A 576,716-nucleotide genomic window follows, 5' to 3' on the forward strand; every position below is an offset into this window, starting at 1 on the left:
AATATTTGATCTTAAATATATCTAATACTAAAATCTATTTCTTGAGATAATAAATCATTAAATACGAGGAAGTATTCTTTATTTGACCTAACCATTATTATTTCTAATAATTTTGGACACGAATCTATTGTGATTATACTGAGATTTGATTTTATCAAGATAAAAGTTAGTCAGATCAGTAAACGAAATTAATTAAAAGTTATAGTATATAGTACTAGTCTTATTGGCAAATGATATTTTAAGAGAATAACTCAAGATATAAAATAAAACAACTAACATTAAAAATTCTATATAAACGGGGTGAAACCAGATAGCAAGTAAAATCCGATAGCACTCTATTATTTACATTCTAACTATCGCTGACTCGCTCTGCCTCTGCCCAATTAGATAAGCGTGCAAAGGGCGGACCGATTTGTTCTACATTTACTTAACGGGTGCGTCACAGAAGTAAAAAAGGTGTTTTATCTAATTTTCTTACTAGGTACTTTCATCACGTTTCAAATTAGTACCAGTCGAAGATATGCCTGCTATAATAATAACTTACGTCAAAACAGTGCCTGTTTAAGTAATGATTTCCATTTTTGCTCCTCAACTTGATCGTTATGTTTTTACTTACGTAAAACTTATAATTTTTAAAACCTTGGCCTTGGGATAGAAACACACGGAGTGATATCTGATACACGTTGCAGTATATATATATTTTAAATTTTTGCAATGTAAATTCGTGAACGTTACATCAAGAAAACTCAGAACTTTGGTATCCGGTCCGGTTTCACCCGCATATAACGGATGGAATCGGATTTGTAAAATTATAGTAAGTGTTCATTTAGCTCTTAAGTAACTATTTGATCTCATGCCAAAATGATATTGGTAAATCAGCTTTAGGTAATTCGTGTATTAGGTGTATCAACTATACTATTTTCCTAAATTGACCATAGGTATTCTGAGCGTAAGTAAAACAGTTTTAGGCGAAACGTGCATTAGTAGTAATAATAATATAGGCGTAGGGATGTGACGACCCCATCGCCCGCTGGTTTTACCAGTGCAATCAGTCAACGCAGGGCAGCTTGTGGCGAGCTGTTGAGGAGTAACGACCTCACGTACCCGAGTGCTCCTGGGGAGTTCTGTTACCCGCAAGGAGGGTGGTTGGGACAGGATTCTCTGCCTCTGGCTTGCCTTAGCCGGCCGCCCAGAGTGGAGTCGTTAGAGCTATAAGCTCCAGGGGTGGAAGTGAAAAATTGCATAAGACGCGAGTTGGCACAGTGGCTGCTCGCAGCCACTGGGTAGAAAGCGGCGCACACCTCTCGACACCCCTGAGCCGCTCACACCGGTGTTGCCCTTGAGCCATCCTAGATGTCACTTTTTGTGGGGGCCCATCTTGTGGGGGCGAGTCACCGTCTGCCGGAAATAAAATTGAATACCGTTTTATTAGGCAGGCGTCCGGTTTTTTATCCCATAGCCCAGTATTTAGTCCATCGCTTTCACCCAATAGCCCAGTTCATTTTAGATTCCATCAACCCTCAAATAGTCCTTACACCCTGGCGGGTGCTGCCTCTGCGTGCGTCCCAGACACGGGCAAGGGCAACATCCGCTAGGTGTATCCCTTACATTTCATTAAAGTGTCAAAAGGGCCTCTACGTGTTGGCTTCGGCTCCGCGATGGGAAATACATGCAAATAATAATATTAATAAAGACGTTTATTCAAAAAGTTTAAACATAGGTAGGATAGTAGTAGGTGTTGTGTTCCTGCCAGTGAGTAAGGTTGCCAGAGCTCAACGAGGGGGGGGGGGGGGGGTTAGGGTCGGCAACGCGCATGTTATAAACTTGATTTATTACGTGTTATAAACTTAGGTTCATTAAATTACGTATTTTATAAATTAGGTGAATCGAGCATACGTGGGTGATTCAACATTAGGTAAATTGATTTTAGGTATTCTGATATTTCTGATATGTAACCCTAACGTTTACTGTCAGCGTCATTGTTGAATAATTATTAAAGATATGCTCTAAACCAAATTGATATTTCAATAACTATGGTCTTTGTCACGAAATATTTCTTTTACTAATTTCGTGGACCCATTATCTAAATCCAATAATCGAAAAGAGGACAAAAATGTTTCCTATAGGTAAAAAGAGTCATGTCGAAAAACAGAACTACTTTCTAGACTGCCTGAACGTAACGCGTACGTCCCGTCCCAGTCAAGCAATAAAAAAAGGTCCTGATTTCTAATAGCGGCGCAGATAACAAACAGCCGCTTAGAAACAGGTGGCAACAGCGACGATGCGAGTTCAATCCCCAGGCGTGTATGCAAATAATACTTTATTTTTTGCACTTAAATTTTATATTTTCATTTACTAAGCGACTGTAAAGCTCGAGCTAAGCGTATCAGTTTCAGGTTGTACAAAAATGTTTTCTTATGTTTGGTTTTTCTCCCTGCCTGTAAGTAGCATTTCTGAACTGATTTGTGGACTTTCGTAAGCAGATTCGATTTTTTTTTTGTATTTTTTAATCAATAATATAAAACGTTTATCAACAATAATATACTTCATTCCAACCGAGTGTACCACAACATTCACGCATTTTTATTTTATTAGAATAAGAATTAGGAGCGAAAAACTATTTCCATTTCCATACAAATTTTCAATGGTATTAATATCCGGAGAGAAAACTGACGAGTACGTTGATATAAAAAGGCGATTTCGCGCGGCCGTCCACTTTCGTCTTACTTAAGTAAAAAAAGTATAATGTACTAAATATCTCGTACCTGCGATAAGATTGGGGCGCAACGGGCCAGCTTCGCCGAGACCGCAGCACCAGCGCCACGCGCGGCGTCGAACCATGTGGATTACTCATTTGTGGAGCAGAAGTCCGCTTGCGACTCCAACCGCGGCGTCCACCGCCGCCCTGGCCCCACAGGTGCGCTGTGGCTGTACTGTGTTCTGCCAAACAAATAACAAACACAAATTGTAAGCTCGAAAACTCAAAATAAACAGAAGTAATCATATACTTTTATAATACTTGTGCTTTAAAAGCGCTTAATTAATAAGGATTCACATTTATATTCAGAAAGAACCACTTTTCAGCAAACGTGCGTGAAAGTACTCGTAATTGGGTCCCTCACCGCCAGGCATTCACAGTCACCGGGGGCGGAAGGCGAAAATAGAAATAGAAATAGAAATATATTTATTTGCGTGAAAAGTGGTACAACAAATTAGATGATAACATTTACTATAGCACCACGTGATTTTTTTTTAAATTCTCGCATAAGGAATGCAGGTCGTACTAATTTATAACCATACCCCGGGGTTATCGGTGCGGGAATGTTTTCTTGTATTTATAACTTTGTCTATTGTAAAATAATTACCAAACTATGAATAAAAAATATACTATTGGTTTTTATAGTTTTAACCTGTTTTTTGGCTAGTGTAAAACATTCCCGCACCGAAAACCCCGGGGTATGTTTATAACACACTGGGATTTTGGTACAAAATTCTCAACTAAAAATTATTGTTCATGGAAATCACTCGCATTCGTTGCCAATATCACCTTTGTATCACACAAACGCTCAATACTTCTATTGAGCGTTTGTGTGATACAAAGGAACATTATAATGTTATTCTTCACAGCAGTAACCGGTAGGCCACCAGTATGTTTTGGCCACGCAACGTCATGCGAACATTGCGAACCCGCGATGACAAGGATTGTTCCTTGGGTTTTAGGTACCAAGAGTTGTGTACGTCAACTCTGGCATGTCAGTCACCTGTGACTGGCGTTGTATAAATGCTATAAATCAACCTTCATCCACAATTTTTTTTAATTATTTTGCTATAATTTAACTTACCCTTATAATTTTACAATTAATTTTGCCAAACTTTAACGTTTGATGGCAAAATGCGAACATTTTTTAAACAAGAAAAAAAAATCTTAATCTATTTAACCTGGCATCACATGTCGCTTATGCTACCTGTATGCTAAGGTCCTTACTGCTCGAAAACAGCATATGTCTATGGTATTATCGGCTATTGAGCTTGCGTTTTAAGTTTCAACCTGTCGACAGCTTGTTCTTGAGGAGGGAGGACCTCAGCCTTGACTTCAACATTGGTTTAGAGAGGTTTTAATACACTAATTTTATTACAGGTTCTCGGCACTATATATCACACACGATCACACACACACGATCTAGCACACGATCTAGATTCTGTTATATCTCATTTATTAGATTATAAGTCGAGTAACTGTGTTTACTGCTACATTTATAGCACACGATGCGGCCATGTTAATGGATTTAGGGTTCCTTAAGTCGAAAAACCAAAATTATTGCTAAGTATATCATCTGATTCAATGTGTTCTACGAAAATTACCGCTTCTTTTAAGTCTCTTCCACTTAATTCTATCCATATTATTAGCAAACTTACCGCGTATAAATTGTAACTGAACAACAAAATAGCTGATGTGTTTTTAATGTAGTTCAAAACTCTTCAAAAGTACAATACGCTGAGTAAATTTTGTATAAAACCCATAAATACACTTCAGCTCCTATAAGAGCGGTTAGAACCCCATTATACGAATTACGATATAAGCATGCAGTAACAGCAGCATTGTTGCCAAATAGTTATTAGATTGCTTTTACTCGGCTTTTATAGCAACACAAGAGACAGTTGGGTAAAAGTTGTATTAAAGCGCCTTATTCAGTCAATTAGCTATTCTATCGCTGTTATATGATTTCTATACAAAAATAGTGCTGAATATAAGTGATTTAGTCGCGCTAACTCAGCATTTGTTAAAAGGTGGAATAAAAGTGAACTAGTAATGCTCACTTTAATAAATTAGTCTATCTATCTATACTATTATAGGCATATCCATGCCGACCTACAAAATAAACTAGCCAGTAAAAAAATCATACCACCCGCCTATTTTCATGCAAACAACCTTACCTTAACAAGGACATAAATAAATAATTGCGTGAAGGGCTTAGAGGGTTGTTTTTTTATTTGCTTCCTAAAACAAAACAATGAGTTCAAAAATTTATTTTTAAATCTAACTAGCGTTTATAATTTGTTATTTTTTGTTATTAATATTAATCACAATTATTTTCTGAGTCGAAGTCTGACGAACTTTTCCCAGAATATGACTTATCCCATTGTTTGTCATCGACTGGCAAAGGAGTTATGTGTCTTTCGAACCATTTGGTTTTGTACATTTCATCTGCCAATGTCCAAAAACAATGTGTTGCATCAAATTTAATGCTAACAGTGGATTCTGAGAGTGGGTATATTGTATTTTTTTTTCTAAAATTGTCCACGATGTGACGGGTCCATATTGGATTGCATACAAGTTTAAGGCATATCTTTTTTTATCTATCGATACTTATAAAGTTTTTACGTATAACGTTTTGTAGCATAATAATTTTTTCCCTAGTCTCCGTCAAAACACTTAATTCGACGGAGCCTATTTCTGCGTAGTTTGCCCTTCGGGCATCTAAATAAACCTAACGATCCTAACCTACGTACTATTTGAATAAATCTATATTTATGATTAGTTCCTTTTATAAAATCATTTCTCCTACTGGAGGGAGCTCCTCTCCTTCGGTCTCCTCTCCCCTTTTATACGATCTTTGTGTGGTTATGATTATGATTAAAGTATTAAGTATTACTTAAATTTTTATGCGAATTAAATTAATGAATATAAAAATTATGACAAAACTCGTTTATGACAAAAACCCAGTTATGCTCAGGAATAATTCTGACTAAAGATCTTTATGAATTAATTTTTTTTGCATATAGTGTTATGACAATTAAAAATATTACAAAATTTGTTATGAGACCAGAGGGGAGGGAGTCCCCGTTGTGACACTCTCGAATACTTTTTTGAACAATTCTACTCTCGCTTCGTTCACGAGGTTTCATCTATATGGTTTGAGTTGTTCAAATTGAAAACTGCTTGGATTTGACCGACCACTTTTTTTTACTGTCCTCAATGGCAGCTAGCCCACCCTACACCCTACCATACAAGTTTAATTCTATTTTATGATGAATTATTGTACCACTTTTTTGCCATTTGCACAAAATTTGCCAAGTTAATCCGCGGTGAACCAAGAGCAGTTGAAAAAAATCTACCTCCACAGAGTAGGTATTTTCTATTTTTTTATCAGGTGAGTTTCATGCAGCGGGCCACCGGCTGTATACAACGTATTATCAAATACTTGATACCTTTATGTAGAGAATCGATCAACTCTTTATTAAAAATAATGCGTTATTTTGATTTATTCAAAACCAGGAAAGCGTATTTGTAGTTGGCCCGCGCGCGCGGTACTGTTTTTATTATGACTCAAGGATTTTTTTTGCGAGTACGATTATATACGAGTAATAAAAGAATACTTATCTCGATCAAACGTTTCGTAATTTGTACTTGTAGCGAAAAAGCGAAAACAACGAATCACATTGTGATTTTCAGCCACAGAACGACGATAGTATCGCTTGTTTATAGCATATTGATCCTTCTGGCAACCTTATCATTGGCTTTTTACATGCAAATTAGCTAACGTTAAGAATAAATTGACTCGGCATGAACCTAAGGCCTGGTGCGGTTTTTGAAAACTCGTGACATTGCCCCCTTGTAACGTGGCTGTAAAATCACTTAATCGGTAATATGACTACTATGGTTTTCGGACGTTCGAAACGTTCGAAAACCAAGTCGTTATATTTCTAAAACAAAACTTAAAAATTCGGGTCTTTTTTCTCAAAAGTGGTCGTTATGTCACCGCTACTTTTATATAAGTCGAATACCACTCCTATGTTGTTAATTTTCCCTCTGTGGCGGCGGCGCACCGCAATGTCGTTTGTTGGTTTAATTTATGAAGAATAAAGTGGAGTCTGGGTCTCGTAAAGAAAATAATGTCCGAGTTTAAGATTTAATTGTTTCATATTGGATTCTTAGCTCGTTAAATATAAAATGGGGGATAGGTATAAGCTTTAAGCATTTTCCCTATGTAAATGAGAAATATTAAAACAATATATTTAAAGGAATTAGGTTACCCAATTCAGTACCACGTATAGTAGCGCTAATGGGCAGCCTATTCGGTGTTTAAAAACCTGAATAAGCGATACGAACTTGACACGACCTGTAGACGTGTGCCTATTGGTGCGAGCGAGCGAGTAAGCACTATGAATCCTAGCAAGTTAACAAAATTTATCTACGTAACGGAAAAATAATGCTACAGGTTATTACCATTTTCTGATTACCCGTTCGTTACTGTAAGCAGTAAATAAATCATTTGTATTTGTTTTTCAGTACAGGGTTATCAGATTAAGCGGGATTTATATATTTATTTATTTTTTCTCCAATATGCTCGGAAATGTTCACCTCACTGTAGCAAAAATTGTATGGGAAGTTCTTTGTTAATATAGTCAAACACCAATTAAAATAATCGGACAGACAGACGGACATGACGAATCTATAAGGGTTCCGTTTTTTGCCATTTGGCTACGGAACCCTAAAAACATCAAAACATTATTGTCGTGTTTTGGCGGATGGGAAGTTATTACTTTTTAAAAACATGAATCCACTAAGGAAAACGCAAACAGCCAATTAATATAGTCGCAGGCTGCGTCTACACGACCCGGTCAGTATCATTTCAAGCTATAGGATTGGGTCGTGTAAGACCGTTGTGTATGATCGTGCGAATACTGCTTAATAAAATCAAAGACTATATATATAACTTTGATATTTTTTTAATGATCTCATGTGTGCAACAGCTTATATTGCACTATTATATTGAATGAGCGAATATTGAATGGGTACTGAATGGCAAAATAGTTGTACTTTTAACTTTTAAAAAATAATTAAAGAGGGAAATTGATTTTGACGTTTTTCATGTGAAGGTTTGATTTGTGTGCTGGTTGATGCTTACATTATGATTATTTTACCTGATTTCCTGGCATGTTTGGAGAAAAGCACTATATATGCCTCGGCAGGAACAGCAATTCGTGGATTCGTCTCCTTTATCGGACTCAAATCGAAACTCATCCACGAATCGCTGTTTCCCGGCCTCTGCTATAATGTACTATTATTACAAGGAGATAAAAAAGAAGCATACAAGTGAAGAACAATAAAGGCAGAATATACGGAACTAGTACAATATGGATTATGATGAAAAAAATCTCACTGAGAACATAAGTGGTATTAGAATATAAACCAGATAAACGAAAATATATCAGGGTTCCTTTGGCATTTGTGTAAGTTCGTTCCAATTATTTCGATTTAATTTCACTTAACTGTGCCTTTCATAAAAAGTGCTCTGCTCTTTTCCATTGAAACTACTAGGTATCTAAAGGTTTCATTTCAATCTATCTGATCTGGGATCTGTTTATATGAACTGTCGCACGCTTTGTATAGGTACTAACGGATCTGCCATTTTGCAAATACATTGGGCCCGAGCTCGAGAATCAATCAATTAATTCGTCTTTCGAATTATATTTTATTAAATGATAGACATTAGACAATTTCCAATCATTCATAATAAATAAAATACATTACTTAGTCAGGTCATAAGTTCTGTCAAAAAAGTTTTGATTGATAAAAAAGCTATAGGTACAGATCTCTATTCATATATAGGTTGAAAGCTTCTGTAATGCTGAATTACTTACAATTTAACGTAATTGGCTGTCTCAGTTTTGCATAATTCTATAATATATTCGGAAAAATGTTATGACATGTTCAAGGTGATTTTGATGCCTATTTAATTATTTTTCTTTTTTACATAGTTGAATCTTACATAAAATAATTTTAAAGAAAAAACCGGCCAAAAGCATGTCGGGCCATGCTCAGAGTAGGGTTCCGTAGTTACTCTTTCGTCACAATAAGCTAAACTGGAGCTTAAAGTATAGTAGATTGTTAACCAAGGGATGAACTGTAGATGTACGTCTTTTTACTATGAAGGGGAAACTTTTTACGATAACTCAAAAACAGCTAAACTGATCATGTTCGCTAAAGTTTTCATTTAATGTCTTTCTTAAGCTCCACTTCCACGATTTTATTCATATTTTTTGGACCTATGGTTCAAAAGTTAGAGGGGGGGACACTTTTTTTTTCTTTCGGAGCGATTATCTCCGAATACATTCATATTATCAAAAAAATTTTGTTGAAGAATCCTATTAGTTTTGAAAGACCTTTCCAACGATATCCCACACTGTAGGGTTGAAGAAAAAAAACACTTTACGTGTAGGGGAACCCTAAAAAAATTAAATTTTTAGATTTTATTGTTAGACTTTGTCGGCTTTATTGATTTATATATTCATGCCAAATTTCAGCTTTCTAGCACTGGACATGGCGAAACTATAAGGGTTCCTAGATGACTACGGAACCCTAAAAAAACCGACTTCAATGAGGGAGACCAGTGAAAGAATTTTTTTGGTAGATTTTGGATATCATACAATGAAATTTAAAAGACAGCGTCCTACACCTAATTATGTAGAAACGGAAATAAAATGTTTTTTTTTGTCACTGCAACTGCACCCACCTTGACACATTTCAGATTTGCCCTGTGGTTGACTGGTAACTGGTACCCGCAATAGGGTATTCGACTGTATTTAAAATAAATGATTTCACACCATGCATGAAATAAAGCACCAGATAGTTATAAGAAAAACATAGATAGACGTTATTTTTAAACACAAGTTCTATTTAATAAATACGATAGAAATATAAAAATATAATAATAATAATAATGAAATTGAGTAGTACCCTCAATTCCTCATGGAATTCATCATCCGAATTCAAGTTTGACAAAAATGTGCCTTGAAAACCTAACTGCTTGACAAAGATGGGAAGAAAACAAATTGCCAAACGTGAACTATGCGTCATTGAAGAGTTTCATTCTGTTCATAATCAGCAGTTCCACTTCATCAAATGTCACTTCTACAAATGTAAATGCTTGATTTGTTGATGAAAATACTAAGATCACTATATATATGCTTTTAACATTTGAGGAGTTTCCCTTTGATTCTTCATGAACCCCATCGTCAAACTCGAAAGTAACAAAAAAAATTCTCGAAAATTTTATTGGCTTGACAAACACAGCGAAGAGGACAAATCGCCAAACGCGAACTACTCGTCGTTGAAGAGTTCCATTGTGATGAGCATCAACATTCAACAGTTCCACTTCATCAAATGTCACTTTTTTAAATGTAAATGCTTGAATTGTTGAAGGAAATACAAAAATCATTATATTTATGCCTTTAACATTTGAGGACTGCCTCGATTCCTCATAAATTCTACCATCAAAAAATTGTCTTGAAAACATAATTTGCCTAACAAACGCAACGAAGACGACAAATCGCCAAGCGGGAACTATGCGTCGTTGAAAAGTTCCATTCTGATCAGCATCAGCAGTTACACTTCATCCAATGTCACTTTTTAAATGTAAATGCTTGATTTGTTGATTAAAATACAAATTCACTATATGTGTGCCTTTGACATTTGAAGAGTTCCCTCGATCTCTCATGGATCCCATCTTCAGAACTTGGTTTTGACAAAAACGGGACCAATCTGTATAAATATAAATTCAATCAAAATAATAATTTTCAAAATCAATTCAGTAATGACGGAGTTATGAAATAACAAACATTAAAAAAACATACAACAGAATTGAGTAACTCCTCTCCTCCTTTTGAAATCTTGAAGTCGGTTAACAACAGCCGGATCTTTCTTAAAATATATAATTCATGTATGTTGGTGCCTATTGCTAAAATTGCAACTGTACGTCGTGGTTTACCAAACCTACTTGTTGGATGGCAATTTACTCCACCGACAAGAGCCTAGCCGAGCTTAAGAGAGAGGATGGCAGTCAAAAATTTGCTTGTCACTGAAAAGTAAGTACCTTAAGGTTGAAGGATATTAGCTGAAGTAAAGACTTGTCGAAAAACTAAATGCTAGTGATAAAATAACGTTCTAATAAAGTAGTTACAATTATACCTATTTTATTAATGTGACACTGATTTTACTCCCTTTTGTGAAGTATAATTTTTCACAATCCAACCGCGTATTCGCGTCTAACGAAAATCCCAAAGTAAATAAGTAGTAAATAAAGATGCAACCTAAATTGAAAACTAATTATATTGCGGTTTGATCAGTATTAAACAAGCTTTCAAATCATGGCAAGCTTTTTTTTATTAAATTCTTTATATTACATTTTATCAGTCAAAACCTTTGTGACAGAACTTATGACCTAACTAAGTACACCACACCAGACACTGCGTGCGTATGTCTGCAACTCTGCAAGTCTGCACGCACCCATACATAATAATGTATTTGTTGTCTATTCAGTAATTTGTTTTAGTTGCTACCTATATTTTTAGATCACTTGTAAGAACTCTTGAAAATTAAATTATTCAGTATACATTTATTAAATACATACATACTTCACTCGGCGTAACATCATATCAATAACGATAAATATATGAAGCATTTAAAGCTCAAAGAGCCCTCATTTAATTAAGCCTTTGACTCGTTAAGATTGGCAGACTAAGTAAGTCTTTTAACGTTCGTAATCAAACCATAGGCGGTGAAAATGAGTGGAATATTAATATTTCAATTAACTAACAACAACGGTATGGAACGTGTTTTCAGTCTGCTAATAGTAACCCCCAACCTCAGACCCCCGTCTACCTTCACCACCACCGTCTACCTCACATACCTCTCACAGCTAGCTTTCACCTCTTAATTCCAATACTACATACATCAAAAATCATAATACACCCAATTATAAGAGGTAAGTTCTACATATTGCCAGTGGTCTTCATAATCAGTAAGTAGCCTACCACGAGTTTGACACTGACATGACATATTCGCTAGCGTGACTTACTTCCTATTCATCTCGCTCGTACTGGCATCCTATTAGTGCGGGGGAGATGTATATAGAAAGTAAGTTACGAACCCGTCAGCTAATATGTAGAGTCAAACTCGTGGTAAGGCTACAGTTGTACTACATCAAATTGGTAGGTTTCGAGAGGAAATGCTTGAGTTGCTTTAGAATACGATCAAATCACCATACATGTGCCTTTAAAAATTGAGGAGTTCCCTCAATTCCTCATGGATTCCATCATCAGATCAGAACTAAAAATATTATGGGACCACCTTGGTGGTAACTCCTTTCAAACAAAAAAAGAATTAGTCAAATCGCATCACGGGTGTCGGAGTAATCGGTGAACATACTACATTAAAAAAATCATCATCATAAGATACACTTCATCAAATTGATGGTTTTTGAGAGAAAATGCTCGATTTGCTTAAGAAAACATCCAAATCACCATACACGTGCCTTTAAAAATTAGGAGTTCCCTCAATTCCTCATGATGGGATCCATTAAAATGGGATCAATTTGGAGATAACTCCTTTCAAACAGAATTCCTCAAATCGGACCACGGGTGTCGGAGTAATCGGTAAACGTACATAAAGAAAAAATAGCCACAACCGAATGCAGAACCTCCTCCTTCTATGAAATTGAAGTCGGTTAAAAACTGTATATATGAAAAAAATATTTATTGACTAATTTATGTAGATTGTGCTTTGAATAATCTATGCCCAAAAGAAAAAAAATTACATTATCTATTAAAAAATAAAAAGAGATAGCAAGAGAAATCTTTGCCAGCTTGTCCTAAGGCACGTTTTACTAGAGAAGCAAGCGTTATTACGCCTGGAAAAATTAAATAAATGCATAATTTTTTTTATTGTTTTTTCTCACTGCACCCACCTTGAAGCTTTTCTGTTTTGCTCTATGGTTGACTGGTAGAGAATGCCTAGTGGCATTAGGTCCGCCTGTTGTACTCTTTTTTTTATGTGCAGTAAATTTTATAATAAATAAATAAAATAATTTTACCCAGGTTCATATACCTAACATCTATTACTCCTTAAAATCTTTCGGATTCTTACCGGCAGTGGGTACAGAAAATATATAATGTAGGTACATATATGGGGTAAAAAAATCTTTACTACTAAACAGTACAGGCTCACAAAATACATCTACGTTCCAAATGCCGTTAAATATATCTAATAGTTTCACAGTAACATGGTTGTGAAACACGAACGGTCAGAGAGACACGACCAAACTATAAGGGTTCCGTTAATATAAGCAAACCCTAAAAAGGTGATCTGGCAAACGTTCGCTACGCACTATTCTAATCTCCTTGAGGCCAAATGAAACTCGTTTCTATTTATTTACATAAAAGTAAATCAATCAGGCGCGTAGAAATACGGAGAATATCGTTGTAGATTGATTCACGATTGGAAAAAATAGCGAAAGAGAACTAGCTGTTAATAATAGAGTTATAGCTTCCGCTCGCAACTGCGATGTGCAAACAAATCAAATGTTGAACAGGAAAACAGGTTTTATTGGATAAGAAATAGGAATTTAATTCTTAATTATGAGTAATAAGTACCTATAAATGTATGTTTAGATAAGAGATCAAGACAATAGGAATACATAAAACTATTCAGAAAACATTATATTATTTTAGTGGTGAGTAAAACCGTTGTGAAATAATAAGTTTATGGCAAAAATTTCATTTTTGGTGAAAGCTTTTATGTGACTGTTTTTCTTTCCACAGGCAAATAATACTCATTGAGATAATTCTAAAAACCCCAAACACAATTATTTTAGGTTGCGTTGTTTTATTACAGAGTTCCTATGGCCATTATCCATCATCATATCAGCTCGATGGTACCATAATATTGCATTGTCAGACTTGCATGCAAATTTTCAGCTTCATCAGAAACCGGGACTCATCATGTACGACATCTCATGTACGGCTGTGAGGCCTGGACACTAACTCAAAAAAACCGGCTAAGAGCATGTCGGGCCACGCTCAGTGTAGGGTTCCGTAGTTACTCTTCCGTCACAATAAGCTAAACTGGAGCTTAAAGTATAGTAAATTGTTAACCAAGGGATGAAACGGTACCTTTCACGCGAGTTAAACAAATAGGCAAATTTGCATAATCAGTACCTAATTAAAGTAAGTCTTTTTAATATGAAGGGAAAACTTTTTGCGATAACTCAAAAACAGCTAAACTGATCATGTCCGCTATAGTTTTCATTTAATGTCTTTCTTAAGCTCTACTTTCACGATTTTTTTCATATTTTTTGGACCTATAGTTCAAAAGTTAGGGGGGACACATTTTTTTTTTCGGAGCGATTATCTCCGAATATATTCACTTTATCTATTAGTTTTGAAAGACCTTTCCAACGATACCCCACACTCTAGGGTTGAAGCGAAAAAAAAATTTCACCCCCACTTTACGTCTAGGGGAGGTACCCTAAAAAAAATTAATTTTTTAGATTTTATTGTACGACTTTGTCGGCTTTATTTATTTATATATCCATGCCAAATTTCAGCTTTATAGCACTAACGACCGTGGAGCAAAGCCTCGGACAGACAGACAGACAGACAGACAGACCGACAGACAGACGGACGGACATGGCGAAACTATAAGGGTTCCTAGTTGACTACGGAACCCTAAAAAGGAAAGTCAGCTCCTGATAGCGCAAAGAAAAGTGCTTAGGAAGATCCTGGGACCTGTCCGAAGTGACGACGGATCCTGGAGGATCCGGAAAAATGCCGAGATCGAAGAGTTGGTGGCTGAGCCCAATATCATCGGCGTAACTAAATCCCACAGACTTCACTGGCTCGGTCACCTACTCAGAATGGGGGAGGATCGCGTAGTCAAGGAAGCGTACTTGGGGCGACCAACCGGCAGTCGACCGATCGGGCGCCCCAGGTACCGCTGGTGTGATGTCGTGGAGGTGGACCTGCGTCGGCTGAATGCCAATTCATGGCAGGAAACCGCGCTGGATCGGGACAGGTGGCGTTCTCTTGTTTCGGAGGCCAAGATTCTTTTTGGATCGCTGAGCCAAAGCAGTTAGTTAGTTAGTTAGTTTATCAGAAACCGGGAAGTGGCTCAAATTTAACTTGCAAGATTTGACCCGTACAAACATTCATAGTTAAATGAAAGATAGATAGATAGATAGATAAATAAAGCGTTTATTTGTTTGCTGCAAATACACACAATTTAAAAACACATAGACAAACAGAGAAATACACAATTAACAAATTACACAATTAATTAAAACAAAATACAGAATCTTATAAATATTGTAAACAAACAGGAATAGTGGAATAGTAGTCGTTACAATGTGTGCATGGCAGCAACAACAAAAGGGTGCCGACTCAGCTATACGCTTCACTCTTTCGAGCAATTCAAACGCTTGTAAAAACGATACGAATTACTAGTGTAATGTACGGATTTTGGGAAATATTGTAGATATTGTATGATTTTTTATTGCCCCATAAATTAAGAGGCTCATAGTTATAAAGAAGAAAAATATAACAGAAACATACTCTAGTATTATCTTCGTGTTTCAAGATCAAGTGCCAAAATGACACCACACACACATATCTACTAAAGTGTTATTTACTTTATTGTACAAAAGAAAAAATCTTACAGTTGGTACAAAAGGCGGACCTACTGCCGTAAGGCATTCTCTACCAGTCAACAGAGTCAAGGCTCAGCAGAGAGCTTGTGAACGGTGCTATAATTACAACAGGCAAAGAAAATCAAATAAGAAGTTTTTATGTAGTAATAAGTAGTATTTATGTAGTACAGTACCTGGGCCACCGAGCTTTGCTCGGTTATAACTATTTATAACATAAACTTAAAAAAATAAAATGTGAACTGACAATTATTTTGACGACCGGTTTGGCCTAGTGGGTAGTGACCCTGCCTACGAAGCTGATGGTCCCGGGTTCAAATCCTGGTAAGGGCATTTATTCGTGTGATGAGCATGGATATTTGTTCCTGAGTCATGGGTGTTTTCTATGTATTTAAGTATTTATAAATATTTATATATTATATATATCGTTGTCTAAGTACCCTCAATACAAGCCTTATTGAGCTTACTGTGGGACTTAGTCAATTTGTGTAATAATGTCCTATAATATTTATTTATTTATTTAATTATTATTATTTACAATCGGTTTCAGTGTAGATCAGGTGTTTGATTTCAGTGATACTAAAAACTGATATGATCACATGAAGGCTTTCCTTACTTTTTTATTTTTATTTATTCGAATATTAAAATATAATTAAAAAAATTGGGCCACCTAAGACTATCACAGCTAAACATACCATAGATATTTCTGATAGATTTTCAAGATGTCGCTTTTCTACATTGTCTCAGGTCTAGGTGTTTGTGGTACCGTCGTTGTTTCTGATTTCCATGACAAAAGTGCTTTAGCTACTTACTTGTGATGTTATCCACATTAATTTGTTTGTTTTTTCAATATTCGTAATCTCAACCTTACAGCACTTGTCACAGAGTAACGCCATCTATTGGCAATTTCTCTTATTATATAGCTCGTGAGCTATGGTTCAATTTAGTTCAATACGCATTGTGCGAGACATAGTAGTTAGTTTTTATGGCATTATCCGAGAGATTGCATCACAAAAACTACCCTAGAAACTGTATTTAAAATTTGTATCGGTAAATTTTTCTTTTTGCACAAAATAAGTCTCGATAAAATAAAAACTCGAAAGCATAAATCTTATTCACGTAATCAGTATAGGTAAACGTTAGACATATTTATGAGAAATATATACTACTCAAAAGAAAATAAGGGCCAACTGACGACTGCTACTTTATTTAAGTTTAATCAGCGTAACTTAAAAAGTAAGATTCAATTTAGGCATGTTACGAAATCTGGAATCTAAACTTTATTTTTTTGTTGAAATATACTGGCTGATTAAAAAAAATACAACGATTTAAATTTTTTTATCATCTTTTGTTATGTTTTACGGTGTTCAATAATTGCTCTTTTTCGTACGTTTTTGTCCAAAAAAATAAGGTTTTCTTAAGGAAATTCATTAAATATTCGTTTTAATGAATAATGGAGAGACATCGAAGACATATGGACATGAATACTGCAACCAGGGCTGCTACACTGGTTGCAGAAGGTAATTCACAGCGTTCGGTGGCTTTGGGGCTAGGATTTTCTCGTCAAGCAATCCAAAATGCTTGGAATCGCTTTCAGCGAACCGGTAGTGTTGCAAGGAGACCTGGGTCAGGTAGGATTCGTGCTACTACTGCTCAAGAGGACCGTTACATCCGATTAAGTGCCCGACGAGAACGCTCAGTTACGGCTCGTACACTACAAAATTGACTACGGTTGACGACAGGTACTCGTGTCAGTGACCAAACGATTCGTAACCGACTGCATGAAGATCACCAAACATCGTGAGAGTCAGAATGGCGGGTAGTACCTAAATAAAAATAAATGAAAAGCATACCATATTTTTGTACCTAATTTGTACTATTTAGTACCTCCGTTAAAAAAATGTACCTCACGGTACACAAAGTTATCATCAAAAAACAGTTTATTACGCTATGTTCCCGTGAGCCAAATTTTTGTACCTTTATTGTACCTTCATATTCAATTATAATATAAGCCATTTTATTTGCGGTTTCCAAGTTTTACTCATTTTATATTTTGCTTGCTATTACAATTTCGCAGGCGTAATCATTTTTCAAGTTATCGATCTCATTTTTAAGAAAAAACGCTAAGGTACAATTATTTTTTTTACGCCAGGAATTAGTACCTTTAATGTTTAATCTGTTAAGTTTAAATAACTGAGAAAATCATGTTTTAAAAATGATTTTTCTTAGGAAGATTTCTTTGAACTGGCGCCTAGCCTTTTTTAAGACATGATTTTCTGCCAAACATCCAGACGACGAGTGGTTCTAATTCCGCTGTCCAGGGTTCAACGTACAAATAGTAGAAATTTCTGTCGCTGATATTTGAACTGGAACCTTAACCAGTGGGGCATGGTTCTTTTTACAGACGAGTGCAAAGTGAAGTTTTTTAATGACGATGGGCGTGTTAGAGTTTGGAGACGACGTGGCGAACGCTTTTCTGAAGCTTGCATCCATGAAGTTGACCGTTTCGGAGGGCCCAATGTTATGGTTTGGGCCGGCATAAGCCTACACGGGAAAACGGAGCTGGTCATTTTAAATGAAGGTACCGTAACTGCACAGCGGTACATCGCAAGCGTTATTAGACCCCAAGTGATCCTATTTTCACAGCGAGTGGACCCTGGCTTCATCCAAATGTAGGACAATGGCCGTGCTCATACAGCTCGAGCGACTAAAGCTGTACTTGATGAAGCTCACATTGATGTCTTACCATGGCCTGCCAACAGCCCTGATTTAAATCCGATAGAACACTTGTGGGACCAGTTAAAACGACGTGTTAGGGAGAGTCAGCAAGAGGTTAACAACCAGCAGCAACTCATAAACGTTTTTAAAAGGGCTTGGGATGCTATTCCAGAGGAGAATGTGAATCAAGGGTGCAAGAATGTAATGTTAAAAGAGGACGACATACCCGTTACTAACAAAATGTTACTTAGTGATTTAAAGTCATTTTGTTTAATTTTCAATGATTTCTAAGTTTTTAGTTTTTTTTTATTAGAGAAGTAAATTTTCATTAAAACTTTAATTTCTTTTTTTTTATTCGTTAATGGTTACAGAAATACACTTAAATTGTAAAAAAAAGAATGCCATTTTTTATTGTAAAAAATGTATCACATAAAATAAGTATGTTTTAAGTTATAGCCAAAAAACTCAGTGGCCCTTATTTTCTTTTGAGGAGTATATATTTATATCTCAAACATAAACTCCTTTTTTTTAAACTTGTCTAAAACAATAAAAATTAAAAAATTATATATAAACTTGAACATATAAAAAAAACAAAAGTTAATAAAAAAAAAAACAAAAAAAATAGTTATTAATATAGGTTTAGTTTATTAGGTAATAAGTTACTAATATAATATAATATGGAAATAATTCTGAAATAAATGTTATTTAATTTAATTTTAATTTAGTCACCGGGCGAGATTCGAACCCGTAACACTCGTTTAGCAGTCCGCGTCTTAACCCGCTGGACCAGACGGACAGTGGCCGGCAACACGAAATTAGCGACCATATTCTGCGTCGTAAGAAAAACGCATGAAAACTCGAAAACACGCGTTTTCCCAAAGATAAGACTAATCTAGATAGATTGTATACCCCCAAAAACCCCCATATACCAAATTTCAGCGAAATCGTTAGAGCCGTTTCCGAGATCACAGAAATAAATATATATATACAAGAATTGCTCGTTTAAAGGTATAAGATAATTATATGTCGCTCATAATCTAGATACTTTATTAGGATTCCGATCCAAACAGGTACAAAAGGAATCCTTAGGTTGCGACTCTGTCCATCCGTCTGTCTGTCTGTCACATCGCTAAATATCTCGAAAATCAGTTAAGCTATCGATTTGAAATTTAGAATAGTTATGAAACTTATGAACAATGCTAACCGAGACACATTAAAAGTATTTTTTTTTTGTTTTTCATTAACTATGGAATATGTCTAATATGAAGAGGAGGCAAAATTTTAAAGTCTAGTGACTAGGTCAAGTGGGGTATCATTTGTAAGAGCTCAAGTTTTAAATACCAAAACATTTATATCTTTTTTGTTCCATAGTGAAAAAAAAATTGATGGATGAAGGAAAACGTGGAAAAAAATACCATTCCACTCCCGTTGTCTCCGAAGTTTACCGAAGAAAAATACGAAATTTTTACATAATATTAACATAACAATTTATAGTAGAAAAATAAAATCAGACCTCTATCTTGATATTTTTTTAATAATTAACAAAAAACCTTTCCGAATTTAGTTGTCAATTTAACCAACTTTACGTGTGTTTATTACACTTGAAATTTCTATGAGGTTACATTAAAGACACCTATTATTTTCAAATAACAGAAGAAAGAGAATTAAAATTAGAGAGAATTATATAATAGATGGCGCTGTACACTATGATACTTAGTGTAGGTACTTCTAATCAAAACTCTTTCGCCTTTATAGCTACACGAGACATATCAAAGTTTGTACGGAACCATCGGTGCGCGAGTAAAACGAACTCGCACTTGACCGATTATTTCTCACTGCACAAACCTTGAAACAAGCATGTCTGTGTCGCTCTACGGTTGATTGGTAGGAAACGCCTAGGAGCATTAAACCCGCCCTTATTTTTTTTATATGCGTTAGAGTTTAAAATAATAATAATACCGACATACATACTATATCTATACTGCAAAAATCATAACAGAGTCCTTTTAGATTTGTCTCCCTTGCTCACAATAACTACTGAAGAAAGTGATACCAAAGTGTGTCCATAAAACATGGGAAATTTCGGTATTTTCGACGACATGACGTACAGTTACACGACAACAGAAACTCCTCGAACAGACGCCGCGCAAGTTGTACACAGTTTTCCGATAATGCCAGATGAGACTTGAAGTTCAAGAGCCATTGAATACTGACGATCTTTGGCCTAGCCGATGTTATAAGAGAAAAGTACAGCTATTCGATCAAAACTTTTTACCCTTTTTCATGCCTTGCAAAATAGTAATAGTTCGGTACGACTCATGTGTAGTTACTTAGAGCCTCACTACCGAACTATATTATCAGATGAAATTACGAGTAACAGCTGGTTGAACGAACGATTATAAAAAGGCTTTCGATACCATAGACCATGAAGTGCTACTCCAGGCCATGAGTGAGAGTGGCATCGCTGGCCCCGTCAACAACTGGTTCCGCAGCTAATACTTAGCGGGCAGGACCATACGCACGAGCATCGCCGGCATCACGGGCGCGGAGTGTGACGTCACGCTCGGAGTGCCGACGCCAACCGGCTCGGTGTATGGCCCTGTCGGCTATTTAATAACAAACAAAACCACACGCACCCGTTTAGGGAGCAAGGAACGACTGCTACCAACCAACACCCCACAGACTAAGCAAGTCTTCAAAGACCATGCAGGTCTTAGGTCCTAAAATTTATAATGCGCTGCAAAATGACATCAAAATATTAGAAAGTACCAATATGTTTATTAGCTAACTTAAAAAATGGCTTATGGAAAATACTTTTTATACTGTAGTGCAGTTATTTGACATTGACAAATGCAATAATGTTAAATTTTAATAGCATACTATAACTATGTACAGACATCGTATTTTTAATAATCTTGACATAATATTTCAATTGTAATTTGACATTAATGAACATAATGATTATTGTATAATTTTAATTATAGACATACATTTTTTATTATTCTCAATGATGTGACGATAATAATTTATTTTCTGATGTATGAGTATGAGTAATGCTTGTTAACAGTGTTGTAAACGTCGTGAATAAATGTAAAGTAATTATGTACGCGGACGATATGTGCGTCCTTGCTTCAGGTACAGATATATCGGTAGCCCATAATAACATTCACAGTGACACACAACAGACACAGTAAAATGGGCCCATGATAATGGAATAATTATCAATTTATCAAAGACGAAGTGTATGCATATATATTCCTCATACAATCGAAAAGCAAAAATTGTTAACTACAATGAGTATGAGATTGTAGGTCACGGGTACGAATGTCTGCACAACCGATTAAATAATATCTATAGTTGTCACTGTGAACCTTTAGAATATGTTAGAACCTACAAATAGTTAGGTATCCATGTGGATAAAAAATTTCACTGGAAAACACATGTTACTGCAATTTGTTCAAAACTCCGCTCTGTCTTGAGTAAGTTGTACCACTTAAATAGCTTAGTTAATAAAAAGACAATGTTCGTTGTTTATTACGCGTTCGTGGACTCAATCATTAGCTATGGTCTTAGTGTTTATGGTAGAACTTTTCATACTTATTTAGACGAAATTTAAAAAATACTGTTAAGATCTATGAAATACCTAGTAATAAGAAAATTAAAAATAAGCTTAAAGGAAATTACGACAAATTGTACAAAATATGTACTTAAATTACTTCCTATAAATCAAAAGGTGCAATATATGGTAGCTGTAATCATTTTGATGATAAATTTAAGGTGCTGAAATAAAGTAAATATAAAACAAAGAGCATAAGACTTAAAAAATTTGTACAAAGCCTGCTAAAAACTATTACTTATGGCAAAAGAACTAATATCTCTTTGATACCAAAATTGTATAATGAAAAAAGCGTGTTAAGGGAAGAAACTAAATGTAGTATAAATGAATTTAAAAAAAGGTTAAAAAAAAGTTATTGGAAAATTTACCCTACTAATATTTCTTTCAAATTAACCTGAATTGTTAAATTATCAGTGACTATTGGGTTTTTGTTTGTTTTTATATTTATAAACTATCGCCAAGCATGTTCGCTTTACACATAGTACCTAAGCTTAGTATTAAGTACATAGCATAGATATTAAAATGTATGAATGAGCGCTATCTCGGCAACAAACTGCGATCGCAGTTTGGCGAGGAATAAAGTGGTGTCACAATGTTACGTACCTTTATGATAAACAAATAAATAAATAATAAAATAAACATGTTTGTACGCATTATATTTAATATTCACTTCTAATCAGACCAGACACTGTAAAGAATGACAAGATAGTGATTGAAAAGAAATGAAGTAAAATAAGACATTATCAAAGTTGAAATGGCATGAAGCATTCTTACTTAGAGTATCTAGCCCGCATAAGGCCACTAAGAGAACGAAAAGGCTCGTTAAGAAATTAAACTTTTCGATCAACAGATATCGGATGTTTAAGTTCTTTCTTATGAATTCACTTGTAAAACTTGTGTAGAAGTACGAGTACACTAAACTTAAAACATACGATGTTTCATGGTAATGGTGACCATTATTGGTGCCATCAGGATTTCGGCGCGATGCAAGGATATATTAAACAATGTTATTATCCTTTTTAATATAAGTTAACTTTATAAGCGCTGGTGGCCTAGCGGTAAGAGCGTGCGACTTGCAATCCGGAGGTCGCGGGTTCGAACCCCGGCTCGTACCAATGAGTTTTTCGGAACTTATGTACGAAATATCATTTGATATTTAGCAGTCGCTTTTCGGTGAAGGAAAACATCGTGAGGAAACCGGACTAATCCCAACAAGGCCTAGTTTACCCTCTGGGTTGGAAGGTCAGATGGCAGTCGCTTTCGTAAAAACTAGTGCCTACGCCAAATCTTGGGATTAGTTGTCAAGCGGACCCCAGGCTCCCATGAGCCGAGGCAAAATGCCGGGACAACGCGAGGAAGAAGAAGAATTATCCTTTTTAATAACTTTTAAGTCATATCGGTTTCACGTTAATATTAATCAACCATTTGTAAAAAAAAACGATCACTAATTCCGTTATATATTTTCCCTCATGAGATCGAGTATTAAATGTATATCTGGGCTTTAATGGAGCTCTAGTTAGCAAACACATATACAATATGTTTACTTAACGAACACGTTAATCTCTAAAATAAAATCTGAGCTTGTGTGATTTGTAAATACATACCCTCCTGTTCGCTCCTTATCATATTCCACTCAAGATATAAATAAACATAAACATAGTACAAGAAAAGGGCTTCTTAGCCTAGTCGACAGTGACCCTACTTTCAAAGCCGGAACTCATAGGCTCAAATCCGAAAGACAAGGGCATTAACTTGTGTATTTATCGCGAATATTTGTTCTTGAGTTATGGATGTTTTCAATTTAACTAAGTATTTAACCGAAACTGAAGGTTCGGTTCGGCTGAAACCAAAACCGATACTTTAATATTCGTAGACATGTTAAAATCATTGAATAAAATGTCAGTGAGCCTTCCTTTCTAAACATGATATGAACAATGAAACAGGCCTCCCAGGTGCTATAAAATGTCTTTTATCGCCGCCCCCATGGAAAACTCACGTATTTGCTATTTTTGCTCAATTTACTTTTTAATGTAAATCTGCACCAAATAGGAGAATATTTTTTATAGATCTATCGTTTATGGTTCCAGAGTTACATTTGTACAAATCTGAATGTTTATATGTTTGCACCCATGTGTATGGGGTGTAAATTTACAAAAGTGTAGTTAAGGTATTTTTCCGTGGACTATTATATGGATCATGAAAGATTTTGTCCCATAGTAAACTTACAAATCGGGCAAATTCGCATATTCACTGTGTCAAATATTATATAATATATAAAGAACGTCTATGCCAAATTAACGAATCTTTGCTATGGTGGTGATTATTACCCAGCAACATGACTAGCCCACAATATTGTAGCGAATGTGGCATATTCGTCAATGAGCTATGGTGGCGATTATTGCCCAGCAGCGTGTAAAGCCTATAGCAAATCTGCGAATTTGAAATATTTGCTAATTTGCTATGGCGGCGATTTTTACCTAGTAACATAAGTAGCCTACAGCAAATTTGCGAAACTGGTATATTAGTCAGTTGTTATGGTGTAGATTATTAGATTATTACCCTACAACGTGTGAACCCTATAGCAAAAATACGAATTTTAAATATTCGCTAATTTGCTATGGTGACGATTGTTACCTTGTAACAGAGTAGCCTACAGAAAATTTGCGATTCTGGCATATTCGTCACATTGTTATGGTGGAGATTATTACATTTATTACCCAAGAACGTGTATAACCAACAGCAATTTTGCGAGTCTGGCTAATTCGTGAATTTGTTATGGTGGCAAGTGTGCTTGTGTTCGTAATATATATGTGTAATACGCGAATCAGACATTTTCGCAAGTTTATGGTAGTAATTTATAGTACTTAAAATATTATTTAAAAAAAATTCAAAGCCTGATGCAGAATTTGTATGTTTGGGACCGGACATGTTGCATTTGTAGCCACCTGACGAACCATGCGTTGCGGATTTCTATTTACAGTTTAGTAATGAAATTACATTTCACATTTTTGGGAATTTACCTGAATCGCATTTTAGTTACGGTTAATAATTAAAAACAATCTTTTTTTTTCTTTTTGCACAAAACAATTTTTCTGCTATTAAAACACATGTTAAAGAAGATTAAAAATATTGAGTAACAGTTTTGCAAGGAATATAATTTGGCTGAAAGGTTAAAATAATAATAGTTTGGAAAAGTAATTCAGCATTTTTGCAGCAAGTTTGCAGGAAGTTTGGACGACCTCTCCTAGATTCGTGTTTCTTAAAAATAGGTATTCATTTAATATGAAGAGAAATAGGAAGGTGTTCGTTAAAGATTTTGGAGTACAAAAAGTAGTTAAATATGATATAAATAACCTTATAAAGTTTTAAATACTTACATACTAAAAATATGTACGTAAGTGGCTTACAAATAATTAATCAACTATGCATGTACATTATAGTAATTATTTCGTAGTATTCTAGTATGTGTAATTTAACAAACTTTCGATAAACTGATAATGAGATTCTAAATTTATGCAGATTTATTTTTATGTTTTTGAATTTTAATCATACTCATCATATAGTATCTATCGGAATATAACTAGATAATACTTTTAACTGTTCATTCTGTTATTGAAATCTATAAAAAAGGTACGATCGTGTGTAGACGCGTGGTCTGAAAGTCGTATGCCTACCTACTAAATATAAGCTGTGTATTTATGTATGTATATGTATATGTGTAATGTATGTATGTATATGTTAAATATATGTGTATATGTTGTGTATATGTTCTGTCATTCCAGATCTAGAGCAGAGCCCAACTGGGGAAGTACCTCCACCTTACAGAAAACAGCAGCCAAATAACACTAGACCCTACTCATAGTGTTGTGTTTCTGCCAGTAAGGTTGCCAGAGCTCAACGAGGGGGGCGGGTTTAGGGTCGGCAACGCGCATGTAACTCCTCTGGAGTTGCAGGCGTACATAGGCTACGGAAACTGCTTACCATCAGGCGGGCCGTATGCTTGTTTGCCACCGACATAGTATAAAAAAAAATGTTTACAAAACTTCTAATACATTTAACGACACTATACTTCATATTTTAGCATTAGAAAAATGGTTAGCAATCTTGACGTATCTTTTTATTGATAATTATTGAAACACTTTTTGAAAATTAGTTTATATTACTCATGAAAGCAAAATATGTAAATAATAGTATATGATTTACAATTGTTACATGTTTGCTATGATATATTTTTCAAAGGTCTTTTTAGGGTTCCGTAGCCAAATGGCAAAAAACGGAACCCTTATAGATTCGTCATGTCCGTCTGTCTGTCCGATTATGTCACCGCCACTTTTTTCCGAAACTATAAGGGCTATACTGTTCAAACTTGGTAAGTAGATGTATTCTATGAACCGCATTAGGATTTTTTACACAAAAATAGAAAAAAAGCAATAAATTTTGGGGGTTCCCCATACTTCGAACTGAAACTCAAAAAATCTTTTTTCATCAAACCCATACGTGTGGGGTATCTATGGATAGGTCTTCAAAAATGATATTTAGGTTTCTAATATCATTTTTTTGTAAACTGAATAGCTTGCGCGAGAGACACTTCCAAAGTGAAAAATTTGTGTCCCCCCCCCCCTGTAACTTCTAAAATAACAGAATGAAAAATCTAAAAAAATATATATGATATACATTAACATGCAAACTTCCACCGAAAATTGGTTTGAACGAGATCTAGTAAGTAGTTTTTTTAATAAGTCATAAAATATATTTTTTTTCATCAAACCCATACGTGTATGTAGATACCCCTACGGATAGGTCTTCAAAAATGATATTGAGGTTTCTAATATCATTTTTTTCTTAACTGAATAGTTTGCGCGAGAGACACTTCCAAAGTGGTAAAATGTGTGTCCAAAGTGGTAAAATGTTGAACGAGATCTAGTAAGTAGATTTTTTTTTAATACGTCTTAAATGGTACGGAACCCTTCATGCGCGAGTCCGACTCGCACTTGGCCGCTTTTTATTTAATAATAAGATACGTCAAGATCGCTCATTTCCTTTCTAAATGCTAAAAAACTAAATATACGTTTTAAACCAATACATAATACATATAAGTATAGACAAAAGAAACTGTGTCTGGTTTATCAATTATAAGAAGTAACACGTAATTGTAATTATATAGCTATTAATCCAAAATTTATTGAGTCAAATTTCATGCAAAATTTTTCAACCTCGATTTTTTCTTTTCTGCAACAATAAAGATAACTAATCAATCAAATAATCAGATTGCGACAATGAAATCTCTAAATAAATTTCAAGAAAAATATTTTAAATATTCAAGTTCAGATAAAAGACCACAGCAGAAATTAATTCACAAAACTGTTACTAAAACTTCAGCTATAGCTAATTATGCACAAAACAATACTCCAAAATGCTACCCATAATTAGAAAATATCTCAATTACAGAATACGATGTACCTCTCGCAACACCTGAGGCACCGATATACTTACTGATTACTCCATTAGACAGTTTTATGGCTGCATGTAATATAATGATTCCTATTAGCAGCGAAAATTTTTTACCTGTGCGTTCAATATCATTATCACATGAAACTCTCCTAAGAGTGTTGTTATATCAGTGTATCTCATGTAAGTGAATTTTGTAAATTCTTTATGAGATAATAAATGTCTTAAACCATAACTGTAAAAATGTATGAAAAACTGCCAAAATTTGACGCATTTCAGTACGGCGATTTAAGTGATGACAGTGTAAAAGATCCCGATTTTATTCCTGAGCCTTCTTCTTTTCCTAATACTGTTATGACAACAATTTTGATGTTCATACTGAAATTCGTTCAAAGTATAATTCATCAAGTAAAAATTGGCGGCTGCAACTTCGTGATAAAAATGTTTTATCCAGTGTACTAATCAACGATGATAATAGTGACAATTTTATTGTATCAGAAACTGAAATTCAGAAATTAATACATGATTCTCATCCGCAGTGGTAAGTGAATGATTTAAATCCATTTATACGACGAGCTTCCGAAAATGATTTATTACAGATCCATAAGCCTTTAAAAAGAATAAGGAGAAGTGCATCCTTAACAAACCTTATACTTCCACATGAATCAAATAATCCCATTTCACCAAAAAAAAGAAAAGTTTCAGATCCTTCAAATTGGAAACGAAATGCAGAAATGATATAACGTGTCAAGAGTGAGGCATACAATACTCTCGATGGTAAGGACGCAGCAGCAGGAGAACCTATGAAAGAGCCTAAGTGTGTGACAATCCCGAAACATAGAAAAAAAGAGCCAGAAACTGTTAGAATCTTTCATACATTTTAAATTCTAACGGAGCAACGGCAGTTTATAGTACAACTTGTAACAAAAGCTCAAAAAAACGATGAACAACGGATGGTCCCTCGCGTAAACAATCCAGAAACCATTATTCATTCACCATATACAAAAATATGAAGGTATTGTATGCAGAGATTTTTTTCTTGATCCTTTAAAAAATACAGAAGATATGGTTAGAGGATCCTTGAACAAGATTACATTTTCATTAGAAGGTTCTCAAAGTGAAAAAAAAGTCCACCTAACAAATTTTCCACTAACAGGTTAAATTATATAAAATCACATATATTTTCGTTCCCAACAATGGCACCACATTTGTGCAGAAGTAGTACAGTCTACAAATCATCTGAATGCTGCTCTGAATATACAAATAATACATACGCTTTATAAAATACAGTGTTCCGAAAAGGGCACTGTTTCAGCATAAATAGAGAGAGACATATCGGAAATTTTTCAGATTATATAAATTAAAATTTCACATGCCAAAATAAAGATCTTTCCATATTTTTTTTAACTTCAGCACTTAAAAAAAGAAAAACGACGCTTTTTACGCCGAGACGCTGACAAACAAGCAGCAATAAATGACGTGAAAACTTTGGCATTTAACTTTGTGCGTATCCAAATATATTTGAGACAAAAAAGGTATCACACATGTCAGAATGATGACAGACAATTGCGGCGGGCAGCAGAAAAAATACCACTCCTGTTGCATGCTTTTGCGTTTCGACACATGAAACGATTGCAGCAGTAGATCACGTTTTCTATGAATTCGGGCACAGGAGTGTGATTCAGTTCACTCTAAAATTGAACAAAAGGCTAATAACGTACCAGTCTGTACACCAGATAGATGGAATCAAACAACGAGATCAGGTAGATCAAATCCCCGTCCATTTAATGTAAACGTATTGGTCCATGATGAGACTTTAGACTTAAACCATAATGTGGCGAAATTTGCAAAGGATACGAATTCAAAACAACAGAGAAAGAAGAAGAGATCTAAAAATAGAGTTGAGAATAGATCACAGGACTGAACAGGACAAAAAGTTATGACTAATTTCCATGATGCAGTAAGTATAGATTAACAATTTTCATCAAAACTGATTATGATGACACAAACTTCATAGAGTTAAAATTCAAAGCTAAAAGGGGAAAGAGTGCCACATTATTACCTATTCCTGCTTATGATAAAGGAATGCTTATTTCAAAAGCAAACTATGCCGTGATAATCAAATACCTAAATACTATCACACATATTCATACAATATATACAAGCAATCCAGATTATAAGTAATAGATCGTTTGCCATATACATTTTATGTATATATTTTCGTCCAGTATATAAGTTTTTGGGTAATCTTGTTTATGTGCAATAAAGTATCATACATACAAACATAAGCTTTATTGAGCTTACTGTGGGTCTCTTAGAGGTGATTTTTGTTAGTGTGGCATAATATTTATTTATTTAAGAAAAAAGAATTATGCATGGATATTTTTTACCTTCACAAACTTATTAACATAGATACTGAAAACTAATATACGTATTTGTATATAGTTTTACCTGATAGAGGCGACGACAGGACAAAAGATAACCATGACGAGTCAGCATTACCCCTTTTACCCTTTAAAGAGAACGAAAACTGTTTTATCAATTTTGATTAAGAAAGATCAGCCGAATCGTTTTGCAGAAATGTTTATAGTGATAAAATCGAGATGCATTTGATCCCAATTTCAATGAATCGAAGACGGCGGAATTAAGTTGTACATGAAAGGTATTTTAAAATGTGAGCGTAATAAATATGATAAGCAAAAACAAATCATAAAGCCATCCCACTGCAACAAACTTATGTATACACCGCAAGTATTAGAATAATAAATACGCTTTCACGCAAACACACTGTCTCTCTCACTTACGTGGATGCAAGGAAGGATGCGGCCCCTGCTCGGAGCAAGCGCGTCGCCCCCGACCACTCAGGAGCACGTCGCGGCGCGTGCGCTCAGGCGGGCCGTCCTCGTCGGCGCGCGCACCGCCGCCGTCCTCCCGGCCCTCCTCCATCACGCACGCAGACATCACTATTTTTAATCCAACACTTTACGACTTGTATAACACGCGAACACAAACAAAGCGAGCGATGCAAGTAAACGCGATTTGCATTAACAGTTGTTATTAACTCACCTTTCGGTCTTTTGGAATACCTTTCTGAATCACTTGAGGTCAACCTGCAATAGAGGAGATTGTTTACGTTAGCCGAGGTAGGTATTTCTAAGGAACCTTGCTGCTCCCAAACCTATGATATACGTCTAATCAGACTTAATTATTTTGATTTAACGCATCCAGAGCATGACAGCGTCATTGTTTGTCGGTATTCTATAGTTTTAGATTAATCCTACGTTGACTAAATTAAGCTCCCATGGAGTAACCAGTTTAGGCGTGGGACAATTTAATTATAATTACAGCTGTTATCTCCTTTCGTAGCGGTTAGTCCCTAACTGTTCAACAAATTGATTATGGCATAACAATCTAAGCATAAATAGAGGATCTACCAATTTTTTACGTTCAATAAGGATCAAATGCGATTAATAACAAATAGTTTAAACCGTTAAAACTACTTGCTATTTATCGTAAGAGTATATGTCATTAAAGTTACTTGATATAATACAAAAAATAAACCCCTAACGCTATCTGCCAAAAAAATCTATTCCACGTCAGCAGCTCGAAAAAGGGTAATTTGCTGCTTAAAAACAGTGAGCAAAATCGCATGGTGAGACAAAATAACATTCAAGTGACCTTTATTCGAATGTCATTTCGACGTGCGGGGCCTAATACAAGTTCGAAGGGTGTGTAATGTTTTTAATAATAACAATTTGCGAAATTTCATTTTGCATAATTTGAATTGCATAATTTTGAAATGCAGAAATTATGATTTGGTATAAAAACAAATACAATAAAAACGAATTGCATAATTTCGAAAGTAATTATAGTTTAGTAGCATAGCAATGTATTTGCATAACAGGCAACCAGTATAATGTTCACTTTGTATACTATTTTATACTCAGAACGTTTTTTATTCATGAAAACCAACAGCATAATATTGAAGGTGTGGTTTCACAATCAAACCACGGGAAATCGTTCATAAACTTTATTTGATTGAGTTTGCAGAAAGTTTAACAACACTGAATTACTAATTAATAAAAAAACATAAAACATTATATTTGCATGGAACATAATCGATTTTTCTAAGCGTGAAACTTACCTACATCCGTACTTTACGTCTGTCGACATATATCATTTTACCGCAAAGCAGCGGCCAGTGTGAGTTGGAACCTTTGTGGTTCCTAAAGGATTCAGATAAACTTCATATAAACGCCTAGTGAAAATGAACAAGCAAAAATACAATTTCCAAGACATATATATGGTTCTCCCCATATGGTCGCAGTTCTACCTAACACTCCTCCTCGCTTCGCTCGTCGTCGTACCTAACGGCGACCAGCTTTAAAGTTGAATAGGTAGATTGTTGTATAATTTAATAGTTTGATTGACACCAAGTATATTTATCATAGAACACTATGTCACCATTCGTTAAAATTTAGTACTATATTTTAATTATTATACGAAATGTATGTTATAACAAGTAAAATTATTCCTAAGGATTGTTATGAAGAATGTTTTTATGATGATAGAGCATTCTGTCATTAAATTAGTATGACTAACAACTTTATATGTTTTGTTTTTATACATAATGTTTATTATGAGTTTCAATAGTAGTTAAATGAAATTATGCTAAAAGTTTGTATTAAAATTGAACGGCACCCAAGTTCGAAATACTTGGATTCTATTGTCTTTGTCCCTTTCACGTCATTAGCAAAAAGAAAGAGACCAAAAAAAGTGCATACGTAACTCATAACTCAACGGTATATTGACAGTTTATAATACACCCCCGAAATAAGTCAGACCGCATCGTTCCAAAACACCCTGCGAGTCTTCATTCGTAATAATTAATTAATTAAATAAGTTTAAAATTTAATAAAAACACCATATTTTACGTATTTTATTATACAATCCAAACAATGAATTTAAAAAAAAAATAGGCAATTGTTACGCAAAGTAAATAATTTTACTTTTGACGATCTCTACTATAGTTAATAAATAGTTGTATCCGCAATTCGGGCCGTATTTTACAAACTTTTTTTACAAAAAAAAAGTTGTCGGTTGAACTGTCAATTGATGTTCGTTATTAATTATTTCCGCATTATTTTATTGAAATTTGTTTCGTTTTGTTTTATTGCGTCGTTTTATATTAAAAGGAGAAGGAACTCTACTCGGGATCTCGATCAATGTCAAGAGAGTAGAGACACGTTGTATAACACACTCTTTTTGCGTCGGGGGTTCAAAATAGAAATTGAGGTTATTCATTTTGTCGCGTTACGTACTCTTCCAAAAGTCTTGGAAGAGTAGGTAACCGAGCAGAGGGTGAAGAGTAAATAGGATGTGCGGAGACTTAGTGAAAACAATTAAATCAATGGTAAGTTACTTTATTTTCCAGCAAGACACTGGTCAATATGGCACATCAGTTACAATAATTCTAAGTTAAATGAGGTTAATAACAAAGGTCAAGTCTGAACTTGATGAGAAAGGGAGGGCGCAGGGAGCTCCGTCATCCGGCAGATAGTCTTCAGCAGGGGCCCTTGAGAAACGAGCCTAGGCTCGCACACTTGGAAGTAGGACGCGATCAGAAGAAGGCGCACGTGTAGTAGAGGTGCGCCCGCTGTGTGCACGTGTAGTAGAAAGGCGCACCAGTTGCGCGCACGTGTAGAACAAGGCGCACCAGTTGAACGCACGAGAAATCGGTGCACCTGTTGCGCGCACGTGTAGAACAAGTCGTTTCAGCGTAACGCACAAGAAGGCGCACCAGCTGTGAGCACGTAAAGTAGCGCACCCAAGGCGCACCGGCGTTGTCAAGTAACTAACTTCCGGAAGAAGGGGGGCACGTGGATGGCGTGCAAGTAGGGTTACGAAGAGCAAGGCTTTCTTGATGGTACGGGGCTTGCCTTGGCCCCTCACGGACCCTTAATATAATAACGATAACAAATTTTTTAATTTAAATTATATATACAGACCAGTTATTCATATATCGCAAAATTTTAAGTATCCGGATAAGGTCCCGTATGATCACGCGCAATAACGTGAAATTTTCTTAGGAACTATTTTTTTCATACTAAAATGAACTGTCACCCTATACAGAAGAATAACAGCGCCTTCTTGACAATGATCAGGCTTTATACAGAGTAACCTCTTTGGTAGCAAATTTAGAAATCTGAACCGCCAACTGATTTCACACGTCTACATAGACTGAATATATCATGGGCCACAATACTTGTAATCTAAGATCATATGTTACCATATGTTCATTGGGAATAAACGATTTCATTCATTCATCTCTGTAACGTTATCCCGTGAATTTCAGATGCTGATCAAAGATAAAAGTAAACTAACTAGAGCCAGAAAACGCAATTTAGAAGGTTCGAACACTCGAAGTCATAACAGTAAATGTTCAATAAGGAGGAGTTTTATAAGTGTTCCAGAGGATCTATCCAAGGTAATACTACAATTTATTACGTAAGAATGTAAAGGAAAAAAAAAATTGTTTGTTTTCATTTTCATTTCTAAAGAAAACAATTTTAGGAACTTCTTTTTGTACCTGATAAAGTTTTCTTTATTTTTTGGTAATAATTAACTTTATGTTTTTAGATATTCTTTACCTCTTAGCACGCACCTTGGCACCCACGCTGATGCTCGCGTTTTTCATGGTATCAAAACAAAAAAAAAACTATCAATACTCCCTCTCCCACCCACTTGTAAGAAAAAATAAGACATGGTCGACACCCCCCTTACGTAATACATGAATGGCGCCTAACAGCGTCGGTACGCTACTGGATACCCAAGTGAGAAATTTAGATTAGTTTTAAAGATGATTAGTGCATGCAAAATCCATGCTTAACAAAACAAGTAAAATTAAAATCATGACCAAAAAATTTAAAAATACGCTAGACATAAATTCTGATTATTATAGCCTCTTTATTCCTTATTTACATATTTTTGTTACATGTATACATAATTTAACTTATGATTAAAAATAAAATTACAAATCAAGACTACTTATATTTATGTATATCATGCAGTTTTTTTTTTTGTTTTTGCTAGTTGAAATATTTTCTAAGGACCTCTTCGCGAGTAAAGGCCTCCTCGATACTCTTCCAGGTGTCTCTGTCTCTTGCTTTTTTTATCCAGTCTTTTCCCACTACTCTGATAATCTCATTCTATCTGTCTTTCGGTTTTCCTTGCATCCTTTTGACGACCGGTTTGGCCTAGTGGGTAGTGACCCTGCCTACGAAGCTGATGGTCCCGGGTTCAAATCCTGGTAAGGGCATTTATTCGTGTGATGAACATGGATATTTGTTCCTGAGTCATGGGTGTTTTCTATGTATTTAAGTATTTATAAATATTTATATATTATATATATCGTTGTCTAAGTACCCTCAACACAAGCCTTATTGAGCTTACTGTGGGACTTAGTCCAATTGTGTAATAATGTCCTATAATATTTATTATTATTTTATTAGGCGTGCCTGTCCATGTAGTGATTTTTCTTGTCCATTTGTCGGGGTTCATACGGGCAACATGGCCAGCCCACTTCCATTTTTGTTTCTTGCAGTATTCTAGGGCGTCTATAACATTAGTTGTTTCCCTGATATCGACTTTGCGTATTCTGTCTTTCCTTTTAATATTTAAAATACTTCTCTCTAAAGCTGCTTGACATGTTCGAATTTTGTGTTTGGTGTCGCTACCATATATCCATGTTTGGCTGCCGTAGGACAGACAGGGAACTATGCAGGAATCTAGAACTTTTTTCTTTAGTATTATAGGGATTTTTGATTTCAAAATTTCCTTATAGCTCCAGAATTTATTCCATGTTATGTTTATTCGTCTATTTATTTCGTCTTGATGTCTATTTTTGTCAAATGATATTTGTTTCCTAAATAAACGTATTCTGGTACATATTCTAGTGCAGTGTTGTTAACGTAGATGTGTATTTTTTTGTAGAATTTGTCATTACTTTTGTTTTTGTAGTGTTTAATTGTAGACCGATGTTGAGACTGACTGTGTTAAGTTCGCATATTATTTTCTGTAGTTGACTAGCTGATTCTGAGAAAATAATTATATCATTATCGAATCTAAGATTAGTCAAAAATCCCCCTTTTATGTATATGCCTTTTCCCTGCCAATTTAGCTTTTTCATTATATTTTCGAGCACAGTAATAAAAATTCTAGGTGAGAGGGGATCACCTTGTCTGACTCCTCGGCATATTTTTATTTCTGGGCCTTTTGTTTCCATTTTCACGTATGACATACTGTTTTTATAAATATCCTGTAAGAGTTCTATAGTCCCTGTTGGTACATTGCAGTCGTGTAATGCTCTCCACATACTATGGTGTGATATAGTATCAAACGCTTTGGCGTAATCAATGAAAGCTAGGTAGAGCGGTGTTCTATACTCTTGTTATTTCTCTATGATTAGATTTAATATGTGTATATGGTCTGTTGTAGAGAAGTGTTTTCTGAAACAAGCTTGTTCAGGAGGTTGGTAGTTTTCCGTATATTTTACAAGACGATTTTCAAGGCACGAGGCGAATAGCTTGTAGATGTTGGGTTGCAAGCTAATAGGCCTATAGTTGCTGATATTCGCTGGATCGCTCTTCTTGTATAATAAAGTGATGTCGGATTTTGCCCATTCTAAAATTCTGATTAAGCCAGCGATATACAAAGGGATGGACACCGACTGATATAAATAAGGGTTCAAGTTGACTACGAAATCCTAATAAAAGTTATGTTACCAAAAAATTGTGCGCCATATCCTTTTGTTTTTGTTGTTATTCTACGCATGGTACGAATACATTTTACTACCCATATAGGAGGAAATTGTTAAAGAAACTGAAATAGACGGTGAACGAGAAAATTGAAATTGTCTTTTAGGAAAATACAATATTTTACACAAACAAGTAAATCATGAAAGCAAATAGGTCACCTAAAAATACAGCGTGTATGTAAAGATGTGTAAATTGAAAGCCAGTAGTACGGAACGAATGATTAAAGAAACAAACTACACGAAGAAAAAAATGCCTATGACCGGTTACTAATGTATAGCTTATGTCTGCAACTTCATCCTTGTAGAATGACGACTTTCGTGATAAAAACTATCCTATGTCCTTCTTCAAACACAAACTATCTCCAGAATACCAAGTGTCATTCAATTCGGTTGAGAGTTAAAGCGTGAAGAGGTAACAGACACAAAGTGTTACTTTTGGTAGATTTTTTATTGTACTGTTAACAATGGCCATTTATTTTTTTTGAAGTTGTGTTTTGCATTAGGGCTTAATTTAATGAAGAATTTTTTAATCAAATCCTCATTCTGTTTTCAGTTATTTAGTGTATTCATTTAGCCATGTACTATTACAATTACAGTATATTACAAAAATATATATATATTTTGTGATAAAAAAACGTCGTTTTTTTCCGTTCAACTCGATTGTTGAACTTCTAAAGTATTTTTATCAAAAACTATTTGTATACAAACTTAACGACGGTAAAAAAAAAATTTATTATTATTTTATTTTATAAAAACGGTCACCCATCCAAGTACTGACCCCGCCCGATGTTGCTTAACTTCGGTGATTGGATGAGAACCTCGAGATTGAGAAGAAATATTTATTTTAATATGTTTTTAGTATTTGTTGCTATAGCGGCAACAGAAATACATAATCTGTAGAAATTTCAATCGGCTAACTATCACGGTTCATGAGATACAGCCTGGTGACAGACGGACGGATGGACGGACAGCGGAGTCTCAGTAATAGGGTGCCGTTTGACCCTTTGGGTACGGAACCCTAAAATATAACACACTATTTGAAAATAATTAAAATTGTTGAGACGGAATCTGAACATAGCGGAATTATCCATTCCGAAACCGTTATTTGACTTGGTGGTTGTTTGGTTTGGTATTTTACTCAACCTGGCGAAATTAATCTAAAACTTCATATATCCGCAATATTTCATTGAATAGTTGCCCGACAAACACTCATCGAAAGTGCATGGACGTGGCATGCACAGTGGTAACGTTTTTTGGTACATTATAAATAATATTAAACACATACAAATAAAAAAATTCAATCCATTTGCTTTTATTATAAATGTTCATATAAGTTGGTTTCGGAATGGAACGCTTGCTTCGCCACTACTCAAAAAAACTACTTTCTTTATTACTTAATAATCGAGTAAACCGGGTATAGGAACGCATAAATTTGTCTTGCCTATTTTCACTTCGCATAACAACTATTGGCATATCAATTGATCGAAATAAATTGATTACCCTAATTTTTATGCGCATAAACTATTCTTGCCTAAAAGATTTGCGCCCTACAGGTTAAATGTCATAAGATTCTTATGTTGAATTCTTCTATATGCATAACCCGTATAGCCTAAATTCGAATATCCTAAAACTTATACTACTTATGCGTAAGTTACCCAATTAACTTCTTGACAATAGTTTATTTAATGCATGATGTCGAGCCTAACCTAATCTAACCTGCGTTTCTAACAACAGTCCATCTTCGTGGGAGTCTCAGTTCTAACCTAACGTAACCTGTTTTATGACAACAATTCGTCTTTGTAAGGGTCACAGTTCTAATTATTGAACGCATTGCATCTGTTCGAAGTATTGAATATTCTGAAGTTTGAAGTTATAAAATTCCATAAAATAACAATTTTATGCATAAAGTGTGATAACAATTAAAAATATGACAAAAGTTGTTATGCAACGATATAGTACCATGCGCATAATATATTATGAAGTTTGAAGTTATAAAAATCCGACATTAGTCATTTTTATATACGGCCAAAGAATAATACGCGCATAATATATTAGGAACACAGCTCTTTAGGTGATTTGAAACATTATTATAGTGACATTTACGCAAAATAACGTTATTCCAATCGTGTTATGCCATGTGAAAGACTATCCATTTTATGAAGGGCACCCGAGTAAACCACTTACATTTTATACATATAAATTTACTCATAAAAATAACTTTCATTCAGGTGTACAACTTTGAATTAAATGGCCCATACAACTATTTGATTATTTTCGCAGACCCTATCGACATCACTATTTAATGGATCGGTTTATACGTAATAAATGAGTATTAATTAATAATTACGCATCACATTTAATTACTCTTGTAAGTGATGAGCCACCTACCACCAACCTCGACGAATACGAAACGATTTGTAAATTGAGTCTCCAAGTTCATAAGACTTTTTGGGCGGGCCTTTTCGGTCAACTTATCTTTGTTTCTCAGTCGTTTACCAATTTACTTCAATTGGACGGAGTGCTATTTTCGTAACCTCATTAAGATTCTGTTGCATGAAGGTTTCGTCGGACAATTCTCGGAAGCTAAACAAGCACAATTATTTATAAACAACACAATTATATACCTACTTAGGTACTTTTATTTGTAGGTATATATATGGTCGGGTGAAAATACGTCTGTGCCATACGCCACTTGCATTGGTTTGCAGGAGAGCGAAAAGAAGGAAGAAGTATTTATAATAAATATAGTTTTACGAGACTTACGAAAAAAAATGTTTTTTAGACGGAATTATGAAATTATAATAACGGCATAAAAATAAAAGGAAAAATTGTAGAACAGTTAAAAAAAAACATTTTCTTTTGCTGATCTGATGATGAAGACAGGAGGCGGTCATAGGAAGTTTGTGATAAAACACCGAAACGTAATTGTGTTTGGGTGTGTTAGAATTATGTCGACGAGTATTAGCTGCCTGTTGAAAAACTACCTACTCTACAGTCAGCGATAAAAGCTTGAAGCAAAAAAAAATTTTTACTAAAAACTTATTAGTAACTTAAATTGAACCACTTTCCGGTGTCTGATCACTTTAAATAGGATTACTTCCGTAAATCCGATGACAATGCAATAACATGCTTCAAAGGTACTCCTCGCTGGAAAAACACAAACACATCGAGTATAGACTTATTAGAAACGTCCACAGAAGTATTTTATAGACATGCAAATGTCAAGAGGTACAGTCAGCAATTAATCACAAAAATACAGTAATTAAAAAACAATTTTTATAAAGTAGAAAATTGAATAAATTAAACCATCTATCAAACATAGCTATGAACCACCGCGAGGAGACTCGCTTTGATTTTTTTTAAATGCATCGAAATCGGCCCATCCGATGGAGAGCCACGATTTCACAGACAGACAGACATTGACGTCAAACATACAAGTATAACACCCCTTTTTTGCATCGGGGGTTAAAAATATATGACAACATTGACAATCGACTTCTACCGATCGATCTGATCAAATGCTGGTTTACACATTACACATGTGTTAAGAGGGAAGTAACTAAATATACCACGTACTCCTCCATACAAAAAGAGAAAATGTTTTTTTCACTTTTAAATATTTTCCATTCTCCATGACTATTTAGTATTTTATTGACACAATGAAAAACTAGGTTTATAGGTTTTTAATTTTGCTATGTTTTATTTTAAGCGAAACCTATAAACCTAGAATATATTATGCTGAAGCGAAAGACATCAAAATCAAAGTGATTTGATAAGATTTAGTCGGTGGAAACCGTTTTCTCCCGAAACAAGAATTTCATAGAAAAAGTACCGTTATTTCGTTAGGATTTGCAAAGCTATTCTTTCCTCTTAAGATTGTATTGAATTAAATTATTTCAGACGCTAGAACTATCAAAATACGTAAACGTAATTTTTGGAGACTTATTTCAATTTCTAACAGTACCGCGATCCTCATTTTTGGTCGTTTTGGCCCTAACTTCTTGATGCCAAAACTGAGGATTTTGGTACTGTAGCAGGTAAAAACTAAGGGAAATACGCATTTAAGACCGGTTTAAAAATGACAAAGATTTCAGGTTCTAATTTCGACTTCTTTGCATATCGATGGAAAATAAGTACATAGACAAACCGCACATTCAGCGACAGAAAACCGCCACAACAAAATCGAATCCACTCCGTTATTTCTTTATTTCAGAAATAAAGTTCTTAATGGTCGGCGCATCCAAATATTGTCGCAGACCTAACAATCCCGTAACAGGCATAACAAACGATCGATCCTTTAACAACGCCAGGTCAAACTTCATTATCGTAATTGGACAATCCCGAGGGCAGAAGACCGGCACATCATATTTATACTAGAGACAAACAAATTACGAGTACATAGTATATATACAAACAATGATGTTGACTTATCACTCTTTTGAGCCTAAGCTGGCCCGCCCTTAGAATATTTCACAGGTTTTTACCTTTTACTGTTGCCTTCTAGTTATACTCAATGCCAGGCTCTACTCGGTAGTTTGATCTTAGTAAATGATTGGCAACGGAAGGACAGACTTGATCTGGTGGTTATTGACAGTCACAACATCTTCCTTAGCCCATTCTGCTATGGTGCGCTACATCCAATGTTATATTATACATACGAGTACAAAAAAAAATCACAACACCAACTGAACTGAAGGCCCTCTTGATTGTTCGAAAACGAATGAGAAAGTTGCATTTTATCCATATGTGGGGCAAAGTAATCAGATGCAAACTTTAAGTTATATTTTTTTAATATGTTCATTTGGTTTTGATTTGTTTTAATTTTTTTGGAAATTCATAGTTAGTATTTTCCTCGCGATGGTGTTGTGAAAAAAATTGTGTTTCACTCCGCGGCAAAGTTTGTTTAACCCTCATGCCTTCAAACCCTCGCAACGCTCAAAATTGTGTTGAAGTTAATATTAGCACGAGCAGTAAAACAGCAACTTTGCCCCTTTGTGAAACAAATAACAATTCAATGAATTAGTAAAGTGCACACACTTTGAATACACTAAAAACTTTTATTTAATATCCACATTTTGTTTGATCGCCAGTATTTTGTGGAGCCTTAAGGCCATTACAATTCACAACACTGAAATTCTGTACAAAAATAAAAACAAGCAAGTTCTGTATTAGGAAGTTGTTGCAATAAAGTTTGAATCTATTATTATTATCAACCCATCACGACGATAGTTTAAAACAGTGGATTGTTTCTCAGGTTGAACACGCCAAGTGTGTAGCACGATAGCCTATCAAAAATAGCCCCCAGCTCTGAGTTCGAAACTATTACCAGATGATACCCTGATGAGAAAATACTTCATAATTTTTTAAACCCTCCACTGCCCTTTGGGACCTGACGGCATCCATTTAACCCTTAAACGCCTTTAAGCCGGGATAACACAAGGTAAATTATGGACCCTTTCTCTTTTGCTTGCCGTCAAAGATTACAAACAAAATTAATATTATTTATACGCGATTAATTCGTGAATTAGTTAATAATGCGTGAAACTGCATTGCGAGCGGAACTCTTTCAGTTCCAACAACACGCCATTTAATCAGCACCTCATTAGTATGGTAAGCTATGCTAACTGTTGTTAATGTCGGAAGGATTTTTTACTTCAGGTCCACTTTGTGCATCACTTATCTAATGTTTAGTTCAACTGATGGAAAAAGTTGACTTTTTATATATATATATACTACGTCGCTGGCACTTATCAATAGAGTGTTAGAGTGATTCTTGAGAAGGTTTAGGTGTATAATTTGTTAAGGTTTTGTGTAACCCGTGCGAAGCCAGGGTGGGCCACTAGTAATATACATACTTGTGACACGATTACAGATGTTTTGTCAGTAATCGGGTCGGTTTTTAAGTAAACACTTTATTGTACGAGAAAAATAAATATTGGATACATCAGATCAAAGATAATTGGGTAGTACAAAGGTGAACATATCCTTAAGAGGGATCTCTTCCAGTTAACCTAAGTCATCTACAGTCGAGTTCATAAATATGTATACATTTTTTCACCTTATTGCAATGGATTAAGGTTAAGAAATGTATATATATTTATGAACTTGACTGTAGTAGATACCTATGAATTGACTAAAAAAAGAACGAACTTATTTATTTAATATATTTCTTGAGAAGTTTAACAGCGTTTACAATAGGTAAATAATATACAAAAAAAACCCGAGTAGGTACTTAAAAGTATAGCCAATAACAGAACTCCCTGGAATTTATACAAGAAAAAATATCATCTGGGGGGGTAGCCTTGTGACTTGTACTGTACAAGACAAGAATTGTAAATATAAATTAAATTGTAAGTCTTTAAGATACAAAGAAATAACTTAATTTTATGGCTTGTCTTTTGGCATGAATTGAAATTAATGAATAGGTTACCCTGGAAAACAAAACAATACTTTAGATAAACTGATATCTACTATCCACAAAATGTTTTTTTAAATAAATAATATTTAGGTATTTCAAACGTACCTTATAATAAATTAATAATCCATTTTTTGCTGGCTATGATAGGAATTGAAGAAATATCACCATTTTATTTATCACTAGGTTACCGTTTAGTAAATAACCAACCTTTTAGTTAGGTACGTTATACTGAAGTTGCGAGTCTGTCACAGGCAAAACTTGTGGCAACAGTTTCAAGCAATTCCAGTTCAATCTAACTTTATTGCTGGAGACCATGCCCTTTTTTGAATGCAGATTCTAACGTGCATGTGCAATTATTGCTACGTAGATATTACGAGTAAGTGCACCTACGGACTTACAAGAGATTACTTGTAAGAGACTCATGGCCCTATTCAAAACAATGCTTATAAGCTTATAACATGTCACAGCGATACGACACTGACAGATGTCAGTGTCAAAAGTGAAATTTTTGGTTGAAAAACAGATCTCTATCGTATCTCTGTGACAACTTATAAGCATTGTTCGAATCGTGCCGTCAGGATTCCGCCACGAAATCCACGCTCAAAACTTAGTCAGGTAATAAAGTCCTGTCACAAAGATTTTTACTGACAAAAAAGTTATAGGTACGGTACAGATCCCTTATTATTCATGTATATTGTTTAAAAGCTTTTTTAATGTTGAATTACTTACAATATAATTGAACGCAAGTTGATCTCTGCATAAATATGTAATACTTGAAAAAGTTATAAAAAAAAACTTGACAAAAAAAATACGCTCCCTGTTCAAGGTGCTATTGTTTTTTTTGTTGTTTTTTTTCCTTGTTAACATCCTTGAATGTTAACAAAGAAAAAAAATAAGAAAGAATAAACAACACATATTGTTAACATCCTTGAATGTAAACAAAGAAAAAAACACACATTGTTAACATCCTTGAATTGAAAGCGCTGGTGGCCTAGCGGTAAGAGCGTGCGACTTGCAATCCGGAGGTCGCGGGTTCTAACCCCCAGCTAGTACAGTCACGTCTGAAAACATCGATACGATCGAAGTGCCTAAAAATATGTATACACGACTTTATTTATGACCCATATATTAGGGTAGTGTATAGATATTTTTGGCACTTTGTCCGTATCGATATTTTCAGACGTGACCATACCAATAAGTTTTTCAGAACTTATGTACAAAATATCATTCGATATTTACAAGCTTCTCGGCGAAGAAACACATCGTGAGGAAACCGGACTAATCCCAATAAGGCCTAAATTACCCTCTGGGTTGGAAGGTCAGATGGCAAGCGACTGCGCTTTCATAAAAACTAGTACCTACGCCAAATCTTGGGATTAGTTGTGAAGCGGATTCCAGGCTCCCATGAGCCGTAGCAAAATGCTGGGACAACGGGAGGAAGAAGAAGAAGTAAACATCCTTGAATCTTGCATAACATAACGCAAAAGCTGAGTCTTTTTTATTATTTTAATATATAGTTTGTTATTGTGTTTGTTATAGTGTGTTATTTAATATATTGTTTGTTATTGGACTGACAAGATTAATTCTATACATGTTTTTCCAAATGTACGTGTTGTATGACAATTAAATATAAGCGGATTGCTGAAGTACCCTAAGTTTGAAGGGTATTCGCTGAAGTACAGACTTCTCAGAGAACTAAATGCAGGTGATTAAATTATGCTCTAAAAAAGTAGGTTCATACAAATAAACAATTGTAGATAGATAGATAGATAGATAGATAGAATACTCTTTATTGGCACACCTCAGTAAAAATATACAAGAAAAATAAACAATTGATTAAATTACAATTGATTATTTTTATTATTGATTGTACCTATTTTATTCATGTGACAATGATTTTTACTCCCCTTTGTGAAGTATAATTATTTATAATCCAGCCGCGAATTCGCGTCTAACGATAATCTCAAAGTAAACAAGTAGAAAATAAAGTCAGAATCTAAATTTTAAAATAATTATATTACGTTGTGATCAGAAAACAAGCTTTGAAATGATGGCTATTTTTATATAAAGATTTGCATTCCATCTTATCAGTCAAAATCTTTGTGACAGAACTTATGACCTGACTAAGTACATATAAAATGCCTAAAGAAAGGGCACTTAGCACGAGGAATTTCGTGCATTGATCCGCCTATTCCTATCTCTATCGACGCGCATAATTGTATTGCTTTCCCGCTCGCAAAGTGTCATTGGTTGCCGGCATTATGGGCAGGACAGCAATATACTCGTTATTACGCGCGTGCGATAGAGAGAGGAAAAGGCTGATCAATGTGCGAAATTCCTCATGCTAAGCGTCCCTTGTTTAGGTAATCTATTGAGTAACGGATTATAGGTACAGTCAGCCAAGAAAGTGGTTTACCACTTTTCTACTCTATTACTTGACAAATAGAGTCGAAAAGTGGTAAACCACTTTCTTAAGCATTATTTTAAGCAATTCTCTTTTGTAAGTAAGGCTCGGTCTAAATAAAACAGATGTAAAGTCAGCGTCAAATAGTTAGTAACGGCCAAAGTAGCCAAACATATCGTAACACATCTTTATTACCATAGAAGCGAAGATAATTTGAAATAGAGGTGAATTGTCAAAAAAAACTTTGTAGTCATAGTTTTACTGCCATCTTTCGACACATAATTAAAACTTTTAGAAGGCCATTTGACTTTGATCCTTATTCTTTCACTGATATGTGTTAAATTTGTTAAATATCAAAAAGTGGCGTTATCTAATAGAGCATAGGCCAAAGAGTATTGCATTTCTTGCTCAATCGCTCGAAACGATGCCGCCAAAAGAATAAAGATCAAAGTCAAATGGCGTTCTAAAATTTTTAATCATGTGTCTTAAGTTAAGATGGCAGTAAATTTACTGTAGGTACAAAGTTTTCTGTGACAATCCACCTCACAAGTAAGGATATATTATGTTCCGATATATTTGGCTACTTTAGCAGTCAGTCACTATTTTTTTTATCTGTAATACAAATAAAAAAACAGACTTGTTTGTTTATTTTTTTATCTGTAGCTATGGATTGAATATGAATAATGTGTAAGGCAATGTGAAAGTTTATTAAATTTCACGCGATAAATGTTTGTACCATTATGTCCCTAAAATGAAGCCATCTCATAGAAATATGGCTCAGAAGTCAAAAAGTTGTACTACTGATGTTTTATTCAAATAAAACTCGGTAAAATATATATTTGTACTTTTTATTAACTTATTATTATTACTAGGTACACATAAGGTAAGTGTATATGTGAAAGAACCGTTCAGGATTGAACTAAAAACAAAATATATGTACCCCAGCATTAATACGTCTAGTACCAAGTTAATAAAAAGTAGGACCCGGGTACGTCCTTAAACTACGTCCACAAGAGAGGTATGGGCATTGTGAATGTCATCTCGCTCTGTGTGGAAGGGCACAGCACAGCGAATGTCATTCGAGATCTAGAGTAGAGCCCAACTGGGAAAGTACCTCCACCTTACAGAAAATCGCAGCCAAATAACACTAAACCCTACTCATAGTGTTGTGTTCCTGCCGGTGAGTAAGGTTGTCAGAGCTCAACGAGGGGCGGGAGGGGGTTAGGGTCGGCAACGCGCATGTAACTCCTCTGGAGTTGCAGGCGTACATAGGCTACGGATACTGCTTACTATCAGGCGGGCCGTATGCTTGTTTGCCACCGACGTAGTATAAAAAAAAAATGTTTTTTTCCGAGTTTTATTTGAATAAAACGTCAGTAGTACAACTTTTTAACTTCTGAACCATATTTCTATGAGATGGCTTCGTTTTAGGGACATAGTGTTTTAAACATTTTATGTGTGGAATTTAATAAGATTTCACTTCGCCTTACACACTATTCATAATAAATCCATAGCTATAAAGATAAAAGAAAAAACAAAAAAGTCGCATTATTTTTCCTATGCCGACTGATCCTCGCGGTCCCCGAAGCTCAAATTTTAAGACACGCAAACAGGGATCCCAGAAATTGTAGGAGTCAAATGTGTTTAGTGTCACTATTATTTGAACCCCATTTAAGACCTAAAATCTGTTTTTGCTCCGTTAATGTTAGTAACTTTGTATTGCATAGCACTTCGTGCACTAATTATAGATGTATTGATGTCTATTTTAGTGAAATCGCTTAATAGTGTAGGCGCTAGAAGAAAAAATATGATTTAATATTTGGAGTTCTCTCAAGGCGGTTGGTTTCATTTTTCTATATAACACATAATAGAATAAGTGTAAACAGGTTGTGAAGGGTAAGAGAAATTTACCGATACATCATTAAAAAAAATCCGTCCAGTATCCTAAGCTACAGGGGGTACTGAATCATCAGTACTTAAACCCTACTTTCTGGTTAAAACGCAGTCGAGTAAAATGTTAATATTGGGGTAGATCACGTACAAATGTGTAGTTAAAAGGGGAATTTATATTCCCCCGAGTTTCCTATTAAGATAATGTCCCCTGGAAGTGTATAACCGTTAAACTTAGATACAGCAAGTAACCGCAGACGTCGCCGATACTGAAACCTGGGTGGCTCCACTTACATCTTAGGATCACAAAGATTAATTCTGCCAAAGGAAATTCAGAAACGCCGTATTTGGCTTCTGCAAATACGACTATAAACAAAACAACTTAACCTAATATAAGTTTCATAATAGTAGATTCTCTCTTGGAACTAACTAATTTATAAAAAGGTTAGTCGAAGCTCTTTGCTTGTCTATCAAAACCAAACTAATTTGAAACAATTTTTGATACGAAAAGAACTTGTTAACGAAAGCTTTAATTACTTTCCATAGCCTTTACTCTTCATCGTATACGTTTTTCTAAAGCAGTTGTTAAATGATGTCAAGCAATAACGTTGAATAACGTCGCCATGGGGTGTAAATTGGAATAGAAATCGATAAACTCCGGATATGAAGACCTACGTTATTAATGTAGGTATGAGAGTGTAATGATGAGAAACGTTTTTAGCCCATTACTTAGTCTCCACCACCCGTCCTTTCGTTCTACCTATAAAAAGATTTATCTGGTTAAACGTAGGTAGTAGATAGAAGATTAAAATACGTAAGCATGTTTGAGAAGAGAAAAAGCACAAATAATCCTGAGGGACAATGCCATGAAAAACAGTTTTCAGAGTAATTGAGATAAAAAGTAAAACCCCTAGGATTGCCAAGTGTGATATTTAAAACATTGTGTGTAACATGAAAGGTATGAAAACTGTAAACTAGTTACAATTCACTCTACAACAACAACACAATTCACTACTAACAGTTTTTTCCATACCACATGCATTTTGTTTCTCTAAGAAAAAAGAACAAACAAACCAACTTTGCATGGACAAAATACACCATAATGCACTAGCCCGACTTTCACTTAGCTCATTGTTAATAATCAAAATGTTTTTATTCCTGTAAACACAAAAATCATGTTTTATGTTCCTCAGAAAAGCAAGACAATAATTTGGATGTTAAACAAAAACCCATTTCATGTTAAAAAGCGTTTTCTCTAGTAAACATTTTTTTCTTAAAGGTCTTGCTTAAAACTTGTTATTTTTTAAATAACAAATTCACTGCCAAGAACACGTAATTATGTGTGTTCATTTTTAACCGGAAATGGGGCGCCCGGCACATATTATATTCTAGTTGTGATTAAGGTCCTTGTTAGAAACTAGTTAACTAAGAAACAGTAAAATGACATATGTTAGACTTATTTAACCGTTTTAGGCAAAGTAATTCGAAAACTAATTTTATCTAGGATATACTGGTTCTATAAAAGCTGAAAACAAGCTTTTAGATTATGTACCTTTGTAACTGTTTTCACCTAACATTCATTTTACTTTCTATCATTTCTCGTGTCATCAATTAATCATCTCAATGTTAGTGAGTTTTAATCGTCAATGTAATAATCCGAAATGTCATTACATCGTATCAAACACATATTTGACGTATTTATCGATATCATCATTAGAACGAATTTGTATCTGTTTGTTCGATAAATGTGTGCGATTGAGACGTGGTTATGATATAAATTTTTATTAATCTATTTAAATACAGTCAAGTACGTTAGCTTGCCACTTGGGCTTACATAATCGTTTTTTTAAGCGGTATTTCTAGGAAATTATTCCATTCCTTATCCGTCTCAGGTGTAAAATCGTAGCGCAGCGCCACGGCGAAATGTAAATAGCTAAACCAGCACTGCCCTGTGTATATCATAGAGTAAGCACATATGCGGTGAGGCACAAGAAGAATCAATAAAACGGAATTGGTTACCAAAGCACCTTATAAGCTTTCAGAATCAACCCAATTGCAATGTATATTCCTCGATGTTCAATCAGTTTTGGAAACATTTTCTATTATAGCCTAATTCAGGGCCTATATACCAAAAAATTTGTGAAACTAGGAAAGTGTTTAAGGCTAAACTAAAGTGGTGTCGAGACGATAGGGAACAGATAAAAATGGATATGATTGCTTCTCATCCCTCAAAAAATGACTTTTCTCGTTTTTGGAAGGAAACCAAAAGGTTGAATCCTAGGCCGAGCTTACCGCTTAGCGCTGCGGGCGTTAGCGAGCTGACTAAGATAGCGGAATTGTTTAACGATTATTTTAGAGTGAAATCCGTTCTAGAACCTGCTACGAGCAAACCATACTACTGCCAAAGTAATGTACACGAGTAGCACATTCTTTTCTCGGCAAAGGAAGTCGAAAAGGTCATAAGAAGTAGGAACCGAGGAAAGTCTCCAGGACATGACTCACTGAGCATTGAACACCTTCAGTACACTTGTCTAGGCTACTCGCCATGTTCTTTTCTCTATGTATAGGTCACTTATATTTACCTAGTAATTTAATGAAAAAAGTCGTAGTGCCGCTCATGAAGAATGAGGATCGCGTAGAGTCCCTTTTAACACTTTAATTAAATGTAAGGGGTACACCGAGTGGATGCTGCCCTTGCCCGTGTCATTTGGACGCAAGCAGAGGCAACACCCGCCAGGGTGCAAGGCATATGAAGAGTTGCTGGAATCTAAAATGAACTAGGATATTAAGTGAAAGCGATCGGCTAAATACTGGGCTATGGGATAAAAAATCGGACGTCTGATTAATAGAATTTTATTTCCGGGAGAAAATGACTCGCCCCCACAAAAAGCGACATCTAAGAGGGTACCACTGGTTTGTGGGCTGAGGGTAGAGAGATGTCACTGGACTTTATACATACAGGGTGATTTTGTTATATTTGGCCATATTTTCTTCAGGTACTATCACTTAAAGACTCCATTTCCGAAAAAAACCAGGCAGCAATTTTATATATTTTTTTTTAACTTTCATAAAAGTATTTTTCATGAAGCGTGGTTGTGTTTACCTAGTCTTAAACCTGTATTTCGTTTTCTGTGTATTTTTTAACTGAATGGTACACAATAAAGAATATTTACTTACTTAGAAGACAACAAGCGTGTACCTATATGCCTGTTGTCTACCATTGGTTAATCTATATAAACATATAGAAACCTAAGTGGCAAGTTAGCTTAACACCGTGAAATTTTTATTAAGTACTGATCAAATTAAATACAAGCAAATTGTTTAATTGGTATGTCATGTTTCATTTGTATTGTATTGTATTATTATTTTTCTCGAACTAGCTTATTTTTAATTTGGTCAGTAATAACAATTTTACGGTATTTAGCTAACTCGCCACTTATGCTTCTACATAAGTGTGGAAACACCTCGAGAACACAGTTTCCACGGCTGCACTCTGGAAAGTCATAAGGCAACGGCTTTATAATTATGATTTTCTTATTATAATCATCAAGTAAATAAAATGATTTGAATCATTTTGGGAAACATAGTATACATTTTATTTGAATAATTTAATTTCTGAGTCACTACTTTTTTGTATTATTTTCACTTTAAGCCATTGCTGAAAACATCACATATACACATATCTTCGTGTGCCGTCCGTTTCTCAAAGGTCGGAATATTTCACAACATTGCATTTAATTATTTAGCTTAAAACTTTAGCCAAGCGGCACATTACTAAGTTGACTGACAACAGACTTCTCTTAAGTGTCGGCGTTGTCGCCTCCAAGCGTTTTTTTACTCGAATCCATTCAACATTATTGTCATGAAGATTCTGTATACCTAGTATGCAGTATTGAATTTAGTCTTTCCTTCATCGGCCGAATAAAAATGTAGAGAGAGAACTTTACATACTGGTCGGCGATAATATCTATTAAATTAATCTTATAATTAATACCACTAAAGCCACCACCCACTACCGTCTTTTGAGTATCGGAGTCTAGTCAGTGCTATGGGAAGTGGCGTCGCTGTGCAGTTGCGCCAACGTTGAGTCAAGCAGCAGCCATAGAGATACCATAAAGCCATAATACCTAGTCGCAATGAACGGCATACACAATTACACATTGTTTATAAATTTCAGTCCACGCAGGATATAAATATCATTAAGTAAACCCTGCTGAACAATTCACGTTGGTCCAGTTTATGAGAAAAACATTAAGTATTCCAATTAAAGAGCCCAAAAAGCTTCAGTTAACGCTGTAATGAGAGTCCGAATACAAGGGCGCCCCTCGTCTTTCCATTCCAATTATGTACTAATTCTCTGTTTTCATACGCAGCTGGCACTTGACTTAATAGAATGACTTCTTGAGAATGCGATGATGCAATCATAGCTCAAATTGTCGGAGCTCAGAAGACGCCGTTTTTATTTCTTGTATAATATTATACATATTAATACAACCTTGATACCTACCAATTGTAAATATTTGATTGTCAAAGCGAAACCTACATACACGCAAGCTAAAGTATCAGACGAGGAAGGGAGCGTAGTTATTATGAATTCTCGCTAAAATAATTCATTATATATAATATAAAACGGTGGTAGCCGAGTGGATATGACGTCCGACTTTCAATCCGGACGTCGCGGGGTCAAATCCTGGCTCGTACCAATGAGTTTTTTGGGAACTTATGTACGAAATGTCATTTGATATTTACCACTAGCTTTTCGGTGAAGGAAAACATCGTGAGGAAACCTGCATACATCTGCGAAGAAATTCAAAGGTGTATGTGAAGTCCCCAATCCGCGTTGGGCTAGCGTGGGAACTATAGCCCGAGCCCTCTTGCATGAGAGGAGGCCTGTGCCCAGCAGTGGGACGTATATAGGCTGAATTATTATATAATATAAAGCCTGTTGTTACCTAATTGTAATTCGTGTTCTCTTTGTATTCTCATTTTCAATTTCATGTGGTGTACAATAAATAATATTTATTATTATTCTTTTTATTCATTTAATATCTTAGATTAGGATTTTTTATAATATGGATATAAAAGTAAAATATAAAAACACTTACAAAACAATACAAAAGATATAAACACATTATAAAAAAACCTAACCTAGGATGCCGCCAGCAGCGGGGCAGGGCCCAAGCTGCCGGTGGTCAGGACCGCAGAGAGAGGAACCGCCGGACTATCCGCGCCATGCTCAAGATCACCGCCTTCTGCATTTGACCCTTGATCCAACCCCCTAGCGAGAGTCTCTCAAGGTGTTGTTCGAGACTCTTCGTTATGAGACCGTTCGCTGAAACGACTATCGGGACAATGATCGTCGAATCAACATCCCACATGGCGGTTATCTCGTGAGCCAAGTCTAGGTACTTACTAAACTTGTCCTTCTCGGCTTTCACGATATTCTCGTGATGGGTGATGGTGATGTCGACGAGCACGGCCCGGCGTTGCGATCGATCTATTATCACGATGTCAGGCTTATTGGCTACAATAGTCCTGTCAGTGATAATAGATCGATCCCAATAGAGCGTGGCACGACCATTTTCGAGAACTGACGCAGGTGAGTACTTGTAGTACGGTACTTCGCGGTCCACAAGGCCGTATAGAGGAGCAAGTTGCTGGTGAATAATCCTGGCTACGAGATTATGTCTGTGCAAGTACTCGCCGTTAGCTAGATGAGAACAACCGGTAATGATATGCCTAAGTGACTCACCGGGACGGCGGCATGCCCGACAAATGTCGACCGTACCGTCCTTCAAGATATATTTCCGATAGTTGTTCGTCATCATAACTTCGTCCGCAATTGCACAGGCAAAACCCTCGGTTTCTCCGAAGAGGTCCCCGAATCGTAACCAGTTCACCGACGCGAAATTATTATTATTATGTCTGTCTCTTACAAATTCTCGGGACCATGGGGTCCTGGACATTTGGAAGGCATGCGTGGGGCCGAAGCCAACACGTAGAGTGGGGATTCTACGTGTTGGCTTTATTATTACAAGGGGTTGTAATAAGACAATTTACTCTAAATGTAATGTGACACCAACCGACGATTAACCCTGTTTACACTGTAGTAGTGCACCCAAGGACAAGCCCCGGTTAGTGTAGGACTATTGTAAAAAAAGGAGTACAAAAAGAAACCTGGCTATTGGGTTGAGTTGCTAGTGGCCTGAAAACCGGGACTAATAGAGGATACTATGGCACCCGCCCTAATAATATGTTTTTAAAAACACGACAAAATGGGCAGGTGGGCTGTATGCAGCCACTGTGCCAACTCGCGTCTTTTGCATATTTCACTTCCACCCTGCGAGCATATAGCTCTGACACCCCACTCTGGACGGCCGGTAAAGACAAGCCAGAGGTGAGAGTCCTGCGGCCTCTGCTCCGTGTTCACTCCAGCCGGCCAAACAAGGCAAGCCGGAGAGAGGGGCCTGACCGACCCTCGGGGGCATGGGACCCAAGGGACGTCACTTCCCATTCAGCTCGCCACAAGCTGCCCTGGGGGTTTATTAGTATTATGTCTGTCTCTTACAAATTCTCGGGACCATGGGGTCCCGGGCATTTGGAAGGCGTGCGTGGGGCCGAAGCCAACACGTAGAGGCCCCTTGTAATAAGACAATTTACTCTAGATGTAATGTGACACCAGCCGACGATTATCCCTGTTTACGCTATAGTAGTGCACCCAAGGACAACCCCCGGTTAGTGTAAAAAGGGTACAAAAGTAAACCGGGCTATTGGGTTGAGTTGCAAGTGGACTAGAAATCGGGACTATGGAGGATACTATGGCACCTGCCCTGATCATGTTTTAAGAACACGACAAAATGGGCAGGTGGTGCCATACTCGCCAACTCACAATGGGGGTCCCCGAAAACGGTCAGTGCTAACTCCTTATGCTTACTTGCGTATTTTTAGATGCAATTAATTTTCCCATCCTCCCACCACAAAAATAAATATAACAATCAACCACCAAAAGTACAAAACTCGACACGTGTTTCGCCTCTCTACGAGGCATCCTCAGGAGATGTTGACGGTCCGCAGTCCGACGAATGAAACACGAGTCGAGCAATGTTGGTAGAGATGGTAGAGTGACATGTAAGATCCACCAGTAAATAATCTTTAATAAGAACAAACCGATTTCACAAATGAAATGTTTGAAATGTAATTTAAATTATTTGCAACCATAGCAATATAGGATGGGAAATGACGGAGTTCTATGGTAACAAACATAAAAACAAAAATAGTACATTGTGCAACGAGGGGGGTAAGTGAAATTTTGGATACGAGGGTGGTAATTCCCGACAGCCACAGGCTGGAGAGAATTTTAAAGACCCGAGTTTGCAATATTCTTACCGCCGTTACACACAATGTTTTTCATCACACTTGCGAAGACAAAACTAAATTTTAAGCGAAATAATTCTTAAATACGGTGACATATTAACTGGAAGAGATCCCTCTTAGGGATAAGTTCGCCTTTGTACTACCCAATTATATTCCATCTGATGTAATATTTATTTTTCTCGTACAATAAAGTGTTTACTTACTTACATATCAAACATTCGTCCGCCATTTTGTAATTTCTTGGCAGGTGAGGAGGCATAGAAGGCACAGACCTATTCGGCATTCAGCCACGATTGAAAATTATGTAAAAATTAAAAACACTCATTTATGCTACTTGGTTTGTATGAATAAGTGACATAATTAAAAAAAATCTATAACAGCCTAGGGAGTCATAGCATTTTCACAATCAATAACTCCCACGGGAACAAAATAGGCCTTTGTCCTTCAGCACACCTGCATGAAATAAGATCTTTTTCGAGCTAGTGTGATGAAAAGAAACAAATCGAGAACTTCCTCCTTTTGACATCTTGAAGTCGGTTAAAAAGCCATCTTGCGTGTAAACGTGGAAGCTAAAATCTTGATATTTTTCTCTTGTAACACCCAAATTGAAATTGGATCGAAAGATTTTTAAAAGATTGAAAGTGGAGGGCGGGTCATTACTTCAAATCGCCATCCAAAGATAGGATAAGTAGAATTTTAATTGCATCAATTATAATACCACCATCGGGTTGATGATGAAAACGAATACTTCTACCAATATTTTAACTTTATTAATTTGTTACAAATATAATAACAACCAATTTACAATAAATATTCCAAGACGTCTTCACTATAGCTTGTCCGTACTCGAACTGGTCGCTTGTCACCACTTACCATCCTTTTTATAACATTTCAAAATGGCGGGAACCAGAGTCAACTGATACTCTTTTATAAGCTTGTTATAAATAGAAGTAAGAATAGTCAAAATATAAGCTATTATTTATGAATAATGATCCTTATACGTGGGGCCTGAAATATACTTGGTCAAACAAATCTTGTCAGTAGCAAAAGGCGGCAAATTTGAAAAATCACGGGTTAGCAACACTGTTTTCGAATAATGTGTTTTATCTGTGGAATGTGGATAGTGAATGACAGCCATCATTTTTGTTTACATTCTGAATCGTTGCTATTTTAAGATAATTTTTATACAGTTGATCAAAAAGTGCTACTTTACAAAGCTCTTTAGCGTGCGGAAAGTTGTTTTCGCGAACTAGTGCTTTTCACTATTCCAATTTAAAAAAAAATTATACTTGTTCCAATTCATGGCTACTTATTGATGAATGTTAATGTTAGTTTCCTTTAAAAGTCTCAATGAACATAAAAACCTGCTGCTAAATGTAAGAATAATAAAAATATACATATTTGATATTTTATTACACACCTAATTATCATTATACCTAACAAGTTTATTTTTTTATATTGAAAATCCGTTCTTAATAAGTTGTCTGAATGGAACGGAATAGCTGCCGAAACGCCTGTCAAAGAACAGGCGTTTTTTGTCACTCCAAGCATGTTTTAAGTTTCCAACGGCAACTATTATGTTTAATAACTATATTGTTTTTATACAATTTAAATATACGACAATGATACTTAGGTAATAATAGTACAATGTTTTATATTCACAATTGTTTCTATGTTATAGAATATGCATAAAAAATACTTGTTGTTTTTCTTATTCTTTCGTAACTGTATTAAAAAACACGTGCGGAAATGTCATTTTTCACTCGTCCCGATATTTTCCGCACTAGCATCGAAATGTACTAATTGTACTATTTCTGTCGTCACCATTAAAGCCAATATATTAAATAAGCTTGTGCATGAACTTAAGCAAAGTCAAGGTGCCTACAAAATACAATCACGCATGTTGTTCGTAAATATTTGTAAAATTTGAGGTTATGATTATTACATGTTTTGGTGTCGATGTACATTGCTGCTTAGCGCAATACCAACTCAATACTGCTTTTTGAGTGTTGCCCTACTGCACATTGCTACTGACATACTTTGCTGGACGAAATATGCAAGTGATAAAATAAAAAACCGGCTAAATGCGAGTCGGACTCGCACAGGAAGGGTTCCGTACCATTATCTATAAAAAAAACAGTCACCCATCCAAGTATTGACCCCGCCCGACGTTGCTTAACTTCGGTGATTGGATGAGAACCTCGAGATTGGGAAAAAATATTTATTTTATTCTATTTTTTGTATTTGTTGTTATAGCGGCAACAGAAATACATAATCTGTAGAAATTTCAACTGGCTAACTATCACGGTTCATGAGATACAGCCTGGTGACAGACGGACGGACAGCGGAGTCTCAATAATAGGGTCCTGTTTGACCCTTGTATACGGAACCCTAAAAAGATGAATCGAGCGCCACATTATTCCATTTAAATTAACATTCTACTGGAGTTTCAGATTAGAATAAGAATATAAACCATCACAGGTCGGTATTCTCGCGATAAACGCATATTAGCATGACAAGAAAGTCCATTATGTTGCCAATGTTAGACGTGATAAAAATTAAGTCATCTTATTTTCCTCTTGTACTTAAATGTCACGGATGAACTTGGCGCTCAACATAACTATTTCAAGGTAAGAGCTTTCTAGTTTTTACGTACGGAAGTAAAACGTGTAAGTCGTAAGTATCTTTATAGAAAGGAATATTCAATATTCTAGTAGGAACATACATTTTTTTCATTCAGCATAAATATTACTCGAATAAAAATATGTGAAATTCACATTAAAATGAGGTACGTAAACGTAGTTTTATGGCCTCTCTTTTCGCTACAGGTATACAACTTAACAGGCTGCTTGACCCAGGATCAAAGGAATAAAAGAAGAGAACAATATGAATATTATGAATGCTCGGAGTTGATACTGTTTTTTTTCTTTTGGACAAGAACGGAAAAGTTGACCTTTTCACAAGCATGTCAGGCTGTGTCCATATACAATCTCGAATCCCAAAATACACCCTTTAAGGTAGTCTCTGTTATCTGAAAAGGGGAACGCATTTATTTATTTTTGGTTTAACGGGATTTAATCATACATTTACGCCTAGTACTATCCTACCTTAGTTTTTAGTCAGGTTAGTCTTTTAAGTATTTTTGGTTCAAGGGAATAATAATGTCAAAAAACTTGTACCGTCAAACTAGCCAACTTTGCCCGCTATTTTCGAAAAAACATGATTTCCTGAAATAAATATATAAAAGGCTAAGGTTTTTTATTGCGTACCGTATCCATTGTGATCATATGCAGTTTTATTTGCACTAAATTTTTTTTAATCCAATAAAGTTTGACGACTGGTCTGGCCTAGTGGGTAGTGGCCCTGCCTATGAAGCGTATGGTCCTGGGTTCGAATCCCGGTAAGGGCATTTATTTGTGTGATGAGCACAGATATTTATTCCCGAGTCATGGATGTTTTCTAGGTATTTAAGTATTTGTTTAGTACATATATTACATTAAATAATTTTATTGACAACTCTGGATTATCAGTTTTTTCAACTGCCTGCCTGCTTTACAAGTAATAATAATAATAATATATCGTTGTCTGAGTACCCACAACACAAGCCTACTGTCTTTTTTTGTACGTCGGTGGCAAACAAGCTTGTCTTACTGTGGGACTTAGTCAATTTGTGTAAGAATGTCCCTATAATATGTATGTATGTATATGTATGTAAATCATCATTTAACGCACTTTCTTGGCAATTTTGAGCCTATGATGATGACAATTGATATTTTAGTCATTTGTTGAGATGATACAATTGTGACATTTCTTGTAAAAATGATAAAAGCTTACGCCTACAGAAATTAAAGCGACTACAAGTGGGGACGGGACAAAAAATGGGGACGAGAAGTGGAGAATACTATTCATCACAGCGATAGAATAACAGTCATCAAGCTAAAAGCACAACCGCAAAATATTGTAATTTTTCAAATATATATGCCCACTGGATCCCACCCAGAAAGTGAAATAGAAGATATGTATAACAATTTAGATTCATTATTAGATATGGTCAATGACAAGGATTATCTAATTATTATGGGGGATTTTAATGCAGTAGTTGGAGAAGGCAAAGATGGGAAAGAAGTAGGCAACTTTGGATTAGGGAAGAGAAATGCAAGGGGCAAAAGATTAGTACAATTCTGCAATGAAAACAAACTATCACTTGCTAATACGCTATTTCAGCAACCACAACGAAGACTCTATACTTGGAAGATGCCGGGAGATATCAATAGATACCAGTTAGACTACATAATTGTGAAACAAAAATATCGAAACAGCTTGGTGTATTGTAAGACCTTGCCAGGTGCTGATATAAACTCCGACCATAATCTACTTATAAGTAAACATTTTATAGAAAAGAAGAAGAATATACAAAAGAATAAGAGAAAAAATATTGATCTCACTAGACTTAAGGACCCGGATATAAGAGTGCAATATAGTAATGCATTGGGAGACAAATTAAAGTTAATTAAAGAAGAGGATATAGAATATAATAATAGTAATAATTTACCAAAGGACATAGAATATAAATGGAATAAGGTTACTAATATAATAAGGACAAGTGCGGAAGAATACTTAGGAAAGGAAAAAATAGTGCCAAGAAAGGATTGGTTAACGAAAGATATTATAGACATGATGATTGAAAGAAGACATTATAAGGGTAAAGCTGACAATGATAGTGTAATAAAGTACAAGCAACTAACAAATAAAATAACTACCAAATGCAGGGAGAGAAAAGAACAAGACGTAGAAAGAAAATGTGATCAAATAGAACACCACATGAATAGGGGACATATGGATAAAGCATATAAAAATATAAAAGAGATGAATAGGAACTACAAAACAAAGAGTACTGTGACATTAGATGAGGAAGGAAAAATGCTTCTAAACGATAACGATATTATACATAGATGGAAAAGATATATAGAAAACTTATATGAGGGCCAAGGCTTAGACATAGAAGATATAGAACCTGAAATAACAGTTGATAAAGATAGAATAGGCCCGGATATACTTAGGGAAGAATTTGACAAGGCGCTAATCGGAATACAAAATGGAAAAGCTGCAGGCGATGATGGCCTATACATCGAATTCATTAAGAACGCAGAATGTGATCCCATTCAAGAAGAAATTTTCTCGATAACGCAAGATATATACAAAACAGGAGCTGTACCAAAGGATTTCCAAGTCAGTAAAACTATCACGTTGCCAAAAAAACCGAATACATTAAAATGCGATAAACACCGGACGCTAAGCTTAATCTCACAGGCATCGAAGATATTACTTAAAATCATCCAAAATAGAATAAGACCAGTTATGGAAGAATACCTTGGACCAGACCAATATGGATTCCGACAGAAAAAAGGTACGAGAGAGGCCATACTGGCGCTGAGAAGTATTGTAGACAGGAGAATAGACCTGGGTCAAAACACACATATAGCCTTTATTGACTTGGAAAAAGCCTTTGATAGGGTCAATTGGAAGAGCATGATGACAATTTTAAGGGAGGCAGGCTTAGATTTCAGAGACCGAAGAATGATTTTTAATTTGTATAAAGAACAGGAAACAATTATCAGTGTGGGAGAGGAAAGTTGCAGAGCAAGGATAAAACAAGGAGTGCGGCAAGGTTGTCCATTCTCACCCCTTATCTTTAATATATTTATGGAGTGTGCCATTAGAAAAGTTTTAGAAAAAACTGAAGGAGGAGTCAAATTTAATGGGGAAAGAATATCATTTATTAGATTTGCGGACGACATAGCAGCACTGGCCCCAAGTTCAACAGAATTAAAAAGAGTAATGGAACAGATGGATCTAATTTTTACACAATTTGGACTCAAAATTAACATTAATAAAACTAAAACACTAATTGCTTCAAAATTTCGCCCGGTTAAGGAACAAATTGTCATCAGAGGGACACATATTGAACAAGTAAACAAATTTAGATATTTAGGCAGCTTAATTACACAAGACTCCAGATGTACAGATGAAATAATATCAAGGATAGCAATGGCGAAAACAGCGTTCAACGCCAAAAAACATTTGCTAAAGGCTAAGATATCTAAGAATATAAAAAAACGCCTAATTAAGATATACATCTGGAGCATCGCTTTGTATGGGTGTGAGACGTGGACAATAAGGCAGAAGGATAAGAAACGCTTGGAGGCTTTTGAGATGTGGTTGTGGAGAAGAATGGAGAGAATAAGTTGGACTGAGAAAAAAACGAACGAGGAAGTGCTGCGAATTGTTGGAGAGAGGAGAAACCTACTGAGGACCATAGAGAATAGACGAGGAAAAATTATAGGTCACTTGATAAGACACGACACTTTCTTTAAAACTATTTTGGAAGGCAAGATCGAAGGTAGAAGAGGAAGAGGAAAACCACGAGCAAGTTACACGCAGCAACTAAAAGGAAAAGTAAATGTCGTGTCTTACAGGGACCTAAAGAACTTGGCCGAGGACCGCGAAAACTGGCGTCTACTCCACCGACAAGAGCCATGCTCTTAAATGATGATGATGATTACGAAATCCGCACCACCTAGAACCAAGAAAGCGATATCCATGATTACTAACGAAGAAGTACATAACCGCCATCTTTGAATTCCAAAATGGTCATAATTTTCGCACCCTGAGAACCTAGAAAACGATATCCATGATGACTTTACGAAAAGCAGATGGTCTGGACATTAAAACAGGACATTTCACAACGCAATACTACATACGAAATTTCAGGACTGTTCTGGACATTTCAACCTTTATCCTATTTCCATTGTGCTATATATTACCTACGAAGATTTAGGATACCTTTGTTTACCGATCCGCTCTTAAATATGTTTAAGTAGGTACATACTTGTGAGACGTTTGCGAAATTGGAAGGAATTACGAGTACATTCTTAGTTAGATCTTAGAAAATGATTTTTCGTTTACTTCTGAGAGTATACGGGGTGAAGCGTCACGGGTATTAACTTTGAAATGGTTTCTTAAGCTCCATTTGTACATTTCATCTCCTTGTATTCATCCTGTTGTAATTATGAAATAAGAAAAGAGCTATTGTCTGTAGCGCCTTACTCACAAATTGACAACCACTTGAAAACCATCAACATCCAAGCACAAAAGTTTGTATTATTAGGTAATTAATAAGGGCTGCTCGTGTCGATTTAAAACACTCCCTTCGGTCGTGTTTTAATTTATCGCCACTCGTTTCGAATTTTCTATTTTTCGCACTTATATCGTAATGTACTATACGAGTATATTACCTACGCAATATGCTAGTAGCGTAACTGCGTATAAAATATACATCGAGGCGCAAAAGTCTATGGCCACTTTATGAATGAATTCCATGTATAATTTGTCTCTGCAATTTAGCAGCTCGATGTACGTCAAAGCATAACCTAACCTTAACGCAATTATAGGTAAAAAAAACTTAAGTAACTCTGAGATATATTTAAGTGAAACCACCGTCTAGTTCACAAGCTAGTTTATTACTGATTCCGCCATCGGCGCAAGCGCCCTACAACTACGTATAGGTATATACAAATACACATCATCCCTTCACCACTATTTAAAACTAAATAAATTAATAACTAAATATGTATAACTAAATTTATACATAATTATATATTTTAACAAACTAAAGCTTATAATCTACCTTTTTTCTGGGGCGCAAATTGTGACGCATTGGGCACTCGTCTAAAACAGACGTACCATGTTCGCGCGGAGCGGCTGCGCTCGGCAGCTGCACCGACGACGCCGGGGGCGCGGTCGCAGCTGGGTCGTGCGCAGACGGCCCGAGCTCACCTGTCTCTTCCTCGAACTCTGCCCACACTTCATTCCCAGCTTCTTCTGCACTCCTTTCCTCTACAACTATTCTAGCGGGAGGTGCATTATCCACCACAGAATCGGTAGGTAAAATTGGCATACTGCTTGAAATAGACGGGGAAGGAAATGAGGGCAATGGTATAGGGTCGTTTGAAACATCATTTTTCCCTTCAATGAAATTGTCAATATCTTGACCTTTATATTTTAAAAGTTGATCCACATGTCTTATACAGATTGTATCGTATTTGTTTACATATATTTTAAACATTTTATTCCCTATTTTTTCTTTAATTTTACCTAACTCCCAACTTTCCTTTCTTGCACTGTACCACCGAGCCCAAACTATTTCATCAACTTGAAATATTCGCCTATGCGTGCAAACAGCTGTTGTTGTGTTATCAATCGCGCTCGCGGTACTGTCTGAGGGTAATATTAAATCAAGGCGAGTTCTCAGCTCCCTTCCAAACATAAGTTTGGCAGGAGTTTCCCCGGTAGTACAGTGCACAGAGTTTCTGTAGTCAAACAAGTAATTTAACAATTTTTCATGTACTACATGTGAGATTACATTTTGTTTTAAAATATATTTTAACATTTTTTTACATGTGCGAACAGAATTTTCCGCTTGACCGTTACTGTTAGGATGATACACCGGCGAATTCATATATTTTATACCATTGTTAGAACAAAATGCCCTAAATTCAGCGCAATGAATTTTTACATCGTTATCCGATACTAAAACTTTAGGTATACCGAATACTGAGAAAATGTACTTTAATTTCGCTATTAATGATTGTGTGCTAGTACCATTTGGCATGTGTAGACATTCCACCCATTTACTATAAGAATCGACCACAATTAAGTACACCCTTTGCCCTATCGTCATATAGTCGATATGCACACGCTGCCAGGGACCGGGCGCGCGCGGCCACGGCGCGGGCGGCTCCCGCGGCGGGGCCGGCCGCAGCGCCACGCAAGCCTGGCACGCGCCGGCGCAGTGCTCGATATCCTGGTCGATACCCGGCCACCACATCCTACTGCGCGCTGCGCATTTCATTTTAACAATACCTAAGTGCGTGCTATGCAGTTCGCTTAACATGCGTCCCCTGAGTGATACTGGAATTACGACTTTATGCCCTCGCAATAAGGATCCATTTTCAATTTGTAAATCGGTTCTGCAATTATAATAAGGTTGGACCGATTTACAATTGATTTTACGCGGCCAACCCTTGTGCATATATTTAATTACCGATTGAAGAGTTGAATCGACCTCGGTAGCCCTTTTAATGTCATGCGCGGTTACCGCCGATGAAACCGAATCTAAAAAATTTAGTGCACATAACGTGTCGAATTCCTTATCACTATCGCTGCACGTATGTGCCACGGGCGCGCGGGAAAAATAGTCTGCTACTAAGTTATTGCTGCTAGAAACATATTGCACAGTATAGTTATATGCCGACAATATAATAGCGTACCTTTGAAGACGTAAGGCTGTCGTAGCTGATATTCCGGTTTGGGGATTGAAAATCGAAACTAACGGTCTGTGGTCGGTTTTTAGAATAAATGGTTCACTGCGTCCGTATAGGTATTGATGAAAACGCTTTACAGCGAAGATCAAAGCTGCCGCCTCTTTCTGGATCTGACTATAATTACGTTCGCTGGAGGTGAGGGAGCGGGATGCAAACGCCAGCGGTCTCTCCTGTCCGTCGGCGGCGCGTTGTGCCAAAAGTGCGCCCAGGCCCCCGGGTCCAGCGTCTGCGCTGAGAACCAGCTGCGCGCTGGGCTCGAAGTGTGCCAGCACGCGCTCCGAGGCCAGCTCGCGGCGCACCGCGCGCACGGCGTCCCGCTGCCGCTCTCCCCACTTCCATTCAGCTCCTGCACGTAACAGCTCGTGTAAGGGACTCATTAACGCCGAAGCATTCGGAATAAAGTTTCTATAATAATTAACTAAGCCTAGAAACGACTGCACCTCGGTCACATTTGTTGGCTCTGGTGCATTCAAAATGGCCTCAACCTTCGTGGGACATGTCTGTAGGCCGTCTTTATTAATAACATAACCTAAATAGGTGACACTAGTTTTGAAAAATTCGCATTTTTCTTTTTGTAAACGCAGCCCCGCATCATTTAATCTATTTAAAACCAAATTTAACCTTTCCAAATGCACCTTTTTATTGGGCCCTGTTACACAAATGTCATCAAGCCAGCAACTTACGCCCTCAATACCTATGAGAAGGGTTTCCATAGATTTTTGGAAAATCGCTGGCGCATTAGCCAAGCCGTACACTAATCGTGTATATTTAAATAATCCTCTCGAAGTATTTATGGTCGTGAGTTCCTGCGATGAGTCATCCAATATAAACTGATTATATGCATTTTTAAGGTCTATTTTGCTATAATGTTCGCCACCGCCTAACTTAGCGAAAACCTCCTCTATTCGTGGCAGCGGGTACTTGTCAATTACCAAATCCTTATTCAATGTCACGGAAAAGTCGCCAGCTATCCTAACTTTACCATTTTCTTTAAGTACAGGCACTATAGGGGTAGCGTAATTTGAGTAATTCACGGGAACTAAAATACCTAACTTTACTAACCTATCCAGTTCTTCCTCTACCTTGGCTTTTAAGGCAAAGGGAACCGACCGTGGTTTAAAAAAATTTGGATATGAATTTTCCTTGAGACGCAAAGTGACCTTGAACTTGTTGAACGAACCAAGCTCATCGCACCAAACATCAGGATATTGTTCTAACAATTGGTGTACATCATTGTCATTGCCAATACTATTAAGGTTCGTTTTTGTAGTTACAATCAAGTCAAAGGCGGCCATAAAATCTCGACCAAGCAAAGGTGGGCCACCGTTAGTGACAACAAATATAATAATTGTCTCGGTTCTACTGTTGTAAGTAGCTCCTATTTGGAAACAGCCTAGTGGCGAGATTTGATGGCCGGTATAAAAACACATTTTAAGGTCACATTTTTGTAATTGGTACTCAGAAAACATCTCATAATACAAACTGTCTGAAATGACGCAGACTCCTGAACCGCAATCTAGTTCCATGGATAAATTTTTACCATCTAAAATTACATCTAAGATAATTGGTTTAATATTAGACACGTACCTCAAATTAAAGTTTTGGCACTCCCTACAACACTGCTCACGGTGTCCTCCTTCGTTCACGTTTTCCTCCAGTTCAGTGGCGATACAGTTGACGCGCGAATTCTTGCTTTTACATACTTTTTTTAAATGTCCTATAACTCCACATTTCTGGCATCTATAACGCTTGTAACGGCAACTATCTTCATCGTGGTTTCTCATCCCACAAACGGCACATCGCAAATCATCTCGCTGCCGCTGGTCGCCTCCGGCCGGCCGGGTTCCGCCACCGCTGCTACCACCGCGATGCCCTTTGTTCCAGCCGCCTCGGCCGTGCCCGTTTCCACTAGCGCCATAAAATACGGGCTCTTCTTTGACGGTTGCCGCCATCTCTGTCTTCGCTTCCCTAGCGACTGCTGCTTTCTCTGCAATCTCCAGAGCCTCCGCCATCGAGAGGGTAGCCGTTTTTTCAAATAATTTATCACGCTCGGGCCCCGAGCCCAAGCCTAGGATGAAACGATCTGCTAAATTCGCTTCCAGGGCTGCGCCAAAATTGCAATAAGTTGCCAATCCTCTTAATCGCGCCGCCCAGTCCCCTAAACTCTCGCTTGGCACTCTCGTCGCAGCATAAAACTTGGCCTTATCAGCGTATGTACATTGTTTCTTCTTAAAGTGGCCGTCGAGTAATTTCACTAGCTCCTTGAACTCGAGCTCCTCCAATTCCTTTGGATGAGCCAAGTTACGTAACAAGCGGTAGGTTTCGTCCGTCATGTGCGTGAATAAAAGTGCTCGCTTGTCCTCTTCATCCACAATTTTATTCACCACAAAGAATTGCTTTAATTTGCTGTGAAATATCTGCCATTCGCCGGTTTTGTGATCGAAATTCGTTAAATTTCCAAAAAACGCCATTTTATATTTCACTTAGCGCGGGTACTTTAGAATCCTCGTTCGACACTGAGATATATTTAAGTGAAACCACCGTCTAGTTCACAAGCTAGTTTATTACTGATTCCGCCATCGGCGCAAGCGCCCTACAACTACGTATAGGTATATACAAATACACATCAAACTCACCTGTTGTATGTAGTTGTGACGTGTTCGAATAGACATTTGTTTTGTTTGTGTGTGTCTTTTAAACATGTATTGTCTATTCGAACACGCCACAACTACATACAACAGGTGACTTAATTAAGTTTTTTACCTATACGGGCAATTATTTTCCGAACTTCACAAAAACTAAGGCTACAATTTCTTGAAAAGTGTCGCAATGCGCAATATAACCCATTTAGTTTAGTCTAAACCTACATTTGAATTATTAATGTAGGGAACTCTGTAAGGTATGCGTTTATTATATTACTCTAATGAATAGCATACTCGTAACTAGGGCGTGCGGAATCCTGGTGAATAGGGCCCATTTAGACGGTGCGAGAACTCGCACGCGAGTTTAATTACATTGCGGTATTTGCTCGGTCGGCCGAATTGGTTGTAACCTCAATAGTCCGCAATGTAACTTAAATCGCATGCGAGTTCGCGTGCCGTCTCAATCAGCCCTTACTCCGTATGTATTTCTCTGTAATTACGGCTAAGTCGTAACTAGACTCTAATAGGCGTGATGACATGACATTAACTTACTCAGTGCCTCCGTAGTAATGACACGACCGCTATGTCTAAATCGTGTCTTGGTTACCATATTAATTAATTACACGTACCGTCAACTGGCAAAAACGCACTCAAAAATATAAATACAGACATTTACAGAACCTATAACTCTGATATTAGTTCTCTACGAATATTTGCCAATAATTGCCAAAGGTGTTATAATATTTACCATATTTTTATTTTAAAGGATGTCGGGCAATTTTCGACTTATAAAATGTGGGTACTGTTTTAATACGTATAAATTAAATATGTCTGAGTCTCACAGAAGTTGTTACTGTCGTAAAAAAATCGTCTTAAACATGTGTTATTAGTACGAACATTGCAGTTGATTTATGATTGGCCTGTCGTAGTATTTAATAGTTAGGACGATATCTAATTTATAGATCTAGCATAGGTATTTGTCTAATAATATGTTATTGTTCTTATTAACAATTTTGGGGGGGAAGGGGGGACTTTAGTTACCTTCCTGTATAATTTACCATCGATAAATTGTAATTGTAAGTACGAACATAATTACGAATGTGGCATAAGGGCATTTCTACACATTTTTTTCGCTGGGCAAACGTTGTTTTTTTATTGAAATATATTGTATTGGAACATCATTTTATTAAGTTTAATGCAGAATGAATAACTTTTTCTAACTTAATATCAAGTTTTTCGATATGGTAATATTAGTCTTACGGTTCCCTGCCCTCCAAAGGCTTCAATTTTTGATGGACTAGTTACCAGTATGCTATTCATTAGAGTCGTCTCCTCTTCTTCTACCGGCCTTATCCATCTTATTTGGGGTCGGCTCTCCTAATCGTCATTCTCCAAAGGTATCTTCTCTGGGTCGTCTTTGGGTCTATGTCATTATTCGTTAGGTCTTTTTTATGCTAGCTATCCATGTCAGTCGGGGTCTCCCGCTTTTTCTTGGATCCAGATTGGCATTAAGCACTTTTTAACCGCCTTCAAAAAAAGCGGACAAGTGCGACTCGGACTCGCCCATGAAGGGTTCCGTACCATTTATGACGTATTAAAAAAACTACTTACTAGATCTCGTTCAAACCAATTTTCGGTGGAAGTTTACATGTACATCATATATTTTTTTTAGATTTTTCATTCTGTTATTTTAGAAGTTACGAGGGGGGGGACACACTTTTTACCACTTTGGAAGTGTCTCTCGCGCAAACTATTCAGTTTAGAAAAAAATGATATTAGAAACCTCAATATCATTTTTAAAGACCTATCCATAGATACCCCACACGTATGGGTTTGATGAAAAAGATTTGTTGAGTTTCAGTTCTAAGTATGGGGAACCCCCAAAATTTATTGTTTTTTTTTCTATTTTTGTGTAAACATCATAATGCGGTTCATAGAATACATCTACTTACCAAGTTTGAACAGTATAGCTTTTATAGTTTCGGAAAAAAGTGTCTGTGACAGAATCGGACAGACAGACGGACATGACGAATCTATAAGGGTTCCGTTTTTTGCCATTTGGCTACGGAACCCTAAAAAGGAGGTTATCAGTTTGACCCGTATGTTTGTATGTATGTTTGTCTGCGATTATCTCGCGTTTGGCTGAACCAATTTTGATGAGGTTTTCAGAAAAGTGTTTGTTACATTCTGGAGAAGGTTTTAGTGTACATGGATGGTTTGAAAAAACAATTGGACCCGGTCGATTTTGATTTGCTCAAACAGATTTAGATGAAATTTTATGTGTATCAACGGGTTCCTGGATGGTTTGGAAACACTATTGGACCCGGTAGGTGGCTCTGCTGTCGGTGTATTTTTCATTCTGGAAACATCTTGAACGACCTAATAGGGACGACGTAATAGACTAGACATTGATTTAGGTATGTTTTTTTTCTTGGAAATTCGATTCTTTGTTAACCGCCTACAAAAAAGGAAGTTCTCAGTTTAACTAACTCAGTTTAAGAGTTTCTTGCAATCTGGCGAAGGTTAAGATGAATTTTCGTGTGTTATTTCAACGGGTTCCTGGATGGTTTGGAAACACCACTGGTGTTCGGTGCATTGCACCTTCAACACGTTTATAGCCTCGTGCGGCGCGTGCATGCGCGGTCAGAAAAACACGCGTAAAGCAACAATTTACTTTAGCCCATTTTTAGTGTACCTTTAGGTTCCATCGCGAACGGGGGCATTCATTTAATTATCATAACATTAACATTCATATAATAACATTTAATAATAACAATTAATAAACATTTTCGCTACTTTCTTTCTGACTTTTAACACTCAACGCGAACCCGAACCCGTACAACTGGACCCGGTAGGGGGCGCTGCTATCGGTATTTTTTTTCTGGAAACATCTTGAACAACTAGTGTAGGATTGGGATTGGGGGTGGGAGTGGAGTAAAGGTGCTAATTGATGTGATGATATGCACGAGCCGCTGCGCTCATGAGCTAGGAAGCTCATACAATAATTATTTTTGTCACCAATAACAGTAAGTAGACTAGAAATAGTGTCTTCAGGTTTGATTCTTTTGTGAATCCATCCATAACTTGACCATACGCTTTGTTTCTACATAGTTTGCTGGTGAAATAATGTGGTTGGTAAGGATTTTCACAGCTGTAAGATGAGTCCACTCTTTGGATTTCCATCTGGTAAGAATCTCAGAAACTAAAATGCCTGTTGAAGGTTAGTATGCCACATGCTTCTTGGTAGCTAATGAAATCATTTTTATTCTTTAAGCTGACTGGGAGTAAGTTGCTGCTAAGCTTGAACTCGCGGTAACACCTGTGTAGAGGGTGGTGAACGATTTCCTTCCATCCTAGAGGCAATAAATTTAAATCTTAAGTACATAACATTTGCTTCGTATGTCTTTTATTGCCTACATCAAAAACCATTTGAAACCAAATGGATCACAAAAAACCTCCCTCATTCTATTAAATATTCATTTTAGCTGGTTTATCCCAAAAATATGACGATTCTCTTTAGTGTTTGGCAAAGTATAATATATTTACGCATAGAATTACATCAAAAAGTACCAAATAATCCAAATTATATGTTCAACTCGTCAAGTGAGTCATGGTACAACTTTGAATAGAAATGCCCATAAAGTAGTTAAAAATACATTAACTTTCTAACTAAGTAGTCACCAGCCCGCGTAGCCAACATGCTAATCTGTAACGCTTCGTAGCGTAGCGTAGTCATCTCTCTCTATCACTCTTTCATATTAGTGCGTCAATACATTTCGTTCGCTACGGAGCGTTAACAATTGGCATGTATGCTACGCGGGCTGAACAGTTTATCTGGGTGTCAAAAATAGCCGTCGTGGGGTTTTTTACCTTTAAGTGTAGACTAACCTTCATTTCCAATCAATAGCTAGACATTGTAAGTATTTATCACAATGCCATTTGTAAAGGGCGTGCGGGCTTATTTTCATGAAACCGTCGATTATAAAATGCTGGAATCTTTATCTATATGTCTTCTAAATATATAAAAGAAGAAACTGACTGCTGGTTCTAGAGATTCCAAATATGGCACGTAGGTTCTTTAGAAGGCCTAAGGGTGCACTAAGAAAGGATTTTTCAAAATTCACCCCCTAAGTTTGTATGGGGAAACAAGCTTAGTTAGACTATTTTATTCGAAACTTTACAAAAGTATTCCTAACGATAAATGAGTGAACACGTGTTTCAAGTTTTTTGAGAATTCAACCCCTAAAAGGTAAATAAGTCTAAAAATCAACATGGGTATTATTTCTATGGTTTATCGGGTCGCTGATTACGAAAATAACGATTTTAAAATCTAACGAGGTGACTAAATATCAATATGGGTGTCGTTTTATGGTTATTTGGGACGTTATTTACGAAAATGGCATTGAATGATTTTAAAATTATATATTGTGGACATGAAAAATGTTGAAAGTATTTTTGCCAAATTACAATTCAATCGGTCCAGTAGTTTCGGAGTAAATCGGTTGTACATGTAACAGATGGATTGACAGACAGTCACACGTGATCCTATAAGGGTTCTTTTAAAAAGCTTTTGAGGTATGGAACGAGACCCGCGTTATCCTAATAGATATTACGATAAGACTATTTCTCCCACGGTCAGTTCTATGTGGCGTGCTCCCGTGTAAGTTCACCTCAAAGTTTGGTTCTATTGCTACCACTTCAAACTCTTCTTCTTCCTCCTGCCCTTAACCCACGTTATGTTGGGTCGGCACAACATGTTCTTCTCTTCCATTCTCCTCTACCTTTCGTCACCTCAGCACTCACTCCTTTCTTTCTCATATCCTCTTTCACACAATCCATCCATCGTTTTTTGGGTCTACCATCCGCTCTCCGTCCATCAACATTCATTCCTAACATTCTTTTTCCTATATGGTATTCATCCCTCCTCATTAAATGCCCATACCACGCTAACCTACCACTCCTTATCTTCTCCCCCACCGGTGCTACTTTCAAACTTCCCCTTATATACTCATTCTTAATTCGATCCTTTCTCGTCACTCCACACATCCATCTCAACATTCTCATTTCCGCTGCGTGCACTCTTCTTTCATCCGTCACTTTCGTCGCCCAGCATTCTGATCCATACATTACAACAGGTCTCACGATCGTCCTGTAGATTTTCCCCTTAAGTTTAAGGGGCATTCGTGGATCGCAAGTTGTTCCAGAGACCTGTCGCCATTTCATCCATCCCGCATTTATTCTATTTTTCACGTCACGGTCGATGTTGCCGTCACTTTGGATCAATGACCCAAGGTACCGGAAATCGGAGCAGACTGGTAGGGATACACCGTCTAAGGCAATATGGGAAAAACTGGATAGACCACCGAAATCGCAGAACATGTGCTCCGTTTTGGTTCTGCTTATTTTCAGTCCCACACTTTCCAGCTTTTCTTGCCATTTTCCCAGTCTGCTCTGGACCTCAAGTGCATTTTCTCCGAGAAGAACAATGTCGTCAGCAAACAGCATACACCAGGGTGCTTCCTCCTGTATGTTCGATGTCAGAGCATCCATAACCACTTCAAACATGGCTAAAAATGTTGTTCATAAGGAAGTACTTTAACAAGTATAAAGTTATGGAATACTTCATGCATTTTTCAGAACATGATTCTAAATCTAATAATCGCGGACAAACATACATACCTACATACGTTCATACAAACATACGGGTCAAACTGAGAACATTTTTTTTGTTTTACGCGGGCGAAGCCGTGAGCTAAAGCTAGTATATATTATATATAAACGTAAAAGTCCTGACTGACTCACTCACTTAAATCAACGCCCAGCCCAAACCGTTGGACCTAGAGAGCTGATTTTTTCACATATGTAGTTTTTATAACGTTAGTATCCACTAAGAAGGGATTTTTCAAAATTCATCCCCTAAAGGGGTTAAAAAGGGGATGAAAGTTTGTATGGGGATCAAGTTTTATTTTAAGCTACGAATTCGAAAGTTCTTAAAAAATTAATTACTAAAATACAAGAAAACTAATTACAGCGTTTTTACAAATTCATCCCCTAAGGTGGTGAAAAGGGGGTTGAAAGTTTGTATTGAGATCAAAAAAAAAAATTCCCATCCCATATAGTTTCAAGTAAAAAGGGGATGAATTTATGAAGATTTTGAAGTCCACTATTAACATTTACTTCGAGATAGAATAACACAATTACATCGAGAGCATTTTTTTTTAGTTAGGATATATCGTTGGTTGGGATGGGACAGACAAATCTCATGCGTTGTATTATCCTATCGTTGTATAGTCCTTACTGCAATCTTTTGCTGCATAATGTTCTACGCTCAAGAAGAATATACATTTAACCACCAACATACAAATTCACGTGCACGAAGTCGCGGGCAAAGCTAGTTTATCAAAGTATCATAACTACCTATACATATACCATATTTAATTATTAATTATTCATATTTCACCTACTAAATGAATCGGTAGTGATAAATATTCTTAGGGACATTTATAATTCACGGTGAGAAAAGCAAGCAGGCAAATTAAAATTTAATTGAGAAGGAATTTTTAAGGTTCCGTAATTGTTGGTTCAGCAGGGTGCTGTACTCAACTAGCGACCCTTATAGCCACACCAAACTCTACTCTACAGATGATCCACAAAGGCCCTTTTGGCATGGCCATAAAAATATATAATAAGATCCCAAATAAAATCAAAGAAATAATTATAGTAACTTTCAAAATTCATTAAAAACTTACCTAGTAAAGAAGCCTACTACACATTAAATGATTTTTTTAACGATAATATGGACGAATAACGTTACCGGCACAAATAAGACACAGGAAAAATAGAGACCAATACATATAAATCATACACCAGCCGTTTCTAATTGGCTTATGCCTATGACGCATGTTATCTCATAAGTTAGTTTTAAGAATATTGTTATACCCTTACAGGGTTCATGTGGAACTGTATTAAGTAGTTTTAAAGAACTGTACACTAACATGAGTGCAATAATAGTATTTTATGCAACAGTTGTATAAGAAGGGTCAAAACAGGCGAGTGGCGTGAGTTACAATGTGAGCCGGAGCCGAAGGCGTAGGCGAACATTGTAAAGGAATACGCCACGAGAATTTTTTGACCTACTTATACAACGTTGCATACAATATTTTTCCTACGAGTCAACAAAAATAAATCTTAATTTAGGTAAACAAATTACAGCAAAAGTATATAGCCAAGACGCGCGAGCATACCTTGTTCCGGGCCCGGCCCGCGCCGGGCCGCGGCCGGCCGGTCCGCGACACCTCCTCGTAACTCATGAGGCCCTGGTACTTGCTACTTGCTAAATTAATTTTTTGGACAGTTTTTTCTCAATTTTTGCCATCGTAGCCTACGAAGACTAATAAGCAACGCTAAGCGGTCTTCGTAGTCTATGGGTGTTGCTATATTACGGGTGTCACATGCGTGTTTCTGACTTATGAAATAATTATTTTTACTATGCAACCAAATGAATATTTTGTAAGTTGGCAGCAATGCACTTAGTTTAAAACTGTATTCGTTTTGGTTTTGTTAGGTTGGTAGCCATTAATCGCAGTAACATTATAGCGTATAAAAGCACAAGAGCTTTTATGAGGAATAGACAATATAGACTTTTCTTGAAACCTTTTATGTATGTTCTTATATTCGTGTTAATGAATGCATAAATGACAGATAACAGTAGAAGAGTAGGAAAACAATTCTAATTCTGATAGTTTCGACATGTTCGTCTCTCTGCCCGTCCGCGACTTTGCTCCGTGATCGTTCGTGCTTCGAAGCTGCAATGTGGCAAGGATTTATAAATTAATAATACCGACAGTGGTCAAATAAAATTTGGGAAAAAAACAGATTACCTCCTCTACACGGAAAGCGGGAATTTTTTTTTTTTTCGGTTAACCCCATGATGTGGGGCTGCGTGGTGACATTGGATAGGTCTTTTAAAATTACTAAGGGTTTTCTAATACATATTTTATGAAGCGAATTTATTCAACAATTTTAATTATGATTGACAGCTATTAATAATCCGAAAATAAAAATGTATAGGATAGTTTTTATGAAGTAAATATTTTCTGAAATAATCGCTCCGAAAAAAAAAGCGTCCCCCCACCCCCTCTAACTTTTGAACCATGGGTCAAGAAAGTTAAGCCGTTTTTGAGTTATGGCAAAAAGTCTCTTCTTCCTCGCGTTGTCCCGGCATTTTGCCACGGCTCATGGGAGCCTGGGGTCCGCTTGACATTATCTTGGGATTAGCCAAGATTTGGCGTAGGCACTAGTTTTTACGAAAGCGACTGCCATCTGACCTTCCAACCCAGAGGGGTAAACTAGGCCTTGTTGGGATTAGTCCGGTTTCCTCACGATGTTTTCCTTCACCGAAAAGCGACTGGTAAATATCAAATGATATTTCGTACGTAAGTTCCGAAAAACTCATTGGTACGAGCCAGGGTTCGAACCCGCGACCTCCGGATTGCAAGTCGCACGCTCTTACCGCTAGGCCACCAGCGCTTTTTTTATGGCAAAAAGTCTACCCTTCTTAAAAAAAACGTACAAAGCTCTGCGAAGGTACTCCCTTTATTACTTAGATAAAACTATTAACACTTAATTGGATACTGTTATACTGTAGCAAAATGACACTCGGTGTCAAATATGAAAGGTATGGTCATTAATCTATGGCCAAAATAAAATTCGTGAAACAAAACCTAAACTTGTCATGTTTGAGATCTGAGATGGGTCTGAAATATTTTAAAGTGAGAAACGTCAGTTGTTGTCAACAAAATAAAAAAACCATTGGCCAAATAACAATAAAAAGTTGAATATGTCGCGCATAAATCCGGTAAGTTTAATTGAATCGTTGTTTTCAAGGGATTTTGAGTTTCTTTACATACACAGGAAAATATTGTTGTTTGTGATTACTGCAGTATTTTATTTGTTTTTGAAAGTTGTGAGAACATTGTATTTTGAGAATAGTAATTTTCAACATGTGAGAAATATAATACTTTATAAATCACTTTTTCTCACATGTTGTATAATTGTAATATAATTTAATATTTTATTCCTGCAGTACAAAAAATCTCTCGATTTCTATAGGAGCGGTCATGTTAGGAGGTAGATACGACCTTAAAGTATGCTAATGAACTCGTCAGAGAGTGAGGAATCCGAGGATAGCTTTAATAACGACAATGACTGAACCGAAGATGATTGGATCAACAAAACTGGATCGGATGCAAAATGCAGCTCCATGCCACGTAATATAATATGTATTTGGCTAGCTTCGCTTCACTTTTAAGCCTCATTCAGACGGTTCAAAAACATGCATACGATTTTCGGTACATTGCGGTATTTGGTCGAACGACTAAATTCATTGTTACTCTGTAGTAGTATCGAATATTGCATGCAAGTTCTTGACGCGTCTAAATGGGGCTTTACATCTTCGTCAAATTATTTTGATATCTGAGCATTATGTAGGGTATAATAATGAGCGTTAGCTTATTTTATCCTTCAAAACAAATCTTAAAAACCAGCCAAGAGCATGTCGGGCCATGCTCAGAGTAGGGTTCCGTAGTTACTCCTCCGTCACATCTATCTGTCGTCGTCTATGAAGGGAAAATTTTTGGGTTAACTCAAAAACAGCTAAACTGATCATATCCGCTATAGTTTTCGTTTAATTTCTTATTTAAGCTCTACTTCCAAGATTTTTTTCATATTTTTTGGACCTATGGTTCAAAAGTTAGAGGGGGGGGACACATTTTTTTTCTTTCGGAGCGTTTATCTCCAAATATATTCACTTTATCAAAAAATGGTTGTTGAAGACCCTTTTTCGTTTTGAGAGACCTTTCCAACGATATCCCACACAGTAGGGTTGAAGCAAAAAAAAAAATTCCATCCCCACTTTACGTGTAGGGGAGGTACCCTAAAAAAATTAAATGTTTAGATTTTATTGCACAACTTTCTCGGATTTATTGATTTATATATCCATGCCAAATTTCAGCTTTCTAGCACTAACGATCACGGAGCAAAGCCTCGGACAGACAGACAGACGGACATGGCGAAACTATAAGGGTTCCTAGTTGACTACGGAACCCTAAAAAGGTGTTTGGCAGGCGTACAATGACGAATTATCGCTTGGCGTCAAAAATGTTCCAAGAAGATTAGGTTTAAAAGTTTTTTTTTTCATGATTCCCTTGGTAAAGACACATAAACCTTAACGAATTTGGTGAAATTTCGTTAAAACCTGTTAGGTACGAGTACCAACTAGAACGCAAGAAAGTCTATAACTAACATTTTCTTAAATGCTGCCTAAGCATAGCTCGATGGCGTCTAAAGCTTATCCCAACTACACATTAGTCCAATTCTGTGCTTGCTCTGTCACTTTGGTAAATTATAAAAAACAATAATCTGCCCGGTTGTGGGAAACAGGTTTGTTTCAAGTAAATTTAGTAAGTTATAGGTCAACGGCTTATCGATTGAGGGTTGCGTGGTCTACACAATAGGGTAATAATAGCCACGTACATCCAATGCAGCGGTTTATAGCTATTGAATGAAGCGATATTATCGGCAGTATAATATTAATAAAATACATACTTTGTAGTTTTGAGTTTTTGGTAGTAACCTGGGTTGATAGTGAGCGACGATTCTTCCCGTGATCATTAAAGGATCCAATAGTCTAAAATGTTTTAAGCATTTTGGCACGGGATAATACGAGTATATATACATATATATGTATTTAAATTGAAAGATACTCTTTAGTAATATCAAACATCGTACATTAAAAGGCTGAATAAGGTAAGCCTTTCCAAAAACAATTTTTGTTTTCAATTTGTTTCAAATTTCCTTGCAGGTAATCGCCCCGGTTGATTGTGAAGCGTTTGAGGTCATTAGCAAGGGATAAAACACGATCGACGATTAGGATATTCAACATTCCGTAATCCGTATCATTTTGTTCCTTTCAGTTCAGTCGCATCGTTAGCAATAAATGGGTGAAAGGGACGAGAGTCAATATGTAGCGATTTTAATTTTCGATTTATAAATAAACCTTAGCGCTCAGTTCATGCGTATTGTTTGCAATCTTTATAGTTTCGATGAATACAAGTTGCCTATTTAAAGAAAAGTACACAGACAGCGATAATGAAAATTTTGGCAAAATGAAATATTCGTATTGCTAATATCGGTTTCACTAACTATTTAGCTATTTATTTTTCAACACACTTGCTCAAAACGACGTTTTTATTCTACCGATTTTTGGCTCATAATCTACTGCAAGATAGTGCTTTTTTCAGTATATTATAACACTTGTGTTTTTTTATTATAATATCCGACTGAGTTAAGAAGGTAACTGATTGCTAATAATATGCATGGAAACGGAGCCTTCTTAATTTGGTCGAGTAATACATTTTTTCTTTAAACAACTATTAGGTTTCAAATGTTAGTTCAATGAAGTTTTATCACACCAAACATAATTTATAGATTAAATTATCTCGTAAATTACAATAATGAATAAACATAACATTTTATCGATTTGATCTCCATCCGTCGAATAGAAATACGAAAATATTAGTTTTTTAAATTTTTTCAATTGGCTGTTTGTCGATTTGGTTCGCGCCTTTGCCTTGCGCGCGCATTGGAATCGTGCTAAAAAAAATAACGCGCCAGCCATTTTCCGTATTTGTCATAAAATTGGAATAATTTTGCATGTTTTTAGTTTAAATATATTGACGAAAATGTCATTTTCAAGCATTGAAAATGAAGAAGACATAAAATTGACGCTGCCAGTAATACTAATAGAGGCAAGAGCCGAGAACGATAGCCTTTTACCATCAAAATCGGGTGAAAAATAATTGGTGGCATATGAAACTTTTATTCAATGGAAAATCAGCAAAAACGCTCAGTCTTTCTTGGAAAACGTGTTGGTGGCTTACTTCAATGAACTGGCGAATAAGTGCCTACAAGCCCAGCATTTGGAATCGTGCTAAAAAAAATAACGCGCCAGCCATTTTCCGTATTTGTCATAAAATTGGAATAGTTTTGCATGTTTTTAGTTTAAATATATTGACGAAAATGTCATTTTCAAGCATTGAAAATGAAGAAGACATAAAATTGACGCTGCCAGTAATACTAATAGAGGCAAGAGCCGAGAACGATAGCCTTTTACCATCAAAATCGGGTGAAAAATAATTAGCGGCATATGAAACTTTTATTCAATGGAAAATCAGCAAAAACGCTCAGTCTTTCTTGGAAAACGTGTTGATGGCTTACTTCAATGAACTGGCGAATAAGTGCCTACAAGCCCAGCACGCTTTGGTGCAATTATTCGATGTTAAAACGGTAAGTCATCATTTTGAAAATTGTACTTACTGTTTTGACAAAAAAAAATCTAATTTATAAGTTTTGTTTTTTCCTCGCAAATGTGTTGAAAAACGTCGTATGAAACGCGTGTGCTACGGTCATTACACACATCGGCTTTCTTATTCACAATATCGCCTCGTGTGTAATGGCCAACTTAGCACACTTACTAATGTACTATTTACATCATGTTTCTTAGACCGAATACAATGATGACTTTCACGAAAAAGTGCACGACCACGAATGGGAGTAGCAAATGTACAGCCACCTGCAAGAATATGTTACTCTTCGAAGGCCGCAAAAATATGTGACACGCTCTTATGGCTCTACAAATAAGATCGTTTTAGATATTTTTGCGGCCTTCGTTGTGTAACATATTATTGCAGATGTCTGTAACAACAAAAAGAAGACGAATTGCAAATGTGGGCAAAAAAACAGTGACGAAAAACGAATGGGAAAGGCCACCAACAAATGATACCAAGGAAGCTGTGAAGGAAAACGAATACGAGTATAAAGACAGAAGCAATTTACAGACTTTGACCAAAGTAGACAATGACAAAAAGCGAACAAGGCTAATAAATAACGAGTGACGAATGATACGGAATAAGAAATAAACCTAAAACGAATGAGACGGAATGACGATGATATCGTTCCGTCTCATTCGTGATGATTGGTAACTAATGATGACCTACAACTCAAATCTTGAAAATAGAGGTAAGCACATCTTATTCGAAAAGGTCAATTCGTGATATATTTATTAGTCCACTATATTGCTATTTAACACTATCTACACGAAAAGAGTAAATTTTACAATAAATCATGTCGTGACGAGGTCGAAAAAATAAATGTTTACCAATTCGATTAAGTTCACATTTTCATAATTAACCATAAATCATCATTACAACGAATATCCCTGGACAGTCTTTTTAGGGTTCCGTAGCCAAATGACATAAAACGGAACCCTTATAGTTTCGCCATGTCCGTCTGTCTGTCTGTCTGTCAGTCTGTCTGTGTGTCTGTCTGTCCGAGGCTTTGCTCCATGGTCGTTAGTGCTAGAAAGCTGAAATTTGGCATGAATATATAAATAAATAAAGCCGACAAAGTCGTACAATAAAATCTAAAAATTTCCATCCCTCTAACTTTTGAACCATAGGTCCAAAAAATAAGAAAAAAATCGTGGAAGTAGAGCTTAAGAAAGACATTAAATGAAAACTATAGCGGACATGATCAGTTTAGCTGTTTTTGAGTTATCGCAAAAAGTTTTCCCTTCATAGTAAAAAGACTTACTTTAATTAGCTACTGATTATGCAAATTTGCCTATTTGTTTAATTCGGGTGAAAGGTACCGTTTCATCCCTTGGTTAACAAGTTACTATACTTTAAGCTCCAGTTTAGCTTATTGTGACGGAAGAGTAACTACGGAACCCTACACTGAGCGTGGCCCGACATGCTCTTGGCCGGTTTTTATTTACTTTTTTGTATCCAATGGTTGAATATGCTTTCTTTGCCATACTTACAAATTATATCGATTGTTTAGAATACGATTTCAAGCGAACATGTTTATAATATGATAACTAGGATTAATAGCGAGGTGTCATATTTTTATATGATTTCCCAGTAATATTATGGAATTGTTGCAAATATTTGTTCATAGTTCAAAATATCGGGAAGTCATAGAAAAAAACTTATAGGTATAAAAATACCCCGACCGAAATAAAATAGTGGAACATTTCCACCGAGAAAGAGTTTCAGCATTTGCCTGCCACTGCCATCGGAGTTTGTGGAGCGAGCGAGGTGGGAAATCAGAGCGAAGTCCGTTTTAAGAGCGCTCTCACATGAAAAGTCGATATAATGTAAAATTCATAATATTCTTCGATGAAATTCAGGACTTTACGCTCATTATTAGAAACAAAGAGTATTTGCTCCAATAAGAGCGTCTTTTTAACTTTAGGAATACAGGTTAATTTTTAGAAAAAGGACTTATTTAATTAGTAATATTTCCTATGGTCGTTTCTCACACAACATTAATTCAACAATTGAAAAAGTTAATGGGCCCTTACGGGAAAGTACCTTAAAACCATAAAGGAAACATTCTTTTATTTTTATAAGAATCAAAACTGCATTCAAAGATTTTTTACACTTCACTTGTCTAAAACTATTCTTTTGTACCTACTAAATATTCGATTATTATGGATATTTTGTACAACAGACCTAATTTTTCTTGAATAAATTTTATTATTTACATTAACTGTATCAAATAATGAATAGAATCAGGCGTTACTTTGCGGAAACTCATACTAATTATAACAAAAATATTACTTGCAACTTGCTCACAGTGCCAACCTGTTATACTTACTTGCGTATTTTTACATGCAATCAATGATCCCACCCTCCCACCGCAAAAATAAATACGCAAATAAATATAAAAAGCCCCCATCAACAGTACAAAACTCGACACGTGTTTCGTCTCTCTACGTGGCATCATCAGGAGATGTTGACAGTCTGAAACAAAACTGACCAGTCAGTTCAGTTCAGGTCAGTGAGTTTAGTTGTTGGACGTCGGACCGTGGTGGTTTGTTATATTGTAACGTTTTCAGTTAACACAAAATAGTGATACATTGCTTGCTGTTGTATATTTTATATAGAAAAATAAAAGTCGTCGGTTTTTTATAAAAACCTATGAAGTATGTTCATTAATGCCTAAACGAAATAATACTCTTTGGTTATGCAGTCGTATCAAAAGTACACGCTGTATGTACAATGACAGTAAGTAGTTACAGCGATAATGAGTTGACTAGCCCCGAATATACTGGTAAATCTGTCCCTCGCAAAGATATTAGGAAGCCAATTCGAACGTACATTTTGACATCATATATCTAAATGTTGTCATTTAGCTATGATTCACGTGTCCATTTCCCTCGTACTTGTACTGTAAGTGTCACACTTATAAAAATACCATAGATGGAGCAAATATCACGATTTGTATTGAAACCAAGCGTGTAGACTTTTACCACTAACTGTGACGTCATAGCCGAAATTTAGTGACGGGAAATCCAAACCGATTCTAAGACACCGATGCCCCTATCTATACGCCGCTACGATTCAACTGTCTCGCTCTTACTCATACATTTTATATCTGCGATCTCGCTCGATCACTCCACGCTCCCTAAAATCACAAATCGATTAACATGAATGACATCGATTTTCTGACAGACAAATGATAAAGACAGATGAATGATATTAAACGGAATTAAATAAAAAAATATTTAAATTGAATTTTAATAATAAAACTTATTTTTATCGGCTTTTACAATTAGCATTTAGTCCAATAGCTAACATTACATGTGCTTCTTTTGGTTCTGGAACCTCATGTGTATCTAAACCGCCACCAAAATCTACATAGCCATAGAATCTTTTTCCGTCCCATTCGATTTTCGTGGTGGCAATCCATTTTTTAGGGTTCTGTAGTCAACTAGGAACCCTTACAGTTTCGCCATGTCCGTCTGTCTGTCTGTCTGCCTGTCTGTCTGTCTGTCCGAGGCTTTGCTCCGTGGTCGTTAGTGCTGGAAAGCTGAAATTTGGCATGGATATATAAATCAATAAAGCCGACAAAGTCGTACAATAAAATGTAATTTTTTTTTAGGGTACCTCCCCTACACGTAAAGTGGGGGTGAACATTTTTTTTTCCTTCAGCCCTACAGTGTGGGATATCGTTGGAAAGGTCTTTCAAAACTAATAGGGGTCTTAAACAAACATTTCTTGATAAATTGAATATATTCGGAGATAATTGCTACGAAAGAAAAAAACATGTGCTCCCCCCCCCCCTCTAACTTCTGAACCATAGGTCCAAAAAATATGAAAAAATCTTGGAAGTAGAGCTTAAAAAAGACATTAAATGAAAACTCAAGCGAATATGATCATTTTAGCTGTTTTTGAGTTATCGCAAAAAGTTTCCCCTTCATAGTAAAAAGACGTACACCCACAGTTCATCCCTTGGTTAACTCTACCATACTTTAAGCTCCAGTTTAGCTTATTGTGACGGTAGAGTAACTACGGAACCCTACTCTGAGCATGGCCCGACATGCTCTTGGCCGGTTTTTTATCTTTTTTAAAGACAATATAAATTTATGAACACTAAACGTATAAACATATAGCCGTATATGTTCAAATTACCCTCCTCTTTTAAAGCTGTTGTGTAAAATTAATACTTGTCTATTACAAAGTCTATTACTTTTGGGAGCTTGTCATTTTTGGACTGTTGCAGTTAATTATCACACAAGGCATTTTCTAAGTTTTCACGGACATCCGGCTACAACTGACGCGCGCGGACTGCCAATAGCGACACTTGGTCGGGTTTGGAACACGCGAAGTAGATGCATTTCCATCATCTATGATATATGTAAATCTGTGGTAAATGTGCGAGCGAGACGTACGGGCGAATGATAACAAAATTACATCATTTAGATATCAATTAGTATGTCAAAATGTAAGTTTAAACTTAAAATGCTTAGGTTATCTCGTTTTTCGGCTTGACAAAGACCTAGATTAATTGAATATATATTATCAGTTTTAGCTTAGTAGGAGTACTCATATCATGGTATACAGACACTTAAATAACAAAAGTCTCTCCACGATGACCCTGGAAAACTGTCAGTTTCAGAACTTGTAGGCGTGTTCTTCAAAATTTACTAAACAGAAGTGATGCCATCACGCTTTTAGAGTTGCGCAGTCATCAAGAAACCTTATGGCCTTTCCACACCCGTCTGACCTTCAGTCTGTCCCGAATTGAACAATTCAAAATTCGTTTGTTTTAGACAACATGATCACATAATCTTTTTTTACTTACTCTTTGTTTGTTGTTGTTTGTTTTGTTGCAGCGGTGATGGTCGAGTGGATATGACGTCTGATTTTCAATCTGGAGCTCGCGGACTCAAATCCTAGCTAGTACAGTCAGCATCAAAAGTAGCGGATCAAATAACGCTTCATAAGTATCTACCATTCTGTAACAGCTTGACAAAAAGTAATGTCTTTAATATAGAACAACTAAGACTGTAAAAGATATGCTTTTGAACGCGAATTTTAGAAATTAATCTATATTTGGAAAAGTTATACGGAATATCAGATACTTTTGGTGCGTTGTTTCATCCGCTACTTTTGATGCTGACTGTACCAATGAATTTTTCGGCTTATATGTACGAAATATCATTTGATATTTACCACTAGCTTTTCGGTGAAGGGAAACATCGTGAGAAGAGGAATTCAAAAATGTATGTGAAGTCCCTAATCCGCAGTGGGCTAGCGTGGGGACTATAGCCCAAGCCCTCTCGCGCATGAGAGGAAGCCTGTGCCCAACATTGAGACGTATATAGGCTGAATTATTATTATTATATTATTTATTCTTTGTTAGTTAAGTTATAGGTACTTAGAGTAAGACGGTTGTAATTAGTTTTTACTAGCATTGCTAACAATTTGAAAAGTTTGTGCTACCTACCACCCACTTACAAAAAGCTCGAAAGCTTGCGTTGTAGGTGATGATATACCTATATAATATAATACTCAGAAATATCCGTTCCTATAACCGGGATTCGAACTACACCGACTGGGCTAAATGACTGTGTATTTTATTTAACTTACATATTTATTGCCTAAGTATGTCTAACGCCAACCCAATTTACCTACATTTTCACAAACTTCGTATCTCAAAGCAATTAAAAATTAATTATCGTAAGATTACGCTGCTGGAAATCAGGCAACCCAGTTCTTCGTTATAATAACACTGGAATCGTTAACTTTATTAGATACTCTTGTAAAGTGAATAAGTAGTCTATACTAATACTAATATAAGTAGTATAAGTAGAAGTACAAAAACATCTCTGGAATTCTATACATTTGTGTTTAGCAAGGGAGCAAATTTGTTGTTTCCCTTCAAACTGAGGCACCATTAAGAGAGACTTCAAAATTAAACTACAAGCATAACGAGTGCTTCAAAAAGCGGAATCTTGAGTTACGAGTATTTTTAGGCAGGAGTGGTAAACAAATGATTTTACCACACCAAAGCAAGGAAATAACTAAAAAGAAAATAGTTATTTGTACAACAAGAGAGCAAAGTTTGATATTTCTTCAAGTGCTTGTTTTGAGTCCCGTGCAAATTTCACTCATGTTTTCTGAAGGTATTCTAACAATTAATTTTAATTACCGCAATAAAACAAAATGAATGATTTCAATAAAATGATACGAAAATAATGAATTAACGAACATCAATTGACAGTTCAATCGTCAACTTTTTTTTGTTAAAAAAAACTTTGTAAGATACGGTCCGAATTGCGGATACTACTATTTGTCAACTATAGTAGAGATCGTTAAAAGTCGTTAAGTAGAATTATTTACTGCGTAACAATTGCGTAAATTTGTATAAGTATATTGTTTTGATTGTATAATAAAATACGTAAAATATGGTATTTTTATTAAAGTTAAAACTTTTATTTCATTAATTAATTATTACGAATGAAGACTCGTAGGGTGTTTTAGAACGATGCGGTCTGACTTATTTCGGGGGTCTATTATAAACCGTCAATATATCGTGCAATTACGTATGCACTTTTTTGTCTCTTTCTTTTTGCTAATGATGTGAAGGGGACAAAGACAATAGAATCCAAATACTTCGAACTTGTATTAGGCCCCGCACGTTGAAATGACATTCGAATATGAAGGTCACTTGAATGTTATTTTGTCTCACTCAGTGAGTAAAATGCGATTTTGCTCACTGTTTTTAAGCATCAAATTACCCTTGTTCCAGCTGCTGACGTGAAAATAAAATTATATGGACCAGCTCCAAACATTTCCAGAGTTTGTACGAGTACACTAGTTTCCCGTGCTAGGTAATGAAACACACATTGAATAACATTAATATGTCGGATGGCGATAACAGCAACTTTCAGAGAAAAATGGGAGATATCAATGTCAATTTTCTTAACCTCGTAAGGCCCAGTGTACATCACAATGTACAAAGTAACACTTATAACTCAGACCCAGACAAATTGGGCTATATCCACATGTAGACGCCCAATGTACATTACGATGTACACTAACTTTCTCAATTTTTTCAATTTAAATTTTACCGCCATCGGCCATTTTGATTATGCGCTCTGAATGATTAGATAGATGCCAGGAGTGACGTTTGATACTTGATGATATTTGAAGTGTCAAAAGAATCCATAGACATCGGCCATTTTGTTTCAAACATCCACCAAAGCGGATGTGTCGTAAGTTAAATCTGGTTTTATTAGTTGAATCTTATGTTTTTTTGTTAAAAAGAACTCTTTGAACATTATGCTACAGACATATTTATCAGTAATTCGTTGTTATTTTAATGAAATATTATGGTTATCTATTTTTTATGTGTGGTTGAAAAAAAATGTGCATCGCAATGCACAGTGGGCGTTAGTAACATGTAATTCATTTATATTGGTTTTCATTTTAGGTAAAGATTTTAACTAAAGAGGAAACGTATTTTTTTTTTTTTATATTTTTGTTTCTTAGACTGAGAAAATGTAATTTTTGCTGTCTTTAAGAAAAATGAATTTATATTACTGCTTTTATTTCAAATTTAAAAAGGCATAAAGACCCAATGTTCATTAAAATGAACATCACCGATGGGCTTCAAATCGATTGCATTCTATCTGTCTGGACCATAGAACATCTAGAAAAAAATATAAAAAATCTTGGATAAGTTCTTCGCAAAAAAAAAAAAAATTGTTCTTGGGCCGCAGGTACATGTAGAGATATTGTACATTAGAATGAACATTGGGCGCTTAGACCTAATAGCATAATTTGAGCTTCGGCCTTACGAGGTTAATAAATTGACGGATAGAATGTTCCAATAGCGACTCCTTCAACGCAATTAACCTACGCTGCGGTCACCCGCCACACGAATCTCACGTTTAATAGATTCATTTAATAATAAATCCGAGTCTCACCTAACTTGTCCGCAAACAAACTACAAAAATGTACGAAACCTTTAACTTGGATTAACTATTATTAAACTGTTCCGCGCTGGGGCTTAATTAATTCTGTTCGTCGCCGGAACATTCACTTACATACGTATATATTTAGTCGCGAATACCTTATTTAACTGTACCACGCAAGTTAAATTTCGTGAAATCGGCTAGTTCTCACGCCAGATTTTTAACGCTACTTTGCACATTGTTAGTAAAATTGTATTAAAACTTACTACCACACATCGACCTACTTAGATTCTTTACGATCAGACAAAAAGGACACAATTGTCACAGTGAGAATCAATATGAAAGCCGCTAGGATCTTGTACAATAGTACAAGACCAGGTCCGATATGGCAAACGTATATCAAATTCCTTGACCGTAAGAATAACGACAGTATATTACTCATACTCATATCTTGATATTAAACGTTCAATTCCCTTATATTATAATATTTACAATAATATTGTTATTGGCTTCCAGGATACACTGTTTCAGTATCCCTTTTGAAAGTACATGTTAAGAATCACCGTCAAACAATGGGTTTCAGGCCTGAAAAGTAGAATATCCTTTTTTAAATAATGCTTTCATAGTCCAACATAAAAAAAGAAAGATTTAGCAAGAAGTAAAAGAAAACTCATTTAACATTTAATTTTATTGGAACGTCGACAAGAAAAATTAAATTATAATATGATTTACACAAACCTGGTTTCTTAAAGGGTTAATATAAATGCTAATGGCATCTCTCCCGCCCCTCACAGGATGAGTGACTGGTTATGTCTTGTAAAACCTCAGTGTTGAGATTATATAGGGGCTGAGTATGTTAGGGAACAGGGACATGTAGTTCAAAACAAATTAACTAAATACTCTTCCATATAATATTCCACTCAAGTTCACATACCTACATATTACATAATGTGTTAGTAAGTTATTTATAAGGGCCCTCACTTGATTTTTAAGCAGAAAGAAAATTGTAAGGTTACATACGGCCCGATTCGAACGATTCTTATAAGAAATCACAGCAGTGAGATACCGATCAGTCAGTATCAAAAGTGACAATTATTCAACCAAAAATAGTCACTTTTGACACTGACAGATCGGTATCGTACCGCTGTGACTTCTTATAAGCATTGTTCGTATCGGGCTGTTAGAGTCGCCAAAAAGTGTAATGAAATCTTGCAAGTCGATTCAATTACTTCTAATAGGTAGTCTTATCGATTTGAATGGTTGGAATGCGTGCGGCGGTAGCACGGTCGCATTTTTATTGCTTGTCACTATGCCTGTCACGTTCTAACAAGTATGTAAGAGCGAAAGTGACAGGCATAGAGACTATTGATAAAAATGCAACCATACTCCCACCGCTGCCCTTAGTACCCCATTTAAAAATCCATTCTGTATAGTGTAGAATCTAGATGACAATCCAATAATTATGTTCTGGAGCCACAAGGTGGATAACAAATCTTCGGTAGACCCCTTTGCGATTTGGGTCCATTGTATATGATCCACTTCGACGACTCAAATTGTCGCAATAAATGATTTTAAAAAAGAAATTTTTGACAACCTTATTTTACCTGGGTAAAACAAAAATGTCTACTACAACAAATTTCAATTCGCTAATGTATATTCATTCACAACTAAATGTGTGGTGCGATTCTTTTATGATTGGATTTACTCCAACACTAGTCATAAATATTTAACTTTGTACAAGCTTGTACTTGGATGTTCATTTTCATATTTTCTTTCGTATGAGACCACAAAACTTATTAGCAGGTTGACCTAGCCGAAAAGCGTATCTTACTTTAACTCTTGAGTTACAAGTAAATATAGGTTCTACGGCGTCGGAAAGATAACATTTATATTATTCATTTTTTAAAAGAGGGTTTATCTTTACCGGTATCGTTTTATATACAAGACGTCCTTAAATTCTTCTGAAAAAGTTTTTGTGTGCAGTACAAAATAACGGCTGTGTGATGTGTAGATTATGTGGAAGTAACACACACTAGTGTAGTGTAGTAGAAGTGACAATAGGCTAAGTGACAAATTTTAATCCATGATGTCAGTCAATCAGGTTTGTTTTAAGGATCAATTAAATGGCTATATGGGATCCATTGCCTTACAGCAATACAAGAGTCACAATTGATAGTCAAAGTCTGACAATCGCACTTTACTGACGAAACGCTCCTAAAAATTGGCAATACATCGTCATGTCACCATGCCTTAGAAGCCGTTCCAATGAATGGAAAAAAGGAAAATCGCGATTTTGTCTGAGAAATATTGCGTTTATGTTGCTGTACATAGTTGCTGGGCAATATTTTTTTAAATAAAATGTAAGGATTCTGCTGCTCTTTTAAAAGACGCCGCGTCCATTGACTGGTCATCTGTGCTCTCTGCCTCATCTACTGACGCTAAGGTTTCTCTGTTTAACGCTGCCATTCTGGGACTTTTTGATAAACATGCACCCGTCCACACCGTACGAGTCAAGCGTCCACCCCTTGGATCATCGAGAATGTTCGTCTGGCCATGAGGAAGAGGAACCGAGCTTTTAGTCTTTTTAAACGTTCTCGTACCGACGAGAACTGGAATCTTTTTAAGACTGCCCGTATATAATCGTTGCAACCAGGTCGTGCGTACAGCGAAGCGACGGTATATTCATGACAATGTATCCTCCTCGTCTATGGCCGATGTCTGGAGGTTTTTGTCAAATCACTCGGCCTGGGAAAACCCGCTAATGGTTTCAGTAATGATACTTTTTCTCTAAATGTTCTCAACAGACATTTCTCTTCCACTCTTTCCGTTGACAATCGGACTAAGGCCACTATTCTCTCTAATATTTCGTCCCTTCCCTCCCCTATCTCTGATATTTTCTCATTTTCTTCTGTTTCAATCTCGGATATAAAAGCCATTATTACAGCCATTAAGTCCAAAGCTGTGGGTTGTGATGATGTCAGCCGCTATATGATTGTATCAGTCCTCGACTGTGTGCTTCCTGTAATAGCTGACATCATCAACTGTTCACTGGCCAATAGCGAATTCCCTTTCCTTTGGCGTAAGGCTTTTGTTATACCACTGCTTAAATTAGCAATCCCACCACTCTTAGTAATTTTGCGACCAATCGCTATCCTACCTTTTCTTTCAAAAGATATCTGAAGCGGTGGCCCACAAGCAACTGTCCCGTTTCATTCACTCTCATTACTTGTTGAACCCCTTACAGTCAGGTTTCCGTCCTAGTCACAGCACCAGCACTGCGCTCCTTAAGGTGACGGAAGACATCAGACAGGGCATGGAGAATCAAATGGTCACGATACTCGTTTTAATAGACTTCTCCAATGCATTTAATACCGTTGACCATGATATCCTCCTTGCCCTGCTTAAGCATTTGAATGTGTCTCCTACAGCCCTTAGCTGGTCCTCTACTTATCTGGGTGGACGCCAAGAAGCAGTCAGGATAGACAGGCCTTTATCTGATTGGTGTGATCTTGTGACTGGCGTGCCACAAGGTGGAATTCTATCTCCGCTCCTTTTTTCCACTTCCATTAATTTCATCACACCTTGTCTTCGTTGTTATCACCACCTGTGTGCCGACGATCTGCAGCTTTACGACCAGTGTGAAGTGACTAATGTCTCGTGTTCTATTGACAAGCTCAACCTGGACCTGTTGCACATCCAACAGTGGTCCGAGAAGTATGGCCTTTTTGTCAACCCGTCGTTGTATTGTTATTGGTAGTTCTCGGCAGCTTGCCAGACTGGACCTTGACTCGATTGCAGCAGTAAGCTTCAACGGTACCCCAATATATTTCAGTCATAGTGTTAAAGACCTAGGCATTTTTATAGATAGTGTTATGAGCTGGAGAGCACAGGTCTCTGAGGTCAGCCGGAAAGTCATGAGCTCTATTCATTCTTTTAACAAGCTTAAGCACTTTATACCTATTAAGAGTATTAAGACTAAAGTCCTTTTAATAAATACTCTTATTTTACCCATTATTGATTACAGAAATGTGTGTTATCCGGACCTATCCGAAGAACTTCTCAACAAATTGGATCGTTTTCTCAATAACTGTATTCGATTCATTTTCTGCCTCCGAAAATATGATCATATCTATGCTTTCCGCTCCCAGCTTGGCTGGCTTCCCATCCGTCAACGACGTAGTGTTCGCATGCTTTGCTCTTTATATCTCAAGTCGCTCTTTCAGTTTTACGGCGTGTCTCTTCTGTCTTTATCCATACCCTCTCATCGAACCGGCTTCATATCAAACTCTTTCGGCGTGCAGGCGGCGCGCCTATGGAACGCACTTCTCCTTAATATAAAAAATGGCACAAATATATTTGCGTCTAAGAAATCGGTACGGTCTTTCTTTGCTAGTAGTATGAAGGATTCCTAGTTTCTATTATTTAGTTTACATAATTTATGTATTACTATTGCATATTTATGTATTAATTTATTTATGTATTATATTGTATGTATTATGCAAGTATATTGTATATATGTATTTTGTTGCTTATGTATATTGAATCTTAGGTAAGCTTTTGTGTTATATTGTTAATAGTACCTAATAATAGCTAATAGCACCGCCCACAATCTCTCTGCTTTACCTTAAGGGTGACTGGTAGAGAATTCCTTTTGGCATTAAGTCCGCCTTTTGTACGATAAATTTTCTTATGTGCAATAAAGTTTGAATAAATAAATAAGGAATAGAATGGTACCATTATTTTTTTCCTTTTTGGATGTTTAATAAAAACTTAAATGTTTTAACTGGTGGTAGTGTGGTATTCCAATGTATTTTCAAAGATTCCAATTTATTGTGATAAATTGATCATTTTCGATCTATATAACTAGACTTAGTTATAAAATTCAGCGCGTGTCGATAACAACCCTATACTCTGAATAAATATTAAATAATAATAAGTAATGAAAGACCACCACAAATTTTAATTTACTTAAATATAATACCTATATAAAGTTTCTTATATATAGTTGCATAACAAATATTCTAAGAAATAAATGACTACAGTTATGATTATTATAACAAAAAAATGCAGCCGCGTGTATTTTGTGTGTATATTATACCTAAAGAGTGTACTGTGCTAAAAATCCTCTATAATTATTATATATATTAAGAATGAGGGTTTCTTCGAGCTAATATTCACGTTTTCATCTATTATTTTTTTATCAAGTACCTAATTTGATCTAGTATAGTCTGATCTTTTTTTGATATTTTTTTATAAGTATACAACGCAAAAGAAGTGGCGATGTACGAACACGTGTATGAACTAGTTGGTATTTGCGCTTAAAAGCCTTATATAAGCTTGTAAAACCGATGGCGGCTTTAGCCTTTCAGCCGTCGATTGATGGTATGAAGGAAGGAATCATATTTGGAACTGAAATTAATTGAATGAACTTATAGGGGAAGGTGGGTAAGCTTCGTACGTTTTCTGCTCTGAGCCTTGTAAAATGAAATAAAAAAAACTAACAGCTATTTTAAAATGATGATAATGCTACTTCATCATCCACTTATTTATACATTGTATATACAGATGTCGATACATGCTAACGGGGGACTCGAAATTACATCGTTGGATTGCCGGTCCCACGACGCATTCCAAAGATTCAATTCAAGTCCCACGTTAACCAAAGTTGATCACCAGGGTCCGTAGATTTCATGCCGTTGTTGACGTAAAAATGACGTAATTTCACATATAGGCAGTTTTTTTGTAACACTTCAAATATTGACGTGTAAAAATTACATTGTTATAAATCGAAAATATGTATCATTTAATAAACTAACAATATATTATTTTTTTGCGTGACAGTAAGATGATAGTTAAACGTTTTTGTACTGATTGTCAAGTATCTATATCAGTTAACTAAAGAGGTTGAAAAATGATTTATTATTGCGAAAAGACTAATTGGAATCATACTCTATGTAGCGTGACGTCATTTTTCCGTCAACGTTGCAACGGCATGAACGTACGGGTCCTGTTGATCGCAGTAAATATTTCCATTGTAATAGTTTTTTTTTTAATTCTGAAGACAGACGCATTCAATGGAGAACCAACAATTACTTTTTATTATTATCAGCCAAAACACACATACAAATATGAACGCTTCAGCATGTTGGGCAGTCAAGATATGACCACTGTACGAAGCCTCCGGGTACGAGTCCTACCCATCTTCCCCTGCCGTAGGTTCTAGTTTATATAATGTGGCAAATAAGATGTTTGCGGTTGGAAAAGGTGGTTAGTAGTGTACTTGTTCACACTTGCTGTTACAAAATCGTTCAAGCTTTCGCAGTTATACATCCAGAAAATTGCCGCTTTAGCTATTGAAGTAAAATCGTACAATAGCACAGGGTCGCACAATCAACAGAACGAGCCTATTGTGACAATCTGGGATGAAGTTCTATTGAAAGCATTGATGACATGTAGTTAATGTACTGCTGTAAAAATATCCTTTTATTTGATTATTTCTTTTCTAAAGTCCACTCATTATTGATGAACTCCCGCTGAAAGGGACTTTTCTATAGCTTATAAATGAGGAATTGTGTAAACATGACGTAGATATTTTTATCTAAACAAATACATTCTTAGATTCCAGCTAAATATTTATATATTTAGTCAAACCTGCAGAATCTTTCCTCTCTATAGTCTTACTTCCGATATTGGATTAATATTTTTTTTACAGGAGACTAATATGCAGTTAAATTGTAAATGTGTAACTTTTCATAATCCCTTTTCAAAGTCGGTCTTTAAGTGATATGTTTTAAAAGTCTGATAACTTTTAATGACATAAAATTGGTTCTAGCAAAGTAATTGTTAAAAATACCTAACGAAATACCTAATATAAAAGAAAATACCTAACGAGGCGATTTTAACTCAAACACACGGCCCGAAGACAATTTAGGTGTATTTTTTCAGTGGAACGACCTAAGGCTTAGGTAGACTGATGAACAATTATAAATGGGCTAAAAGCCGTCCGTCCCCCGAGTCTGCAATCCCTGTCAATCAGCAGGTTGGTAGTTATTTTAAAATCCGGCCAAGTACGAGTTGGACTCATGCCCTAATGGGGGATTGAGGTTCATATCAAACACAAGAGAAGGAGGCTGTCAATTCGGTTATTATTATTTTTTCTCTCTGCTCCGTTCTTTCTAGACAGATTTGAATTTTGTTTTTTTTTAATAACAAAACTTCCGTGAGACACAGACATATTATATATGTTAAAACGGGTCACTCACGTATTTTAAGACGAAAACGCTCGACATGTTTGACTCCGTTCCGAGGAGTGAGTGGGAGGCTATCGAAATTAGTCATCTGAATATTTAACCGTGATTGTGTTGGTCAATGCCTCCGAGTTGGAAAACTGTGTGGCTACGTCGGTGGACAGTGTGGACGAACCATTAGCGAATGACGTAGTGAGTGTTGTGTGTAGGCCATTATTGACAATAATGCCGTAAACGAGGGTAGTTTCTCACCTCCCGTGCCGCCACCGGCGCCCGCGCTGAGTCATCGGGCGCGGAGGGCTGTCGCCCGCAGTCTGCGCTGGTCCGTCAACGCAAGCTCCTGACGACACTCCTCGGAACGGAATGAAACATGTCGAGCGTTTTCGACTTAATATACGTGAGTGACCCGTTTTAACATATATAATGTTTTTTTATTGTTTAAATTAAGTCCAGTCAGACTTCCAAATTGACTTTTCAAAATTCAGTTCTTTTGATGGTAGGAATCAAGGGAACTCCTCAAGTCTTATAAGCATAGGTAGGGGCATGTTGAGCAAGAGAGTAAGTTGAACTGTCAAAATAACTAAAAAAATAAACACGAGACGCGGGAACCCAATATGGCGGGGTCCGCGGGAGAGGCATGAAGGCCAGATCCAACACCTCATCGACAAGTATTTTACATTTTTGGACTAATTATAATTGTAGTAGGTATATATTTTTTTAGGATTTCCAAATTTTCTGTGAAGTCGAGTTTTTTAGTTAAAGATTATCTTAAATAAATAATAATAAATAAATAAATATTATAGGACATTATTACACAAATTGACTAAGTCCCACAGTAAGCTCAATAAGGCTTGTGTTGAGGGTACTTAGACAATGGTATATACTATAATATATAAATATTTATAAATACTTAAATACATAGAAAACACCCATGACTCAGGAACAAATATCCATGCTCATCACACGAATAAATGCCCTTACCAGGATTTGAACCCGGGACCATCAGCTACTAGGCATCAGCAGCAGGGTCACTACTCACTAGGCCAAACCGCTCGTCAAAATCTTATTATGTTTTTCTTTCCCTTGAGACCTACTCACGCATGGGCGGTTTGTTGTTACACAATATATTTTTCTGTTTATCTTTAAAAGAAAAAATAAGCAAGACATCCCCTTTTAATTTATGCTAAACCTGCAATAGAAATACTTATTAGGTGTAAACTTAATACAGTCACCTTGTCCTTAACACCAATAAAAATACAGTTTTCATATGAAGACCTTCCTTAATTTTAAGTTTCATTTTATTTTTATTGTAATAAATATGCAACTGTCAAAGAGTTCTTGAGTTAGAGCCCGCTGACAGGTGACGGCGTAGTAACAGGAATACGCAACCCTATAAAAGTTTCAAAACCGATCGTTTAGGCGTTCACGTTTACATATTCCGTGGCACGTTTCGTCAAAGCCCTAAAAGGATTTTGCTGAAACTGGTTATAAAATAAATGAAAAAATACATTCTGTGAGTGATCTGAGTAACGTCGGAGCTTAGCTATTTGCTATTTGCACATTTACTTTGATCTTAAAAACCAAGTGATTCAATTATTTTTGCTAATTTATAGCAAATTTACTAAACGAATTTACTTCAATCAAACCAATGAATGTCGGTTATAAATAACTGATACCGTTCTTAACAAGTTAGGTAACTTCATCTCAAAATTTGTAAATCGTTATAGGACCTGTTATTATGAGTCTACGGGATTCATAAACAATAAACAAGTAATACAATAAGGGTTGTCTTTAGAGCAAAGTTTTGCTATCAGGAGCGTAAATATTTTGGTTCGAACACAGGTAAGATGCAGGTCCTGGGCAATAACCGCCAAAATCGAAGTTCGTCAATTGCGGGCATTTTTCGCTGTAACGTCTTACTTACAGTAAAAGAGAAAGATTCCCGCAATCTGCGAATTACGATTTTTGCGGTAGGCCCGCTGTACCTACGTACTAGAGACAACGAGAAGGAAACATCTGCACTAGTTTAGACTTAGAGGTTGACAGTTGGAGAGAGTGGATTAGTCAAAGAATAGCATAGCTAACCAGAGGTTATACTGTTATGACACTGTTCATACACACAGTGTGGAAACGTAATTAACATTAAAACCTATTTATTTTATCACAAGTGTGATGAAAAACGTTGTATGTTATTGATATTAGGTAAACTGAGCCAGTATTACACAATTTTACTCATCAAATACTTTCAAGTGAAGTAGAACATCAAAAAAATAATGAGACAAAGATGTAATGTGATCATTGGTCTATATGTGTGTTAAGTTTGCGAAATCTAATCTAAGCGACGAGGAAAATTGCGTCCCGCCGCGAATATTTCAAGCGATATTACAGTTATATAAAATGATACACGTGTCTATAGAATAGATATAATGATGAATTCTCAGACCACTCACATCCTGAGTGGTCTCTAGGTACCTAAACAATAATGAACTTCTCAGTACTGAAACCAAAACTCATTATTGGTACCGGTATCTAAATATCTAACTTTGCCGTTTGGACGCTAACTCTATGATAAATCAATATTTATAAATAAGTATCTATCTTTAGATATAAGCCATAATCATAAGTATCTGTAATCATGGCTCTTGTAAATTCACACTTTACTACCTATATAACTTAATGTGTAGAGCACACAAGGTACAAACAATTCCCGGTTAGATGACGAATAAGCTCGTCAATGTGACAACTAAGCTTTAAGCTGTAATATGACATTAACCTTTAAGGGTCTTGTTTATTGAATTGAGGAAACCAAAGGAGGATGAGTGACTAATAAGTGATGAAAAAATATTACGTCTTGTTTGTCCACAAATCCGCATTTAAAATTAAGAAGTGTCTTCGTGATTACGTGAAGTTTGTCGGCTCTTAAGGCGCCGGAATTCAGGTCCTTTTCCGAATGCAGCTGCGTTCGAGCGACAAACTACCTCGACAAAAAAGGAGTGCCTTTCGCCCCTTCAACAATCTACTATTACGGTTGTTCGCCGACGGAGAACCCTTTGCATATCGCGATATTAACTCGAATCTGTTGGAGTCGTGGCATAAAACGTTAAATGTTTGTGAAAACTCTTACGCGACAAACTAGTTGCGGACGAAATAGTACATTTCGATGCTAGTGCGGAAAGTACGTCATTACTGCACGAGTACAGAGACTCGCCTTCAGCTCGTGGCTAGACTCGGGACGAGTGAAGAATGACATTTCCGCAAGTGTATCAAACGACGTTTTTTAATACAGTTGCGAAAAAATAAGAAAAACAAAAAGTACTTTTCTATGCAAGTTATATAAGACAGAAACAGTTGTATCGTTATTTACGATTATTTGTGTATCGTATATTTATATTGTTGATATTGTTTACATACAATTTAAATACACGATACACAAATCATCGTAAATAACGATACTTAGGTAATACAGTATAATATTTTATATTTACAATTGTTTCTGTCTTATATATAGAACATGCATAAAAAAGCACTCGTTGTTTCTTATTTTTTCGCAACTGTATTAAAAAACGTCGTTCGATACACTTGCGGAAATGTCATTCTTTTCCGCACTAGCATCGAAATGTACTATTACAGTACATATGGTGCTACTTTACCGCACTAGTGCGAAAATTAGCATATTACGTTACTATGTCGAACATTTAAAGGGCCACATGTACTGTAAAACGTTGTACGATACATGTGCAAATAGGTAATTCGCAGCTCGTGTCGATTTAAAACACTCCCTTCGGTCGTGTTTTAATTTACCGCCACTCGTTTCGAATTTCCTATTTTTCGCACTTGTATCGTAATGTACTATTACAATAATCACGTTTAGCAACACGAAATTAATCCATGAATATCAAATCGGCATTTTTGTAAAGATATTCGAATTTCAAAACGTACACGTACGTACGTTTTACACTAATTTATTTAATTGGCCTTATGAAAAACTTATTTTTCTCTATTCTTTTGCATACATTTTGGCGCATCGCAGCGTCTGCTGTGACGTCACAGGGCGGACGCTTTCTGCATGGCGCCATAATATTTACTCGTATTTTCAATTAAAAATTTCGGAATTAGGGTACAATAGATAGCAGGTTTATTACAAACATTTGAATCTCACGGGAAGTAGAACGGATTACCATCTTCCACAAAAAGTATGCATGTATGATAATTGTACGTTTTTAACAGTACATACAAAACGCAACTAAAAGATTAAACTTAAAGATTTCCCGAAAGAGTAATAAAGAAGCTTAAAGCTTAATATTATTTCTACTATCTGGCCGAGTTCAAATTATAGAGACTTAACGATAATCCTGGATAATTGCTTATTAATCTCATTATGAATGAAAACAGTCAAAATCCATTAAATTGTTTTAAAATTTTGATGGACCAAAAATAAATTTACGATAGACCCGGTGATGTTTTAATATATATATTTGTAATAGACCGCTTTAAAGGCAAGTAATACGCTCTTTCACTTTGACATATTGTTTTATATTTATTCGATAACGACATGACACGTATGATTCGTATGAATGAGAATCTGACGCGTATGAGGAATATTTAAATGGGCCAATGTTGATTAACATTTGATGATAAGGTATTTTACTAATAAGGGGTGGACCGAAATAAAACTGTAAACTTCAAATGAAAAAAACTGTTGCGATTGAGAACAAACTAGGGTTTTTAGAATAACTACAATAAAAAGCGACTTCCCTTCACAGCACATTCAGTGGCAGCAGTTTTACGGACCGGTTTTTCATATTTGCCTGCACTAGCCCATCACCTGCAGGAACTGTTCATATTTCTTGGCTCTTTAATTCTTCTCTTTTAATACATTTTTGATTTGAGCCCAATAATAGTTGAGGGAACGGCACTCCAGGACGTTTGATAATCTTGCTCTTCTCTTCGATAATTATCAAAAGCGATTTTTGAACGAAGGAAATTGTATGATTTTCGACTTGGCCTAGAATTAAATAACGCAAATTTTCGATTTCTTTAGCTTCTGTAGACCTTCTGTACGAAGAACTGAACTGACTTTCGTCGTAGTTCGTTCCACTTTAACCGCATATGTACCCCAGTTTTTACGATAAAAATGACAGGCATGCTTCGTTTTCGTAAAATCTATTAGTAATTTTTCTGACGGGCCTAGGTCACTTGTTCCTAGAGGTCTGCCGCTTCAAGGCCTCTGTTCAAAAGACAACATACTAAATTAGTTATTTATTATGAAATGCACGAAACTTTGAAGTAATTTTAAGTGTTTCGTTATCAAGCATATAGGATGTTACAATTTTTTTTTGCTATTTGGAAAAGACCAATTTTCAGTGATCTCTTCTATTTATCGATATAACGTTGCAGCAGTTTAAAATTTACAGTTTTTTATCGGTACAGCCTTAGAGTCCACCCAGCTACACTTTATGAAACATCGAAATGAAATGAAATGAAATGTATTTATTTGTCAGAATATGGTACATTGATTTGATCTTAAATTAGAATTAGTGTTTTCATATTCTACCGTGAAAGCGGTGTACAAATATTTTTACTTATATCTATATCTTTGGTTTCCACAAAATACCTACGAATTCAAAACTAGGAACAATCAAACAAATAAACTATATAACTAATCACTATGGTCCAGAAACTGGTTAACACTATAAAAACAATGCTTGTGTAGGTAATAATCTAAATACTTTTTGAATAATGTTGTTGGTTTGTTTTTTATATCATCAGGTAATTTATTGTAAACTTTTATTGCCATAAAGTAAGCATTTTTTTGGAACAATACTAAGTTGGATTTAGGCAAAGTCAACTTCTGTTTCCATCTAGAATTTGAACCATAGGCCTCCTCTCTAGTTTTAAAGAAATGAGGGTATTCTTTCACAAATAGACTACACTCCTTAATATATATACATTGCAATGGTAGTATTCTTAATTTGCTAAACAATGGCTTACATGACTCTTGGTATCCAACCTGACTCAATATACGGATACACTTTTTTTGTGCCTTAAATACTCTATCTACATCTACGGAGTTACCCCAAAGAATGATACCGTATCTCAATGTAGAAGAGACGTATGCGTGATATGCACTAAGGGCGGCAGCAAGTGAAGCTAATTTTCGAGTTCTATCTAAGGCAAAAAGAAACCTATTAATTTTTAGGCAAATGGAATCTATGTGACTTTTCCAATTACAGTGTTTGTCTAGATTGAATCCCAGAAACTTTGTAGTTTCAACCTCTGTAATTGTCTCGTCCCTATAAGAGATATTTAGTTTTGATGGATTTGCTTTATAGGTCTGAAATTGCACAACTGTCGTCTTATTTATATTTATTCTTAATTTATTCTGACTAAGATATGCAATGACAGTTTGCAGAGCGTTATTTATATCTGCTTCAAACGTATCTCTATTTCGACATTGTATTGCAATTGTCGTATCGTCGGCAAACAGTAAGCAAGGGTGGCTGATACATTGTGGCAGATCATTAATGTAAGCTAGAAATAAAATTGGCACTAATATACTCCCTTGAGGTACCCCACTGACGTTTGTACGGGAATGTGATCTGTAAACCTTTTTTTCGCCGTTATTTAGTGAAGTAATTTCTGTGCATTGCTCTCTATTTTTTAAATAACTTTCTAGCCAAGTATATACATTGCCTCTAATTCCATATTTTTCTAATTTAATCAGTAGTTTTTCATGACAAACAAGGTCGAAAGCCTTAGTCATATCTCAGAATAATACTGCTATGGGGATTTTATTATTGAGACTTTCGGTTATTAATTTAATAAGTGAGAACGCTGCTAACGAAGTAGAGCTGTTCTTTCTAAAACCATACTGAGCAGTGCTGAGAACATCAAATTTATTGAAGAATTCATTTATTTTTATCAGCATCACTTTTTCAAAAACTTTGGACAAAACTGGTATTAGCGTGATAGGCCTATAATTATCTAAACTAGTTTTGGGTCCCTTCTTTAGTAAAGGTTTGACTATAGAAAACTTTAATCGGTCTGGAAATTTGCCTTGTTGCATAGATAAATTTATAATGAAAGTAAGTGAGGGCGTTAGAGCATCAGCGTACATTTTAATTATTTGAGTATTAATTTCATCGAAACCAGCTGATTTTTTGTGTTTCTGAGATTTAGTATTATTTTCCTGGTGAATTCTTCGGAAATGGGTGTCAAGTACATACTATTTGTGACATGTTTTATTGAGCTTCGTAGATTCTTATCATTGTTACTACCGACTTGAGCAATTTTATTATTCCCTGCAACATCCACGAAGAAATCATTAAATATGTTGCAAATGTCACTCGGATTATCATAAATTATATCATCAAACCGATTGTGAAGTTATGGATTTAGTAAGACTGTTGTTATCATGTGACGCCACCATATAAAGACTTCCTTTTCAGAACACCATATAAACCATAATACAATGGCATTGTAAACTGTCTAAATTTTTTTGTATGAAGTAAGAGGCAAACGAGCAGACGAATCGACTGATGGTAAGCAAATACCACTGCCCATGGACACTAGGGTGGAGCAAAATCCAAATTTATTGAATATAGCAATGAAACATCAATAAAGGTATGTCTATTTTTTTAATTATTTAAAGAAGAGGAAAGGGCATCTGGAAGACATCGCTTTTTAGCGATAAGACCGCCTGTTGTTACCTGGTTTTATTTTCCTTTAAAATTTATTTGTAGTTTTACATGTATGTAAAACGTATAATTGTTGGTGCAATAAAGAATATTTACTTACTTACGTCTCGGTACATACTTTTAGGCCTCCTCTACTGCTTATATAAATCAGTATAGGTATATTTTTAATAAATATAATTTATTAAAATTTTTATAACAAGTTTTATTCATGAAATAACTTATTTTTAATTATAACTTGTTTTTTGATGACACAGTAAAACCACCTAAATGGGGTTTTTATGAAAAAGGCCCTTTAACCAGATTATTGTGCACAAATTGGTGTTTACAACTTATAACAGGATTGTTAGAATGATGAAATGACACAACTTTTTCTAAATACGGACTGATGAGATCACTAAGTAAATACCACTTATGTTAGCGCAAAATCAGCGCCATCTCTGTCAGCGGTAAATTCAATTCCAAGAAATGCCCCACATATGGGTCACCATAGGTTGTTGTGGAGATAGTTCGTCGTGACCCATGGGGCACTGGACTGTGAAAGTGTTAAAAATGAAGAAAGATCAGAAACTCAACAAAAAATTACGTACTACTACTACTTCATGGCGTAGCGACCTAAAATGAGTCTTGGCCTCCGACACGAGTACACGCCAGTTTGGCGTTTAGGCTTTGATTGCGACGCGACGTAAAAGCTCGTAGCAGAAAGGCAGCCGAAATAAAATAATTAGTTCATAATTATTAATGACACATGGGGCAATTACTATTAAATGACAAGGTATGTCCATATTATGCAAAAACTGAAAACAGCTCACCCCCGCCGATCTCTGGTAATAAAACACTACGCATTCCTATAACCTATAATAGGCCAAATGAAAGAAACCATTTATAGTGAGAATTCGGTAAATAGGTAGATATTAATAAAATGTTCAAATGGGTCAAGAAAAGTTTGAAGTACCCGTATCAAGGATGACAAGTTCCGAGTTCAAACATTGAAATGAAATACTTATAATTCCGCAGACACAAGATTACCTTTGATGTTACTTTCATATCAGGAGAAATAAAATAATATCAAAGCCTAGGTACTCGTATTGTGGCGGTTGCCAAGAAAGTTAGAGAACTAGCTTAGATTAACATTGAAGCAGTCGTAACAAAGCGCCGGGAAGCTACAGCAGCGGCGGGAAGCTTATTCGCACATGTATCTTACAACGTTTTACAGTACATATGACCCTTTACATTTTCGACATAGTTACATAATGTGGTAATTTACGCACTAATGCGGAAAAGTAGCACCATATGTACTGTAATAGTACATTTCGATGCTAGTGCGGAAAGTATGTCATTACTCCACGAGCCACGAGTACCGAAATATCGGTTTTTCAATATTCAATATTAATAAATAAACGTGTTATAAGAAGAGGTAAGTAATAAAATATGAAATATGTATATTTTTATTATTCTTACTTTAACAGTAGGTTTTTATGTTCATTACGACTTTTAAAGGAAACTAACATTAACACTCATCATTAAGTAGTCCTGAATTGGAACAAGTATAAATTTATAAAACTTGGAAAAGTGAAAAGCACCAGTTCGTGAAAACCAACTTTCCGCACGCTAAACAGCTACGTAAAGTAGCACTTTTTGAGCAACTGTATTTAAAAAATATTTACTAACACAAAGTATATACATTCTAATAATAATGACAGCGAACAAAGCCCCCTAGGGATTAACTGCCGCTGTAATCGCTCATGTTATCTTATAAGTAGGTTTATTATTTACATTTTAAAGCTATGGAGTATTTCATTTCATGAAGTCTGTAATCTTAATTCTTAAAATGAGATAAGTGTGACGTACATATAATTAACTCAACTTAAGCTATGTGGCTTTCAATATTTGTCTACAGTTATGTGGGTTGTTGTTGTTACTAGTGTTATTATAAGTTACTTCGGGTAATTCGTAGAGGATATGTGATAGCAAATATTCCCATCGTCGTTTCCCATATGTATTGACACACTTTGGTAGAACGAATCGGGGTAAGTAGGAAATGGTTTAATACCAATAACTTGTCCTGATAATTAGCTTAAGATAATATATATGTAATATAAATAACTATTCGAAAGAGCTTGTTGCTAGACCGACTTGAATAAAGCATATTTCTGATTCTGATTATGAAATGAAACGCAACCACATGGTTCGGTCTCATAGCAAACGACTCGAGGAGAAATCAATACACGGGCAAAAAATACAGTAACTTGTTTCCTTTTACGACCTAGAGGCGTATTTTGATTGTAATAACCCGTTATGAATTGGATCTAGATTTGTTATGGATATGATCTGCAACAGTCAAGTGACGTGTCTGGGTGAAAAATGGTGGATGAATTTATCTAGATGTCACTTTTGACACTGACAGATCATATCCATAACAAATCCAGATGAAATTCATAACGACTTCCGGTTTGAGCGCCATCTTGATAGTCACGCTTCGTGATTAATTACTTTGTTTTTTGCTCATGAATATAATTACAAATGTAATATTGATGGCTTATTATACAGTAAACTAAAGTGGTAGTGTGCATTGAATGAAGAATTAATCTTGAAACACGTTTAACCACCATTTTGGAGTCAACGGCCGGTAGTTCACGTGCTACTTGTAAAGTCCAGCTATCGCTTTACAAGCGCTGATGAAATCACCGTACACTGCCTTGTACTAACCGTACAATTTTAGTCGTATCTGAAGCTCATAATACCTTGATACTGGCGAATGATAATAGAAGAAGATAAAAAAATCCCATCAAAAACAATACTTGTCAAAAAAACCAAGTCTCGCAACTCAGTTGTTCTGCGGTAAAAAGTTGTGAGATCCATGTAATACCAAGTCGGTTATTAATTTATTCAGCCTCTACTTAAGCGACTTTCTGTCTTAATACGTCCAGTCTCTAAGACCACGATCGTGGTCCATAACAATTGAAAATCAATTGTGTCTGGAATCTCCGTACTCGAAGCATTAAGTTGTTACGTAATAATTAACAGCATCTTATAGTGACGCATATCAATATTAAAATTCTTTAATGTTTTATATAAATATATTGAGACTTGGCCATCGCACTAAATAATTGAATTTACATGTGTTTTCAGGCGATTGAATTTACACGTGTTTTCAGGCGATGGCCAAGTCTCAATATATTTATATAAAACATTAAAGAATTTTAATATTGATATGCGTCACTATAAGATGCTGTTAATTATTACGTAACAACTTAATGCTTCGAGTACGGAGATTCCAGACACAATTGATTTTCAATTGTTATGGACCACGATCGTGGTCTTAGAGACTGGACGTATTAAGACAGAAAGTCGCTTAAGTAGAGACTGAATAAATTAATAACCGACTTGGTATTACATGGATCTCACAACTTTTTACCGCAGAACAACTGAGTTGCGAGACTTGGTTTTTTTGACAAGTATTGTTTTTGATGGGATCTCATTTCTTTTTGTATTTTGTAGACAGTTCTACTTTTTTCCTTTTCGGTACCTTCTACTTATTGTATATATGTATATCTACCAGCAACGAATTTTCTTAAAGCCCTCTCTCTGACTTATGAACTATTTACAACCTTACGCACTCGTAATAAGTACGAATACGCACGTAGGTACGTTTTTCGCATTAAATAATTTAATTTACACGTGTTTTCATGACGGGAATACCCATTTTTTGCTCGATTTGGCAGGGGCACTACCATGCGCCTATATTTATATGGGACTAGCTTAAACCCGCGGCTTCGCACGCAATAATAATAACTGCCGTAAAACATAATAAAACTGAAGACTTGGCTGTATGGGCTTAATTTTCTTTGCGGTCTTTTCTAGATTTTTTAGTTTTTCCTTGATTCATACACCAAACACTACTTATATTCCAAATTTGAAGCTTCTAGGTCTGCTAGAAGTGCCTTAGAATTTTGATGATCGGTGAGTCAGTGAGTGACAAAATTAAGAAATTTGACCCGTTATAATTCTTAAAATACTGGTTCAAATTGAATGAAATTTGAAATATACCGTGTCTTTACAATGCCTGCATGGTTACTGAAAATTTCAGTCTTCTAGTTTTATCCACAACGAAGTTACAGGGGGTCGAAAATGGTCTGAATTGCTTCGAGAAAAGGATGGTACGGCCGTGACTTTTTTGCTCGACTTGGTGGGGGCACTGCCGTGCCCCCAGATCACCGTACAGTTGTGTTAATCGTACAAGGCTGGCGTACGTGGCGAAATAGTCCCACTGGACTGAAGCTTTTTTTTAAAGAAGTGAAGTGAAGTAAAATTCATAACCTTTTTTTACAAGTAGAATACGCGTCCTGTACTACGAGCGTACGAGCGTCCCTGCAAGCAGCAACGTCATCATTACCATTGTAGGTATATATGCAAAATTAAAGGATGAAGAATGAAAGATAACAATAACTATCTTATCAACAGTTAACTGTCGTGTTTACGCATGAGCTATTTTTAAAACGGCTGAAAGTGTTTACACAATAATGAAGTGTTCGAGGACACGTCTTTGATGTTCCAAATTATATCTGCGATATTTTATGGCGTTATCAAAAGGCTGTTTACACTTGCTCTCGAAGTTAAATTGGCGACTATAATTTTTCTTTAAATAAATTGAACCTAAAGTGTTTGCTGCGAAAAATGACTAAAATTATCTTGAGGTTCAAGAAAAGTTTTAATGATGCGCAGCTAAAATATTTTTTCTCAAAACTGGACGGCAGGGTTGACTTTACCCGTATAAAATTAGGTGGTGAAGCAAAGTAGACTGAGCATTAAACTACGCAGTTTATGGTCATTCAAATATTAAATTGTAAAAAAAATCTGTCTTGATTATCGCGACAGGAATATTTCATAAAAATTACATTATTTTGTAGTACGCAAAAGTTTAAATGACCTATAAAAAGTAGGTTCGGTCCTATTCAGCCAAAAATGTCAACCAACCGTGCTTTTTTAAAGAGTGTTTTTTAAATAGCTTGAGTATTTTAGGTAGAGAAAATACACTTGATTTGTTAAAAAAAAACTATTTTTTTATGAAACGAAATAAATAAAAACAAGTCTCACGATTATAAAAGAAATGCGTGAGTTGTATTTACGTTATAATTAAACGCTGACAGGACTTATATATCATAAAACTAACTATAGCACTGAATGATATTTTTTTTAGGAAATAAAAAGGTAATACCGATCATATTGAAATAGTTTTTGCGACCTATTTTATATTTTCAAAATACAAAATACTTTTCAATAGGTAATGCCTTTTCAAGGCGTTACAAACTCTTTTAGCATTACAATCCTCGCAACTCTCTCATACTTTTAACATTGAATCGGTTTAGTAACGCCGGACATGATATAAGCGTAGCAAGTGGTTAAAAATGTGGAATCTTGAGCATTGTGAGGGTTTCAAGGCACGGTAGGTGAACAAACTTTTCTGCCCTGGTGAAACACAAATAAGACGTTTTCACCAACCAACGATTCGGGTTCGTACAGTAGTCTCATACTTGGATGCGCCAACTTATAATCAAGCTAAGAGGTTGAATTGTATTATTAGAGAGAAGTCCCAGTTTCAGCCGAAATGTTGTTTGATGAATAGCTTGCAGTTAACAGAGGAAGTAAAAGATATTAGCATACCAGCAAATGCTATCCTTCTTCCATTGGATGGAGACAGTTTGTTTAGGAATGTGCCATATGTTAAAGCTTTGGAGTATTTTTGAGACGCAACGTTTGCATCCAGGGAAGGTAGACGAGTTGATAGATCTGACTGTGATTTGTATGAAACAAAATTATTTCATATTTAAAGTGAGACTGGGCTAGGCATGTCTGCCGCATGCCGAATGACTTGTGGGCCAAGATAACCACGGATTGGGTGCCCCACGAGTCAAACCGGGGATCTGGCAGACCTCGTCGGCGATGGCGGGTTAACTTAGACTCCTTTTTGAGAGACTGGCCGGTCGTAGCTCAAAACCGGGATGAGTGGAAGAAGAGGAGGGAGACCTTTGCTCAGCAGTGGGACACAATGGGCTCGTTATAATAATTTGAGGGCCAGTATTATTTGCAAAGTGATGGTTTGGCTATGGGTTCTCTGCGAAGGCTTTTAATGGCTTATATTTTCATGGACCACTTTGAGAACCAGCACATTGTAGGCAATAATAATATATTATGTTATTTTAGATAGTTAGATGTTTTGATTATTTGTTGAACGGTGAGCTTGGGCCAGTTGGATGTATTTATAGCACCCGAAGAACAAGTTTAAGCAGGAAATGGAGCAAGACTCACTGAATTTTCTGGATTTAACAATCTCTATAGTGAATAATAGGCATCGATTCCAAATTTACCGTAAGCCTACACATACTGATAAGGTTAGCCCGGCTTCTTTCACGCATCCGAGGCAGCATAAGTTAACTGCTTTTCGTTGTTATGTGCATAGAATGTTGACTATGCCTCTTTCTGATGAACACTGTCGAACTGAACTAAACAAAATTTATCATTTAGCAGTTTCAAATGGTTATGATAAGTCTGTTGTGGATGGAATCAGCAGAAAAAAGCGAAATAGGATAGTATGTTTTATGCTGCACAATCCTCTGAACCAATTGAGAAATACAAAACGAGCATAACTTATATTGGCAAATTGTCAGATAAAATTTACAAAATTTTAAAATCTAACGACATACCTGTGGCTTTTAGGGCTTTAGGTCGACAAAAATGACAACATTATTTACCCAATCGAAATTTTAATTTAATTTTAATAATCACTATTTCACTTCAATTCAAGTGGTATTACAGATTGTGGAAAATAAATACTTAAAGATAAAGTAATCGCGTTAAACTTACGGCGTATTCTATGGCTGTATCACGACAACGATGGAAGGGACATCATCTCTGCGTCTTCCGCCTCTGTTGTTACTCTTTGACGTGCTAATCGTGGACGGTCTTGTAGTGCTTCATCGCCGCCTGCCTCATATCTTTGCAACCATAAGTAAACTGTTTGCCTCTGAAAGTGAATTTAACAAAATCGTGATAGGAGTATGTAGTAATATAATATCATTAATTAAAAAATGAACGCCGAACCATCAACTTATCTTTTTCTATATAATGAATATAATGATGTTATTTATTGAAATCAACTTACTTGCACTCCTGTTTCTCGAGCTATCTCGGCCACACGCATCCCAATCTCTTTCAGGGCTACTATTCTTGCTCTTTCCAACAAAGTTAGACGGGGAGCCATTTTCAAACGTGAATTAATCGAACCGCAATATGGGAAACAAATTCAATATATGGCATTTAATGTCAATAATGACATTGTATCAAACACAAAAGAAAAAATACTTTTTCAAAACTCTTATGAATAATAGCCCGCATAACTTACCTATAACGTCTACGCTCTAACACACACATACATACGCTTTCAAGTGCGACTCTCTTTCATGCAATATTTCCCATTTCTGAAGTGTATAGCTAGCTGTGTTGTTGTTTGTACAGTAGGGTTCAAAAGTGCATGCGCAAGTTATGAATGAAATCATTCATAAATTGTCCATGCAAATTTGAACCTGACGGTACAACAATAGGGGGTCATCCCCCTTCTTAACGAAAAGTTGAATGTTGCATCATCGCCGTTATTACGATTTTTTCCAACTCACTTGCACAGTAGGGGGAGTGGTCAAAGTATAAATATTATTATATAATTATAGGCGAGCAGCTATTTAGCTGATGAGCCTATGTCACAAAGTGTCCTGTATTATACAGTCCAAAGTTTGTAAAGTCGTATCACATCACTAAGTAACATCAGTCTAACTTATTGTTTAAAAGCCACTTGTCCAATCTGTTTTTAATAACATTGACCGAGGGAGCAGTTACAACACTATCCGGTAAACGGTTCCAAGCCGCCACGACACGGTTGGACGAATAATGATATGCAGCTATAGTAGTAGTGGGAGTGCGAACAATTCTTAGGCTGTGACCTCGGGTCTCGCGGCTGATAGTTCTCTTGTTGATTATATCGTGAATGTCGGGGAGGTTGTAACAGTGAGTAACAATCTTAAAACACTCGATAAGGTCTCCTCTCGCACTCCTGGCTTTCAGTGTGGGCATCTTCAGTATCTTTAGCCTTTTTTTCATAAGTAAGGCGTTTCAGCTTAAATGGAATCTTGGTGGCTCTTCGCTGCACACTCTCTTAAATATCAATGTCTTTGACAAAATAGGGATTCCATAATTGGAAAGCATATTCAAGCAAAGGGCGGACATATTTTTAATAAATTTTGATAAAGACTTCAACATGTATGCATTGTAAAGAGCGTTTTATAACATAACAAGAACGAATTTGCCTTTTTGACTATATTATTTATGTGCTCAGCTCACCCCACTTCAGGTCAAATAATAATAATATATATTTTTTTTATGTTTTCGCTACATTGAGAAAAGTTAAAAAAGTTTTAAGTATATAATATTATGACTCGACCTGAATGGCATTTTCAGGCTTCGTGTTAAAACTTAACCCTCACGCCTGCAAATGCGAAGATTCCTGGTTAACAATAATGTACAGTCGCCATCAAATAATCAAACATATATAAACTTAGCCGCGTCGGAGCGGCCAAGGTGCTCATAACGAAGGAGAAATACATTCTTTTCATTGCTTAAAATTTTAAATAACGTGTATTTTGACCTCCTGATACCATGAACAAAAGTTATTGAAGATTTTTTCCTGAGTTTAGCTTTAATGCTTTAGTTTACTAGAAACGTGACTTGCTGTTATTATTGTTGGGTTCAATTCAGAGATTTAAAAAGTTAGCGCAATTTTTATGCTTTTATAGCCTAACTGTTTTTAATGCTTTTTCAAATTGATTTGAAATTCGACCAATGGGTTATTCTATAGCTAATGTGTTTTTAGTTTTTTTCGTGCCTTCGATATCTTATCATTTTGGGGTAGGGGTCAAAGTAGATTGCTTCCGGCAATATTCAGACATGTTCCTGGCTAAACTAAATATATTGAACTTATAAACATGTCATCTATGAAAACTTATTGGTTGATGAAGTAATCGCAATAAAAATAGATATAATAGATAAAATTATCGTTTGTTATAAATTAGAACTAATTCTCACATATCTGTCATTGCTTTGCTATTGTTTTCGTTCCGTCACATGTTTGTAAAACCACTCCCATGTATGTAGAAACTGATTCGAATCTATACGGGCCAGATGGAGGACCTACACCGCCAACATCGAAACATCGGAAAACGTTATCTGCCTTTCTATCGCTCTTGTATAAGGAATTCGAGTGATAGTGAGGCACATATCCATTCCAGAGGAATACCATTTTTCGCGATAGGGCCTCAGAAACAGGCAGATCCGGGCAAGACGGAACGGGAAGATTCAATTCTTACAGGACAGTTCCTATACGAAATTAATTACCTATACAACATTGACACAACAGTGTTTTCGGGTTGGTGAGAACCTGAGAGCAGCCCTAGTGCTGGGACTGTGAGCCGGCGAATTGGGAAGAAACTTAATTTGAAACCATTAAACTTACAAGCAAGTCAAATTTTATTTACGTGAACATTCATATTGAACGCCCTGAAGATTAGTCTAGTGTCGTGTTCTCAGAAAAAGCCATTTTTTTTAAGTATCAATACAACGGTAGGGTAAAATTGGGTACAGAATCATGATATCAAAACAGCAGAGATTATGAAATGAAATTGGAAGTAGACAAAATTATGTAACTAAAGCTAGGATTGCCTGAAACAACTTGAAATAAAGGTCTTAAATAAAAAAAAATTAAGCGCTACTATTTCACTGACTTATCCTAGATTAAAATCCATTTATTAATTGTCCAATAGAGATAATGGAAATTCGGAATCAGCTTATTCGTAAAACATAAAAACCAAGCTACTTGTCACGTGCCTGAAGGTGATGTATTATAAATTGAATACAAAAGAAACTGTGCGGTATGTATACACGGGAGAGAATAGAGTGTATTGAGGAATTAATAATGCAACGAGAATAATGGATAACAAATTTACCATAAGTAAGCGCGTATTACCATTATTTTCGCATTTATATGTAAACTTGCTATGGAAGTACTTTAAGCCTATATTAAAAGAAAGTTTCCATAATGAACAATTTGAAAGAACCAGCCGTGAAAGAAAACGTATATTGTTTGAAAATATAACTCATCTATTTTTTGGGGTACGAGTATTGTGGTGTATTTTGTACTTGGATTATTCATTGAGCCACCATCATAAACAAGTCTCCAAAAAATCAGAACTACCGGATTTCACGCAAACGAACCCCATTACAAAAGGCGACAAAGTTACTAGATTACTTATCAAAAGACCGGGATTTATAGGCCCGTGAAATCCAAAATGGAGATACATAATAATATTATAACAAAATCAATGTATAATAATAATTACATTATAACAAATAATAATACATGAGATGAAATTATAGCAAGGATATGATAGTTTTTTTTATTATTATTATAATTAATATTACACACCCCAGCCAAAATGTATGAAACAGATAATTTTATCGCGATTAAGAGGTTGGTCCCATAGTAGGTAAAAGTTTTTTAAATTATCTATTTCATACATTTTGTCTGTTGTTGATATTTCGTATGGGAGAGTCAATTTTTTTTTTCGCGGTTTCGGCTTTAGTCCCATCGTAAAAAGTTGCTCAGTATAACCTTTTCACCCCGTAAATTATTGCAGGGCATTAAAAAACAGCCTGTATACGACGTAGCACATAACTACGAGTTAACTAGTCTGTCTCTCTATGACAATAAGCTAGACTAAGAAGAACAGTAACTAAGCATACTTATTGCTCCATGGTTAAGTCTGACTTACGAGTATTATAACGTGAATAAAGAACAGGTACACGTTATTGATAATTATCTATACAATTTTAGTTTGCTCTTGTAAGAACAGTCGCTGTGGTCATGTTTACCAAAAGCAGTTAAATGAGTAATTTGCAAACACGAATAAGTCTTGGTATCCCGGAAGGGTATAAAGTTACTTGATATTTATTCACCAAATTCTGTAATAAACGCAGCAAGTTACGTAACTCGAGGAGCTATTTTCGAGCTATCTCCTCATGTTGAAGGAGAGAAAGAGTAATGTAAATCCATACTCTTTTACGAAAAAAATTATGCCTTTTTATCGTATGGTTGGTTTGTACAAAAACATATTTCCTTCCACATTCCATATTTGATTACAGAGTAGATATGTAAAGCGATTGATGCTATCTATAGCATAATATTATGATGGCACAATTTTAATCGGTCTTTCTAATTTGCATAGTACAGCAGGAGCATTCCATGGTTATGTAATCGACATTCGTACTATATTTTAAGACTTTACAGGTCTGTTACTCGATTCATTTGAGTTTTCGTCATTTGCTAATTATATAATAACAATACTATATGTGTACTTAAAAACATCCATTAACTACTTTTGTCATAATGTCCAAGTTCGTAAAGAAACTAGGTATCAGCCAAACGTTATGTAAGCGACAACAAATCAACCTAGTCTGAAACATAAGTGATATTTTCGAAAGTTTTAGCGAAATACGAGACAAAGAGGAATAAAGAAAAATTACACTCATAAATAATACAATAGTCGTTTATTTACAACAAATAAAAGTTTCGTTCTTCTAATAATTTTAAAGAAAATAAATAAAATGTGTAGCGTTATGTAAGCGACAGCAACGTTATGTAAGCGACACGTACGATTTTACACCAAGAATCTCGCATGCTTTGGTCTAAATATTTTTTCTTGCGTGTCCAATGCATGGACTTTACCTTTTAATATTTCACCATCACAGTACAAAATATGAAATTTTGATATTCCAGGAACTACATCCACCTTTTCCCATGGATTTTTTGCTGCCACTTTGGCGTCTATTTCTGTTTGAGATATATATATTACTTTCGTATTTGACACGAGACTTAACGCGAGGTATGCAAAATCTTCTGCTGATTGTACGGGTGTTACTTGGCCTTGCGACATCCTACACCATCTATTACTCCTTTACCATGCGATGTGGCCGAATACTTCCAAGAAAAGGTTTTCATATATTTTTTGGATAAATAAAATAACAAACGAACCATGAATTTGTTTTTGAACTCCGAGGATGGGCCATCACTCCAAATCACGTCGGTAAAGTTGTCTTCAGATATTATTAAGTCGTACAAATGATTTATAAAGACAAAAATGGTATCTTTGTTTTTGGGACAGTCAGAACAAATCACATAAGTCCGGCATACATTTTTGAAAAATTACATACATTTTTGTTTTTTTTTTTGTAGTCTGGATCTACTTTTTTTTCTCACGATACTTTTTCTGTCTCGCTTTGTTCGAGCTCTTCTTAGGCGGTGGATCCATTAAAATTTGTAGACGAATCAAGCTTAGAACACGCACTAAACGTTTGTTTAGTCTACGTATTCTAATAAACACGTTATGTAAGCGACCGTTATCTTTTAATAAAATCAGTACGAATAAACACGCAAATCACAACAAAATCCACTCGACAAATGCTATCCTGAACAAATTCTGTTTAGAAAATAAGTTTTGAGATACACTTCCCTCAAGTTTGGTTTATAATTTACAAATTATGTTTCTTTGTTAGGTAAACGACAGTTTTCGAGTGCGAGATCATTTTTTCAAATAGCAATTAGAAATCACGAAAATACTAATAAATTCATGTGCCAACGTCAAAAGTAGACATATAGATTTGATTTTATACCAGCCATGTTTAATTAAAATCCAAATAAAAGTTGTTATTAAACATAGAAATCGGGTTTGTTTCCTTACTTGACGCGATGTTTATTACAGTGTTCTCGAAATGTAGGTATTATTAAAAAAAATGTTAAATGAATTACAAGCTGTATATAAATTCTTAAAGATGATACTTTAAGCCGTAATTGAATAATGTGAAATTATATAAAATGTCAAGAAATTTTTGACGAGAAAGTTACCGATTTCCATGGAATGCTCCAGCAGAGACAGGTAAAAAACATAACTGATGCGAGATCATTGAACTCACGTGTTTGATTAGCGGAGTTGTTCTCAGAAGCTATTAATTAGAAGTTACAATTTAACAACACCGAACACGGGTTGGTTATGCTATTTTTATACTAACTACCCTAAGGGAACAAAGCGCACTCGCGCTTGACCGCTCGCCAGCCGTCGTCTATAGCTTAATTTCGATGTGATTAGCCAGGCCACTATCCACATAATACAAAACTAACGTCGGAGAAAAATAAATCAATTCATCTATTCAATTCACGATTACCTCTAATTCTAGTTTGCGTTGTCAGAATACGTTTGAAGTAAATGTCAAAAGTAGAGAATTCCTTAGAAAAAGATATCGATTTAAGACCATTTTAAAAAGGCATGTCGAGCCATGCTCAGTATAGGGTTCCGTTGCTGCCTTTCCGTTACAATAGGCTAAACGGGAGCTATAAGTATAGCAGATTGTTAACCAAGGGATGAAATGGCGCCTTTCATCCGAGTTAAACGCTACTTTTCATATCGAAAGGGAGGTAACCAAATAATGTCTTATTTGATTTCCTTGCAAAGGCAAATTTGCATAATCAGTAATTAAATTAATAAACGTATGGCGACGATTTTTTCTTTAGGGCTTACTTGCAATCGGAGACTGCATGTCTGCAGATAAATAACCCATAGCGATAAAATTTTAGATTGCAGTATTTATGAAAAACACTTTTTTTTTTCTTTTTTGTTTTTAAACTGACTATTGTCAACAGCATTACTAAAACAGCCAACAATATAATAAAACTGTTTTAGAGAATTTAAAGATTAAATAACAATTGAATGAGCATAATAAGCAATTTATAGGTAAGTATCTTATATTTTACTTTATTTACATGAATAACGTTTACTCGTAAGTGTGGCTGTATGTATTTTTCACCTCAGCTGCTCGAACAAGGGAAATTTGCTGCTGAAAAACAGTGAGCAAAATAGCATTTTGCTCACTGAGTGAGACAAAATCACATTTAAGTGACCTTTATATTCGAATGTCATTTCTACGTGCAAGGTCTAATACAAGTTCGAAATATTTAAATTCTATTCTCTCTGTCTCTTTCACGTCATTAGCAAAAAGAAAGAGACAAAAAAGGTTCAAATGTAATTCAACGGTATAATGACGGTTTATAATAGACCCCCGAAATAAGTCGGACCGCATTGATCTAACCCTACGAGTATCATTCGTAATAATTAATGAATGAAAAAAAGTTATAAATTTGATACCATATTTTAAGTGTTTTATTGTACAATCAAAACAATTAACTTCAAAAATACAAGGATTACTAAGCAAAATCAATAATTCTACTTTTAACGATCTCTGCTATAGTTGACAAATAGTAGTATCCGCAATTCGGACCATATATTACTCGTACAATGTATCTTAAAAAAAAATACAAAAAATAGTTGTCGATTGAACTGTCAATTGATGTTCGTTATTTCCGTATTATTTTATTGCAAATACTTTCGTTTTGTTTTGTTGCGGTAATTAAACTGAATTGTTGGAATTCCTTAAGAAATCATGTGAAATAATAATGAAGGACTTTTTTCCAGGTTGTATTTTTACCTTCCAAATATGTTCTCACTGCTTATGTGAAAAGTCTTGTGCACTACACGAGATCACAGTTATTTACATCTCGTGCGCTTTTGAGTCCTTTTCTACGCTCAAGTTTCTGAAGTTGTTTCTAAATAAGATTATAGAATCTTTCACTTGTACGGAGCTCAAAATAAGCACTCGAAGAAAACTTCGCTCACTTGTTGTACAAATAACTATTTACTATGAAGAGGAGACTGTTGCGATAACTCATAAACGGCTTAACTGATCAATTGATCAATTGATCATGTTGGCTATAGTTTTCATTGAATGGCTTCTTCTAGACTTATTTGAAAATGATTGTCGAAGACCCTTAATCGTTTTGAAACACCTAACTAAAGATAACCCACACTATAGAGTTGGAGCAAAAACAAATAGGAAATTTGCAACGAGTGACGATAAATTAATACACAACCGAAGGGAGTGTTTTCAATCGACACGAGTTGCGAATTACCTAGTCGCACATGTATCGTACAGTCAGCATCAAAAGTAGGATCAAACAAGGTTTCAAAAGTATCCACCATTCTGTAACAGCATAACAAAATGTGATGGTTTTATATGTAGAACAATTCAGAAGGTAAAAGATATACTTTTGAATGTAAATTTTAGAGATTTATTTATATTTGGAAAAGTTATCTGGAATATCAGATACTTTTGGCGCGTTGTTTCATCCGCTACTATTGATGCTGACTGTACAATGTTTATTAAAATTTTTGGCATACTCATACTCATTTATTTATAATATTCTTAAAATATTACATGTCATACATCAGAAAATAAATTATTATCGTCACAGCATTGAGAATAATAAAAAAAGTATGTCTATAATTAAAATTACAATAATCATTATGTTTTTAATGTCAAATTACAATTGAAATATTATGTCAAGATTATTAAAAATACCATGTCTGTACATAGTTATAGTATGGTATTAAAATTTAACATTATTGCATTTGTCAATGTCAAATAATTGCACTACAGTATAAAAACATAGTTACGTAATGTACTAATTATCGCACTAGTGCGGTAAAATAGCACTACATATACTGTAATATAGTGCATTTCGATGCTAGTGCGGAAAGTATGTAATTACTTCACGAGTACTGAGATACCACGAGCCCACGAGCCGTAGGCGAGTGGCAAGACTTGGGGCGAGTGAATAATGACATTTCCGCACGTGTATCGAACGACGATTTTTAATATAGTAGCGAAAAAATAAGAAAAACAACCAATATTTTTTTATGCCTGTTCTATAAGACAGAAACAATTTTAAATATAAAACATTGTACTATTATTACCTAAGTATCGTTATTTACGGTTATTTGTGTATCGTTTGTTTAAATTGTATAAAAACAATATCGAATGTTGCCTTTGGAAACTTAAAACATGCTTGCAGTAAGAAAAAACGCATCTTCTTTGACAGGCGTTTCTGCAGCTATTTTCAGCCGTTCCATTCAAACAACTTATTATGAACGGTTTTTTAATATACAATATTAAAAAATAATCAAGTTATAATGATGAAGAGGTTAGTAATAAAATATGAAATATGTATATTTTTATTATTCTTACATTAACAGTGGGTTTTTATGTTCATTACGACTTTTAAAGGAAAAAACAAACAAACAACACAAACAGATTTTTAAAGGGTCGGCAACGCGCATGTAACACCTCTGGAGTTGCAGGCATCCATAGGCTACGGTGACTGCTTACCATCAGGCGGGCCGTATGCTTGCTTGCCACCGTCGTGGTATAAAAAAAAACGAACATTGACACTCATCAATAAGTAGTAATGAATTGAAACAAGTATAAATTTAAAGAAAAATGAAAAGCACGTTCGCGAAAACCAACTTTCCGCACGCTAAACAGCTACGTAAAGTAGCACTTTTTGAGCAACTCTATAAAAAAATATGTTAAATTATTACGGTTTCTTTTTTGTAATTTTATACAAAAATTGCACATTTTTTGACGACCATCTGTCCTAGTGGCTAGCGTAGTGACCCTGCCTATGAAGCTGATGACCCTGGGTTCGAATCCCCGTAAGGGCGTTTATTGGTGTGATAAGCACAGATATTTGTTCCTGAGTCATGGATGTTTTCTATGTATTTAAGTATTTGTATATTATATACTCTATCGTTGTCTGAGTACCCACAACACAAGCCTTCTTGGCTTACCATGGGACTTAGTCAATTTGTGTAAGAATGTCCCTACAATATTTATTTATTTAAATTTACTTATTTACTTTCTGATGTTGAAAATGTGTACTGAACAAACCAAATATATTTAATACATGTAGCCCAATATACGATATTCATCTCCTATTGGGCCCTCCAAAATAACTCAAATGCCCGGTTGTACTATGGCAACTTGTAATAGTACATTACGATACAAGTGCGAAAAATAGGAAATTCGAAACGAGTGGCGATAAATTAAAACACCACCGACGGGAGTGTTTTAAATCGACACGAGTTGCGAATTACCTATTCGCACACGTATCGTACAACGTTTTACAGTACATATGGCCCTTTAAATGTTCGACACAATAACGTAATATGCTAATTTTCGCACTAGTGCTATAAAGTAGCACCATATGTACTGTAAATCATGTTATTGCACAAAATGTGTACCTACTATCTATTCTAAGGATAGACGTAGTTACTGTAAGTTGAAAGTTATGTAATGCGTAGATGGTCGTGCTTGCGATTAGCATACAAATTAGCGTTAATATTAGCACAGTTTAGAACTGAAACGCGATACGGGTTATTACGGACATGAGACGGATCATTATAAGAAACTACAATAACTTGTATTGTACAACATTTTTTACACTGTTATTTATTACATTTTGTAAAAATTGTAACTAGTAAGTGTATACCTATTAAATGAAAGGTTGGTATGAAGTATTTTTCAAGCTTCGGCAATTACAGTGATATTCCGTTGTGTCGTGAGTTTGCCTTACCCGGCTCTGGTCTTTCCCAGAGGAAAAATCACGGACAATAATGATACTAAATCAAATAAATCTAAAACCTTAAAAGGACTTCAAAACAGGTGCTAACTATCTATTTCCATCAGCTATTGAGGGCTTCTACAAAATATGAAATAAAATGTAGATAGGAACACTGGAAACACACTGCAGGTAAATTATTAGTCAAGCTTTTAGCACCTTATTCTAAGAGGGTCAGCCTTTAGAGCATGGGTCGTGCTAGTAATGGTTCTACAATGATTTACACGCAGCCCTGTCTAAGAGTATTAATCCCTAAATTGTCAATTTGCCATCACATAAGATTGGTACGGAATTTGCTAACTTAATTTGAATTTACGCTTCAAGGATAGAGTCTTTTGTTGGTTCGGTGATAACGACTTACCTACAACCTTTTTTTGAGATTAATAGTAGGTACGTACAAATACTAATTAAAGTTGATTATGGAGTAAAAACAAAGCTTGTTTCATTTATTTCCTACTTTACAAATCCATAATAATAACTTAGCAAATATTTTATAAAGGAAGGTAGTAACAGTAAACGAATTAACTACTTGAATATATACTAGAAGACAGCGAAAAACTTAGAGCAAGATTTCGGATGGGGCCATTTGATTTAAGACAAATAGCATTAAATTATAAATTGATATTGTCATATATTTAAGAAAAAATGACCTATCCCATCGGTGTCTAACCAACAAACCAAAAAAATAATTTAATAAAATTGGTTTGTTCCTATTCCTAGTTACAAATAACATTAAGTCATTTGACAATTCCCATACAATACAATAAAATAGTCAGATATTCTGTCTTTAATTTCGTGATAAAATCGTGTATATACTATACTAGCATTCGTTTTTACACGTGAAGCAATCTTTTCTTTATTCCATGGCGATGAATTTAAGAATTGTTGGTCCTAAAAACCGAAACCGGTTTTAACCGGTTTCGGTTTTTTTTTTGTAAAACCGAAGAAAAAACCGGTTTTGAAAAACCTCCGGTTTTTGCATTCCCTAGTAGCATATGACCGAACGCCACAAAACACCGCAGAAAGGCTAAAGCATCAGTTGAAAGGTGATATCTCCTCCAGCCAACAGAAAAACGAATCTCTCATTGAGAATTGATCACTAGACACATACATTGGTGTTTTATGTATAAAGGGTCTAGCCGCAATCCTATAGTGAAACTGCCCCTGGCTGAAATGTATACCTTTCTTAGAAGCGGTAATTGGTCTTATTATAAGATATCATTTTACAATATTTCAAGCCTGGAATCCCTTTGGTTTGGATTAAAAAAAAAATTAAAATCTTTTTTAATTTTTCTAAGCTAAACTAATGGTTAGATTTCTTTGAAATTCGGATTATACATGGCACTAATAGCAATACATTTTCAAAAAAAAACAAGGTTCTAACTTATTTACAAAGGCCTAAACAAATATTATTTTTTGTTTAATTTTTTTTTTATTATTTACAAGAGGGCGACAACATCAATTTTTAGGTATTTAATGCACAATACAATATTGTATGAAATATATTTTTTTCATAAACATCCATCTGTGGCAACAAGGTAAAAATGTCTTACTAATGCAGGCCATTCGACTTAAGGCGTCTGTAGGTTACACATTGGGCCAACGTACTTGGCTCATTGTGTACTTCCGCCTTTACAACCATTTAGTATGTATTAACGAGCAGCAGCTAGTCGAGCAGAAAAATTGTTTACACTAAGTATATATTTTTTAATGCAGTATTGCGTATTTCATAATAGGAATGTTTACGTAGTTGTTTACGTACAGCAATAGTAGATTACATACCGAGGCCAATAAAATAAGAAATGTCTCAGAACACATGTAATTATCGGCCGAAGCGAAGCTGAGGTCTATTATGACATACGCAATACTGCCTTAAAAAAATATTACGTATCAAAAGAAACTAAAAAAGTAAAGCACATTTTATTAAAATCCTACAATTTACACCTTAACATAACACATAATTACTCATCCTTGTCACTGTCTGTATTAATACTAACATTTATACCTTCGGTCTTGAACAGTGCACAGAGTTTATGGCTAGGCCGCGGAATTCTGGATAAAAATCTGCTATACGACAAGTAATATATAATTGCCGCTACATGTGAACAACAACCTACTGTTCTTAACCCATTCGCACATTCACAACAATATTGATCGATTGCTTCTACTCCCCTCTTTTCGCCATCATACTTTATGAAGCATCTACGAGTATATACCTTCTTAGACATATGCCGAGAATGTATTTTACGATTAATGGTCGTAAGACGAATGGCCTGCATTAGTAAGACATTTTTATCTTGTTGCCACAGATGGATTTTTATGAAAAAAATATATTTCATACAATATTGTATTGTGCATTAAATACCTAAAAATTGAGGTTGTCGCCCTCTTGTAAATAAAAAAAAAATTAAACAAAAAAAAATATTTTTTTAGGCCTTTGTAAATAAGTTAGAACCTTGATTTTTTATTAAAAAATGTATTGATATTAGTGCCATGTATAATCCGAATTTTAAAGAAATCTAACCATTAGTTTAGCTTATAAAAATTTAAAAATATTTTATATATTTTTTTTTTTATTCAAACCAAGGGGATTCCAGGCTTGAAATATTGTAAAATGATATCTTATAATAAGACCAATTAACGCTTCTAAGAAAGGTATACATTTCAGCCAGAGGCAGTTTCACTATAGGATTGCGGCTAGACCCTTTCCATAAGAAAAATAACACCCAGTCAGCTGAAAGAAACATTATTATTAGAATTTAGAAACATATGTGGCATCCTAACCTTTCAAGAGAGATTATGCATTCTGAGTTTCTTACTAGCTGGAAATTCCTAGAATGGACTCATTTCACAGCCCTGACAACCCCTCCCAACCACATTGTTCTACCAGCAGACTGGAAACAAAGCGAATGGTCAAATTATGCAAGAACAAGGATTCGACAAAAAAAGTTCAACCCTGAAGACATTAATATATTCTACTTACTGTTGGTGGCGAAATAACTACTGCATGAGTGTCTTAGCTCATGAGCGCAGCGGCTACAACATATTCTGGACTCAGATTTACGCTACCAGAGCACGATATATTTAACTTCACTTCTATATCCAAAAACTGACGATCCAGGGCAAAGACCGACCAGGAAAAGATCTCAAGTCTAACTGCCCCTGGGATGACACAACCGAAATATTATATTTAAGACATTTCTAAAAACGTTATACTGAAATTTCCATGCAAAACATGCAGTGTCACACCGTGCACATTGCTAACCCTTTATTTGAGTATGAGTTACGGGCACTCAAAGCAAGCGGTAGGACACTTAACATATAATTGCATAAATGACAAGCAGCGTGTGCACATTCACCTCTAAGTAAAGATCTGAAACTATGCTATAGGTATATAAATCTAGTGTGTATTGAACAGACGATTCATGAGACAGTACATCGGTGTGGTTCAAGGTTTGTGCGACTGATGTGTGTTACGGTCATTAAATTAAAATGAACTATTTCTTTTAAACTGAAATATATGTCATAAATACTAAAGAAAGTGACCAAGCCCTCCAGTCCACTGGCGGAGGCCGGATTTGAACCGGCGACAAATCAAATTATTTTATTTAACTATCGCAGAGGTAATGACGTTAACCGCGTAAGCAGAAGAAGTGGAGACGCCTGAAAAGCTAGAGGGCTTGGTAATTTTTTCCTTACTTTATGACATCTATTTCAGTCTATAATTTATATAAAGCAGTGTGATTAGGTACTTAAAACACAAATCAAAATGTGAAACCTGGGTAAGTAAGACAACAAGAGACGAGCAAATTTGTCTCACTTAAAGAGGAATTCCACTTACCCAAGGTTTCAGTTAGCCAGGTATAAATAAATTTCTGTCTCATTTACATCATTTACAAAGGGTTCCATTAACAGAAGTGAGAATAGAGGATATTTCAGTTATACAGGTGGTTAATGAGGTATTTTGTAAACATTATGTATGAGTTGTAAACTTCAAAAATGAATAAGGTAAAATAGTCCTTGAACTTAAATTTTTAAAAGTTTGTTTAAATTTTTACTTATTCGAATTTATATGGAATCATTATACAAAGGATAGATTTTGTTAAATTTGATACAGACTTCATGGCGTTTTAGAACTATAAAAAACAAAAATTATTTTTTCGTGTTACATAATACTTATCAATATTTTAGCTTTATTTTCGATACCTAAGGTCTGTTTTTTATTCCGTAGACTAAAATGACGTTTCATATGTAAGACATGACATTTGTTAGTACCACATGAAATGTCATTTTAGTCTACGGAATAAAAAAACAGAATATAGTTTTGATGACCGGTTTGGCCTAGTGGGTAATGACCACGCCTATGAAGCTGATGGTACTGGGTTCGAATCCGGGCAAGGGCATTTATTTGTGTGATGAACACAGATATTTGTTCCCGAGTCATGGATGTTTTCTACGTATTTAAGTATTTGTACATAATATATATAGTTGTCTAAGTACCCACAACACTAGCCTTTTTGCCTTACCGTGGGACTTAGTCAATTTGAGTAAGAATGTCCCTATAATATTTATTTAACTACTTAAACTAACTAAATAGAACTTGAAGTCGTTTAGACAATTAGACACTATTAATCAAATGCGGAATTTGTGGTGAGACTAAGGGTTAGTACAAATACGGAAATTGATCTTCAATAAAGACCAAGTTAGGATGTCATAGATGGACGTTATGTCAGACACAGAGGTAAAATTTCTATAAAATTCTAAAAAAACAGCTAAGCAAATGTAATCTTTCAAATATAGTCTCAGTAAAACCGATTCTCAATAATAAAGGTAAACAATAACTATAAAATCGAAAGAACGAATCCCAGTTAAAGGTTTGTTTTATCTCACTAACAGAGGTTTCAGAGCTAAAGTGTCGGGACCGCACCATGAGTCCCAGCTATAGAGGTTTTCCACTTATCCACATAACTTATTGTGTTTGATTTACATCCTTCCTATCGCCATCCCTACATTCCCCTTAACCAAGTTTCACTGATTTAATAAAATAATGTTTTGTTCATTAGTTGTAACTATTTTCTAGATAAAAACCCACCGAGCAAATACCTCAAAGACCGTCTCAGTTAAGCCGTAGTTTGAGTACTCATAGGTACTTACCTACCTATGAGTAGCACCTACCTTGGGGTAGTGATATTATTATGCTGTGACCTACTGTAAGGTGGAGATAGATGGTTTCCCAAGCAGGTTGCTCCAAATATTAGCGAGATAACATTCCAATGTGCCCTAAAGCTACACCTAACTTTATGATTATTAGCTTTACATATATAATTACAAACATAATGATATGATAAATCCAAGCGGAATTTCTAGCATTCGGCAACAGAATAGCGAAGTTACGCAGGTAGATCAATATTATCTCCTTAGATTTCACGGGCCTATAAATCCCGGTCTTTTGATAGGCTTGCGTGGGTATATAGATCCAACACGTAGAGGCCCCTTGGAGAGCTTTAATGTCATGTAGAACGCCTGCTGGAACCCGTTCACAGGCCCAACAATAAAACTGAACAGTATATATAACGGTCTATGGATTGAAGTTTGGGAGGACAATGAGACTGGGTTATTGCTAAGACGTCCGGACACCTGCCATAACAATGTTTTCACTAGTTATCGAGGCAGGCGGTGACTCGTCGCCCACTAGATGGGCCCCTGAAAATGCCGTCGTGATGACGACCAGGATCAACACCGGTGTGAGCGGCTCAGGGGTGTCGAGAGGTGTACGCCGCTTTCTACCCAGTGGCTGATAACAGCCACTGTGCCAACTCACGTCTTATGCAAATTTTCACTTCCACCCCTGGAGCATTTAGCTCTAACGACTCCTCTCTGGACGGCCAATGAAGGCAAGCCAGAGCTGAGAGTCCTGCGGGTCCCCTTGGGGTCCACTCCGACCGACGAAGACACGCCGGAGACGGAGACTCTGACCGACTCTCGGGAGTACTCGGGTCCGTGGGGTCGTTACTCCCCAACAGCTCGCCACAAGCTGCCCTGCGGGCATATTATCTCTATTATTATTATTATCGTATGGCTGTATTGGAAAAATAAAATACAAATCAAGTTTACAAAAGTAACATTATAGTCATAGTTTAAGGTCTAAGTTTGATAGCCATTCCCTGGCATTCGCAGTTATCGCGAGCAGTTCTTTCATGCCTTCAGAAAAACATCTCATGAGGCATTCCTCCACGATGTGCGTGGTTGTCTGGTCTGGCGCGCCTCAGTCGATCATTTATGGAGATTATGCTGCTGACAGCTGACATCTGTCCTTATTCCCATATTTTTCCAGTGTAACCCATATTTTTCGTGTCTCATCACTTGTCTTAGTTATTTACATTATCTCTATTGTGATATATTATAGTTCAATCCTTACGTAACCATTTCCTCAATAGCCTCAAATATAACATACATACATATTCGTAGCTACGACAGCTATTCCTAAATTTTCAATCATAAAGCCAATTCATTAGTAAATGGATAGACAATACTCGCAATTCCGAATATTTTATTGTATTTGCCGCATAGCTAGATGAAGATGTACATCTTGATTTAGAATAGCTACAAGAATTTCTTACGAATGGGATCGATTGGCATGAAAAAAGTTTGTCAAAAGTGACCTTTTTCACGCACCCTGCATATTTTTCCAAACCTATAAACGCCAATCTTCATCAATTTAAAATCGAGGGAAGGTCTTCTAAGACCGTTTTCGCACGGGATCTGATAGCTGCCCTCACTGGCCCAAAAAGAAAATCCATCCTGTATTGTAAATAGATTAATTATTAGCATCTATATGCATATACAATTCGCTAGGCTAAGCTATCTTTATCCCAATCGAGCCTTTTTTGTGAGCAAACCTCATTAAAGCAATAAAAAGTTCAGAAATAAAAGTTAAGTAATAAGTTTACAGTCAAGTCGGAGCTTCCCCGAAGGCGCTCAAAACGCTTTATGATAAAATATGGTGAAGCCACGTCGTGACGAGCCGTAGGTACTGAATATATATAAAATCCAGTAAATTACTATTTTAGTCGTGAAATATTGCGTTGAAGTATAGAATATATCGTTATTCTATAATTTAATATATATCTATGTTATGATAATTACGAGGAAATATGATTCCACCAACAACATTTTCATGTAAAATGTTGCCAAGATGAAACCATAAGCACAGAATAAGTAATAGTATCAGTTATCATACAGAATATCCACGCATCGCCCTCCCCGACTCGAATTACCTCGCTCCGTGACTGCAAGCTGGTGGACTTCTGGCGTCTTCTCAGTTCGGTTGGCAACGCGATGACGGATCGTTCAAAATGGCAGGGTATTTGGCTATGTACGGGTACTTATACATTTTTAGAAATTAATAATCAAGTTTTCCAATATCCAAAACACGAAATATACAAGTAAGTAAATAAGGCTAGTTTGCATATAAATAGTAATATCATAACAAGCAGAAAATTATAACTATTCCGTAATAAATATTATACATTATATTACATATACTAGATCATACGTCATATACTTACACGCCTACTGATTTTTCTGTTCCTGAATTAAAACGTGTTCGTTGAATTTGTGAATGTTAGCCAACATTTAATGTAAGGACACATTCTACACAGATATTCCTCTTATATGTTTTAACAAAAAAGGACTTGTTGTTCGGGACATTCGCGTTTTTTTTTTCTTCAATAATTAACTATGTATGTTATAAAATCCGGAGCTTATGGCGGGCACGTAGTCCGGATGGGTGAGGATCGTGCTGTCTGGAGGGCGTACTCTGGAGTTCCAAATGGCCGAAGACCGTCTGGATGCCCTAGGTACGGCTGAAGAGACGAAGTGCAAAAAGACCTTAGCGAAGTTGGCGCCGTCGACTGGACAGAAACGGTTTTGGACACAGAAGCATGGCGGTCCGAGGCCAAGATCCACTTCGGGTCGCTGCGCCACAGTAGTAAGTATGTTATAAAATAAATAACAACAAGAACGTAAATTTAATATTGGCGTTTGAAAATTCAAGTACGTGCGGGACTAAAAATTGACAAAGCCAATGAAAAACTTGGAGCGAAAGAATACATACATTTTGCGACCGGCGGTTCCCCGTGTCACTTCATCCGACCTCGGCAAGCTTCGGCTTCGCCTTCCCCGCGTGCCGCACGATACTCAGCCCTAAGCAACTTACCCACACAATGACGCGTGTACAAAAAACGTGCCGTACACACAAATGATTTTGATGTATGGCGTGTCCGCCGTGTGACATAAGTCTCCAACTGTCAAAAAGTTATCAGATCTCTTGTAGAGCCAAGCTTCTATCTCTACAAGCCCTAACTTCACAATCTCTACATATTACACCTTAGTCAAAATATGTATGTGACTTGGCCGTTTCGTTACTACAATAACTATTGTATCATAACATATTTTTGTACAAACTGCAACACGTCGCAAAGGCCCTTTTATACCGGTTCATTTCATAATATTGTGTAAGCGATACCAATAACGAGAGCGATACGAGAGAGACTGGTTGAGATAATAGATATTATTGCATCAGTTATCTAAATAGGAAAGTATTATGATGATAATTGTTATGTAAATACATTCAACGCGACTGGTTTTAACCAGACGAAGGAACTCTGTCAGCATTGTTATAATTACGCACAGGCACACTGTGGCTTTTAAGACGTAGATATATGTGATTCTGGATCAGATCACGTACAATACGACTTTGTTATTATTTATAAAAGAATATTTTAGTGTCCCACTCACTTCTGGACTACACCTAACGTGGTTCTGGGTTGGACATATCTGCCGCAGACTCCCTCAAAGGTGACCTAAGAAAACAGAGGTCAAACATAGGAACTTTGCTAACCAGATTCGGATCAATTAGGTGATAGCGAAAATTTTTGGACAAGAGCGGTCGGAGAATTTTACAGGGCCGTGTAAAGAAAAAGAGCGAGCCCTTTGACCATTAGAATAAATTAACAGTTAATCACTAAACTGAATACCAAAATAGAAAAAAAAATATTGGAATTAATACCTATATAAGGGAAATCTGAAACTAGAAAAGATACAGAGCAAACTGTCTAATCCTCTATCTCTTTTTTCCCCGTCTATTTATAACTGTGCACAATAAAGAATATTTACTTACTTACAATATTCTTTGCTCTTTATACTCAGTTCTCTACGATCCACATTCTCCAGTATATCTAGAGTCGCTCTTTCAGTTTTACGGCGTGTCTCGCGACCGTCAGCTCCGTTCTTCTGGCAATATGTCTTTATCCATACCCTCTCATCGAACTGGCTTCATGTCTAATTCGTTCTGCGTGCAGGTGGCGCGCTTTTGGAACGCACTTCCCCTTAAATAAATTTGCGTTTAAGAAATCTGTACGGTTTTTCTTTGCTAGTAGTATGAAGGATTCCTAGTTTCAATTATTTAGTTTTTATAATTTATATTATATATATATATATATATATATATATATATATATAATAGTTAGCGTATAATGGAGAGACAATCAGCAGTAGGTACTTACAAAAATCGTAAAGGGCAACCCAATATAAATCATGATCAGGCATAGAAGTTTTGCTGGCAAAAACGAGTGCTTGAGAAAATGAAACATCAACAAATAGTAACATCGATAAGTCAGTCATGATAAATGATTAAAAGATGTAAATTGTACTTGCTGTAATTTACCGGGAAATTTCAAGAAGGCAAATCAATTAAAATTCCGGCCATAATTTCTTTATTAAATATTTAAAGTATTTAAAAATAAAAACGTAAACTGTAGAATAGTGTCAAAAAATAAGAAAACTACCTATGGGTGTATCAAAGAAGATATTGAACGTGTTGTGTATTTAGCGGTAGCTACCTTTTTATACAATGTTGAAAATATCTATAACGCTAAGGTAACATGTCGATATACGATTTTGTCAATCACTTTATTTTGCCACAAAAACTTCTGTGTGATCATGATTTATATTATTCCTTATGTGCCCTTATTACTCCGGCTTTTTAGCTCCAAATGCAGACCTAACCGGAAGAAAGCGTGAAACTTGGCATGCGTGTAACTTATGTAGGTACGAATAATAATAGACTAGACTAGTTTCCAACAACATGTATAGTGGATACCATGCCATGGCTGCCATGGATGTATCAATAATCAATAGATACAAAGTACATACTTGAAAATAAAGATTAATTAAAATCCTGTGCAGAGAAATCTGGACAAACTGAGCATAATTTACGCAAATCTGTGCCGGTAATGTGTTTTTATAGGTATTTTGTGGCACCTAAGGTTCGGCCTCATGGCGCGTCGTAATTTAAACGATAATGTAGTTTGTTTTGTGTGGTTTGTCTATAATTTTTCATGCAGCGTTTTACAGTCCCCATGCTAAGCTTAAGTAGGGCAGTGCTAAACTGTTTCTAATAAATGTGATAAAATGTAGCAAGGTAAGTTTTTTTACAATGAGTACCTATTTATCAGCGTAATTACTCGTTTTTGTAGACGAACTTTTTACAAAAACAACACGTTACCTTATGCGGATTCTGCATTAAGTGTAATATTTTTGCATAAATATTGTTATGCAAATTTGCTTTTATCGATTGTAGCCCCGGTAATGTAGTCCTATGTTGGTTTTTTAAGGTTTTTGCCACCGAATAAAATATTTATCTGTGCTGTAAACCAATGCTCAATAATTTTAATATATATTTTCCAAGAAACTAATAGCTGTTTATTACCCTGTAGTTAAATATTAAAATAGACTCACCTAAGCTAACACAGAAAACAATCCCTTAGTTTTAATCCTGTTTAACTAAAACATTTTCATCGTCACACGTTTCACTTCGAAGTGCCTAATCTTGCCGTTTACTTAGGCTATTAACACAAACACCGCACCATAGTTAACTTGATAATTTGGTTAACACTATAACTTCACACTCACAAACTCAAAGTCACTGTTTAAAAGTTGTTTAAAATCACTAGTTTGAATTTAACTTAGAGTATGAAATATAGCATTGCTACGACGTCGTAGGCTTTCGTAGCACGCGCCGAACGGGCGCCCGAGCGTGTAGGCGGACGGGAAGGCAAATCGCGACTGGCGACCAGCGACTGGCAACGTCGCAGCGCTAACCCAGGCTGAAAACACCTATCGGAGGTATCACTGCTATACGTAAACCCCGACATAGCTATACCCTCTAGTAGGTTTGTAAACACAGTCGCAGCGTTTTTATCACGCGATCGTTGATTGCGCCTCAAACACTATATGACTTTGTCTAATGGCTTTAACAATTCCCAAACCTTTGGATAGACAATCTACAATTAAGACTATTTAGAGTTATTGTTCACGCTATTTTTGAGGTTTTATTTTATTTCTTGCAATTAATTTTACAATTTGAACATGACTTGTCGACTGACAGTACTGACATACTAACGATTATTTTTCAGCTAAAAAAAGAATGAGTAATTCAGACTTCCAGATTCAAAATAGTTTGAACTAAAGAGTCTATAAAGTCTGTTCGGAAAGAGAAGTCGTGGAATGTATGGGGAACAATACATTCCACGACTCTTCTCTTTCGGAACAGATTATCTTCTAAACTTCAAACCCTCCTAAGTTTTACATATATACGCCATGCAAATCAATATTTATGATCCATTTTAACCTTTAGCGTACTTAGTACCTAAACATGAATTTATCATAATTGCGATATAAATGGCAAATTTTTGACATAAATAGGGTTGTTTCCATCTACAAATCTTATGGCAGAATTGTATCCCAATAAATTCTTTTGGATTATAAGAACATGTTAAACTACTTTGAGGGGACCTGTAATAACCATATTTTTGTAAATATTGAATTTAAAATATCTTTTGGCACACGTCACGTGACCAATCTCGAAACGTCTTTGAAGATTCTGATGACGTCACAACTCTCGGATTGACACTCTTGACAGTTAGGCGATAAACAACAAATGATAAATGTCAGTTGACAGTTCGTATCTTCTACGTGCGTATGTACTTATGTGTCAAACCGTAAACTGTGACGTCACACAATTTTCAAAGAGCGTTTTGGGCGCGAAAGCATCAGTCAAAATATATTTTGTTAATTTAACATATTTAAAACCGTTTTTAGTATAAAAGTTGAATTTTAGGGCAACTTTTAGCTAATATAGAACGGAATACAAGCGTTTCAAAAAATTGGAAACAACCCTATTGCCCTCAGCATAGTACCGAAGATGTTGGCAGCATTGCCGCGCTGGATTGTTCTGACGTAGTGATTATATGCTCTTTGGTTCTGTTAGGATGATTGTTCATATCTCAAGATTGACAATGCGTTACCACCTCTCCTCGAATGAAATGCTTCTCTATCTAAATATTCTGAACAATCTTACAAAAAAGAACAGTAAAAACTGAAATAGAGGTAATTAATGAAAATGTGACAAAGCCCTCCAGCCTCCAGTACGCCAGGCCGGAAACGAACCGACGTCGCAGAATAAATTCCGTCGTCTTTAGCTTACGCGGTATAACGCCATCACCTCTACGCCACCCGACCACGGCGGGACCCGTCCTAAATTCAAATGCAATATTTTTTTGAAATGCTACGCGCCTTTGAACCTAGGTTGTTTTTTTATATATTTATTTATATATAATAGTGACAAACGCAGAATTGGTAAACCAGTATAACGCGACTCACAATTCCTAATAAGCACGTTTAATCGGAAGTCATACTTATACTTGATTCACATGCGCTTGGTAAGCGTTGGGAATGTAGTTACTTGCACGAGTTAAGGGAAAGGGGGCGGCCGCTTCTCCATATAAACGTAGTCCCCATTTTCCTTTCTGGATATTGACATTATGTTAAATATTTTTACATAATTTGATATATAGATATTTACCATAGCTATGCCCCTACGTTTGCCTTTTTTTCGATTTTTTGATTATTGTAAAAAATAGGATCATACATAGCGATTACGTACAAATTTTAAAATGCCCCTAACTTTTATAATAATCAAAAACTCGGAAATAATCAAACGTAGGGGCATAGCTGTGGTTGATATACAACTTATTGTGTCAAATTATTTTCAATAATGTTAATATCCTGGGACAAAAATGAGGACTGCGGTTGTATGAAGGTGATTTTTAAGTAAGTAAGTAATCATTACTGCATACCATGGTACAATACAAGTTGTTACAAGTGATAAAAGAGTTCACATGGTTTCCTTAAGGCTATTTATATCTAAAATATGATTTCTCTTAACTAATTTGTGTAACAATTGTGAAGCTACCACTATATAATATCTATATCGTTGTCCTGCATAAATTCGTCTATGGAATAGTATGATTTTTTTATAAGGATAGTCTTGAGTCGATTTGCAAATAAATGTACTTTTTGTATGTTTTTTATAACCTTTGGTAGCTTATTACATATTTTTATCGCACGGTAATATGGGCATTTCTTAAAGATATCTAAAACGGATTCTGGGAGGATTAAGATGGCCTTACGGCGCTCACTTTTATTATATTGGAAAGGATTTATATTGTTTTTTACGAAGGTTATTTCTAGAATGTATAGTGAGGGGAGGGGCAATATTCGAAGAATCTGGAAATGAGATTTACAATTTTCAGTCTAGTGGGGAGTGTTAATTAATATGCGAATGCATTTGTCTTGCACGATAAAGAGGTCAAGTGCGTCGCTGGTATGGCCCCAGAGCAATAGACCGTAGCTCAGCCAGGATTGCACATATGCGTAGTAAGCAGACAAGGCGCAATTGGTGTGTGTTAGACTTTAGTATGCTGAAGGCGAAAAGGAAAGAAGATAATTTTGATTTGATTTTTACTATATGTTTTTTCAGTTGAGATGGGTGTCTATAGTTAGTACTAAAAATGTTGCATTCAGCCTCATCTTGGATGTTCAGGTCCTTTAGAACTGGTGTTAGATCAAGAGGTCGTTTTGGATATGGTCTAAATTGTATTGTTTTTGTTTTGGATGTGTTTATTACCAAGTTGTGGTCTCGTAGCCACTCCGATATAATAGTGAATGCTTCTTTTATACTTGAATAAATCTGGACCAATACACAACGCGCGGACAGTGTCATGGTAGAAATACTCGAGGTGCACACCTGCTACTTGTCCCGCACCGCAGACTCGCTAAAGCTCGAAAGTCACTCGCTGTCCTAGGTGTCAAGATCTATAACACCCTACCTAGTGACATAATTACCTCTGCGAGTGATAAAATATTTAATAATAAACTTAAAAAAATGTTGATTGACCTGTGTTGCTACAGTGTGAATGAATTTATTTTGAGGAAGTGTGAATAACATATAAATTTGAGAATTTAAATAAATAAACATAATAATTGTAAATAAAAATTGCAATCAATATAAATTGACCATTGTAATGTACTCGTAATAATATGGTTGACATTGTACAGTATGGTAAAGCAACCTCATTGAATTGACGTGTAAAATCTGTATAATTTTATCAATAAATGTATCTTATCTTATCTTATCTTATTGTTAGAGTTGTTTTCGTGTTTAAAAAGGAGGGATATATCGTCCGCGAATAGGATACATTTATGGTTAGTAACTTTTGGGAGGTTTTCGGGATTTCGCGCGGGTCCTCCACTTTCTACCCACTAATGTTTTGTAATGATTATTTATTTTACATTGTCTGCATGTTAGTCCTAAGATATATTATATATAAATATTGTATTCTCAAGTAAGCGAATTTTGTTAATTCTTTTTGACAATAAAGTTCTTAAACCAAACCAAGTGTCTGGTTAAAAAACACGATTTTAATTCCCCAGTACATAGGCGAACTTATCCATTTAAGGGATCTCTTCCGGTTAACCTTTGACCAATTGAGGGAGATTTGGAGACTAGACATCCGTACTGCACAAACGGCGCAAAGAAAACGATAAAGTATTTAGTTTATTTATAACCTACATTATATGCACACACCCGTATATAACGTAAAACAAATATATACAACTAAATACATATACATATATTCTATAAAATATATAACATATATCTATACAAAAACTACAATACTGCACACATCTTTTAAATGGAGTATAGTCCGGAAGACCTAACTTTTTTAATTCGTCTTTAGCGATGCGACTGATTGACACTGTCGAAGAGAAAGAAGATGGTAAATAATTCCATAAATTGACCAAGTCAACCGTTCCAAGATTTAACAGGATTTTCTGTATTTGCATCAGATACCGTAATTACCTGTAGGCAATTTCTGAACATGATAGTTTGCGGAAAGTTTTCCGCAATAAATCTCTACTACAGGATGATTCAGGAGGCATGAGCAGGATCAACCCTGCGCAGTTAGTAAATTATACGCCATTGTTTCCCATCAGTATTAGTGAAATAAAGAAATAATACCAGCGAACCCCTTTTTAAATTTGTGAATTTTAGGTAAAATATCTCCGTCACGCTGACGGGGAAGGCTCCTAAAATTAGTGCGAAAAGGACAATTTTAGGCGAAAATCCTGCACAATAATATAATAATAATACCCGCAGGGCAGCTTGTGGCGAGCTGTTGGGGAGTAACGACCCCACGGACCCGAGTACTCCCGAGAGTCGGTCAGGGTCTCCGTCTCCGGCGCGACTTCGTCGGTCGGAGTGGACCCCAAGGGGACCCGCAGGACTCTCAGCTCTGGCTTGCTTTCATTGGCCGTCCAGAGAGGAGTCGTTAGAGCTATATGCTCCAGGGGTGGAAGTGAAAACTTGCATAAGACGCGAGTTGGCACAGTGGCTGTTATCAGCTTAACGTTTAAGATTCCATTATATAATTGAATTTTAGAATCTTTTGCTTGCTCGGGTACCAATATTAGCACGAGACAACAACAACAACTTTACCCCCTTCTAAAACAAATAACTATTTCATCACACCAACTGTTAAAGGCCCTCTTGATTTTGCAACGCTCCCCTCCCTAAAGGCCCCCTTGCAACGCTCAAGATTCCACTTCCCGAATCACTCGTTACAACTATGCCCCCTTGTAAAACAAATAACTGTTATCCTTACCAAAACAATTAAAAACAGCAAAAAGTTGTAATTGTTAAATACAATGCTGAACGATCCATTAACTTTTCCTGAATATGCAAAGTAAGTCCTTCTCACGCCTCACGAATTACCCTGTATAAGTAAATAAACATACATCTTAGAGAACATTAGGAGAGCTGAAATTAATATAAAAGTTTCTAAGCTAGGATTGCCTCCGTTTACTTTTAGCGGGGGAAACTTGTGAAACTTTATTATTAATAATTGAGACTAATTTATGTATATAATCATTGAAAACGTATTTCTATCCGTTTGGTACGGAACCCTTAAGGCACAGACCGTTTCACGCTTTGCTTTTATACTTTTTCATTTCTCATGCATGAAAGTGGGTCATTGTTGCAAGTTGAAGCGTGCAGAAAGTTATCCGTTTCTGCACTAGAGCATTTTACATTCCAAGTACGATTTTTGAATGATACGCAAATAAAATTTGGTTTTAGGTGGATTTGTTGGATAATTTCATAAAAAAATAACGATTATTTTACCTCAATTGTTAATTGAAAATACCCTTAAGAAGTAGGTAACTATAAAGTTTATACTTAGTCGTGTATTTTTAATACACATAATTATATTTTGCTTTACTCGTATTCGAAATGAAAAGGACTGTTTAACTCATGTGAAAGTCACCATTTCATCCCTTGGTTAACAATCTACTATTTATTACTAAACTTGTTGTTATGCAATGCAATATACAATAAAGTAATATAAGTAACATATTTTGTGAATTATATACCCTTGTGCCGTTCTCGAGAATGTTCTCCATTTACTAAGGGGAATGTTTTCGCGCGAGAACTTTCCCCATACAAATGGAGAACATTCTCGAGACCGGCACAACCATAACCCTTACCTTATTACCACCTATCGAGCAACGTTGGTACTACTTAGTTAGGTCACCTGTGTTAAAGTGACATCTTTGTTGGCTATGATTAAACTTAAACTCGCCATCTTGTTTTACATGGATACTGCAAAGATCACTCACATGAGTCACACAAGCAAACTTGAACCATTATCTTCTCAACTTTCAAATAGATTTTTCAATTATTATGAAGTAACTCGTCATTGTTTTTAATTTCGCGCAGACAAACGAATATGTTCTACTTAAATATCAAGGTTTAAAGTAAAGAAAATGAACTTATTAAGAGAATAACTCTGAATAAAAATGTATGAAATTCGCATAAGGAGAACCACCTTAAAACGTGAATATTTATTTATTATCAATTACTTTACATCGAGTTTCAGGTTGATATGTTTGGTAAAGAGTGTCCACAGTCGTCACGTCCCATCGAACCAATTTTTTCAATATGATTGACATTTGTGACATTTGTCATGAACAGTCCGTTGCTTGGACGGCTCGGTGAGCTCGGACAGCCCGGCCCGGCCTGTCTCGCGCTCGGAGACTCAACGATAGTGTCAACGCATATACTATAATATAGAGATGATGGCCCGGTCGCCCCGGCCCCGGAACGGTCCGGCGACGGTGGCGCTCCTGAAAGTCCGTGTGACGGCTCGCTCCGGTCCGCCCCGGCCCGGCCCTGGCACTGTGTAGCGTGAGTCATCCTTAAGGTAGAGCAATCAAACCAAATCATAGCTACAAAGAATGAGTAGGAGTATAACTCAGATTTTTTTTAAATATTTAATTCCCTGAAAAAATAATGATTAAAATGTCGGTGATTTTTTGACAGCTTTTTTCAACAAGTATTTGTAAAGGTACACCTATGGAAAAATCGGCCAAGTGCGAATCGGCCTCGCACACGAAGGGTTCCGTACCATTATCTATAAAAACGGTCACCCATCCAAGTACTGACCCCGCCCGACGTTGCTTAACTTCGGTGATTGGATGAGAACCTCGAGATTGCAAAGAAATATTTATTTTATTCTGTTTTCAGTATCTTTTGTTATAGCGGCAACAGAAATACATAATATAATCTGCAGAAATTTCAACTGGCTAACTATCACAGTTCATGAGATACAGCCTGGTGACAGACGGACGGACGGACGGAGAGCGCTTTTCTGTTCGATTTTTCATTTTAAACACCGAGTTAAATCACACACTCATTAATGAAACATTACTAAGAATTTTACGGTATCTTTTGAGATAGATATAATAGAAAGACCAACAATTTATTTCAGTTGCAAACAAATTTACTAAAACATGATGTAGAGTATTTTAAATGAGCCAAACGAAACTTGAACAACATTCTTAAGTAATAAAACATTATTTCGAACTAAGCTAATAGTAATATAGACAAAGAATTGAAAGATTTTTTTTTCTATACTCGAGAAAGGTTTCAAGATTGCTAATTAAATTTTTAGCAGCCGTATTGTGATCTTAAAAAGCGCTACAACTTTTCAGAAACTATTTCTGAACCTACTGCACCTTAAGAAAGTTAATATCGAGGGCTTCATGCTAAAGGGGCGTATAAGCAAGAACCCTACTTTTCAGGAGAGACAAAAAACTGAATAACTTTTGTTACAATGTACCGATTGTTCTACAATTTTGCATAGAGTATTTAAATTACTGTCTGTTTCATGTGTCATGCCTAGTTTCGTTCTACGTATTCTAAAAAGCAGTAATTATGTAGTTACGCCTCTTTACCACGACAGTAATTTCCGACATATAGGTTGAAATTTTTTGAAAAATACTTGAGATTTATGGTCGTATAATTCATTTTTTTTTCTTTTCGATAATTTAATCATGAAAGGTTGAAATACTGTTAATAATGCGAAATACTTTAATTTTACAGTAATTTAGTCATCATTGTGTAGTTTCTTCTATTTTTTCTGATTTTTATACGCCCCTCTGGGCTGACGAATCTATCGTGTAAGTATCCTTTATTTGTGGCCGTATAATAGGGCGCCAAATTATATTTTGACTAAATATTCATAAGTTCATCTAGATTTTACCATTAAAATGATTCCTGATGGTTTTGATAGTGTCACAACTGTCCACGAGATTAAGCAATGTCGATTGGAGCTGGTTACCGATTGGGTAAGTAACTATTTTGAATTGCCACTTTGAGCATTTCAGTGTTTCAATAGCCTCCGTGGTCTAATGGTTAGAGCGGTTGTCTCTCGGTTCGGAGGTTCCGGGTTCGAATCCCGGTGGGGACACTGTCAAGCAAAAATCGCTTTGTGACTTTGAGAGACTATTCCCGGTTTGGCTAGGACATTGCAGGCTGAATCACCTGATTGTCCGAAAAGTAAGATGATACTGTGCTTCGGAAGGCACGGCGTAAAGTCGTTGGTCCCGGCTGCTATCTATCCGGTGGTGCTCGTCATGAGAGCCATGTCAGAGGCCTTTGGCGACTCAATAACTCTAACACCAGGGTTTTTAAGGTACATCAATCTTACAACCCACACGATAAGAAGAAGTGTTTCAAAAGGCAATCACGCCGCTTATTCTGATTTTTGCCTATAATAGCAGTCGTTTAGCACTTCGCTGGGAGTTAGAGTTAAGACGTGTTGGCTTACTTAAGAAAACTGACTTAACTGAATTCCAATAAGATCATTTTTACTATTTGTGATAGTAGGTAAATGGTAGTCGCTCAAAAGTCGAGTAGTACAAAACGATTTTATAGAAAAGAATTGAAATTGGTAGTAAAGGATGCATGGAAATTGCTAAGACAACACAATGACAGCTTTACTAAAAAAGCAGTCAAGAAACAATCAAACGATTAAATTTAGAGTGCATTAACTAAAACAAAAGGTTAAAGTTAAAACGTATCAAAACTTGTATTCAGACAATAAACATTACTCCTTCTTTAATGGTACCACTGGTAACAAAATTATAACTATCTTAAACAATAAAATATTAATCAAAACTTCTAAACAAATAAATACGACATCATTTATCGTCATTTCATAAAAAGAAACAATATTAAATCTTCTGTACTAATAAACCTAAAAGTAGTTTAGCTAACAACTTAACTCATTTACGTCTCCATCAAATTATAACAGAGGAATGTTACATTTAAGAATTACTACCACCCCGACGGAGGACGAGTGGCTACAGACATATGAGGTAATCAGCCCGCAGCGCACGCAGTGGGCCTTAAACAGCTTTGACTCCTTCAAATCTCCAGGAATGGATGGGATCTTCCCTGCGCTTCTTAAATGGGGCGGGAAGCATCTCACTCTGAAGCTGACCATCGTTCTGCGCGCCTGTCTGGCTCACAGGTACGTGCCGAAGCAATGGAGGGAGGTCAAGGTTATCTTCATACCGAAACCAGGTAAAAACGACTACTCGGACCCCAAATCCTTCAGGCCCATCAGCCTGACCTCTTTCATGTTGAAAACATTAGAGAGGTTGTGTGACAGGTACCTTAGAGAGAGGGTGCATATTCATGTGCCCTTGCATCCAAACCAATATGCCTACAGCCCTGGCAAATCTACAGAATCGGTACTTCACGCAGTAGTAAGTAAAATTGAGGTGGCTTTCAAAAACAGATCCATGTGCTTAGGAACCTTCATAGATATAGAAAGGGCTTTCGACAGGACCAGGTTCAGTAGCATAACAGCAGCACTGGTAAGACATGGCGCGAATGCAGTTATGACAGAATAAATAAATAAATAATAAATATTATACGACATTATTACACAAATTGACTAAGTCCCACAGTAAGCTCAATAAGGATTGTGTTGTGTTGTGTTGTTTTGGATAAACAACATGTTGAGCCAACGAACCATCAAACTCGGGACGGGCGAAACACAGCAGGCATTAATGGTAAAAGGATGCCCCCAAGGAGGAGTCCTATCGCCACTACTATGGAACCTTGTGGTGAATGACCTGATCACCACACTAAACAATAATCACTATTACACAATCGGCTATGCTGACGACATAGTGATACTGACGAGCGGCAATCATGCAGGTACGGTATGCGATGTACCCGCTCTGCACTAGCCATCGTGGAACGCTGGTGTTTTAACAACGAACTCTCAGACAATCCCAACAAAACTGAGCTGGTTATGTTCACCAACAAACATTTCCGCCTGTTCGACACTGAACTCCAACTATCTGCGGAAGTAAAGTATTTAGGGGTAATAATTGACAGCAAATTGAATTAGAGCAATCACCTAAGGCAAAATTGACAAAGGCACAGTCGTAATCTGGCAATGTCGTAGGATAGTGGGTAGAACCTGGGGGCTAACCCCAAAGATAACTCTATGGCTTTACCAGGCTGCCATGCGACCAATAATAAGCTACAGTGCGATAGTTTGGTGGCCACGCACCAAACTATCCGTAGTTGAAGCTGAACTACAACAAATCCAGAGGTTGGCCTGGCGACCACGGGCTGCATGAGGACAATACCAACCGCGGCCCTGGAAGCCTTACTGAGCCTGCCGCCGCTGCACCTCTTTATACAACAGGAAGCGCTAGCTACGGCGGTACGTCTCAAAAAATCTAATCTCTGGAGACCACCTAGGGTACCACACACCGAGATCCTCTACGAGACGATAGGTAAGGAACCGCTAATAGAAGCGATGACTGACAGGATACCCAGACAATTCGTCTTCGACAAGAAATATAAGATACAGTTACACGAAGAACCTCGTGAAGGACTCAAACCATGAGAGCTGAGAAGCTTCACAGATGGATCAAAGACAAGGTCAGGCACTGGCGCTGGAGTATTCTCAGAGGACCTAAACATACATATCTCAACACCACTAGGACTTGACTAGGTGCCCACAATACAGTCTTCCAGGCAGAATTGGCATCATAATGGCAGCACACGCAATCGCCTCAAGGAAAGTATTGGACTACTCCATCCGCATACTCTCTGATAGTTGGCCAGTACTACAAGCTCTGCAAAGTTATACTTTGATCTCAGGGCTAATCTACAAATGCCACAAAGCTCTGTCAGAGGTAAGCACCACCACCAGCTTAACTCTGCAGTGGATCAAGGGACACAGCAACTCGCGAGGGAACAATGCGGCCGACATATTGGCGAGAGGATGTTCGGAACTGAGGGTGGCAGGATCGGAGCTAATTATACCTCTGCCTTATGCCTGGCTCCGGAACATGCTGCGACACAACACCAAGGTAAAACACCAACCGTACTGGTCTAACCTAGGCACGTGCAGGCAGGCGAAGGAAGCCCTCCCGACAATCGACCCCGGTTTGTCGAGGAGGCTGAGACAGCTGAAGAGGCCACAGGTCCGGCTTTTGACTGGGGCCATAACCGGCCACGCCCCACTAAACAAACTCCTACTAACCCTACGTGTTACAGATAGCGCCCTCTGCAGAGCGTACTTGGAGGCAGAGGAGACAGCCGCCCACGTCATTCTTGAATGCCCAGGGCAGAGCCATCAGCATCAGAGCGCTCCACTTCATTGTTATTATTCGCACGAGATGTACACCATACTGTAACGCACTAGACACTGACTGAGAGACAGGCGGCCCTAGTGCGCTTACCCGCTTGACAGAAAGGGATAGTAATATGCGGCAATCAAGGACGCTGTCTCCGCGCCCCTTTGGCCCGGCATTATTTGAAGGCCAACGTAATTTTTGTACGGTCGTATGTTCATACGCCTCTTTGCCGCGACGCACTTTGAGGATAGTTGGTAAAAGTTTATGGTCGTATGTATGTACGCCTATATAGCGTGACACTATTTGGTGATTCGCACTGTCACGTGAGAGAAGTATGTACGTACGCCTTTATACTCCGATGAATATCGGGGACTGAATGAAAATATCACTTATACGCCTTCAGTACGGCTTTTTGGAACGACATAAAATTATGACTGTCTGTTATACGCCAAATGATTTTTTAATTATTTAATTAACTAATTGTTATGATAAAATTATGAAAAAAATTGTGCTTACGTATTGTTACAAGACGAATACGATGCCGTTAAAAACGAAAAATGGCATTTTTGCGTATACGCCCCTTTGGCCTGAAGCCCTCGATATGCTTACTTTAGCAAAAGCTTTACGGCTTACGGCAGCTTTAATAACTAGGTGAAACAAATGGGTCGTTCTCGACGTTCTCAGACAATACACATACCTTTATGTTCCTACCATATATATGTATATAAATATACTAATATTCCCACGAGCCCAGCATTAAAATATTACAAAATAACCTGTCATGGCAGCGGTAGCCTCGAGTGTCTGGCAAAAACAAAAATATCTTCACCACTAACAAGATTTCGCCATTGACAATGGGCCGTACGACCATTTAAAGTAAAGCAGCTGAGATATGGCGCTACTAGTACCTAGGTAAATAATAATAACCTTAACTGTTAATTGTGCCTACCTAAATATCTAGTTGGCGATTCCATATGAATATAATATGATTTCAACAAATACATTCTAAAATATATCTAAATATAAAACTAACTAAAAACTAAACCGAAATATATAATATAAACTAAATATGTATAAAATAACTACCCCCGATGCAAAGGTGCTCATCATTTTGCATTAGAGTAGAATAGTCAAGGTATTAAATATAGACACGTATAAAGTGTCAAAAAAATGCACACGCTATCTTAATGTATGGGCAATAAGGTCGTGTATATATATTTTTAGCACTTTAAGCTCTGTCCGTGTCGATATTCAATACCTTGACTTGATTTTTTTAAATTAAAATCGATGTCATGCAACATACTTTTTAATTACGATTTGTTGCAATCATTATGGAATCGCTCTACTAAATTGTACCGAGATAGTGCGTCCATCAAAAACTGGATGTCGGCAGGTAAATCAATCGAATTAGGTATAATATACCAGGTAAAAAAAAATACTAAAAACTTATATATTATATGTGTTATTAGTATATTTTTTACCAGGAACATACACGTAGGTATTTGAATGCGTAATAAAAGCGTAAAGCGCTGATTAATTCGAATTTGAATTTGATTGGTTAGTCATACATATCTGAATTTAATTGTTTTTTTACACTTCCTACTCGTACAACGTTAAGGGAAATTATAAGTACCTATTCGATATAAAGGATATTATATACGCCATCAAATAACAGTGCAGCTTATCTCAGCAAGGGGGCAGTCTTACCTCTTGCCCCATATGAGAAAATAGACTAAGTGCGCGTCTGGCAGCTATAAATAACCACAGAGTCCGCCTATTCTGCGTTTGTTAAACCAAATAGTCGTATAACTTAAAGTGCTATTAGACACTTATGACGTTTTGGCATAACATAGCTGTATTTACTCGTATTCCGCGAGGCAATATTTTCGGTGGAAACAATAAAAACGGGGAAGACTTCGTTATTTCGTCCGGTAATTTTGTTTTAAAGACCTTCGACACAGCTTCACTTCGCGTTCGCGTGTTATTCGCCTAAGACACTGCGTAATAGCTACTTTTTGATCTTACCTATGTAATGTATTGCCTAGTTTTCTCTTAAGTTCATCAGATATAAGTAGGTAAGTGGAGATTGTAAAAACTAGGGCCTGTGCCAAGTTTAGCGATTAGAGCTTCCTAAATGCATTTTTTTTAGCGATAGGGTCGTACGTCGCACGTGACCGTCAGGCAAGTATAGGGGTGTATTTAAGCAAACGCGTACCTAAGGGCTCAATTATTAATAGATGTTTTTCACATAGCTTGGGTACCTACGGTACGGTGATAGCAGTCATTTCCACACAATGTATGACCTTAAAATGCAAAATATTAACCTTATTTATAACAGTCAGTGTGAGAGCACCATAAGCGGGTATAATATGTTAGTGAATTATTGAATTTCATTACTGTTGACAGACCTTGATCAGATTTTATAAATTAGCAAATTTTTGTACCAGCTGTGGGCCCGACCAAACGAGATTTCGTGATACTGTGACATGTGATAATGTTTATAGGTTTGGCTACGTCCCCTGTATTGAATTAACATTTAATGTTTATCATCATAACTATGTTTTTGTTCTGTCGTTGTGAATAAGAAATTAAATGTCACGCGATATCGAATACGCGATTTTTTACAAAATCTACCCTATTGACATATATATGATCTACCCCTAGAAAATCAAATACCCTACACCAGAGCGTGAGGTGAGAGGTTTTTAACATTTTGAAGTGCAGAGTTTAAAGGATAAGGGATAGATAGACAGCAAATGAAAACTTTAGTACCTATGTACAGGTAGGTACTTATATATCACCACGTGACATACCTATATAAAGTCCTTGCCAGTTTTTGGGAGCGACGTGTGACCGAAAGGCAAGAGCTTTCTACTTAAATGTAGCCTATAAATATACCTTAGATTTACACTCATATAATTTACTAATCTGCGAAAATACATCAACGTTAATTAAAAGTATAAGGGTACAAACGTTTATGCTATACAAATATACAATACACCGTATTTAGTATTAACAATATAATTACTTAATCTAGGAAATACAACTTACCTTTCTCTCCGTTTTTTTCAGTTATGTTATCTAGGTTGCACTGCGACGGGCTTCGTCCATGCATGTCTTTTTGGCTTTCGTATCGCTCTGGTAAAAAAAAACGATTATCGGTTCTTATTAAAACTGCCCACTATGACCATACTAAAATTCTCTTTCTTGCAGAATAGAACAAAGAAAATTAGCTTTAAGTTACACATTTTACATATACCTTTATAGATATAATTGTATTTTTACTGGAAAGTTATTCCATCTCTACTAAATACGTTAATGTTAAGAGGAAATATAAAAAGACATTCTGATAAAAAAATAAAACTAGAAATAAGGCTCTGTCAGAGGTAAGCACCACCACCAGCGTAACTCTGCAGTGGATCAAGGGACACAGCAACTCGCGAGGGAACGATGCAGCCGACATGTTGGCGAGAGGTGGCTCGGAACTGAGGGTGGCAGGACCGGAGCCAATCATACCTCTGCCTTATGCCTGGCTCCGGAACATGCTGAGATGCAACACCAAGGTAAAACACCAACAGTACTGGTCTAACCTAGGCACGTGCAGGCAGGCGAAGGAGGCCCTCCCGACAATCGACCCCGGTTTGTCGAAGAGGCTGAGACAGCTGAAGAGGCCACAGCTCCGGCTTTTGACTGGGGCCATAACCGGCCACGCCCCACTAAACAAACACCTACTAACCCTACGCCCCAGATAGCCCCCTCTGCAGAGCGTGCATGGAGGAAGAGGAGACAGCCGCCCACGTCATTCTTGAATGCCCAGGGGTGGCAGAATACCGGGCACAATACCTCGGTTCTCCGGGGTCTCTCCCAGAAGTCGTCGGCAACGTCAAGGGTCTGCTAGGCTTCCTGGTAGAGTTGGGTTGGCAGGAGTAGTGCCGTCAACCCACCATCACGCAAAATAGGCGCGAATTGCGACGTCGAGTTGCGGAAACCAAGCCCGCGAATACGAATACGAATATGAAGCCCTATGTCCCGTTCCGACTGTCACCTGATCCAATTCCAAACGTGCCAAAAATGCTAGCGGCATTGCCGCGGTGCACAGCTAGCGATATTTGCTGAACCAGGAAAGAGCCGGCACGGGGGTCGCTGCCCCTATCTCTCAAACGCCGCCCCAAAGTACTAACAAGTTTTTTGGCCTCCACACAACAAGGCCCCGCAGTTTCTATAGCGACCGGAACAAAGTCGTACCAGGGGGGTGTCACTACGCAGTTTAGGTATATTTGGCCGGCGCGCCTCCCGGGCAGGCGTATAGCAGCGGGCTGCCGCTCGGCTCGCACGATCACGATAGTCGTGTCACGTGGCGCTTGCGTAAATTTGAAAATACACAATGGATTTGAAGCCTAAATCTCGATCTAATCCGTATAAAAGTTATTGTTCTGTTTACTGATGTCTGAATAAACGGAAGAACAAGGAAGCAGATATAACATTTTTTTAAAATTCTGGACGATATTGAAAGTTAAGTCATTTTGATGAATTTAAACTTTAAACCATAACATAAATACTCATTAATCAAATTGGATAACATTTTGATTTGTTTTGTTTGCATAAAACATAAGACCAAATTAAAATGAATTATGTATTCCTAAGCTTAGACTAGGTATCTAAATACCTACTTCTAAGAATTTTTCAATAGCCTGGGGGGTAAGGTCTATTAAGCACCTACTAAATTATTCCTTATGAATAACTTATAGGTACACACATATATCAACAACAATGTATCACAAAATGTTAAACAAGAAGGTACCTATAATAACGTCGTCAAGTAGGTTGATGATTGATATAGTCTAAGAGGTAGTGACCTTTTCGCGAATCGTACTTTCTTTTCAACAATTTCGAAATTCACAAAACAAAACATATTTTTCACCACACCCGCTCGTACAGGCTGATTTTACCCTTTAAAAACAGTGAGTAAAGTTGCATTTTATCCTCTAGAGAGTTAACGTAATTAGATTTTGATTTGTTGTTCACGCGTTAATTAGCTTGTTGGATAGACTAATAATACTTAAACGATTATTTTGAATAATAAATATTACATATAATTAATATTTAAATATTACATGTAATAAAAATTGTTGCAATGAAAACAAATTGTAGTTTTCTCGCATAGGTGTGGTTAAATAGTTATTTATTATACAAGGGGGCAAAGTTGTTGTTTAACTTCTTGTTATTATATTCAGACCCGAGGCAGCAAAAGATTTCAAAATTGATCCACGAGCGTAGCGAGTGGTTCAAATAGTGGAATTTTGAGCGTGTGAGGGCCTCGAAGCACGAGAGGTTGAACAAATTTTGCCGCCGAGTGCCTTCTCAGGAAATAAATGAGTACGTTCAAAAATTAGGGATTGCATTTACACACAATTTTAAGCACTATTTACACGGAAATCCTCGAAGTGAAATATTTCAATTACTGCAAGAGATTCATTTTCGTAGGTAATTGCCATATTCGTGTTTCCCTGCGGACTATTTATTATGATTGTATATTTTCAACTCTGAGTTTTAATAATCGAACTTTTAAATTTGGGATAAATCAATTAAATAATACTTAAAAGTAAAACAATTAAAAGATAATGTTATAATAAACACATTTGATTTTTGTACCTATTTGTATTTTATTTCGTTACAAATACTCAGTTAAACGCCCATCGGTCCAATAAACTAACTTAACAATTAACATAATTAAGTTGCCAGCTCTTAGACTATGATTATGGCGCGTCGTCTTGGAAGCAAGCGTAAAGGCGGCGGCGCCCGATCGGTTCGCATTTCTTCTTTAGTTCCCGGAGTCCTTACTTAGTAAACGTTAAAATAGACATCCTTAATTTATTGAATATCGGTTGCCCAGAAACAATATTAGGAACTGACCGACATATATTTCCGTGAGATGAGAATCAGACATACTATCTCCGGATAATTTTTTTATGTTTACAGAATCAACGTTTGTAATGCCTACATAATTATTTACCTTAAAAATAATTAGTAGGTATAGGTACAAAAACTTGTCAAGTGACAACCCTGTGCCGGCACTCACAGCTGGGTCATAAAACTGCGGCGCGCAAAGAAGATTCACGGTTCGTGCGCGGTTATAAGTTTCAATTTTGCTTGCAGGCGGCGAGTATAGGTATAATTTTATACCTAAATCTGACTTTTGTGAAGGAGTGAACTTTCTGTACGGTAGTACTATAATTAGTTATTCTGTGTCTCCACATTATAAAACTTAGGCTTCCGATTATATTTGGCCACGCTCCCGCAACATGCTTGCAACATGGCATAAATTGAACGTTTACGTATCAAGTTTTCAACCGGTAACTAATTTTTTTTTAATAATTCGTCGGTGGGTAACAAGCATACTACCCGTATGATGGTAAGCAGTCTGTAGCCTATGTACGCCTGCAACCCCAGAGGAGTTACATGCGCGTTGCCGACCCTAGCACCCCGTGCCCTCGTTGAGCTCTGGCAACCTTACTCACCGGCAGAAACACAACACTATGAGTAGGGACCTAATTATTTAATTAAAAGAATATTATGTGATCAAGAAAAAATTGCGTTTATTATCCAAAATAATCCCTTTAGTTTCTAGAATAAGAATAATAAGACATAAAAATAATAATTGATTATTTTGATTTAAATGTACCTATTTTTTCATTTCACACCATGCACAAAATAAAGCACCACACGTAGACTGCACGTATTTTTAGACTCTATTTCTATTTTATATTAGTATAGAACTATGAAGAGTAAGTAACTTGACCGTGACGTCATTTATTTCATATAAATTGCATAGTAGCATATAGTTTTGAGAGTTTTAAAAAATAAACTGATTTGACTAGTAGTCAAATACCCTATTGTCTCCTAGTGTCGGTAAAAAAGGGGTCAAACTTAAATAGCAACTTTGTCAGTAGAAAAGGCTGCAAATTTAAAAATGAACGAGCGAAAGGTTGATCCCCAAAGAAAATTTGAATTTCGCGCCTTTTTCTACTAATAGCTACGATATGGTGCAAACAATGTTTAATGGAATTTTTAATACAATACAATACAAATACTCTTTATTGCACACCTCAATGCAGAAACAATACAAATAATACAACACATTAAGAAGAGGTAAACAACAGGCGGTCTTATTTACATAAATATAATAAATAATCCTAAACTTAAAAAAAAATGTAATCGGTTGAAAACCGTGTGTAAATTAAAGGGCTTATTACGCTCATCCTGCCTTCGAACGGCTAACGATCGGAAGCAAGGTCAGTGCCGATGTCGGGCCCGATGACTCTTATTAGTGCCAATTACATCCACACTTTATCAGGCCTGAAATCAGACCCGATTTCGGGCCCGAGAAAGAATATTAGTAATTCATTCTCCCGAAATCGGGTCTGATATAAGTGTGGATGTAATTGGCACTTGAGCAAGATTTTAGGTACTACCCAGATCCAGGGGGCCTACCGCGAAAACCGAAATTCGCAAATTGCGTGGATCTTTCTCTTTTACTCTCACTAAGACGTAATTAGAGTAACAGAGAAGAATGCCCACAATTGACGAACTTCTATTTTCGCGGTTATAGCCCAGATTGGACAATTGACCAACAATACCTGTGGCGTCATAGTATTCGGCCTCCAGGCCATAATTGTAAGAAAAAACACATAGTATTCGCGTTTGGAGGTTTTTTTTTTTCAATTGAATGCGCTTATACACCATACATTTAAATTGGAGATCTTATAGAATCGGTCGATTTGATGATCCCGTCTGGATTGGCCTTAAAATGAGAATAAAGAAAGAAAGAAAATTACGTTAGTTTCATTTCTTTATATCAATAGTTTTTGATCATGAAACATTTATAATAATAATAAATCTTATTGAGTATCACAGAAGGCTCAATTTTGAATGAACTAAAAAGCATTGAATGTTTGCAACTTTTTAGCTCAGCTCAAATAGCAACTTGTCGAATGTAACGCAAATGAGATTGACTTTTGCGGGCAGTCGCATGGAATTCATCAGTTATTTCAGTTAAAATATTAAACGTTATGGCTTCTATTCAGAAAGAGGAAGATTTGAAAAAAGACGTAGTCGAAAATGGCCAAGAGAACGAACTAGACGACGTAGAGGAAGATACCAAGGATCCCGCCAAGAAGAAGAAAAAGAAAAAAAAGAAGAAGAAGGCAGGTTAGGTTATCAATATTATCATATTCGACATATAATAGTGTAATAAGAATGAAAACTACAATGGCAGTACATTTGCCTCAGGTAAATGGACGTTAATAACTTAATATCAGTATAACCTCTAACATTCCTTGTCATACGATAAATACAAAAAACAAAGACAAAGGCTTACCAAGTACGATCCAGTTTAGTTGGAACATTAACAAATTGAATGATTATGAATTATTAATTCATTAAATAACATTTTATTTTCCATTGCCAGATTCTGAAGTAACTGGTGATACCAATGAAGTCACTAATGCAACCGAAAATGTTAAATCACTGTCTGTGGAAGATTCCACACCTGAGGGTGAAGAAAAGAAGAAGAAAAAGAAGAACAAGAGTAAGGGAGGCAAAGGAGCGGCAAAGGAACAGACCAATCCACCCACTATACCTATAGCTGAGTTGTACCCGCAGGGTGAGTCATATGTTTATCATATTTTTTTATAGGAGGAGCATACATTTATCACAGCACTTCTGTGCTAAGCCTGCTAATAAACCAGTGGTAAATAAATATCACATATTAAGTTGTACATAAGTTCAAAGAAACTTATCAATACAAATTATTCATGTTGTAGTCTCACACCTTACCACAAGGCTACCAAGGATACCTTGCATAAAACAATATTGCATACAACAATAATATTTGTGTTACGATAGTTCCATTCATAAAGTGAGATGAAAAACAAACTGCCTTTTTCATATTAGCACAATTCTGTTCAATTTAAAGTAAACCTGAGGATACAAAAATAACTGCTCTCCAGCTGACTTTTTAAAGCAGAATATATGTTAGGCTTAATCAGCATGAGCCTTTTGTTAAGTACACAAATCTGGACAGACAGAACTACTTTTGCTTATGTAATGGGTGGTTAACCTTACTGGATTACAGTCCCCCAAAACTAATTTTTGATAACTTAAGTGGTGGCTTTTATATTAGATGCTTAAACAACTGTTAATAAAATGATTATAGATAGAGTCCAGTAGAATAACTAATGTTTAAACATAGGTAACTTTCCTGAGGGTCAAATAATGGAGCATGGACATGCTGAAGGCATTGATGACAGGACTGCCAAGGAGCGGTTCTCCAGTGAGGAAAAAAGAGCCTTGGATAGGATGCACCAAGACATATATCAGGAGATCAGACATGCCGCTGAGGCCCACAGACAAGTAACTATAATTTAATAATGTATTTTTCACCACAGTTTGTAACACCCTTTATTCTTCAATGACTGTTGAGATAGTTGCATTTTATCTACAAGAGTGGCTAAATGATTATATGCAAATTTTGAGTAGTTTCTTTATGTTGGCAGAGTGCAGCACTAGCACCTTTCCTAAACCATAGACTAACTTATATATACTGTGCCTTAAACTGTTATTGACAAGTTTTCACAGATACTAAAATATGACATTGATGCATCAAGGCGGTTTGTTTGTAAAGGGCCTACCGGGTAACGTGAAAATCGAAATTTAGTTATCTGCCTCTTTATCGCTCGAATATGGAAGAGTGATAGAGAGGTTAGTAACGAAATTTCAATTTTCTTGTTTCGCGGTAAACCCTCGAGAGTTTCACGTAATATTCCCTATTGACTTTTAAGTTATCATTTAAAATGATAAATATTTTACTGCATTCATTTAAATTTGATTTATAATTTTTTACAGTTTGTATTTTCCTAGCATTGTTGTGGTAACAAATAACTATTAAAAAAACTCAACTATTTCAAGTTCAAACTTTTCGACATCCAAATGAGGTTTTGTATATAATTTCAGACACGACAGTACATGCGCGACTGGATAAAACCGGGCATGACGATGATACAAATATGCGAGGAACTGGAATCCACAGCCCGGCGTCTCATTGGCGAAGACGGGCTCAAAGCAGGGCTGGCCTTCCCCACAGGCTGCAGTCGCAACCACTGCGCCGCACATTACACACCCAATACTGGTTAATATAACATCTCTCTTATCTTAAGCTTATACTTTTGATGGCCTGTATGTGGAAGGTCAATCAACCTACAGACTAAAGTCGCAAATAGGTTGAATATACTATTAGATGTACAAGCAATTTTATTAACATATTCACTGCCAAGAACATGATAGCATCAAATTACTTTGCCACTAGTTGTTGGCCACGTACGAAGTGCATCGGGGTAAGTAAAGCGATCCCAGCGCATAAGGTGGTAAAAATGAAAACTAACTGTGGATAGCGTTTTTACCATTTCATACAAGTTATATAGATGGAAATGAAAGTTTAATTTTCGATAGCCGGTTCCACACTGAGCGAGCATACACGCGCGGCAATTTCTTCACGCACAAAACGGCCAGTGTAAACGTGCCTCGGCCGAGGGAAACGCGCGCGCTGCCTCGGCCGAGGCACGTCTACACTGGCCGTATTGTGCGTGGGGAAATTGCCGCGCGCGTATGCTCGCTTTGTGTGGACTCGGCTGAAAACCGCTTTGGTGGGTGTTCCTGAAATAGTCATTTAAATCGTATGGTGTAAGGGACCATTGTAATCTGTATGAAATGCTTAATATAACTAACATATTTAATTTGATAATTATTAATACTGTATCCTTGTAAATAGCTTTGCAAATGCCACATATTATGTGATCTTTTTCTAAAAGTTAAGAATGGGTATGGGTAAGTGTACAGGGTACTTCCCGTGAACTCAGAATCTTGAAATATAGTATGAAGAAGAATATGGTATGAAGCAATGATAAAGGAATAATTGCGAAAACCGTAAATTTTTAGTTACATCATATAATAATATATACAAACACAAACACCACATTACACAAAACCTCAACAAGTTCAACCTTCCTCAAGAATCACATTGATACAAATAGCACAGATAAAGGAAAAATTGCGAAAACCGTAAATTTTTAGTTACATCATATAATAATACATACAAACACCACATTACACAAAACCTCAACAAGTTATATACCTAAACCTTCCTCAAGAATCACTCTATTGATAGATGAAAATCATATGAAAATCCGTTCAGTAGTTTTTAGGTTTGGTTTTTAGAATTAACGTTTTCCGCTAGATTTGCGGATACTAGATTGCGTGACAGTCGTGCACCATATGGTGGTGCGCTGAAAATGAAATTAACCATCTCTTCATCTAGCGTCCCACAATAGGAAAATCGGCAATCGAATTTGAATCAACAGTATTAGAAGATAAAGTTGAATTTGTTTTGTTTTAAAATCGAACGAAACAATAAAAGCAACTCTGTTCCATTTGATTAAGATTTAAATTTCATTGGAGGTAATTTGTGCTAGTATGAGGACATTGAACCCCAGTTAAAATCATACTACTATAAATTTCCGACCGGTTTCGGGCGTGGTGACTTTCAGTTCCGTTGTTCATTGGCTCCTCCTCCAAAACTCAACCAAATGTAATGAAATATTGAGATTATAATGGTATAATGAGCTACCTGCCGAGGTTTTCCCGAGGGTCTACAGTATGAGGTTCTTCAAAAAAGGAGTGTACAGATTTTTAAAGGATCGGCAACGCGCATGTAACACCTCTGGAGTTGCAGGCGTCCATAGGTTACGGTGACTGCTTACCATCAGGCGGGCCGTATGCTTGCTAGCCACCGTCGTGGTATAAAAAAAAATATCTGTGTGGGACCGTTCTGATTTTTAGGCTAATTGATGTCAGTTTTGAATACCATGCTTTTTTGTAGCCTAGGAAATTAGGCCATTTTTGCGAAAATTTGAAGTGCACTAGTGCCTTAAGAAACAAAAAAAGCAAAACAGTCCGACACAGATATTAATAATAACAATCTGTGTTGAAAAAATCATTGCTCTAGCTTCAAAAACCACGGAGGAAATAGTCGAGTAAGTTTGTATGGAGAAATTACCACTCCTGTTGCCTCTTAAGTTTTTTTTTTTTGTATATGGTAATCATTAATATAATACGTTTATCAATAATAATGTACTTCGTTCCAACCGAGTGTTCCACGACACATACGCATTTTTTTTTCTCTAGGTGATACTACGGTGCTTGAATACGACGACGTAGTGAAGATTGACTTCGGCACGCATATCAACGGACGCATCATTGACTGCGCGTTCACTCTGCACTTCAACCCCCGCTATGACCCGCTGGTGAAAGGAGTGCAGGAGGCGACAGAGGCCGGCATTAAGGCGTCAGGGGTAGATGTCAGGCTGTGTGATGTGGGCGCTGCAGTGCAAGAGGTATGTTACTGTTAACGTTCCCTCTGCACTTCAACCCGTGCTACGACGGACTTGTGAAGCGAGGAGGCACCTAAACATCCCTTTCCAGAATGTTTTGCCTTTGAAGAATTAGTTGTTAGTTAAAGCCGAACAATTTACTTAGGAAAGGTATCAGATATTTGTTAAGTGAACGTAAATTAATAATATTCGATCTTATGTTAATATTAAATGGATACAAATTGCATAAGCATTTAAAGGTTCCTGAGTTTTCCAATTCAAGTGGCTTTCTTTAGCGCTTCGCTTGTTTTAACTGCTGACCCTTATTAAAAAGCGCTTATAATAATTACCAGTAACCTTTTTTACAGGTTATGGAGTCACATGAAGTGGAGTTGGATGGCACCGTATATCAAGTGAAGCCCATCCGTAACCTGAATGGACATTCAATCGGACCATATAGTAAGTAATGTTAATATTTTTGTTATATTTATTTAATTATACACTTTTATTACTATACTGTTCTTCACGAGTTATTACCCGATGATAAACAGAAACCAACATGGTATGATTTTACCAGGGATTCACGCCGGTAAGACCGTGCCGATCGTGAAAGGCGGCGAGACGACCCGTATGGAGGAGAACGAGTTCTACGCCATCGAGACCTTCGGCTCCACGGGCCGCGGCCAGGTGCACGACGACATGGACTGCTCGCACTATATGAAGAACTTCGACCAGCAGTTCGTTCCGCTAAGGTACTTACAGTTGTAACAGTCAATTCTACATAAAATTCTTCAAGATAATTACACAGTCAATTCTACATAAAATTCTTCAAGATAACTAATATGACAATTGACAGGCATTCTTAAACTTTTCAGGGTTATTCCCACTAGTTACCACCAAGTTGTTACCAGTGGTAACTACTGGGAATTTTTTACCGACTTTTTACCACTGGTAACTACTGCGAAAAAAAATCCCACTAGTTACCACCATAATTTGGTTAGCGTTCAATACTAATAAAAATAGTATGTCGAATTAAGTATAAGTTAATCCCGTTATTCGTGTAATTATAAGTGGATTACTGTTTCAGTAAACTGCCTTAAAAGTGATAAAAAAATCGATCTTTGATTGATTTTTTTGTTCGTTCGTATAATTGTGACGTTATTTATTGAAAGGGACTTCATTGTCGATGGCGCTTACGCCATTATCAACGATGCTCCTATATAAATACAACGCTGCGCTACGCAGTGAGGCGTAAGCGCCCTTGACAAAAGATCCAGTTTTCATAGATAACGTCACAATTAATTCAATTTCCAATTAATAAGATAAATAGTCTCGAGGTTGGTGGCAAAAAGGAAAAAAAAAACATATAATATAATAATTAATGTAAAGTAATCATTCCAAATAAAACAAAAAATAACTATACGTAAAAATAAAATTTTAACAAACTTGTATTGCTATCGGCGCGTAGGATAGAACGCCGTAGCGATTAAAAATGAACATGTAACATAACGCCATGCATGTTGTAGGACTGTTATCGCCAACTGCTGGGCGAGCTCGGTGGCGATGTTAACCGCTCAGACTAACCAGTATAAACGCCTATCTCTAGTGCGCTCTCTATTAATGTCTCGGTCACGTTACGCTGGTCTGCGCGGCAGCCCGGTCCGCCCGCGCTAGCGCGATGACAATTCCACTGTGCTTTACTAGCTTACGAGTTGCCAATTCACACAGTTCGTATACGTACCCACTTTTTTATTACAGAAATAAATAAATTGTTTTGTTTTAGAATATATTTTATGCTATTCGTGCACAATGTAAATAATGTGTATTATGATTGAGTGAATTGTGATATTCTGTTGGAGAAATAAATTCTAGTAAGTATAAATTTATCCAAATGTTAATTTCTCACTATTTTTTTTTTTCACTTGCACCGGTTTTAATATTTTTGATCACTTTTAAGGCAGTTTACTGAAACACAACACTAATCGACTTATAATTATTTATTACAGCACTCTATATTTATACTATAGAAGTATTGTTTTATTAGTATTGAACTCTAACAACATTTTGGTGGTAACTACTGGGAAAAAAATTCCCACTAGTTACCACCAACTCGAATTGGTAAATGGTGGGAAAAAATTCCCAGTAGTTACCACTGGTAACAACTTGGTGGTAACTAGTGGGAATAACCCTTTTCAGCGAGGCTGCTGCTGTTTTTATTGAATTAAATATTAAATTTGTTGACATTCAAAACAACGTTGTTCCTTCGTGGGATATGCTATGTAATAAAAGTCTAGCAAAACGTAGCGATTCCATACCCTACGTACGTAAATAAAGGTACAGTGCCATCTAGAGACATTTTTAACAGGGTTCAAAGTAGATGGCGCTGTCATTATAAGCGAAACGCTAAAAAGCGAACATGATAGCGCCATTTACAACAGTGTCAAAGCACGCGGCGTCATATGTAAATTACGCCTTTGTATATTTTCTCGGTACGGCATAGTATCACATTACGTTTGACAAAGTATCGAAAGCACGTCTATTCGCTCGTATACTTCATCAGAACTTCCCATTCCAGGCTACAATCGTCAAAGCAACTCCTGAATCTGATCAACAAGAACTTCAGCACCCTCGCGTTCTGCAAGCGCTGGCTGGAGCGCGCGGGCGCGTCGCGCTACGCCATGGCGCTGAAGGACCTGTGCGACAAGGGCGTGGTGGACGCCTACCCGCCGCTCTGCGACGTCAAGGGCAGCTACACGGCGCAGTTCGAGCACACCATCCTGCTGCGGCCCACCTGCAAGGAGGTCATCTCGCGCGGCGACGATTACTAGCAGCTACACGGCGCAGTTCGAGCACACCATCCTGCTGCGGCCCACCTGCAAGGAGGTCATCTCGCGCGGCGACGATTACTAGCAGCTACACGGCGCAGTTCGAGCACACCATCCTGCTGCGGCCCACCTGCAAGGAGGTCATCTCGCGCGGCGACGATTACTAGCAGCTGCACGGCGCAGTTCGAGCACACCATCCTGCTGCGGCCCACCTGCAAGGAGGTCATCTCGCGCGGCGACGATTACTAGCAGCTGCACGGCGCAGTTCGAGCACACCATCCTGCTGCGGCCCACCTGCAAGGAGGTCATCTCGCGCGGCGACGATTACTAGCAGCTGCACGGCGCAGTTCGAGCACACCATCCTGCTGCGGCCCACCTGCAAGGAGGTCATCTCGCGCGGCGACGATTACTAGCAGCTGCACGGCGCAGTTCGAGCACACCATCCTGCTGCGGCCCACCTGCAAGGAGGTCATCTCGCGCGGCGACGATTACTAGCAGCTGCACGGCGCAGTTCGAGCACACCATCCTGCTGCGGCCCACCTGCAAGGAGGTCATCTCGCGCGGCGACGATTACTAGCAGCTACACGGCGCAGTTCGAGCACACCATCCTGCTGCGGCCCACCTGCAAGGAGGTCATCTCGCGCGGCGACGATTACTAACGCGGCCGGCGTCCACGAGAGCGTTCGCGTGCCGCGCCAGTTGGCTGACCAAATTTGAACCTTTCTAGACACGAATATGAGACGACAATATTTACGATATTTGCGTGTTTTACCAATAGTGTTGCGATTTAATTGAGTTTAGCGGTTCAACTGTAGTTAGCCAAATTATCATGGGGCCGAAAGCGGACACGTCATTGAGTAAAGAGGAACAGAAAAAATAGTTAAGCTGCAATTTATGTTATGTATTTCTTGACAAAAGATAAAATTACCAATTAATCTGATTGCAACCAAATAATGAGTTCATATTAGTATACTATGAACTATTCGTGCTTATTATATTTAAAACACTTCTTTACTGAATGACATTTTGATGTTGGCTAGCGATGAGTAAATTTAAATTACATTGACTAGCCCCAGGCGCGGATACAAGATTTGGCTTAGGGGGGGGGCCATTTTGAGAAAATCATATATTTTTGCACAGAAAATAAGGTAAAAAAAAATGTTACTCAATTTAGTAATGTGAGAGCCAGGGTTTTAGGGGGGGGCCATTGCCCCTATGGCCCCCCCCTTGTATCCGCGCCTGACTAGCCCAGCATTATGCAGGCGAATAAGCGTTTGTGCTATGATTAAATCATGTGCAAGGCTAGGGTAAATAGGTATCTCATAGGTAAGCGTGCTCCACCGTAGACCGCATCATCACTTACCATCAGGTGAGATCGTGGTCAAACGCCTGCCTATCGTTATATAAAAAAAAATGTGCAGATGGCTCGTTCTGTATGGATGGACCGTAGCGTATATCGCTGTGGGCTCCTAACGTCATAGCTGCGCTAGTAACTTATGAAAACGCAAATGCCGAACTATTGGTAATCGTTACAAACCAGATGTCAAAATATTGCTGGATGAGATGAAATGCTGTAATCTCTTATTCAGCCAAACTTGCGAGCGAAATTATCGCTTTTACATTAGTCGTGTTCAAATACTTGTAAACACCTTATACGGTCGGATATAATTATCTGATGACAATTGTATCAGTATCAAATTATTCTGACTGTGGCGTTCATCAGTGGCGAGTCCCTAAACTTCACAAGTTAAGCAATGCGTTAATCTGTCCTAATTATTTTTACAAATAATTTACACTGCTGGGCATTGGACATAGACGTTAATACTTGAAAACTTACTATTTTATATGAAGTATCAATGTAATTGTTAAAGCGACAAGACAAAACGAACACAATATTAGACCATATACTTCAGTTTATCATTTTATAATTATCCTTTAAAATAATAAATACATTAGGACTTAATGAAATAACTCGTTTTACATATAATATAGACTAACCCTAGTTTGTATACATTTGTGTTTTGAAAACTGTGTTGTTATTTGTTTCTAATATAGCAAGGGTTCAGGCAAAACACGATGAAATCGTGGATTATGAAAGTTCTATTGATTGCAGTATGTAGTTTTTAATTGCTGCAGTTAAGAAGTTCTTTTAGCAAGCTTATTTTATTTCAACCAGTCTTGTTTAGATGCAATACGAAAGTATTAGCAGAAACTTGTCAATAAATCAACTTATTTGAGAATTGCGTTTTTATTTCAGTTGTCTTGTTTTTAGAAATTGTTAGTGCACTATGTGTGTACTGTGACTGTTATATATTTATTACATACTTATGTAATGTGGGGATATCCTACATCAAGAATACATAAGTACAAATAAAAAACTACATTTCCAAGTTTAATATCGTATTTTATAAGAAATAAATCACTATAATGATCACCCAGTTTTGCATATGTAAATGGTTACATCATAATTTACGTACGATACATGCTATGTTACATATACAAAAAATCTCCAACTACTGTGAGGTAAAAATGTATAAAACTGCAATTTATAATATGCATATTACATAATACTACATGACATTTCACTACCTACTACAATCATAATTTTAATCCTCACTATTACTGCAATACTGAAATTACCTAATCATGATGGTGCTCGATCATTCTACAGAAAATTGTTATCACAAAACTCAAGCTAGGCCAAGTAAACGCTAATAGTACATTACGATACAAGTGCGAAAAATAGGAAATTCGAAACGAGTGGCGATATATTAAAACACGACCGAAGGGAGTGAATTTAAATCGACACGAGTTGCGAATTACCTATTCGCACATGTATCGTACAACGTTTTACAGTACATATGACCCTTTAAATGTTTGACACAGTAACGTAATATGCTAATTTTCGCACTAGTGCGGTAAAGTAGCACCATATGTACTGTAAAAACCATTTACATTAAGACGGAATTCTAGTTTACCTTGATTATATAGTTGTGTTAATTCGACAACCGTGGTCGAATAGTTTGCACCCACACCTTTTGACCACACGTTTGACCTTCCCTCGAAATCCCATTAAATCATATCGGACAGTTGCAACTTACACAATGTTTCCCACTTGGATTAAAAAAGTGCATTTCAAAAATAAAACAGGGTTCACCATATCAAGATGATGCCAGGGATCTAAACAGACAACAGTAGAAAACTGTCATAAGAAACAATGATTTGCCCTTTAAGGTCAATCAATTTCACGCCTGGTTAGCCAAACTATTACTGGAGTGATATCTAGTAGGGTGTCCCTCAACAGAACAGTTACTAGAATATCAAAACTCGAAAAAAATTACCGTAAGTCGAGTTAAGACAATATGACAAGGTACTCATAGCCTTACCAGTAGATTGGGTAGGTGCGTGGACACCTAATACATGTGATGTAACATTTAACACGCTCATTTCTAGTTACCACCAAGTTGTTACCGATTTTTTTCCCACTGGTAACAACTTTGTGGTAACTAGTGGGAATAACCCGTCTACATGGATACATAATTAAAATTTCATAAGATATTTCATTTACAATTGAGAAATCTTTCATTAGCAGAAGTATGCATTTTTTAATCTATTATGATTTTAAAGGAATATTATAAAGTCATAGATGAATAATCGGGCTTTGTCTGTTTAATAAGAAAGTCCTTCTACATGGGATTTACAGTGCCGGATTAACCATTAAGCAAAATAAGCACTTGCTTAGGGCACCACGTCTAGGGGGGCACCAAAATCGTAGGAAAAAAACGCGCAGGCTGCATCGCAGTCGTAGTACTTATGTACACGAAACTTTTTGTCGACTTTGACGAGTGCAAGTACCCATCTAATAACGAAGGGTCGTAATAGAGTGAGGACACGTCAGCACATCTCCAACCCTTCGCGGATGCCCTCAAAGCTCATAGCCAAAATATCTTACCGTCGGGCTTGTGGCCAACCGATTTTCTCGACGTAGATTACCGATTTTGTAGCGAATTTTGCTCTCTTACACGTCAGATGTGTCGGCCTGGCCGAGTTGCTGCAGAACCACGATCCTGCGACCTAATTGTCACACTGTTATAAAGGGCCCCGCGAAGGCACAAAACCAAAAGCAACTTATCAAGTTTCGGTTTCCAGTTAAGCCAAAGGCCGAGCAGTAGGAGAACCGTGATTACATAGGTTCGATTTTAAGCCACTCTTTTGCAGTTCGGCGTTAGGTCATGTGACGCTAGGCCTTCTACTTTGTGCAAACTGCCTTACTTTCACTTAACATGGATCCAAATCTAAACTGTCCTCTCTCGAAGCTGGGCCTTCTGCCTTGCTCACACCTCGCCATCAGTTTTATTGTATGATAACCCACCGCGATCGGACATTCCGGACGTTCAGCCATTCATACCTCGCCAGTGGTCAAATTCAAATGCTTTCTTCCAGCTCGACCTTTGGCCTCATCCATGCCCCATCCATAAGCGCCGATCGAACGCTCCGCGCGTTCAGCCTTATGAAAAGCTCAGCCTTAGACTTTGCCTTTAAAAACACTAGATTTAAACTTTCACGATTTAGGCCAATCAAATTAGATCCAAAAATAGCGTTTTGAGAAATTAATTCCCAGCAAGCTGGAAAATGTTTTAATACTTTCATTTCATTCTAAATGCGTGTAATCCAAGTTTGCTCCATCCCAGGTGATTCTTAGGAGATAATTTTTTCCTTTCGAAACCACTTGATTTTGAAGGACAGGACAGTTCGTGGATCAGACACTGGTAAGAAGGCGTTTTCGGATTTTTAACATGATTTTACCAAAAATAAAAAATGTCGACCTTTTTATACAATTTAGACTAGGAATACATATTAGGGTACCTTCAATAAATCAATATGTTTTATTGCAAGAACATAGTTAAATTACATTTCGGATCCTCAGATATCAGTTTTAATTGAATTGAAATATTTATTTCGAACTTGACGTCCTTTAATCATTTAATCATAATTGGAACAAATTTTCCGCCGGACATACCGTTTTCGATTTTCAAGCAAAAAAAAACTGAAAAAGAGGAAACATTTATGCACACCTCCTGGAATGGAGCAAACTCGGATTACACGCATTTTTAGGACCAAATTCGAAAAAAACTAATTTTATTGGCCTAATTATGACACATTATTATTTAAGAAAACGGGATATAATCGCGTTTGATTAAGTTCTAAAATTACCTCCAACGTCGACTTAACCCACTCTTCTCCGAGACCATGGCGACAACGCCGTTTTTGAAACGTCGGGTCAGAGGTAATTTTAAAACTTACCCTATTAAGTCCCGTTTTCGTAAACAATGATTTGCTATTTAAGACACTTGCGGCCATTGGTTCTTGTTCTGACAAGAACCAATGGCCAATGGCTAAGCTCCTACTGAAGCTCTGCCTTTGCCCTCACATAAATGAGCTTCGCAGGAAAGCTCTAGAGGTTGCAAAACCCTGTGCGCAGTACTGCCTATGCCTTTTATGTCTTCTCACACTTGGACATTGGTTGGCTCGCCTCCGGCCTTATGAAGCACGATCTTCAATTTGCGAACACTTGATCTTACACATTGTTGGAACATTACTGCTGCAGTACTGTAAATTTCCGTGATAAAATGATGTGTTGGATTTAAAATTCTATTCTCAGCAGTAATGCGGCAATAAACGTCACTCAATTTACCAAGAAAATTCAATGTAATCTTGATGAGGGGGCACCATGGTCTAGAAATGCTTAGGGCATCAAAATGTCTTAATCCGGCACTGGGGATTTACAATTAAGTGCTAGGTAAGTAGGCATTACCTACTCCATCCGCATTAGAACTATTTAGAACTAAAGCTATACGGGTTTATTTCCATTAAGTAACAGGTAAGTAGTATATTAGGTAGATAATTTATATTTATGAGTTACTTAAAAGCGCTCCACCTACTAATATTTCGTTAATGTCAAAGTAGGTAGGTACAGTCTCGTCTGAAAATATAGGTACGGACAGTGTCAAAAATATGTATACACTACCTTAATATATGGACAATAAGGTCGAGTATACATATTATTGGCACTTTGTCCGTATCTATATTTTCAGACGTGACTGTACTAGTCAGACCAAGCCAACTTAGCACATACTTTTCAGTTATAAAATGTGATTGATAATGCCACCATGACCGTCAAATTCTTATGAAAATATGACGTTTATAATAGCACTCCACACTTTGTCCTACCAAAGCCTCACTTAGACTGACACTAAATAACTTACAGTTTGATACTCATAGCCCCTGGTAGGTAAACGTTATCGCTAGAACACGTGTAAAGTTACGGCCGTTTATGTGCTCAACGAATATGAATCGTATAGCGTTGAAATAAGTTATATACTTATTCCTGCTGTCCATTGTAGGTAAAGAGTGACACACGTCGGTGAACTTAAACATTGTTGCTAAATATCCTGAGATAACTTGATTAGGAAATTCTGAATTTCATACTCGTAGTATCCACAAAATAATAATGTTATGAGTAGTTATATCAGCATTAAGCCAATAGGAAGTAAAGTTCTTATTCAAGAAAGCGTATACAAGCTAAGCGAAGCGTATTCACATAGTTTTCAAATAGACCTAGACTTAAGAGTCATATATTCCTTAAAGCATTTGCCCATGTTATCGCATAATCGTGAGCGTCAGGATGACATGACCATGATAGCTATTTCTAACGAGAGTTACTCCAAGTTTCAGTACCTTTTTTGTACTATTTGGTATCAGACATCAAAAAATTTGTACCTCGCTGAAAATCGAGAAATATTGAAAATAGTGTTCAGCCATTCTGATGTCAGGTTGACAGGACCAAGTCCAGTTCTCCTAGTTGTAGGCTTTAGCTTTATATAGAATCCATCCAGAAAGATTTAGGTAAATTTGTACTTTTCATGATGATTTTACTAATTTTATTTCGACTTACCAAATGAGAGTTACAGCACTAACAGCTAGAATAAACGTTGCATGTGCACAGTGGTGCAGCCAGTCAACGTGTACCGTTAAATGTAGTTTTCTAAAGTTAATACTTTGGCTACAACAGTTAATTATTCTACAACGAGGTAAAGTAGGTGATTAACCAGTCCAAAAATAAACCACGAGCGTAGCAAGTGGTTTGAAAAGTGAAAACTTGAGCGTTGCGAGGGTTTCAAGGCACAAGTGTTATCTCTCCTGGAGTAACTCTCGTTATAAATAGCTATCATGGTCCTGTTATCCTGACACTCACGCATAATCAATGAGCTGCGCTGAGTACTCTACTACAAATCTAAAAGTTCAACTTAGGCTACCGAAAGTTTATTATTATAGTGGGGGTAATATTATAGCACCTATTTACTAAAATATCTTAGCATTTTTACAGAACAACCAATGCTATTACTCCAACAATATTTTAGTCATATTCTATCTAAAGCGATACAATCAAAGTGAAAAGAATAGGTCAAATAAATAAATAATTAGCGAACCTTTTATTTTTCTACATTATAAATCAACTGTAAATAAGTAATCTCACACTCAACTAAATTACAAATCCCTTATACCGAACTGGTAAAGTATCACAGAAATTAACCATACCTAGCTAAACTATCGTCTTTAGTAACATTCAAACTACTTCAGGAGTTGGTCTCTTTCAAGTGCAGAAAAGATTTACGTAAAGGAAACATTTATAGTTTGTGATTGACAGTTTTAAATTCATTTAAAACCAACAAGATAAAATCAATAGTAAAACTTGAAACAAGCCATGCAATGCTGCCCTGTGACGGTTCTTATATGAACTTCGTGATTATATTACAACCAGGTAGTAAATAAAAAATGATTCTAAGACCACCTGTCAATCACCTGTTAAAGGTAAACGCATTGTCAGCTATTTGTATGCCTATTATTGTAACGGGAAGCAAATGTTCACAGATTTTATGATGTATGTAAAATGAAATTGTCTATAAACGACCCCATTACAACGACGATTATACGATTTAACTCTAATTTTTTTTTATTCATAATAAACACAATTTATTTTCTAAGATATTGATTGGTTGGATTGGACATAATTATTAGAATAATCGAAGAACATGGGTAAGACGAAGAACCAAAACGGAACCATTTACAAGCACATCCTGAAGTAAAATCAAAAATGGAATCACAAAACGTGTAATAAATACGACATACATACAAATTATATAAAGAAATAAAAACATCTAGAAAATAACCTGGGGCAATGACAAAATGTTAGCTACATAATGTATGGTTTAGTTAGGTATTTGCAGTTGCGGGCCGTCGCCGTTGACGACGCTAGCGGCGGTGTAAGGCCAGTTGTAGATCGACTGCAGCGGGACGTGAAGCAGCTCAACTAGGTACCGGTAATTTGGTTCTGCAAATGTTAATAAATGTTTCGTAAATATAAATATATATCAAATGGAAATCTCAAGCAGGAGTTGAAAATAAAGTTCTGGTTATATTAGATGAAAATAGTTGAGCTTAGACTTTTCGTTCGTCGCGACACTCGCGACATCTAATGTCAAGTAGCAGTAGGTACTAATAAATCCGCTACTTGACGCTCGATATCGACTACGAAAATAATAAGCGTTTTGGTAACAAAACTTTAAACTACCTACTCATTAAGTAAAATGTAACATTTCTTTTGATTAAATGTCTTTAACCAGATGAATGGAGTGAACACACTATGCTTACTTATTTCTCTATGTAGACGCTAAGGTCGGCTGACACGTGCAGATGTTCACTTATACTTGTACAGAGTGTATAGTTATAAGTGTATTACTAAGGTTAAAAGGTCTGTTGTAACGAGTTGAATATTTAATTAGCCTAGGTATAAGGAAGTTAAATTTATGTCCGTTTACAGCAAATGTAAATAATACGTATTAAAACAGAAAAGAATAATTTATTCTTTGTTATGAAGAAATCTCAAAATAAAGATAATTAGATTAGAAGTTTTCGTTATGTTTTCCGGTTTGTAGTTAGTTATTTACGATACAAGTGCGGAAAGTAGGACATTCGCAACGAGTGGTGAAGAATTAAAACACGACCGAAGAGATTGTTTTAAATCGACACGAGTTGAGAATTACCTATACGCACGTGTATCGTACAACGTTTTTTCAGTAAGTACATATGGCTCTTTAAAGTTTCAACATATGCACGGAAAGTGCCATATGTACTGTAAAAATGATTTATGCTAACGCACAATTTTTTTCTTTCACCTTAATAATAAGTGTAAACCTTCACTTATGTATAAAACCATCCACCACAACGTTTGTCAGAAAACAATACGCTATCAAGCCAAGAACATATGGTACGGAAAGTGCCATATATACTGTAAAAATGATTTATGCTAACGCACATTTTTTTTTCTTTCACCTTAATAATAAGTTTGAACCTTCACTTAGGTATAAAACCATCCACCACAACGTTCGTCAGAAAACAATACACTATCAAGCCAAGAATAACGTGCACTTGAAAGTGCAACAAAGAGTATAACAACAACACTGTAACATGATTATGGTATGCTATCATATTAGTCAAGGATTAAGGTACAATATTTCAGAAAGGCGTTTCTTCGCTGGATGCGTTTTTTTAGAGATGGGACTGGACTCAATAATTTAACAAAATAAGGGATCTTTAATGCTCAAATTACAACCTATGAACAGGAACACTTAAATCTTACCGTTTTCTGGAGTAATGAATCCCTTTCTTATGAGAAAGTCCAACAGGACAGGTGCACTGGTAGTTTTGAACTGTGGCGTAAGGGCTCGCTGGATGCATTCCTGCGCCGTCAGGAGCTCGAAACTCTCTACTTCTCCATCAGCATTTTGTGGCACGAAATCTAAAGGCAACTCCAGGTCGTAGACATACTCCGTGTTTGGGAACAGTCCCCTCTCACTCTCGAAGTAGAAGCTGCAATATGAAATGCAATAGTTGGAGCAACATTTCTAAAATAAATTATTGTTCACTTCTCACATACGAAAAGCATCTTTTCAGTTTCACATGACCTATTTGGAAATTTGAATTTTTCTTCCCTACTATTTTTGATTCGATGTATTCAAAGCACACAAAAAAAATATAGACAAAAAAGGCGGAAACAAGATATTTCTTTTTCCGCCAACATCCCAAAAATTATTAATATTTAAGAAATCTAAATAGAATATTACTAAAGAACAGGAAGATTTCCAATAAAGAAGTCCTTACTTGCAGAAGTGTATTATTTATACTTTTTATTAAACGCTGAACATAGCCCTCCGCGCCTCATTTTCGGGATGTGCGAGCGACATAAAAAAGCGAGCACGTAACATTGAATATTAATTACGAGTAAAACGAGTCCAATATTAATTTAAAATTTTGAAAAAAAAATGTCGTGTCTATTTTAAACATGTCAAAGAGTACTAATGAGAAAGAGTACTAAGAGTACGTTAGATTTATCTTAATAGTTATTTGTTTTACAAGGGGGCAAAGTTGTTTAACCGCTCGTGGGTGGGTGTGGATGGGTTACGAGACTGTAACAGTTACCAATTCTTTCGTGTGTTCTTACATTAATTAAGCAAATTTAAGTGTCTGTATGTCTAGTAGGTAGGTAGGTAGATATCTGGATACTTAAATATGCTTAATTAATGTAAGAACACACGAAAGAATTGGTAACTGACGTTACAGTCTCGTGGAATTACCCTCGTGCTAATATTGATACGAGCAAGCGAAAGATTCCAAAATTGAACCACGAGCGTATCTAGTGGTTCGAGAAGTTGAATCTTGAGCGTTGCGATGGTTTCAATGCACGAGGGATAAACGAACTTTGCCTCCGAGTGAAACAAAATTTTTCACCACACCAAAACAAAGAAACTACTAACTATGAAACACCAAAAAATTCAAATGAAATCAAATCCAAATGTAGGTAATAAAAAAATAATCATTCAAAATCATCATTTAAAAGTCAATTCTTCGAGCTAACATAAGGAAACTCAAAATTAGCATCTGATTATTTAACTCGGGAATTGAAACACAAACCTTAGTAAGAAATGAGCTTGGTTGTTAGTCTACCAGGTGTGAAACCGTTTTATACCTAGCATAGGTACAGGGGTGTTGTGTCTGTGTGTCCGTCTGTCTCTCTGTGGCATCGTAGCTTCTTGGACCGATTTTGATTCGAATGCTAGTTTAATCGAGATGGTTTCCCTACAAATTAATTATTAATGGAATTATTGGATGGTTGGCCTACGTTTCATCAAAGTCGGTAGCCGTGGGTAGGTCCCTGCTATGCGCCTTGCGTAGGTACTATGCCATTAAAATGCTTAATGATACTCACTTTGGTAAGTACAGTGGGCGAAAGAAATATTAAGGAACTTTCATATATTTTTATTATATTATCACGTCCATTCACATTGAGCCTTCCACCGGACGCTGGACGCGACCTACGGCGTTTGTTGCAGACCAGCGCCTTAGTGTAGGTAATAATTTGAAGTCCGTCTGCGGGCCGACTGAATAAAACCTTGAGTGTTTTTTTAAAGATAAAGTAAAAAAATGTTTATTCCCAAAAAAAATAAACATTGCATGAGAGAAAATATACATACACTTAATTGCACAAAAAACATTATACAAAACCTTCACAAAAAATTAACTACATCTATTACTTTTAGGTATGTGATTTTGTGGTATAGGCAATGGGTACCAGTCTCAGCTTTTGGTAGATATATACATGGCGGTGATTTTCAGACAGGTCCCTTTTCCGAGTGCATTCTATACTCGTTGTATTGACTATGTTGTACTTGCTAATAACCTCGGAACATAAACAATGTCATTCATTAGGTGGGTCCAACACAGGAGGCCTACCGCGAAAACCGATATTCGCCAATTGTGGGGATTTTTCTCTTTTACTCTCTCTAAGACGTCATTATAGTGACAGAGAAAAATGCCCGCAATTGACGAACTTCGATTTTCGCGGTAGGCCCCCAGAGCGAGCATACGCGCGAGGCAAGTCTACACTCGGTTCCTGCGTGAGGAAATTGCCTCACGCGTATGCGTATGCTCGCTCTGTGTGGACCCGCCTAGTCACAAACTTTGTCATTTTACTTAGGGGATTTTGAATTTAGTATTAAAACCGTTTCCAATAATGCAAATTCATTAAGTGCTCGTCGCCTGCTTTTTTAGGGTTCCGTAGCCAAATGGCATAAAACGGAACCCTTATAGTTTCGCCATGTCCGTCTGTCTGTCTGTCTGTCTGTCCGAGGCTTTGCTCCGTGGTCGTTAGTGCTAGAAAGCTGAAATTTGGCATGGATATATAAATCAATAAAGCCGACAGTCATACAATAAAATCTAAAAATTTAATTTTTTTTAGGGTACCTCCCCTACACGTAAAGTGGGGGTGAAATTTTTTTTTCCCTTCAACCCTAGAGTGTGGGGTATCGTTGGAAAGGTCTTTCAAAACGAATAGGGGTTTTCAAGAAACATTTTTTGATAAAGTGAATATATTCGGAAATAATCGCTCCGAAAGAAAAAAAAAATGTGTCCCCCCCCTCTAACTTTTGAACCATAGGTCCAAAAAATATGAAAAAAATCTTGGAAGTAGAGCTTAACAAAGACATTAAATGAAAACTATAGCAGACATGATCAGTTTAGCTGTTTTTGAGTTATCGCAAAAAGTTTTCCCTTCATAGTAAAAAGACTTACTTTAATTAGGTACTGATTATGCAAATTTGCCTATTTGTTTAACTCGGGTGAAAGGTACCGTTTCATCCCTTGGTTAACAATTTACTATACTTTAAGCTCCAGTTTAGCTTATTGTGACGGAAGAGTAACTACGGAACCCTACACTGAGCGTGGCCCGACATGCTCTTGGCCGGTTATTTTAACTTAATGAAGCCTTTAAAGTAGGATAACAATATTTTCCTCCTCTTCCATAAACCCAAATTACTAGAATACAGAAATGAATTAACCTGACACAACCAGATGGCACCAACTTCTTCGCTAACTCTCCCTCCACAGATGCCTCCTCTGCAGCTTCCTTGATACAGGTCTCCAGGATACCATAGCCCACTGCCAATCCACCGCTGACGAAACAGTCCCATTTTCCTGTTGAAATACATAAATAAATAAGTTCTTTATTGATTACTTACAAATATTTTTTTATTTAAGTGTTTTTTTTTGCAAAAATTATAAAACAATCTCTTTATTGGAAATGAATGCATACAATTTATTAAATAAATATTAAATTAACAAGGACTTTAAGAATACAAACAAAGATGAAGCTTGTAAATCTTATCCTTATATGAATCTTATTAGATTTATTTCAAGCTGTGGAAGGATTTATTAAAATTTACAGAAGGGTCTCAGGGCCCGCGTGTTTCATGCAGGCACGGTAACATACAATTCCTCTTTGTTCTGCAATAAGGATGCTCAAAGTATTACTGATGTAAGGTGCCACAAACCTGGCCATGTTTGTTTGGTGAAGCTCCTCTGCTGCAACCAGATGCACAGACCTTTGCTGGGATGATTAACATAGCCGGAGACACTGACACCATAGTTCCTAATGCCGAACAGGCAAATCGCACTCCGGTCCATTTCCATCAAGTTTTCATAATAAAAGGGGGTGCTCACTCCAAAACACTAAAAACAAAAAATACAACTAAATGTTCAGCATAAATTGAAGAATTTCAGCATACGAATTACGAAACATATCTGTCTCACAAGTTTCTAACGTGAATAATTGTATCCAGTTTCTGTCACCATTAAACTTGTGTTTTTCCAAACAAAAGAGAATAATGTTCAATCATTACAATCATGTTTTACTCATCATTATTAATATATTTACTGTAGAGCAATATGCTCCTAAACAACTAACCTCATCCCTCCAACCCTTAAGTGCACACAACTCTCCGTCTTTTCTCAAGCTCTGTAACACATCAGCTACTTTTGCTGTTCTTTCTTGATAGTCACGGAATGCAGGATTTAGCTCCACATATTTACCGGTGATTCTAAAAACCTGAAATAAAAGTACTAATAATACAGTAGAACCTCTATTATCCAAACCAGGGCTGGGAACAGGTATTGTATTACCTATTAATATTGTTCCATAATTGTATTTCGTTAATTAAAAACTGGTTTACTGAATGAACATAAACTACAACATTTCATCCTCTCTCCTTACCAGTAAGATGAGAAAACTAAATTTTATAGTTCCTGGAGAATGATATAATACTAGTAAACCACTGCTTTTGGAGACGCCAGATCTTCTTCATGGTTGTAAGAAATAGGAATACTCTATCCTGCTTTGATATTTTCAATTTAACTAGTTAATTTTGTTCCACAAAAACGAAAGACAAACGAATTTGGCATAAGCCGCTTTCTCATGTCAATAGAACAGTTCTGTAACTGGTAACCGCAAACAAAACCCTTTTCAATCCTGGGCGACTGATTGAAAACAGTTTGAAAAATAAAACAGTTTCCGAGCCCTGATGCAAATTAATAGGGACCAATCCTAGTTCAGATAATCAAAAGTTCACATAGTAAAAATGAGGGTTTTTAGGAAAACAGTACAGTATATTTAAAATTGACAATATTTTATGAAAAAATACATGTTTCAACACACTATACCTACTTATGTGCAGGGGCAGAACAAATTCATTCCAATGTTCGGATAAACTAAGTTAGCATTTGGATAACCAATTGTAAATGTTTAGAAAGTAAATATGTTAAAATGGTTACCTCTGGAAATTTTTGAAGATATTTCATAATATCAGGTCGAATTAGCCCCACTTGGTGGCCAGCAACTATGAATGGTTTACATATGCCTTGATGTAAACCTAAAAACAAAACAAGGTGTCAAACCAAAAAATTATTATTATTATAGGACAGGCAGGTAATGACGGTATGTCTAAATATTTTAAATCATAATTCACTTTGCACAATTTCACTGTTTCTTTTGTTAACTCTATTTTGACGACTGGTCTGGCCTAGTGGGTAGTGACCCTGCCTATGAAGCTGATGGTCCCGGGTTCAAATCCTGGTAAGGGCATTTATTCGTGTGATGAACATGGATATTTGTTCCTGAGTCATGGGTGTTTTCTGTGTATTTAAGTCTTTATAAATATTTATATATTATATATATCGTTGTCTAAGTACCCTCAACACAAGCCTTATTGAGCTTATTGTGGAACTTAGTCAATTTGTGTAATAATGTCCTATAATATTTATTGATTTATTATTTATTTATTTTTAAATTGATACACACTTAGGTATAGAGTCCATAACTTCTGATGGTAACTTGTTCCAAGTCTTTACTATTCAGTTTGCAATAACGTTTTTGCCCATATTTGTTTTATGCTTTGTACAACTGTTTAAGGCAGTGTCGTCTTGAGCGCGTGTTTGGGTTTAGAGTGAACAGGTCGCACTTACAGTTTCGGATAATCGTAATATACAAATTATTCAATCACCTGAGAAATAGAAGCAGTTGAACTTTTTGGCTAATTTTAAGAGCTCAGAAATGTCGTTCCGCAGGGAATTCATATTTTTCATAGCTGACAAATCGCAAGGTAACAGATTCGTGTATCGGTGTAAACAATACTTTACGGTTAATTTTAAGAAACTATCGAAAATAATAAGGGGTCAAATAATTTTAATAACTTTATTTTAGTTTTTTTCCCATAATTTTCATCAAAGAAAGGCAATGGTGCAAAACTAAGACCCGACTACTACAAAAATACGTGATGTACAGAACCGATTTCAACCGTTAAGTATAGGTTTCTGTCTACACAAGCAGCAAATTTAATTATAAATTCTAACTAGGTAGCCAGTCTTATTATAATAGTTGGTAGTTTATTACTTGAATTCACTTCACAAGCACAACTAGGTAAGCTTTGCTTTTACCAATGTCAGTGTCAGAACAGAAATGAAAAACGCAGGTACCTATATAAAAAGGTTAAATTACAGCGCACCTATATATATATATATATATATATATATATATATATATATATATACACCCAGAGTCCAATATGAAGGAACAACTCCCAAAGTAGATCTTATTAATAAAAAAATCTATGTTCTAGTCTTTTTTTCTATTGCAAATAAATAATACAAATAACACACAAAAAAAACCTTTAGTGTCTTCATAGAAAATAATAATAACTTTAAGCAATATGACAAATCTGATCTGGATTAGATTCCTACTACAAATTGGACATTATGCATATATAAAACAAAACCACAGATATATGAGATTCAATCTTAGATGGTATACGCGTGCGCCCGTAAGGGAAAGAACATACGCAATGCGCCTAATTACAAAAACATATTTTAACAATTCTGACAACATATTAAAAACAACCCACGTCATTTGGTCGGGTTATTTGTTGCCCACCATAAAGAAAAGAAACTGACAAGGACAAACAATCATAGTGCTTTCTCTGCTACTCCTACTGAAAATTCAATAAAAGTATCTCGTTCGGACATTTGCCGGCTCCACCATACTTATTATACCTCTATGGAGTCAATAGATCATAGGTATCAAAGAATATAATACTCACTAGGATATATATATATATATATATATATATATATATATATATATATATATATATATATATATATATATATATATATATATGATAGGTCTTAACACGATAAATTACGGTGCCACTGGTTCCAGTACCACTTCCCGTAATGAACATGTCCCATCCCTAAGCATACACATGACAGCGCGTATTAAACCGGTTGTCAATTTTAGTACTGGATACAATAATTTTAAGAAAAAAAAACCGACTTCAATGAGGGAGACCGGTGAAAGAACGATTACTGTTAATTTTAGATTTCATAAAATGAAATTAAAAAGACAGCGTCCTACGCCTAATTATGTAGAAAAGGAGGTAACATGTTTTTTTTTTGCCACTGCACCCACCTTGACACATTTCAGATTTGCCCTATGATTGACTATGGTATTCGACTGTATTTAAGATAAATTACTTTACACCATGCATGAAATAAAGCACCAGATAATTATTAAAAAAACTAAATAGGATATAAATATAAAAATTTGCCTTGAAAACCTAACTGCTTGGCAAAGAGAACAAGTTGCCAAACGTGAACTATGCATCATTGAAGAGTTCCGTTCTGTTCATCATCAGCAGTACTTTCTACTTCATCAAATGTCACTTCTACAAATGTAAATACTTGATTTGTTAATGAAAATACTAAGATCACTATATATATATGCCTTTAACATTTGTGGAGTTCCCTCGAGTCCTCATGGACCCGATCGTCAGAATTCGAACTTGACAAAAAATTGTCTTGAAAATCTTATTTGCTTAACAAACACAGCGAAGAGGACAAATCGCCAAACGTGTACTATACGTCGTTGAAGAGTACCATTCTGATCATCATCAGCAGTTCCATTTCATTAAATGTCACTTTTTTCAAATGTAAATGCTTGATTTTTTAAAGAAAATACAAAAATCACTATATGTATGCCTTTCATATTTGAAGAGTTCCCTCGATTCCTCATGGACCCCATCGTCAGAACTCGAATTTGACAAAAAATTGTTTTGAAAATTTCATTTACTTAACAAACACAACGAAGAGGAGAAATCGCCAAACGTGTACTATGCGTCGTTGAAGAGTTCCATTCTGATCATCATCAGCAGTTCTTCTTCATCAAATGTCACTTTTTTAAATGTAAATGCTTGATTTGTTACGGAAAATACAAAAATCACTATATGTATGCCTTTCACATTTGAAGAGTTCCCTCGATTCCTCATGGATCCCATCATTAGAACTGAGTTTTGACAAAAACGGGACCAATCCGTATATATATAAATTCAAACAAAAAAATGATTTTCAAAATCGGTTCAGAAATGACGGAGTTATGGAGTAACAAACATTAAAAAAAAAAAACCGAATTGATAACCTCCTCTTTTGAAATCTTGAAGTCGGTTAAAAAGAGCGCCACTAGTATAAACGAACGAAGTTTTGAAAAAGACTTTTTAGGGTTCCGTAGTCAACTAGGAACCCTTATAGTTTCGCCATGTCCGTCTGTCTGTCTGTCTGTCCGAGGCTTTGCTCCGTGGTCGTTAGTGCTAGAAAGCTGTAATTTGGCATGGATATATAAATCAATAAAGCCGACAAAGTCGTAGAATAAAATCTAAAAATTTTTTTTTTTAGGATACCTACCCTACACGTAAAGAGGGGGTGATTTTTTTTTTGCTTCAACCCTACAGTGTGGGATATCGTTTGAAAGGTCTTTCAAAACTAATAGGGGTCTTCAACAAACATTTTTGACAAAGTGAATATATTCGGAGATAATCGCTCCGAGAGAAATAAAAAATGTGTCCCCCCCCCCTCTAACTTTTGAACCATAGGTCAAAAAAATATGAAAAAATCGTGGAAGTAGAGCTTAAGAAAGACATTAAATGAAAACTATAGCGGACATGATCAGTTTAGCTGTTTTTGAGTTATCGCAAAAAAATCCCCTTCATAGTAAAAAGACGTACTATCCACAGTTCATCCTTTGGTTAATAATCTACTATACTTCAAGCTCCAGTTTAGCTTATTGTCACGGAAGAGTAACTACGGAACCCTACTCTGAGCATGGACCGATATGCTCTTGGCCGATTTTTTTTGTATGGAGTTTGCGTTCTTCTCCTTGTGAGTATCAGTGAGTATTGTATTCTTCGGTCGCGACACACCTTTCTGGCTCAGTGATATCTCTGGTGATATCAATGTATACTGGATCTATGATCTTTTCATTTGTCAATGTTGACATTGACGTGTCTAATGTCTATTTCATTCTGTCATCAGTCAGACCGATAGAAATTTCAGTTCTTTGATTCTTTCTGTCCTTGTTTTGACTGCGTTGTATTCTCTTTAATACCAATTTTTACTATGTTCAGGAAATACAGGAATTACTGTTGTATTTGAATTGAGCCAAGAACAGAGAACAATTCTTGAAGTTGAATTAAGCTGTTAAAAACCTTTTAACCGATTTAATTTGATATATTAGGCATACAATATCCAGCTCATTTCGCTGCAGTCTGATATATGACAAAGAGCATATAATCACTACGTTCTAATATATGACAAAACTTCGTGTAACTTCGCACCGGTGGCGGCACGAGCAGGCTCGGTGTATTAATTCTAGCGTTTAAAAGGTTAAGCCGCTCAAATATACAACTAATAAGTGTATAATTTCAGTCAATAAATGATGGCAACAGAAAGCTTTGGAGTTATTAACGATATTGCCCAAGTTTTTCGCCCTTATATTCAAAACATTTATCAGGACCTTAAATTGGGTATGTACTTAAGTAGACTAATAATGCTATTTCTCAGTACAATTTGTTTGACCCTAAATAATAATATTGACAGGATTATGCAAAACAAAGGTTGATATCGAAAGAGTATCTGGATCTGCGGACGGAGCCGAAAGTCAGTTCCGATTAGTTCTACCATATTGTTCTAAGAAATTGAAATGGGAAGTAATCTTTGATGCTTCAACTCCATGGTTTGCTCCAGACTTTAGATTTGATGATGAGTCATTTCTGAATAATCTTGATGAAGACTTTTTGGAGGATAAAGTGCCAAGCCTTGCTAAGTGGAATGAGAATGATCCTAAGGCTTTAAGTGGAGTCATATCAGAGCTGTTGAATTTGTACAAGATACACCAGGTATGTTTTAAACACTTCATATATGTTCTAAAATAGGTATTATAATGAAAGACTTTCACTCAACTATTTGTTGAATTATATGAGAATAATTAAACCATATTAAGATATTTATTATAACTATTTATTTTTATTACAAAAGATATAACATTCCAGATTAGAAAATTAAATGAAGATGAAAGTTCTCGAGCTTACTTTGAGTATAGTGCCTTACTTGGGGATGCACTTACATCGGAAAAAGATATTGAAGTATGGGTTGGGAGCCATGTTGTTGAGTTCCTGATAAGGCTGAATGTTGACACTTCTCGATTGCCAGAATTATTCAATGAAAGGTATGGACATGTTTACACTTTGATATATATATATATTTTTAATCTTTATTTATTCATTGAGGGTTTTTAAACAAATGCCACCCTCATAGTGGCTCTCTAACAAAACTACACCAGTCTAACTTTCACTATTGCTACGTGCTATGATATCCATAACCATAGAATAAAGGAGCCCAGCCTCTTCCGAGGCTGGGGATGCTAAGATGCTATTGACTCGGCCGAGGTCATAGGAATAGACATTAAGCAAGCGACGCTGTGCGACATTCCATTGTTATATGAAACACGTCTTCAATTACTCCGCATAAATTACAATTGGGCGAGTCAACTTTACGCATCAAAAACGCAAAATTATTCAAAGGAATGTGGCCAGATCGCAATCTAAAGGCAACAATTAGATCCTGCCTGTTCAACTTACAAAAAGAAAACCATGGGGCTCAAGGAAGTGAGGGTTGGATCGTTTTGTACCATATGCCCTTTGTGCAAGATCTTTCATCGAAATATTCAGACCACCTGTTAAAGCACATATTCTTGACTTTGTATAGAATATCAGAAAACCAAGGAACATTATGGCATTTTTCACCCATTTCGGATGCTTCCCTAGCCAACCGATCCACCACCTCGTTCCCCACAACACCTCAGTGAGAGGGAATCCATTGTAAAATAACTTTCTTTTTGGCTGCATTCAGTTTAAGTACTAGACGAATTATTGAATAAGCCAATGGAATGCCCCTAAAGACTGAGTACAGGGTTCAAATGTTGAAGAGCGCATTTTGAATCTTAAAATTATAAATTTATTGTGACTATTGATGCTGTCAATATATGAAAGAGATGCTTCTATTGCAAGTTTGCCAATCTAGGAATGCTGCCCCACTACCAAAATCTGTTTTAGATCCATCAGTAAATATCTTATAATAGTCATTATAAGAGTTTGTAAGCATTGAATCGCATATACTTTGTAACTGCGAACCGTCGTACTTACTTTTAGCTTTGTTAATGTTATCAACATTTGATACTAGACAATTACTCAAATCTATATTTGTAACCCAGGTATCGAGTGAAAACAATTCTCACTTTGATATTAATTGTAAATATCTTTAATAATAATAATTTTGCCCACTGGTTTACAAAGCAATATGTTTACTTTTGTTATGGGGCAATAATATTAAAAACAGAGGTATTTATAACAGTCCATATCATTATGGACCAAGCAACTCATCATTACAATTTCTGATTTAAAGGTTTTTTTTTATAACTAAAGTATGGATTTAGGACACTTCTTTAGTTTAGATACTTACAGTATTTTATTGTTTACAGTGTTGATCAAAACCCTGGTATTGACACAGCCCTGCTGCTTGTGAGATATCCTAATTCTACCAATGCAGAGTTGATTTTGTCACCTCTGCTCACAAAATCTCTTGGCAACATAACATTACCACCGTAAGTAAAACTTGATCTTCACAAATTTGTGTTTTTCCATCTGAAGGTAACATAAGATATTAGGTATAAAGATAAGGCTGCCATCACTCCAGTTCGGAGTGTCCGAGCAGAGTGGAGTTTTTAATTAGTTATACTGATTTTAATTCTGTCTGATAATCATGATTTAAAAAAAAATATATATTGAAAATCATTCATCATAATTTTTTTGCATATTCAGAGCAGAAATGGGCAAAATGTAATCAACTAACGAGAAATTTAGTTGACTAACTCAATCTAGTAATCGCAATTAAATTTTTTAATCGATTAACCCATTCATGGCCAAGACCCGTCGAGCGTACACAATACGTCGGGCCACCATACAAACCGTTTTTACCTAAAACGTATGACTTAGCTTATGGGTCTCTGGCCTGGCGCGTACAGTAAATAAAACGTCGCTTATGAAGCCGGCCAGTTGAACAACATTATGCAACATTTTTACTAACCACCTTTTTTCTGTACCTATAAAAAAAAGCGGCCAAGTGCAAGTCGGACTCGCCCATGAAGGGTTCTGGGTTCCGTACCATTTATGACGTATTAAAAAAAAACTACTTACTAGATCTCATTCATACCAATTTTCGGTGGAAGTTTGCATGGTAATGTATATCATATATTTTTTTTAGTTTTATCGTTCTGTTATTTTAGAAGTTATAGGGGGGGGGGGGGGGGGCACATTTTATCACTTTGGAAGTGTCTCTCGCACAAACTATTCAGTTTAGAAAAAAATGATATTAGAAACATCAATATCATTTTTGAAGACCTATCCATAGATACCCCACACGTATGGGTTTGATGAAATTTTTTTTATTTTATTTTCTGTTCTAAGTATGGGGAACCCCTAAAATTTATTGTTTTTTTTTTCTATTTTTGTGTGAAAATCTTAATGCGGTTGATAGAATACTTCTACTTACCAAGTTTGAACAGTATAAGTAGTTCTTATAGTTTCGGAAAAAAGTGGCTGTGACATAAACAGACGGACAGACGGACATGACGAATCTATAAGGGTTCCGTTTTTTGCCATTTGGCTACGGAACCCTCATAAAATTGCAGTTTGTAGGAATTAACATTTTTACCTTTTACTTATTTAACTATCTGTGTTTGCTGTTGTTGTTTTTTGGGTCACATCTTGGAAGTTCAATTTGAACCATTTCCCGATTTCCGATTAAGATGAAGTTTTGCATACATGTAAACCGGATGACAATGCAGCATTATGATTAACATGTAGCTGATCTGATTAATTGTTTATTGTCCAAGTGTGTCCGATAAGCTGACACTTGGTCGGTCGTTATCCTTGTTTTGGTAAAAGTTATTATAATATAGTAACAATAGACCACTTAAAATGTATTATAGTACTTTCTTTCTAATCGACCGTAGAAACCACGGAGACGCTTTAAAAAACGTGTAAATATTTGTCACACGCTATTTTGATGATACAATATTAGTTAGTGGTGAGGTGGTGATTGTTTCAACGGACTTGTTTTATATTGTAACCAAAAAAAAAATGCATAATTAAGTAGGTAATTGATTACATAAAAGTACAGTGGGAGAAAATCCTCGTTGCCCTACCCCTCACACAAAACAAAATATTATTATACTACGGCTTGGTAAATGTTGCTTGCCATCTAAACAGTAATCGGTTGTAAAATGGTACAACATCAAACAGCTTCAACATGTAATAAGCTTTAAAATCAGTCAATAAAGTTTATTTTGGCCTGCTACGAAACTTTTGTATTTTTTACAAGTAGCGCCAGGCCACGGTGACCCATACCCCGAGTCATATCAATTACTTCTAAAATGTCCATATTTTTGGTATCTTTGAAATATGGATTTTTCTGTTTGCTTGCAACGCGGATTTATCTGGAAATTCTGGTAATAGTAAACCAAAATTTAATATTCTATGCTCTATTTTCATTTAAAAGAACGTGTTTATAGTTTCAATCGTAATATACCTTCTAGAAATGGTTGTTAACGAATGACATACGTAGTTATTACGTCAAATTATGTTTCGTTTATGTTTAAAACAGAATTTCTTCATGACTCACATGTGAGTCACTGGCCCTGCGGAACTGTTTGAGCATGACGCATGACCCATACGCTGAGTCGCTGGCCCTGAATGGGTTAATTAATTCGTCGATTAAAAAGTTAATCAATTAATGCCCATTTGTGATTTAGAGATGTCATTAATATAATATATAATACAATATCCGGGTGGTGTTAGATGGCTACACATCTGACCAATGGGCTATTAATGCCGGTGTTCCTCAGGGCTCTGTTCTGTCCGCGACCTTATTTCTGCTGCATATCAACGACATGCTAGTCCCAGATACTTTTGGGTATGCCGATGACAGCACGATATGATATGATATGATATGGTAGACCGTCTGAATTTGACACTTAAGGTAGTATCCGATTGGGGCGACGCAAACCTGGTCAAATTCAACGCTACCAAAACACAGGCGTGTCTGTTCTCTGCGAAACGGAGTCCTTTCGACCTGGCTCCGACTTTCCGGGATGTATCCGTACCGATATCCAACCATCTCCAGCTACTTGGCACAAGTATCTCATCTAACCTGAGCTTCGGGGCGTATATTGAATCTCTGGCTAAATCTGCAGCTAGACGATTAGGCGTCCTTTCTAAGGTCAAGCAGTACTTCACACCGGAGCAGCTTCTTCAGCTTTACATAGCTCAAGTCCGGTCGTGTATGGAGTATTGCAGTCACCTTTGGGATGGATCCGCCAAGTATCAGCTAGCCACCCTAGATTCTATAGACAAACGCGCTAGGAAGCTTATTGGGGATGCGAGATTGGTAGAGGCTAGACTGCAGAGCCTAGAACACCGTAGAAAGGTAGCCTGTTTATCGGTATTCTACAGGATACATTTCGGGGAGTGTGCGATGGGATTACATAATCTTATCCCCCCATCTCCGTTCTGCCACCGTGGGACTAGACGCGGACTTGCGTTTCACCCTTACGTCGTTACTTTACCACTGATTCGCACTAAACGCTACGCATCCAGCTTTATCATGCGTACGGCTAAGGAGTGGAATTCACTTCCTGCAAATCTATTCCCAGTCCACTATAACTTGGACCTTTTTAAATCGAGAGTGAATAGACATCTTTTAGGTAAGCATGTTCCATCCTAGACTACATCGGCACTTTCCATCAGGTGAGATTGTGGTCAAATGCTTACTTTTTCGGAATAAAAAAAAATATATATATATATATAAGGTATACCCGGGCAAGACTGGACTATTTTTCGAATGTTTAATACAAATGATAAAAAGAAAACTAGTGATGGGTAGGACATCAATTTAAAATGAGTTTGTATGAGTACCTCATTCTCTAAAATGAGGTGTTACAATGTCTTACTTCAAATGAGGAGAAGTACTAGCACTTTTGCAGCATCGACTATTCCATCAACTCCAACGGCAGCAAACCATATTTAATGTAAATACATATTTAGGCATTGCTAAACTTCCTTTTAAATATTTACTTGGAGTGCAATTCTGAAGGTTTAAAACAGAACTTTAACAACAGAAGACATACATTTAAGAATCAAACTAAGGAGTTAAAGTACATACATCCTATTGCAACTTAATTTGATGCTTTTATGAAACGTTCTAATTTAGCAGTTTATTATTTTTATTGTTAGATTGTTCAGTATCAATCCTTGCTACTTGATATAATTTTAAGTTTAACATTCATATATTGAAATAAATACTAACCATAAACTACCAAACAAACAATTAACAAACTAAGGAGAACAAATCCAATATTTTTTGTACCATTATTATTATATAGAAATTACTAACTTACCACCTCATAATTTATCAGTAATAATAGCATTGTAATATGATAACAAACGAAAGCCTCAATAACGTTCGCGCGGTAATGCCACCGGCGTGTAATATACACTTGATTTTTGTATGCAAAAGACACAAAGAAAGACCCACAGGTATATTTTATCGCGAAAACAATGTTACTATATTGTTATTTTGGAATAATTATAAGAATGGTCACTGATCACTATTTATAAAACACAACTAAAGATTACGAACAACTTTTTCGAGTTTCTCGTACTATAAATATGTCAAAATCATAAATGATCGAAATACTATACGAAGCACGTTAACAAAAAGTATTACATATTCAAATCGTTAAAATGTACATGTTTATTTCACCTATACAAATTATATTTACTTTTTTATTAATAAACTAATGTAAAATATCATATTTTGTGTACGCCACTATATTATATTTCAATAATTTAAATAATATTTTGGTCTCTTAAACGATAACTATTTTAAGCTAGCTTCGTAAATGTCCAGTGAGACTTGGTTGGCATTTCAATCGCTTATCAAGTAACCATTTCACTGTCCAGTCTAATTGATTCAGATTATACATGACACCAGCAATATGAACCTTGAGGTCAGGTTATACTGGTATGCGCGTTAGTACAATAATAGCTAACAAATATGGAGGCCTACCGCGAACCACGAAGTTTTGCTTTGCTGTCGCACTTACGTATGAAATTACAAGTGCGACAGAGAGAAAAAACTTTCTTCGGTAGGTTCTTTGATGACTTAGATTTTTCGCTTTTGACAAGTAACTTAGCAATGCTAGGATCAAAATGGCGTAATATGTATGTAAGCTTGCGGACGCTTACGCTTGTTTTCTTTCGTGTTTCATTTTTAACGTATTTTCGATGAGGTGTTATTGAAGCACGGCGCGTGTCTGTCTCACTCCCTCTTTCAGTAAATCTAATTCATTGTTTCATTTTGAAAGGATTTTTGAGGGGATGTCACAGTGAGGCGAAGGCGAGGTACAAACACAACGCATTTCTCGGTGGACCTTTTGTCCTTGCAATAAGGTTTGTAGTTGGGCAGTTGATAGTGTGAGCGATGAATGCGATGACGTCAATGACTCATTTCTTCATTTGAATGTCGGCGAGCACCGAGCGCCTCGCGACTCTCTTGCGAGTTGTGAGGAACGCGAGTGAGTTTGAAAGGCTGAGAGTTTTTTTTCAAATTTGAAGTGTTTGAATGGTTTGAGTGGTAAGAGCTGTGTGTGATGCGCGCGAGTAAATGAGTAAAATTAATTGAGGAGTGATGTATGACATTTATGCGGTGTGAAGTTCTGCGACAATTTAACTAAATGAGTGGTACAAATGAAGTGCCTCACGAGTGAGCAACTCAACACTAAAGAAAACGAACTTTTATTATTAATTCAGTTAATGCTCCTTAATAAAATAATTTTGGAGTGATTTACACTCAAAGTTGAATTACATTTTGTTCAAGATACCAAACCGAAAAGTCGTGGACTAATGGGGTTGGCAACTGTCAAAGGTTTGCATAGATGGCGCCATCATAGCTTGCCCCTGTCTCTATGAGATTTGGCTTAAAGTACTGGAATCCAGGTCACAAAATTCCAAAAAAAAAAACAAGAATTTGACACATTTCTAGGGATTGACAGGGCAAGCTATGATGGCGCCATCTGTTAAATACTTCGACCGGCCAACCCCATTGGAATTGTAATAAATATTAACTTTTTCACACTCTTTTGAAAACGTTCGTTCACACGACTGACACGATTGAGCGGTTACTTACTAAATGTGGCAACTTGGCAATAGGGGCGGGATGAAGTGGCGTCACACATTGTATTGCTGGTGATGTAAAATGACTAATATTTTGGTAGCAATCATTTGCGATCATACGATCTTATCCTCCATCCGATCTTATGCGGGTATACTTACCTTACTTACTAAATGTGTATAGGTACTATTGAACTATTGCAAAAATGACATTATTGATTTACAGGATGCATCAGTCTGGAGTCTTAATGGATTATGTCCCTATGGTCACAGAACTATTAAATAATAAAGTAAGTATTATAAATTTATAAATAAATGGGTTTATATATTTTTTAATCCTATTTTATGACATTTAAATTAACATGTTCTGCTCTAGTTGGTTTAAAAAAAAACTATTTTTTTAGTTGAACTGAAGATAGTTGGCTTCTTAGAAGGCTTTTGTTTCTTACAACCATTATTTATATTTTATTTCAATTAAAGTTTCTTAGAATATTTGCTGCCTAGCTTGAAAATTAGTTCGAATTTGTATAATTCGTGTTATCCACGATGACGCGTAGATTTGTCAAATTTAACCTAACAACAATACGAGTCAAGTCAAGGCACGCGTCTTCGTGAATGACACGATCTATATATACCTTATTACCAAGGCTCGGAAAAACGCCCGTCATTTTGAAAACATAACCATGGACTAATTAATGACATAACCCTGTTCCGTACCACAGAGACTTTCTTACCAATCTCAGCGATTAATAAATATTACTCAAATGGGTCCTAAATTATGTTTTTTTTTTTAAATGACGGGCCTTTTTCCGAGCCTTGCTTATTACACAGATAACAGATATAAAATTAAATGAGTTTTCTTGTAACTATAAAGAAATAAGAAGTAAGCATAGAGTGCTCACTCCATTCATGAGGGAGGCTACCGAACGAAAACCGCAATTCCCAAATTGCGGGGATCTTTCTCTTTTACTCTCACCAAGGCCTAATTAGAGTGACAGAGAAAAATTCCTGCAATTGACGAACTTCGATTTTCACGGTTATAGCCCAGGGCGGCTACCGGGAAAATCGAAATACGTCAATTGCGGGCATTTTTCTCTGTCACTCTAATGACGTCTTACTAAGAGTAAAAGAGAAAGATCCCCGCAATTTGAGAATTTCGGTTTTCGCCTGCCGTATTGCCTGTTTGTCGCACTTACGTACGAATTTACAAGTTTGACAGAGAGGCAACACGTCGAACGTGGTTCGCCGTAGGCTCTCTGTTTTGGTACTAAAACACGTATTATTTTCGTAGTTCACATCTAGCATCGAGGCCATCGTGTAGCGAAATTATCAGTACTGCTAGCTCTTTTCAACTCCTGCTATTGTTGAGGAATGAAATTTTCGTCAGGTTCGACACCCGAGACATCTATTGTCAAGTAGAAGTACTGATAATTCCGCTACTCGATGATAGATGTCGACTACGAAAATCATAAGCGTTTTGGTACCAAAACTGATATATAGAGCGAGCACTCCAACCTTAGGTACTTCTTATTTGTCTATGAAGTAACATACAAGTATTATTAGGTATGCGTGAATTTTTGTAAGCGAATAAGCCAAGCACTAGTAAGCCAAGGTTTATTTCATTTTTAATGTTTAGATCCAAGCTCTTCTGAATAATGAAAAGCTAAAGAGGGAATTACTGGCCCAGCTCATTGTGAGGTACGAAGGGGCGGTGTTGGAGCACGATGCTAACAACGCAGCGTTCCTGTTTGAAATGAATGACTTTCATTGGATATTACAGATAGATATAGGTGAGAATTTTTGACCATGTTAGATTCTAGAAACTTTTATGTGGGTACTTTACGAATAGGTGGAAATGGTGTAGATAAGTACTTTATACCCAATAATCAGAGGGCCTACCGCGAACCACGTTCGACGGGTTGCCACCCTGTCACAGTTACGTACTAATTTATAAGTGCGACAGAAAGGCAATACATAGAACGTGGTTCGCGGTAGGCCCTCTAGTATACCTACGGGAAAAAGACTGAATAATTAACAAATTTTAATAAAATTTTGCATAGCTTTCCGAGGAATTCATTTCATTAGGCGGGTCCACACAGAGCGAGCATACGCGCGAGGCAATTTAACTGGCGCAATAAACGGCCAGTGTAGATGTGCGCTCGGCCGAGGCGGCGCGCGCGTTTTCCTCACCCGAGCGGGCCGCCTCGGCCGAGGCACGGCTACACTGGCCGTTTTGTGCGCCAGGAAGTGCGGACTCGCCTATTGGTATAAGCTATGGCTTAACTAATTAGGCTAATTTTTAAGATGTCTGAATAGTGATAGGAAGAGGTTAGAAGTAACATTCAAAACATCTTTGGCCTTTTGAACCCCAAGGAGTAAGAACACCTAAAGGCGTCGTAACTAGTTGTGCCTATAGCGCCAAGAACAACTATAGGTGTCATGGCGGACGCTGTCAAAGTAAACTTCACAATTTCGACTAAGGTTTATATTAGCTCCCTTGCGCCTGGGATTTTAGCCTTTGAAAAATGTTTGTGTTTTTGACATAAGGTGTTAAAAGGCTTAAAAACTTAACGCAATTACCTGCAGGGGGCGTGGCCTAGGAACAAACTTATATGACGGTGAACGCATATATGCGTCGGTGGCAGTGAATGCGTTAATGTAGTTCGAATAACGACTTCCATACTTTCAGGTGCAAAGTTCCCCGACAAGCCGCCGGTTCTTACGCTCAGATCAGTATACCACAGCAGTAAAGGCAAACCGAAATTTAAAGTGCTCCCGTCCTGTCCATATAATAACTTTGAAGGATACATTGAACAACAAGTTGAGATTTTTAAGAATGAATGCAAAGGATTATGTTCTCAAATTGTCAATGTAGAAAATTAAACTTAATGTATAATCGACTGTTTATTTGTTAAAGACTTTTGCAACAAATAGCTCTTTTATTAGATGCCGCTTGTGCAGTGCGCTCCATTGCCATTGCTGGTGTTAGACTAGAATAAGAACAAAGATGATTCCAACTAGCACAGCTCCTATTCATCATAGACAAAATGCTTAAAGTAGGTAAAGCCCGACCATAAATGTATGATCATTATCAAGAGGGCGCTGTTATTCTCAGGTACAGGGTGACAGTTCAGTTTAGTATGAAAAGTTTAGTTCCAATGAAATTCCGCAATGTGGCGCGTGATCATATATTACTGGTCAGGCTTTACATATTGCAAAATATTGGTGTACCCCTGTCATACAAAAAGCGAGGACAAATAGGAACACACCAAAATATTAAATAAATAAAATAAAGCGGATTGAATTCCGTGACCAATAGAGATGATGTGTATTAGGTGTGAGAGTCAGAATGGCGGGTGTACCTAAATAAAATTAAATGAAACGCAAATTTGTACTATTTAGTACCTCCTTTAAAAAAAATTGTACTTAAAGTTAACACCAAAAACAGTACACCCGCCATCCTGACAGTCATAATGGCAGGTGTACTTTATTACGCTATATTCCCGTGGTTATTGATAAATTCTATAAAAGCCAAATTTTTGTACCTTCATATTCAATTATAATATGAGCCATTTTATTTGTGGTTTCCAAGTTTTACTCATTTATATTTTGCTTGCTATTACACTTTTGCAGGCGTTATAATTTTTCAAGTTATCGATCTCATTTTTAAGAAAAAGCGGCCAAGTGCGAGTCGGACTCGCGCATGAACGGAACCCGTACCATTTAAGACGTATTAAAAAAAATCTACTTACTAGATCATGTTCAACATTTTACCACTTTGGACACACATTTTACCACTTTGGAAGTGTCTCTCGCGCAAACTTTTCAGTTTAGAAAAAAATTATATTAGGAACCTAAATATCATTTTTGAAGACCTATCCATAGATACCCCACACATATGGGTTTGATGAAAATTTTTTTTTTAAATTTTATGACGTATTAAAAAAAACTACTCACTAGATTTCGTTCAAACCAATTTTCGGTGGAAGTTTGCGCGACGACGAAGTATATCATATATTTTTTTTAGTTGTATCGTTCTGTTATTTTAGAAGTTACAGGGGGGGGGGGGGGACACATTTTATCACTTTGGAAGTGTCTCTCGCGCAAACTATTCATTTTAGAAAAAAAAAAATGATATTAGAAACCTCGATATCATTTTTGAAGACCTATCCATAGATACCCCACACGTATGGGTTTGATGAAAAAAGATTTTTTGAGTTTCAGTTATAAGTATGGGGAACCCCCAAAATTTATTGTTTTTTTTCTATTTTTGTGTAAACATCTTAATGCGGTTCATAGAATACATCTACTTACCAAGTTTGAACAGTATAGCTCTTATAGTTTCGGAAAAAAGTGGCTGTGACATAATCGGACAGACAGACGGACATGACGAATCTATAAGGGTTCCGTTTTTTGCCATTTGGCTACGGAACCCTAAAAAACGCTAAGGTACAATTATTTTTATTACGCCAGGAATTAGTACCTTTAATGTTTTCGAATATCATTTTTTTCTAAACTGAATAGTTTGCGCGAGAGACACTTCCAAATTGGAAAAATGTGTGCCCCCCTGTAACTTCTAAAATAACAGAATGAAAAATCTAAAAACAATATATGACACACATTATAGTCACATTACCATGCAAACTTCCACCGAAAATTGGTTTGATCGAGATCTAGTAAGTAGTTTTTTTTTAATACGTCATAAATGGTACGGAACCCTTCATGGGCGAGTCCGACTCGCACTTGGCCGCTTTTTGATGATAACTTTATGTACCGTGAGGTACAATTTTTTCTAACGGTGGTAGTATATAGTACAAATTAGGTACAAAAATATGGTATGCTTTTCATTTATTTTTATTTAGCTACACCCGCCATTCTGACTCACCTTTATTAGGCTATGATCCCGTGGTTATTGATAAATTCTATAAAAGTCAATTTTTTGTACGTTCAAATTCAATTATAATATGAGCTATTTTATTTGTGGTTTCCATGTTTTACTCATTTTATATTTTGTTTGCTATTACACTTTTGCAGGCGTTATAATTTTTCACGTTATCGATCTCATTTTTAAGAAAAAACGCTAAGGTACAATTATTTTAATTACGCCAGCATTTAGTAACTTTAATGTTTAATCTGTTAAGTTCATAATAATAACTCAGAAAATGTTCGTTTTTCACTGATTGTTGGCGATTAATCAAATAAAAGCCGCAAATTATGCGTGTTTTTCGGATTATTATTGTGATGAGACATGATGTATTCCTCGCGATACAAAAATATGGTATGGTTTTCATTTAATTTTATTTAGGTACACCCGCCATTCTGACTCTCACTCTATGTTGCTGTGGTCTGTGACGGAATAATCCATCTTCGGCGTTGGACCTACGGGGCGGCTACAATATTTTGCGCTATTGTGACTTTACGCGACTTGGTTGATATTTTTTTGTCTATGCAATTAAAGATGAAATTATATAAGTAGGAACGTAACTTACACGAACTGATTTTGAGCTTTTAGCGCATATACAGTAAAATTTAAACATAACATTTCCAAACGCTTGCGTTATACAATATATATAACCAACTTAATGTGACGTAACGTGATTTCATAAGAAAAATAACAAGCAAAAACAAATAAAAATGAAGGTGTTTCAGAATTTTATTTCACAAGTTTAACAACTTAGCACTAAAATTTTAAGTGTTATAAGTAAATAACTAATAAATAAAGGATATTTCTACTGCTATCAGCTAAAGCAGCTTTGAATCTTAAGTACTTACCTATGACTTGTCTCAATTTATCAGTTAATTTATAAAGTAATTTTTAGTTTGTTGGTGGGAAAATTCATACTTTTTCTGTAAATTCCCAATTATTTGTTGCTGAAAGAAATCTGATATCATGTCCTAATTGAAATATCCTTCAAATTTCAATATAAGTGACCAGAACTAGTCTTATCAGATATATAAGTTCAATGTTCAATTTCACAAGTTAAACCATGTTCATATAAGTTTAACTATGTTTAATTTTAAGATAATTGAATTTACCTTTTGTTCTCAATTAGAATTATTTTAGAATTAACTTTCCGCAACTCTACGACTGGGGCCTATTTTCCGCAAGGGGTATTTAAGGCGTACAGCAAATTTGTAGTTTGTATTGGAACTTTCATTCTATTCCATGGGGGTTTAAAAATATATAATAGTACAGAACCACAATTTACAATAAAATAAATAAAGAAAACAATAAATCACAAAGAGCTTTAGCAGTGACAACACTTGCCGACAGAAAGACTCCACAACTTTAATCAACTCTAATTTTACTCTAATTATTTTTGCAATCTTGATTAAAATGACAAACCATAATTGACATGATAGAACTCATGTCCGTCACAAAGGCAAGCACTATTATTTCTCACAATAGATTATTTTTGAATAAATTTACTTATTCTATTCTTGACATTGTAAATTGAACAGTTATTCAGTACTTTACCTAAGCATTGTTATAATTTAATTTAGTTGATGAAAATTAAGGACCTTATAACAAATTTTAAAGTTAGTTGTCTCATTAGACTAGTAAACTCTTTAAATTTTTGCTATTTCTAATTTGTTAGTTTTGTTGAAGAGTCTTTGTCACCAATGAGTTCATAACGATATCTCATGTACATAACTTTCATTCTGTCCCAAGCATTTTCAAAGGAGTCTAAGGCGGGCCTGACATCAAGGAGGGCGAACTGGTATTTGTTGTCAAGTTCTCCTCCGTCGTAATAGTCGATGACGTAGCGGACTTCCTTGCCGCACCGATCTACAATCCAGTCGTGACGGTCAAATGGCAGTTCGTACCTGTAATTTGAGAAGAAATATTATTAATTTAAGTATATGATTTCTCAACATCATCATCTTCCTCGCGTTATCCCGGCATTTTGCCATGGCTCATGGGAACCTGGGGTCTGCTTGACAACTAATCTCAAGAATTGGCGTAGGCACTAGTTTTTACGAAAGCGACTGCCATCTGACCTAACAACCCAGGGAGTAAACTAAACCTTATTGGGATTAGTTCGGGTTCCTCACGATGTTTTCCTTCACCGAAAAGCGACTGGTAAATATCAAACTATATTATATACATAAGTTTCGAAAAATTCATTGGTACGAACAGGGGTTTGAACCCGCGACCTCCAGACAGAAAGCCGCGCGCTTTTACCGCTAGGCCACCAGTGCTTCAATTATATGATATTCTCAACATCTTAAAAGGAAAGGGGACAGCCGGATCTCCATACAAACATAGTCCTAATTTTTTTTCAAGTGTTTATGGGGCGGTTGTCCACTTTTGTCTAAATTTACAAAATTGGGAGATTGTATTTTGTTTTTGAATGTCCATCTTTTGTATAATTGTACTTTCTTTTGTGTTATAAAGATTAAATGACTTGAAAATACTGGAACAAGTGCCTCATGTAGGAGCCTTATAAGAGGTGCTAATATGATCAGCACAAGGCTTAGCTTGTTCTAGGCATACCTACTTAAGAAATTTCTATACAGATTATTTTAGTAATTTGTATTTTTGTACTATTTCCGGACACTGACAGTGTCAGAATAATAGAATAACACACAGACAATAAATTAATAAGAGATTAATTGGTACTTTTACTGTCTGAAATAAAGGATTTATTCAATTATACAATTGGTACTCACCCAAGCCATGAGCGAAATTTAGCCCTAGGACTGTACTGAGTGGCCTTTCCTCCAAAACTCTTTAGCCTTGGATGACCACACTCTTTAGCGTGGAGTGCTTCCCATTTCAGCACTTCTAGCCACGCCTGGAAATGAATAGATTGTTTTACATTTGGACTAACACCCCAAGTGTTGTGACCATCACATACACCATTTTTTATCCAAACATTGGAAGAAATAAATAAGGTGAGGGGGTGAAGTGCGCCATGCAGTTTTATGAGTAGTAATAGTATTAATACTATTTTACAAGCAGTTTTCAATATATTAAAGGTAGGCTCTTAGACAGCATGGCACAATTCGTCCCCCTCACCTTAGCATTTTAAGTTTTTAAAATTTTTTGGTATGGATCAATAGGTCCACACAGAGCGAGCGAGCGAGCACATACATGCGAGGCGATTTCCCAAGTGCACAGCCTCGGTCGAGGCAAGTCTACACTGGCCGGTTTGTGTGTGAGGAAATTGCCTTGTGTGTATGCTCGCTCTGTGTGGACCCGGCTATTCAATGCTTCCTCTAAATATAGGTGCTAAGGATTTATTTGAAAAACTTTCTATGATGTTCAGAATATACATACCTGTTCATTATTAGCATTATGAATTTTAATAATATCCTCCATGTCCTTTGGCTTTATGTCTTCATCCTTCCAACGCCATCCCTTACGTAACATAGCATTCCAGAACATCTGCTGGCTAGGGTACACCCAGAACTCTGTGGAACCGTCTGGCATGGCTCGGGGAATAGAAGACACTTGGCGTTGAACAGGCAAGGGGAAAGGCTGGTCAGGAGCTGGCTGCTGATTTGCTGGTGGCATCTGTGTTTGAAATCAATAGAATTGTAATATAGAATCGAATGCAAAATCACATAGTATGAATGTCATAAGCTATCAATGAATTAAGAATTATCAAAGAAAATGTATTTGTCTGATTAATAGTAAGTTTTTACCATGTTATACGGGTTTATGTCATTGGTTGCATTCCCTTGCTGCACTGGACATTCGGAAACCTTGGGCGCGCTTTCTTCTTTTTTGTGCATAGGACATTCTGGTGGCGGATTAGAGTTATTTACTGGAGCCTTTAGGTTGACACCGGCATCAGCAGATACTTGACTGCCCATTTTTTAAAAGTAAGTTGAACCAATCTTACGTAAGGTGACCTTAGGTTAGGCGTAAACGGAGTACATTATTTTCCTAAAAATAGACACATTATTATAAACACAGCAATAAGAACCTGCGTAAAAGAATATTATAAATTGAAAAAATATTAACCTTAATACACAGGAGTATTAAAATCGCTCTTTTTAATTTTGAGGTCTTTTTTTGCGTGATTTGATTGATGGACTGGCGTGTGTTGCCAGATATAAAACGTGATATCTTAGGCTATGATCACACTATACCTTATTTTTATTTGAAAAGGATAAGAAGCTTTATGGCCAATTACATCCACACGTTGCAACGGGCCCGGCGTCGGGCCCGAGCCAATAGAGTTGGTTTCACATCGTTATAGCACATCATTAACAATATTTGAAATGTTAAAAATTGTTCAAGTGTAATAATAAAGTCAAACGAAGATAAGTTGGCAGTGATTTTGACATCCCAGACAGTGCAAGTGTTATTTTAAACTTCAAACATTTATGAAATTATGACGTTTACTTAACACTTGCACAGGCTCGGCTATAAAAATCATTGCCAACTTATCTTGGTCTGACTCTATCAAACATTAAACATTTTTGGCAATTAGAGACTAAGTAGAGATTATATTAGCCCCTTCATCTGCCTCTAAAAAGCAGAACCGCATTAACTTCAAATAACTTAAAGAATTCAATGGCTAAGGTCCGTCGAAAAACACAAAAAATATGGGACACGTGGCAACACTGGTGGACGTGTACGGTCGTTTGTAATGCAGGGCGGCTACCGGAAAAATCGTAATTCGTCAATTGCGGTCATTTTTCTCTGTCACCCTAATTACGTCTTAGTGAGAGTAAAAGAGAAAAATCCCCGCAATTTGCGAATTTTGGTTTTCGCGGTAGGCCCCCAGGATCGTACTGTATTGATGGTTCAGCACGTCCGTATGAAAGTCCACGTAAAGCGCCAATTACATCCACACTTCCCGATAGTCGGCACATCATCAACAATATTTGAAATGTAAAAAAATACTTTGTCTCTAATTGCCAAATGTTTGATATTTTTGCATGTGAAGGTGTGATCTGATCAAGTGTGGATGAAACCAATTACATGCCAAAGCTTTAGTCCAGTACGCGCTATTCCTAGAACCACCCTAAGGTCACGTCCGGTGCGCCCGTCTGTTGTAGCTTTAACACTTACAAATCTGTACCTATCCTTACCATGGTTTGTGAAAATTTGACAGGCATTAGATAAAACTCAATGGGCTTTAAAACTCCAACGGACTTTTATGAATTAAACTTTTCGTCTTGTGTTATTTTGTTTTTCTTTGTCTGACTTTCATTTATCAAGAAAATTTGCAAAAAAAAAATGTCACAACAGCAGACGAAGAACAGCATAACACTTCGGGGTTCGGCGCAAATTATTTGCGAGTATTTAAGTAAGTACTTTAAAATTTTAAAATTGAATACATTTCTTCGTACAGTATTAATCAGTGTAACAGTTCACTATTATTAAGGCATTATTGTTAATTTTATGAGCTCGTTTTATAACAGTTACGTTCTTTCAGAGTATGCTATCAACTCTGTTCTATTTCAAAGAGGACTGTATCCTCCGGAAACGTTTAAAGCGGAACAGCAGTATGGAATCACTCTACTCATGTCAGAGGATGCACAAATTAAGAGTTTTCTAACCAATCTTCTTACTCAAAGTGAAGGTAAGACCATTTAAATTTACATATAGTCAATGAACCAAATTATGCACGAACTTAAGGTTTCAAAAACGAAACGTCAATCTATACTTATTTACTTCTCATCTTTACTGCCCCTCAAATAGAAAGTAGAAACAATAAAGAGATGATGTGTATTATACTAAATTAATTTGAACCCATATCTACAATTACATACAATATTTACAAGCTAGTTGTAAATTTTTATATACTTAAGCTAAATTTGAACCACTATCCGATAAAGATCAAATTTTGTATACATGTGTAAGTCAAGGTTCAAGGCAATATTATGGTACAATTGTGCTGATCTGATGATGGAGACAGGACATAGCTATGGGAACACTGTGATAAAACAATACAACTTAATTGTATTTGGGGTTTCTAGAATTTTCTCAATGAGTGTTTGTTTCCACAGGCAACTACAGATTTGCCTGTGGAAACGAAAGTACAGTCAGCGATAAAAGCTTGTACCAAAAATTAAATTTTTACCAAAAACTTATTTTGATTCTAGATGATGTGTGATAAGAACTTTCAGTGCAAAGAACCGCTAGTCAGGTTCATTCAAAGGGGCGCTTGACACTTGAAAGTGTTAACAATCAGTAGTACTTTGAAGCTGTTTAGTAAGCTGCTGTCTCATCTCATCTTATTTCCCAACCTTTCATAGGCCAAAACACGGATCTGTATAAGTTGGTATTGAACTCTTAATTAATTAGAATACAATACCTACAGCATTGATCCATGTTCAAGAATATGAGAGGTTAATGAGCTTTTTTTGTAACTGCATTTTTAATAACTAACCCAATTTCTTTTTCTAAATTTCCAGAGTGGATAATCAAGAAAAAGGTCAGCAAACTATCTCTTGTAATCCTAAATGTAGCGAATAAAGAGGTACTTGAATGCTGGGACTTCAATGTGCAGTATGAAGATGGGGATGCAGCTCTATCTAAGGAAAAAAATGAAACTGTAAGCAGCAAAGACCTAAAAAAGATACAGCAAGAAATTAGAGATGTAATGTTGCAAGTAGCAGCCACTATTTCATACTTACCATTCTTAGACTGTAGATGTTCATTTGATGTCCTAGTGCATGCCAAGACAGATTGTGATGTTCCTGAGAAGTGGGCGGAGGCAGAGCCTGTGGCAATTCAGAATGCACAGAATGTTCAGTTCAAAGCATTTTCAACTGGACTCAATAAAGTAGAAACTGTAGTTAGCTATAAGTTAGTGGATTAGTGTAGTTCTTAGTTGGCAGCTGTCTTATTGTGTTGTCTAAAATGTTTGAATAGGTTCACCAGAGATTAACATTGATTAATATTTTTGGATATAATGACTTTTTGAAGTTTATGTGCAGTCAGCAAAACAATCGTTTTGAATTATTTTGCTGACTGTACATATTTTTTTTGTAGTTTTTTAGTATGTCATTCTTAAGACCAATACTTTTAGAATCCTTTATTTATTAGTACAGATTTTAATTTTTGATTCACCTAAGTACTTCGTAGTTAGTACCTATACATATATTTTATTATTGAATCTGCATAAAGTACATCAATATGTATTAATTATTTTACCACACATAATGCTTATAGACTCTTAATGAGGGGGACAGTTAACTGAGCATTACAATCATAATAACAAAATCTAGTAAATGACATTAGTCTCATCATTATCTCTCTCTTAGTCTCATATTGCCATTTGTTACATTCATAATAAATTCTTTTCCGTTTTGCCATATTTGAGAAAAAACGGCATACAGCAATATACCAGAGTAAATATGAATTTTACTTGACAGTGTGCACTAACTTTCTGGGCTTTATATACCTTTATAGCAAACTTACTTAAACTTTACAGTGTTTGCTGTGAAAGGATCAATATGCCATCTTACAATTATAAATAACAATCTAAAGCAACTGGTGAAAATATATTTAATTCATTTGTATTTTGAGCAGATTTTAACAACATTCTGTGATATAATGAGTTCAGTTGCCTGTTAGTCTTACGTGTTTTGATGAATGACGGCATTTTATTTAGTTTTTATTATTCATTATTTTAGGGTACCATACCCAAAGGGTCAAACGGGACCCTATTACTGAGACTCTGCTGTCCGTCCGTCCGTCCGTCTGTCACCAGGCTGTATCTCATGAACCGTGATAGTAAGCCAGTTGAAATTTCTACAGATTATGTATTCACTATAACAACAAATACTAAAAGCAGAATAAAATCAATATTTAAGGGGGCTCCAATACAAAAAAGTGATTTTCAGATAATGGTACGGAACCCTTCGTGCGCGAGTCCGACTCGCACTTGGCCGGTTTATTTTTATTTTTAATGCGTCATAATCCTTATGATTATTTAAAAATAAATTTTAAACTTAACCCAGGTGGATTTTTAATCATTGTGAAAACGATTAAAAGAATTTAAATGTACCTAAAAATAAACATTTGTATATTACTTGCATTAGTTTGTCCAATTTAGCTTTGTAAATGATTAGTAGTTTTAAGATTACATTTTTTTAATTTAGACAGTTGTTGAATTTTATTATGGCAAGATGGATTTGGCAGGGATCATGAAATAAAATGCTGTCTGCAAGTATTTGGTTTTACTTTTCAAACTTTTAATACTGAGTTAGACTGTGTAGCAAATTTTTCGTATAAGACTATCTTTGACTCAACTTTTAATGGATAGTAAGGGCCAAGCAATCTACTCTCCCGCTATCTTTCCGCTGGCCGGATTTATTTATTTAAACTTATTGCACAAATTTAACAAAAAAGAGTACAAATGGCGGACTGAAAGCCTTGAGGCATTCTCTACCAGTCAACCATTGGTCTTAACATAAACAGTTAGTTTGGTGCAGGATTGTAAAGAGTTGATATGGAAATAGACACAAGTAGAGACTACTAAGGTACTATATATATCTACATATAAATATATATATAAATAAACTTACGCCATTATTAACGGTGCGCCGAACGCCATGAGGTCCCTTTTGATGTGGACTGTCACATATATGTATATAATAACTAGCTGTTACCCGCGACTTCGTCCGTGTTGAATCTTATCTTGAACATTTTACATCTTTAGTAGGTGCAAAATATTTATTACAACACTAATTTTATAGTCTCGGTAGCGGCTATGCATTGATTCAAACTTTCAATGCATTCTAAGTAATTAAGGGGATACGTTTTGAAAACTTGTTAAGGTTTGGTACCCAAAAACGGGACCGTATTACTAATGGCTCCTCTACACGATGGACCATCATAGTGGCCCACTAAGCTGGGCCAGCGCTGGGCCAGCGCTGGGCCATCGTGAAGAGGAGCCATAAGACCCCACTATCCGTCTGGCTGTCACCAGGCTGTAACTCATGAACCGTTATAGCTAGACAGTTGAAATGTTCACAGAAAATGTATTTCTGTTGCTGCTATAATAACAAATACTAAGAACAAAATAAAATGAATATTTAAGTGGGGCTCCCATACAACAAACGTGATTTTTTGCCCTTTCTTGCGTAAGTCTTGGTACGGAACCCTTCGTGCGCAATTCCGACTCTTATTTGACCGGATATTTTTACTTGTAGGTACACGTCATAAATGTTTATTTATTTATTTTATTTAATATATATAATATTAGCACTAACAGATAAACCTTACATGCTAACACTCAGATTACATTTAGGTATATTTACTTCTTAACTTATAATAGCAATATACAATACATTTAATTATTTTTTTTAGGTAGTTTGTTACATATTTAATTTCAACAATTTGAAATATAATTTAGTTGAAATATAATGTAACCTGATGTGCTAACTTCAAGTTTCTGGCCGTAGTAGCTCCCGCTTTACGTTACTTAAAAAATCAACTCACTACTCCATCAGGGGATGAATTTTTATAAACGCTGAAATATGCGCATATACAAAGTTTCAAGTTCCGCATTTGATTTTTTTTATCTGTATACTAATTTTTAACCCTTTTTCGCCACCTTAGGGGATTAATTTTCAAAAACACTGAAATTAGTTTTCTTGTATTTAAATAATATATCTTTTTAACGAAGTTTTAAATCCCTAGCTTAAAATAAAACTTGAACCCCATTCAAACTTTCATCTCCTTTTTACCCCCCTTAGGGGTTGAATTTCCAAAAATGTTGAAATCGTTTTTTTTTGTAATCTGGTATTATGACTATCTTAGAAGTTTCAAAGCATTTGTAATGGATTCAAACTTTCAACCCCTTTTTAACCCAGTTAGGGGATGAATTTTTAAAAACGCTGAAATCACTTTTTTTATAAATGACTAAAATGAAAAACTCAGAAGGCCATTTTAAATTTGAATTAATTGTAGTGTAGTTGTCAAATAAAAATATTGATGTAATCCGCATAACATTTCATTAATCGAACTATTTGAGTTTCCATTCGTCTCAAAGCAGCAGTAAATTTTCCTTCGCTAGAGGATGTAGAGAATAAAATGAAGCTCTTTTTAACAGATAAATATATATTTTATATCGAAAATGTAATATTTTTATAAAAATAATATAAACTATATACTTACGTACTGTAACGTACCTACTAACTTAACGACATTGATTTGCCCAAAATTCGGTATGGATTAAAGTACTAGTCTAATTTAAGATAAAATCAATGTACCATATTCTGGCAAATAATTTTAATTACATTTCATTTCATTTCCCCTACTTTTAAACACAAAGCTTTTTTTGCTATATATTTGGTTTAACGTATATATATATATATATATATATATGATAGCTACCTACACATAGATAAATCTGAGTATTATATAAATAAAGAAAGCACAAAATAGAAATTAATTGATACTTTCTTAGAAGTAGGTAGTCACTAACTAAAAATCGTCATGTCAATAAAACTAGGTAAACTTCTGAAACATGAATCTTATAAACTGCTTAACCGATTTTGATGTGATTTGAGTTTCCGATATGAAATATCTTTGACGTTATCATAATATCATAAAGTATTTATTTATTAGCAGATATTTTCCAACGTGGAAGACGCAATGTGAAAAAAGCGTCAAAGGTTTTTTTTTTAATTATTTAACACTTATATTTTCTTTAAAATATTTTTTGTATATTTATTACATGAAACAAAATTATTTTCTTTCCATTGACTCAAAAATGTATCTTAATGGGATGATCCGTGAAACTTGTAGATTTTTTTCTGTTTTTAACAGACCTTGCTTTACCTCTGCTCCTAAGGGACGAAATTACGGGTGATTAAAAAAAATCGTTTTATTGGGTCTCCGCTATCATCGTGAAAAGTGGCTTGCTTCCATGTCAAAATGCAGCTTTTGGGCAAAAAAGCTCCACAACCAGTAAGACTAGAACGAATCTCGTCATATAAGGGGATAAGAAGGGGGATAATAAGAAATAAATCACAGCCGGACGTTTATAATTAATTTATTAAGTAACAAACTAAGCTCTTACAAAATAGCAATTAAAAGTTACAATAAATAACATCTATTCAGCAAATAATACTGTACAAAATTGTTAATATAACTTAACATTTTATCGGGCAGTACACAGAAATACCAGAGGGCCTACCGCGATCACCGAAGTTCGTAAGTTGCGGGCACCTTTCTCCTTTACTCCTAAGAACCCGCAATTTGCGAACTTCGGTCCGCGACAGCCGCCGCAGCCGAAAGGCGAAAGCGGGGTATCGAACGACGTTTGCGAACTTCGGTGTTCGCGTTAGGCCCTCATCAGTCGTCGACAATGCAAGCGGCGGAAACTTTTAACAATTTTTAATTTATCGGTTGATAGTACAATTACTGCTTTTTTCAGTTCCGTGTTGACAAAATATGTATTAGTCGACATAGCTAGGAAAATCGCATAATTTTTAGCATCTGCCAACTCCTCAAATATGTATTTCTTTGCTAGGGGCCATCTCAGACTAGGTATGTTTTAATTTTTATTACATTTTTAGTCGCAGTCACGGACTTAACCTCCTAAGACCCTGTGTACAATTTTTTGTACTTATTCCAAAATCTATTTTGAACTTTTATTGTGTAACTAAGGATTCCAAATTCAAAAACGAAACAATTGCTTCTGGGTCTCAGGAGGTTAAGGTTGTTAAGCCATTTAGAGTTTTCTTTCTATTCGACATTTCATAGCGAAAGTATTGGACAATAAAATTAGTTTTAACGCTAAATGGCTCAACGATTTGAGTGCTAGTTCAATATACATAATTATGTATACATTGTGGGTTTGTTTATCCCGACAGATTATTACCACGCATTCCTGAGGTCATAAGGAGCAAAAATGTTATATGACTTTGTTCAAGTACGGCAAAAAAGTTTTTTGCGTTTTGTCGACACGACACGTTATTTCTTTTTACATCTCGGTGATAATAAAAGGAAAGCTTTTTTATTTACAGATAAAAATAGCGAGTATCCTCTAAAAGTGAATGCCTGTCAGTAGGCATGTTTAACCAAGTCACATAGTGGCAGTGTCACAGCTAAAAAGCTTTTCACTAAGTTATTACAGAAACAAATTATCACAAGAATTGTCATGATCTCTAAAGCAAGATCGATTTCAGGAAACTTTGTATGACATTTTAGTCGCTAAATACGGTCAAGAATACACCTTTAAAATCTGTCGGGTTTAATAGGGCCCACGGTGCAGAGGCGGCGCTAGGCGTGGGTGACGTGGGCAACCGCCTACGCCCTCGCAGTCCGAGGCCCTCGCGCCTCAAATGCGTATAACTCGGATGCAACGTAAAAAAATTCGTTATTTCTTGCGCCACCAGAGGGCCTCGCTAAATGTACCTTCCCCACACCAAATTTTGGTCTTGCCCCGCCACTGCCACGGTGTATATGTTCCAATAATTAAATAAATATGTAGTTGCATTTGAGAGTTGTTTAAAACTTTGATCTAATAGAAAAACAATACTGTCGATTGTAATTTTATTAAGTAGGCGGAAATCGGAATAAACCAAACAAATATTAAAATACCTACTATATTATTGGTTTTGAGACAAAGTAAACTCCATACATATTGGCATTCGTTATCGAAGTAGGCAGGTAAAGATGTATTTATATACCTTCTGCCTACTGAGCTAGGTAGGTGAGATTCTTTCTATTCTTCATAATTATGTTACTAATAGAAGATATTTACGGAGTAATAAATTGGATTCATTGTTCAATCGCGTACCACAAGCTTTAAGAAGGCTACCAGTTAAGCGGTATAGGTGCCTAACAATATTCCTTGCCCAGCATTTTTTTATCAGTCAGCGTGTATTTCTCGCCAAATCTTCAAGAAACTTTGTCTGTAAGTAAATGAGACTTAGGAGGGCTCTCGCGTCCCTCTTGGCATTCCTTATCGTGACCAGACGTTTCGCACCTTGCATTTTAAAAACTTAAGCTGGCCATACACACTAGGGTATGCCTGCGCAGTTTTGCCAACTTCAGAGGTAAAAAGGAGCGTATGTGGCATTTGACTGTGCAGTTTTCTAACCAGCTTTATCTGTGTTATTGAACTGTACAGGCAAAACTGCGCAGGCATACCTTAGTGTGTATGGGCAGCTTTATTTATTGGATTGACTTAAAGCTGAACGTCACGATTAGGCATTATATAACATCCGCTTAATAAATGTATACACTAAACCGTATGGCTACTGCGATTTCTTTCGAAGCATCTTTATTAGATTCGCAACAAATAAAAGGAATGATTTACAATCGTTTCGATATCTAATCGGTTTCGTGTCGTGTCAGTTACTGATGCTTGGTAAGTATACTATACTGGAGATATTTTGACCATGTCTGATGATTTTGAAGTTTGATGTACGAAGGCCAAAAATCAGTAGCAATATTCCTTGAAAAATTCGCACTTATCTACACGTTGTCGTATTTATAACTGCTTTTAATATGTTTTCTTCTGTATTCATTACACACCTAGAAGATACCTTTACATAAAGTTATTTTTATTATGCTTAGTTATATCATACAATCAATACATTAGGATTTTTTACTTAGCAACATTTCCAGTATAGTATTCTTATCAGTCGTAGTCTCAGTCGTCTCGTGGTGTTTGGCGTTCACCTCCACACAGGCTCGTTCATATCTATAAGGAAATAAAATAAATATAAATAATTTAGCAATCGTTAAAAATGGACATTAAAGACATGATCATAAGGGCCCGGTCCCCTTAAGGCCTGTACCGAAAAAAACTGTAAATTTCAAGCCGCTGTAATTTTTATTATAAGCAAGACGACTACGACTTTCTTACCGTGATAAAAAGTCTTATTATTATACTATATATTGCAATATAAATATTTCTGGTTTTACGCTGTTCAGCTTTATACCGGTAAAGAGAAGAGATCACTGAACATTGGTCTTTTCTAAATAGCAACATCCTACATGCCTGATTTCAAAACACTTAAAATTATCTCGAAGTTTCGTGCCTTTCATAATAAATAACTAATTTCGTATGTTGTCTCTTGAACAGAGGCCTCGAAGCGGCAGATATCTAGGAACAAGTAACCCTGGGTCCATCACAAAGATTGCTAATATAATTTGCGAAAACGAAGCATACCTACCTGTCATAATTATCGTAAAAACTGGATGAAACTCAGTTCAGTTCTTCGTACGAAGGTTAGGATAGCTAAATTTACAGAAAATGTGTGTTACTTAATTCTAGGCCAAGTCGAAAATCATACAATTTCCTTCGTACAAAATTCGCATTTGGTAGTTTACAGAGAATAGAGTAAGAGCTCCAAACGTCCGGCAGTGCCGTTCTCTCGACTATTATTGGGCTCAAATCAAAAGTTTTCTTAAATGAGAAAAATGAAACCGCCAAAAAACATTAACAATTCCAGCAGGTGATAGGCTGATGCAGGCAAATATGAAAAACGGATCCGTAAAAAGCTGCCACTGAATGTGCTAGGAAAAAGCTGCCTATCACTCCTATAGAAAAAATAATAAATAAGAAAACTGACAATTATCTAAATTAATAGTCGCTTTTTAGTGTAGTTATTCTAAAACCCTTAGTTTGTTCTCAATCACATTAGTTTTTTTCATTTGAAGTTTACAGTTTTTTTTTCGGTACACCCCATAGTGCGTTGCGTTGCAATTTTACATATATTTTCTTATGATAAATTTAATGCGTTGCGACGACGCGACGCAACGCAACACACCAATGGGGTGCTCTAAAAGACTTCTGCGCGTTGTCTCGACGTCATGTGATATTGGCACTGTAATATATATGTAACATTAAAATACTCGTCTTGATACAACCAGGCTAGTTAAATCCAGTAGATCTGGGTAGTAATATTTGCGTTTGAGTGTTGGGCTTTTACACTATAATATTTTTGGCAACACGGTTATCAAATCTAATCATAGCTATGCTACATGTCTGGGTCTGCAATCAATTTAATTTAAATCCGATCTTATTATCAGTACGCTGTGTACTCTTTTGGCTCGAACACAAGCGCGAGCAACTGAAGTATTTTAATATGTATAACGCATTTGAAAATAGACTCGTTTTGGTAGAAATAGTTATACCATAATACTCTTTATGGTATATATGGTGTTTCTGTATGGCCTTTGTTACCTTTGTTTAAAAAAATATTTTGTTGCCTTGCTGGATCAAACGTAGTTACATTTAATTATTTTTAGCCTCGTTTTGTAAGTAAGAAGGGTAAGATGTATGACAGGAACATGCGCATGAGCCTTAACAGTTGTACCTTGTTATCTCACAACAAATAAAAAGATTTTTATTGAGAAGTTTTAGATGCAGCCCCAGTAATGCATGCTTCATTAGTACTATATTAAGCTTTCATTAGTAATTAAACTTGAATACTAATACTAGATTAATATAATTATAATAAATGTAACTTGTTATTTTCTTGTAAGTTATAAAATGTCTTTATCATATAACATTGAAATTACGGATACTTTAAATAGTTACGTGCTGTTCAAAACGAATAGGTAATATAAATAATAGTATCTGAACTAATAAAGACAACAAGTTACATTTCCATACCTTTACAAAAATGAGTGCGGAGTGTTATAATTAGTGCAAAATGAAATAAAGCTTAAATTTAGAATACATACCGTTTGTTTTCGAATTGTGTTCTGAGTCTATCCAAGGAAAAAAATGTAACAAAATTATTTTTATCCACTGAGCACTTTTATTCACAATCTTTGTTTCGTCGTAAAACAAATTAGTACTCGCAAATAAAAATAAAATAATCTAGGTAAAGGAAAACTTAAAAGAAAAACAAAATATAGATTCTCTGTTAATTCCAACACTCATTCTTTTATTGTGATTTTGGTTTGCTCATTACATAAACTTAACTGTATAACGCGTCTTAATATTTGTTGTGAGACAAGACTTGGGTTAAAGGGGATGTGAAGTCACGAAAAATACCTACACTACCAAACACCGTGCTATTACTCTTTTACGTGTCTTCACTTTACCTTCGACCTAATGCCCAAAAATCCTCAATCGCATAAAAATAAATAGTACCTTTTCTACTTTATTAATTACACATAAATAATGAACTTAAAATTTAATAGAAGTACTTTATACAAAATGAAATATCAAACAATAACAAAACTATGTAAGTTCGGTCCCATATTATAGCTTTGAAATAAAACGTTGAGTAGAAATTGCTATAACCTCAACCATTCGTCATATTAGCCACACTCATAAAATCATACATTATAATAAAATTAAGTTATATCTACCTAGCTAGTATTAAAACTGCGCTTTGACTAGGTGGATTATATAGAACCAATACATTGTTACAGGAATAGTTTCAGACATTATTTTTTTAGCTGTATGTTGGCTTATTTGCTATGCGACTTTTGAAAAAAATAAGGATTCATTTTCCTTGTGAGGTTTGAAACTTTAAACACGAAGATAACAGACATATGCGAAACAACCCTTTTAAGTTACTGTTTAAAGCCATTGGCCCCTATTTTTGTAGGAAAAAGGTTGAACAGGTTATAATAATTGGAGAGGGACCGACTGTCATTTGAAAACAATTTAAAAACAGCTATCTTTGTCTCCTATGTATATTAGTTTTTATGAACCAATATTTATGACACCATGAATAGGGGAACATTTACTCGAGTTAAATGTCCGCATAGCAAATAAGTTCGTATTAATACTAACTGTTCACAAGTTTTATTAATTTATTAAAAAACCCTTAACCTATTAGATATGTATGTACATAATTTGAAAGTCTCTGACAGACTACCAAACCTTAATCGTAAATAATAATTTCCAAAAAATACAAATAGAAATAATAATAAGTACATGTAAAATATTTACAACTTCAATGATAAAAAATTTTTTTCAAGATTATCGGTTTCTTGTATAGAAGACAAATAAAACCGAATACCCTTATTCATTTCAAATTTTGCATAGCTCAATCAAAACGTTATATATCTGAGTAATATGTGTTTGTAAAATCTTAAGTTAACAATCTCACTGGGCCAGCCATGTACCTACATATTATATTAAAAAAATATAGCTATTTACTTGTAAACGACAAAAAACACAGCTAAATGCAAAATTTGGGCAAACATCGCCCTGTTGTTGGAACATCATGTTTTCTCCTCAGTAATGTGAGAAACAAGAGTTTGCCGAGTAATTTCAGCAGGTACAAGCTAAAAATAAATGTTTACGGTAAAAATAGCCTTGCAAACAGCTGGCCCCTTATACTTACGCCATAAAATGTATGTATTATTTTATATTTTTAGCTATAATGTTTTTATTTAGCTACTTTAAAATTTACAAATTAATCATTCAGTCATCGTACTCATCGTAATAAACCGCACAGGCGCACACAGACTCTGATAATCATCTGTTTTTTATTTCAAAATTTAGAAATGTATCTACAAAGTACATTTTTTAAATTGAGTGACAAAATATCAGCGCATATATTCTATAAAAAAAAACTTACTATAGACATAAGATAGTCAAGATAACTAATTTACAGTCAAACATTCGAATGCGGCGAATGTAACATCGCGAGAAAATATAATAAAAATTGGAACGAGGTGGGTTATGCCACAAAATAAATAAGTACAAAAGGTCCGCTCATGCTACAACATGTTTATAAGTTAACATAAACTGTAAGCGAAAGCAAAGTGTCTCCAATAATCTTAGTTTTGTTCTCACGCGCACAATAACAATAAGTTCTGGTTTAGATAAGTTCTCATTTAGATATATCGTTTGTATGTCGTATAATTGACAGAAGCAGCTCGATTCGGGCAACCAATGTCACTTTGACGTTAGAAATATCGTAGATAGATCTTATTGGGATCACAGCGGAATCGAAATAAACGTCAATTTTGACATGTCGTTTAGTTATCGATCTTTCCAAGATCTTAAACGTAAATCGGAATCGGGCCGATTCTTCTCAACCGACTCAAGCTTTTCAAACCAAGGCTCGGAAACCGGTTAAATTTCCAAACCGTTATCATGTACTTGGTGCAAACCCTTTTAATCTCGGTTTCACTTGAAAACCCATTATTTTAAAACTGGTTTTATGAGAATAGTTCTTGTCAAATGAACCGGTTTAGAGCAATACAAACCGGCTTCTTCCTATGTCGGTGTTTATATTTACGTGGCATACCACAAGGCCGGCCGGCTGCTTTGTCGCCCGTTTGAATAAAACGGTTTTTTTAAGGTTACATAAAAGTTCGGAGGAAAACCGAAGTAAACAGGTTTTACTAGTATTTTATATACCGGTCCCGAGCCTTGTTTCAAACCATTTTCGGCAGAATCAACAAAAATCTCATGTAAGACCATGAAGCAGAAAATTTTATACTTATGGATAATTTAAACTCACGGATTTTAGCTTTCCTACATAAGTTAGCTAAATTCCGCAGGTCAAAGTGATTGCGGAGTTGTGTAGTGACAGCTAACAGTAGTAGGACGTGGAGAGGCCCAGTTTGCACGTATAGGAATGATACATACTACTGCTATTCGTTATATCCTTGTTTTCGCAGCGCTGGCCGTTGAAACCTTCAGGGCATCTGGAATGAGGAGAACATATTTATTATCCAACTGTGTCGTTAGGCATACTGTGAATTTAAGTTACTTTAAAATTATGAAGATATTAGCGATCTTTTTTAGTACTCGTATCATTATGAGAATGTTTTTATACTCACTTGCAAGCTTGTTCTTGTACAACCTGAAAGTATAGGCAAGTGCCTCCATTGAGGCAGTACGAAGACGGTTCAGGCATTGGACACGGGGCTCCCAATGTCGCTGTTGACAAAATACATTTTGGTTGGTTACGATAATGTCTTAGGCGCTTAGTATACTGGATCCGATTCGCACGTCACTCCGATATTTGAGAGAGACAACGCTATGTGCGTAGGTATTATAGCGACACCGTGCCACGTGCGAATCGGATCCAGTTTGCTAAGCGGCTTCTATGATCAGAGATGTGAAAAATAGTTTATAAATACTTCCGTGATATATATATTTCAAATGCAAAATACAAAATTATTCTCAAATTTGTATTTAAAAAGTTTTACTCGAAATTTACAAGTTGGAAAAGCTTTCTTTATTCTTTAAAAACAGTGTGTTAATCAGCTCTCTAGAGTGCAAATTTCGTGTTGTTTCCTCATGTATGGACTTCTAAGTGATGGTTTTTAACGGTCAATTTTTATAGGCATTAATTTAGATTTGTAATGTTTTACAGCTAGTATATAACTCTCGTTAGTTGGTGAAAACGTAAACCCTTGCAACGCTCAAGATTCCACATTTTTAGTCACTCGCTACGCTTGTGGTCATGTGCGGGCGTTACTTAACAGATTCACTAGTTCCATGTTAAAAGAATGAGAGAGTTGCAAGGATTGTAACGTCAGAAGAGATTGTAACTACATTTTACCTAATAAAAAGTATTTTGTATTTTGAAAATATAAAATAGGTAAGTACTAAAAACTATTTCAAATAAAATATAAAAAATTAGAATATAATTATAAGATTAGAACAAAATTCTTGTATACTAAATAAAAATAAAATAATAAAAATATCAGAAATTTCAAATTAGATACAATCAATTACAATTCATTACTATTAAAATCTAGACTACATTGTTAAATAAAAACGTTAAAATTAATTATATATAAAATAATATTTAACCTATAAACTATAAAACTAAATCTAAAATAATCCCCCCTGGATCGTACCTGGCTCAAAGGTCCCCATTATTCCCGCTGCGTTTCCTCGCTGAACCGCAATGGAGACCTGTTGAACCAGATACGACCCAGAGCGAGGAAAATAAAATAGTTTTTTTCAAAGGTTTTTAAATACAAAATAGGTATTTTGTATTTTAAATACAAGTATTTCAAGTAAGTTACACCTCTGTCTATGACGCAACTAAACTATAATAATTTTATGGGAAATGGTGTAAATAATTGAAGTCTATATCTATTTTGTTTTTACTTTCGATTGAAAGCAGAAGTTTTTCAAAAGTATCAGTTGGTATCACTAACGGAAAAAAACGTACAATGTGGACAATTTCTATAGCGCCCCGATTGCTTGCCCTAAAAACCCGTGTTCAGTATCTGGCGCAAGGATTATGAAAACTAGGTGAATCCATCGAACATCTGTTTCATGACTAACTCCAAAACGGTAATATTTTTACGATATCCTCATTTCCATCATTCCATCGAAGCTCATTATTCAATAACTGATCATTCTATTGGCCTTCATAATGGCATTGTATTCATGTACACATTCGCGGAACAGCAAGCTTCGCGGTAGCATGGGGTAAACAATAACAATGTGGGGACCTAGATAGCTTCTCTTTAAAAGGTATAAACGGTATAATGATGCTACCTTAAATAAACGCAAGACTATGGCATCGTTGAATACTACAACTAATCGATGAGCGGTAATTTGCCAAAGGCCTTATGCGCGTGCTCTGTTCCAAACATTCACTTGCCTTTTTGAGCTTAGCAGTATACTTAATGTTGCAGATAATTGTAGGTATAATTATAATAACATATCATAAACTAATTTGGTGTGTAGATGAGGTTTCGCGTAGGATTTAGAATATCGTAAATATTTATCCTACTGCCTTTAGGTATTTGTAAGGAATTTAATAAAATTACATTGTAAAAATATAAGTTATGCGCTTAATAAGTAGTAAATTCGTCATAAAGAAGATTTAAAAAACTCCGATAATGATAAATAACTTTTCTTAATTAATAACACCAAACACCCAGGAATGTTTTTGACTTCTGATATTTAGCCGTTTATTTATAATTGAATAAAAACCCCCCATCAAAGACTGACGCAATTGAGGCGACTGGTCATGCAATGACAGTGTCCTCTGTGTTCTCGACCACATCGTAATTTTTAAACAGTAGATGAATGTATATACTTATGTGTTATATAGATCGAGACAAATCCAATTAATTACTTATTGTACGTACTGGTATCTTGTGGAATATGCGGAAGCTTCACTTGTTATATACGGAAGCTCCTCTACGCGATGGACCATCATACTGGCCCACTATGTTGGGCCAGCATGTAGAGATGGCGAAAGAATGGTGTCGGATGGTTTATGGCAATAGGATGGCCACAATGTCGGTTTTTCGTCCGCATATCAAAGGCGTACGCCCACGTGGCCCATTCCATAGTGCGTGCTCTCAAACATTGCATGGCCATCTCGCTGGTCCAGCGCTGGGCCATCGTGTAGGGGAGCCATAACCATCGCATGGCCATCTCTCTGGTCCAGCGTTAGGCCATAGTGTAGAGGAGCCATAAGAAGACGGTGCATTCCTATTTGTCCCCGCCTGGCACAAATTGGAATAGCCATGTGGGAATACACCGTAAAGACGGGAATACAGACCGTTACGAGAGAGATGGACGGAGAGTGAAGGCTTAGTAATAGGGTCACTCTTTGGTTGCGGAATCCAATAAAGCTACTCCTCAAGCTACTCACTCGTGTCTGGCGTCGCCGTGACAGGCAGCATGACGCTGACGTTAGCCGCCGCCACGGCTGGCGGCCCCACGGCACCCTGGGCTCTGCACTCGTAGGTGGCAGTGTCCTCGCGCCGGGCGTGCCTTATTACTAGCACTGAGCGCCTCCTGAAATGCACAGTACACCACAATTGTTAATACGCAAGAGTCAAGACTATCTAACAGCGAGGCTATCTAGCTCACCGATTCATCTGACAGAAGTCATCTAACGTTCAAAACACCACAGTGGATCGACAATAAGTTCTCCTTGCATAGATGTTCTAGACAAAGGAACCATACTGAACATAACCTTTATTTGCCTAAACGCTTTTACTTTGGGCGGTATCAACGTCTTTTCTTTTAGTTGCACGGATTAATAGATCTCGATAGATACTTATTTATTCAAAATATATTGTGATTATGATTAGAATAATAGGAGTATTATTTATTTTCAGTATGTAATTTTAGTTTAGGTAGAAATGTATATAGGTAAGTAATTTATAAATTATATAGTAATTTTGCTTTCGCAATGATCTAACAAAAAAAATCTTGCCTTAATCTGTTTCCTTTGGCTCCTAGCAGTAGTTACATTAGAGATAACCGTGAGTAGGATAAATAGGTGATGAATTTTGGAAAGATCTATCAGTAACAAATGTCAATGTTAATAGTTCAGTCAGTTGATTGGTTAGCTTCTATACCTAAAGAACTGCGCATGCTAAAACGTAAGCAAACACTCGGTGTTATTACTTGGAGTCCGCGCACGAAACAGATTCATAGGCAGTAACAACTGGGCGGCGGACTAAATAGTGTTAACTGCAGCTAAACGGGTCAGGCACTAATTTCGTAAACTTTACGGCTGGTCCGTCACCTGCGCTCAAAATTCAAGACATTTAGGTTTCTCAATTACTGTGTTTTAATTACCCACGGTTTGTTTAAACATAAAGAAAAAGGAACACAGATAACTCCTTGCCAAAATTTTTCCGCAGCATTTTTTCAAAGATCAGTAAAATAAACTGCATAATTATGACACCCCTGGAATTGCTATTGCTATTGTTGTAACTGCTTACTAACTGTTGGGTTGTTTGCTTGTTTGCCAACTATTGCATAAAAACTACGATCTTGGTAATAAATACTCCTTTAAAGGCAAAAGAAGGTTGACTTAAATCGACCGGGATATGAAACTTTTTAGGGTGCCGTAGTCAACTAGGAACCCTTATAGTTTCGCCATGTCCGTCTATATGTCTGTCCGTCCGAGGCTTTGCTCCGTGGTCAATAGTGTTAGAAAGCTGCAATTTAGCATGTATATATAAATCAATAAAGCCGACAAAGTGGTACAATAAAATCAAGATTTTTTTAGGGTACCTTCCCTACACGTAAAGTGGGGATACAATTTATTTTTGCTTCAACCCTACAGTGTGGGGTATTTTTGGAAAGGTCTTTCGAAACTAATAGGGGTCTTTAACAATTTTTTTTTGATAAAACTGAATATATTCGGAGATAATCGCTCCAAAATAAAAAAGAGAAGTGTCCCCCCCTCTAACTTTTGAACCATAGGTCCAAAAAATATGAAAAAAATCGTAGAAGTAGAGTTTAAGAAAGACATCAAATGAAAACTACATCAGTTTAGCTGTTTTTGAGTTATCGCAAAAAGTCTCCCCTTCATAGTAAAAAGACCTGCATCCACAGTTACACGTTATTACGACATTAATTGGGTTGTTAAAGTTATTTGGCATTATTACAAATACAAATCCGTTTATTTCATTACTTTATACAGCAGTTCATAGGTACAAATATGTATTCGGTAGGTAAGTGGTCCATCTTAGGTACAAAGTGTAGGTAAGTATTTATCTCAACAATGTGCAACAATTATAATTATTCATGTAAATAAGCTAAAATTTAAGATAAAAAATGCTTATTCATTCTATTTTTATTTAATATTTAATTTCTCTAAAACAGTTTCATTGGCTGTATGAGTAAAACCGTTGACTATTGGCAGTTTTAGAACGAAAGAGTAAAAATTAAAAAGAGAGAGGCAATCCCGCTAATTTTATATTCATATTCGTTTATTGCACTTATATACAATACATTATGTCTAGGAATTATTGTTATCCTAAAAAAAAATTAAAAATTACTGCAGTTTGCTAAAATATGTGTTTTATTCATCTATACATATAGCTATCTAAATGTTTTTGGTTATGGGATATTTATCTTTAGACATGCAAAGTCTCCAATTGCTAGTAAGTCCTAAGGAAAAAAATCATGGCCATACGCCTATTACTTTAATTAGGTACTGATTATGTAAATTTGCCTATATGTTTGATTCGGGAAAGGTACCGTTTCATCGCTTGGTTAACAATGTACTATACTAATAAGTCCAGTGTAGCTTATTGTGACGGAAGAATAACTACGGAATCCTACACTGAGCATGGCTCGACATGCTCTTGGCCGGTTTTTATTGTCCGGTCGATTTAAGTCTAGTGAAACTAACCGTGAATCATCCAAAACTGTCAAAGGAAGGTTGTTAGAGGACAAATTACTTCATTACAGTGTATACGTCGCAGCCATCTGGTTAAGTTAGCCAGCTAATTAGTCGCCTAGGCCGATCACTCAACGTTTAACAACTTGGCGTATTGAAAGTCAGCTCTTTTAAACGACTGGTTCACTCAGCAAAGTGATTTAAATGTAAGCTAAAAATTTAAAGAAACTAAATAACAAGATAAAATAAATAAATAATAAATTTACAATAAAATACTAACCTAACCGAACATCCGATCCGAACCGAAATTCATCAATGTCCAAATTAACTAAATGACTACACGACGTTCAGCCATCTGGTTAAACGTTGCGATAATGACTTGGCTGGTTTTTGTTTTTTTACCAACTAATTTAACCAGTTGGATGCGACATATATTAATAATAATATTATTACACATTACGACCGTTACCATGGCCTGCTGCAAAAATACAAACACGATTAAACGACCCGTGAAATTGCTTCTCGTGTCACTAATAATTGCTTGTTTTGTAACTATATCTTACCAGTATAACGAGTCACCTTTGATAATTCTATTCTTTAAATGTTAAGGGTTATTTTCGCGTAATTGTCCGATGGATGCACTTTAGGTCGTTGACAGCCTGCAGTTGTGATTAGCGAGATCTTTGCAGTCGCAATAAGCATGCCTGATGGGTGCTCCATATGATTGCAAGAGTCATTCCACGACAACGTGTCTTTGTTTGTGATTGTTCGGGCGTTGTCGTAGATCAAGATCAACATTCTTGAAGTCTAACCAGTAGAATTTTAGGGATTTTACAATTTGTTTATAAGACATGATTATATACTTTGATTTTGATTACCTACGTAGCTTTAGTGGAAAGCGCCCTAAATTTTACGTAAATGTTATGTACATTTACAATCAAATTCAATACCGAGTTATTCAGTATGAGGACTATGAGGACATGACATCAGTATATGTCTGGTTTGAGCATTTTATGAGGTTCTGGGAGAAAACAAATGTACAAAAATAATGTTTTACATAGAAATCAGCAATGTTTAAGGCTAATACTTATTTAGCTTAATTTTATATTGAAATTAAATAAAAGAAATAGCAAAAATAAATTATCTTTTTTAACTTATTTCGGTATAGTATTAGGAATTTAATAATAATAATAAAACCGCAGGGCAGCTTGTGGCGAGCTGTTGGGGAGTAACGACCCCACGGACCCGAGTACTCCCGAGAGTCGGTCAGGGTCTCCGTCTCCGGCGTGTCTTCGTCGGTCGGAGTGGACCCCAAGGGGACCCGCAGGACTCTCAGCTTTGGCTTGCCTTCATTGGCCGTCCAGAGAGGAGTCGTTAGAGCTAAATGCTTCAGGGGTGGAAGTGAAAACTTGCATAAGACGCGAGTTGGCACAGTGGCTGTTATCAGCCACTGGGTAGAAAGCGGCGTACACCTCTCGACACCCCTGAGCCGCTCACACCGGTGTTGCTCCTGGTCGTCTTCAGGACGGCATTTTCAGGGGCCCATCTAGTGGGCGGCGAGTCACCGCCTGCCTCGATAACTAGTGAAAACATTGTTATGGCAGGTGTCCGGACGTCTTTGCAATAACCCAGTCTCATTGTCCTCCCAAACTTCAATCCATAGACCCTTATACTGTTCACTTTACTACAATAGTCCCAATGCCTGTTGCGACCGGTTCATTGGTGTCTATTGTTGCGCCCGTGAACGGGTTCCAGCAGGCGTTCTACATGACATTAAAGCTCTCCAAGAGGCCTCTACGTGTTGGATCTATATCCCCATGCAAGCCTATCAAAAGACCGGGATTTATAGGCCCGTGAAATCCAAGGAGATACAATAATAATAATTATTATTTTATTGCACACATAAAAATAAGATACAGAGATTAAGAAAATATATAAATTGGTAGGTAATTATTATCTTATATTGAGTTTGGGCAGCTAAAAAAAATACGTGTCTGTTATTTTATACTACTCTATAACATATATATGTGGTATATCCCGTACCGGTGAACCGGACAGTTGGGTACCTTTCCTTGTAAGTCGTTTTCTCTACATGCGTAAAAATATTTAAATAGTATATTTTTTGTTTTTCACTAGACGAAATCCACTGCAACCTGCATCGTAGCTAGTAACATATTATTATGACCGGTTCAGTATCTCAACTCTTTTTTATCACATTAATGTTAGAACGTTAGCGACTAAATATAGATAGTAATAATAGTTATACATATAGTTACACATGGATGGTAATTGCAACTTAAAACTTCGTAGTTCAACTAAACTAAAATTTCTGAGAACAGTAGGTACGCCTACCACCAGTTTGACACTGACATATCCGCTAGCGTGTACGTAACTTACTTTCTATGCATCTCGCTCGTACTCGCATACTCGTATTAGTGCGAACGAGATGTATACAAAGTAACCTACGCAGACGTTAAAGGCTACTCAGCTACTGAAGGTTGTTCAGCGATACTCGTATTATCGTCACTTTTATTTTTGTCTTGAAAAAATCCCTTTGACATAACCATCCATCTAGGTTAGGTATACCATCACAGTGTATAGGTAATTACTTACATGAAGGTCAGTGAATTGGCACCGTCCCTAATGATTCGGGTGAGCTGGTGATAACTTACAATTAGTTTGTCGCTTTGCAACAAAAGACGTTTGCGGTCAATTGAGTGAAAACAATTTAATTGCAGCACTCGTCTGGCGTGAAAGATTGCCAGTCAGCTAAATAATGATACCTACAGCTTTATTCAGAAGTACCTATTGAGCAACCCTGTTTTACAAAATGTACGATGCCCTTAAATTTTATAAGGTACCTACCTACTTATTTATACATCAACTGGCTGCAGCTAACTTCGCTATTCGTGTTCGCGTAAAAATATTTGTATTAGTTATTTGTAAACACATAGTACAAAGTGTGATGAACTTACTTAACACATTGACCGCTGAGCTACGGTAGGGCTACATCGTAGCCAATAACATGGCTTTCCCGGCATGTAAAGGAAATGAATCGGAGAGGCAAAAGTGAATGGGTTAAAATGTTTGTTTTATAAGAAACCGCCAGGCCTGATCAAAATACGCATGTTTGCTATTTAATGTTTGTGTCAAATTTAAGCTATTTGTTTATAAATAAACCCCAAATAAAGTTTTGCTTTGAGTTGCTACACTTTGTACAAATTACGAGTATAATTTGACTTTACAGTGGCGATTGCTATTTTGATAAACAAACAATGAGACAGATGGAAAGATATAGGTAGGAATATCATAAGATTCATCAGTGTTTTGTCAGTTCATTTGTTGCCAATGGCTCTGGTAGCCAAAGATTTAACAAATTGAAAAAGAAAACGGGAAAGAGGAGGCGGAGGCGAACTGCCAATGGTCGTCCAACAGAGGGCGCTAAAGAGGAAAAGCTGTAAAGTGTCGCTACGCTTCGAGCTAATTAGCTTACGCCACTTTGTTTTTTCCCAGTTGTACTACGTTCGTCACTGTCGGAGTTGACTCGGAGAGCTTTCACAGCCTATGCATAAGAGTTATGATAAACTTACCTAAAATTCTGCACCCGAAATCTCCTGAGCGCGATATCGGCGACGGGCCGGCCGTCTTTATACCATGTGATGCGCGGCGGCGGGCGCGCGCTCGCGCTGCACTCGAGCCGCACCCGGCTCCCGCGAGTCGTGCGCACCGATTGCATTGGTTCCACTCTTGCTGGACTACCTGCCGAATTAAAGTACATTGAGACGTTTGCAACTATTAAGTAGCTATGAGCGAAGGACGTGAAAGCATATAAGCGATTACAGCGATTAAGAGTTGACGAGAAAACATTCCTGTATTTTCATGACATTTGACATAAACTGATATGGATATGGAAATTTTGGAAAGCGCTGCTTTTCTTGCTTACCATCTACCACCATGCAATAAAAACGCAGAAAATAGTTTTCAGATCTAGTCTATAGGTATATATTGTATAACTTCAAACCTCCTTGAAACCGGCTAAGGAGTGAAGTTTGGAAAATCCCATCTTATTGCTTATGCTTATATACGTTATAAAGTTACCTATTTAATCGGCGCAAATGTTAACTTTTTACACGACTGCCCAAAAAAGGAGTGTATGGTTTTTTAACTTCAGTAGTTTCGGTTGTGCGTTTTGGTGAGTGTGTCAGTCCAAGATCAAATTTATAACACTATTTTCGTGTTTCTTAAGCATTTAGGTCTGTGGCATAATTCGCTTGAAATAAGCTTCTTACCAGAATCACGCATTTCGCCTCAAGCACTCAGTTCTCTCAAAAAGTCGTCGTCTCCAAAATGTCCGTGTTAAATATAGACCGCTGTCATTAGGCCGATGGCCTTATTATTTCGTCTGACGAGTTACATATGTAACATCGGAAATAACCTGTATTATCTAAGGGAGTCGTAGCGTGATGATTTGCCGCGGTTTTCAGAACATCTGTCCCTATCACAACAAGCATGAATGAAAAGGAAGAACAATCTGAAACTGGTAATATAACATCATGCTACGGCGCCGTTTGGATAAAAAAATTGGCTTGCTTTCAGGAAAAGTGAATGTAGATCATTTAATATCTCTTTAGTATATGTCATACTAATGTCTGGAAGATGGATTGGGTGTGGCTTTTTGAAATATTTTGAGGTTCTGAATACGATTATTATGAGAAGAATTGACGTTTAGGATGTTAAGAATGAGCAGATTGATAGTTTGATATATTTAATGCAATATTAGTTTTGTATTGTTTCTGTGTAAATTATCTAATTATAATTTTAAGAAAAAAAACCGACTTCAATGAGGGAGACCGGGTGACAGAAAGATGATTGTTGATTTTGGGTTTCATGTTTTTTTTTGTCACTGCACCCATATTGACTCATTTCAGATTTGCCCTATGGTTGACTGGTAAGATACCCGCAATAGGTATTCGACTGTAACTTTTGACTGCCAAAGACGTCATATGACGCGCGCGGCTACAGCCCAATATCAACCTTCATGCGTACCGACAAGGTTCACGATTACGCGTCGCGTACGATAGGCGCGGCGTTCAAAAGGTTAAAATAAATTATTTCATACCATGCATGAAATAAAGCACCAGATAATTATTAGAAAAACATAGATAACAGTTATTTTTAACCACAAGTTCTATATAATAAATAGGATAGAAAATATAAAAAAAGTAGGTGAGTTGAATCGAATTTGTTCATATGCTTTATTTGTTAATGAAAATACTAAGATCACTATACATGCCTCTAACATTTGAGGAGTTACCTCGATTCCTCATGAACCCCATCGTCAGAACTCCAACTTGACAAAAATTTGTCTTGAAAATCTAATTTGCTTAACAAACGCAGTGAAGAGGACTAATCGCCAAACGTGAACTATTCGTCGTTGAAGAGTTCTATTCTGATAATCATCAGCAGTTCCTCTGCATCAAATGTTACTTCTTTAAATGTAAATGCTTGATTTGTTGATGAAAATACAAAAATTACTATGTGTCTTTCACATTTTAAGAGTTCCTCGATGTATCCCATCATCAGAACTGAGTTTAGATAAAAACGGGACCAATCTGTATATATACAAGTTCAATCAAGAAAATAATTTTCAAAATCAGTTCAGAAATGACGGGGTTATGAAGTAACAAACATAAAAAAAAACATACAACCGAATTAATAACCTGCTCCTTTTGAAATCTTGAAGTCGGTTAAAAAAAAATACAATCGAATTTATAATCTCCTCCTTTTGAAATCTTGAAGTCGGTTAAAAATATAGATTTTACACAAAAGTAGCACATACACAAACATTTAAAAGTAGCTTAAGAGTCGTAGATCTCAGGGAGATTGGGTTTAGGTATTGAATATGAAACATGTATTGGTGAAGAAGCATATTAAAAATGTAGTTTTTGTGACTGCCGGCAATTTAAGAGAACGATTGTTTGTTTGATTCTTTCGAAAACCGAAGAATTCTACGGATACGTGTGTTAAGTCGGCCAAGGCAAATAGTGAAAAATATATTTTGAACAGAAGTGTGGTCACTCGGTTTTTGTCGTTATGAGTTATGTGAGATTTAGTAGGCTATTTTTGTAGAATCCTATCAAGAGATGTAAGACAGATATAAGGTGTGTTAGGATTATTCTGAAAGGTTTTTGAGTGAGATAATAGTAAAATAAGACTTGAAATCACAAGTTGTGATTTCTTTCTTAATATAATTAAAATTGATGCCCTTATTGTTTAATTGGATATGTAGTCTTTTTTAACGTTTTATGAAAGTATCTAACCGTTAAAAATATATAACTTGTTTAGAATTAAACCAAGAGACCCACTGAATGCAAAACATCAAGCACTCATTTTCTGGCTAATTTGAACACAGACCATCAACGCTTACGCCTAATGCTAGCGACTAAGTACCTAACTTATTTATTTTATAATAAGGTATCGAGTCCTCAATCGTCATCGAAAAGCAAAGGCACAGCAAAAAATATTCAGTTGTGTGAAAATTACTACATTTTCATAAGAACCTACAGTTATTCAGTTCAGGCTCTTGACCCTTGGCATTTAAGCCACAATCTAGCATCCCATCCAAGATTTTCCCCATTCATAACGCCCACTTTATGAATGACGAACAAAATTCACGGAAAGGCTGGCTGGTAAGAACTTTATGATGAGACTCATCCGACAATAGAGATGCCATCGACATCGTACTTGTATAATATTTGCTAACGTTTTACGTTAATAGTTCTGTGTGGGTTCCTACAGTTGTACGTTCATTCTTCCTAGCCTAGCTAGGCAGTCATCAATCAACGGACGTTCACAAACCCCCAATAAGGTCGTTATACTATGACGTGATAGTGCGTGGGCCCACGAATTGGCGAGAACTTTCACTAGACGTTCATTCATGAAAATGAATAGACATTTTATTGGATAGATACTACAGGAAATACATTTCAGTTAAATGCAAAATACTTGTTTTTCCACCGACTTGGAGTTGAGAGAAATTTATCCGTGTTCGAATCGGGCTTAGTAGTTGCCACTTATTCAACTTTATGAAAACTACAAAAACTAACAATGTTATAACATAAATTTGTATATCCATTTATTCATCATCACTTATACAACACATATAACATGATTATTATAATATCTTATATTGCGGTACAATAATATGTAAACGACATTGTAATTCAGTGCATAGTTACTCAGATTTAATTTTGGAGAAAAAAAGTTACCTACCACTACTTTGAGTTTGTAAAAGTTCTAATCTGAAAAAAAAAGATAAGAAGTTACCTACCGGGGTATAGTTAGTGTATTTTGTCCTTAGTTAAGCATACAAAAAATTATAAATATTTTTTTATTAGTAGAAATGTCGTCTATAGCTTTTTTATTCCGTGGCCTGGCAGTAAAAAGTATTAAAAAGGCAATTTAGTATCATCACTATCATCAACTACCTAGTTAAACAACCAACGAATAAGATAGCTGACCAGGCAATAACTGTGCAGGTTGTTACAGGTGTCATCAAGTACCTTGCTAGGTTCCATCGAATTGTTAATTGCTGTTTAATTTTTAAAGTTATCCTACTTCTGAAGCCACGTGAAAAATTACCTGTCCTCGCCGTACTTCGCCATGCTAATCAATGTATTCGTCAGGCTATTATAAATAGTCGTCAGGTCGCATCCTCGACGGAAGCCGAATGGGAGCACCGCAGGTGAACCGTTGGCGACTCGCCAACTGACTCAGAACGGCGACACGGGAACGACACGATTGGTTGAACGACAAGTTCTTAAATGTTCATTTTATGTTGCTGACTTTTATGTACTTATTCTTTTACGTTAGTGAAGGCGATTTATCAATATACAATCTATAAACGTCAAACAATATTGCCTAATATCATTAACTGACACTTCACATTTGTGTAGTTGCTTTATTTAGTTTTCAACATAGATGTCTTAACTTTATTTAGTTTTCAACTGTGTTTACAGGTTCGTCTTGCTTGCAAGGTTACAGGTTAGTATGCTCAACTTATCATTTTATGAACTAAGTCGTATAGGACGTATAGTGTAATGTACGCATACGTTTTAATTTCACCGCACGTCGTTAGCAGATTTGGCGGCCGTCTCGTTACCCGATCGCACTACTAAAAGTACTTAAGGTTGTAATGCAGCTGGCTCGCATGAGTTTCCGTGAAAAATTAAGAGTAGGTATACCTAGTCTACTATAAGAGATATTTGAATCACTTACATGCTTTTTATCTACATACATATCATAAACCCTTTCTAAAACCCCAAATTACGACGAGCATAAAGAAAAGACTGTATTGCTAGAACAAATTTATACTCTGTTAAAATTTTACAACATTATTACGAGTAAGTAATAAAGTGTAAGCGTTTATTGGCAAATAAAAATTACAAAAATTATAAAATATGGTACTTATGTATTTCTTTTTGGTCAAAGTCTCATAAACTATTAACATTTAAGAAATTTAAACAAAATATTTCTAAAGAAGAGGAAATTTCCAATAAAATAATCCTAACTCTAGGAACTCTATTAATTATAGTTTTAATTTAACGCTGAAAATAGCTCTCCACATTTTCAGGATGCGCCCGGGGCGTGAAAAGCGAGTAGGTGACATTAAATATTTTTAAAGGTTTTGAATATTCATTTAAAAGTTTAAAAAATATGGCGTATTTTAAACATGTCAATGAATGTATCGTTGTATAACTGTTAGAAATTTTCTCGAACTTTCATCCTTATTGTAAACTAAAAAATATAATATTAATTGTAGAAAATATTTCGCTTTGTAGAGCCCTTCTTATATACATACTTAACAAAATCACGTTATAAAAATTTAGAAAAAAAATATATCTGCTTGAAACTTCAAAACTACGATCATTGAACTAAAACAGAACGTTTTATCTTCATAATATCCTTCTTTAGCTTTGATACACAGACGTAAGCGTTTGTTATAATTATCATTTATCAACAATATGTCGCAGTAAGAAGTTTTCGCTTCGATTTGGGCCACCGTATATGAAACTCACTTCGCTCGTTTCATAAACCCACGCTCGTAATTTAGTGCCTTTTAATATGTAGAAGTCACATCAACTACTACTAGTATTATAGCATAACAAACCTTTTTGTCAAAATCATCATTTGCACTATTACCAAAATTTACACCCAAATTAACCCTCTTCAGAAACCTGTTTAGGAAAAAATGAGTTTTAGCCGATATAACAAAACACGTGCTCATTATTTTTTGCTGCTTTCAAACATATACTCAAACCAGCCATTAACTAGCAAGTTGCTTGAGCATCACTTTCTATAGGAGTTAGAAGATTTAGTAACTTTTTAGTACTTTGGAGGACAATTTCTCCCAATAGGTTGAGTTTGGGCAGCTAAAAAAAAAACGTGTCCGTTATTTTAGACTACTCTATAACATATATAAATATAAATCAAATCGGAACCGGACAATTGGGTACCTTTCCTTGTTAAAGACACTTGATTATGTTAAATTGATTTTTGATCGTGAGTTGAGTCAATACGTTTTTTGTCTACGTGAAAATTTGTAGATGTTTAAATTAATTTTTTATTATATACTTTACTTGAACCTAATCTTAAAGTACATAATGATACATACACCGTGTTTTTATTGAATTCCGTTAACTCCGGGGTATGCGTAAGTACGTTTAAGGAAACTAAATGGCATGGTTAATTATATAGATAAAGTAATTAAATGTTGTATAAGGCGTTGTTGAAACACGAGCATTACATTTAATTCAACCAAACAATTGAAAACTGTGACATGTCATTTAGAACGTCTATCGTCCGAAATAGTCCTTACGTTTAGTAGAAAATGTATAAAATCGTACTAAACACTAATCAATATGTAAACAGGCCCTAAAGCAAGTGTATACGTTCTAAAGGGTCTTATAAGATAGAAATAAATCATTAATTATCTCCGAAATTGAGTTAATTAGAATACCGGTGTCTTTGAGACAGTTACTTAATTTAAGCTCAGGAATGCTGCCTTGAAATTAACGGAAAAAAACACGGTGTATATCAAGATGAACTTAATTGTTTGTGTGCTGAAGCTATTAAAATATTAGTGAACTCCAAATCTTCATAGCGGGTGTGGACCTGTGAAGCGTAAGGTAAATTAACATGCTAAATTAAGCCAAATAAACTTCTATAAAATTATGACATATAAAATAAAACTTACACACTGTGCTACCTATCACGGTGCAGTGTTTAGTCTGACTCTACCTATATTCGTGATGTATACCAACAAATATTATATTACAAATACTGTTTGTTCGAAAGATAAAATTAAAATAGTAGTCTACTACGAGTACGTAAGGTAGCAGAGATAGGAAAGTAATACAGACTAGCCATGGACGTTTCTTTACAAGTAACGTTTACCACGGTTCCCGTCACTGTGGTAAACGTTACTCGTGAAACGCAAGTTGGCGGTAATATTTCAAAAAGTAATATATAAGTAGTAGGTTCATACCTCATTATAGATTGTTCCATTCACGAAAACGCGTGCCTTGACTCGTATTGTCATGTTATTAAAGGTTAATTTTGACAAATCTGGCCGTCATCGTAGATGACACGAACTTTATAAGAGTGGTGATTCAAAAGTAATGATAATCAGTATATCACATGTTTAATAGTACATTACGATACAACTGTGAAAAGTAGGAAATTCGTAGAGTGGCGAATTACCTTTTCGCACATGTATTGTACAACGTTTTACAGTACATATGGCCCTTTAAATTTGCGACATATGCACGTATAGTGCTAGTTACTGCACTAGGGCTGTAAATTAGCGCCATATGTACAAATAACATATTTTGTTTTTCAGTCTTGTCTCTTAGTAAGCTTACTCACATAGACGATCGTTTCTCTAGACCTTGCCAAAATGCCTTCACACCGTCCATTACCTCGTTATCATCCAAAAATTTAATACTTCTAAGATTTTCCTTCAGCCGTGGAAAGGAATAAAAGACATTGGGGGATATATCTGCCGAATATGGGAGGTCTTCTGGTAATTCTGATTCTGATTCTGAATTTGAACCCTGCATGACGTATGGCAGCCACTGCAACATCAGCCTTGTAGTGAAGTTCCTTGTCCGGCGGTTAACATTCACCCAACTCATGCGTATTAGTAATTCATGCGTTAAGATTGTTTGAGATACCCGTGAGCTTAACTAGATGCCTGATGTCTGTTACTCGAGTTAAAAATCATAACAATCGTATTTTTTGACGTTGTCTTCTATAAGAACCATAGATGACGTTTTCTTCTATAAGGGCTGTTTTCGCGGTGTTCGTCTTTGGTTGATGTTTTACTCAGCACTTAGTTAAACTCCTTGCACCTGCGTGCAGCTGTATAATACGGAGAAGTAGAGTCCCCCAATATTCTCGCTAATTCAATGTGCATATCTTTAGTACAATTTTTTCAATTAGAAGTACTTAGTAATGGCGCTCACTTCAGTATTTTCACGCATTTTTTCCGACAACTCTTGAATCAATGGATTTATCTCACATACAATTTTTTTTTTGTTTTTTACTAGCCAGGAACCGCTTTAAAAACATCATACCTCCATTTACTGTTTTCATTCACTAAAAGTATTAAATTATCATTACTTTTGGATCACCCCTCGTACTACTAATTTGATTCTATGACAAGTGTTTCATGTTTGAGAAAATTTGGTATTAAAAAAATAAGGTGAATATATTTGTATAGTGTTTGACTTTAGTAAAAATTGTTATTTGCCCGGAATCGTTGATCTATTAAGCTTTTTGGAAGTAAAAAAAATGCATTTAAGGGTAATATCTTCTGGGTTGTCTATATTAGCTTCTCGCTGGTGGGTAGGTAATTTAAATTAACAACTTGTCAAGCATTTGTTCTACAATATAAACTTTAAAAACAAACAATTCCACCGTTTCTTCGCAATAACTGTGAGAAACATTTCCATTTCAAATACTATTCCACCATATTGGAAAATAAACTATACGTAAACCACCCTTACTATTATAATTAAAATGTTGTTATACCTATTGAAATGAGTTCTGGCGGGTACTAAAATTTTTATGACCTACCTGCATACGACCACCAACGTTTTAAATGAAGACCTGAGTCAGGGTTGCCACAAGTATCGTTATGAAACACTTCTACTAATATTGTACTAATGTTAATACATTAATATATTATAACATTAACATAATACTCGTAAATAGATAATTAGTGTGGTATATAAACGAGAAAAAATGGGACGGGACATTTTGAGTTTTTGTTTTCGTAATAATCCCTATACTTCTTTTTATCTCGATCAACATTTCTTGATCTTTTCATAAATACGATGCTTAGTGCCGATTATGCCCTAGAGCGGATTGACATGGTTTTTGAAATATCTGCTTCAATTTTGTAACAAATAGTGCAAAAAACCTTGTCATTGAGACATGATAACCCTATTAGAAATATGATAGCTGCATTTTACTATGGCAACCACCATGGATAACTTTTATAGTTTATTAAAGAAAGCTTAAAAGCTTAATTATGACATAAACCATGGGAGGTAGGGCTTCCTGAGTTGGATTTGGTAAATAAAAAGCAATTACAAGTAACGATGGGGTTAGTTTTATAAACTATTTTGTTGTTACATCTCAATCTGCAAGTGTTTTAAAATTGTCGGTCATAAGTACCTACTCAAAGGTTGATGTTTCATTTAGTAAATGTCTATTAATAACACCAATGTCCTCAAAAAAAAATCGATTCTATCCAGCAACCACGCACCAAAAGACTTAAACTGTGTGCGATATTTAATCTAGGTTCGAATCAATTCTTGTTAACCTTAGGCTTAGGCTTTTACGGTTATTTATTATATCAGGCCATTATCAGAACCGTGCAGTGGAAAATCACGTTTCCGCGACGACGTATCCAATGAAATTGCACCTGGCGCATTAAACCAAAATAAACAGTAGATTTAAAAATCCGTTTTTAATCCCGAATCGCTATAACGAGTGCGATAAATAAGGCACTTCATCCGGGAAATTCGAGGGGCACTTGGCACGGGCCGTGCCGGAAAATTTATCGGCTTCGGGAGCTTCTGAGTATTGTGAGTCACGCGTTTGTTGCTTCGGCGGTGCACGGTCACCTTTGGTCTAGTGGCCGAAGCTTTGGGCAGTTGTAAGACTTGCAAGTCGGGAAACTTGGGAAGATATTGTTTTCTGTCAAAATTTCAGTCTCCGTAGTAAGTAAATCTATTCTATTTTCTTGTATCTTTTTATCGAGGCAATTCGATCTTAAGTCTGATGTTATAGATTATTTATTGTCTATAACCTACTGTTTTTAGATCTAAATAGAATAATTTATGTGAAAGAAATATCGGTACGTATGCTAAAATTGTTTGATTATACGAAATGATCTCGAAACCTTACAGTTTAACATACGAATAATACTGAGACTTGATAGAATTGCAAATATGTACTATTTAATGCGACGTATCTTCAACATACTTTATTTCATGTAGGTGAGATCCTATAAGACAATAAAAATAAAGCAAGCTTCGATATACGAACAAATTCATATCATAAATCATCACGGCTGTGTTTTTGCACTAGCGTCTTAATAAACAAAACGACAAACCTATCCATACACTATTTATAATTGCAACCGACCCTATATAGGTTTTCCTTATCTAAACAATAAGCGTATAAAAAGAACGCCAAATAGAGCCTGCGCGAGCGCCGCTGGTGGGTAAAAACAGCGTAGTACGCAAGCGGGGCGCGGGAGCGGGCTACTACGCTACAACGTTGCGGGCGCTACTGCACTCTACCCAGCGGCAGTAAAATAAGATATTATACCCGTAATTACAATGTTTCGCTCTTGACTATGCATACTTCTGGGAATTTTTTGTTATTTATTATTCAACACTTAAGTATTACTCAAGTAAGCCGCCACAATGATACTGACAACAGTGACAACCTATCATTAAAATTATTGCCAGTATAAGATATTAGTTCCAATGAAATTCCACAACATGGCGCATGGTCATACTGCTCAGGCTCTAGGTAAATAGGTTTAAAACTCACCGTTAAAAATATGAAAATTACTTTTAAAATACATAATTTTATTGTTGATCGAACTCATCAATTACTTTTTTGTATTAAAAATAACAATTTAATAACAACGATATGGCGATCTGCGATATCCGGCTCGGGCCGGGCTGGCGCCCGCTCGGCCGTCCACTCAGTGCTCAGCGAGCTGCGACCTGAACTCACGGCGTCTTAAAGATACTTGGACTGTGCCTTAAAGAAAAGATAAAAGGGAAGCCATCACGTACATTCTAGACCTGCGGACCCTGCGGTACAAACTTAAGGTCTCTTTAAAGTGATAGATTATTATTTTTATTGCCATTTTTTAAATGATTGCTGATCTTTTTTTTTAAATGCTCAGTGTTCATAGTTACCTACTTAATCAATGCTCTAAATTTTAAAACTAGATACATATGGTAACATAGATTATGCATCTAACAGGTCGCGTGGAATACAAACATTTTTAAAATTTTTCCTCAATTACTCTGAAAATTTACTTCTGTTAAAAAAATTCTCGTGACATCGCTCGAGTAAATTATTAGCTATTTTGTACTAAAATTATATTACTTAAATACTTTTTTATACTAAATGTATACTCGTACAAATGAAAACAAATAAACATTAGATTTTCGTGTGCGTGTGTGTGTTGTTTTTTTATATAGAGCTAACTTTAATCTAGTACATATGTATAAAAGGTTTTGGTCAGAATCTGCCCTTGCAAATATAATTTTGTATCCGTGTTAATTTTTTCATGGCCTGGAGTAATTTTTGTTAGCCCCCTCTTAAGTGACACGGAATATCATTTACAGTTTAACGTCATTTTAGCTGTGAAGAATCAACTGACACCTAGAAACAAGACGACGGATAGGTATTTTATGAGCCTGATTGTTACTTTGAGTGGATCATTCGAGTCATTAAAATTATGATTTTTATTGGCGACCAAAACTAAGTTGAGTTGAAATCAGAACACACCGGACCTTTTTTTGCCGCATTCGGGTTTCCTTCGGCTTGGCTCGGGTTTTTTCGCGCGCCCGGTTTGGCGCAACTCCATAAACAGTTACCGAGGCAACCCCGGCGGAATTGTTTAAATGGACGCAGACGTATGCGCATGCGACGTAGGCTGGTGCGGTTTTTCTTTTTTGTATTTTTCTCATCATCGACATAGATAGTTTGGCACATACAAGTTTATTACATATTAGAGTCTAGGGGCCTACCGTAAAAACCGAATTTCGCAAATTGCGGGGATCTTACTCTATACTCTCACTAAGACGTAATTAGAGTGACAGAGAAAAATGCCCGCAATTGACGAACTTCGATTTTCGCGGTAATAGCCCTGTACCGTTATTATAAATAAATAAAAACCTTTTGATGTAGGTCGTAAGGAATAAAAATACTGTATTACGTATAATCGATTACATAATAATGAAAAATCGGCAAAGAGCATGTCGGACCATGCTTAGTATAGGGTTACCCTTCAGTCAAAGTAGACTTTTTGCAAAAACTCAAAAACGGCTGCACCGATCAGGTTCGCTATAGTTTTCCTTCAAAGGCTTTATTAAGTTTTACCCTCACGATTTTTTTCATATTTATTGGACCCATGGTTCAAAAGATGAAGGGGACGACGACGGCACGAAATTTATTTACGTCTTATCAAAAAATGGTTCTTGAAGACCCATATTCGTTTAGGAAGACCTATCTAGCGTCATTCCACAATATATGGCTTTTCGTGTAGGGGTGCCACTCTAAAAAATATTTTTCTAGTTTTTATTTTACAACTTTGTCGGCGTAACTGATTTACATATTCGTGCCAAATTTCAGCGTTCTAGCAATAACGATCCCGGAGCAAAGCCGCAGATGGGCAGACAGACAGATGGACATGGCGAAACTATAAGGTTGACTACGAAACCCTTAAAAACATAAATCAGCAAATACGATACCCATTCCATATAATCTATAACTTCCATCATTTTTGAAGTATTTTCAGCACCTATCGTTAAAATAATAGAGTTGAGTTCATAGTACAGCGAAAAAAAGAGTGGTTCAAGAAAATAAAAACTCTTAAACTTTTATTTGCAATAAAAGCTTTGGTGGTTGTGTGCGTAGGTTCAACACCTTAAGGGCCACTTGCACCAATCACAAACCCGGGCTTAAACCTGGAGTTACCATGGTAACGAGTACAATTTGGCACTGGGTGAACGGTTTAATCAGTTAACCCCGGGCAAGTGGGATGGTGCAAGAAGTGGCCCTTAGTGAGGAAATTAAGTTAACTCGTAGTTAACCATACTTGTACAATTCTCAGTTTTTACAAAATAAAAACACTTGAAACGTACAAATTTGAAAATATGTAGTTTTAGTCATGTTTACTGTCGATTTATGAACGTTTTATTAGTTTTATTTAGTTAAACTACTTTCTAACTGTACTTTAATGTACAAACATTTATTTAAGATGTATATTTTATAAAAAATCAGCTAAAGAGTTATATGAGGACAGCAATAAAGTAGTAATTTAAGAAAAAATAAGAGTACTTAAAAAATCGGGAGCAAAAGGTTGTTTGAACCACTCTTACATAGAAGCTCCTAAGTTTCAGTTAACGTACTTTGTACTTCCTAATCCTCGTCCATTTAAACATTATCAAAGTATGTAAAAGAACACTGCAAATAAAAACTAAAACCCAGCATCGCTATATTGGTAAGTCATTTGTAATAACATATGTAACTTTTTGTTTTCACAAGTTTTTTTTTCATGCATTTTTTATTCTTCAGGTTGAATATGTTGTGGTCGAACTTCAATTTATACATCTTTTATGATTTATGAAATACATCTTGAGTGATGTGTTTTTTCAAACCCTCAACTTACGAAAACTTGCACCATCATCTGTCGTATGGCGTATAGTCGGCAAAATCAATACCATCTTTTGTTCATCCTCAGATGGAGCGAGATGAGATAAGCGGCTGCATCCCATTGGAGGGAGTCACTTTGTTTCTTACCCCTTCCTTTACCTTATATTACCACTTATTTTCAAGGATTACGTGCGTACTCTAGCAATGAAAAGAACTATTTGTGATTTAGTTTTGGAAAAATACGAATAAATGGAAACTTGTAAAATATCTTCAATTAAGGAAGACTCGTGTCGAAATATATAGTAACTTTTTCACGTTTGGGGAGCTATTTAGATGAATCGGCGTGGTCTTAGAAAGTGATGTTGAAAACAAAAAAGATTAAATTCAGTACTATAATGTCCCAAAAATATCCAAACTTTTTTATTAACTTTTATGAACTTTTTGCCAATTTGGTATTCGGTGACACGAAAAAAAAAACTATTTTTATGGTAATTAAACTAAATTTTAACAAAAATTATATAAACGATTCTCCGTAATCTCTGTCACTTAAGTGTAGGTATGTATCGATCGACACAAATACATACATTGTTGCGATTGGTTTTATTGTTGATGTTATTGATTAATAATCAATAATCTTAATCTTGTATTGTGATTTTATCTATATTGTAGTCACTTCCACCTAAATCAAAATAAAGTAAAAATCTGAGTGGATAAAAATTAAAATTGAATATATTATAAGTAGTTTTGCTGAGTCCGCGGCTTGAACTTTTTGTAGCTCCGGGCACTTTTGAAATAAATTTAAATATTTATAGGGTATGCGTGGTAGCCAAATTTTGGTATAATTTTATAAGCATTCTTGCAAATATCTACAACATAGCACTCGTTAACGCACAGAGGTCTAACTTTATGAAAATTCAACAAACACATACCTATGTGGTTGAACTGATGAATACATACTCTACTCGTACTCTAATACTCTTAGAAACAATATTAATTTGCATGCATATTGCATGGGGATGTGAGCAGTATTTTTATGTGACCAGACTAATTAAAAAAAATCTCATTTGTCCTCGCTAATTATTAAATTTTAATACAACCACCAACTGAACTAATCAACCAACCAACGAATATAATTGGTAACACAATACGAAAAACAGCCACAATTTTAGAGCCAAGTTTTGCCTTCTTATTCGCTCATGAGCTTACTGTTAATCTGTGTGCTGTGTCTAGACGGTCGCGTGACGCTCCCGGGCGATACCCGATTTAGGAAATATTTTAAGTTCGATGACTCTACATTAGAGGTCGTTAGTTGCTATGCAGTTTTACAGGATGGAGCCAATTTCACCGCTTTCTCTGAACCATCTAATGCGTCTGACCAGGTGGACGTGCGAATATGGATTTTAGTGGTGTCTCTAGGGAATTGAGCATTCTTGGGTTCAGGAATGGGCCGGTGTTTAATGTAGTCGTATTTTCATTACGTTTTCTTTAGACATCATACCAATACGTCGGAAAGGGACAAACGATGATCAGCGGCATCGTAACTTTAGTACACGTTTATGAATAAGGGGGTTATTATGGTAAGCATTAGTGTTAATCGTGGAGACCACGAGGGTCTGGGAAACAAATAGAGAATAAGTATGTGTATGGTTACAATAATGATAGAAGAGACAAACATACAATATTATCCTATGCCCCGTAATAACTTCCTTTTCCCCATATCTGATTAAATTGACATAAAAAGGATTTAAAATATCTGTGTGCAAAATTTCTTACAAATCCATTCTACCGTTCTTGTGAGATTGAGCGACAAACTTTTAAATATGTCCATGCTTTCATATTCATATATATATGGACGGTACGTACTACGTACGTGGAGTAAAATATGTTTACTGTAATTTTTCCAAAATCTGACACGCGATAACATATTAGCAATGAAAACGCGATATTTTTTCAAATATAACTGTTTGTAAAGCGTGTTCTAATTCGCGAGTTACTCATATTCAGACGGATATATAAAATTATTCTTCGAAAAGCTTTCGTCTCTAAATCTAAATAGGTGAACTATATGAGACAACTATGTAGGTATATATATATATATATATATATATATATATATATATAAAATTATAACGATGTTAATAAAGAGATGGTGACATTATACGGCCTTTAAGATTTGTGGATTATCAAACGTGTGAACCATTTACTGCGGTTTTAATGACATGAGATAATTTTAGTTCTAACTTAGGTCGTTTTCAGTGTTTTTGCTGAAAAACAAAGATTTTCATGAAATAATCTGTTATAATTAAATGAACAAAGTTCTTATTTGCCACTAAACTTAGCATTTTATTTATCTACTTTACGTAAGTAGGTTAACAGTGGGTGAGAGAGATATATATGTTTTGATTATTGTCAGTTGTGTTTATGAAATTGTGATTGATGCTACAGTGAAACAATGTATTCTTACAACTAAATGAGTTGTAAACTTTCAACTATTATTGAATCCTACATTGATCTACTCATGTAAAATAAGTAAAATAACCTTTATGTCAGAAAATAAAAGTAGTTATCCTACAAAATCTAACATAAATGAATGCATAATACGGTGTATGGGTGGCATTAATCGGCAAATCGTTAAAAGACACAAAAGCACGTGAAACAGATGTCATTATTAAAAGTGTAGGTACCTTGGAAATGCCGATCCAGCAATTGAACCAATATAATGAATAGAGAAATTCAAATAATGTCTTCGGCAAACACGAAATAAGTAGGCGGTTTAAAAATCAAAGGAACCGAAACATCTCTTCAACAAACATGCGCATTGTCACTAACGTTACTCCTGTATCATCTATGTTTGCACTTCACAAAGTTAAAACTACCGTTTATTTATTTACCGATACTGGTACGGATTGGGCATATTATTTTAAAAGAGATGACGATATTTGAAAAACTGAAGTTGAAAAAGGATGAACGAATGGAACACTTGCGACCACAGTGTCTGATGAAGAAACGAGTGGAATACAAAATGAGCTGCAGTGACAATGCTTGGGATTCCATAGCCGAGCAACTGGGTTAAAAGGTGAGCTTGTCTTTAGTGTCATTACCCGTGCAAATTTCTATTAGAGTCCACGTCGTAGCAATTTAAAGTCTGTTGGCATTTGACATCTTGAAAGTTTTAACTGCAGTCATTGATCAACTATACAGTAAAATCTAACAGATAGAATGTAAATTTAACAATTGTACCACAATTTTTAATTTTAGTGCAATTTTTAGAAATACCTACATATATTATTTATTATCTGTACATCTATAAAATAGTACCTATGTTAGCGTCTAATTTTTTTTCTTTTAAGTAGGTTTAACAAAATCTTGATCCAAGATTATTCTGTCTAGGAAATTTTGTAATAGTGCCAAAAGAAATGACTCACTGACGCATATATGAAAAAAAAACGTATGTTAGCATTACGTCGCCTGGCTAGCGGATATAAGAGTGGGAATAGTAGGTACACATAGTTCTAAATTTATGTTAAATCTATTTGTTTACAATGGGGATTGCAAGTCTGAATGGCATTGTTTATGCAGTCTCATGTCAATCGGTTTTATGTAGGTATGTATGTATGTATATACTTTATTGTACATAGAAATAAAAACACGAAAAACACAGTTACAGAGTAAATTAAATACAACAAAGGCGAACTTATCCCTGTATGGGATATCTTCCAGTTAACTTACTTACTTCGTGCTCGTGCTCGTTCATGACTGGCGTTAGAGAGGAGAACGATAACTGAATAACATAATTCAAATATAATTCTGATGTCAGTGTACGTTCGAATAAGCCTGTAAGTGTATATTTAAATATAAATATCTGAAGGTCCCATATAATCGTTCATTGATCCTGTAACTCTTTTTCCTACCAATGATTCTAATGCACTATCATTGCGTGTGAAATGGCAATACAGACACAGGTGGTGGCTATTAGGGTACACGGGTTTCCGCCTGACTCCAATTTACCTGGTCTCAAGCATCCTGAAAACGGATGGAGTTATTATTATGTTATCATTAGTAACTTGAATTAAATTCAAAATTAGGCACCTAATGACAGGACGTTGATTATTTAGACTAATAGTTATTGAGCATTATACGATAAAAATTAAAGAAACAGTGGCGGGCGTCAAAGTATTCCTGTAGAACAAGCTGAAGTTAATTTAGCCTGCTTTATCTTTATTAACGTCACGCCAATGTTGTTACTAGATATCATTAATGTTACTTTGACCGCGTATACGCCTTAATACTAATAATCGTTCTTTAAGTTTACGAAGCTGGGCTTGGCATGACAAATCATAACACCTTTAAAGATTCAAGACGTGTTAAAAGTTCATAATTGTATGTACTTATTAACTTTACGTCCTAAGCGACAATATTTAAAGTATATACATATTGCAGTTGTGTATTGTATCTTACTGTAAATTTAGCTCAGATTAATATCGATGACTTTTCTTAATGGTGCCGACAAAAAGAAACTTTGTCAAATGTACCGACGACACGTGAATTTTGCTTTTTTGGGGCCCTGCTACACGCATAGCGTGTGGCCTACGAACAAAGCATTTCTTTTAATTGGCCCCGTTATTTCTACTTTGTTGCGATCAGGTTAATTGTATCGACAATTATTAATATTATTAACAAGCAAATTTATTGTAATAATACTTGTATAATATAGAGTTTATTCTAGTTACGCCCATCCCGGTCTACTTTTATGTTACTCGAGCAAATATTTTTTCACCTTATAACGTTTGGCATGATAGCCAGTTTTTTTTAAACAGTTGAAATCATTGTATTAAAAGTGTTTTTTTTTTTTTAAGATGTCACACGACTCATATAAATTATAAACTGAAATACGAATAGATGTCGTATCATCATATCATTTATTTTCATAATAGGATTTTACAATTGCTATACGTCATACCATTCACTTAAAATAATAATTAAATTATCTATTTACACTATACACATACTTATTAACTCCAAGGGTTGTCTTCTAGATAGTCTGATATTTTATAAATAGTCTGTCATATCCTAAAGAAAATGTGAATCCGGCCTCCGCCTCTGGAGGGCTTTGTTACTTTTTCTTTAGTACATGACGTCTATAACAGTTTATGATAGGCAGTGTTGAGTTAATTTACGTTATTTAATTGATGTCCTTATGATCATAAGTTGCTTTTATAGATAGTATCTACTATTATTTGTAAATTGTAGTATTAGTAATGGAACATAATCCAACACATATGCGCTTTTTAAGTAATAGGCATAAATACAATAAATAGATATATTCTTACCCCTATCAATCAATTCTTCTTTCAACTTAAGCTTTGTGTATTTCATTTTCTTTAGATAGAGTGGTTTTTCTCTTCTGATATGTAATGTAATTAATGACATTTTATCGTTCTTTCAAAGGCATGCTGCATAAGGATCTCTTATTTCGGCCTCACAGCGCGCGCGCATCTCCCACGGCCCTAAATCGATAACAATCGTTAATTACACCCGATTAAGAGCGATTATGGGGCCCACAAGAAGCGACAGTCACCAAACTGTTTAATTACATCTCGATCGTCAAATTGCAATCCTTGATCGTTTTGACTTCGTCTTGAGTTAGAGACTTAGCACTTCATAAGAAAGTATTTCGTAAGTTTGACTGTCAGACAAAGTTAATCTTTACCTATTAGGTAGCTCGTAGCTATTATACTCCGGACAGTAAAGAACTTTAATCTTACTTGGTGCCATGTATTCTCGAGGGTCATATATGAAAGCCGAATGAAAGCTAAAGATCATAGTCAGTTTTTATGTGTAGCGTAAATAAACACTAAACTGTTGTGCAACAAACGGATAGAGAAACCGCGTATTATATATATATCCCATTCAACGTGTAACCCAGTTAAGAGGTATGGACAGGCGGCAAGTGGGTGGTGGCCTTGACACTACTTTTTGCATTGCTTCAAACCTTTGATAATTGGTTGATTTTAGCGTTAAGTATATGTTTATGAAACTTTTGGCTTATCCACAAAAATCTTCGCTTATTCGTACATGGGTACGGAAAAGCCAAAAGTTTTCAATCGTCAGCATTAGCGATCATTTAACTAACATGTCTCAATACGTCTATTCCGGATCATTGCGTTTCGTGCATGATGATGATGTACTACATAGAAACAAAAAAAAAACCCTATAAAATATGGGACATATTGACTACGTACTGTCTGTACCCCTAGTGTAAATTTAGTCGATAGCGAAACGTGACGTACGCGTTTGCGTTAAGTCTCATTTTGTATGGGTTTTTGAACAGCGCGTCAAGCGGGACGTTTTGGAAAGTCAAAAATCTCATACAAAATGACACTTAACGCAAACGCGTACGTCAGGTTTCGCTGTCGAAAATATTTACACTAGGGGTACATGTGTGTTAAACATTCTAAGTCAGCAAACCCACAAAGACGTTAAAATAAAAACTGGCCAAGTGCAAGTCGGACTCGCCCAGTCAGTTCCGTAATTTTTAGTATTTGTTGTTATAGCGGCAAATTTCAACTGTCTAACTATCACAGTTGATGAGATACAGCCTGGTGACAGACGGAAAGACGGACGGACAGCGGAGTCGTAGTAATAGGGTCCCGTTTTACCCTTTGGGTACGGAATCCTAATAAACAAACATTGATAAGACATTAACAACTAAATTTATATAATTAATAACTGGGAAAATCACTTAAAACTGGCCAGAAACAAGCCCGATATTCGTCGATGCACATTCTATTTTCAAAGTTGGCAGTTGGCAACACTATTAACCTATAAATTGGCGAGTAAATGTAAACAACAATGGCCGAATGACTAAGTTCACTGTCTCCATAGGTGTGTTTGTTTTTTTATACATGCTTAAATTAATAGTGATTCTTGGGCGAAACCGAAAATAAAACCGGAGATCAGAGCCCCTGGTGTAAATTTATTCGATTTCGTAACGTTACGTACGCGTTTGCGTTAAGTCTCATTTAGTATGGGATTTAGATACAGCGCGCCAAGCGGAACGTTTTGGAAACTCAAAATACCATACAAAATGAGAGTTAACGCAAACGCGTACGTCATGTTACGCCATCGAATAAATTTACACTAGGGATACAGAGTTTGTGTGAGTTAAATCGAAATAATGTTAAGTGTCCTGAGTGTCCTGACTTTATCTCCAGTTGGGTGGAAGTAGATAGAAAAATAACCTCTACTTGTTTCCTTTACTAATACTGAAACCATAACGTACTTACTTCTGAAATTAAAAAACTCGAAGCTTGATAGACTTATAAGTGATCTGTCCTGGCGATATAGACAATATATCCACTTTGGACCTTAAGCGGGTAAAATAGCAATAAACAGTAGAACTTTCTTAAATAAATCGGGAATTAGTAGCCGCTAAACGTCAAACACGGGCAAGTGCAGAAAAAATTAACAAAATCCCAACTAATTTTATTCGAAATACTTTCACTAAATTTGGCAACAAAAATGCAATACAGCAGACAAAACAAAACTTCGCTTACAATAAAATTGAGATACTGTTATTTCGATAAAAAGTTAGCCGTTAGTCCTTACGGGCGATTTTAAACGTTAAAAGCAAGAGTTTAAATAAAAAGAAGAGTAAAAGTAAAAAGTATGAGCGCTTAAGTCGAAAACTGTTAAGGGCTGAAGAATTGGCGTGGTATTTGCCGTCCGGGCTTAGCATTGTGTGATCGGAATATATTTTGAGTTACTTAAATGGTTTATCCATTTGGAGCGTAGATGTACAAATGTCATTAACAAGTAATATGCTTGTGTATTTGGATTTTTAAATTGTGGTATGTGGTCTATGAATTTTGGTATCATTTAGTAAATAAATAAATAAGTAATAAACTCTGGCATAAAATTAGACACGAGACTTCCCCTTGGACAATGTGTCTGTTTTTAAGTACTGGTACGACAACCAGACAAATGTCGTGAGATGGTCAGGATAATTCTCGGAAGGCTGGAGTGCGGGGTGAGACAGGGGGTATTGTCTTCGCCTTTGCTCTTCAACCTGTACATGAACGTACTGATCGGTGAGTTCAGCAGCGCCGAAGTCGGTTGTTCGATCGGAGGCAAGTTTGTCAACAATATAAGCTATGCCGACGATATGGTGCTGCTGTGCCCATCGGTCAATGCACTACAACAGCTGATAAACATCTGTGAGAGATATGCTGTGACATATGGACTCAAGTACAATGAAGCAAAAAGCGAGCTCCTGGTGTTTAAGGCCGGGAATAAGATATATAAAAAGATTCCGCCTGTAACACTAAACGGCAAGCCGCTTGTGAGGGTTACAAAATTCAAGTACTTGGGTCACTGGGCTACGGACGATCTCACAGACGATTTAGATATAATATGGAGAGGGAACGGAGAGCGCTGGCCGTGCGCTGCAATATGCTGGCACGCAGGTTCGCAAGATGTACTAATTAAGTTCTGTTAAAATAACATTATTCAAAGCTCATTGTCAGTTCATGTACACTTGCGCCCTGTGGATCAGATATACGCAGAAATCGTACAGTGCTCTCCGGGTCCAGTATAACAATGCCTTCAGGGTGCTGATAAGGCTGAAGAAATATTGTAGTGCATGGGGAATGTTTGCGGAAGCTCGAACGGATTGTTTTTATACAATAATCCATAAATGAGTCGCCTCCCTGATGCACAGGATATGGAACAGAACCAACAGCATCCTGAAAGCCATTTTCGAGATATAGGACAATCCTGTCTTATTTTTCTGGGTGAGAAAACGCGTTCTGTCGAGTTTTATCACCCGGAAAATATTGTTATAGGATTATTTATGTTTATTAATTTATTGATAGTCATAATTGTTTACTAACCATTTTTCTACATGTGTAACTGCTAGCAAAAATATGGATTTGAAAAAGTCTGACATAAAATAAATTCATTCATTCATTCATAAATAAATATTATAGGTTATACACAAATTGACTAAGTACCACAGCAAGCTCAATAAGGCTTGTGTTGAGGGTACTTAGACAACGATATATATAAGATATAAATATTTATAAATACTTAAATACATAGAAAACACCCATGACTCAGGAACAAATATCCATGCACATCACACGAATAAATGCCCTTACCAGGATTTGAACCCGGGACCATCGGCTTCGTAGGCAGGGTCAGTACCCACTAGGCCAAACCAGTCGTCAAACTTATATGGGCGCTTAATAAAACTTAGTACCTACCTACCTTAAATAAAATACATATTATTTAAATCTCACGACATCAATAAGGCCAAGTGCGAAAGTGCACCAAGTCCAAAAAGTAAAATTTTTCACTCATTGTTTTTGCGGGCATTTTTGGAATCCGGGCATTTACATAAATGCCCGGGTCTTTGTGCCGCTAAGGCGCCGCGCACCGCTTATGGGCATGCCAGTGTACGGGAAAGTACTGTAGCCCCCATACGAGAGGTGTAAAGCTTATTTCTTTATTTAGGTAGGATACAATAAACGTGGGAATGCTCTGTCAACAATATCGATGTTGTAGTTTATATCGGTGGCGACTATGCTACTACTAATGAAGTTTTATTCCTATATTTATCGGATAGTTAGTAATAATACTTATACCTACAGTGAATCAATGTTGTGGATATTAAAAAACCTTTATATGAACCAATCTAAACTTATTAGTATTAAAAATGATTATATTCTATGTAAAATCGATATTGACTATAAATAAAAGTATTTTTTAAACAATAAATAACATAATGAGTAAGTAAATATATATACGTAGTTCTCAATAACATCCAATGCAACGACGGCGATTACAAACCTTTAATCCAGAGGCTATTTGGAAAAAATAATACAGGTAGGTAAGCTTAGTCCGATATTTTTAAACCAGAGGCAGTACTACGACAATTGGTTTACTGTACATTGGTTTGTAAAAGGCTCGAGAGCAGTGCTGTGCAATTTTTTTGCTAATCAAAAACTCAGTGAAATATTTACTCTGTTGATACAAAAGTAAAATTTTAACCACATGCTGGTATATATCTTAATTGAGACAAATTGCATGAAAAAGCAAGTTCTGATGTATGTGGACATGCATTCAATTATCGTCAACTTTATACATATTTGTGTACGCAGTTTTATCTTTTTTGTGGCGTCTTGAATTTAAGTGATTTTAGAATTGACAAGGGGCAGATGTCCAGGTTTAGAGGAACAATTTAAATAATTATTTATTCATCTTCATGCGAACAGGGAGTTAAGCTATAGATACCCAAAGGATTTATAGAATTTAATATATCTGTAAAAATTGGTCGAAAATTAACTTTCGAATCTTTAATAATTGGTATTCTACTTTGATATTTTAACCATATGTATAATATTTAAGTATATCGTTCTGAACTGCTACTATACTCATAATATTTTTTTACAAACTTCATTCCATAACTTCTCATTGGATATTATCTCAATTTTAACACTAAACCATAACAAAAGAGGCCATCAATCTAACTGTGGCGCCAACTGACCCTAACACCCTTAAAAAACGGCTACTAAAGAATGGACAACAAAAACTAAGCTATATCCAAAATACGTGTCGTCAAAACTTGCAAACGCCGACCTTAAGGTGGTTTCAATAAGGTGTTTGTAGATACGCTATATTCGGTAATTGGATTCGGACTCTCTGGAATCGCCAAAGAGGCCGACTGTCAAAAACGCGGCGCCAAAAACAAGAGGACGAACAAAAGTGAACGTAGCAAACTTAATTATGCGAGTTTTACAGTTATTGCGTTTTGCCCGCGCATGGTGTTGTTAAGGTGTAGGATTTAATAAGAATTTGCATTAATTATGGGTTAATGGATAAAATAATATAAATATGTACCTACGAGTATGCATCTATTATTACAAAGCATCCCGTATCCTGTTCATCCGCTAATTACCTTTTAATGTTTGTGTAAGTCATAATTTTCATGAAAGATCTAAGCCTAAAATTAAACATATAAAATTGCCTAGATGATAAATTATTAGCCGCCCCATAAACGTAAAACATAAAACAAAATTACAGTAACATAACCACTTCATTTTGGGGCCTACTTATCCCATTTCTAGTGCGGAATAGTAATTGAGGTAGACCAAGCTAACTTGACATTGGCAGCGATTTTGATAGTACAGACTGTGAAAGTGTTATTTTAAACGTAATCGTAAATGCTATCAAAATCGCTGCCAACTTAGCTTGGTCTAACTCTATATATTTCTATTTACTATATACCTACATAAAAACACGGTGCTTAAGCATCCACCTCCAGGGCTCAATCCCCCAGTAGGTTAACCCAGCTATTATGTAATAAATAGTAATAATTCATAATTATGTTCTGTTTAATGTAAAATAAAATAAATCAAACAAATATTTATGTCCTTGTTTTTAATAATTTTGTTATAAGTTTTAAAAAATCTGATATCTTGTCAAAAACGTCACCTACAAGTTGTGGGTACAAAAAAATACTATTCTATAAAAAATGTGAAGGAGCAAAAAAAAAACTTAATAATATCTCACGCACCTTTGCTGCGCATGTCGCATAATAATTTTCGTAGTTGGCAACAGCCCGGGAACGAATTATTTTGAAGTTATGTCCCTAGGTTCCGCGCGGTTACGTAAAAAGTCATCAAAACTGACTTATTGTTACACTAATTCTAGACTAGAAACCAAGAATATTGGAGCTTTTTATATCAAGATTTCAAGATCAAAAATTAAGGGACAGATAATCTTAGTAAAATCGTCATTTGACGATCGTCCACATATATTGTGGTCGATTTCGTTAAAGCATATGTAATACGAGTAGGCGTGAAGCGTGAACGTTTCATAGTATGAAAGTTATTTGATTGGTTTTATAAGAATTTCAAACATTATTTTGTTTCTCCTAAGTCAGTATTTCAGGTATCTACTTACATATACAGTATGTATCTGAACGTAAAGCAATTACTCAAACCCGTTAACGTTTAGGTCATACTGAGCAACTTTCCAACGGGGGCCCAACCCCGAAATCGCGAAACAAAATGTACTCTCCCATAGGAAATTTCAACATTAGACCAGCAAAATTTATGAAACAGCCAAAATTTTTTTCGTGATATTAGAGTTCCCATAGTAAAAGTTGCTCAGGATGACCTAACCAATAACGGGTCTAAGTAATTGTTTTGCGTTCAGATACATGCTGTATAGTTATTCCCAAAATCCGCGCTTATCCACGATATGATATTTTCGCTCATCCTTTGATTGGTCTAAATAATTCAATCTAAGGATTCGCAATTTTTGAAAACTCAAATTCAAATTATTAATAAAATAAAAGTAACGGGCAATCAAAGTACCTAAGAAATATCTATTATATGGTAAAACATTGACTATAATGTCATTATCCATGAACGCTAGAACGTAAACTACTGATGATTACGGGTTAAAACCTTTTCGACGCCGTGTCTAAAACAAAAGCTGTCACTCGGACGCCTCGTCACCGAAGTGTCAAAACTGAAAGTGGGCTTTATGCATATGCACGTAGGTCTATGTTGCTCTGTGGTCTGTGATGAATTAATCCGTCGTTGGCGTCGAAAAGGTTAACCATGTATCTACGAGTACCTATATGTATGTGTAGTGTAAATGACCATGTTAGCTTGAAATATTATAATAATAATAAAATACTTTATTGCACACTTATAATAAAAAATACAGTACAGTACAGTAGTTTTTTTTTAATACTATGTCGGTGGCAAACAAGCATACGGCCCTTCTGATGGTAAGCAGTCTCCGTAGCCTATGTACGCCTGCAACTCCAGAGGAGTTACATGCGCGTTGCCGACCCTAAACCCGCCCCCCTCGTTGAGCTCGTAGTTACAATAATAATAATAATATGTAGTATAAAACACTCGAAAGTAGGCAGATAGGTCTCAGTACGCTAGCTGCTATAAACAGTGGTGCATAAATCACAATGCGTATCAGAGATGAGACTGAGATATTTTAGGAGTAGACAGACGATGGGCAGCGGGGGAAGGCAAGGGGGGTTTTCAGCGCGGCCGGCCGTGCGATTGATATATGATACAATACACACTCTTAGTCACTTTTCTATTATTTAGATGTAGATGGATGAGAGTTGGCGGTTTTAGAAAGCTTTTCATTTATCCCTACTAATATAAATTATTATGCGAAAGTAAATCTGTCTGTCTGTTACATCTTCACACTTAAACGGCTTATAGTACGGTCAAATTAACTCAAATTTCACTAAAGTCAGGAACTAATTCTAAGGACTAATAAAATCACTACGGATTGTTTTGTATGGGCTAAAAATCGAACTTTATACAATCGTTACTAAATTCACCCCCCCGGAAAGGGGTGAAATCGGCTGAAAATAATGTAATGGTTATAACTAAGAAGAGAAAAAAGGTGTACTCGGTGTAATTTGGCGTACGTTTTACAACACTTATATCTAAATTCGCACGTGTTATTTATGTTAATTTAAGCTACGGAACAGGCAAAAAAAAAACAACATTAAAAAAAATCTATTTTGGCCATTGCGGGTCTGGGGAAAGTAATGTACTCGGTGCAAATTGAGTAAATAATTAGAAAAAATATCTAAATCCAATGTCAAATTCGCACCATGGTGCGACACCCGGAAAGAAGTTTTTCATGTTTTACTGTCGTTGTACTTCGGGGGAAATTTTAATACTATTGGAAATTGATGCAATCATATTCATTTGATTTTGTTTACATTCGCACCCCATAAAAAATTGGCATTTTTATACGGAACATGCAGTTTTGTAATCAAGTACCAAAAACGTAGAGCAATAAATACACAGAAGCGACAAGCGCGTGATTAGTGGCAACTTGGCAAGAGAAGGAACGCGCGTAGATGCACCGACGAAGCACGGCTCTTGAGGCACGAGTAGTGGCATGTACTGCAAAAATAGTAGGGTTTCTGAGTATGCAGACAGACAGTCCACAAATTAAATACAGGTACGCTCAATGTTTGTTAAATTCGAATAATCGCGTTTTTCCATATACTTACGAGAACGTTAGACTACTTAGTTCACTCAATATTGTTTAAAACAATAGTTCCGTTTTAATGCCAGAAGAAAGATTTGTGCTCGTTGCCCGTCAAAAGTGTCAAACAAACTGTCTCGGGACAATCGCTGCGCGTAGGGTTTGAGATCCGGATATCCGAAATATCCGGATATCGAGTCATAAGATCCGGATAGTACGGAACCGTTAAATATGGTTATTGACCTATAACCGGAACAATTTTCTAATGAAATTTATGAATAATTTCATACCATTTTGTCATTTAAATATAGTATTTTCATATATTTAATCAATTCAAATACTAACAGCACATCAATTTTGATAGGTACATCATGTCACGCAGTAACTTTATACAATGAATGCGAATGTTGCTTAATGCAATGCAATTAGATCATTGGATATCTTGATGACTTGGGGCTATAGGCTCAAAACAAAAGCAACCTGAAGGCCAAGGCTAGGATAGTAGAGTAGGAAGGAGAGAAAATTGGTCTAAGATGGTCGGCTCTTTATCATTTGTCATGAAGGGCATAGTGACAAGTGATAAAAATAGAACCATGCTGCCACCGCAGATCGAAAAGAAAAGACCTACCTAAAGTAATCGGGAAGAGGAGATAGATGTTCGAATCCAAAATGCCCTAAGATGCTCAGCAGCGCTTCGCCGAGTTCTAGTGTCCAAGCTGATCAGTAGACTGTCCATGATTCAAGTCTATAAGACAATAATTAGATTTTGATGAATAACATCGGTAAGTATTACACTTGGACTCTGAATCAGAAAAAAAAGAACAAGTTCTTAGTGAAGAAGACGAAATTCTGGCGGAATATTCTGGGACCTATCAGAGATGAAGATAGAGAAGATGAAAGCGTAGGAAAAATAGGGAGCTAGAGTAGCCTTAAAACGCCCTCGGAGTATCCAACTAGCGTGGAGTTATGAGAGCATAGTTAGTATTTCATGACGAATGAACACGAGGTGAGGCATTGGATGTATTTCCAACTATGCACCAGCTAATCCAGATATAAACCCTCCTTATTAAGTACGGTTTTAGAGATAACATTATGTTAGCTATTGTAGTAATCAAGTAATCATTTAAAATTAGTTGGGGGTGATATCATTGTATTAAAACATAGTTAAAAACGTTATTTCTGTGTTATCTAAATCAGTTTATTCGGATATTTATTTTGGTGGATATTCGAATAATTAGAATATCACAATATTCTAATTGCAAACCCTACATATAACTTCCCAGTAGGGACACAAATAGGTAATGTAAATACTGCGAGGAGGATATTGTTTAGGAAAAACCAGAGCGATCGAGTATATTCCTTCAACAGGATGCTCTCCTACAGCATATAAAAAGGGCTTAACAGACCCACATTGGGACCAATTTACCTGAATAGCGACCCACAAATGCTAGATTCTTGCAACTAGGCTTGGCGAAAGAAAAATGATGGACCAGCGTACACCTCTGCAAGGAGCTATTGTCTTGCAAGTGCAAAGAACGCTGTACAGGGTGTGGGGGAGTAAAACACGGATTTAAATACACTATGCTTTGCGTATGCGAAGGTGCATGCTCTGGGACAAAATAATACGTAAAAAAAAAATATTTTTGTTTAATTAGTGTGTAGCTTTAATTAGCTAGATCCGGAGTAAATTACAATAAAACGATCTCAGTATTCTTAATTTTGATAATAATACTTTTATCGAAAATATTTTAAGTTACCTTTACTTAAACATCATTTGCCTTGCAAATTGTATTGAAACAGCCATCCGACTCTTGGTGGTGTCATCCGGTATGGAACAAAAATAGTGTAATTTGCTTGTTTATAAACCGATTTTCAAAATTTTAATGGAATTTTATAGCTTATTAATGTAGCATTCATATCTTGATACAACGTCTTCCTGTAAAGTTACTAGTAAAGTTGATGAAAACAAAAAACGGATTTTTTTTCGGGAAAATTTAAATAAAACTTAAAATTTCTCGCAAACTATGGTATTTACAAGGTCAAATGTATGAACGATATTGTAGCGCATTTAATTTTTCTTTTTATGACACCCCACACAAGCTTACATGTGATATAATTGCTGTGGTATACGCAATATTCTGAACACGGCACCGGCCATTTTGATGACGTCATAACTGGTGACTTAACCACGTTAGAAACTGTCTCCCGATGGTTTTTTAGTCAGAATAACATGCTTAACAACATACTAAAATATGATGCTGGTTTCATCAAAGGCACCTTTTGGGCCCTATATGACCATAAGGGAAGCGACTTCATACCTACTCGTATAACATTTTTTATACAATCAAACACATTTGAATAAGTAGTCGATAAAGCAGTCAAACACCGATAGATTATTAATATGTTGTAACATGACATCACTATTTTTGATCTCACATAGACAATTTACGCACAAACTTGCATTTCATTTTTGGTCGCACTTTTGAAGTTTGACAGTCGTTCTTGATATCCCATTTCTATGTATCCGGATCCGAAAAATTGTCGGATATTGCAAACCCTAGCTGCGCGCTGCGCTATCTCCCCGCCCCGCGCGCCCCGCGCCGCGTGCTGCCAACCACCTTCGCTTGCAGTTCGTTGCGATTAATTCTATTTACTTTTTGACAAACTTCCGGTAAAAAAAATCTATTTTTTATTTAGTGCAAATGTAGTGTCTTTAGATAAGTACCGTTTTTAAAATTTTCACGTCTCTCTTAATTTCCCCCGAAGCACAATGTACAAAATAATTAAAAATACATGTTCCATAATTTGCCCAGGCGTGCAAAGTTAACTGAATGTTTATAATGCTTTAAAAAGCTTAACTTGAGATTGCACCAACCGACTGACTTATCCTCGAGCCGCAATCGAAAAAAAAAAATTTTTTAGGGTATCATACATTGCACATCTTTTTAATTAAGATATACTATGCACCAAGGTGTTCTCTATACACTACTTAGCTTGAACCTAATAGCTTTTAATTTACTCCAAAATTACGGCACTTTATAGTTTATACCTAAAATTTAACGGTCTTCCGTACATAATAGAAACGGTGCAACTCGGGGGAAACAATCTAGTTGCGCCATCTAACAAATCCAAAAAAAGCACGACTACACGACTTACTTCCATACTTTTTCTTAACTTGACTATACTATTAACCGATTTAGATGAAATTTGGTATGGAGATAGTTTGAGATATGAGGCCCGGGGAAGGATATACGATAGTTTTTATAGTTGTTTCGTATCTTAATGGAACTCTATTATTATGGAACAGGTAGATTGGTAGATAGGATAGGTAGGTAAGTATTTATAAACTCGTAACATAAAATATTTTTATAACATATTCGTATACCATCTGTTTATTGTTCTGTTTTTTTCTTATACCTTTTTGGTTGGATACTTACACAAAAGTCGTAACTGAGATTTTCATGTGATTATATATTGTTTCTATTTAACCTCACTTAAGCCGCGCATTCGGAGTAGCCCTTTCTAAAGTGTCGTCGCAATTGCCATTCAAGTCAGAGAACGGAACAAGACGCAGTCGTTATGTATGGTAAATTTTCTTGAGAGAAAATGTTTTTTTTTTGTACGTTCAAGTATGGTTGAAGAAATATAATTTGTACCGATCTCTCGAACAACTTGCATGTCGCATCGTTGCAAATTATACTTCTTCAACTATAGCTGGGGTTTAAACATTTATATGGATAAAATGTTTGTCTTGTTTGGTTTCAAGATAGCATGACATTTTCGCTGGATAACATGATCCTTGTTTACGTGTTAATTAAAAAGCCGCAAATGCCAAGAGCGTTACATCCATGCGCGTCTATATTGGTGGAACGCGCACTAATGAATAGGATAAAAGACGCGCGCGCACCTGCCTTTGCGCACGCCTCGGGGCGCCACGTGCGCCTTAACCTATAATACCCTTGTTCGAGTGCGCGAACGTATAAACATCTTCTACTAATATTACCACCCGTTCACTGTCAAATTGGCCATTGGCATATATAGAAATGTTTGTTCTGTAAAATTAGGTACTTACTCTAGTTTTCCCGTTTAAAAGGGAAAAATAGCTTTGCGATCCTAGCTAAATAACGGTATTTTTTCTATGAAATTCCATTTCGGGAGAAAACGTTTTCCACTAACTAAATCTTAAAAAATCACTTCAAGTTTGATTTCATTCGCTTCAGCATAATATATTCTAGGTTTATAGGTTTCGCTTTAAAAAAAATTTTTTGCTTTGTAAATTTTGAAAAAAAAAACGGAAATCCTATAAACCTGGTTTTTATTGTGTCAATTACATACAAAAAAATCATGGAGAATGGAAAATAATTAGAAGTGGAAAAACGTTTTCTCTTCTTCTATGGATGATCACGTAGTATAGTTCCCTCTTAACTCCAAAATTGACACTGCATATTTGACTTCCAGTAAATTTACTTTATCTTTAACTATAATTGTAACCCTTATGCTATTCAGCAGTATAAAGAATGGCAAATCATATTAGTTACCTATGAATGTAGAGTCGGTCTACAGGGTGCAGTATTAGCGTAGACTCTTAGTTAACACTGCACTCTGTTTGATACAGAGCGTGGAAATGTTATTTTCACCACACCAGCTAGTAAAGGCTCTTTTGAATGTTTAAACTGATGAGAAAGTTGCATTTTATCCACATGTGTGGAAAAGTAATTAAATGGCAGAATTGACTTTTAAATGATTATTTTGAATGATTACTATTTAATAATATGAATTTTTATTTGATTTAGTTTGATATTTTGTTATTTTACAGTCAGTATTTTCCTTGCGTTGGTGTGTTGAAAATTTTTATTTTTCACTCGGTGGCAAAATATGTTTACCCCTCGTCGCAACACTCGCTACGGTCAAGATTCCACTTTTCGAACCACGAGGTTCGAGGTTCAATTTTGGAATCTTTGCTTTACTTGCTCGGGTATCAATCGGGCTAATGCACGAGCGGTTGAACAACAACTTTACCCCTTTGTAATATAAATACATAACAATAAACATCATAATTACATAGAAATTGTCGTTTATATGATAATACTTCCTCACGCTGTGCTGTCAAACACGGTGCAGAGTTAGCTTAGAAGGACTCTATTTCTTATGCATTACAAAACATAAAAATCACGTTCTTAATGCGATATATGCAGTTTCATAAATAAAAATGAAGTTTATTCATCAAGAGTGCAATCAGTGAAAAAAGTCCTTATGCAACGTCAATAAGTTTCATTCATAAACGTCTTATGCACAGAACGAGCCGCGACGCCACGTTATATTTAGAAATACCTTCTTTTTTCTGTCGCGTGGTATTTCGGTTGCAAAATACCGTCTCACCATCACGAAAATAAAGGTGGGAATTAATAATGTTTTTGACGGGCGAAATGTAGAAAAAAACAACCACTTAAGTATGTACTCGAACAGAAGCCTAGTAGAATGGGGTCGACAAGGCGTAGATTTTACTTATCAAATACTTTTACTTGGAACTAAATCTGCGCTAAATGCGCACCAGTACTTCAGACTCATTTAAATGTTAACTTCAAATTTGGCTTTCTGCTCATTCATTAATCATACGTAACTTTCTTATAAGCGTGATTGAAGTATTCAGGAAAATTACATAACAGGACCAAAAACCATTTAAGAGCATTCGCAATATCTTGTAACTTGTCATTTAGCGTTGACAGTTGGGAAATTATTTCCTTACTGCGCACACACTTTATGACATGCATGATGCGAAAATTCGGTCACACAAGACGAATAAAATTCACTGTTTGTTTATTTCTGTGCTTGACATTATTCCTGTATATTTCTGTACACTGTAACTTGCTTTCTTAAAAAAAATGACGCAAAAAGTGTGTTACTACATGTGTTAAATGTTAATAACGATGATTGTGTACTTATTCTTTGGAGTCCTGCAAAGTTTATTTTGTTTTTTGTAACATTAAGTAGCAATTAAATCTCACAAGGCTGATCCCCTACGTTAAATAGAAGTGATATGAAAATCACAACCCATTTAGAGTGCACTAATGCGTAATAAGTGATATTTATCAGCGGTTTGTAATGGGACACCCACTCGCCTCATATTTGTATGAAAGCATGTAATGTCTCAATTCAGAGCTTAGGGAAAAGAAAGAAGTTGCGTACGGTTCGCAGAAAAACATATACACAATTTTTTTTGCGGAATGAAACCGAATAAATACAATTATCAATTTAGTAAGCAAGTAAAACTACTGTGCTAATCGATCATGTCAATCGATTTCTCGGTATGGCACGGGTGATATAGAACACATTTTTAAACCGGTTTTATAATAAAAAAAGGGTAAAGCTAGTTTCTCAGAGAATTAGTTTTAATAAAGTATTTATACAGTGACGGAGTGTCCACAGAACTCTATTCCTACCGCCTAATTTTGAGCTAAGTTAAGGATACTAGAGCCTAGTTTCTTGTTCTGACTTATTTCGACCAAAATGCACCCGACGTTGTTGTGGCCCGTATCAAAATTGTGGGTAGTTGTTTAACCAATGTCATTAATTCTTGGAAACTGAGAGATAAATTACATCCTCAATGTAAGCTTCGGATATAAAATATGAACCGCCTCCGAACTAAAAATTGATATCTACGCGATATATATATCTCTCTGCACCAATTGTAAGTGTCTCTGTTTGGCCCTATGGTTGACTGGTAAAGAATGCATTATTTGGCATTAGGTCCGCAATTTGTACATGTGTTGTATATATTTTGTGCAATAAAGTTTAAATAAATAAATATCTCGTAGGTATACTTTTACAGATGGCAGTTGTAATTTTTGGTTTCTTTTTACTAATGAATTTTATACTTTTAGTAGCTTAATTCATTAATCTCGGCACAGAACCATTTAATAGAAAATGTCGTGAGTCGCTTTAGCTGCTGTCGGTACCCGCCGCGCCGTCTCGCCCGCCGGCTATTTTGGGCGCCGCCCAGCCCAGTTTATTGACTCTCGACTACACACCCGGATTTTACTACTTTTCCTAACAATACTCCTGCACTTCCTATAGCTGATTTTGAATAAAGGCATAGGTAAAATTTTGCAGGCCTGGACGAACAAGATTCGCGCGCTTTGCTGAGTTCTAAAGTAAAAGAAATCCATATTCATTAGCACTTTTGTTTTTATTTATGCTTTCAGGCCTAGTCAAAGTATGAAATGTTTACATATAGCCAGAATTTAGAAATCAGATCATAGTTTATAATCCATTCAAATTCAAGAGTGTATGCGGTTCTAGAAAATATAGCTTTAACAAGCGCTACTATTGTTTTATTAAGCCGGGATGGGTCTGAAATTGGATAATATTAATGGTGGCAAAACTGGCCAATGGCGGTTTAGGCGGCTTTAGTTGATGTGAATGAGAATCTACACTAAGAACAATGAAAATGAGTCACTTTGTATTGAGTTTCTATGTAAAGTACTCTCAAAGTTATAGGTAAATTTGATTCCCATTGTTTTGTTCTATTAAGAAATGGGTAACATATGCCAAGGCAATGTTAGCTTGACAGTTGATTGTCGATTTTTATAAGGCGAAGCTATATTTTGTTAACAATAGATGTTTATTATTGTGCTAACCGTATCCATCTTTCCCGCTAAAGCTATGACAGCATGCAAACTGCACTGTTCAGTCAAAAAAAAGAAATAAATAGTGTGTATGGGTGGCGTAACGTGACGTACGCGTTTGCGTTGAGTCTCATTTTGTATGGGATTTTGAGTTTCCAAAACGTTCCGCTTGGTGCGCTGTTTCTAAATCCCATACTAAATGAGACTTAACGCAAACGCGTACATCACGTCACGAAATCGAATAAATTTACATTAGGGGCTCAGTTTGAGTTGGCGTTAGAACTTCTGCTCACCAACACTTTTCAATGGGAGTGATTTTTCAATTTTCTAATATAATTGTACCACTTACAAGGCGGTTAATAAAGTATTGCCGCTATGGTTTCGGTAATTCTAGTTTAAGTTATTCAAGCCTCAGTTATACAGGGTGATTCATGAGACGTGAGCTGGACTAAGCCTAAACAATCAGTAAATGCTAATGAATCGTTCACCATCATATTTAAGTAAAACAATCACGCTTTTTATCTGTTATTTAACTTTTTGTTAAGGACAAATTTGATTATCTACAATCATGGACACCCTACAACACTTAATTAACAAAGATAAAACCTCTTTAACCGTTATGACAGCACTTTGATTATGAAGAAAATAAAATGTCACACTTGAGTGAGATACGATTTTATAAAAGTAACCACACTCCGATGACATTCAATTTGTCATTATGGATAAAACAAAGAGGGTGACCGTAAATATCTTAAATAAATTAAAACTTTTTTTTGAACAGTAAAAATTAAATTAACGTTAATCTCACAAATACTGGTACGAAACAGTTGCTGATAATTTACTGAATATGCAGGCTTGATCCTGCTCACGTCTCCTGAATCATCCTGTATAGTAGACCTATGACGTCCTTATCAATGTGAGATCACAAAAAATAAACCTATATGTATTCTACTTGGACGCTGTAGTAATAAGTAGATAAGACAGCTGTCGATGTTATTATTATGTCAAATAATTATGTATACTGCTACATTATTAAAGCTAATTAATTTACAAAGTATATTGACAAAGTATATTTTTGTCCCATTAGCGCCACCGCTATCCGCGTCTCCACAGACGTCCGGGTGTTGGTGTGCCGAGGCCCAGATTTTCTTGGGCGATTTGCGAGCGAGGGTTATGACCTTTTTCCCTTAAACGCTGCCCTTTTATGCGACTGTCTATTGCGATACGGCGTGGCGACGCGGTGAGCGTGATGGGCACCTTTGCAGTCTGAAGAACGCGGGACGAGTTGTTTGACTAAATTTTGGTTTAGTTTTAGTTAATATTAATGTAATTTTTAATTGTAACATTTATGGAATAAATGTTTTTTATTGTTCTGGCAGAATATGTGAGGTATTAGTTTTGTAAACTCAGTTAAACATAGAGGACGTATGTATGTTATTTTCTAATCCACAATTGAGATTGCTTTAAATTAATGGTACGGTGACCATATGTATGTAGAAACGCATTCGTTGAAGGCAGAATTGCAGCATTTCATGACAAGTATAACAATAATAATAACAGCCCATATTCTGAAACAAATAATAATTTTATTTTTAAGAGCAATTCCTAGCTGAGTTACTTTTCAAATCTCGAATTTTTGAAGCTATATTTTTGTCGCGCTGCGGTGGGCGGGAGTGCATACGTGCGATAAGGACAACTGCAGCTCGGACTAAAATTTACCACGCAAAAAACTCAAAAACCGAGGTTTCGCTCTCGACTTGTTTCCTCCTCCAAACGAAATTTTGTAAACTGCAAGAGGAAGAAATAATCTATGCCGCTGTGTATTGATTTTTTGGATATTTGTTGTCATATTTGTATACTGCGCTTTTTTTGCAGCCAATTCAATTGAGCCGTTTTTGAGATTTTCGAGCCGCTGTAACTTTCTTCAAAATAAAATAATCCAAAAAAGCAAACAATAGCGGCACAGATATTGATGATATTGATCTTATTTGAAAAAAAAAAAACATTTCTTTAGGTTAAAAATCCAGGGAGGAAACAGTCGAGAGCGTTTGTATGGAAAAATTGCAAGTAGAAATTACTCTTAAGGCTTTTGTTTACTTGTTCATTCGTTCAAACGAATCTATGCATTTTAGATGCTTTCGGTCTAAATTTAAGACATTAAGTAACCATTATTACCCATTTCGTAGTTGCATACGTTATTAACAAGTACGGAATGCATGAATAATTTAAGGAATTTCATTAAAGAATATACATATAGAAAGTCGACCGGCCAGACACTTTTTTTATTGAAACAGTACACCTGCGTGCAAGGACGTCAATTGTAATGAAAAAATAATAATTAAATTTGAATTTGGAATTGTTCGGAGGTTTGCGCGTGCGGCAGATGCGCGCGCAGCTGCGGCGCGAATAAAATGCGACCAGTAGGTATCAAAAGAAATACGAAGATCGAATTAAAACATACTGATACTTAAATTGATAGTTTATACATTTCTATTTTTATTTGTATTATTATTCGTTTACTTTTAATGTTTAAATGTATATAAGACTTGGTTGTAGACAAAATAACATTTGCCAAACGTTTTTATCTGTCAACCGGCTGAAGCATATTTGGTTATAGAACAATATGTTATTGGTCGTTGCGATACAGGCATGCTTAGTGCGGTTACCAATGCTTATCAACTTTGATTGTAATAACTTTTGCTTAATAAATATTTTTTCATATTTATTTTCTAACTGTGAACACCCGCCTTCAGATCCTTGGACATTTAACTTGATGCATTTTTTTTTGTATCCATAGCATGTGTCATTAATTTCCTTTTAAATCATTCCTTCAGCCATAAGATCACGAAACAGTGAAAAAAGTAATAATTATCCCATCAAAAACATTTTCATTTAAATGTTGTTGCTCGCACTGTCAAAAAGTTATCAGATCTCATGTAGAGCCATCAAGCTTCTAACTCTACAAGCCCTAACTTCACAAACTCTACACCTTAGAGTCAAAATATGGCGCTTGTCCGTTCCATGATAAGGGATAATCCAAACCAAAGTTATGAGTGTCATATCATATTCTATAAAAATGTAGCCTACAGCGTCAATAACTAGAAACTGAAGCGCCAAATGAAAATCGGACTTAATTTCAGTAAATTATATTATAATAACTCGGCCTAATATATACGTCCCACTGCTGAGCAGGGTTTGGGTTATAGTCCCCCCACGCTGGCGGGTTGGAGACTTCACATACACCACCTTTGAATTTCTTCGCGGATGTATGCAGGTTTTCTCACGATGTTTTCCTCGTGTTGTTCCGGCATTTTAGGCACGGTTCATGGGAGCCTGGGGTCCGCTTGGCAACTAATCCCGAGAATTGGCGTAGACACTAGTTTTTACGAAAACGACTGCCATCTGACCTTCCAACCCAGAGGGCAACCTAGGCCTTATTGGGATTAGTCCGGGTTTGAACCCGCGACTTCTGGATTGCAAGTCGCACGCTCTATTATTAATTATGTATTTCAATACATCATTTTAATTGATTTTGGCTGACAGTTGTAGAATAGTAACATAATTTTCATAAAAGATATTCCGCTTATCTTTTTTTAAATGTATTTCAAACGAAACGAACACAGTTTTTATCTACGGGTGGGCGTGGCTCAGGTGCGCAGGCGCCACCTGTCTGCTAACAACCTTATCCTTATCAGCGCCAACATGGCGAAGTTTAATTTATCTTTCCGCATATCGACGCTGCGAACACGTTGCACCTAAGATGTATTTGTTTTTAGTTTTTAATAAAACAGTCGGTCTACTGTGGATGAAAAAGTAGATACATAGGTATTAGAAATCAGGCACTGTATGTAAACTCCTTGAGAATTACGATATTGCTTCGGAAGGTCCCTGCTCCGTTTATATATAATTAGTGTGATGTAATGCGAACGATACGATGTCTATTGAGGGAAAATGACAAATAAATGTTAGTAAAACCTTAAATATGAATATAACAAGCGTCAAATAAACGCCTATCGGGTCTAAGTGCGCTAATTAGTGCTAAGAACTTGTGAGAACTGGTTCAAACCGGCTTGCCGCCATTGTATTCTGACTTTCCCACGCGTGGGTGAGACTAAATTTGCGAATTGAGATTATAAAACTAAGTTAAAAAAGGAAGCATTCGTTTTACGGCGCAAACATTTCATTATAATATTTTTACTTATTCTAACAAACGGCCCGATTTGATGATGAGATACGATAACGATAAGTTATGGTTTAGATAAGTTCTCATTTTTTAGATATCGTTTGTATGTCGTATAATTGACAGAAGCAGCTCGATTCGGGCAACCTTTGACGTTAGAAATATCGTAGATAGTTCTTATTGGGATCAAAGCGGAATGGAAGTAAACGTCAATTTTCAAATGTCGTTTAGTTATCGATCTTTTAAAGATCTTTCCAAGATCTTAAATGTGTCTTAATCATTCTTTGAATCGGGCCGAAACTCTGTTTTTATAGAATAATATATCCCAAATTTTAAAATGGCAGACAGACGGACGGATTATTACGTAATTTTACGTTTCTAAAAATTATCATTAAATCAAAATTTCAGTATTTCAGCGCGATGCCAATAGTAATTAGCTAAGGTAGGTCAGGGTCGCGTGTCGTTGCCAACTGAAACGTTTAATTTTTTAGTCTGCTACATTTAACAGCGACTAGTAAACTAAACGTGTCAAGTCTTAAATCAAATTCTTTGCAATGTCAATCTTATCACAACCAATTTAAGTATAATTTAGTATAAGCTAAATAATCCATTATGTTTATTGTAGCGAGTTGTTTTTGGGACGGGCAGATGAAACTAAATGTTTATAAATATTTTTTTCAATCGCATTGAAGTTATTTGAGCTTGGGATTACCTAGTTAGACGGTAAATCCGCTTCACAACTAATTTGTAATAGCTAATACTAATTCGATCTATCAACAAGTCTAAGGTTTCACAATGTCCAATTAAAGTATTGGATAGCTAATTAACAAATAAAATTAACTACCAAATAAAACTTCCTACAAAACTAAGTACTTTATCTACCAGTTAAGCTTATTTGAAGATTGTGAAGTGGCAAGTAGCTTATTCAGAACTTGGACATTGTGAAACAGGCCCTAATAATTATAGACGTTATAGTTATTAAACAAGCAATGAATGACACACACTTCAGCCGAGATCTTTCGATGGAAATCATAGCATACACTCAAACCACAAACACTTCGCTTTTCATCAAATCGCATTACGCAAAAACAAATAATTACGACACAATCTTTCACTAATTTATTTTGACGAATCACGTTAAGGCTCTTTAGCTATCGTAGAGTAGCTAGTTGGCCTCTAATTAGGACGTAATGGACCATGTACTCGTTTATTATCCTCAATCTCTTAGTTGAATTATGATCTGGTGATTGAATCAAAACCCAAAACACGTGTGAATGCCAGTCGGTCAAATACCTCTGGATGCCACATCTGCGACCTGCTAGGCGTTAGGAAGCCGGACCTATAACATATGTTATGCAATTAAGGCGTCATTTGCTTCATAGTTAGCAATACCGATTGTAATCGTATCTGTTTACTCGATTAGTCATTTAAGGTTATGATTAGTCATGTAAGGAACTCCCGTTCCTGATTGCTAAAAAAGTTAGCTCTAAAGAAGTCGATGACCAATATTATGTATAATATAGGTACCTAAAGGAAAAGTTTACTAAGGGCCTGTTTCATAATGTCCAAATAAAATATTGGATAGCTAATTACTAAATAAATTAAGTTCTTGCCATTAGGTTCCTGCAAAACTTAGGACTTTATCTACCAGTTAAGAGGAAAGAGGACGACCGCTTCTCCATACGAACGTAGTCCCCATTTTTCTGGATATTGACATGCCAAATATTTTTACATAATTTGATGTATACTAATCAATTTACGTTTGACTTTTTTAGATTCCTCCACTTTCGTCTTAATTGCTTATTTGAAGATTGTGAAACGCCAACGAAAACTTTATTCGTTATATAAGTAGCAACTAGTTTATTCAGTAGGGCTAAGATGGTCGGTTTTTTATCATATGTCATCATATCTGTCACGTTCTAACAAGTATTGTAAGTGCGAAAGTGACGCATGCCATAACAAGGGATAAAAATGCGACCATTATACTACCGCAGGACTTTAATTGGACATCTTGAAACAGACCCTAAACTAAACTTGATGTTTCAATATTTAATACCTAGTCGGTAAAGGGGTCACCCTTGAGGTCCTGTACCTCTAGTGTAAATAAATTCGATTTTGAAACGTGACGTACGCGTTTGCGTTTAGTCTCATTTTGTATTGGATTTAGAAAGAGCGCGCCAAGCGGGACGTTTTGGAAACTCAAAATCCTATACAAAATGAGACTTAACGCAAACGCGTTCGTCACGTTATGATGTCGATAAAATTTACACTAGGGGTACTGGATTCGAATCCCGGTAAGGGCATTTATTTGTTGTGTTTATCACAAATATTTGTTCCTGAGTTATGGATGATTCGTATGTATATAAGTATTTATATATACCTATGTATTATATTTGTCGTTGTGTGTGGGTACTAGCCAATACAAGCTTAATTGAGATTACTGTGGGACTAGGTCGATTTGTGTAAAATTGTCCTTCATATAGATAGATGTCATATAAGTACTACAGAAAATGTGACGGAGTGGTGAAGATGGATTCGAATTGACGTTTTTAGCTATCGCTGTTAACGCCTTGAACCCTTATGCCACCTCGCCACGGCGGAAACTGTCCCAAATTCCCAATTACTCGACCATATGCCATCTTAGAAAGACTAGGCGTCTCCGACCAACTCTAAGGGCGAGCAGTACGTGCATGCACCTCCTATACGAATCCCTTACGGGATTACGATATAGCGAAAGAGATAGTGCTGCCATCTATACAAATATGGGAACAAATATATATATATATATTATATATTATATATTATATATTATATATTATACGACTTTATGTCGATAATCGAAATTGATGTCATATAGTACAGAAAAAGTTACGAAGCCCTTCAGTGAAGGCCGGATCTATTTCTGTTTATAATTTCCCTTATTATATTTTTATTTATTATTTATTTATGTAAATTTTTCTGCAATTTTTTCTCTATAGGTGTATGTGGCTCATTTTTAATTGCAACGGTAAATCGAGAAGCAAGATGGTAATCAATAATCATCAAAGACTGAATTGTAAATCAAGAGTCGGACTTTTACTTTTTCTAAATAAACATAGATAATGGCTGAAAGATAAATCACCGAAACGTTCAACAGCCAGTTCGACTGCGAATAAATCAGAGATTAGTGTCGTAAACACACTTGGTAGTCATAATATCTTTTAATACCTATCAAAAATGACTGATATCGACTTGAAATACGATTTAATAAAATGATTTTGTTCATAGTTCAAACTTATTTGAATAAAGAGATACCTACTTGTTTTGTATTGACTCTGATTGTTGTTATTTCATTGTTTGCACCATAAACACAAAGCTATGATTTGGATATAAGTTTAATAAACATTAAGGTTAAATTCACATACAGACAAATTTATTTGCAGGTATTTGTAGGTGCCTTCATTCGGATAGTACCTACCTCGCTTTTACGTCAAGACAGATAGGCCTTACCACACAGCCATAAAGCAGCATAGACAAAACAAACACATGATCGAATCATCGGATGAGTCGTTAAGAGCGTACCTAATATTACGCAATTGGGGTGAAACAAAACAAATATCGTCCTCGGGTTGTTAAATCTTTAATCAGTCTCGGCGAGGCTGGTTTATGATAGGCATAAAACTCACTGCGAGGTCGCTGAACTTAGACGGGAAAAGTAAAACAGGGAAATTGCGGTTGAACAGCTATTTCGGCGCAGGTCCAGCTCAAATCTGGACAACACACATTCCATTCCAAATAAAATCTGCTTTAAACTTGTACCTTTGTCACAGTAATCCTATAAATGGTATTAAGAAATAAGTCCTTGCAATAAAAACATTTCGCGTCATATTATCTACTCCGTTTGCGATTCAGTTGTTACGACTAGGGTTTGCAATATCCGCCAATTTTTCGGATCCGGATATTTCGGATATTAAAATTTGACGTATATAAAAAGGTTACGGTATAAGGATTCGGCGAAAAAGGACTATTTTTAATATAAATAAGTAAGTTATAGTCACAAAATCATAAGTAAATGGAGTAAAAGTTAAATTTATTTCTAAAACGACAATTTTGTCGGATATGTATTAATCTTTTATATGTATACGGGTTTGATAAAATCACATAATGCGTGTCACACTAGGGATGGTCTATGACCTCTACTTTCATAATCATTAGCGTGTGACTGCTACAAAAAGGTGTTAGGGTTTGTAATCAGGAATTCTAGGGATTTTCATGACCCAGGTACCATAATGCTCCTGTACTGTGCCCTAGTGAGAAGCAACGTCGAGTCCGCCTCCGTTGTTTGGAACCCTTATGAGGCATCTTATGTCTTACTTCCGGAGACAGTGCAAAAAGTATTATTACGGTTCCTCTATAAAATAATGTATGGGTACTATCCGTTTTTATACCCAACTAAATTTTTACTAGGCATACTGGGTTTCAACTCTCTGGAGGTAAGACGTTATTTTGCAATTCTTACTACTGCTTGCTGTATCCTGCGCGGGGAGTCGGAATGTATCGAGCTGGCGGAGCAACTACACTTCAGACCACGAGGTCTCAAGCTCAGCTCAGCTTCCATTTCGCCATACACAATATCCACATAAAACTCATAGATCCTGAGAAAAATAGAAAAAACAAAAGACGTATACTTTTCATGATGGCGTCTGATCGCCCCAAAGCTCGAATTTTAAGGAACGTTAACATGGATCCCCGAGTTTGTATTTGTCAAAATTTATTACTGTCACTATTGTTTGAACTCCATTTAAGACCTAGAATCTGTTTTTGCAATCACAACATTTAGCCCTAAACATTTTTCCTCTGTTCATTTTAGTAATTTTGTATTGCATAGCACTCGTGTACCAATTATGGATCTACTGATGTCAGTTTTTTTGAAATCTGCTCAATAATTTAGTTGCTAAAAGAAAAAATATGATTTAATATTCTGCGTCTGGTCAAGACTGCTCTACTGATTTTTGGGCAATAGGAATCTACCGATATGTCATTTAAAAAAATCCGGCCAGTATCCTTAGCTACAGGGTGTACTGAATCATCAGTACTTAAACCAATAACCCTACTTTCTGGTGAAGTCGCAGTCAAGTAAAATGTTGATATTGGGGTAGATCATGTACAAATATATACACAAAAGTGGAATTCATATTCATATTCCTCTTAGTTTCCTATTAAAAGAATGTCCCCTGGAAGTGTATAAGCGCAAAATTTAGATTCAACAAGTATTTTCTATAACAAGATGTATTTTTTTCGCAAAGATATCTAGGACTTTTTTGTGTAGAATTTAATAAGCTTTCTCCATTTCTCCAGGATGGCACAGATTTTCCAAGATGGCTGCGATTCCTCGTGGTCCCCAATTGTCAAATGGTATAGCTTTTAATTTACATAATTCCGATTGTCCTAGTAACCAGATAGCTAGTTTTAAAAACTTTAGTGATAAGTAACATTCGCATTTGTTTCAAGAAGTTATTGCGTGACGTAATGTACCTATCATAATTGATGTGCTTTAGTATTTTAATTGATTAAATATTTGTAAATACTAATTTGAAATGACAAAATGCTATTTTATTTATTTATTTATTTATTTATTTCAAACATATTTCCATAACATTACAGTCGCAACTCGCAACCAATACGTCATGAAATTATATAAATTAACAGCGTAAAACTACACAACAACAGTTGAGGGCCTAGCATCCATCATCTCACAGAATCAGGCATTCCCTTCTCACAGTCGCCCGTCTCAGTCGCTATGAAATCTTTCATAAATTTCATTCGAAAACTGTTTCTGCTATAGTTCCATGACCATATTTAACGGATCAGTAATATCCGAAATATCCGGATCCTATGAGTCGTTGGATCCAGATCTTATATTTGACGGATATCCGGATACTTCGGAGTCCGGATATCCGGATCTCAAACCCTAGTTACGACGTCATCAGTCTCGGGAACTGATAACAACTGTAAACAAGACTTAAGAATGCGCATCGAGTGTCACCGTAGGTTTCAATGGCTAATCGTCTCACATCGATGTTCAACGGTATGTACAGTACCTGCCAACAATATTTTACCATTCCTGAAGGCCACAAAAACAACATTTCGAGCGCATATCGACGTTCGACGCTGACGTTTCCAGCGACATATGAATTCGATTGAAGCGATTTCATATTTCGTTTCGTTATACTTAGTTTGTTTAGAAATTGCCTTAACTAAGAGCCGTCTGCGAATGAAATAATGTATTAACTATTAATTAAAATAACTTGAAAAAGAAAATTTAATAGGTAAATTTATTTTATTAATAGGACGACGTAAGCCGTTGTTCGGCCTAGGGCACCCCGGAGGTGCATAGGGCCTTCACAAGATCCTTCCACGCCTTTCTGTCTGACGACGTAAGTCAAAAGTAATATTTGCTCATAACGTGAATAATTAACTTATTAATATAAACGACATTGCAGGCTAATTCTAAGTTAAACAGCATTTCAAACGGCACATACCTACGGCTATTTTACGAACTAATGAATGATTTTGTTTAAAAATCAAGTCAACATTCATTAATTTTCACGCAGTCAATTTTAGCTTACAGCGCTACTATAAAAAACGACACAAAACCGAACAAACATCCATAATTAACCTATATTTAGGTAACAAATTTCTTTACCGCAATAGAGATGTTATCTAATTGTAATTTTTTTAAACATGTCGACAAATAGTAAATACCATATATATATTCTTATTTAGATAATTAGTAATTAACTTCAACAGGGTTTGTGATCAAACTTTTGGATTTCTGTTTAAGTCAGACAGCGAAAATATTAGCTGCGCATATCAGTACATTAGCAGCTGCATACCTACTTGTCGTTTGCAGTAGAGCTAGTAGAGTAACGGTGTTTCAATATAGTAAAATGAGTGTGAAATTGTACATTAAACTTGTGAACGTCGTATTGTGATCCAAAACTAAGTTTCTTAATTGATCGTTAGGAGTAATTTTTTTTACAAATTCAAAATAATAGTGCATGTTTTTTTAAATTTTCAAGCGCCAAAATGTTACGCCTTGCGCCCACCATAACGATTACCACAATAGTGTCACATAAGAACGCGCCGACCCTCAGTGATGGGAAAAGCGCAAGCGAAATGATTATGTTACATAAGAATGTGTAATTTTGTTTCAAAAATATTGTCGACAAGTCGAAACTATCGACTTAGCTCTTCCCTGGGAGTGTCGCGTTACGGCACTTTTGTCTGCGCGCCTCGGTTTGTTGTGACTACTTTTTTCTACCGGAAGCGCTGACTAGACGCTGTTTACCCGACCGCTTTAATGATGCTTCTTTTAAGGACTGTGCGTGCTCTTTTTTAAATATTTACATACTAGAAGGAGAAGCAATCTTCTTGGTTCTTTCGTGGAGAAAATCTGTGTAGTGAAAAGGTTTGTGCGCCTTCCAGGGTCACTAAAAATAACGGAAATTAGGAGATGGTAAAATTTCAACACGAGTGTCACGCACGCGAAGGACTCGAGATTTCAGTTTACTGTCACGTTGTTTTCAATTACTCCAAATACCAATTCACGTTGTTTTACTATCGTGCTACACGATTACCTATCTTAGAGTATTAAGTGTCGGTTTCGAGGTTAATATTTTGTACTAATAACTTATTTTAAATGGTTTAAAATATAACGGCACAAGCTGTAATTACTTATGCAAAACAAAAAGATCATTAAGATAGTTGTAGACTATGTGAAAATCAATACTGAAGTGCAATAAGAATTCATTTTTTATGTAAACGATGCGCACAGTCTACCTATTTCAAACCGCGGAAACACATTTAAATTATAATCGTAAAGTTTATGTGTTTTTTGAGACCTAGTATTTTCTCACAGCTTATTTTTTACCGATAAGTCTAATTAGTTCTTTGTTCACACAGGTCCGATCCCAGGTAATTGCAGTTGAAATCGATAGTTAACGCAGCGGACCGTGGATACTTTTTGTGGTGCTCGGAGCTATATTACTTTAGTTAGTAGCATTTAGATATTATATTAGGTACCAGTTAACTACCTGCACCAATACCTGTATCAATTTACATTTTTATTGTTGTATGCTGATACAACAACGGTAGTTTTTTTGTATGTTACTATCAGTATCAATAATGTTCTACAACCGAAGATGTTTTAATAATGACGAATATTTTAACAACTTGCGCACTTTATCCAGTTTGACGTATATTTTATATTATACAGATAAAAACGCTATTCTTCGGAAGGCCAACAAAACACTGTACACACGTGCGCACATGCACACATAGTAAGCGTCCACTCTCTCGGAGCTATTCTTTGACAGGCGATCAACAATAGTTCGGTTACTCACTGCTCCGCCAATGACTTGTTACGCTTATAAATAGCGTACGGCCGTCGACGCATGTATCTGCACTTCGGTACTACGGTATTTATAGATGGCGCTTGCTACTTGTACCACCGGCTGTTTCTGTGGGGCGAAAAACTGTCCATAACGCAAAGAACTCAAACGATTACTCAACACACTTTGTGGGTTTTCCTCTTTACATTTATTTATATCTTCTTTTGAAAAGATGAACTATATATAAAAAAATTCACGATAACTGGATGTAATGTAATGCAATAACGCAATAGTCAACTAATCTCACCTTAGCTACGTAATTACTTTTTATAGTTACTTTAGCTTAACTTCAATGTCTAGTAAAAGTTAACTTTTGTTTAAATTACGTTTTCAAATTAAAATATGTAGTTATACTAAGGTACCTACACACCTATCTTTAGTTAACATTGAACAAAAATGCATTCATATGTCACTGCTTTTTTTTACAAAAATATGCGGCTTTATCTTATGTAAATTTTGTAGGTAAATATTTTGCTTTAGTTAAGAATTTTACGTCAAAATAATTTTAAATGGGTGATAGAGGCTGTAAGTGTACTGTGTACCTCTACTTACAAAGACTTTAGTACAAAATATGATATAATGTTACTTCCCAGAAAAAATCAGATTAATTTTTATATAAATTGATTTAATTATTTACTGCTGTCGTATTTAGAAAAGTAGTGTGTGCAACGGCACATCAAAACATCTTAAGAACCCTTGTTATGAAGGCACATATCACAAAAAATACTGTCATTCACCCGCTCGATCCATGTCAACTACTGACTCAAACTACGTGTGGTAAAACATTTGTGTATATGCCACCCTGTTGACCTTAGGTACGTATTTAAGTGCGAGGTCCGGACTAAGCACAGCCTTCACCCAGTTCCGTTAAGCTTGGTATGCAGCCATACATCAAACATCGAAATTACCCCGCATTATCTCTTTATCGTTCAACGACGACTGCCTGCAAACATATTGAGGATAAGTATTTTATGACAGTTCCCTCAGGATATTTTTTAAACATACAATAGGTAGAAGATTAAATGCTAACTTTCAACCTTCTAACATTGATCCATATAACATTTACAATAAAAATAAAATTAGGCACAAATAATAAAGATTCATGACTAGACATTACAATTGAATGAGCGTAAGATAATTGATAAAATATAAATTTTGTTGATAATAAATGCTGTATCTTTCTAACATTGTGGAAAGTGTGTGGACGTGTGTGAATGTGAAAACAGGGTATAGGTATTAAACAATGTCGATTATTTGGTCCGTTCAAATCGACCTAGTCCCACAGTAAGGTAAATAAGGCTTCTGTTGTGGGTATTTTTTTTTTTTTTTTTTTTTTTATTATGCGTTTAAAATTTTGGGTCCAGTCCCCGCGAAGTGTACGGGCGGCTGGATCCGTAAGGTCTGTGTGATGTTTTATATCTCTAATGAATTAATTATGTGACACTGGGATGATGTTGTGTTGTTATGAAAGGTGATGGTGGTAATGAATGTTAAGATATGAAGATGGATGGTGTAGATGAGTTGTTATGTGTTGTTGAACTTTTTTAAACTGTTGATTATGGTCCTGGATAGATTGCAAAATGAGGTCAATGTACTTTCTCTGCTAATGAGGTCTGGGAGGCTGTAAGGTTGAATTTGGAGATTATGACAGATGATTTCATGATTGAATCTTGCTATGCTGAATTTTGGGCATGATCGTAGAAGGTGGTCTATTGTTTGTGGGGTGTTTCCGTCACAGGGGCAGAGATCGTCGGTGATAATTTTCATTCTTTTTAGGTATTTCTTGTGGTAGCCGTGTCCGGTGAGAATTTGGGTTAGATGGAAGGAAATGGTGGTCTTGTTCCGGAGCTCTTTGATGTGGTTAAGAGTTGGTAGCCAGTTCTTTAGGTGCATTCCGGTGGTAGAGGTGAGGTAGTCATTGCAGTGCGCTTTTTGTGTTTCAGTTTTACAGAGGTGCTTAATGTAGGAGATGGGAAAGTGGTCAAAGTCGGGTGCACGGTGGAGAGTGGCGGCGTTTTTGGCTTCCTGGTCCGCTTCCTCATTTCCAAGCAGTCCTGCATGGGCCTTGATCCAACAGAACTGTATTGTGCCTCCTTGTGTGATTTGGTGGATTTTCCGATGAATGCTGTTGACTATGCGGTTTGTGCTGTTTCTATTGGCGATTTCCTGTAATGCTGACAAGGAGTCGGAAAACACGGTGCAATGGGTTATTTGGAGGTGGATACATGTTTCGCAGGCAGTGTCTATGGCTACGCATTCGGCTTGGAATACGGAACAGAATTTATGTAGCTTTTTGCGTTTGATTGTGTGTCGGCCATCAGGGTGGTGTATTATGACTGCTGCTCCGACCCCTCCGTCATGTTTGCTCCCGTCGGTGTAGATTCGGTGCATGTCTATTGTATTGTATGGTTCGAGGTCTGTTGCACTGTGGATTTTATTAATTTTGATGGATATCCTGTCCGAGGGGTGGAGAAGTTGCGCTGGTGGTATTCGGGTGTCCAGAGTGAGATCAGTGGGTAAGTATTTGCTGATTCCACTCCGTTTCGTTTTTTCGACTTCAGCTACTTCGTTTAATTTGTGGTGGAGCGGCGTGAGGTTCGCTAGAGCTATGGAGGCGATGGTGGGCAGCGTGCGGAAGCCTCGGATGATTTTTATTGCGAATCTACGTTGTAGGCTGAGGAGCGCTTTGGTCACTTTTTTGTATTTCGTTGCACTACTCCATACTTCGGCACCGTACGTTATAATGGGTTCGATTGCGTAATTATAGATAATGGAGACATTTTCTGCATGTACTCCCCATGTTGGGCGGATAATTTGGCAGAGTTTTGCATACATTTTCAAGGCTTTTCCGATGACATATTCGCAATGGTTGATAAACTTGAAATTTTGATCGATTATAATGCCGAGGAGTTTGAAGTTGTTGGAAAATTTGATTGGGATGTTATCCATGGTAATATTACAAGTTTTAGCTTTAGGCGTGCATGTCATCAGTTGTGTTTTCTGTGGGCCGAATTTAAGGTAGTTTTCGGTGCCCCAATTAGAGATAGTCTGAAGGATGTGGTTGGCATTAGTTTGTAGTTGTTCGTTATTTTGGGCGGTGCAAATTAGGAGGATGTCGTCGGCGTATGCTTGGATGTAGTTCCCATTTGGTAATTCTGTATCTAGGAGGTCGTCCATGATTAAGTTCCACATTATTGGTCCTAGCACTGAGCCTTGTACGCAGCCTCGGTTTTGTATTTTGGTGGCAGTGGCGTCGGCGTAATTGAGTACTATTTTCCTGTCCTGTGTGTAACTTTGGATGACATTGTATATATTTACCGGACAATTGATGTATTGTAGTCTTGTCTTGTATATGTTGTGGGTATTAGACGACGATATATATAGTAGATATATAATTACTAAGTATATATAAATACTTAAATACATAGAAAATATCCATAACTCAGGAATGTAATAAAAACACAAATAAATGCATTTACCGGGATTCGAACCTGCGTCCTCCAGGCAGAGTCACTATCGACTAGGCTATGGAGGCCGTTAAAACGCTAAATTAGTCCGAGTGACAGTTCCCTTAAGTGAGATAGCAATAATATATTCAAATATCCTTTTTTTTGTCAAGCAACCTCGTTGTATTCTAACCTTTTATATAGGTGATTTCAGGGCCTCAAGAAAATGTATCATAATTATGAAAACAAAGTTATCTACATCCACAGGTCAAAAAGTGGATGTTGCTGACTTTACTTGTATATGACTCAAATACTTTCCCGGGGACTGACACTTAAATTTGCCTATGATGTTGAAGGTTAGAGGCCTCAAGCTATTGGACATTTTAGTTACCTATTTATTAAATCGTTTGATAATTATTATTTCTTTTGACCTTCTTAATATCTTTTAACAATTTCACTGTAAATAGTTTCTAAGTACAATCGAAGTTTACCATCGAAGCAGAAAATAATATAATTATGCCCTTTTGTTCCACGAGGAAGTAAAATTAGATTAGTTAAAGGATTTAATATATTTTCCTCGGTTCAGATATAGCCCATAAGATGAAAGATAACCATTTAAGAGTTGAGACCACATTGGATATGGAACTGGGGTAATAATGCGCAATAATAGCTAGTTATAGAGATCTATTCAAGAGACAGAACGTTTGTTTATTTTGTTCGAAATTATAATCTCGACGAAAATTCTGAGTAAGGTGGTTTCCTTCCGCTAACATAATTTAATCTAGAAATTTGATATTATGTCTACGGCGAATTACTTTATTTACACATTAACGTGGTATTAATGTAGATAAGTATCAATTCTGATACATAACAACTTACTAGAGAAAATTTCAGGCTTAATTAAATGTTAAGAATAAGTAAGAATGTACTCTCTTTCTCTTTAATCCCACCACTCACCGTTACCTAAAATAACGCTTTAGTTATTTCAATTCCACTAGATCCTCACAGAATTTGCTTCTCTCTGTTCCTCCTCAAAATTGTATAATTGCTCATTCAATTTTCGGCTATGGAACTCTCTTCCTGTCGAATTCAGATGCGCTCAATCCCTTGCTATTTTCAAATCCAATCTTAAAGATCCCTTCCTTAGCGTCTCTGTTCGCGTTACTGGCCGCGTACCCAATGTTACAATCGTTAACGCTCCGAAGCGTAGCGTAGTCATCTCTCTCTATCACTCGTCCAAATTAGTGCGACTGTGACAGATGCGTTTCGTTCGCCACGGAGCGTGAACGATAGGTACGTTGGCTACGCGGGCGGGTTATCACTTTTGGCATGAATGATATAGTATTGTATTGTGTAGTAGGTTTATAATTATGTAAGTAGTATGTATGTATACGTATTGTCTTATTGTTGTAGACTTTCTATCAAGTTGTTTCAACGTACCTAATTTAGAGTCTCCACAGATTTAAATTTTAAAGGTATTTTCTCTAAGCCTACTTAGATTTTTATGCACCTCCTAATTAGTTAAATAATGAGTTTCAAGTCTCCAGTACCTCTATTTTCATGTATTATGCATATGTGTGTTTCCGTGTACATTTATTCTGCGGTTATGTAATAAAGAGGATTTGTATTGTATTGTATTGATCTTTTGTTACTATTACCATATATGAGCTTGCATGGATGCGCAAAAGCTCCTTTTTTGAAATAATTCATATTGGGTATCCTAATGTAAATATCGTTCAACATCCTACTAACCCCGTTAAACCCAATTTATTAAGTCATGTTCGCTTAAACATAATAGAACATAAAGATAGTCAGTATTATTAATAGTATATATTTTGTTGAGTAACATTTTGTAAGGACATATAGACAAAGCCGCGATATACAAGGGCTGTGTGGTTACAAAGCATGCAATCCAGTTACATATTTATCAGGACGTATATAGACGTGGCTCGCCTTAATAGAGTGATGAATGCTGACGACTTATGTCCACGTACGACTATTTTCTCGATGTTTATGCGAGATTAATAAATGTGCTTATATGTGAGCCTGTGTACTTTGGTAACTTTGCTTTACTATATCAAATTTTTTAAAAGTATTACTCCTTAAAAAAAATCAACTGGATCATCTCTGTTCATATTATCTTATGCCCAAGGCAAAGTTTTCAGCATGACTTAGGTACAATTCTAGGTAGGTATACATATTTTTAGCCATGGTTTCTTCTTTTTCTTTAGTATATGTCGAGGTTCTAGAAATAAAGGTTGCCAAAAGGCGGCGGTGCTGACAGGCGGTTTGATATTAGGGTTGTTGACACATGTTGAATTTTATAAATAAATCTAGTTAAATAGATAGAATATGAGCAATTTATCACAATAAATTGGAAACTTCATAAATATGAATATTGGAATGGTTAATAAATAATAAGACCACAAAGGTTCAAACTTTATGTTTTTTTTACATTCAAAAAGGAAAAAAAAAAGGGTACCATTCGATTCCACCAACATTTCTATCGAGCGAAAGTCAAAAACTCGGGATTCGAATCGCTGAAGTCCCTAGAGAAAGGCCTGAAGATTGCTAATTATATTTTCTACAAACGTACAGTAGTATCCGCATATAATGACATTGAAGGGAAGTGGTATAGTACATTACGATACAAGTGCGAAAAATAGGAAATTCGAAACGAGTGGCGATAAATTAAAACACGACCGAAGGGAGTGTTTAAATCGACACGAGTTGCGAATTATCTATTCGCACATGTATCGTACAACGTTTTACAGTACATATGGCCCTTTAAATGTTTGACACAGTAACATAATATGCTTATTTGCGCACTAGTGCGCTAAAGTAGCACCATATTTACTGTAAAATACGTTATAAGGGGATGTCAAATAAAACAGTTGATCAACTTTTTAATTATTTGTAGTTTTCCAAATAAATCTTAAATTACTTTGTAAAAGATGGTTTTCACTAATTTTGTACTAATTATCAACTACTTAGTAACTGAGAATCAAAACTAAAACAACTTAAAACACGCCATGCACGCATCAAACGTCCACGCAGAGAAAGACGAGGCGACGGCCACGAAAACCAGCGAATGTGTCAGTATAATTTCATGAAAATAGGATTTGTAGGTCATAGTAAGCGAAGTCATTTTATCCGACTTGTTTACAAAAAAAATATGACAACTAAACTTCGCATACTAATTACGTCATAGTAAGGGGTTGGCCATCCAAAAAAGCGCTAAAGGTACAAGTAGGCTCGGAAAACTATGTTTTCCGAGCCTACTTGTACCTTATTTACTTTTCTCATTTCATTTCAAGTACCTAAATCCCTTAAAGGGATAAGATCGCCTTTGTACTAATGATGAGTGTTTTATTTCCTGTTTTGATTTAATTTTTGTACAATAAAGAGTTTTACTACTACTAAATCATTGAAGTCGTTATTTTTGCGTGCGACCCACTCACTGATATTTAAAGCCACCGACCGATACCTATAACTATTTCCTATCAATAACAAGAGTATTTACCTAGACTTACACTTAGCTCGTCTGCTTTTATCTCGATTGTTTACGCAGCCGGGAGGCGCCGCGGCTCGTTTTCCAGGAAAATATCTGCGGTTCATTGTCATAAGTTACGAGTCGTGGCACCACCATCTTATATAATTCTTTTTTTATGTATTTGGATGGTTAATTAGGTGGGTTTGTCTGCTGGTAAGCGAATACTAGTGCACAAAAAGCAACTATTAGGGCATAGTGTGGAATCGAATTGCCATTCCTCTAAATATTAAATTTAGTTGGAATTGGCAACTGAACGAACAAATAAATAAATTCAGTTCAATCACGTCAAGACAGAAGTTTTTCTACTAAGTACAGTATAATTAAGATGCCACGTGTTTTTCTTAATAAAGTTTATTTACGTCTCTCTAGATTGGACTAGTTTGCAAATATTGAGACTCTTGTGGGCTCATTTGCTTTTTTTGTAGGCTTCCTATATTGTAGCGGTGTAACGTTCCATCGTATTGTCTCATTTGAAACCCCTAAGAATTAAACGGGCTGTCTTCAGTTGGCAACATGTTTAACGCGTTTGCTGACAGTATGTCGACAGTACTGTATAATATACATATAAAATATTTATAAATAATTAAACACATAGAAAATACCCATTAATCAGGAACAAATATACGTGCTCATCACACAAGTAAATGCCCTTACCAGGATTTGAAACCAGGATCGGTTTCATAGGCAGGGTCACTACCCTCTAGGCCAGACAGGTCTTCTTAACTCTGTTAAGAGGTGCTACTTAATAAAATTATCAATAGGTTGGAATTAATTAAGGTTAATTAAAGTAAGCACGTTGTAAAAGTTCAAAATAAAATTAGATACCTAAACTCATTGATTTCCTGAGTACCAATCCCCTTACTCCTACAATGCCAGTGTCTATATTTACATCATCGATAAACAACAGTGTAGATTTGATAATAAGCCAAATGTGCGTTAGTGCGTTGATTATTAGACATGATCAGGGGCAAGGTCAGCTAAATCAAGTAACGCTTCATGAAAGGTATCTTGTCGTTTCTGGATACACTTTTCCATCGCTAGTTTAGATGTATATATATCAGCTAAAAATGTTTTATTGCCTTTCAGAAATCTTGCGTCGATATTGTGACCAAACATAGGTCCTCCTCATGTACTACTCGTATGTATGTAATATGTAGCCAGCCGGTCAACTAGATATTCAAGGAGCGAAAAACAAAACAGTCTTATTATTCCAGCAATTAGAGAAGAGAAGGCCTAGTTATTAATTTAAAATATTCGAATTATGGTACTATTTTATAATATAAAATTCCAAGAAAGAACTAAGAACCACACAATATAAGTATATTAAAGCAAAGTTGCTTTTCGCGTTTTTTTACTCAATCACCTTGTATGAATTTGACAAATAGATGATGTTAGATAGAGTGCCTTATTTTGCTCATAGGTATATTATTTCTTTAAGCGTTATATCTTGACCTAGAGAAAAAATAATCTTGACGTCCATGCATTGTTGGGTGCCATAAGTATAGTCAGCTGCAGAGCCTACATGCACTACTATATCCGCAGTTGTTCTGCGAACAACAAATGAGTTGTCGACGTTGCAACAGTTGGGAGCGTGAGCTACAAGCGCATTCCATTGGAGTGGTTTTCTCATAGCCCTTGGGTTAGGGAGACCCTCCCCTATCACCTACCGGGCTGCAAGGCTGGAACAAAATGCTCATGATGCGTCAATATATCTAATTATCTATGATCAATAGCAGTGAATGGTAAGGGTAATTTTTGCAGAAACGTTATATAGGGTCAGGTGGGGTAAATAATGACGTGGTCAAAGATAAAACGCCCTTACAGTTGCACACAATGGTGTTCCCACATTGGCTGTTATAAAATGTTTTTCACCACACCAACTGGTAAAGGCCCTCTTGATTGTTCAAAAACTAATGAGAAAGTTGCATTTTATCCACATGTGGGGCAAAGTAATCGGATGCAAATTTTGAGTCGTTTCCTTATGTTAGCTGGTAGAATTGACTTTTAAATGATGATTTTGGATGATAAATTTTTAATTAAGTTAATTTGGATTTGATTTGGATTGATTTTTTTTGGTATTTCATAGTTAGTATTTTCCTCGCGTTTGTTTAACCCTCGTGCCTTGAAACACTCGCAACGCTCAAGATTCCACCTCTCGAACGCTCATGGTTCAATTTTGGAATCTTTCGCTTGCTCGGGTATCAATATTAACACGAGCGGTTAAACAACAACTTTGCCCCCTTGTAAAACAAATAACTATTATAACATCGTGTGACAGGGACAACATAATAAAATATTATCAATAGGTACTATCGTGCTATCCCTGTCACGCGATGTTATGTAACATTTTATAACAGCCAATGTGAGAGCACCATAAGCCATATCATTACGGATGACATTGTACGTGTATTTATTTTTAAAGTTATGATTTTTAAAATCAAATGTCTAATTTTTACCCACGTTTATATAGCATTTACCTGCTTTAATTGATATATGTTGAAGTACCTACCTATTTTATATCCAGGCACGGCCAGTTATAAAAGTTAACACTCAACAAGCCTTAACTAACTACTTATATCAGTATGCGGAGCGTTAAAACAACATCAATTAACGCCTCTTGCTTCCAGTCTCGCTCAGTTAGTTCTAATTGATAATTGTCAATTGTTTACAAGGTCATCACACCCAACTGATTAAAGAAAATCTTACGCAGCATACTAACTTATTTGGTTTATTGATTCTTACTTTGAGTATATCCTGTCGCGTCGAATGATGGTAAACATGAAGGTACACCTATAGTTATTTTTCCTTTAAATCTACTTAAATACTTTAAATACTTACTGTACAAAAAAATATATCCTTGCTTAAAAAAGTAAAAAATAAGTTTTGGAAATATGTTGCATATCTCAAAATATTAACCTTGCAAAGTGTCTGATTATGATTATAGTCTAGGTTGCACTTTAGGTAAATATATAAAAAAAAAACCGGTCAAGTGCGAGTTCGTTTGCCTCGCGCACCGAGGGTTCCGTACAAATTTTCAATTTTCTCATGTAACTATAATCACAAAAGACTTTTGACCAGAAATATACTTTTAGCAATATTGTGTACAGCGCCATCTATTGGCGGATTGGCTAACGAATTTGTGCGATCTGTATTTATGTTGGTTTTTCAGGGATAATTCTTTATCATGTGAACCGATTTCAATTTTTTTTATTTTATTTGTAAGATGGCCCCTTTAGTGTAATCTCGTAGGAATTTCAACTATAACAAACACCCGCATACGGGAGGGCAAATTAAATTACAAAATGTATTTTTGTTGTTTGAAGACCGGTCTGGCCTAGGACTAAGACTTAGGATCATTTCCTTATAAAAAATTGTATGAAATCTTTTTTCGCGATTTCAAGATTTTAATTTCTGTAGGTATCTACAGGGTGTTTATTTAGTGAATATAGGTACTGAGCAACGTTTACCAAGGGACCAATATTTATACTCAATATACATCAAATTATGTAAAAATATTTTCCATAATGTCAATATTCAGATCTTTCTTCTTAAAAAGGTAAAATACGTATTAAAACAGGATCGTAATGCGGATGTAAGCATGCAAATCATAATAATAGGTATTTGTGTTTGTTTGCTGAAACTGACGTAGGATTAAATATTTAGTCTAGCGCATCTAGACTAGACGGGCTTTTATGTCAGGAAGTTCAAATGAAGGTTTATTTATAATTTAATTGCGAGAAATAACTTCCCGAATAGAACCATATTTCAATCAGAAACGGTAGACTTGCCTTTCGTTTCAAGTGTAAGGGTTTCCATAGTTGCAAACCGTTCTGAAGAAATTAACATAAAACAGCTCATTTTTGCACTGGAACGTAAATAAATAGGGATATTGAAAAGCTATGTATAAATATACAATAAAGATAAAAAGGCCATTTGTAATCGTTCTAGTTAATGGCGACATTCACCCTCACTCAAGGGCCTAGTTGGACGACAAGATACACGCCGAGGCGACGATACTATATGTGCTATATTTTCTAGTTTTGGTACGATATAATTCAGCCTATATACGTCCCACTGCTGGGCACAGGCCTCCTCTCATGCGCGAGAGACGTAGACTTTGGTACGATAGGTACCCTAAAAAAATCTACAGCACGATGCCGCGATTAATTTTTAGAGAAGGTATTTTGCGACTATGTAGAGCGCGTCAGAGGGTAAATAGTTATTTAAATGCTCTTTAATCTTGAATCGATTAATTGAATATTAGTCTAACCCTTCAGTCCTTAAATAAAAAGTGAGGCAAATAATTACTTAAAGAGAGTTGTATACTTACCTCTATTTGATGTCCTGTATAGACGTAAAAAGAGTGACATATAGAACCTCTAATATATGAGGTATAACTATGGTATTATTTTTATGGACAAAGGCACTCAATGGTTCAAAAAAAATCAGCACCTCTTTCCAAACTTGTCTACTACCGCGAGCCTTAATACAAAGGATTTAAATATTAAACTGTATTATAATCGGAATAATAAATACATTTTTCATTGATTAATTCAGTTGTGACAGGTTCTTACATGTTTTAGATTAATGTGTTAATGTCAAAGTACGGCCCTATAAGCTGAATCGATTGTTTGTACCAAGATAGAAGCGGTAGCGAGTAGCATAAACTATAAAATGTGTGAAGATTTCTGGTGAAACGATCGTATCAAAATGCTTTAAATAGCAAGGTGAAAAAGAAGTGACACGAAGGAAAGAATATTTCGGAAAATAGCGCAACTATTATTATTGTTATAAATTAACTTTCGTAGATACTTTTTTGAAGAATTGGTTTTACGATAGGTAGGTAATAATTGAATTACCAGTAATTTGACAGAAATTATACTAGCTGTACAGAAAAGTGGATACTTACGTTAAGGCACTGCCTATACCAGATAATAAAGCTCGTCATCAATATGTTATTTACGAAATTGTGCCCACAAAAGTGATTCGTGTTATTGTTACTGTCGAACTTTATAGCTGCAGCGTTGACGCGGGCAATGGTACTGCCTATTATGTTGGTGAATTGCGTTGATGTCGTTACTGTTGGTGAGAACTATTATTGTCACAGGAGAATGTCTAATTATCACTATTTTATAAAGAAGATTGACCGTGCCATCTCCAGCGTCAACGATGCCGCTGTAACTCTGCCTTGTTATTGTCCTATTGTTTAAATAGCGCCTGCTAACGTGTTAAAGAATCAGAATCATGAAATCTGGGTTTTCCCGTATCTTGTGACTTGATCCACGGGCAAGATGCACGGCCGAGGCCGGCCTTACGTATTAGGCGTGCGTATGCGCGCAGCGTGCGCAATGAGCCCTACTCCACTAGATAATATCAGCACTACTCGCGGCTTGCTTCTACCAGTAAGCAAAAGATTCTTGGATTTTCTTTAACTCTAGTTGGTAGTTGAACTTGTGACGGGGTCGTTTGAAGTAGGGGAAGTACTCATTTGGGGTGGCGTGTGCCTGCCCTGCAATCTGCATGTGAATCGATGGAGGCGGCTAGTGCTCCTTCTACTTTTGACCATCAATATTGTAATAAAGATTATATAATATATACTCATTGAAAAGTTTTACGAATGTGACGTGATTTGTTTTTAGAATGTGATAATTATTACAATGAATAAGTAGCGCTGTTTTAATTTTATTCTAATTTGACAATAAGTATTTTTGCTTTGTTGCTTGTATATTCAATTACCACAAATATTTGATACCCTTCGTTTTAGCGTTTTTAAGAAAATTTCTTATTTTCCATTCAACTTGCCGTATTTGGGTCAATGGGTCATACTCGTATCTAGGGTTTGCAATATCCGTCCGATTTTATTATTCCGATAATTCGAATAATAAAATTTGTATTATCCGATTATTCGAATAATTTCGGATATTAATAAATGAAACAAAATATTTATTCCAGGTAATATAATTCTTAAAACTAGCTCTAAAATAAGCGCGAAGTTGATAACGGCTGTGATATTAGAGTGCCGTAATGCGAAATTAGCATCTTACTTTTAAAAAAATGCGTAAATCAGCATAAATACGGGCAAAAAACCACCTAGGACTACAGAACTATTAAATAAATAATGATAAATAAATGGGGACTTTCAGTTTCACAGACACCTTATAGGATGCTTTGAGATCACATTATCAGGCGGAGACTCATGCAGAGTAAAAATAACACGAATGCAATTTTTAGCTTAGTTGTTGATGGTTATTCCTTTTAGACAAAGTCCCTTTTTATTTCATTCATAGTTATTATTCTTTCATTGCGAGAACCGCAGTACAGTACTGTGGAATATATATACCTACCTGTTGAAACAGGTGATGGCAAAGAAATGAGAATATTAGGCACAAAACATCAATTTTTTTTATTTGTTGATTTTGCCAAAGCATAATTATGTCAGAGAGAGAGACACTTTATAATTTTGCAGTGCTTTAAAGAGCTACCAAATAAAGCAGGATGAGTGTACAAAGCTCGTGGAAAAAACAGCCGAATTTGAACTAGTCACTGGTCTGAAACAAGAAGACGCGCTCTTTCGCCAATACCGTACAACTTGTCACTCGAATACATCGTCCAAAAATTGTTTGTGGGGCTGTAAACTTGAACGGCAAACATCAAATTATTAGATAAGTTGATGACTTGGGGTTATAGGCTTAAAACCGACCTGGAGGCCAGGGACATGATCATAGAGTAGGAAGGAGAGAAGATTGGTCTCAGAATCAACCACCAGAAAAGAGAAAAATCTCCTAATGAAAAGGTCAGCACATCAGCGTGAAAAAAGTCGGAGCTACTACCTACAAAGGTGTGAATGGTGTTAAGTATCTTGGTTGTTAGCAACCGAAGGGAAGAGGAGATAGATGTTCGAATCCAAAATGCCCTAAGATGCTCTGCAGCGCTCCACCGAGTTCTAATAGTGTCCAAGCTGATCAGTAGACTGACCAGGATTTGAGTCGATAAGACAGTAATTAGATTTTGATGTATGGGTAAGTTTCACACTTGGACTTTGACTCGAAAAAAAGAGAACGAGCTCTTAGTGATGAAGACGAAATTCTGGCGGAAGATTCTGAGACCTATCAGAGATGACTATAGAAGTTGGAGGCGTAGGAAAAATAGGGAACTAGATAGTTAGTTGCGGCACCCGATATAATTGCCGAAATTATAGCCGCACGACTTTGCTGGCTCGGTCACTTGGACAGGACAGGAGAGAAGAGAGGTGAGGCACTAGATGTACTTCCAAATATGAACCAGTTAATCCATATATAAAGCCTCTTTATTAAGTACGCTTTTAAAGATAACATTATGTTAGCTATTATAGTAATCATCTAATCATTTAAAATTGGTTGGATTAGCGTCCTTGTATTAAAACATAGTTAAAAACGTTATTTCTGTGTTATCTAAATTATCCGTTTACTCGGATATTTTGAGTTGTAATATTCGAATATTTTCGGATATAATTATTGGCGGATATTCGGATAATTCGAATATCCGAATATTCGGATTGCAAACCCTAGTCATATCAGTCGAAATGATGATTACCGATTGATTTTCGGAGTAACCGCTTGGCTAGCTAGTTATATAAATAACAGGCTTGGTATTTTTTCCATTCGTTTTATGTAGTAAAATAATTAATTACTCGTATTTATATCCTCATGAGCAATACGTGAGTGACCCGTTTATAATATATTGGAGTCTCACGGGAGTATTATAGTTAAAATAGCTTATATGCTGTTTTAAAATTGGTATATTACCCATTCGTGGCATGTTTTACTTAGGTTAAACTAAGGTCGAGATAAAAACATTGTCACTGTAAATTGATTTTAATGGTTAAACACGTGTTTTTCTCTTTATCGCATGCATAACTGTAATTCCTGGCGTGTTGGCTTTTTCAACGTTGCCTTATCGGTTCCGTGGGAAATGACTACATTGTGCACGTAAACGGTTTACCGAGACAACGACAATGCCAAGTTAATTTATACAATCCTATATGCCGTGGCAATATGGTAAGGGTAACACTGTTATAAATAAACTAAAGAAAAACTGTAGTTCAATAACTGACACATTCATAGTTGGGTTTAATTTTATTCTATTTCTCATTGCCTGGAAAAATTAAATCATACCTTATATTTAATATTTCAATATATACATTTTAATAATGGCTTGTATTAGTTTTAAATGCAATAAACCTAACGCACAATGTTTTTAATGTTTTTATACAAAAATGCAACACGTAGTAAATTGATTTATTCTTTCCCTAATATGTTAACACATGACAAGTTCATAGTAACGTCAGCGTGATCAACACATCCTAAATCTCAAGCTTATTATATTAAGGTCTAAGTTAACTAAACCTATCTGCAAAGACAACTTGTAGAAATTACAGTTTATTTTTCAGTTATTGGAGTTTTAATCATTTAACATTAAGGTTGTTAATAGCTTGCATACAGTGTATTATAAGCTGGTAGCGTTGTAACGGAGCCCCGACCGAGAGAGGTATTTGTGACGCAGGGTAAAAAGTGGCAGTGGCCATATTCGTGGTCTAACGATTATTACTTGGACCAATGCGGAGATGCGTCCGTAAACTCGATACGATTTGTTCGGCCTGAGGATAAATGGCGGCGTAACATAGCTGATAATATATCAGAAAGAATATAATGTTTCAGCATAAAAGTAAAATTAAAAATGCAAAACCCTTCTCCATGCTGAAATGGAATCCGCTCCGGTGCTATAATCCGCAACTTTTAGAGCCTATATAAACATTAAAAATGCACAGTGTTAAAATAGGGTATAAATATTACGTTTTTGGGATTATTTTTTCCAGATTACGAGAAAAACAGGCTTCTATTCTTATTAAGTACGTGTATTCCACAATAGAATTGGAACAACCCACCTATTTTGATGCATGACATGAAGTGAGTAAGTAGCTACTATTTACTTGATGAAAAAGTAATGGAAATCTTGTTCAGAAGGTTCAGTAAAACATTTAAGTAGGTAGTAAAATTTTTAGCAATACATTTTAAGGATGTAAGATAGTTTAGTAGCAGTTATTTTGTTATTCATATTGAATGTTTGGTTAAGACTTAGGTTTCTTGAAATATGTCTAAATTGCTACCCTGCTAAATATAATATTTTATTCATAAAGACCATTGCGAGTTGTACCGGGAGCAATGGTATCCATCAAGCTTGTCGAGATACCACGTTGAATGTCGATATGACGATGGAAAATTGGCAAAATTAAATAATATATTTACCATATAAGTTCATTTATAAATTAAGATATATTTAGGTTTTGGTTTTATGATTGTATATCAACAACAAAGTATGTTATCCTAGTTTGAAATATTTATTCTGACTTCTCATTTGTTTTTATTAGATTTCCGGCGCTCAAAATGTTCCACGTTTCTGCACTGCGACAACAGAAAGAACTATAGCGCTATTGGAAGCTATTAATGAAACTGTAATGCAAAGGTAGCTGAATGTAAATTTAACCAAAAACTCAATACAAAACGGTGTTTCATTTTTTTTCTTTATTATTATCCAAAAGGAAACGACTTGGTGAGTGATATGCGACACGTGATGGAAACCCACTCTCACAAGGACATAAACACAAGTCCCCGTTACATTGCAAAATGAGCTTTGAGATGTACTGCGTGAGCTTGATTTCTAATTTGTCGTTTGCATGCAGTCGTACAGTCTGTGAATCCTAAAATAATATTTCAGTTCGAACCACTTCTGAGGTTGCGTAAGAGATATTATAAAAGTTACGGCGTAAGGCAAGCTGGCGAAATAGGATTTTATAAGACTTTATAAAACGAACTAAGATACATTCCGGGATTGAGACAGGTGAAATTCTATGAATGCCGATTTGCACTTCACTGTAAGACTGAACCAGAGAAATCGAGAAACTATTATTATATTGCAGTGCAGGTAGTGACACCAAAAGATGACCGGCCCCCAAAAGAAGAACATTTGACCTTAAAATCGATATAATTAAATCGTGAATTATTTTGCGCACCTAAGTATTTTTTCCTAACTGAGCCTAACATTTAAACTCCCAGACAATTGTGCTGTGAGTGTGGCTGAGAGCGGTCGTCAAATGCGCGGTCCACACTAAATTCGCCATATGTATGGAGATCTTAATAAGATTAGCGCTTCAAAGTATAAGCTTATAATTGCGTATAAAATTGAATTATGCATTTACTTACATGATTTTACACAGAAAAGATTCTAGACTAATTCCTCTAACGTTTTCGTTATCAAGTATTGCATATTTTATCTTATTTTATTAAAATATTTGCAGTTCAAGTTATGGTTCCAATATTGTATGCTTAAGCCAATAGATGACCGGTGGTCAACTTTTGGGCAAGGGCTTGTTTTTTCAAATGCTTGTATAAAATCTAATAGAAAAGGTAGACGCATAATTCATGTTTTAAATTTATAGCTGGGTAGGCCTTGATCTTTTGCCCATAAGATGAACAAAGCTTTCTTTTATTTAACCCAGTTATTTCAAGGTTTATTTTAGTATAGGCTGTTCATGTTCAACTAAAAATCTTATCCCTAAAAGATGAACTATGATCATTTACTAGTTCATCTTTTGGGCTCAATTCCAATACATGAATTTTGCATTAATTTTGATAGTTCATTTCTTCAATACCGTGTCCAAAACTTAACCAAGTAATTTGTTCGTTCATGTTTTGGGTATCATTTTCAACACTGTTAAAGTTTAATTGTAAAAATAGTGAATTTTATATCTTTGATCGGTAGTTTAATTACTTTTTATATTATTTACAAATACAAATTTAAAAAGTGTAGAAGTTAATTTATTAAGTCTTTAAAATTTATTTGAGGATCATATTTTCTTCTTGGAGCAAAATTTCACCTAGGGTATTTTTTTTCTCTCTCTGGCACAAATAATTTAAACTGCGATTTGTTATATCATTTTTTTCGCTACTGATTATAATAGCTCAGTGGTCAGAATTTCACAAAAGGGGCAAAGTTACACTCTATGTATACTTGTTCATCTATTGGCATCTTGTCGTTCAATATTAGGGTACTTGATTTTGATTTTATACTGGTTTATCTTTTGGGGTCAAAACGTTCTGGGCATTTTGCCCTATTTCATCACATATTATTTTTTATAAAAATACTGAATTACAATATGAGCATTTGGAATAATTAATTCTAATCTAGATTATATGCTGAATCATAATAAAAAACGAAAGTTGTTAAAAATAAGTTACAACATATGTAAAAAAAAAAATCTAAAGTTGGGATAGTCGCTTAGCTGGTCATCTTTTGGTGATTTCACCCTATCGTTTTATTCGCTCGAAACGCCCTTCTCTCTTTTTTAGAAGCCCTTTTTCATTGGGCACATTGTCACACTCGGACCATAATTAATTGAAAAAAGTAGTAGAAAGTGTATCTTGCACGCAGAGTTATGATGTAACATAAACTGAAGAGATTTTCAAATTATTGGTATTGAAGTAATAGGCAAACTAAGATAGTCAATATTAGCTATAGAAAAATATTGATGTTTATCCAATAATTTCAATTTTGTTTTCTTTTGTGGTCCCGGTATCAGTTGGTAGGCGTATTTTTTTTTAATGGCAGCGTATTACTTCTTATAACCCTTCTCTTCTAGCAACGGTCCAACTACCAGGCACACAAATATTTTAATATATTATTATAGGAATTCGGTCCTTTTTAAGGTGAAGGATCATTCAACAGCTGTGCCAAATGTTCCATTAATATCTATTATCTACTGACGTGATCGATATTGAATGCTAAGAATGCTAAATTAATCCAGTCACATTTTCTCAGATGACTGAGGATTTCTACATTTGTATGGATAATCAGTAATAGCCTAGTATAGCCTTAATTTCCGATCGGTACCTAATCTTCCTATTACGGTGCGGCGCCAGCGATGTGTCCGTCTATCTGTCGCTACGTGAGAAGTATATATGTACTAAACTTATTTAAAACATTTATATCATTAGGTCTGCTATAACTTTTATACGCATATGAGTTGATATTGTACGGCACCTCGGTTGTTCCGATTCCTTGCGTTTGTAGATTTAATCCAAGTTTGAAAAAAATCCTGGTTATGTGCATCTTGATTGAAATTTTACAAAGTTACGTTAATGTAAAAAAAATGACTAGGATATTAGAGTTTCATACGAGTAAATGTCATATTATTGGCATCTATTCCTGGCTGGACCCGTTTCTGTAGACACATAACAGTTTGTCCAGCAAATTTTGGCATTATAACTTTAAATCACTTTCTATAAAACCAGTAGGTAGGTATCTACTTTTGACAATAATAGTCAAGTACAACTCAAGTAGGATGTCGGGAATCGCTTGAAAAAGTTAATACACATCATTGTCACCGCTCGATTGCTCGACATGATTACCCATTGCCCTCACCCTGACCAGTCTCGTTAATCAACGGTGACATTCAGTATTGGGGTCATCACCAGAGCTTTCTTTAACATAATTTTCGACCGACATTTCACTGACCGCTCCCCGCAATTAATTCTAAATGTCATACGTATCGGACTTTTTGGTCATAAGCGTTTAAGGGATAAGACTTCAGCGGTTTTTTTCAGAGCCTATGTTACATATAAGTATTACAACATTTTATATAGCTTTTGTACATTAACGTCCCTGTAAGCCGAGCAATTTTGTTATGTGAACAAGTACATACAGAAGGCTAATGGAAAATCCAGTTGCATAATCCATGTTTGACATATATTTTATAAGGGTATTTCTTTTTCTTTTAATTTTTTTATATTTTGTCTTGCAGTAGAATAGAATATGTTACGATGAAGTAGACTACCGATTATATCCGTCACATTTCAACAAGTAGGTTTGTTTTCACTTATATCTGAACTTATGTTTGAAATGAACGTACTTCTAATAATAGATTCACTAATTGAAAACGTTGGTTAAGGTATAGTTTACTGCATATTTACCCGCTTTCTTTCATCACAGAACACTGCCCTCGACATTTTGCGGCGAATACATCTGGACGCGTTACGCAATGCGCCCGCGCTGTATCATTAACGTATTCATTAATATCGGGAGCCCTCAATCAACGTGGACGTTAACTCCACCTGTATGCGATCTAAGGTTGCGTTTACATCTTATAACGTTTTTGTGAGGGTTCCCGAGAAAATAATTCATGGCCTTGTTTTTGCGACAGTTCAGTTATCGTTGAGTTGATTTGAAACCAAATTTTATGATTCAACGATTAAAGTTGTGTAACCTTATAACTCAGGAAAGGCTGGACTGATTTTAATGATTTCTGATTTGTTGGATTCATCTTTGGCCCGATTAGCACAATAACTATTAAAATATCGGAATAAAAACACGAAAAGGAATGGTGAAGAAATTATGCCTGACTTGTAATTCATAAAAGTCAACATGATATCGTATTTTTGGTCTCGGAGGGGTGAATTTAGAAAATTGTAACCTTTTTTTATCTGAGATGGCTTGTATGTACTTTTGCGTAAAAGGCATCACGGATATCGTTTTCTAGGTCCTCGAGTTCGCCGGGTCACGGGTGGTACCTTTATGTAGGTACGGTCAGCTGCAGAGACCATGTACGTACTTACACCTAGATGATGTTATCTTCTACAGTATTTTTGACTTCAGGCATTTGTCTGCCAAAACACATATTAAAAGTATTTAGTCATTATTTTTCATGATCCAATTAAACATAAAACTTGGAATACCCCGTTAGCACTGATATAAATGTCAAGCACCTTTTGCACGTCCCTAAAACCCGTTGGTCACAATATAAATAAAGGCAGTACGAAGGAGATTAATTCACTGACTGCGGTAGGGCGTAATCACCAGGCATTAGCGGCCACCCGTACTGAACTGCAGCCTTGTAACAAAACATACGCGGCTAAAGGAAAAACGCACTAACTCAGTACGTAACCCGTAGATAGTTGCAAGGCTTTTGCTTGGCTTAAGCCGCACTTGCAGATGAGGAAGCCAGAAGTGTGATGATGGCGCTAACGTTTTGACCTGTCGCTGTAAGATAACAAATTGTCGATTTGTTATCTATAAAAGGCTTTTCATAAAAGTACTCATGTTGGGAATAAACGAATAAAGATGTGAATAGAAAAAAACTTCGAGATTTTGGTAACAAGTTGAAAAACATTCAGTTTGTAATTGGTAAAAGTGAACAACTGAACATGGAGTTAGATTGAAAAAATTAAAAAAAAAATCCCCTATTTAAAAAATGTTACTAAAGTTTTAAAAGACAATAGGTAGTCTTAAAAAATACAATAAAATTCTACAAATAACTCTTAAGGTAGACTCAAAGAATTTGGTTGGTATCGAGAAATTCCTAAGGTCGGCTTTTAGTTTATAAAAGACCTACAAACTTGACACTAAGGCTGCATGCTTTGCGTGTGATTCACAAGTAGGACTGCTATAAGTTGTCAATAAGCTAGCCCAAAAAATATTTCGCCTACTGTTTTTTTACAAGTTTTGCACACCGTCGCCGCCGATATATTAACCTGGAAGCCAATTCAAACTGGCATTTTGTCATCAAAATTATATCTATATGATGTACCTAATTTTGTTGACATAATAGGCATGTGCGGACAAGAACAAGTACAATACATGTGCGAATGATAACTTAAGGACTAGGGTGGACCATAAAAAAAATTGTTTTTAATGTTTAGATCCACAAGGTTCTATTTAGACAAAAACATAAAAAATACAAAAACCAATTTTAAGAACAATCAAACATTATTTAGAGGTCGCTCAAAATGAAACAATTCTGCAATACTAAAATGTATGAAATGAACTTGGCCAAAGAAAAATCTTACTTTGAGGCATTTTAATGGTTTTGTAACGTTTTTCCTGTTTAGTTACAAATAAATAAACCGGGCATTTTTTTATTTTTGGGTTAATGTAATAAATTCTAAAGCAATGTTGAGCGACCAGTAAATCTTATACCTTTAAACGAGCAATTCTTGTATATATATATATTTCAGGGATCTCGGAAACGGCTCTAACGATTTCGCTGAAATTTGGTATATGGGGGTTTTTGGGGGTAAACAATCGATCTAGATGTCTTATGTTTGGGAAACGCGTGTTTTCGAGTTTTCATGCGTTTTTCTTTTGACGCCGAATATGGTCGCTAATTTCGTGTTGCAGGCCACTGTCCGTATGGTCCAGCGGGTTAAGACGCGGGCGGCAAGAAATAACCAGTTCGTTCGTTTACGGGTTCGAATCCCGCACGGTGACTAACTTTAGTTTTTTTTTTTGAATATATATATGTTCAAGCTTATATATAATATTTTAATTTTATTGTTTTAGACAAATTTAATTTAGTAAAAAATGTAGTTAAGATTATCACCATACACCACCATATTACAATAAATAGTTATAACCGAGCAAAGCTCGGTCGCCCAGGTACTTATGAGTAAATGAGTTAAAATTTAGCACATAGATTACTACTTCATAACTGAACAAAGGGGGCCTTGTGGAGAAAAGAAAATTTTTTTTTATTCCATACAAACCAATCTATTATGGATATCTCAGAATATCAGAATGTGAGTTTGAATTGGCCTCCTGGATTATGTAAACTATTCCGTTGAGTCACTTGCAGAGGTGTTTTGAGGAGTTGGGTAAATCAGCCAGACAGACGGATGCCGCAGACAACCCGTCTATTTGTAAATGACGGGAATAACTAGACGACATTATGTGACAGATTAAAGTTTATTATAAAATATTCGCTCGCTTGCGTCGTTTTTATGTACTATACAAACCGAATTAGCAATGTATTTTCGGACGTCGAGTTTGTAAGAGTTATTTTTCGTCCGTAAGCTTATATACGAATAAAAATAATGTTGTCTGCCGAGTGCTATACTAACGTTATTTTTACAAATTGCAGACTATTTAAACAACTTTTTTTAAAAGAAGTGTTTCACGCACCCTATTTCACAATGTTTGGATTGGTGTGTGTGAAGGTTAATAGTATTTTATGCAACCGTTGTTTAAGAGAGGTTAAAAAAGGCGATTGGCGTGAGTAACAATTTGAGGCGAAGCCGAAAATTGTTAATAAAGACGCCACGAGTATTTTTTGACTTAGTTAAACAACGTTGCATACAATACTTTCTCTACGAGCCAGCACTTACTTTGAAATAAAATTGTAAATTTAACAAATATTTTTCATGTCATCTATCGCGATTTTGAAGGCAGCAAATTTTTTGTGACTTCTTGGGTCATCACTGATATTTCTTCAGGCGTAGACACTGTTTTCGTCTTCATCCATTTTAACTTGAAAGAGACACTGTTTTTTAACACAAAACTAAGTTTTTATTCGACAATCTTGTGATTGTCCACCACATTTAAGAAGTAGCAAAGAATGGAGGGTACGGGCGGGAAAATGAATGAATGAAATTAAAAAAAAATGTCTTTGGTTCACTTATTTGTCAGAGATGACGTTTAAAATAAGGTTGGCAACAATGTATTTCATACAATATTATTTAATAAGTGGTATCCAAAAGTGCCAAAAAGATGCTGCGTGTATGCAAAAATGTGTTTTTGGGGAATAGACTAAAGACTTGTCTTGACAACTATAAGGTAGGGTTTTAAAGATGTGTGCACGATCCTTTAAATGACAAATAAAAGTACGGGAGTAGAAAAATAATAATAAATAAATAAATATTATAAGGGAAATCTTACACAAATCGACCTAATAGCACAGTATGCACTCCCACAGTAAGGCTTGTGTGACTAAAAACTTATTTGTACAAAAATATTTTACAACGGAGCGAAATATAGGAGTAGATATTTACTTCTCAGGGTTCCGCAACCTCAAAGATGCTAAACATCAATTACGCTATCTGTATACTAATCTATGTGTATATTAAGCTATGTTTTTACCTACGTGAATAAATGAAATGATATTTAATCATTATTATTAAAAGTTAATACTGTGACACAGCACACACTCTCGCGCAGGGAGTAACGCTCGGGTCGGATATACGCATTAGTCGCAAGGCCACGGTTCGAATCCCGTCATTGTCATCGATCAATACCCGATATGGTGCCCATTACTGTATGGGGACTCTAACAGCGGGAATGACAGCGTATGTAAGCGAAACTCGATTATATAGATAATAAATCATTACAACTATCGTTCTTATTGGAATTGATAACGACGAACCGGAAGAGCAAGGCTGAGATGATATCAACTGAAGTTTCGTTTCTCGTCAGATTGTCCATTGCACGAACTTTACAATGATGCTTTATTAATTTATTTTTTGATCTAAAGTTAATAATACTGTCTAACGCAGTATATTTTGACATCTGGTGATATCGTGTAAAAGCCATGATAAGTAGATATGCTAGTTACTTATGAACTTGATTTCACTTGGAATCGCTGTAAGTGCGAATCAACCTTTATACTATTACAATAGTTAAATGCAATAGATTTCTGAAATGATATTGGTATGTATTCATTTTACGGTTGAAGGAGACACCATATCATGTATGACCATAACGAGAATGGCAATTAATGATGTACAGATTGACATAATCATAATATATATGCAGATGAATGGTAAAGTCATCACATCATGTAGTTGAGTAAACTTGTAATGGTCGAAAATAAAGTGCGGTTCAAATTTAGTCCGATTTAAATTCTTCGGGGGATCATTGAACTTAAAGACATATATATTTATTATATATCCCTCTTAATTCGACGACATATGAGCTATGGGACGTATTTTTGGGCAACTTTATGCACCCATATTTTTATACTTGACTCCTCCAAATAATATACCATACTAAATACATGCATTTCTTTGCTACCAGTCGCAAAAAAAAAACTTATTTGACGGCGTAATTCTTATTTGGTGATGGTTCACACAGTCGCCTCAAAGGAACCCGACCCCGACGTAAGTGACAGTCCTCGCACGCTACTTACTTGTACGTGGGCAATACTGAAAGTTTCTATAATGAGATGAGATACTTAGAGATCATGAAGTGCAAGAAAAGGTTTATTGTTTGTATATATATCTTTAACTATTGTTTGAGGTACAATTTATTTGGATGTATCGTATTTTGGGAAGTTTTTAAAATTGTATTTTCAAGAAGTATAATGACTTCATTCAAACCAAAATCAGACAGAGACTAAAATTAAACAAGTCAAGTACAAAACATCCTCCATGTAGGTACACGTCAGAAGACATGAATCTAAACGCCCCACAAAACCACGGGGGCCCAAATTTTTCAGATTGGGATCCATACGATTATCGTAAAGAAATTTTGCACGAATTGTCATAACGAGTTAATATATGAGATTATTAAAAAAATACGTATTTGACAGTTGAGTTTATAGAGACTTTCAGTATGACCTGAGTATATATTTATTGTTCTAATATTTTACTTCAAATTACCAGAACCCCTAGTGTAATTTTTTTTCGATAGCGTGACGTGACGTACGCGTTTGCGTTAAGTCTCATTTTGTATGGGATTAAAAAACAGCGCGCCAAGCGGGACGTTTTGAAACTCAAAATCCCATACAAAATGAGACTTATCGCAAACGCGTACGTCACGTCACGTTTTCGAATAAATTTACACTAGGGGTACAGTTGCCAATTGCAACACTGAAAACATATGCGTCCGTCTTTTTTTTAGGGATTTCGCGTATTTAGAGATTCTGTCTATCCGCATTTAGATAAACATGTAGAGTTCCTAACTTACTATGTATTATCGGCCTTCTCATGAGTGCATTTACACGTCAGTTTCCGTCCTCCGTTTTAAAAAAAAAAAATAACTAAAATAAAACTCTAACCATATTACGTATGTTAATATTTAATAGGACAGTAAAGCCAGCGAAGCGTTGAAAGTATAATGGACGCCTGCCGGGGCGTAACGGCAGTTCAAAAATTAAAAGATCTTACTGTAATTGGATGAGTATTTAAACAATTAAAAATACTATGAGAGTAAATAATAAAAATAATGAAAAAAAAACAGAAATTATTTATTTCAGTTAATGGTTGTGGCTTACGTACAGTGAGCTGCGAAATTACATGGAGAAATTATGAATGAAATGAATTCATTGATAAAGTCCTGCACTTTTACGGCTGACGGTAGGTACCTACTAAATAGTTGATATTTATACGAAGGGCTAAATCTTAGTGCCGCTGGTATCTAGGCATACGTACGTTGTTTATGGTTTAAGACATTTATTATCTCATAAAGAATTTACAAAATTCACTTACATGAGATACACTTATATAACAATACTTTTAAGACTAGCGAGCACTATTTAATTTTATAAAGATTAATACGAGTATAAATTCTACATATAAGGTTTTGTTATGCATGGTAAAGTGTTGTATTTATTTATTTTTAGGGTTCCGCATTTATAATATCTTAAAATCAATTTCTATGAAGGACCTCCCCGGTCAGTTATCTCTGCAGCTGACTGTACACACTAGCTACAAAAGTGCAAGGCCACTTTATGAATGAATTCCATTAATAATATGCTTTAATTTAAATAAAATCATATCTCAAAAAATAACAGAAATAGGAAGCTGAAACTTACAACAAATAATACTTGTCATGAGGGCTCTAAGTAAAAAAATACTGTAAGCATTTCGTTCGAAGGCTGCTTTTCCATGAAAACACGGCTAACGCTCTTATAACAGGTAATAAAATACGTGTAACGTGTATCATCGATTATTTACAACTGCTTTATTACAACTACTAGGTAATAAAGCAAAACAAATCTATTGATAAATTGCACCTTGAGTTAAGTATGGTGTCGGTCGTTTACCTTTCTGCAATACAAATTAACTTTTCTGGTAAATAAAATTAGAATACATACAATAAACAGTACTTATGGAAGTAGTAGCTTGGGTATAGTGCATGAAATATAATTTGTGCCGATCACTCGAACGACTTCGCGAATCGGTGCAAATTAAATTTCGCCATTATTTCATATTATTAATGATTGTAGACTGGCGTTATTCATAAACGCATTACTGGCCTGAATTAGCTATGAATCGTTTGTCTTTATCTGTCATTTTGACTTATGTATTTGTAAGAAATGGATAAAACATAAGGGGTAATAACCTACTGAAAGTGATCCATACTGGCACAGTTGCCACACCGATGTATCGTCTCCTCTTGACATTTCGTTTAAACAACCATACTTATTGACGACTTTAATGACATTATGACTCAAGTATGATGGCGCCTCCATCAGAAACCATAAGTTTGTATTGTAATCAAAATAGGCATCTGTGACAATTATGATGTAATCACCAATTGTTCGAATAACCATAGGTATTATTTACGATTAGTATGGTATGCGTGTTTTATTTTATCATAAACATAAATTACAGGTAATGCTGATGTATGTAGGTTGATTAATGACGTATGCACTAAACACTAGATAAGTACCAGTACTTATTCCAGTAGTGATTCCAGAATCATTTTGAAAATAAGTGAACATGTGATGAATTCGTGGTCACTCCCGTATATATTTTTTTATCTAGAGTTACTAAGCTATTGGTGGAATAGATACGTTTTGTCTTATTTTTTTGAGTAAAACCCATCATCACCCTATAATCAGGAGTCGGAAAACTTTAAAGAAGAAGAGCCATCCGCTGTAACAATTTTCGGAATCGCAAAAACCACAAAGTCTAAGAATTCTCAGTGTTAATTTTTGGGTGACTTGAAGAATCACAACTGTACCTCCAAAAAGATGCTAGTGAAATAATTTAATTGAGACCCAGATATCATAAGAAAAATTAAAAGAAAACAAAACAAAGAGTAGACAGATGATATCCAGAGATATAAACAGACCGTGTAAACATACCTACAGGCGCCTGCTCAGTGCCAACATCTTGACATGAGTGCACCTCGAATAAAATGGAGTACGGAGCATTCGAGATCGTCTTGAAAGCTATGATGATGTGTATAATTGAAGCTACTTTATTGCCGGTACTTGAAAATTAAAATGCGTATTGAAGAGTCCGCAGCAGGCACGAATTTCACCTTTCTATACAAACGGAGTTTCGTTCTCATTTTAATACTACGTGTTGGATTGTTATGAAACTTTGCACATATAATGACATGAGGTATATCTATGCCTGTAATTAGTTTATATAGCTCCAGCTTATAAAACGAAATAGAGAAAAAACGGGTGTGTAACGCTTAATATATAATTATAAAACAACGATCATACATTTGTTATAATGCCATTTGATATAATATTATATGTTATGATGTAGTTTTTATTAACCGTTTCCTTTGTTATATTGTGATTTCATCTAAACTGTCATTGATATAATGCCTATTGTAATAAAAAAAAAAATAGTATATAGTGTTTAAATCTTGGTAAGGGCATTTATTTGTGTGATGAGCATGGATATTTGTTCCTGAGTCATGGGTGTGTTGTTGTCTAAGTAGCCTTAACACAAGCCTTATTTAGCTTGCTGTGGGACTTAGTCAATTTGTGTAATAATGTCCTATAATATTGATTTATTTATTTATTTTATCCATGTAATAAGTAACTTCTATTGAATGAAGGTATAAAAGAATTGTCATCGGGGAATGAACCGTCTACTATTTTGGTTACGGAACCTTATAGAAATCAACTTCATACACAGATTAAGAGCTAGTTGAAAATACCACAAGCGTCGAAAATACTCGAACCAAAATCGTAAATATCATTGTTTATGTTTTTCTCACATCAATCAGTGAAAGTCTCAGAAAGATAGCAAAGAACGGCTTTTAGTAATTAATAGTTTGTTATTGTTGGACTAAAAACTCAAATGACGAAAATTCTAGTTCCTTATTACTTTTTCTTTTGCCATGTCATTCAAAATTGGTTTGAATCCACTTGCAATTCAATATAGATACATATTTTCATAATAAAAGTGATCATTTCGTAAATATTTTGGACGTTTTAGTTAAAACATTTTTGCTTTACTTTAAAAAAACTTTTTGACATGCTATTTATTGGCTGTAAAGTGGTCTGTATATACAAGTCTATATACATATAAGTAACATAAAATCAACAACTGGCACCTACCAGGTTGTTTATATCATCATTTAAATGTATTAGACCCCATATATTTTAATAGTTTACCTACAAACAATTTACTTAATTTGTTTGAACAATTTCAAAAACAAATGTTGGCATAACATATATTGAGGCTTTAGTTATCTTGCTTGTGTCTTTGTCAAAAGTAGGAAGACAAAGCATCAGCAGTGAAGTTTGTCAGCTCAATGACACCGGGTGACCCGCACCTCAATGAAATGACGTCACGCTACGCTCTAGTTGCGACCTGTCCGATCACGTCTTGTGAATTGTCTCTATTGTCTGATTGATGGTTCAGGGTCTTAAATTAAACCAAAATGTGTGAGTTATATCAATGTGATTGTAAATTCGGCCACTACATCTACAGAATAGTTTCGTCCATTTTTTTTGTAATTAATAATCATACATTTTGAGTAGCACTTATTGTTCACGATGCATGGGGTCGTTTCGTATAAGAATTTAAATGACTGTGCTAATAAAACATAAGTCTGCGGACTTATGATTGCGAATACGTAAGCATAAGTATAAGCATTTGATAATTGGAAATGATTTTGGCCAAAAATTATACAGGACGTTACGTCAAAGAACTGGACAGTCGAATAAGATTTCTAATAAAAAAATAGTTTGCTAGTCAGACTAAGAGAAGTTGGCAGCGACTTTGACAGCCCAGATAGTGCAAATGTTATTTTAAACGTCAAATTATTACGTTTACTTAACACTTGCACAGGCTGAGCTATCAAAATCGCTGCCAACTTAGCTTGGTCTGACTATAAGATTTCTTATTTAATGAATAACGTAAATCTAAATTAGAGAACACGTCTGCAATGAGTGTTATCTTTGAATATAGCGTGCTTTGTTTTCTTATCCAAGCGTGGTTAAGAAGGGTGCATAAATAAGGGCACAGCCTCGTGGACTAAAATGGACTCGTAATGGCCACTTGTTTCACGATACACCTGCCATAGGACACGGTAAAGGGACCTGTGCGTGGACTTTGCCCTCTGTTGTTTTAAAGATAACATCTTACTATCTAATGGTAAAATACTTTATTCAGATGATGTTACAAGAGTATAATAGAAAAATATGGATATATCTATATATCTGTCGCCTGGCAAACTCAATTTAAAATTTCAAAAGTATTTAATTGTAACCTTCAATTTGTAGCTGGTGCAGGAGTATACATAGAAGCCGCGATGATATACGATATATTCATGCCTCCTCTGATCCATCATTATAGATCAACATACCTACAATAATCTGTACAATTTATAATTAAGATCATGGCAAATATAAAAGAAATACCATCTGCTAGTAAGTAATATATATTAATGTAGGGGAGACCGAGGTAAATCAACACAAAGATTAGTTGATACAGCGTCCATATCTCCCAAACTATGGACGCTAGAAATATGACTAAAAAAAAAGGTCCATTTTCCATTTTAAACAACTTTGTCATACATGGTTTAGGTTAGAGCCAAAATATTGCGAAACGTAAGTTTCTCGTCATATTTTCAAGCCTCTTTCCTTATTGTTTTTGTCATTTTTTCGACATAATGTTTGGATTGACTTATCAACGTTTTTAAGTAAAGTTCATATTCTGAAAACTTTAAATGCAAAGAAGTGTTAATATCTAAAAAATACAAGGGTGAGGTATGTTGAAACACCTTGCAACTTACCTCGTCAAATTTTTGTTTGGAGGCTGTTCATACCACACTGCTAAAATCATATTTTAAAATTTTATTTTAGCACTTTGGTTATTAATTGAAGCTTATTGAAAAAATGGTGATTAGAAAATGTATATTTCATAATGCTTCAGTCATTAAAATATAGTTTACTTGACAAAATGTTGATTAATGTAGCATGTTTTTATTTTTAAAATATAACCAGCTAAAAGACGAAATTCTAAATTAAATTGCGGTTACTGGTGAAAATGTTTTACTGACAATAGTTTGCTATTGTTTAAATCCGTAAATTACTTATAGATGTGTCAACTTGTATCTGTTTCAAGTTACTTCGGTATTAGGAGAGATGAAACAGTTAGCGTGATAAATGGTTATTAAATTTGCTATTAGATGATACAGATTTCGTAAATCTAGCTTTTAATACAACTGACATTAGGAATATATTCCAGACACACTAAGATGATAGCGTTTACTGGAAAATGTTTACCTTAATATGAAGACAGGTATGTGTATCTGGTCAAGAACTCAGTGTTTTACCCTACTTGTTTAAGGTATTTAAAATAAACGTATGTTTAACGGCACGGCACGGTGCCTCTTTGATATAGCTGAAATAATTCAAAACATTACTCTAGCTCTAGCTAGAACATATGTTCAGAATCTCTAGTGACGTGAGCGGCTTAAATCTTATTAAATATGCGTTCACATGGAGATCGGAAGTTGCGGACAAATTTTATAATTATTTGTAAAAGAGCATACAGGGTGTCCAGTGATACGTACGTGCTATCAGGGGAACACCTGAATTAGTGTTGACAATGAAAGTTATTATAATTATACGTGTTCCTAAGCACTTACCGAGGTAGGAAATAAGACACCCTGTACGCACGTTTCCATCACCATGTGGGCGGCTTGCCACCGCCAGGCACTATCTACACTAGCACTCACTGTATCCTGGCTTGTAGACTTTTCTGATCCTCCGCAGCAGTTTCCCAGTCCTCTTCAGCGGCGGGCCTAGCGCCACGGCCTGGTGTCCGTGTCTTTCGGCAAAGACTATGTAGTTTCTTCTATTTTTTAAAGGGATTTCGAACCGCCCCGTGCACTCGCGAGGGTCCTGAGGCGGGAGTTTCAGTCGTAAGATAGAATCCTCCCGTGGCCAGTGTCCTTGCTGCCTGAGCACGCGCTTGATCTGGATGGTTGCTGCGTCTTTGGACAAGGACTGGATGCGAGCCTCAAAGGCCGCGGGCGCACGGTAGGCCCGCCAGGCGACGTCGGCGCGCTCGCAGTAGAGGCGTCTTGGCGCGGCTAGGGCGCTAGCGGCGAGGCAGAGGAGGGCCCAGTACGCCGCGCGAGCGCAATTCATCGCGCCATCGCCGCAACTCGTCCACTGGACGCGTGTGTGCCTCTCGGCGGGCGGCTCGCGACTGCGGCTGAATCACTCGCTCCGCCTACACCGAAATAGTCTGAGATACGGTTCGCACGCGACGCACACTTATCGGAGATATGCCTCGTAATTAGTAGGTAAAGTGTCGATAGCGATTGACGCCTCAGGGAGGTGCTTATACCTAGTTTATACTCATTTTACAATATGGACCATATTTTTTATGATACCTGCTGTTTGTAATTTTACGTACTACGTTTTGATTTAACTTTTGCGAAAGGATGTATGTATTGTATATGCTCTACGGTTGAAGAAAAATGACTTAAAATCTTTATAGATATGATGAAAAGTCAACGTATGAAGTCATTATTTCCATACAGGATCATCCTTCCAAACAAAGTATCTAAACTGGAATATACAAATACGCTAGACTTCCTTTAAAACCAAAATTAGAAAAATATGACTTTGCGTAAATGAAACACGGGCAATAGAAAACATCACAGTCTCAAAGCTTCCGTAGCATAAGTTTTCTTCTAACGGCCCGTAGCACCTCTACGGCTGTAGCGCGTAGCTTTGACCTTGGCTACTCGTGACCTTACTCCAAAGTACGTCACATTACTTGTACTCACGTTGTGTGCCACTATGGCCTTATCTCGACCTGGGTTTTCTATAAGACAGTAGTTAATAGTTAGGTAACATTTTATTCTCAAAACTTTCAGAAGGGGTGAAATTCATGATTCATACAAGTTAAACTTTAGATTGAATTCCAAATAGGTAAGAAAATATTCTAGGACATTATTAATCCGGCCATAATTTCTCACAGGACCTAACGGTGACCGATTTGTCTCACATCCGGCGTAGTAAACGGCCAGGTAGCCGGTTCATTCACGAACGAACGAACTGAATGACCGGTGTTTTTTATACCCACAAAAACACCGGAATAAGGGTTTGAGAACGCACGTGCGTTTCTTTCTTTGTCGGTGTGTCGCGTAATGGGAAGGTTTGGGCAGGTCGGAGAACACGCCTTGTACAGATTTGGTATGAAGTAGTATGAACCTATCATATATTTTCTAAAACATATAAATCTTTTTTTATTATCTGTAGGTTGTTAAACTAGGTATGGTGTACTTTTAAGTTAATCGGACAGTTTAAAAAATAGAGTAGTATAAATATTCATAGATTAATAGGCGCTTCAAAATTAGAAGTTGCACAAGTAAATTACTTATGTGTAATAAAACATTTACGTGTAACTCAAATAAAACATATACATACGTCTTACTCACTGGTGGCATGAATAGTTTTGGCTCTGTGCTTAATTTGTGGTAACTACTATCCCCACACATCCAGTAGTACATAAAGGTAATAGATAGTCTCCATGTGTCACTTGCAATGCTTTTCAATTAGGACAATTTCTGAAGGAGCATTCGACTAGGAACTCTCTAGCTACATCAGTTACTATAGATATGACCAAAACCACAACAGATGATTTTTTCGGTGACTAACCTTTATTCATATCGGTGGTTTATTCCAAAAAGCGAAAACAGTTACAAATGTCCCACAACATGATGTCATATGTTATCTTAAAACATTCAAATCAAGAATGTAAGTTACGAGATATTTTTGCTTTTTGATCATACGTTTACTTTGAATTTGTTTCGTGTCACGATTTAAACGATAAATAATGGCGAAATGGACGTTTGAAAATTTTGGCAGAGTTCTTCGTACAAGACTATTATACAGTCATGAATCTTATGGATTTCTTATAAATAATTATAATTTGAGTTATTATAAGATCGGTTTTCTTTTACTATAATACAAGCCATATGAACATTTGTAGAATACAAACATCATTGAAAATACTAATTGGTTTAACCTAACCATCTGCCATGCGATAAAAAATACGACCCACTAAATTCGTCAAAATAATTGCTCAATTATCCGTAACATATGTACCTTCCAAACTTGCAACTCACTCTCACGTTTACATTATTATATACATTATATCATGGTATACCAGACCAGCTCTTCCTCTCTTTCTAATAAGTTTCTCCTATCTCTTTCAGATAGTAACAAAAAGGCGTCGCCTATTGTTGGCGACACGTGGTGGCAATTAGCGGAGTTTAAGCCAGGTATTTGTTGTATAAACATCTGTTGCGATAGTGGACAATAGTGTTATCTGGGTAACAGCCGGTAAATTACCTCCCGGGATTATAACTGAACATTATGTCTTGTTCCTTGGCCTCGGGAAGAACTAAGTGTAAAGAAAGCCAGAAAGGTGCAGCGGAGATGATTAAACCAGCTTTTATCTTTTTTGGAACCTATAGTAGGTACCTACTTACTACTTAATGCTTATAGATTACGGGTGTAGGTACCTTTTAGGTAAATTTCTATTTAATCAATCGAACGTGCTTTCACGGTATTTTTAAATGATTTTCTGAAGGCGGTTATGATTCCTTTTATCGATAGCTTAAATATTTATCATGTACCAATTTATATTAATTTCTTGACTCAATGGTTGACTAGTAGAGAATGCTGCTTAGAAATAAGGCGTCATTGTACATCTTTATTTTGGTTCTATGCAAAGAAGTTTAAATAAATAAGCTTTTGGTTAAAGTGGCAATATTATTCGTGAGCTGCTAAACTGTTAAGTTTTTTTGCTTAGTTCTAAATATGACCAATCGTTATATCACCATAATATTATGAATCATGAAAAATTGCACATTTAACCAAGTTAGCCAATAAGACGCATAACTGATTTATTATTCTTTTTCTTTTCGTGTACAATTTCCTTTTTCATACGATGGATGCGCAGCGGTGTTGACAGCCCTGGCTATCGCGTCCTTCAAATCCAGCTCCGAGCAGTGATTTGGGCATGCCCGGCACGCCAGCAGATGTGCCATGTTTTGATGTGTCGCAGGTAAGTACTTACTGAGTCGAGAGGCTACGGAGCAGTCTCCATTCGACTGATTGATTTACACTTTAGAATTAAGAATCTTCGCAAAAAAATTATAATTGTGACGTGAGTAGATGGCACTAGATAAAAATGATTAAATCTAGGCGAACCCCAAATGGTACTTTGGCACCCCTAAAGGGCGTCATGGTATATATCCTCGTTTGCAAATACGAGTCTTTCACAAATGATAGTAATGTTTATGTCGTGGTTAATGGCTTTATTGCAAGTGGCTCGCTTGCGGGACAAAATTGACCGTAACCCGTCATTTGGGCGTCGGGCGACGAGACAGGAGGGCGCTCTACTTCGAAATTATGAAATTTGTATGTATGTACATATTTATTTTACCCGAATGAAGCGTGGGCTTCTTAATTGATCTCATGCAGTCATAGTTATGTTCAAGAATACCTCTTTTGCTTTAAAAGTAACAATTACACATCCTTATTACCTTAATAGACCAGCGGTTGAACAAAAATGGGTTTCGATAATATTAAAGTTTTTTCTTTTTTGATATGTCATTGGGAGTATGTTAAATAATACTTTGGTAAAAAGTTAGAAATTTTAAGGTTGAGCTTTCGGTTATATTTAAATATTTTAATTTTTGCTAATAACTAAGTAAATATAGAATTAAAGTTACAGAAAACTTTAGCATATCGAATAACACTTCAATTTATGTACAATTTTCAGTTTTTAGAAATCTGGAACAGCTGCTTTCTGGTAAACGTAAAAACACGAGTTATTTTGTAAATATAGAATTAGAGTTGCTGATATTGCAAAATTACGATATTATCGATCAACTTAGTATTCTAGTAAAAAGTTAGACATGTAGACAATGTGCTTGTCTAGATATTGATTTCAGGTTAAGCAGTATAGCTAATATTGAATTAAAGTTTGTAGAGTTAATAATAATCGATCATCAACAATGATCTCAGTTACTAAACAAAAATTTAGAAATATAAAATCACGGCGACACTCATTACTGATATTTTAATATCAGTAATGAGTGTCATGTGTGATATGTATGCATTCCTTGCTTATATAAATACGTTACGTTTCAAACGCGCGGCAAGTTTGCGCGCGCCGCGCGCTGTGGCAGGAGGCAGCGAACAACGGTAGTGGGGAGCGGGGTGCCCTTGACTGCGTCTACGGTCCATCAAAAAAATTCCTAAAGCGTGTTTTAAATTAATAGCAATAGAAAATTGTTATTTTGTTGTTACTATAATAGGTATTGCCCGCGGTTTCGTTCACGTAGAATTCGTTATCGCGTTACATGAATATTATTTATTTATTTAAACTTTATTGCACAAACAAAAAAAAAAACACAAATGGCGGACTTAATGCCAAAAGGCATTCTCTACCAGTCAACCATTGGGTCAAATATAGACAAAAAAAACACATTCTCATACAGATGACCACCCTTCCTTGTACCATTTTAAAAGCCAGTTGCAGCTTTTCTCTCCCGATTTTTTTCAGATGTTTGGACTTGGTATTTTCCTCGCGATAGTTATTTGTTTTAAGGGGAATGTAGTTGTTAACCGCTAATGCTAATATTGATAACCGATAGTTATATAGAGATACGTTATAAGGTATATGCACCCTCATGTTATTTATTTCTGATAAGAAATAAATGTAAGACAAAATTCACAGTGATACATTTTAAGTAGGTTGCCTTGTAAGATTGCGTACGGATAGTTTTTTTGTTTGTTATTTCATCGTATGATATATCAAATGAAAGCTTATTTGAAAGTTGCCGTATTAAAAAAGTTGGTCCAGTTAATGGTCGCCTAGATTAACCGATTTTTATATAAAATGTAGGCAACCATGGACTGGACCAACTTGTTAAAAAGGCAACCTAGTACAGTTAGGCACAGTTATGTATTATACCTCTGCCTTATGCCTGGCTCCGGAACATGCTGCGACACAACACCAAGGTAAAACACCAACCGTACTGGTCTAACCTAGGCACGTGCAGGCAGGCGAAGGAAGCCCTCCCGACAATCGACCCCGGTTTGTCGAGGAGGCTGAGACAGCTGAAGAGGCCACAGGTCCGGCTTTTGACTGGGGCCATAACCGGCCACGCCCCACTAAACAAACACCTACTAACCCTACGTGTTACAGATAGCCCCCTCTGCAGAGCGTACTTGGAGGCAGAGGAGACAGCCGCCCACATCATTCTTGAATGCCCAGGGCAGAGCCATCAGCATCAGAGCGCTCCACTTCATTGTTATTATTCGCACGAGATGCACACCATACTGTAACGCACTAGACACTGACTGAGAGACAGGCGGCCCTAGTGCGCTTACCCGCTTGACAGAAAGGGATAGTAATATGCGGCAATCAAGGACGCTGTCTCCGCGCCCCTTTGGCCCGGCATTATTTGAAGGCCAACGTAATTTTTGTACGGTCGTATGTTCATACGCCTCTTCGCCGCGACGCACTTTGAGGATAGTTGGTAAAAGTTTGTGGTCGTATGTATGTACGCCTATATAGCGTGACACTATTTGGTGGTTCGCACTGTCACGTGAGAGAAGTATGTACGTACGCCTTTATACTCCGATGAATATCGGGGACTGAATGAAAATATCACTTATACGCCTTCAGTACGGCTGTTTGGAACGACATAAAATTATGACTGTCTGTTATACGCCAAATGATTTTTTAATTATTTAATTAACTAATTGTTATGATAAAATTATGAAAAAAATTGTGCTTACGTATTGTTACAAGACGAACACGATGCCGTTAAAAACGAAAAATGGCATTTTTGCGTATACGCCCCTTTGGCCTGAAGCCCTCGATATACAAACAGAAGCAAGAAACAATTTCTTGCTTTTTAAAGTCTTAAACTACTCATAATTTCTTAAATAAATTTATAAAACATGTCCGCCATTTTGAATTTGAAAATTGATATCATAATTATGATATATTTTTGTTTACACTGAGACAAATAATTAGCACATGTCGTATGAAATATTTTAATTATTTTTTTTTTTTTTATACTACGTCGGTGGCAAACAAGCATACGGCCTGCCTGATGGTAAGCAGTATCCGTAGCCTATGTACGCCTGCAACTCCAGAGGAGTTACATGCGCGTTGCCGACCCTAACACCCTCCCACCCCTCGTTGAGCTCTGGCAACCTTACTCACCGGCAGGAACACAACACTATGAGTAGGGTCTAGTGTTATTTGGCTGCGATTTTCTGTAAGGTGGAGGTACTTCCCCAGTTGGGTTCTGCTCTAGATCTGGAATGACATCCGCTGTGCTGTGCCCTACCACACAGAGCCAGATGACATTTACAATGCCCATACCTCTCTTATAATGCCTGTGCTAAAAATGTGATTGCGAACTACCTGCAATTACTATACAGTACCTGGGCGACCGAGCTTTGCTCGGTTATAACTAACTATTTATTGTAATATAGTGGTGTATAGGTGATAATCTTAACTACATTCTTTTACTAAATTAAACTTGTCTAAAACAATAAAAATTAAAAAATTATATATAAAATTGAACATATAAAAAAAAACAAAAGTTAGTCACCAGGCGAGATTCGAACCCGTAACACTCGTTTAGCAGTCCGCGTCTTAACCCGCTGGACCAGACGGACAGTGGCCGGCAACACGAAATTAGCGACCATATTCTGCGTCGAAAGAAAAACGCATAAAAACTCGAAAACACGCGTTTTCCCAAACATAAGACTAATCTAGATCGATTGTTTACCCCCAAAAACCCCCATATACCAAATTTCAGCAAAATCGTTAGAGCCGTTTCCGAGATCCCGGAAATATATATATACAAGAATTGCTCGTTTAAAGGTATAAGATAATTAGGCATTAAAACACTCGTGTGATCTTTTTAAGAAACTCACTTCGTTCGTTTCCTAAGCCCACACTCGTGTATTTTAATGCCTTTTATTATGTAGCAGTAACATAAACTACTAATATATGTTGAAAGTAAGTACAGGCGGCTAACACAATGGTAACAAAAGACAAAAGTTTTGAAAATGTAATTTTCATCATCGTCACTTGGCTGTACATTTGAGGGCCTATCGCGAACCACGTTCGACGTGTTACCTCTCTGTCGCACTTGTAAATTCGTACGTAAGTATGACAGGGAGGCAACACGTCGAACGTGGTTCGCGGTAAGCCCTCTGATGCCACCTCCATTAGTCTTTTGTACGCCGGTACGCCTTCGACTCAATGTATAATCTACACTTTTTATGGAAACGTAGTTCCTCCTTCCCGTAGAAATATTTAACTTTCCCATCACCAAGAAAGATTATTTGCTCGCAGTTATTAGCTGCTCAATTCCTCGTTTTTTCTCTGTTACTAAGTCAGTACAGTACACATATCAAACATTTTTCACTCATTTTGAAGTCATCAAATTCATGTAATGTCCGCATCTAATTTATGTGCACGATAAACAAACAAATGAATGATTTGAAAGAAAAGACAAACAGCGCTTGCGAAGCTGAGCGGGGGGCGCGGGCGGGGCGAGGTATCTATCGCTCACTAGGTCGGCTACGATAGGCTCCCGCGCGCCGAGCCGACATGTCGACGGACCAGCGCGGCGTGGTTATGAATTTCGCGCCTTTTTAAGTTGATTTTACTATTACAATGCAAGCTACACACAGATATTTCTACCTTTCCATAAAATGGCTGCATATATTATTTTATAGTAATAGACTTATCTCTACGGACTTTAATTCAATATTAGATCTTACAGGACAAAAAACGCATATTAATTGTAAAGCACATATCCTATTCTTCTAATTTTTTGCCTTGCCTATTAACTTAATAATTTAGATATGATATTGTGGATTTTTCAAACTTTAATTCAATATTGACAAAATAATAAGCTAATTTGAGTTTGACAAAGTAGCACGTTGATTTTTTTTCTAAAAATTTGATAGCATAAAGCCTCATACATATTATAAAAGACGATGCTTAAATTTTGTACTTTAATTCAATATTCAAAATTCATCAATAAAAATACATAAATACCTTATTTATATCTAACGCTCGTTCTAAATTTTCTTCATATATTACAAATATGCTTAAAAATATGTCCCATACCAGATAAACATCACTTTTCACTCTTTAGAATTATCGAAACTTATAGGGCAAAAATCCGGTCCCACTATTGGTCTATAATACTGGGTTTTAGTTTTGTGAACAAATGTATCTATGACATGACTAATACACATAAGTACATATCAAACATCAGATGGTAAAACCAAATACAACATAATAAGTAGATCGTTTAATTCACGAAAACGCGTGCATTAACTCGTACTGTCATGTTATTTAAGGTTAGATTTGACAAATCTGCGCATCATCGCGGATGGCACGAACTATACGTATCCAAGTCCAACGTTGACTACTTAATATTATATCATACCGTATTGAAAACGGTTGGCAGTTATTTCACAAAAAACGATGCACAAAAGGTTGTTTTACAATTTAATATGTCTATGAGTAGCAGTTCCCAGTTCGGTTTTGTACGGTAGGCCAACTGCAACTTACATTCCGATATAATGATGTAATTTTGTTAATATTCGCGCGTAGATTTCGCTCGTACTTGTTCGAAGGTACATGTATTGGCACGAGAGAGACACAGCACGGGCGAATTATAACAAAATGAAATCATTTTTATATCGGAATGTAAGATCGAATTTACTTCCTTGTTGTAAATCCTAGCCCAAAAGTGTAATGATTTTTGATTACTGAAGCTTTCATCAAATATTGCGTTTCATCAAACTTTTTTATCACGCGTTGTCTTAACAATCAATGTATAATTGATTTTAAATTAATATTTTATAATATGACTTTTTCTACTCGTCGATTCTAATGTTTGAATTAAGATTACGTATACGTATATTGGGTACTTTATGTATGGGCTCCCAACTCAACTATAATATTTGGTTTGGTTAGTAGTGTAGTCAGCCTTCAACCCAGTTACTCATTGTCCAGCCACCACTTTAGTGGCTGACTAGTGGATCCTGAATTTTGCGATTTCAATTGCCAGCTGCTTTATGTCTGACCATAAAAAATAATGGCTGACTCCTGGATTTTTTATGAATTTTAATAAATTTTTTCTACGCGTCGACTGTAATGGTTGAATCGAGGCTTCGGTTTAATGTTTAAACGTATTTTTAAAATAATCATTTTGTTATTGTTTGTATAATTAATGTGAAATGATAAATCATCATTGAAAACAGGTACTATTAGAAAATTTTAAAACTAAACAGAATCAAAGTGTGTTTGGGCATAATTTATTGAAGTCTTTTTTATCACATATCAAAATTACAACTTCATTTTCAAGTAGAGTAACTTCTCCGTCAAGCCAGCGTGCAGCGCCTCCGTTACCGAATCGGCCACCGCGGTAGTTTTCTCGTTAACAGTGTAATTGTTTAAATTGTCATAATTTCACCCGCATAATGTAGCCACATAAATATTTATTCATCGGGCCGGTAATTATCGAAGGGGGGCGATTCAGCTGATTTTCATTTAAGTAAAGTTGGTTAATTTTCGAAGTGATATTTTGATTGTATGGTGACACTGCCGAGTTACTACCAATTTCACTTGGAGCTCATTAATTTCTCACTTCAAATTGTAGTGCATTTGATTTATTTATCCGGATTGCAAACGATATACCTATTTGTTTACCCTTATGCGTAGGTAATCGATTATACAAAAGGTGAAACCAAACCGGGAGAAAATAAACGCAACTCACAAAAAAAGCTTTTTATATAGTGATATGGTCAAAAGTTATAAAAGTACGTTTAATGTTTAACCCAAACTATAGTATAAGTAGGAACGGCTACCTGGGACAAAGACCTAACGAGTGCCATATTTTTTTTCTATTACCAATCTCTGCAGTATCAGTCCAGTATCTACTATAGTCAAAAAAGGCACCGGCTAATGGTAATATATAATAAATATAAAAACTCAAGCCATCCTCATACAGAAATGGCTGAAAAATGTTCAAATACCGTAACCCAGAATGTGGCGTTACCACGTACACCTACAGTGCTGTCGGCCGCTAAACCAAGTCGCGTGGTTTATTTCGTTCGCGCCCCGGAGTAAATATAACCGGCGAGTTATAGCACTGGGGCTACTAAGGGAGAAAGTCGATGAAAATTCGCTGCCGGCTGCTTGATGTTTAAGTTGCAACGAGTTCAGATGGCCGGGGTTTAATTCTGCGTATAACGGATCTTTCTTGTAAACGTGCGAATTTAGTGTACAATTGTACACGTCTCTTACCCTCCCCGTCTCAGGCATACTTCGATACAAGCAGATATCTTTACACATACACTTTATGTATAACGTGTAGTAGCGTTGTCTACTACGTAACGTTCGTTACGGTTAAGGGTTAAATTGGACTAGGTAGTTATAAAAGGAACACTAGATGACGTCCGCGGAGCGATCACTTAACATTTGAAATAGACGTTGGTACTTTCCTTAGGAAGAAGTTTACAGACAGATTTTACTTTGTTCAAAATTAAAAAAAATATTCTGCAAGTAGGCCTCAAGGGCTCTTTTATAAGTCAATACAACATTTATAGTAATATCACGACCGGTTTGGCCTAGAGGGTAGTGACCCTGCCTACGAAGCTGATCGTCCCGGGTTCAAATCCTAGTAAGGGCATTTATTCGTGTGATGAGCATGAATATTATTTGTTCCTGAGTCATGGGTGTTTTCTATGTATTTAAGTATTTATAAATATTTACTTATATATTATATATATCGTTGTCTAAGTACCCTCAACACAAGCCTTATTGAGCTTACTGTGGGACTTAGTCAATTTGTGTAGTAATGTCCTGTAATATTTATTTATTAGTATTATTATTTATTATCATATAGTGACATGAAAAATACATAACAACATTTATAAATACAACAGCCAATACCTGGGTAAACATTAAATTATAATAATTCAATACAAGAAATTTAAAATCTGTGACATGAAGTATAACAATATATCTCTGCGCAAAGGGACTATTTCATTTCAAATTATTTTGAGTCCATTCCATGCACCTTTTATTATTTTAAAGAAGCCTAAGTAAGTATGGTTCAAATTAGTTAAAAATGACAGTCAAATAAAATCCGCACGAACTCGATGATTGACTGACTTCGTATTCCATTGGTTGCGCGAGTAACAAGGTGATTTGAGTGCTCTCACCTTTGGGCCACGAGACGCGCCGTGACGTAGTCTACTCGCTCCCTCTACATATTTACCCTTATTCGGTCAAACAAAGAGATTGTGAGACATAGTAGGTACCACTACTCTGAAAATACTACTATTAGTTTATATTTGGTATTATTACAAAACACTACTGCTACTGAAAAAATTGCTTTAGCATGCATTCTGGTAGTTAACTTATTAACCAGATGTGACTTTAACTTAACAATTCTTCAAGTATGTTTTACGTACGTTTTACGTATTTTAGAAATTATCTGGTTTCCTAATTGCGCAATTAAAACATAAAAGTGTAAGAAACGTCAGGTTTACAATGTAAGGGTGATTACTTATGTTGACCCACTGCATCTAAATGAAACTTTCATACGCTTAAATATTATTAAAATATTTCATTACGCCCGCCATTTTGAGTAATTTATGAAGTTAGCCGCTATCGCGGGCGAGGCAATCAGAGGTACCTACATCAGTCTGCATCGCGGAATGATCGATAAAGATCTACCTAAAATATTGGCCGCCCCTAAGATTACGATTGGGTATTACAGAAGCTAGGCGCAAATATCGACGGCGATAACTATATCTCGCGCGTCCAATAATGATCCTTATGAGAGTAAATGTTTATATGAAACAGCTGTCAATAAGATGTTTTTTTTTTAATTATTATTATTTATTTATTTTGTTTGTAGACATTTTTTGAAAGGTATGATTCAGATTCAGATTTATTTATTACACAACATACGATTGCATTACAAATTACATTAATGTCAATTTATATAAATCGATCGTCAAAAATAAATTCTAATAATAGCTAAAAATAACATCATAATTCAGATAGCAATAATTATAAAATTTTCACCTGAAAAGGATCGTCAATTATACAGTTATGACAAAAAATTCGTCAAGGTACGTAGTTCCTATATCGATAAAATCAACTATCGATGCTTTTCTCATATACTGGTGGTCGCTCTAAGTTTTGTTTCTAAGTGCGTATACATATTTTGTATGTATTATGTCCCACCAAAAACATTTTCATGTAAAATGTTGCCAAGACGAAACCATAAGGCTTGCACTGTCAAAACGTTATCAGATCTATTTATAGATCTAATGTAGAGCCAAGCTTCTAACTCCATAAGCCCTAACTTCACAAACTCTACACCTTAGTCAAAATATGTACTAATATATGTGGCTAGGCCGTTTCGACCGCCGGCCGAGATGGACGGACGGACGGACAAGAAAGTGATCCTATAAGGGCTCCGTTTTTTCCTTTTGAGGTAAGGAACCCTAAAAAGTATCTGTTAATGAAGTGGAACTGCTGATGAGGACAAGAATGGAACTCCTCAACGACGCGTATTTCACGTTTGGCGAGTCTGCTTCGGTAAATTTGTTAGGCAAGTAAGATTTTAAAGGAAAATTTGTTCAAGGTCTGATGATGGATTGAGGGAACTCCTCAAATCTTGATGGATTCAGATCCAGAACTTGAAATTTGTTACGTAGGTACCGGAAGCGGGAAATTTATTATCGAATTGCATCAGCGAGCGTTGGCAATCGGTTCGACATTTTCTAGATTTGGTTTGGCACCGACTTCAAACAAGTCAGTTGCTGGCGCATATAAAAACATATTTCATGATACTTTATTTTATCCTTTTTGCAGTGGGTTTACTTTTTGTAGAAAGATTATTCGACAATATAAGTTCTAGTACAGTCGACGTCAAATATTTGTTTACACTTTTGCACCTTACTCCTTTGTAATAATGCGAAAAATGTAAATATATGTGTGACGTCGTTTGTTCCTGTATAGCATACAGTGTGCACATGGGCGTATCGAGGCGCCTGAGGCGCACGCGAAGCCACTCGTCGTATTTATGAAAATAACGTCTTTACAGTTCATCATTCAACACGGGTGTGCGATGGACAAGACAACAACGACACCACTGAAAAACTAAGTAAAAATTTTTCGAATTTATATCTGTAATACTAAAACGTACTTAAAACATTTTATTAGTGATGCAATCGTATTCGTCTCTCTTCATTTTAGAGCATGGCTCTTGTCGGTGGAGTAGACGCCAGTTTTCGCGGTCCTCGGCCAAGTTCTTTAGACCCTTGTAAGACACGACATTTGCTTTTCCTTTTAGTTGCTGCGTGTAACTTGCTCGTGGTTTTCCTCTTCCTCTTCTACCTTCGATCTTGCCTTCCAAAATAGTCGTATTCGTATTCGCCGAATATTATAAAATATACTCACGTGTATATTTTTTGGTGTACATCTCAAATTTTGTGACGTAAAAATGAAAGCCTTACACGGAAAACAATAGTGTTACCAATTTCAATCGTTAAAAAAAAAGACATGACCTTGACCATGGCGAGAAAAATAAAATGGGAAACATTGTTGTTGTTATAAGTGCACGGACGGCGAACTCTTTCAAAAATATACTAGATACACATTTTAGAACTTTAAAGAGTGCAAAATAAACACAGCAAGTGCTGCGATATACAAACATCAGCTCCAAGAGCTGCTAGTGTCTTCTTCTTCAAACTAGCGTTTTCCCGGCCTAGCGCCAAGGTCCGCTTTCCTACTTAATCTTCTCCACTTCGCCTGATCTTCGGTATCCTCAGGTGTGAGATTGTTCTCTTCTATGTCCGCTATCACGACGTCCAGCCAGCGCTTCTTAGGTCTACCGCGGTCACTTGATCTAGGGCCCTGGACAGTGAGGTCGAGGCATCTATTTCCGACGTAATCTACTGGTCTGCGGCTTGTATTGTATTGTATTGTATACGGGCTATTTTTCGCAACTCGACGACTGGCGCCTATTTTGCGTGACAGGTAGTTTGCGGCTTATATGACCATACGATCGGAGACGGCTACCGTATCAAATAGGAATAAAATACATATGAAATACAAATTACCACCACCACAATGGAGGGTAAATCCGAATCTGAATGCTTACTTCAGATTGTCGGATAATTTTGAAAATAGCTATTGAGCTACATACGACTATCGCTTAATAGAAAAAAATAATAATTAGGAGTCTATAATGTGTTTTTATCTATTATTTTAATTTGATTGATTCAAGTAATTTTAATTCATGTTTGTTTATTTCAAAATTTATTTTTACATATGAGTTATGAATGATTACAATTGAGACGCAACTGTCACTGTCGCACTAATATGGAAGAGTGATTGAGATGACTGCGCCACGCTATGGAGCGTTAACGATTGGCACCTTGGCTAAGCACCCTGATAGGACAATGAGTGTTTAATCTTGTGTCTCGTTGGTTGGTACTCAAGAAGCTGGGATGCACGGAGAAGTTTGTAAGACTTCTGAGACTCCTGCATGACGACATGCAGTGCTGCGTCGCCATAGACGGTGAGCAGTCAGATTTCTTCCCCGCTACGTGTGGGGTGAAACAAGGGTGTGTTCTAGCCCCTACACTGTTCGCTTTATACTTTGCAGTTGTAGTCAAGGAAGTCTTACAAACAGTATCCGAAGGTGTCCGCATACGCTTCCGTACCGATGGCAGTATTTTTAACTTGGCCAGATTTAGGGCGCGAATGAAAGTGTCACATACATTGATCACAGAGATCATGTATGCTGACGATCTGTGCTTTCTTGCAGAATCCCCAGATGGCCTGCAACAGCTGATGTCTGTTTTTCACCAAGCCTGCTGCAAGTTCGGTCTCAAAATTAGTGTAAAAAAGACGGAGGTGATGTCTTTGGACTTATGGTCACGAGACACTAGCAGTACAGCTTGGTGAGGACATGTTGAAGCAGGTCAACAAAATTCGTTATCTGGGGAGTACTATAACATCGATCTGTGACCTTGACGCTGAGATCAGTAGCAGGATCGGTGCAGCAGCTGCAGCGTTTGGGAAACTAGTTTCGAAGGTCTTCTGCTCGCACGATTTAAAACTGGCCACCACTGGATTTCAGTGTACATGGTGACCGTGCTGCCAAACCTTTTATACTCTTCCGAGACGTGGTGCGTGTACCGTCATCATATTCGTACCTTAAACCGGTTCCACTTGCAAATCATGAACATCAGATGGTCTGATCAAGTACGAAATACCGAAGTTCTGCGACGAGCCAAGGTCGGTGAAATAGAAGCTTACATAATGCGTCGACAGCTTCGTTGGTGCGGTCACGTATCGCGTATGGCGGAGGAGAGAGTGGCGAAGCGCATTTATTCTAAACTAGAGGAGGGTAAGCGGAAAGTTGGCGGACAACTCCTCCGATACAAAGATGTTCAGAAGCGACACATGAAAAGATGCAACATTGGCGCCTCTCAGTGGGAAGGTTTGGCAGCACATCGTCCTGAGTGGCGCAGGCTGGTGCAGGGCAATGTGCGCGATTGCGAGGAGCAACGTAAAGCTGACCTCGACGCTAAACGCGACGAGCTGAAAACGCGCCAGCCTGCGTCCAGTCACTACCACTACGTAGCTGGTGTCCTCACGTGCCCTCAATGTGCACGGGTGTTCACCTCGAAGATCGGCTACGTCAGCCATCTTCGGGCGCATGAGCGCCGAGCTAACTAGGAGTCGAAGTGGTCGCCATGGTCGAAATCGGCCGGAAGGATCATCATCATCAATCTCGTGTCCCATCGTTCAAACGCTTAATATTCAAGTAGGATAGATGGCTTCCGAACCTTGATTAATTAAGTATTCAAATTAATTTATCTTAAATAAATCAATTGTTCTAACGGTCGGATTCCGTTCTTGGAACTCTTTAATTGCCGCTCCTAAGCTAGCTGCTGCCGTTATAAATCTTTGCCAGTTTACTTTTTGCATGCACGAGGTTAAGGGCAAGGTTGGAATATATTAAATAAGCGCAGCGTCTAATCTGATCTTGGAAATTAGGTCAAAGGATTTTTGAAACAGAAAGTTATCTTTAGACGTTAATTTATGTCTATATGGACCCGGATTATAAACATATTAGTTACTTATACCATACACGTTCTAATACGTATGAAAGTGAAAAAAAAAATTGAATACATCAATTCCGTAAGTTAGCTCGTATCACTAGGCCCTAGTTTTGGCGCCATGATTATGGTGCAATATGTATAAACCATGCGTTATTAATATCTAAACACGACATTATTCTCAAGGTAGCAAAAGGTTATCCAAACAAGGTGTATCAAACATGATTGCAACAACAGAATTTTCATGCAAAATCATCTCACCCTTAAAGGTATTTTGTTAGGGAACTCATTTGCGAGCGGCGGCGTTAACAGCAAAAGGCTTCGAAAATAAGCAATAAAATTACAAGCGATAAAATAAAAAAAATTGCGGACAAAGGCGTTGCGTGAGGACTTGTCACTGTTACCGATGATTCAAGCAGAAACTTTACATAGGTAGTTTCAACTGTCGCTACTTAACGAATAACTTTGACTTTAACAGTATCTATGGACCTGACTTGACACTGTTCTTGTACAGTCAGCATCAATAGTAACGGATGAAATAACGCGCCAAAAGTATCTGATATTCCGGATAACTTTTCCAAATATAGATAAATCTCAAAAATTTACATTCAAAAGTGTAGGTATACCTTTTACCGTCTTAATTGTTCTACATATAGAACTACTCGTACCACATTTTGTTAAGTTCTAACAGAATGGTAGGTACTTTTGAAACCTTGTTTGATCCGCTACTTTTGATGCAGACTGTACAACCTATTTTGATTGCTCACATGTAAAATTCTTATATTTTACTAATCGAGTATGAGTATGATTATTGTGAAAAATACTATAAAACGCGTGAGGTCCGTAGCGTAAATCTTATTATGTTTATCTACGAATGGGTTGGATGGGTTGTTATTGTAATGTAATGTCTCAGAAGACCTAGTTACACAAGCCATTTATAAAGAGTTTCGTCAGTGTGACGATATGACGAAGTAAACAAGGTGGATCGAGAGTATTAAGGTATTGATTGACTAGAAAATTGTGTTTTCGTATATGCATTTGTGCCGTCGTAGTCGTGTATTGTACCGATCTGCACATAAAACTGGCAAAAATTTAGCAATATTTCGGCAATGATGACTAGCCTCGGAGACAATCTGGTCAGCACGGACTAGGCTAGGCTTAGAGGTCTTTCTTCCACAAATGTAAATAGATATATATGGCATTACCGACTAGCCTCGGAGACAATCTGGTCAGCACGGACTAGGCTAGGCTTAGAGGTCTTCCTTCCACAAATGTAAATAGATATATATCGCTTTACCGACTAGCCTCGGAGACAATCTGGTCAGCACGGACTAGGCTAGGCTTAGAGGTCTTTCTTCCACAAATGTAAATAGATATATATGGCATTACCGACTAGCCTCGGAGACAATCTGGTCAGCACGGACTAGGCTAGGCTTAGAGGTCTTCCTTCCACAAATGTAAATAGATATATATCGCATTACCGACTAGCCTCGGAGACAATCTGGTCAGCACGGACTAGGCTAGGCTTAGAGGTCTTTCTTCCACAAATGTAAATAGATATATATATCGCATTACCGACTACCAAAAAAAAAAGTCGCTCATCCAACCAACAAATCTCTGTAGTTCATCTACGCTTTAAAGCACGCACATACTCGTACTTTAAAATCTAGGTGCAGATGTGCGAGAACCTTTGATATTGAGTTACTTGAGAATTGGTTCTACAAGAGAATACAAAAGTAGTTGTGAATGAACCCAGGCTGGGCCGCCACGCATCGCTCCCCCAGACACACTAATTACTCTGATAACACCGCACGCGCCGACCGGAACGGCCATCGCAGACTGGGAAAGTAAGGCTTAATACAGCCTACAACGATCAACTACTTAAGTAATAATATCTGGGCAGCAAGCTTTTTTTCGCTCACTAATATTTATTTACTATAATTGCTTGTAAACAAATTATAGGCGTTTCTTGTTTCCACGGGTAACCTATTTTATATATTGTCTAAGTAGTTATGGCGCTAAAACGCAAAGTTTCTAAGATATAAGTGAAAAACCGAAAAATGGTACCCCAAAATAAACCCCCCTCTCCCCCCCGGTTCAAGGGCTACAGCCGGGGACTTTTCATATGTTCACCTCCTAACTAGTCCTAACAAAGTTACGAAGTTAAAAATTGTGTTCCAAGCATTTCCCTCTAAAACTTTTTTGGTGCATTCATTGCCTGGCCTAATTAGTGGTTGTCATAGAAAAGCGACATACCGAGTGTCTAGTAGCAAGTGCCATAGGAATGGATTTTTTTAAAGCCACGTTTTTGACCATTTATATATATTATATTATTAGCAGATGATTTACGGCACTCACAAAATGAACGATTCATTATCACACGCACGCGGAGATCACAAAACTGTCACTTAAACGTAAACTGTTTGTTTTCATTGTAAAACTTAAAAATAAACTAAACTGATGAATATGCCTGCCTAATTACCTAATCGTACGGAAACTCAAAAAATGTTGAAGAGTCTGAGAAAAGTTACCGATAGAATTCACTTGGATAGTGAAATTGAAGAGGTGGTTGAAACTTGCTGATTATTATTATTTTGTTACAGCAATTATTATTTTCTTACTGTCTAGTGCAGACGAATGCACCCGCTATCTTTATTGCGGATCACCCCTCAGCCGCTTTGGAGCGTGATGGCGAAATTGTGCTCATATCTTATGGCAAGTCTGGCCAACGTCTTAATTATTGGTTTTAGTTGAGGGTTATTTTGGTGAGCATGTTTTTACTTTAGGTAGCTGTGTTGCAGTACTTTTGTGTGGTTTAAGTCGACCAACGTCCAATCGTAAGTAGTGTCTTTTTAAAAATCACCGATCGGGACCATTGAAAGTTATTTTAATTTCTTAAAACTTACTGAGGAGTTTACTACAGCCTACGCTCTAATTTATATTAAGAAAGAGCGCACAATCGAGTGAGGCCGATGGCGGAAATATTGTTTCTACAACATATGGCATATTCCGTTGTAATACGCTTAAAAATGTATACGTATTTTCGAAATCTCGAAATCTTCAAGTGTACAAATAGTGAATAGCTAGGTGGGACGGCTCAGCCGCCCCGGCGCCGGCGGCGGCGCCTCCTAGGCGAGCATTAACGACCTTTTTGGTACCACAAAGGTACCTGCTCGTTACCAATTCTAATAGGGGAGTCCGGGAGATGAAGCGTAATTATATTGCTTACTCGTATAGTTTTATAAGCATCGTCACAGTATATTTTCAACTGCAACAGAAATATAGTATTGACACCCAATAATTTACTTAAAAATAAGGTTTTGTTTTTGTTGTCAAAAATTGCATTTATATACAAGCTTTTATCATTGACTGTAGTTTTCTTTCAACAGGCAACTAACAAATCCAATCACAACTAGGTGGCATTGTTTATCACAGGGTTCCTGGTCCCCTCCTACTCGTCAGATTAGCTCGATGATTCCATAAATTTGCATTGTCACCCAACTTACTTATGTAAGTATATAAAATTTGAGCTTAGTAGAATACTGGGAAGTGGGTTTAACTTAGCTTGCAAGATTTGACCCGAACAAACATATTATAAACAAACATTGCAAGTTAAATAAAATAAATAAATACGACTTCATCAAAATTATTTAACAGATCTCTGGGCGTTGGCTAAGTATACGAATTACGATGTAAGTACTTATAAAAGCTCAATGATTGATAAATCATGTTGTATCAGATAAACATATTTATATAAGAACGCTAAGGCATAATAATGCCATGTACCTACATAAAATGCTTTTGATTTAAGCTGATTGCCCTGAACAAGTAGTAGAGAGAAAAGGAAAACGAATTCGAACATGCCTTTCCGCGACTTCCTACGTGAAGTTTAAATCAACTGCACTTTAGCCCAAAAAACTAAGGGTCTTTCACACTGTTCCACATTGTAAAGTCTCAATTTGGGCAAAGTCTGAACTCTCCAGCCGCGACCACCCAGAGCCATTGTCCAGTGTCGTTGGACCACGCTCGTAGCGCTGCTGTGCGTGTGCGCGCTTAAGGGGTTAGCGGGATGTTTCGAAACTTCCGATAATACTTACAAGTCAAGAAATAACATAATGCCATTAAAATAAATAGGTCATTCAATTTTTACTAAGGGTGCTGAATTATTAAATAAATAGAAGTGATACCTATTATAAATATTATTTTTAAAAATTGAACATAATCAATTACAAATACTACTTATACTCGTAGCTATAATGTATTCCCATAATTGCTCGAGTTTAGAGAGCCTATGATTTACCTAAATATTTTAAATATCATATTTTGGAATGGGGCCAAACCATTCATTTTCACATAATTAATTATTTTGTTACGTACGCAGTAAAGGACGTAAAAATAAAAATATGATTTAAAAAATCAGGTAAATCGAATGTCGATTTAGCACCTTCGCCTGTCGGAGTTCCCGCCAGCCCCCGCTCACCGTGAGAACTATTTCGCGATTAATTCATCGTTTCCACTTCGCTTTATTTATGTCCCCAACTTTTTGCGCCCAGTTTTTGTGCCCGCTTTTTGTTTATTGTCTTATTTAACAAGTGTGAAGATTGCTATGATAGTGTTTTTAATGAGCCTGGCTAATGATAGACCTGGATTTAGTATACGATTTTGTATGTAGCCTCGACATAATCGCTTGAGAATGTGGGTGTTGTCAATCACATACAGAGGTGATCCTTTCTTCCATTGTGCCTCTACAACCTGTACTTTCATAATAATAATAAGAATTGGTTAAGTTAATAGGTTAGGTTTTTTATAATGTGTTTATTTGTATTTTGTATTATTTTTGTATGATTTGTTGTATTTTACTTTTATATTCATATTATAAAATGCCTAATCTAGGACACAAGATAAATAAAGAGAAGAATAAAAGACATGGAGTCAGGATCACTAAAGTTAGTTTTATATAATTTAAGTAAGTAGCAAAGGTGAGTAGTCTAAAAAAAGTCTTGACCTTAAGTTTGCCTATTTTGAAATAATTGGCACTTTATTTTACATGGAAAAACTAAGCCAATTTTCCCTTCGAAATCTAAAGGCAAGCCGAAACTAATTCGATCAGCTGGAATATGGTTACCTCGTTAATTTTTGTAAATAAGTATGCAAATGGGTACGATTGTTAAATTAGAGACAGACAACTTACTATCGACGAGGAGAAACAAACGAAATGAGTTGTAATAACATTTATAAATAGGTAATAACATTAAATGTGACCGGCTTTCGCCAGTTAAACTTGTAACTGTGTATGTATTTCCTATTATAACTCTCCAGTTTAGAGCTATTGTTTAGCCAAAGCCAACGGTTTAACGACAATAGTGAGTTTGCCGTCTGCCTCTTGCATTACCCCGCGTATCGCAAGCGTGTTATTACTTAAGAACACATGATCATGTCCTCAGCCCGCAGCTTGCGACGATAATCCTTCATTGGCTCACATAGCTATTTAAAGACGGGTCTTACACCGTAGAAGCGAACGTTGCATTCCTTGGATTCTTCGTGGTGGGGTGCAAAGCACACACGGTAACGATTGTAGATGGATTTAAATAAGTTTTTGGCAAAAATTTCATTTTTGGTACAAGCTTTTATGGCTGACTGTACCTCTCTTTCCACAGGCAACTAATGCTCATCGAAACAATTCTAAAAACCCCAAACACAATTAGGTTGCGTTGTTTTATCACAGAGTTCCTGTGGCTACCTGCTATCTCCATCATCAGATCAGCTCGATGGTACCATAATATTGCATTGTCACCCGACTTACATTGAAACCGGGAAGTGGGTCAAATTTAACTTGCAAGATTTGATTACAGACCGACAGACAACGGGACAGGTGAAACTAAATAAAAGCTTGTAAAATATTGGAGTTTCTACACTTATTCGCGTTTCACTAATTTCACCGACTGCTTAAAAATAAAACTACCCATAGAATTTGAAAGTGAACACTTGAAAATCTCTGAATGATTACATGTTGGTATAGATGATCAGTTTTTATTAATGGTATCAGTCGATCCGGTGTGTTCTAAAGATCAAATAGGACTCGCTGCGGTGAAGCAATACAAAACCCGCTCGAGTTGAAGCAGTCTTGATGCAGGGATGGAAAACGAGAGTTTTGGTTTGAATGGGTAAACGGACATCCAGACATTTCTGACATTTCGATTCCTTTACCAACACTCTCACCCATCTTAAAAATCTTAAATTAAATCTCAATAACCAATGTCATTATTCCACGCTATGACCTTTTACTGAATACCTAAATAGCTGGTGGTAAAAAAGCTCTCCTCTCTGTTGAAGTTGGGATGTGTCTTTCTATTCTGTGAATATATCAAGGTTGGTCAAGATATTCTTTATGTAATCGATAATAATTATTTATCGTCGCTACATATGGCTCTTATAAATTACGGCAAACCTCAAGACGGTCGATGTGAGAATTTGCATCGAATGGACTTAGGACGAACGCCGCAGCCTCCACCGGTACACTTTGCGTCTTATATTCGTTTTTGTGTTCCTGATAATATATGGACATATCGCCACATCCACAGCGTTATTTGTTTTCGAATAACTGTATAAGAGCTCAGTATTCACAATTCACAAGTATGAAAAACGAGTATAGTAATAAAATAATATTTTTTTGGACAAAACACTGGGCTAACTCTATTATGTATAAATCTCTCTCTAAATTGATCGAATCGAAGTGGTAAAAAATTTTAGATGGTGCCTTTAAGTGCGCTATTATTAACAATTAAGTTCTATTTATATCTTTCCCACTACCTTGTTTAGTAATTCAAAAATAAACCTCACTGACTCATTAAAAGCGTCAGTAAAAGCCGACTGCATTATAACCAAAGTATAATTCACGTAAACAGAAACGTGATTTACCCCCAAGAAAGCGGATTATACAATGAAACTGTATGCACTACCGGGAACGCGCTTTGTGTGGAATGGAACGTTTACGTTCAATAGACACGTTCGGCTAGACGGGACGTCTTTGATGCTTTTTCGTCAATGACGTGCTTCGGTGTTTTTTGGACAATACGCCGTTTGTCGGAAGTCACGCAGTTACCACAGCGGAAGGTGAAATTGATGTTGTCATTTTGTTTTCATTTCTGTAAATTTAATAAAAATGACCTACTCTAACCGAAAATAATTATTACAGTACAACTTATTATCTATGTCTTTACATGGTGCAAGAATTTAAAGTTATAAAGAATATTTTACTCTTGCAGTTAGTAAATAAAATACCCAGGTATCTAATTGTAACAGGGAAAACTCAGTGTTTTTGTTTTAAATGAAATCTACCATTCTTGGTTCAATGCCTCAAGGGCCTATTTTAGATTTAAGCTAGTTATACAGGGTGATTTCTGGGTCGTGACCAGGAACCACTTTTTCTGACTCTGTAAATGATCCACATTATCATATAGTAGTATTTGGTTAAAAGATAAGTAGTTTATTTTTTCTTATTTTTCAAGTAAAATTAATTTTATACTAAGAAATCATGGTCAAAGCGAGAAGACGTCACATTGAATAGGGTGACCAAATTGTATGCAAAAATGTTTTTTACTACTTTTCATCTGAAAGATAATCATCATTATTGATGATAATAAATAATTAGCAACATCATTAGGCTCATCTTTGAATTCTGTATGATGTCTTGTTCTCTTGCTCCACGACCCCGAAATCACTCTGTAGTTATTTATATTAAATCTACCTAGATCAGTGTATCTTCAATAGGTCATTTTCGTAATTCAATGGTTGTATAAGTATAATAATGATGCCACCAATTATTAGTGTTAGTATATAACTAATTTTAGTGTTTATTACGTAATGGGACAGTGTATAAGATGGGACGCTGGGTATGACTGGGCCATGCCCACCTACGTCAAACTAGATACTACACTAACTTAGAACTACCGTCAACAAGACGCCATTAGTGCGGTGGAGAAACTGAGCAGGGTGCTTAGCCAACGTGCCAATCGTTAACGCTCCGTAGCGACGCTAGAGTGCGAGTTGTATTTCGGTCGCTATGGAGCGTTAACGATTGGCACGTTGGCTACGCACCCAGGACTGCACGCGTACCGGAGCGGATAATGTATGTTCCATAAATAAATAATAAATATGCTACTTTAAAAACTCCTTATATTTACCGTTGTACCTTAGCGTATAAGACATACACTGTTCCCCTATTTGCTTATTATAAAACAAACAACTAACCTAACCTAACCTAACCTAAATTTTGGACAGTACGTCATTTGTCGGAAGTCACGCATTTACCGCAGCGGAAGGTGAAATTAATATTGTCTTTTTGTTTTCATTTCTGTAAATTTAATAATAATTATAGATCGTGTCATTCACGAAGACGTGTCCCTTGACTTGTATTGTCATGATTTATAAAGGTTAGATTTGACAAATCTGCGTTTCATCGCGGATGACACGATCCTACTACACTATCTACTTACTGAATACCTAGTACACCTACTGAATTATGGAAGGTAGAGGTAAGGAACAAAATCTCCATATACCAAAAAGTATCCGACAAAAAACCATAAATAGGTGGCGCTACAATACCTAGAATACTTGAGAAAAAAATCAAATCATAGACAGCGCACTTCACTCCGTCAATAACGCCTAGGTTCTAAGCTACTCTAGCGCTACTCTGGAGAGATTTGGAACTATTATTTATAGCTGACAGCTGGACACTTTTGCAACAATTCTGCCTAAGGAGTTTCTGTTCCTTGCCTATACCTTCTATATATACTGAATCCTAAACTTTTTAATTAATAATAATTATTTTATTCACACTAATAATATAATAGATATATAATTATTGTAATGACATAGACTTATCAATATTACACCTTGCACATATACAATTTTAAATTTAATGATTATATGAATATATGAATATGAAATAACAAGTTAACTTATAAATATTTTTTACTATTGAAGTTGCTAAAAAATACGTATCTAATCTAGGTGACATGCAATACTCGTTGTTTTTATCTTCAATAGCCTTGGACGTCGAAAGTCGGGTGATTTAATTGGTGGCATATAATAAACGAATTTTAGTGTTCTTATATTACCATGTATATGTTTATTATATAAAGTGAGGTTCTATAGAAATTGCAAATAATGTTAACAAACCAATCTACCTTCATTTATTCGTAATCTCGCACTTTTTTTTCGATTTTATCAACAGTGTATATATTACTTAAACCTTTTATTTATTCAATTACTACTTAAAATATAAGTAACTTACTAATATTTTAATGAAAACAACCTTCCTAAACCTTTAAGTTATACGTCAAATCCTAATAATATCTGTCATATTTGTTTACATTGTTTTTAATTTCAATCGAACCTCACTTTATATCTGTATATGTTAGTACTATGTTATATCAATAACTTGCAAATATAACAGTATATCATGTATGTTATATAGATATCTCATCGTTTAGAACTAATTAAAAAAAAACACACACACACTAATGTGAATTATGATGGCTATTGATTATTACGCTATCGTGTATAAACCATTCGGTCAAGTAAAGAAGAACAAGTTTTGTGACTCACATATTTTATCTCAAGTCGATTTCTTCTTGCATGTTCCCTGCATTATATTGAATGAGAAGGGGTTAAGAATTCGATTAGCAAATTTACAGCTACTCTATTATCTGTGGTTACAACGAGAGCAAAACGCGCGCTGAGACGCGAGCTCGCAAATTAATCGGACCTCCGTACTACGGGCTCGTTAGGCGGGTCCTTTCCTGTACAGGACTGGTAATACGTTATTTCACACCAATATCAAAATGACCCGATCTAATTATTTCAGGTTATCCTTTATTTATATTGTTGAGATCAGCGGGATTGAAGCAGTATGGAACAATGAGGATTGGTGTTAATTTGGTGTCATATGATGCTAGTTGTCTTGTCACTATTGCAAAAAAAAAATCTGATAAAAATCAGCCTTTTCATAAATTTTCTTATTACCAACGTGTCATGGTTGTATCTTGTCGCTAGCAACACACAGTTATAGAAAAACCCCACAGCACAAATTTGGGTGATGCAGACCGTGATGCGGTATATTTGTATTGGAACAGACAAGCAAACTCTTTCTCAAAGGTCAACTGATGTCTAATTTGTTCTGGAAGGGGAGCACCAAGCCTAATGCATCCCAGGCTTGGTGCTCCCCTTCCAGAACAAATTAGACATAAGGAGACTTTTCCGGCAGGGGTACGTATAGATTTTTGGAATCACATACCGGAAGGTTGAGTGAGGGTAAGCCCCAAACTAGGTAGAACTACGATCTAGCAATCCACTTGGACATTGACTTGACTTAACTCGACTGGACAATGTCGCTGGCAAGTGTTGGGTGAGGAGTACAGCGCTCGATCGCACCACGACAAACGACGTGTGTTATGTATGAAGATTTTTGTGCGAGGCCTTTATCTAAAGGTGCCATTGTATGTGCATAGTTTCATTACAATCCAACTCCGTTTGTATGGGAAGGTGAAATTCGCCGAGCTTGCTCGCTCTTAATACAAAATTAATTTACTAAGTGTTATGTTTTGGATATGATGATGTTGAACTTGTCTTTAAAGTAGTGATAGGAGTAGGGGTCCCGCAGAGGAAAGCCGGCAGGTGCGAGGGGGGAGACCACCGCCGCGCGCCGGCGCGAGCTCTGTAATCCGACGCAGCCGCAGCCCGGACCTTTTATTGCCGTACGGAAAAAATACAAGTATGGACCAAAAATATAGATTTCTTTGTGAGTCGAAAGTCGGGTGATTTAATTGGTGGCATATAATAAACGAATGAGATGGTTTCAATATATATATATATATATATATATATATATTCTTCCTCGCGTTGTCCCGGCATTTTGCCACGGCTCATGGGAGCCTGGGGTCCGCTTGACAACTAATCCCAAGATTTGGCGTAGGCACTAATTTTTACGAAAGCGACTGCCATCTGCCCTTCCAACCCAGAGGGTAAACTAGGCCTTGTTGGGATTAGTCCGGTTTCCTCACGATGTTTTCCTTCACCGAAAAGCGACTGGTAAATATCAAATGATATTTCGTACATAAGTTCCGAAAAACTCATTGGTACGAGCCGGGGTTTGAACCCGCGACCTCCGGATTGCAAGTCGCACGCTCTTACCGCTAGGCCACCAGCGCTTAAGATGGTTTCAATATATATCTGATATTGATAGCTATAGCTTTAAATCTAATCAGGCGTCCATATTAAGTATTGAAGGTACTTGATTTTATGTACTTATCTTCTTCTTCTTCTTCCTCGCGTTGTCCCGGCATATTGCCACGGTTCATAGGAGTCTGGGGTCCGCTTGACAACGAATCCCAAGATTTGGCGTAGGCACTAGTTTTTACGAAAGCGACTGCCACCTGACTTTCCAACCCAGAGGGTAAACTAGGCCTGGTTGGGATTAGTCCGGTTTCCTCAGGATGTTTTCCTTCACTGAAAAGCGACTGGTAAATATCAAATGATATTTCGTGCATAAGTTCCGAAAAACTCATTGGTAACTTCCTTCCTTCCTGACCTATATCAGCTGTAATGTAAAGTATTTATCTATGGGACTTTGTTGCCTGGTAATAAATTATATCAAGCTCACTTTCCAATTAACATAGATTTCCAATCACCCTACTAAAACCTGCGGATCTATGTGTCACTGGACTGTAATACTATAAGTAATGTACAGTCAGATGCAGAGAAACGTGACCCACCCCCCTACCCCTCCCTGCACACAATCAGTCTATGCAGAGGGGGTCACGTTTCTCTGCATCTGACTGTACATTAATTATCCCTATTCGCCTATATTTTTCCCAAGTCATTTCGCCGAACAAAAGTATTAAAGCCCTCTTGGTATAGTTTAATACGGCCCGCAATAAGAAAGTAACTTAAATAAGAGTAAGTGCCTTCTAAGTATGTAGCAATCCACTCACCCCAGCTCCCAGGACGCACTCGCACGCCAACAAAATCTCCTTGCGATTTTTTTCCACTTTATTTCTCAGCCTCCAAAATTGAGTTGTACGGGCTGCACTTTTTCCTTTTTTTCCCAGCCGGGCGGTCCTCTGCAATCACGTGTATGTTTATTTATAAGCCTGCTCCGAAATAGAGGTATGCAAATTGGGTGAAAAGTGTTTTATTAGCGATTGTTGACATTTTTATAGTGTAGGTGCCTCAGGTACCTACAATTCTAAAAGTAAGGGGCATTTATTATATAACAATAAGATATCTAAGTGCAACATAAACAAATACCTACATTAAAAATACGACTAAGTATGAAACGGATCATCTGAAGATACCCATCTTCAGATGATCCGTTTAAAAAGTGTATAAAAAGTGTATATAATACATACCTATGTTTTATGTCGTATATAAAAATGTCCAACGGGTTTAAGTTAAGTTCATATAAGAAACCATTTACAAATTGTAAATAAGCCACGAATTTTAGCGACCTTTACATATTCGCATATCATATGTAAAGGTCGCTAAAATTCGTGGCTATAAAAATGACAACAATCGCTAATAAAACACTTTTCACCCAATTAAGTTGCCAAATCTAATGTAATGTTCTGATCTATTCTTAAAAAAAACATCATTTGTCGAATGTAAATTACGAGTATGTTACAAGGTGAGAAACGTTTATCGAAAGAAGAATAGGCTTTCTCCGATAGCAGCGGAGTGCTGTGCTGTTAGAGATCAACAATTTTGTTCCCGGGGCAGAATCGACAGTTACTTTATTACCACGGTTGAAGTCCAGGCAGATGCCTGTTTTTCTTCAACTTATGATAAAATGTAGGTATGTTAAATATTACATCAATCATTATTGTGTTCCTAAACTTTTTATTTTATAAAAAATATTACATTAATAAATCCGCCCCCCCTTATTCATAAACTTGTTGAATTTTGTCTTTTTCCAACAAACACAAATGTCAAAATGTTAGCTGAGAGACAGGATGGCGGGTTTACCTAAATAAAAATAAACAAAAGGAATGCTTTTTGTACCTAATTTGTACTATTTAGTACCTCCTTAAAAAAAAATTACCTCCCGGTACAAGTACCGCGTCAAGACCCGGACTGTCCGAATGGCGGGTGTACTGTTTTTTGGCATTAACTTTAAGTACCGGGATGTACAATATTTTTAAATAGTAAATTAGGTGCAAAAATAAGTTTTTTTATAGGTAGGTACACCCGCCATCCTGACTCTTACAATTATGGAAGGTAGAAGCAATGAATAGAAACTCCTTAGGCAGAATTGTTTCAAGTGTCCAGCTGTCAGCTATACGAGTAAATAATAGTTCCAAATCTCTCCAGAGTAGCGCTAGAGTAGCTAAGAACCTAGGCGTTATTGACGGAGTGAAGTGCGCTGTCTATGATTAGATTTTTTTCTCAAGTATCCTAGGTATTGTAGCGCCACCTATTAATGGTTTTTTGTCGGACACTTTTTGGTATATGGAGATTATGTTCCTTGCCTCTACCTTCCATACTTACAATGTTTAGACTTGACAAGCGGTAGGTATCCTAATAATGCCACTAATTATCAGCGCAACAATTAAAAGTAACATTGTACATAAAAATATTTGGGCATTTTCTCACTATTTCAAAATCTAGAACACGAATTCTATGTTTAAATTCGATCAAAGCGAATTATGCGGATACGGAAGCGATATTCCATTAGATATTTTATCGAGCGCTCGCCTTAACGGTCCATTAGGTTTTTCATCCTACAAGAATTGGTGTAAGTAAATATTTTTTTTACTCGGGTAAGTGTTAGCAATAGCGCTTTATTGATGAAAAAGATTATTGTAATCACACCATAAATTCCATGGAATAACTAACCTAGTTAAAAATCGTTTAGCGTATAAAAGTTGCTCAATATCATTTTTAGAAAAAGCGGCCAAGTGCGAGTCGGACTCGCGCATGAAGGGTTCCGTACCATTTAAGACGTATTAAAAAAAAATCTACTTGCTAGATCTTGTTCAACATTTTACCACTTTGGACACACATTTTACCACTTTGGAACTGTCTCTCGCGCGAACTATTCAGTTTAGAAAAAAATGATGTTAGGAACCTAAATATCATTTTTGAAGACCTATCCATAGATACCCCACACGTATGGGTTTGATGAAAAAAATTTTTTTTTAATTTATTGACGTATTAAAAAAAAACTATTCACTAGATCTCGTTCAAACCAATTTTCGGTGGAAGTTTGCATAGTAATGTATATCATATATTTTTTTTAGATTTTTCATTCTGTTATTTTAGAAGTTACAGGGGGGGGGGACACACATTTTTTCACTTTGGAAGTGTCTCTCGCGCAAACTATTCAGTTTAGAAAAAAATGATATTAGAAACCTAAATATCATTTTTGAAGACCTATCCATAGATACCCCACACGTATGGGTTTGATGAAAAAAATTTTTTTTTTAAATTTTTATGACGTATTAAAAAAAAAACTACTTACTAGATCTCGTTCGAACCAATTTTCGGTGGAAGTTTGCATGGCAATGTATATCATATATTTTTTTTAGATTTTTCATTCTGTTATTTTAGAAGTTACAGGGGGGGGGGGACACACATTTTTTCACTTTGGAAGTGTCTCTCGCGCAAACTATTCAGTTTAGAAAAAAATGATATTAGAAACCTAAATATCATTTTTGAAGACCTATCCATAGATACCCCACACGTATGGGTTTGATGAAAAAAAATTTTTTTTTTAATTTTTATGACGTATTAAAAAAAAACTACTTACTAGATCTCGTTCGAACCAATTTTCGGTGGAAGTTTGCATGGCAATGTATATCATATATTTTTTTTAGATTTTTCATTCTGTTATTTTAGAAGTTACGGGGGGGGGGACACACTTTTTACCACTTTGGAAGTGTCTCTCGCGCAAACTTTTCAGTTTAGAAAAAAATGATATTAGAAACCTCAATATCATTTTTAAAGACCTATCCATAGATACCCCACACGTATGAGTTTGATGAAAAAAGATTTTTTGAGTTTCAGTTCTAAGTATGGGGAACCCCCAAAATTTATTGTTTTTTTTTCTATTTTTGTGTGAACATCATAATGCGGTTCATAGAATACATCTACTTACCAAGTTTGAACAGTATAGCTTTTATAGTTTCGGAAAAAAGTGGCTGTGACAGAATCGGACAGACAGACGGACATGACGAATCTATAAGGGTTCCGTTTTTTGCCATTTGGCTACGGAACCCTAAAAAGGAAGCACTTAATAAGCCTCCGCCGTCCATCTGTCTGTTTGTCTGTCACAGGGCTGTATCATACATAGATCAGCTGAAATTTATACATCTATATATCTATATGTGATACAGCCTATAAATAACTAGTAATAGAGTAAAGATTCTATAAATAAAAACGAATCGGCAAAATGTATGTGATTACATAACTTTCGAAAGACTGGACCGATTTGTCTAATTTTGGTATTGAAATATTCGTGGTAGTCCAGGGAAGGTTTATAGAATAAGAAAATATGGAAAAATTGCGAGGGAAATAGTAAAAACAACGATATTATTTTCTCATACAAATGTTCCTAACTGACAAACATTTAATTCGTCCCGCTGGTGTCGTAGACTCGAGTCCCCTCAAATTGCATAACGTATTAGAATAAGGTCAATAAGGATAACGAATCGACATCCTAAATCCACAATATTCAGATGATCGCGTATTCAAATTTTAAATGCAAATTATAATAAATATAAATAGTGTGACTGTCACAAAGGATTGTCATTGGTGATTATCAAACTCATCGAACTTTATGGGTGCGTTCAGAAATGCAATGTTGTAATATTTGATTAGAGAGACTAACTATTTAAACAACAAATAAAACTTAATGAAACCTTCAGAAATGAATGATTTTGTGACTCCATCATCTTCAATTTTTGCAGTTTTGATTTGATCTGATCAAGAAGCACTCGATATCTGGGAATCTGAGAGGCCCTTTATTATAAATATTCTTGAAATAAAAATTGACGAAAAGAAACCGGTCAGCATCTTGATTTTATACATTTTTCATTGGTCTAGGTGAAAATCAATATTTCAGCTTCCGAGAAAGTTAAAGTTAGAAACAAAAACAGCCGCCATTTAAAATTTGCATTTCTGCTTTTATCTCGATGAAAATTTATATCGGGAGACTCGAGAGGCTCTCTATTACGAATCTGAGGCAAAAATTGGCAAAAAAACCGCCATCTTGAATTTATAAATTTTTGCTTTGATCAAGTTTAAAAAACGATGTAAGTATAAAAATCTGAGAGGAGGATTTATTATATCTGAGGCCAAAATTGAAAAAAAAAACGCTGCAATTCTTGCATTTTTCTGATCGCAATGAAAATCGATAGCGGAGGATCCAAGAGGCCCGTTATTATGAATCGGAAATCAACATTGACATAACGGCGCTATCTTCAATTTCTGCATTTTTCCTTTGATCATGATGAAAATCGATATTTGAGGATCCGAGGGACGTTTTATTATGAATCTGACACCAAAATTGGAAAAATCGGGGTTAGGGTTCTCAAAGGTTGGTCACGCATAAGTGGCTCCTCCGATGTTGCTTACGTACATGGGCGGCGATGACTGCTTCCCATCAGGCGGCTCGTCTGCTCGTTTGCTGCCTATTTCATAAAAAAAAAGAAAAAAAAAACTACCTATTAGTATTTCTAATGCTTCAGCAACAAATTATAAGATAAATAGTTTTTTTAAGTCTCTATAACGGTTAAAGATTTAAACCTCTAATTCGGTCGGTATGATAAAAAAGAAAAATATACCGAATAACAACAAAATATAACAAAAATTACTTTGACAGATGTGACTTGGTCTGAGTTGGACTTGGATTGACTTGGAATGAAGGCAAATAATAAAAAAAATGTAAAAAGGTGGTGGCACGCAACCCTTGGAGCTCGTTTTCATTTTAAATAGGTATTTATTTATGGTAAAACTATATATTAGTTCATTATATATGATTAATCTTACTATAATCCATCATAAACCGAGAAACAAAATAATCTAAATCTTTCCCGCCAAATATAATTAAAGAAAGAAGAGCTATCTGCCGGCAATACACGAAAATGTAACTACTCGTAGAAGTAATGGCCAAACCAATGTCTGATTAACCGTTCTTCACTTACGGTACTTTGCTACCGCCCTCTATCGGCGGCTAAGTTAAGTTATTCGAGCTTAATTTTCTCCTGTCAGTTAATTATTCCAAATCAAATTGAAGAAATGTGACCTAATTAATTTATTAATATACCTAGTAATGTTAATAGTTTGTCCTCATTGTATAGTTTGTTAATATAATAATAGAAAACCCTTGTATATTTCAGTGCCATCTAACATCAAATAGCTGAACTTGTTGTGAAAAAAACATCAGCGAAGCGATGGGAGGGTGAAGTCGCCGACGTTTGTTATATAATTCACAGGTGGTGCTACTGTAACCAATTTGGTAGGTCATGTATTGTAATGATTAAAAATAGTAGTTACGTTGTGAAAGCAGAGAAAATTTGAAATAGAGGTGGATTATCAAAGAAAACTTTGTAGCCACAGTAAATTTACTGCCATCTTACGACACATGATTCAAACTTTTAGAACACCATTTAACTATGATCCTTATTCTTTCACTGATATGAGTTAAATTTGTTACATATCCAAAAGTGGCGCCATCTAATAGATCTAGCATCAAATAGTTGAACTTGTTGTGAAAAGAACATCAGCAAAGCGATGGGAGGGTGAAGTCGCCGACGTTTGTTTTATAATTCACAGGTGGCGCTACTGTAACCAATTTGGTGAGTCATGTCATGTGTTGTAATGATTAAATAGTAGTTACGTTGTGAAAGCAAAGAGAATTTGAAATAGAGGTGGATTGTCAAAGAAAACTTTGTAGCCACAGTAAATTTACATCCATCTTTCGACACATGATTAAAACTTTTAGAACTTGTTCCTTCACGGATATGTGTTAAATTTTTTAAATAACAAAAAGTGGCGCCATCTAATAGATCAAAGGCCAAAGGTATGGCGGCATCGTTTCGAGCGATGGCGCCAGTCTTTAGCTGATGTCCGGTGATATGGTTTATAGTATGTGAAGATGGGAAGACAGATTATTATCGACACTCGACATCCTAAACGGTGAATAATGTCATGTCACTATTTCCATTTTACGATTTATTTGTCTAAATGAGAAAACAACACTTTGGTATTAAGGTTATGGTCTCCTGTACCCCTAGTGTACATTTATTCAATAGCGAAACGCTTGCGTTGTCTCATTTTGTATGGAATTTTGAGTTTCCAAAACGTCCCGCTTGGCGCGCTGTTTGTAAATCGCATACAAAATGAGACTTAACGCGAACGCGTACCTACGTCACGTTTCGCTATCGAATAAATGTACACTAGGGGTTCTGTTTTATGTTATACGCGACGTCCGACTTCAGCGTCAACGTTTCGTGGAAGCAGTACGAGCCCAATTTCAAAGAAAAACCGCAAATCGATGTGCAGTTTAGCCATTTGGCATATTAATATATTAGCTATGTACAAAACATTTTTTGTCCGTAATTTTGCTTACACTTTCAGTACCCGAAAACTACAGTGGTCAGTTAAGATTGTTAAATATATTCACATTAAAAAAACATATGATTTTTTTACTTTGCTTCTGAAATAAACATGCAGTCAACTGGCGATAGTGTCTCTTGTGTCTCTTCACTAGTGTTCCGCACTAGATTGGTTTACGACAGGCCCAATCAAGCGGCGTCGCCGCGACTAACTGCCGCTCCCCGGGGATCTCTAAAAAGACAGTAGAACCGCTAAAAGTTAACCGTCGACTAAGGTTCTTATGTATTGTTTTATGTTTAGTATCTTAGTAAAAAAAAATATAATGGCATAAGCTAGGATTATAGATTTATTATGTAGGTTCAGTCATGAGTAAAAATATGGGTCCACGCAACTTATTCAAAAATATGTCCCATAGCTCTTACTTCGCCGACAAAATAGCCATGGGACATACATTTGACCAATTTGTGTGCACCCATATTTTTACTCTTGACTGTACATAATATTATATTAGCAAATGACAGCAGTTTGAAAAATTATTAATATTTTTTTTAACAAAGAATACTTAGTTGTGAAAATGTAAATTAAGTGAAGAAATGGATGAAAACTTGAACATTAGAAGTGCTCTTGCTGAAGATTTGTGAAGTTCTAAACAATTTGTGCATATGGCACTGATTTTAAATGGCCGAACGGGGTAAGGTTACTTTAAAATTAAAATCAACTCAAGCATACTTGGTTCCACCGGCCCTTAAATCCAGCTTCAATATTGGTTAATAAAACAATGATCATCAAAACTTGGCAGCGACACGCCACCATAATGTTCCTTTTCCAACCAGCACTGCTCTCAACTTTCTTCGTATTATAACTACTAAAAACTGCCAAAACCAACCAAAAGCTACCGGGGTCGCGCGAATATTATTTCTACAATGTTACGTTTGCAACTCGAAAAATCGAATACCACCTCTCTTGTATTGATTTAAAGTCGAAAAGTCGTTGCGGTCTGACTGGAGTATCAGCAGGGTTATGTTGGCATTTGTTTTGATTATTTTGGACGAAGATGTAAAGAAATTGTATTGGAGTTTTTATCTTGTTTGTTGGTCTGTTTATTCTTGTACATTTAGTGTTGACTTATTGTATAGTTCTGTTTATGATTTAATAGTCTTGTTTTGAAGCCTCAGGGTCGGAATTATCTTGTTCGTAATTATTAATATTTACTAGGTACAAAACACAGGGGGCTTGCAAGAGTTTATGAGACAAAAGTTTAATGGGGATTTTAAAATGGTTATTTAGAGAAATTGTTTTTACACAGATTTAGGTTTTACTTTAAATATTCCTGAAATTTATAATGTGAGAGCCCATAATTTTGGTATTAAATACACTCAAAATTAATTCGAGCCCAATGATACTTATACAATTGGTACTTTAAACAAGTATTTCAATTACAATGAATAAATAAATAAAGAAATATTTTATTATAGGACATTATTACACAAATTGACTAAGTCCCACAGTAAGCTCAATAAGGCTTGTGTTGAGGGTACTTAGACAACGATATATATAATATATAAATATTTATAAATACTTAAATACATAGAAAACACCCATGACTCAGGAACAAATATCCATGCTCATCACACGAATTTGGACTTACCAGGATTTGAACCCGGGACCATCAGCTTCGTAGGCAGGGTCACTTCCCACTAGGCCAAACTACTTCAATACCATCTTATGTATCTAGTACCTACTCTTTCACTTACATATTCAGTTGGCTAGCACACAAAACGTGAGGTATGTGACGTATTTTAGTGTAGGTAAAAGCCCAGGCCCGTTAGGCTTACAAAATATTTTTTTTTGTCATGACGGCAGGTTGTCAATGCTGTGATTAAGAGTGCTCCTCTGTTTTCTGCGATAACTCACTATGTTTGTCTGGCATAGCAAATGAGCCCGAACGTGGGCTTGCTCGGCAGAATGTTCTGATATACTACACTGTTTGGCCGACATGGTAATTTAATGGCAAAAAAATATGTTCGAGGCTTACCTACGTAGAATGATTATAATCATTTTCAGGTTACATTTTCAGGCTAAGTACATTAAATTTTTCATTGTATAATCCACACCGGACTTTTAAAATAATATACATAGATTTAATAATTTTGTTAGGCACAAAAGCCTAAAGTTCCAGCATTGGCAGCATGGTCCCATTTTTATCGCTTGTCACTATGCCTGTCACTTTCGCACTTACATACTTGTTAGAACGTGACAGGTGGACACGTGATAACATACGCAATGTATGTAATCATAGTTTGTTTTGTTCTAGTTCAGTGCCAGTAAAGAATGAAGTTTACAACTGTCTAATAAACACTTCACCACCATAACATCATCAATCAGAAGGGAATCGCACTCCCCCCACTAGGCACTCATAGATTTCCCGATAGCTGTATTACTGATTGACCATATAAAAAACGGTGATTTATCATTTTTATTGGTGGAAAAACATGTTTATGAGCATCTTAAGAGGACAGAGGGTATATTCTGGACTTACACTTTTATGACGTTAATAGTTTTTTTTTGCTGTTTTACTAACGAGCGTAGCGTGAATACGTAGCTTTTGAGTTTTTATTTTTTTATTTATGAAGTTCGCCTCGCTTTTTTTTATAATACATTATACAAGAAAGTAATTTCAGCGTTTTTCAAAAAAGTAAAATCAGCGTTTTTAAAAATTGATCCCCTAAAAGAGTTAAAAAGGAGTTGAAAGTTTGAATAAAGCTGTAAAACTTGTTAGGAAGGCATACTTAATATTAGATTACTAAAAATAGTTAATTAAAAATTGTTATTTCAACGTTCTTGATAATTGAACTCCTATCGGGGTTAGGAAGGGGAAGAATGTTCTTTTTAGTAAGTTAGGCACTTGAAACTTGGTAAAAGGGCATTGTATTAGAATAGACTAAAACTGATTGCACCGGTTTTTGAAAATTACGTGTAATTCCCTAAGTTGATGAAAAAGGGTTGAAAGTTTGCATCGGGAACGATTTTTTTTGTAAATAGTGAACTTGGAATGTAAAAAGACACGGTAATAGAAAACAAGAAAAGAAATTTCAGTATTTTTAGAAATTTATTCCCTAAGGGAGCTGAAATGGATGGAAAGTTTGTATTAATTTCCTAAATCGATGAAAAAGGGTTAAAAGTTCGCACCAAGAGCGAACATTTTACACATTCAAAATCTTCTAAGGGGGTTGAAAGGGATTATATCGAGAACATTTATTTCAGTTAGGGACTTGAAACTTTGTTGGTTTGGGACAGACAAATCTCATGCATGGTATAATTAATTAATTATTAACAAATGATTTACCGTCCCTACTGCTATCTTTTGCTGCATATTGTTTTACGCTCATGTACTCAATAACAACCGACGGCACCAACATAATCGCGGGCAACAGCTAGTATATTATAAAAATTTAAGCTAACTTTTATTTGTATGGAGATGTACTGGTGCTCATTTAATAAAAAAATGTCAGTAAATAGACAAATTATTTCAAACTGAATTTCCATTCTTTTAAAGTCACAATAGTGTTCAGTCGAATTGCAATCAATTAATATATGAAATGTGTTAAATTTTCCTATAACAGTAATGTTACAATAAGTTTCATGCACATTCATCGCATCATAGTTAAGGACATCTCAGTCGACCCCCAGAATCCACCCTTATGAGGAACAAAATAATCATTGGGCAGTTATAACCTCCCCGAGGGACTGTTCTAACTATAAACGAGATATTGCCACTGATATACCCCCGACAAAGTTTTTTACGTATTATTAGGGGGTGCAATGCGATGGCCGTAATACGTTTGGAAGTTTTGGAAAAAATCTGATTTATTTGAGCGAGTTTGAATGGGAAATTAAATTGATGTTTATTTGGTCATGGACTATATATAAATAGGTACGTAAAATTTTCAACAATTCTTTGCGTTAATATAGTTCAAAAATTCCTTTATATCTAGGTCTAGGTATACCAAAAAAGAAATAACTATACATTGACTACCGATGATTAGGGAGTAATCAGAATAGGATTGACGAGTATCATTAGTCGCTACGAATGTCCCTAATATATATTACGAATATATATACGAATGTCCCTTGTATATATATATATATATATATATACAAGAATTCGTTTCCCCAGAAATATATATATTTCGGGGATCTCGTAAACGGCTCTAACGATTTCGATGAAATTTGCTATATGGGGGTTTTCGGGGCGAAAAATCGATCTAGCTAGGTCTTATCTCTGGGAAAACGCGCATTTTTGAGTTTCAATATGTTTTCCGAGCAAATTTAAGCTCGGTCTCCCAGATATTATACATATAAACGGCCTACTGGCCTAGTCGGTAGTGACCCTGCCTATGAAGCAGGAGGTTCCGGGTTCTATTCCGATCAGGGCATTTATTTGTGTGTTTACAACAATTACTTATTCCTGATTTATTGATGTTTTCTATATATCTAAGTATGTATTTATCTATATAAGTATGTTTATAATCGACCCCTGGTACGGGTTATTCCCACTAGTTACCACCAAGTTGTTACCAGTGGTAATTACTGGGAATTTTTTTCACACCTTTAACCACTGGTGACTACTGGGGGAAAAAAAATCCACTACAGCAACTCGGTTGTTACCACTGGTAAAATGGTGGGATTTTTTTTACCCAGTAGTTACCACCAAAATTTTAAATAAAGAGTGCTTTAAGAAATAATTATAAGTCGATTAGTGTTTCTGTTAACTGCTTTAAAAGTGATCAAAAATATTAAAACCGCATAAAATTAAAAGTTCAAGAGAAATTAACGTTTGGTTGAAATTTATCTTATTAATTGTAAATTGAATTAATTGTGACGTTATCTATTAAACCTGGATCTTTTATCGAGGGGTTTTATAGTGGGAATAACTCCTTGGTACTCATACTCCCCTCATACCCCTGGTACTCAGTTGATCTATTTTTCCCAGATATTTCCTTTGATTATTTATTTATTTTATGTAATATAGGTATGTATAAAATAAGCACATTTAATGTAATAATCATTCATATTTCCAGTTTAAGTTACACAGACAATAGATATAGTACTAAGTAAATAAATTTCTCTTTGACTCTAAAATAATTGCTCATACTGGTTTGACTGAACATTCAAAGCATGCAGTAATATTGAAGTCATACTGATATCATATCACATATTTAAAGTTTTTTTCGCTGTTATTTTTTCATAATCAACATTTTGGCCACTGTATTACATATGGGTCGATAGCCGAACGCCTATCAGTGGGTTGAAATATGCTATTACCTTGTTCGACTCCGGCGCCGCCCCCTATTACCTTGTTGCCTGCGGCTTCGTAAAACAGCGAAACTAAAACCAGGACCTAAGGGCAATAGAAAAGGCTTATTGATATTCTCGCTAGAAATAGTAGCAATACTCAGCATTTTTGCTACTTGGTACTTTACTGTACCATGGTACAAGTACTAGAATATTATAGGCTTAGACACCTAATGTTAAAAAGATATCTCTATAAAAACGTGAGGCCTTTTCAGGTTGTAATTTCTTGTTATCAATTAATTCGGACGTGATTTAACAGATGTTATTCCCTTCATCCAGAAAAACCTCCTAATAGGTAAATACAGTTACCGTCAGATATGTCAGAGAGCCATTAAAGAGAGGCGTAAGACAGGGGGACCCGCTATCACCTATACTATTTACAGCCACATTAGAGTCTATAATAAGTAAGCTTGACTGGAAAAAATGCGGTGTATAAGTAAAAGTAAAAACTAATTATTTAAGCCACCTACGTTTTGCCGACGTCTTGGTGCTGATATCAGAGAAAGGAAAATAACTACAGCACATGGTAGAGTCACTAAACAAAGCTAGCAAGCTCACCGGGCTGGAAATGAACCTCTCTAAAACTATGGTATTGACCAACAGCACAGAGGTACAAATATACGTCAACAATGAGCCTCTCCAATACACCGAAAAATACATTTACCTAGACAAACCAATAAGCTTCGACAGATCAAACAACTACCAGGAGATAGAGCGCAGGACCCAGTTAACATGGAATAAATACTGGAGCTTTAAATAAATATTCAAGAGCAACATGTCAATCAAACTGAAGACTAAGGTTATGAACTCTTGCCTTACACCATGCCTGACCTATGCCTGTCAGACATGGAAGTTTACCAAAAATATCAGAAATAAAATTAACGTGCCAACGCGGAATGAGGCGGAATATGTTAAACATAAAAAGAATAAACAAAATAAGACATACAAAAATACGCAACATCACAAAAGCAACAGACGGTTTAGCACAAGCTCTTGCATTAAAATGGAAGTGGGCCGGACACAGCACGCATGATCAAAGGTGGACAAAAAGAGTGGCAGAATGGAGGGGGCCAGTGGGCAGAAGAAAGGAAGGGAGACCTTGCAACAAATGGGAGGATGAAATTAAACGCACAGCGGGTCCAAATTGGATGCAAACAGCACAATCCAGAGAAAACTGACTCACCTTGGAGTAGGCCTTTACCTGCAGAGGGGTTCTTACAGAATAATAAATTACACTAAATATTATAAAGTATCTAAAATTCTTTTATAAAACTGTAACTATTAACTACTAAAAATAAACTACATTTTTAATCTCTTTTTTGATACTAACAAAACTAACTACCCTTGTAAACTAGCATTTCTGGAAGAAATAAAAGACTTTTTTATTTATTTTATTTATTATATTAGAGAGCCAAGATGTTTACAAATATCTGAAAACTCTCTCTAACGCCTCGACCGTAGAGGCATCTTCAGATATTTGTGAGCGCCTTGGCCGCTGCGATATATCTAATGGCGACTGTACACTTCGGTTGCAATAAATATGTAATTGCATGAGCAATATTGCAATATATGTATTGTATTCGAATGCGACAAACTGAATAGGAATATTCGAATTAGATACTACATATATATATATTATTCCAGATTCTATCACCCCATCTAGTAAATGGAAAAATTAAGTCTGCGTTCATATATGCGGTGTGAGGGATGAAGAATATGAAAAGGTCCGGAGTAAAATATGAAATATCCATATTGGCAGGTGCCCGCCATATTGGGTGTTCCATTTTTGATATTGTTGTTTATTATTCATATTAATATTGCTTTTAAACTAAATTCGAAATATATTCATGATTTGAAACATAAAATTATGTGGTAAACAGGGGAAAGGCAAAACAAATAAATTTAACTAAATAAATAAGCATAAAAAATATCTAGAGAAGTACGAGTACAGTCGAGGTCACAGATATCTTTACAATTGAAAGTGACAAATACATACAACGCGCATGACAGTTTTATCTTTTCACTTAATGTACCAAACTTATGTTTGTAATCTTTCTTCCATAGAAAAATTATCATACATTGTGACAAATATTCGTTTACATTGCACGTTACAGAAAAAAAATCCTGTCAATGAGTCATAATAAAAGATTGTTGACCAAGGGATGAAAGGCACCCATTCCTGTCAAGTAGTTTGATGCTTGAACGCACGAGACTGAAATGGTCCTTTTCAACCGAGTTAAACACTCTATTTTTCATTTCGAATTCGAGGAAAGTAGAATTTGACCATAATAAGTCTGCAACGATTTTGATAGCATACGTGATGCAAGTGTGATTGAGAGAGAGAAGAACACGAACCTACTGGTCATTAATACAGCATATCGTTATTCAATGGTGGTTTGACATGTGTTTTTTATGTTTATCCAGGATAATGATTAGTACCTACCACATGCGTTTCATTGTGTATGCTGCTGTAGAGAGGGGTTTTAGGTGAGAACAGTGCATAATTTATTTAAGAGTCACACGAACAATTCAATTTCTAGCAAGGGTAAACCAGTAGGTACTAGACATATAGTTCGTGTCATCCACGATGACGCGCAGATTTGTAAAATCTAACCTTTATATGACATGACAATACGAATTAAGGCACGCGTCGTCGTGAACGACACGATCTATAGATATGTTACCTACTTGAATGTTCTTGTCAAATTTCATGTTATTTTAGAATTTCGTTTTAAAATGAGAGCATAACTTCGATTATATGGCGGCAACATTTGAATAGAGTTCATTCTAATTTTCATGTTATTTTGAGCAATAAAGGTATTCATACTTCGCAACTTCAGTAGCAGTTATGCTAGATAAATATATAGCAAGAACTCAATTCGCTCCAACCACAACTCCAAACTTGACTGCCTTCAAAACAGTCGTAACCATAGAGATAACATTACATACAAATTTCAAGTGTTCATATGCATATTCCGTACATAAGCTTCCTGCGACAGACAAACAAACAGTTGTTCTAGCGCAGGAAGAGGGTTCCGTGCGAACTCTCTTATGTTCGGCCGAGTGGGTTCCGAGGAGCGATAAAGAACCTTGGGTGGACGTGGCAAGTGTTGTTACATAAGGCAGCTGCCAGAGGAATGATACCGACAACAGGAATGATAACTGCGGCCATATGAATTAACCCTTTAACGGGCAAGACTGAAAAAATCCTCAATTCAAGCCTCATCGCCAATCTATAGCCCTGAATAATCTGTATAAGAAAATACAAAAAGATGGTGTTATAAGGTGGTCTTTTTGAGACCATTGCCCTATAAAGAGGGATCAGGGTAGGTTTCTCTTAGTCACTCTCTTGTCACTATGGCTGTCGTCATAGGTAATCTTCTTCTAGGTGTTAGTATCATACAAATATTAGTTGCGGTTTTGTGTTCATCCCAACACTATATTTTTGTAACTACGTGGGCACTACTGAAGGTACGTAGGTAAGTGTACTTGACATTTACACTCTCAGACATAATATTTATTCTTGGATTACATTCTACCAGGATAGTGACCTAGCCTATGAAGCCGATGGTCCCGGGTTCAAATCCTGGTAAGGGCATTTGTTTGTGTGATATTTGTTCCTGAGTTATGGGTGTTTTCTATGTATTAATACATAAGTAAATTTTATATAAATTGACTAGTAGGTTATATAAATACCTTATCTATTTGATTGAATTACAAGGCAAGGGATATTTTTATTTATAACAATTTGTATAGGCTAATCGGCCCATCTGATGACCGGTGAGATGACCGGCCTTCGCTCGCTCTTGAACCTTAAAGCTCTAAGCTCTACTTGTACAAAAATTTTGTTGCAAATAGAATGAAAAACATTTCAAGCCTACCTGATCAGTAGGTATCGTAGTAAAATGCCGCATCCACATTTCGTAAGGCAACTTCCGTTCCTCTGTAACTCGCATACACGCGGGAGTTATGCAGATTCCCCGTATTTATTGGCAAACTTCACCAGATAGGAGGCGACACCGCTCATCTGATTCCGTTTGCGATAACGCAGAGTTATGACGGATATAAATCGGGGATAGACTTGGATTTTTGTCTACGTCATTGGTAGAAGACGTTGCTCGTATACATAAACATTAAGGTTTCTTTTCAGATATGTTGCTACCTAGTAGTTCTTTTGCTAATAGCTACTAATAATATAAACGAAATGTTCCATTATTATATGCGATTAGTTTATAGCATATAATAATTAGTGATTCAAGATAGAAGTAGTGTTACAGCCATACTGACTACAAATATATTTGAACTTTGGCTGTCCCTACCTATTTTATGATTACTGTTACTAACCTATCGAACTTTATGATGAATGCTTACTATTTATAATGATACTAGATTTAGATTGATATTTGAGTTAGTAATATCGTAGTATTAAAATATAGAACTTATAAAAAGGAAACCAACATTGTCACAATAAGACAGAGCATAGATAAAGCTAAAGATATTAATAACACTTAGCTACAGCATTGCGAGAGATTTTAACAGTTTATTCCTGATCATATTTAAAGACTAAAATGTCCTATATTTTTTTTATTGTTACTAAGTGCAAAACGCTTCAAACCTAATGAGGGATAAGGCAAAGCAAAAGAAGAGAAGATTTAGTGCAAAATGTGTATTCCTCCATTTTGTAGTTTGCTAGTCCAAATATTCATATTCATAGATGTCACAAGGTGACAAGTAATACTTTGCAAAAAATTGGTTTGACAAAAAAAAGTTCTAATTCTTTTTGAGTTACAGTTTAAAAATAGCGTTTAGGTACATTTTATCTACAAATACATACAATATATCGAAAAAAACAAACAATTTTTTTTTGTGAAATTGACCTAGGCTCATAACATTTATTCCTTCATTTGGCGCATTTCTGAATATGCGTGATTAAAATCTCTCGTGTTTCTTGTGGCACCTTGTTTATTTGCTCGCTATGTGTTTATTAATATTTTTTTGTTTTGATCATTGGTTACGAAACTGCACTTATAACATTTATCTTTACTTATCATTGAATAAACCCCAAAAACAATCACGTATTCGCCTGGCAGTAGGAGTATTCCATTAACATGGCGCGGGGGCCGCGACCAAAATCTCTGCTCTGCGTAATTAATTAGACGAATGATAAGCCCGCGGAATATGCAAGGCGCGAGCTCGCGACGTGATTCAGATAACAGGACTTAGATGCTAGGGTTTTACTTCTAGTTTCTTGAAAGATTATATCTCTAATTTCAGGTTACGTCTTGCGCAATTCAAAAATATCAAATACCTATGAGGATGGATTTTAAACTGTTTATTATTCTATAATTGAACTTTAATTATTAATTTTCTTCTTCTCCTTCATTTTTACTCGTAACTACGCTATATATCTGAACCAAACAATCCATGTCGTAGGTATTACAACACCAAAATAATCTACTTGATTTTGACAGCTCTTAAGTGTACCTACCTATCTATATCTAGTGCTCTTAGTATTTTATTTGCTTGTGTGTGAAGTGCGTGGCAGGAAATATACTTTTCATCACATTTGCTGGAAAAAGGTCTTATTTCATGCAGGTGTACTGAAAGACAATTGCCTATATTTTTCCCGCGGGAGTTATGGATTGTAAAAAAAGCTATAAATTCCTAGGGAGTTATATATTTTATAAAATGATGTCTTATGCCAATTATTCATACGAACCAAGTAGGTTACTACTTGCTAAATACTTGTTAAATGTCAATGTATATATGAGTTTACGTTTAACAATATTAAGTTTGTTTAATTTAATAGCCGTTTAAAATATTCTTACACAATTTTCAATCGTGGCTGAACGCCGGATGGGTCTGTGGCACCGACTCTGTGCCTTCAATTCCTAAACCTTTCAAGAATTGACAAAATGGCGGATCAATGTGTGAAGTGCCGCCGCATTTACGAATAATTGCGCTTACAATTTAGTTTTAGTTCGCAAGTGTAATGAAAAGCTTGTGTCTAATTCCGGGGGTAAGTATATTGCAAACTCGAGTCTTAAATTCGTTTGCAAAATTTATCTTACCTCCCTTGTTGCACAATGAACTATAATACACAGCAAGGCAAAGACAAAAATGTGTTTAAATCCAACGATAATGTAATGTAACAGAGCGAATATTATTGAGTGGTGGATGGGTTTGGAACCTCTTCTGCAGAAAATGTCATGTGTTCCGGTGAGACTATTATGTTTACCAGCCTTACTCAGCAGATGCCCTATGCATGTCGGCTCATCTGTAGTCCAATATCACTAGGATACTAAAAATTAAAAAAGAATTCGGAATGATAAACGATTTTTCTCTAACACTCATAGAAACTCCTACTGAAAATCAGTAGGCAACCCTAAGATACAGTACGCTACGAAGCTTGCTCCAATAAAATATGAAGCGGTCTTAAACATCTATATCGCGGAACGGCTGGCAACACCTTCGGAATACAAACCGAGATAAAGTAGACATAAAGCGCGCGTAATTGTTATCAGCATTTTTATGTGTTGTCTGGCTGCGGGAACTTATGTAAGAGGACTGTTACTTAATAATAAAATTCAGTTACCGGTCATTATGGTTGTCTACTCAATGTGTAGATTCAGTATTACTTACAGTATTCGTCTGAAAGTTAGAAACATCTTTCGTTAGCGGCCGTCATCTTTATGAGAGAAAATAACGGTTAATTAACTAATTTAAAATTTACCTAATTTTTAGTTTGATATTCAATGTGACTTTTATAATTTTCTTGGAAATTTTCGAATATAAGAGCCATTTTATTAAAAGTTGTACTACTTGTAGACAACACTCATTTGGATTTGGGATTTTTTATGTTATTTCTACACAGAATTACGAGATCATTCGATCGTAATAGTGGACAAAAAAAGTGCTTCAAAATTGCCATACATTTCTCAATAGTAATAAAAATCTCGAGACACAAATTTTCTCCTATCAGTATAGAAAGACATCTTGGTTATCGGTAGAGATAACGTGAAAGTTCCCAATTCTTAAGCCAATCGGATGACGGTATCGGAAAGCTGATGTTAAGTTCGGAAGGACTGAAAAGGTGTAGGTAAACCACACTATTAGATCAGAAATGTATAATTGATTGAAAAACAATTGTGTTACTGTAAAGGGCGGTACAGGCGGACTGCACCTCCGCTGCAATTTGTATAGAAACTGTGCAGTCGGCGTGCAGGTAGCGTGCAGTCAGCGTGCGGTTCCCATATAAATTGCTGCAGGATTGCTATTCGTCTGTTGTACCGGCTCTATTATTATGTGTGATATTGGGTTAGTGGACGGGTACCTATAAGTACTAACCTTACTTAATTCAAAATGGAGCTTTACGGTATATCCGTTCGGCAGCTTTCTGGGTCTACGGTTCCGGCACCGCCCCGGCATCCGGCCTCCTGCATGCATGTAGGTAAACATGGAGTCAAGATATCAAATCTGCAAATAAGGTGTCGATATAAGTAGGTAAGTAATTACGTATTAAAGGATAAATAAGGACACTCTTGGTGGTGTTATCATAAATAAATAATTAAATAGGAGTCTTTAGCTTAATAATCGTGTAGTAGACAAGAATTTCGAGTTAAGACAACTAACTTAAAATCGTTTACGCTCACTCCCTCCATTTTGCCTGAATCGAATATGTTTTGATCCATAAAAACATATTTTATTAATAATTATTTTATATCTATTTGAGGGAAAAATTATATATATATAGTTAAATCTAGAAATATAATTAAGTAAGTTAGTAACAAAGAAACAAAAAGCAAAAAAGAAAATAATATATAAACTGAACTTACCTAAAAAACCTCCATGGACCCCATTACACGCTCTATGTGTGTGGCGTGTTGAAAAAACATTATAAATTTATTATTATTACCATAATTTCAAGATGATATGCAGTCCCCATTTCTCACCTACCATTATGGCTTAAATCCATGAAAACAATTTTCTTAGGTGTCCACATGGCCACGTGGCCATTAAATTTGCCTAATCACATTTAAAACCTCCTATCCAATTACTTACGACGCTGGGCAATGTATTTGCGACGACAGTTATTTTTATGCGCATATGCGAGCATACGGAGAGGCTTTTACGCGGAATTGGTCCGCATATTGTCGCTTACTGCAAGACATGTATGAATAAATTTGGTTTATTTGTTAGTAATCGAGCGAATAGGTTTTTTAACAGCAGGTTTATTTATGTTAGTAATATGCTGCGTTTGTTTTAAGGATAGTGCAAAGCGAGACATGTTATCCTTCCGGATCGATCCCACCGACTGGAAAAAGGCGGCTGTAGACTTCAACCATTGTTGGAGGAAGACCCTGGGTGGGAGAGTAGATGCACACGGTGAAGCATAGTTTAACCTTCTTCACACTAGGCGAGAGTTGAGACACAAGCGCGCTGATTTCCCAGTGTATGACATTCTCCTGCCAGCTATGCGGTCGCGGCTGCCGTTCTCACATTGGACTATAATATATAATTTGCGTAAGTGCCGCAATCTTATGGACGCTGTTTAATCCATCATATTATTGATGTTAAATAAAAATGGTGATGCCGCGTTCATTAATGTAATTCAATTATTTGTGTTAATACTAACTAACACATATGAAGAATTGTTTAAAATAATGTAATGTAATAATGTTGTCAATATCCTAAAGAGTTTACAGTTCTTATGTTTTCTTTTCTGAAATATTTTTCTCACTGCACCCACATTCGAGAATTTCTGTTTTGCTCCATGGTTGACTGGTAGAGAATGCCTTAAGATATTAATTATGTCTTTTGTACTTATTTCTATAGTGCAATAAAGCTTAAATATTTTTTTACGGGCCCTTTAATCCCACTGCTGGGCAAAGGCCTTCCCCTAGACGTCTTCTTCTTCCCTTCTTCTATCTTCCCGATTAACTGTAACTGTATCCGTCCTGTTGCTGAGAAATGCGTCTAGGTCGTAACGCCATCTCTTTTGAGGCCGATACGTTGTGGCACCCACTCCGTAGCTAGTTTACTTAGCCCACCTCTGTGGCTGCATACGTCGTATGTACATGGCCTATCCAGTCCCGTTTTAGCCTGGCGGTTTTGACCCCAACGTCGACGATGCGATGCCTGTTTTGGTGCGCAGCGTAGTGTTTAAATAAATAAAAATTAAAAAGTTTCGAATTGCAAACTAGTTAAATACCTATATGTACCTATTATTTAAATAATATCACTGCTACTGGCAAAATCAAGGCGAACCGTTTTACCTACCATATGTATGTCGAAATCGTCAAATCAAAGGCAAGAAAATGAAATAAATATCTTTACAATATCAGATCTCATTGCTGCTCAAATATACCGCATCTACAAAAATACGCTTCTGGAGGAGCTGCGTAGTTATTTGCCACCAGCAGTTGTAAACTATAAAGTTATCGGCTTGTCGTCGACAACCGCTTGACAAATGTGCTTCGCCCTTTTGTTTAGAATATTGTTAAAGTTCAGCAGCATAAGACGATAAATGTATGTCTTACTAAAGTTTTGCTCTCTCGATATGTAACAAAAATTTACTCGCTTTTCGCGAATTTGGCCTTTGATCGAAGGAAGCGGTGAAGTTCATTTTGTGTTTAATTACTGCACTTAACAATTGGAGTAGATAATGAAACACTTAGTAATTTCCAAGTTCCAAGTTTAAATGCAATGGGAAAAAACCCGATGGAATGACGCTTATTCCGTGGTAATTGGGAAGGTCGCTTATTTGGGACGGCACGTATGTTGATTCCCTGGCGCCGTCCCATTCAGCCACTACGCCTGTCAAGGCGGGTAGAGCAGCGTCGGCGGCGGAAGTCTTAGAATTACGCAAATATGGTCTTTCTAATAACTTTGAGTTTACGGAATTTGCGGTAGAAAATTTTGGGTCGTCGCAGTCAGAGGTTAGTCATTCCATCCAATGAAGTGTGTAGTATTATGGGGGCGACTTTGGGGCTTAATTGCTTTGAGTTCTAATTTTTTTTTTTTTTTTACTTTTTCATTTTTTTATTGTAACTAAGCAGATTGTGTTTTGATTGTAAGCAATTAAACTCTTAGAGTTAAAAAAATGTTCATAAAGCACACCATATAATGACATGACCAGGAAGTAATAAATTGCTTAGATTAGATATGTAAATTGATTTTTTTTTAATAATCAAAAACTGATAAATGTCTCCTGCCTACGCAACAAGCATAGAGTCAACCAAGCTAACTCAGCAGCGACTTTGATAGCACGGATTCTGCAAGTGTTATTTTAAACGACAATTTTCTATTAAATTATGACGTTTTAAAGAACACTTGCACAGTCTGTGAAATCAAAATCGCTGCCGTGTCAGCTTGGTTATAACTCTAATATATTTCTGTTGTATCTACGGCATATAGTTTTTGGTTTCTAAAAATTATAACGCCCAAATAATAAATAACTCCTGGCGTCAATACGAGTACTGTTTGACTAGAATAAAACAGTTCCACTAAAACCGTTCGATAAAACATATTTTACTCTATACGCAACTGTCCAAGCATATTTCACGATAATATGTATTACACATATATCGCTGCGTCGGGGTTAATATTTTAAAGTGTCGTGTCGTGTAGATTCTGGTAGGCACCGGTCGCATATTTCATCGTCCGCCGTCACCACCCGAGGGTGGATTCTGAAATCTATAAATCCTTATAATGAGATAAACTATTGTATGGTTTAACCCTCTCAATTCGTCGAATCATTGACATAAACGCCCGCTGTCACTGATTTGATCTCAAGTAAAAAATGATTAAAAATAAACAACACAATCCATCTACTCGTAGTTATGCCATTCTGTATCGTTATACTCGTAACTATTTTGTCTACCGACCGACCTACGGTCATGATATCTTTTTAACCAAAGTTCATTAGCGCTTAAATTATTAAAATGAAACTCGGTATAACTAATGTATTGAAACAATAAATTATATAGACATCTGATTTAATCAGTCCGATTTCACTGTCGAGAATTTAATTCTGAGGCAAACCAACCACGTTGCTGCAAACAGCTATCACAATACGCCCGCCCGTCCGGTCGTTAGTATGATTTTGATTGAAATTTACGGCTGTATCGCAGAGGGCAGCACTGCAATAAGGCACTTTCGTGATTAAATGCCGTACAACATATTCAATATGATAAGTGATAATGGAATAATGTAAATTTATTTGGTCCTTTAACATGCTTTTTATTATCTTGTTGTTCTAATACTATTAGCGATCCATACTTGCACATATGAACAAATTTTGCATATTTAGTTTTTATATCAATGTTTTATGTTTGAATGTTAATTTCTTTATTTGTCGTTGGCGTACGTGTCTCCATTAACTCTACACTAAGTTAGGTCCTTAGGTCCCCACAGAAAACCAGCGTCTCGGATTGCCGCGGCATTATGCTGAGTGGGGATCCTATTTTAACGTCCAAATGTTTTTTATATGTCTGCATTTTTATGTTCTATGTTGTGGCGCAAAATAAATGTATTTTCTTTCTTTCTTTCAACAGAAAAAGGCGCTATATTCAATTTTTCTATGGGATGTTAACCATTCGCGCCTACATTTTTTTTAATTTGCCGCTTTTGACGAAAATGGCGTGACAGACTATAGGTAGTTATCAATATGATACGTAATGCCTTTGATTTAAAATAAAATAAAATAAAAAAGGATTTATGTGATGAGATATATGTTACTGACCCATGAGGATTCTCTAAGTCTTTATAAACATTTATATATTACACATATCGTTGTCTAAGTACCCACAACACAACCCTGATTGAGCTTACTGTGGGACTTAATCATTTTAATCAATGTGTGCCCTATAGTAATAATGAACAGAGTTGTGGCGTAATTTTTTTTAAGGAATTCTAGAGATTCATACTTATATTTAAATTACCCTAAAAGCACCGTCAGGCTGGGTCTTCGTTCTGAAAACTATGCGAATCCAATTTATTAAGACAGCTGGAACAAAAATATCATATTTCAAAGGTCTGTTAAAATGTTCAAAAGCATTAAAATTTCAGGCTAATATAATTAAATTGGACAACGAAACCCAGTGGACAAGTCACGAAGCGATGTGATATGGAGTTACTAAATAAAGAAAGAAGGCATTACAGCTTTATGTACTTTACTGACTCATATACTTTTTCATATTTTGTTCTATATATATCGACTAAAGTTTGTATTGAAGTGGTGCATAATATGTTTTGTATTACTCATACAGCTTAATTAAATAGTACTCGTACCTAAGCAATACCTATACATGGAAACATAATTATTTAATACCTAGGAAAAAATTGATGCATACATATTATTGCACCTTCTTATGCAGAACGCGTTTTGAATAAAATACTATTTTATAAGAAACTTTTGTTTTAGAAATATTTAGTTTTTTTATTTGTAGCCCGAACTGTCCATTTGTAGTAGCTCGACGCTACCATTTACCAAATTGCGAGTTGTCTTCCAACGAGCTGTCACATATGCCGACAAGACTGCGTCGGCGTTATGAAGACCTCACATATTTGTGGTCACCCACATATTTATGTTACATTCGGTATTTTACAATAAGTAGATAAGGAATTTATTGGGAAGTTGGGATAGAAGGAAGTCCGTCTGTCCGTTTGATGTCTGTAGTCAAAACTGTGCAGTTTTATAGGTTTCTGTGATCTCGGAAACGGCTCTAACGATTTCGCTGAAATTTGGTATATGGGGGTTTTTGGGGGTATACAATCGTGTTACCGGCCACTGTCCGTCTGGTCCAGCGGATTAAGACGCGGACGGCTAAAAACGAGTGTTACGGGTTCGAATCTCGCCGGGTGACTAACTTTTGTTTTTTTTTATGTTCAAGTTTATTTTTTATTGTTTTAGACAAGTTTAATTTAGTAAAAAAATGTAGTTAAGATTATCACATATACACCACCATATTACAATAAATAGTTATAACCGAGCAAAGCTCGGTCGCCCAGGTACTATTTATATTAAGTAGCGATTGATTATTCTAAGTAAAGTGTAAGTTATCATATCAATCACTTATTACACAGCCTAAAAGTTATTATTAACAGTCCAATGATGTTTGTATGAAACGGTTTATTTGATGTCAATTTGTAAATACTTATTACAAAGTAAAAATGTGTCTCCTGTATTTTTAATAAAAACCATGTGATAAATGCGAAATCTGGTAGCTAAAACAGTGTAAATTCATAACTCCAAATAAGCTTGCATCAAAATTGTCACTATATCCAATGAACATAAAGTATAATAATTAAAATATGTCGGCGCAATCTGCGCCGAGTGGCGGTAATGAATTGGCTGGCCCGTGATTGATGCGGTTCCTGCGTCATCCGCTAATGGTGAATAACTGAATACGCACTGCGGTGCGAAAAGCGACAGGGAAGTAAACCGATGGTATACATTTTTATAACAAGTGTTTGATAGCCAAGATTTGAATCCACGCTCATACCTACTAGAGAGTTTCTAGGAACTTACGTGTACGTGCGATATATAATTAATAAAGAATAAAATATTTATCATTGTATTTTATCTTTAAATATTCACTATTTGCTTTTCTGTAAATTTAAAAGTGTGTGTAGTGTATTCTATTATGTATTCAAATCTGCATTGGGTAGCATGCGTATTCTATTCTAATCCAAACTATACATACAGATTGGTCATGTTTGACGCCATACAATTTAAATAAAAATTTGCTCACAAATAAAAAGTACAAATGGCAGACTTAATGCCTTAAAGCATTCTCTACCAGTCAACCATTGATGATTGATGAGATTTCATTGTTCCGTTGATGTAATTCTTTGATCATCAAACATATGTGGCGTTTTTTTACCTTACTCATTAGCTTATAATTTAGTAACAGCGTCTGACCGTCGCAGTGCGTATGAATATTAAGGGTGATACAAACGAATTTCATTACACAACGAATATGATTCAGTGGCCGGTGAGCTGGAAAAGACGTTTAGTGAGTAAATATGCCGGGAGGGTCCATGTCAGCTTAGCTGGCGTTATGTAAATAAACAAACTGACGGCACTGAACTTTTGTCAATATTTTTGATGGTAACAATACTAGTATTGCTATGGTTTAAAATAACGTAAAGACAGTCTGTAGAGGAGTCGAATACTAAATATGCATTTTTGAAGGTTTTAGGTTACTTAAACTACTCTATTGTCGGCACTCTACCAATGGTTGGCACATACAACCTTAACTTTAAAAACCAGTGGTGAATTTCTTATAAAAGGAGGTGCTAATAACTTGTACTTAAAACAGTAACGATAAGGGTGTAGTAACTTTATTTAGGTTAGACGATACACATTTTTGGCGACCGATTTATTAAGTATAAATAGTCTATTTCGTATGGGTTTCTAAAAAAAATTCTATATTAAATGTTACATCATTTTCACACCAGAAGCACAGTTTTGAAGGAAATTCCTCCCACTGCAAGTATTTTGCAGGGTAATCCTTTAATTGGCTGCAAATGAAGCGAGGAGAGGGCGTGGGGCGGGTCTCGGTAATGGCCGATTAGTGCACGTGAGGGTTAAAGGTGAGGGCTTGTAGTCTGACGACAATGCTAAGATATATGTATTATTATAGTCGGATTATCAACTAAGGGTTAATTAAGGCTGCTTTTCCACCAGAGATGTACGTGTATGTTTTTAAAAACAATAGAAAAACAAATGAAGTGCTTCTATTGGTTCCTAACAAAGACGTCGCTACGTATCCTCGCACATCTCTGATCGAAACGCAGCCTAATATTTCTCACAGGGTGTTTGTTAGTATTTATGTGAATTAGTATTTGGTAGGGCTCAGACGGAGATTGCGGGACGACCTGGACGCATATTTCAACGATTGGCCGGAGATTGCTCGAAACCGAGACGAATGGAAATCGAAGAGGGAGGCTTTTGTTCAGCAGTGGGACACCGTATAGGCTTATAATAATATTAATATTTTAGATCATACGCACACAACACAATGTAGGTAACAACAGTGAAGAAGATTATTTAGGATTTGTTTTACATCACTTTTCATCACCATTGTGTGTAATGACACACCTAACTCCCGTAAATATTGTCCCATATTTTAATTCTTAGGTGCATTATATCATTCATAGCCGTTATTCATAGTTGTATTTCTCGTTTTGTTTATCTACGATAAATTAGTTATTCTTCCACGTTTAGAGAAAAAAAATGATACAAAAATGTGTTTATAATGTAACATTTTTGTAATACTCATTTTTATAAACTTATTGTTAGATCATTTTGAAAAGTGGATAGTCAATTTATCCCGTCCTGTCCGCGGCCCGAGGCGCGCCGAGATTGGAATATGCAAATACCCTCAACTCCGACAACTGTTGGCCAACCATTATAAGTAAATAACCAGAGTTAGCTTTCCATTGCGCACGATATTTTTATAAAAGACCTTACAGGGACTACCGATTACGTAAATGCTTAAATGAAGAATAGGAATAGTATCTTCTTGTAGATACCTATACTTTACACATGTGGGTACTCTATTAAAGTTGTACCTATTATTTATTTACAACATTCATGTCAAATTTCTATGAAAATATGAGGTTTTTATTTCGAATGGCACCTCGTCACTTTGTTCTATTCAAATCGTTGCAAAGTTAGCTTAGACGGACTAGCACTAAATGTCTTGATGCTATGACTTATTCAAGCTATTTTATGCGAGTTAACTTTTATCTAATGGCACGACAAAAACAAAAGCGTAACGAAATATTAAAGTTATTTTTCGCCCCTCCAAACGTTTAATATTTATGAGTGTAAACGCATCGGCGTGCGGTGGCTAATGTCGTTGTTTTAACCGGCCAATTTGAGGCGAACCCTTTAGGCTACGTGCTCAGTTGGGACAGGGTTGGCTCTTTGAAGTTCTAAGAAACAAGATAAAAAAAAACATGATGATTAGCTATAATTTATAAATTCAGCTTTGCTATGAAAAAACGTTGTATTTAGCATCTTCAATCACCCCCGCTGAAGTTATGTAAATTTATGTTTAGTCACAAAGTAAGTGAGTATATTCACCATTAGTCGCACGTATACTTAGATTAATTTTGTGTAGCTACCACCGGAAACCATGATATATATCATAAGTTACTGGAAATGAAAATTCCTCTGCGCTACGGCGTGCTACGGCGTAGCATGGCCACGCGTAAAAAAACATTATCATTTGCACATTTCAATTAGTAAAATAGTACATTACTACACAGATGCCAGTTGATTGCCAGCCATTAGAATTAAACGGTATTGAAATAGGCTAGGGATACGAAGCTGACAATTCTTCTTCTAAAGTCGAGGTATGTACCTGTAGTGCTTGTATCGGCAATGTAACAATACTTTATAACCTAAAAATTCAATCTACTACGGATCCGGAGGCCTAGGTCGGCAATGTTGGATAACACTCTATTGCTAGCACCCTTACGAGCTTAGACTTAGCTTAAAGCACCGCGAGTATTCGCATGTTTGAAAAACGATTTGTTCGTGTGACAAGTGGACAACCCTAGCCCCGCTAAACAGTAGCGTACCCGGCAGAATCGCGTTACGGCGTCATCTTCTGAAGCAATCTTCGCTAACTGGTTTACATCGCGAATCCGACAGAGCCAGAGCCAGTGCCTGCGGCCGCTGTTTAAACGCGTTTTGTATGGCACTCGCGAGGTAGGCGGAGGTAGTTGGAGTGGTATGGCATGACTTTTAACCGGAGGCCGGGGTTAGAAAAAAAAAACAAAAACATGTATGTTTTAAATAAAATAATGTATTATGGACGATAAGACTTAGAATTTTCGGTAAACTTAAAACATATACACGAACGCAGAACCTGCTTTTTTGAAGTTAGTTAAAAAATTGTATCTGTAGTACCGCGAATTCCAATTACCTTCAGTTGGAATGTCTGTATTCAAAATTCAAAAATTTATTCTGCAAGTAGTTCTCAGGGGCTCTTTTACAAGTCAATACAACATTTATAGTAACATCATATACATAGTGACATGAAAAATACATAACAACATTTATTAATACAACAGCATTTAATTATACCTAATAATCTTAAAATAAGTAATTACTACAATACAATATAGATGTATAGTCTCTATGGTTATAAATATATTAAATCTGGAGATGTAACATGTCTCCAATATCAGAGTACTAATACTAATAAGATTTGGAGGTATAAAGTGAAACTCCAAGTGTCAAAATGAAATTTATGTATACTAAATAAATAAATCGTGTCTAGACTGTTAAGCTAGCAGTCTCATAAATAATCATAATACCACAGAATACATAACTAGTATATATCCAACAAGTCAAGTATATTATACAATATTACAGAGACGTATAATCTTCACGGTTAATACATTAAGTTTGGAGATGTATAAAGTCCCCATGGTCTAAGAAAGATAATAATACCCATTAATAAGATTTGGGGGTGTAAAGGCTCTCCAAGTATCAAAGAATAAAAAAAAGGGTATGAAATATATGTTTCACGTCAAGAGACTGTGAAATTGCAAAGAAGGAATATGATTAAGCAAGTATTATTAGTGTATTGTTTACTCAGAATCTATACAATTTTTATAGTTGAGTACATCCCGTTCTTAGTGTAATGCACGTGTTTCAACAAGTGTTCTTGTTTGAGTTTTATAAGAGAGATTCTGACGTTGATCGTATAAATGATCATGGTAGCAAACGTCATTCTACTTTCTGCGTTTATTTATTACAAATACAAATGTTTATTTCTTAGAATGTGACTGCGGCCGACAAAACGTCCCACTTTGTCGCGTGCATAAGGACGAGATTTGCTTGTATCTTTATATCGAATAACCTGTCGCTGAGAGTATGTGAGTGAGAGTAACACCTTAGACATTACATTAAATTACATTTAAACACATTAAATTCCCAGGCCGGTTATTCTGCAAGCGGTTATCGTGGCAATAAACAAAACACTGTCGTTCCATACCATTTCACTTGTAAAAACGTTCCACGTTTAAAAACGTTCGACGTTAGCCGGTATCGCATCACGCGTGGCCACACACTAACGCTGGCGAACGTTAAATATTACCTAAGCTCGCTTTCCATAAGCCATTAGCAGGTGAATTGTGAAAAGGCGAAGTTGTTCTTAGATTTTTTCATACTAATAAAATTAAAGCACATAAAAAGCGTATAGGCTACCTTACTAATGGCGTTGGCCTTGTCAGGTGTGTCCATGGCAACACACAATTTGATTTTATAAAGACCTAGATGGTGGTATGCCACTCTGCATCGGCGCCACCATAATGAAAATTAATGAATAGGGTTGTTTCCATCTACAAATCTTAGGACAGAATAGTATCCCAATAAATTCTTGGTTGTTTTTATTTTCATTAGAAAGAAGGTAAGCGATCTTGACGAGTCCCTATATAAAAAAAAATATTTTGTAAATATTGATTGATTCATAATAATTTATTTGAAAAAAAAAGGAGTTACAAAAGTTGGTCCATTATATTTGCAAGAAAGTCCATCCTTTTAGCCGTCTATGCACACATTATACCTAAAACAACAACATAATTTAATAAATAATTTACAACGCCTTCAGATCAGAACTAAAAACAAAATAAAATAAAGAAGGGGGTGCATAACCATAAAAAAACGTCTGTACATTATAGTACTGTATTTTCCGCATCAGTTCTGCTACACTTTTTCGAAAGCTGTTAAAAGGTAGCCGTTGAATTTTCTTGTTAAGAAAATGTACATAATAATTATATAGCACTGCTTTGAGAAAAACAAAGTCCTTGAAACGATTATTTACATTCATTTGCTTTCATAAATAAGTAATGTTAATTCATTTTTAATAAGCGGTTTTCAATTATTTTTAATAAAAAGACACGTCAAGATTATTCACCTTTTTTCGTAATGCAAAAAAAAACGAAATATACAGAGTGTATCCCATCATGGACCTTGCAGGGCTCGATTCCAATCGCTACACTGAGTTACTTTATTTATGGGACTTACCCCGAAATCGCAAAGGATGTTTTGACTTTTTCATACATTTTGGCTGATCAGATGTCGATGTCTTCTAAGGAAAAGCAAAAAAGAAAGATAAGATAAGATATCATTTATTGCATAATTATAGGTGTACACCTATACACCTATAATTATAACCTGTACAGGTTCAGGTATCATATAATTTTACTTAAATCTAGATGAACTATTTAGAATGTTTGTATTTGCCATTTTTTTTTCTGCTATGTTTCACATAAAAAGAAGACATAAGACAAGTGCTTATTATATAACTTAGCTGTAGAGAAATCTATATTGAAAAAGTCATTTATATGGTAAGGCATTTTCTTTTTCAATACTTGTATGAAAGATTTTTAAACGCCTTTACATTCTGATCTTTAATTGAGTCAGGCAATTTATTAAATAATTTAGCAGCCATTACATATAAGCTTTTATTATAATAGGCGGTTTTTACAGAAATTTTCGGGAGTATCTCATACTTATTTTGATTATTTCGGAGCAAGTTTTTTTCTATTTTTCTAAAGAGATTTAAATTTTATTTTACAAATATGCACGCTTCCAATATAAACATAGAGGAGAGTGTTAAGCTATGAAGTTTATTGAATAAAGGCTTGCAACTATCAATATGTCTTGCTTTTTTTGTACAATAAACATCATTTTTTACTACATGAATTTACCCAGTGCAGTAAACCATATCTCAAGATTGACGATACTTGGCCATGATACGCACAGAGTGCAGTATTTTGGGAAGACAGTAGAGATTTTCCTAAGAGCATAAACATATTTACTTAGGTTTTTACAAAGATTATTTGTATGTGATTTCCAGCTTCCATGACAGTCTAACGTCAGCACAGGAAATTTGATTTCTGTTACTTCTTGTAATGGAAGATTCTCATATGTTAGTACAATCTCTTTTGGCTTTGCCTGTGGCAGGTAGAACTGCATAAATTTTGTTTTACGTAAGTTAACAATTAGTTGATTCATAGTAAACATTCTTCGTATATCGCGGCTTCAAACATCTTGTTATGGTACATATTTATATTCAACAATTACATGGCTTGACTATATTTTGTTGTTGGATAAGGGTACGTAACGTTTCACAGTTACGCTAATTAAATAATACACTGGAACATTGTAAATAGTAAATACGAGGACCATGACCATTTATCTAGCTAATTATATTTGTATCATTGGCATATAAGTATCTAAAGACGGGCTTAACGGGCAATAAGAATGGGGCCGTACAGCGGTGTCACGCACACGAATTCGAGCTAATCATGCAGTCTAACGCCACAACGCGATTGGTTGCTGAGTAGTGAGTACGCAACATGCGCGGGATTGGTCGCAACTAGTTGCGTTAGACTGTACGATTGGCTCGAATTCGTGAGTGACACCACTGAACTAGCACCATTCTTAGTGCCCGAAAGGCTCGTCCTTAGATACGATATGATTCGTATGTTTTGTCAAGAACACTTCTTCTTCTTCTTCTTCTTCCTCGCGTTGTCCCGGCATTTTTGCCACGGCTCAAGGGAGCCTGGGGTCCGCTTGACAACTAATCCCAAGATTTGGCGTAGGCACTAGTTTTTACGAAAGCGACTGCCATCTGACCTCCCAACCCAGAGGGTAAACTAAGCCTTGTTGAGATTAGTCCGGTTTCCTCACGATGTTTTCCTTCACCGAAAAGCGTCAAGAACACTGAACATATTAATAAGGTTAACCTTATTGTTGTACTCCGTGGTCAAAAACACTTAATGTCACACCTGACCTTTATTTCTCGTCGTGGCAAACAGGTACCCAAGAAGCGGGACAGCTACCATAAGCTATGGCTACTTGCATCTGTAAAGGAGTCACACGCGCGTTGCTGACCCTTTCTGTTTACCTACTTTCCCGTTGAAGAAACCAGAAATAATTCAGTAATAGTATAATATCTCGGAAAACCCGCGACATGAAGTTTATTCCACAGCCGGAGAGTTCACCAGGAATAACCTTCTGAAACCGCACAATGCGCAATAGGGTTGTTTCCAATTTTTTGAAACGCTCGTATTACGTTCTATATTAACTAAAAGTTGCCCTAAAGTTCAAATTTTATACTAAAAATGGCTTTAAATATGTTAAATTAACAAAATATATTTTGACAGATGCTTTCGCGCCCAAAACGCTCTTTGAAAATTGTGTGACGTCACAGTTTACGGTTTGACACATAACTACATACGCACGTAGAAGATACGAACTGTCAACTGACATTTGTCATTTGTTGTTTATCGCTTAACTGTCAACAGTGTCAATCCGAGAGTTGTGACGTCATCAGAATCTTCAATGACGTTTCGAGTTTGGTCACGTGACGTGTGCCAAAAGATGTTTTAAATTCAATATTTACAAAAATATGGTCATTACAGGTCCCCTAAAAGTAGTTTAACATGTTTTTATAATCCAAAAGAATTTATTAGGATACAATTCTGCCCTAAGATTTGTAGATGGAAACAACCCTATCATAAAGGATTTGTGGCTTAGACTGAATGCTCTGCCGACGACATTGCGCAGTTTGGTGATAAAAATAGGCCATGGGTATCCAAACAAAAACATCTTATATATTAGATTGTTGACCAAGGGACTAAAGACACTAATTTCTGCCGAGATAGTTACCAAGAGTCCGAGGGTGAAATGATGCCGTTCACCCCAGTTAAACACCTTGCTTAATTTCGAATAAAAGTAAAAGACATGTTTTTTGAACATGTCTAAGTATATTTTAATGAGGGTACTTTCAATTAAACATTTACGTCTAAGTTTTGTTATTTATGGAATGGGGAGTTAAAAATGAGAATGGAAATTGTATTACAAATCCATTTAAAACCAAATTGTAAATGCTGATCGTTAAAAAAATGTATTTGTAAAGTAAATGTACTGTGTAAGAGATAGTGTAGAAACACTATCACTTTCTGCACACTGTAGAATACACTACATACTACTGCTACACAGGTCGTGCAAGTCCCACAGTACCTAAGCTTAATAAAGTTTGTTTTATGGGTACTTAGACCACGATTCATATAATATATACATACCTAAATACATAGAAAATGCCCATGACTCAGGGACAAATATCCGTGCTCATCACAAAAACAAATGCCCTTACCGGGATTTGAACCCAGGACCATCGGCTTCACAGACAGGGTCACTACCCACTAGGTCAGACAGGTCGTCATATGATATAAAGTGCAAGTTAAGTGTATCATAAAACTGCAATAACCATTATTAAATATAAGGTAGGTACTTACCCTTATCGACCAGTTTTTAGAATTGGAATTCAAATTGGAAGTTCGGCTGCGTCCCGAATGCTCCCGAAGCGGCCCGTAACTCGCGCGCTCACTGATTCGTTAAGATAAGATATCCCGAACGAGTTGACTAGGTAGTTCCGTTTTAAATCCGCGGGCCCTTGTGAAATCGTTCGGGAAGGTTTGAGCAGATTTGTAAGTAAGTAAATATTATTTTTCTACTCTAGAACTTTTATTATTCGATTAAATTACTGCCAGTAACATCGAAATCAACTTCATTAATAGCGCGGCGCGCGCGGGCTTGTCTTTGGGATCCTAACAGCAGTATTTTTAGGAATATTCATACAATATTATGCAAGTGTTGTATTTCTTAATACTGACTTCTAGGCATAAGCAAAAGTCTACAGACCAATATTTACTTGTGATTTTAATTGCAGACCCGTAAGTAAAAAAAAAAAGACAGAACCGTTTAATGGTGACTTTAAGACTAATCTTTGAAATTATTTTCTATCGAGCCTATTTCGTTCAATTATGTATCGAGTCTTTGAAATATATGATGAATTTTATTATCATATTATTTTTTGCAAATTCGACGACGTGTCTGAGTAGTGACCCTGCCTAATTGCCTATGCCTATGAAGCCGATGGTCTCGGGTTGAATTCTGGTAAGGGCATTTATTTGTGTGATGACCACGATTATTTGTTCCTGAGTTATGGCTGTTTTATATGTATTTAAGTATATATAAATATTTATATATTATATATATTGTTGTCGAAGTACCCACAACATAAGCGTTATTGAGCTTACTTTGGGACATAATCAATTTGTATAATATAATGTCCTGTAATATTTATTTATTAAAAAAAAATGGGTATTATTAGCCTCTTAATCGTATTATTTTCAACCTGTATTTAACTTACTTATGAAAGGAGACTTGTCATTAACCTGGCTATCGCAGTCGGCATAAGTCATTGACTTGCGCGTTAATTAGTCGCGCAAAAGTTGCTTGCGCCGATTATGTGGACGAACTTCTTCACTTAGGGAGCGAACAAAGATTCCGGCTGCCATAGTATTTTGTGTAAAATGTGATTTTAATAAAGCCAAATAAATCAATTTTATTTTATGATCAAATTTTTATATTGTTTTGACATTTATTGCAGTTTATAATTTATGTAGTAGTGTTTCTACTTAAAAAAACACAAGTTAAAATATTTTCATGAAATAATTTAATATGTGTCTCATATTGTCTTTATAAATTTTTCCTCTTAAGTTAGGTTGTTTATAACATGAATATAAAAGTAAAATACGAAAATACGAACAAAAACAGTACAAAAACATATAAACATATTATAAAATACCTAACCGTAAGTAAGTAAGTAGTAAGGGTACCGCCGGCAGCGGGGCAGGGCCCCAAGCCCGGCTGACAATCCGCGCCGAATCCAAGATCACCGCTTTCTGTATAATAGTATTGTCTTTATTAAGCTTCTAAGGAAATTGTTTTTTTCATTTTTGGTCCCACGGTTGAAAAGAAGGGTTACATTATTTTCACGTTTGGAATGATTATTTTTGTAACTATTTACTATAAGTATTTAAAAAGTTTTTCAACATCCCGAGATTTTGAAATACCTATATCCAACGATATCCCACACTACCGTCATTACGTTATGTGTATCTCTCTCAGTTCTTCTACCGTAAAAAGTAGTGAGATTCATGTAATACCAAGTCGGTTAATTTATTCAGTCCCTACTAAAGGGGAAGGGTCTTAAGTTATTACGTAATTAGCTAACCTAATAACAATTTTTAGTGACCATATCAAAATTAAAAATCTATTGTTTGAAATAAATAAATTGACTTGGCAATCGCACTAAACAATCTAATATGATATTTATTACTTATGAGATATATTGTGTTTTCATGCGGTGGCCAAGTCATTTTGTTCACACATACCTACAAATATTTTAAAGGACGGTTTGACAGAAAGATAGACAGAAAGCCAGACGGAGATGGCCAAACTACCCTTAGTTCCTAGTTGACTGCGGAACCCTAAAAAAGCAAATATTCATATACTAAAAATGAATGAAAAATATATGACAAATATATTATTAAATATATTATTTATTTACAAGACATTACAGTTGCGTCACGAAACTATTTTTTTAAATTTATACAAGGAATTCCAACAACTATAAATTATAAATTAAACTTTTTAGATAGTAATACAGAGCCAATTATAGGAAGTCGCAAATAAAAACTGGTGACGGTATAGACTGAATATGGTCACAGTACATACCTACACACTAGATGCCAAAGCACATGTGATAAAAGATATTACAATATACAGTTTATCAAAGTTACAATTCAAAAAAAGAAAAAAAAAAATAGATATGAAGAATGAATAAGACCACTTGTAATTTATAAGTGTACACTTAAGTTCAAAAACTTATATTCGTAATTGGATGAACAACATGATAACATGAACGGGGCTAAAATACATAAAAGTTACAGTTATTCTATAAATTACACCTTTGGAGTACTATGCATCATCTTACAGAATAGATAGCACTCAATTAGATAAGTAATAAGTTAAAATAATACAAAGTAAGGTGTCAAGGAGGTACACATTTAATTTTATTTATTAAATTTACTTAGGACCTTAAAAATTGATGCGTACAAATATGTTGGCATATCTTTACCCCACACAAAATCTACGTGATTCCATTCCTTTGGTCCTATCTCCTCATAGAAAACATTTTGAAGACTGTCACGTAGATGTCTGACATCTTTAATATTTGCCAAACCATTATTACAACCTGCCAGTAAGGCGACGTTCATAGTTACAGCACTCAAATCATAATCAGGTGGAGCAGCAGTACCATACTTAGCAACATTTTCTAGTACATTGTAATCGTACTGGCTAAAGCTTTTTCGCAACGCCACTAGATAGTAATACATCAATGATTTCCTTGAACATGCTGCAGGATAGTGCCCCAAAATAACAGGCAGAAATTCGGGTTCGATGTTTCCTGGATCAAACCCAGCAAATGGAAAAAGAGCTCCTAACGCACACACTGCATAGCTCACTATGCCTTTACTGGAAACAAACTTTACGAGATCAGAAGCTGCACCATAGTTTTGCAGAATTTCTTCATACCCTACTGATTTAAAAAGTTCGTTAATGGCAGGCCCTACATAGGCGAGGTCATAATAGCCGACTTCATGAAAACTGTAGTCCCAAATTTTTTTATCAGTGTCGGAGTTCAAACTGACGTCGCGTCAGCCATACAAGTTCCCTCTACTATTACCAATCCACAAGTTGTTGCCTGATCTGGCTAATGTTATAATCAAGGAAGTATTGCTTCTAATCAGGAAAGTATCTGAAGAATCTGCGATTCCATGAAACAGCAGAACATGGTTCTTTTTTCCGGGGACGTGAAATAGTGTGAGAATGTACCCATCTTCGGTCACAACGTCATATTGCTCGACATCGAAACCATATTTCTTCACTAATTGTGTAAAATTGAGCTTTCCATTGTAATATTACTGAAAAAAATATATTAAAATCCATTGTTGCAAATAGTACGAGTAAACTAGACTGGAGAGTCGTTTTTATTATCTCCTATTTATACTACTCGTTTTATTTAATTAAGTTGTTTAAGCATGGCGTATAACTAATATATAATAACTATAATAAATTTGTAATGACACAATGGAAAATTGGAATACATTTACTCACAGCGTGTCTGATGGTAATTAATGTACTTGCAAGTGGATAATTGTTTAAATATACATAATATCTGCAATTTACTAGCAGCTGCTTATAAAATAACACAGTAAGACAAGGCGTTGGTTATCTCAAAAGAACGTCAATAAATCATTTTAGGATCTAGGTACCATTTTATATGATATACTCGTATAGTACAATTAAAGGAGCCTAGTTATGTCGATACGATTTTTTTTATGGTCTCAGCGTGTACAAAGTGTACAAAGTTTATAACATGCGAGTATCTAAAGTTTATAACAAATGTGTTGCAACAAAAAACTATTTCGCATCCCCCTCGAAATCATCCTGACCGAGCTTACAAAATCAGGTTCAAATTTATTTATTACACAACATGTGATTGCATGAAAAATCACATTCATGACTGAATTTATGGGAAAGCAAAAATAAAATAAGAATGAAAATAGAATCAACAAAAAACAAAAAGAATGTCAAATATGCAGAAATAAATTATACAGTTATGACAAAAAGTTCATTTATATAATGGGTTGTCCAACAAAAAGTTTTTCAATCGACGCTTGAAAGACGTATCGGATGTTTCCGTCCTTATTTCTAAAGGTAATCGCCAAAGCAATTGGTTTAGTTAGGTGTAAGTTCTTATACTGAGTGGGACCTGTAACAGGAGTAAAAAATTAAACTAACTACTCCTTAAACTAACCCACTTTTGTTCAGCGACTCTTGAAAATAACTTGTTTTAATTTTTAATGCACTTTTTAGTTTATTCTAAGACGCAAATATCGTATTGTGAATTTTGTTGTGTTGTGACAAGACACGCCACGCATTGAAAATATTTAATTTATATGAAAAGTAGGAAGTCTAAAAACTTCATGATTTTTAAAAGTTATTGAACTGTTCTAATTATTTGCTCGTTGCAAGCCCCACCCGGTACCGGTAGAATAATAAAGAATAAAAGCATGATCTAAATATGAATGTAAACGGGACAGTATTTCTTACGTTTTATTTATAAAGGAACCTCTCATAGGTATAAAGATCGATCGTGTTGCGATTTCACACATAAAAATAAACACGTTTCCTTCTTTTTTTTTAAAAGCAAATGGAAGAGATCGGCAATGTAACATAAGGTAGGCACGATGCCGCCTTGTATATTAAGTGTATTTCAGTGAATAATAATTTTTTTATATGTATTGTAAGGCTGTCGGCCTCGGGAGCTAACTAAGTTGCGCGGATGTTTTATCTCGCGGTCTATTGGGATGATTTGTGTCGAGTCTGTTCAAGTTTTGAGGCTGCGCACTCAGATGAATGTTCAATTACGTGTAAAAGCCGCATTAAAAGCTTAAATATTAATATTCAAAAAAACATTATGTGATGTAAAATATAGCAGAAGGTAGCTAAATCGTTTTCGCTTGTTTCGGTTGTTCCAAATTGTGCATATTTTATTTTTAAATGTTTAGTTGTCCTTTCTTGCCGACCTTTTTTTCTCCAAGTTAATCTAAGTCGTGAAGCTTCTAAACGGATATCCATTTCTCAATATATTGGCCCTATGGTTGACCGGTATATAATGCCAATACGTATTCGTCATTGCGCTGCAGCACTGAGATAATCGTCGCTATTGGAATATTGAAAGTTAAATAAATACTATGTTGATAATAAGTATAATTTTTATATACTTAACTGATTAATTAGATGGATTAGTTAATCAATAATTAATTTTCATTATATTTATTTGGGAAACATAATAATACAATAAGGTAAAAGATAAAGTTAGAACATCAGCCAAAACAGTTTCCACTTATAGCTAATACAAAATTCTTTTGCTCCGAAAAAAAGTTTGGGTATTTTTAATTTGAAGTTGAATTTAACAGTAACATTCAGTAAATGATAATACACGAGCACGATTAACAATTATAACAAGCATACTTTCGAATTTTGAAAATAACAAGCACAATTTTTAATTGAGACTTTTCTCAGGCTTAAAAGATTTGAATTTATATATTCAATCATCTCTCAGTGAATTATACAGTTTAGAGATATATTATTTATATTTATTTAACTGAAATGTTGGCAAATTTGCTCATTCTAATCATAAAAGTAACATTACAATCATCATGAAACTCACAAAGTAACAGTCACGTTGTATAAACAGCTCATAAATTCTTGCATTATGAAGCTTGCTTTATTCGCTAACCTGAATGGGTTCTAATTGGTAAATACCCTATAAATTTGGAAAAACGGATACAGCCGGGCCCGGGGCAACCGGGCCGGGAGGCGTAATGATCGGAACGGGACGCGGTTCTAATGCTTCCGTGCCTATTGCTGGGTAGCTTCACTCTGCGGAATATTTGTGGGCCTATAGATATATATATATATACAGGCTGGGCTTTAATAACACTATCAACTGTAAACATAGCTTCCGGTGCGTAATTGAAGGAAAACAGTAACGCATATAAGCGGGAAACGACCAGCAGCGGTAGCATGGTCGCCTTTTTATAGCCTGTCGCGTCATGCGTCACTTTCGCACATACATACGTGCTTGTTAGAACGAGACAGAGGTATGGAGACAGAGATAAAGAAATATAGATTTAGAGATATATTCCAACATTAAAAAGCCAAAACACTGTAGGCTAAGTCACTCATGTGCAGGTTGCTGTCAGTTGTCAATTGTTATTGCTACAGCGCGAGCTAAGTCGCTGTTTGTAAAAAAGAAACGAACGACATTGATTAATTTTGTTCTAGGAAAAATCAGGAATATAGCAGACAAATGTTTGAAATGTCACCGCGTTTAAGAATTATTTCGCTTAATATTCAGTTTTTTATTCGCAAGTGTGATAAAATCGGGTCTTTAATTCCCTCGTTTCAATATTTCACTTGCCCGTTGCACAATGTACTTGTACTATAATATTATCAGGAAAACGTGGTTAAAGTCCCAATATTCGCTTCAATCTGCATAGCATGAGAAAGTAAGGTAGTTATTGCCAGTAATATGACACAGTACCTAATTGTTTAAGTGAGAAAGAGAACGTTTCATGCGTTAGAGAGGGATAAGGTTCGTGACGTCACAGAGAGAATTCTCAAAGTACTATATAGCTTAGAAGTTGTTAGTCAAAATAATAGACCGTGCGTGAGCTCCCAGGATATGAGCAGAAAAAGCAGGAGGAGGACGTGCACCGTACCCTGAGCCGGGCGTCTATAGGGCGTCAACTGGGGTTCGCTCCGACTCTTCGAAGCTCGCGGACTGGACTGGAAGCTGTAAGTACGTACATGTATAATTGTATATATCATTTGGAAAATATATCTTTGAATGAAGCCTATGATCGTCGCGCAAGCCTACTTGTTCCCACAATAAGACGCCTTTATGAATTTTATGATTGATCTATTTGCTATCAACGAATCAAAATTTGCATAAGATTAAAGCGTATTCTATTAAAAATCGAATAGCTGCGCTAAAAAGCATAGATATAATATTCCTAAAGATGGAATTAAAACCGTAGCCACACACACATAGTCACATTTTATGTACGATTAACAATGAGTAACCAAAAGTTGTGGCCAAATCGATAAAGTCATATCGATAAACTATCGGCCTTTTTTTCAATTTTAATTTTACTTGAAAGGATTTCTACTACCTAAAATAGACAATTGACCATTATAACACAACTTTATATAGGTATTCTTATCAACCCGTATGATTTGTGAGTTCGATATTACATTAATCAGCGGCGGAAATCCATGCGACATCGGCCAAAACCAACTAAAATATGTTTTAATTATAAATATTAATAAAGTATTAATTATCCATTAGCATTTCTATGATCTTAATTTTTAATCGCTACCCCGTTCCGCTGTGTAGAGATTATCGATATATAACATGATTAAAATCGACGAGTCCACATCCCTAAAACGCACACATACACAGCTTACTCACCACCTAAGTGGCTACGGCTTGAGTATCAAATTTTGTACTGATATCAGACAACGGGGGGGGGGGGGGGGGGGGGGCTTGCTAAAAAGATACTGATAAAGAAATATATTATTGAAATTGACTTCGATCCCATTGTACTGAGCACTTTGTGAGCTTAATATCGTATGTTTATTGTGACAGAGGAAAACTGATATTCTGAACAATTGAACGATTACAGTGCCTGAACACCTGTAATCGAACCCCGCTCCAGTGATCGCCAACTGAGGCAGGGGTCGCCAACTAATATCCGCAGGTGATCCGAACGAAACGACCTCCCATTGTTGGCCTGAAATATTGCACGGCAGGGGTCATCAACTTTTTATTCTTTTGTTTTCATTTTTACCTCAATGTGTAATTGTATACATTTAGTGCTTATAACAGATCAAACGTGATATAATTTCATTATTTTTACCTTAGCCGAAATTTCAGCTGGCTTGCATTAGCTGTGGTCACGAATGACTCATAAATACTTTAAAGTGTTATTGTATGATATTTGCCATGTAATGTAATTAACTTTTGCTTTTGTTCGAATTTGTGATATTGAATCAAAAGCATCCGCAAATATAAACATGTGAAACAACTGATAAAAATACCTTAAAATTACGTCTAACTAAGTTTCTTAAATAAAGGGTTGTATGAATCTTATTGATTTTGTTAATATTTGGTGGGCTAGAAAGTATAAGTACTACAAAATAAATCGACACTAACATCATTTTTTTTCTTTTATTCATAAATGTAAATATGGAAATCTGCTCGTAGATGATGTGACAATTTATTAAAGATGTTTAAATAAAATTCATACCGCGGCGTGAGCACCCCTGACAGTGGACCGTGTAGTCATTAATTCAAGGGATCGAGTATTGTTTCCTGTGCACTACTGTAGATTTCATTCTCATTATTCGGATGTTAATGAAATGAATGATATTTTTTGTGTTACTTTTCAAATGTTTTTTATCTCTGCCGATTTATTTCGTTATTATACAGCGTATATTTTTGATACGACCACATAATCAAAGGGTAGTTGGTTTAGGCTGTAATTAACACACTTTCATAGGTTTTATAAAAAATGAACGACTTTTATTATTTCATACAAAATAATTCAGCAAGCAATGTATCACTACTTTTTTTGAACTCAAAACGTCGCATTAATGACGCGACGCCACAACTGTCACAAGTGATCATGATGTACGAAATACATTGCCCCAATTATGCTCTGGTAGTGAAGACTAAACTAAAAAAATCTTTCAGAATTGTTTTATAGCACTAAAACCTACGTTTAGTTTAAGTTTGAGGTTATATCAAAAATACATACTGTACTAAGGTAAGTATATCTACTTTTTTCTAATTGTATAAATAATTGTAAATACAAAGGATACTGCAAATCGGCCGAAGTAGTTACAGAAATAAAGGAAAAAGTCCATGGGCTCCAAAGCTGGTGATTCCATCGTGACCAACGGCCTGATTCGAATTTTAAGATTCATCAGTTTAGATAGAAAGCATTCGACCGGGTCTGGCATGCAAGTTTGGTGAGCAAGCTTCCAGCATATGGGATACCAGCCGGCCTGTGCAACTGGATTGAGAATTTCCTGAGTGAACGTTCCATCCGGGTGGTGTTAGATGGCTACACATCTGACCAATTGGCTATTAATGCCGGTGTTCCTCAGGGCGCTGTTCTGTCCGCGACCTTATTTCTGCTGCATATCAACGACATGCTAGTCCCAGATACTTTTGGGTATGCCGATGACAGCACTGTCGTGGACAGATATCTCTCCAATGCTCGGGCCAAAAAAGAGGAAGTCCAATCTAATCGACAGGCTATGGTAGACCGTCTGAATTTGACACTTAAGGTAGTATCCGATTGGGGCGACGCAAACCTGGTCAAATTCAACGCTACCAAAACACAGGCGTGTCTGTTCTCTGCGAAACGGAGTCCTTTCGACCTGACTCCGACTTTCCGGGATGTATCCGTACCGATATCCAACCATCTCCAGCTACTTGGCACAAGTATCTCATCTAACCTGAGCTTCGGGGCGTATATTGAATCTGGCTAAATCTGCAGCTAGACGATTAGGCGTCCTTTCTAAGGTCAAGCAGTACTTCACACCGGGGCAGCTTCTTCAGCTTTACATAGCTCAAGTCCGGTCGTGTATGGAGTATTGCAGTCACCTTTGGGATGGATCCGCCAAGTATCAGCTAGCCACCCTAGATTCTATAGACAAACGCGCTAGGAAGCTTATTGGGGATGCGAGATTGGTAGAGGCTAGACTGCAGAGCCTAGAACACCGTAGAAAGGTAGCCTGTTTATCGGTATTCTACAGGATACATTTCGGGGAGTGTGCGATGGGATTACATAATCTTATCCCCCCATCTCCGTTCTGCCACCGTGGGACTAGACGCGGACTTGCATTTCACCCTTACGTCGTTACTTTACCACTGATTCGCACTAAACGCTACGCATCCAGCTTTATCATGCGTACGGCTAAGGAGTGGAATTCACTTCCTGCAAATCTATTCCCAGTCCACTATAACTTGGACCTTTTTAAATCGAGAGTGAATAGACATCTTTTAGGTAAGCATGTTCCATCCTAGACTACATCGGCACTTTCCATCAGGTGAGATTGTGGTCAAATGCTTACCTTTTCGGAATAAAAAAAAAAAAAAAAAGATACGTCGAACATTTGCGAAAGATCCCATGTGGATTAGATATGTCAGAAGTGACGTTTCTTCAAGCAAAAACGTCACTTATGACACTGACATATCCAATTCATATCGTGTCTTTAGGAAATTTTTGACGTATCTTAAAGTTCGAATCGCGCCGTAAAGCTAATAGGCCAATTGGATAAAAATTATGTTATTCTGTTATTGTACATTTCGATCGTACTTACCCGTACATCTACGTATTGGCGCGAGCGAGACGCAATATAACTAAATAACATAATTCAGATATCATTCTGATGCTAGACTGTCAGCTGCAGAGAAAAGGTACCACCCGTGCATACAAACTTCTATGCAGGGGCGGTAACTTTTCTCTGCAGTTGGCATGTAAGATGATGGAGACAGACGTCTTCAGGCAATAGCAGTGGGTCGTAATAGGTATGAAAGATAACCGACCGAGCCGACATTCCGTGAGTTCAGTTAGTACCACCTCGCTTCCGGCGGCCCGCGTCCGGCGAGCGCTGAAAAAAGATTCCATGACACTGTATTGTCCGCTGAAATCACGCTCGTTCCGTTGACAGTATTGGTCTTTGTATTTACTGAATTAATTTGCACGTTTGAAAAAGGTACGGCCTGATGGAAGTGGGTACTGCGGCAAGGCGACACATGAAGTACTGCAGACAAAGTATTCGGAGGTATTGTGATCTGTAGAGGTTTTTTTAACACGTTCACTGTCCCCATACGCCCAATTGTGCTTCCACTATGAAGATGTGAATCCATAGTAGAAGCACTGACTCCTGAGAAATGCTTCATAAGCCGACATTGAGGCCACCAAGGTGCGTAGACAAGATGCCAATCGTTAACGCGATAGCGAATTGTCTCTGTCGTAATAATATGGAAGAGTGATAGAGAGAGATAACTACGCTGCGCTACGAGGCGTAAACGATTGGTATCTTGTCTACGCACCCTGGAGTACCCGGACAGGGAACGTGTTAATATGTTACGATATTTATACCCGATGGGTAAGTACGCTCTTTATGAAACGTCAAACGATATGCTAAAAAGTTGTCACAAAATGTAACCTGTGATATCATAACGTGCTATGAGTACTCCGCGCATTAAACCTATCAATTTAATTGCTCATTAAGACCCGATGAAAATGTTAGCCCTGTTTTTACATATCTATATTTTCATTATAATTGTGAAATTTAATCAAACTACTTATATTATTGTAGGTACCTAATTACCTATATTCTTATTCGCAAAAATGTCTAAACCCTCGTTTCATTTACGAATACTACAAAATTTCAAGCTGAAAATTAACATATATATAATGAAAAATATCTAAACTTACTACATAATATGTTCTGTGCATATCGAAAAAAGTGGTGGTTGAGCTGGAGCAAGGCCAGAAGGGTCGCTGAAGATAGGAAGGCGTGGCGCGAGCTTGTGAAGGCCCTTTGCTCCTCTCGGGTGCCTTAGGACAACAACAACAACAGAATATCGAAAAAAGGTACCTTAGTCGTTTTTTCTACATATTATTTTAATAGATGTATGGTAACGCAGCAGCTTACGTGAGCGAACAACTAGCGACGCGACGCAGCGCGCCGCTTCGCGTTCACACTTCCTTAGGTATCAAAGGATTGAATTCACCCCCGCCGCGTCGCGCCGCGCCGCTTCGCGTTCGCGAGTTATTCGCTCACGTAAGCCGCTGTGTAACTAACAATGGTTTAACATAAAACGCCATGTCATTTTCAGCAGATTTGTCATGCTCACTGCGGATAACTTAGGTTAGAGAGATAACTTCGCCTTTGTACTTTTTAATGCAAGTATATCTGCTGTTAACTAACCTTATTTCCTACTGTAAAATGTTAATTACTTACTTCGTTTAAGTATAAAACAAATGAGTTAAAATGAATGTATCATACGTTCAAAGCAAGCTCACATTTAAATGATCGTACTCTCCCCATCGACATAAGTATTGTCAACATTATTGTCAATGTTTTAACCAAATATTGTCAATATTTTTGCGTTATCGCCATGGCCGCCTGTGCACCCGGAAGACGTTTTTGAATAAATTCGCTAGAAACAATATTTCCCTCGTGGAATGACGGAATTTATGGCGATCGGAAATACGTTATGGTTTTTATTTCTTGCTCTTTATGTTTCTGGAAGTTTTTGTTTATATTCATATTTAAATGTGAAACGATGTAGGTACGCTAGGTGAAACGAGAAGAAACTATTGATCTTAAGTACCCCGTAGAGGCCGAGTATTTTATTATTTTAGAAAATTACTCCTATTGCAAGCAAAACCTGGGCCTGTCTATAAGTTAAATATACCTGGATAAAAAACATAATAAGGTTAAGAACACTTCTTTTGTTAAGCATTGTGATAATTTTATTATGTATGTATACTCAAATTATTTCCTGCAACCTGTAACTGAAAGAACGAGACCCAGGAAAGGTTCCCTAAATGTTGGATCTCTTTGTCTTAGAACATTGTGGTTGCATAGTTGAACGGATGTGTTAGTTCCTGAAAGTTATGGGGGTCCGCTATTGTATACTATATTTATAGTAAAATAAAATAGTTGCGTGAAGGAAGACTACTGGCACGAGTTGGTTCCTATCTGTTCCGCTTTGCTGAATGGACGTGGTTAAGCAAAAGTGTGTCAACCGACAAAATGAGAAATTTTGAGGCATGTAGGTATATATCAAACGATTCCTTAGACAATAAATCAGTTTTTTTTATTTCTTCTGAAATTTCACGAATATGGTTATAACATAACTGCCATTACACTTTGCACATTGTCCCATAGTGTTTAATGTCTCTTAACACATATATTTGTTGGATTGCCACCCGTTTACTTTTAGAAATAATAAGTTGTGAGGCTTTTAACTTTAATGAGTTAAGCAATAATTTGCTTAATTCAAAATAAACGGTACTAATGTATTCTCGGGAGTATTAACATCGCAAGATGACTTAGAAATTCATTTTAAATCGTTTTTATTACTAATTTGGTTTGGTAAAAAAAACGAACGTGAGAGGCATTGGCTACCATATATATTAAAGCTAAGTTAAGATTCAAGCCTATTTTCGTTACTTTACCTTTTGAGGCTCGCTTAATATTTTCAAAAATGAGTTAATGATGTTCAACTTATTTGCATAATAAATAGTACTAATCACAAGTATTGAGTTGATTTTATGTAAATTATGCATCAATATATTTTTTTAGTGCTAGCATACAATAAATTAAAGAAAAATGCTATTGCTAAATGATTCATATTAAAAAAAGAATAAAAAATGTGTACAAGCTGGACAAAAGAAATTGTTACATCTTTAAACACGATTATATATCAAAATGGCGAATATGAGGGTTGACACAGTTTTGCTTAATAACGTGCAATTAAACCACTTATCCTATCTACCAAAAATAGAACGTGATAGGCTGATAGGTAAGTAATATAGGAGGATTTAATAAAATACGTAAGACAGAAGGTAATGTGGCTATAGTGGAAAGGGGTACATACTCGTACAAGTCTCCCGCAGCACAGGTGAATAACTGTACAAGTTCCAGAAACACTTGCACCCTTTTTCACCTGAGCTGCCAGTGATTTGAGCCCCTTTTTACTAGATTTAAATGTATATTATTAAGTATAGGTTAGTGGTCGTAGGTGTTATTCTCGTGCTTTGATAAATATTGACTAAAACTTAATTTATTCGTGTACAATCCTAATATATACTCAAGAAAAATTAATATACTTAATACGAGCCTTGTTTGAAATTTTCCAGGTTTCAATGTGTAAGTATATAGAATTGTTGACCAAACCACCTTATAAAAAGAGGAACAACTGGTGTGCCATTATTTTTGACATTTAGCTAAAAGGACATAACTCAAAATGCTATTTACGAGTAACATTCAATAAAATATTGCATTTCCATCACATCTTCAGACGCTGAATTTATCTACTAATAATAAAAGTGGATCTTCGGTGCGGCCATAAATCGAACATTACCGGCTGATGCATGGATCGACAGCCAAATTATAGGTTCACTACGTTGCACTGTGGTTCCGCTTGCCCATGGGCAAAAAAGTTTATATATTTCATTCAATACGTTGCATTTTCCAACCAATCTAAATCATATCATAACTCTTAACACTTGTCCTTTTATTTTATGTTTACTTTGAAGTGTGTGTGTGTGTGTGTGGGGGGGGGGGGGGTTCAGTATAATAGAGCGTCCACTTTTTGTTAAAAAAATATTATTTGCTTCATAACATAAGTATAGTTTACTTATAGAAAACTGTACTTATTATAATACTTACTTTTAACCGTTTATAGAACAACTTAATAATATCTACTGTTATTTTTTAATTAACACATTGATACATTTTTCATATAAGTGCACTTTAATAATAAATTCATGCTTACTTCACTTTATAGTGACACACAAACTGCCTAAAAGAGCAACATTTTTATGATTTTCTATCGGAACTATTCTTTAACTGAAATATGATTATTTCATGGGCGACGGTAATGTCTGATCCTTGATTTATATCACGGAGAATGTGCTTTACTTGATTGTTTATGTGACATATAGCTTTTATTGAAGATGTGATATCTTATAAGTTACGTCGTTCACTATCAAAAGTTGTTTAAACGTTTTTATCCACAAATGTATCATATCCCTCTATTATGTTCAAAAACCGCAAATTACGCATAAATATAAACTGTTTCGTAATAAAAAAAATCTTATCTATGAACATTGCATAATTATAATATTAATATCGATTTTATAATTGGGTACATTAAAATTTCGAATGACTCTAAAAAACAAAGAAATTCGGTTAGACCTGTATTTTATAGTCAGAGGGAGGAAAGAAGTAAATTTTGACAATTATGAACTGACCCTTATCTATATGATACTAAGACTATCGTTTCAACGATAGGTTTTAGCTTCGTAAATACCTATAAGGGCTTGTGCACTAATCACGCGAGGTTTTTTTTTGCTACTTTTTGACCCCACTCCTCCTTCGTGCAATCCGGTGAGGTTCTTGGATACCCTTCCTTCCCCCACATAACCTCACGTGTATTTTTTGAAACTTTTTCATTCGACCTAATTAGAAGAGAAATAGTATCTTGTATAGTTCATTTTTCTATTTTAGTTATGAAAGTGATGATATTTTACGAGGTAGATATTTTTTCTTAGTTACTTTCACTGTAGAAAAATACACGTGAGGTCTCCTTATACCCCCCCCCCCCCCCCCCCTAACGTGATCTGTCGTGATTTTTTCGTGACCCCCTCCCTCCTATCAAACCTCGCATGATTTGTGGACAAGCCCGAAGGGTAATTCATAACTGTCAATATGTGTAATATCAGTCGAGATGACGTTTAATTCCGAATAAAGTGTCAATTGCAAACAGTTTAGACAAATATCGTAAGTTACTTGATATCGAACGATATGGTAGTTGAACCGACTCAATCTCTGAATAAAAAAAAACACGATTGAAACCATGCGTGAAAAAAGTTTTCATTTACCACCAATTTGAAGTCTTTTAATTCGTTTGTATAAAATTAGTTTGATATGTTATTTACATACTAATTATAGCACCACTTTCGTGTAAAACGAGCGATCGAGATATTTCAGAGGCGCCCCGAGATAGAGCAACGATGCCGCAATACCAATTGTAACATGCGGTTCCTGAACGCATCAAAAAGAGTTTTATATAAGCTCTTAAAATATCGATAGCTAATTTGTTAGCACCATATATGACTGAATTAACAAAATTAGGTTTACTTAATGTATGTTTAAATAAGACTTTTATTTATAAGGTAGACGTCCGTGTGTTTGTCACTATATCAGTACAAGCTATATTTAAATTAAGTTATTGTTAATAAAGGCAGCAGGGTGTCATCTATTGGGCATTATCATGTCGAACACTAGAACGTTTACCCTATAGTGCGGAAAATACGGCAACATTCTCTCAATCTTGACCAACATATTGAAGCATGGTTAAAGGAATATATTTTTTCCAGACGTTTTATCTTAACAACTCACAAACAATGATTTTAAATAAACAATGATAATTTTAAACATCGTTGCAATATGTAAATATCAAAATGAATCTGCAGCGCAAACAAAACGTATTTAGCCGCGAGTACGTTTATAATTTGAAAACATTTCGGAATTAGCAGACGGTTGTTCAGGAAGAGATTTATTCTATCTTATTTACATTTTGCTACGTAAAATATTTGGCGGCAAGCGAATTCTAAGGACTTTTGTCCACTGCTGAAGAAATTATTTTAAATCATAACAAAATGCTATTAAAATTTCGTGATTGTGACTTATATTTACCTAGACTGAAAGATGGAAAATCACTAAAGATGTGAATCAGAGACCAAAATCCTCTTCTAGTTGCAGAAACTGGTTTAGGACATACCTAAACAGATGAATTAAAAGAAAAAGACAAAAAACCACGTTCTATTTAGATAAATAAAAATTTATCACAATGCCAATGTATTATTTGACCACGAAGCTAGTAAACAGCAAACGAGTAGCTTACATTATTCCATCTAAAAATACCAGCTATTGATAAATAAACCATCCATTTAAATTGAAATCAAAACTAACAAACAGTTCCGGGCGGAGCGAAGCCAGTCTATTTAGCATATGAATTAAAACAATGAAATATGGTTAAAATTAATATGGATGTATGCCGCGCTGGCATTAACGATTGTGCCACTTGTAACTCTTTAATATTACCTAAATATTTTGCAATATATATATTTCAACATAAAGATATACCTACAGATTCTTCTGTCCATTACCTTACGAGCAAGTATGGCAAAGATTTTGTTTAAATGATTATATAATAAAACTATGGTTCTATTTACATTCATGCTGCCAAACATTAATATGTTTGCCTTACGGTGAATAACGTGAAGAAAAGTTTCCGTCTTAAATTGCAAAATGCTATAATATTCCTAATTTTAAAACCTGTTTTATATTTTAATATTATGAATAGGTACCTAATTAAATAAATAATTAGATGTATTGGATACCAACTGCCGTTTTTCAACGGATCGCGAACGTCAACAATGGTAGTGATAGTGCCTTAACAGTGTCAAATTGACATATTCGCTAACGCCTGCGTAACTTACTAATAATATACGAGTACGAGATGCACAGAAAGTAAGCACACGCTAGCGAATATGCCATTTGGCATTAAGTCCGCCATTTGTACATTGTTGTATATATTTTCTGCAATAAAGTTTACTGATGGTATCCGTGATCTTAGAATTCAGTACCCCTAGTGTAACTTTGATCGACATCATAACGTGACGAACGCGTTTGCGTTAAGTCTCATTTTGTATAGGATTTTGAGGTTCCAAAACGTCCCGCTTGGCGCGCTCTTCCTAAATCCAATACAAAATGAGACTAAACGCAAACGCGTACGTCAAGTTTCAAAATCGAATTTAGTTACACTAGGGGTACTGTACTCATGAGGTTTTAAACAAACCTAATGCTCACAGAGTTAGGGCCAAGTGGAACAAATGTTAAAGTAGAAAATAATAAGCGGACTGTCGCGGCAATATTCGCGGAATACATTACGTTTTGTCGAGCGGAGTTGGTCGCTATTAGCGAATTTTAAGACGCTGCCTTTGCATATCTTACTCGAGTTATAAGTATGTGGAGGATTTGAATTTGAATAAAGGTTGAGAAGATTTGGAAGCACTTAAAATAATTACTTTAAATATTTCAAAAACAAATGTACTCTGTTACCACTAAGGCATCGAGTAATTATAGGAAAACCCTAGCCTAAGAAATCAATTCTGGACACAGAGACGATACTTCTAAATATACCAGTGGCATATGTAGGTACAAAAGTATTTGTTTAGGGTTAATACTCGTATACATACAAGTATGTATTTGCAAAAATGTTGTGTCAAATGTGCCTAGTTAGAATTCCGCTCTCGAATAATAGATTTCTTTAAAAAAAATTAAAGCTCTCTTTTCTTCCTGTAACGGAATTCATTCATTATGCACTAAGCAGCTTCATGTTGCTACAATACTTATAATATAATTCACGGAACAACATGATACCCTAATGATTCTAGTAGTTTTAATTTTATTTTACTAATAGCAAAGTTATTTTGTCAATCCCTCTCTGACATGGAACTCACTATCTCATTCTCATCATCTAAGCGAATAATAAATCAAAATTATTTTTTAATCGCATCCTAAACGTTAGACTTAATTCAATGAAAACGATCCCTATCAGGTTATCTGTTCACCCCAGCTTCCCCCATTTACATCTAAATGCATACAAATCTGTACGGAACCCTATACGGAACCATCGGTTCCGGGTCACGTGTCTACCGGGGAAAATCGGTTAAAGAGGACCATTCCTTCACGGTTAATAAAGTCACAATCTTTGACAATACAAAAACAGGCTGGCTGGATATAACACCCTTGTGTTTAGAAAAAAAAAGTGTCAGAGATGGTTCTGCACGTATATTTTTTAAATATGTCGGACTATTTTAAGTAGTTGTAGATTATATATATTCATAGAAGATAAATTTGTAGGCAGTAAATAAATTAGTCTGGTTTGGTTTTATCTCTGTTATTAGTGAGTTGAGTTAATAAAAACAACATAAAATACTGAAAACCTTTTAAAGAAGGCTGAGCCTAAGCTAATTTTCAATTCATTTCGTCTCGAATAAGATTTTGTATTTGGTACAACCTCAAATTCATAATTAGAAATCACATTCATGATTCTGCTGGAGCGCCGCGTTCGGTAACGTCTATGATTATGTCAAATGTCAAAAGTACCTGTCTGAAAAGACACCCTAGGTGCAACATGCGAAAATTCTTGATAAAATGTAATCTGTTAATCATTATTATTTTTGAATCGTACAATGACTAAACTTAACGCAGAAACCGTTTAGCGGAACCCCAACACGAGGGAACAGATTCCAAATTTGAATTTGATTATCGAAGTGTGCCGTCCATTTGTCATTTGTAATGACGCGTCGCGCTAATATTGTAATCTTGTAAATGCGTTGGGATATATTTATTATATTTAGCAGCTTTTTTGTATCTCTACGTTGTAGGTGCCAGCATATTTTTTTAATATTTCGCGATTGGGCATAGTGCTATAAAGTCCAGTCAGAAATTTATTAGACGTTTAGCTTCAGTTCGCATATAGTATATTTGCTTATAAACTCGATTGAATTAATTTTATTTGATTTAGAACTTGAAAGCTAAATCAAAACAACTCTTGTAGGTACGGTCACGTCTGAAAATATCGATACGGACAAAGTGCCAGAAATATGTACACACTACCTTAATATATGGGCCTAAACATATTTTGGCACTTCAATTGTATCGATGTTTTCAGACGTGACTGTAAGTACCAGTATAAGATGGATGCATTGAAATTTAGTGCAGATACTTCTACCTATAATTTATGCAGTCTTCACACGAACTCCACACAAAATAACGCGCCCATTTTGCAAGAATGTTTTTTAAATTAATAAAAATAGGCTAATAAATGTATCTAGAGCGCAGTACGGTACGAGTAATGTATCTAACGAACGTATCTGCCTAACCTAAATGAAAGCATAGTCATATATTTGGTACATATTAGGGAACAAATCAGATTATTATATTAATTGCTTTGACTTGTGTTTGGAGGGAGGGCTTGGTAACTTTTTCTTTAGTAGGTATATGACCTTTATTTCAGTTTATAATTCATATATTTGGTACTTAAGGAAACCATTGCTTATTCCTCCTACTTTAAAATTAAAATGGGCAATATAATTAATACAGTTTTCTCTCAAAGAAGCTCTAATATCATTACCATACATTTTCTTGGCAGATACCGTGGAGGACAAAGGCCAGACCGGCGGTCACTTCCCGCTCGACATAGGGTCGCACAATGGACAGAACAGACGGAAGGCGTTAGTTACAGTCGGCGCGTACGCAACTACTTCATTCTTCTATTCATTTTTGTTTCATTTTTATTTTATTCCCCTGTTTAATTTACAAATTTCTGTTATGTCATGTTATCTCTTTATATTTACAGGACAACAACCACACTGACATTTTCTCTTTAAAGTCAGTAAGAACACTATTTAACTGACAACCAAAAACACTCATGGTCTTCATAAAGTAATTAAGCAGCAAGTATTTAAGTTAGGGTGTGTTTTTTTGAAGTCTTAGCATAGTTATTTACGATAGAAGTGCGAAAAATAGGAAATTCGTAACGAGTGGCGATAAATTAAAACACGGCCGAATTACCTATTCGCACATGTATCGTACAACGTTTTACAGTACATATGACCCTTTAAATTCGACATAGTTACATAATGTGCTAATTTACGCACTAGTGCGGAAAAGTAGTACCATATGTACTGTAAAAGTATTTTTTATGTTAAAATAAGACAAATAGTAATATAAATCTAAGACGCTAGAGAAAAAATCTGATGTGGATAGTATTGGTTGGTTTTATTTAATACACCACCACTGTTGTCTATTCTTATGCTAAACATACAAAATTTTCACCAAACGTGCACTGTGTATCCAGAGAGTGTCCCTAATATGAATTTCTGTATTAAATTACTCACGGTCGGGCGAGCGGGCAAAAATATTGTTTTCGACGCTTCGCGCGTCTTGCACGGACAAGGTTGCTGCTCGGTGAATATGGGTTTATTGTGTCATTTTGAAATAAAAGAGATGTTTATTCTATTTCACGCTATGGTATTTACTAGTATTTATTGTACAAGTATAATGTAAAAATTCAAAATAGTAAATACCCGTCTACGTATAGCGGTAGAACATCTGCATCTTTAAATAAAAAATGGGGATACCTAAATATCTACATCGCAAATACAAAATAACAATACACTGTAATTAATTTTAACTAGTATATACAACATAATTATTAAATTCTCCTAATACAAAACAAAAACAACATCATACCATAATCCTAACTAGGCCACCACCCCATGTGAAAACAAGGACAATCTGCACCAGTTTCCCAGAGCGATCCTCCACGGCTGTCGAGGCAATGGCCCGGCGATCGCCCATTCGCACCCACACGGCCGCGGTGCTGGGAACCAAGTCGTTCGCAGACTATTGGTCACAGAGTTAGTCACGGACTTTGTTGTAGGGGATGAAATAGATTCAGGACGTTGTGATTTTGATGATCATGTGCTTTTAAAGAGGATAAGAGGACGCACCGTCTTTACCTTTGTGTCATCGGCGTTATCGCAAATCTTGCGGTAAGGCCATATCTAATTGTGACACATTTATCACTTGAACTTTGTATGGCTATATAATACCTACCTGACGCAGAACAGTGACTTACATTCGGATGGCAACTGCAGCTGCATTACTTGTATGACATTACTGCTGCGGCCTTGACGCATTCTCTGTCACTGTGGGTTTCTTTGATAAAATGAGTGACAGGTTGAACGTTCTAATGGCGGCAGTAATGCGGCTACGATAGTATCTCTATCAAGGAAACTGACAGTGACAGTGCCCGCGTCAATGCCGCAGCAGTAATGCAGCTGCAGTTGCCATCCGAATGAAGGTCAATACAAAGATTCACTGTTCCGCGTCAGGAAGGTACACTATAAATTAAAATCTTACCATCTTTAGATGATGAAAACGGTGAAACATAAGTAAGTACATACCCGAGTTTCACTTATTTTAATCAAAACATCAATCAGTCGAGATTTCTCCCTTACAGGTACCTGCTATACAAAATGTACCCTTGGTATTATAATGTCTTTACTAAAGGTCACAGAAGGTACTAGTGATCTCATTGGTTATTATTGGTTATATTTTATGGCCTCATGTAGGGTTTCGTAGCTACCCGTCCGTCAAAAGAGACTTTTTTGCAAAAGCTCAAAAATGGCTGAACCGATTATCTTCGCTATAATTTTCCTTGAAAGCTAAGCTTTACTTTAATATTTTTTGGATCCATGGTTCAATAGTTAGAGGGTTTTATTTTTTATTTTATTAAAAAATGTTACTTACAGAACGAATATGGGTATATTCATTTTGAAAGACCTATGTAACGACACCCCACACGGCGACAGGTTACAGCGAAAAAAAAACTTCATCTCCACTTTTCGTGTAGCGGGGTCAAAATTATTTTCGTTGTCTTGTTTCTGACCACTCTGTCACGCTTGTATATATGTCTTGTATCAAATAAATAAAAAAGTCAAGTGCTATTGTATGTCTTTCTAGCTGTATGTTGTATTTTACATGAGAAAAATCAGAAACAAAATTTAACTCATACAAAAAGCTCCACCGCGTCAAACTTTTTGGAGACAAAAAAAAACAACGAAAAGAATTTTGACCCAGAGGGAAGCCATCTAGTATTTATTTTACGGCTTTGTCGGCGTAACTGATTTAAATATTTGTACCAAATTTCAGCTTTCTAGCACTAACGATCACAGAGCAAAGCCACGGACGGACAGATGGGCAGACAGATAGACGGATATGACGATACTATAACGGTTCCTAGTTGACTACGGAACTCTAAAAAAATACTTTGAACTAAAATCGTTTGCCGACATTGACCGATTTTTGGACCCGGGTATGTCCTTAAACTACGTCCAAAAGAGAGGTATGGGCAATGTGAATGTCATCTCGCCTTGTGTGGTAGGGCACAGCACAGCGGATGTCATTCCAGATCTAGAGCAGAGCCCAACTGGAGAAGTACCTCCACCTTACAGAAAACCGCAGCCAAATAACACTTGACCCTACTCAAAGTGTTGTGTTCCTGCCGGTGAGTAAGGTTGCCAGAGCTCAACGAGGGGGGTGGGGTTAGGGTCGGCAACGCGCATGTAACTCCTCTGGAGTTGCAGGTGTACATAGGCTACGGAGACTGCTTACCATCAGGCAGGCCGTATGCTTGTATGCCACCGACGTAGTATAAAAAAAGAAAAAAAAAATTGAAACATTATGAAACTAACTTTGAGTAAATAAACCTACCTTTGTAATTTTAGTACTTGATTGAAGGCCGACTGTAATTTTTTCAATACGTCGTTTGAAAATGAATACCTATCTTATAAGTGTGGTTAGAGAGTAATCAAAAGGTATATGTCAATTAAAATATTTATATTTCATTCGCACATTTATTAGAGTAAGTATTATAAATCTGAGCGACAGGTTATGTTAACAATGGGGGAGAATGATGGCTCTATATCTCACCCTCACATTACCTACATTTGCCACGCTAAGCTTCGTTACTAACTGCCACGTTCATGTCTAATTTAGTATAGTAGTTCTCATTGTAACGAATTTGAATAGGTTATTTTAATATTGAAATCTTAATGGACCATCATTATCTAATTAGAAACTTAATGATTATTTTACTTTGACAAGTTTATCAGTTTTATGCGTCTAATTTAAACTTGTTCCTTGGACGTTCGCTTCAGGAGCATCAGCAGAAATCTTGTGTTATTATAAAATAATGCTTAAGATTTGGCTATGGTAGGAAATCGCGATTTGTATTAGGTATTGATGAAATGTATGGTATTAAATGCATTGCAGCCATAATGTGTGTTTTCTGACTTTTAAGGTATTTATCATCTATGAGCCAATAATTGCCTGAAAAGAATGACTTTTCATTAATTCATTATTAACTTTTTTGGGTTCCATTGAACAATGTTAGCCGCAGATACGCTCAGCTTTGCTAAAAGAAACAGAACGATTTATCTTAAGTACTTTAATGATTTGCTACTACATCTAAAATCATATTCACAAAAGAAATAGAACACTTAAAAGCTAATATTGCACATAGAGGATATATCTTAATCATATAACAACAACGATTAAAAACAAATCGAGAATCCACAAAGACCGTTAACTGACGTAGTTTCAAACATCGACTATTATTAATTAGTTACATCTCTTTCGAATTGAAAACAGTTCCGAGGCCGAAATTAAATTTGCATAAGCGACTCATTTGTGAATGAGCGAACCATTATGGGGGTAGAACTGTTTGCTTTTCTTGTTAAAATTTTGTGGGACGTCGTCCATGTCTCCTTCTTTGTCTTGGTGTGCTGTCATATGTCTCGTTAGATGATGTCTTTCTCTAAAACTTTCATTGCAAACAGGACACTTCAATTTTTCTTCCCTCTTTCTCCTGTTAGGGTCGGATACGGACTCGCTCTTGTGGTGTGTACGCATGTGGTAAACGAGATCTGAGGTCATTCGGAAACTAATGCTGCATTTTGCACACACATTTTGAGCAGGCAAGGAAAAAGCAGCCAATGTCGGTGGCAACAATGTGCTGAGTATAGCAGCCGCTGGGTTAGAAATAAGCGGTTCTCTTGCTGGAACTGGAAACTTCATGAATTCTGGATTTGGCGGTTGGAAGTTTTGAACACTGAACGGGTAGGAAGATCCCGCTTGTAAATAAGGTATGTCTGGTCTGAACGGTAAAAAGTTTAACTTGTTAGGAGATATCTGTGGCTTCGGAGAACTTTGCTTTTCCTGGTATTCAACGCCTTTGAATGCTCCACTAGTTCTTGTTTGATTTGGACTCGGTTCGGGATAATTTGGAGAAGATGCAGGAATGCTTTGTGCTTTAAAGAAATTATTACCATTCAAGAGCTGCGCTGGTGTAAGCAGATTATTAAAAGTTGGTCCTTTCGTAAAAGAATTCGAGGATTGGCTAGTCACAGATAAAGGCGGACTGACAGAATTTTGATACAGCAGATTGTCAGGACTGACTGATGGATTAGGTGAACGCATGGTATAGTTAGAAACTTTCGTGAATGCGCTTCTCGGTGACATCTCTGGCGGCTTCTCAATATACCGGTTTTCATATCTAGCTCTTGATTGCATGCTAATTAAAGTCGGGTCGTCGAAAATCTTATTCTTATATTCGGGTAGAAATTTCGGCTGCCGTGCTGCACTTTCATTTGAGTTTGGGCGGCTCCTTGAACGATCAGAATTCTCGGAATCACTGCAATACATTGCTTTGTTTGGATATTCATCCGTACCGACGTCGATATTAATGTCAGATCCAAAATTTGGTGATATGTTATTACTAATGCGCATTCTGTCATCGTCTTGATCTTTTGAGTCCATCGTGTTTTCGTTAGAGTACTCACTGTTTTTGTAAATTTCTGGAATCCTCTTAAGCGGATGTTCCCATTCTTCGTTATTGAAAAGTTGTTTTGATACACGGAGTTGCCTTTCAGGTTGCTTCTGACGAAGTTTTTCATCCGGCATCATCAAGAAAGCAACGTCAAACGATCTTTTTGAGGTCTTCCCAGCATTCAATACCGTCGCCTGCATCTCGGGTTTTGTGATCTGAGATGTCCTTGCACTCTCGATATTTAAATGACTCTCCTTCGAATCAGGAGACGCCTCTTTATAACTTTGATAATTATTTTGAATGTCCATTGTCATTGTTTTTTCATTTAATTAATGCTACACTTTGCAAAACTTTTCACACTTATATCGCGAGCTCGCTTATAAGACGCGTGCGTGCCAACCGGTAGTAACTTTACGAATGCGAGCGCAATATAAGGGTGGAAAATATATAAGTGGGGTTTTGTCTACCCTAAGCGTAGCTCTGAAGTTGGGAGGGCGTGGCGCTGTTAGCCAGTCAGCGTCGAGCGGGAGGCGGGAAATAAATCCGCGGACCAATAGTCGCCGTTTTCAACGATAGAGAGCAGGAGAGCTCAATCACCGGGTCAAGTAATAATAACTGCCTCGAATTGAGAGCGCATTGAGTTGCGGTAGGGTCAGCCCGACAATTACAGTATGATATTGAAAACCGCGAGCGGTTTATGCTGCTTTCAATACGGATACTGGTACGGTTGGCAACGAAGTTAAATTTTGTCGAATGAACTATGGTAAGTATTTGTAAATTAAATCCTACAAAATATAATAATAAATCATTGATTTATAATATAATTTTGACTTATGTTAATTTGAACTATCTACTTACTTGTTCATTGGGTATAAATAAAATACACTTAAATCAAAATATTTAAAAGTAGGTTTAACCTTCATGACCCATAAAGTATTTATTGATTTAAGTTTTATTATAAATATGGTTTAACAAGACTTTCAAGTCACTTATATATAAAGAAAATGTAATCATCAATGCAATAAGTACGTTGTATAGATATATTATGTATTTGTTAGGTGGACGTTATTATATTTTCGAATTTTTTCAACAATAAAAAAGTTTTTTTTACTAGTTCGCTCCCATTTGCGTCCAAAAAACCTCAAGAGAAACTCTACCGATTATGATTGCAATAAATATGTTTTATATGTCGCATAAAAAATTATACCTCGCTATAGTCGGCCTAACCCCCGAGTGTATGGATGAGATTGCGAATAATGCTATTAACACAGACGCTTCTTCTCAAATTGATATCCTACCTACAACCTTTGCACAGAAAAGCAAACCTAATTTTGCGAATATCAAGGCCGAAAATAAGTAAGCAGACCTGGCTGGAAAATCAGTGTGTGCAGCTAAGGCAAACTAAAGCTTAACAATATTTGGGAAAGGTTCAAATTTATTTGAAGAAAAGGCGATAGAAATGAAAAGAAGTCTCAAATGAGAGTTCTGTTCGGTAGTAACGATAATAAGATAGGCGCAGACGTTAAAGGAAAGCCATTTGTCAGATTTTAGCCATTTTTTGGCCATTCGCTCGCTCTCAATGAAATCTGTTCAAAGTATATATTTGCGGGTGTCCTTAATGACAGTTTGGGTTTTGATGGATAATCTTTTGTGATTAAGAAGTGGTACCAGAACCAGTTTTATGGTAAAGTAAAGAGCGTTTTCATACCTATATATACCTAATTACTACGTATACATTTGACATATATTTGACGACCTGTCTGGCCTAGTGGGTAGTGACCCTGCCTATGAAGCCGGTGGTCCCGGGCTCAAATCCGGGTAAGGGCATTTATTTGTGTGATGAGCATGTATAGATATTTGTTCCTGAGTCATGGGAGTTTTCTATTTTGATGACTGGTCTGACCTAGTGACCACAGATATATGATTATAAGGAGTTCGAGCGTGAGTTCGCCTGTCGCAAGTTCTTTAACTTACTCAAAGCACAAGTGATTGCAAAGATAAAACACGCAGTTTTAACACATCGAAAGCACACACACTTGTATACCGACGCTCCTATTGCATAATACACGCGTATCATTTCCATGTCTGTGCATGCGGACGAGCAGCGAGTCGTGTCATCATGCGCACACACAAAGGTAATGGCAGAGACTAGGCCGAAGACATCGTGATATCGATATTAAACTATTGTACATAAAATAATAAAGATATTCATTGTATACATATTCCGATTCATTGTTAATAATTGTTTAAAATATTTATCACTTATGGTAATGTGTCGATAGCATGTTTATTCAAATGTTTAAATTTAGATATAAGTACATATATTATTTTTGATAAACGCTTACATAGTCCTAAAGTTCTCAGTAAACTTATGAACTATTAATATTTGGAATATTTTTTAATAAAAGTCAAAGATAAAGATATATTTACTACCAAAAATGTGGTCGTAAACATAGTTGGACTGTAGGTAATGCAGCCAATTCCGTCATACGGAAGTGTCCGTACAAAGGCATATACTTCTTTTGTTTTCAACCATAGGTATTCTTTGCTCTGAATTTTGGGATCACTTGGAAATCTATAAATAAATAATAAATAAAACATATCAAAATCACCTGTCCTGACACACGTACATATCACCACTTTGTCGATTGTAGGTATGGTGCGGGAGTGAGAAGACGGTTTTGAGTCGAAAATTGCCAAAAATGCGACCGAACGGTATACGTGTGCGCTTCGACAAGGTGCAATGGCGACTAGAGGTCAACCGATGCACACATGCATACCACTTCCTTCACATTACGCTTTATTATAAAAAACTGTTTACTTAACTAGGTACACAGATGGCGTTACAGGTAAGTAACATTAGGATATTTATATTATATTTTACATCATATATATGTGTATTTATTGATGTATTTATAAACTATTATTATTTATGGCAGATTTTAGGTATGTAAAACGTTTTAGGAAAGTTCTTAGAAAAGTAACAGGAACATCATCCCACACAGGTACGTATGAGTTTCTAGCGTCAACACACACACAGTCTTAAACATAATGTATCATTTAGTTAATGCATGTAATAAAATAATTTATAATAAGTATAGACATTAAAAACATTATATCCATCCATGTTACATTTAAATTTATTGTTAACATCAACTGATTTTAATTTATCGATGCCGATTTCTCGGTACGCAGTATGATGCACATCACTGACCAAGCAGCCTACCTACTATGCACTATGAGACAATTCGTGACCGAGTGTTTCGTTTTCTACCCTCATTTCATTGCGGCGTCGTCGTTGTTTCATTTACATTGCGACGTAAACTTTTGGCTTTGCAATTATGTAACTTGTACAGCAGCAATGTAATACAATATGTTCAATATTGTTGAATGACAATCAAGCGTAAATGTATAGGGATGAAAGTCGGAATCTTAGATTGAATTCGTAGTTTTATTAGAAATTAATGGTTTTTATCGTATTTGCCTGTGACAAGTGATCCTATAGATGTGGAAATTAATCAAGTCACTATGATGTTTGCAGATAACTATTGCACAACTCGGCATTTTGGATAAAAACGGAATGTTCTCTGTGTCTCAGCATTAGTGCACACTCGGTAACAACTGATGGTGAACTAGGGGCAGTGTATGCTCAATGAGCTAACATCTGCGACACGGCCGCCGACGGCTTGTCCTCTCTTTACTATTCTATGCTCTGAGGTAGTGACCCTGCCTATGAAGCCGATGGTCCTGGGTTCGAATCCCGGTAACGGCATTTATCTGTGTGATGAGCACAGATATTTGTTCCTGAGTCATGGATGTTTTCTATGTATTTAAATATTTGTATATATCCTTGTCTGAGTACCCACAACAAAAGCATTCGTGGCACGTAACATTAAAAAATAATGACGAGCTTATTATTTTGACGAATCTATCGATTATTAAGCATTGTTTTTTCTTAGAAAGACGGAAAAAAGAGTACGTAAATAAAGTTGATCAAACTAGCTCAGATAATCGGAAACAAACGCCTTCCTTCATCCATCAATCCGAAGACCGGCAGGCGATAGAAGTGACACCTTATTAACTGAGCGACAAATGTTCTCGGCATCAGTCAATCGATTCACATGTTGTCCGAGTGATAGATTAAATAGTGTAGGTACGGTTGTGTAATTCTTAAAACATATTATAGTATTTTCTTAATTTTTCAATCTTATACTTGATATCCAATCAGCATAGCAAACAACAGGTCTTGTTTAACAGAAAATTTATTATTTTGGAAGTTAATCAATCAATCCTGTGGCTTTTACTCGTATCCCTATTCGGTGTCAGTCCTCCTAATACTCTTTCGCCAATCTTAGCGGTTTTGCGTCATTTCTGGTGCTAAGCCCGTCTTCGGCAAATCTTTGTGAACTGTTTGCATCCAGTTGGTTGGTGGGCGGCCTCTGCCTCTTTTGCCTTCTTTAATGGTTTACCTCTCGAGTCATGTGATCTTCATTTCGGCGCATTATGTGGATCTCTTGAATTTTTGTGGTATTTTAGCCACATTGAAAGATGTACCTGTTTTGGATCCTGTCTAGTCTGGTTACACCACCACCAGCCCGATTATTGGAAAAAATTATCTATGACATTGAGATTATTGAGTATAGGTAATTTCTCTAAATATGGACCATGCCTCTAAAATATTTTGCCAGATATGGAATTATTGTAATGAAGTTTAGTTGCTGTCCCTTGAGCCGTGCCTCTTCCTAGTGGAACATCGCAGAAAAGCTATATTGACGACGTATCTAAGTATATAAGTAGTTATAGAAATTTGATATTTAAAACCAAAGTAAGTTTTTTTAAATAAACCAGCCTTTTCGTAACGCGCTGTATATTGCTTTTATAAATATTTTTATAATACGTTAGTAGGCAACAATAAACGTAGTCACTTACCAAATAGTTCGTCACCAGATCGTGACCGCCTCAACCCAACCCGATCAATATTCTTTGTAGAAAACTCCATAGTGTTACGCACACTTATCAGCATCGGAACAGCATCGCCTCGCCTCGGCACAAGCTCTGGCTGTCACCACCGCACTTGCGTCCCGCTGTCGGCTCCAATTTCGTATAAACATTAACAAAGTTTGTAATCTTAATATTTATCCTTCTTCGGCTTTTAATGACAGCTAATAAATTGACTTGTGTTAGTGATAATGATAACAGGTTATTGATAAGTAATTGTCAACGCGTGCCTCGGATTATATGGCGCGTGGCTCTAATGCGAAGGGAGATGTTGATACCAATGCAAACCTCGCAGGGATATTTATTTATAAACATTATGGTGTAAAAAAAAACACACACACACAAGTGGAAATCCCTATGGTAACCATATCGCGAGCTATAAAGTAAAATGTGTAAGATATTTAAGGATGGGCATTTGCTAAAACTGAGCGAGGCATCTAATCACTAATCGGAAGGATTCCGCGCGCCGGTCCGCAATCTCGCACAGATAGAGAATGCTCACTCCAAAGGTGCAGTCGGATTTTTATTTCAATAACTCTGAAAATATACTTCTATTTAAATCTTTTCCGGTCAGATCCTTGGGCTATATCACTAGCTATTTTATATTAAAAATATATTGCTATGGTGAGCGTGGTTACGATATACTCGTACAACTGAACATAATTTAAAATTGGACATGTTTTAGAGTTTTTTTTTTCTATCAAGCCAGCTTTAAACTTTTAAGGTTTTGCTGAATTTCATGGTATTTATCCTTGAGTAGTACATGTAAAATCCAATATAAAAACTACAATTTTGAGTTAACATTTAAGCACCTCGGGTGCTCTGATATGTAAAATGATATACTTAGCTGCTGTTCAACACGGTTCCGTTTAGTAAACCTCTTTTGTCAATGTCATGTGTTAAGTCTACATAGTATTAGTGTTGGCCAAAAATTCATTGTAATTAACCATTAACCTTTATAAATTGAACCGTAATCCGTAACGGACGGTTATAATAATGATTAATTGCATTAACGTTTCGGCCAACACTACATAGTATACTAGGCACTTTACTATTATTAATAATAATTAGTCTCACAATTAAACGTAGTTATATCAAAATATATGACAGGTAATATTGTAGACATCTTATTCGTATGAATGTTGTTCTTGGAAATCTTTAACAATAAATATTAGACAATTCCTCGGAATATTACCGTAGAACCTCAACAAAAATTCAAACATTTTCAATTCTCAGATGGCATGTTAACTCCCCAAGCAGACGTACTCAAACCAATGATGATCAAAGCACTTTCGTATGACCCACACAGCACATATGTCTAAGTGGGACTGTATAATTAAACGAACTCGACTTGGGGTAACTTAATGCAATTATGGCTGAATTTTTCGCGACATATGGCGTTAAAACGGTGGTTTAGATGCTTTGGGGCGCGGTTTTTTCGTGTTGTGATAATAGTTGGAGAATCAATACTTGGTTTTTAAACTATTTGCATGGTCCAAATAGTCGTCATCGTCGACAGGATAAGTTGAATCAAGTAGAATGTGTCGCCTCGAAATCAAGAAAAAGGGAGGTCAATCTCATTCGAGTTTTAGATCTTCGTAAGCCTAAATGCTGGATTTCAATGTGCCAGGTATTGTTGTGTATTCATCGCCACTGTAATAATTATAAAATACTAATTTAATCGGTTTAGTAATCAAATTGTTTTTTATTTTACCTACTCGCTATTTGTAGGGAAGTTGGAACTAAATTTTAAGTCGCCGCCTCCAATAGTAATGTAACATATTCGCGTGTTCACATTAACTATCTTATATAATTTATGAACTTAACCAAAGTCCAACAGTTTTCATTAGGAATTTGAAATTAGGGTGGGCATCCCTGGAGCCCTGGGCCTGCATATGGCGTGTAAATGCCGATCGTATTGCACCCACCCTACTTTTTACAAGTACTATTGTTGAGAACTATCGATGCGGTTTGCCGGGTGGTGGATTATCGATATTCAAAACTTTGATTGAAGTTTTACAACGAATAACAAGTTATAGTAGAAACGTCTACTTTGTTATTGTAAAGAAAGTAATGAAGAACTTTTGCATTGTTAATCAGCTAATGCCATCTTTTGGGTATAATTAATAAGTACAATCTTCATATTTCGTCTATATAACCAAACAAATATTCAAGCAAAATATTTAATATACGATCGATATTTTTTTTTGTAAAATAATGTTTTATATGTGTATTTAGGGTAGGGTAGCTCTTAAATGCGGCGTAGAAACATTTTTGTACATTTAGCACGATCATAATAACATATGACATACTTCAAAGTGGACTGCAATTTATCTGATTCATCACACAGGTTGGGGACGGTCGCTATTATGGTTATTGTGATCAGATGGCGGCGCTCGCGCATATGTTGTGTGATTGTCAGTTGTGGATACAATATTCTTGATACGTGAGAAGAACAATTACGATCTAAATCATAATCAACATTATAACTAAATGATAATTATACGTGTGTATAAATAAAATCCTTTCAAAGGATAGTAAGTACTTCAAATTTTTATGAAATATTGTGGTATCAGGGCTATAACCTCGAAAATCAAAGTTCGCAAATTGCGGGCATCTTTTTCTGTGACTCTAATTACGCCTTCATTGGAGTAAGAGAGAAAGATCTCCGCAATTTTCGAATTTTGGTTTTCGCGGTAAATCCTCAGAACTTATACCATTGAAGCACCTAACTAACAGCATTATCCTATTTTCTCGATGGTAAATATTAAGCAAATGCGAAATGTGTTCCCTTTTTACAGAAAATAATTCATGTTCTGTTTTTAGAAAATTATTGTTATTTAAATGTTCTGTTTTTAGAAAATTATTGTATTAAAAATTAATTCTGTAGAAAATCATTGATGTTATGTACATAACTCATTGGTACTAACAGGGGTTTGATTTCGAGATCTGCGATTTGAAAATGTCTTTACAATATTAGAGCCAAATCTTAATTTTAAAAGCCCAACTATTATTTCAAACTGTTGGTAATTTTTTTGGTAGGCTTAATTTAGCTTCCTGCCGTTTTTAACCTACTTCAATTTCATAGAAGGAAGAGCGATACAGGAGTATTCGGTTGTGGCTATTTTTTTAAATGTACAGTCACGTCTGAAATTATCGATACAAAAATATGTCAAAAATATGTATACACTACCTTAACATTTGGGCAATAAAGTCGTGTATACAAATTTTTGTCACTTTTTTCATACCGATATTTTCAGACATGACCGTACGTGCACCTATTACTCAGACACCCGTGGTCCGATTTCAGTAATTCTTTTTTTGTTTGAAAGGAGTTATCTCCAAGTTGGTTCCATTTTAATTTGGTTTTGATCTGGTGATAATATCTATGAGGAATTGAGGGAACTCCTCGATTTATAAAGGCACATGCATGGTGATTTGTTTGTATTCTTAAGCAACTGAAGCATTTCCTCTCGAAACTTACCAATTGGGTGTAGTGCAACTATAGACTTACCACGAGTTTGACTCTACATATTAGATGAGTAGTCGGGGTTGGAAGTTTAGGAATTGGGGGTTAGGATACGGAGTTAAATGGTCTGGGGTTAAGGGGTCGGGGAACGGAGGTTGAAGGTTTGGTGGTTCAGGATCAAGGATTCAGATTTCAGTGATCAGGGGTTGATGTTTTGTGAGGTTGAGTGATCGGAGGGTTGAGGGCGGTCAGTGGCGGGGCGGAGGCTAGATTTAGAGTAGTGGCAGGAATGATTTCCTGATTATTTATTAAAGTTAACGAATTTATTGTTTAACATGATTGTGTTTTTCATTCATGTGTCATGCGTCACTCATAAGCTCACAACTATGCAATTAATAATGCAATGCCTTAAAACTAAAAATGGAAAATAAAATCTTTTTACACAAAAAGGAAACCGACTTCAAAAAGGATAACAAGGATAAAATGAAATATTAACAAGCCAAATAGTAACAATACCGGTCAAAAATAATCAGCTTTATGTCTATAAATCACACTACAACTGCAGTAATAGGTATTTTAAACGTGGAATAAATTCTATCAATCTCTTTGTTACCTTTTCACGGCTAAACATCTGAATCGATTTAGATGAAATTTGGCATGAAGGTAAAGAGCTTAAGTCCTAAAGACGGTCCTTGACTTGTTTGAAGTTCTCTGGATAAGGGACTGGAAATAACTCAGTCTCAATTCCACACTTGCGTGCTACGGACAGTTCGAAAATAGCTATATAAAAATTACGACGGCAAATAAACGCATTAGATTTATACTAATATACCGACAAACATGGTACGGACTGCGCTAAGAAGGTTCGACCGTATGTTCTGAGGTACCTACTACAGAAAGTATGTTCATTGTTGTCGTAGTAAGGCAATCCAACGTATTGTACATACTGATATATCCGCATCTTTATTGAATCGCACCAAAATCATGGTATGCTTCTAAATTTGGCTTGGCACCGACTTCAAACATATCAGTTGGTAACGAATATACTTAAAAAAAGGATAATATTTTATTTTATCCTTTTTGAAGCTAGTTTACTATTTTTTTGTAAAAAGTTTTTATGTAGTATCATGACCACTATTTGATGCTTATCTGAATTAACTGACGCTAAAATATTAATAGACAATGGGTCGTGCAAATGCCCCTTGTGAGCAGGTGTTGGAATGCCGAATGCAACTTGTGTCCGAAATTGAGGCCTCTCTTGAACAGGTATCCGAGTGGGGTAAACGTATTTTCGTCCAGTTTAACCCCAGTAAGACACAAATTTGCGTGATTTCCGCTAATAAAACCCCATTTGTCTTAGCGCCAAAATTTTAGGACATTTTCCTTACCATCTCCAAAAGTATCGGGATACTCGGTGTCCACATTATGAACGAAGTCCAGTAATTCCAGCTTCGGAGTCATTTGGAACTCGAAGCCAAACTGGCCTCTAAGAAGCTCGGGGTGCTCAATTGAGTGAAACAATATTTCACACCAGGTCACCGGCTTTCGTTATACAAAGCGCAGGTTCGACCACATATGGAGTAGGTACTGTTCTCATCTCTGGTCTGGAGCACCTAAATACCAACTTCTTCCACTTGACTCCATCCAACATGGGGCAGTTCGTATTGTTGGTGTTCCCGATCTCACAGTCGGTTTGGAACCTTTCAGTCTTCGGAGAGACGTTGGCTCTCTGTGCCTACCGTCTGTTCAATGGGAAATGTTCTGAAGAACTTCTTAAATTAGTGGCACCGTCGCATTTTTATCACCGCACCTCCCGCCAAAGAAACAAAGTTCATCCTCACTTTCTCGACGTTGCCATAAAAAACCTGAAAACTAGGAAGGCGTCTGGTATGGATGACCTCACAGTGGAACAGGTCAATCACTTCGGACCTGTGGCGACGTCTTGGCTCCTGGCTCTCTTTAACGATTGCCTAGTATCGCTTAGCATACCAAAAGCGTGGCGCAAATCAAAAATAGTCGTACTGCTAAAACCTGGGAAGCCTCCCGATGATGCTAAAAGCTACCGCCCGAACTCCTTGCTGTGCCACACTTATAAGCTGTTTGAGCGTCTTCTTTTCAACCGGCTGACACAAGCAGTGGATCCTCTTCTGATCAACGAACAAGCAGGATTCCGCCCCGGGAAGTCGTGTACGAGCCAGACACTAAAACTGACATAGCACATTGAGAACGGTTTCGAGCTTGGCGTGGTCACTGGTGTGGCTTTCGTTGGATCTATCTGCAGCCTACGATGTCGTGAACGTCAAGGTCTTACTGACAAAAATTGCGAACGTCACTCGAGATGGAGGTTTCGTTCGTGTAATTGGTGAGCTGCTACGGAACCGCTGTTTCCAAGTCCACCTCAACACGGGGAAAAGCCGAGTGCGACGCCAAAAGAATGGTCTCCCCCAAGGAAGCGTGTTGGCACCAACCCTTTTCAACCTATACACGAACGACCAGCCAAGTCTACCGGGGACTCAACGTTGCCTCTTCGCAGACGATTAGGCCCTCGCAGCTCAGTGTCGCTCTTTTGAAGATGTGGAAGGGACTCTGTCCTTGGCATTGGAGCAACTCGGAAGTTACTATAGAGCTAACTGCCTCCGGCCAAACCCAAGCAAAACCCAGGCCTGTGCGTTTTACCTGCGCAACCATCACGCAAACAGACACCTTCGCGTAGAGTGGGATGGAGCGACGCTTGAACATTGCCCCCACCCGCGATATCTGGGAATAACGTTAGATAGAGCGCTAACCTACAGGACGCACTGTTCTAACACACACATGAAAGTTAGTGCGCGGAACAACTTGCTACGTAGGCTAACTTCAATAAGCTGGGCGCAACCGCGCACATCTTGCGTACCACAGTACAAGCTCTGTGCTTGTCTGCTGAAGAGTTTGCCTACCCAGTCTGGCACCGGTCCCCCACACGCCAGCCTCGTAACCGCCGCGCTTAACGACACCTGCCGCACCGTTTCGGGCTGCTTCAAGCTGACCTCGCTCAACAAGATTTACCCATTAGCTGGAGTGGCTCCCCCTGATATCCGCAGGGAGGTAGCCTGCGCTATCGAAAAGCACAAACAGGAGAATCACTAGCGGCACCCCTTATATGGACATATCCCGACGAGCACTAGCCCCCTGCAGGGTGAGCCGCCCGATATGCGCCGCTTGCTGTGGCAGACCCGGTGCCCTCCACCGGACGTGTACGTGCAGGCTTTGGAGCAATTACCGAACCTTGGCCAATTTGGAAGTCCTTAAACAGGCTCAGGTCTCAAGTTGGTCGTTGTAAGCAAAACGTGGCCAAATGGGGACTGCTCCGTAGTCCCTTGATTCAATGTAACACATAAAAAATACAGTCAATTTACCTATACTCGTTTACATGCCTCTTAAATGCTGCTGTTGATTATTTTTGATGCTCGAAAAAGAAAAGCATTTTGGAATCTGTCATCCCCTGTTTACTTGCAAGTACCAAAATGTGTTCTCCCTCTACGGCTCCATTGTCATTCAATACAATATGCATTATTGCACGGCCTGCGCAAAATGCTGTGTGTTCGCGCATGCGTACTACATAAACATTACTGGGTCAGTTAATTGGGTTCCCATTATCGATAACTTATCATTAATAACGGTTAACTCACTTATTGTTATTTGCTTAGGACTGGAATTCAGTCACTTTCACTTTTTATTTTACAGTTATTTTATTACATTTCTAGTAAGTATTCTGTAGTTTGGTCTACAGGCGGATCCAAGGGAAAACTGAAACGTAGATATCCACTTGCACGTATGATTATTGTAATAAAAAACGGTTACTAAAAATAGAACTTTGTTTATAGGTTAATGCTAGTGTTTAGTGTTATTGTGAAATATAGATACATTATTTTAGGTATTTTAAAATGTTTAAGTATGATACCAACGTGCTATTGCTAATGTAATATATGCATTTTTCTTCCTAATATACAGCTTTGATTACAGCTATAACAGGAATTTTCAAGTTTTTTCTCTATACGATACTCTTGAAAATGCATTTAACGCGTTGCATATGGTAATGGGGTAGGTAGTATGAGGGCGTATTGTCCATAGCGGCTTTTACACCATATGGTCCAAAAATTTACAAACAAGTGTGCGCTAAATCCCACTCACAATACTCGCGATTATGCGTTTGAATTAGCTTCTATACAAACATTAAGAAAACAACTCTAATGTAAATGATAATAAAATCGAAAACGTTTTGGCAGTAGTTGACAATTTGATTAGCAGAGGTCAAATTTAGAAAATCAGTCGTATTATACATGATTTAGAGTTCAAAATTCAGAATAAAAGAGGAACTGTCTGTATAAAAGAAGAAACTACCAGCACAACTTTAAACGCGGCACACTATGCGCAGGGATGTTGTTAATCAAAATATTGTAGCGTATAAATTGTAACCTTGAGTACTTGGACATTAAATCTATTTTACTTTACTCGTTATTGTTAAAGAGATTTTGACAATTAATAGGGTGAATGGTCTAAAAATAGGAGCACTGCAAGTAGAAAGGGATGATTATAGTGGAATTGTATGATGGCTCATTGTTAGAGATCGGACACCATATGTTGGATTTATATTAGTATTATGAAGGGATATTGCAGAGCGTAGGTATATTTTCATGGACAGGTGTTTGTTTGGTTTTGTGACTATCGACAATATTGACTTTGTGGTGCAACAGTATAATGGAGCTATTAATTTGTATTTATACCTATGTACCGAGCTCTGTTGCTCCTACCTCTCTGGTACCTACTCAGTTTTATTAATAGCAATGTCTCAATTTTTATTATATTACACCTATATCATTTCACTGTTTGTACATACCCATTGCATATCAAAATATGTATGTAAATATAAACCAGAAATGACTAATTTAGCTTTTATCCGGTTTTCGGCAACTTAATTAAATTTTTAGACCCAACATTTAACATGATTTTCTTTTCAAATATTTGTAAAGTAACTTCATACATCTTGCTGGCTGATCGATTATATCCGATTCCACATCTCAATCAAGACATTGTCTCCAGAGATTCGTTGGCAATCGCTTCTAAAAGAATATTAGTCGGCAACCAACTAATCTGTCGGAGCTTGACACGACTCGACAAGACCCGGGAGAGACGCGCAATCAAAGTTGCAGATGCGTCCGCGGCGGGATCATCAGTCAATCAGACAAAGGGTTCTTGGATACTACGCATGAGTTTTATTTAGCTTTTTTTAGAAAAAGGGATGAAGGCCTAGCCTTCTAATTCTTCCGATTAAAAAAACTGAAATTGATGAGAAAATCTTCTAATCGTTCATATTCCGACCAAATTAACAAAACTAATGAAATACCTGTCGGACAGACAAACATCGTATTCGATTCGATTAGCTTTATTTACGTTAAAAATATTCAACTTCACTTGTAGAGGCTTTTGATATCTCATGTGTCTTTTTCAAGCAAGTGAATATTAATTCCTCTTCAATTTCTATGATGATACTCTATAACAGAATCATCATTGCCATCCATTAAAACAAGTTAAATTTCTTATTTTATGATCTTTTAAAAATTGACAACCATAGACAGTTCGGCTTACATTCAAGTCATGATGCCCAAATCAAATAAAAAAATATTACTTAGCATTCCATAAAACCATTTTGCGGCAAAAACCCCTTCTCAAAATAAATCATTGAAAAAGTTCTATCACACCATTCAAAACGGCATTCTGCTAAGCGCGATCAAATCTAACGAAACATAAATTTAAATTTAGAATCCGACACCCTTTGCTAACGTTCACCCCAGTATTTCAAAAATCATCACGCAATCGACACGTTTGACAATTTTGGCTTGTATATTCCAAGCAAGAAGGTCTGATTTCGTTCTGTTCAAGCGAGAAAGGAATTATGGATATAAGCGCTGTTTTTACCAAAAAGAGTTTAATAGAATTTGGCATATCGATTGCATTCTTTTGAGACCTACGTACCACGTGTTTGAAATTTTTGGATTTGTAAACTTATTGTGTATGATGTAAGCTTACTTTTGCTACTACACAATGGCACCCAGATATGAGGTTGTGGAAGGCAACAATGGATATCTTACTAATGGAACGTCGGTTTAATGAAATGAGGTTCTTTTTGTTCCCATTCCACGATTTATTGTAAATTGCTCGTTTTTCAATATGCGACTGAACTCAAATCTGTTACTTTATTGGCACTCGGCTCAAATGAGTTTTTACTCATATTCGTTTCATAGATTTTTATGTTTGAACTTTGTTATAAGTACATATTTTTGAATGTAGACAATGATAATATATGAATGATTATTGAGTTTGTTTAAGCTCAACCCATTAAAATGGTTTTCTTTTATTTTTAGTGATTTCACTAACATATTTTTTTAAATTGAGTATAGTAGTTTTATAAATTAAAACCAAATAGAACGTAAACTTATAGTTGAATATTTCACTTTCAAAATGCATGTTGTAATGTTTACGTCTTATAATCTTATTTGAAAATAGAGTATGTACCTAAACATACAATAAACATGGTCAATTTGAAACCATAGAACTAATTTTGCAATCTATACTCACAGGTTATTACGCGCTAGATGTTATTTGTTCTTTGATAATTAAATACAACTTCAATGAGAAAAGTACCTAAAGTTGTCTATTTTCACTAACCGCAAGCCAACAGACCTCTCAAACAATTAAGCGTCTCGAAAAAACTCAGGCGGATTATCTTAATCAGGTTCCATATACCAACTGTCAAGACTTTCCCTAAAAAAACCTTATCGACCATCTTCCTCCCAAACAAAGGGAGGTTATTTAGCATAATGAGTGACGTTTCTCCAGCGTTTAGGGGGACAGGGATAGCTTTACGAAATTTTCATGTTGCTAGACTGGGACGGGCAGTTGGAGAGAACAATATCACAATCTTGTTTCTGGACCATTTATTTAATTAGTGGTGGCCGACAGCAGGCCATTCATCTGAGCGTTATGGTAGAGATACGAATGTGGCTAAAGGGTTGGGATTGGCTTTTGACGTCTTTCAGCGAAATTTACACTGAAAAGGAGAAAGTTTACATGTATATTAGTAATTAAATGTAGTTGATAGTAGGAATTGTTTTACGGGGAGAAAGAGTATTTTTTTGGAACATTTCTTGATCGAGAGAAAGACAACACAAATCAAGTTATATAGGCTAACAAAGATTTATTTTAAATGAGATTTGTATTCCATTCTTTATTCAGAATGCATTCAGTGTCGTAAAATAAGGATACATAGTTACTTAGTGCCATCTAATGAAAGCAACTGCTAGTTTTTTCTTCATAAGCAAGTGTATCTATATTTTTATTATCATTGGTATTCTTTTTACCCACGTGCAGAAAGAGCAAAGGCTGATTATTAAACTTATTGCAATAAATTTTAATTTTACTAAGCAGTTTTTTAATCAAATCGAAGTAGGTAGTAGAGACACAAGACTTTAACAAAAAAAATATACTTCGTTAACGGATCTTTGAGAATTCACTTTTCGGTTTGAAGAATCTTAGAAAATTGTGTAAAACAACTTAATTTCGCAACTTAATTTACGAATTCAGTTTATAGTTGTCACTAAAGCCCAGCGCAAACCCAAATACAAATAAAGAAACTGCCACGTAGGGTTAAACACAGCTAACTGATCTTTCCAACGAATTAACCGTTCAAAAGCCGACGGGGGTCATAACAGCCGGGGGGACACGGTTGTAACATTAAATTGAGACATTAACATCGGGGGCCTTTGTCTCTAAATGGTTCGCAGTTCGGTGTGACACCGTCGCTAATATTTTAAAATCTTGTTATGTTCGTTAGGGTTAAGGTTTGGTTCAATTGTGTCGGGAAATCTGAAAACGGAATAGTTTTCTTTCTTAATACGACTGCAGAGGAATGCTCCAAATAAACGGTATTTAAGTGTATCGGTTTCTTTTGCAATATTTTTGTTTGATTACAAAACTATTACCTTCGTCGTACCTAGATTGATTATTTCCGTGATAAAAACTATCCTTTGTCCGTTCCCGGACAGCGAAAAGCGAAATTATTTCTTTAGTAAAATTACTTAATTTATAGTGGTTCAACGGTATAAATGTGAAGATGTAACAGACAGATAGAGTTACTTTAGCATTTATAATATTAGTAGGGATTCGATACATTAATGAAAACCATTGGATCAGTACACCTAGTGTAAATTTGATCGACATCATAACGTGACGAACGCGTTTGCGTTAAGTCTCATTTTGTATAGGATTTTGAGTTTCCAAAACGTCCCGCTTGGCGCGCTCTTTCTAAACCCAATACAAAATGAGACTAAACGCAAACGCGTACGTCACGTTTCGAAATCGAATTTATTTACACTACGGGTACAGGTAATTTATGTTTAAATTCTTTTTTTAATAACTAACGACACTGAAATTTGACGCTGTCGATAGTGTACCGATGCATACGACACGTCTTGTGTGTTGTGTAGCCTACATTTTGGTGCATTTTTGAAAAGACCTAGAAAGTAATAAATAGTTATTTGTCTTACAAGGCGGCAAAGTTGTTGTTTAATCGCTCGTGCTTAAATTGGACTACGAGCGTAGCAAGTTCGAAAAGTGGAATCCTGAGCGTTGCGAGGGTTTCAAGGCAGGAGGGTAAACAAATGTTGCCACCAAGTGAAACACAAAATTATTCACCACACTGATGCGAGGAAAATAGGTACTAAATGTAAAACATCAAACAAAATGAAATCCAAATCAACGTTATTCAATATTAATTATTCAAATTCATAATTTAAAAGTCAAATTACCTATTTTGCCACACATATGTATAAAATGGAACTTTCTCATCAAGTCATCAGTTTAAGAGAGCCTTTACGAGCTGTTGTGGTGAAAAATAAATAGCTTGTTTTAATATTATGAAGGTAATGTATTTTGAGCAAGCATAACAAGTTTGTCTGTCCTTAACAATATCTCAATAGAATCTGTCTGTTCATCCCGCACAATAACTCTTTCTCACGCCACTGCCCACCAAAAAACTGAATTAATTCACTTCTATCAATATGCTTGAACAACGCACTTGGCAGCGATTTTTAAGAATCTTGGCTGTGGCAAAATCCGGGGGAAAATCAACAAAAAACGTTCATAAATCATGAGCCGTTGGACTCAGTGGCTGAATGCGGAATGAGCATTTGAGGGTTATTTTTATTCATTTCTGTATAAAAATGTGTTATGTCATCTGTTCGGAAAATAGGTTGTAGTAGTGCGGACGGTGGTTTTGCTTTATTATTCAATTCTGTACATTATTATGCATAATTAACACATCAATATTCCATATCAATGTAACCAAATCATGTCAAGATTATTTTTATAGCGAATTGTGCAAAAATGAAGAAAATTTAATGTAAGATCGTTGTTTTTTTTATATATAAAATTCCTTACGCAATAAACGTGATTAATTTGTCATTTAAAAAGGTAATATAACGTTAACGGTACTTGGCACCTATGAAATTGTAATATTTTTAAATTAATGAGGTCCCCAAACTGAAGTTTACTGGTGTGTATTCATTTGTATAAATAGGGAAATACAGAATCATTCCAGTTTCATTCATTTTACGTAATCTAATAAATGTAATAACGGTTTCCTTCGATTACCACCAGCTAATTAATTCAATATCCTCGTTTTCACCTAAGTTAGTAATCCAGCTTTTCCCCCACAAATTCAAGACAAGGTACCAGCTCTTATTAATAACATTATAACAAAGACAAATAAAAATATAGAGCCCCTTTCCTTGGTACAATGGAGGCACTTATTCACGCCGCGCTTCCTGCCCTGTGTTCACTCGACATTGTTTTTTTTTTCACCAAGAACTTTTCTGTTCATTTGTTTTTCGCTTTTTGTACTACGGACAGGATTTCTTGAACCCATATTTCACGCTCATATTGTCCACAATTTGCATCTAGTGAAAGCGTCGTTCGTTTTTTGTTTTGGTAGGATCTTCGTTGAAATATTTTTGGACGAATTGTAATTTTTTGGCTTCTGTATTGTTTGTTAATATTTTATCGTTATACTTTTTTTTATGAAAGACTAGATTTAGTAATTTCTTTAGAAGAGGCACGCGTGGTTACCCTAGAAGGCAATGTGTTTCAAAGGCTGATTTTTTATGATCAAATATTACATTACTGAATATTAAACTTATACATGGTGAAAAACTACAATATGATAAAATAACACACTCATGCTGACCTCTGGTTACTAGAGCTACATATTATATTATAGTCTTATTATATTATGTGTCTTAGCTGCTCATGTGTTATTGCTTTATAATGTTAATGCTTTATGTTGTTAATGTATTCCAATTTGTGCCGCTTTGGCATTAGCTGTAAGGTGCAATTTGTTATTTGAAATAAATAAATAATAATAATAATAATACTTAGGGCCAATTTTTCCGTTATCTTTTAACTCGTCCGATAACTATTCCAATGAATGACATGAGAATCGTGTTATCAATGGAATAAATCCTATCCGTGTGTTTAACTGGGGACTGTAAAAATTAGCTTATATTATCTTATATGCGTGACCTATAAATCTAACAGAATCCTTCCTAAATAATTCGCACGTCAAGTTTATTGAGAGGTCATTAATCTTCTAATCTCCATCTATGGGTGGATCCACCGTCAGGTGTGGCGGGACATGTGGCTCCCAGCGTCTTAGCGTTTACATAAACCCTCCGAACACCGGACTGTCTACCGTGCCTTCTACAGGCTGATATTCATATAAGAATATCATCTTAAATAAAACGCTTTGCGTATTCATTGGTCTGCGCTAAATTATGTGTAGATACATGTTATCGTTAATTCACATAAATCCTTGTCTTTTTTATACAGAATCTAATATTTTTATCCAAATAAACAAGATAGATTTCAGGGTTTTAACTTTAAAATATCTGATAACTTGTTCCAAATTGGAATTATTAGGTATTTCTTATTTTGGAGCTCGTTGCCATATTATGTGGTTGCGAAATGGGACTAAAAGATATGTCAGGCATTTTAAATTTGAAAATAAAGTGCCAATTTCACTATTAACTAGGAAATAGATTTTGTTTTCGACAACGGAGCTACATCAGTGTTAGCATGAGAATCTCCAACATCTCATCAGTGAAACCGATTTACGGTCAAACATATCTCTAAGTTACATCAGCCTGTATGTGTCCCCATGCATATGCGAGAGAGTTATGCCACCTCTAATCCTGTACATGGCAGCCTCCATCTCGGATTACGAGCCGTTCAAATTATGTTCAGTTTCAGGGCGTGTATGAACTAAGACGATATTATGCTCGAGATTTGAATAATCTTCTAGGCCTGTATTAGATATAGTCAACCAGGCTAGCCAACCATTTCACTATAAGGTCTTAGAACATTGTAATAATCTATTTCGTACGTTCGCATTACTTCTAAGACAAATATACATATTTAATATTATTTAAGCCGCCGATGGATATAATAAGGGTTCCTTGAAGACTACGAAACCATTATTATAAGCAAATCTATAGCAATAAGAATAGGTTTTTAGTTGGTATAAAATCAATTCTCGCCTGTTGAGTATTTTAAAGAGTTGAATGTACTACATGACTTTATAAATTTTCGATTCTATCATCGAAAAGTCAATAAATTTATTGAACTACTTGTATTATTCTTCAAACTCAGCATACATAAACTCAAAGTCCAAACAGTTGCTAGCCTCGTTCGTATAATCTAGCCATTAGCCTCACTCGATTGGACACCAAACCAAATCCAATAACTGCACACATTTAATTCAATTTCTGTCAATAGTCGTTTGCTCTTTGAAGAGAATTTTCAATGAAAGTTAGTTTTTATAGTTATGGTTATAAAATCTATTATTTTAACGATTATTGATAGAAAGAGTTAAATGGGTTTTAAATGTTCTTCGATTTCGTTTTAATGTGCAATTTAGACCAAATGTTTTTTTTTTATTTTACTTTGTAATGTTACTTTAAATAGATGGTCGAGCTAAGTTGTAGGAATTTTATAGTCAAGTAACATGGGATTTTTTTATTTATTTACTAGGTTTAAAACTTTGTACTCGTTAAGGGGAGTTACCAGTGCCGAGTAAGTGGCTATAGATCGATTACTTTTACAGACAAGAAATACTTGTGTAGATGTCTGATGTAGATCTCGTGAGAGTAATAATACGCATGTATGTTAAAAGATCATTCCTGACTGCTCACATTAAAAAAAAGAAACACTCGCCCGCTAAGAAAAAAAAATCACCTTATACTGATAAGTCATCTTCCTAAAAGTGATATTGTTATTCTCACATTAATTACTAATAACATTGTTGAAGCGGATTAATAGGTAGGTACATATTTACGAGGAGTGCTAAATAATTTGTGATGTGATCAAACCATTACCATCAATAATCGGAATAATGTGCCAAATAAATTGACTTCAGATAAAATTAGGATAATACCAATTGAGTTAAATTCATATGTATTTTAATTACTGTTATTTCGAGTTTGTCAGTTCTGATTCTGACCTATTGTTCTATCATGTGCTAAATTATAAACAAAGGTTTTAATACCTGACCCGGACCCTTTAATACCGAGCCGGAAGCATAGATAAAGCAAAAATATTTGGCACATAACTCAAATGGACAAAAAGGCTGAACAGGTGTCGCCCGCGTCGCAAAAAGCGAACATCAGGGTTGCCACCGCAACAATGACAATTCGGCTATAAAGGCTCTGTAAATAGGCACAGGGATCCTGAATTTGAGTATACACTAGTTATAGACTGCAGGTTAGAGCGACAAAAAAAAATTTAAAAAAATTACCTACAATACTTCCATACTATGTCTTAAGTTTATAATAAGGTAATAATTTACGGAAAATTTGTTTTTAGATGATCTTAAGTTTTTCATAATATTTAAAGTAAAGTTTAAGTTAGTTGCATTAAGCACAAACATTAAATGATTCAAATAGGTATTATGGCGACGACAGCTGTGATAAAATAGAGAACGGTCAAAATTTGTATACCACCAAATTTTAACTGTCTTGTACAATGACGTTGACTGGAATTGCAAGTACTTACCTTACCAGTACAAATAGACACTGGGTTAACGATTTATCCGGATAACCCCGGGTTAGTGGGATGGTGCAAGTGGCCCTTAGTTAACGTTTGTACTCGTAAGTAGAACATGCATAAAAAATAAAATAAAATCATAATACTCGTATAGGCAACCGCCTTGTATAAATAGAAATTTAGTGCAAATCCGAAGACCGTAACAAGTATACCGAAGGGCATAAAACAATCGTCGCTATTGTCGAGGAGGGTAAATTAGGGTTGTCTGTAGGGCTAATACCCTTTTTATGCCGAAAATACTCATTAATAATTTTCATTATGTTATCTTAATAATGTACTTGTTTAATAACATGAATATTGTTTTATTTTTGACAATATTCCTACACTGATAACAAAAGTTATTGCTAAAAAAATACCATTATTCAGTCATTGTTAAATGTATAACATACAGTCAACAGTAAAAGCTTATATTTCAACATAGCTCAATTATATTAACAACTAACGACTATAATTACATACTTATTGAATTAAATCCCAGTGACCAAACTTAAAAATAAATAATCATTTTGTAGGTGTAACCTTATTCTTCCAAGATTTATGCCCTTATTTGTAAGAGAAGAAGGGTTGCCAACCCTGGGGCCGGTGACAATGCCCGACTCAACTAGTTATCTATTTAAACCTGGATTAGCACTCGATAAACTGTGATTAATAGACGCGCGGACGGACAATGGGTACCGTCGGCAGCAACGTTAAGGAATAGGAATTGTATATTTTGCGATTTGGTAGTGGAAGTGGCATACTGGTAAATATTTATATCTATTCATAGGAATATTAATTAATTATAATTAGAAAGACAGGGCATTTACATTTCATTTATTTAATTTACATTTCAATAACATATTATATTATAGGCGATTAACAGATACATCCCACCTGCGGTGGCATCATGGTTCCATTTTTATCACTTGTCACTATGCCCGTCACTTTCGCGCTTACATACTTGTTAGAACGTGACAGGCATGGCGACAAATGATAAAGAGCCGACCATCTTAGCTCTACTGGGTTGTAATTCAAAGATTTATTCAGTCTCTAGTTTGGTTGATTTTCTCCTGTTATTGTTGAAAGACCATAGAAATGATCATTCTATCACGTATTTAGAGTGAAAAATTGTAGATACCTTTTAGTTTTTTAATTTGCTATATGTTTTTAATAATAAACATTTATATAGCATACGTCAAGCATATCACATTTAGCAAACTAAAAAATGTTTTAATATAACCTTGTCCGTCAAACTTATTTTGCTGCCGGTACTTTAGGGCGGGCGCGTGTTCGCGCGAAGGCGTGCGGCGAACAGATAGTGCCGCGCAAAAGTGCGGATTACCGTGCGCGCTAATTTATGGCGTCGACCGTGTGCGGCCAGCTTAAAGCGTGTGGACCCGTGATTGTGCTTTTCAAAAGTAGCCAAGTTAAAAAATCTTTCACGAGAAAGGGTCGAAAGTGAATTAATTTTCATATCTGGGATGCCACGATATAAAGAGAAGAATACTTCTGCCGTGCTCCATGTAATGGCTCCTCTTCACGATGGCCCAGCGCTGGCCCAGCGAGATGGCCATGCGATGGCTGACACGCCACTACACGATGGCGACATTCAGTTGCGATCTATTCGTTTTCCAAGATGGACGTGGAAGCATTAGCCGCTACAGCAATTTATTTATACGCCACGTACCAACCTTTTCTTAATCTGCACAATTATAAAGTAATTAAAAAGAAATGACGTAGAAGATTATGGTGGATGTTATCTATCCATCGCAATAAATAAATAAATAAACTACTTATTATGGGACCGTATTACACAAATTGAGGATTTGAACCCGGGACCATCGGCTTCATAGGCAGGGTCACTACCCACTAGGCCAGACAGGTTGTCACCTAAGTCAATTTAAATTTGTGCAATAAACTCTTCAAATCTTTGAAAACCTACTAAAAATCATTACTTGTCTCTTCCTTAACGTGCCGCTGTGTAGGTATATGTTGTGCATATATATAATTTATGTATTATGTACATATATTTAGATATGTAGGTATCTAATATTAATTTCTTTTATTATTGGTATATTTATTTATTTAAATTGTGAATGTACTGTATATACAGATGTCTGCGTAATGTATAAGTAATTTTCCTAATCCTCTAATTAATTCGTGCACTATTTGTTATAATAACTTTTTTTTTAAATATCCTGCTACCTTATTTCTATAGGTCTTTATGTTTGGGGTTCCATGTTACGCTTTCTCCCCGATATAACTCTAAAAACTTTATTCTTCCGTGATGCGGCCACATACTCGTCATTTTTAATCAAAATATTACACAGCACGAACGTCCTCACTCGACCGCGTTCGAGCACGCACTGAGGGATAGGCCACGTGTAGATGCGGACAGCCATCGCTGGTCCACTGCCTTTGATGTGCGGACGAAAAACCGACACCGCGGCCATCCCATCGCCATCCCGCGCGCCATAAGCCATCCGACACCACTACCCTCTCTACACGCTGGCCCAGCTTAGTGGGCCACTATGATGGTCCATCGTGTAGAGGAACCATAAAAGATTTAGGTAGAAGTGTGTGTAAATTTTAAATAAAAATCATATCTTGGAAACTAAACAACCCTCCCTTATTTCATGTAGAAGCATGTATGTCACTCGAAAAAGTGTATAATATTGTGTATGAATCATGCAATGCAACACTATTCTATTGGTTTAAATGAAATACTTTCAAACATAAAATAAGTTGAATATCTACACGTCTATGTTATGAGTATGAGTCCGCAGCTAGCTCGACCGAATTTCACCTTCCCATACAAACGGAGTTTTGTTCTCATTTTAAAACTACATACGTGTTGGGTTTTGGATTGTAACGAAACTTTGCACATACATAGACATGAGGTATATCTATGCTTGTAATTAGTTTATATAGCTCCAAGTTGTAGAACAAACGAAATAGAGCAAAAACAAGTTTTGTATGAAAGACTTAAATTCGCATAAAATGAGAGCATAAGTACGCTTATATGGAGAACTGAGTTTGCTGCGGACTCTTAACAGTACTGACGCGAATCATTTATTTCATGTAATTTCATTTGACGCTTGAAGAGCCTGTAGTACATTTAGACCTCCAAATCTTATTAGAATTCGTTTTTTTACTCTGATATTGGGGACCTTTTACATCTCTAATCAATGATTTATTAACCACTGACATAAATATTCTAGACAAGCTATCGAGTACAAATTGTGTCCGCCATTTGTGGCGTTTGACGTCTGTAGCTAGCCAGAGGCGAAACTGTTATGACAACTGTTTATTTTCTGCCTACATACGCACTGTAAAGAATCTAGATAAGATGAATTTATTTTCTTACAAATGTATCGAAACTGTTTTACATATGTGTCACTGACTACATTAAAATTTATAAAAATAGTCATAAAACTCTTTCTATTTGACTCGTACTCTACTTGTACTCGTAGCAATTTTAATTAAATCGCGCTTATAACATAATATACACTTTAAATACCTATAAGCAAAACACTACAAAAATTACGAGATAAACAATAATATATTATTATTGTGTATATATTCTGCAAACTATAAGGTAGGTAATAATTAGTACCTACGTGTTACATCTACGAAATGTAATCTATGCGCCAAAGAAAATGGCGTCCCACCGCGAGTGTTTAAAGTGACGTTTCAAAATAATCTAAATGAGCTTAAAACAAGAGTTTTTTCGCAGTATTATGTTGCTTTTATTATGTTTCTTGATATTATTAGAACACATTTTCATAATGCCCAAAGACTTTTTCAATTTTTATAATTTTTTTTAAGTTTCGTTACATGCGTGGCATCTCGCCAGTATTCGGAGAGGTACTAAACGCAATGAAGTGCCGTCACTTCATTGTGGTGCGGAAACATTTTGTTAGAGGTGCCGACTCTAGTGCTATATATCTCAATGATTTAAACACAAGTAGATGCGGAATTTTAACGTCAATAAATTAGCAGTCTGTTCCAAGTATTATTTCTACGAGTATATGGGAATAATTTGATCAATGTTCAAAATAGGTACCTAATGATAATTCGATTCTTAAGTAACTGTATAATAGAGTTTCCTTTATATTGATATAATCCTAACTTTTTTTACTCTACTTAAAGCAAGATGTAAAAAGAATAACATTCTCTGGCAGTTTGCGCTAAGCTTCTTACCGCCCGCCATTTGCACGAGTTGTGACGACGACAAAATGGCGGCCGTCGGTTCGAGGAGCCGTCCAATTTGAATATAGAACAGCATACGTCTCCCGCGCTCCAGAACACTAACTCATCGGATTGTGTGAGATGGCGCGAGAATCGTAAAAATATATTCTTTTATAAGAACATAGAAAGACGTAGGATGGTTTTCGGTAAGAGTATTTTGTTTTGCATTTCATAATGTTTCTTATAATAAACTAGAAACATCTGTCAAGTTTGTGATGTGTTCAGATAAATCAGAGGTTTGTAGAATGAAGACAATTGTAACATTCGTCTCTATATGACACGACTTAGAAGAGCGAGAGCAAAAAAGGAGTCACGGCCTAACTTGTGTTATGAGTCAAGAGATTTGATGAACATGATAATGTCATACTTACGAGTTTTGTAGCTGATGTAGGAAGCTATAAATCTATAGGCCTTTCGTCATTGTTGAAGGTTTATTTTTACATAGATATAGCTTTACTCGTCTACTAGTTCATCTGACTTCTCTGGTACTGAATAAATACTACTACTCATAAGTCAAATTTAAACTAAATCTACATATTTAGTCCTTTCTGTGTTTAAACTTTCATATAAATAGTATAGGTTGCTAAGATAAAGCTTGCTGCTGTTTTACGACTGAAAACAAAGGGAGACTCGATAGTTTTTTCTATTCTCGGAAGCGGGCTCCTAAGGCAGCTAAGAATATGCCGGCCAAAGCACGGCAGCGGGAGATAGCGTGCCAATCCGCTGGGAAGATGGCCGCGAGAAAAATAAAGACGTGCCGTTTGTCTTTATTAATATTGCTTGGGTGTTGGGTTATTCGTAGGTGACGTTTGCGGTAGATTAGAGGGGTACCTAGCGATATGTCACGGGTTCACTTTGGACACATGACGTTAGTTCCCTCGAATGAAAAGTTACTTTAATGAGCTTTGAGGATGGGTACCTATATTTAAAGTCTAAGCTCAGTTGTTTGTTATTAGAAGATATATACAATTACAACCCGCGTTGACAAACAGAACAACGCATGGAAAGCGGAGCCTTTTGGCAACATTTGGGTACGGATACTCTAAAAATGTGGGATGTTTATAGACCGCAAGCCAGGAACAGATTTACATGACCAATCGCCTCCCGGGCGATAATATGATGAAATTGATGAGCCCTCACGGACGTCAGCTGCCGCTCCATTGGTGCGTTGAGGAATGGAAGCCACCGAAATACGTAAAATAAATAGGTAACTAAATAAATTTGGTCATAGCCTCCCGTTTGATACGTTGTCAGATGATAGTTTAAATGCTATTGTGAATTAAAAAAAATCGTCAAGCGGTTGTATTGCGGTGGTAAGAACGTCAGCTGGCCGCATGAACATGTAGAAAATAAGCGCTTTACCTTTTTATGAGAGTGATAACAAAATCATGAAACTTTGCATGTAGCATTCCATCGGGCGTTTTAATAAACGGATTACGCATTACGGAAACTTTGCGGACATAAGTGATAAGGCGCGTATTTTTTACATGTTCATGTGACAGCTGACGGTCTTTCCACCACGATACAGTCGGCTGGCTATTTTTTTAATTCATGATACCATCTAAGCTAAACTATCATCTGACAAAGTATCAGCCGGGAGGTGATGACTGACGATATATGCTCCTGGCCCGCGGTCTATTAGTTAATGCGGACATAGCCCGACATACTAAGAATACGGTCTTGTAACATTAAGTTATGTTTTTATTCTGCCGATGTTTTTTTAACTTTAAGATTTATCACAAACTCAGACACAATTAGGCATTAAATTTGACTTAATAATATTGGCCTTAATGACGCCTGCAACAGTTATTACTCAACGTAACGTATCCATTTTAAATGCTTCGATTCATAACTATTTTAAATGTTTGCCCAGCTTCATTTCAATCCGATTCCCAATAACAACTAGGAACAGCAATCTCACCGTTCCCACAATCCGATTGGTATTAATTTCAAAATGCCTCGCTGCCGCACTCAACTCAATTTCAAGTGTGCTTGCTGCCGCGTTCCTGCCATTAATGTTTTTGATAACCACTTATACCCCCAGGCCCAGTTATATTTTCACATATGACATTCGAAAAACTGTTTTATGTATAGCCCTGTAGGGTGCAACTCTTTTGTTTACAATTTTGTTTAAAGTTGGTAAAGCTCTTGACGTTGGCGATCAAAATATAATAAAGAAATAAATTAATTGTTGTAATAGACACCGCCTCAGTGGGTTTTTGAGCGTTTTCCTTTGTTTTTAGGCGGTTTTTCGCCATGTGTCTGGTGGTAGGGTGTAAGAACAGTTCTTTCCTATGAGAATATTGGACTCGAGTGGTATTTGATTCTTAAAAATGTGGTTCGTATTATTATATAAGTGGTTAGTCGACATGATTATTATTAATTGGTTTAACTAGGTTGTCATACCTAAATTGTTTTTAGGGTTCAATAGCCAAATGGCAAAAAATGGAACCCTTATAGATTCGTCATGTTCGTCTGTCTGTCCGATTATGTCACAGCCACTTTTTTACATGAAAATTGACCAAATGAGAGGTGGAACTACAAATAATACCATTTTTGATATTAATGTAATGTCTAACAACTACAAGAAAGATGGTCGGTTACTACTCCTTCCTCGTAGTCGTTAGACATGGACCAATTATATAATTAACCATAAATGTGGAGTGTAGACTGTGGGTTGCTGAAGAAAGAAGCCCGCCGATAGCACGCAGGCCGCTTGAAGATCGAAAGCTGGAACCCGCTGGCTGAAGACAGCAGACCTTTACCGCATACCGCCAAATACCATTACCGGGTATAGTGTTTTGGATATTAAAAACACATATTTAGTTTAAAAAGATTACTGGGTAGTGTTGAGGTTGCTACCTCTAGTGGTGATGTAGAGCGAATGGTTTAACTAAATAAATAAAATTAGTAGGTAATGTAAGTCTTTAAAAGGTCAGCAACGCGCATCTAATACATCTGGTGTTGCAGGCGTCCATAGGCTACGGTGACTGCTTACCATCAGGCGGGCCGTATGCTTGTTTGCCACCGTCGTGGTATTAAAAAAAAGTACAAAAAAAAACATTAAGCTCGAAGAATTCAGCAAATTTTAATAATAAGTTCTGCTCGTTACATACTTGTTTGAGGTGCAGTGCAAAGATGATGACCAAAATGGTCTGATGATCTAACTGCTTTGTCATAAAAAATAAAAACACATGACACCGGCTATCGCCGATGCACAATATTCGTTTTCAAATGACATGACATGTCCATGCAACTCTCTATCATGTGTTGACCGTTATACAATCTTTATAAAATTTAAGATATTTTAAGGTTATTCTCGTCCCTCTAAAAGTCCTTGTCCCTGGACACAGTATTTCAATCAGAAATCAATCAGCACCGGCGGCGCGGACCCAATATTTCCCGACGCCCGACAGCTAAAAACCCGATACGGTATTGCTATCACAGCGAAGTGGCTAGGTTAGAAATTGTGTGGATAAGGTCTAATGAAAACGGTATCTTTAAACAAGCACATGTTATTTTATTATTTTATTTAACTTGCCCTGTTAGTATGTAAGGGACAAATCTTGCAAGTTAAATTTTACCCACTTTCCGATTTCCGATGACGCTGAAAATTTGCATACATATGTAAGTCGGGTGACAATGACAATACAATATTATGGTATCATCAAGCTGATCTGATGATGGAGACAGGAGGTAGTCATAGGAACTCTGTGATAAAACAACGCAACTTAATTGTGTTTGGGGTTTTTAGAATTGTCTCGATGAGTATTAGTTGCCCGTGGAAAAAAAGTAAGCTTCTACCAGAAATATTTTTTTTGCCAAAAACTTAGTACATTACAAATTACAAATTGTGGGCGCATTGTACCCAATAAAGACTAAAACGACGAGGTCACTAAAATTTTTCTGACAAACGAAATGTAACTCTTTTAATAATTTTTCACCACGCCAGCTTGAAAAGGCTCTCTTTATTCTCCAAAAACTGGCGAGAAAATTGCATTTTATCCCCAAGAGTGGCAAAGTAATTTGATACATATTTTGAGTTGTTTCCTTATTTTAGCTGCGAGCTAAACGACTTGTAAGTAATGATTTTGAATGATAAATACTTAATGGCGTTCGTTGGATTTAAATTCGTAATGTTTTACAGTTAGTATTTTCCTTGGAGTAGTGAAAAATTGTGTTTCACTCGGTAGCAAAGTTTGTTCAATCCTCGTGCCTTGACCCCCGCAACGCACACGATTCCACTTTGCTATGCTCGCTAGGCTCGTGGTTCAATTTTGGAATATTTCGCTTGTTCGGGTATCAATATATACAGCGTGTTTTTATTGAATCGTGTTAACTTCGGGGTATACCTATCTGGTACGCTTAAGGAAACTAAATGCATAGTGTATTTTTTTATACAAGTTGATTAAATGTTGCATAAAGCGTTGTTGTAACACGGGAATTATTATTGATCTCAACCAAAGTATTGTGTCATATCATTAATGTAATTTTGAACGCCGATCAGCTGAGATAGTATGCGTACTTTTGTTTAGTAGTAAATGTATAAACTCGTACTTAACACTAATTAATATGTAAATAAACCCTAAGGCAAGTGTACACGCTCTTAGGGGCCTTATCAGATAAAAATAAATTATTGACTATCTCCGAAATGGTAATAATTAATGGTAATGGTAATGGTCATAATTAGAATACCGGTGTCTTTGAAAAAGAAACTTAATTTAAGCTCGGGCATGCACCCACGAAATAAATAAAAAATATAACACGTTGTATACGAGAGGTGGAACGAACGTTTACAAATATTACTACATAATATGGCGATTAATATTCTTCAGTTCTTCGAGAAAAAGCAAGCCATGTTACGCTAACTTTTTTCACGCTACATGGCGATGTAGCTGACTATCGGTGGATAGTGAGTACGAGTTCGGTAAGCTACACTGGAAAGTCCATCTGTAAATTCGCCAACACCACGTCTCATCCCGCCTACTCCCCCGGCTGCTGGGTCAGCGCCGCGTAACGAGTTTAACAGAATATGATTTGCCGAATGAGAGACGTTTTAGCGACGCTTTTTATCCCCGAGAGAATGCGCAGACGGCCGCGAATATGGAAGGGTTGGGTTACGACGTTATGTTGCTGGATGTATGAGGGTTATGAGATTCTTTGATACACTAGTATGAGACATTGTATAGTAGGTACTTATACAAGTACTAATTTGTCTTCATTTATTGAAAAACAACTGGAGCTTTTAATCAATATTTTGCACATAAGTACAAGCCGATGTTTCAATCCACGACCTCCAGTTTACAAGTCGCATGCCTTATCGCTAAGCTACCAGCGATTCGGTAAAAGGTATGAATTAAAAATATTAAATTGCTACTTGATTATTTTGATATTATTTTTCCATTTGAGTTGAAAGGCAATTTAAAGTTTGCTATAGTAAAGTTTGGTGTATAATATTTTAATATATACTTTTAAAACAAATAGTAAGTTAAGTACATACATTTAAAAACGCCAGAGAAAACTGAGTGTAAGTGCACTGTACTCGTAAATCGAACAAACTACTTGTAGGGTGTTGGCACTATCGATTCGAGCGGACGGCGGCAGGATAAGTCAATTATAGCGGGGGCCGTTTGATGAACTGGTAAAAAAATCCACTTCAAAAACTAAATAAGTAGGTCGCAAGTTTCAGTTGTGAGGCAGTAGGGTGACAGACGATTTGAATCAAAAGACTTTCACCCTTTTTATGGTTGCTATGCTCAACCACATGTGTATTTTAACTTAAAGCAAGCACCTAAATGGTGTGTCGCTTATACCCACCATTGATGTACCTAAATATCAGTCTCGACCTCTACGAACCCGATCGGCGTGAAGTTAGCCTCCTCCCTCTCAGCAGATCAACATAGCGTAGATGTTTAAAACCATATTAAAACACGCCTTCATCCGAAACTGTTCATTTAAAAATTTCGCTAAACCCCAGAACACACTTAAAACGATTATCGCAGCGCAATATCATAACACGGAGGACGTCCTAAGCCGTGTTAATTCGTCGGGCAGCGTCAAATACAATTTTACGGCACGGTGGACACTGAGCCGATTGTGGGCGACGCGAGACAAGCCTGCCGGGGTGCAGGGATGCATGAACTCTGGATAAGGTACAACATCTATTCTGTGTTGGAGCATGTAGCCAGGGGTTAATTTTGTGGCTAGAACGCTAGATAATCTTAGTTTGACATAAGGAACAATCGTGGCAAGCGGCGTCGCCTGAGACGAAAGTGCAGACTGTACCGTACATTTCTGCTACTGCATACCTAGTGTCCCCAGTAACGAACGCCTATTAGATACCTGCCGCGAAACCCCGATCAGCCACCAGTTTGCGCGCCGCAAGTGGACCTGGATCGGTCACACTCTTAGAAGGGATCCTGACCACATACCAAGAATGGACCCCGCAAGGCAAGAAAGGAGCAGGCCGTCCTGGCTTTCATGCCCTGCGGTGAATTACGCAGCCCAAGACAGAACGAGATGACATTAAGTCGGTTTTTAAGACTCGTAAAATCAACTATTTGGTAATTAAACCATTGGTTTAACATCATAAGACGACATTCTAAGAGATATAATAATGCCGTATCCATGTTCTCATTGATCTAATGGCAGCGGTCACGTATTGGTTAAAGTGTAGGCGAATGTTCGCAGATTATACCGTGGCCGTGCTATCACTGCATCGCGAAATTTACGCTGTTCTGAATTCAAATTTAACGCTTATGTCTTAGCTGAAATTTAATTAGTAACCTCTGGTAGAGAGTTAAATTAATATTTCAATTAGGTAAATTTAAAATATTTAACGCAGTATAGATCGTGTCATTCACGAAGACGTGTGCCTTGACTCGTAATATCATGTTATTAAGGTTACTATAGGGAACAAAGGGTTAGAAACTAGCCCTCACGCTCGGATTGTCACTAACCTTAGTCTTGGGGATCCGATGAAGACAAAAATTAATAAAATACGATATGGATTGGATATGGCAGTGTCAATACTGAAATATCTAATCCGTATCGTATCTTTAGCAAATGTTTGATATATCTTATAGTTCGAACTATTTTTACAGTAGGTAATAGTTGCATTTGTACCGAATAAATAAAAGTTATAAATTGTTGTGGATGTGTTTTTTTTGGAAATATCTCAGATGTCACATGTACCTAACTAATTCATTTGCTTATTCACATTATGCACCAATCAGCATAAGCAGCTTATTCAATCAAATAAGTTAGTTGATATTGTTTTTTTATATATTAATTAAATATATAAAAAAATAACAATAACGTAAAAACTTCATACAAACCCACCTACCGTGAAACCGCATCAGCTTACATAGCAAATAAATTACTTTATACATTTTATCGGTTCGATAAAAGATAATCAGATTGTTTTAATTCCTCGGTAAAAAATAAATGCTGGGAATCGTTGCACTTGTGCTTTGTGAGAACGAGAGGTGATTCTTTATATATTGGCAGGAATGAGAGAGATAGCGGATAAAAAACAACAAATGTCGTCTACAGATAATGCATATTATTAATATTGCATTATGCTCAACTATTAGCCCGTTGACTGAATAAATTCAGACAATTGATATTTTTTTAAATGTAGATGCAATTGATTAATTTAGAATTATGTTGTATTTATGTTCCAGAGGACTTGTAGAGTGATATTGATAACGAACGAAACGTAACTAAAACCATTTTATTTAGGTAGCAACGAAATTGCTTTTAATTAATAAATACAAAATATATATTGCTGTAGTTTTGGGTAGATAAGTTACAGTAAAATTATTACAGGCTTACATTTTCTCCGTGCATGGCTGCGGCGACATCCTAGTGGGTGTGGGACATATTGCTTGTTTTACAGTTCACAACTCTCAAATAGTATGAAGATGTCGACCCACAAAAGTTTATATTTTCACCACGTCGTGCGTTGGCGTCGCTTTTATTTTCTCTATCATCAACTTCGCACTTAGCCAACACCTGTCTGTATACAGTGTGACAAACGGATTATTATCTATGTTGGTCACAAAAATACTTGAGTTATTGCGTATCACAACAATAAACTAAATATTTCCCCAATAATCTCCCCAAACTGTCCACTTAGTTGTCGCTAAGCCCTAATCAGCAAAAGGCGTAAGCGGGTTAGTGGCAGCCCTGGCCGAGTTAGCCCCCAAGATTCGAACAATTGAGGGGCAGTGAGACGCGCTGTAGTTTGTGCTACGTGATAGGGTTAGCGATGCGGCACGTGAGGACTTTTAGATTTAAAAGTATTTGCTAAGTCATTTTAGTTTTATCAATATTAGCATTTACAACTTTTTTTGACGACCTGGGGCCCATTTCTCGAACGGTATGAGTCTAAATATTATTAGTGAGTTACCATGGTAACCCATACGACTTGACAGTTCGTGAACTAATGAAGTGAAGCGGAGTCCGACAAAGAAGACGAATCCACGAATTGCTGTTCCTGCCGAGGAATATATAGTGCTTTTCTCCAAACATGCGAGGAAATAAGGTAAAATAATCATAATTTAAGCATCAACCAGCACTCAAACCAAAACTTCACATCAAAAACGTCAAAAACAATTTCCCTCTTTAAAATTATTTGTTTAAATTTCTTTCTCTTTATTATTTTTAAAAAGATAAAGGAACAACTTATTCTGCCATTCAGTACGATTCAATATTCGTTCATTCAATATAAGCTGCATGTGCACGATAGAGATCCTCAAAAAAATATAAGTTATATTAGTTTTTGATTTTATTAAGCAGTGTTCGCACAATCATACACGAACACGACGGTCTTGTAAGAACGAGATATGACACAGCTTGAAATTATGCTGACCGGGTCGTGTAGACGCGGCCCACGGCTATAATAATTGACTGTTTACCTTTTTCGGGTTCCGTAGTCAACTAGGAACCCTTATAGTTTCGCCATGTCCGTCTGTCTGTCTGTCTGTCTGTCCGAGGCTTTGCTCCGTGGTCGTTAGTGCTAGAAAGCTGAAATTTGGCATGGATATATAAATCAATGAAGCCGACAAAGTCGTACAATAAAATCTAAAAATTTAATTTTTTTTAGGGTACCTCCCCTACACGTAAATTGGGGGTGAATTTTTTTTTTTTTGCTTTAACCCTCCAGTGTGGGGTATTGTTGGAAAGGTCTTTCAAAACTAATAGGGGTCTTCAACAAACATTTTTTGATAAAATGAATTGGCTCCGAAAGAAAAAAAAAATGTGTCCCCCCTAACTTTTGAACCATGGGTCCAAAAAATATGAAAAAAATCGTGGAAGTAGAGCTTAACAAATACATTAAATGAAAACTATAGCGGACATGATCAATTTAGCTGTTATTGAGTTATCGCAAAAAGTTTCCCCTTCATAGTAAAAAGACTTACTTACTTTAATTAGGTACTGATTATGCAAATTTGCCTATTTGTTTAACTCGGGTGAAAGGTGCCGTTTCATCCCTTGGTTAACAATTTACTATACTTTAAGCTCCAGTTTAGCTTATTGTGACGGAAGAGTAACTACGGAACCCTATACTGAGCGTGGCCCGACATGGTATTGGCCGGTTTTCTTAGTGGATACGTGTTTTTAAAAAGTAAAAAACAATACAGTAATAACTTCCCGTCCGCTAAAACACGACAGTAATGGTTTGAATTCTTTTAATTTGAGTTTAACCATAATGAAGAAGTTCCCTTACTATTTGTGCTACAAACATTTGCAAGCTTATTGGAGAAAAATATTGTTATTTTCTAAAACCAGACGTAAACGTTTTAGGTTGTTAAAAGAGAAAACGTTTTTTCACTTTAAAATATTTTGCATTCTCCATGATTTTTTGTATGTTATTGACACAATGAAAAACTAGGTTTATAAGTTTTCCTTTTTTTATTTGCAATATAAAATAAAAAAAAATAAGCGAAACCTACAAACCTAGAATATATTATGCTGAAGCGATCGACATCAAAATCAAAGTGATTTGTTAAGATTTAGTTAGTGGAAAGGTTTTCTCCCGAAATGGAGTTTCATAGAAAAAGCTATTCTTCCCTCTTAAAGTGTTTCAACCGTCGATATAATTATCAAACCTGCTCACAAAGTTTCTCGAGAATCGGTCGAAAAACGCGACATTTAGAAAGAGTCCACCGGGCATAGCATTTTTGCCTAACTTGGATTGGAACATAAACTTCATCCACCCTAGGCGCTCGCTCGGCCAGTCGAAATAAATGCGCTTGGAATTTACTAGTTCAAAATACATAACATAACAATGAAAGGCATAACATTCAGTATTCATAGAATACTTTACATATAAACGATGAAATTATATTAGGTACAACTATAATGCATACACTTGAAATTAATATGTTCAAAATACAGTTAGGTGCAAAACTGTAAATCCCAATAGTAGGATCTTTGTAAAATGTGAAGAAATTGATGTCGAACAGAGGTACATATGTACATGATAAATATGTACACCTTTTAATTAATTTAGGATCGGAAAATGGAACATATGACATTTTCTTTTTTTTTTTTTTTTTTAGTTTCTCCTATGTCAACTCTAAATGAGGAACCACACAATTAAAAAATTAAACCATCACCCATTAAAACGCTTATAAGTTGCATTGCACTTAAAGTACACATTCACAAACAAAATAGACCAGTTTGTCATGGTCGTATAATGTAAATGTCTTCAAATCACTCGTGGACTCGACCGGCGTACCTTACTGAAGTGCTTACAATTTGTCCACCCGCGCCCACTGCCCACGAAATAAGGATTAACTTAAGTTTTACTTGTCTCCTTTAGCGGATTTCTTCCCAAGCAACCGATTCCGAGTTTACTTGGTGGAGTTGTATTGGACAATTGGGCTGTTTGTTTGGCAACTCATCTTAATGGTTCAACAATAAGTAAGTAGTCTCCGGCTTAATTGTTGGGAGTTTTATTTGCTATACATATAAAGTATCAATTAAAAGCCCCCTAAATCGACCTATTCGATGACCTAACGATAATAATAACCCTTCGCCGTAGACAGTAGCAAGCAAACATACCAGCTTTGTAGCGCTCTACACATATAGGTACGACCTTACTTTTGTTTATCAATTTATCAAACTGTAGGTAGGTGCCGACTATCGGATCCCTTTCTTTCTCATCATTATCGAAAGTCATAATGTTAGCATTAGTTATAACTCTGAAACCGTTAACTTTTCAGTAATTTCCTTAGGTTATCCTATAGATAGGTTAGGTTAGGTTTGTTTTATGGCGATCCTGAAAAGTTACGCGTTTTTGAGAAAAACCATATTATGGCTAACGAAAATGCTGGCAAACAATACATTATGACTTAAAACTTTATGGGAAACAATAGAGACCCGCCGACTATACCTTGCGCGTCGAATGATGGTCCCTGTAACAGTTCATTTTTATATGGAGTAGCTGTCACGTAAAATGATTGTAGAAAGGTCATTTTTTGCAAATTTAGCACATTTATTTATTTAGTAGTAAATACACCGCCGTATCGTTACTACAAGAACTATTGTATAACAGAAAAGTAATGAACAGTGAATTCATTTTTCACGTTACGTCCATGTGATGGTAGCCAAACCGCCAAGCCACATATTTTGACTAAAGTATAGAGTTTCTGAAGTTAGGGCTTGTAAAGTTAGAGGCATGGCTCTACATGAGATCTGATAACTTTTTGACAGTGCGAGCATAAGGGTTTTGTCTTGGCAACATTATACATGGAATGTTTTTGGTGGGGTTTCATTTCTTATTGTAAGTTGTTTATGACAATCTTCCATCCCTTAATTTACTTAAAATCCTGAAATACGTATTTTATTATTTATAACATTAAGGAGTCCTTATATAAATTTTTAGGCCTCTAGCATCAAAATTTGCGGAAGTCTGATACAAAATTTCATCCCTTAGTTTAAGGATTCGGGAGGTAAAAGTTCCATGTTTTACAATTTTTTGTTATTTATATACTAATTATAGCTTAGATACATACCAAATTTCAGCTTTTTAGGACTTCAGGAAGTACCCTAAAAGTTTTGATGATCATCAGTGAGTGAGTGAGTCAGTGACGAAATCGGGGTTTTAATTTTAAAGACATGAATAAAATCTAAAGTTTAAGAGCTATGTAATTTGATTTTTTCATCATATCGCGAGAATTTTGTTCATCTGGTATAATTCAAACCCAAGTTATGAGGCTTAGAAAAAACGACGAAGCGCTTCGAGAAAAGGTAGGTAGTGCCCTTGCGCTTCGCTTGGCTCGCCTTGGCGGGGGCATTACCGTGCCCCCAGATACTTGTGGCAGGCCTCGCACTTCCATATCTGAAATGTAAAATGTAATATGAACTTAGCTATTATGAAATGCTATTTGAATTTAAAGTTACTTAAATTAATTGTGTACTTTTAAATATAAGTAAAATATTGACCTTAGAATAGAGTCTGCAAGCCGAATAATCGACTAAACGTCAAAGCTTTGCTTTTAGGCAAATCGCACCAAATTGTTATGGTCGAAGCAAACTCGGAAAAATACTGGCGTCTCAAAACATCCACCTTTGATATTTTTATTGATTGCTCAACCTTTTAAAGGCTCATTATACTTGAAAATCCAGCGGAAAGGCTCGCCAACCCGCCAAATTTGAATTTCCGCACCTTGATGAGAAAGAGATGGCTGCACTTGTATTCAGAAAGAAAAAAGGAGACGGAAAATGTTATTCTGAATTCGAAAATGTGACTGGAGTAGCTACTTACATGTTTTACACCTTCAAAAGGATACCGGTGGAATAAATTCGAATAGAGAATACGCTTTGCCGTCCAACGCCTTTTGTGCAATCAATAGTCAATGTTGGCAACTGAACACGAGGTACGTTTGAATTCGGAATCAATCATTTGTAATTTCAAATTCAGAAGAGCAAGTAAATGCGAAAAACAATTTGCGGGAGAAAAATGTGCATATTAGAGTTGGGGAGGATGAAAATTACAGACGATGGTATAAGTAAAATTTACGCATAGGTAAAATTTGAGAATATTATTTTGGACCGATAACTACCTACTTACCTAAACTATAAAATAACTAGGTTCTTACCTGAAAAGATGCATTAATTGTTTGAGCTCAAGATTTATTAAAAAGTTTGTAGGTACAGTCAACCAATTTGAATCCTAGGCCACTATAGAACCTTGTCGCTTTAACTACTCTATACATGACATGCATCACTCAATAAGCACTGTCGTAGAAGTCATTATGACATGGTTCTATTAGTGTCCTAGGAATCAAATTGGTTGACCGTACCTACGAAAATAATTTTCAATAATTTCACGTACTGATCCAAATAATAGTACTCGTACGAATAGGAGTATCACTGTCTAAATTTTACGAATACAAATAGTAGGTATGATTAAGGCGCAAACTTAACTTTGCAGTTGCTCCCATACACCGGCATGGCTAGTTGGTAGCCAAATATAACTCAAAATAATAGAATCAGGCGTTACTTTGCGGAAATCTATATTAATTAAAACAAAAATATTACTTTGCTAAAACTGCTAAATGTCCGCGAAATAATAACGAGCTAGTCTAGTCAATTAGTCAATGAATTATTCTGGAGTTGCAGGCGTACATAGGCTACGGAGACGACTTACCAACAGGCGGGCCATATGAAAATAAATACGTAAAAAATATAGCAAACCACCACCAAAAGTAAAAGTCGACACGTGTTTCGCCTCTCTACGAGGCACCATCAGGAGATGTTGCGAGATATTGACGGTCTGGCCACGAATAACAAGATTTTTGATATGCCTTCTTACGAGAGTCTTAACTGTGTGATTACTCAAAGAACATACTAGGAGTCCGCAGAACCTATCGGGTGAGGAACACTGTATTACGCTCCAGAGCTGGTATCGTAGTTGTGTGTGTCAAGGCTGCCAAGCTCAAGTGGGATTGGGCGGGACACGTCTGCCGAATACACCCAGATCGGTAGGCCAGATTGGCTACCGAATAGATATCGCAGGTTAGCCGGGGCAGAGGCTGACCAGAGATGGCGGAATGACCTCGACGCATTTTGCAGCGACTGGCGGGAGCATGTGCCAAACCGTGATGAGTGGCGGAAGAAAGGGCGGGCCTTTGCCCAGCAGTGGGACACAAAATAGGCTATTAAAAAATGCTTTCTTACCTGAACCGTGAATCTGAATCTACTCTAGTCTCCTAGACATAGACATAATACAATGTTTTAATTGCTACCTACTCGATTTTGATACAGTTACTGGTTTGAACCATGCATGTTTGTCCGTTAAGTAATCCTTGACTCTGTACTTAATAAGTTATTGCTAATAAACGTTCGACATCAAAGACTTGTTAAAATAATTCTTAAGAGCCAGAAAGGGTAATCTGAAAGCATCGTCAGGTAACTTGTTTAAAAATGAATGCATATTGTCAAATATATTTATATGCTATTTAACATCATGTCCCTATACACGACCAGGGCGAAATATAAAAACACTTTTGGCTTTATTGTGGGTGTAGGTAATAAAATATACCTGCCATAGTTAGAAATATTGATTTCATACAGAAATAATGTGCGTGATATCAAGCAAGCGGTACTTAAATTAAAAAAATCCGTCACTAATTTAATATTTTGTTTAATATTAACCTCAGAGTGCGTACATAGATCAGATCCTCTATCAGATTTTGATAAAGTGATCTTTGTTTAATTTAATGGTATTTTACACACGAGCGCCATCTCTTGAGGACCCCCTGTAACGACAAAAACAACACAGATGAGGCTAAATTAGCGTTAGGTGACAAGAAATTTGTACTAGTAAGTACCGATACCGAACAGATCTACTGCCATCTACAGGTTATCGAAATAACTCTCTGCTTAACAGACTTGCCTCAGAAAATATTTCTAATAGCGACACAGGCGACATCTACCCGAAAATATCAAAACTACGTTCAGTTATCTTGTGACACATGAAGGGTGAGAGAAGATAGAGAAAGCTTACCCTGCTTTTACGACGCAGCGACAGATGGCGCTAGTGGTTCTAAAATTTAAATGCAAACCAATATTTAGAATGTATTGTGGTTTGTATGCGAAGTAAAATTAAAACAAAGTAGTTTAGGTATCTATTAACGTGTTTAATCTACCAGTTTCATGGGGTGTTAGTTTTGATATCTTGTTATAATAGTTACGTTCTCACGGTTTAATTACTTTGAACGAAACAAATAAAAGTTTACACCAACAATGAATCTTTATAATTAAATTGAAAGAAAACATCAGCAAACCTGCCCATGGTAATTAGAGGCGGTTAAAAGTTTAATAACATACTTACGCAGGTTGATCGTAAGGCGTTCGATGTATATTTAGTAAGCCAGAAGCTCCCGCAGAGAGAACACGCGTCCCAAACCCCCATGTAACCGAACACGTGCTTTCACGAAAAAAAAACAATAGACAAATAATAACAAGAAGTGTCGAAAAATGAACAATAAATTAAAGTGTTATCAAGATAAAATCAAATGACGTACTTCCAATTGCAAAAGTGGAATAAAATTGGAGAATTTTGTAAATGAAGTGCGCTGTTAAATAGTTTTTATTTTATTTTTATTTTTGTGGTTGTTACTGTGAAGTGTTAGTAATGTGTTTGGAAAGATATGTTTTGTGTTTCCTATTATTATTTATTGTGATGTCCGTTGGCAAGGAAAAAAATGGAGGTAATTTTTTATGATGAAAGAGTAAATCAGTTGAGTCCGTTTAATCTAAATCTGCACCGACTTTGTTATAACGAAGTGTGGGGGTGTCATTATAAACGTCATAGTTTTATAGTAATATTACATTTACGATGACACACTTTGTAATTACAAATGCTATAAGCACCGAGTTATTTTTATATATGTATATTGGTAAATATCGTTATTAGGGTATTGCACTGAACAGAAAATGCCATTTGCTTAAATTCCTTCTTTTAGTCACAAATCCTCCTTTCATCCCCCAAATGAGGGAATTTATAGCAACGGGAACCCGGTGCCATCACTCCCTAAATCATACTTTATATTTCCTGTCGGAAACAAGAAAACGTCTCAATGAATTATTATGCATTGCGTAATCGTTTCGAGATAAACAAGGAAAGTTATAAAAAATATAATTAAGGTATTTTTTGGTGTTAGAAGAACTCCAATGAAATAACTTGAATCGAAGCAAAATAGTTGTCTTGAAATAGTCAAATATGTGAAATGTTGTTTCAGACATTCAACACACAACTGAAAAGGAAACCCGACCGGAATACATACACCCAGATGGACTTTTAACCTTTGACCCGTACCTATCAGACATAAAACCAGAAGCCGAAGACGATGACTACATACCACTGCCTGAAAATGACGAAACAATAGATGGTCTACCCATATTTTTAATAGAACCGAAAAACGCATATGTCATGAGAACAAAACCAGCCAGTCTTCTATGTAGGGCTGCTAATGCTTTAGAAGTATTTTTCAAATGTAATGACGCTAGAAGTGTCAAAACTGTGCAGTTTGAACATGTTGACCCTCAGAATGGTGTGAGGGTAGTTGAAGCTGAGTTGAATGTGACCAAAAATGAGATTGACGATTATTACGGCGGCAAATTTGGATGCGAATGCCTTGCTTGGAATAGTAAAGGAAGAATTAGAAGTCAGGCGGTGTTCATTGAATATGCATGTGAGTGTTCTAGTTTTATTTACATGTTGTATCTACACAAGAATGTAATGTAAAGTTAAAAAGCTTAAAAAACAATTCGTATTAAGTTAAGTATCCTTAAAACATGGACGTGACAGATAGTATAGATTTCATCCTAATTAGTTTACTAATTTAGTATCTACCTCAAAGATAAGTAGGTAAAGGCATTTTAATAGTCGCTTAGATTTATTGCTTCGTAGATAGATAGTTCATTCTAGTTTAAAATGAAATGCGAGTACCTATCATCAAATCCATTATAGTAATAAACTTTATTAATCAATTAATTCTCTAACCAAGCAGTAAAATTTATAGCTGCTACCTTTCGTTACGCTCAAATTTTGGGCCATTCTAAATTTCCTTGCAGATGAATAATTATGTAAATTTTGTCATTAGGGCCGGGATTTAATATCCATGTTTATATGCATCAACCAATCAAAATATTGCGGAGTGAATTTTAATGCGCATCGCACTCGATTTTGGGTCTTCAGGCAAAATCGAGTTAAAAAGCTGCCGGAGAATTCAAGCCAGGATTTATCCAAATCGATTATAATTTCAAGTTTCTAAGGTACCTGCGTGGCTATAGCACAAAAAAACGTTAGCAGTTCAGTTATGAATTATATGATATTTAAACTTTGCAACAAAAATAACTTTAAAAAACTTGTACAATAAAAATGTTATTGTTTTGTACATTAGATACAGATCGACTTCGAAATATTTCATTAAGAATTACACGAGCTTGTATTACCTATTTAAACTTGAAACCAGTAGCGTTACCACGATTGCCTTAGCATTGTCTCGTCTACATAACTTACTTTCTATACATCTGGTTCGCAATATGCGAGTACGAGCAAGATGCATAGAAAGTAAGTTACGCACACGCTGGCTAATATGTCAGTGTCAAACTGGTGGTAGCCGTACAGCTTGAACGTGCATGCATACGTTTTTCTTTAGTGTACTATATTAAAATATTTAGCGATTTAACAGACAGACGGACAGACTCGCACCATAAGGGTTCAATTGTACCTTTTTGGTACGGAACCCTAAAAACGATTAATTCCAATAATAGTAAGATACATTTAGATTTCCTACAATAACATTTTCTTAAACCATAACCAACAAAAACGCCAACGTTTCAATGACAATACCTGGAAAATAAGAGGTATTTTAAACAATGAGTATTGTCTAGGCTAGGCAACCGGTTTGTGGGAAAGGAAATTATTCCGCGAATAGGTATACTACAAACTATAGTGTCACTAGTGTAGGTAACGATGAAGGTACCATCAGCCGTAAAAGTGCATGGCGACTCTATCAATGAATTCATTCATAATTTCTCCATGCAATTTCGCAGCTCACTGTACCTGAGGTGAGGTGAGGTGTGTAAGGACACACCTAAGAAAGTACTCGTACTAAAGTAGTGCCTAAGCACTTGAAGGACTATTCGTTAGTATACGCACAGTAATATTTGTCAGGTTGAAGCAGAAGTTTCCCGACCAAAGTCTGTCTCCCTCGTCGTAATCCTAAAATTTTTCCTAAAATCCTAAAATTAAGAAACTTGGGGCATCAGCCTATGAATCTTTATATTTTAGAGAGCTAGCATATAACAGTGCCAACCATCTTGTTTATATATATATATATATATGTATATATATATATATATATATTAATATATATTAATGTTATATATATATTAATGTTTATTTATACAACAGGTATAAATATATATATAAAAGGTAGGTACACCTAGCTGCAAAAGTGCATAGCCACTTCATGAATGAATTCTATTCATAATGTGTCCGTGGAAAACATATTTTAATATCTGCAGAACGACAGCCTATTGCAATGAAGTTCATTAAAAAGCCGCTAACTGGAGATGTAGGATAAATATTTCGACACAACCGCCTCAATAGAGACAAAGTTAAATATACACTAAACCGTCAACACCCTCAACATAACTTGCGGCTTGCGGCACAAGTCAAGCGCGACGCCTCCCATCTAGTCGCACTGTCACCCGACTCCCGTCATCGGAGTCATCACTGTCACACTATGACGCGCTGACAGTACGACGAAACAGTTTATTAACCAGCAGTCTGAAGTGACGTGTTTGAATTATGTCTGCGACGTTTTGCGTATATTGGAAATGAAATTGGATTTCTGATTTTTGGAGTTCTTAGAATTACAGGAAGATATTATGAGAAGACATATACAACAATATTTTTATCGTATGTTGTAGGTATAGATGCTAGACAGAGTAGACAATAGACAACAGTTAATTCCGCATATATGATTTAAGCGTATTAAAATTGTGGTAATACGATTATTCTGATTCTGATAATATGTTTAAAGGACTCATGACCGATGACAGTTTGAAAAAAACATTTTATTCTATATCTAGGAAACTTTTAGAATTCTTAGTACCTTCGTATATTATTCATAACGTAGGACGTTCAATTCAACTTCTTCCTTCATTACACTTGGATACCGCAAACTCTCTGCTACCCATCTATTTTCATTCTAGTGAGTGAGCTAAGCAAAAAAATATCCAAAACCCAGTGCAACTTAAAATAAGTGACACTCTCAATTCTGGAATAGTTTCATTTATAACATCCCTCATTTCCCTCAAGGCACGAGGGGTGTGCACCATTACTGAGAGGAAGCATTTCCGCTCGTTAACTTGAGCACTTTGCTGTTTGATACAATGCTCACTAGCCCTTATTCTGGGGTGCAAATCGTTAATGGGTTATGGCCAAGAATAATCGTAAATATTAAAAAGACTGCGAAATAGAAAAACAAGGACAAGAAATCTAATGCGGCTTTATGGAGACCCCTGTTTGCGAGATACTACTGTTAGTTTAGAATATTAGATAACAATATTATTAAAGCTTTTACTTAATTTAAGTTCCTTTTAGTAATATTTTAACACAATTACCGCGAAACTGACTCATGAAATAAAACTATGGAAACCTTGGAGGATGTAACAACCGGAGACGCCTTGTCTGAATTTTCTGTACAAATCAGTCTGCCATTTTTTGCGGGGGAGGGGCACGTCAAATGTATGCTTTGTACGTAACATACGAATAGTAATGTCAGATAAACGTCAGTCCATACAATACATATGACCATTGGCCGAGGTTTTTGACAGAGGGGTAAGCTCTTAAAGGCGACTCCGGTTGTTAAATCCTCCAAGATGGAAACGGATTACTATATCGCGTATAATTTAAAATACATTCCGACGTTTCGACGGCGCGATAATCCGTTTCCATGGTTTTATTTCATGAGTAAATATCGCGGTAACCGAAGACAAGTAAGGAATTCAATTATAACACGGATAAATCAAACATCTGAACAAAGACCTAAATTTCATAACTATGTCTCTTGCCTGTCTCTGTCATGTCGCAGTCTTGCCACTATGAGGGTGTTAAAGCAAAAGTAAAGAGTATTGTCGTAGAAACTTGTGATACAATTCGTATAATAATATATCTCCTACGATGTTTCTTGTCCCCCTAAAGAAATCATGAAGCAGTTTATCCAACTTCCCCAATGAAAATACTACTCTATACGTTGCGTAGGGGGTTAACAATACAAACAGGGATGCAATCGATATAATAAACAAACCAAACTTCGTTGTCTTGATACGACGTGATGCTTACTGCTTGTGTGCCTGCAGACATCAAGAAACAGTTTGTCCTGCATCCCCAATCAGCGACGATCGAGGCGGGGCACAGCGTGACGCTGCGTTGCGTGCCACCGCCAGCTGCGCCGCCAGTGGAACTCAAATGGACAAGGAACGGAGTGCCGCTGGACGTGAAGGAGAATATGCTACAGCTAACAAATATTGGGTTACAGGTGCGTAAAGTAAATTATACTAAAAAAATCTTAAAATATTAGTAAACAGAAACCGCCTCCTAAAACCTAGAAATCTGCTTGCCAATAAAAAATGTTCAGCTCGGGTTTCTTGCCGTTTTAACGAAAATGATCACACTGGCCATGGCCTTATATCAGAGGATTAATTTTAATATATCATAACCCGTGGACCCTTGTTAATTAATTTTAATGTATCATAGATCTAACTAAACAAAATTAAAAGTCCTTACTGTATTTTATTTAATTTTGTTTGAAGAGTAAAATCCTTGTATTTAAGTTCCTCTGCTAAATGTTATGAAACAAATATATTATAAGTAGGTACGCCACCCGTCACCACTCTACACAAAAATACTTTTAATGACCTTTATGCCAAATAAGGGCACTCAGACACATCTGTCTGCAACCGTCGGGGGTCACCTGTTACGTTTTTAGTCCAAACCCCACCCAGTGCCTATCCCCTTTTTGTCCCGAAACATGCCTTTCTTCAAATAGTAACCTGATGTACCCGTTTCGTTAATTTATGTACCCCTGCTCAGTCACCGTGGGCAATCAGTGAGGCCTGTCGATCCACCTGAACGACTGCTGGCGTATGATTGTGTGGCTTAATCTGTATAAATTGGAATTAAAGCTGATCTAGTTGATTACGAATAATTAAAAGCTTTTCATTTTAACGTCTGAAACCTCATGTTAATGGTTGTGAAGATATTTTTAAAATCTTGCAAGGATGCATTTTAAATTGTACAGGATATGGCCAACTATACATGTGTTGCTGAGAACATTGCCGGCCGCCGGGAGTCTGATGTTGCTGTCATATCAGTATATGGTAAGTTATTAAGAAGACAAATATGTATGTTGAGTACATCTTTCAACTTGTTATTACCCCTTTTTGCCTATTTTCCATAATTGCCCTTCGTTATATCAATATTTTAATTTAATTTTATCCTTGTAAGAGATGAAGTTTTCTCGAAATATCTGGAAGACTATGTATTAATGTTAGTAGGAAAATAAACCTTAAAGATAGGTAATATTAGGTCAGTATACGAAAACACTTCGAGGAGGTTTTGCGTATTAAAACGCAACAGTGGTTACAGATTAAAAGGATATTGCGTTTGCTGTACCGAGAACCACACTAAAGGTTTCTTCCTTATTATACCGTATCCTGTGAAGCATAATTTCTACCGTTTGTGAAATTAAGGTCCATTTGTACGATAGGTAGTTGCACGATGGTCCAAGCATTTGAATTGTTACTGGCTACTGGACATATTTTTAATCCTTTAGCTGATTTATGTTTCGCGTAGTTGCTTTTAAAAATATGTTATTTATTATTTCGGGTTGTAATGTACAATGCAAATATTGTATTTTTTAAGTAGGTTTAGTTCAGGATTACTTTCCAATCACAACGATAAGTACAAAGCGTAAATGGAAAACTTCCTCTGTAATGGGTAAAGCTAGTGTTTTGCGTTCGGTACGAATGACTATTGTTTTTTGAAATTAGTGAATGGCGGCTGGTCGGACTGGTCGCCCTGGCTTCCGTGCCGCTGCGGCACCGCAACAAGCGGCCGCCGCCGCACCAGAACCTGCACCGAGCCTGCTCCAGCCAATGGTGGGGCACCCTGTAGAGGTCAACAGTCACAGAATGATGAGGACTGCCTGAGCTGTCAAAGTGGTAAGACGAAGAATTTCATTGACCAAAAGCAATTAGTTCAGTTTACAAAAAACTTACAGAGAAACAGAAAAATTATAACTTGCATGACTTGCGTGTTACTCGTAATATTATAAAAAATATATAGCTGAACAAACAACGTGAATGCGCTTGTTAGTCTTACTGTTGTTGACAACATTAAAGGCAAAATTTAAGGAAAGCTTTTCTGTAGCTGGAAACTAATAGAAGCAAAAATAGGTACTTTTAAATTTATAATGTATATATATTAAAATGTTAATATAAAAACTTGAGTGTAAAGGCATTCTCCATAAAATCGAAGTGGCTTTTACCATATGCATGCACTAGAGTGCAGGAAGTAACAGCTTTCATTAAGGAATCAGGTCCCTATTAAAGCGGCACGCTGAGTCTTTTATAATAATTAGATTATTGAAGTTTAAAACGGATGCATTTAATGGCTGTGAGAAGCTCCAGGTTCGCTACTTAATTTGTACTGCTTCGAATGTGCTGTGGTCATACTCATATGAGGCTGTAACCTCATTTTAAGTAGGCTGACTGTTAGTTGTTAGTATTATTATCTATTTAACATAATAATATACACATATTTATTATTATCAAGTATTTTGTTCTCATTACTGTGTAAGCTCATGACATTGCAACAAATTATAATTTTTTCCCACCATTCTCGATCATATTTTGTGAACAACGGTATCCTTATCGGGGCTAGATCCTGAAAGTTGATTTAGAATTCTCTTCTAGCACTAACTTATTAATTTATCAACCTGACACTTGCTTTTCTGTCTTTAACCGAAAATTACTTAAGAAATCGCATAATATTGCTGTAAAATCTATAATAAAATGTGCTGAACCTTCAAATTGGAGGTTCCATGGTAGACCGCAGTGTTTTTACAGGAGCTTGGTCTGCCTGGGGCGGCTGGTCGTCTTGCAGTGAGGACTGCATGAGGGTTCGGGGGCGGCAGTGCATCAGTGGGCTGGTCTCGTCTTGTTCGGGCACGAGTCTGCAACACGCTGCCTGTGTTGATGGATTGTGTTCTACTGGGATGAGTAAGTAACATGTTTAATTAGTAACTTGGTATGTTAATGAATTGTGCCTTATAACTATGCCTGTTTAAATGCTTAAAAATGTTCATGTATCTAACAGGGCTAAGTAAGAACAACCTCTCCCTCTACATCGGCATTGGCATGACTGTCGTCATTTTGGTGGTGGCGGCTGCAATCTTGTATGTTTGGTGTAGATACAAAAATTCAAGGCCAGGCTACATTGCTGCTAGGTCAGGTAAGAATAAAATATTGACAAAACTTACTAAATTGAATATTAGGTATCAATAACAACGAAACAAGTTCTCGTATAACTGACGGACTGTTCTAAAAAGTTCAAGATAATAAATAAAGAATAAGGTCTATGGCAATGAGTATTACATATAACTGATGTAAACAAAATGTGGTGCCACTAAAACTTTGCTTTGACTGTTTTGTACATTAGTAAATAAAATAAGCAGTAAACTAACCACTAAACCAGATATATGTACTTCATTGTACAGTCAGCGTCAAATACTTTGTAGCAACTAAAGTAGCCAAATAGTTCGGTACACCATATATTTAGTATGGTGTACCGAACTATTTGGCCACTTTGACTGCTACAAAGTATTTGACGCTGACTGTACAATGACGTATAAATGTTCGGTACAGGTATCCCAAAGACGTATCCTACCCGGGACAAAGCGGTCTCCGGGCCAGATGTGACCAGGTCCTGCAACGAGTACTGGATGCAGGGCCCTGACAACCATTACGATATGCCGCATGTGCGAGACAGGTACCTAACTACTGTAATAATTGAGCTTTGATCTCCGATTATATCCACATTAATTAATGAGCTACTTTGCAATAATACAGCAATAAGTTTTAATAACGATCAAATAGAAATTCGACATCTGGATCTTCAAGTGTTCCAAAAGAGAATACAACTGATATTAAAAGTTGGAACTAAAACATTGAGTTATTATTATTATAGAGAAGCCATAACAAACAATGAAATTGTCGCAATCGCAAGCTGTACCACGCGACCAAAACGTCGTAAGCACCCCAAAATTCATGTCGCTTACGCGTTTAGGTCGCAGATTCACGCTCCGCTTCTATGGTTTGTTGTTAAAACAAACTATACTACCATACATACCACAAAATACTGGTTTTCTGTACGTAGTAATAATAGTTCAATGATTACAAACTAGGTTTTCCACCATTTCATTTCTGATCACATTTGAAACGTGACTCTGTATAATTTCGTAAATTTTGTTAGGCAATATGTCCTTCCCTTTATTGATCATCTAAAACAAATTGCCGGTTATCGATCTGCGTTTATCAATATTGCTCCCTTCGCTAGCTACTCGTCGCCCTTCGGCAACCGGACCCGGCAACCCTCGTCGGCCGGAAGCAACCACTACGAGATGAAACCCTACAGCCCTTCCGGCGACTCCGCGTCTAGTTGCTACACTAACTGTAAGTATACTTACTAGAGCGATTTGTGTCAATGTAAGTCATGGGTGTTTTATTTATTTAAACTTTATTGCACAAATTTGCAAAAAGAGTACAAATGCAGGACTTAACCCCTTGAGGCATTCTCTACCAGTCAACCATTGGGCTAAACAGAAATAGTTAGTTTGGTGTTTTCTGCGTATTTAAGTATTTATATTTGATTTTACATCTTTGTCTAAGTACCCACATCAGAAGCCTTATTGAGCTTACTGCAGCGCTTAATTAATTTGTGTAATAATGTCCCATAATATTATTTTAAGTATAATGTTAGCAATTTTTTTTAGTTTATGATTTTAAAACTTATCAATATTTTTGTATACGTACTTACAGCTTAAGTTAGTCCTAACTGCATTATATAACTTCTTAGAAGTACTACATATATAAAAGTTGTGGCATTTTATAAAAAGTTGCATTGACCTGCATTTTCTGCTTGTTGTACCTAGTGGATTTCGGGGTTGGTCCTATAGTAAAAGTTGCTCAGTAGGCAGTAGGTAATCGCGAAAAAAAAATTGTATAAGGTGTACCTAGATCTGGAGACAATCGTTTTTTATTCCAGTGTGGAATACATTTTATAAATTAATTTTATTAATAATTTTGAGGTTCTTGAAAATGATTTTCACTGATTAATGACGTATTCTCTAATGCATGCCGTTAAATAATTAATTATTTTGTAATATCGAGGAACGACCACTTTTCACCTTGAAATAGCCACTCCAAAAATATACACAAACGAGTTCAGTGATGTTCACCCCTTTGGGTAACGTGACACTGATAGATCTAATGTGACGTGTCGGGGTGAGGTGTCATATACCCCATTACCCCGGGGTAATAAAAATGTTACACGCCGCGATGCGAGTATTTTGTTCAGAGCTAGTCTGGTTCGATTGAGTCGACATTAAAAACAATGTCCATTCCTTATTCGTTGACTCTATCCCGTTTGACACGTACGAGTGGACCTTGACCTTACAATACAAATTATGCACCCAGTTATAATACACTAAGAGTAATGAAAACGTGATACTTTATATGCAATTTTTGAAACAAAGTGTTGTATTTGCTCTTGAGTGTATTTAGGTGTAGGTATATAAACTATAAAGCATGTACGCGTACGTACATACTTACTTACATTTTATTTTATATTGTCTGTATTTTTATAATTTGTTTTTTTTTTCAATAATTTATCACCTTTTTAAATCACTTGTTAGGCGCTGTACTACTTATATTTATATTTATATGTAACCACGTAGACTTAATTGTTTATCGGCAATCTTATCTGTTTTTACAGCAGTTTAAATTTCGTGTACCTTGTGACTGTTTTTATTCTTATGTGCAATAAAGGATGAATTGTAATTTATAATATCTAAAATCAATTGCTGCAGCCAGAACAATGACGTCACGCTCCAGCGAGTGCTCCTCCCAGCTCGCGGAGTTGGTGACGTCATCACCCAGCTCCGCGAAAGTCGACGTCGCCGTCACGCTACCGGCAGTTCCTCTGGACTCCAGTTACAGGGAAAAGATATGCCTTACTGTTGTCAAATAGACTGTTGTTACGTAGTATCAGAGTAAAATATAATGTAACAGTTGTATTTGGTTCGTTACCAACCAAATATGCTCGCTTGGATAGCAATCGGCCGTTAATAATTAGCAATAGGCATCTAAATCAATTGAGGCATTAGCCTCCAACACTTCACGTGTCCGGTGAAATAACAAAGGCGCTGGAACCGACTAAGTTTAAAAAATAGAGACATGTTATCTTCTCACTTACAGGCAGCAACTTCCTGATCGGTTATTCAGAATATGAAGGGCAAAAGCTGACAATCGCGAATAACTGATAGGCCGATATCGTCCGGCGAACTGGAAATCAGGTGCCCCTTAAGATCGTCCTGTTAGCAAACAAAACATTTGGTTAGCTCGCAAAAATTCTTACAGCTATTACGTTAAGATATAATTAGCGTCGGTATTTGTTAAATATGTATTGTGCTTTTTCTTTTGTAAGGTGAAATATTAATATGAGCAAGGATTGGTAGCCTATTGTAATAAAGTGTATGTTACAGGATTGTCTTAAATACGTAAAGGGCCTATGTTCAAGTTCAATTTTTTTTATTATAAAAATTGTGTTATTGGTATACCAATATATGTATGTCATAACATAAAACAAACATATGCTTATTTTCAGATTGATAAAATATTTAGATTCATAACAAGCTCATGTTTTTTTTACTAGTTAGTCATTGGTTATTTATGTAATAATCGAAAACATTATTATACCTTTGTAATTACAACACTAATAACTCAGCACAATGACGGCGCGTCCAGCAATTTGCCATTTTCGTTATTTGGGGTCAAGAGAGAGTAACAGCCCTTTTGCAATAGACTAATTGGAAAAGGCCGGATGCTTGCGGGTAATAACTTCCGCGATAAACTGTGTCTAGGGCCGCTACTAGGCATGCGCCGAAGTCATAGTAATTGGCGATTATATTTCTAGCGACGTTTCTCGTCACGGAACCGAAGAGAGATGGTACTTACAATAAATTATGGACGCTATTAAAATTACGAGTACTTTAGTACGTGTCAAATTCTAGCACAAACGTAGGTTTGAATTTTAAACCTTTGAAATGCAGATAAAATAGTTGTATGAATCAATGACGGAGTTACTTAAATAAACGAATCAAAACACTCGTACTTAAACATGCGTGTATAGGTAGTATCTTTTCCAATTGTGGCCAAATATTGCAACGATTTTATTTAGCTATGTGCAATTGTGTAGTGTGATCTGTTTACAGTTGCCGAAAATAATTAAACTTGTAAAATGGAGCGTCGAGTCCCTAGTTTAAATTACTTGATTTTATTTATTTTTCTAAGTTGAAAGTTTTATACAACGCCATTCTGTATCTCTGGCTAAAGGGTTTGTTACGCTTTCCTGAATTTACTAACTAACGATAGGGACACAGTATACACACTATACATTAGACACTTTTGAAACAAGTATAGATCATGTCATTTACGACGACGTGTGTCTTGACTCGTAATGTCATGTTTTTAAGAAGAGATTTGACAAATCTGCGCGTCATCGTGGATGACACGAACTGTTTGATAGTATAAGGTATTTATTTATTTGCACACCTTTTAGTTCTTAGTTCTACGTATTGTCGGTTTGTTATAGTTATTGTTTGTATCTGCACATTTATTACAAATCTGTGAATTGTTTCACATTTAATAAAAAAAAAATACAGATAACCAATTACTCGCAAAGTATCCGTTTATTTTCTTATAGGGTCAAATTAAGTTAAAAAGACTACAATAAGTATATTGATGCATTTTTTTTATAACCAATCATGTCTATTCAGATAAATTGGTGTAACTCAGTATCAGATATCTCTGTAACTTAATGAACAACATCAAGTCAGAGCCCGCTTCTGAATTAATTTTCTTTTTCTGAAACTGTTGTGGATTTGAGCTGACAGATCAAATATTATAACAACTTCATAACAATTAATTCAAATCAGAATCGGGCTCTTGGAAATAGTTATTTATGGATTTAACCTTAAATTCGATAGGTGACATTTTTATGTCGTCAAATATCTTCGTGCATTTAAATTTAAAAACACCTGTTTGTACGAAAAATTAAATTGCGTATGTAAAATTTAGTATTTATGTAATTACGTTTGAACTGTTTTAATGTATTCTGATAAATACATTGCATTTATTTGTAAGCGAAATTGTATATAGTATTCGAATAAACTGTGATATTTAATAAAAAAAATTAAGAAGCTGTAATGTTGGTTTCTACTTGCATTTTATCGACCTGAGTGATATAAAACAGAAGGATATTTAATTTAGAGCGCCATTAAAGCTATATCCGACCACCCACTAAAAGTGATATATCAAAACCTTTTAAGATCGTATAAGAGCCAGGCACGGCGTATTTATAGTATTCGACTTATGACTGACGTCTGTTCCTTGCATTCAAGTAAGATAGTATAACCGTATAACTATAATTAATAAACATAATAGTGATGACTTCTTATTATTTTAGTTGTATAGGATAATATAAATAAACGTAATGGGTGTATTATGATTTTTGATGTAGGTAGTGTTGAAAATAAGAGGTGAGCGGTAGGTGTGAGAGGTGTGTGAGGTAGACGGTAGTGATGAAGGTAAACGGGGGTCTGAGGTTGGGGGTTGAGGGGTTTGGGCTTGACGAGTCAGGCTTTGAGAGGTTAAGGGGTCGAGGGGGTGGTGAATTGATGGTTCGGTCGGAGACTAAGGGGTTGGGAGTTGAGGAATCTGGAGGTAGGAGTTGAGTGGTCGGGGGTTGGATGTTGAGGGACAGGGGATTAGGATTAGGAGTTAAAGGGTCTGAGGCTGAGGGGTCAGGGAATGCCGGTTGAAGGTTTGGTGTTGGTGGTTCAGGGTCAAAGGTTTCAGTGATCAGGGGTTGATCGAAGGGTTGAGGAATTGGGCCAGTGGCAGGGTGGAGGATAGATTTAGAGTAGTGACAGGAATGATTAGTATGATTACCCAGACGCACCCGAGGAAAATCCTGACTATTTATTAAAGTTAACGAATTTAGTGTTAAACATGATTGTGTTTTTCATTTATGCGTCACGTGTAACTCGTAAGCTCTTACTTATAACTAAATATGACAAAAATAAAAACTTTTTACAAAAAAAAGTAAACCGACTTCAAAAAGGATATAATAAAATATTATCCTTTTTTAAGTATATGCGTTACCAACTGGTATGTTTGAAGTCGGTGCCAAACCAAATAGTAACAATACATGTCAAAAATAATCAGCTTTATGTCTACACTGTAGTAATAGGTATTATAAACCTGAAATTAATTCTGCCTGTCTCTTTGTTACATTTCCATGGCTAAACATCTGAATCGATTTCGGTGAAATTTGGCATGAGTCGGTCTTTGAATTGTTTTATATTTTGAAATGAAGTTCTCTGGATAAGGGACTGGAAATAACTTAGTGTCAATTCCACACTGGCGTGCTATGACAGTTCGAAATTAGTAAATATAGCTCTATAAAAATTACGACGGTAATTAAAGACATTTGATTTATGTGTATTCTTAGGTATTAAGGCATTACAACGTATTGTATTTACATATTTATATAGCCGCATCCTTATCGAATCGCACCAAAATCATGGTATGCTTCAAAGTTTGGCTTGTCACCGACTTCAAATATATCAGTTGGTAACGCATATACTTACTTAAAAAAGCACAACACACACACAACACGCAACAAGCTTTATATTTTATTTAAATCATTTTTGAAGTCGGTTTACTTTTTTTTTGTAAAAAGTTTTTTTATCTTATGCAGAACTCAGGAAGTAGTCACAAATAAATCCTAGTTATGTAGACCCTATCAACTTAGTTTATCAACGAAGTCAGTCAACCAAATAATAACAAATAAAACATTCGGCAAATGCAAAATGCATTTCCTAAGTTGCCTTTTGTATCAAAAACTTGCAATAGCAGTTTTACAACGGCAGCTCCGGTCGCAAGGGATTCGATGTATCATTTTCCCTCTTTCTCGCAGGAGAATGGATGTCAAAACACAAATTTTATGAAATTTGATCCAGATAGCCATACCTAAGTCAACTTGTAATTATTTCAGTATTCAAATAATATTGCGGATCGTGTCGTTATCGTATCGTGCATTCTAAACCTGATTTATTTGAAATAACAAATTAGAGTTATTTCTGTATCAGGCCATTAGTCAAACTCGAGAGTAAATCACGAGTTCAAAGATGGCGGCACGCGTTTGTCACTCGAGATCCGTTAATTGGGACTTGTTTGGGATGTAACAAGGAATGGGTTGTCTGCTTGAGCTTAAATGGCGTAAGTGGGGATTAGTATTAGTTAAATAAGTGGCAAAACGCTACACTACCTACGCTATAAAGTTTTTTGCTCAGTACAATTTTATTATAATACAAATAGATTTTTTATTCAACTGACGAAAAAGCAAGGGGGCTTATATTTTTATAACTATGGAGCCATGGAAATTACCACGAAACCACGAAAGTGGCGAACATGCCACAATTGGGTAAGCGGATACCGAAGTTTATAGGCGCTTGCAACTCCTTTTACAGGTAGGTAACTTTTTTTTGTTAAGGTTTTTAAGAGAATTTCACTGTGTAGACATCTTAACGGATAAATACGGACGTAGTCACTCAACTTGAATGTCGAAATCCACACTGCAGCACTGGATTTTCCGAAGCTTGCCTACGGAACTCAACCTCACGAAGTGAAGCTTAACGTGGTTTCTCTAAAACAGGAGGACTTACCTCCATCTTTTCAAGTTAGGCCGCTCCAAATATGAGCAAGAAGATATTTCACTGTGCCGTACCTCTCTAATAAGGTGATAAGATAATGACTCTCCGTCCGTTGCCGTGGCTCGTCTGCTCATAAATTTGCGCCTTGCGCGATAAGACACTCTACAGTCCACAATTGAGCAAGCTCAAACATGGCACAGTATGGTAACGAGATAAACGGATATTGCATTATCCAAATATTTTTTTTGTACTTAAGCTTTCGGAGATAGGTACATGTTCCCTGAAAACAAACTACTTATAAGAGGTCTCTCCTTGTGATTTTATTTGATACCTGCTGTTCTTATATTTATCGTGTTCATAAATCGGCATAAGAACGTCAAAAAGTTGCGAGATAATCTGGTCATGTAGTTGAACAGAACTTAATCACAAATATAGATGGAGTAATTTAATCATACAAGGCGGAAGCTACCAATGAATAACAGTGGTTAAGTTATTATTGTTATAAGTATTACAAATGTATTAACCTGTTCAGAAATAAACAGAACAGTTGTACAATGCCATAAGTACCCAACTTCCTATTTGTTCCTCAAAAACTTCAGACTAGTTGAGTTTTATTCTTGCAGATTAGAGGATAAAAATAACATCTAATGTTGTCGTCCTGTAACAAACCAGTGAATCATATCAGCCAAATTATGTCTGTTGCGAAAAAAACGTGGAGTGGAATCAAAATGATATCGAAATATTTAAAATTATGTCAGTCGCCCGTGCGTCTCGATCGTGCCAACGAATGTACGTACAGGTAAGAGCAAAATGCACGCGCGATTGACATAATTTAGATGTCACAATGTAAGTTTGAATTGGCTACATGGGCTCTCACCAGATTCACGTAATCATTAATCTACAATTTCGAGAGACGTTTGTTTCCTAGCGTCACATAGATTCACCAAAGCTAGCGGGAATGGAAACAATTGAACTTTTTGATACAAATTCGACCAATTGCTAGTTTTATTATCCCCGTAAACACTTGGAAAATATGGGTACGAGTTGTATGCCATCCACCTTAAAAATATAATTAGACCGATAGCGAAAGGAAGATATCAAACTAGATCTTTTCAGGTGTACTGTGAGGTAAGCAAAATAAGTTTATTTTTCACTATATGTTTAACGCAACAATCGAAATAATACCTAAATGAATTTCCATTGAAATGGTTACAAGCTTTACAAAATGTGCAAGACGCTCGTTATTATTAAGCTTTTTATATAAAGTTATTACACTAATGACTTCAGCTCTCGAGTAGTTTCATTTAGAATTGTTTTTACTCGTAATCATAAAAAATAAATATAATAAAAAAGCTTTTTATTTCGAGTCCAGGATTACATTACATTACACTAATTTTAAGTCAGCGTTTATAGTACGTTACAACCTTATAAACCGGTCCCAATATGTATTTTTTCGTAATATTTCCAAGAGTCCACAACGTTTACATTGTCTTAATAATGTATCTAATTGACAAAATACGTACATAGATCATACTTTCGTACGGAGACTCGAACTCGAACTACTTATGGCGATTACCGAACTCAATATGTCTTCTTTCAAAACCATCAGCATAGAAACATAACAGAATCTGAATTTGTATCATCGCCAACATACCTCATAAGATGTGTCATGAACACTATGAAGATTAGCATCGCCTCTAAAATTCGCAGAATCTGGCTATATATTTTTAGTTGCGCAAACCGAGAGAGTCGAGTTCACAGCCCTGTATAACAAGACCCCGTGATCCGTACCAAACTATGCATAATCAGAGAGAGCACTTAGGCTGGTTCTCGTAAGGCTTGAACTCATGTGTGATCGGAAAATGGGAATAACTCCCCTGGATGGGAATGACTAACCCGAAAACGATTGAACGCGAATAACTTGTTTACAAAGTGACTCAGGATTTGTAATATTTTGATCTATTTTAGTAACTATGCTTCATTGTATTATTGATATTTCTGTTTGTAAATTTTTTGCGTTGTTCCTTCTTTACAGTTTACAGGGTAAGACGGGTTTTTGCATACACCAAAACTGAGAAACAAATGAAAAGTGGAAAAAGGAACACGAGGCAGGAACTCGCGAATCTGGATAATTATCCCATCGCTCTAGTGAGTCGCGAGTTCGAGACCCAGACTGAATTTTTCAACTTTTTATTTATTTCTAAGTGGTATCGTTTGCAGATATTTCTGCTTAATAAAAAAAATATTTTGCATACTTATCCAAAAAATATATATCTTAAATTAAAGTGACCTAAGCATTAGGTAGGTATATTGATTTCTAAGCAATTCGATTTTATTCAGCTAATATGGTAATCTATTGTCCTTGTACACGATTTTAGAACATCAAAGAAATTGCAAATGGAGGGCAATATACTGATTTTTAGTAATAGGTACCGGTAACGATCCCTGCCTTTAGCCCACTACATTGTTACCACAGCACGGAGATTACTGAGAACTTTCCAATCAGTGCCTTTCAGCCACATTCACCAGGTCCATAGACGCAGCTGACGATTGTCAGCCCAATGGACACTGTTAGATTGAAATATAGGGATACCTACACGAGCAAACATATTAATGGTCCTTACAGACAGTGGTCGCAAACATTTTCACGTAATTGTTCTTGGTATGGACAGACAGTGTTTGCCGAGCACACCGAGTGCCCGCATATTCATCACGTTAATTACGGCTGCGTTTGAAATTCATCAACTTAATTTAGGAGACCAAATGTTGACGGTGTCTGGAAGTGTTATATTTGCTTATGTTTCGTAATCAGTGGCGGAAAAAGTAAAGTAGCACGCTGTTTACTTTATCAATTGTCGACGAATTATGATTTCACGATTTTTCAAAATATGAAAAAGAAATCTTTCTAAAAGATGCGGTGGAGGTATTTCATGTTGTGGGAAGTACTCGTACAAGGTTTCAAAAAGTAGATATTTTAGCGTATAAAATAAGAAGAATTATCAGCAAACACATTTATGCTGTGTAGCGAACATTCGAGCTAAGGCATTTAGTTTATTAGGACATTTCTACCAAGTCTAAATATTAGCAGCCGAAAACTCGCATTCATTGTACAATTTGACGTATTTGATTTAAGATATTTCCAAAATTCTCGTCCCGGTATGTCCGCTGCACCGAGACGCGGCTGGGAACAGACTGTGGGTTGAACCGATTGCAAGGCACCAAAGCAAAATGCTGCTTTTTCTCAGTTTTCAAAGATAGACTAAGATTCACACGATTCTTCCTACCTACTTACTTCGATTTGTATGAATCTGACGGTAGCTTCTCCGGGAGCCATAATACTTATCTCTTGAAACTCATGTTCTTCTTCGAAATATTTTGTATATGTGTGTGTATGTTTCCAAAAATTTGGCTCTAAATATTTGTCGGCAAAATCTCAACGTCACAGCCAGACCAAAAAAGGAGCTGCAAAGAGCCAAAAAGCGAGCTTAGCCCGAGGGAAGGAGACGCTCAGCTGCTAATAAGTAAAATCTCATAGATTTAAGTATGTATTCCTCTTCAGAGATCATTCGTATTTCCCTTAGACTAATAATACTGCGGACGGAGTTTCGGTAAAACACAACTAGGATTCCATCATCCACCAATTTCCTAGTATTTACGCGTGACACACAGACGTTGACAGTTATCTCTATGCCCTCATCCACCAATTTGCCGTCAGTCGGATCGACATGTCATTTGAGTAAATTACATAGTGCAAGAAAAATATAAAATATGCCGACATGCGTGTTCAAGTGTTATAAGAATTACATATACAGGTCGGACGAAAAAAAGAGATGGGATAACTTTTCATAGGTAAGTTTATCAATTATCATGTTATCGTACGTAAAATCACGATATTTCAATTTCTGCGAAACGGGAGTATGACCAGTAGGTTAAATAGGGTAATTCCCCGAAAGTAGGGTAATAAATGCTCTTCTTATTAAATCGTAATGTATAAGAGATTATTTAGGAAATGGATAAATTATTGATTGCGAATTTCAAAATAAGTCGGTATGGTAATTTCCCGAAAATAAGGAGATTAATGACGCTTTTATGACTAATATTTCAAAGTAAACCTTTGTTTGTTATATATATTATTTTTTGTTCAAAATCAGATAAGTATCTCTAATATTTTTTAGCAATTGATTTCTTCTAATGTTAAATACATATTATGATTTTATAAGTATTTGCACGCGGTGCATGTAATTTGAGTCCGTAGTACTTAATTATGGTGCGCATGTGTTCAGACTTATAAAAGCATATACCTACGTAGATATTTGTAAATTTAGTCTATATTTGTTTAAAAAAAATTTCAGGATTATTTATACATTTATAAATAATCGATATTTATAAATTTTCGATCATTGCTTAACATGTTTTCCGATCTGCAACATACTGTATTTTTAGGATTCCGTACCCAAAGGGTAAAACGAGACCCTATTACTAAGACTCCGCTGTCCGTCCGTCCGTCCGTCTATCACCAGGCTGTATCTCATGAACCGGGATAGCTAGTAGCTAGACAGTTGAAATTTTCACAGATGATGTATTTCTGTTGCCGCTATAACAACAAGTACTAAAAAGTACGGAACCCTCGGTGGGCGAGTCCGACTCGCACTTGCCCGGTTTTTATGTTGTTTAAAACTGGTTTTAAGATATGTTTCAAGTTAAATGTATATATTAAAAAAAACGAACTGATATCATTCCGATGCCAAATATTATTATTTTAAATAATGTTTGCACAAAGTAATTATGCAATATTACGCATTTTCAAGACCTATTAAATCAGGTACATATTTAATGTCAAACATAAAACAGTGCATTTTTTTATTTTTAAAATACCTAACTGTAAAATAATTATTACATCAGGGAGAATATGTTTTAGATGGTATCACTCGTCTACACGCACACTTTCAAACCATCCGCCATTCCAGTGTCACAGTTTGTCATAAGTAAAATTACCTCTGATAATATCTTTACTCTATGGTATTTCCGATTCTTTTGTGTTTTTGATGTCTCAGGTCTCTGAGACTATGATAACTCTTTAACATTTTACAAGTTAATGTGATTTTTATTATGTATTCATTCCCCGGAATGCCTACATAGGGGCTTATATCGCGAAGGTGTGTCGCAACCCGAAATGCACTGATTCACATTATGTACTTAAGCATATGAACGATCAAGTTTACTATGTTTTAATTTTTATTTTAGGTCAGTACTAATAGTAATAGAATATATTATGCTGAAGCGATCGACATCAAAATTAAAGTGATTTGTCTAGATTTAGTTAGTGGAAAACGTTTTCTTCCGAAATGAAATTACATGGAAGAATTACCGCTATTTCGCTAGGGCATTTTGAATCGATCGACTTTTTAAAAGCGCCATTTTAAGGACTGCGCCATGGAAGTGTCGACATGGGAATGCTGAGACGCCGCGTCGCGCCATCAATTCGCAGCACTATATCACTCTAATTGTTAATTTATGGCACGTTTTGAATTGTTCCGATATAACATTTGAATTTTTATATTTAGGTATGTTTTAGTTGTCATGTTTTATGTCGATTTATTAAAATTATTCATGGGGTGTGTATTATAATTATTATCAACTTACCTATTGTACTAATAAGTACTACATACATAATATGTAAAGCCAGTACGGGCGATAATTTAAACCAGATTGGAATTCATCCGTTTAATTATTAATTAAGAAGTTTTCTCAAGTCACACTTAATTATGACCCCGGAATTGATTCTTGAAATTATACCGAGCAGCAATGTACTGCACACATTACGAGACATATCATCACATGCCATTACGAGATACGAGCTTTTTATAGTAAAATTTATCTCAATATCTATACTTCTTAGGTCCTATGCTAACTACCGTTTAAATATTCGCCTATATTAAATTTGAAAACTGTATGCAGAAGTTCTTCTCTCTGTTTGTTTAGTTTATCTATTTTAATGAAATTTCAGATAGAAACCTTATAGGCTAGGTACTGCTTTAAGTTTAAAAATGCACCCCACGCAGAGAGGAAGGGAAAATGCCACAGAACCATCGTTATGTAATTGAAGCAGCGGGTAGGCATTATATGAAATAAATCAGAATCGGTTAATTAATTATATTAAAAGCAGGGCACATAGTTTAAATTAGAAATGTAGACATACGTATATTATCCAACGACTATGTTATGCAGTAATCGTGTAACGACTATTGCTGTCAAATGTGGAAAAGACGTTAAATCAAAATAAAGACTGGATATAATATTAATAGTTATAACATGACAGTATACCACGCTCTTGCGTGGTAAAACCGACCATCTGAGCCGTGTTGAATCCTACAGTCACTTATTTTCGCTTCAATTTACTCGAATCTAATCGTATAGCCGTTCAAGTATCGACGCGGAACGTCTCTGTTCCCCAACAATGCAGCTTGTCTCAGACGGCGCATTGATTGAATCTAAACGCGCGTATGCAATACTCGGACTCCGCCGGATATTCGAAAGGGAATTTCAAATGCAATTGGAGAATAGAATAAGAATTATCTAGTAAGATGTAGGTCTGTAATTCTGGACACTTATGGAAGTCTAAGATATCTACTTCTACATGATACAAGTAAATGAATTATAAAAGCAAAAAAATCTGACTGCTACATTTATATTTTTGAAATGGTCTTTTCACTAGCATGCTATGGTAAGAAAAAAATATACAACCCCCTTCTTTTTTTTCAAATGTGGATGCCATTTTTCAAATGTGTATAGCTTATGTAGTTATGTAACTAACACTATTCTGACGGATTCAACGACACCTCACATCATAATCAAAAATCGTCCAGGTGATCCGTCTGCCGGTTTGCCTCCTCTACCATAAAAAAACAGCCATTTGGGCTGTATAGCGTGTCAAAGAAATGGACATACATAGATACGCTCGAAAAACATTACTTTCCTTCTAATGCAGTCGGATAAAAAGTTACTCGTAACTCTATTCTATCAAGCAATTTCACCAATCCTACTCGTCTGACATGCGACTTTTTGAAATCCTCAGGGCTTGTAGGTAAAATAAGAAATAGTAGTAATATTTCGGTTGATTGGCTTTCAGTTCTCATTAATTAACTTTCTCAGTGCATGTCAGATTCGTAATTCGCACTCCTTTAAAACAATAGAGGAAACAATAAACGATCTAATTACGAATATTGAATGCGATCCGGTCATAAACCGTTTTATACAGAAGGGAAATAGGGAGTGGTAGGGGTTTTTAAATGAGTGATAAACGATCAAAGTTTTAGTGATTGTGTAATGAGTATGTCTATAAACTGTTATAATCTATCTTATGTTAATTAAATTGTGAAGTGTAATATGTAATAATATTATAAATAAATGAGTATGAGTATTACGAGTATGTCCATATACGGGCCTGACAGACTGACAGAGAGTTGCTACAAGTATACAATACCTATAAATATATTATATATACAAACATGTGATCTGCTCGGCATCGGCTTTTTTAAGGGTCGTATGTTATATGCAATTAATCCCAAGCCATAGGTGAAGTTGAAAGGCATACATTATAGTTATCTACATGGCCGTACATGAATGCTCCTATAGTGCCGGCGTATTTATATACATTTTATCAAGCTTTGTATCGTTTGGTGATTAATAGCAGTAGTATTAAGAAATGATTTTATTAGGTAGGTGCTAGGTTAAAAGTTGCTGGTGGGAAAAAAACAATATGTTTAACAATATTAATTTGTCACTGTGAAATTAGGAGTAAGCCTCTGTTTTCAATTATATTACCTACGGCTCACTGGACCGCGCAAGCACTTCATCACGTTTTGAAACGTCGCGTACACTGAATATGTCATATCATTCATACCAATGGCACCTAATGACCTGTAGCCTATAGCTCGTTAATTAGAAGTCATTTCATGCATCGAGAGCGGTGAAAATTGTATTCATGCCTACTTTGTATGGCTCTGTTTATATCTTAGTTGTCTGTTTATTTATTTACTTTAATTTTCAATTAAGCGTCTAATTACTTAGTAGGTGCACAGGATTTTACAGTTCTGTACCACATTGGCTCGGAATCAGTTTTTTAGTCATTCATATTTAGTCTGGTTCTGTATTCGCAGATCGTTCTTTATTTGTCTTGTCGTCGTCGCTTTCCACCACTTCTTTCGTCAAATTCTTTGTCCCTATCTAATAATTTTTTAGCCACGGCCTTCCTTATCTGTAATTATCTCTTTATTTTTTTACTGGTGTAAGTGGGTATTTAGATGTATGCAATTCATCATTCATGTCAATTCCCTCTCGCTAAATTACAAGACGTTTTAATATAATGCACAAGCTCTAGCAAATACTACGCTACAAGGGATAAATAACAGTTTCCAATGCGACAATAACTCATATTTGAGATGTAAACGCATTTAATATTCGAACACTGGACATTCCATGTCCGAAATTGGTTCGTAACTGTTTTCAAGAATAACTTTCACATGCTCCTATCTACTTTAATAAGTAATTTACAAAACACGATTTTGTTCTGTTAAAATATGGTTCAAAGTTCAACGAAGTATATTTGCGTGATTGGAGCATCGAAATACCTTTTCTGTTTGTTTCGATTGGGATCAACAGAGGAACGTTGACACATTGTGTTTGCAATTGGTTTCCTATTTACGTTCAAATGCGAATAGTCTGCGGGGGATGATAGCAATAATTGTTAATATTTCATTACCTAGCTCTTAAAATTGTTTGTTTAGTTATGTTTACATAATCTGAAATGTAGAAAGCCATTGGAATTTGGTGATGACTTGTATACAACCAATGAAAATAACTAAATGTTGGCTTTTATTGTAGTCTCATACATAAATAGCACAAGATAATAGAGCCCATGTGTTTAAAATTGGTTGTATGTATGATTTTATGTAAGCAGCACTAAATATATTGGCAACTGACTATCTATTTTGACTATTTATCTATGTACCTTCTCAGATCTTATAAGATAGCATATCTCATTATTTTTATTTTTATTTTATTTTATTTTAGTATATGGAAAACCAACAGCGCTAAATATAATATAGAACTTACAATAGAATTAGAGAGCCAATTTTACAGGTTCTCACTTATAGAAATGTAATAAATTATAAAAAGTTTTTGCCCAACTTAATTTACAAATACAAGTTCCTACAGCATAAGAACACATCTATATATATGATCCATTTTTGCAAAAATAAATAAAAAAAGAAAAAAAGTAGTTGAATCCTGTAAGTACATCTATCAGCATCAGGTTATTGCATCTATCAGCACAAAACTGAAATCATATTGGTTTTTACGTGCTACGGCCCGATACTCTGAATACAAACTCTGTAATGCCATTTTAGTACCTACCTAAAGTTTAATAAAAATGTACTTTAATAACCTCATTCTTGTGGGAATTTAAATATTATGCAGTCAAGTTCGCTGAATAACTTCATAAAATCGCAATAAAAAGTTAATATACGACGTCGTTTTCAAACACACCGCATGTTATTGTCGTCGTAAATGGTTAATAGTTGGCGGCCGACAATACCTGCCGTCTGATTTATGATGTCCGGAGTAAACACGGCTTGTAAAAACCTGGCATTAGAGGTGTTGTCGGCGCACGCGCGGCTGCTGACGGCACCATTACGTACCTATAGCCACATAGTCATGTCAATAGCAGTGACGAAGCGGGTTGTGTTCAAATTGATGGGCACATGCTCTTATATTGCTAATTACAAAGTACTAGGTTGACTTCCGATAATTTGGAACACCTCGCTAGCTTCGTTATTTTTGCTGCTCTGTTATCTATGTATCTACTAATATTGTTAGACTATTAATATTAGTCGAGTGGTTTAGGTTTTTGAACTGGAAGTAGCCAAGTGCATAGGTACTTTATTACTAATTATACTATAAATAAATAAATTATTGAGCAAATTCCCCGTTTAAACTCAAAACGTTAAGTTGTTTGCTCGACTATATGTTTAAAGAAGTAGAATTGAATTAAATACATAAAAATTAACTACACTGATAATATATTTCAGTTCCCATTTTACCTAATTACTTACTTTATCTTTACGAATCCAACAATCAGTACGAATCTATACAGTGTGTAAATTCAATACTGGCGAATATTTTTGCGGTGGTCAGCACAGGACCAAGAATTATATTGAGATACATTTTGCTTAGAATTACAATGAAATTATGAACCAAAAAAAAAAAAAACGGCCCAAGCAACACACGTTATGAGATACGAGCTTTTTGAAGTAACTATCAACGCTTGCACTGTACGCAACGCAAGTAACTATAAAAAGTTCATTATGTCATGTCATGTTATATCTCTTAATGTTTGCAGTACATTGCTGCTTTCAAAAATTAATTACCGAGTCTTAGTTAAGTGTAACTTAAAAAAATCTTAGTTAATGATAACACGGATAAATTCAATATCTGGTTTAATTTATCGCCCGTATTTGATTTACACACTGTATGTATTTAAATCACATAAATCCATACAGAACTGCATGTAATTACTAACAGAACCTTTTGATTATATACAACATCAATTATCCTATTAACAGCTAACAGACTCATTAACCGCGTATTGTACAAATCGCCACATTGCAAAAACAACCATGTTAAGTTAAATATAAAGTTGACTTTAAAAAACAGTTTACATTTAGATGCGAGGTAGTTGAATTAAGTCAATCCACTCATCCCTCTCCCCATACTAATTACTGACTGCTCAAGCCGCAAGATTAAACCTATATTTTCTTCCCCTTTAATCAGTCCTTAATCCCTAGACATCAATGGTGCCTGATTGCAAGACCACTTTTCAAAGGAGGGGGGACTTTTAAAATTATCGAGCATTGAAGCCATTTTCCATGTTTGCTGGAAAACTTGGGGTTAGCAAAGTATGGGATGTAATTTTTGACACGTGATTGCCTATTCATAACAAAGTTTCTGATCTTGTAAATTGGCGGTTTGGTTAGTATTAGCTGACGATTTAAGAGGTTTGAGAAATAAGAATGAAGTTCAAACTTTGAACTATGGAAGGTAGAGGCAAGGAACAAAATCTCCATATACCAAAAAGTGTCCGACAAAAAAAACATAAATAGGTGGCGCTACAATACCTAGAATACTTGAGAAAAAAATTTAATCATAGACAGCGCACTTCACTCCGTCAATAACGCCTAGGTTCTTAGCTACTCTAGCGCTACTTTGGAGAGATTTGGAACTATATTTATAGCTGACAGCTGGACACTTTTGCAACAATTCTGCCTAAGGAGCTTTTGTTCCTTGCCTCTGCCTTCCATACTTTGAACCCTTTAAAGCGTTGGGTCCGAAACGATGGAAAAGAACCCCATGTTGCTGGAAAGTCTAAGTTTATTTGATTACAAAAGAGCTCTCTCTATCTATTTTACTAAAAAGAACCTACATGTTCAGGCCATTTATTTGTTTGTTTATCACAAAAAGAATCCTGCGTTATGGATTTTTAGGATTCCTTAGCCAAATGGCAAAAAACGGAACCCTTATGGATTCGTCATGTCCGTCTGTCTGTACGTTTATGTCACAGCCACTTTTTTCCGAAACTATAAAAACTATACTGTTGAAATTTCGTGAACCGCATTAAGATTTTCACACAAAAAAGGAAAAAAACAATAAATTTTGGGGGTTCCCCATACTTAGAATTGAAACTCAATTTTTTTTCATCAAACCCATACGTGTGGAGTGTCTATGGATAGGTCTTCAAATGATATTGAGGTTTCTAATATAATTTTTTTCTAAACTGAATAGTTTGCGCGGGAGACACTACCAAAGTGGTAAAATGTGCCCCCCCCCTGTAACTTCTAAAATAATAGAATGATAAAACTAAAAAAAATATATATATATAGGTATATCAGAGCTATATAAATAATTATACATGTTACCGGAAAAACTCGTTTTTAGTGAAAACGCGTTTTCTCTAGTCAAAACTAGTTTAAACTAAAATTTATTTTGAGTAATTTGTTAAAACGAGTTTTCACCAAGGCACTTGGTGAAACATCCCAGTTTAAACCAGTTTTCACCAAGGCGTTTTGGAAAACTAGTTTTGTCTAGTGAAAGTGGGTTTTCATCATGGCGTTACGGAATAGTACATTACGATACAAGTGCGAAAAATAGGAAATTCGAAACGAGTGGCGATAAATTAAAACACGACCGAAGGGAGTGTTTTAAATCGACACGAGTTGCGAATTACCTATTCGCACATGTATCGTACAACGTTTTACAGTACATATGGACCTTTAAATGTTCGACACAGTAACGTAATATGCTACTTCTCGCACTAGTGCTATAAAGTATTTATAATATCTGTAATTGTCTAGTACCTACTTACCTCAAGCTCTCAAGCCTCATTGAGCTTACTGTGGTACATATTACCTGTGTTAAATTGTTTTTAATATTTATTATTATTTATTTTATTATTTCGGAAGTATTGATAGGAAGAATGTTAACGTTGTTACAATGGTGTCTTGCTGATGTCGTTTTTTTATATTCATTACCACCACAAGATTTGATTACCTTGAGGATCTAAGGCGTCCGATGTTCCAAAGTAGCTACTGATAAATTAGTAGTAGTTCTTTAAACAAAGAGTCATCAATAAATTTAAAGGAGCGTATGACAAACATGACGTACGTTTTTACGTTTTCTTAATATAATATACCTATGTATGCAATGAAAATAACTACTTAAGTATAATAAATAATAATATATGTATTAAATATTAAGCAATACTTTCTTAAATAACGCTAATAAGCAATTTTGTTATCTTTCACTCATCGGTTATTCGTAGCGGAGGCATTCATGTCACAAAATCAGTACTTTGCATTAATTAACACTTGGCTTTGTCACTGTACTCACTATGCAAGTACATGTGAAAAGCCAAGTGAAGTGAATTAAGACGTTGTACGTCACCTAGAATTATAGCCAAGCGCCACCAGCGCCGAGCTTGCCAACTAGATTAAATGTGACGAAAATCAAGAACGCCATTTGATATACGTTTGGTAGACAATTATTAGTCGTGACATTAGAAATGGGGCGAGTTGGTGCCAAGATTGCCGTCTATTGTAGTTTAGCTGTAACGACGTCAAGACGACTGACAAGATCCTGGAAACTATGGTAAAGAAATCAGACTTGATATTATAAGTAGATAGTCGACTTCTGGGTGGTTTGTCGATTTTAGTTTCATCGAATATAATGAATTAGAGTAATATGAATCTTTAATTGATCATATCTCTAAAAATTGCTTTTAATACCAATCTAATAACAAAATTTACGGCTTGTAACCAGACGGCTTAGTCAGTAACGGTGTTGAGCTAAGCTGACTCAAATTAAATACTGAGTAAATAAATAACAAATTAAAAGCGTTCACGTTTCACCTTAGAAAAACTATTTACGAGTAAGTCACGTATCTAAAGAACTTGTCTAATACCATGCTGATGGGCAAATAACTAGTATGTCAACGGAGCCATGGTGGCTAATAAAACACTAATTCTTCCTTTTTAGGAACCTATCCAGTGGGCAGCCAAGCGATGAAAGTAAGACAAGGAATATTCGTATTCTTGTAGAAATGTAAATTAAGCATATATTTACTCTTTAGGTAAACATAGGAACGTACGTATAGTGACGGAGACCGGTTTATTCAGAGATAGTAATTTACTTTAGCTTTTGACAGCTGACAGATCATACCTATCCATAAGCGACGATAACAAGAAAGTACCCACAGTAGATCAAAAGTAACATATGTCGTTTTTTATTTAATGTTCGTCGTAGTAGCGAAGCGGGCAACAAAATCGATCCAAAATGAATGCATATAAGTAAATAACATAAAAACAAAATTAATTTTTTTGAAAAACCCCACGACGGTTAAAACCTAGTTTAAAAAGGATGCACAAATAAATGTTTACTGCAGCGCCCTCTGGTGAGTTGTCACCGTAAAACCTATCTAAGAACATGCACCAATCAAACTTGAACCCATCACTGAAAACCGCATCAAAATCGGATTAGTAGTTTTTAAGAAAAATGGCAACATTGGTTTGCACAAACATCCTCTCACCCCAAACGCATATTACCGTCGCCGTTCCGTTGTGGGTAAAAACTAATAAATTTACTTACTTACTTACTCCGTTGGCTCAGCGACCCAAAATGAGACTTGGCCTCCGACACAAGACAGCGCCACTTTTCTCGGTCCTGTGCGACCTCTCGCAAATACTACAAAAAAAAACTGCTGCTCCAAATTTACTGTTTTAGTTTTTTATTTTCATACTAGTGTATGGTGATCAGATCAGATTTCTGGTTTTACGATACAACTGCATTAAAAATACGGGACTGGTATTTTTTAATAAAACCAACATTCATTTTTTGCTAACTTTGCTAATGACTGTAAAACACAATAGTAAATATAATAAAAGTATATTACACAATAGTAAATACAACAATTTTAATATTATTTGGAAAGTACGAGTAAAATGTGAAATAATCAACTAAATAACCTATTTTATTGAAATCCGTTAACTTCGGGGTATCGGTAAGTACGTTAAAGGAAATCAAATGGCATAGTTAATTAAAAAAATATATATTAAAAATTTAATTTTTATAAAAAGTAATTAAAGGTTTCATATAGCGTTGTTGTAACGCGGGCATTACATTTAACTCAACTAAACAATTGAAAACTGACACATATCAATGTCATTTCGAACACCGATCGTCCGAGATAGTACTTACGTTTATTTGCAAATGTATGAACTCGTATTAAACACTAATCAATATGTAAACAGGCCCTAAGGCAAGTGAACACACTCGTAAGGGCCTTATCAGATAAAAAATAATTATTGATTATCTCCGAAATGGAGTTAATTAGAATACCCATGTCTTTGAGAAAGTTACTTAATTTAAGCTCAGGGATGCACCTTTCAATTAACAGAAGAAAAAAAACACGGTGTATATACAAACTTTGATTTCCTTTATGGTTTACTTTAAAATAATCATAAATGAACAATCTGTTAATTATTTGCATACGAAAATGTAGATTAATCTACTAAATAACATATACAAACAAATTCTGCCTTTCCCAATGAAATACCCTTAAAACAATAATAAATATGAATAAACACCACAATTTGGAAAATGTGGAATGATGAGTCATGGGTGTTTTTTATGTATTTAAGTATTTATAAATATTTATATATTATACATATGGTTGTCTAAGTACCCTCAACACAAGCCTTATAGAGCTTACTCTGGGACTTGGTCAATTTGTGTAATAATGTCCTATAATATTTATTTATCAACTAAATAACCGAGAAAATAAATATTGTTCGAATAGGTATTTTTATAATTAAATGCCATTGAATCTAAATTACGGGATAATGTACTGACCCGTATTGGTTTCACCAAATTACGGGACACTGTAAAATTCGTGCCTGAAATACGGGTCAACCCGTAAAATACGGGACATCTGGTCACCTTATACTTGTGGTACGAGCTAAACTGGCTCTCGGAAAGCATAATACATTTTTGAGCTTACACACTCGTGACACATCTCATTGTTCTTAAAGCTGAACCAAATGTATTATAACTAATTCGATTCAGTAGATAAACGTAAAACATAATTATAATAATGACGTAACGGAAAATTTTAAATTTCTACAAACGGACTGAAATTATTACAACCTGGTAAACAACAATTGAATTGGCTTTTCGGTAGATAATGTAGATATTACGTGTTGGTAGGTATTTGACTTAACGAAGGATATTTGGTTACAAAAGCTTAGAGTGATATGCGATAGGTTTATTTTATATCCGAATGCAATGCCTAGTTTTACAATTTTCTATATCAAAATGCTGCCCATTACTGGTAAACAAGCTGAACGTAGTCCCAGACGAAACAGGAAATTAACCTTCGTCGGCTCGCGTGACAACTTTATTAAGAATAGGTACTTTTGTTCTTTTGTGTCTTTTAAACCAGAGTTACAGCAGTTTAGACTTTAATCAAAATACTCATGATAAAGTATTCGCTACAAAGGCAAAGATAAAGTGTATATAGCACATAAAGCCCAGTTTTTGTGCACGTTTTTCTTTTTACCTTTACATACGTCTCTGGTAGTTGTAATTGTCTAGGTAGTTTTAGAAAATGTCCGTCCCTCAATCTCACAATCTCGGCTTGATCACAATTCCATAGATATTGCCTTATCCATAGAGCTAGTTATATCTATGGATAAAACTATTAAAACCGGTTAGTATTCATTTGGTTAAATTCAAACATTGATATTCCATCAAAGGAATTCGTAATTACTATACTATTTAATCAGATATCCTGTGTTTTCAGTACCTATCTATTCTGAATAACAATTTGTTATAGGTAGTCTGCAAATACTAGGTATGGAACGCTATCAATTCATAGAACTATGCAATCAGCATCACGTACGAGTATATTTAATTTGATCCGGAACATGAAATCAAAAAGCCAATTATAAAACAAACTATTTTTCTGGGAAGACTGACAAGCTTGCAAATGCGTAAACGGTATAATGCTGTGATATTTGCCTTTACATTTCTTGGTATTGTAAAAGAGACATAAACTCTTTACGACTAGGAAGCAGACGGTTCGAGTAACTACTTAAAACACAGTAATTAATGTTAAGTTCTTAGGAGCATATTTAAGGTACTTTAAGCGACATTTTTATTAGAAGTACCTACTACCTATATAGTTTTAACCGAAAATAGAAGAAGTCATGAAAATTCCCCTCCCTCCCTTTAAGTATCAGACAAGCTCCAAGTAAGTTCTTTCAAGCGAATGTTACGTAAGCATTTGCTAAAACAAGAGTTCAAATGATATACATAATACCTATTATATTTATTGTATGTATGAAAGTTTTGAATGTTTTTGTGTATTATATTTATAGTGTATACAGTGTGTGCTAGATTTGGATCAAGCTAACCGGCCTGGACAATGGATTGTATTGAATTTTATTTATTTTCAAAACTTTCAAGCATAAAAAGTAATAAAATTAAAATATTACTAAAATATTAACTAATATATAGGAAACAAGTCAAAATAAAAAGAATAAATATTAAGAAATAAAAATAAAATAACAATGATGTTCAAGGGGTGATGTGGTGTGTGGATGTAGATGTCAGTATATTTGTAATAGTATTTATATGAAAATAGTAACTTACACACTTTGTACTGTCAAATTCGGTGTTCGTTAGCTTAGACGGACTCTTGATAGAAGGTATACCAATTCAGAGGTCTACATGTCACGTCAGTATAATGAATAAAGCTTCTGTATGTATTCCGAGTTTATGCTGGGCTCGTGGTCTATGCGAATAAATGGGGACTAAAGAAGCGGGAAAGTATATATTCAGCAATATGCTCGAATATAGTAATATTGCTCTTCTTGTTTTACTTATCGTGACATAATAAAAGATATCGCGGTTTAAATCTTTAAACTTTTACCTAACCTATTAGCAACCGATCTAATACTTCGATTATTTATGTAATACATACTATGAAAAATAGGGTCTAAGAAAATTGCAATAGCATAAGCGGTATGAAAAAGCCCGCGTGTGGAAGATCCATGATATGTAAGTTATATGATATTTATTTATTTTATTTTAGTACATTGAAAAACCAACAGCGCTATATATATATATATGTAATAAAATTACAAAGCAAATTATAAAATTACAGTTCGATAACCCAATCTACTTTCCAACTAGTCTGGTTTTTGTACAGTTGGTCTGAACAGATTGAGTAGTAAGTTGACTAAACAAACTGTTATTTAAGTACTAAAAGGAATATGAATAATAACAGAGTTTATAAATCTATTAAATACTTACATCTAATTTACTATTCGGATATCAAGAAACATTGATTTGATGATAGATAATGCTAAAAAACCTTACTACCTATAGTGTCTAATCTGGCCAACAATAATGCAGCCTGTCATCAAATAAAAATATGCGGCCAGCCTGCTGGGCACACTGCCTGCTGGCGGCGAGTTAGAGGGTATTTTTGTTTAAGGTTTTTTAGAGTAAGTAAGTTGAGGAACCCTGTCGCGTATTTTACCGCTGTATTGTTTTGTCACGAAGCTAAGTAGCTGAATGGATATAAAATATATAATTTAATAAAAATGTTTTTTAACGATATATTGCTTGGTTTGTCCTTAATTTTTATGTTTGACCAGCAATAGCAAATTCTTAGTTGCCATATCCTTTAGTCAAAACAATTGTGAGGTTTTCAACCAAAAGGGTAAGTACAGTACATACTTATTGTCGGTTGTCATTAAGACATTATTTCCATAAAGTTTCAATTTGAAATCAACCTTTAAAAACGACACAATTTTATTACAATAGGTAATTATTATGCATTATGAAAAACGTAGATGGTCAGTCTGTGACCAAGGAAGGTATACTTATGAAGAAGTAAGTAAAATAAGGTAATATTTAGAAAATTTTGATAAGAATTTCTATGTAGGTATCTTCAGCGAAGTGAGGAAGATTAGAAACCTAAACATACTTAGCCTGTATCGCCATAAAATAAATCCAGGGCAGACATTTCTTATAATCGCCATTACCGTAACAACAAATCACGCATCTTCGCCCATTCGCCGTGCTCCTCCCAGCGTGTCGTAAAGGTAGAAGCGCTTTTTGAACCACAGACACTGTATGCACAGTCTTATCATGTAACTCTGACGGTTCTCAAAAAGTGCATATTTTACAAATTAATTAATTTCATATGTTACAATTATATATGTATTCATAATTATCACAATAATTTCATAATTTGTTAGACAAAATATCACGTCCGAAGCGCATTTAGGCAATGATAGATTCGGATATCCAGTAAACCGATGATAATATGATGGTCTTGTGGTACTTACAGTGGCTAGATGGGATCGAGATCAATGTTGTACCGATGTTCAGCAGTGAACAAGCTTCATCTGTTAATTGTGCCTAAATGATGATAAAGAAATCGTATACGCATGTGTATAATGCATTATAAATTGAACGTGAATACTTTGAAATATAGCCGGTAAAATTTGTTTAATCTTTGGGATGAGAAAATGGTTATAGGCCAAAAGTAATTTTCTAAAACACTCAAGTTTTTCCCACAAGAAACCAACCTTTTTCAACATACTTATGTATGATCATTTTCTAGGTTTTTTTCTTGATCTGGTGACAACATTCTGTAGGTATTTTCTACTACTACTGTACTAGCTACAAAAGTACTCTGTGGCAAAGTCAACGACTTGGACAATGTATAAGTCGTAAAAATACGCAGGCAATGCGTTTTACGATCCACAAAATGCCTGCGCCAAAGACAATGATCATTCAATACTGCAATGTTGTGTAAAGGTGCTGATGCGAAATTGTAAGTAACATTTTCATGCTATTTGAAGTAAAATTACTAATGTATTTATACTTTCTCTGAATACAAGAGCAACTTATATATTTTTCAGTGCTCGATATAAGTAATAACCTAATCCACTGAACGCTATTATTATCCTCGATTTGTGCGAGAAGCGATTGATATCGGTAAAACACCCCAGAAATGTTATTAACTACTAACTGCTTTATTGGCTCAGCGATCCAAAAAGAATCTTGGCCTCCGAAACGAGAGAACGCCACCTGTCCCGATCCAGCGCGGTTTCCTGCCATGAATTGCCATTCAGCCGACGCAGGTCCGCCTCCACGACATCACACCAGCGGTACCTGGGGCGCCCGTCAGTAGTCAAGTAAAGTCAAGTACCGGTAGTCAAGGAAGCAGAAATGTTATTAGGTAAGATGTTTTAACTTATCGCCAACTTGAGGACTGGTGATCCAGAAGTTTAAGCCAAGGGATCCGTCTTCGGATGTCTGCGCGGATACAGTGTTAATATAACAACCTACCTACCTATGTGGTCGGTGGTTTGAAATTATGATGTCTACCCCAAGCTTTTTCATCCACTTTTCGTCGGGTAATTAAATTACATGAGTCTCTGTTTTGACATTTCGTTAGGACATCAGAGCCCCTAGTATAAATTTATTCGATTTCGTGACGTGACGTACGCGTTTGCGTTAAGTCTCATTTAGTATCGGATTTAGAAACAGCGCGCCAAGCGGAACGTTTTCAAAACTCAACATCCCATACAAAATGAGACTTAACGCAAACGCGTTCGTCACGTCACGCCATCGAATAAATTTACACTACAGGTACAGGGGTACAGTTATCCGCGAACACGACCAGTGAAACCTGCGTCGAAATGTCGGAAATAAAGGAAAGTAAAAAAAAACACTATACTAATTCTAAGCAGACCCGTTTTTAAATATGTTTTTATCATTAAATTGCTCTTATAATTACACTTGAGATGATATTTGTATACCTATAGGTACCTATAAGACGATTAAAAGTGCTTGTGGCTAGACCTACTCAAATAAAGAATACTTTAACTATGACTTGACTTTGACTAAAACAAATAAAAATGATATTTAGTCAAGTAATTATATTATAGTTATGTTTGTAGTGTGGCATTTGACTGATTGAATATTTCTTTATATTTTGCAACATCATTTCTTCAACGGCATACCTACATAAACAAAACAGGCAGGAAGGGAGGTACTTTTAAGGTATTATTACGTTTTCTTTATGCATAATACTATTGCCCTTATTATGTCTAATAGGGAACAGAAAATCTTCCCATTTTTCGCAGTCTCTTGATTGAGACAAAACGACGCCATCTTTTCTTATTACCCCTCTTTGGGAATCTAATCGTCATGGGTTTACGGATGTCATTTTATTAGGTAAACAAAGCAAATGTTTTGGTTTTGTTGCGATCAATATGCGATATACATAGGCCAAGCAACAAGAAGCTATAGAGGAAAATGTTTGGAACATAATTTTTGAATACGTAACTTTAGACTAGGTGAAATATATCAAAAGTCTCCGGCCGTAGCCCTTGAGCCGAGAGGGAGAGGAGGGTTTGACGATCCCATTTTTTGGTTTTTCACATATATCTTAGAAACTTTGCGTCTTTTGTAGGTAGGAGGTACCCAGGTGACGTCGATTTCTAAATATGCTTACTATTAGTAACACGTCGATCATCAATCATCATTTCAATCCCAACTTTAAATCAGGATTTTTAAACTTACTCTGCCGTGCTATATAGTTTTGCGTGTTTAGGTGTTTAGTACCTACTTTCGCTGTCCTTGGCTTGGCAGTGGTAGACTCGGACAGGTCCGTGCCCCCCTTGGAGAATATATACTGTCCCTCTCCCTCCTCTAACAAAGCAGTTTATTAATAAGAACAACAAAACATAGTAACAATGGCGACCAATCAAGCTACACTACGCACTACAAAGTAGTACGAAGCTTTATTAGGCTGCTGACAATAAAAAAATGAAATTCTATAGAACTTTATGACGTCACTAATAAGCAGCAATGGCCGAGGGCGGGCTTTAAACCGCAGGTCGTGGGTTCGACTCCTGGTTTTTGTATCAATTGGAACTGAAGTATGGAGTATTTACTAATGTTTATTTTTAGCCGATCACTCTGTTGCATGAGATAAGGCTATTTTGCAAAATGTTGGTTCTAAATTAAGCGATTGTGAACCGGACTTGAAACAAAACAAAAAAGCCTCAACAACAAAAAAACATTACAACGTGACCAATCAATTAACGAATTAACTTTCAGTACCAAGTGGACCAATTAGTGTTGCTTTAATTTACCACACACGTCGGGAACTGGGGCGAAATAACTCTTAGTTAAACAAAATTAACCAGTACAATTATACCTAGTTAAAAAACAAAATTATTTTGTGCTATATTCTGCCTAAAGATGCTAAAAGCTCTACAAGTGTTAAGATACTGGTTTGGCCAAAAATAAATTTAGTCTTATTGTTTGTAACACAACACATTTTGACGTGTCATTAGAAATTGCGGCATAAATTTCGCACCTAAAAATTATTGACTTTGAATTGGGTAACGACTAAACGAACTCCTAAAGGTACTGTAAGCATTTTTTATTTATAAAGCTATTGAAATATCTCTTTTCCGCTCGTTTTTGCTAATTTGGGAAATTCTCCCCAATAAGTACGGTTTGCACGTAAAGTGCAGGCGTTGGCAACAAAAAGGTTAGGGGAGCGCGGGCAAATAGTGCGCGGTGCGGGTAATTTACTCATTTATCCGCTCGGTCCTGGAAAGTAGGTGGGAAAACTAAGAACATGTCTCATTTTGTTATGCGATGTCTGCGAAGTGTAATGAACATTTAAAATTGATGTTAATGTGAAAATGCGTCTTTATGTGTTGAGAATAGATAATCATTTTATTAATCTTTTAATATCGGAGAAAACGTAAGATCACGTAATTATCCTTCATCATCATAGTTTTATAGCAACTCTTTTGCTTTTCGTGCTGTTCGGTTGTGGAATTTGCCATTAGACATTAGACGTGCTAAATCCCTTCCCGTTTTCAAAAATCTTTTGAAGACTCATTACCTTTCGCTGCCTTAACTTGCCTTCATTTATGATTGTATAATATATAATGTATATATGTATTGATTTTATTAGTATGTAGGTATGTATTATACTATTTGCATCTTCATTTTGTTGAATTATACGTTATTATTTTTATTATTATTATTTTATTATTATTTCATGGAATAAACTTATGATCTAGTACAGTTTCCTGCAAAACTGTTTACACAGTTTGACTGCAGGCGCGAGTCTCTGTTATAAGTTCTTATCGTACGTATATCGTATTTACGTATATCGGCACTACCCGTTCAATGTTGTAAGTTCATAGTTTCCTGCTACCCAAAGGTTGTCTGGAAGAGATCGCTTCTTAGCGATAAGACCGCCTGTTGTAACCTAACTTTTAAGTGTTTTTTCATTTCCTGTCTATTTTTAACTGTATGGTGCATAATAAAGAATATTTACTTACTTACTTATCTTTCTGGATATTCAGACTGGATAATATGTATGTTACAATACTACAGGGAGTACGAGGAGAATAAAGCATGATTCGTAAGTCAGTCCTTTGGAAGAAGTCTACAGTGTGCGTGGTCAAACCAAACAGATGGATTGGCAAACAGAATAACGCTGTCGACGCATCTCGAGAGCACTCATCCGGCGAATCCGTGGAAATTAAAAACCGAAATAAATGGTAGGATACCATTACACGTATTGTTACATGTAATATAGTTTCTATGTAGTTAGCTAGCAATCATTAAACAATATAATGGCTCTTTAAATGTTATGCCCAGAAACGTACAGAAACTTCAGTCTCACTTTTTTAAAGTTTTTACTAGAACTTACTTTGTTCGGTATCTATTTCTGAATCTCACTCTGAAAACATGACATTTTTTTGGTATTAAAAATGCAATAAACACAAGTGTGATTAAATCTAAATGATAAAACAAGAAAATTTATTTATTCTTTAAATTAAATCCAAAATTAATTTATTCCAATCTCACCTTTTCCTCGTTATAATTATTTGTATTTTTGATAGAAACCGATTCAGAAAAAAGAGCACCTGATAGTACATTATCAGCCTATCTAACAAAACCGTAGACATCAGCTAGTGTTCGATAATCACTGAAACTAGAGACAATTGTTTACAGCCGCTCTCGCAGAAATAAACAGAGCGTTATTCAATCTACCCTCGTTCTGTTAGCGATCGCTTGCGGAGGCTGGTGGCGGCGGGCCAGGAAACACAGATAATCACAGCGATAAGAAATGATGGCAGTTGGCTGGAACTGCTTTATAGTTTTTATTTACAAAAAAACCTATGCTGACGTGGTTCCTGTTCCTGTATCATGATAGTCATCTATCTATCTCATCTCTTCCTTTTTTAAGACGAGTCGCTTAGTGATTAGTCATTTTACGTGGACTCATAAGACATTTCAGATTTATTTCTTTATTAATTTATATTGATGTAAATTCCACATCTTCTTTACACACAGTGTATCACGAGGAAGACGAAATATTTTAACCACGCATTTCTGAGGTCAAAAGAAGGAAAATATGTTAGATATATGAGGTTAGGAAAATCTTGCCAAAAAAAGAACTTGTTTGATTTTTTTAATTTAATTTTTTCCAATTTTCACTTCTTTTCAAAAAACCTAGTTTTTGCAGTGTTATGAATATTTTATTCATTGGTATTAATTCTGAAACTAGGAGAATACCTACCTGAAAAGTTTATAATACATTTTAGTATTTAAATGTGATCAGGAATACGGTATTAAAATCATTCGGGTTCCTCGTGAAACATCGTGTAGATAATGTAGGTATACAAATATATAGGCAGCACTTTTTAGGTGTTTTCCTGTAACTGCATTAAAAAATTAACGCTAAATAAAAATAAACAAAATAATTTTATTTATACAATAAAGCCCTGCGTAGGTTTCTTTATTTATTTATTTAATTTTAATTTGCTTACGTGTATGTACATATGTCAGGTTACATGTTTTAAATTATTTTCTCACTGTTCGCCATTTTCCTGGCCCGATTCTCCCTTGTCTCCTCACCACGCTACGTGACAGTTCACGACTGACATACCCGAAATCACTGCGACATTCTTCCTAAACGTCTTCCCAAACAATGCATCGGGGGTACCTTCATCTACCACCTTGATTATACTTCTCAAACAAACCCTAAAGGCTTAATATTACGGTCCGTTTTTGTACAAACATATATAAAATATATTTAGTAATTCGATAAGTGGAAATAAATTCAATTACCGTTCTTATCTCGTTAGTTTTTTGGTTGACTGTTGCTTGGCGTGTTTAGGTTCGAAAAAGGAATCTTGAAAGTTTTAGATTTGCAGTAAAGTGACGGATTTCATTTTAAATTGTTTATTGTTAGTCACCCTTGTTTGGGGGATGTTTCGGTTTGTTGATTTTCGGTATAGCTGTGTGTAGGTATGGGTTCCTATGGGATCAAATTACTTTTATTGTGTTTGGTTGCAGCACACAGAGCGTGAAATATTTATCAGCAATGAAAATTTAACAACAATATGACGTCGTTATATTAATAAGTCAATATTGAAATTTAAAAGGGGAGAAATGAAGTAAGCGAGTAAAAATTCTCTAAAAATCAAAATCGTGGACCGATAATTCCACTTCAAAAATGCAAGCGCAAAATACTTGATCATAACCAACGATATAACAAAGTTAATATTGATAACTATTACTTGAGCTCTAATAATGTGTACTTATATAACACAAGCTACTAAATGAGATGATTTTAGAAGCAATAAAGACAACTATAACTGGGCCCACTAAATATGCCACTCAATAGACCGCCATTAGACTTAAACAATTATCCTTCCCATTCTGAATTAAAAACCACGATAAATAAGTGAAGCCCGCCACAAAAAACAAACGCTCAGAGGGTTGAAAACAAAAAGACAGTACATGGAAACCGCTTTAATGACGTCCATTCATGGACTTGAGCAAATCTGCATTTCTATCTGTGCGTATTATATGTAGGTATTGAAGTGTAGCCGAATTTAAAACCCCTCCGTGGGGTGACAGCCCTGGGTATGACAAGTAGAGTATGCATGCTGTCTGAAAAGATACTTAAAATTTGGCGTAGGGTTGTCGCTTTGCTCGATTGAATTGCATATGGGATTCCGGAGGGCCTTTATCGTGCTAAAACCATTTACAGCGGCGTTGAGGTTAACTTGTTTTTATTTAACCTGCGTACTAGGTATATCAGTCCACAATTACCTAAAGTTGGTGCATACTATTAAAAAGCCGGGGCAGGATAAGGTACCTATTATTAGTGAAAAAAAAGCGGCCAAGTGCGAGTCGGACTCGCGCATGAAGGGTTCCGTACAATTTAAGACGTATTAAAAAAAAATCTTCTTACTAGATCTTGTTCAACATTTTACCACTTTGGACACACATTTTACCACTTTGGAAGTGTCTCTCGCGCAAACTATTCAGTTTAGAAAAAAATGATATTAGGAACCTAACTATCATTTTTGAAGACCTATCCATACATACCTTACACATATATGTTTGATGAAAAAAATTTTTTTTTAATTTTATGACTTATTAAAAAAAAACTACTCACTAGATCTCGTTCAAAACAATTTTCGGTAAAAGTTTGCATGGTAATGTATATCATATATTTTTTTTAGATTTTTCATTCTGTTATTTTAGAAGTTACAGGGGGGGGGACACACTTTTTTTCACTTTGGAAGGTTCTCTCGCGCAAACTATTCAGTTTAGAAAAAAATGATATTAGAAACATTAATATCATTTTTGAAGACCTATCCATAGATACCCCACACGTATGGGTATGATGAAAAAAAATTTTTTTTTTTAATTTCATGACGTATTAAAAAAAAACTACTTACTAGATCTCGTTCAAACCAATTTTCGGTGGAAGTTTACATGGCAATGTATATCATATATTTTTTTTAGATTTTTCATTCTGTTAGTTTAGAAGTTACGGGGGGGGGGACACACTTTTTTTCACTTTGGAAGGTTCTCTCGCGCAAACTATTCAGTTTAGAAAAAAATGATATTAGAAACATTAATATCATTTTTGAAGACCTATCCATAGATACCCCACACGTATGGGTATGATGAAAAATTTTTTTTTTTTTTAATTTCATGACGTATTAAAAAAAAAACTACTTACTAGATCTCGTTCAAACCAATTTTCGGTGGAAGTTTACATGGCAATGTATATCATATATTTTTTTTAGATTTTTCATTCTGTTATTTTAGAAGTTACGGGGGGGGGGGGACACACATTTTACCACTTTGGAAGTGTCTCTCGCGCAAACTATTCATTTTAGAAAAAAATGATATTAGAAACCTCAATATCATTTTTGAAGACCTATCCATAGATACCCCACACGTATGGGTTTGATGAAAAAAGATTTTTTGAGTTTCAGTTCTAAGTATGGGGAACCCCCAAAATTTATTGTTTTTTTTCTATTTTTGTGTAAACATCCTAATGCGGTTCATAGAATACATCTACTTACCAAGTTTGAACAGTACAGCTCTTATAGTTTCGGAAAAAAGTGGCTGTGACAGAATCGGACAGACAGACGGACATGACGAATCTATAAGGGTTCCGTTTTTTGCCATTTGGCTACGGAACCCTAAAAATGGAGGTTTTCTGAAAAAAATCTGTTTTTGAAATTGTAAAAAATAGAAAAATATTGACACATGTATTTTTTTTTTTATGGAGTGGTAACCTGTTTATAATGATATATTGCGGGTCTCAACTAAGTGTGCCATACGTTTTACACGAAAATTCATTACAGGGAAATGTAAATATTCATGAAAAATAATTTTATAATTTATTTTTTTATTCAAAATAAGAAGAGGCGAATGCTGAAATTTAGTATAGCTCTTACTAATGACGTGAAAAAAAGTTATTAAGGCACAAGATGTTTTCTTATCCTGCCACGGCCTTACTTTATAAAATAATAAATAAATAACGTAACGTTTATTTCAAGCTTGTGTGGCTGAAAAAATGGTAGTTACGTACAATAAAACTTAAAAACTATGTTAGTAACAAAAAAATCATAATATGTAATTCATAATATGTGTAGTGGGTAGTGACTCTGCCTACGAAGCTGATGGTCCCGGGTTCAAATCCTGGTAAGGGCATGTATTTGTGTGATGAGCATGGATATTAGTTCCTGAGTCATGGGTGTTTTCTATGTATTTAAGTATTTATAGATATTTATATATTATATATATCGTTGTCTAAGTACCCTCAACACAAGCCTTTTTGAGCTTACTCTGGGACTTAGTCAATTTGTGTAATAATGTCCTATAATATTTATTTATTTATTTTATTTATTTATCCTTACTGGGCTTATATGAAGCTGGCATAGCCATTAAGTAAATATTGAAGTCAATCAAATGCTGTTTACATAATGTTAGATATTTTGTAAATACAAAATGCAAAGGTTAAACAACTCTACAATGTTAAACATTTACTGCGCATAATAACCTATTACCGTGAGGAGCCCTCGCACTTCAGTTTTGCAGTGCAGTCACCAAACGTCAGTAAGAGGGTCTTATTTATAAGTGTTCTTGTTGGGGTAAAAAATAATACACGCTCAGTAAACGCACGTGCGACTTTTATACATAAAACTTTTTTTATTTTACGACTAGTTGAAAATACCTTATGGCATTAGTCCGCCTTTTAAAATTAAGATTTTTTTGCAATAAAGGTTTAAAGTAAAGCAGTGCCCGCGTCCCCGCCTGCGTGGGATTCGGTCTGTCACTTCCCCTCTCTAGTCCATGTTCAATGTTTATGTGGTGGATTTCCAAAAATAGTGTTTGTCTATTCGTAGTTCAGGCGGATAAACGGAGTTATTATGCAGTTGTTAAAAAGTTACTTAGAGTCACTAAAAAACATGATAGAATCAGAAGTACAAAAGTGTAAACATGAGAAAAATTCAAAATAAATAATTAATCATAATTCAGCCTATATTCGTCTATCTTCGCGGATGTATGCAGTTTTCACTTCACATGTTTTCCTTCACCGAAAAGCTAGTGGTAAATATCAAATGATATTCCGTATATTATTTCCAAAAAAACTCATTGGTACGTGCCAGGATTTGAACCCGGGACCTCCGGATTCAAAGTCGGACGTCAGATCGGCAACCACCGCTGTAAAAATTCATAATATTCTTCTTCTCCCTCGAGTTTGTCCCGGCATTTTGGCACGGGTCATGGGAGCCTGGGGTTCGCTTGACAACTAATAAAAAAAATACTAAAAAGTCAAAATATTATTTATAATAAATTAAAATTAAAGTTTGTGCTCCATTATTAAATGACATCGCCTATAAGTGCAAAACGTTTGAAGCCTTTGAAGAACCTAAATTAAATGCTCACTTTTACCTGGAATGCACTGTAACCTCCACTACAAAACAAAGTGCACATTTTAAACTGTTGCACTTGAGTGCATGCGAATGGCTGCATTCAATCGAACGAATGCAAACCTACGTGTTTACAGTCGCTTTAATGGACCGGTTCGACTTCTGGAGGTCCACCGGGCACAGAACCAGACAAAATCATAAATAAATGAACAAACCTTTACTTATTTAGAGGAAATAAGGTTCACAATCGATTACATTTTTATGACCTCGTCTGGACAATAGACATGTGTCTTCTGATTTGAATCGCTCTTATAGTGAAAGTAAAGCTACAGTTTGTATGTGATTGGTGAATGGCAAAGTGGACAGTTACTTAATATTTGGCTATCAAAAAAATTTCAATATGTGTGCCTGTTCAACCAGAAGTGGTTAGTTTTGGTAACGAAAGTCAAATTTAAATGAGCAAACAGTGAGAGGAGATATAGTTTATAAATTCACCTTTATGGTGTACCGTGTACTCTGACGTTTCTAAATCTCATTCATATTAATCCCTTCTTATTATGATTTATTAATTTAATATTTTATGTTTACAAGTTATTGAAATAATTTCGACTCGTATATTAATGTGCATAAAAACCAACTTATTCCTGAATTTTTTAGATAAAGCTAGACGCCGTTTTCCAACCTAATTTTTTTAGATAAAGCTAGACGCCGTTTTCCAACCTAAATACTTTTTATACTTTATGTGGGTACAAACCTACATACATACGTTTACTCTACTTAGTCTGGTAAAAACAAGCGTAAAAGTCTCGTATAACATTCAATGTACAAGAGAGCGAACGAGCGATTACCGTCAATTGGCAAATTGTCTGCCTGAGCTAATTAACATTTCACTGCATCAGACGTTTGTGGGGCCACTAATACTGTCATTTATTAGTTTAAGCCTGGTTGTGCTTAGTTTCTCATACGCGATTGCAACTGTAAGCCCTTTGTCTTAACAACTTTATGTTCTTGTCAGCCCTTAGGAGTCATGATTAACAATATGTAACAGATTTATCATGATTGACATTTGCTAAGACATCAGCTTGTGCGCAACCATGCCCGGTGACACCTGTGTCGAAACGTCAGAATTAACGGTAACAAATCAATCGGAGTTACATAAGTCCTTTAACATAGGTATTAATTATTATTACATTTATAACTCCTAAGGATAACAAAAAAACCGAATGATAATGTTGATTCAAAAGGGTTAATGTTATATTATAATGTCAAAATCGTGTAACAATGAGAAACTAAGCATAAATGTGTCCAAAACGCAAAAGTTATCATTATAGTAATAAGGAGTAATGAATACACAAAGTATTACCTAGCAGTAAGTCTACAATTTAGTTCAGTTTGAACACAGGACTGACACAGGTTGTGAAAATTTAATTTAAGATAACATCTGTATGTACCATGGAATGCAATTAATAAATGAAATGAAATATGAGGAAAGTAAAATACATGTGCATTAAAAAAAACACGGCTACACTTTCAGAGCATGAGAAATGAAAATATTTTTACGCGTGGCTAATCAGGTGGCCGTTCGAGGTAAATGATGAAAACGTTGAGATCTCATTTTCTAAAGTACATTTAACTTTTTCCGCTGACTTCAAGGCCCACTAAACTAGATCTAGTAGTAATTGATAGCTCCCGGAGTCCGGCCGGCATTCCTAGACCATCGCTATTCTGCGTTGACAGCCGACAGCATCCTTGACAGGTAATTATTACGTTTTAAAATAACATAGTGGCGTGTCAGGTAGGTTAACATTTACATGTCGTGTTTGTTGTTTTGGGTTCGTTGATGGAAAAGCAATTATGGTAACGGGATCCGAATGACAGTTTCGGTTGCATAGTTCTATATTAATAATGGGTATTAAAGTCTTGTCTAGCCATGTGCAATTTTTTAAAGGTTAACCTGAGGAATAAATAATAAAAAGAGAATAAAAGTTTTATAAGTAACTGCACTTTTTCATCACACTTGCTCATAGAAGGTGGTATTTCACTCAGGTTTAGCGGAAGCAATAGCTAAGTACATAGTAAGTTTTTAGGGTTCCGTACCCAAAGGGTAAAAACGGGCCCCTATTACTAAGGCTCCACTGTCCGTCTGTTTGTTTGTCTGTCTGTCACCAAGCTGCATCTCATGAACCGTGATAGACAGTTGAAATTTTCACAAATGATGTATTTCCGCTTCCACTATAACAACAAATACTAAAAACAATAAAATAAATATTTAAATGGGGCTACTATACAACAAACGTTATTATTTTGCCCTAATGGTACGGAACCCTTCGTGCGTGAGTCCGATTCGCACTTGGCCGGGTTTTTTAAATGGGTATGTATAATCTCCAATAATTCTTGCGCTTTGAAATTCTTCATAGTGAAGTATATTATTTATATAAAAATACAACTGTAATTGTACAACTATTTATTTTATTTTTTATTGACATTGTTACGTAAATCATTGCGTTTGACAGCTATTAGTTCAACACATTGAGTTACAAGTAGAACCTGTAATTTTTAACATAAGATGTAAGTATTGAGACTTGAATTTCTATTCAGTGCTACAGGCCTAATACCTACTGTGAATTTGCCCCATTAAAAAGTATTACAATAATAACCAAAAAATAAATCGTAAATTAAATTAAAAAAAAACGATTTTTTTTTCTGTGTGTATTTATAATTTACTTTGTAGTATTTTCATAATTTTTGTGTAACTCCTTCAATTCTTTTCCTCTTCGTGAAATCTGATTTTCTGAATTTCATTGTGTTGAGTCCAATTTATTTGAAATTCAATAAAGATTCGTGCAATTGATCACTGACAGTTAAATCAGATCTCTTCCATAATTTGCAGCTACAGACTCAAATCTGTAAAAATAGGAATCTATTTTTACAGATTTGAGTCTGCATGTATGAATATACATTAAGTTTTCAACTACTTATTATTCTCTATTTCCAAACGGGATTTTATAATATTTCTTGCTAAGCCTTCTTTTTTCACTTTCTGTTCGATTGTCCTGAATCCTAAAAAAGAAACTGCCCACAGCCTGCAAAACTATATATTGCTCCAGAAGCATTCGAAGCAGACCTGCAAATCGACCAAATTCCGTCAAAACTCCAATTTGGGCGAAATCACTGCGAAACGGAATTTGGAAACAGAACAAACGTCGCCCCCCTAATCCGACAGAGGGCGGTAATCCGTTAATTGAAGCTCAGAGCTCAGTGCGCTCAGTGACGTTTGATTACATGACGGTAAAAACACATTAGTGTTAAAGCTTTTTAAAACTTTAACGCATGGGATTTGCGATGACAATTTTCGCATGCGCTTAAAAAACGGAAAAGCGCCTGTTGATGGCTTCGCATAATGTGTTTTGAACTGAACTATCTTACAAAATATATTATATAGATTGACAGATCGAGAGTAAAAAGGCGATCTTTATATATATGTCGGGAATCGTGGGCGTATCATACTAGCGACAGCACATCAGAACCTTCAATATTGGATGAAGACGGCTTTCAATGAAATACGATGTTCAACTCACAGTCTTTACTAGGCAAGACAGATTACAAATCATAGCACACGTTACACTCCTTATCTTAAGCAAGCCAGTGGGTTAGACCCAGGACCCGTCACCGACGTCATCTTCTCTCGTTTTCGTCTGCAGAAAGACTCACAGCATAACTTCATTTGATCTCGATTTCAATTGTTTTAACAGCGCACTCTATGACGCCTTGGCGGAAATGCGTCAAACGCCACTCAGGTATAACGTGGTTACGTTACCCTAGCTTGCTCTATTTGTCAAATATGGCATGATGAATAGCCTCTTAAACGCCTTTGCATTTTTTTTGTTATCAAAGAGTACTTTTAGTACTACTTTATAAGTATATGTCGGAGAACGACAGAATTATGCCATCTATGGCGATACGTGGCATAATTCTGTCGTTCTCCGAATTCTTTGATAACAAAAAAATGCAATAACATAATGCAAGTAAATTAATGCAAGAAAAATTATGTCAGCAATAGAAGCTTACTCAAAGTTTTTCTGGAAGATAATGACCCAATAGCTCTGTTTGACCCAATGGTTGACTAGTAGAGAATGCCTTTTGGAATTAAGTTCGCCATTTGTACATTTTTCTTTATTTGTGCAATAAAGTTTAAATAAATAAATAATACTAACGACGGTTTATTTGTTTTTCTCTGTTCCTACTGTTTTTCTGTTATCGATATATACCGAATGTATGTAAAAAGTATTGCGATCATATTTATTAGATTTGGGCTAATGAAAGCTTAGACATTTAACTTGTTGAATGGTAATTATATTATAAATTTCACTTATTCTTCGTGTCGGTTGAGGACAATATATATATTCAGTATATCCAATTTTTTCATTTTCGCTAGATTATCAAAAGGAATTCACGTCAGATATATTTTACGATTAAATTTTATTTCCATGATTCCCCAAAACCCCAAAAGAATTCAAGTAGTCAAAATACACATGTAAACAAAATTAAACGAAAAAGTATACTAACACTGCCGCGTCGCTCGCGCGCTTTGATTTCTAGGAGGATTCTAAAACGGCTGACCGCGTGGCCGCGTCATATGCGTGGTTTTCGAGAAATTTGACGTTTCAATCATAACGTGTTTCAATTGTCCCCGGTGTACCCTAAAAGAACATTACCTAAATATTTAATTTACTTGAATATTCACCTCACTTTTACACATTAGACGAAATTTAGATTAGAACGTTGTTTAGTGGTTATAAGTTTATTACATATCTGGATTTAAGCCATCAAATACTTATTCAGACACTTTTTGGAGTTTTTAAACAGTGTACGTACTATTATGTCACACGATACTCTTAAAGGGAGCATACAGCAGAATCAAATCTCGCATACAATTTTGTTCGAATATATTATTTCATCAAAGTTATCGGCTGCCATGAAAACAAGCAAATAAGAGTCAAAATCGCATGTCTAATATGTAACGAACTAAAGAAAAATATTCAAGTACGTTATTGTTTTATCGCCTTAAACACCGTGTCTGGTACGCTGTTCTTTTTATATGCCTCCATTTTCTAGTGTCTATTTACAGTAGCCAAAATTTACAAGGAAGCACCAATAATGTCTCCTCCAATAAATGGTATTGAGAGCAGGGATCGGAACCAGTTTTTTGCAAAAACTTCGGAGTAACCATATATTTCGGTTTTATTTAGACTCCAAATGTAGGACTCTGGTATTTTTTTAGATACTTAACGACTTCGTATTATTAGATTGCACAGTTAAAAATGAAATAATTAACAAAGAACGGAAAAATACCTTTTTTTGCTCCGATACAAAAAATACCCACTTCCGATCCCTGTTCTAATTTTCCTGATCTAATTTACGATCGTCTTATTACTTATTTAAGTACCTGGTCGACCGAGCTTTGCTCGGTTATAACTATTTATTGTAATATGGTGGTGTATAGGTTATAATCTTAACTACATTTTTTTACTAAAACAATAAAATTAAAATATTATATATAAGCTTGAACATATAAAAAAAAAACAAAAGTTAGTCACCGGGCGGGATTCGAACCCGTAACATTGGTTGTTTCTTGCCGCCCGCGTCTTAACCCGCTGGACCAGACGGGCAGTGGCCTGTAACACGAAATTAGCGACCATATTCGGCGTCAAAAGAAAAACGCATGAAAACTCGAAAATACGCGTTTTCCCAAACATAAGACTAATCTAGATCGATTGTTTACCCCCAAAAACCCCCATATACCAAATTTCAGCGAAATCGTTAGAGCCGTTTCCGAGATCCCTGAAATATAATATATTTCTCGTCACGTGCCTGATGTAATACACATAGTTGTCTAGGGTGGTATCCCATATCTTATACCTTTAAACGAGCAATTCTTGTATATATATAATATAGGTATAAGATATGGGATACCACCCTAGACAACTATGTGTATTACATCAGGCACGTGACGAGAAATATATTATATATATATATTATATATATACAAGAATTGCTCGTTTAAAGGTATAAGATATGGGATACCACCCTAGACAACTATGTGTATTACATCAGGCACGTGACGAGTTCACAATAAAAATGCAACAGTTAGCTTACTTGAATCTAGATACATGACATTTCCATTTTTTTGGATCGTCTTTATTGTTTCTTAAACTTGAAACTTTGAGGTTTTGAAAAGAACATGTTTTATTGTAGTTTCTGCAAATGTACAGACGGGCAAACATTCCCTACTTCACAGATTGAGGGATTTATGGCGAGCTCCGAGATAACACAAACTGGAGAGAAATAAGTGCAGATATTTCAATCTAAGGGACCTTGCACGATGATGGGCCTATTATTGTCTACAAATATCGAATACCTTCACAAATATACGTTAACTTTTTTTTATTTAATCCGTCCGTAATCCGAATTTTGACTTGATTAAGTTTGAACTTAATGTTTTATTATTATATTACTATTTGTGTATAATGAACAATGTAATGGCTATTAACTTATACATTAAAAAAACCCCTAAGCATAATGCCAAATAATGCCAAAAAACATGTTATACCAAAAGTAGATAACTTACATCATTTTGGAAAAAAACTGATGATACTTGTCAAACTCTTGGATCGATTTTTATTTCTTAAAGATATTTAGCTAAGAACCACAGCAAGGAAACAACGCTTTCACGTAAACCGCATAGAAATCGGTCCATCTATTGGAAAGCTACGATGCCACAGACAGAGACACAATATTGACGTCAAACGTATAACACTCCTTTTTGCGTTGGGGGTTATTGTATTATTTGTATGTAACATCCAGCGTGCAACCTCTCCAACGCTCTAGTGGGACGCGCGCAATTCAGTGTGTTTGTTCACCCGCGATTTATTCTCATAACACTCAGATGAAATATAAAATAGTTTGCAGTAATGGCGACGCTTTGCTGTTAAACCCTTTGGGGGTTTGCGGTGCTTTTAAATCAGTTATAAGTTTTGTGGCATATTCTGTTATAAGATTGCACAGTTGTACATGAGCAGGCACTATTGTGTGAAGCCAGGCTATGTAATTAGGGTCTTATAATATAGTAAGCCCATCATATTATTTTGAAAGGAAGAAACCTCGCTGTTAGAGTGTGGAATTGTGGATACATATGTGAAATTTAATGTAGCATTAAGGCTAAAATCCGTCGTATTTGAACTGTGATCTGCCAAAGGTGAAGTCAGAAGTGACTATAGTTATTTGTCTTACAAGGGGGTAAAGTTGTTGTTTAACCGCTCGTGCTAATATTGATACCCGAGCAAGTGAAAGGTTCCGAGAAGTGAAATTTAAGCGTTGCGAGGGTTTCAAGACACGAGGGTTAAACAAACTTTGTCTCCGAGTGAAACAAAAAATGTTCACCACACCAACACGACGAAAATACTAAGTATGAAATACCAAAAAAAATCTAACCAAATCAAATCCAAATACCTAAAAGTAATAAAAAAAAACATTCAAAATCATCATTCAAAAGTCAATTCTACCAGTTAACATAAGGAAACAAGTCAAAATTTGCATCTGATTTCTTTGCCCCACAAGTGGATAAAATGCAACTTTCTCATTAGTTTTTGAACAATCAAGAGTGCCTTTACCAGTTGGTGTGGTGAAAAATGGTTTATATTAAGTAAATAATATTATAGTTATTATTTATGCTTAGATTTGTGATTTATAACAGCATACACAACACTTCGCTTACCTACTTACGAACATGCTCTGAACAACATTATAATCGTAGTAAATTAATTCCTACGGTGAATAAAGGTTCATTCAAATTATAGTCCTGGAAATTTTGATGGAATTCCATATTTTTTAGTCAATATATTTTCATTTCAAACCTTTCTAACTGAATAATTTTTAGATTAGTACATATTAGACCAGGTATTTTTGTTGTTTTCAATAAAGTATTTTTTATTTTTTTTTATTTTTTTTAATATATATATAGTCGGGAATACTAAATCTTTCACTTAATTAAAGTTATTTTTATTTTCATTATTGTAATTCAACTCATTTGTATTTCAAGTTAGGTATTTTATTTTAATTTTTTCAAACTACATAAAAAAATAATCTGCGGCTGTTTTGAGGTTAGCACCTGCGAGTATAATATGCCGGGTGTGGCCTGTAACACGGGCAACAAATTAAACTGCAGTCTGTACTCCTCAAACTGACCAACATTTGTTCAGCTACTTTTAAAATTAACTTGTATTTCGTTTTTAAGCCCTTTTTAACGTTTATCCTAAGACGGAAAGTGACAAGCGACGTCAATTACACTATGGCAGCGTACATTGAAAGTAATATTTAATTTGTATGAAAATTATTGAACAAAAGTGTCATCGATTGAGGAGTATAATCTATGTTTGAGTTATTTGCTTGTGTTACACCCGGTATATTGCTATAGTTGTTGCAGTTAAAAAACAAATTTAATGAAATGCCTAGCGGAAAAGAATCCTGCGAAAACAAAACTCAATTGCAGAAATACAGTACCGGAAAATATTTGTTTTAAAATCGTTCTGCATTTCAAACATTTCCTATTCCAGATGCATAACAATCATAATCGCTTAAACCTTTAGCAAATAAAAAATATCATCTAATATTCGTTACCATGGAAACGTCACGGACGAAAAACAGAAATTGATTTGCAAAGCGATATCTCTTAAAACATTGCAATTGAGTTAGAAATTGTAAGTTCAAAGGGCAAAGTAAAGTTGGTTTTGTGCAACAATGTGGATCTGAAGTGGACAGCGGCGTAAAACTGTTTGCTTCAATTTCGAGGGGGACTTAAGGGCTATTAGGAATGTCTACGAGCTACGAGTAGCTAGTGCATGGTTTGTTCTTTGCTCTAGCTCTGAGCAGCTGTTTGCTGAGATTTGATGAGAAATTGCCTTTCAAGAAAGTAACTCTTAAGACGCGAGTCTTCAACATTCTATTATTAAAAGGAATTCCATTTGTACTTGTTAAATTATTAACGAGATTTCTCAAGTCTTCAATCAACCTAGGTTGGTCACCTTTCAACTACAGTTCCTTATTACATAGCACAATCGCAATAGAACAAACTTCGAAATCTCTTGGACAGTCCTGAAATTTGGTATGTATATAAATAAAAGGCCCCTTATTCATGTACATAACATTTGACATTTGGGGACCTCGAGATTAAATAATTTGCCGAAAGAAAGATACAAACTCGTTGCATGAATGATACGGATTTAATTAGTTTAATTAAGGACTGCGGGGCTGGTCTAGGGATGCTCCATTACCAATATTCGAATTTGGAACAAGTATCATAATTACGATAAGAGTTGCCTCAATGGCATGAAAAATAAATCTGTAACTAGTGCATCATAGGCTTAGATGATACCTACGTATACTCAAATTAAATTACGTAGTGCATGTTAACATATTGCGTTGTGATTTTAGTTGTACTTAATTTACTCTGTAACGGTGTTTCTCGTGATTTTTTCTATGTATGTAGGTACAAGAAAGCATACACAAACATACAAATACCTTATTTATTAGGTACTTTTACTTTTCCATTTTGCCAATTTTAGAAAAGACTTAAGTAACATGTCCTCGGTAAACATGCGATAGGAGGATGACTGATTTTTTAGTAAAGTAGACAGTTCACCTTTATTATACAAAATTAGTAAGGACTCTGCGAACGAATAAATAGAGAATTTAATTTATTTGAAAAGCATACATATTTTTTACAGATTTCGACTCTAGTACGGAGCGCTGCGCACGAGTAAGTATTAGAATAGAATATCTCGATTCAACATCCCATCACTAACTTTGTTTGGTTCAACTTTATTTCCGCATTTGAAGAAAACAAAAAAGTAGGGATATTAAATGCAGCTGTTTAACGAAAATAAGCGTTTTTATTACATTATAGAAAAAGTTCAAACAAAAATGTCAGTGTTTTATTTCTATTTATTTGCATTGAAAAAGGAATTTTGAGTTTCTTTTTTTAGAGTTTCAAAAAATATTCTTAAATAACTTATTTATATGACAACACGTATAGTAATAATTTGTTTTTGGCACAAAGAAATTGAAAATATCACAACCACACCTAAAACTACTTGAAATGCTACTAATTAAATATCAAAAAAACTTTTATAGACAATGAGTCTATTTCTAGTGCGCTATTGCCAGCGTATGACGACCGACAATAGTGACATTTGGAAATATTTTGGTTTCCTTTTAAAGTGCGCAGGAGTGCCAATTAGGAGGGACGAGTGACAAATGCGAGTGACACACAGCAAGAAGTACAGTCGGTCGATTCAATTTTTAACGGAAATCATAGTTTGTTACCCTACACAGTTTATTTTTAGGGTCGGTGTACTATGTTTTATTCTTCCGCTTGTCTCTTGTAATTTATTACTTACAATTACGAGTAAATACAAGTGCAAATTCGATAACTAAGTAAATAAAAATAGCGCTGAAAAGTGCTTAGTATCTAGCAACTGTCCGCGTAGCCAATCGTTAACGCTCCGTAGCGAATGAAAGCAACTGTCACTGTCGCACTAACAAGGAAGAATGATAAAGAGAGATGACTACGCTACGCTAACAATTGACATGTTGGCTACGCGGGCTCTCTGTTAAACGTTAGAGTTTGACAACCTTATTCACGGGAGAATGACTTGTACATGCCTTAAGGCATTATCTACCAGTCAACCATAGGGCAAAACAGAAATTCTCGAACACACGCATCGTACATTATGCTTTATGGTTCCTCTACACGATGGCCCAGCGTAGGCCAGTCCAAGGGACGCATTTATGCGTTAGAGGGAGCAAGTGATATTGCTATCTCATTCCACTGCTTAGCTGCGTCCCTTAGACTGGCCTACGCTGGGCCATCGTGTAGAGGAGCCCTTAAATAAATGCCGCGCAGTGCTATCTACTTCAGCTGTCTGATTGAGGCTTCAATATTTTGCACGAAATAATTTAGTATTGCTTATTCTATAATTTTTGTAACAGAACTATGTACATGTCCTTATTTATTGGATTATTAGACATCAAAATATGTTATGACTCTTCACAAACATAAGTATTCGGAAGACGGGCCCATATATAAAAGCTATTGGGGCCGCGAGTCTTTCAATGCGAGCTGCTTATTATGCCAACTGTACATGCGTAAGCGCATCGCGCAACGTTTAGTTTGACTAATGGCGGAATACAGTCGTACTCGGCCTTTTGTAAACGCAAATAACTGCAGTGAACGCGACATTTACTTTTAATTTAACATCCTTTACTGGTAAAGCGTCTTAATCAATCATTCAATGTGTTTGCCGCGGTGGCGGTTAAGATTAGTAAAACATTGAAATGGAGTCCTGTTTCATTAAAATCTTGTATATCTGTATTTGGTTGCATGTGTCCACTTTGTTGTTTGGACCTAATTTGATTATGATCATACGCGACATACATTTTAATGTAGTACTGTGAAACTATCCAACTTTGCCTCCAGGGATATCTTTGCCCAAAAGCACATTTTTAAGAAGCAAATTTGTTAATGTAGATAAATGTATAACAGTTATAGTAACAATACTATTATTAGTAAAAAATAGGTTTTATTTGTGACAAAACGATATAACACACATGTACTTGACTTGGGAATTGTGAGGGAGTTGTCAATTATAGGAACACTTTTTTTAGGACTTCATAGAAAAACTTGTTGAAAAATGAATGCAAGTATAATAAAAACTGAAAACGCATTGACAATATTCCGACTTTCAGTCATAAAACATAAAACAGATTATTTATATTGAGGTCTACACCAAAAAGGCCCAATGTCACAGAAGTTTTAACGGTGGGCAATATTATCCGGTAATTTACAGAGCTATGAATGCTAAACATTGCGCACCACAAAAGTGATAGCATTTGTAACATTCTTAGGTGAGTCTTGTATGCCAATGGGCAAAAACGGGTAGGCAACATTGCCCACCCAATTTATTCAACAGTTTATAGGTACACGTATCGCTAAGTTATTAACAGAGAAAGGTAGGAAATCATAATCATCATACGAGCTGTATTTGAGAACCAAATTGACGTGGAGAATGTTTGCGAAAACTCCGGAGATCTTTGTCCGCGCTCTAATATAAACTTCTTCTTCATCAAATAAACTCGTGATTTTGATCACAATGGACGTTCTGAGCAAAACAAGTCATAAGATGTTTTTTGCGGGCAACGTTGGCTTGTTTCACGGTACTCAATGAATAATGATTACTAAATAATGTTTATCTCCTATAGTGCGGGACAGCCATGATGATGTAGGTACCTACCGGCACATAAAATGTATGTGCACAATGTAAACGATTAAATAAATAAAAAAAACCGTTATTGAACTTGAAATAATCGGCAGCTAATTGTAAAGTACTTATTAAAAAAGTAAGAACTTAAATATTTTTATGACTAGAATAGGTAGATATTCAGGCCGCGTAGCCAACGTCACAATCGTTAACGCTCCGTAGCGTATCGTAGCTATCTCTCTCTATCACTCTTCCGTATTAGTGCGACTGTGACAGTTGCGTTTCGTTCGCCACGGAGCGTTAACGATTGTGACGTTGGCTACGCGGGCTGGATAGATTATATTACATAGATATATTATATTATAGGAAGATTATATTATATGATATTGTAATAAATACAAAAGTAGAACCCGGCAAATAAAATTAAATTTTATTTGATAAACCAGATCAACCGCCTCAGGGTTATTAAAACAAAGGATATAAAAAGGATTAAATAAAAAAAATCTTCAATCGACGGCTTCAAATAACGCCCTCATATACAAAAAAACAACCGAAAGTAGAAACGTGATATGTCTGAAATCCGAAACTGCAGTGACAAGCTCGAAACAAACGGATATAAGCCCGCATATTTACTCGCGCACATGGCCGTGGATGGTCTACAATATAGTATTGAATCGATTAATTAAGCCCCTAAAAATGCATATGTTTTTAATTACTTACCATCCGGATGATAATACCTAAGGTGTGTATAGGTATAAGCAAAGACAAATTATTATATGGCCTAAATATTTTGTGTTTTCAATTTCAGCGGCTTGTTCTCATTTAAATAAAACAATTGAAACGGACACGGACGCTAAGTTACTAGGTAGCATCCAATCTATATTTCAACGGTACATACCCGTTCCATAATTTATGTTACTAACCATGTATTAGGAATCCTTGTTATTTGAAATAAATGATTAATAAATAATCTAACCTAAGATTTGAAAGGAATAAAGGAAATAATAATATAATATTTAATATCGCAACGCCGGGCCATGCTCGTCGACATCACCATCCCCCATGATGAGAATCTCGTGAAAGCCGAGAAGGACAAGACCAGTAAGTATAAGTACCTAGACTTGGCTCACGAGATAACCGCCATGTGGGATGTTGATTCGACGATCATTGTCCCGATAGTCGTTTCAGCGAACGGTCTCATAGCGAAGAGTCTCGACCAACACCTTGAGAGACTCTCGCTAGGTGGTAGGATCAAGGGTCAGATGCAGAAGGCTCTCTCTGCGGCCTTGACCACCGGCAGCTTGGGCCCTGCCCTGCTGTTGACGACACCCTAGGTTAGGTTTTTTTATAATGTGTTTTATATCTTTTGTATTGTTTTGTAAGTTTTTTTTAATATTTTACTTTTATATACATCATCATCATGTATTTAAGAGTTAGACTCTTGTCGGTGGAGCGATTTGCATGTGTGTCGGTCCTCTGCCTTCTCCTTGACAGCCTGATACGACACGACGTTGCGTTTTTCCTTTACTTGATCTATGTAGGTTCTCCTTGGTCTCCCCCTTCGTCTCCTTGCCTCTACTCTCCCTTCAATTATGTTCTTGATATTTTCGTCATGTCGTAGCAAGTGTCCAAGCATCTTTCCTGTTCTATTTTCTATGGTTCTCAACAAACTCCTCTTCTCTAGGAGAGATGCGTAAAACCTCTTCATTTGTTTTTTTCTCCATCCAACTGACCTTTGCCATTCGCCGCCAGCACCACATCTCAAAAGCCTCCAGCCTTTTCCTATTACGTAGCTTTATTGTCCACGTTTCGCTTCCAAATATAGTGCTATGCTCCAGATGTACACTTTTATGAGCCTCTTATATTCGGGCTTTTATATACATATTGTAAAAAACCTAACGTAAGAAAAAAAAAGAAATAAAGAGAATAATAATAAATAAAGTGGTATTTTATCCAAAACAGTTTACGTACTATCTGGGGATACCGTAGTGCCCCCGCCAGAAGAGCAAAGCGAAAGGCAGGCACTACCTACCTTTTCGCGAAGCTCTTCGTCGTTTTTTTAAACCCTCATAACTTGAGCTTGGATTATACTAGATAAACAAAATTCTCGGGATATAATGTCAATAGTGGACTTATTAAGTATAAAAAAATTTCATTGCATAGCCCTCAAACGAGAAGTTTGTAAAATAAAAAATAATAAATAGTGAATAAACTTTTAAATTTACGCCCATGTGCGGCCTAGCTATATATTTGGACTAAGGTGTAGAGTTTGTGAAGATAGGGCTTGTATGGTTAGAAGCTTTTGCTCTACAAGAGATCTGATAACGTTTTGACAGTCCGAGCTTTATGGTTTCGTCCTGGCAACATTTTACATGAAAATGTTTTTGATGGGATTTAATATTACTTTACGTTATAGCATTTTTTGTCCGTGGTCTGCTTTGTAACAATAATTTCAATATATATATATCAATACTTAACGTTGTTATATGAGTAACCAGGTTAAATAAAAATAAGACGAAAGTGAAGGACCCGCACGAAATCATATGGAGTATTGCTGTCACCTTTGGGCAGGAGCACCTGGATGCCAGCTTGGGCCCTTCGACTCAGTTCAAAGACGTGCTGTAAGAATCGTCGACGATCCCAAACTCACAAGCGGTATTGAACCTTTAAGTCTAAGGAGAGACTTTGCCTCCTTATGTGTGTTCTACCGCTTGGACAAGAAGTACAAAAAACACTGAAACCATAATCGACAATATTTTTACCGACAATCAGGAATACATAAAGGCCACAGTTGAGCCATGTTCTTTTTCCGATCATGATGCACAGATAATATATTTTAAAAATAGCATGACTGAAAAAAGTGTTCAATACAAGGTAGTGACAAAGAGATTCTATAATAAACTAGCAAATACTCACTTTAGAAGTGCTTTAGAGCAAATAGACTGGTGGCAGCTATTAACTAACGTACACTATAGTACACAACTAAATACATTCTATGACATCCTGCATGACCTAATAAATAAATATTACCCAGTTAAAACACGCAAAATTAAAGTTAACAAAAAGCAATGGATAACTAAAGGAATTAAAATATGTTGTAGAAATAAAAGAAAAATGTATATAGAACTAAAACGTAAATATGATTATAAACTCGAGTCTCACTTTAAGATATACCAACGGGTCCTTAAAAAAGTACTGATCACTGCGAAACGTAATTATATTACAAAAACATTAACAAAAGCAAAAAATAAATCGAAAGCTGTTTGGAAATTAATTGAGGAGAATACAGGCAAAGCGACTACAACCAAAGGAGGTCCTTGGAAAATAGAGCACAGCAATATAATTATAAATGATCCTAAATCCATAAGCAACTTATTTAATGAGTACTTTCTTAGTGTAGGTGAAAACTTGCACACTCCCAATCAAAATCGTGATTTTAAAATTCTACTCGAAAGGAAATCTGTAGATAATACTAAATCTATGTTTTTAAAACCTATTATGGAACACGAGATCATTAAGGTTGCTAAAAACTTAAAAAATAGCAATGCATGTGGACCAGACCATATACACACTTCTATAATTAAACATAATATTGACATCCTTTGCATACCAATCTGCCATATATTCAACGAGCATATAAAAATAGGAACATTTCCTAGCCAACTCAAAAATGCTAAAGTAGTCCCTGTACATAAGAAAGGTAGCACAAAACAAATTAAGAATTACAGACCCATCTCCCTGCTCTCAATAATCTCGAAAATATTCGAAAAATGCCTTGCAGACCGGATAGAAAAATATATGAATGACAATTACTATATATCAACAAAACAATTCGGATTTCTGAAAGGCAAAGACACAATCACAGCTATTACTAAACTAACATCTGAGATAATGAATCACCTTAATCGTGACATTAAATGTGCAGGAATATTCTGTGACCTAAGCAAAGCATTTGATTGTGTTGATCATAAGATTTTACTTTATAAATTAGAATACTATGGCATACGGGGTACTGTACTCAATCTCATATCTTCCTACCTAACTGGGCGTAGACAATTTGTTGAAATTAAGTGTTCAAGTCAAGCCGAAAGCAACAAAATCTATAAATCTGATGAAGGCATTATAAGACGTGGCGTTCCACAAGGATCAGTCCTTGGACCTCTATTGTTCATAATATTTATTAATGATCTTCCAGAAAATATCTTAAATGGAACTCCTTACCTATATGCCGACGACACTAGTCTGATTCTGGGTGCAAAGACCCACAAAGAATTGCAGAATATAACCACCAGTGCCTGGGAAAATCTCACAGAATGGTTCTCCGCAAATGGTCTGTCGCTCAATAATGACAAGTGTTATTACATGATTTTTAAACGTGCATTCAACTCAATGGACTGTTCTCTAAATCTCCCTTTTGCTAAATCGGACTCAATTCGTTTTCTAGGTATCGAACTAGACCCATACTTAAGGTGGCATGACCACATAAACTATGTTGTGAAACGTCTAGGAAGTGCATGTTATTCTCTAAAATCGATGGCTAAACTTAGCGATAAGCAAACCCTGAGAACTATCTACTATTCATATGTCGAGAGTATAATCCGGTATGGCATTGAAGTATGGGGCAATAGTCCAAGTGTAAATAAAATTCTACTGATGCAAAAAAAATGCATACGCTTCATTGAAGGTTACTTCCCTGAAACGCATAGGAACCTATTTATAGAAAACAATATCCTTACAGTAACTGCTTTGTATATATACCAAATCTGTTTATTTGTTCATAAAAATTTAAGCGCATACAAATCCAAAAAAGAATGTGAGAGATACCCGCTTCGCCGCAATTTAGATCTACTGCTACCTGAATCACACTTTGCATACTATAAGAAAAGCATCAATCATATCGCAATCAAAATATATAACAGTCTTGAAATAAAAATTAAGGATTCCAGTAACGTTAAGGAGTTCAGTACAAATCTTAAGACGTATTTAATAAGTAGACCATTCTATAACCTGGACGAATACTTTGGTAAGATATTGGATTAATTTAGACGGATAATCAGACTCATTTTATTATAATTTTTATTGTTTTGGACTGTTATTATTATTATTTGTTGAATTTACTGATATGTTGTATTAATTTATTGTAATTATTCATTATTATTTTAATCGGAATGACCTCATCCATTTTAATTTTGTGTTATTTATTAATTTTATTATCAATATTATTGTTTACATTTGGTTTACATTTGATATGATTTTATACTGTGTATCTGCATGGATTTTTTTCCTTATGAGCAATAAAGAAATTGAATTGAATTGAATTGAAATAAAAATAAGACGAAAGTGAAGAACCCGCACGAAATCATATGGAGTATTGCTGTCACCTTTGGGCAGGAGCACCTGGATGCCAGCTTGGGCCCTTCGACTCAGTTCAAAGACGTGCTGTAAGAATCGTCGACGATCCCAAACTCATAAGCGGTATTGAACCTTTAAGTCTATGGAGAGACTGTGCCTCCTTATGTGTTCTACCGCTTGTACAATGGGCTGTGCTTTGAAGAATTGTTTGACATGATGGCTACGGCTACTTTCTATCACCACACCGCTCGCCGTCGGCAGGGTGTTCATCCTCACACCCTAGAACCTAAATGGTCACGCACTGTGCGGTTTAAGAGGAACTTCCTCCCGCGCACGCTCCGGTTGTGGAATGAGCTACCTGCCGAGGTTTTCCCGAGGGTCTACAGTATGAGGTTCTTCAAAAAAGGAGTACAGATTTTTAAAGGGTCGGCAACGCGCATGTAACACCTCTGGAGTTGCAGGCGTCCATAGGCTACGGTGACTGCTTACCATCAGGCGGGCCGTATGCTTGCTTGCTACCGTCGTGGTATATAAAAAAAAAACATCTTTTCATACAAATATAGTCCTCCTTTTCCTCGCTGTATATTAACAGGAGCATTTAAAAATTTGTGTGAAATTTGGTTTTCGCACCTAGTTTTTACTATAATAATCAAAAAATCAAAAAGTCAAACGTCGGGGCATAGCTTTAAAGATATTTTCCATAATGGGGACTACCTTTGTATGGAGAAGCGGCCGTCCCCTTTCCTCTTAAACATAAAATTGTAATCAAACACTTAGCCTTTCCCACGTCACCGAAGGTTTATGCGTCAAATATTTTGCCACGAGTATTATGGTAATAGAAAAAGAAATTCTTGGCTGCTTTGCATAATCCACAAATTGACAACTTGACATTAAGTTGTCTCTTTCTATTTGTACAAGTTTATGAATTCTAAATTTGAATTAAATAGAGTCTTACTGGAATGTCTTAAGGTATATGACGTTGGTAGATGCATGTTTGTAGCTGTGTAACTGTCAGGCGCTATTATGACAGTGCGAAGCGAGTGATTTGTTTGCGTTTATTTTTTTTATTGAATTGTGAGTTGTTGTGTTTTGCCCGTGGGCCTTTTATGTTTATAGCTGCAAATTAAATCATTTGTATGAATACTACCGTAGGTTGTTTGTGTCGTGTGTTAATTTAACATTGAGTGAGGTTTTATACATTTACAACTTTCATCTTCATACATTTTTTATATCAAAATGTGTGTGTAAGTTATCATAAAACATGTGTTCGACAAAGTAGTCAGAATTAAAAACGTCACTTGTGCAATTAATGCATTGAAACATCATTCATTAAAAGGGAAGGATAGCTTTGCGATCCTAATAGGAAAATATCGGATCGTTTATAGGTTTCGCTTTCAAAAGATTTTTTTTTTCTTGTTTTGCTAATTTTGAAGAAGAACGAAAACCTGTAAACCTTTTTCATTATATTAATAATATACAAAAAAATCATGGAGAAGGGAAAATATATAGAAGTGGAAATAACGTTTTTTCTTTTTGTATGGACGATCACGTGGTATACCCTCTTAATTTAAATAATGACATGAAAAACAAAAAATAGCTCCTTGATAGGGAACAAAATTGCAAAAAATTAAGAAATATAGTATTGGCCATTTTATTTGAGGTAATCACGTAGGCAAACAAGTTTCCATAAATATGTAACCCGTTTTCATTAACTATTAAGTGTTGGTACCTAAGAGTAACTAAATAATTCCAAAAAAACGCATAATTGAACATTGAACACAAAATACATTATTTCGTAAAGTGACAGAGATATCCCCCTAAATAGACAGAACATCCCCTGAGAGTCACGCCTATCCTGCCAGAAAACCTTCTTTGAGCTTTATTTCAATAGAAAAACGGCCAAGTGTGAGTCGGAGCGAAATGCAGAGGATGCAGTGTCCTTTAATTTAGCAGGTAGTTATAAACTATAAATAAAGTTTCCACATAAGTAACAATATATATATATATATATATATATATGTATATATATATATATATATATATATATATAATCAAAGTTTAAGATATCAATGCGATCTATTTTACAAGCTTTTATTTTACCATACTGTACTGTACCTATGTATATTTGTAAGGGTCATCATCAAGGGTTGTCATCTTGCATGTTAAATTTGACCTACTACCCAATGTGAATGAAGAATGAAGCTGAAAATTTGCATACATAATTCGGGTGACTATACAATATTATAGTACCATCGAGCTGATCTGATGTTGGAGACAGGTGGTGGCCATGGGAACTCTGTGATAACACGACCTAATTGTGTTTGGAATTTTTAGAATTGTCTCGATGAGCACTAGTTGCCTGTGGAAAGAACTACAGTCAGCGATAAAAGCTTGTACCAAAAAGTCTAATCTTTGCCAAAAACTTATTATTTTCCAATATGATGAACGTGTCCGTATATACAGTAGGTACACGACCTTATTTCATAATATTTTCATAATATATTGTAATTATTTTATGGTAAACAGCTAATAAAATGCATTATCTAATGGTAGGTAACTGTTAAAATAACCTAAAGTCGTCGACCATGCTAAATACTTCGAGTAGTTTTGATATTCGTCCTAAACATACATAACCAGGCAGCCTGTGTAATAGTAGCAATAGATCAGAGATTCTTACATAGTAATATATTAAAAAACATATTGTTTTTTATCGTCGGCTAAAGTCTCAAAACTCTCATTAAAATATATTACGGATTTGCTATTTTAATCAACTTTAGTCAATAATAGCTAACGTTGCAAACCTCCTAATTACTCCGGAGGACTTACGAGGATTAAGACATTAGCCGACATTATGTATGACTCGCAATGTACCAAAGATAATTTTCAAAAATTGCAAAGTTCCCATGAAATGTTCTTGGTATTTTTTTTGCACGTTTATTGCCAAACCATCTTACAGTTAGTTTCCATTTCTTTATTACTTGAAATAGACGCCAACGAGTGACCTAAATATTAAATTAAACATTCGTCAACAGTTAAGGACATTGAGTAATAATCACTAATCTGAACGGGAACTTTCCAAGTGGCAACTTGCATGAAAATTTTCTCATGAAATTTTCCATAAATTCGCGGAAAATTTGAGAAAATTTTTTTGTTCCGCATCTTGCATAACAATATTCAGATAAATCAATTTTTATTTAGTGTAGTTATAGTTACTTCGCCAACGTCCAACGGGCCCCTAACTCCTAAACTTAATTTTGTCATACAATATCTTTTTATACCGGAACATCAAACGCCGTGAATTTAATAATGCATCAGTTTATTACCGAAAAGCTATTTATTATCTAAAGAAAGTTTGCCTAATGCCTCGACTGCCTGTGCGGGGGATGAAGGCAATTTTCTTGGAAAAACAAGGGGTTGGGAGGAAATAACATAAATGTTTAATGTCACAGTCGTGACTTTTTATTCGGTTATCGATTTGGAGGCGGAAATTTGGATCTTGAATGTTCTTTTTTGTAGAAATTGCATCGAGATAGGAATAACAAAAACAAAAAATAAATGTCTTTAGGTGCTCATTGAACCGCGGAGGAGACCATACACACGGTCGTCCCCTTAGTATACAGGCTGGAATATTTCTAGAGACTGAGCTGAAAGGATAGTGTTATCTAAGTGATCTACAGTCGAGTTATTATAATATAAAGCTGGATTAAAAAGTAAAACAGAACCATTAAAATGAAATATTTTTATATCAGTGATAACCCTACAAAGTTCTTTAAATTTTAAATTGATGCATGTCATGCCAGTCATCGGATCTACTTGCTAGGGTTTCAACATACCTACAGATTTATGTACGAATGTTTAGGAAACTGTATCTCACAAAGGGTTAGAAATATTGACGTGATTAATAAGTGACAAATAAAGTACGTAGCCTAAACAATTCCCCGTTTGCATAAAAGTCCCTCATTCTCTTCCACCCGATATATATATGAAATTGACAGCGCTTTTTTACATTTTTTTCTCGATCCTATTTGTAAGTAAGAAAGGCACCCATTTCTGTCGAGGTAGTTTCTAACTGCGTTCGAGCGTCAATATTCCGAGACGAAAATTGTGCCTTTCACCCTACAGTTAAACACTCTACTTTTAATATCGAATGCAAGAAACTTTAGAACTTACTTGCAAACGGAGCCTTCGCATGTCTGAAGATAAATAATCCCCAACGAAAAACATTTAGATTGCAATATTTACGACAACACATATTTTATGAAACTGCAATAATTTTAAAATGATTTGTCCCTACAACAAAGACAAAGTATGAAAATTAATAAATTAAATATAAAAAATCAGCTAGAACTTAATGAGTAAAATATTTTTATCTTATATTTTATTTTATTTACATGAATAAGGACAAAAAATGTCGTAAAAACGTTTAAGGGTGGCTGTATAATATTCTGCCTTTGCTCATTTATGCAAGTATAAGGATTTTTTTTTGTTTTTTGTTGTATTATATATGTATATAATATAATAAGCTATCTATATTACACTTTAAACAATATTAATGAGCAAAAACAAAGCAATTCATCCTCGTGACTATCAATATGGCGCTCGAACCGGCAGTCTACGTACTTGATACCACGGACACAAATCACAAACTGACAGTGACGTTCAATCTTATCAACCGTAAAAAACATATCCAAAGGTGCGTTCAGAAAACGCAATAATCCAGTTTGAACATGAAGTGAAACAAATATCAAAGTGAACCCAAGAATCAAAGTAATCGTATTCCACGGTATATACGCAAACTGTAGGTAAGTACCTACATGGTCTTAAGTGATCCTCCGCTTCATATTACGCATCGCGTAAAGTTTTAAACTCGTCATTAAGCTGATTTACTGCTTGTACTTAGAAAGGAAATCGTTTGAGTTTCCACGAAGCAGCCATATTTCACGAGTTATGAATAACATGACACTTATTAGTAAGTAATATGATTTAATTAGTTTATAGGTTGTTGAGGTTCCGCTGACTTTGGGAGACGTCGCAATTGACAAATATAACTCTTTAGATATTCACAATAAGAATAATGAGTAGGAAAATCAAGACTGGGTGTCTGCACACAAACTTATCTTATTAGACGTTTATTAGACGTCATTATTAGACGTTTCGCGATAAAAAAAAAGAAAACCAATAATAAATAAATAATTTTGTAGAGGACATGACTTCAGAAGTCTTCGTTACCGTATAGTTATCCTACCTACATAATATTATTCGTTGTGGTTTGACTTTCAATGATATTAAACAGGTAGATATAGAAAGTATTGTATTAAACGGAAGTCAAAGTGTCATAAAATATAGTTGGATATGATTGACACATCTATCCATGACAATGCAATGATGAACATGAACAATTTGATTTAGACTTAGTAATATCTTATTTGGCACGACAAACAAACAAACAAATTAGTCTTCTTTTTCTTCGTTGTTAAGTTTATGAGGAGTACGAGTAGGTATTTTCTTTTGGTGTGCCTATATAATATATACCTACTAATATTACAGGTAGTTAATATTCCGTTAATTCGTCCGTCCGTCCGTCTGCCTGTCCCTATCACCGTATGTCACATTCATGTCTTTCAAAAACTATTAAAGTATATTTTAATGAGAATAACTACTGAGATTTGGAACACATGTAGTGCGTTTTAAGTGAGCCGTTACTTAAAGATTAGAAGTTAGAATCCAAATAATATATAGTTTTATAACGGAAATTTCATACAGGGTGGTCCAAACCTTGACGTCCAAAAATTTTTTTTAGATTTCTCACGTCGTGGACTATCAGAATATACCCCATGTATGTTAGCCGATTTTTCGTAGTTTTCGAGTTATGAATTTATAAACTTTTAACTTTTGTTATGAAATTCTGGGAAGAAGCTATTAATTTATTAAAAAAACTATTGAACTTTTTGAATGTTTCTTTTTGTAATATAATCCGGTTTTTTGTAAAATGAACCCTTTGTAGATAACACCCCGCCACGACGCGGGTCCAGTTAAGATAATAATGAATTACATTACAACTACTGTGACTTTGAGATATTTTATTACATCTCGTGTTTATTTTAAGTTACAATGTTATTTTGTTAACAAGGAAGTGCTTATCAATTGGGGTCGTTTTGTATTAGTTATTGCAGCTAAAAAAAATACGTGCAAACTGCATTGCTTGGTTTGGGTATTCACGGATTATAATGGCTCTTTATTGGTCCTCATCCTTTATCGGTTGGTCAAGTAGTGTTTTAGTGGAGCAAGTGTGTGGATAACATAGGTCATATCGTATAGTTTAGTTCATCATGAAGTGACCTGCCGCGAACAATGAGATTAAAAAGCAAAGTAGTAGACTATTTTAGAAAAATTACCGAAAACAGACGAACAAAGTACAGTTGCTTGTTTTGTGACCATGTGTACACCGCCAAGAATGTCACTCGTTTCTCTTAACATTTGGTTAAGAACTGTCCTGGTGACATCACCAGTTTTTTTAACCCTGTTTTAACATTAAAACAGGGTTAAAAAAGTGACCTACAACCTCAAAGCAATGCTCCTACGGGTGCTGAGAACAGTTTTGGACTAGTATCTACGGAACAACCTAATGATTTAACTATTGACGATGTAAGTGTGTAGGCCATACTTATTTTATCAGAATTTACACCACTTATTTTCGAACCATACTAAACAGCTTTAAAAAAAATTCAGATAAGATTTTTGCAAGAGCAGTTTACGTAACGGGCATACCATTGTCATCCTTGATTGATTGAAGCATTTCATCTTTTGAAACCGGACTTCAAGCCCCCATCACGCAAGATACTTTGGCTAATCAATAGTTGATCCTATTGAAATTTTTGCTAATTAGGTATTTGTTTTTACCATGAAAATATTACATAAAAAAATTACCATGTGTCAAATAACATAACTACAGTTAAAAGTAACGTACAAATTAATAAAATATTTAAAAATCACAAAACTTGTATGCAAACTTCAATCTTAACTGAATATCCTTAAGGGGTAAGTTGCCGAGAATTCTCGGTAAATTACGGTAATTTTCACCAATGAGAATTTCCGTAAGTACGTAATTTCTCGGCGGCACATCACTTCACAACATTGAATTCTCGAGGTAATTTCTGTGTTGTTTGACGTTAGAAATAACAAAAGGGGATTTTTTTTAATGAATTACTAATTTGGGAACGTTCCATCTCAGTTCCTTTGAGCGGCGACTTTGTCAAATTATAGTTAAGTGTCACTATTTGACCTTTTTAAAAATCTAAGGGTTTCTAGGGGCTAGGGGGTAAAACACTAAGAGTTTCTTTCTAGCAGTTTCTAAAATAACCAAAAGTCCTGGAAATCTCTTGTATTTTTTTTTAAATATATTAAGGGCTTCACCCCGAAATTTCTTTACAAAAGTTAAAAAAAATCATAACTCGAAAACTACGAAAAATTGGCTAATATACATGGGGTATATTCTGATAGCCCACGACGTGAACAATCTAAAAAAATTTTTTTGACGTCAAGGTTTCGACCATCTGTATAAAATGAAAAACAAAATAACCTGTAAAAATAACGTATATAATATGATCATTTGATAGGTCTTTACAAAAATAATAGGTGATCACAATATGTCAATATGGGAAATTCAACTACACTAGTTCCAAAGATTTTAATAGTTTCTTTAGACGGAATCTAATAATGTCGGTAAGTTAATTACAGTAATAAAATTTCCCATTGATATTTCCTGATACCTCGGCCTAAGTTCAAAGTGTCTACGCATTGATAAATTCTGGCCAACATCCAGCAGACACGCCCTTTCCATGTACATTTGCCTCATAAAAATATGCCATCAATTATTCCGCTCGAGCATAATGCGCTGGTACTATATGCGTGTGCATTTTTGATGCTATCCTAGAAAGTTTGCAATATGTTTAAGAAGTTCCTCTATCTTCCTTTTTAGGGTTGCGTATCTGTAAAGGAACCCTTATAGGATCACTCGTGTGTCTGTCTGTCCCGAAACTACTGGACCGAATGAGTTGAAATTTGTTGTACCTATACTCGTAAGTCGGTGGCCTAAAGAAGGACGTCTAACCTATACAAAAGAATGTAAGTGTGTACAACACTTAAATACATTCGTTACACAGGACAGGTGAATTTAAAAATAAAATTTTGTAGAAGAAACAGGTGATTTGTAGTAAATTTTTTACCTAGATTACAGGAACACATATAAGAAGGACAAGCATAAGTCGATCTAAAGAAAAATATCAACACGAAATTTTGTAAAAAAGTGTGACATAGAAAAGTACGGATCATTGAGGCGCGTATCCGACTCGCACTTGGTCAGTTTTTAGGGTTCCGTAGTCAACTAGGAACCCTTATAGTTTCGCCATGTCCGTCTGTCTGTCTGTCTGTCTGTCCGAGGCTTTGCTCCGTGGTCGTTAGTGCTAGAAAGCTGAAATTCGGCATGGATATATAAATCAATAAAGCCGACAAAGTCGTACAATAAAATCTAAATTTTTTTTTGAGGGTACCTCCCCTACACGTAGAGAGGGGGTGTTTTTTTTTTTTTGCTTCAACCCTACAGTGTGGGGTATCGTTGGAAAGGTCTTTCAAAACTAATAGGGGTCTTCAACAAACATTTTTTGATAAAGTGTATATATTCGGAGATAATCGCTCCGAAAGAAAAAAAAAATGTGTCCCCCCCTCTAACTTTTGAACCATAGGTCCAAAAAATATGAAAAAATCGTGGAAGTAGAGCTAAAGAAAGACATTAAATGAGAACTATAGCGGACATGATCAGTTTAGCTGTTTTTGAGTTATCGCAAAAAGTTTCCCCTTCATAGTAAAAAGACTTACTTTTAATTAGGTACTGATTATGCAAATTTGCCTATTTGTTTAATTCGCGTGAAAGGTACCGTTTCATACTTGGTTAACAATTTACTATACCTACTTTAAGCTCCAGTTTAGCTTATTGTGACGGAAGAGTAACTACGGAACCCTACACTGAGCGTGGCCCGACATGCTCTTGGCCGGTTTTTATATGACTTTAATGACGTAATTTTAGGATGACAAGCACATGGTCTGTATTACATGTAGTAAGCGGTTGCCGTAGACTAAAAACGGACAGACAGACGGACATGACGAATCTATAAGGGTTCCGTTTTTTTCCATTTGGCTACGGAACCCTAAAAAAATGGTTGCAATTCTTGATATGTAGGTACGTTGTAGACTCTACATATAGGTAGATAAACTCCCTGTTTTAACCCCCAAGTGGAGTAATTATTTCATTTGGATTCTGAAAGGGACTATGGCCATGTAAGAATCTACCTACAATAAATATTTGTGGTAGCACACAGATATTATAATGGATAAACTTTAGTAAGTTAATGTTATGTAGGTACCTATATCCGGTCCTTACACGTATATTTTTAAATAATAATCCGTTAGTACTCGTATTAGTACATTTTTAAATTACAATCCATTAGTACCTACTTATCTGTACAGAACATTAAGGCCCAAAGAATCTGGAATTTCCTGGATTCATTGGGTATTAGAACGAACTTTAAAGGGCCGACATAATAGATCACTGCTTGGTCGACGTGTACCACGTCAAGTACCCCAATAATAATAATAGTACTCTATAGAGGAGTAAATCACAGTAATATCGTATAGATGGAATTTAGTTAATAACGGTAACACTTAGTTTTGTGTCTAACAAAATAGTATTAAATAATCTAAACTGCTAACATTTCTCACTTACCTTTTAGTATCAGATGTGTCCAGGAAATTACCAGCCCTTGTCCGCGACACGCTACATGACTCTCAGTTCCGGGACTAAATGGAATCGTTGATTTGTTACATTTCAGGGGGTATGTGGTATTGAATCTGTTATATTGCATACTACAGGTAAAGCTGGATACATACGAGTATGAGCGAAAATGGCGCCATCTAAAATAAACTTAATTTCATAAGTTTCCTAACGTGCATATTTGGTGTTTGAGGAAAGCATGGATCCATGTCGCAGTCTTTGCAAAGCGCGCGGTTGTTTTATGGGTTAAGCAGGAAGAATAGCTTTTAGAATCTAACGAAATAACTTTCATTTTTCTATGAAATTATATTTCGGGAGAAAACGTTTTCCATTGACTAAATCTTTTAACAAATCACTTTGATTTTGCTGTCGATCGCTTCAGCATGATGTCTGCTAGGTTTATAGGTTTCGCTTTTTTTTGTTTTGCATATTTTGAAAAAAAAAAAAAAAAAAAAGAAACCTATAAACCCTGCTATTCATTGTGTCAATAATATACTAGAAAACATGGAGACTGGAAAATATTTAGAATTGGAACACGTTTTTTTCAATTTCACGAACACGTGGTATACTTCCCTCTTAAACGCAGCGTTGAACGCATGCGTCAATGGAATGTGGAAAAATGATAATGAGCTTACCGCTGTGTTTACCGAATAAAACTATGTATTTTCATTATATTATCTGATGTTAAATGGGTGTGCGGCAAACGCATCGCGTTTACGAGGAAAGAGGACGGCCGTTTTTCCATACAAACATAATCCCCATTTTCCTCTCTGGATATTGACATTATGGAAAATATTTTTACATAATTTTATGAATATTAACCATAGCTACCTGGGGCGTTTGACATTATTAATTTTTTTGATTATTGTATAAATCAGGAGCCAAAAAGAGATATCATAAAATGTTTGAATGCTCCTAACTCGTATAATAATTAAAAATTCGAAAAAAATCAAACGTCCCCTACGTTACACTTAGCTGTGGTTGACATACTACAAATTGTGCCAAAATATTTTCAATAATGTTAATATTCAGAGAGGAAAATGAGGACTACGTTTGTATGAAAAGGCGATTTCGCACGGGTCCTCCACTTTCCTCTTAACGCTGCCTGCGTTTTTCGCATAAACCAACCGCGCAATTAAGACTTAACATTGGAAACATGTATCATGCTCTTCTCGGGCGCAAGGTAATCGTTCATTTAGGCGAACCAATAATCAAGTGCTCACTAATATAAACGTACTTATTACAGATATCCAGCAGGGCTAAGATGGACGGCTGTTTATCATTTGTCACCATACCTGTCACGCTCTAACAAATACGTAAGTGCGAAAGTGACGCATGATATGACAAGTGACAAAAACACGACCATGATACCGCTGCTGTTCACATTTAGACATTGTCAAGTATTCGTGTTCAGTTCATCAGAACTGGATCGAAATTTCGGTCTGAACTACGCTTAATAGGACTCAAAGTAGCGGGGAAAATCCGATTAGGCCATGTCAAACTGCCACTCTTCATCGTGGAAACATGCGCACACAAGCTTTCAGGCTAAATGTTGGCATAGGCGGTTTAGAAGTCATTTTAATACATATGTGTCAACAGCTGTTGAGAGCTAGCGTAACGGTTTTCGAAATTTAAATAATTCGTGCATACTTTTAATTGATATACTTACTACTAATTAAATTACATTAATTAACACCAGCGTTCACATGCGACATGATTATTATTATGACAGGCAGATTTGGAAAATGAGTTCTTTTTTTGTACCGATAGCAAGCTCAACAAACAACTACAACTGCATTTTTCTGGTATCTAAATAGTTTTTTGAAGGTACCTTGTACATACTATACCTATTTATCTTATATGTCGTATACTTTTATATATTAGCTTATTTTATTTTATTCGTCCATTACCTTTTTTTTAATTAGTTCTCTGTGTAATGGCTATTTGTAATCATATCGTTGGAATAATTTTCTGCCGACAGGCCGTTGGATAAAAAAAAAAGAAAAGTATTAGGAATCTTATTTATCACAATAATATTTTTTTCAGTTATCTTAATGGTGTTTTAGTGTGCAATTCTTTAAAATATTTTAATTGAAGATGGTGAATACACTCTGTACGGGCGTATTAAACAGCGAAAAGAAAACAAACAAATAAACATATCATCAAAGAGCCTACACGAACGAACACGACATTTAACTTCTCCGTTTACGCTGCAGACTTTCTCCGAGACGTTTTTGAATTTTCCTAAAAGATAAACAACAAGTAAGTTTAATAAATAAATAAATAATTTAATTTGTCAACGTAAATAAATTTTATATTCACGCTCAATAAAGTATGTAAATAATGTAAAAGTAGGGTGAAGGCTCAGTTGCCGATATTTGACTTTTTATAAATTAATTCCAAAATGTGCGGCAGGTGTGTTCAAGAGTTCCGTTCGAGAAGCGATGTTCAAAGTTTACATTTTGACACACCGCGTGATTTATGGAAGAGACTGGGAATAAGTTGGCAGTGGTTCGTTTAAAAGAGCACAATTTTGATAAAAGTAGTAGAACAAAATGTGTCTTTTCAAATATTCGTTGGTTATACCTAGGTAACTTAATGTAATGCATACGTTAATTGTTAAAGCTTAACAATCTACATAAGGCCTGTACCGAAAAAAACTGTAGATTTCAAGCCGCTGTAATTTTGTTTCTAAGCAAGATGACTACGGCTTTCTTACCGCAATAAAAAGTCTTATTATTATATTATATAGTCCAATATATAAATAATTCAGGTTTTACGCTGTTCGACCTTACACCGGCAAATAGAAAAGATCACTGAAAAATGGTCTTTTCCAAAAAGCAACATCCTGCGAGTACATGCCTGATTTCGAAACACTTAAAAATACCTCGAAGTTTCGTGCAGCTCATAATAAATAACTAATTTAGTATGTTGTCTCTTGAACAGAGGCTTCGAAGCGGTAGATCTCTAGGAACAAGTGACCCTGGGCCCATCACAAAGATTGCTAATAGAATATGCGAAAACGAAGCATACCCGTCATAATTATCGTAAAAACTGGGGTAGATATGCGGCTAAAGTGCAACGAACAACGATGAAAGTCAGTTCAGTTCTTCGTACGAATGTTAGGATAGCTAAAATTACTGGAAATGTGTGTTACTTCATTTTGGCGTTTCATTTGCAGTTTACAGTTTTTTTTTCGGTACACCCGGACATCACTAGTAAAGTTAAACTTTAAAGTATCAGAGCTTTTTTTTAAATGTATTTAGAAACAAACAGTCTTATTAAAACGTGTAAGTAAATAAGCTACCAGCTAGAATTTCTTATGATATAGACCTATAGTCTCCGATATGTAAAACATTTTATAATAAACTTAGTACTATGACTTGCTATCCGAGTATAACAACTGTAAAAGATACCAAATAATGTGATAGCTAAACCTAATTTTCACACTTATTTAATAAAGAATAAACCTTTTTCTTAAATAACCCTAACGAAATGCCACATATATCCGCGTTCATACATTTTTCATCATACAAGCTGCATGCGCGTTTAATGTACGATTGCTGTGCATATTTAGTTCGACATATTCCAAGTACTCCAACACTGAACAGCATTTTACTCCGACTAGATATGATTAATATCACGGACAGATATATCAAATACAATAAGTAGGTAGGTACCTACAAAAAAACTGCTTCAACTTCATTCAAATTAATGCAATGGTACTTGATTTGTTTTAATGGAAAATCCAAGCATCAAAGTTTTTTTTTTCTTTATCAGACTCCGACTATATAGGTTGTCTCTGAAATTTAGATCGGAACGTCGTCGATGAATATTTTTTAATCACAAATGTTATCGAAGCGCCTCGTTAAACTTGTATTATGAATTTGTGTTCTTGCTAAACGGTAATAATATTTTTAAAAAACACCTAAAACTACCACTTCAACCGGAATTACTGGTAAGCATTGACACCGGCCGGCGACAATCATTAAGTAACGACTGTTAATTTGGGTAATCTGTGTGGATACCTAATATTATTTGAAGCGTTACAGTAATATGGCCTATTTAAAATTTGTACCTAATAACAAAATAAAATACTAAGGAATCTCATTACTAACAAAACAAGTTGTCACATTTAAAAATGCAGTGCTTAACAACGTGCCTATAATAACTGAAAATCACTTTTATTGTATGTTCAGTTTCTAAGATAACTTACTTATTACCTACCTACTCATCTAAATTGTTTTAGATGAATTAAATCTCTTTTTATTGGTCGCCTAAAATTTTGAGTTACTTTCAGGACTCATCGTCTTGCAGTAAACAGTAGGAGTGTGCGAACTCCTACCTATCTATTTATAATAAATAGGCTTGCTAGCGGCAAGAATACATTGGTAATAACCGTTAAATATTACCACAACTTACAAACACAGTTATATTTCATTTGGAAACTCCAGAACCATCTCCAATTCTGCAGTCGAGTTTTAACATCATTCTCATATATTCATACACTCTGTGCTCAAAGTCATAGAGTTCAGCGTTCTATGACAGATGTTTTGCTAGCTGTAGATGGAGGTAGGTTGTCAATTAAGGGGGTTCACAGACGATTCAGCCGCAAACACGCATTTAGCAAACTCAGAGGAATTAAGGGCATTCAAACGGGATGCTGTGCTAGCAGAACTGTAAGGCTGAGTCGAAGTTATCAATATACCCGACTGTAATAAAACTGCCATTGATGGTGGTGGTGTAAAAGTTTGAATAGGTGATTTACCGTGCGTTTCATTTATTACTCGTTTGTTAGATACTTTCTACTTTTATTCACTTTAGTAATCCACCGCGAGCCAGGAACAGATGTCTATGACCAATCGCCTCCGGTAATAACTCGTATAGTGGTTAACGGCTAAGTATGATAAACCCTCGTGGACGTGGCTGCTTCGTTGGTGGGTTGAGGAACGGCAGAAACACGAAAAAAAAATTTTTGTTATCGCCTCCTGACGACGGTCGACGGTCTTTTTACGCCGCGATACAACCGGCTGATTTTTAGGGTTCCGTAGCCAAATGGCAAAAAACGGAACCCTTATAGATTCGTCATGTCCGTCTGTCTGTCCGATTCTGTCACAGCCACTTTTTTCCGAAACTATAAAAGCTATACTGTTCAAACTTGGTAAGTAGATGTATTCTATGAACCGCATTATGATGTTCACACAAAAATAGAAAAAAAACAATAAATTTTGGGGGTTCCCCATACTTAGAACTGAAACTCAAAAAATCTTTTTTCATCAAACTCATACGTGTGGGGTATCTATGGATAGGTCTTTAAAAATGATATTGAGGTTTCTAATATCATTTTTTTCTAAACTGAAAAGTTTGCGCGAGAGACACTTCCAAAGTGGTAAAAAGTGTGTCCCCCCCCCCGTAACTTCTAAAATAACAGAATGAAAAATCTAAAAAAAATATATGATATACATTGCCATGCAAACTTCCACCGAAAATTGGTTCGAACGAGATCTAGTAAGTAGTTTTTTTTTAATACGTCATAAAATTTAAAAAAAAAAAAATTTTTTCATCAAACCCATACGTGTGGGGTATCTATGGATAGGTCTTCAAAAATGATATTTAGGTTTCTAATATCATTTTTTTCTAAACTGAATAGTTTGCGCGAGAGACACTTCCAAAGTGAAAAAATGTGTGTCCCCCCCCCCTGTAACTTCTAAAATAACAGAATGAAAAATCTAAAAAAAATATATGATATACATTGCCATGCAAACTTCCACCGAAAATTGGTTCGAACGAGATCTAGTAAGTAGTTTTTTTTTAATACGTCATAAAAATTAAAAAAAAAAAAAATTTCATCAAACCCATACGTGTGGGGTATCTATGGATAGGTCTTCAAAAATGATATTTAGGTTTCTAATATCATTTTTTTCTAAACTGAATAGTTTGCGCGAGAGACACTTCCAAAGTGAAAAAATGTGTGTCCCCCCCCCTGTAACTTCTAAAATAACAGAATGAAAAATCTAAAAAAAATATATGATATACATTACCATGCAAACTTCCACCGAAAATTGGTTTGAACGAGATCTAGTGAATAGTTTTTTTTTAATACGTCAATAAATTAAAAAAAAATTTTTTTCATCAAACCCATACGTGTGGGGTATCTATGGATAGGTCTTCAAAAATTATATTTAGGTTTCTAACATCATTTATTTATTTATTTATGATACGGGAGGCGATGACCGAAAAATAAAAATTACATGTTCATGTCATCAACTGGCGGTGTTTCCACTGCGATACAACCGGCTGACTATTTTTTAATTCGTAGGGGACGTTTGACTTTTTTCGATTATTTTATACATAAGAGTTAGGAGCATTTAAAAATATAAATGAAATCTGTTTTTCGCTCCTTATTTTTACAATAATCAAAATATCGAAAAAAGTCAAACATAGGAGCAAAGCTATAGTTAATATACATCAAATTATGTAAGAATATTTTCCAAAATGTTAATATTCAGAGAGGGAAATGAGGACTACGTTTGTATTGAGAAGCGGCCGTCCCTTTTAGTCTTAATATAACTAACGTATTTAATTTGATAAATATGAATACTGTATGCGTGTAAACAGCTTTGTAAATACCACATATGTATTACTTGATCTTTCTGCAGAAGATAAGAATGAGTATAGAAAGTTATTCTTTCAAGATAGACATACACCATCGCGGACTTTTTTGTAGACCAAAGAAAGAGAGACAATTTCACCACACATTGTGTTGTTATATCTCAAACGGATTGGGAAGGGTTTTTGATTAAATCTCTTAGCCAGCGTAATTTTTTTCTACTTCATGAACAAATATCGTCATATTTGAACCAAATTCCACAAAATCTTAACAAATTATACGCTTTAACAATTCCTCAAAAATCACTCTATTCTTGAAATTATTACGATGTGGTAAGTAAACTTACTTCTCGCTTAACATGTGTGACAAAATACGCCTATAGTTGCAACCGCTGTGTGGCTCTGTCGTCGTGCACGATCCCAATAGTAGAAACAAGTAATAATTATTTTAATTTATTGAAATACAAGAAAATTGCTAAGATATAATGTAAGAGGTGGTTGAAAGATTTTATCGGATTTTTTTTAGCGACGGCTACGAAACTTTTTGGTCACAATACTTATTAGTAATGAAGAAAAGTGATTTCAGTTAAAAAAGGGTTGAAAGTTTGTAACGATAACTAGGTACATATTTAAGTAAGAGGATTGACACTTGTAGACGTAGAAAGATACAACATTAGAAAAGAAGAAATTAAATATCAGCGCTTTTAAGAATTCTGTATTTAAAGAAGTTAAAAAAGGGGTGAAAGTTTGTACTGGTACAAACTTTCAATCGACCCCGTCAAATTTCATCGAAATCGTTAGAGCCGTTTCCGAGATCCCCGAAATAAATAAATATGTATATACAAGAATTGTTCGTTTAAAGATATAAGATAGGTACATTGTAATTCAATAATGTAATCATCTGGAATTGAATGAAATACTTTATTTTAAACATTATCATCATCACCTGTGCTGTGCCGACTTAATTGTTAACAATAGAATCATGCACTGAGTTTTAAACAGTAAAAAAAGTCGTTCTTCTTTTACTTTTAAGGATTATAAAACTGGCCTTAAAAATCATGAAAGAAATGCAAAACAATAGCTGGAGACAGCAACACTTTCAGTCATAGAAAGGATAACAGAGAATAATGAACTTACTGTTGCTAATGTTAGAGTCTAAAATGAATACAACCTCGAATAATAGACATTGCCGCTTTTTAAAACTCAATTTTTAAGAAAAAAATTAAATGCTTTTGCGAAGCGCCGGCTTTTGTCTTACTCTATAATATGTAATAATATTATTACCTGGGTTTCAGTTTGGTTAATAAAACTGACATGCATGCTTGTAAATTCTACGAATTTATTTTAACTGCAGTAGTTTTGTAGCAGTTGTTTTATATTTCAAAGTGCAACAAATTTAAAATGTAAACATTACGGGATAACTTTACATAAATCTACTTGGTCCTACAGTCAATTACAAAATATAAACTGATCCGCACTCTATTAAGGACGTAGGTAGTAATTATCTAAATAGTATGGCGCTTAGATAATAAACGGCGCTTCCACCAGCCTTTTCACAGGTAGGTAATAGTCTGTTAAGGGATTGGCCCATTACAACATCAAAGAAACAATGCGAGTTTTATACTTCACGTATTCATCCAATTTGCTCAGGGGATTAGAGAAAAAGTATTGTCTTCATGTTTTTTTTTTTTATTTAGTCGAGGGTAATGACTAAAACATCATTTTATTACTCGAAAAATAAGTGCAGTATTCTTTACTAGAAGGCTTAAGATTAAATTACCAGACATCCAACAACGGTTGCGGTAGAAGAAAAGACGGTTTCTATTTCTACAATGCTATATGTAAAAAGCTATACCTACTGATAATTTTAAAAACGAGAAATACTCTTATATTATATGTATACATTGCATCATGTAAACTAAATTTTCCCATCTGGAGTTGAATGAAACACTTTATTTTAGCCATCATCAATTCGACATATAATTTCCGGGTTTAAAAGCCACGATAACGCCTGTGTCGACTTAGTTATTAACAATAGAATCTTACATTCAGTTTTGAACAATAATCAAAAAAGTCGTTTGAATTTTTTTAGGGACTATAAAACTGTTCTTAAAAGTAATGAAAAGAAGAATGCACAACATTAGCTGAAGACTTAAAATCAACGAAAGAAAAGAATAATACAGAATAATGAACTTAGTGACGAAAATATTAGAGTCTAAAATGAATGCGAACTATAAGTCGATTGTCGAAATAATATACAGTGCTGCTTTTTAAAGCTCAGTTTTAAGAAAAAAATTGAAGGGTTTGCAAAGCGCCGGCGTTTTGTCTTAATGTATAATAATAATATTTTCTACCTGTGTTATTTTTTTGTTTAGTCGCTTAAAGTGCAGGCTTTGCATTTTACCTATGCATTACGTGACTGTCGTAGATTTGTAGATGTTGGTTCGTGGCTTCGTGGTACTACAAATTAAAAAAAAACAAATACCTATAAAATGTACCTAAACATTAGAGGCAATCTTACATATATGGACATAATCCTACAGTAAATTAAATTTAATAAATAATGTTATGATGTAATGTAAGATTTGTAAGACATGTAGGTACCTATTAGGTTTTGACTAAGTCTTAGTATGATCAATCAGGGGAAAACCGTCTGTAAAGTTCGGTAAACGTTAACATACAAATATGAGTTGAAATCTACTAGCACATATATGGACTTGACGGTGTCCTCCCTATATTCCATAAGTATAACAATTCTAAATAGCAGCGCAATATTATAACAAACCAACAAGAGTGATTCTTAATCTACCAAATACGCATTAATTAGTAATATACCTAGGTACTTAAGTAATTTACATCAAAAATATATAAACTGATCATTACTCATTCATTAAATAGCATGGCGCTTAGATAATAAACGGCGCTTCCACTAGCCTTATCACGTTAAGTAAATTCCGTTAAGGGATTAACTCTTTATGAGTTTTATGGCATCAATGAAACAATGCGAATGTTATCCTTCATGTATTCATCCAATTTGCTCGGGAGACACGTATTGTCTTCGTCTCATTTTTCAAATTAGTCGAAGGCAATAACTACGTTCATTTTATTACTTAAAAATAAGTGCAGTATTCTTTACTAGGAGGCTTAAGTTTATTTTACCAGACGTCAAACAATGATTGCGGGAGAAGAAAAGACAGTTGATAATTCTACAAAACTAAAGCCAGCTGCTTTTATTCTGTGTCCTGCTCGTATCGGATACAATGGATCAGGAAATGAAATTATTATTTAGAATAAATATTTAATTGTTTGTTTATGAACAGATTTTTTAAAGAAATTTACCGAATACTAACGACAAAGAATTCTGAGAATATGCATTTTAGTCTGAACGACATTTACAAGTATTTTTGTGGTAGATCTGAACTTTTGTAAATGCCTTCACAAATATCACGTACCTAGTATTAGTATGATACGGTTAAAGATTCTTTATTTTCATTAGAGTTAATTATTAACTTAGATAAGAACATCTTATAAATAGGATGCTGTATCACACTCACTCCTCACTTAATGAAGAGTAAGCAGACAGGCTACCGAAACCAGCACAAGGGAAGAAGGAGATAACTGCATCGCTATCGTCAATATCAATTGCTACCCTGCTCATGCAACATAATACTCGATGACTTTTGTAGGACCAAAGTCCATTCAACCCGAAGTAGGGTCCAAGGTAAAAATCCCGAAATTTCTCACTTTGTACTACGAGTGTGTACAGACAGAGTAAGTACCTGCACTAGGTACTATTTCATTGTGTCTCTATTTACTGATGATCATTTATCAATAAGACTCGGGTCCTTAAAATAAATGACCCACTCTCAATGGGAGGTCGTTGGACTAGGTAAGTACTTACCTCTTGTCTTTCTTAGGTACTAATACCAGCATAATTTACGGCGACAATAAGCTTCAACCTTTACATACTTATTCTGACTACGTATACGAACGAGTAAATGCAATTACATACTTAGTAGTTTATCGGTGAATTTGTTTTTATTAACTACCGATTCATAAAATTGTAGGTAATCTAGAATTAAAAACTGTGCTCTTCGGAAATCTCTTAAAATAAATCTGTAAAGAATGCCAAGACGTGAAATGCTTCAGTAATAGGTACCAATATATGTCGGTACTCTTACCTATTTTTAATTTTTCGATTGAGATCGAGGCTATTAAAAAAATGCTAATACTGGCATCTGATATTTTACTAAGTAGTTTTATCACCAACCTACTTATCAGCGACAAAAAGCTGTCAACTCGACTCCTCCTATAGATTTGACATATAATTAGTCCACATGCCTCTTTGGGGCAGGTCGGAAAAGGGATCCTTACCTACTGTAAAAATACCTAATGCAAAACCCTCGGTCACCACGTGGTGCTGCTAATTTTAAATAAACCGTTGGTAAAGGACAACACTTCTGGCCCTAATTCGTTTTGTCATTACCATTAGGATTTTCAATATTTTGTTCAAAATCAAACCCTGACAGCCAAAAAATAAAATAGATTTTGCAATAATTATGTTAACCAAGATACGCTGCTCTTAAAGTTACCGCATGAGCCTGTTAAAAGGGACCAACCACCCCCACCACATGGGCCGTAGAGTCGTAGATACTGACGAATTTATACCTGAGAAATATTGCCCAATGAGGAACCACCAAAAGTAAGGTTGACTGCATCGGGTTTTTGGGTTATTTGCAAGATTTGTGTTTGGGATATTTTTTTCATAGTTATGTATTGGGTCAAGGTTATCCTAATAGGGTTATCAGCGTTATCGTCAATCTTTAGATACCTACAGGTCAGGCAATAATAATTAATAACTAAATCATCTAGTCAGAGTGTTTCACCCAAGAAGTTAATCAATGACGTGAGCAATAATCAATGACATGAATGTACTTACTAAGCAATAATATACGTATTAATCGTTATAATCAAATATTTTAAAAGAATATGCTATTTTTGTAATTTTAATCACATAGTTAATTTTTTTTCTCTAAAATGTTGGATTGTATTCATAACTTCTTAGTAACACATTGGTTCCGTCTTTTGATAAAAAAGACGACGCCACGCCACTTTTTTCTATTCCAAACATAGGCTGGCAAACATCGAGCTGGCAACCATGCCAAAGTCACCCCAAGTCACTATATAATAAAACTACAATGTATTCCCCCACCACCACGTCCAGAATCTTCTACCTGCACCCTTGTAACTCCACTACAATTCACTACATAGCATCGTTGGCATCTCTCATTTCTGTGCCTGCCACGAAGATGGGAACACTACTTGTGTAATCGCTAATCGTCATTGTCGGCGGATTTTTTCAAGTCTCCAGCAGTGAGGTAAGTCCTATTATGATTATTGAGTGGGGTCCGCGTCCTAATAGTTCCCGTATTAGAAGCGATCCTATCAATAAAGCAGTGAAATAAGTAACCTTATCGGTTCCTTAATTTTTCCATGCATCAATAACATCCCGATGTTGTTCCTCTATTTAATTTTTACTGGTAATGACACACTGTTTTAACATTTTTATCATTGACCAATGAAGGGTCGTTAGTAACTAGTCATTGTCATTTGTCGTTATATTGCAACATTCCGTCTTTATAAGGACGCGCCACCCTCCGTCTGACCTTGTCCTGCGTCGGCGGGAAACGAGGCCGGTCGTTGGCCTTTTATTGTAATAGTAAAGATCATTTTTATTTTGGCTATTTTTTAATGTCTCTTTTAATTTAAAACATTAAAATATACAACGAGCAACGCTTTTATTTGAAAAACTTTGTTATTTACCGGCAAAAAGTGCGCGTAAGTATTGCCTTCTCGATTCAATGTTGCTGTTTCACTCTCGTTCTCAATTAAGTTTCGGTTCCGGGATGTCGATATTATTAGCGACGTTGCATTCACTCTGCGTATGTTAGAGTGGGACAGAAAACTTTCGACTTTAGTCTTACAGTTAGGTAAGCATTGCGCAGTGGGCCAGTGAGTCGCTATGTAATGTCATTCCAAGATCCACGCTAGATGTATTTACTCGTGACGCAAGTTGTTGATGTTCTAATTACAGTAGTTACAGATAGTTTCTGATAATAATGGACTAGTGTAATACAGTGTTCTCAATCACAGTGTTTAAATGAAAAATAAAATGTGGAATTGACTATAAAAAGGACTAACGTCTGTTTTTGCAGATATTGAGGTAACAGCTTCTTGCATTTATACAAGTTATTTTACCTATCATTTGTTATTTCTAGTTATTAAATTCAGGTTATAGTGTCAATGTGATTGAAAGTAGAATTAGCTTTAAAAAAATGTAAATAACCTTACTTCATTTCTATACAAAACTAGCAATTTAATACGACTTAGCGACTTTAATTTCTTAATTATCAAGTAATATAAAGTGTATCTTATTTCAATCATCAACATATATATTTCTTGAAGAATAATCCTCGAAATTAATCATAATGTTAGTATTATTACCAACGCCATCTTGTTTCTATCTTCGTAAACTTCGTCTGGTACAGGCGTCGATGCCCACGTTCCACAATTTATATTTGAAGCTGACGCGCCAATATAGCTCTTATGTTCGTGCGTTACAGCACACAATGTAGATGTGCAAAGTTGGCAGTAATAATACTGGCATGACGGCAAGCGTTGCAGGAATGCACTTTGTATGGATGCGTTAGGAGATATTCAGAGCATTCGTGTACCGTTGTATAACTGTTATCATATACCTATACAATATTATACTTAGTCAGGTCATAAGTTTCGTCATTCCGATTTTTACTGCATTATTTTTACTATATAATTTAACGTAATTTGCTGTCTCAGTTTTGCATAATTACACTAAAATATTAATTCCTATTTATTTATTTTTCTTGTTTATCAGGCTTGATATTTTTTGATATTTAACACATTATCGGTGAAAGAAAAGGATCAAAGTCAAATGGCGTTTTAAAAGTTGTAATCATGTGTCGAAAGATGGTAGTAAATTTACTGTGGCTACAAAATATTCTTTGACAATCCACCTCTATTTCAAATTCTCTTTGGTACTAGGTACAATCCAGCAATACTATTCCCTTAGCATCTTTGCCTACAAACTTCTATGCAGAGGGGGTCACTTTTCTCAGCAGCCGACTACCTTGGACTTGACTGACAAATAATATATATTTTTATTTCATATACCTATTTGTAGGTTTGATACTACAAGGTTAACTATATTTATTTGTTCTGTGATAGTTATTATTTATCTCCTTTATTTATCTTAGGTCTTAGGTTAGGGTTGTTGTCCATGTTGAACCTATATTCGTCTTGTTATTATGCTTTCAGTTACCTATTCGTCAATATTTTTTACAAAATCGGTTACACTCACGTTTCATGAGTCGATTAAATTATAATACCTAAATAGATGATACATTGCAAAGTTCATAAATTGTTTATTGTTTAATAAAGGATCAAATATAAGTTGCAAAAACCGAACAAGTGCGAGTTGGACCCACCGAGGGTTCCGAACTAATTTTACTTTTTTTTTGTATTCAGAAACATACTTAGTTTTCACATTTTTCCCTATGCTTGTAGTGTAAGACAAAATAACTTGCCAAATTTCATAGTTCTAGGTCAACGGGATAACAAAGATACTATATGGGTTATGTTATTTTCCTCTTGAGGTACGGAACCCTAAAAATACCTAACTAATAAAAATGATGTACAAAAACAATGTCCTTATTTTGTCCTTGATTTTTAACATTCTGGGTACTAAATTCTGTTCTTCATCTCTCTTCTTCAACAAATAGCAATTGACCCTAAATAATTATACCAAACTTGAAAATAATATCTAAGTATTTAAAGTAGGTATGTTATTAAAATTCGGACCTAGGTATACTCGATTTTCTAATAAGTACATATTACCAAAATATTTGTAAAATAATGTTTTTCTCTTTTTTAACTTTATTGCGCGAAAAGCAGAAATGCCAATTTCTTGAATTCTCAACCAGTCAACTTAAAACCAGAGACACGTTAAAATAAAAAAGTGAGAAAATGTTTATTTTGAATCCAAAGACAACTGAAAATCGTAATCGCAATATATAGAATACTAGCATATTTCTGAGTGAATCAACTTTTGCTTGTCTTTTGCAAGAATTGCCCTTAATCATTATTAGTTCATGAAACAAGATCCTTAATATATATTCCAGATCCCGCAAAAATAAAAATACGTTTTTTTAAATAGAGGAACCCAGGAATTACCCAGTAGAGAACCAAGAACCCTTATTTTCATACAAAAGTGTGGGACAGCTTTGTCCCCTAGGTCACTGCTCTGAAAAAAAGTTATAAAATTATCAAATCACAATTAAAAATATTGTGTTACGTAGCTTTATATATATATATATTATATATATAAAAGAGAACTTAAAATCCGAATATTTTTCTAAATCAATTCTAGTCAAAGTAGGTCATATGTTGCTGACAAAAAAGTTGATTCAGCCATCTATATAAATTGTAAAATATATTTTAGATATAAGCTAATTATAGTAATGTATATTATAATGAATTTTCAATATAAATCGTAAAAAGAAAATTATATTAATGCAACGAAGAAATCAGATAAAACATAATTTAAAAAAAAACACTTGTTACGACGTTACCTAAATTAAAAAAAAAAACATGTCAATAACAAAATTGCTCTAAATCCTGGTCGCTCGGTAGGGTGCCCAGTAGGCTGGCGGCATTGCCCTGCTAGAACAATGCTGATCCGCTGTGCGAAATATTGGCCAGCCCTCGGGTCACCAGAGGCCTCTTTACTCGTAAGGAGCTTTGCTAGATATAAATAAATATGCATACCTACTACTAGATATTTCATACATACTATATGTGGGTTTATGGTTCAGGTTTCGTCGCTGACACAGTTCATTGACCATTTGTAGGCCTTATTTCAACGACATGAGATCATCCATCGGTGGACCACCTAAATATGTTAGTATCTTAATTATGGCAATGGAACACTAATAGGTACATGATAATATTCAGCATACAACGTCAACGTGCGATTATATAGAATCCTCCGTGCACGAACCCAACTCGCACTTTGCCGACTATTTGAATAAGTTCTTATGACCTGAGGGGTTTTGAAGTACCTAACAACGAAAACAATTCAATTCAACTGGAAGTTCCAGTTTTAGGTGATCTACAAAGTTAGGACGATTATATTTACCTACATTAACTTCAAGGGTCATTCAAAACTTATTTCTACCAAAACTATTTCTCAGGTTAAACAACAGGAAGAAAAAGTAGACTTCAACGGACGCACTAGATGACAGAAGTTGGCACAGCTTCCCAACGCACTGAGGCGCAATGGCAGACCAGAACATATGTCGGAGCCAAATTAACCAGCAGTGGAACCCACAGAATCAGGAAGATTGGAAGTTTCGGCGGTGTCTGGACGAGGCAGTCGACGGGCGGGTGACTTAGAAGATACAATGGAAGACCCAGAACAATAGCCGTAAGTTTATGCTCTGCGATTTTATAAAAAAGTATTTTAGTAAGGCAAAAAAGTGCATGCCGACTTTATCAATTAATACATTCATTATTTCTCCATACAATTTCGCAGATCACGTGTGTACGTATAATAACAAAAAACTATTTAAATAATAATGTCAGGTGTTTTTGTCATGATTTAGCCACACTGCGAGATAAACGTTTAACACTCAAAAGTTTAAGTTTAACATACCTCTACCTCTCTCTATGAAATCAACGCTGCTATTCCTAATAAATAAAATAACCCTTAATAATTGGATAATCTGAGCAGAACAAAACTATGTAACCAATGTTATGCATTATCCAGGTTGAAAAAATAAAATCAAAAATATATAAATAAATAATAAATATTATAGGACATTATTACACAAATTGACTAAGTCACACAGTAAGCTCAATAAGGCTTGTGTTGAGGGTACTTAGACAACGATATATATAATATACAAATATTAATAAATACTTAAATACATAGAAAACCCCCATGACTCAGGAACAAATATCCATGCTCATCACACGAACAAATGCCCTTACCAGGATTTGAACCCGGGACCATCAGCTTCGTAGGCAGGGTCACTACCCACTAGGCCAAACCGGTCGTCAAAATAAATAAATATAATGTTACATATTAGAGAAAATAATTTGTTTACATTTTTGGCCACTTCTACAACAAAAATAGTGGGGATCCGTTTTAGGGCATATTTAGTATCGGGTTCTGATTACGAAAAAGGAGAATATTTGCCATATCAGCGTTGATTTCATACTAAAAGGTACCTCATTAACATTATGTTAAACTTGAACTTTTGACTGTTAAACGATTACTTCGCAGTGTGGCTAAGTCATGAAATAACACCTGACATTATTATTTAAGTATTTTATTTTTGTTGTTATACGTACATTGAGCTGCGAAATTGCATGGAGAAACTATGAATGTATTCATTGATAAAGTCGCTATGCACTTTTCACGCTGAATGTGCATATTTGGCCACTTTAATCAAATAATAATTAATTGTCATCTGTATATTTGCGTTGCCATTGTGTTTTATATATTACATATTTATATTTCTGTTCTGTGCTAGGCGATTGTTTACTGTTTGATTATTTCGTGTGCATTGCAATTTCCTATTTCGTCTTTGTGCTCTGTTGAACCAGTTCTATCCAGATCGGCTAGCTGTTCTAACAACGGGGTCCACAGACATAGAGGATGGGCGTCAGGAGTGACGAAAACCTACTGGACCGAAGACTGGAGCTGTTCTCAATGCCCTGCGAATTTATTAATTTCTGCTCTGCGAATTGTTTTTTCTCCTCCTCCTCCTCCATCCTATTTTTTATCTGCGACATCATTGCGACTCATTATATTATTTGAATCTTCTTTTCAGAGATCTGCCGCCATGCGAATGTTATGTACATTGACTTCATGTGTAAGAGCATCTTTTAACTTCTTGTATACCGGGACTGTACTTATTAAATTAACACATTTCGTATCTAGTTCAACTTGCTAAAGTTTATTATCAACCATTAAAGATGTTCTTTCTCGTGAATGTATACATTATAATTGCTTCGCGAATAAACCAAATAAAGCGTGGACACGAAAAAAACTGGTCATGCATGATTTATGGTAAATCTTTTAAATGAATGCGTATTTTTAAGCAACATTTTTTTCAAATAATTCGTAGATATCAAAGTACATGATAAAGATACATTCATATTATATAACGTTAGGTTATCTGTGACTTTTATCATTATAATTATATTCTCTACCTATTTTTTTTTTTATCTGGTCATGAAGTTTTTTTTGTGTCCACACTTTAGCTCTAATTTGGAAGTTGCATTTATATCAGGGAGTTTTCTGAAATATATCCACCATTTTTTTTTCTTAAAAACTAAATATTTTCAGGTTATTTCTAACCAAACCCAAATAAAAAAAAGTTTTCCATACAAAATTAATAAGCCACTTTCATGACGACGATAATAATGCGTTACAAAACTGACGAACTTTATATGACACTTTTTCTTTTTAATTCAAATGTCCTCTTGATTCAAATGTTGTTGTTTTTTTTATTAAAGTAAATGGTAGGTACACTTTTCTGAAAATGACCATCATGTAATCTGGAAAAAGCTACAAATTTACGCACTATTAAATTAAAATAATCGTTTTTATATTATTCGGCCGCATTAAGAATGGGATCTGAAAATAACGTTAGTAAAATCGTAGGTACTAATATTATATCAATAATCAATTACACGTTGTACGTCAGTGGCAAACAAGCATACGGCCCGCCTGCTGGTAAGCAGTCTCCGTAGCATATACTAATTTTACTGTGTGTTTCCATCTACATTCATTGTGAAGTTGTGCAATAACATGAGAATTGATTTTTACATTCAATAGTAAATTGAAATAATTTTATAATTGGTTTTAAATTTCATTAATTTAATGTTTAAAACTTATAAATGTCATCGTAATGAAGTAAGAATATTTATTAATTTGCAAACTACATTAATAATGTCATGTCATGAAATGACCTATTCAAAAACTACATAATTTATGTGCTCAATCTCATTCTGATTGTGGTTTGATAGGCGTCAAAGTACTGTATCATAAAGTCGGACCAAGCTGACTCTTCACAGACTTTGTAATGACAGAGTGTGGGAGTATCATCATAATCGTTAAATTTCCATGAAATAAAGCGTTTATTGTGGCACTTCCACACGTTATATCACGTCAAAGCCGGTGCAGGGTTTGCTTAGAAATTTTTAAGTAACTTCCAAATTAGATTTACTTATACATATATTTACATGTTCTCTGCAAAGCGAATGTATATTATCTGCAAGGCGAATGTCATTTTCCTGCAATGCGAATGTATTTTATCTGCACTGCGAATGTAATTTACCTGCAACGCGAATGTATTTGTGTGCTTGCGAACTTCAAGACCAAGAACGAAGATGCCAAGACTTGACCAGGCCGAGCAGAACACCAGACTATCATCGAGAAGAAGTTATATACCAACATTCCACTTGGTAAATCAGGTAGTTATGTTATTTTAAATAAAGATTGAAATTATAATTATTGAATAATTTAAGGAAATGTATCAACACACATTTCCTTGACAAGAAAGAGATAAATGTTACAAATGAAATATTAAGTATTCTATTTATACTTATATACTTACACCTACTTTTATCTATTATTGAAAAAAAAAAATGTTTTTCAGATGTTACATATGCTGCTTTTGAAGAGGGAAATATAAATAAATATGGCTGCAGTTATTAATTTATTCGCCGATTCATAAAGAAGATGAATTATGGAGACTTGAAACTTATTGATGGAATTGTAAATTTATTAAAAAAGTATGTAAAAAAGATTTCTTTGAACATATTATTATAGTTTTATTGACTAACCCACGGTATTTTCAAAAACCCAATTTTTTGTTCCAGATAAGGACTTAACTGACAGACATATTACACTATGGAGCAGCCAAGAGCAAGAGACTAGACACAAGGATAACCGTAATGTTTTTTAGTTATTTACAGATAGGGATCAACAGTACAGTCCACCACAATCTACAACAGTCCACCGTCCTCCTCATAGACATCAATTCTCAACGTAGCTTCATCGTATAGTATGGGTATTAGGTAACATTTGGGGCAGTGCGAGTCAAAAATGTAATATGCCGCCAGGCATTTTGTGTCCTCTAGTGTATTTTCTGTAATATTATGTCCTAAACTCATATATATGTATACAATTATATATCTATGCGCAAATTTATTATATGTAAAGTCAGTTCGAATAGTATCAGATTAGAAAATCTCAAGACTGCCTACCGCTTTTACCACTATTAGAGTGTAGTTGATACTTTAGGGAACTATTCTCACCGATACTATTACTGTATGTTTGTATAAATGTTAGTCTTCGGTGTAGATATTTAAAGAATAAAAGTATTTAACAATTATTTATCTAAGAACGTTTTATCACTTATTTATCATAACAGACTCAAGAAAAATTTAAGATGTTTTAACAGAATATTTTTTATTACATTATACACAAAAGCAGTAGTAATATTTCCGCCGCCAAGCGAACAACGCTCAATTAAGTATGAATAATTGAAAAACAAACAATAACTTTTGTTTTCTATTTCACAGAAAACTGGTGCTTGTGGAGAGTCTACAACTGAAAACAGCAGCGCTGAATAGGCTTTTAAGCTGGAGGAAATTCAGACATACATAAAATCATGCCTATTTCCCGGAGGAGAGTATGCAGAGACCACGGATTTCCGGTTGCTACGGTCCTCCCATACTGACATACATACAGGAAATTCATGTCAAGTAGAAAGAAGAGATGGAAATACCTAAAAAGCCGAGGATAATGACATACAAATAGTGCTGTATTTAGTGCGCCAGTGCTTTAGATAAATATTACAAATATAACCCGGATACTGGGTTATTGTGAAAAATTACAAATACCGTAACACCATAAAACAAATATCGTGAAAAAAAGAACAGCAAGAGCTTTGAGTTTGCGAGTGAAGGAGAAAACTATTTGGAATTAACGCCTAGCATAGTATATTAATTACCAAACCGAAAAATTAACTTAATGGAAGCGTCAATCGACATCAATTGATTATCGATAAATGTCGATCGATAAATTTTGTATGGTCGACCAGTCGATTTGACATCGATCGATGACCATTGGATGCCGAGCGACGCATCGATTGACTTAGTTTTTTTGGTACGGGTAGCCTAGTGACAATCATTAAAAAACCAATGTAGGTATGTAAAAATTTCATACTTAACATGATATTTAAAATTGTTGTTTTTATTTTTTATAAAAAAATTAAGAATTATTTGTCATTAAGGTAATAGGTATAAGTATAATCTACCACTAACAAAAACTTGTCTTTTTTGTATTTTATATTATTATTATTTTCACAATAGGGGCCGCCTAAGCTTCGATTGCTTAGTAGCATTCAGTGGAGAATCTTTCTAAATCCATAAGGTATAAGCTTAATTTCTTTAGGGTAAATTTTATTTGTCAAGAAGTTACATATTTTCAGTAAATGTGACATATGCAGTAAAGAAAGCTACTCGCGTATTTAGTGAAAACAATTGTCTAATCTGTTAATTTATTCTTGTATAATTTCATAATAAAATTGATGTCATTTTCAGTATATTAAAAATGTAACAAGGGACCGCCTAAGCTTCATTGCTTAGTTGCATTCAAGGTAAAGAGTTATATTTTTGCATTGAAATTTACGTAACACTTAACAATTCACGTATTTCAATGATATTTCGAAATTTATAAAAAATATTTATGTATAAGGGACTGCCTAAGCTTCACTGCTTAGTTGCATTTATGGGGAGCCATTTATTACTGGCGGGAAAGAGGGCGGGCTGTTCCAAAAAAATCTATTTAAATTTAGTAGTTAATAAAACCCTTTGTTTTTAAATAAGGTTTAACCAACGACTTTTTTTACAAATTAAACACGATTGTATAATTGTACTTAGAAAAGAATACACTGTTTGTAATACATCTAAAAACTGTAATTTATTTGAAAAAATAATACCTCGCCGAGTTTCTTACGCCGGTTCTTCTCGGGACAGAGGTGTACCTTTGCGAACCGGTGGTAGTTTTTTGCCAATCCTACCAAAATGAACAATAAAAAATTACAATGATATGGTAATTGAATATTTATTTACTCCTTCCTATAAAAATAGATCCCCAAACGCGGTTTTCACATTATATGCAAATTCGCACGCCGCCCAGTGTACGAGTATGTCTCTCCCGGGACTCGCTAGAGTCAAGCCGAGACCAGTCTACCATTTTGATGGCACACGCAGTGCAAGTGTTATTCGTACATCATAATTTCATAGCAGTTTGACGTTTAAAATAACTCGCTGCGTATGCTATCAAAGTCGTTGCAGACGTGCCTTGGTCTGACTATTTACGTCCATAGCGCTGTCACGCTCATACACTGGAGCGAAGTGCGAATTCGCATCAGTGTGATAACTGCGTAAGTCAACTAAGATATTTTCGATTAGATTTTCAACCAAGAAAAACTAATGTAGGTCATTAAAATAATTGCTATCGCTAATGTAGTAGGTACTTCAAAAATTCTAATCGAAAATATTGTGCGCCCAAATTGCTAGAGAGCACATTGCATGCACGCAACTCGCTAGCTGTTTTCGTAAATTGCGCGCAGCCGGCCTAGCCAAGGTGACAATCGCTATATCGCTACGACAACGAAACGGTTTGTGTCTCTATCACCTTCCATATTAGTGCGACAGTGACAGTTACGTTTCGATCGCTACGAAGCGTAAGCGGTTAGCTACCGGCAAGCCGGCCTAGCCAAGGTGACAATCGCTATGGCATCGACAATGAAACGCTTTGTGTCTCTATCACTCTTCCATATTAGTGCGACAGCGACAGTTGCGTTTCGACCGCTACCAAGCGTAAGCGATTGGCATGTTGGCTACGCCAGGTTTTTTTTTTTTTTTGAAAGGTTTAGGTATGAGTGTCGATTGAAGACACAGGGCCCTCGCTAATGATACGGGCGACCCTGTGTCCGCGGTGACTTTTCGAGAGGCTGTTATGATTTATACGATGCCGGGTCCGGCATCACCATTAGTCGAAAACAATGGTGATGCTCAGTTTAGAGACCCGGCGTTTTTTTTTTTTTGATTGTACTTTGTTGAACCCATGGTCCCCGCGCTGAGTACGGGCGACCATGGGCCCTGGTTGAGTTTTGTTGAGTTGGATTGTGTTGCGAGATATTTGAGCTTGTAGATAATAATTGGTTTTGAAATTTGCGATTATTTGTTGGTTGTTGAGTTGTTAAGATGATGGAAATTTGATTTTAGATGGGGGTTGAGTTTGAGATTTATAAGTTGGTTTTACGAATTGGGACCGCAGTAGGCGTTATAACAACACTCAACGGACGCTGCTGCCCATCCGTCGGTCATTCCCTTAGTCGCCTTTTACGACACCCACGGGACGAGATGGGGTGGTGCTATTCTAAGACGCCGGCACCACACGGCGAGCTACGCCAGGTTAGCTTCATGTAGTAGGTATGCCTAATTAGCGTGTGAAGTAATGGCCCTCATTCAACGTCTAATCAAATACTTCAAAGCGGCCTAATCAAAGTCAAACACGCCTAATAAAATACTCGAGAACGCTACGCGCGAGCAGGTTTTGAAAATACTTGTAATCTCTGTGTGTCTTTGTAATAAATAAGGTAAGACTTGCGGACTCTTAATTTTATTTTGCCAGAGTCCACAGCAAACTCGGTTTTCCATACAAACGTAGTTACGCTCTTATTTTAAAACGACTAGCTAGATTGCTCTGGAACTTTGTACTTACAATAGCATAAGGTATCTATGCATATAATTAGTTTATGTAGGTTCAGATACCATATAATAAAAACAGCGAAATAAAATTTTTCATACCTACAGAACTTGTTTTTGCTCGATTTCGTTTATTTATAAGCTGGAGCTATACCGGGTGTTTCCTGTAACAGGAGCAATAAATAAAACTGTAGGCTGTACTCCTCAAACTGACCAACATTGGTTCAACAACTTTGAAAACTAACTTAATGTTTTGATTTTTATTACACATTGACGTTAATTCTAAGACGCATACTGTCATTACAATCCAACGCGTAATTTGAAAATGAGAACGAAACTGTTTGTGTGGGAAGGTTGAATTCGGCCGAGCTTGTTGCTGACTCTTAAAAGCAAAATTCAGCTGATAAATCCTCATAGGTAAACGTTAAATTTTTAAGATTGTTGCTACTATTATGTGTGTATATTATAATGACTTTTCTTCTTGGATTGGCTTAAAGGTTGATTGGTAGAGAATGCCGTGTGGCATAAAGTACGCCTTTTGTAACTGTATATTTTTAGTGTGCAATCAAGTTGAAATAAATAAATTTATGTTATGTTACGGGTAATGAACGGTCCTTACCCTTATTTGATGGAAAGCAAAATAATTATAATGAAACGTACCGGTAATAGATTGTCATACAAAATTGCCGGCCTAGGCCCGCAGCACGCCGGCTTACCGGGTGACGTTGCTGATGTCCGCGCTACTCTCGCTATTCCAGCCGGCAACACAGCTTGCAGGGCAACGTAAGAAACTGCCGATTGTTGGACTCGTATTATCCGTCTATAACTACTTCGACGGCAATCTGTAGTAATATCTACTATTATTTCACCTCTGCCTCTTAGGTTATGTAGCTTTCTGTCTTTTATCTGGGTTATAAAATAATTAGCTAAGTTTGATAAGCTGCATTTAACTACTCGTAGTTATAGTTCTTGTTATGATGACGCGAAGATTTGTCAAATCTAACCTTCAATAACATGATGTTACGCGTCAAGGAACGTGCCATCGTGAATGACATGATCTACATGTGTTGTAGTTATATTTACAGCACATATTTATAGTAATTTTACCGAAAAATGAGAGTGAGAATTTTTGAAAATTACCAATTTTTTTAGATAACAATATGATTGCCAAAAAAGCAATCTTGAGGATTTTCTCTAGGGACTTCAGCAAATCGAATCCTGATTTTGTGACTTTCGCTTGATTGACTTGACTTTTCACTTTAAAATTGTAATAAATTAATAGTTTAATAAACACTAGAAAAACACGCTTTTATAGATGCACGTAAAAGCCAAATTACGTGACCTTTCGCACAAGTGCAAACACGACTATGATACGATATTCCATCATGGAATGCCAGTTCCTACCTTCCGGCTTCATCATCAGACCTTGAAACCTAATCATGGTCAAAGTTCATTACAATACTTTTCTAACAAATCCAAACACAGCTATGATACGATGTTCCATCATGAAGTTCCAGTTCATATTATTATCTTCCGGCTTCATCATCAGATCAGTTCGACAGTACCATATTATTATATTGTCATCAGAACTACGTACATATGCAGATTTTCATGACGCTACGATCCTTGGCAGATGGTTAAATTAGTTTCCATTGTAACCTTAGATTCATTACATACCTTACATACAGGTCAACTTAATAAAAGCGTGTTAAAAATATGAATATTGCTTCTAAAAATGCGCAATTTTATTTTAGAGGGTTTACGCGATTACATAAAATAAAAATTCAAAAACATGATATCCGCAGTCAGTGGCGGCCTTAGGGGATGGCGAGCAGGGCAGTTGTCCGGGACTTCGCGCTAGCGAAGGTCCCGCATCAGCCCGATCATATGTTTACAAGGGCTTCGTAGAGCAGATTTTTACAAGGGCCACCCGGGGCCTCGCGAAGTTTAACTGCAGTCCCTAATACACTCGTCCATCTCCCTCACGCTTACGCTCAGTGAGAGTGAGAGACGAACATGAACCTACGGGGCCTTAAGACAAATTTTACGATTATTCACTTCAATAAAACTTCAAGTTTACATAAAGAAGTAAGTAAGTACCTACTCGTATTATAAACAAAAATATCAATATCACATGACGCTCGTAAAAAAATAATTATTTAAAATTTTAAGAGGAATTCCTAGTTGCGATTTTTCCATACAAACGCTCTCGACTGATTCCTCCCTGGATTTTTAACCTAGAGCAGTGATTTTTTCAAATAAGATCAATATCATCAATATCTGTGCCTCTATGTTTTGCTTTTTTGGATTATTTTATTTTGAAGAAAGATACAGCGCCTCGAAAATCGCAAAAACGGCTAAATTGAATTGGTTGTAAAAAAAGGCACAGTATACAAATATGACAAAAAATATCCAAAAAATCAAAACATAGCGGCATAGATTATTTCTTCCTCTTGCAATTTCCAAAATTTCATAATGATTAGTTGCGTTTTGGAGGAGGAAACAGTCGAGAGCGAAACCTCGATTTTTGAGTTTTTTGCGAGTGAATTTCGGTCCGAGCTGCAGTTGTCCTTATCGCACGAATTGGAGGCGGAGACAGTTTCTAAATATACGTACACAGAAGGAATAGTGATGAGCATAACATCCTTATTAGGGATTGCAGAACCGGTACTGTTTTAAAGAACCGGGATTTCCCGGTACTTTCGGAACTGGTCTAATTATTTCATTATTTTAAATAAAACGACAGAATTTTGCGATTTGACCACCTTTCGTATTATAATTTAATAATCACATTTTCTTTTATTACGTAGTAGGCAATTTTTTTTAGAAATATAGTATTTTACATTGCTCACACTTGTGCGTCACAAGTAAAAGATAACTACTTTGATGTTTGCCACTAGATAGCAAATTTAATGAAATTATTACATTGACGAGGGGATTTATATATAAGTATCGCAGTCGTATTGTATAATCCGCCGTATTACATTACGGCTAGCCGATATCAAAATAAGGGCCATTTTGAAATGCGGCGGTTCAACGATTAAGGTATGTTGGGTAAATACCGGATGCGGGTGAAGAACGTAGGACATTCATTTCCCCTCCTAATTTGGCTTTATTTTTTAATGTAGGCAACATTGTGTAAGACGCCATTTCATTGCGCCTCGACTGTCAGTGTCCCCGCGTCGCTCAGGGAGTCGGGCTTGTGCTATGTGCAATCACAGAGAGCAAGGTAAATTTCGCGAATTCTTCCTTCTATCCGATCTTCGCTCTGTAATTTATTTTGCGTATTGTGATGAAACCGTGTTTGTTTTTGTAATTGTGTTAACAGACCTAGCACTGCTGTAGACCGATATCCGATCTTGACCCTTCCAGGAAAGATCGGACCAGAAACAATCAGATCTTTACCTATTTAAAAAACAGCAGTGATTATCAAACTTTAAATTTTCTTCAATTTACCTACTGACCTTAATTATCACATTTATTGTTTTCTTGATCACACTTTCGTACCATTATTTTTATCCAGTACCACTACCAGCGCGACGGTTACTGACAATGTATTTCTTTTAATTTCCGCAACCCAAAGGTTGCCTTTTAGCGATAAGACGGCATGTTGTTTACCTGTGCTTATGTGTTTTAAATTTTCTTTTGTATTGTTTTCTTTTATTGAAGTGTGCAATAAAGAGTATTTATATTGTATAGGGATGATGATACATGTTGAAATTTATAACAAAATCGAGTAAAATAAATGAGCAATTTTTCGCAATAAGGTACCTACACATACGGATGCATATGTAGATGTGCACGCATACATACATTGCTAGTTTCGGATACAAAATAGAGATAGGGCTTCGAAATTAGTTTCCTTAAAATGCTTCAAGAGGGTTTTCTTTTCCTATATATTTACTTTACTCTTTACATACGATCCTTACATTTTATAAAAAAAAAAGTTTGTATATCAACTATATATATATATATATATATATATATATACATAATTGCAAGATTAAACCAACAAAGTCGCAATTTTAATTATTTTCCATACTTCAAGATGGGCTCTCAGTGACCTTGACCTTTTTAAAGAACTACTTAGTCTTTTTGATTTCTAAGTTTGATTCTTATTTTTTTGGCGACCTTCATTAAAAATGACTGGGCACGATTATTTTTTATTTTGATTTTTGTCCCTCCTACTTAAGTACTTAATATCTTCCAGTACATTCCATTCAATAAACAATACGAGTACATTTACACTTTCCCTAAACCTGTACAGTTCACGAAATCTAAAAATTGTCAAAAGTTCGCAACGTATCTATTATTTTAGTGGTTTTTTTTTATTACTTCGGGTAAACCTTACAATAAGCGGTTTCTTAGCACATTGTTTACTTATCAAATTGCCTTATGACATAGGTATCAAAGTTTGAGAGCCACAATTTTATCAATTTTTATATCAGGGTTAAGATCGGATACAAAAGGGTAGACACCGGACCTATTTCTTTGTGATACCTTATTCTCTTTCCATTAGAAGCAACTTTTTTTCACCATCCAATGTTCTCCCTTGATGGCAAAACACTCGTTACCCTAAAAAAAAGTATGTCTCATCTTTACACAGGTACAAAACTAAAACCGTTCTATATTGAAGATTACCAAAATTCAGGCCGAATCTACGGTTATTATTTAACGATTCGCTACGTACTTCAAGAATCTGTCACGTGTTGAGATCTCGAAAAAACATTTTTTCACGAGTTCTCTCAATTAGTCCCAAAATTGTCCGGCATTATCCCAACATACTTTACCCAGATTGTCATTGCGATACGTTCTTCAATAAGGCGGCCCAAGTTTAGCCCCATCGTACTACAAGTTAAATAGATTGTAGTTTAACCATAGGTATATTTATACCTACTTACAAAATTTCACAACACACCATGATCACTCCCAACTTACTGATACGGATAGGTACAGTCAAGTGTAAAAATATGGGTGTACACATCTTACTCAAAAATATGTTCCATAGCATCTTATTCCAGTGTAATAAGAGCGTAGTACCATATTTATGAGACGATTCTTTCGATACATATTTTTGCACTTGACTGTACGACGACAACCGAAGCTGAGACATCATTCTTTTTTGCAGTTTTTACCTATATGGTAATTAATATCAATCAATCATTTATTATTTTGTCATCATAGGTGTAAAATACATTTAGTACAGGTGATAGGGTGTTTGGTATTAGGGTGTAATAGATACAGTATAATATAAAAATGAAAAACAATATTACGTGGTAACAACAAAAACAACTTGCGTCGGGCAGCGCAGAATAAATTCCGTCTGGCTCGCGGGCGATGTCGACGGAACGGCGCGCAATGAGCGAGCGCACGAGTCTCGCGTCTGTGTGCGCGCACTCACACTTAGATAGCTCCGGCTCCCGCCCACCGCAGCGCGACAGAAACATAGCTTCAAAAATTCGAGATTTGAAAAGTTGCTCAGCTAGGAATTGCTCTTAATACATTCCTACTACAAGGTTTTCACAACAATATAACATTTCTCCACAAGATCGTAAATGCATCCTGTTCCACATTAAATCTTCAGCGCAAAGCTGTGAAGAAAATCCCAAGAAATTTCCTTACATTAGCAGTTAGCATAAAACAGAGTATTCTACTGTCATCCTACATCAGAAGCCTCCGTGCCGTTACCATGGTTATCACATCCCCCGACCTACACCACTATGGAAAATCTAATAAAATAACTATGAAACCGAATGTAGCTTTGCACCCATTTCAATCCTTACTTCCTTAGAAATAGGTTCCATTTTATCCAGGCGAACTGAATACGATTAAGTATGCATTTTGAGACTAAACGTATGCTCGTATAAACAGTTTTCCTCCCCTGCTTATTTAGTAATACAATACTTTTCTTATTCAAAGAGGGGACGTATTGTTTTCTCAGAACTATTGCGTCTTGGAAGGTTGCATTGAAAATAAATTGACGGTAACATTTTCCTTCAAAAGATGAAGCACTTTATGATAAAGTTTAAATAAAACAGAAAATGGCAAAGACGAGGCCGTTTTTAGCGGTAACTGTAGCTCGGTAGGTAACTGTACCTACATGACATTTGAAATTCACTAACAAAACTAAAAAGATGGGCTAAGAGCATGTCGGTCCTTGATCAGGGTTCCGCAGTTACCCGTCCGTCATAAAAGAAAAAGAAGACTACCGGGGATTGTAGGAAAGACTTTTTGCAAAAACTCAACAACTACTTAAACGATATAGTTTTCATCAAAATTATGTACTAAGCTTTACTTGCACGATTAATTTCATATTTTTTGGACCAATGGTTCAACATTTAGAGGGGGTGGGGGCACAATTTTTTTCTTCCGGAGCGATATCCGAAAATATTATGTTAATTAAAAATGGTTTTTTAAGGCCCCTTTTAGATAAATCGAATATGAAATAACAACTTAATGAGTAAAAAAAGGAACTTATATCTTACATTTTACTTTATTTACATGTATAACGCAAAATAACTTAAAGAAAAACCTTTTAATCTCGTAAAAAACGGTTAACGGGAATCTATACGTATTTTTACCATAAAGGGGAGAATTTTTGCGATAACTCAAAAACGGCTAAACTGATAATATTCGCTATAGTTTTCATTTAATTTCTTTCTTTAGCTCTATTTCCACGATTTTTTTTTTGAACCCTTGGTTCAAAAGTTAGAGGGGAGGGGGACACAATTTTTTTATCGTTCGGTTAAGGTTGGTTACCCGTATTCGTTTTGAAATATCTATCTAACGACATCCCACACTATAGGATGGAGCGAAAAAAAAAATCTACGCCACTTTACGTGTAGGCGAGGTACCGTAAAAATATTTTTCTAGTTTTCAATTTTGATAGGTACATTTGATACATCCAAATTTACAGCATTCTAGCATTAACAGGACAGACAGACAGACGTGGCGAAACTATAAAGGTGACTATGGAACCCTAAAAATGATAAGTTATGTAAGTACCTACCTAAATATTTCTTAAGTGAGATTTCACAATATGGCAATTGGTATTCAGTTGCAACGGTCGAAAAATGATTAAAATATAAAAAAAAAACAATTCAGGATTAGTATCTGATATTCCGGATAAATTTTCCAAATGTAGTCAAATCTCTAAAATTCACATCCAAAGGTCTAACAAGGAAGGGTACCCAACTGTCCGACTTTGATTTGATTCATTTTGATATATGTTATAGAGTAGTCTAAAATAACGGACACGTATTTTTTTTTAGCTGCCCAAACTCGACCTATTGGGAAAAATTGTCCTCCAAAGTACTAAAAAGTTACTAAATCTTCTAACTCCTATAGAAAGTGATGCTCAAGCAACTTGCTAGTTAATGGCTGGTTTGAGTATATGTTTGAAAGCAGCAAAAAATAATGAGCACGTGTTTTGTTATATCGGCTAAAACTCATTTTTTCCTAAAAAAATCGACATTCGAAGTTTTATAATATCTTATCACTATAGTTACACATAAAGACGGGTGTTTTTTTAGGAAAACTTGAGTTTAAGCAAATATAACAAAACACGTGTACATTATTTTTTCCTGCTCTCAAACATATACTCAAACAAGCCATTAACTAGCAAGTTGCTTGAGCATCACTTTCTATAGGAGTTAGAAGATTTAGTAACTTTTTAGTACTTTGGAGGACAATTTCTCCCAATAGGTTGAGATATTTTAGACTACTCTATAACATATATCAAAATGAATCAAATCGGAGTCGGACAGTTGGGTACCCTTCCTTGTAAGTTGTTTTACATATAGAACCACCACTTTTTGTTCAGCTGTTACAGAGTGGTAGATGCTTTTGAAGCGTTGTTTGTTCCGCTATTGTTGATGCTGACTGTACCTGCACATTTGAGGTTAAGTTGGGCGTGGAGTACAATTATTAAGGTAGACGACGCACGACTGTATAAATAGGTACATAATTTTGAAAAAATACACTTGGTCTTAAGTTTTGTTTACGCAGTCCAAAGTATAAAGTCTGAAGCGGGAACGATAAACCACTAAGTGACTAGGTAGTTATACATAAAAATAACCTGCCAAAGAACGGAAAGCTTTCTTTCCATAGTTTATGGCGTTTTAAACCGCTGTTGAATGCAAATATTTTGTTTGAGGTGTTTTTGTAATTATGTATATTGATGTTTAGTGCCATGCTATGTTGTACAGTATTACAGATATGCCATGACATGGACATAAACACTTGATGGATGTGTGGCGTGATGTATTGACATGCAGTAAATTAGTGGCGCAGTGATTTGCCGGTTCTCAGAATCTAGTGTTGCAGTGCTATTCTAATTGTTTGAAACAAAAGTACCTTGAAAACAAAACGAAGGTGAATTATTTTATGAAAGTGCTAAATAGGCTAGAAAACAAGATTTTATTAATGAATTAATACATCAGTGGATCTGGTTTGTTTTTAGGATCAAATTTATATGGTACCCATTGTATTGAACCAATACAGAAGTCAATAATTACAGCCAAAGTACTTACTCTAGGCATCTAACGCCTCTCACTAGTAGGCCAGGCAACGAATGCTAAAAAAAAGTTACAAAGTATCGAAAAACTTGACTAAATGAAACTTGTAACTAATTTAATCAACTTTCATGTTGTATAAGTGGCCATGTCGCCAAGACGCACAGTTTCCGAGATACTATAATCGAAAAACCGAAAAATGGAACCTTCAAGCCCCCCCCCCGGCTCAATATCCTATCTAGTTCAAACTAAGTGTTATGAAGTCAAAAATTGTATTTCAAGCATTTCCCTCTATACCTTCTTATTGTTTGGCCTATAAACGGCAGTTGATAGTGACAACACGCTTGATTTTGGTTGTAGAAAACGTTGTCTTGTATTTTATTATTTATCGTTTCTATATATTTTTATCTAAGTGCCTAATTTATTCTGATGAACTGCTCATTTTATAATATATAATAAACAACATTTTGGTATAAAATGCAATGCAACATAATTATCAACATATATTATATTATTAATAATTGCCTATTTTACAGAATGGGGAATGGTTGCAAAAAACATTTACGTAGCTTACTTATTAAAGGGAAACAATTCTTTTCATATTATGAAAACTGGTAGAATAACAATAATATGAGACTAGCAGATTTAAATAAACTCTTACGAATGGAACAGTTGTCAGTACAGAACTTTACGATACCTACAAGCTTACTTGTTCCGAGATTGCATGGAATCACACAAAGGAATAATATTCCCATATTGCGCTTGACGACACAATATCATGCAAATGGAAACGCTATGATCCTTTTGAAGAATTGTGTAAGGCCTGCGCAAGAGAAACAAACAATATGAACGAGGAAGTTGGGTCTCAGTTTGATTGAAAAACGTAGATTGTTTTTGGAGGTTATTTATAGCAAATATACAGGAATGTTTTGTTTTTTTTTTTTTGTTGAGACATTGTTTAATTGTATCGTGCCGTTTCAAAATTGAACCTGGCTAGAAGAAAAAACAGAGTTTTCTTCCAAACAGCTTTCACAAAATAATTATAAGTTCCTAATCATGGTCCTTTTTTTCTTATTATTAACCTGTAAATAAAACCGGCCAAGTGCATGTCGGGTCACGCATAATGGGGGTTCCGTACCTTCGTATTATAATACAGGCATATCAGCAAAAAGGCGTTTCTTCCCGGAACTTATATATTTTTAACAAGGATATAATATAAGTTTTTTATTTGAAAAAACTTATTCATGGGTTAGACGGTCATGTTCAGAATAATTTTTGTGGAATGCATTTATTATTATTTTTCATATTTTTTGTACACTTGATTCAGAAGTTAGTGGGACACAAGTCGAAAATAGATTTTAGAAGCAGTTATTTTAAAAAGTTTTCACGTAATCAAAAAATTTTTCTTAGACAATTGAAAGTTATTTTAAAAACCTAAAAAAAAAACTATCTATAACACATTCATGTTTTTATTTATTTTTCATGTATAAAGTGGTCGCGCATGCCCTTATGTATTTAAACACATATTACTTTATATAGCATGAATAGGACTGCGATAACATAATTATATACTGCGATAGAAATTAAAAGTACAACAATTGAATGTTGAGGGCAGTAAGAGATCAGTACCCCTAGTGTAACTTTGATCGACATCATAACGTGACGAACGCGTTTGCGTTAAGTCTCATTTTGTATAGGATTTTGAGTTTCCAAAACGTCCCGCTTGGCGCGCTCTTTCGAAATCCAATACAAAATGAGACTAAACGCAAACGCGTACGTCACGTTTGGAAATCGAATTTATTTACACTAGGGGTACCTACTGGTCGAGCTAAGAAAAGTTGAATGCGTAAAACACGATATGAAAACAGTAATGAATGACGGGAGGACAATCCTTTGCCATCGTATTTTCACGGAAACGCACGAGCGTGTTATGCATTTTCTTTTCACACTGCACCCACCTTATCAAACTTCTGACCACTGGGCCAAACAGAAGTTTGATAAGGTGGGTGCAGTCAACCGACTGGTAGATAATTCTTCAAAGTTTGAAATAAATAAATAAAAATATTTCAGTCAGTCCCAGAAAAAAGTACTGAGGTTGACTGAAGAACTCATAGGATGACAAATACATACGTTTCCGAGAAAATATGATGGCAACGGATTGTTCACTATATCAGTAAATGGATTCCAAATATATTAGCTGTAATAACTTACACGGTAAAAAAATATGCTTAATCACAAGCTAAATCGGTAAGCAATCTACATTTGTTTCCGGCGTGTATACTGTATATGACAACCGCAGTAGCAAATTTCCATACGCGGCGGCCGCCGTGCAAGTGACGTAGTAGTTAATTACGGCACCTACGACACGTGTAGCTCGTTAAATTCAGACCCTTCGCTTTGACCGTGAAATCGTGCCTTAAAGCAAGAGAGATAAACGGCAATAATGCAGAACTAGTGATAGAACCAACTATATTTTATTTTAGGGCTAAATGATGACTGGAGGAAAATGCTATGTGGCGTTAAGCCAGTCATTCGTAAAAGCACATAGCAGCAAGTAAATAAAAAAAAACTATATATTGTATTGATGGTAACTATGCTTGTAGGTAATAACTGGTAATACTTGTATTTTAGAAAATACAATTATTACTTACTTGTGATATGACTTCGGTTTTAATCCAGTTTTGATTATTATTGGTGGGGTGGTAGGATCTGAAGTTCCCAACCCTATGAAAGAGAAATTCCTCTCTACAATTCAGTAAAATGGCTAATTGCAAAATCTAAATCTATCGAAAAAGCAATGAAAAAGGTTATCCTTAAAAACAAAAAAAAAAACCGAATACAAAAACAGTGGTAACTGGATATACATTCAGTTACTGTCATTTGTACAAGGTGTTTTGAATAGATCTTTAATGATTCTATTTTTTTACCATCGTCTTTCCGCTTATAACTTAAAACGCAATAATGGCATCCAATCGATGGCAACGCCTGTCTTAATTGGCCAAAACTTTCCGGTACATGCATAATGTACCGAAGGGTGGCAACTGCTCGTGGCAGTTGCAGTGTTTAATGATTGTGGCTGACCTGCACGGCCGAGTTGATTGATTAGTGGCTTCATGGCTAAAGGACGTTCCATACTCGTACTTTACAAGATTTGCTCTGCCCTGCGCTGCCTGGAACTGCGTCGCCTGCGTCTCAGCATGAGCTTAGCCTAAAGATATCTTTCTACGTTTCTAGGATGTAGAAACATTGAAAAACCTGGCTATATTCACCGTAATATTTATGTTACCCGCTGCTCTGAGTGACTTAATGGACTTATCACGAAATACATTTGTATCAAAATACACGTTTTTAACTTTTATGTACCTATGGCAATTTTTATGGTTCATTGTTCAAATGAATTGGTAAAACACGACCTCTTCTTAAACAGAGAGAATAAAATGGCAAAGTCAGTATAAAAATCTCAACGGGGGTTACAAAGCTTCTCCTGCAAGGGACGCCTGTCACACGCAACGCATCGTGCTACGTCACTGTAACGCTTCGATTGTTTTATTTATAAGAGAAATCTTTATTTATGGTAACGATAAAAACAAAATACTGATAAGTTGTATCTTTACGAATATATAATATAGAAACAATAAATATTAGGTAAGTATGTGAACACTATCATTTAATGGTTATGTATAAGTCAGTTTATCTACAGTCTTGCTTGCAGCTTTTATGTGTGGGAACCGGTTCAACTAAAAATGAAAAAATACTGTAAAAATACCGCGAAGCACTAAAACCAGTAATGACCTCCAAAATTTGTTATCAATCGCTTACATCAGTTTCAATAAATTTCTGCAAAAGACCAACAAATCAAACCAACTCGCCGCCAACTAAGTCCTGCCATAAGCCCGTTGCAATGCAGTGCAAAATAAATACGCCACTACTTTTATTTATTACCTATATTATAAAAACTTAATAAAAATAAAATATGAAAAACATCACATTCAATATACGAGATTGTACCTACTATCAATATTTTTTTTATATTATATATATTTTTTTAAAACCAGTCTATCTTCTGATGAGGAAACTACATAACAGGAATGTCTCGTAGGGTTTAATTATTAGGAATAAACATTGTCACAAACTTTCACTTATGAATACATAAAATAGAGTATAGTAGAGGTATAGAGAGAGAGAGAGAGAGAGAGAGAGAGAGAGAGAGAGAGAGAGAGAGAGAAGCGATGTAAAGAATAGTCATGCACGTCACTGTACACAGTAGTATAAGCCCGGCTGTGTTGACATTGACTTAATCCCCGGTTATCGCGCAATATATTTCTTTGGGCGAGTTTAATATTTGGACTTACCCGGTGCTCAGCCTTGCCGGTTAATAACGCCCGCATTTCGGAGGATTTGCTGTTATTTGAAATATGAATGCGAACTGTTCTTCGCCTGGACTATATGCATTTTTATGCAAATAGCATTCCTTAGCTCTCTGCAAATAGAGATTCATATGAATTTTCGTATTTTCTCTAGGTACTCTATTTTTATTATGAGCTATCATTTCGCAAGTCTGAATTTAGAGGTTGTCGCTATGATAAAACTACATTATTGCTTAAGCTAGATGGTAACCAGTACGAATTTGGAGGACAAGCCGGATGCGAGGGCGTTGCGAGCACATGACGAGATAAATAATGGTATGTTACAGTGGCAAGGCAATACTGTAGCCGTATTCAGGTAATCTTTACAACTAGTGTGCCAAGCAAGTTGGTTAAAGTAATTAGGTAACAGCTTTCACCCAAAAAAGTAAAAAAAACATTAATGTTCTTGTGTTAGCTATCTAAAATTAGTAGACAACCCCCAGAAAATTTATTGAGCATCGAAAACATATATTTGGCGACCGGTCTGGCCAAGTGGATCGTGACCCTGCCTATGAAGTCGATGGTCCTGGGTTCGAATCCCGGCAAGGGCATTTATTTGTGTGATGAGCACAGATAATAGTTCCTGAGTCATGGATGTTTTCTGTGTATTAAAGTATTTGTATATTATATATATTGTTGTCTAAGTAGGTACCGATAACCCACGCCTTCTTGAGCTTGCCATGGGAATTTTCCGGAAGCTAGCCCTTTAGACCATGGTGTTAAGCATCTGGTACCTGCATATATATTTAAATGAAGAAGTCCATTGTTTTCTATGGTGACTGTACTTACACGATCAACTTTTTATCACGAAAACAATTGTATAACCATAGTAATAAATGCCTCTCTGAAATGCTGAGTTGTGAAAATGTGAAGTTGGCTTGGTTTACCTACATATCGTCGGGTGACAAGCAAGACTCACTTATTACTTACTTATAAAATAAAAATCAACCTTATTTTAGTAGTAATGATGGTCCATTATGGCTATGAACTTGTGGTGGTAATTAGTGAGTTTTGCCGATCACCCGACGATATAATGTTATCCTATTTATATATTATACTCGGTTTCGTTACTTACGGGATGAATGGGAAATAATTACCTGCTCTTTTACATCTGTCGGTAGCATTTGGTTCTGTAGCTAATTCGTTATTTTCTAACTTGATAGTACTTTCCTGAAAATATTAAAAAAAAAATACTAGACTTCCACCAACAAATGAATGTTCAGATTTAGCTACCATACAATTGGCAATACCAGACTTAATAACCACTTTGTCTAAAGGTCACTTGATCAGAATAACACTCGGTATAAATCTTTTAAGGCTCCCTACTGCGCGACAGCAGGGCGCATTTAGTCTGCTGCCATGTCTACGCTGTCTGCGTGTCACATAAATGCTATCAATATGTCTTTGTATATCGGTTTAATTCAATACATTGCTGTATTTCAATACACATATACCCAACCATCAACGATACGACTGATACAAGTTGCTTGTACGTATGACCGATGAGTGGGGTGAGTTACGGTAATACTTATCAACTTATGTACCGTTGGTATTCAACATACTTTTACAACAAGTAATGTGTGATAAGTACAAAATATTTGCCGCATACCAATAGATAATTGATATTATTTATTTATTATTATTTATTTATTCCTGGGGTATAAATCAGGTATTTATATAAATAAAAAATATTTTTGAACTATTCTAATAGGTAATATTACGCAAAACTCTGCATAGGGGGCGGCACTATCACATTGCCTACGATCTCTTCTCAATCACTTGCATATTCGAGCGATAAACAGGCAGATAACGAAATTTCGATTTTCGCGTTTCGAGGCAGGCCTCTGAAACAGCCTTGTTACATCAATGTCATAGTGAAAACTACTCAAAAAACTGGATAAGGTATGATATGCATAAGTTACTCTATGGTTTGCAATACGCGCTAGTGCTGCTCTCTGTCGGCAGAACATTGCATTGCATTGTATGTGTGTGTAATTAATATCTTGTCCTCTGTGTTCTCGACCACATCGTAATGTTTGATAATGAAATGTGTTATATAGATCGAGACAAATCCAATTCATTACTTATTACAATACATCTACTGGTATCTTGTGGAATACGCGGAAGCTTCACTTATGGCTCCTCTACACGATGGGCTATCATACTGGCCAACTAAAATGGGCCAGCGTGCAGGGAGGACAATGGTGTCGGATGGATGCGATAGGATGGCCACGGTATCGGTTTTTCGTCCGAAATATTGAAATATATTTTAGTAGTAATGTGTTTTAGTTGAAATATATTTCAATATTACCTACTTAAATAATACAGGGAAGGATATATAAATACTTACTCATCAGTTGTAGCTCCTAATTGAGAATGTTGGTTTTCAAGTAGATCACCACTTCATCAAGTAATTATCACAAACAGCTTGTTAATAGCAGCACGTTTTTAATGCACATGACTCATATCTTAATTATATTGAAAACCGAATAACAAGATTGATAGCTTCATTCAGTTTTTGATTTAAATATTAACTGTGCAGAAGCAGTTTCATTTTAAGGTGGGAACTGGGAAGTACGAGTCTACGGTTTAAAATTAATAATAATTTGATTATTATCGATATTACCTTAATTCAAATACACAACAACGTAGGAATATTATGACACTACGTATCTGTTCTGCTGACACTTTAATAACGAGCTTTTCGTTTTACCTATTTTTTTCAACACGAAGGTCAGATACATAGAGAGGTGACCCCCCTGCAAACAATATGCATCTGTCATCTCACTCTGCAGCTGTATTTCTGAAAAAGCAAGGACCTACGACTGAGTTTTTTGACGATTCGTGGTATTCACACTCATAAACTCATATTTCTTTATAAAGAATATTCTCCGCTTTGCTTTGAGATTTAGCGGTTTAAAATGCGAGAAGACCACATGGTTATAAGCACAAGTGTATAAGTTCACCTTTAGCACTTTTTTTTCATGTAACAAAGCTTAGCTAAAAACCTTAAATAATTTAAAACTTTTTTAAATGTTTTTTTATTTATTTACAATGTGTCATCACATCTGTCATCATGTCAGTATTATTATGATTAATATTGACTATTCATTTGACTAAATTTATTATAAGACGTTAAAAGGTTATTTACTAGTGGCTTTGTGGGCTGTAGACTTTGCTACAGGTAAAAAAATAACAAATATTTAGTCGATTCATGATCACAGCGAACTCACAATAGTTTTAAGTGCCAATAGATCGGCTGTCGCTCAAGTTCTTAATGCCAATTTCCACAATTGTGAATATTTTCCAAAAAACAGAAAAATCACATATAACTACTGAACCTACTCACAAAATCTCCTGAGAATCGGTTAAGAAATGCTACATGCCGATGAAAACATCCAGACATACGAAAGCTTTTTTGGCGAAGCTGAAACGTAGACTTTCGCTAATGCTCAGTTGATTAAATAAATAAATGCATCGCCAGTTATACTGTATATAGATTAAATGCATTGGTTTATTGTGATCTGTAATGTAACAGTGGTTATTATTCTTTACTCCTCCAATTATTTAGTGAAACACATAATTATTCAAATTACAGTTGGTGATATTGTGAAAATATATATTATTCGTTATTATTTAATTATCATAAAGCTCAGTAAAGTGAATAGAGCATTAAATATTACAAATTGAACGCTTGCTTGCTGCTTCGAATAATGATGGTGAATTTTCAACGGGAATTCTGTAAAAAGTGAGCGCAAATATGACAGGATGATACAATACTCGTGTATGTATGCTTCGTCACTTAAGTCAGGTGAGAATAGGACCAATAGTTGGTCAGTTTGTAATAAAAAATATGTGTATGCAGATGAAATAAATTTTGACAATATTATTGTAAATAAGTAGTTTTTCTCACAGTATTCATTTGTACGCTTACGAATATTTGTTAAGTTGACTGCTTATTACTCTTGGAAGAGAATTAAATTTTCATACAAGGTGTACTCATTTTCATTGCCTATAAGTGTATAGGTAGTGGCAGTAGTAGCACAAACGTACGCTATGTCATCTCTCATTAACATAAATTGATTATGCAGAATACGTACGGTCCCAAGCAAAGCACCTAGAAGTCCTAGATGCTACTAGCTTCGCTAATAATAAAACTATACCCTTGTAATTACGAGTAGACTAATTAGTCATATTAGTTGTATGATTTGAGAAGGCATCTGGTTGTTTTGTTTGCTATTATATTTTCTGGATAAACATTATTATTTTCAAGCAAAATACATGTCGGGTAAAATTGTACGTAGACAACAATATTTACGAGAAATGTTGGTATAATCATTAATGATGATTTTTTTTTAATGATGAGACCTAACTACAACCAAGACGAAAGACTTGTTTTTCTGCATTTTATTATTCTTATTGAATGTTCTTTATTTTTTAAGCAACTGAAGATAAATGAAGAGTTCTATTTATTCCTAATCAATCTTTTTTTATAAAGAATTCATTTATTGAAAAAAAAAAAAACAATAGTATCACTCACTGTCCATTCAGCTACTTACGAAATTCTTTAAAAATCTACTCGAACTTCGACGTGGAGAAAGACTGTTCAGCGGCTTATAGGATGCTTTACTGCCTAGTGAGCAAACCTATTGAAAATTCATAAATCAAACCACTGTCACAGGCGTGATAAAATACCATTAGCGACAAACAAAGCCAGACGACGTCCGCATCCATTTTAGAAATATGCAAATCGCCTGCAAATCCCTTAGCCATAGATTAATTGATATACAGACGCGACCTTTCGAATAAAATGTTTGATACTGACGAAAAAATACAACTGAAGAAGAGAACAAGTACCTACACTATTACAATATAAGGGCCACTTGCGCCATCCAGGGTTAGCCACTAACTCGGGGTCAACCGGTTAAACCTGAAGGTACCAGTACAATTTAACACTGTGTTAACGGTTAACTCCGAGTTAATGGCTAATAGACCGCGAGCCAGGAACAGATTTCCATGGCCAATCGTCTCCCGGGCGAAAGCTCGTATAGTGGTTAACGGGTATGTATGATGAACCCTCGTGGACGTCAGCTGCCGCTCCGTTAGTGGATTGAACAAATGGCAGCCACCTAAACACGTAAGAAAAAAAAAATACTCATCGCCTCCCATTTGATACTTGTCAGATGATAGTTCAGTTGCTACTGTTAGTTAAAAAGTCGTCAACCGGTTGTATCGCGGTAGTACAAATGTCAGCTGGTCGCATGAACATGTAAAAAATAAGTGCTTTACCTTTTTATAATAAAAAAAAGAAACCTTGCATATAGCATTCCATCAGGCGTTCCAAATAAACGGTTACGCAATATTCACATTACGCATAGGTACTTTGCGGTCTTTTCACCGCGATACAACCGGCTGACTATTTTTTTTTATTTCATGATGTCATCTGAACTATCATCTGACAAAGTATGACTGACGATATATGCTCCTGGCCCGCGGTCTATAACCCGGGATGATGCAAGTAAGAATAGTAACTGATATTTTATCAAGAGTAAATTGTAAAACTTGCGCTGTCTGTGTAGTAATAAAATTGACTGTATCGATCTGATTTGATAATAGCAGGCGAGTCGTAAAGTTTTAATCATAATTTTAAATTTGTAGTTCCAATAAAGGTAAAACAACATACAAAAAGGTACAGACTTATTGATAACACCCTCCCTTTATTATGAGCAGGTTAGGTAAATTACATGCCGCCGAAGTTGCTTTTCTTTACAATTACCTCGAACATACTTAATCTTTGTTCCTCTTAGCCGGTTTTAATTAATATTTCTTCTGTAAGCGTATCGTATTCGCTGAATTAATTCGAAATAATACTGAAATATGCAAATGTACTTCGAGGTGCGTTGAATAAGTAGAACTTTGAATATCATACATTTCATTATTCCAATAGTACTTGGATGGATATATGGTATTGTTAAAAATCATACTAATCTCCAATACTGAAGAAAGGTCGCGCCGCGAAAGCACAATATTTAATATGGTTCATTTTTTAGATAACGTCAAATTTATGCTTAGAAAGTGAACTAATTTGATATAATCAGCTACAAACGTATTAGCAACATTTTAGAGATCAATTTAGGAAGTAAAAGTTATAATGACCCTATACTTTGTACGGTTAACTGAAAGGAGATCCTTTATTAATACTAATTAGAATGAAAATGTATTGGCTTGTTGGAATTCTCTGGCGCCATCCAAGAACTTACTGATATGAAAAAAAATATTCAAATAATCGTTACAAATTTACTCGTAATGCTTAAGGTCGATAATGCTCGCTCGTACTAGTGCCTGTCGGAATTATTACGCTTCAACTAGTCGCTACTCAAGCGGGTTAAACATTGAATCAAAAGTCCTACTTTCTTTTCTTGGTCGTTATAACCACAAACCAGCCATCATGTCGATATTGTTCATGTTGAAGGGCTGCAGTAGCTGAAAATTCTCTACAATCAAATTTTAGACAACGACAATAAACTTAGAATAGATTTAAATCTGGAAAGTTTCACCCCAGGCAGTATTTCCTGGGGTGAAACTTTAACTCACGGCCTCTGGATACTCCAGCGCTGTGCCAGCTAAGACACCAAGACCCCCTATAAGTTCCTATGAAATAAATTAGTTAAGTCACTCAAATAAGTAGTTAAAATGGCCGTGGCCTAAAGATCCAAAAGACTGAACAATCTAGGACATTGCTTAATATAGCGATGACGAGAAAAACGATCGGGCCCAGGATCCCTCATCACCAAATCCCTACTAATGTCATAAATTCAAAAGTAGTTAATTCTGAATGTCTCTCTGCTAAATATCTTCAGCACTACGTTGAAAGGATTTAGATGAAATTGATATGGAGATCATTTGAATCCTAGAAAAGGACATGTACCTAATGTTATTTTTTAAGACGGATTATTATTTTGCGCTAACCAACTCGCGAGGACAATCTAGTGTATTATATAAAAGATTTAATTAAAATATAATGTTGAATCATAAAACCAAAAAAGTTGTTGAAAAAATTGTGCACACAAAATTATAGTAATTTTCCATTGACGCAATCCTGTTTATTGAATATAAAAAAGTATTAAGTTATAATATATTATAATAACTTTGTATGCGAACACAACATTATAATTTTCCATTGGATGAACCATATTTAGCATTTAGGTATCTTTTAATATTGTATTCTTGTCAAAAATTATCGATCTAGCCATTTATGTTTCTCGGAAAAAATAACGACGGAGGGAATTTTGATGGAGAGACCCTTTTTATTTAATTAAGAAATACACACAAAAACAAGTAACTCCAAATAGTGAGTATTAAGGCACCACTTATTTTATTTTTATTGTTTCCAAAATAACATTTCAGAAACCGAACATATTAGAAAAGTAGAAAATAGTACATTACGACACAAGTGCGAAAAATAGGAAATTCGAGTGTTTTAAATCGACACGAGTTGCGAATTACTTATTCGCACATGTATCGTACAACGTTTTACAGTACATATGGCACTTCCCTTTAAATGTTCGACACAGTAACGTAATATGCTAATTTTCGCACTAGTGAGGTAAAGTAGTACCATATGTATAGTAAACTAAGTTTCGACCGGGTTGATATATTGACGCCAATTAAAACTTATATTTGACATCAAGGTATAAATGAAGTCATATTGTTCTGATGACTAAATGACACCATTTAGATATCATTTTGATGTCAAAGGATACGTTCGAATTGCCCTATCTTTCTTAAATACACTGTTGCATTCTGAATTGGCTAGGTATGAATGCCGCTTGACATTGGTGCACGGAAAATTGATGCTCTGTTTAAGCTATTAAATTACTCGTACCTCCAATAATTTTAAACACTCTCGGTCAACAGTCAGTATACGGATTGATTGTCAATCAGCAATCACGTTTGCAGCGTGGATCGTAATTATTAATGTGATTGGTTATTTCCATTGGTCATATCGTAATGAGCAAATAAACGCATTTAATTTCGATTGAACTTTGATCAACAGGACTGGCATAACTATTTTAATGTATGTTTTTAAAGATCAACAACATTTTAAAATAATAAGTATTTGACATAAATGTAATTTTTGGTAAAATCTTTTATCTCTGACTGTACTTTTATTTCCACATGCAACTAATACTCATCGAGACAATTCTAAAAACCCCAAACACAATTAGGTTGCGTTGTTTTATTACAGAGTGACCATGGCCACCTATCTCCGTCATCAGTTACCCACACCCGACTTACATATATAAGTATGCAAAATTTCAGCTCAATAGGAAACTAAGAATTTCGCTTCCAAGATTTGACCCACACAAATATACATACTAACAAGGCGAGTTAAATAAAAGCTTGTAACAGTGATTACTCAAGGGTTTAGTACTCGACTTCTTACTTAATGTTTAGATGCCTACTGTACATTATTGCTCAAGTACTATTTTGGCTGTACAAATAAAAAACCAAGAGTATACACAGCTAAGTATATAAAAAGAATGTCTAATTTTAGGTACCTACACTGGACTAACGATTTATTTTCAACTATCTGGGGAACATAATATGTATAAAAGTGGGTACTAAATGACTTCGGAATCAAAACTTAATTTTCAGCCTTAGTCAACGGAGCAGAAAGTAAAATAAAACTAAATAAAACTTAGAGAAAGAGAAAGTGCTTATAAATTAACTTCATCTTCTTCATTACTTGTTAGTAATTTAATTATACAATACAAATATACAATATCAAAAATAAGCTTTTAAAAATGTTTTAGCTTTATATACAAATCTTTGAGTACACAGACAATTCGTCAATAAGCGGCTTGTGCACGTTCAGATCAGTGATGTAGGTGGTCCAATCAGGGACCGGAAAACCCGTTCATTTGCCTTACCCGTTCGAATGGGTAACCCCTTCATATGATAAGCTAATCGTTTGGGTAACCCGTTCAACCGGTTACCCAACAATAATGATAACCCGTATTATTCAGATTAACCTAATCGTAACAAGTGGTTACCGCTTACAGGAGCTGATTCGGTTTGTGTTTTGCGTGTACTAACCGGTAACCTTTCGGTTTAGGGTAAGCCTTACCCCTCTCCCGCGCCTTTCCCCCGCCGCTGAGGCACCGCGGCAGAGATGGGCATTACGTAATTGATTCGATAGGTATATTGTAACTACCGACGTAAAAGTACTTTTCGTTAATGTTGACTTACTATATAGATGCTTATTTGTATCCGGTTTATAACAGGTTTTAGTAAGATGGCGGCCACACACTTTGTTATAAAAATCATCATTTTTAGGTTTTAGGGAGTTCCGATTTCGTAAATGATGACGATTTTGGAATTCAAGATGGCGGCCATGCAGTAAGTCATAAAAGTCGCCATGTAAACAGGTTTATGGGAGTGCAGATTTAGAAAAAGATGACCATTTTGGAGTCCAAGATGGTGACCATGTACAATGTCATAAAAATCGTCATGGATGTCGTTATATAGGTTTTAGGGAGTGCAGATTTCGAAAATCATGACTATTTTGGAATCCAAGATGGCGGCCATGCAATTTGTCATAAAAGTCGTCATGGATGGAGTCCAAGATGGTGACCATGTACTATGTCATAAAAATCGTCTTGGATGTCGTTTTATAGGTTTTAGGGAGTGCAGATTTCTAAAATCTTGACTATTTTGGAATCCAAGATGGCGGCCATGCAATTTTTCATAAAAGTCGTCATGGATGTCGTTTTATACGTTTTAGGGAGTGCGGATTTCGAAAATGATGACCATTTTGGAGTCCAAGATGGCGGTCATGCAATTTGTCATAAAAGTCTTCATGGATGTCGTTTTATAGGTTTTAGGGAGTGCGGATTTCGAAAATCATGACTATTTTGGAATCCAAGATGGCGGCCATGCAATTTGTGATAAAAGTCGTCATGGATGTCGTTTTATACGTTTTAGGGAGTGCAGATTTCGAAAAAGATTACTATTTTGGAATCCAAGATGGCGGACATGCAATTTTTCATACAAGTCGTCATGGATGTCGTTTTATACGTTTTAGGGAGTGCGGATTTCGAAAATGATGACCATTTTGGAGTCCAAGATGGCGGCCATGCAATTTGTCATAATAGTTTTCATGGACGTCGTTTTATAGGTTTTAGGGAGTGCGGTTTTCGCAAATCTTGACTATTTTGGAATCTAAGATGGCGGCCATGGAATTTTTCAGAAAAGTCGTCATGGATGTCGTTTTATACGTTTTAGGGAGTGCGGATTTCGAAAATGATGACCATTTTGGAGTCCAAGATGGCGGCTATGCAATTTGTCATAATAGTTTTCATGGATGTCGTTTTATAGGTTTTAGGGAGTGCGGATTTCGCAAATCATGACTATTTTGGAATCTAAGATGGCGGCCATGGAATTTTTCATAAAAGTCGTCATGGATGTCGTTTTATACGTTTTAGGGAGTGCGGATTTCGAAAATGATGACCATTTTGGAGTCCAAGATGGTGGCCATGCAATTTGTCATAAAAGTTTTCATGGACGTCGTTTTATAGGTTTTAGGGAGTGCGGATTTCGCAAATCATGACTATTTTGGATTCTAAGATGGCGGCCATGGAATTTTTCATAAAAGTCGTCATGGATGTCGTTTTATACGTTTTAGGGAGTGCGGATTTCGAAAATGATGACCATTTTGGAGTCCAAGATGGTGGCCATGCAATTTGTCATAAAAGTTTTCATGGACGTCGTTTTATAGGTTTTAGGGAGTGCGGATTTCGCAAATCATGACTATTTTGGATTCTAAGATGGCGGCCATGGAATTTTTCATAAAAGTCGTCATGGATGTCGTTTTATACGTTTTAGGGAGTGCGGATTTCGAAAATGATGACCATTTTGGAGTCCAAGATGGCGGCCATGCAATTTGTCATAAAAGTCTTCATGGATGTCGTTTTATGGGTTTTAGGGAGTGCGGATTTCGAAAGTCATGACTATTTTGGAATCCAAGATGGCGGCCATGCAATTTGTCATAAAAGTCGTCATGGATGTCGTTTTATTCGTTTTAGGGAGTGCAGATTTCGACAAAGATGACCATTTGGAGTCCAAGATGGTGACCATGTACAATGTCATAAAAATCGTCATGGATGTCGTTATATAGGTTTTAGGGAGTGCAGATTTCGAAAATCATGACTATTTTGGAATCCAAGATGGCGGCCATGCAATTTGTCATAAAAGTCGTCATGGATGAAGTCCAAGATGGTGACCATGTACTATGTCATATAAATCGTCATGGATGTCGTTTTCTAGGTTTTAGGGAGTGCGGATTTCGAAAATGATAACCATTTTGAAATCAAAGATGGCGGCCACACATATTGTCATAAAAGTCATCTTGGTAGTCGTTTTTTAGGTTTTAGGGAGTGCGGATTTCGAAAATCATGACTATATTGGAATCCAAGATGGCGGCCATGCTTTTTGTCATTAAAGTCGTCATGGATATCGTTTTATAGGTTTTAGGGAGTGCGGATTTGGAAAATGATGACTATTTTGGAATCCAAGATGACGGCCACGTACTATTTAATAAAAGTCATCATGGATGTCGTTTTATAGGTTTTAGAGAGTGCGGATTTCGAAAAAGATGATCATTTTGGAATCCAAGATGGCGGCCATGCAATTTGTCATAAAAGTCGTCATGGATGTCGTTTTACACGTTTTAGGGAGTGCAGATTTCGAATAAGATGACCATTTTGGAGTTCAAGATGGCGGCCATACTTTTTGTCTTAAAAGTCGTCATGGATATCGTTTTATAGGTTTTTAGGGAGTGCGGATTTGGAAAATGATGACTATTTTGAAAGCCGAGATGACGGCCACGTACTATTTAATAAAAGTCATCATGGATGTCGTTTTATAGGTTTTAGAGAGTGCGGATTTCGAAAAAGATGATCATTTTGGAATTCATGATGCCGACCATGAAATATGTCAGAAAAATAGTCATGGATGTCGTTGTATAGGTTTTACGGAGTGCGGATTTCGAAAATCATGACTATTTTGGAATCCAAGATGGCGACCATGCAATTTGTCATAAAAGTCGTCAAGGATGTCGTTTTGTAGGTTTTAGGGAGTGCGGATTTCGAAAGTCATGACTATTTTGGAATCCAAGATGGCGGCCATGCAACTTGTCATAAAAGTTATCATGGATGTCGTTTTATAGGTTTTAGGAAATGTGGTTTTCAAAAATGATGAACCTCAACCATGTGTATCGTAAAAAACTCTTCAAGACATTTGAAATGAGCCCAAATTCGATAGCATTACTAGTAGTTATCGATGATTTCCATCAACACCTTCCAATTCCACCATCAGACCCTCGCCACCATGTCTATCGTAGACAACTCGTCAAGACATTTAAAATGAGCCCAAACTCGATAGCATTACTAGTAGTTATCGATGAGTTCCACTGACACCTTCCGATTCCACCATCAGACCCTTGCCACCATGTGTATCGTAAAGAACTCGTCAAGACCTTTAAATTAAGCCCAAACTCGATAGCATTACTAGTAGTTATCGATGAGTTCCATCAACACCTTCCGATTCCACCATCAGACCCTCGCCACCATGTGTATCGTAAAGAACTCGTGAAGACCTTTAAAATGACCCCAAGCTCGATAGCATTACTAGTAGTTATCGATGAGTTCCATCAACACCTTCCGATTCCACCATCAGACCCTCGCCACCATGTCTATCGTAAAGAACTCGTCAAGACATTTAAAATGAGTCCAAATTCGATAGCATTACTAGTAGGTATCGATGAGTTCCATCGATACCTTCCGATTCCACCATCAGACCCTCGCCACCATGTGTATCGTAAAGAACTCGTCAAGATATTTAAAATGAGCCCAAACTCGATAGCATTACTAGTAGTTATCGATGAGTTCCATCGACACCTTCCGATTCCACCATCAGACCCTCTCCCCCATGTGTATCCTAAAGAACTCGTCAAGACGTTTAAAATGAGCCCTAACTCGATAGCATTACTAGTAGTTATCGATGAGTTCCATCGACATCTTCCGATTCCACCATCAGACCCTCTCCACCATGTGTATCGTAAAGAACTCGTCAAGACCTTTAAAATGAGCCCTAACTCGATAAAATTATTAGAAGCCATTGATGAGTTCCACTGACACAGGAGATGTGCACAGACAGCAAACGATAAAGAAAGTGACAATAATAGGAGTAATAGGTACTAAACAAAAATATACCAAAATCAATGCAACGCCTTACCATATTAGGTAATTTGCCTTAAACCTTAGCATGTGTTTTGAAATCTACGTTGTGCGCTACTTGACTTAACGTACACTTTTGTTTGAATTAGCAATATTAGGTCGGCAAATTACAAAGCCTTTGACAAATACCGACTGCCGCCGCGCCGCGCCGCGTACTCGCACGTGCTCGTAGGGAATGGAATCGCCGTGTTTCGCGTCGGGCGCTACGTTATTAGACCATATGCAGTTTACGTAAAAGCTAAAACAGCTTGTTCGTATTTAATCAGCGCTTGAAGCGATAACCCCTTCCCGGGTTTTTAATATCGGTAAGCGCTAACCTGAATTAATTCAAATAAAAGGATTAGTTTCTTAACCGGTAAGCCAATCAAAAGCTTACCGAAATGAAGCGGTTTTTGGAACACAGCTTTACAATAACCCGGGTTTTTGAACGGGTTAGGGTAAGCGGGTCCGGTCCCTGGGTCCAATGCGGCATGACCTACATTGCTGAACGATTTAGGTCCGATCCCGAGTTTCACAGTGTCAGACACGGGGGACATTAAATTTGTTGGGGAAGTTATTAATTTTAAAATTACTGTTTCGAATGAAATAATTAATGATATTAAAATTAATACTTCGTTTCGACATTGTGTGCGTGTTCTACTTCAGTTTTATGTCTCTAAATAAATAATTTTAGTGCGACATCCAGCTTAAGTCTGCTGCTGAAAGTATTCAACTAAAAGTGCCAATATGCACTCCCAGTAATATAGTAACCTCTATATAAGTAGAATATAAAAACGCATGGACAGTTAGAGTATCCATAAAACACAGTGTTACTGTTGGAAAACAGAAGTAACCACGTAGGTCCAATGTGAAGTTGTTTGCCAAAAGTATTAACCGTTGGGCTAACTCAATTTTATGGGTGGAACGAGTTGTAGGAAGAAAAATAGGGGAGCCGTGCTCGACGACAGTTCAGCGAGATTGGCTTTTCACTTTACCGTGGAAATAAAAGGAAATTCGTAATCATTGGCGAATTTTCGAACGATTTTGTGAACAAATGTAATGTTACGGACATTGTGAATCGTTGTTAAAATAACATGAAAATTTGTAGGAGCATGCTTTTTTGCACTTTATTTTTTAATTACTTAATCCCAAATTATTACGAAGTTCACTGAGGGGTGAAGAGTTATACTCGTAACTGTAAGTCACAGGGTGGTGTGGGATTTTTTTGAAAAATATGTTTCTTACATGCGTTCTTTGCAAAATGTCTGTAAAAATTAAAACTACAATAGGTTATTTAACTAAAACCAAAATAATATAATATAATACATCATAAAATGAAAATAATATTATAATAATCTTCAATATATTTCTCTTTAGATGTGATACACAAATTTGTTTTTTAATTATCATCAATGTGCCGCAGTAAAAATGTTGTCAACGTATTTATTGGCCAATCTCTATTTTTTATTATGTAAATTGTATTCGTTTTTTGTTATGGCTTTGGTTTTAATAAAGGTTGAGTTTAGTTGAAAGAATGTATCACTATCAAATTAATAAATAATGTAGCATATTCATACGTTACAAATCTATATCTAGGTACAATAATACTGTAGTAAATAGAATACAACTTCTCAATATACATACTTGAATAAAAATCTTACATCATGGATTATGTTCAGGCTATCAATATGTTATAATATTTAAATCGATTTTCATTTCATGTATAAAACAAAAACACACGAGTCCTCAAGGCACTCCAGTGAAGTTGCCGGAAACCCTTGGCAATATATATACGGGACCAGTAACTTTTCCTTTATTCCGGCAAACACTTGACTTTTCCGATGTTTGGTTTCCTGTAAAGGATTTCTGGGTCACAGTTACATATATTTATGTACCGTGGGTTATTTTAACTTTCAAAAAAATTTACTCTCTCATACAAATTATCAACATCAGACCAACCTAAATGTATGAAAGAGCCAATTTATTTTTCGCAATTTCGGGGTTGGTGCTCAGTATGACCTATATGTATATTCACCCAGTAAAAAACATCCTGTACAAAACATTAAAACTTTTTTAAATTCGAATACAATCTGCTTATTTAGATATGCAAATGTATAATCGTTAAAAAATATTGCAGCGCACTAACGAAAATCTCATATGAAGACTTCAACCCCGTAATATATGTAAGCCCAAGCTTAACATATCTCTTCCCAAAACGGGGAAGTAACAACCTTCTTATAACTTCAAAGGGGTGCTTCAAAGGATGCGGGTCTTTCAAGTGGGTTGATAAAACTGAGATGACCTACATAACCCGAGGACCAATCATAAAAGTAACAAAGTCAGGATATGATATATTATTTTTGAGAATTTGTTTACTTTTGCATCATCTAGCGGATTTTCCGATGAACGTATCACAATCGTATTGATCAGTCGATGTTATAAACGTTTCAATTTTCGACATACAATGCCGAATAGATGACACCCTGTTGTCATTTCGCTTGCTAATGAAGTAAGTTTAAAATAAAATGTACTGGGACAGTGATGAGCAATCAGACGTCTACCTTATAACTTAGTAGGTGTGTAATCGTACTCGTATAAAAACAGTTTATGATGAAAAGCGTACTCTTAAAAAAATAGGTGTCCACAGGAGAACCGGCTTCCTATTTTGCAGAAATATTTGCTCGACGGTTAATCAATTTTTGTTCATGTTGAGATCTTTTTTCCATAATTCTATTTAAAACAAATACTGGCCATCATTTGTTGTACCGGAGCTGAAATATGACAAGCTCTGCATTAAAAATTAAGACAAAGACTATTTATCTTATTTTCTTATCTAATGGTTTTCGAGGGCCCTTGCCGATACACTTCGACCCACAGGGATCTTTTATGTAGTTGCCCCCTTAGGAAAGATCCGTCAGCTACTCAAGCTTTTTTGACCATCGCCATGTGCCGGATGATGGAGCTTATGGGCAGACTTTTGAATTAATTTGGTTCCAGATAAATTACTGTCTCTTCCTCTTCGCCACACATTCGACAATCGATGTTGTTGGAGTGTCCCATCCCTGTTATAATTTGAAGTTGTCTCTTGCTAAGTTTCCATAGCTTTTTGCTCCAACTGGAGTCTACTCCTTGCATAAAGAACTTTGAGTGCTTTAGACCTATGAGACTGCCCCATTCTAAGACTATTTAATTATTTACGTCTTCAGTTGTACAAAAACAAAGAATTTTAAACGAAAATATCTCAATAAACATCCGTTTCGAGGAATTTCTTCTCCGTTTGTACAATTTCGCAGTTCGTTAAAGAAGCCAGTTGCGCGTGCGCCACGTAATGCGCCGTGAACTGACGTTCGCCCTATTTTAAGTGTTGGGTGTTACCACGAACATCGACAAACTCAGTAAAATTTAGTCTGAATTTCTTAGCTTCAATAAAACCACTTATATGACAAAAAATATTACCTAATGAGATTTTTCTTGACAACGCACGCGATTATTGTAAACTTGTTCAACATTGCCTACTATACCAAACAATCCCTGGCTTAAAAAATAGTGAGTCCATGTACCAAACAGGGTAACCAGGAGAAAGGCAACTATTGTTAGAAACTAGATAATAGTTAGTTGTTTTGTATACAATCACTATTTTTTAAACGAGGCTATGTTTGCAAAGTTTACGGTGCCTACTACATATTTGTATTGAATTGTATTGCATTTATTTCAAGCACGCTCATCAAAGCTTTACAACTATAAATTAAAATACAAACTTAATATTAAAATATTACTAAAATATTAACTTACAGGAAACATGTCATAACTATAAATAAAAATATAAACTTAATATTAAAAAATTAAGAAATATAAAATGATTATTGTATAAGTTTAAATTAACTAAATTTAATATCTGATCTGATGTCATATTCGGGTAAAAAGTAAGTTCCATGTTCCTCATAAATTAATTACTATTATGTGTACACTAAAGCAAATTCGGTCTGGATGAATTAGTACTTCAAGTACCTACTATATGTATATGTTAATTTTTACACTTAACTGGTGGTTGTGTCTCTCAGTCGCCTGGTCGGTCCTATGGGATTTTATGTTTATGCCAACCCATGCTAATACCAAACCCAGCGATAGATATACCTAACGCTTTAGTGCTTGGTACCACATACAGTATTGAAGGCTATTTTTTGGGAAATAACGTAATAACTAATACATAACATTTTGTCGATGCTTTGTCGACTGCATATCCCGTAAAGAAATATAAAATACTTACATATATTTTTTCTTCTTACGTTATCGAAATAAGTCTTTGTTTCTTCTTTTACTTATATTAAAGATGGTTCACACGAGAACCCATATAGTAATCTACCTCCCCACTTCTCCTAGTATTTTTTAAAGAATTTTTATTTTTCCCCATACCCGTACCGGGTTATTGTTATTACCGGAGTATAAATAATGTAATCGATGGAATAAGAAAGTTTTTTTTATTTCCTCTTTCCCCCTAATGTACAATTTTTCAACACAAATCTTTGAACATACATTGTATCGGTGATGGTTGCGATGTAACACTGATTATTTAATAATAAAATACACTGTTAGCGCATGATCGTATCGTTAATCACAATATTCATAATCTATTGTGCGATCACGGTCAGTTTTTGACGATCATCGATCTTAACTTACATTTCTTTACTTATATGCAGCACGGTTACAACTATTAATCAATCGACACCAGCCAATAAATTCCCAACTTTTGCTAGGTCATTCCGACTTCCCTTTGTAAGATTTTCCGCCCAAATAAGCAATATTTTAGTTTGTCCAAACACTTGTGAGGCAATAACTCGCACGTGTCCTCTTCGTATCTCAATTCCATCGAGTTATTTGCCCATTGAACTTAGATATTGCTGCTTTATTATCAGCGTTATCTAGTTTACTATTAAGCTTAATATTGGGCGTAGGATTTAGTGGTAAAGATGCTCAAGTATCCGATTTTGGTGGAATTAATAAAGCTGGTCACTAGAAATAAAAATGTCACGTTTGTTTGAATAGTGCAATATGTTTATGATGTTTACCTTATGTACCAGTCTCGTTTGTTTTACAAAATAAAAGTAAAAACGTTTTTGGAGACATTCAAGAATCAAGATTGATTGTTAGTATCATTTCCTTCATATATATTAATTGTATTATCTTGGCGGTTAACTAACAGTTTGACAAAGAGACTCATGACAAGACCAACAACAAAGTAACTCGGTTGACTACTAGAATGTTATAGGACAGGTCCTGACTTCATTCGCTTCTACTTTTTAGTTTCGTAATATAACAATAAAAAAAGTACTTACGACATTTTTTCCAGGATATCAAACATAGATAAATGCTGTGAGAGAGTTTGGGAGGAGAGAAAAATGTTTAAGAGTAGAAGAGGTAAGTCATAGGTAAGTGATAAATAAGTTTAATAAGTTGAAGTAAAATTAAATTAAAAGTGGGGATTACCCTCGTCATCGGGCCATCGATACAAAACGACCACTTTTGTCATAGCCGTTTGAAACTTTGAATTTAATTTACCTACAAGGCCACTTGACTATGATGTCTCGGGAACGTAATCCATAGGTATAGACAATCGTGCATTGTCATGACAATATTTAAATCTCAATACAAAAGCATGGTAAAATCTTTTGAATGATTATTATTGTTTGATCTTTAAAATTATGATTATCACGCTTCAAAATGAATTCCGCGTAAAACATTTGATGTTAGCGGACGTCCTGAAAACGCGGACCGGAATAAAATAAACATTGGCTTCCCTGGATTGAGACGTTTCTCGCTTCATTTGTGGGCAATGGCGTGTGTGGTAAATGTACCGGGCCGTCTGCGTCCGGCCTTATGCGCTCGTGTGGAATAAATGTACCTACTACGTAATATACTGTATAGTGCCTGGATTGCTGGGAAGTTCTTAGAAAATCTGTGTAGGTATCGTATCTGTCTCAAATCTACGGACTCTGACTTGCAAACTGACTGACTGAGGTTGCAAAAATTGTCTACATTTCAATTATTAAATGAGCACCTACCTAAATGTTTAACATCATTAAACAAATTAAAGGTAATTAAAATGTATACGTAATTTTTTTCAATATCAACGTGCTTACCATTGCGTTACCAACTTGCTACACGTAGTAATGTTATTAAATTTGTAGGATTAAATAACGGTTGTGTGCCTAGTTAAATTAACGTATGTGTCCCTATAGGTACGTCAATAATAGTGACGATGAAAGCAAAATGAATCAGGTCTAGTACATATATGTATAATACGTCCCTTTAGGTTCAATTTAATTTCTATCCCCATTGAGTTGAGATAGATCACTTCTTTGTTAACTGCTTCCTAGACCATCAATTTATTTTTCTAGAAAATAAACATCCGTTAGAACATAAACTTGTATACATATTTATTGCAGTACCACAAAATTGGCATTAATCTGCATAACTCGCCCATACAACTGTCATTAACCAGTGTAAAGCGGCAAGCGCCTCAGGACAAGATATTGCCTATTCATAAGCTTCAAACCATTATATCTGGCCCTTACGATTCTACTAATATCAACCAGGTTCGGTTTTGCGTGAAATTTCATTAAGGTTCAATTTAGTCTGGTTACTGTTTTTCGAAACGCAATCATAAGTTAGTTCATAAGCAGTAAGTGCAACGCCTAATGCGTTTGGCAAAATTGTTGTTGTTTGATTTTAAACCTTATAATTAGGGGCGTAAAATCGTGATACTATTAACCTGTTGGTATTTTGAGAATTTAATACAGGCAGTGAGAAGTCGGCTTTTGAGCTTGTCATTAAGAACTATTTGCGATGGGTGTTCATTTGAACATTTATAAGTTTTCATGAATAATATTAGAACAGTGCTTTCTAGGGATCGTTAATTATTTTCATGTGAACACATCTGTATTGCATCTATGCAAATATTTATATACTTCCAGTCAGTGCAATATAAATATGTATATTAAATAACATGATTACTTATTCATTTATAGTTTGTAATTACTGTAGAAGACAGCTCTGCTTAGTACAAAATTAATTTAGGTATATAATATAAGTGATATATTGAAATAGATATTAACACTGAGGACAAATTGGGTCCTTCTTAAAACACTGTTAGTTCAGGTACTTCTAACGCAGCTCGCTGAGCACTGAATGGGCGGCCGTGCGTGCCCGGGATCGCGGATGGATAACAATGATTTGTTTTTTAGTTCGTTTTAACAAAAAAAAAGTAATCGATGAATTCGATGAAAAATAAAATTCTGCATTTATAGAAAGAATTTTCATGATAATATTTTTTGTGCAAAAATAGTAAAAAAAAAAAATAGTTCGTTTTAGACCTATGTTTGCTGAACCCACTACACCTTAATACAAAACTAATGTATCAACAAATTTGATTTACAATTCACCTGCTCTTACGGTTGATGTCAGCTAGTATTTAAATATTCGGCCTACAACTTTTTTTTGCAAAAAACTAGTGCTGAGGTGGCAGCATGGTTCCATTTATGTCGCCTGTCACTATGCCCGTCACTTTCGCACTTACTTACTTGTTAGAACGTGACAGGTGTGGTAAGAAGCGATAAAAATGTGACAGTGCTACCACTGCATGACAATATGAATTATTGATAAAAGTCCTTCATTATTGTTTAGGAATAAAATTAAATAAATTATAATGTCCTGTAAATCACGACGAATTAACAAGAATGCAAAAATCGAAAGGAAATTAAAATTACACACATATCCGTATTATAGATACGTATATAGGTATAAAGGTTGTGTATATAAAAATAAAAGCACATCTTAACTATACATACATATTCAGTAAGTATTCCAAAGCCATAGAAACCTATATCGTTGAAGATAGCCAAACTGTGTCTTAGTATTTCGCTTTAGCTACAAGTATCACCTTTAATAAGTCAATATTTTTCTGCTAGCCTAAAATTGGCGTTTTTCTAAGCAATTCACAACTCCATATAATACAGCATTCAGTAAAAATATCCCATCAAAAATCTTTTCATGTTAAATGTTGCCAAGACGAAACCATAAGGCTTGCACTGTCCAAAAGTTATCATATCTCTTGTAGAGCCAAACTCTACACCTTAGTCAAAATATAAGTTGCAAATGTCAATCTTCCATCCCTTAATTAAAAGGGTTGGGGGTGATTAACTATAGAAAATCTCTTCATCATCTTAGGGGCAAAAAATTTGAAGCTTTCAAAGCTTCAAATTTTTTTTGTTATTTGTGTACTAATGTTATCCTACATATCAATTTTCAGCTTACTAGGACTTCAGGAAGTACCCTAAGGGTTTTGATGATCATCATTGAGTGAGTCAGTGACGATATCGTTTTTTTTTTAGATATGAATAAAATCTGAAGTATGGGAGCTATGCAATTGAATTTTGTTAAGTATGCTAAATAAGTTCACAATTGACATTATAGTCTGATTACTGATTAGTCTCTGGTATAATCCCAACACAAGTTATGAGGGTTCGAAAAACGACAAGGCGCTTCGAGAAAAGGTGGGTAGTGCCCTTGCGCTTCGCTTTGCTTTTGGAAGAGCCCTCGTATATCGATACTTCATTTTATCATCCACTCGTTGTTGCCAGAGAAACTTCTAAGTATAATAATAATAAATTCTTGGCGTAAATGCCAGTTCTAATATTCCTGAAAGGTAAATTCTAGAAACGATAACGCTTAAGTATAACAATATTTTTCCACCTTCTACAGTAGGCAATAATAATAATTCGTGTCATCGAGTAATAAAAATAATTAGGTAGATTTTTCCAAGATTAGTTCAGCCATTAATGACTTCGCTTTCAATTTCACACTCCAATAGTTAAGGGGATTCTTATATTGATCGTGGAACCCCTATCGAAAAGCGAACGAAATATTTCGAACGGTTTCTGAAGACTCTAAGTTATAGTTGGTCACGGCGAATATTATATAAGGTGCTACCAATATTTTTACAGCTGATAGTACTCGGCCCCTGAAGCATATTTAAGTATGAAACAGTATAGGGTTTTTTTTTGAGAAAATTAAAAAAACAAATTTGCTACGTAAAACACCCTCATAATTAAATGAGACCCCGTTGAACAGATTCTAGAACCTCTTTTACCTCCACTTCACGTTGATAAATCAAATGACACGTTGATTATGACATTTTAAAAAAAAAGTTGACATAACAGGAAGTTTTAAACATCTTGTCAGTTTGTTCGGTAAATAAAAACAAAAAACCATATGATATGTTTTCTTAATTTCTATTTAGAGTTAATAACTAATAGTCAGGCCTATGATTCCTAAGTATGTTAAGTACACTACATTGTACTTCAAATCCATTTGTATATGTGACTGTTTAAAGTTAATTGTTTTAATGTAAAGTACCATCTTTTAAAATATCGGCAGCTAATTTGTTAACACTTTATATAGGGTGACGACCAGCGCAGCGGTTATGTCTATTCATTATCTACAACTGGAATGAGACAAGAAATTTATAAATACTTTTGTCAATATAGAGAAAAAACCTTTAACTAAACAGACAAGTTTATTTCGGTAGACTACATTTTTTCATGGCTCTGTGATCTTTTTATACGATTACTACTTCTGTTACGTTTTTTTAGGAAAGTTACTGTAATCTAGTTAAGGTTTTCAAACACTGGTTGTTGTAATATAGAACAATAAAACTGATATAAATATACTGAATTCAAATGTATTAATTGTGGTATCTCTAAATTTAGTTTGTGCTTTCAGGTACCATCAGCCGCAAAAGTGCATGATGACTTTATCTATGAATTCATTCATAATTTCTCCATACAATTTCGCAGCTCTCTGTATATTTAAGGTACGTCTTCATTTAACGGTATGGGATAATATTAGTAAATTGTATAATGTGTATTTGTTAAATTAAAAGCTTTAAAATACGCCAATTTCAAACACACCAGAATAGGGGTGCCCTAGAATAAATTAATTCTTCCTCCTGTCGTTCTTTAACCCTCTTTAGGCCCATCTCATTACGTCGAGTTTAAAGGAAATTCCAATACCGGACGATTTTCCACCGTCCGGCCTGCTTTGTTGCTGAAGTTAAGTAGGTACTTAATGCTGGGGTTGGTACTCTAATGAAAATCAAAATATTTTCCTTAGATTTGAATTTTTATATATATAAAAAAAACTTTCTTAAGTCATTAATATTATGAGATTATTACCTAAGTGCATAATGACGAAACTTCAAGCGATTGTTATGCTTAAATTTGAAATAACTTTAATGGTCTCAAATTTTTATACTTTTTATTCAAATTCAAACATTTACGTTCCATAATCGACTGATGGGCACTACTATTACGCTCACAGACAATTCTGTAAGAGGACCAAGAAACGCCGCGGTTTCCCTTTAGTATTTTATCAAAATTATTGCTGAAATATATACTATGTGCTATGCGTATTATAATGTTATTCTCGATAAAGGCATAGTACGGTAAGGTATAACAAAAGTGTTGATTCACCTATTTAGTCTATTCATGTATAATTTCGTATTGATTGCACTGAAAGCAAGGTTTGCGTAAAAGTGACAATAGTTATATTTGATTTATAAAGGGTATCAATCTCAGTATCTCAATCGGGTATTAATAGTAGCATGAGGAGTTAAACAACAGTAACACATACCCGAGCGAGCGAAAGATTCCAAAATTGACCCACGAGTGTAGGAACTGTTTCGAAAACAGGAATCATGAGGGTTGCGAGGGTTTCAAGGAGGGTTAAATAAAGTTTGCTACCGAGTGACAGACAATTTTTTTCACTACAATACCGCGAGGAAAATTATTAATCAAATCCCAATGAACTCTCTATCTGATCTCTAAATAACTCAAAAATATATGTACATCTAATGACTTTGCCGTTCTAGTGGATAAAATGCAGCTTCCTCAACAGTTTTTGAAGCATAAAGAGAGCCTTTAAGAGCTGGTGTGATAAATATATTGAGTTACTACTCGCACAAACTTAGGACTTGTGAACCTCACGGTTAACAACAACTGAATGGATTTTAGGATATTCATGAAATAGTGGTCTAAGAATTTATTTATATGATACCAAAACAAGTACATTCAAAATACATCACGAATGAAATAAATAATTTATTCCTGAGGTTCAGTTATTTTTCGAAATAGTCAATGAGTTCAACAATTTTTTCAATGTAGCCTAATTATACTTTTACCTCAAGGAAATGACTAAGTACTGCTTGATTAATCCACCCGAACAGCAAGGCAATTTACAATATTTAATTTCCTATATCAAATCTTCGCCCCTCGTTCGGAGATCTAATCCATGTTTTTATTTCCCCCTTTTATAGATATATATAGTACCAGTCAATACTATATCACTTTCATTTTGTTTTCTGAACCTATTTGAAATTTGATCAATAAATTATATGCCCGAGTACAATGTTTGTGCGTGTTTATGATATGCAGATTGACGGATAGACAAACGGACAGATGTACACGTCGAAACTCCGTTTATGCCATTTTGGCTATTCTTATCCATATCATATTACAATATCATTATGAATTAAGTACCTACTATAAACAAAATGCTTATCTAATTGTAACAGTCTGTCTCCGCCAAGAAAACGACTAATGTATTTCAAATAAATCGCCTTTGAGTCCGATGGTCCCGGGTTCGAATCCCGGTAAGGGCATTTATATGTGTGATGACTGATGAACACAGATATTTGTTCCTGAGTCATGGGTGTTTTCTATGTATATAAGTAATCTATATATGCATGTATATCTTCGCCTACAACCCATAATACAAGGTTTGATTAGTTAGGGCTAGGTCGATCTGTTTAAGATTGTCCCCAAATATTTATATATATCTAAATAGAGAAGATTGAGTCAGCGCGCTTCGCGGAATGCCGAGTGGTGATTTCTATTGACATTTGGAATAAATACCGTCAGTCTAAAATGGGTAGGTATAAGGTATTACGATTACTTGGAAATTTCTTTGACGATTTATGAATGTTAATAAATAATCCAGCCTGGTTTTTTGCTTCGTGTGAAAATTGCTTTGATTTTTTATTGAACGTGTATCGTCATTCAAATTATGTTTTAATAAATACTTAAAATGAAGATATCATGAATACGAATCACTTCTGGCATTTAATAAAGGGACCTGTACGGTTCGACCTTGACACTGACATATTCATTTATTGAGCGTTATTTACTTTTAATGCATCTCGCTCGTATATAAAGTAAGTTACGCAGACATTTGCTAATATTCCAGCGTGACACTGATAAGACAGTCGTGGTAAGGCTACTTACATCACATATATAAATAAAAGGTGTATTTATGTATTTAGAGTGTGTACACCTACAAATTGAACCTTATTCTGTTGCTCACAGTACTCGTACACTAGCTCCCGCCAAAATTATAAAATGTGTACTTATCTATTTCACCCCTCTGTTCCAATTTGTGGAGCTCTAATTGGCGACCACAAATTAGTTGTCAGCGCCGGTAGCGGCGGTTAGTGGTGGCGGTAAATTCATACCTACTAATAATGCAAGTCGAGCTTTGGAAAGCAAAATGGGCGCCTCCTTGTATGTTCGAAGCTGGAATAGATAGGTTATTAGAATAAATCAGTAAGAAACGTACAGTTTTGTAAGTATGAATAGAAAAGCAGCAATAACGCGATGTTAAATATTTTAGCTGAGGTTGTGGATTTAATTAATCTTATCATGATGAATGATTTATTGAAACATAATCAGTTTTACTAATAAATATAAGTAAGTATTCAGGAAGATTTAAAAAAATAACACTAGACGCGTTAATTTGTTGTACCTAATCGCTCAAAGAGATAAGATGTTGTTTTAAATCTACGAGTGACAGGAGTAGTCCTTTCATGCCATCGTCTATTGGCTCGATTTATATAAAACTGATAATTTCCTTACTACTTAGAACTGTTAATTTATTATTAATCAAAAGTAAAAAAATAAACTTGTAGAATTATTAATGACCTATTTCACATTTGAGATTTATTGCATGTTTTTAAAGTATCATACATATAAAACTGATGACTCAAAAACTCAACTAATGAAGGATTAAATAAGATTATGATTAATGATTAACAGCCATCAACTGACTTCAAGAAACATCGTGGTATTTGATATTAATTTTATATAATGCAATAACGGATGAACATTGGCAATTTGGGACAGCCTTTAATTCAGATTTGTTTAAAGTCGGTTTATTACTAATATTTATGAATAACGGATATTTTTTTAGTTTTTTGATGAATCTGAGTATTACAATCATAAGCTTTAACGAAACAATTAGTTTGAATTTGTGGATTCGGAGCAAAAGTGATATTTACTATGTATTCATTAAAATTCGTATAATATATGACCCAGTTGCAGTTGTTCCACGGTATACTCATATGACTTAAATAACGCTGAAAGACATATAACATCCATAATAAAAGCGTTAAGCTAATAAATGATGATTTCAAATTCCCATGCCTTGAAAAGGAGGCGCGGGAATTGAGTTTCGTGATAAATAAAATCGTCTAAAATCTAATTCGCATATTACTCTTCTATACTCTACTAAGCAATCAGAGGCGTGACGACAGAAACATTTCAAAGGAAGTCAAAGCGTAGGTATTCATTTACTTGTATCTAAAGACAAACGTGGTTACCTTTTCTTGGGCAAAAATCTTTGGCAACATATTTTTTTTATCTTTGTATGGAGGGCTGGCCAACTTGGATAACCTATCCCATAGAAAAAAAATCTCTTACTTTTTCCTAATCATAACACGATACCGAATATATCCCACTATTTTTGTTACACATGTATAATAGACATACCATAACAAGGTAATAATAAAATAATACAAAATCCGAAAGGAATGGTCTTATACTTCGGTCGGTCGGTTTTTCCTTTACTTTATGGATCATTGATTAGGAGTAGCAGAGAATAGTACATTAAGATACAAGTGCGAAAAATAGGAAATTCGAAACGAGTGGCGACAAATTAAAACGCGACCGAAGGGAGTGTTTTAAATCGACACGAGTTGCGAATTACCTATTCGCACATGTATCGTACAACGTTTGACAGTACATATGGTCCTTTAAATGTTCGGCACAGTAACGTAATATGCTAATTTTCGCACTAGCGCGGTAAAGTAGCACCATATGTACTGTAAAACACTATTACGATATGTCATATCATCTGAAACGCTGTCATTTCATATCCACTAGTTTGTTTATTAAAATAAAAACACGCCATCCATTAAAATGTTTTTTATTTTTAAACCATAAATATATAAAAAAGCATCTGGTCCTGACATGCGTTTTAATTTTAGGCTGCAGTGCAGCCAGTAACAACCACATCGATTTTTTCTATTTATTTGAGAATAAAATAACCCAAATATCGAATGGAAAATCTGGAACCCTTCCAAAGGCACTTTGGGCGGTAATTGAAAAGTTTCACCATTTAGGTTTAGGATCATCTTGTATAATTTACGCTAAAAACTTCTTCGTCTTTCTGATATTTGTTCCTGAGTCATGGGTCTTTTCTATGTAATTAAGTATTATAAATATTCATATATTACATAATATGTTATATTATATCGTTGTTTAAGTATCTACCCACAACACAAGCGTATTTTTTTTAGTAACGGTAAATAACTATGTACATTATGGATATATACAGATTACTAAACTAGCTAAAATCTTAAATAGGCCCTGGAGGCATTGTACCATAGATACTGGCGGCATTTCCTCGTTGTATCGCAAATCGCTATACTGATACGTTGTGCGAGGAAGCCGCCAGCTCTTCGGTCACCAGCCTTATTAAGCGTACTAGAGGACTTTGTCAATTTCTGTAATAATGCCCTATAATATATTTATTTATCACTTTAATGAATAGTACTAAAATCATGTTATTCCAGATCTAGAGCAGAGCCCAACTGGGGAAGTACCTCCACCTTACAGAAAACCGCAGCCAAATAACACTAGACCCTACTCATAGTGTTGTGTTCCTGCTGGTGAGCAAGGTTGCCAGAGCTCAACATGGGGGGGTGAAGTTAGGGTCGGCACCGCGCATGTAACTTCTCTGGAGTTGCAGGCATACATAGGCTACGGAGACTGCCTACCATCAGGCGGGCCGTACGCATGTTTGCCACCGACGTAGTATTAAAAAAAAGTGTAGGAAAATGGCGATTACTATTTCGTTTTAAATCTGTTAAAGGGTGTGTGAATATTAAAAAAGGCCAAGTGCGTGTCGAATCACGCGTAAGGAAGGATTCCGTATCTTTATACAATACAAAAACCATACAATTGCTTGGGTATATCTTCGTAGCACTTACAACGTTTTCATAAGAAATTTAAGATTTTTTTTAACTCATGAGTGGCTCAATCGATCACATTTTCTGTTTTTAAATTTTTTTTTCGCCCGTTTCAATGGTTAGGATGGTCTATACTTTGATTTTTCGGAGCTATTATTTCCATAAGTATTCACTGACTCAAAAGCGCTTTAAACAATCTTAATGCTATTTTTAAAGGCCTGTTGAATAATGTGTTGATTTTCCTTGTTTTTTGTTCATTTTATTAAATGTATGAAGTAATGCCATTTTGGCTACGGAACCCTGAAAATCCTTGTTAGAATAAAGATTCTTTAACTGTAATAATTTCTTCAGAGTACTATAGCAAGATTTATATATTTACGAATATTTTATACTTCTAAATGTGTAATCGCTGTTTTCTGAGAAAGCTATGTCCGTTAAAGATTTATTATGCATGCCTCTGAAGTGGGGTTTAAAGCTTGAAAGAAATTGTTGGCAAAGATTTTAGCAGATGATGAAGTTATGCTAGTTAGATCTTCGGGAAAATTTTATGTAGAATGCCGGAAAACCGGTTTCAAGCTATAGGAATTAGAGTTTTTCGTATCTTTATTTTATTAGGTACCTTTATCGGACTACTTAAACTTTCAAACATTTACTAAAAGAAGTATTAGAACAAATTTAAATATTTTCCGACAATAATTTAATTTGTTCTAATACTTCTAATAGTATTGATTTCAGTTGAGCAAACATTTGTTTAAAATAAAGCAATAAAAGAATTACATTTAAATAGAGCTCAACAAGGGTGCGGAGTGTTAGGGTCGGCAGCGCGCATGTAACTCATCTGGAGTTGCAGGCGTACATAGGCTACGGAATTATACGGGCCGTAAGCTTGATTGCCACCGACGTAGTATAAAAAAATATATAATTACAGTTTAGATAAAAAAACTAAAATAATCGGACAAACGATTTCCAATTCGAGCACTTGCCGTCTTAAGCCTTGAGGCTCTAGAATGTAAGGCAAGTTTGCTGAGACCATGGTATGACCTACGTCGTACTCTTATTAATTGGCCATGGTGCCCATTCGCTTCCACCATCATCCTAAATATACAACGATAGGGCTCACACACCTTATTGGAACCCAGCCTTATGGCAATCCTTACACTCAAGGTGTCGTTGTCCAGTAGAATACCCAAATGAGGCGAAGCCAATGCGTGCAGCCAGGTCCTCTTGGGTTATCTTATCGCTTTAAGCCAGGCCGCATCTTCAACGCTAATAGATTGAGTCAGTAATTGTGGATATGTTCGCTTGTACATACTCTTAGTGTCCTAGAGCCTTTGTAAAGTGGGGTTGTCCGTCTACGCTTCTCCAGACGAACGAGTCGACTACTCGTCAAGCATAAACGGAAGGTAGATATTGCCACCGTTATTATTGGAGATAAACATTAAAATATATTTACTGAAAAGTCACAAAATTATATTAACTATATAAACCAGGTGATATTTGCGACGATAACATTTTTTTTCTATGAAATTAAATATCTGGGGTTTGTACAAGTGCATTAAATGCAAATAAAATACAGATTATAATCGTTATTGTTGTCTTAATTGAATTAATTTTTATGGCTTCGTAGTGGGATAGTCTAAATGTCTTAGGTAAAGGTAATAGGTAATGCTCGAAAAAATGAATATCCCCACATTTTTTATGCTTTTACCAATTTTTTTAAAATGACAAGCTTACAAAACGAAACAATGTCTTTTTCAGAGGACGTTTTGTACATTTCAACGCAACCGAAAAGGGTTCCATAAAAAGTGCCAAGTAATTACACATTGTGTACGAGCGACAAACATGAGGGTGAATAAACAAAAGGCTTGCTTTACTTTAATATTTCACTGTCTGGAAGATTCTGATTAAAATTTCTTTGTAGTGAATGTTGTTTCACAACTGTGATAAATAATTTGATGTACCTAGGTGTACATACATACTCCTAATTTTGAAACGTGCAACGTGTATACACGGTGTTTTTTTTTTTTCCGTTAATTTCAAGGGTGTATCCCTGAGCTTAAATTAAGACACCGGGATTCTAATGAACTCCATTTCGGAGATAACCAATAATACATCTATACCTTATAGGGCCCTTAAGAGCGTGTAAGATTGCCTTAGGGCCTGTTTACATATTAATTAGTGTTTAGTACGAATTCATACATTTGCTACTAAATGTAAGTACTATTTCGGACGATCGATGTTCGAAATGACATTGATATGTCACAGTTTTCAATTGTTTGGTTGAGTTAAATGAAAAGCCCTTGTTACAATTACAACTACTATATATCCAATAATTAATCACTTTTTATAAAATATTAATATAAATATTTTATAAAATATTATTAACTTTGCTATTTAGTTTCCTTAAACGTACTTACCGATACCCCGAAGTTAACGGAATTCAATAAAAACACGGTGTATATTAATTTTAACATAAATATTTTTTGTTAATAACGTGTACCTATATAATGTTAGTAAAACGTTGTCGTGACTTATTATCGTAAATAATATATACTTCAATATTTCTGAATTGGCAGATTTTATATGTTATATGTTTTAACGAAAAATGCCGAGCATAAGTTTGACATAGTTAATAGAAAATTAAATATATATAGGTATACATATAAACAAAACCTTTAACTGAACTTACCTACTATAATAGTAATTAATAATTTAATAGTAATTTTAGCAAAGTTTTCAGCTGCTCAGTCTTTTCCCAGGACTACGTAGATTATACGGTATTATTAAATCCCTCTACAGTGTGTAAAAACTTGCTCACTTTCATTATTCGTTAATGGCGGCGGCTTGTGATTAATTCCGTTTTTGCCGACCCGCAAAACGTAATGACGTGGAAGATGAATAATTATTTCACGCACGAGTATGTGCGGTAAGCGATACTTTGTACGACTTTATTATAATAATTATGCCGCAGGCTGTCGCTTAAGCTAAGCTAAGCAATCTTTTTTTGTTAATACAATACATTTTGTAATACCTAGGCTCATATAAATAATTTAAGTTCAGATCACAAAACATAATTTGTATCTCATTGAGACTTGGCAAGATGTGAATTCGAACCATATTATTAATTAAAAGTGCAGAAATCAAATGGGTATTTATTTTATCACCACTCTAATATGTCCTAACGATATCTATTAGGACATGACATACAAATGTAGTTATGTACAAAACATAATTCAGATATATTACTTACCTATTTTGGTAATTTTTAGGGTTTCATAGCCAAAATGGCAAAAAGGAACCCTTATAGTTTCATCATGTATTAAGCTGTATTTTAATGAAATTAGGTACTTAGGGGTATTTTGTGAGCCGATTTTTAGTGGGGGTACTCCATATATGCAACTAATTAAAAAAATAGTAAAATTCAACGTCCGGACAAATCATTCGATAGATCTTTAAAATCACTTTAAGTTTTCTATAAAAATTATTTAACTGAATATGTAATTTTGAAATAATCGTTTTAAAAGTCTTAAAAAATGTGTATTGGATTGGGGGCTCTAATTGTTTCATCCGGGCTTAACATATTTCTTCTAAAGTAAAATGAAAAAAAAAAAACTTAGGTAAATAATAAATACTTTCGACGAAAATTTTTATGATTATGATCGGTTGAGCCATTTTTTTTAAACCATTTATTTTTATTAAAAGGACGTAAGGGCCGCGAAGATAGGCCCAGTAGGGTGTGTGGCTTTTTTAATATCTTATGCATTATAAGCATAAGGTTCCATAACCTTCCATTATGCGTGACCAGACACGAACTTGGCCGGTTTTTTTATTTATTATAAAGCCGATTTTCCTTATCGATAAAGAAAATGGGGAATACAATTTATACAATTATACAATATAGGGTTAACTTTCAAAATATACCAAAATAATCACAAGTTTTCAGCTTTCCATAACTTTCGCTTTCTTTTTAATATAATCAATAGAGAGTTGTGTTGCTTTTTTATTAAAATAAATAACCGGCTGCTTCCCCTACTACTTAGTGATATTGTCGCTTGAGTTATTACTTACTACTCACAGCTTCACGCGGATATGTCGATATGTGTTGTTCCTCTTGTTTTGAAAGAGCGTAACATTACAGAAAACTATTATAGCGTATGTCATTTCGTATAAATAATAGAATGCGATGTCATAGGAGTCGAAAAACTGGCACCGTATCTTCTTCCTGGCGAAAAAAAAAACAGGCAAGTCAAAAACCGTTATATTTATAAACTTATTGTTCGTTTATTGTAAAGGTGGTTCGACTAGGTTACCCAAAGCTTAAACCTCACTAGATGGCGCCACAATTGCAAATTTTGAGTTATAATTTTTTTGTGGAGTAGTCTTGGTATTTCTATACTGTAAATTATGTTTAGCGCACTCTTTAAATAAATATTGAACTATTACAACAAACATTGAACACTTCATTGTACAAAAACTACCCCTTAATGTCGACAGAATGTTTCTTGACTCTATTTCTAAGTATCACTCACACATTCAAACAGTCTTACTGGGATCCTTGTAGTAGACAATTTGGCACAGCGTGAGTAGGCTTCAATAGCGTTGCGGTATGTACGTGGAAATACATGCAAGAGGATGTGGGTTCGAGACTCATTAATTTATTTTTGTTATCAGTATTATCAAGTACCTATTATTAATAAATTATTTTATGAGAAATATGAGCGTTTTCCATAAAAATATTAAAAATCTGATTCTCACACATCATGATATTTTTGGGTTCTTCCAACTCAGAATCACTAGCATAATCAATCCTCGTGCTAAAAAAACCCGAAAATTTGTATTGAAATTTTAGTTTTACACTGAAATTTCTTTCACACTAAAATGTGACGTAATGCTATGGATATTTTAGGATATCTTTTTTTAATGCTAGGGTGGAGAAGATTCTAAGTAGAATGAACCTAAGAAAGTCCAAATTTGTAAGTCAGATTTTCCGGTATTTTTTTCAAAAAAAAAAACGCTGTTTTGTTCTAAAATTAAAGCAATCACTTACTGCCCAGCCTTTAAAAAAGTAGGTACTATTTTACAGTAGAATTTAAAGCATTTTTTTACCATTTAATTAAATAAATTACAGTGAGTTACAAAATTGCATGGCCTTCTATTTATAACCATTATAAAAAGAAATGAGATATTTACCATGTTTGTTTATATTATTGATTTCCCGATATTTTGACACAACTAGAAGTTTCACACAATGCCTAGAGATAGAAAATTATTTATTTATTTTATTTATTGTCAATTTCATTCAACGGATCACATCATATCCAATTTAAGTGTTTATTTATGTATTGCATTGTTTTCTACCTAGTTGGTTATTAAATTCTGTTACTGCAATAATCTTTATCTACATAAAATATACCAACGAAAGTTTAATAAAGTATATATTAAAATGAAGTACACAAAATCAGGAATTACATATGACAATATCATTCAAAATCGCCTCCTCTGGCTTTGACACAGGCCCTCAAACGACGAGGCCAGTCATCAATAGCGGCACGCACGATTGTCATGTCTAATTCCGTCACTGTCTTAACTATGGCCCGCTTGAGGGAGTTAAGATTTGTGTGGGGTTTAGCACAGGCTTTCTCCTCAATAACCTGCTATATGGCATAATCCAGGGGAGGTCCGGGCTGGAGGACGGCCAGTCTTCGTGGGCAATAAAGTCAATTTTGTTCCTTCGAAACCAGGCTTGACTTGTTCTTGCCTTATGTGCAGGAGCTGAGTCCTGTTCAAAGATCCATGGCTGGTTTTGAAATAGGGTGTGTCTTAAGGGCTTCACTATTGGTTCGAGAACGGTTTCCAGTTTCCGGTTTTCACACCTTTTTCACAGAAATGAATCTGTGTTAGCCCTGAGTATGACACACCCAAAATCATAGGGCATAATTGTATCCCAATAAATTCTTTTGGATTATTAGAACATGTTAAACTACTTTTAGGGGACCTGTAATGACCATATTTTTGTAAATATTGAATTTAAAATATCTTTTGGCACACGTCACGTGACCAAACTCGTAACGTCATTGAAGATTCTGATGACGTCACAACTCTCGGATTGACACTGTTGACAGTTAGGCGATTAACAACAAATGATAAATATCAGTTGACAGTTCGTATCTTCTACGTATGTATGTAGTTATGTGTCAAACCATAAACTGTGACGTCACACAATTTTCAAAGAGCGTTTTGGGCGCGAAAGCATCTGTCAAAATATATTTTGTTAATTTAACATATTTATAGCCGTTTTTAGTATAAAAGCTGAATTTTAAGGCAACTTTTAGTTAATATAGAAAGTAATACAAGCGTTTCAAAAAATTGGAATACGATTCTCTTTTAGGCCCCAATTCATTATAGACACGACGAGATAAGCGTTATGTGTGGTATATAATTATAGCTCACAAATCCACCACATTATGTCATTTTTTATTTTTTCGGTAGCATTTGTTTTAACGGAAATAAAGAGGTTGCAAATCGAGTAACAGAACTTCAGAACAGATATCATTTGATATTTACCAGTCGCTTTTCGGTGAAGGAAAACATCGTGAGGAAACTGGACTAATCCCAACAAGGCTTAGTTTTACCCTCTGGGTTGGAAGCTCAGATGGCAGTGGCTTTCGTAAAAACTAGTGCCTACGCCAAATCTTGGGATTAGTTGTCAAAGCGGACCCCAAGCTCCATTGAGCCGTGGCAATATGCTGGGACAACGCTAGGAAGAAAGAAAGAAATCGAGTAACAGAACTTAGTAACCAACTAGGTATAATAGTTATGATGTAAATGTCCATATCATGTTGGAGTCATATATGTATTAGCCAACTAATTATTCAAGATCAATACACTTAGCTCCCTTAGGTATTCGCCTAAGTACAATCTCGGGCAAAATTGAGTTTTATAAAAGTGAACTAGTTTCTAGGTCATATTTTCTATGAATTGGTCATTTTTGTAGACTCCAATTACAGTTACACTTTTCTTGGTTTTTCGCGGACCAGAATATCGATGATTTTTGTAACTTGATTTAGACGTTGCTATCATTTTCAAACCAAAAACACATAAAATCACAATTCAGAACATGCGGCAGCGTTGTTTTCTATCAAGTACCTCAAGCACCAGGGCGGCTACCGGGAAAATCGAAATTCGTCAATTTCGGGCATTTTTCTCTGTCACTCTAATTACGTCTTAGTGAGAATAAAAGAGAAAGATCCCCGCAATTTGCGAACTTCGGTTTTCGCGGTAGGCCCCAGGTCCTGTCAAGTTTCAGCAGTGTTGCCAGGTGAGCGGAAGAGAATTATCGTATTTGAGTGTCAATATTATTGTACCGTTGAAAAAAATATCGTACGCCAATCAAAAAGGCAGCCCCTAAAAATGTCTAGCAAAATAAGCTTAAATTTCGAAATAATAATAAAAAAATACAATTTTCGTCTAAATTGCGCAAAAAATCTGTTTATGTTTGTGTATTTTTGGGATAGACTCAAACGGTATACAGGAAATTGTGATATTTTAAACTTTAAACTTACACCAAGGAGCCGAACACCCAAAAGATACTAATTTTAGCCTATATCTGACAGAAAGTGTCATATTTTGCTTCAAGTTACTAGACTTTTAAGGTGGCATCATACAAGGGCTGAAATTATAGTACTTTAGTGTACGATAATGCTCTTTGGAACATTACGTCATACCGGGGCCCAAATTATCGTACATGTACGACAATTATCGTACGCCTGGTCACACTGAGTGTCAGTGTCGACAGAGTCAGCTAAAAACGCGTCAAACATCGCAACGTCGCGCCGATGGCCGCCCGAGGCATGGAGTGGCAACGTCGCAATGTATTTGTACACGACATTTGTCACACACACATGAGTAAAATTTATAAAAATATACCGTTGATTATTGCATGATTTCTGTATGAAACAAAGTTTTTCTATTAATTTAGCGCAAATGAATATTCGAAAGTAGATAGATGCGCAACTATTTATGTAGTAATATTGTGTAATTAATTAAAAAATAGCGATTGTTTTTTGTATGAAAATCGAACCACCTTAATATAGTTTTGCATACTTGATATTTTTCACGCCAGATTATAAATGGTTGCTTTTTATACGCAAGTAAAGGCCACAGACATATTAATTTGTAAAAGTATGTATGAATCTTTTGCACACAGTTAAAATGAAAACTTACAAGGGACTCAAACTTACTTTTGATTTTTCATGCATTCAATTAAACTGCATTAGTATACCACTAACATCTGATTGTTATTTTTAGGTGATACAAGATATATGTAAACGATTGTACTCATTGCTATGATCAACTTTTACTAAAGCAGTAACTCTTAAAACACAAGTCTATACAAGTGTTGATGGATCACTTGATCTTGTTTTGCGATTTCAGGGTCGCTCTCATAACACATGTTGCTCACAGGTAAAAGTACAGTCGCATATGTATTAGGTATATATTGTATTACCTAAAACATTACACCCCGTATCAATGAAAGAGTACCTTGGTCTTGAGCGAATTGAATATATTCGTACATAACTACACGCCTATGTTATAAGATAGTTGTACTTAAAATAAGGATATTGAAACTTATTTGTAGAACGATTTGTGGTTAATAGTGAAGATTTTAAGACGATAAACAAAAGGCCAAAATTTACTGATTCACTTAATTGCCCACTATAATATCCTATACGAGTTAATGTGTTTTATGTAAGAAAGGTAAATATGTAAAATCATACATTTTTTTAAACAGGTAGGTAACACCGCCAATACAAAGGAATCATCTGTCAATAACAATAAACACAAATTTGCCTTAAATTTATTTTCATAACAAAGTATTAGTTAGACCAAAATTGAGCTATAGATGCTTCTCATTTCTTTACCAAGCAGTTATCTGAACTTCTGGGAAAAAAAGTTTCCGAAGTTAGCAGTACTGAGGAGTTGCCGGGACCAGAAAGGATTGGCCCAGTTAGGAAGTAGTCTCTCCTGGCACAATATTTGTAGAGGAGCACTGGTATTTGTCTCGAACGTTGTTTTCTATAAAACATTTTGGGTCGGTGTAGTGGGTATGGGCCCTATTCTTACCATAGTTAAAAAGTTCTGAAAACAAGTACGGGGAAACTATCCACGCGCCGACTCGGCGAAGCAATTAGTATGCATGAAAGTTGTTGTTGGAAAAACAAACGCCACTGAAGCATTTACGTTGTAAGTTATTAGGCTGCACAGTGAATATTTTAGTGATTTTTTTATGTTCTATAATGGGTCGTACGTACGTACGTGAGTAAAAAGTGAAAAACTCCTTTCAGTTAGAGCGCTCGTTTTATTTCCAATAGCGCAGTTTATTGTAAATTAATAAATAAATAAATATCACAGGACATTGTTACACAAATTGACTAAGCCACACAGTAAGCTCAATAGGCTTATGTTGCGGCTACTTAGACAACGATATATATATATATATATATATATATATATATATATATATATATATATATATATATATATCTTTACAAGTTATGTGTAGTGAATTATTGACAAAAAGCAGAGACCAATCTGATAAGTAATTGTTTGTACTTAGAAAAACTACCACAGTTTCAATGGGTCTACATACAGAGATTTTCGTTGTATTTTTGTAAAGCACTCAAAATAAATTTAAACTATTCATATTGCACGGGAATGGAATATTAGAATTGGTTATCATATCACCGACCTTATTCACAATACACACCTTCACACGATAACTTCTCAGATTTATTTCAAGGAAACGAAATACTAGGGTGAACATATTTTTTATTGGAGCACTCGAAATTAAACTGTCAACCTATAAAATCACATGTTACCCGTATGTATACACTTGAACAAATTTTCCTAAAACAAAAATATAATTCGATAAAGGGAAAACACTCCCGGAAAATCAGTTTCAGTTACAACTACCGTGAAAGGAACTAATTCAATCGTCGTCTCCTGGGGCAAAAGTTTCCGAGTTTTATTTCATTTCGTTGTTTCGGCAATTGATGCAATTTGTTGCTTAGTAGGTTTACAACGATATGTTATTGAGAAAATAGATCAGTTCGAATTATTAGTCCTGACTCTAAACATATACTCATCATCATCTTCCTAATGAAGATGCTACTCACATTATGATGGAATGTATCCGAAACGAAGCTGACAGGCAAGCTTTTATAATTAAGCATAAAATCAATATATTCAATGTGGGTACATGTAACGATATTTTAGCACATCCTTTGTCTAAAAAAGCTAAAGATTTGTACAAACTTGTCAATTTAGGAATTAAGCGACGGTAAAATTGTGATTTTGATTTGTAACAATGGGGGTGACATCATCAAACATGATAAAACCCCTTTATTTACTAAAGATTAAAAAAAAAAAACTTCCTAATAGTGTTTTTTCGGCATTTACCACGGTTAACTCAGAGAGCCAAGTTCTCGCTTGGCAATATATTTCAAGAATTAGGCCTCATTAGGATTAGTTCAGTCAGAAAAACTTAATAGTACAAGACGGGGTTCGAAACTGCGTCCTCCTATTTAAAACTCACGCGACAATAACGCTTTGACTAATCCATTTTAATGTACGTAACATTATTATTTAACTGATTTATACAACCCATTCAAACCCATTATTTAGTCTGTTGGATGAAACATGTGAAGGGTATCGATACCTATTATTTCACTATGATAGCTAATTTACAATAATTATGAGTATTTTTATCCATTCTAATCCAAAGCCGACTTTCTTTTCTTAACTTTTTTCTGTATTGCCGAGTAACTCTAGTAGTGCCGGGTCAGCCGGTGGGGGACCGTCAAGTAAATAAATTAACCACTATCGGATATCCGGGTTTTACCGGGTTCCTTTTGACTAATGATAAGGCATCGAGGGTTTTTGAATTATTTCGCAGGTTTTAAAGAAAATAATTCTGTTACCATTTTAAATATAAGAAGCCTAATGAGTTGATAAGATTCAAAAACCTTGAGATAATTATTGTATGATTAGAATTACTTCATATTCAAGTTACGTAGTTCAAGTTATGAAATCTGTAGTCTGGCCTAGTCGGTAGTGACCCTGCCTATATTTTATATACTCGTATATTTGGGTGATGAGCACAGATTTTTGTTCCTGAGTCATGGGTGTTTTCTGATTTTTTATTAAATATATCGTTACCTGAGTACCCATAACACAAGCCTACGGTGGGGCTTAGTCAATTTGTGAATTAATATGATACGAGTAATATTTTTTTTTTATATAGTCGTGGAACTATTACAACGCAGTAACCTGTCCTATAACGCGGCTCTGGGCTCCAATAATTAACGAAGGTATTTAAAAGTATTTGCCAATAGTGTAGGCATGCAAATAGCTTATCCAGACCTACAATACACAAATACGAGTACTTACATGTAGACCCAGTTTCATGTTTTCCATTTGGGACCATATTACTTTGCGTTAAAAAAGCTAGCGATCATACAGGAATAGATCATATTCTCTTAGCATATTAAAAAAAAGGCGTCGCAATAATGTATTGTGAATCTAAATAAAGCAAAAACATTTTCTATTTATTCTCTCTCAACGCGTATTCATATTGAAAATATTGAACTCACAAAAGACTAGGCCTTCTAGTGTAGACTGTGGGTATTGTATTTTTAGAAACGGAAATAACATCTTTCCTCCTTCTAACTTAATACAAAAAGTTTTCCTTTTACAAATGCCGCAGGCGACTAAGTTACATTAAGAAACTGCAATTTCCCCTGTTACCCAGGTGATGGTTACAAAGGAAAGAGGGGGTAAAACTATTTCCCTTGAGATGCGTTGGGATTCAATCAAGCATTCATTCAATTAGTTTAGTGATTGACATTCGGGGTGACTATTGATTGCTGACTAGACGGGAATGTAAGGCTTCGTTTCAAGTTACTTTAGACTTACATATACATTTATTTAGCTGTCTTTTTCGCGTGGGTAAATAATTGATTTTCAAAAAAAGGAGAGGTTTTAGACCTATTTAATCCTCATGTTAACTTTTCGTTTATTTTAGGCTATGAAATATTTGGAGTTCAATTTATTTCATTGTTTATAGAACAGTCAGCATCAAAAGTAGCAGATCAAACAAGGTTTCCAAAGTACCTATCATTCTGTAACAGCTTAACAAAATGTGATGGTTCTATATGTAGAACAATTAAGACGGTAAAAGATATACTTTCGAATGTAAATTTTAGAGATTAATCTATATTTGGAAAAGTTATCCAGAATATCAGATACTTTTGGCGCGTTGTTCATCCGCTACTATTGATGCTGACTGTACTATAGTATTTGATGCTGAGGTTTCGTTTTACATTTATTATCTGAACATGTATGAGTGTTTGTTCTGTTGTTTAATTTATTTAACTACATACTACATACGTTTCAATAATCATAGTTAACCTACCAGCTACAATAAATATTAGGTATGCGTTTTTATTACCACTATAATTTGTCTTACTTAAATTACTCGTTAGATGAAGATATTTATTGGAATTATTCATTTTCAATCTTATCTTCACTTGTATTTCTGATTTTTTACTGGTGGAAGTAACAAAATGTATTTATGGATCGTCTACATTAAACCCAATTTATATTAATTTTATTCTGATCTTGTCGTCGGTATACAATATTATCTATACCCTAAGGTAAGTAGCTTGGCTGCATGCGAACCAATATTAAAAATAAATTCCTTACTCTGCTTTGTTTCTAATTAAAACTTTATATATTATATTGACAAATCTGCCTTGTAAATAAATATAACCTTAAAATAGGTTGTTTTCCCACCGTAATGTAATCGTTCATTTCATTCCCTTGCAGGTTAATACAAGTTTAACCTACAGCGGCCCATTCTAATTCACCCCGCGTGCTCTTCGTGGCGTGAATCGCTAAGCGAGTGACTTCATCTGTTTTCAGACCATGCCTTGTTTTTTTCAGTCGAATAAGATAATCAGATTGTTTGACGATTAGGTGTTGGGCAAGGCCAGCTTTATAAATAGGTATATACGAGTATGCTACCGAAAGTTAAAACGTGTTTTCTCTATTTAAAACTAGTTTTCCGTAACGCCTTGATGAAAACGCATTTTCACTAGTTAAAACTAGTTTTACAGTACATATGGGGCTACTTTATAGCACTAGTGCGAGAAGTAGCATATTATGTTACTGTGTCGAACATTTAAAGGGCCATATGTACTGTAAAACGTTGTACGATACATGTGCGAATAGGTAATTCGCAACTCGTGTCGATTTAAAACACTCCCTTCGGTCGTGTTTTAATTTATCGCCACTCGTTTCGAATTTCCTATTTTTCGCACTTGTATTAATGTACTATTTCGAAACGCCTCGGTGAAACCTATTTTTAACTAATTAATTATTCCTATTCAAAATGAATTTTAGCTAAAACTAGTGTTAACTAGGGAAATCGCGTTTTCACTTAAAACTGGTTTTTACGGTAAAATATAAGTATGGCAATATTCTTATTCTAATTTTAATTTCTACACGTTAAAGTCAATAGCTATTCGTTATCATTGTCATTCAGTTTTTTATACATACATTTTATTTTGCCTAAACTTTATTTCCTAGTAAATTATTCAAGTAACTGCATGGCCTGAAAAGTGAAAACAAATCATCTATGATTTAGATTTATTTTAATGGTTCAGTCCATATTTCTAAAAAAAAAGCTTCATACAAGTTTATTTATAATACCTAGTTCAAATAATATATGTATAAGCTTTGTGTATGTGTTGTTGTGTTTGTGTGTATGTATTGTTAATCCCTTCCAAAAGCCTTACCGTCAGCAATACCGTACCTTATAAGGTTATGGGCTTAACAGGGACCCGGATTATTGTGTCGTTAAATATGCATTTGGTTTAATAAAGGCCCTTCTGTTCGACGCGTTTGGCTGGACACCCTGGAGTTTTGGGTCAATACTAATCAACCTTTGAAAAGATAATATAGTGGGTTAAATACAAAAATACGTTCTAAGTTCATCATATTAAAAGGTGTTGATAGAAAGGCATTTGTTTCTTAATCGTTCAACACAGTAAGGCCTATTATACATTTATATGTAGTTTCAAAGGTTAGGCAACTCTTTTCGGAATGTTGTTTGTCTAAGAGCTAGATTTAAAGATGGTTAC

General features: G+C 35.7%; 10 protein-coding genes and 3 long non-coding RNA genes across 20 annotated transcripts; 7 read left to right on the forward strand and 6 right to left on the reverse strand.

Moving 5' to 3' along the window:
• Positions 1 to 223: 223 nt before the first annotated feature.
• On the reverse strand, positions 224 to 133,477 carry LOC133519764 (uncharacterized). Of its 2 annotated transcripts, XR_009799670.1 has the most exons (3): positions 129,923 to 133,477; positions 30,069 to 30,374; positions 224 to 2,940 (listed from the first exon to the last, which is right to left on the reverse strand). XR_009799670.1 is itself a non-coding variant. In XM_061853855.1 (2 exons), the coding sequence occupies exons 1-2, from the start codon at positions 30,223 to 30,225 to the stop codon at positions 2,651 to 2,653; spliced, it is 447 nt and encodes a 148-aa protein (XP_061709839.1). In that variant the 5' UTR covers positions 30,226 to 30,908; the 3' UTR covers positions 224 to 2,650. The 2 variants fall into 2 exon arrangements, 1 of the variants encoding a protein (XP_061709839.1); XM_061853855.1 differs by lacking the exon at positions 129,923 to 133,477 and having other exon boundaries at positions 30,069 to 30,908.
• LOC133519765 (uncharacterized) lies at positions 17,439 to 188,815 on the forward strand. The gene is made up of 2 exons (XR_009799671.1): positions 17,439 to 17,610; positions 188,288 to 188,815. It is a non-coding gene; the product is annotated as an uncharacterized LOC133519765 (long non-coding RNA).
• LOC133519757 (uncharacterized) lies at positions 63,769 to 66,126 on the reverse strand. The gene is made up of 2 exons (XM_061853848.1): positions 65,136 to 66,126; positions 63,769 to 63,894 (listed from the first exon to the last, which is right to left on the reverse strand). The coding sequence occupies exons 1-2, from the start codon at positions 66,017 to 66,019 to the stop codon at positions 63,888 to 63,890; spliced, it is 891 nt and encodes a 296-aa protein (XP_061709832.1). The 5' UTR covers positions 66,020 to 66,126; the 3' UTR covers positions 63,769 to 63,887.
• Positions 149,513 to 157,641, forward strand: LOC133519759 (methionine aminopeptidase 2). The gene is made up of 8 exons (XM_061853849.1): positions 149,513 to 149,740; positions 150,000 to 150,194; positions 150,783 to 150,943; positions 151,544 to 151,718; positions 153,770 to 153,978; positions 154,323 to 154,413; positions 154,532 to 154,706; positions 156,530 to 157,641. The coding sequence occupies exons 1-8, from the start codon at positions 149,602 to 149,604 to the stop codon at positions 156,780 to 156,782; spliced, it is 1,398 nt and encodes a 465-aa protein (XP_061709833.1). The 5' UTR covers positions 149,513 to 149,601; the 3' UTR covers positions 156,783 to 157,641.
• On the reverse strand, positions 164,936 to 172,602 carry LOC133519761 (uncharacterized). The gene is made up of 7 exons (XM_061853851.1): positions 172,229 to 172,602; positions 171,501 to 171,598; positions 170,638 to 170,778; positions 170,225 to 170,402; positions 169,733 to 169,868; positions 166,480 to 166,709; positions 164,936 to 165,171 (listed from the first exon to the last, which is right to left on the reverse strand). The coding sequence occupies exons 1-7, from the start codon at positions 172,308 to 172,310 to the stop codon at positions 165,050 to 165,052; spliced, it is 987 nt and encodes a 328-aa protein (XP_061709835.1). The 5' UTR covers positions 172,311 to 172,602; the 3' UTR covers positions 164,936 to 165,049.
• Positions 172,768 to 174,506, forward strand: LOC133519766 (uncharacterized). The gene is made up of 2 exons (XR_009799672.1): positions 172,768 to 173,297; positions 173,406 to 174,506. It is a non-coding gene; the product is annotated as an uncharacterized LOC133519766 (long non-coding RNA).
• Positions 175,591 to 186,734, forward strand: LOC133519760 (BRISC and BRCA1-A complex member 2-like). Its single transcript, XM_061853850.1, has 7 exons — positions 175,591 to 176,077; positions 176,151 to 176,449; positions 176,603 to 176,778; positions 178,090 to 178,212; positions 184,065 to 184,128; positions 185,475 to 185,628; positions 186,528 to 186,734. Exons 1-7 carry the CDS (start codon positions 175,987 to 175,989, stop codon positions 186,719 to 186,721), a joined length of 1,101 nt encoding a protein of 366 aa, XP_061709834.1. The 5' UTR covers positions 175,591 to 175,986; the 3' UTR covers positions 186,722 to 186,734.
• A 658-nt stretch (positions 188,816 to 189,473) lies between the features above and the next one.
• Positions 189,474 to 192,930, reverse strand: LOC133519762 (holocytochrome c-type synthase). The gene is made up of 5 exons (XM_061853853.1): positions 192,813 to 192,930; positions 192,491 to 192,734; positions 192,123 to 192,359; positions 191,513 to 191,637; positions 189,474 to 190,666 (listed from the first exon to the last, which is right to left on the reverse strand). The coding sequence occupies exons 2-5, from the start codon at positions 192,659 to 192,661 to the stop codon at positions 190,426 to 190,428; spliced, it is 774 nt and encodes a 257-aa protein (XP_061709837.1). The 5' UTR covers positions 192,662 to 192,734; positions 192,813 to 192,930; the 3' UTR covers positions 189,474 to 190,425.
• Positions 192,931 to 193,483: 553 nt separating this feature from the next.
• LOC133519763 (mitotic spindle assembly checkpoint protein MAD2A) lies at positions 193,484 to 196,977 on the forward strand. Its single transcript, XM_061853854.1, has 3 exons — positions 193,484 to 194,106; positions 194,236 to 194,382; positions 195,218 to 196,977. Exons 1-3 carry the CDS (start codon positions 194,037 to 194,039, stop codon positions 195,622 to 195,624), a joined length of 624 nt encoding a protein of 207 aa, XP_061709838.1. The 5' UTR covers positions 193,484 to 194,036; the 3' UTR covers positions 195,625 to 196,977.
• A 2,816-nt stretch (positions 196,978 to 199,793) lies between these two features.
• Positions 199,794 to 296,301, reverse strand: LOC133519788 (protein vein). 2 transcript variants are annotated; one of them, XM_061853892.1, is made up of 6 exons: positions 295,810 to 296,301; positions 216,409 to 216,577; positions 210,326 to 210,471; positions 207,534 to 207,633; positions 207,340 to 207,398; positions 199,794 to 202,470 (listed from the first exon to the last, which is right to left on the reverse strand). In XM_061853892.1, the coding sequence occupies exons 1-6, from the start codon at positions 296,222 to 296,224 to the stop codon at positions 202,445 to 202,447; spliced, it is 915 nt and encodes a 304-aa protein (XP_061709876.1). In that variant the 5' UTR covers positions 296,225 to 296,301; the 3' UTR covers positions 199,794 to 202,444. The 2 variants fall into 2 exon arrangements, with proteins under 2 accessions (XP_061709876.1, XP_061709875.1); XM_061853891.1 differs by lacking the exon at positions 199,794 to 202,470 and having other exon boundaries at positions 204,636 to 207,398; positions 295,810 to 296,300.
• An 82,811-nt stretch (positions 296,302 to 379,112) lies between these two features.
• Positions 379,113 to 389,674, reverse strand: LOC133519767 (uncharacterized). Its single transcript, XM_061853856.1, has one exon. The coding sequence runs from the start codon at positions 384,390 to 384,392 to the stop codon at positions 382,935 to 382,937; it is 1,458 nt and encodes a 485-aa protein (XP_061709840.1). The 5' UTR covers positions 384,393 to 389,674; the 3' UTR covers positions 379,113 to 382,934.
• Positions 389,675 to 425,341: 35,667 nt separating this feature from the next.
• Positions 425,342 to 438,800, forward strand: LOC133519768 (netrin receptor unc-5-like). 2 transcript variants are annotated; one of them, XM_061853858.1, is made up of 10 exons: positions 425,342 to 425,554; positions 426,226 to 426,678; positions 430,361 to 430,539; positions 431,302 to 431,380; positions 432,053 to 432,223; positions 433,130 to 433,282; positions 433,380 to 433,514; positions 433,928 to 434,051; positions 434,619 to 434,734; positions 436,150 to 438,800. In XM_061853858.1, the coding sequence occupies exons 2-10, from the start codon at positions 426,417 to 426,419 to the stop codon at positions 436,308 to 436,310; spliced, it is 1,380 nt and encodes a 459-aa protein (XP_061709842.1). In that variant the 5' UTR covers positions 425,342 to 425,554; positions 426,226 to 426,416; the 3' UTR covers positions 436,311 to 438,800. The 2 variants fall into 2 exon arrangements, with proteins under 2 accessions (XP_061709842.1, XP_061709841.1); XM_061853857.1 differs by lacking the exon at positions 425,342 to 425,554 and adding an exon at positions 425,561 to 425,694.
• A 70,524-nt stretch (positions 438,801 to 509,324) lies between these two features.
• Positions 509,325 to 519,304, forward strand: LOC133519770 (uncharacterized). Of its 5 annotated transcripts, none has more exons than XR_009799676.1 (8): positions 510,089 to 510,297; positions 512,802 to 512,899; positions 512,984 to 513,068; positions 513,362 to 513,594; positions 514,779 to 516,653; positions 516,839 to 516,974; positions 517,062 to 517,133; positions 517,767 to 519,304. It is a non-coding gene; the product is annotated as an uncharacterized LOC133519770 (long non-coding RNA). The 5 variants fall into 5 exon arrangements; XR_009799675.1 differs by having other exon boundaries at positions 513,020 to 513,068; XR_009799674.1 differs by lacking the exons at positions 510,089 to 510,297; positions 512,802 to 512,899; positions 512,984 to 513,068 and adding an exon at positions 509,325 to 509,452.
• Positions 519,305 to 576,716: the final 57,412 nt, after the last annotated feature.

Source organism: Cydia pomonella, chromosome 7, assembly GCF_033807575.1.
Source record: "Cydia pomonella isolate Wapato2018A chromosome 7, ilCydPomo1, whole genome shotgun sequence".
Lineage (NCBI taxonomy): Eukaryota > Metazoa > Arthropoda > Insecta > Lepidoptera > Tortricidae > Cydia > Cydia pomonella.

Bases quoted from the DNA above. Each gene is read 5' to 3' on its own strand.
- LOC133519788 (XM_061853891.1), bottom strand. From the start codon at position 296,224: ATGAATTGCGCTCGCGCGGCGTACTGGGCCCTCCTCTGCCTCGCCGCT. The intron at 216,578-295,809 runs GTGAGTGCTAGT...TTAATTCGGCAG, and splicing joins AGTCTACAAGCCAGGATACA to GTAGTCCAGCAAGAGTGGAA. The intron at 210,472-216,408 runs GTAAGTTTATCA...TGTGCATTTCAG, and splicing joins TTTCGGGTGCAGAATTTTAG to GAGGCGCTCAGTGCTAGTAA.
- LOC133519767 (XM_061853856.1), bottom strand. From the start codon at position 384,392: ATGACAATGGACATTCAAAATAATTATCAAAGTTATAAAGAGGCGTCT.
- LOC133519757 (XM_061853848.1), bottom strand. From the start codon at position 66,019: ATGGCGTTTTTTGGAAATTTAACGAATTTCGATCACAAAACCGGCGAA.
- LOC133519759 (XM_061853849.1), top strand. From the start codon at position 149,602: ATGGCTTCTATTCAGAAAGAGGAAGATTTGAAAAAAGACGTAGTCGAA. The intron at 150,195-150,782 runs GTGAGTCATATG...GTTTAAACATAG, and splicing joins AGCTGAGTTGTACCCGCAGG to GTAACTTTCCTGAGGGTCAA. The intron at 154,707-156,529 runs GTACTTACAGTT...TTCCCATTCCAG, and splicing joins CAGCAGTTCGTTCCGCTAAG to GCTACAATCGTCAAAGCAAC.
- LOC133519763 (XM_061853854.1), top strand. From the start codon at position 194,037: ATGTCACAACAGCAGACGAAGAACAGCATAACACTTCGGGGTTCGGCG. The intron at 194,107-194,235 runs GTAAGTACTTTA...ACGTTCTTTCAG, and splicing joins AATTATTTGCGAGTATTTAA to AGTATGCTATCAACTCTGTT. The intron at 194,383-195,217 runs GTAAGACCATTT...CTAAATTTCCAG, and splicing joins TCTTCTTACTCAAAGTGAAG to AGTGGATAATCAAGAAAAAG.
- LOC133519764 (XM_061853855.1), bottom strand. From the start codon at position 30,225: ATGTCTGCGTGCGTGATGGAGGAGGGCCGGGAGGACGGCGGCGGTGCG. The intron at 2,941-30,068 runs GTAAGTGAGAGA...TTTGTTTGGCAG, and splicing joins GCATCCTTCCTTGCATCCAC to AACACAGTACAGCCACAGCG.
- LOC133519762 (XM_061853853.1), bottom strand. From the start codon at position 192,661: ATGGGCAGTCAAGTATCTGCTGATGCCGGTGTCAACCTAAAGGCTCCA. The intron at 192,360-192,490 runs GTAAAAACTTAC...TTTCAAACACAG, and splicing joins ACATAAACCCGTATAACATG to ATGCCACCAGCAAATCAGCA. The intron at 190,667-191,512 runs GTGAGTACCAAT...CTCAAATTACAG, and splicing joins AAATTTCGCTCATGGCTTGG to GTACGAACTGCCATTTGACC.
- LOC133519761 (XM_061853851.1), bottom strand. From the start codon at position 172,310: ATGAAAAATATGAATTCCCTGCGGAACGACATTTCTGAGCTCTTAAAA. The intron at 171,599-172,228 runs GTGATTGAATAA...TTTTGTTTTTAG, and splicing joins CAACTGCTTCTATTTCTCAG to GTTTACATCAAGGCATATGT. The intron at 169,869-170,224 runs GTTTGTGGCACC...GTATTTCAACAG, and splicing joins CACCAAACAAACATGGCCAG to GAAAATGGGACTGTTTCGTC.
- LOC133519760 (XM_061853850.1), top strand. From the start codon at position 175,987: ATGATGGCAACAGAAAGCTTTGGAGTTATTAACGATATTGCCCAAGTT. The intron at 176,078-176,150 runs GTATGTACTTAA...TAATATTGACAG, and splicing joins TTATCAGGACCTTAAATTGG to GATTATGCAAAACAAAGGTT. The intron at 176,779-178,089 runs GTATGGACATGT...TATTGTTTACAG, and splicing joins CCAGAATTATTCAATGAAAG to TGTTGATCAAAACCCTGGTA.
- LOC133519768 (XM_061853857.1), top strand. From the start codon at position 425,619: ATGTGTTTGGAAAGATATGTTTTGTGTTTCCTATTATTATTTATTGTG. The intron at 426,679-430,360 runs GTGAGTGTTCTA...GTGTGCCTGCAG, and splicing joins GGTGTTCATTGAATATGCAT to ACATCAAGAAACAGTTTGTC. The intron at 434,735-436,149 runs GTAAGTATACTT...CAATTGCTGCAG, and splicing joins GTCTAGTTGCTACACTAACT to CCAGAACAATGACGTCACGC.